At 42.7% G+C, this 452,937-nt stretch overlaps 5 protein-coding genes and 1 pseudogene across 34 annotated transcripts; 3 read left to right on the top strand and 3 right to left on the bottom strand.

Moving 5' to 3' along the window:
- Nucleotides 1–28,743: 28,743 nt before the first annotated feature.
- On the top strand, nt 28,744–149,113 carry ABI1 (abl interactor 1). Of its 9 annotated transcripts, none has more exons than XM_073334293.1 (12): nt 28,744–28,996; nt 66,574–66,741; nt 115,978–116,154; nt 125,531–125,545; nt 126,282–126,382; nt 129,872–130,012; nt 132,081–132,181; nt 133,281–133,349; nt 135,222–135,398; nt 139,295–139,381; nt 145,350–145,535; nt 148,222–149,113. In XM_073334293.1, exons 1-12 carry the CDS (start codon nt 28,880–28,882, stop codon nt 148,395–148,397), a joined length of 1,515 nt encoding a protein of 504 aa, XP_073190394.1. In that variant the 5' UTR covers nt 28,744–28,879; the 3' UTR covers nt 148,398–149,113. The 9 variants fall into 9 exon arrangements, with proteins under 9 accessions (XP_073190394.1, XP_073190395.1, XP_073190396.1 ...); XM_073334301.1 differs by lacking the exon at nt 28,744–28,996 and adding an exon at nt 32,084–32,178; XM_073334300.1 differs by lacking the exon at nt 28,744–28,996 and adding an exon at nt 60,691–60,993.
- On the bottom strand, nt 149,026–193,116 carry PDSS1 (decaprenyl diphosphate synthase subunit 1). Of its 13 annotated transcripts, none has more exons than XM_073334302.1 (11): nt 192,717–192,972; nt 187,656–187,720; nt 186,665–186,788; nt 186,100–186,230; nt 165,849–165,990; nt 164,777–164,888; nt 164,579–164,688; nt 157,689–157,769; nt 157,379–157,492; nt 152,578–152,658; nt 149,026–150,537 (listed from the first exon to the last, which is right to left on the bottom strand). In XM_073334302.1, the coding sequence occupies exons 1-11, from the start codon at nt 192,858–192,860 to the stop codon at nt 150,397–150,399; spliced, it is 1,245 nt and encodes a 414-aa protein (XP_073190403.1). In that variant the 5' UTR covers nt 192,861–192,972; the 3' UTR covers nt 149,026–150,396. The 13 variants fall into 13 exon arrangements, 10 of the variants coding, with proteins under 10 accessions (XP_073190403.1, XP_073190404.1, XP_073190405.1 ...); XM_073334303.1 differs by having other exon boundaries at nt 164,575–164,688; nt 164,784–164,888; nt 192,717–192,966; XM_073334304.1 differs by having other exon boundaries at nt 186,665–188,178; nt 192,717–192,766.
- LOC140907712 (protein adenylyltransferase SelO-like) lies at nt 192,772–269,397 on the top strand. 5 transcript variants are annotated; one of them, XM_073334288.1, is made up of 19 exons: nt 192,776–194,080; nt 195,212–195,330; nt 196,064–196,192; nt 196,610–196,674; nt 196,781–196,837; nt 196,936–197,034; nt 201,334–201,401; nt 202,604–202,691; nt 206,393–206,462; nt 207,072–207,144; nt 208,766–208,849; nt 210,651–210,780; nt 211,095–211,139; nt 211,239–211,320; nt 211,412–211,504; nt 225,911–225,990; nt 227,393–227,436; nt 234,203–234,282; nt 234,501–240,436. In XM_073334288.1, the coding sequence occupies exons 1-19, from the start codon at nt 193,870–193,872 to the stop codon at nt 234,621–234,623; spliced, it is 1,740 nt and encodes a 579-aa protein (XP_073190389.1). In that variant the 5' UTR covers nt 192,776–193,869; the 3' UTR covers nt 234,624–240,436. The 5 variants fall into 5 exon arrangements, with proteins under 5 accessions (XP_073190390.1, XP_073190392.1, XP_073190393.1 ...); XM_073334289.1 differs by lacking the exons at nt 234,203–234,282; nt 234,501–240,436 and adding an exon at nt 233,147–233,897 and having other exon boundaries at nt 192,772–194,080; XM_073334292.1 differs by lacking the exons at nt 234,203–234,282; nt 234,501–240,436 and adding an exon at nt 268,880–269,397 and having other exon boundaries at nt 192,774–194,080.
- On the bottom strand, nt 251,515–355,363 carry APBB1IP (amyloid beta precursor protein binding family B member 1 interacting protein). Of its 4 annotated transcripts, XM_073334280.1 has the most exons (15): nt 355,010–355,363; nt 336,195–336,325; nt 318,358–318,429; nt 314,578–314,665; nt 309,686–309,975; nt 305,465–305,542; nt 298,109–298,268; nt 293,948–294,069; nt 283,027–283,101; nt 280,928–281,071; nt 277,797–277,907; nt 265,075–265,173; nt 264,455–264,572; nt 254,596–254,687; nt 251,515–253,804 (listed from the first exon to the last, which is right to left on the bottom strand). In XM_073334280.1, the coding sequence occupies exons 2-15, from the start codon at nt 336,195–336,197 to the stop codon at nt 253,262–253,264; spliced, it is 1,995 nt and encodes a 664-aa protein (XP_073190381.1). In that variant the 5' UTR covers nt 336,198–336,325; nt 355,010–355,363; the 3' UTR covers nt 251,515–253,261. The 4 variants fall into 4 exon arrangements, with proteins under 4 accessions (XP_073190381.1, XP_073190383.1, XP_073190382.1 ...); XM_073334282.1 differs by lacking the exon at nt 336,195–336,325 and having other exon boundaries at nt 355,010–355,362; XM_073334281.1 differs by lacking the exons at nt 336,195–336,325; nt 355,010–355,363 and adding an exon at nt 335,559–336,182.
- On the top strand, nt 354,257–396,908 carry LOC140907709 (uncharacterized). 3 transcript variants are annotated; one of them, XM_073334277.1, is made up of 7 exons: nt 354,257–354,321; nt 381,522–381,714; nt 382,194–382,320; nt 382,730–383,315; nt 388,321–388,859; nt 390,389–390,455; nt 394,444–396,908. In XM_073334277.1, the coding sequence occupies exons 4-7, from the start codon at nt 382,730–382,732 to the stop codon at nt 395,961–395,963; spliced, it is 2,712 nt and encodes a 903-aa protein (XP_073190378.1). In that variant the 5' UTR covers nt 354,257–354,321; nt 381,522–381,714; nt 382,194–382,320; the 3' UTR covers nt 395,964–396,908. The 3 variants fall into 3 exon arrangements, with proteins under 3 accessions (XP_073190378.1, XP_073190377.1, XP_073190379.1); XM_073334278.1 differs by adding an exon at nt 377,306–377,355 and having other exon boundaries at nt 354,274–354,321; nt 382,194–383,315; XM_073334276.1 differs by having other exon boundaries at nt 382,194–383,315.
- Nucleotides 369,350–371,044, bottom strand: LOC140906178 (uncharacterized; annotated as a pseudogene).
- Nucleotides 396,909–452,937: the final 56,029 nt, after the last annotated feature.

Raw genomic sequence — 452,937 nt, 5'->3', positions numbered from 1 at the left:
AGGATCAGTTTACAGCCCTTTTGACCAGATTTCAGTATTAAAAACCTTGAACTCCTACTAGTTCAATTTCCTGATGCAAAAACAAACAAAAAACAACCTAACCCACTCACACCCACACCAACAACTGAAGGATAGTTGTCTGTTCACATTATATGTCTTCTGGTGGGAAAGAAAAAACTCCACAGAGAGGGAATTAAAGTAGATCAGCCTTTGCCCTGCTGAGCCAGTACATTCCACTGGATCAACAGCCTTCTGGACAGGTTAGGGCTTTGCTGGAGAGAAGCTTTTACTTTCAGAGCTACTCAGATTGGACTATTGATATTGGATAAATCAAAGTAAGTGTCATGAATACTCAGGGCCGGCCCACAACATTTTGGCACCTGAGGCGGGGAGCTCAAATGATGCCCCCATATCCCCTCGCTTGGGCCAAAACTTTGAAAGGTCTCAGTTCTGCTTTCTTCCTGTTCTACTCCTTCCATGGTACTGCTCTGCTCCTACCCCAATAAAGGAGAACTAACAACTTAAAATGCCTTGTTCAAAAATATTAAGTAACACTTAACTTTCAGGTTTCAGAGTAGCAGCCATGTTAGTCTGTATCCGCAAAAAGATTTGGAGTACTTGTGGCACCTTAGAGACTAACAAATTTATTTGAGCATAAGCTTTCGTGAGCGACAGCTCACTTCATCGGATGCATTTAGTGGAAAATACAGTTGGGAGATTTATATTCACAGAGAACATGAAACAATGGGTGTTACCATACACACTGTAATGAGAAAAGAAAAGGAGTACTTGTGGCACCTTAGAGACTAACCAATTTATTAGAGCATCTGAGGAAGTGAGCTGTAGCTCACGAAAGCTTATGCTCTAATAAATTGGTTAGCCTCTAAGGTGCCACAAGTACTCCTTTTCTTTTCTTTTTGCGAATACAGACTAACACGGCTGTTACTCTGAAAACTGTAATGAGAGTGATCAGGTAAGGTCTAATGAACATAAACTGAATTTGTGATTTCAAGTACACTGTAATTTAAATACCACTAACAATCAGTAAATCCAGAAGTTAGACCTATTCCCATTATTAATAGTATTAAGCCTCTTGCCTCCCCAAACGTAGAAGTGAAACAACGCCTCTGGCTGGACAATGACCCTGAAACCTTCCTAGTTACATCTGAGAAGGAGGCACTAGCATTCTAGTGGCCCGCAGAACAATTGGCTTTGATCCCGGCTCCATACTTGATGGGTCTGGCCCAGGCATCCTATCGTAATCTGGACTTGGAGAGGGCAAGACGACAAACATGTAAAGTTTTGGATTACTTGGGTATTTCTGAGGCGACCCACTGTCAATGATTTAGAACTGAGAGCTACCCCAGGGTGGCGAGACCCTGGATAGTGGCACAATGACTGTGAGAATGTTGGAAGTGGCTCCATCGAGAGGAGCGATAGGGGCCCTGATGGCTGAGGCCATTGTGACAGAGCAATTCATAAAGACATTAACTGTGGAAGGCAAGGAGTTGTTGCTACGGCACTGCCTGGGGACATTATCTGAAGCAGTTAGGCTAATGGAGGACTTTGTAGGAGCAAAAGAGCATTAGTGGCAGGATCACCCAAAGCCTTCACCAGCATTCATACAGGTAGGGATACACCCAGGTGCAGTTACGCGCAGGCTCTCTAACCACCAGCTTCCCAGCCTGGGACCCCAGGGCAATACCATCCTGCCCTGGTCAAATCTAGCCAGTATATGGGGCTTAATACCTGGTCCACCTCTCCATCAATGCGAAGAGAACAATGCACACTTGTGGTAACCAAGCATAGATTTTCCCCAAGCACTCCAGTCAAAGCTCACTGGTTTAGAATAATATATAAAATAATTTTATTAACTACAAAACATTTTAAGTGATTGTAAGTGATAGCAAACAGATCAAAGCGGATTACCTAGCAAATAACAAAAACACAATCTAAGCTTAATATACTAAATAGATTTTATATGAATTAGCAGATTCTCACCCTAAGAGATGATACAAGCAGACTGCAGATTCTTAAGGGGCAAGCTGCATTAGCTTTACAGCTTGGAATCCCCAAGTGTTTCATGCACAGGCTAGAAATCCCTTTAGCCTGGGTCCAGCACTTCCCGCAGTTCAGTCTTTGTTCCTTGGGTGTTTCCAGCAGTCTTCTTGTGTGGGGAGTGAAGAACCATAGATGACGTCACACCCTGCCTTATATAGCTTTTGCATACGGTGGGAACCCTTTGTTCCAAAGCTTGGTTCCCAGATCAGTCTGTGGAAAAATACTGACATACCAATATGGACTCCAGCATCATGTGTTCTGATCACATGTCACTGTAGAGTCATAGCAGCCATCACTCACAGGCTGTCTGTAGCATTCTCAGGAAGGCTCACCAGGTGGGAGATGAGCTTCTCCTAAGGCCTGTTGTTTTCCCTAACGGCTCATTACCCTGAATAGGCCCTTCCAAACCAGCTATCTAGACTGAAAGCATCTGGTCTACTGGGCATTACCTAGGTGTAACTACATTTGAAATACAGATATATAGTCAATATTCATAACAAAAATGATACATGCATACAAATAGGATAATCATATTCAGGAAATCATAACTTTTCCAATGATACCTCACATGACTTATGTACAAAATGCATCATAATTATACCATAAATCTATCATCATAATATCACTGTGAAGAATATGGGTTGCAGCGTCACACCATGAGGGGCTTCTCCCAGATGGTCAGACCACCCCTTGGACCAAGGGTAGTCCCAGGAAGACAGGGCGTTTGGGCATAAACACAACATAATCCGTGAGGCTGCCAGGCACTTCAAACAACGGGAACAGAATCCATAGACCAGGTTCCATCTGCCACTCCACGACTGGGCCTATCCTCATGTAGGAAAGATGCCGGCAGCACCAGCCCATAAACATTCTATTCCTATGGGCAGACTAGACACACAAAGAGGGAGTGTTCTCTTATGGAATGCAAATATGCCTAGGGCTGGACAGCAGAAATCCAGGTACGAAAAAGACTCCCCCTAAGTTGATGGTACCAGTGGTGGTCCAAGGGAAGATGGTTCAAGGACTCTTGGAGTCTGGTTGCAGTCAGATGGTGGTTCAGACTTCCATGGTGGAGGTGACAACATTCCTAAGCATATGATCCACCTGTAGTGTGTATATATATATGGCAATGTCAAATATATCCCAGCCAACAGCTACAACTGACTGTGGGAACCCATCCAAAAAATTGGCCTATCCCATATTCATAGAACGGGACTGGCCTTTTTTCTGGCACAAGCCCAGATAACAAGCAAGGATCAGGGTCCATCAGTACAATCAGTTCCCCGGAGCTTGTTGAGTCTGGGGGAAGCCAACGACCCTGAAGAAGAAATGTTCTGAGCAACTCGGCTGCTGACACCCACAGGGAAAGAAGAGATAAGCAGCTGGGACCTGGAAGACATCCTACACAGCGTGAATTTTGTACAAGAACAGAGGAATGACCCTATACTGAGCCATGCATATGAACAACTGCCCTCCATAAATGATGAGGTAACAAAGCCTCAGCAGGGTGAGTAGTATCCACACTTTGCACTCAAGAAGGAGCACTTGTACCAGTTTGAAAGAGATCAACAAGCTGAGGTGGTGAGGGCCCAGCTGAGGTGGTGAGGGCCCACACAGTTACCGTCAGGTGGTGTTGCAACTTGCACATGACATCCCATGTGCTGGACAGCTGGAAAGGGCGAAGAGTTTGTCTCGGGTATTAACCTGGTTCTACTGGCCAGGTATACACAATGGGATAAGAAAATACCATTCCTCCTGCCCAGAGTGTCAGCTAGCCATCAGCAAAGGGGCTCTATGGTACCCTTGGTCCCTCTGCCCTGTATGAGATGCCCTTTGAGAAAATTGGTGTGGATATGGTTGGGCCCCTAAGGAAAACTGCCTTGGGATGTCAGTACATATTAGTGATCATTGACTATGAAAACAGGTACCTGGAGGCTGCTCCCCTGTGCTCCGTGAAAGCTACGGCAATAGCTCTGGAACTCTTGCAGCTCTTTACACATGTGGGTTTTCCTGTGAGGTTGACAGATGTTCCTTAGTAATTTGACTGAAAGTACCAACTCATTTCAGTCAGGTATCTGATAATTATTTGCAGTCTTTATTAACCTGGGCTGGTTTGCCCAGGGATTGGGCTCCCTGGTATTCTAGGGTTAAAGGCGCTGTATCCAATTTCAAATCCCCTTTGAGCCATCCAATTCAGATATTCCCTATCTTTAGACAATGTGTTATTGTTTTTGTTTTAGTGTTTTAAAAGGTGGATCCAGTAACAAAATGTAATGTTAGATCTATTTCAAATAATGCTCTTTGAAAAACAAACATTTTAAAACATAATTTTGTACAAAGTATAACCATACCCCTCAAATAAGTTTAGCAGCATTTGACTTTGTACTGAACCCTATAGTGCTTCTAAAGGTAAAACTTATTTTTATAGCCTTATAGTGCTCTTCTGGATATTGTATTTTGATCCTCACATTATTTTCTACAAGATGCAAGCTAACCATTCAGTTCTTTTATGAGATTTTTAATAAAGTGAAATTTCTTTCCTGCCTAAAGATATTATTTTTCTAAAGCCAACAGATATTTATACAGGAGCTGCTCAGCTTTTCGCATATTTCCAGAAAGAATGGAAAAAAATCCCATCCCCTTACAAAGATATGAATCAAACTTGAGAAAGTGTGTAATTTCTTCTTGGAGCAGCATAACAGGCCCGGACAAATATTCACCATATCTCATTTTGACCAGATAACAGGAATGGACTGCTCATAGCACACATTTATTCTTTTCTCCTTGGTATAAGCTCCAATATTTTGAGGTTAAATTCTGCTGTCAGTTATGCTGACAAGCATAACCTGGACTAAATCTGGAGTAATCCATTGAGTCCAGAGGATTTACAGTATTCTGGATTTACACCAGTGCACTTAGTAGAATTACAGTAGAAGAACCCTAGAAGTCTATCCCATTATGGGGTTAATTTTATGTCAGTTTTGATGTTTACAATTCCCATCTTCACATACCATTGCTACTAAAGCTTCAGAAAGCTGATACTTCATGTAATTTTGCCTTTTGGGAATAACAAAATGCCGTAACTGAATGTATTAGTGTGCTTATACAATGGCATATTTATAGCCTCAAGAATCTTGTAATACTTCTTTTCAGTAATGACTTGAAAAAAGTCAAACTAGTATTCTTATTTTTAGCCATGCTCCTTTGAAATGTGAGCAAAGGATGGTTATTGTTCTTTCAAGCCAATCTTATCAAATGACACTGTGGAAATGTTTTCATGACACATACTTGCCAAAATACAAGACCTGAAGTTTAACTGACAGAGCTGGCTGAACTCAAGAGATTCCTTGCCTATATTTATCATTCTGCATATTTATTCAGGCAGAAAATGTACTACTGAATTTTTTCTGAGAGTTTCAACAACCTAATGTATCAGATTGGGGGTGATTTATTGGAATAAATGCTCCTAGGAACAAGATCTCAGAAGGATTTAAGACTCAACTTTAATTGGATGTCTCAGCTCACCACCACCACTATCTATTCCCTATGGTCTTCAGAAGTGGCCTAGCTCTGACACTGTGTGAGCTCTGGTAAAACATCTGACTCCCTCAGAACTGGTTGCCAACTGAGCCACTGTTGTCAGCTTTCTACCATGGCCTTTCCACTGGTATCTTATTCAAATGTAAGATCCGGTACTGGCCTTTATCCAGGAAAGTATATCTGGGCATCTCTGTTGGGAGAGACAGATGACATTTTGGAAGTGTTTTCGTTCCTATTGCTGGATCATTTTTGTTTAAGTCCAGTAAAGCAGTAGTTCTCAAACTTTTGTCCTGGTGACCACTTTCACATAGCAAGCCTCTGAGGGTGTGTCTACACTATGAAATTAGGTCGAATTTATAGAAGTCGATTTTTAGAAAGCGATTTTATACAGTCGATTGTGTGTGTCCCCACTAAGCACATTAGGTCGGTGGAGTGCGTCCACAGGCTAGTGTTGACTTTCAGAGCTTTGCATTGTGGGTAGCTATCCCACAGTTCCCGCAGTCTCTGCCGCCCATTGGAATTCTGGGTTGAGCTCCCAATGCCTGATGGGGGCAAAAACATTGTCACAGGTGGTTTTGGGTACATGTCGTCAGTTGCCCCTCCCTCTGTGAAAGCAACGGCAGACAATCATTTCGCGCCTTTTTTCCCTGTGGGTGCCATACTGCTTTCAGCAGACGGTGCAGTAGGACCAGTGGCGGATTAATGATTTTGCCAGCCCTAGGCCCTGAAATGATTGCCGCCTCCCACCCAGCAGCTCCACCCCCCGTCCCAGCTCACCTCCACTCTGCCTCCGCCTCCTCCCCTGAGCACGCCGCTGCGTCCTGCTTCTCCCTGCTACCTGCTAGTGCTTGTGTGCGAAACAGGTTCACAAAGGAGGGGGGAAGAGGGAGGAACGTGGCGCGCTCAGGAGAGGAGGCGGGCCAGGGGCGGGGATTTGGGGAAGAGGACCAATTGGGGCAGGGAGGTGGCGGGGAAGGGGTGGAGTTGGGGCGGGGTCGGGGGCGGAGGGCGCAAACTGGTACCAGGGAAAGCAGCCTCTGGCTGCTATTATAAATTTGCCGCCCCTGCAATTTTGTGCCCTAGGCCTAGGCCTCGTCGGCCTAGGCGTTAATACGCCGCTGAGTAGGGCTGCTAACCGTTGTCATCGAACAACCACTTCTGCTGCCACTCTGCTCTCCTGCTCTGGCAGCAGATGGTGCAGTAGGTCGGAAAAACTGGTTTTCCAACCACTGCTTCCAGTGCCACTCTGCTCTCCTGGTGGTCTCACAGGTCCTCTATATGACCGTCATCATCCACCGCTTCTGCTGCAACTCCGCTCTCCTGCTCTTGTCTCGCCATACCACAGCAAGCGTGCAGCCTGCTCAGCTGTTGTGTCCTGGCAGCAGACGGTGAAGTAGGTCTGCAAAACTGGTCATCCAACCACCGCTTCCCCTGCAACTCTGCTCTCCTACAGATGCCATCCCACAGCAAGCATGGAGCCCGCTCAGATCACCGTGGCAGTTATGAGCATTGTAAACACCTTGCACATTATCATACGGTATATGCAGAACCTGCAAAAGCAGGCGAGGAGGCGACGGCAGCTCGGTGACAAGAGCGATGAGGACATGGACACAGACTTCTCTCAAAGCACGGGCCCCGGCAATTTGGACATCATGGTGGTAATGGGGCAGTTTCATGCTGTGGAACACCAATTCTGGGCCCAGGAAACAAGCACAAACTGGTGGGACCACGTAGTGTTGCAGGTCTGGGATAATTCCCAGTGGCTGCAAAACTTTCACATGCGTAAGGGCACTTTCATGGAACTTTGTGACTTGCTTTCCCCTGCCCTGAAGCGCAAGAAAACCAAGATAAGAGCAGCCCTCACAGTTCACAAGTGAGTGGCGATAGCTCTCTGAAAGCCTGCAACGCTACTGGTCAGTCGGGAATCAATGGGCAAATCTACTGTGGGGGCTGCTGTGATCCAAGTAGCCAGCACAATCACTGATCTGCTGCTATGAAGGGTAGTGACTCTGGGAAATGTTCAGGTCATAGTGGATGGCTTTGCTGCAATGGGATTCCCTAACTGTAGTGGGGCGATAGACGGAACCCATATCCCTATCTTGGCACCGGAGCATCAAGGCAGCCAGTACATAAACCGAAAGGGGTACTTTTCAATGGTGCTGCAAGCACTTGTGGATCACAAAGGACGTTTCACCAACATCAACGTGGGATAGCCGGGAAAGGTACATGACACCCTGACTCTGCTTACACTTGCATCTTCAGGAACTCTGGTCTGTCTGAAGAGCTGCAGCAAGGAACTTACTTTCCAGACCAGAAAATAATGGTTGGGGATGTTGAAATGCCTATAATTATCCTTGGGGACCCAGCGTACCCCTTAATGCCATGGCTCATGAAGCCAAACACAGGCAGCCTGGACAGTAGTAAGGAGCTGTTCAACTATAGGCTGAGCAAGTGCAGAATGATGGTAGAATATGCATTAAAAGCACGCTGGCACAGTTTACTGACTTGGTTAGACCTCAGCTAAACCAATATTCCCATTGTTATTGCTGCTTGCTCTGTGCTCCACAATATCTGTGAGAGTAAGGGGGAGACATTTATGGCGGGGTGGGAGGTTGAGGCAAATCGCTTGGCCGCTGATTACGCATAGTCAGACACCAGGGCGGTTAGAAGAGCACAGCAGGGCGCACTGTGCATCAGAGAAGCTTTGAAAACCAGATTCATGGTTGGCCAGGTTCGGGTGTGACAGTTCTGTTTGTTTCTCCTTGATGAAAACCCGCCCCCTTAGTTCACTCTACTTCCCTGTAAGCCAACCACCCTCCCCTCCCACCTTCGATCACCACTTGCAGAGGCAATAAAGTCATTGTTGTTTCAAATTCATGCATTCTTTATTAATTTGTCACACAAATAGGGGGATAACTGCCAAGGTAGCCCGGGAGGGGTCGGGGAGGAGGGAAGCACTGGGTGGGGTGGGGGAGGAGGGCAGGACAAGGCCACACTGCACTTCAAAACTTATTGAATGCCAGCCTTCTGTTGCTTGGGCAGTCCTCTGGGGTGGAGTGGTTGGGTGCCCGGAGCCCCCCACCCCGCGTTCTTGAGCGTCTGGGTGAGGAGGCTATGGAACTTGGGGAGGAGGGCGGCTGGTTACACAGGGGCTGCAGTGGTGGTCTGTGCCTTTCCTGCACCTCAACCATACACCGGAGCATATCAGTTTGATCCTCCAGTAGCCTCAGCGTTGCGTCCTGCCTCCTTTCATCATGCTGCCGCCACCTCTCCTGTTGCTCCAGCCATCTATCCTCTCGCGCATCCCTCCGTGTTCATTTTGTGCTTTCCTGGACTCTGACATTGTCTCCCTCCATGCATTCTGCTGGGCTCTTTAGTGAGGGAGGACTGCATGAGCTCAGAGAACATTTAATCGTGAGTGCATTTTTTTCGCCTTCTTATCTTCGCTAGCCTCTGGGACAGAGATGATAGTGGGAGCGTTGAAACATTTGCAACTGCAGAAGGAAAAAAAGGGAGAGTAGTATTTAAAAAGACACACTGGCCATTTAAAAGGAGGGGCTGATGTTTTTGGATTAACATGCAGCACAAACCCAACTAACCCCGCCCCCCCAATTCTTTGGGATGATCGCTTCACCCCTCCCCCCACCGTGTGGCTAACAGCAGGGATGATTTCTTTTCAGCCACAGGCAAACAGCCCAGCAGGAACGACCACCTCTGAATGTTCCCTTAATAAAATTCCCCTATTTCAACCAGGTGACCATGAATGATGTCACTCTGGAGGATAACACAGAGAGATAAAGAATGGATGTTGCTTGAATGCCAGCAAACATAGAATCAAAGAATATCAGGGTTGGAAGGGACCTCAGGAGGTCATCTAGTCCAACCTCCTACTCAAAGCTTGACCGATCCCCAATTAAATCATCCCAGCCAGGGCTTTGTCAAGCCTGACCTTAAAAACTTCTGAGGAAGGAGATTCCACCACCTCCCTAGGTAATGCATTCCAGTGTTTCACCACCCTCCTAGTGAAAAAGTTTTTCCTAATATCCAACCTAAATCTCCCCCACTGCGACTTGAGACCATAACTCCTTGTTCTGTCATCTGCTATCACTGAGAACAGTCTAGAGCCATCCTCTTTGGAACCCCCTTTCAGGTAGTTGAAAGCAGCTATCAAATCCCCCCTCATTCTTCTCTTCCGCAGACTAAACATCCCCAGTTCCCTCAGCCTCTCCTCATAACTCATGTGTTCCAGTCCCCTAATCATTTTTGTTGGCCTCTGCTGGACTCTTTCCAATTTTTCCAAATCCTTCTTGTAGTGTGGGACCCAAAACTGGACACAGTACTCCAGATGAGGCCTCACCAGTGTCGAATAGAGGGGAACGATCACATCCCTCGATCTGCTGGCAATGTCCCTACTTATACATCCCAAAATGCCATTGGCCTTCTTGGCAACAAGGGCACACTGTTGACTCATATCAAGCTTCTTGTCCACTGTAACCCCTAAGTCCTTTTCTGCAGAACTGTTGCCTAGCCATTCGGTCCCTAGTCTGTAGCAGTGCATTGGATTCTTCCGTCCTAAGTGCAGGACTCTGCACTTGTCCTTGTTGAACATCATCAGATTTCTTTTGGCTCAATCCTCCAATTTGTCTAGGTCCCTCTGTATCTTATCCCTACCCTCCAGCATATCTACCTCTCCTCCCAGTTTAGTGTCATCTGCAAACTTGCTGAGGCTGCAATCCACACTATCCTCCAGATCATTTATGAAGATATTGAACAAAACCGGCCCCAGGACTGACCCTTGGGGCACTCCACTTGATACCGGCTGCCAACTAGACATGGAGCCATTGATCACTACCCGTTGAGCCCGGAAATCTAGCCAGTTTTCTATCCACCTTATAGTCCATTCATCCAGCCCATACTTCTTTAACTTGCTGGCAAGAATACTGTGGGAGACAGTGTCAAAAGCTTTGCTAAAGTCAAGGAACAACACGTCCACTGCTTTCCCTTCAACCACAGAGCCAGTTATCTCGTCATAGAAGGCAGTTAGATTAGTCAGGTATGACTTGCCCTTGGTGAATCCATGCTGACTGTTCCTGATCACTTTCCTCTCCTCTAAGTGCTTCAGAATTGATTCCTTGAGGACCTGATCCATGATTTTTCCAGGGACTGAGGTGAGGCTGACTGGCCTGTAGTTCCCAGGATCCTCCTTCTTCCCTTTTTTAAAGATGGGCACTACATTAGCCTTTTTCCAGTCGTCCAGGACTTCCCCCGATCGCCAGGAGTTTTCAAAGATAATGGCCAATGGCTCTGCAATCACATCCGCCAACTCCTTTAGCACTCTCGGATGCAACGCATCCAGCCCCATGGACTTGTGCACGTCCAGCTTTTCTAAATAGTCCCGAACCACTTCTTTCTCCACAGAGGGCTGGTCACCTCCTCCCCATGCTGTGCTGCCCAGTGCAGTAGTCTGGGAGCTGACCTTGTTCGTGAAGACAGAGGCAAAAAAAGCATTGAGTATCTTAGCTTTTTCCACATCCTCTGTCACTAGGTTGCCTCCCTCATTCAGTAAGGGGCCCACACTTTCCTTGACTTTCTTCTTGTTGCCAACATACCTGAAGAAACCCTTCTTGTTACTCTTAACATCTCTTGCTAGCTGCAACTCCAGGTTTGATTTGGCCTTCCTGATTTCACTCCTGCGTGCCCGAGCAATATTTTTATACTCATCCCTGGTCATTTGTCCAATCTTCCACTTCTTGTAAGCTTCTTTTTTGTATTTAAGATCAGCAAGGATTTCACTGTTAAGCCAAGCTGGTCGCCTGCCATATTTACTATTCTTTCTACACATCGGGATGGTTTGTCCCTGTGACCTCAATAAGGATTCTTTAAAATACAGCCAGCGCTCCTGGACTCCTTTCCCCCTCATGTTATTCTCCCAGGGGATCTTGCCCATCAGTTCCCTGAGGGAGTCAAAGTCTGCTTTTCTGAAGTCCAGGGTCTGTATTCTGCTGCTTTCCTTTCTTCCTTGTGTCAGGATCCTGAACTCGACCATCTCATGGTCACTGCCTCCCAGGTTCCCATCCACTTTTGCTTCCCCTACTAATTCTTCCCGGTTTGTGAGCAGCAGGTCAAGAAGAGCTCTGCCCCTAGTTGGTTCCTCCAGCACTTGCACCAGGAAATTGTCCCTACGTTTTCCAAAAACTTCCTGGACCACACGCTGCCATGCTTTCTTATGCAATGATTCCAGTTATGTGCTACTGGCCTGGCGTGGTAAAGTGTCCTACCATGGATGACGCAATAAGGCTGCCCTCTCCAGAAACCTTTCGCAAAGGCTTTGGGAATATGTCCAGGAGAGCTTCATTGAGATGTCCCTGGAGGATTTCTGCTCCATCCCCAGACATGTTAACAGATTTTCCCGTAGCTGTACTGGCTGCGAATGCATCCCAAGTCTTCAGGACAAATTAATCATTAAACACGCTTGCTTTTAAATCGTGTATTATATTTACAAAGGTACACTCACCAGAGGTGCCATCTCTGCCTTCAAGGTCCGGGAGCCCGGATTGGGAGGGTGCTGTCTCATGGGTGATCAACAGTTCCTGGCTGTCGGGGAGAACGGTTTCTCCACTTGCCTGGTGTGCACTATCTTCAACCTCCTCTTCTTCATCATCCCCAAAATCCTCATCCCTGTTGCGTGAGACTCCCTTGCAGGAGTCCACGAACAGGGGTGGGGTAGTTGTAGGGGCACCCTCTAGAATTGCATGCAGCTCATCATAGAAGTGGCATGTCTGGGGGTCTGACCCTGAGCAGGCATTTGCCTCTTTGGTTTTCTGGTAGGCTTGCCTGAGCTCCTTAAGTTTCACATGGCACTGCTGCGGGTCCCTGTTATAGCCTCTGTCCTTCATGCCCTTGGAGATTTTTTCAAATATTTTGGCATTTCATCTTTTGGAACGGAGTTCTGATAGCACAGATTCTTCTCACCATACAGCGATCAGATCCAGTACCTCCCATTCGGTCCACGCTGGAGCTCTTTTGCAATTCTGGGACTCCATGGTCACCTCTGCTGATGAGCTCTGCATGGTCACCTGTGCTGATCAGCTTGCCACGCTGGCCAAACAGGAAATGAAATTCAAAAGTTCATGGGGCTTTTCCTGTCTACCAGTGCATCTGAGTTGAGAGTGCTGTCCAGAGCGGTCACAATGGAGCACTCTGGGATAGCTCCTGGTGGCCAATCCCGTTGAATTGCGTCCACACTACCCCAAATTCGACCCGGTGATGTCGATTTAAGCGCTAATCCCCTCGTTGGGGAGGAGTACAGAAATCGATTTTAAGGGCCCATTAAGTCAACAAAAATGGCTTGGTCGTGTGGACGGGTGCAGGGTTAAATCGATCTAACGCTGCTAAATTCGACCTAAACTCATAGTGTAGACCAGGGCTGAGTGCGACCCCCCCTTATACATTAAAAACACTTTTTTATATATTTAACACCATTATAACTGCTGGAGGCAAAGTGGAGTTTGGGGTGGAGGCTGACAGTTTGCGACCCCCTATGTAATAACCTTGCGACCCCCTGAGGCGTCCCGACCCCCAGTTTGAGAACCCCTGCAGTAAAGGAATAGTCTTTGCTGGAGTGAAGTTTGCAGAATAAGGCATTCTCTTTTGATCTTCTTTCACTCTGATGTGGGTGGCTAGTAAAATGGATTTCCATGAGAGAGTCATTTAAAATATCTCAATAACAGAAACTCCTAGTTTGTTGTTTAAAATCAGGGATGATTTGTAGAGCAGAGAAACGCCAGGCTGGATAGAAAGCTAAGCATGCACTATTGCTTATGGCTCTTAATAGGAGATTTAAGGTTAATGAGGAAAATTTGGCTATCCTTGTTCCCAAGAGTGAAAAAAAGAGTTCAGTGGATTCTTCAGTTTTTAAAGTACTGTCCTACTAGTTACTAACAATCAAGAAACAAAGATAACAGAGCTGGAAAGCATGATAGTTGTCTTTGAATTCTTAATGAAAGGCAATCTTTCATTCCAAATTCTTAATGAAAGACAATCTTTCATTCCAAATACAAATAGAAATCATAGGGTCAAGTTCACTCCATGGCAGATGTGCACTTAAGTTAAGCCCTTCAGTGGTGTGTAAAGCTCTGATCTAGGGTGACTTTGAAGTCAACAGTTAAATCTATAAATGTGCTGGATACAATACAGTTAGAGGATCCAATTAACAGTATCCTAGAATCAGTGTCTGATCTGCTAATTTGGATGGAAAAGGATTCTGAATTCTAGACCCAACTGTAGAGTTGGGGCTTGTCTCAGGAAGAAGATGTAAGAACCATCCCTGATCTAAGCCTATGACAAAGAATACATCCCCAAGCAGGGAGAAGGTTGACATACTCTTTCTCTGGCCTTCTCTACACAGAGAACCATAGGGAATTCACCAACTGTTGATCTAGCAGTGGTGCAGCTTGATCAGTATGCACAACAGTGGGAGTGCTGGAATAGACCAACTTCCTGCATTCCCCACCTTCAAAATCATCTAGACCTGCTCAGAGGAGGTTTAGGCAATAGTGGTAAAAACACTAGTGCCTGGCTTACCATCGCTAGCACTAGTAGAGCTGCAGTAGTACTAGATGGACAGTGAGAGCAGCCCCTAGAATTCTCAGTCTAGACGTAGTTTCTGTGTAGAGGAAGGATGACAGCTGCACATCTTAAGAATCAGACTAACTCCCTGTAGTGAAATTGCTTTACAGCAACCTGTGAATGATTTTTTAAAAAATTGTCTTGTGTCTAGTTTTGGCATGGATGATGGTTTTATTTGTAAAGGCTTTGGTCTTTTTTAACCTCTAGAATAATAGCAATTATAAAAGGAATAGGACCTTTTATTTTCTCTTGCTTTGTTGAAGGATTTATTGGGAACTTGAGGGGGTGAGAGAACCTGGATTTGTGCAGGAAATGGCCCAACTTTATTTTCATGCACATTGTGTAAAGAGTTGTCACTTTGGATGGGCTATCACCAGCAGGAGAGTGAATTTGTGTGGGGGGGTGGAGGGTGAGAAAACCTGGATTTGTGCTGGAAATGGCCCACCTGATAATCACTTTAGATAAGCTATTACCAGCAGGACAGTGGGGTGGGAGGAGGTATTTTTTCATATTCTCTGTGTATATAAAGTCTGCTGCAGTTTCCACGGCATGCATCCGATGAAGTGAGCTGTAGCTCACGAAAGCTCATGCTCAAATAAATTGGTTAGTCTCTAAGGTGCCACAAGTACTCCTTTTCTTTTTAGAGAATAGATAGTTAGCTCTCATTTATAAACAGAAGGACGGGGTATTGCATCTTTAGGAAAGATATTTTAGCTCTAATTTAGTAGTCATTGAAGTAAGTGACAACAGAGTTTTAAACACTGACTAAAATTCCCCTCTTCTTTCAGTTGCTCTTCACATGTTTCATTTCACTAGCTATCCAGAATCCTCCAGGCTAGCCTGGACCTGAATTTCTAACATAACAAAAAGAGAGTAGTTTGTTATTACTTTGCAGATCACCTACAACTTGTAATAGCATTGAAAAAAACTGATCGAATATTAACATCCCTGTCAACTTATAGTGTCTTAACACTGTGTGTGGTGTTTCAGTCTACCTTTTATTTATTTATTTAGAACCTTTAGCAAGCATCCCAGTGTTATCTCCCAGGTCTGTTTCCTGATAGTTGTTCTGTTTCTTCAGTCCAACAATCTCATGGTTCTCATAACTGACTTTCATGGTTCTTTTCCACCAAGAAACACTGCTGTTTCACCTCAGTAAGTTTTCCCAGGCTTTTTAAAGATAATAGATTTAACTTAATAAAGCTGTTGTCCCCCTCACATTCACTTTGGGCTTGTCTACACTTAAAACACTACAGCAGTGCCATTGTAGTGCATCAGTGTAGACACTACCTATGCAAACGGGATTCCCCCATCACTGTAGGTAATCCACCTCCCTGAGAGGTGGTAGTTAGGTCAAAGGAAGAATTCTTCTGTTGACCAAGCGCTATCTACACCAGGGGTTAGGTTGGCTTAAATATGTGTCTCAGGGGTTGTGGATTTTTCACACCCCTCAGAGACTTAGCTATGCCAGTGTAACATTGCAGTGCAGACCAGCCTAAGGTTTTGTTTTATTAAATAGGCTCTGCGATGTACTTTGAACAAGTTTTTGACTGTAGCAGAGGGAATGTGCCTACAAAAAGACAAAATGGTACAGTTTCATGAGCCTTGATATTGAAAGTACAGCAAATTGCCCCATAAATTACATCACCCCACATTCCTTGTAAAAGGAGTAGTGGGTGTGCAAGGAACGCAGGATCATACCCAAAGTACGAGTCCTGATTCTTGTATGCTGTTGCACAGAGGTAAGAAAATAATTGCCTCAAGAAAACATGGCTTTTAAAATATTTGTTATGAATGTTGAACTGCAGTTTATGCTCACCCTCGAAAGAGCACCCTTGGCTGCTCTCCCTCATTCCCAAGAGGGTCATTCTGACTTCCTACATTCTGAATCTCTCCTAAGTGGCTTGGATTATGTGTTCACAGGTGGAACGCACCCTATTTGGAGCTGTTTGTTAACACACTGGAGCTTTTTAAAATGCATACCCTACATGCGCTAAATGTCCTCATTTATTAGATTAGCTCAGGGGTGGCCAAACTTACTGACCTTCCGAGCCACATACAACAATCTTCAGAGGTTCAAGAGCCGGAGCACACCTGCCGGGGCTCGGGCTTCAGCCCCGCGGGAGGTGCCTGCCGGGGCTTGAACCTTCAGTCCCGTTCCTGCTGAAACCCTGAGCCTCGGCAGGCGCGCCCTGCAGTGCTGAAGCCCTGAGACTCCACTCCCTGCTGGGCAGAAGTCCTTACCCACCACCCCGCTGCAATGCAGAGGTCCCAAGCTCCCCCCACAGTCTGGTAGGTGGAGAATGCGGGAGAGAGAATGTAGGTGGCTCCGTGAGCCGCACTTTAACTGTAAAAGAGCTGCATGTGGCTTATGAGCCACAGTTTGGCCGCCCCTGGATTAGCTCATGCATCAGACATTATCTAAAGAAGTAGGAATGGAGTTAGGACCAGGACATCAAATTCATTGTCTGGTGACTACCCTTTGACTCAGAGTGTGGGGGCTGGGAATAAAAAGTTCACTGGCAAGAGGGTAATTTTGCAGTCTTCTCAGACAGAATATGCCCCTTTGGCTAGCAAAGTTCAATATGGAATTTAAAGGACAGTTTTGTGAAGTAAACATATTTTTTAAACCTCCCTTCCTCTATCCATTAACTCCCTCTCGATGCAACCTTGCCCCCACCTTTGTGTGAATTTCCCCTCTTTTTCAAAGGTTCCATGGGCAACATTAATTCTGGCATTTCCTAATTTTTGTGTCCTTGACTTTTGCAACCTTAACATTCTTTTAGCATAGGTTTTTGTATGTAATATATATATCCACATATATTTACAGAGAAGTGACACTTGAAAGCCAAAATGATAGATGTCTCATAAATACCTGAAGTGGATAGTGGAGTAAGATGAGGCCCTGAAACATAAACCATGAGGCCCTGAAACATAAACCCTTGTATCAGAGGCCCGGTATGCGGCCTAAGGCCTGAACTAAAGTAATGGTCAAGACTTTGTTAACATAAAGCAAAGTTAAGCTGTGAGCAAGAGGCAGGTCTGGCTCAGAGTCTGGCAAGGAAAGGGCTGATGTTGCAAAAACACACATATCTAAAAGGTACTGGACACTAGAGATATAAACATGTGCCAGGATGATACCAAGTACACTCTGATACTAGTACATTCCACACAGATAAAAAGGAATATGCTGACCCATCCCAAAGACAGGGTCAAAAGGATAATATGATGGATAAAGTTGTTTTTGTTCACACCAACATGTACCAGAGGAGAGGCGGCACCCTAACCCGTAGAGGGGTTTTACCTCAATACACCAGGAGTGATGTGTAACTTGTTTGTACCTGTGTATAAGAATGCACCCCTGAGGAGTTGGCTTTGTCTGGCCTAGAGGGCAGTGGTAAATCCCGCCACTGACTGAACCGGTCCATAGTCAGGGAGCACATATGTACTAGCAGAACTGTAGACATCTGATCGGGGGAGCTAGAGACTGTGTTTCATTTGGCAATAAACCTGTCCGGGTACCTTCATACCTTAACAGAGTCTGTGGTCATTGGGCGGTTCACTCGAGATCTTCTGTGCCAGATATCTGTGTGGAGCTGGGACAGCACACAGGGAGAACACACACGCACGCAGCCGACTGTTATCAACACTGGATAAAGCAGAGCACCACACTGGTGACATCTGACAACAGATAGTTGTTATACATATCATCTCCCTCAGTTCTCTCATCTCTCATCTCAATGTTTACCTAACGTGGCCCAACTTGACCAATAGATGTTGCAACATTTTAGGATAAAGTAGATTCCATTCCTTTTTCTTTTGCAGGCATGATGTTCTGAAATAGTTGAATACAAATATTTTTTAAACTGCATGAGTAATTTGAATTAAGTCCATCCTTGAATTAACTATAAATGCATAATATACTTTAAAAAGTTACTATTTTAATATTTGTGTCACAGATTAGGAGAAAATACAATCTATTTTGGGGACTCAAAGTCCTCCAGGGAGTATTACAAATCTAAACAATTCCTTTGAGTCCTGGATATAGCATTTTGGTCACTGATTTAGCTGGAAGATGCATAAAAACTCAAATAGCTAGAACTCTTTCTACTTGCTGTCTGAGAAGGCTGAAGGAATGTAAGCTATTTTAGATTGGTGATCACATGGACAGGAATTTATATCAGTTTAACTATACCAATATAACTGGTAAAACTCTCTTGTGCAGAAAAGACCTAACGGTGGATCAACAGTGAAGTATTGAGGTTGCTGTCAACTCCTGAATGAGCACATCACTGTTTTTTTTTAGGCACTTCCAAATAAATATATTCCTATTTAGTTATACTAAATCCTTTTATAATCTAAATTTGTAGGCAAATACATTGAAATGTAGATGCCAGTATGACCCTCTCAGTACAGCACCATTATGTTAGACTGTGAAATAATCTGCCAGTCGGAATATTGGAAACTCAAGCTCTTTATTATTAGGAACTCTTAAAACTGTAATGGGTAAAAGTCTAGAAACTATACAGGGGGGGAGCAATCCTGCATTGGTAAGGAATGGAGCCTTCCTATATGATCTACTAATAGGTCTTTTCCAGTGCTAACTTCTATGGCTACATATATAGGTTATTACCGCAGTCATATGCTAACTTTTACAAATGTGCAACAGGGAGTAAAATTCATAACATCCTGGTCCAAAAAGCACAGGCCTCTGCCCAGTGTGCTGAAGGAACAGTTCAAATGGTTAAGCCAGTAAAGGAATTGTTAACCACTTGAGTAGTTCTGAGGTACTCCATCCACACATGGGAGGACAGTAGCATTCACAACTATATTGCTGTTTCAAGCCACCAGGTGGCTTTCAGCTGTAACTGCAGCAGCAGAATAAATTATGTTGTGTTGCTGTTTGATGTAATTTGGTTCTCTTCCCATCCTTCCCCTCCTCCCCTGGATCCCTGAGGCACAAATCCTAATGGGAGATCACATAACAAGGGAGATGTGTGTCATTGTTGTGCGTAACGCTAAGAGTTAATTGAATTGATGCTTTAATTACCAATGGATGAAATCTTTAAGATAGATGCTGTATGTTAACCACACTATTCCTTTGCTATACAGGACAAGCAAGCATAGGGATATTGAACTCTTACAAGGAAATAAATCTTTATTCAGCCTGAGGCAGATACATGATATGAAAAATTTGAGCCCACAGAGTTAGTTTCCCAAAGTTATTAACAACTGAAAACAGGGTCTTATATTGGGAAGTATCAGGCAACCTTCACTATATTCAGTGCTATGAGCTACACCTATACTATAGGCTCTGTAGTATATCTACTGTATAAACTTCATCCTAATTTTATTCCAAGAATCAGTCAAGATTGTGGTTTTCCTAATAAATATATAAGATATGGCCAAATATTTTCTCTCTTTATGAACAAAGATTACTATAGCAATGAGTATCGTCAGATACTACAGTGATGGGTATTAACTGTATTATGGATAGTGTTAAGCCTAGACAGACTCCAGCTATATAAACAAAAGGAATTTTCAGGAGTTTGAAAGTTTCAGTCTATCCAGAGTGCAGACAATTCGATTATTTTACTAAAATAAATGGTAGGTATATTCCAATGTATTTTGCTATTTTCAGAAAAAGAAGAAAATGTAAAGCTAGTAGCTGCTTCCACATGTGTAATAATTTTAATTTCATGTTACAAGGATTTTTCTGACATAAGATAGTTTTGTATTTCACTGGGTGCCAAAGTTTGTTGAAAAAAATTCCATCCCTCAAGTAACTGGCAAACAGAAAAGGAATACACTCTCCACAAAAATATACTGTATGAGCTTGATGGTTATGATCAGATAAATCCAAACATTCAAAGCTGAAGCTGATATCCAGTAGCTGAACCCAACAGGAGGGCTCCGTCACTAATTTGTGCATGCACCATTGATTGTGCCTACATATCACAGAGGAGGTCCTCATTTGCATTAGCTGCCCTCACAAAACCAAGACGTTTTCCCCACGGGGTGTATTCTCCTCTCAGTACAGGTAACTCCATTAATGTTAATTAAGGGATAATCTCTATTACATTTTGCTATAGGAAGCAATAAATGGTTGCTGAGATTGATTAATATCTGAACCAAAGCTGAGAGATGTAATCAGTCTCAGACACAACAGAGATTATTCCTGATTTACAACAAAAAGTATCATGAAAAATTAAAATAAGCATAAAAAAAACACCTTTCTTCTGAATAGCAAATTTTCTGCCTTTGAAATCTGTTGGCTTGTACCAAATGGCCTGAATTTTTTTTTTAAATGTTCCAAGTGGCAAATCCCCCCCAGTCTCTCAATCAGGGCTTTGTACCCACATCATCTGCAGATTCCTCAGTTTGAACAAGGGGTTGGGCAGTATCAGTAAGAGTGTCAGTGGTAATTTGAGAGGGGATGATGTTCTATTTTTCTGAACTGTCTGGTTGAAATTATTTTCTAGTATAATAGGAGTGATCCACATCCACAAATAAGAAGTGACTGTGCACCTGATCCCATACCAGTTGTCTTCAGTGGGAGTTGAGGAGACTCTGTGGCCCACAACATTGATCCTTATAGGCTCATTGTGACCGGTTCCCCCTGGGGTACCACCTGAACTGGGGTACCACTGAGCCCCCTAACCCACCAGTCTGGGCTCCCACACTGTATTGCTGTGTCCAGCCTGCACTTTCACCAGCACACATACAGGTAGGGACACACCCAGCTGCAGTTACATGCAGACACTGTGATCAGCTCTGCCTGGGAAGGCTTCAGCTAAGGAACTTCCTAGCTACTCAGGCACACCCCATCCCTCTGGAGTGTAAACCCAAAATTATACCATCTTCCGCTGCACAGGGAACTGTACAGCGTAAACTCATGAAATTCTCCTCCTCCCTCAATGTGGAAAAGAATATACAACAGCTTTGTGCCATGAATTATGACTCACACACACTGGTTTTAGATAAAGCAAAAACAAGTTTATTAACTACAAAAGATATATTTTAAGTGATTATAAGGGATAGCAAACAGATCAAAGCAGATTACCTAGCAAATAAACAAAACACGCAAACTGATCTTAACATACTAAAGAGATTGGATATGAATAGCAGATTCTCACCCTAAGTGATGATACAAGCAGGCTGCAGATTCTTAAGGGGCAAGCTGCAGTGGTTCACATCTTAGAAACCCCAGGGGTTCCATTAACAGGCTAAAAATCCCTTTAGCCTGGGTCCAGCACTTCCCCCTGTTCAGTCTTTGTTCCTCAGGTATTTCCAGGAGTCTCTTTGCGTGAGAAGTCAGTGAAGAACCCATCACAGTGGCGCAGTGTAAAGGGAGCCCAGGCTGGTAGGTTTGGGCAGGGAGCTCAGTGGTACCCCAGTTCCATGTGGCACCCTGGGGGGAACCCATCACACTCACGCCTGTTCTAATTGCAGTCAATTGGAGATTTGTTGTTTCAGTGGGAGTATGCATGGGCCCAATATACCTAATGCATTTTTGGTTAATGAAAAAATATTACAGTATGAAATATTACACTGACTTACTCTGTCATCTCAATATTGTGCCAAGAATTATTAACACTGCAGAATTACTGTTGAATATGTACCTTTTACTGGGAAAAATACCACACTGCTTTTGCAGTAATGTTATTTAATTATTTTTTCTTTTCTGTTTCATGATGGAAAGCTACAATTCAATATACAATATATTTAAACACAAAAGTGGCACATCAATTAATCAGTACAGAATTACAGGTGCTTTAAGATTGTTAGAAAATTCTGGGTTGCCAACCCCCCACCCCCCCCCACACACATACACCTCAACCGAACAATCTTTTAAGTAGAAAAAATATAAAAAGTGATGTGCTATTCAAGCTTACATTTTCTCATATACAATTAAAATATCTCCATCTTTAACACATTCCTGAAAAATTGTACATTATTTTAAAGGACCTTTGCAGATTGCTTCATCTCTTGTTACTCAGCACATACCTAAGTACATAATTATTTATCTTTAAACAAAATTATTTCCTACTCAAAAATGTATGAAGATCAAGTTTCTGAAACACTGATAGTTGACAGGTTTCAGAGTAGCAGCCATGTTAGTCTGTATCTGCAAAAAGAACAGGAGTACTTGTGGCACCTTAGATACTAACAAATTTATTAGAGCATAAGCTTTCGTGAGCTACAGCTCACTTCATCGGATGCATAGAATGGAACATATAGTAAGATATATATATATATACATATATATGTATACATACAGATAAGTTAGAAGTTACCATACAAACTGTGAGAGGCTAATTAGTTAAGATGAGCTATTATCAGCAGGAGAAAAAAAACTTTTGTAGTGATAATCAAGATGGCCCATATAGACAGTTGACAAGAAGGTGTGAGGATACTTAACATGGGGAAATAGATTCAATATGTGTAATGACCCAGCCACTCCCAGTCTCTATTCAAACCCAAGTTAATGGTATCTAGTTTGCCTATTAATTCAAGCTCAGCAGTTTCTCATTGGAGTCTGTTTTTGAAGCTTTTCTGTTATAAAATTGCCACCCTTAGATCTTTTACTGAGTGGCCACAGAGGTTGAAGTGGTCTCCTACTGGTTTTTGAATGTTATGATTCCTGATGTCAGATTTGTGTCCATTTATTCTTTTGCGTAGAGACTGTCCGGTTTGACCAATGTACATGGCAGAGGGGCATTGCTGGCACATGATGGCATATATCACATTGGTAGATGTGCAGGTGAACGAGCCTCTGATAGTGTGGCTGATGTGATTAGGCCCTGTGATGGTGTCACTTGAATAAATATGTGGACAGAGTTGGCATCAGGCTTTGTTGCAAGGATAGGTTCCTGGGTAAGTGTTTTTGTTGTGTGGTGTGTGGTTGCAGGTGAGTATTTGCTTCAGGTTGGGGAGCTGTCTGTAAGCGAGGACTGGTCTGTCTCCCAAGTTAAAACACTGATATTTAATGGGAGGGAAAAACTTGGAAAGCAGTCCTAGAGAGAGAGAGCTGGGCTGAAGGTGGAGAGCAAACTGGACTTGAGCTTGCAATGTATATGGCAGCGAAAGTGGCCATATCAGTTTTGAGCTACAAATACATCACACTGTGTAATATGTTTATTTAATTCTGACAGCTTCTGTGGTGCTGTACCAAACATGAAAGAACACACAAGGAGCTTATAATTTATGGCCCTGCCTGATTCTATAAGTGTGTCTCATAAGGTTGTACACATTAGTCAATGCTCACCCCTTGCAGTCGGATTTATTCTCTTAGTATTAAAGCTACCTGTGAAATGTGTTAATAAGGATCACTGCTAGAAGGCAACCACTCTGCTTTAAGTGACTGCTTTAAAATATCCCAATGTTTCCATTACAATATTGTTCAACCTCAGTTCTGGCAATTTACCACGGTCATGTGAGACTGACCAGCTCACCCTTTCACCACACAAACACTCTTCTCATCCTGATTAGAAGCCGAATAGGAAGAAGGAGCAGGCTGCCTTATGTGGTTGACTTTGCAGAGTCCTGGCTCCTCCCCCCCCCATGACAAGTCATCTCTTGGCTTTCTCAGATACTGCAGACTGCACTGCCTTGACCCATTGGAGGACTTCAGCCTTTTAAAGTAACATCATGAGGGAACTTAGGAGGGGAATCTACCTTTTCACTGCAAACATCTGGGAGTGATAGGAGGAGAAAAACCAAGAGGAAGGGTAAGTATGGAGGGAGGCAAGGCCAGGAGCTGGATGAGGTAGGAGTGGGGAAAGATCTCAGTGATAAGATGGAAAATGGAGGGGCAAAAGCCACTTGGGAGGAGAGTACCTATTTGTGTGAGGCCAGTTAGGAAAGATGAAAGGACAGGGGGAGGCAAGGACAGAAAGGAGAATAATGGGCATGGGGAGCAGGAAATACAGTGGAATAGAGAATGGGAGAATTTGACGGGACAGAGTACAGGAGAGGAAATGGGAGGGACAGAGTACTGGGGTATTGGAGAAGGGAGAAAATTGATGGTGAACATTTGTGGGGGAGTGAAGAAATGGGATAAAAGACAAGACTAGTGGAGGAGGAGGAATGGAGAGGAGCAAGACAAGTGTGAAAAAGGGATTGGCATAGAAAGAGGGCAAATATGTTAGGGGAGAAAGGTCAAATCAGAACAAAATACTATAGAACTGTTTATTTTTGTGCCTCTTATTTTGTGCATTCTCAAGCCAGCAATTTTATGTTTTATTATTTTTGTGATCTCCAGCAGCTCAGGCTGCCTAGCAATGACTGGCTTGAGTCTGCTTACTCTGCCATTGCAAAGCACTCCTGCTGCCTAGCAACAAGCAATGTGTTGTCCAGTGGACAGGGCACTGGATTCCAAGTCAGGCATTGCTCGGAAACAGTGGGCAAACAATAGTATGATGTACGGGCACCTCTCTGAAGATACCCATGTTATCTGGAATCTCAGCTTTCATTAATGAAGTCTCTAGCTATTATGGTTGTGAAGACAACCTCAAAAATATGAATCGAGGGTAAGCCAATGCAGAGATGTCTGTGTGAATACTGAGTGTGGAACATTAGTTCTAAAAGATATCAACTGCCCGATTCATCTCAGCGTGATTTTAACTCAGAGGCCCACTGATAACTTAAATATCAACATTGTTAACTATTTAATTCCTCCTGTAAGGTGTTGTCCAGGAAAGATTTTTTGGTATAACCTAAGATCTGAATTTAAACCAATATAGTATTGCTGGTATGACCTTATAGGCAGACACTCTTATTCTTGTATGAGTCCCATTTTTTTTTTTTCAATTTAAACTTTCCTTATTTTGGTAGGGTTTTTAATTAACCACCAAAACTCACTCTTATACCAGAATAAGTGTGTTTACATGGGGGGTGGGGGCGGTTATGAGGGCTGGCCTTACCATGAGGCAAACTGAGGCGGCTGCTAAGGTGCCAGACTGTGGGGCGGCGGGGGACACCACTAGGACTCAGAGTTTAAAAGTTTTGGCCCAAGCGAGGGGGAATGGGGGCATCATTTGAGCTCCCCACCTCAGGTGCCAAAATGTTGTGGACCAGTCCTGGTGGTTATACCAGTGTAACTACACCTGTGTAGGTTTCAGAGTAACAGCCGTGTTAGTTTGTATTCGCAAAAAGAAAAGGAGTACTTGTGGCACCTTAGAGACTAACCAATTTATTTGAGCATAAGCTTTCGTGAGCTACAGCTCACTTTATCGGATGCATACTGTGGAAAATACAGAAGATGCTTTTATACACACAGACCATGAAGAAAATGGGTGTTTATCACTACAAAAGGTTTTCTCCCCCCCACCCCACTCTCCTGCTGGTAATAGCTTATCTAAAATGATCACTCTCCTTACAATGTGTATGATAATCAAGGTGGGCCATTTCCTGGATTTGTGCTGGATTTCTTTCACCTTGATTTCTTTTTACACCTGTATAATTAGTAAAGCTTTCCACTGTAGGCAAGGCCTAAGAAAGGAGACAGAAGGTCACAGATCGGGACAAATGACTGGGGGTAAAGTCTCATTTTGGTGCTACAAGTGGGTACTGTTTGGACTATAGCACCACTTATTCCCCCTCCCCCCAGTTAAAAATGAGCCAAGCCCAAGGATGAGCCTGTGGGTGTCTTCAACCCCCACTGAGGGGGAACCAATATCAAGAAGCCAGATGGAGCTCAGAGAAATGCATCACCATGTTTTAAACATCTGCAGAATATACTGTGAGAACAATCTCATTTAGACAACTCACAAGGACAGAATGTATTTTGTGGGAAGAGACTGAAGATACCACTACCTATTCTCTTCCAATCTGACTCGTGGAGTCAGGAGAGGTGTTCTGTCTCCTCAGCTCTGCTGGTGGCTTGTTTTGTGATCTTGAGTGAATCACTTGCCCTTGTTTTCCCTGTTTGTAAATGGGACTAAAATAGTGTCATGGCAGGTTTGGCCTTCACTCCTGTCTTCCTTGCAGAAACTCTGCAGACTCCAGTGGCTGTGCATTCACAGCACCCACTCATTTTAAGTTCCCTCCACCACTACCACAACACTCCCTATGCAACAGTCTATCTACAATATCTACAGTGCTTTTGGCCCTATCCTCTGGACTGGAGGAGAACAAAGATCTACCTTTCCAGAGGCTTCTATGTGACTTAGCTCAACTAGCGTGCTACCACATCTTCCTGTAACACACTTGGGCTGATGGGCTAATTTGATCCTTATCCCATGCAGCTGGCCAGCCTAATTACCTCTCTCTGTTTTCTCTGGGGAACTAAGTGGCATCTAAGTGACAAGAGGGCTGGCTTGCTCTGTAGCCTCTAGCACTCTGTTACACAGGTGTAACCAGGTGGTTCTATAAACATATTCTTCTGCGTTATTTTTCTTAGTATGCAAGCAAGTTTTGATTCTTGTAAAGACGTGCTGTGTTGTTGGTAGTGTTGGGTTATGCAAGTTTTTTTTCTGTGTAGAGGCAGATTGGGGAGATAGGAAACTGTTGTACTGCTTTTTGCCGTGAGGTCTGACTAAAGTATGTTCTTGAGGCACAGGTTGTTCCCTCGGAATCAGCAGGGCATTGGTATTGGGCTAGGATTCTAGAAGCTGTGATTGTCCTGCATGCTCTTTAACTACCTCATTTCACTCATACAGTGTAATCTAAATATATCCAGACCTCACATCATGGATTTCTCTTACATTTGTAAAGTCAACCTGCAAGTCCCCAGATGTCTGCTATCTTTTGGCACAAGGGCAACACTATGTCAGAACAGGACACTGATACCAGAAAAAGGAGCAACAACAGTGTTATGCTGAAAAGTGTTAATGGCTGCTATCAAGCAGCCTTTGATCTGTAGACATATCAAGCTTTGTTAAAGCTGATGGATGTGATCATCTTTTTTCTTTCAGGCTGAATCGAAGGAGTAATTAAGTGCCCCTTTTATAGTGGTAGCTGGAAACAACAGGAAGCCACCATCCAAGGCAACGGACTGCATTGCAAGGCTGATCAGCTGAGCTGTGACGTCTCAGGGGTTTCCTTGATATTGGTGGTAAAATACAGGGGTAGGGAATTGATTAGTTGCTGCTAATGCAAAAGACAGCCTGCAGAAAGTGAGAGAAGCAGTACTGAATGTGGCCCGCTGAGAAAGCTGAGTGATGCTGCTTCTTTTGGGCATGGTACCCCTTGGAAGGTCCAACTTGGATTTTTGAGCAAGGAACTCTGCTTGTTGTTTATTTCTACTGTATTCAGGGAAACAAGGCTTTGTGTACATTCTTTGAAAGAAAACAGGATTGCATCATAGAAATACCTGACTCATACAATCAATTTCTCCAGATATTGGCTAACCGCATGGGCTAAAAGAGGGGCAAAAATAATGTATTCACCTCTGTTTAATATTTTAAATGCTACTTAGAAAAAGAACCATATGAATGCTGATTTTATTCATTGTTATTACTATTAGTTAGGCAATCTTTGTGTTTGTTTGCTGTTTCAGTGTACGGTAATCCCAACAGAGTACTAAGAACATAAGAATGGCCATACTGGGTCAGATCAAAGGTCCATCCAGCCCAGTATCCTGTCTACCGATAGTGGCCAATGCTAGGTGCCCCAGAGGGAGTGAACCCAACAGGTAATGATCAAGTGATCTCTCTCCTGCCATCCATCTCCACCCTCTGACAAACAGAGGCTAGGGACACCATTGCTTAACCATCCTGGCTAATAGCCATTGATGGACTTAACCTCCATGAATTTATCCAGTCCTCTTTTACACCCTGTTATAGTCCTAGCCTTTGCAACCTCCTCAAGCAAGAAGCTCCATCCTACACAACTTCAGTACAGTGCCTTGAGATCTACTGCTGAAAAGTACTGTATTCATTCTGAGTATTATTATCATCATCAGGATCGTCACTCATTGGCATCGGTGCTAGCAGTTTCTACAGAGAAGCCAGTGGCTCTGAAGGGGCCTCCAGACTGAACGGCCCTCTGAACTGTTTGAAGTTCCCTGCAGCAGAGAGGGCAATCAGCATGAAGTGAAAGTAAAGCAGCTGTTGAAAAAGGTCTGCTTGGATAATCTAGTGAGGCGGGGAAGGCGAGGCGGATTCGGGTCGGGGGGAAGAAGGTGTTTCAATATCTGACTGTCCGCCTCAGCAGTGGCCCTTGTCTCTCCCCCTGCTGTAACGCAGAGCGGATCTCGACCAGACACTGAGGAGCTCGCTCGCTGCTGTTTTCATTTCCCATTGTTACAGCGTGCCCAGCCCTGCCAGGCTTTGAACCAAAGCCGGTGGAAACGAGCGGGGCTGGCAGCTCACCCCTTGGTGAGAAACTGTGTGTGTGAGCGCTCACAGGTCTCAGTCGATCAGCCACGGCCCGACCGTGGGGGAGAACCCCGCCGCGCCTCCACCCGCACAGCTTCGCCTGGCGCATGCCCGATCCAGGAACTCCATTGCCGCGGGGGCGGCGGGGAGAGGCCAGCAGACTACAACTCCCAGCGTGCAGTGCGACGGGCACGCCGCGGGGGGGCGGGGAAAGCGCGGCGGCCTCACGAAAGCGAGGCGAGGAGGAATCCCACAATACCAGGCGGGCTGTGCGGGCTCGCCGCCGCCGCCTCTCTAACGCCCGCGGAAGCGATGCGGAGGGGCGGAAAATGGCAGAGCTGCAGATGCTGCTAGAGGAGGAAATCCCTTCAGGCAAGCGGGCTCTGCTCGAGAGCTACCAGAACCTCACCCGGGTGGCCGACTACTGCGAGAGCAACTACATCCAGGTGAGAGCGCCGCGGGCCGGGCGGGAGGGGGGCCGCACGGGCGGCGGGTGCAGGAAGCGAAGGTTGCAACAGCCGGGGGAGCCTCCGAGACCCCGTGTCGCCCGGCATCCGCCTCCGCTGAAGCGCCCGGATACCTCCTCCCTTCCTTCCCTTCGCCTTTCAACTTTCTAGCCCCACGCCTCTTATTTTCGCGTCCCCCCCCCTCACCCCCGCCTGTGTCGGGGCGGGGGGGTGACTAGTCTGTCAGCGCAGCCCAGAGGGTGTGTCTCCCAGCGCCCAGATCCTCCGGGCTGGGGGAGAGGGTAGATGGTACATGCCTCCTTATGGAGGGCTTGTAAATCTGCCTGTGTGCCTGTTTCAGACCGAATTCCTCAAACCCCACCCCCACCCCACCGCAATTTGGCTTTGTAGTTGCTAGTGACATTTTAAAGAATCAAACCAACCATTTTTTTTTTTGTTAAATATCCCTGAAGTCCTGGAAGTGCTGGCTTCGTAGGTCTCTTGAAACAGAGACATATGCATCACCCTTTTTACCTTTTCGGGGTGTGTTCCCTCCCTGTTAGGTGTGTAAAGAGGTGAATTTCAAAAAAGATTAAGAGTGAGGTTGGCAAATGCTGAATTCTGGGTAGTGTTGAAATACAAATGACAAATACAGAATTATATTTGTATGTTGGGGGAGGGAGGAGGGACACCCCCCTGCCCGCCCCCCAAACACAACATATAACAATCCAAGTGGAAATTGATTGTTTAATATTTGGTGTCTAATTCTCACTAAGACTAAATGAATTACATTCCTGGCATGCTGCACTGGTGATCCTGAATTGTTAAAATGAACAGTTTGCATGTAAATCGACAGTAATGTGAAAGCATGATATGGTATTTCAGCATGGCAATCTCCCCTTCTGAGAGGGCAGGGCTGCTTGCTTCATAATTCAGACATCCATAGCAATATTTTTAAACTGAGTGTCTCTTGCTGCAAGATACAACCCAATTCACAGAATCCTAGAATATCAGGGTTAGAAGGGACCTCAGGAGGTCATCTAGTCCAACCCCCTACTCAAAGCAGGACTGATCCGCAATTTTTGCTTTCAGTTAATTAGGAGGATTCTTCTCTAGATTGTTCAGTGTTTCCTAACCTCTTCTTTTTAACTTTTTGTGTGTGTGGTTACTTTAAGTATATTTTTATTTTGACTTTTAAAGGTATTGTCATAGTAATATCTAGATAAATCTGAATATAATTTTGTGCATATAGCTGAATTGAAGTGGACACAGAGCTCTCCCAGATGCCCAAATTAGCTAATGGAAAAACTTTAAGAAAGACCATTAAAAATTAAGCATTCTAATTTTCACTCCTTCTTCTTTATAATGTAAATAAACCTATTGACTGTAATATACCAATGGCTAGGACTAGCTGTAAGCTATACTAAATGTCTTAATATTTAGCATTTGTCTGAAACTGTGAGACTGTTTTATTTGTGCAAGTGGAACAGTAATTTGGTGGCTTTACCAAACTTTAAATATCCCTCTGTCTCTTTGTGAAATTACTCTTTTTCAAAATGTGAGGCAATGCTGTTGATATTAGAATTAAAATGGAAGTAGCAAATCGGAGTTTGTTTTGGGAATGATTTATATCCTTTTCACAATGTGAGGCAATAAGGGTTAAACTGTTTTTATTCTTCAGTTACTTGCTCCACCCAAAGAAAGCTGGTTATATAAATGCTTCAAAGAGGCGAGGTTGCATTTGGGTTTACTCATGGGAAATATGACAAACACACTAGTGTGGTAATTGCAGCACATGTCTTGACCTGTTGATTTTTTTCCCCTCTATTTTAGGAGAGTTGTGGAGAATCTTTCTGGCATTACATGTTGCTTTCAAATAGTCTTAAACCTTACTGTTTAAAAAACAAACAAACCCCAAAACTTATTTTTTTAAGAGACACATCCTCATCCATCATTTGAAATCCATCTAACCAAGAATCTCGTTAAGAATCAAGGTCAGCTGTATGCAGAATCTGTATATTTTACAGTTTGTCGCATACAGCTGTGTATATCTCTGTTAGAGGGAAGCAGTATATACTAAGCTGAATAAACAGGAGTTAAGTAGTAGTTTTGTGGATTTCATACCTTGTTTGTATTCTGTGTAGGTTTAGCCCAATTCATTAAAAGTGGTAAATGAGATGATACTCATCTGATTGTTAGTGCAAAAGTTTTTCCAGCGGTTGTGTAAAACCATCTAGTTGACAGTTAGACTAGCGTAGATATTATTACAATCAGTCTCCTGGAACAGTAGTGTCAATGTTGGGAGGAAGAGGGGCTACCACAGGCTTAGTGGATGTGACACCCAAGGCAATGTAGGGTTGTGAGAATGGGGAGTTATCAAATCAAAACAAAACATGTGGTGTTTGTATTAAGCACCATTGAATTGACAGTATTTTTTGGAACTAGATAGGTATTCCTCCCAACTGCCCTGGATATCACCAGGAAAAGGTAGTCAGTGTATAGTTCTCTCATCTTGAGATGCTCTAAGTGCAGTGTTTAAAACACTTCAAAAATGAGATGCTTTATAATTTGGCTTTATATATGTTTAACTGATTCAAACCAGGCTCTTGGAGATTTCTAATAGAACCATGACTACTAGTATCTCTTTTTTTTAATGAGAACAGCATTGTGCTGCCTAGTGCAGAAGGTGTTATTCTCTCTTGCCACCTCCTCCGCATTTTGAACAGTATGTCTGACAGCCTTTTTGACCAACGCACACATGTGGTGTTGCAAATGCTCTTTTTGATGGAAATTCTCAATTTGATATCTTGCATTGTTCCTTCACTGTGGCAAGAATGTAACCTTTTATAAGATTACTGATTTGTTTCCTCTGAAAAGTCTTTTGAAATTGTATGTGTATTAAAAATGCCTGTATGTCTAAATCTGGAAAAATTAGGCTTAATTTCTAGTCCCCTCCCTTTCTCTCCTTCCTACTTTGCCCTCAACAGCTGATGCTAATCTTTGGATGTCAATGCTATAAGGAACTGAGAAACAGCTACTGGTTACCATGTGCAGTGAAACAAACAACAACAAAGCAGAAATCCAGAGAGTAATGTATCTAGTCCACCAGGCCGTGTATATGCTGGTTATCTGATAGGAAGGAAGAAGAATGCTGTGAGAAGGCACTGAAAGGAGCCAATGAGGTTAGGAGAAGATTCAAAATACTAAAAGGAAATTTTAGTGTGATGACTGTTGGGGAAAGACAAGGGAAAAGAGACTGAATGTAGAAGTAACATCAACTACCTCTTATTATAAATGTTGGGGGATTTTAAAGATTTGATTAGTAGGAAACCATATATAAATGTTACATTACTGGTTTTAATTTATAACTAGATCTGAAATTTATCTTAAACTTCTAGTTATGCTTGGAGGTGTTAGTGATTTGGAAACAGCTAGAAATGTAGTATCTGATCTAGAACCGTGGTTCTCAACCTTTCCAGAGTACTGTACCCCTTTCAGAAGGCTTTGTCTTGCGTACTCCAAGTTTCACCTCACTTAAAAACTACAAGCTTACAAAATAGACATAAAAATACAAAAGTGTCACTGCATACTATTACTGAACAATTACTTACTTTCTCATTTTTACCATAGAATTATAAAATAAATCATGACCTCCAGGTTGAGAGAAACTGATCTACTATATAGAGCAGTATAAACAAATCATTGTATGAAATATTAGTTTGTACTGACTTAGCTAGTGCTTTTCATGTAGCTTGTTGTAAAACTAGGCAAATATCTAGATGAGTTGAGATGCCCCTCATTGAGAACCACTGATCTAGAAGACGTGGCAAGCTAATAAAGGGTTTATAGTAATTTTAAAGATGAAGCTTTAATTCTTCAATTGGCTATGTGATGCCTTGCCTCTCCTTGTGAAAGGAGCTATCTTAATACAAACATGCTTGGGGATCAAATCTTGTTGTTAATTGCCTAAATTGCCTCTTAGTGTTGGCATATATATTAAAGTGAACAAAACAAATTCCAACATTAATCTTATGACAGATAGCAAATTAGAAAAGGGGACATTTTGCTTGTGAATTAGTATGCTTTACAATGATGATGTACTCTATGATATGAATGAAGGAAAAGGATTTGGCACTCCTTGGTAAGTCAAGTTAGGGTTGCCAAACACCCCTGTCCCACCCCTTCTCTGAGGCCCCACCCGCTACTCACTCCATTCCTCCTCCCTCTGTTGCTCGCTCTCCCCCACCCTCACTCATTTTCACCAGGCTGGGGCAGGGGGATGGGGGGCAGGCGGAGTGAGGGCTCCATCTGGGGGTGCAGGCTCTGGGTGGGACTGGGGATGAGGGGCTTGGGGTACAGGAGGGGGCTCTGGGCTGGGGATGAGGGGTTTGGAGTGCTTGAGGAGGTGCAGGTTGTGGGGGAGAGTTTTGGTGTGGGAGGAGGTTCTGGGGGAGGGTGGGGGGTGCAGGTTCAGGCTCCGGGCAGTGCTTACCTCAGGTGGTTCCTGGAAGTGGCTGGTATGTCCCTCTGGCTTCTAGGCAGAGTTATGGCCCCCGCAGCTCCCATTGGCCATGGTTCCTGGCCAATAGGAGCTGCAGAGTCGGCACTCTGGGTGGGGGTAACGCACAGAGACTCCCTGGCCACCCCTGTGCCTAGGGGCCACAGGGATGTACCGCTGCTTCCAGGAGCCACACAGAGCCAGGGCAGGCAGGGAACCTGCCTTAGCCCCACTGCGCCGCTGACCGGCGGTGCCAGAGTCCCTTTTCAGCAGGGCTTTCCAGTCGAAAACTGGATGCTTGGCAACCCTAAAGGGTTTGCCTTCACTGCATAGCAAAAAAACAAACCCCCCCAACCAAAAACCAACCACAACCCTCACCCTTTAAAAAAAAAGTGTGTGCTTAATTTAATCCAATTTAACAGTAAAACCACAGCAACTAGGGTTAGCAACTCGAGTTCAACTCCAGGATCCCCTATAGGTTTTAATTTGGCTGTTAACCGGAGTTAAACATTGTTGCCATGTCTTTGATACTATTTTAATTTGAGTTAAGAACACTTTTTTTTTTGCAGTGAAGGCATACATTAAAATACAAGCGTCAGTTTTTGATTCTGTTTCCTTTCCCATAATCCTGCATGACTGCAATTAAACTGCAAAGATATTGGTGGTGTTACATAGCAATTTGGGGATTGTGATTGTGGTGAAATATTTCTATGGTGTGTTGCCAAAGAAGGGATAATATACAGAGTTAAAAAGTACTCTGTCAGAACTAAAACTGTCTAACTTCCCAATTAAAAATACTAACTTATAACTAATACCATAGTACATACATAGTATAACTACTAACTAATACCATAGATGTATCTCACAGTTTCTAGTCTGGATGGGCTTCATTGCTTAGCTTTAGTGAACATATCTGCAAAAACTTGCTTATTGGGTGTGGCAATGAAAAATAGAAATAATATAGGAAACTATGGTCTTCAGTGTTGACATCTTCCTTTGAGTTGCTGCAGTTGATTGCAGTACGAGAACTAATGTAGTGAGTTTCCTTCTGTAATGGGTCTATAAAATACTGATTGTAAACACTGACAATTTAAGTCAAGACGGTGGGATAGTACTTATCTCATGGTCTGGTTAAGCGTAGACGGCTGCATTGTTTACTTCAGTGCTTCTCTGTTAGACTGCTGTGGGAACATTTAGTAATTAAATCAAATGTGATTTTAAGATCACATTCAGAGCCTATAAACTAATGGCTTGAAATACCATGTGATTCTTGTAAATGATGATTATCCTGAGCTCTTTAATGCTGGGGTCATTTTTTATTTTTGTGAATGGACTCTTTAGCTTTTGAAAGTCAATTGCATAAATAATGAACATGAGATTCTGAGAAGTATGTGCTGAATTGCTTAGATGTGCCTTTTTGGATGTGTTATTTCCTGCTGTAACTTCAAGAGTGGTATGTGGAAATCATAGTTCCAGAATAGCTCAACAGTCAGCTAATCATGAAGAAAGGCAGAAACAAGGGCATAGTTTTTTAGATTGACCTTTGGAATTCACCCTATTGGAGGAAATTGGAGGTTTCCTTCCTGCTGGGGAAAAAAATGCATGTTACATGGAAAAAATAGCTGTACAGATCAAATGTCCTATCCTTTTGGTAGGATGTGTGTTCCACAGTTATTTAACAAAAAAGAGACCCGCAGAAGGTACTTTCTTCCTCAAGTCATCTAACTCTTGTTCTTGTATTCGTGTTCTCTCTTTTTGATGTGTGTGATTGATCTCACACCCAACTCGCTTTGCTTGAAAGAATGATGGAACATGGCGCAGCTTATTTCAGTACAATGAAGTTCACTTAGAAGTTTTGATACAGGAAATTACCTGTTTTAAAGGGATAAACTTCTTAATCATTAATACAAATCTTGTACTTCCTGAGAGAACTTCTGAACTATTTTTGTTGAGTTCCTAGATTTATATTCATGTTTTCAAAAACGGTTAAAGGGTTAAAGTAAATTTATTTATTATAGACTCTCAGTGTGTTACAGTAAGAGAAAACAAATCAGTCCACTTTCCATTACACCTAACTATTCAGCACATATATTACAAAAGACTTGGGAGTCTCAGAACAAGGTGCAATGTCCAAGACACAACTCCAGGAATCCTTCATTTGGCTTAAGTTGAAGTGCATACATTTTTTTTTTTTAAAAATGCATGTTATACTGTGTGCAAAAGATCTTTTTAGTGGGGATGGGAAACAGAGGACAAAAATTCCTTGCCCAAGTATTAAATGACAACCTAGACTACTATAATGTGTCTTGTAAATCACACATTTGGTGATTTTTAAAATATGGATTATTGGCCTACCAGACTTAATGACTCCTCTTTTGTCAATAAGTGTGTTTTTGCAAAACACACTTGAATATGTACATACAGTTCTAAAGTGAACATATGAGTGAGCAATATGGCTATAGTGTAGTTTCTTTAAGTGGTTATTTTGCATGTACAGGAACCACTTCTCTAAATATAGCATGATCATTTTGTGTTTTTTTTTTTTCTTTCTTTCTTTAAGGAGGACTGGTTCAGATCATGGACCAGTTGTCACAAACTTGAAATTTTTATACTTGGTCTTCTAAACTATTTGAAGTGGGGTGGCAAGATTTCCACTTCTCTTCTGGTACTGTCCCATTACCACTTCAGTAAGGGTTATGTCTGTGCTTCTCCACCTAATAATTCTCTACTATTACCAGGCAAAGCAAAGTGAATTGGACTCATTTGTTACTGGGGTTAGGGTCTGCTACCTCTGTTGGAGGAGATGCCCTGGAGAGGGGATTTGAAATGAAGAGGCCTAGTAAAAATGTATCAAAGGCTTAGGTTGATACCTTGCTCCCTATGTTGGAAGGAGCTGGAGCACAGAAGTTGGTGTAGTTGGTAGTACTGAAATCTTGGAGGAAAGAGAAGTGCTGAGTGAAAGAGGGAATCAATCCTGCCCTCTACCTCCAGAGTCTGAGGGAAGAACACTGTGAGGCTCAGAGCCTTTTAGGATGGGAACAGAACTGGGGTGTGGATTCAGAGTATGAATAAAAAACATTACTTCTGAAAGTTGTGTGGTGAGGGTAGAGAGATGTGCAGAAATGGTCTGGTGTTGAGTACCAGCAGAAATAAAATGTGTGGGAGGGGAGGGGGGAAAGATGTGGGTGATGAATAGAGAAAATGTAATAGAAGTAAATAACTTAATAAGCATAAACAAAATATGTACCTGTACAATGCCAGTCATTCCAACACTGAAGTTTTAGAAGTACTAATGAAATCTCCCATTACCCCTTTTTGGTAGGGTGAATTATAATCACTTCACAGATGAATAAGTGGAGGCAGAGAGAAGATAAGAAGCTGAGGTCATTCAGGGGGACACTGGCAGATTTAGGAACAGAATCCAATTGTTCTGACTTAGTGCTGTGCTCAGAGGGTTCTCCGTCCCCCTAATAGCCCCCATTACTCTCTCCCTCAGCAGAAATTTTGCATTGCTCTGAAGCATTAATAGACAATGAAATGATACCCCTGGGAAAACAAATGCCTCTGAAACTGTCTTTAAACTCTTCAGCAGTAGTAATAAGCCACCTCCTGCCCCAAAATGAACAGTTTTTATTTTAAATATCTGCTTCCTGGCAGAATCTTTAAATGCCAGTTTTCAATTGCTTGTTGTGTAAATTTCTTTGTTACGTAACACCCCAAAATACTGATTCTGTTAGAAACACTGACACACTTGCCTAGGCAAAGGTGCTTGAAGGTACCACTATTTTTTTCCTTCTTTTGGTGGACTTGGTCTTAGTGAAAGCTCCTTGCTTTCAGTAGTCCTGGAAACCAAAGCTTGTGCTTATCCACAGAATAGCAAGGATTAGTGGCAGTGTGTGTCAATTCTGACAGACTAATCTCCTCTCTGGGGTAAGAGGGTAACTCTTTCATACGAAGTCCTTAGTCTTGTGTCAGAGGGACCACCAACTAAAGTGTGTGTTTGTGTGGGGGTTTTTGTGTGTATGTGATGTGGATGCCTAGCCAGTGGGAAATGGTTTGTGGCCCTGAACCAGCCATCATATGGTAACCATTGTCAGTCATAATTAACAAATCAGGCTGGTTATAAAGAAGCCTTACCTTTCAGAGTCCAAAGTCCCTTCTCCTTCTGGTATCAATTTCATTAATGGTTGATTCTCTTTGCTTCCACTCTCTGGCCAAGCCTGAGTATCAGGGATTGATATCAGCAGATTCCATGGGGACTCTGAGCAGGAGGTTCCTCCTTCTTCCACTACCCCTAAAGGGGGGCAGCTGGGGCTGGGGAAGAAAGGGGGGAAATAACTAGTGAATCTGTAGTGCTATATCCAGTGGCTCAGACCTTGTTTCCTTATCTGCCCTAAGTCCCACTGTACAGGGAGCTTCTGCGGAATTGTGTTTAGGGTGTGCACAGGAGGCACAGTCCATCCTTGTGGACTCCAGAAATCCTGCTCCTCTCTGAGCAGCAGAACCACACTGATTCCTCTATGTGGGGGAGTCCCTGTGTGTCTCCAAAAGTGTGGCAGGACTTGCCCCTGAAGCGCTAAATCTTGTAAACAAGTGCCATACACAAGATATTTATCTGCAGACGCTTTTCTTTCCTGCCCCCCCGTTTTTGACTGTGATACCTTCATAGTCAGAAATGTTGACATCCACGCAGATTGTATCATTGGCTTTCTGCTTAGTGCCAAATGGTGAAGTAATACATGGAATTAATACCTCCAATAGATGGTTTCTTTAAGGATTAAATTTATGTGGTGTATCTACAGAATCAGAACTTTATCACTCCTGTGGTGTGTGTGTGTTTTTTTTTTTTTAAAGTTCTGGAGGGAATGCTTGCTTTGCTTTTGTTCTGGTCAATCAATTAATGGAGGTGTTAATATGAGTGTAAATGCTACCTCTCCCTGGTGGCATGCAAATAATGTTCTTTGTTGCTCAAGTAATTCCTTAGTATCAACAGGAGCCCTCTGAGAATAATTTCTTATAAACAGTGTGAGCTACAGATATAAACTTGTTACTATATTGTGTAGGTATTATAAAAACGGGTAGATATTTTTAGGTATCTTGGCCCAACTTGCAGTATTTTAGTGAGGAAAAAATTTAGACAACTTTCAGACTTGTACATCAAAATACTATAACATATATATTGGTATGAGTTGTAATTAGTAACTAACATGGTGGTTAGTCTTACAAAAACTTAGTGCAGTTGAAAAATCACTATTTAGTTATTAATTCCTATTTGGAGCACCATATTTATTGTGTTTCAGTGATTCCTGTTCAGATCCATATATAAGTAAAAAGATGGCTTTTCTAACTGCAAGCTTTGAAACATTAGCCTGGAATCAGAAAGCTAAATTGGGTGTCTCCTGGCTCATGCCTTCTCAAAAATAAAGTTTTTTTGCAACTGGACCACAGTTAAGAATTCTATTTGGAGATGTGCCATCCACCTGCTCTTTTATAGCTGTATTGTATCTGCAGAGCCCAACGGGAGTAAAATGCACTATGTATTTTAGTGAAGTAAGTAGAGATGCTTCTCAGTACTTACAGGGAGCAAGCTTATAAAATAAGATGTGAAGTTTACATAAATACATGCCAGAGTTCAAAGTAATATTATTTTTGGTGGTCCTTATGCTATATGCTGTACAAACACAAGGATTTCATTTGTTCTGTCCCCAAGGGCTTATATTATAAGTTCATATCAGGCTCTATCTCAACTTTGCTGTCCATTTTTAAAACCTTCCATGAATTGACTGTAGCCTGCCTCGTGGACCATCTCTTCCTACTCCCCTACACTTGCTGAGTGCTGCTGGCTACCTCTTTGCACTGCCATGCAGTCTTGTCACCATTAATGTGAGAGCGTTCTTGTCCACAACTTCTGCCATCTAGAGCAGCATTCCTGTATCTAGGCACCTCATTGACTCTGCATCTTACTTTAAAATCTCATAATTACTCTCTCCTTCTGCTGTTATTTTATATTCTCCATTTTAAGAGCCATCAGATGGAGACAAACATCTACAGGATCTCTATCAAGTGTTTTTAAAACTACGATACCCACCTGCTGAAGTGAAGAAACAGATTGGCAGAGCCAGAAGAGTACCCAGAAGTCATCTACTACAGTACAAAAAAGTAACAAATGCCACTAGCCATCACCTTCAACCCCCAACTAAAACCTCTCCAGTGCATCATCAAGGATCTACAACATATCCTGAAGGACGATCCCTCAATCTCACAGACCTTGGGAGACAGGCCAATCCTCGCTTATACACAGCCCCACAACCTGAAGCAAATACTCACCAGCAACCGCACAACAGAACCATTAACCCAGGAACCTATCCTTGCAACAAAGCCCGTTGCCAACTTTGCCCACATATCTATTCAGGGGACACCATCATAGGGCCTAATCACATCAGCCACACTATCAGGAGCTCGTTCATCCGCACATGTACCAATGTGATATGTGCCATCAATGCCCCTCTGCCATGTACATTGGCCAAACAGGACAGTCTCTAAGCAAAAGAATAAATGGACACAAATCGGATGTCAAGAATTATAACATTCAAAAACCAGTCGGAGAACGCTTCAGTCTCTTTGGTCACTCGATTACAGATCTAAAAGTGGCAATTCTTCAACAAAAAAACTTCAAAAACAGACTCCAATGAGAAACTGCAGAACTGGAATTAACTTGCAAACTGGACACCGTCAAATCAGGCCTGAATAAAGACTGGGTGTGGATGGGTCATTACACAAACTAAAAACTATTTCCCCATGCTAATTTTTCCCCCTACTGTTACTCTCACCTTCTTGTCAACTGTTTGAAATGGGCCATCTTGATTACCACTATAAAAGTGATTTCCCCCCCCCTTCTGCTGCTGATAGCCCACTTTAATTGATTTGTCTAGTTAGAGTTGGTATGGCAACCCCCATCTTTTCATGTGGTGTATATGTGTGTGTGTGTATAGATATATATATCTTCTGTATTTTCCACTCCATGCATCTTATGAAGTGGGTTTTAGCTCACAAAAGTTTATGCCCAAATAAATTTGTTAGTCTCTGAGGTGCCACAAGTACTCCTCATTCTTCTTATTTAACTGTAAATCATACTGGGATGCAGTTTAAATTATATTACTATTTTGCATGGCATCTTTAAGGCTGACTGTTTTTACTACCATGGATTTGAATAATAGCTCATCATATGGGCCAGCAGCTTCTAAAGTGATAAATTCTGTTCAACCTTTACTAGAAATCCATCTCTCCGGCAGCTACTCCTTTTGTTGGCCCAAGGGATGGTAGTGACTTAAAAGGGAAACTTACCTTTCATTTGTTTTGCTATGGAGGGTCTGGAGGTAATGATCCTACTCTGGTAGTGGCTTTTCAGGTATAATGTCAAGGATAGGGGGGAGAGTGGTGTCAGGAGGAACAGTATTACATATCTTTGTTTCAGCGGGAAAGTGTTGACAGAATAGAGGGTTGAGACTAATCCAAAAGGGACTTTATGCAATATGGTTCTGGCTCACTTGGATTTCCACTGTGAATCCTTATACCAATTGGGCTGGCTTGGTAGTTTGAGATGTGAGGCTAAATGTCAGGCTCAGCTAAATAGAGAGGCAATGGATTAATAGGCTTATCCTGGTAAATATCCTGGAGTCCTGAAAGGTGGGGGATATTTGCAAGTCGGGTTTGGCTGATCCAGTCCTGATAGGGTACGGTTGTTGGATTTTTCTTTCCATTTTTTTACATATAGAAAGATTGTTGCTATGTAAAAGTTCTTTTGGCTTTAGGTATCCCAGAAGTGCTCAGATAACACATTTAGGGGCTCCCTAAAAATGTGGGATACCAGATTTGGTATTTGGGATCCTTTGAATATGTCTCTCTAAAACATTACTATTGGGCAGGGCCTTATAAAATTCCCTCAGTGCATTTTCCATTGCAGTGTGTCCTGGAGTCTCTCTGCGCTACACTCTGTTCATTGTTCTTGGAATCTTTAGACTCATTACTGAGGCAGTACAGCTGCCAAGTGGAAGACTTGACTGCATGCTGTCCAAAGCTGAGAGGCTAAAAGATGCTTCCTTATTTTTAGGAGCCCAGAACTCTGAGTGTGAGTGCTGATAAATTCGCTATTTAAAGATATAATTGCAACTTGGGAGCACAGTGGAGTTTCTGGTATTAATGGAAACCATATCACTTGATATGACACAGCCACTATTCTAGGGTTTTTTTATTCCATTCCTTTTTGCTCTTGAATGGCATGACCTTTTGATTTTCTTCTCCATCAGTGTATAATCAATGAAAGCTCTCTAGCACAGTCCTTTGTGTCTGTGAACCTGTGGTGCATGAACCAGTCAATTTAAAAAAATAAAAATTCTGCTCCTTTGTAATTGTTAATATTACATAAAGCATGTTAAGATAAACTTTCAGAGTCTTTTAAGTACTATTTTGTTGTGAGTGAAGGAGGTCTGAAGAGGAAGTCAAAAATAAATGTACAGCTATACGGTATCGAAGGGCTGAGTAAAACAAAGCTATAGTTACTGAGTTTTGTGCAGTTCCATGTGTGACATTTCCTGCTGTTGAGGAAAAAGTTGCTGGTTTTCCCCCTCCTTCACACCACCCTCCCCAAAGCATGGAAGACAGAGTGGGGGATTATCCCTCACAGCCCCAAGACAGGATGAAGGGTTGGAAGGGAGCCAATAGAGACCTGGGTAGCTGGTTAACCCAATACTTCACTGACTGGGAGCCTATGGGGTTGTTGGATAGTTCCTAGATGGAGACGAGGAGGTGGGCAGAACCCTGGAGTAGCCCGGCAGGGGTTGGTGTTGTGTAATAAGAACCTTGGAGGAATGGAGTAGAGTTTAGAATGGTCTCCTCTTCTCATTTTCTGTTCTCATTTGTCCGTGTTCAGTCCCTCAATCTAGAACCTCACTGGCATGGTGATATGACCGATACTACAATTGCATGCAATGTCTTTGGGACCATATTGTATTAAGTTTGAGTGGCATGTATTGTTGGCCAGGGATTGCATGCTGCTCCAGTTACCAAGTTCTAAAAGCAGGGAGACGTGATGAAGGCTAGTCGATGAAATATAAGCACCTACAGAGAGGTACATTGCCTGGGGAGGTTTGGATGTACTGGTTCAAGCTGGGTTTTCCAGGGTATGCCCATACCGCAGCTGGGAACAAGCCTCCCAGCCTGGGTAGACAGACTTGCACTATCGGGGCTCAAACTGGCATGCCAAACATAGCTATGTGGATGTTGTGGCTCGAGCTCTGAAGCCTGGGCGGGTCAGGTGGAGTTTTCACCACAGATATTTAGTGTACTAGTGTGAGTTCTGCTACCACAAGTCTCTGTCCAGGCTGGGAATGTCTCTCTCCCAGCTGCAGTGTAGGCATACCCCCAGAGATGGTTAGACAAAGGAAAAGCTTTTAGTATAAAAAGCCTGAGTTTTTTGTGGGGTGGGATGTACTGCAGATGTTAGTGACACCTGTCAGTCCTGTTAATAATAATAATAAAAAAAACCTCTTAAAGTTCCTTTGCGATGTGTAGGGGTGAGCATGAGGTAGTTACGAGTGGTTTTGAAAACAGATAGGTAAGGGGGGGAGGAGAATGAGCAGAAGATATTAATTAATGGTTTTTAATGGAAATAGACCATAAAAAATTTAGAAGGAAAATGCATCTTCATGAAGGCTGATGAACAGAGTCTGGCCATCCACGAAGACAAGAAAATTCTTCCTGTGAATAGGAAAACTAATTTATGCAGTTGTCTACCATAGAAATCTATTTTTGCTAGTCACGTTCAGAAATGACAAGATATAAAACTGGAAAGCAAAGATTTACGTATAAAAGGTGGTTAGAGGGAGTGGTGAAATCCTTAGCTGTCAGCTTTGTTTTGTGTATGTTTTCAGTATTAAGAACTTGTTTATATGAATGTCTTTTTTCCCCCTTTTATGTAGTACTTAATTTGTATGTTAATACCACTCAGTGTTTGTTTAAAATGTGCCAGTCTATGATTTGGTTTAACATTTTCCATATTTATTTTGCTACCAATATAGCCATTTATTCCCTCTACAACCCTGCTTAGAAAGCTGTAACAGCATTTGTAACAGGTTAATTTTAATTGTTTAGTACCAGCCTGGCTTGCATCTATTCACATTAAGATGATATTCTCTATCTGTGGTAGCTAACCCTTGCTAGCAGCCTAGGCTGGCCTGTCATTGTTTTCCAGTAACTTGTTTGGTGCTCTTCTCTCCCACCCCTATTGCTGTGTAGGTAGGAACTCCCAGATCTCTTGAGAAGTAGGACATGGCCAGAGTGTGCGGCTGTTTGTGAATGATCTTTGAGCATGCGATACTCTAATGAGGCGCTATATTGCCATTGCTCAGATTGCAGTGACATTCATCTAGCAGCATAGTTGGAATGGGTGGCTGATCTGTGGTTGTCAAGGTTCCTTCCCTACTCTAACTCTAGGGTACAGATGTGGGGACCTGCGTGAAAGACCCCCTAAGCTTATTCTTACCAGCTTAGGTTAAAAACTTGCTCAAGGTACAAATTTTGCCTTATCCTTGAACCCTATGCTGCCACCACCAAGCGTGTTAAACAAAGAACAGGGAAAGAGCCCACTTGGAGACATTTCTCCCTACACCCCCTTTCCTGGAGAAGGCTTGATAAAAATCCTCACCAATTTGCATAGGTGAACACAGACCCAAACCCTCGGATCTTAAGAACAATGAAAAAACAATCAAGTTCTTAAAAGAAGAATTTTAATTAAAAAGTAAAAGAATCACCTCTGTAAAATCAGGATGGTAAATACTTTACAGGGTAATTAGATTCAAAACGTAGAGAATCCCTCTAGGCAAAACCTTAAGTTACAAAAAAGACACACAGACAAAGTGTCATTCTATTCAGCACAATTCTTTTCTCAGCCATTAAACAAAAGAAAATCTAACACATTTTCTAGCTAGATTACTTACTAATTTAACAGGAGTTGGAAGGCTGCATTCCTGATCTGTTCCCAGCAAAAGCATCACACAGACAGACAAACCCTTTGTTCTTTTCCCCACCCCCTCCAGATTTGAGAGTAACTTGTCTCCTCATTGGTCATTGTGGGTCAGGTGCCAGTGAGGTTACCTTAGCTTTTTAACCCTTTACAAGTGAAAGGGTTTTGCCTCTGGCCAGGAGGGATTTTATAGCACTGTATACAGAAAGGTAGTTACCCTTCCCTTTATATTTATGACAGTGGTCATGTGGGAAAAAAAAGCTGCTTGTCTGAATACAACTCATCCATGTTTGTAACCAGACCAGATAAGTGGCAGACTGGTCGCAAAAACATAGCGCTGCTTCCAGTGTAGACTGGGCATTACAGTCGTCTGCCATGGTTAGCGACACTTGTGTCCTAACAGCTAAGGGCTCTTCTTGTTGGTGTGGATGGGAAAGCACTTTTATAACCATGTGAGGTAGCAGTGTGAGAGCCAAGTTAAGCTCTAATGCAAGCTTTTTTTGTTTCAGTAAAATGGATGTGATGTACAACTGTATGTCTTGGAAACAATAATGGTGATTGTGACCACCATAGTAATTAAGCATCTTCCAACTTTTCTTACATTCAAGATTTCGTAACCAAGGACTCACTATATCTAAATCTTGGAGATTCTTTCTGCATAACATCTCTAAGGCTGCGTCTACACTGGCACTTCGTCAGCAAAACTTTTGTCATTCAGTGATGTAAAAAAAAAAACAACCACACCTCCCCAAAGGACAAAAGTTTTACTGACTAAAAGCGCTGGTGTGAACAGCTTTGTCTGCAGGAGAGCTCTCTCCTGCCGACAAACAGCAGCTACACTGTAGCTGCGTAGTGTAGCCATACCCTTAGATACATCCTTTCCTATCATCCATACAGCTTAAAACTCTCATCCAGGCTCTAATTGCTGCAACATGCTTTCCTCTGGACATGGTGAATGCAGTCTTGCCCCACTGATGTCCATGCGGAATGCTACTGCACAGATCATTTTCCCATCCTGTTGCTCTGACCATGTCACCCCGTTTGTGTCACTTCACAGTTCCCTTCTCTCTGTCATATCCTACTTCTCACTACTTGTAAGCTACGTCTCACTTTGAAGACCCTTGAGGAACTTATCCCTACTCTACCTATCCCCTCTCTTTCAGTATTAGAAGATTGACTCCTACCTCTCTGGTTAGTCCATGTTGTCAGCCTCTGTAGCCCACTTGCTTATTTGAAACTTTAACGTCTGTGCTCTCTCATATGCTGCCCCTCATGTTTGGGAAAAGTTCCCTGAAAACATTCTAACTGACTTATCTTCCTGAGGACTCTTCTTTGCCATGAAGTCTACAAAAAAACTTGACAATAGCTAGGGCTGCTCGTGTGCTGAGACCACCGCCTATCATGCTGATCAATGATTTAGATAATGGCCTAGAGAGTACACTTAAAGGTTGCAGGGGATACCAAGCTGGGAGGGGTTGCAAGTGCTTTGGAGGGTAGGATTAAAATTCAAAATGATCTGGAGAAATGGTCTGAAATAAATAAGATGAAATTCAATAAGGACAAGTGCAAAATACTCCTCTTAGGAAGGAAAAATCCGTTGTGTGAGCACACAGAATGGGAAATGATTGCCTAGGAAGGAGTACTGCAGAAAGGAAGGGATCTTGGGGTCAGAGTGAATCATAAACTAAATGAGTCAAAACTGTAAGTGTTGCCAAAAAAAAAACCAAACATCATTCTGGGGTGTATTAGCAGGAGTATTATAAACAAGACAAGAGAAGTAACTATTCTACTCTACTCTGCATGGATACGACTTCAACTGGGGGCTAATTTAGCTACAACTAATCAGGAGAAAGATCTTGGAGTCCTCCTGGATAGTTCTCTGAAGATGTCAACGCAGTGTGCAGCAGCAGACAAAAAAGCAAATGGGATGTTAGGAATCCTTAAAGGGATAGAGAATAAGACGGAGAATATCTTATTGCCCTTATATAAATCCATGGTACGACCACATCTTGAATACTGTGTACAGATGTGGTCCCCTCATCTCAAAGATATACCCGCATTAGAAAAGATTCAGAAAAGGGCAACTAAAATGATTGGGGTTTGGAACGGGTCCCATAGGAGGAGAGATTAAAGAGGCTAGGACTTTTCAGCTTGGAAGAGAGGAGACTAGGGGGGATATGGTAGAAGTTTATAAAATCATGAGTGGTGTGGAGAAAGTGAAGAATAAGAGAGTTATTTACTACTTCCCATAATATAAGAACTAGGGGCCACCAAATGAAATTAATGGGCAGCGGGTTTAAAACAAACAAAAGGAAGAAGTTCTTCACTCGGCGCACAGTCAACCTGTGGAACTCCTTGCCTGAGGAGGTTGTGAGGGCTAGGACTATAACAGGGTTTAAAAGAGAGCTGAATAAATTCATGGCGATTAAGTCCATTAATGGCTATTAGCCAGGATGGGTAAGGAATGGTGTCCTTAGCCTCTGTTTATCAGAGTGTGGAGATGGATGGCAGGAGAGATCACTTGGTCACTACTTGTTAAGTTCACTCCCTTTTGGGCACCTGGCATTGGCCACTGTCAGCAGGCAGGGTACTGGGCTGGATGGACCTTTGATCTGACCCAGTATGGCCATTCTTATGATGTTCTTGTGTCCAGTTCTGGGCATCATGTTTCAGGAAAGATGTGGACGAATTGGAGAAAGTCCAGAGAGGAGCAATGAAAGGTCTAGAAAACATGACCCATGAGAGAAGATTGAAAAAATTGGGTTTGTGTAGTCTAGAGAAGACCAAGAGGGGACATAAGTTTTCAAGTACATAAAAGGTTGTTACAACAAGGAGGGAGAAGAAAAGTTCTCAGTCTCGGAGGATAGGACAAGAAGTAGTGGGCTTAAATTGGAGCAAGGGCGGTTTAGACTGGACATTAGGAAAAACTTCCTAACAGGGCAGTTGAACACTGGAATAAGTTAACTTCTATCTAGGGAGATTGTGGAATCTCCATTACTGGAGATTTTTAAGAGTGGATTAGACAAACACCTGTCAGAGATGGTCTAGCTAATACTTAGTCCTGCCATGAGTGCAGGGGACTGGACTAGATGACCTCTGGAGGTTCTGTTCAGTCCTACGATTCTGTGATTATCTCATTGTGTCCTTGTAGAATTTGGTCAGTCTGTATCTAGCCTTCTGTTGGCTCTTTTCTTGGAATGTAAACTCTTTGGGGCAGGAACTGTCTTAGTTTTTGCTTGTGCAATGCCTAGCACCCTGGGCTCCTGGTCCATGTCTGGAGCACCTAGGTGCTGCTGTGATCAAAATAATTAAAAAGGAACTTTGGACTATTTTTTCTTTTTGAAGAATTTAATTTGTTTGGCTGTTTTATGTTCTCTGCGAATGTGGCTGGATTCAAATACTCTTTAGGATGTGTGCATTTGCAACTCTAGTAGCTTTCCTTTTGTAAACTGAAACTTTTTATGTACAGGACTAATAGTGTAGACGCTTGCCTGTAGGTATTTTGGGGTGTGGGTGAGTGGTGTGTGTGAATGATGTCCATCTCCACTTGCATTGTTGACTCTTTACCCCTCTGAAGGTATAAAATCCCTGCTTGCTACACTTGTGAAGTTACCGAGTACTCCAAGTGTGAGATGTTTGATCCTCAGGGCTTGTCTACACTTGCAGTGGTGGAGCTTCTCCCGTTAGTGTAGGTACTCCACCCCTTTGAGAGGTGGTAGCTATGTCGACAGGTGAAGCTCTCCCATCAACATAGCGCTGTCTGGGGTTTGTCGGTATATCTGTCACTTTGGGGTATGGATTTTTCACACCCTGAGTAATGTAGTTATACCAACAGAAGTTGGCAGTGTAGACCAAGCGTCAGTATTTAAATACTTGGAGAGCGGTTCCTCCCATTGGGTCAGATATTTAGCATTTTAAAATAATTATTCAAGTGAAGACTTACCCAGAGGACCATAACGTGCTCACAAGAGCTATCAAGAACTCTGTTATAAAATGCATCTAAGCTCTCCTATAATTGACTCTTTGAAGATCTAAATCATGCCCCCATTTACAACCATGCCAGCTGCTGTTATGTGATCAGGTAGAAGTAAAGACCAGGATATGTTTCACCTACATCTGGCTAGGAGTTAGCTACTGGTGCTTTCAGAAGTAGATCCTCTTAGCCCAGTGGTCTCCAACCTTTTTAGGCGCAAGATTACTTTTTCAGAATATAAGGGCAACCCAGGATCTTCCCCACCCCCTTGCTCCATTTCTCTCCCCTCCCCCTGTTCACTCTCCAACACCTGTGCTCACTTTCGCCAGGCTGGGGCAGGAGGTTGGGGTTCGGGAGGGGATTTGGGCTCTGGGCTGGGGCCGAGGTGTTCGCAGTGTGGGAGGGGGCTCTGGGCTAAGCCTGGGGCAGGGGTTGGGGTGCAGGAGGGGATGAGGGGTGAAAGCTTTAGGAGGGAGTTTGGATACAGGAGGGGGTTCTAGGCTGGAGCAGACTGTTGGGGTGCAGGAAGGGGTACAGGGTGCTGGCTCTTAGAGCGGGGTCAGGGCTGCAGCAGGGGGTTGGGGTGCAGGAGAGAGTACAGGGTGCTGGCTCTGGGGGGGGGGGGGGGGGGCTTGGGGTTGGGGTGTGGCTCCCACTGGGCAGCACTTACCTCTGGCAGCTCTTGGTTGGCAGCAGGCGCAGCGAGGCAAAGGCAGGCTCCCTGGCCCCCCACCACTCCTGGAAGGGGCCAGTGCAACCCTGTGGTTCCATGCACTGCTCCCCCTCTGCAAGCACCGCCCCCACAGCTCTTCTGGCCAATGGGAGCTGTGGGGGGGCAGTGCTTACAGGCAGGGGCAGTGTGTGGAGGGAGACTCCTTCCCTGCGGGACTGCACCGGCCGCTTCCGGGAGCGGCGTGGGGCCAGGGTAGGCAGGGCGTCTGCCTTAGCAGCAGTCACACTGCACCTCTGGGAGATCCTCTAGGATCAGCCGGTTGGTGACCACTGTCCTCGCATAATGAACCTTTGTTGCCATGAGATTATAGCAAAGCCACATGCATTATGTGGGACTCTACCTTAAATCTAAATGAAAACTACTGGACAATGTGGGAGCCTACTTGTAAAGTGGGCCATATTGCTGTGAGCCTGTTGCAACTTTGTTTGGGATCTTCACTGTGGGAGTTGAATATGTTGGCTTTGACTTACAAAGCTCTAAATGGTCTGGGGCTCTTCTACCTGAGAGAGACACCTGCTCATTATATTGTGATTACCTATAGCTCCCTTGTCTTGAGGCAGTGCTTAATTTTTGCCAGGGCTGAGCCCCAGCACCTCTGGGTTTGCTGTATCAGTAATGAATGTAAAAAATAGCTTGAGCCATTCATTGCATCTCTTTCATTACAAATTAAACACTGTTGCGAGCGGACTGCTGGCAGGGGCATTCTTTGAAAGGGGCCCTGATTATGGAGGAGGCTTGCTAATTTGGGTTACGGGGTATAGAACAGTGAGAGGGTTTATGGAACACTGCAAAAGTATTTTTGTTTGATTTAATTGAATTTACCTATCTAAATCAATGGGATTTCTATAGTTGTGCTATAAGGAGGGCTTTGGGATGTATGGCCACTGGGAGGCCTTCATGGACAGAAGAGTTCTCTCGGGATGGACTTCATCTGAGTAGGGAAGGAAATAGACTTCTAGGATGGAGGCTGGCACAACTGATTAAGAGAGCGTTAAACTAGGAATTTGGAAGTGGATTGGACTGAAGAATTTTATGGATCTAAAGGCAGAGGAGGCCTGGGATTACTTCAAGTCAAAGCTGCAGAAGCTATTGAAGCCTGCATCCCAAGAAAGGGGGAAAAATTCATAAGCAGGAGTTGTAGACCAGGCTGGATGAGCAAGCATCTCAGAGAGGTGATTAAGAAAAAGCTGCACCAATGCATCCGCACTGCTGTAGCGTGTCTGGTGAAGATGCACTATGCCGATGGGAGAGCGCTCTTTTGCTGGCTTAACGCTGGTGTGGACAGTACTTACGTTGATGTAACTTGTGTTGCTCAGGGGGCTGGCTTTTTCACACCCCTTAGCAAGGTAAGTTACATCGACATAAGTGGTAGTGTAGACAAGCCCTCTTAAATTTTTAACTCTGAGTAATTTAACCATTGGAACAATTTACCAAGGCTCATGGGGGATTCTGTCACTGACAAGTTTTAAGTCAAAACTGGATGATTTTCTAAGATATGCTGTAGGAATTGATTTGGGGAAGTTCTATGTTTTATTTTTATACAAAAGGTCAGACTCCAGGGCCAGCAGAGATCATTATGATGATGTAATCTCTGAAAGAGGAATAAAGTTTTAATCTCTAGCTAAAAGCATACAAGTATGTCTCAGTTTTGCTGAAAATGCACCTAGCATTCTTTAGGAGGGAACTGGAGAGGCAAATAAATGCCTTCAACTCCCAATCATAGATGACTCTCTTTTTAAGGCCAGAAGCGACAATTATCACCTAATCTGACCACCTTCGTAACACAGCCAAAATATCACCCAGTAACTTCTGCATCAAACCCATAATTTCTGCTTGAGCTGTAACAACATATCTTTTTAGAAAGAGATCCAGTCTTAATTTAAAGACATAGTTGACGGAGACTCCACCACATCCCTGTGTATTCACATCAGTGCTAGTGGCGGCATTGTGGGCTGGAGCAGAGTGTTGGGGTGCAGGAGGTACTAGTGGCATTGATTCAAAAGCTATCAAGATCAGCACCTGCCTCTCCTACAAACCCCCCTGCTTCCCATGGTCACGCAGCAACCATCCCTTCCTGCATCCTCTCAGGCACCCTCCACACCCTACCTCCTTCTCTTCTCCAAATTGCCATTTTAGCTGGCTGGGCTGTTACCCTCTTGTCTCCTGTGTTGGGCATATGGCGGGGAGGGGCATGTGTGGGACAAGAATCTCCAGAGGGAGGCACAGTTTACGAGATTTGGGAACCTCGGCTCTAAACTACATTTGCTAAATTTTGTGACATAAGAGAAAGGTGGAGGGAGAGAAGAGGGCTACAGCAAATAAAGATTGTAGGGCCTGTTTAGCTTTTGTGTTTGCAACTTAGTGTCCTTCCCCCTTTATGAGAATAAGGCAGGAATGAATAGGAATGTTGATTAGAATTGACATGAGTGGTGAGATTTGAGGTAGGAATTGAAGGGGAAGTGATACATTTAGCACAGTGGAAAAGAGAGGCTGCCCGGGGCATATGGGCAATGTGGTGAGTGCAGAAATCAACAGTCATTGCTCTGAGTTGAGAGAGTACACATGTTTATTGGTAGAATAATCATACTTGCCCAGTTACTATTGTGATATAGAAAAGGAGTACTTGTGGCACCTTAGAGACTAACCAATTTATTTGAGCATGAGCTTTCGTGAGCTACAGCTCACTTCATCGGCATCCGATGAAGTGAGCTGTAGCTCACGAAAGCTCATGCTCAAATAAATTGGTTAGTCTCTGAGCTTTCGTGAGCTACAGCTCACTTCATCGGCATCCGATGAAGTGAGCTGTAGCTCATGAAAGCTCATGCTCAAATAAATTGGTTAGTCTCTTAGGTGCCACAAGTACTCCTTTTCTTTTTGTGAATACAGACTAACATGGCTGTTACTCTGAAACCTGTTATTGTGATATATTTTTTTTCGCACTTCATTCTGTACTCAGATCCCAGTATCCAAAATATCAAGAATTTTATTGTGCCGGTGTGTGTGAATTGTTTCTTTGACATATTTTCATTTGACTGGGGTTCGCAGGAAGGTACAACTAGAAATTGTGCTACATACTATCTATAGAATATAAAAATATTAATATGGGGAGAAATTTATTCCAGAGCCAACATGAGCACTATTTGCTGTACTGGGCAGAAGATGCCATTAACAGAGTAGCTGGCATTGCTTCCTCACTGTCTCAATCTGTCAGTGTCACTTTGTAAGTCACTCTCCCATTGGATGTATCAGGTTGCTGTTGTAATTCAAACAGCCTGGATTACAATGGAACCACTTCTTTAAAAAGGTGACTTACAGTAGAGATCAAAGTATCTATTGAACTCTTTAAAGAAGAGTAAGATGGCTTCCTGAACATAGATATGCCAAATTTTGCTCTCCATTGTAATCCCATTAAGATCTGTGGCAGAACTATTTGTATACATAGATGTAAACACTGTATTTTGAACCAAGAGGTGATGCCGTTTGAGGTTTGGTATTGGTGAGTAGTGAGGACCTCCTAGAAGAACTGGTTGTAGAAGACAGCCTTGGTTTGAGTGGTGATGAGCTAATTCAGTTTAAACTAAATGGAAGGGTAAACGAAAACAGGTCTGCAACTAATTTTCTTAATTTCAAAAGGGCTAACTTTAAAAAAAATTAAGGGAATTAGGGAAGTGAATTGGACTGAGAAACTCAAGGATCTGAATGTGGAGGAAGCATGGAATTAGTTTCTGCAACTTTGACTTAAAGTATCTGAAGCCTTTATCCCAAGCAAGGGGAAAATTTTTTTTTAAGGAAGGGTTGCAGACCAAGCTGGATGAGCAAGCATCTCAAATAGAAGATTAAGAGAAAACAGCCTACAAGGAATGGGAAGATGGGATGGATCAGCAAGGAAAGTACCTTTTTGAAGGTCCGAAAGTGTGTGGATAAAGTGAAAATGGCCAAAAGCCAAACAAGGTTGGACCCTGCAAAGGAATTAAAACTAATAGTAAAAGCCATATAAATAAGAAAACAAGGAAATAAGTAGCAGGACCGCTAAGCACTGAGGATGGGGTGGCGCTTAAAGATAGTCTAGGCATGGCCCAACACCTAAACCAATACTTTGCCTCAGTTTTTAATGAGGTTAAGGAAAAGCTTTTGGGTAGTGGCAGAGGGATAATGGGAATGAGGACCTGGAGGTTGAAATTACCACATCTGAGGTGAAAGTCAAACTCAAACAGCTCAATGGGATAAATCAGGGGGCCTGGATAATCTCCATCCAAGAATATTAAAGCAACTGGCACATGAAATTGCAAGCCAAATAGTAAGGATTTTTAACAAATCTGTAAACTAAGGCGTTTTACCCTATGACTGGAGAATTGCTAATATAGTTCCTAGTTTTAAGAAAGGGGGGAGGAGGGGTGATCAGGGGAACTACAGGCCTGTTGAGATTAAACTAATTGTACACAAGGCCTTGGAACAAATTTTAAAAATAGTTAAGGATATAGAGCTAAACATAATTATAAAATACAACATGGTTTTACAAAGGGTAGATTGTGCCAGACCAACCTGATCTCCTTCTTTGAGAAGAGAACTGATTTTTTTTTTTTAGACAAAGGAAATGCAGTAGATTGATCTACCTGGATTTCAGTAAGGCATTTGATACTGTTCCACATGGGAAACTATTAATGAAATTGGAGAAGATGGGGATTAATATGAGAAGTGAAAGGTGGATAAGGAACTGGTTAAAGGGGAGACTACAATGAGGCATTCTGAAAGGTGAACTGTCAGGCTGGAGGGAGGTTCTTGAGGAACTCCACCAATGTTCAGTGGTGGGGACCAATTTTATTTAACTTTTTTTATTACTGACCCTGGGACAAAAAGTGGGAGTGTGCTAACAAAATTTGTGGACAACACAAAGTTGGAAAGTATCTCCAATATAGAGGAGGACCGGAATATCATACAAGAAGAGCTGAATGACCTTGTAAACTGGAGTAATAAAAATGGGATGAAATTTAATAGTGCAAAGATGGGCTAAAACCAAGAATATTTGCTATAAGCTGGGGAAGTATCAGTTGGAAGTGCAGGGGAGGGGAAAGACCTGGGTGTGTTTGATGTCTCAGTCATCCTGTGATCAACCATGTGGTGCAGCCGTGAAAAAGGATAATGTAGTCCTAGGATGCATCAGGCAAAGTATTTCCAGTAGAGAAGGTGAAGTGTTAGTACCATTATACAAAGCGCTGGAGAAACCTCGTCTGGAACACTATGCAATTCTTGTCTTTTATGTTTAAGAAAGATGAATTCAAAGTGGAACAGGCATAGAGAGAGGTTACTAGGATGGTCAGGAATGGAAAACTTAACTTATGAGAGGAGACCCAAAGACCTTGGCTTCTTTAGCCTAACCAAAAGAAGGCTGAGGGGAGATATGATTGCTCTCTCTAAATACATCAGAGAGATAAATACCAGGGAGGGAGAGGAGTTAAGCGCTAATGTGGACACAAGAACAAACGGATATAAACTGGCCATCAACAAGTTTAGGCTTGAAATTAGGCAAAGGTTTCTAACTACCAGAGGAGTGAAGTTCTGGAGCAGCCTTCCAAGGGGAGCAGTGCGGGATAAAAAACCCTAACTGGCTTCAAGACTGAGCTTGAGAAGCTTCATGGAGGTGGTGGTGTGAGGAGACTGCCTATAATGGCATGTAGCTGATCTGCAACTGTTCACACAAGTATCTCCAGCAGCCAGTGATGGGACGCTAGATGGGGAGGGCTCTGAATTACTACAGAGAATTCTTTCCCAGGTATCTGGGTGGTGGATCTTGTCTACATGCCCAGAGTCTAACTGATTTGATTTTATTTGGGGTCATGAAGGAATGTCCCCTCTCCCCCCTCGCCCCAGTCAGACTGGCAGAGACCCTGGGTTTTTTGCCTTCCTCTGAAGCATGGGGCATGGGGCACAGGTCACTTGCAGGTTTAAACTAGTGTAAATGGTGTATTCTCTGTAACTTGAAGTCATTAAACCATGATTTAAGGACTTCAGTAATTCAGCCAGAGGTTAGGGGTCTGTTACAGGAGTGGGTGGATGAGATTCTGTGGCATGTAATGTGCAGGAGGTCAGACTAGATGAACGTAATGGTCCCTTCTGACCTTTAAAGTCTGAGTCTGTTTTGTACCTTGATCATAGCTGGTCCAAGTGAAACAAAGGTGAATACAAAGGAAGGTCTGCTTTGGAGAGTACAAGTATTCCATATATAAAGAAATTAGAACATGGAATTTATTTTGGAAGACTTTTTTCCCTTCAAAGAAAAAAGACCTCTTTGTTTAAAAACATGTTAGAAGCCTGGTCTTTCTCAGCTAATAAGAGTGCGGATCAGTTCTTCCAACTAAGAGGAGAAAATATAACACAGGTTGGAGAATACAGTCTGATTATAGAAACCTGGTTCAGCACTGATCAGAGGAATACTGATCAAAAGAGGGGTTAATTTCTCACCAGTTATCTAGTGTGTGTATTGGATTTTTTGGGGCATGTGTGAAACTGATCTTTGTAAATTATTGACTGGTGCAGTCTTCCTTTCATTTCTAAGTTCATTGAATGCACTGTTAACAATCCCTGTCTGGAGCTCAGTTCTATCCTAGACCCTCCAGTCTGGCTTCCATCCCTTGCATTCAACTGCAACAACTTTTGCCAAAGTCTCTAATGACCTCGTCCTAGCCAAATCTCTGAACCTCATCCTCCAACCTCATCCTCCTTGACCTGTAAGATGCCTTTGACAGTCAACCATGCTCTTCTTTAAATCATGTCCTCCCTTGCCTTCTGTGACTGTCGTCTCCTAGTTCTCCTCCTGCCTCTCCAATCACTTCAACATGTCTTCAGCAGATCCTCCTAAGGCCCCTCCAGGGCTCTGTCCTTGGTCCCCCGTTTTTTCTTTCTCTCTGCCTCTTGCTTCTGAGCAATTTAATCTGCATACACAATTTCAACTACTGTCTCTCTGCAAATGATTAAAAAATCTACCTCTATTCTAGACCTGTCTCCTTCTGTCCAAACTAAAATCTCAGCCCCTCTCTGACCTCTGCTTAAGTATGTCTATCAATCAGCTCAAGCTCAACATAGCTAAAACAGAGCTCTTAATTCCTGCCCTCCCTACTACCTTCTTTCCTGATGATTGTGGATAACACCACCATTCTACCTGTTGCTCGGGCCCATAACCTGGGTGTTCTCTTCAACTTGGACCTTTCTCTGGGTCCTCACATCCAGGCTACATCCAAGTCTTGCTGATTTTGTTCTATGTGACATCGCTAAGATATATGGACTTTCCTATCCATCCAGATAGCTAAAACTGTGATCCAGGCTCTTGTCATCTCACATCTTGATTACTGTAATGTTCTTCTCTCTGTACTTGTCACATGCCATCTTGCCCCACTCCTCATTCTTCTAGACTGTTGCTTGGACCGTATAACCCCTCTTTGCATCCCTTCACTGGCTCCCTCTTCTCACAGGTGGTGCTTGCAGGCAGGCAGAAGTGCATGGAGGGAGACCCCCACCTGCAGGGATGTGCTGGCCGCTTCCAGGAGCGGTGTAGGGCCAGGGTAGGCAGGACATCTGCCTTAGCGGCAGACACGCTACACCATCAGATTGCGATTGACTGGGAGATCCTCTTGGATTGACTAGTTGATCATGATTGACCAGTTGGTTACCACTATATTAGATCATAAAGTCTATTCCCTTCCCCCTTTCCCTTCCCCCTTTTCCCCACTTCCCCTGCAAGGGCAGGATTAGTCCCCTGGAGAGAGGATACTGGATAAAAACAGATACTACACAAGTGTAGTTAACATACTTCTATTAATAGCTTACTTAACAATGTCAATTAATTAGTGTCTGAAGCTTTCAAAATCTCTGTTCTCTTTCTTCCCATCCCAAGGGGTAAGCAAGTGCAGCAAAATGACAACAAGTTGTCCTTGGAGAGAGCACTTTAATAAAATACTTGAACTTTTCTACTATAAATACTCTATTGCGGAACTCCTAAATCACATTGCTGAATTTGTACAAGTTTATGTTCAGTCTTTCTATTTATAAATTTCAAGTCACAATTAAAGATTTGTCTATTGCTTTAGAATGCAAGTGTTTATCCTTTTTAGTATAGAGAAGCTGGTTGGCTGTGCCTACACTAGGATCATCTGTCCTCCCTGCCCCCTTCTCCCCCCCAAAAACAACAACCCCACACAAACTTACTTCCAACCAATTCTACTATTGACTCAGATGCACTGATGGTAGTAATGGGGGAAGAGTTAGGATAGGCTGCACCAGGCATTCATCGGAATTTCACTGCCATGTGACCTAACCTTGTTTTGAAGGAGGTCTAGCTAAATAGTGGCTATATGACACTGGTGGCCATCTGGACTCTTGTCTACATTATGCTTGATGATGGGACATTTTAGTATAAAACAGTATTTTTATTAAAAAAAAAAGAGGAAGTAGGATGAATAAGGCTGGGTTCTTAAAGCCATTTTTAGGTACCTAAATGTGTCTCCTGATTGTTCAAAAGCACTGAGCACTTGAGAGCAGCTGTCTGCTTAGGACTGATGATTAGGTCTTGTACTTATGTACCTGAAAGTGGATTTAAGAGTCTTACCTGCATGGCTCGTTTTTTTTTTTAAAAAAAAAAAAAAAGGCAAAAACCTATTTTGGCCCAGGTCTGTGATGCAGTATATGTGTAAACTAGCAGAATTTCTCAAATGTGATTCCTATATAAGCACATTAGTAAACACTTTCCAGGAGGAATCTGACACATCGATTTCTCCTGTCTTCTTGTTCCCACCTTCTCTGTATAATATCAGTACAACTGTAAATAACCCCTATTTCTAAATTAAAATTAGTCCTACCCAGTTCTGTGAATAATTCTTTTGCCCCTTACTCTGCTTTTATTACTTGCATCCTTTTAAGTCTGTATACAATACCTTTTATCTACGAAGGGGAGGAATACCCTATGCTGTCTGGGAAGCACTTTTTTATTATGGTGTTCAAATCCCTTTGAGCAGCTTCCAGTTAGATAGCTGCTGGAAGTTTCCTTTGGTGCATAGAGACTTGTGACTGCTGACCTGACTTTCTTCCCCCTCTTTCCATTTTTTGTGATTGAGGTGATACTAAAATGACTTACTGGCAGCAACAGCAAAATATGATCACCACAGAGCAACCTGTATGCAAAGTGTTTTAAAGAGCTTCATGAATTATGAATAAAAACAAGCAGATATCCACTGACTGCATACCTAATTCAATAGGTAGAGCCTCAATACTTATTTAGAAGGACCTCTGGATTTATCATTCTTAATGCTCAGTGCAAATTAGACTTTTGGCTCATAGTAGGTAAACATTATCTAGTGTGAGTGGGATAATTAAACCTCTGAGACACATTACTGCAGCTCAGAGACAGAATGCTTAGACCAAGCTGAGCATAAGTTGAGGAGAGCTCAGAAATGCCAAGGCCTGTTGCCAACCATCAGAATCAAAGAATAAATCCTTAAAATTGTAGTCCAGCCTTCCAAGTTCTTAAAAGCCTGATCAGGGATATGAAGCAGGGATTTGATGGAGACTTTCAAGCTCATTATGGAGACATGAGAGTGCTATGTTGTAAGAAGTTCAGTGTTGTTGGGGGCTGCATAATGAGCCAGTGTGTTCATTTCCTGGGTGGGGAAGCTATTTGTTTTCTGTGCTGTGTGGGATTGCCCCTTGTAGATGTCAGGGTTCAGTATTGATGGGTAGGCGCCTCCAGGCCAATTGCCTGAATATACCTCTTTCCCATTGAACTGACATTGCAAGTGTATCCCATTCCAGTAGAAATGGGAATGTAAACTACAAGTGAGCCCCCCCCCCTTTTGAATTTTTAGTGAGTCTTTCAAAATATCTTAGTTAACACCGGCTACCATATTAACAGGTTCTAGCACCAGCAGTGTTCCCTTCTCTTCCTCCCCTTCTTCCTCTTGCTTACCTTCTCTTTAGTCCTTGTATTATTGCTTCTATTTGTATGTGGGACCAGGATCTGTGACCCCGAGAAGGCAGGTGAGGCTATCAAAATGTCAAAGTCCAGTTTTGACCTAACTATTGAAGCTAGGTTGGGACTTTCTTTTTGGTCCTGTCAGGCCACCAATTTATGCCATACTAAATTGGCTTTTCTGAAGGAGGCCTTTGCTGTCAAAACTTAGATCCAAATCTTGGCTCTCTTGAATTCGTTGGCAAAATCTCTTGTGACTTCAGTGGGACCAGAATTTTGGCCCATAATCTAGAGTGAACAGATGAGTCAGAGGGGGGAGGGTCCGGGGGGAAGACTCTGAAGCGTTGATCTGATCATCTCGCTTATTAGGAAGTATAAATTACATTCTGAAACTTTCCGAAAAGGGTAAGTAATAGAGGGAAGTGAATAAAAGTGAGTGAAATTACATAAAATCTGGTATATTGACCATTCTTTGTTCCTATTAGACTAGAGGTTGCAGCTAAGTAGTACTATGCAAAGTAGTACTATGTGATGAAGACGGATGACTTAAGTCAGTTTACATGTGATTTAGACTAATTCGCTTTTAACTGGTTGATGCAAAGCAAGTAGCTTTATAAAGCTGTCCACAAAGCTAAAAAAATACCCTTGCATTTTCTTTCAGCAAATACAAATTTGGTACATTGTGTGAACGACAGCAAAACCATATAAAAGTGCATATAAATCTACAGCATTCCTGTAACTAAGAGTGTAAAGAGGGTCTGGGCTCTTTACTCAGTGCCCAGTAACTTGTCACTTGTTTAGCATTTTAGTCATGTCTCTGTATAACTTAGTGATTGGTCAACTGATGTAACATTGCCATAAGCAGTTGTCTTGTTTTTTTCTCCTTCTTTGAGGTTGCATACATTCCAGTGTGTACTCTTCCGTATTTTTCATCTTTATCTGTTGAAGGATGGGGAGGCAAAATCCCCACTGTCTTTAAACTATCTAATATGAGCCAACTATTTATTTCTTTCCAATGCTGCCACACTTATTGCATCCTGCTGAGTTGCTGACTTCAGCAAAATTAAATCAAGTGTTCTTGGGGGAGTGCTTCCTCTTGCTGCAAGTAGTGCCTCTATTTAGTCATTCCTTATTTATGGTAGAGAGTTGATGTGGCAGCAGCCAGAAGCCTCTAAGCTTTGTTCATAAGGAAACTGGCAGCATATTGAATGGAATGAAATGGGGAGAAGTGAGAGACTGGGTCTTGAGCGAAGATAGTGAAGGCATGTGTGACATTACACCCCATATTCTTCATGGAAATATGGTTCTGTTGTGGATGAGACATAACTGAGATGTACTTTATGCAAAATGGGTCTTGTAAGATATCATTGGAAAGATTATAATTTACTGAATGTATTTATCCAATTTTTATGCTTGTATCATTTTTGTATCTGAAGCTGGGATTATTGACCATGTCTCTGTATTTCGAATATGCTACGTTGGATGAGGCCAAACAATGTTAGTGGCTTATTGAAGAAATGCACACAAGCGTAAGGATTACCCCAGGAACTGTGCGCAATAGAAACCTCTCGGAGATAGCTCTATACAATGGGAACTGTTTGACCCAGGTCACAGGATAAAAGCTTTCCAGCAAGTGGGGGGAAGATATAAAAGAGAGAGACTGACATGAGATGGCTTGACTCTCCCCACAACACACCTGAAAACACCTGAGGAACAAAGACTGAACTGAGAGAATTGATCTTTAGCCTGTATATGAAAACCTGGGAAAGCCAAGGCAACTTGTGCCTTAAGAATCTGCCAGCCTGTTTATCACTTGGGGTGAGAATTTGCTAATTTGTATCCTACCTATCTAGTGTGTCAAGCTTAGTTTGCGTGTTTTGTTTCATTTGCTTAGTTATCTGCTTTGTTCTGTTTGCTATCCCTTGAACCACTTAAAATCTGCCTTTTGTAGTCGTTAAAATGCATTTTGTTTAAGCCCGGTTTATGTAACTTCTACAGGGGGGACGGGAGTCATGCAAATATCTCTTCACATTAAGGAAGAGGGTGGATTTTTATGAGCTTGCACTGTACAGAAAAATCTGTACAACACAAGACAGTATTATTCTGGGTTTATCTCCCAAAAGGGGTGTGCACGTGAGTACTGGGGGAGTCCTCTCACACAGAGCTGACTTCAGCTGGGGGGTGTGCACATGTGCGCTGCAAGAAGCCCGAGAGCCTAGTTCAGCAAAGCAGGGAGAGGGAACCCAGGCTGGTTGAGCAGGAGAGGCTCATGAAATCCCAGTACATCAAGTGGCATCCCAGAAGAGGTGTCCAACCAGTCACAGCATGCACTAGTGTTTTTGCAGTAAAAGTGAATGAATGTATTTCTGAGATGCTGTAGAGCTGGCGTCTCAAACATGCAGTTCTTTCATGTGGCCCGCAAAGCTCCCTGCATGCGTGCTCCCCACTTCCCCCCCCCCCCCAGCCCAGCTTGCCCCTCTGCCTATCTGCAGGCCAGGGGTGGGCAAACTACAGCCTGCAGGCCAAATCCAGCCGCAGGATCGCCCCCCCCCCCCCATGGAGCTGACCAAAGTCCCTGTGGCCGCGGGGGGGTGGGGGCACAGCAGAGGGCTCTGTGCATTGTTCTTGCTTCCAGGCACTGCCCCTGGCAGCTCCCATTGGCTGGGAATGGGTAACTATGGCCAGTGGGAGCTTTGGGGGAGGTACCTGGAAGCGAGAGCAACGTGGAGCCCTCTGCACCTGCAGGGACCTGGTTCTGGCCACTTCCTGAAGCAGAGTGGGGCTAGGGCAGGCAGTCAAGGAGCCTGCCCTGGCCCCGGTGCACGCCGCTGCCACCCCAGAGCCACTCTAGGTAAGCGGTGCTGGGCTGGAGCCTGCACACTGAACCCCTCCTGTACCCCGCAGCCCAACTCCCTGCCCTGAGCTCTCTGCCATACCCTGCACCCCCTGGGGGCAGAGAGGGAGCAGAGTTGGGGTGGTGACTTCGGGGAAGGGGTGGGAGGGGGCAGGGCAGGGCCTCATGGAAGGGGTGGAGTGGGGTTGGGGCTGGGGACAGTGAGGGGGTGTGTCAGTGCATTGGCCTGAGGGCCACATCACTAATCTTCATGTGGCCCTTGTGATCATTTGAGTTTGAGACCTCTTTTTTAGAGAGTCACCTAGCAGGATTGGGAGAAAGGTTGGACATGTAAAGGATACATGCCTAAAATTGTCTCAGGATTGTGAGCTGGAGTAGCTTGGAAGATGGTGGGAATCCAATGAAATGGAGAAAGTTAGGAAAGGAGATGGTTAGAATACTGCAGACACGTTCCTATGGAAAAATGTCTGCATATAGATGGTAATCCACAGAAAAATAGTTGGTTCTCTCAGCTCTGTGTGCATAAGGGAGAGTGAATAATGGACAGATCCTTTATTATGTGTCCCTGAAGTGGGTGGCTGAGTTGGAGCACATTCGGTGACTCCCCATCTCCTACTGTGGCAGTGATTTGGGTGGAGTTCATTGTGAAATCATAATGTGGTAACATCACTACAAATCTGAAAGTGATTCAGGGAACTTCGCAGTCTTGCCAGAAACCATCCCATGAAGTAGTAGGGAATCTAAGCTGCACACTGGCTTAAATATATTTTTTTCACAACCTCTTGAAGCTTCATACTTAATTTCTGCAGAAGCAAAGAGCCAAGTTGTCATTCCACTTTAGTCAGACAGCAGTTAAGGTTACAGCAGATGTACAGGTCAAAGCTGGTTTTAAAAATGGGATTCTCTTTTGGGGAAACTTTTTTACTGAAAATGTTAGTGTGTTTTTGGTTTTTTTGGGTGTGGGTAGTGTGTGTTTGGGGGGGGGGGGGTCCTGAAATTAGACAATTCAATGAAAAGGTTCAACTTTTCAAATTTTTTTTTTTTCCCCAATCGTCTCTAGTACAACTGGAGAAGCATTGGTCTGTTTTGAAGTTTAACATAGACCACAAAGAAATGACTCCCTTCTTCCCACATGTTTTCTGGATATTTAGTAATATTACATTCATAATGTGTTAAAAGTCATTCTTGATGACTTGCAGTGAACCCCTACTGAAGCTATAAATATCTTAGTGTTTGCCAAATCTGCCTGAACTGGTTCAAGGGGTTGAAAATCATCTGAGCAATTGTTTCTATCTAATGGTTTGCAGGAGGCCATTGGCTCAAATCTTGATTCTATTGAAATCCGTGGGATTTTTCCTATTGAACTTAATGGAACCAGGATTTGTCTCTTATTTCAAAAGCTATTCTTTTGAAAAACACATGAGTATTGCACTCTTTTTTTTAAAAGGGAAGTGGGACACTTTTACATTGAAAACAGCACTGCCTGGTATAGGAGCATCTGCTCAAGGAGAGGATGGATAGAGTAATGGTTCTAGAAGACCAGAGCTCTGTTACTACTCTGATTTCCGTGTGTGAACTTGGGCAAGTTGGCCTGTGCATCCATGTCACCCCCTGTAAAATTGGGATAATACTTCCCACCATATAGGGGAGTTACAAGGCATTAATATAGGTGGAAATCCTCTGAAAAATGCTGTAAGTACCAAATACTGTCAGTGTTGGTGCCATGACAAAACTACAAAAAAACGGTCGTTTAACTCAATTATAATGTTTTGGAACAGAAAACACATCTGACCCTCCTTGCCCCTACTCCAAAAACTCTAGCAGGCATATCTGTTTTGAATCTGTATTAAGAGACTTATACCACTAGCTCCCAGTTGTGTAATGCACAAGCCTAAATGTCATGTTAGCTTTAACCCAAACAACAACAGAAAGAACAGAGAAATTTCCCCTGTGTTTTATGAGTGAAGCTTTTGAGAATTGTACTAACCAAATTCTGCTGGGGTAACTGACCCTTGGTGCTACATATTTTCCTCAGACTGTTTTTGTATAATCATGATGTTGAACGAATTTTTTGTTCAAATGACTAAAATGTCTATCTGTTGAATAACTGAAAATGAAGAGCAGACATTTTGTCAAATGACTCCAATTGCTTGCTGAATTTGCCAGAGAAATAAAAGGTTTTCACTTCCTTCCCATTTGACAGCACTGAATCTCTCATCTAGTTACTACAAATGTTGTCTTTGTATCATGTTCTTATTGCCTGACTCTCCAGTCCATGGTCACACACAACTCCTCAATAAGTGTCTTGTGTAGGTAAGGACTATTGGATGAGGCCATACTTGGTACCATTGAGGTGCAAGTTGTGCTGACTACATGAAACCTGTCCTGTGAAGTGTATCATTGTGGCTGCCGCTCCACCGTTTGCAGAAGTGTTGGGAACCTGGTAGCTTTTTAACTACTGTGTTTAACTCTGCTGATAGCACAGTGGTTTAAAATAATGGTAGCCTGTCTATATTGCCAATCTTGCCATCACCAGTGGAGTTGAACCAGTGGTAGCAACTCTGGTTCAAGCATAGAAGACATTCAGTATCCCTGATGGTTGACCAATAGCATTATTTTTAGTTAAGACTTTTGGTGGTATTTTGAAAATTTCTTGGATCCCCTGGCTTCTGCCAAAATGTGCTATGGTAGTGGTGATCTACTCTCTACCATTAACCATTTTGATTAGATTAGACTTCATTCTTTTTGCTGCGTGTTGCAGAGAGTCCTCTACTTCAGAGTCTTTTTTCTTTAATTCCCCCCGCCCCTTTCATGGAGGTTAGCATGCCCCCAGTCACTGCTAATGCTTTCTATTAAACCATTGCTAGAAATTAACTTTTAATGTAAAAAAGGGTTGACTTCTCTGACCCTGACACCATCCTTAAATAGTGTCATTGCTCCTGAATATTAAACAAAAATGTAGAGGCAAAAGAGTTAATGATGCAAGGTTTTAAGAATGATACTTAAGCAAGCTGAAGTCAGGAAATGCAGGGCTGAGGTGGAGTGCAAACTGAACTCACATTCCCTGATTTTTGCTATGCTTAATTTAAACTTTCTATTGCAAGGAATGTTGTCTTTTTTTTCTCTCCTTTATTTTCAACTTCTTTAAAGAATAACAAACAAGAGCCGGGGAGGGGGGACAGGGAGAGAAGAAATCCAGAATTGAAAGGAAGGGTTTAGAATAGAAACCTTTCCCCAAAAGCAAGTGTAGCTGTTGTGATTAGGTGCTCTATAAATCACTAAAATTATAAAGTAACTTGCATTCACAGTAGGTCATCCTTCTGATGAGACTTCATTCCTTCCCTGCACATTTCACTTTGTTAGCAGAAAATAATTCCTCTTTTGGGAGGGACTGGGTAGGTATGAATTGCTGCTCTGAAGGGAGATTAGGGGGCTAATCTGTTTAGTTTTGAACGTCACACCCTACTGAGGTGTGGTGTAGGGAAAATTCACACCTCTGCTTCTCATATTGCTTGTATCTAAACACACTTGAAAAGGCAAATGTCACCAAGTGCAACATTGTGCTTGTGTTGTCTGTCTTCTGTCTCCTTCTCTCCCCTGGGAAGTGAGGGTTAAACTGGGTGGTGGAGGAGGGGCATGTTACCACAGGTGTTGGGGTTGGGGTGTGGGAGGAGGTTAGTGGTGCAGGCTCTGGTTGGCACTTACCTCAAGCAGCTCCCGGAAGCAGTGGCATGTCCTCTCCCTGCACGCTCCGAATCCCGCAAGCCCCGAATCCCGCTCCGCAGCTGGAGTGCTAGAGCGGGGCAAGCGCCAACCCTGCTCCCTGGCAGGAACTCAAGGACTGGATTATGTCTGATATGCTGGCTGCGGCCGTGCTTTGCCCACCCATGTTTTAGCCCCTCCACATATGTATGACTCTTGCCTTAGTTTGGGACTGCTTCCCCAGCTGAAGAAAGGTTTATCAAATCCTCATTGGAACAGGAATAATTTCACAAAGGCTCTTGGATGCAGGACCCGTATGAATGCATGTCCTCCTGACTCTCTCTGCGCTCTCCCTCCTCCCCCACTGTGGGATAAGCAGCCAACACAGCTGTAGAGTTGGCTTGATAGTAAAAAAAACTTGTGCACTGGGGGACACCCAACTGTGGGAAAATGCTTTTTCCTTTTTTTAATTGGCTTGGGTACTGTGAAGAGAGAAGCTGGATTTCACTTGTCTGGGGAATTGGAAGCTTCTCTCTGGAAGTGAAGGATAGGCGGGTTACAAAAGCCCTGCTCCAGAGAATTGATACTAGTCGTGTTTCAACTTAGAGAATCACTTCTTAGCATAGACTATCTTTACTTAAACAAAACCATCATATGTTTTTAGCGTCTGGGTGTGTTTGTTTTTTTTCCCCTGTTCATGTGAGTTCTTGCTTGATGTAGATTTGATTGTGCAGTCAGAGCAGTTACTCAATCAGGCCTTTTGGGTGAATGGTATTCTAAAAGTAATGGTTTGTCCTCCTTTCTTCTGGCCTTACAAAAATGATATCTTGTTTGTTTTTCAGGCTCCCGATAAAAGGAAAGCATTAGAAGAGACCAAAGCATACACAACCCAGTCTCTTGCCAGTGTTGCTTATCAGATCAATGCACTGGCCAACAATGTACTCCAACTGCTGGACATTCAAGCATCCCAGCTGCGGAGAATGGAGTCCTCCATCAACCATATCTCCCAGGTAACTTTTTACATAGTTTTTTTTTTTTGTAGGATTTCAATTCCCTAAGTTTGCGGATCTCGTCATCTAAAAACTTTACTGGGGTTTTAACCCACTTCCACTTTGGTGGGTCTTCATCTTGGCAAAAGTAAAAATGTTATCTGTGAATCCTGTAACTTTTCCTCTAGTAATGAAAGATTCTGTTTGTTCTGCCTCTTATAAATAATGGTTCTAAAGGTTGAGAGTTGGGTAATTATAGTGTCTTTTATTTTAATAATCCTTAATGTCATTAGTTTTTCTGTGGAGTTAAGTTTAAAAAGCAACCTTTCAACTCTAGTTTACGAAATCTGCTAAAATAGTAAAATACATAATTAAAATAAGCTAGTTTTCTTTCTCTATTTGAACTCTGAAGAGAAGAGTTCGCTCACTGAAGCTTCTAATCTTTGGATTTTAAATGGAAAATAGGTGAGTCTCCTATTCTAGAGCAAAACGGAAAGAAAACTCTAAAATATTTATTAGTAGCAAGCCAATATTGTCTAATGTTCCTGTTGCTGTGACACTATTAGCCTCTACTGGAAGAAGTTTCTAATTCATATCCCAGCATTAACTTATTCATGTAATCAAATACGGTTAACTCAAATATGGAATTTGGGTTGTGTCTTCGCCGTGACTTTGGGACTCTCCATGAATTACATAATACATTTTTTTGGTGATTTTTTCCAAGACGAACCCATCCCCTTTTAATGTTTTGTAACCTTGAAACAGACAAAATGAAGCACCCACCCACCCCTAATGCATTATTTAAGTTACGGACTGTCTCTTGCCTAGCTGCTTCCCTCTGTCTCTTCCCACATCTTTTCTTCACTCTCCCTGCCACTTTTGTATGTCTTGCTGAGGATCCAACATAGTGATGTTGCTAGTTGGTGGGAGCAGTTTGCAGTTGCCACTGTTGGAATGGCTACTGGACAAATGTGGTCACAAGGAGGAAAAACAGAAGAGCACTTCTAAATGTGGAGTATTTCCGCAAGTGAGGAGCGTTTGAAAGGTGTGGCTAAGAAAGTGCCAGAACAGCAGGGGAGTATTCTGAGCTCCTAGTTTTGGGCTACTTCAGCAGCAGGATTAGTGAATCTGCTGTTGAGTCAGCTGGAAATCATGTGAATAATTGACACAATATTAGAAATATTCTCAACCCCCCCCCCCCCATCTTGAGCCTGTGAGAGGTGATGGGATGTGTTGTGCATTGAAAGAGTAAGTGGGGGGCTTGATAGGTGAGGCCATATGGATGGTAGGAAAAAGCACTATGCTGGTATCGTCAAGACAAAAGTGTTAGTTTTTTTGGGGTTACAGAGTGCAGGAGGGAGGATGGAGAGAGTCTAGTTAAACACTTCCAGTCCTTCAAAAAGGTCTGGTTCTTGGGAGTTAGTTGTTTACCCAGCCCTAATTATGTATTCACTAGGTAGCTTACCTAATAACAGACTATGGAATGACAGCAAGGTCTTGTTCAAGTCAGACCTTTCCCATATACTAAATAAAAAACTTAGTTTTTGGAAAAACAGATTTTGAAGGGGTCTCTTTTAAACTACTCAATACTTCTGTGTTTGTGGGGATTTTGAAACCCTTAGTTGGCCAAGCATCCCATATTAGTTGTATATCTTTCCTGACCACGCACTTGCGATCAGAACTTTTCTGTGACTTCTACTTCCCTCCCCCCTCCAATCAACTTCTGGTTGAACTGAGCTTACAAAATGCTGTGGAGATTGATTTTAAAATCTTCCTGCTGAGAAGGAGCTGCACTGTACACTGCCGGAGGTGATGGGTCTTTATGGAATATGTAAATACACCTTGCAAATAAAAAGCCTTTCATAAAGTTGTTCTAAAACATTTGCTTAGTTCTTAATATGTATTTTGTATGGTTTTTTAATATTGCCAGATTTAAAAAGTCTCTAATTGTCATCTAACTACTAGAAGTAAAATTGCTGTAGATACGTTTCTAGTTATATAAAGGATTTGGAAAGACATTTCTGGACCCTCAAATCTCACTTGCCTCCAAAAAGAGGAACTGAATGTGCTAACCTTCTATCTCAACGTTTTCTCTTTCACTGCCATATACAGAATACCACGCTTTCATAACTTTTGGACACTCTCATGTCATCTAGAACAAATTACTGGTGTGTAAGAAAAGCAGTTCCCAGTCAGTATTGGGAAATTTTGTGTTTAAACTGAAATTGTTGATATCTCCTTGGTCCATTGATGAGACTAATAGTGTAAAAGCTAAAATATTTGATACTAGCACAAAAGGTGTAACCCTCTGTACTATTTTGCGTTTTGAATTGAAGGCACTATTCCGAATGTATTGAGTCACCTGATACATGAACTGTTTGCTAAAGACTGTGAACAATCAGTGCTTTGTGGAGCTTTGCAAGAGTCTTTAGCAAGATCTCTTGTAGTTTCCTTGGCTGTTGGGTCTTTCCTGAAACTAATCCCAATTATAAAGGAATCTTTTCAGACTCATGTTACAAAATTAAAACTAGATACCAGTGATGCAAGTTCAAATGTGTGTGTGTATATGTGTGGCTGTTTTTTTAAAGGTTTTGTTCAAATTCAGTTCTTCAGTTATGTATTTAAAAAATAAAACACCACCCTGTGCAGTCCCTTACTGCCAATTTCAGAAACGGGTCTTTAGAATTTGTCTTCACTTGCCCCACTTGTATCACTTTTGAATATTTCCATTAAAGCAGATCAGATGTATGTATTTAAATTGGATAGTTTTCTTAAGTTGGTTCGAAAGACGAGGACCAGAGCCAGGCTAGTGGGCATAAGGACGTGCATTGTGCAAGCTTCTGCACTCAGCTTTGCAAACGTACCTCAGTCATTCTCAGCAACACTTCTACTAGTCATGCGCTTCTCTGGAGCATTGCTAATCTGTAGCTCCATTTGTGAAAAGGTATGGCTCTCTAGTTATTCTGTCCTGTGGGCAGATCTCCCCCTCAGTCCCACACAACACACAGTGACCATGTTCTTTTCCAGTCCCGTGCATGTTTCTGAAGTTCTATAGATCAGTTTGGATATTGGGCTAGAACATTATCAGTGTCACCTGCCTCCTTCTAGACTTTCTGGGTTAAATGGCCTGCTGTGTAATCTTGACTTTAAAAAATGGTTAAAATATTAGCATCTGTATTAAAGTTACAGGTTTAAAATAAGCCTTAATAAAATATTACAGTGAGCTGTCTTCCCTGTAAGGAAGATCCATAAGAGTAAAGTGCACAGTTTAATATAACAGCATTTCTGAAGAGCTGAGTTGTGCTCATGGAGAACTTGATCACTTATTATGAAGCTTCAGTTTAAATTTAAAGGCAAACCAAAAAGAGGCTTTATGCAAACAGATGAAAGCCCTATTTGAGTGAGACTTGACAGATTGGGCTTCTCAGAGGCTTTTCAGTGAGCTGCTTCACTGTTGCTTGTTGTTGCACTTGACTATGGAGATATGTTTATGGAGTTTTGTTTTAACCCTTGACACCTGCTTTGAGCTTTGCCACATTATTCCAACCCTTTCCATGCATGCCAAAGTAGTAAATACAAAGCTTGCCGTAGCATCTTTGGAGATGCTTGCAAAGCCCTTCCAATGCAAGGGAGTCTGTCTGCCATGATCACAGTACTAAGCACAGGGCTGGCTTGAGGATTTTGGGGAGGAATAGTGAGATGACACTTTTGGGACACACCCAAACTTTTACATTTGTGTCTCTCTCTTTAGGTCCCCATCCCACAGACTTCCAGCTGTAGAGGCAGCATCCCGCTGCTATATTTATCTCAACCTTAGTGATTGGTTTACTTGGTTTTATGTTTTAAAGGCTAATATAAATCAGTCTTCTCAAAGGAGAGCTAAAATTTACTTATTTTTTAAAAAAGTAGAGACTCTTTTGTACTTCGTTTTTCCCCAAAAATAACTGAGTCCCTTGGCTATGGGCTTTGGAGACCAAAGGGCTGCTCTCAGTAAAGTAAACTCTTTATTAGCGAAAACACTACGTGTTTTTGCAAAAAGTTGGGTCTCTGCACTGTCCTGAATGGGGCTTATTTTGTGGAGAGTATTAATATTTAGGTGCACGCACGCACATACACACACTGTTCTCTGATTGTCCTGGTTTCTCTCTTAGAAACAGAGGCTAGCATAAGAAATTCACTTAAGATGGAGAACTTTCAACCATTGCATTTCCACAGTCTGATTCTGGCTCTCTTGCTAAGAAGAGTTGGGCTGACAGGGACATCCTTGTTTACGTTTTTTAGTTTTGACACAGTAGCTTATCAGAGCTCACATGTATGCAAGGGCAGCTGCAGTACTGGGCGTAGCAACTAGTTTGTTTCCCCCTGAATATAAACAGTTTTTAAATAGCTCATTATTTAAATCAGTGCCTGCTGAAGTGTAGAGGAAGAAATAGTCCCTTTCAAGAGATAACATATAAGACCAAAAAATAAAATTAAATTAAAATTCAATGCGCAAATTCTTCCCCTTGACTCAAAAGCTGACTTCAAATGTGTAGAGATCTGACAAAATGGAAACTTCTGACAATAAATGTAATTCCCTGGGCTATGTAAGAAATAACTAATAGTTCTTCTGATGGCATGAAAAATGTTGAAAACTTTTAGAACTAGAAATTGAAGGCCCAGATTTAGTTTAAAAGAATAGTGCCTGTTAACCTCTATTTCATCATTTTGTGTACTTGGCTTTTTACTCATATGGTGTTCAGACTCCTTCTGTTTTGTAATGTTGGCCAATTAAAGCCAGTAGCACTAATGGAACACACAGATGCTATCTTTTTCTCCTCAGACTCTCAGCTGTTGGCTTGAACTGTCCTGCGAATGACATAAATGCTTAGAGGTTGATTTTACATTTTAATGTATGATCAGCCAGGATTAGCATGGACTTCAGGTTACAGCTAATTTCCCAAGAGGTTCCAGGACTTTATAAGCCTACCCAAATGTCCAAAACCACTCCAAGCAGTAGCAGATTATTAAGCACTGATCCACTGATTTGTGGATCTAAGTCTTGGCTGTTGGGACATAAAGCCCAGCTGAACTTAGATTCTTAGACTCTGCTGGGAGTGTGCCAGAGAAGAGTGGAACAGTCCCACAAGAGATAGGAATTTAGATGAGGTTGAGGGCTGGTTTTAGCTGTACTTTTGACCCCTGTATATTTGAGTTAATATGATGTGTTTTATGTATTGGGTATGATCCATGGTATAGAATTAAATTCAAACACCCAAAGCAACAAATGGTAGGAGGGCAGAGCATGTGACAGACCACCTACTGCTGTAGCTGTGCTTACCATGAATAGCAATGCAGTGACTGATATCAGTAGTTCTGAGGGCATGTCTACACTTACCTCGGGAGTGATCAATCCAGCGGGGGTTGATTTATCGCGTCTAGTGAAGATGCGATAAATCGAGCGCTCTCCTGTTGACTCCGGTACTCCACTGGAGCAAGAAACGCAGGCGGAGTCGACCTCCTGCAATGAAGACAGCGCAGTAAGTAGATCTAAGTACGTCGACTTTAGCTATGTTTGTTCACGTAGCTGAAGTTGCGTAATTTAGATTGATTTCCTCCCCACCCCCTCGCCTACTGTAGACCAGGCCTTAAGACTCTTATCTCCGGAAAGATGAAAGAACCACCTCCTCAGGCTCCAGCAGTGGTGGGCAGACTGATAAGCCACAGCTCCTCAAGCCACCCTCTGAGGTTTTTGCCCCAGGACCTGACATTAGACCAGAGTTATTTCCTGAAGGGGAAAGGATCTCACTTTACTCAAAATCTGTGTATACCACTTTTTCTGGTTTTTACACGGAGCAAGGAAGGACTTCGTTTCCTCCCCATCCCTGAGTTAGTATATGTATGCTAGTTTGATTTCAGTCATACCATCAGCCTTTAGGTACACAAGCTTTCTCTATCCATTTATTTAACTAAAAGTAAAGCAAGGCGTTCTCCATTCTGGACAGCTTCATGATGTTAGAGGATATTGGTGTGTGAGAATTATAAGGGAAAAATTGAATCTTGTCTCTCTTTTCCCACCAAATGAGTAATGGTGGGATTGCATGCCAAGTCAAGAGATTCACAGTAGCTTCACTCTTGTCTCAGAGGCACTGATTTCTATATCTGCAAGGATTATGATCGGACAACGTATGAACACAGAAGCTAGTGCATCACAGGGCCTTGCCACATTTCTCTACTGCAGACATGACTACCTCTATGGTTCCCTCTTGAATGTCTCTAACTCACGTCAACACATTCTGTTCTATATAGGGTCTCCTACCCCACATGTCCAGTAAGAGTTTTATCACCAAGAACAGCACCTCTTTGGTTGATGTTCTCTTGGGCTAGTTGGACCGGTGGGGGGGGAGGGGGTGGACAATGGACACACAAACTTCATCTGTAGCTCCTGCACTGTTTGGGGAAAATCCAGTTTTTCTTAAAATCCCTCCTCTGGCACAGTAGTCACCATGCACATCTCTGAAACAGCATCCGCTGACTGTACGAATCCAGATTGGTGCCCAACTGGTAGATAAATGTTTGGGTAGCTTCCACAGCACAATTGCTGCTGGCCTGTAAGGTGAAAGAGTATTTGTATTATGGCAGAGATTTCTATTTATTGTCACATTGTTCGTTCCTTCTCCAACCCACCTCTCTAATTAGGGCATATTACGGATTTGGTAACTGTTCCTGCTAATGAAGTAATCTTGATGTTGTCACATACTGAGATGCCATCCAGAACAGTGAGGGGTTGTCACTGCCTGCCTTGTAATCCTGGGTGCTTAATTTACTCTGCTGCTGTAGTGCCCTTGTCTGGATGCTCCCAAACAGCATACAAGCCTGCACTGTGTTAAACAACTCTGACTCAGCAACTGTGAATCCAGCAGCCTGGCAAGATGAACTGAACACCCCCAGTTCTGAATTTTCCTCAAACTATGTGCTCTGCAATATGCAGCCCTCCTCTGGACCACTGGGAGAGAGTAAAAAAAAAAAAATATTTTTTTTAAAGATACAGTACCCAGCAGCTTTCCACATTAACTGGAGTTAACATTTACTTTAAATCAAACACAGCAATGGTTGGTTTAGATGAAAGAAAAACAAGTTTCCTGGGATTTTAAGTGTGTTCAGGTATAAAGAATGAACTTAGAAATGGTTACAAGCAAATAAAAGTGACAAGTGCTTTCTAGAGAGTAAGACTACCTTAAACCAAGACTGTAGTTTTATTAAGATTCTGATCATTCTGCTTTACAGCAAGATGGCTGCCCAGCCCTTCTGCTCAGGATTTCCCATAAAGTCCAAAGTGTTCTGTTCCTGTGTCATCTTAGGTGAAGGATAACATGAGGTTCTTTGCTGCTCTTTTTACTCCTGAGGGCGTTCTGCACCAAAAAACTAAAAATTGTGCGCACTATATTTTAAAACTCTGCAAATTTTATTTATCAAATAAATGTGGAGACTCCAGCACGGCATTGGGAAGCACAAGCCATTGGCCACACAGAGGTGGGCAATCACTTGCAGCTCTCTCCCGCCCTGGGACACAGACTCAGCGGTGAGGCTGCATCCAACTCTGACGCAACGCAAGGACTGGGCCTGCCCCAAAAACACCTTAGGTCCCTGCCTATCCATGCCAGGTGCACCAGGTATGGGCTGGCAGGCTCAGCAAGGCAGGATCCAAGAGTGGAGGGGCTTAGTTTGGGGGATCCAGGTGTGGGTTCAGAGGGTTCTGTTTGGGTGCAGGTGTTTCAGTGTGGGGATCTGGATGCACAGAAGCTTGTTGGGGGATGTTCCTGGGTGCAGAGCTTCCTGCAGCTGTGGGAGAAATCTGGGGGTGGGTCTGACCCAGCCCCAAATCCTGTGTAGGGGAAGAGGAAGTCCTGTCCTCTTCAGCTGGGACTAGCAGCTGAGCCTGGTGCTGGGTAGGCGCCACCAACCAGGTCTTCCTCAGTCCCTGCCCCACAGTGATTTACCTCTCTGCTGGCTGCCCTGGGCACCTGAAACATACTGCTGGAGAGGGTTGCAATAACCACTCTTCTGGCTTCCCTGTGAAAGTCATTTTTCTGTGGGGGACATAAATTCTACACATGCGTAATGGTGCAGAATTCCCCCAGAAGTATATTTTATAGTCTAATGAATGTTTGACAGATTCTTTGGAAAGTTCTTCCCAGCCCTCCCCCCGTGAAGTTCATTCAAGCTATGAGGAAAGGAGGCATGGAGCCTCCTGGTGAAGGAAGTTCCATGCTAGCTTCTTCCACTGCTGGTGTTCAGGAACCAGATCAATTTGCATTTTAGCAAACTCTTCCCTTTGCCATGATGTGAGTGGTTGTCTCCTCCCCTTTTATGTAAATGGCATTCCCATTGTCTCTTAACGTACCTTGGAAATACCTTCCACGTGGCAGAACCACATTCCTTTGCTTACAGCAGGGTAACTTCACTCCTGCCTGGCAGACGCACTTGAATAACATAATTTTCAATATGTCTGTATTTCTGAATTTGTCCTCCATGTAGTAATAGTAACGAGCCGTATATTAACTTTGTTCTCTTATTTGACACCTTTTTAAAGGGAGGTTATGGCATTAGTGAGCTGGGGTACACCAAACTGGTCAGACCTACTGAAACTTACCAGTAGATACCAGTGAGTCCCTTGTTCCTTGCCATGCCATGATATAGCAGAAGATTACATGGTGAAAACTGTACATTACACCTGTTTCTCCACTGAAGAGCTATAAGCTTTTGACATATTTCATATTAAATGCAAAAGGTTGATGGAATCTTTGGTTTTCTAAAATCAAAACCAGAAGCCCACTACCATGAGAATTGCCCTGAAAGGGTGTTAGCTGGTAGGTTTTGTGCAGCAAAGGAATTTAAAGATTCCATAAACACTTTTAATCTTTAATGAAAATCTCTCATCTTTATGAGGCATTCAGTTTTTGTGGTTTCCTAAACATGCTTTTAAGTCAAAATATTACTCTTCAGTTGGTTATTCATTCTTCTCATACATCTGATTTGGCTGTCGCTCAAAATTAATTTCCCTTCTACTTCAAGTCTTTAAACAAGTGCTTTTCAAATTTGAACATTATAAACACCAGTAGTTTTATATTGGCATGGTGTTTTTAATAAACTTTATAAATGGTTGTGATATGGAGGAAGGAAATGCTAGGTACCAAGTGAGTGAAATGAGAACATACCCAGTGCGCTACTGGACTTTTTAACAAATATCCACAGTATACCATGTAGTTAATCAGAGGAGCAGTATATCTTTCTTGTGCTAACTACAATAGTCTTATGTTTATGCCGATCATTTGGGGAGAGAAACCATTTTGTGAAGCAGTTAACACTTATGCATTACTATATCATCCAAAATGACCACTCTTTGTGATCCGTTACTCAAACAAGTCAATGTATGCTATCAGATATTTGTGGTCTGAGATGTTAGTAGTAAGGAAGTATATGCAGGGATTTCTGTTTGCACAATTAAAAAGAGAATTCTTTAGTCCACCCTACAGGATGAGAAATACACTTCTGGGAATTTTGACTACACTAAAGAAAAACTATCCGTTACTATTGAAGTAATCTATGACAGGCCTCATGATTCCTCACCCTCAGTCTCTGGAAAAATCATGGAGCAGGGCCTCAAGGAAACCATTTTAAAGCACTTGGAGAAGAAGATGACTAGAAACAGTCAACATGGATTCACCAAGAGCAAGTCATGCCTACCAACCTGATTGTCTTCTGTGATGAGATAACTGGCTCTGTGGATATGGGGAAAGCAGCAGACGTGATGTATCTTGACTTTAGCAAAGCTTTTGATATGGTCTCCCACATTTTTGCCAGCAAGTATTTTTTAAAAAAATATGAATTGGGTGAATGGACTGTATGGTAGATTGTCAGGCTCAACAGGTAATGATCAACAGCTCGATGTCTAGTTGGCAGCCAGTATCAAACGGAGTGTCCCGGGGTCGGTCCTGGGGCTGTTTTTGTTCAACGTCTTTATTAATGATCTGGATGATGGGGAAGGATTGCACTCTCAACAAGTTAGCAGATGACACTAAGCTGAGGGGAGAGGTAGATACACTGGAGTGACCTAGACAAATTGGAGGACTGGGCCAAAAGAAATCTGAGGTTCAACAAGGACAAGTGCAGAGTCCTGCACTTAGGATGGAAGAATCCCCTGCACTGCTACAGGCTGGGGACTGACTGGCTAAGTAGCAGTTCTGCAGAAAAGGATCTGGAGATTACAGTGGACGAGAAGCTGGATATGAGTCAGCAGTGTGCCCTTGTTGCCAAGAAGGCTAATGGCGCATTGGGCTGCATTAGTAGGAGCATTGCCAGCAGATCGAGGGAAGTGATTATTTCCCCCTCTCCTGCACTGATGAGGCCACACCTGGAGTATTGCATCCAATTTGGTCCCCCCACTACAGAAGGGATGTGGACAAATTTGGAGAGAGCCCAGTGGAGGGCAATGAAAATGATGAGTGGGCTGGGGCACATGACTATGAGAAGAGGCTGAGGGAACTGGACTTGTTTAGTCTGCAGAAGAGAGGAGTGACGGGATTTGCTAGCACCTTTCAACTACCTGAATAGGGGGTTCCAAAGAGGATGGAGCTCGGTTGTTCTCTGGTGGCAGATGACAGGAGAAGGAGCAATAGTCTCAAGTTGTAGTGGGGAAGGTCTAGGTTGGACATTAGGAAATGTTATTTCACTAGGAGGGTGGTGAAGCACTGGAATGGGTTACCTAGGGAGGTGGTGGCATCTCCATCCTTAGAAGTTTTTAAAGCCTGGCTTGACACAGCCTCGCTGGGATGATTTAGTTGGTGTTGGCCCTTCTTTGAGCAGGGGGTTGGACTAGATGACCTCTTGAGGTCTCTTCCAACCCTCATCTTCTATGATTCTGTGAAAAGAAATCTTAGTGTTTTACAAGGTTGCCTATATCTCATACCATAGTTATACTACTGTTGAATTTTTTTCTTACATTTTATAAAATCAAACTGTCCTTGTACAATAATTCATTATATATGAACTCTTGTGATATAAGTTTATATCTGATGCTGGCCGCATTTCACACAAAATTCTGGTGAATTCACTATTAACGAAATCCAGAAATATGAAGAAGCTTAAGGTAAATAAGGCAGAACTGGGCCAACTGATCTTTTGTCACTGCCCATGATGTTGAGCAGGGGTTTTCAAACTTTATTGCACCATGATCCCGTTCTGACAACAAAAATTACTACACACTCCAGGAGGGGGGATTGAAGCCTGAGTCCATCCAAGCCCCACTACCTTGAGCAGGGGGTGCCAAAGCTGAAGCCCAAGGGCTGTAACCTGAGCCCCACTACCCAGGGCTGAAGCCCTCCGGCTTGGGCTTCATAGAATCATAGAATATCAGGGTTGGAAGGGACCCCAGAAGGTCATCTAGTCCAACCCCCTGCTCAAAGCAGGACCAATTCCCAGTTAAATCATCCCAGCCAGGGCTTTGTCAAGCCTGACCTTAAAAACCTCTAAGGAAGGAGATTCTACCACCTCCCTAGGTAACGCATTCCAGTGTTTCACCACCCTCTTAGTGAAAAAGTTTTTCCTAATATCCAATCTAAACCTCCCCCACTGCAACTTGAGACCATTACTCCTCGTTCTGTCATCTGCTACCATTGAGAACAGTCTAGAGCCATCCTCGTTGGAACCCCCTTTCAGGTAGTTGAAAGCAGCTATCAAATCCCCCCTCATTCTTCTCTTCTGCAGGCTAAACAATCCCAGCTCCCTCAGCCTCTCCTCATAACTCATGTGTTCCAGTCCCCTAATCATTTTTGTTGCCCTTTGCTGGACTCTCTCCAATTTATCCACATCCTTCTTGAAGTGTGGGGCCCAAAACTGGACACAGTACTCCAGATGAGGCCTCACCAATGTCGAATAGAGGGGAACGATCACGTCCCTCGATCTGCTCGCTATGCCCCTACTTATACATCCCAAAATGCCATTGGCCTTCTTGGCAACAAGGGCACACTGCTGACTCATATCCAGCTTCTCGTCCACTGTCACCCCTAGGTCCTTTTCTGCAGAACTGCTGCCTAGCCATTCGGTCCCTAGTCTGTAGCTGTGCATTGGGTTCTTCCGTCGTAAGTGCAGGACCCTGCACTTATCCTTTTTGAACCTCATCAGATTCCTTTTGGCCCAATCTTCCAATTGGTCTAGGTCCTTCTGTATCCTATCCCTTCCCTCCAGTGTATCTACCACTCCTCCCAGTTTAGTATCATCCGCAAATTTGCTGAGAGTGCAATCCACACCATCCTCCAGATCATTTATGAAGATATTGAATAAAACCGGCCCCAGGACCGACCCTTGGGGCACTCCACTTGATACCGGCTGCCAACTAGACATGGAGCCATTGATCACTACCCGTTGAGCCCGACAATTTAGCCAGCTTTCTACCCACCTTATAGTGCATTCATCCAGCCCATACTTCCTTAACTTGCTGACAAGAATACTATGGGAGACCGTGTCAAAAGCTTTGCTAAAGTCAAGAAACAATACATCCACTGCTTTCCCTTCATCCACAGAACCAGTAATCTCATCATAAAAGGCGATTAGATTAGTCAGGCATGACCTTCCCTTGGTGAATCCATGCTGGCTGTTCCTGATCACTTTCCTCTCATGCAAGTGCTTCAGGATTGATTCTTTGAGGACCTGCTCCATGATTTTTCCAGGGACTGAGGTGAGGCTGACTGGCCTGTAGTTCCCAGGATCTTCCTTCTTCCCTTTTTTAAAGATTGGCACTACATTAGCCTTTTTCCAGTCATCCGGGACTTCCCCGGTTCGCCACGAGTTTTCAAAGATAATGGCCAGTGGCTCTGCAATCACAGCCGCCAATTCCTTCAGCACTCTCGGATGCAACTCGTCCGGCCCCATGGACTTGTGCACGTCCAGCTTTTCTAAATAGTCCCTAACCGCCTCTATCTCCACAGAGGGCTGGCCATCTCTTCCGCATTTTGTGATGCCCAGCGCAGCAGTCTGGGAGCTGACCTTGTTAGTGAAAACAGAGGCAAAAAAAGCATTGAGTACATTAGCTTTTTCCACATCCTCTGTCACTAGGTTGCCTCCCTCATTCAGTAAGGGGCCCACACATTCCTTGGCTTTCTTCTTGTTGCCAACATACCTGAAGAAACCCTTCTTGTTACTCTTGACATCTCTGGCTAGCTGCAGCTCCAGGTGCGATTTGGCCCTCCTGATAACATTCCTACATGCCCGAGCAATATTTTTATACTCTTCCCTGGTCATATGTCCAACCTTCCACTTCTTGTAAGCTTCTTTTTTATGTTTAAGATCCGCTAGGATTTCACCATTAAGCCAAGTTGGTCGCCTGCCATATTTACTATTCTTTCGACTCATCGGGATGGTTTGTCCCTGTAACCTCAACAGGGATTCCTTGAAATACAGCCAGCTCTCCTGGACTCCTTTCCCCTTCAAGTTAGTCATGGATGGTGGGGCTCAGGGTTTGGCTTCAGCCCTAGGCCCCAACAAGTCTAACACCAGCCCTTGTGACCCCATTAAAACAGGGTCGTGACCACTGTTCCCTCTAATCTGTGTGCGCGCACAGAGATCCTGAACCTCGCGCACGAAAAAATGAAATACTACATGGGAGCCAGACCGAAATATCATTTACGGGAGACTTTTGACATGGTTCACCCGTCATCTATCCACACAGCCAGATTCTACTAGCTGGCAAGGCGGGGAAAGGGATAATGTATAAGCATTTTACTTGCTTGGTGCATTTTCCTCATGGCGCACAAATTTGAACTCTGCTTCAAAGTTTGCATAGAAAAAATTTTTTGCACACCTAGCCTGTCAAAAATTAGAGGGAACATTGGTCGCGACCCACTTTGGGGTCCCCAACCCACAGTTTGAGAGCTGCTGATCTGGAGAAAAGATTTGATCCCATCTGACTGGCAAAAAGGCATTATTTGACTGGTTTGGAAACAAGGGTGACAAACGACTAATTATTGCAGCATCTCTTTTATCCATCCTGGGTAAAGTTTGTGGTGTGGGGTTTGGATTTTTCTTTTTTGCGTCTCTTTTTGGCCTGAGCTGCTGATACCTTAAGGAGCAAAAGACTGTGTAACAGGCTGGCTTTGTTCCCGGCCATTCCATGACAGAGCAAATCTTCAACTTACCATTGACAGGCAATTGCTTTGGCTGAGCTTGAAACTCACAGACCACCTTCACAAGCTCTGTAGAAAGTTACCTCTTTTATGATGACTCTCAGAGTTTTTTGTAGATGGGGGGTGGGGGGAAAATGTAGTCTTTCAGATTTAGGTTGGGTATTTGACAAGGACGCGTTGCCACTCCGGAATGCTTTAGTGCAGTGGCCACACGCTAAGTAAATGCAGTTTAGAAATATGTCTTGATAACGTCACCGACATTGGTTATGCCGACGACATAATGCTAATTGTCAAATCAATGGATGAACTAGTAACGGCACCTTGAAGCCCTGAAAAGCTCAGCACCAAAAGTTTGCCTGAAAATTAATTGGACTAAAACCAGAATTCTTCCAGTTGGCAATTTCAAACATGCTGCGGGTTTTAGCATCTTAGTGGCAGCAACCTAGTTGCGATTCTGTGATTTCACCTGCCTCTGTTCTGTTGTCAATAATACGGGTGGCATTGAGAGAGCGAGTTTGAAACACGCACTGCAAAAGTGTCAATGGGGCACCTCATCAAGAACATCATTTGCAAACTGAACGCTGATCAGTAGAGAGAAGCTGAGGATATAGAATGTGTTGGTCAATATTCTGCCTTATGGGCCTGAAACAGGGCCCTTTGCTGTCCCTTCGCTGTCAAGAGTGAGAAGAAGTTGGACACCATTCAGAGAGGCAGCTTCATCTGAATGATCAGAAACATTCAACTTGAATTCATGCCATTGATTTAAAAAAGTTTTCTAAGTGAACAGGTCACACGTGCTCAAACAGTCACCCAGTGCTCTCTAAGGTGGTATAGTCCATCTGCCACAAATGCCTACCAACTTCCCTGCGAGAATAATCTTCAACTTTGACCCAGGGAAAGCAGGATGGAAGACCTTCTTGCCTCCCCCCGGGGTACCCCTCTTGAGAAAACATGATGGCTAGATGGCCACATGTCCCTCACAAGTAGCCTACCTTGAAACTTGCCAGATTTGGCTCAGTACAGACCATCATGGAGGGGCAAAACAAGATCAGTGGCTTTACACATTTCAAGGCTTGTCCCATCCCTCTGATTGCTACCTCATGCTGCTCATCCATGTAGACACTAATGATACTGCCAGATCTGACCCTGAGCAGATCAGCTGTGACTCCAGAGCTCTAGGAACTAGCATGAAGGGGCCAGGCTGCAGGTGGTTGTCTCCATCCTCCTGGTTGAGGAGAAGGACACAGGCAGGGCCGTGCATATCCTAGAGAGGAAAGCATGGGTATGAAGGTTGTTAATGTGAGGGCTTCAGCTTCCTCAACTATGGGATGCTGTTGTGGGAAGGTTGTATGATAGGAAGAGATGGGGTCCACCTGACGAAGGGGAAGAGCATCTTTGCACGCTGACTTACCGACCTAGTTAGTTAGGAGGACTTTAAAGTAGGTTCAAAGGGGGCAAGTGACAAAAGTCCACAGGTAAGTATAAAAAGGGGGTTAGATGTTGGGTGGGGGACATGAAAAATTACAATAGGGTCATAAGAGGAAATCAGTGGAGGAATCTGCTCAACATGTGAGTTGTCTATATACAAATGCAAGGAGTGTGGGGAATAAAAAGGAATAACCAAGTATTAGTACATAAGCTAAATGATCACTTAATTGGCATCGCAGAGACTTGAGAAGTCTCATGACTGGAATATTGGTGTAGAGAGGTACAGCTTGTTCAGGAAGGGCAAGCAGCACAAAAAGGGAAGAGGGGTTCCATTGTACATGAAGAAATACATACGCTTATTTTGAGGACCAGTAGGAGGTGGGAAGCAGACCAGTTCAGCATCTCTGGGTACAGATAAAAGGGATGAAAAAATAAGATTGTCCATGGTAGAGGTCTATTACAGACCACCAAATCAGGAAGACGGGGTGGATGCAGCACTTCTAGAACAAATACCAGAAATATCCAAAACACAAAATCCACCATCATTATCAGGTCTTAACTACCCAGACATCTGTTGGAAAAGTAATACCAGTAAGTCCTTAGAATGTATTGGGGGATAACGTTTTGTTCCAGAAAGTGAAGAAAGTAACCAGGGGGATAGCCATTTTATACTTGATTCTGGTAACAAATGTCAAGATAGAAGGCAATTTGGGTGAAAGTGATCATGAAATAATCATAATTCCTTAGGAAAGGAAGGAGTGAGAGAAGCAGAATAAGGATTTTAAAAAAAAGAGGTCTTCAACAAACTCAAAGAAATAGTAGGTAAGACCCCATGGGAAGAAAACATAAGAAAAGTTGTTCAGGAGAGCTGGCAATTTCTGAAGGAGACAATATTAAAGTCACAATTGCAAACTACAAGGACAGGCTTTGGGGTTTATTAAAAAAAAAAGTTCAGTCTTGAGAGAGATTGAAGGGAGACCTGATAAACCTAAACATATTAAGGACTGCTGTAAAGAGGATTGTGATCAATGTGATCTCTCAGGGGGAGGGATAGCTCAGTGGTTTGAGCATTGGCCTGCTAAACCCAGGGTTGTGAGTTCAATCCTTGAGGGGGCCATTTAGGGATCTGGGGCAAAAATTGGGGATTGGTGCTGCTTTGAGCAGAGGGTTGGACTAGATGACCTCCTGAGGTCCCTTCCAAGCCTGATATTCTTATTCTATCTCCATGTCCACTAAAGGTAGGACAAAAAGTGGACTTAGTGGACTTAATCTGCAGCAAGGGAGATCTAGGTTAGATATTAGGAGACGCTTTCTAACTGTAAGGGTAGTTAAACTTCGGAATAGGCTTCTAAAGGAGATTGTGGAAGCCTCATCATTGGGTGTCTTAAGCAGGTTGGATAAACACCTGTCTGAGTGGTTCTGCTACAGTGCAGGGGGCTGGACTTGGTGATTTCTTGAGGTCCCTTCCAGCCCTATATTTCTGTGATTCTATGGGAACTCACCTAGCTAATCCTGGACCAAGCCATTCTAGGGGTTGTAGTTCCCAGAGCGATGGATGGGAACTCTAGTCTGAGAGCAGGGCCTGCTGGGGACCGGGGGAGGTAGGATATAAATAAGCTTCTCTTTCATCACAAGAAGGAAGAAGCAGCCTGCTGGTGGGCTCTCTAATACTGGGATATGTGCAAACCCTAAAGAGAGAGGCTCTCTCCTGCCAGCCAAAGGGGTAGGCAGAAAACAAACCAACATAAGCGGTAGCCATTGTGTGGGAAAATGAAACGGCTGGAGGCTAGAGCAGACAGTGACTTCATTATTTGTGGTCTTAGGGCTGGAGCTTGTAATAAAGGGGGAGCGGCTCTCCTGTACATTAATGCCACCTTGAGTGCTGATACCCTTGTGTGAAGAGGGGTGGTTCCCTGCAACTTTAGGCGAATGTCTAGTTGTGGACCCTGGAAAAGGTGAAATTCCCTTAGAGGCTTGAGAGAGCATTGTGGCTCAGAGTAGAATGAGGTGAAAGCTTTTTGCTTGGAATCTTGCCTGAAGGACTTTTCTTCCCCATTGAAAGGGAAAAGTTCTTAGTTTAACCCTTTAACCAAAGTATCTTTGACAGTGAAAGGGAGGTGGAATGACTGGGGAACCGAGTAGGGCGACCAGATAGTAAATGTGAAGAATCAGGACAGAGGGTGGGGGATAATAGTCTATAAGAGAGAGCCCCAAATATCGGGACTGTCCCTAGAAAATCAGGACATCTGGTCAACCTAGAACTGAGGCACAGCTGCATCCTGTCTGGGGAGGGATCAGTAACTTTGCCACAACTTTATTTAAAAAATAAATAAATAAAAAGTCACTGTCTGCAAATAGTGTGCACCGTGCTCTGGTTCTTTTTCTAGCTCAAGTATTTAATAAGCTAGGAAATGGTGGTATAATGTATCCTTGCCTCTAACGGTAATTGTTTACTGTAATATCTTTGGTTTCTGTAAAGAATTTGGGAGGGCAAATAACCCAATAGCTTCAGTATGTTCCCTAAAAACGGGCAACATTTCATTAAATAATGAATGTTTATTTTGGGTACTTTCTTGAACTGAGTTAAAGGGTGTTGGAGAGGGGAGGGCATGGGACATTTCTGGCTGGAAAGGCATATGGTAAAAAACAAGTCATGGTGAAACTCTGAGTTTAGGATCATGGCAAACAGTTGGCCAAACTGTAGACTTATTTAAAACATAAAACTCTTCTTTGCTAAACCATTTAGAGGTTTTATTGCAGCGCTTGCATATAATCCCAAACTAAACAGTATTTCCTCTACTGAAGCTGCCTCCTTTTGTGGGTCTGCAGAATTGCAGAGACTTTGAACATGTCTCTTTACCAGTGCCTAGCAGAGGCACCTCAATCTGACTGGGGGGTCTGGGTGCTACTTTGATATAAATAACGTCTAGGATCATAGTTTCATCTTACTTAGTCACAGTGGTGACTCCAGAAGTACACTGGTGTGATCAGAATTCAGACCCACTGTGAAAATTAAAAAGGATAACATCTGTATTTTCAAAATAACACATGGATTAATCTAGCCGCAAAAAATACCAATAAATTATATTGCTTGGCTAATGCCTGCCCATGAATGCCAGCATCATTGTCTGACATTAAGTACAGTACAAAACCAGTGTAGCAAGACAGACAAATATGCACTTTCATTTCTTTTCTAAAAAAGAATCTTAAAAAGATTAAATTCATCTGTGACCTGAAATCAGTGTTGATTTGATCTAATAGCACTGGAAGCAAACTGACATTACCCAGCTTTGTATGTCGGTGAGCTGAATGCAATTTGTATTTCAGACTTTGCAGTTGGTACTAGGAACAAGACTTTTATAAAGATCACATCTTAAATGTGGAAAAAATTGTAGTAACCACAGATCTTACAGTGCTACAGATTCTCATGTTGGAGTAATTTTCTGGGTCCTTAATCTATAGAGGAAAACAGCATTAGGAATATGATAACCTCAAAGAAATAGGAACTTAGCCCCAGGCTTTTGGAGCCTTGCCACCTTTGTTTTGTGTTTATAATTTCTACTGCTGTTTATTTAAAAAGTTAGTAGTTTACACCTCATAACACAAGAAGTAGGGTTCACCACATGAAATTAATAGGCAGCAGGTTTAAGATAAACAAAAGGACATATTTCTTCACACAATGCACAGTCAACCTGTGGAACTCTTTGCCAGAGGATGTTATGAAGGCCAAGACTATAACAGGGTTAAAAAAAGAATAAGATTCAGGGAGGATAGGTCCTTCAGTGGCTATTAGCCAGGATGGGCAGGAATGGTGTCCCTAGCCTCTGTTTGCCAGAAGCTGGGAATAAGTGATGGGATGGATCACTTGATGATTACCTGTTCTGTTCATTCCCCCTGGGGCACCTGGCACTGCCCACTGTCAGAAGACAAGATACTGAGCTAGATGGACCTTTGGTATGACCCAGTGTGCCCGTTCTTATGACCCTCACAACAGAGCCTAATGCTGTATGTGAAGCAGCAGAGAATTCACAAATGGTCACTTGGTTGTCCTGTGATGGGGGTGCATGTAATTCTTGGCATGATGGAAGTTGTCCTTTAAATAATAAGAATAAAAAAAATCCGCATTTTAATTTGAGCCATGTTTTGAAATACAGGGAAACGCTTTTTGGCTAAGTAGATCATGATGATATTGGTAGGAAATGGAGGCTTTCAAGAGAGGCGGACAATGGAGTATAAAAATGGAAAGTTTCATCTTAATTTAAAGAAATGAGTGATTTTTATAAATAGATATTGAATGTGCCTTTGGCAAAAAAAATCTTGCCTTGAGTATTAGAATTACTTCCATAATGGCTCATTCCAGTGGAGAAAGGTACTTTGTGTCTTAATTAACTAACCTAGTGCTGGTAGACTGAAAAAATAATTTTTTATTTGGTCAAGACTCTAGGTAGATGCCCTAGGTAGACTTCTGTGGAAATAAGTTTGCTCTGATTTGAAAAAATGAGTGGCAACTCAAATAGATGCTTTAATTGTTTGGCTTTTCAGTTTTATTTTTCACGTGGAATGTGGGGAGTATATGTAAAATAGAGATGTCTCAGAGCATATATTTGATTTTTGTTTGATTGCAGTCCATTCTTATCCCTTTTCTCTTAGATATAGCTTCCATTTTTAGGTCTATAGGCTATTGATTCTGTATAATTTAAAAAAGTTATAAGCTCTCTCTCTCTATATCTATATAGTGTCATAGTCAGAGTGGGGCCAGGAGCAGAGCCCTGGGCTGGGCAGCGGAATCGTGAGACCACCCTGCGTGGGGCCACTCCTAACACTTGGGGGTGCTGCAGCACCCCAGCAACACTCTAGTTTCCAGCACCCCCCAGAAACCTACCCATAGACCCACTCTCCCACCTTCTGCCCCCTGCAGCACTCACGAGCGCTCTGCTGGCAGGAGTGCTCATGCAGCCTGCAAGATGCTGTCTTCTCCTCAGCCAGCCCCACCCCCTGCCAGAATGGCAAATTTTTTAGTACACAGCTAGCTGGGCTGCAGGTTGAGCACTGCTGAGGTAGGTAGAGTACTTTGTTTTGTTTTGTTTTAAATCTGATGTGATTGAACTATGAAAGGGAGAGACTTTCAGGCCATAAGCCAACCTCTGACTGATCAGGGTTGGGAAGAAAGGTCCCCGGTGGACAGGCTAGCTGTCTATTGTAAGAATTCCGTACTGATCAGTGTATGAGATTAGATACTGGGGCTGACAGAGCTGTGGTCTGATGTGCTATGGTGTGGCTGGAGATGGGGCTGACCCTTACAACAGCTGTCTCTTCCTCCTCCACCTAAACGAGACCATAAGAGGTGTTGGTGAAGCTTTATCAGCAGATATTTCAGTGTAGTTCCGTTCTTTTTTAAAAAGCATTAACAAGACCTTTTGAAATGATCTTTGATTTGTCTGCACTGGAGAATGTTTTGTCTGTGAACTAATATCACCACCACACCCTTTTGTCTGTAAAGTCTCCTTACTCTTGTAGTTACACAGTATCAGACTTGGGTTGTTTGCATATATACTTCCTCCAGCCTAACAGTATTTGCATGTGTACATTTGTGGAAACAGTTTAAAATTGTGCAATATAATTCTACTTGGCCTCTCTGATTAACAGAAAGAGAAACTTGTATTTCTGTGCTTTTTTGGGTTTGGACCAGCCTAGGTCACATTTAGGGTTGCCAACTTTCTAATCTTACAAACCAGAACACCCTTGCCACTTACTCCATCCCCCCCATTGCTCGCTCCCTCCCACCCTCACTCACTTTCACCCGGCTGGAGCAGAGGGTTAGGATGTGGGAGGGGGTATGGGCTCCGGCTTGGGGTGTGGGCTCTGGCCTGGGGCTGAGGGGCTTGGGGTGCAGGCTCTGGGAGGGTGTTTGGGTGTGGGAGGGAGCTTAGGGCTGGGACAGAGTTGGAGCATGTGATGGGGTTCAGAGTGCGGGCTCTGGATGGTGCTTATCTCGGGTGACTCCTGGAAGTGGTGGCATGGCCCTGCGGCTCCACACGCTGCCCCTGCCTGCAGGCATCGTCCCCGCAGCTCCAATTGGCTGTGGTTCCCAGCTAATGAGAGCTGCGGAGTTGGCTCTTGGAGTGGGGGCAGGGTGCGGAGACCCCCTGGCCACCCCTGCACCTAGGAGCCAGACATGCCGGCTGCTTCTGGGAGCCGCATGGAGTCAGGGAGCCTGCCTTAACCCTGCTGCGCCACTGACCAGACTTTTAGCAGCCTGTTAAAATCTCCTGGATTGCTTTCAATAGCCACTGGGAGATTGATGCTGATTCCGGTAGACTCCTGGCCAATCTGGGAGGGTTGGCAACCCTAGTCACGTTGTAAATCACTTGAACATTTTTAACATAATTTTAAGTTTTGGTGTCCATCTATCATGATGATGGGTACTGCATGGAAGCAACTAGAGTGAAGCATTAAACGTGGGAAGGTTCTTGGCCTAAATGTGCAAAGGTAGGGATTTTTACACAGCCCTCTTCTAAAAGTTTGTAATCTATAATTCAGTTCAAAAAGTGATGACGTCAGTTAAGAGCCATCACTTTTTTTCTACCCTTTTACACATATGGCGCATACCGAGCAGCCCAAAACAAATCTTTTATTTTCAATTGTTTGGACTGTCTTGGTTATGCCACTGTGTATTTGTGAACTTTGGGTTTCTGCATGTGCTTTTAAATTTGGTTTTACAAGAAAACTATATTGCCTGCCTGCATTATAGCATGATTTGTTAAATCCAATACTCTGATTTAAAAGAAAAAAGCTTATTTTTTTCTTTCTTTCCTGCATGTTGGGGCTGGTGTAAACTCAGTTTTATGTAGCACTGTCATTTTGTCAAGTATGTCGGCTTCTGCTGTTTCTAAGAGAGGTTTTCAAACTGTGCGGCATGCCCCCCCGGGGGGGGGGGTTTGGGTGGCTTTGTGTGCGTGTGTATGCGTGCAGAGGAACATTCAGGGGGCAAGCAGTGACACCAGGCACTTGGGCTTCAACACCACCTGACTGGGCTTGGGGAGGGAGTGCCACCTTCACCCCCCCGACTCACCTCTTTTTGTTTGGGTTGGGCAGGGGCACAACCAAAAATTTTAACTCCAAGCAGGGGAGGGCTCAGCTCAAAAAGTTCGAAAACTATCCTCCTAAGTCGGTATAGGTATAGTGATGTGTAGACAAGCTCTTAGGATGGGGTGGGCAAACTACGGCCTGTGGGCTGGATCCAGCCCCTCGGGGCTTTGGATCTGGCCCATGGGATTGCCCCCTGTGGTGCTGCAGGCCCCGTTCTGCTCTCAGAAGTGGCTGGCACCATGTCCCTGGGGCCCCAGGGTGGGGGTGGGGGGCAACAGCAGAGGGCTCTGTGCATTGCCTTTGCCTCCAGGCACTGCCCCCCTCAGCTCCCATTGACTGGGAACAGGGAACTCCGGCCAATGGGAGCTGTCATACAAATAAAGGGAAGGGTAACCACCTTTCTGTATATGGTGCTATAAAATCCCTCCTGACCAGAGGCAGAACCCTTTCACCTGTAAAGGGTTAAGAAGCTAAGACACCCTGCTAGCACCTGGCCAAAATGACCAATGAGGAAACAAGATACTTTCAAAGGTGGGTGGGGGGCACAAAGGGTCTGTCTGTGTGATGCTTTTGCCAGAAACAAATCAGGAATGCAGAATCAAACTTCTGTAAAGTTAGTAAATCTAGCTAGAAATGCGTTAATTTCCTTTTGTTTAATGGCTGGTAAAATATGCTGTGCTGAATGGAATGTATATTAGTTTCTTTTTTTTTTTTTTGTAACTTAAGGTTTTGCCTAAAGGGATTCTGTTTTTAATCTGATTACCCTGTAAGGTATTTACCATCCTGATTTTACAGAGGTGATTCTTTTACCTTTTCTTAAATTAAAATTCTTTTTAAGAACCTGATTGATTTTTCGTTGTTCTTAAGATCCAAGGGTTTGGGTCTGTGTTCACCTGTAGAAATTGGTGAGGATTTTTGTCAAGCCTTCCCCAGGAAAGAGGGTGTGGGGCTTGGGGGAGAGGGGGGAAAGACATCTCCAAGTGGGCTCTTTCCCTGTTCTTTGTTTAACACGCTTGGTGGTGGCAGCATAGGGTTCAAGGACAAGGCAAAGTTTGTACCTTGGGGAAGTTTTTAACCTAAGCTGGTAAGAATAAGCTTAGGAGGTTTTTCATGCAGGTCCCCACATCTGTACCCTAGAGTTCAGAGTGGGGAAGGAACTTTGACAGGAGCTTTGCAGGAGGTACCTGGAGGCGTGACAAGGGCAGTGCGCAGAACCCTGTGCTGTCGCTGTCTCCCTGCAGGGGCTGCGCAGGGACATGGTGCCGTCCACTTCTCGGAGTGGTGGGTGTGGGGCCAGGGCAGGCATGCAGGGAGCCTGCTCTGGCCCCTGTGTGCACCACTGCCACCCCAGAGCCATTTTAGGTAAGCAGTGCTGGGTCGGAGCCTGCACACCAAACCCCTCCTGCACCCCATCCCCCCCCAACTACCTGCCCTAAGCCCCCTGCTTCCACCTTGCACCCCTCCTGCACCCCAGCCCCCTGCCCTGAGCTCCCTCCCACAGTCTGTACCCCTCCTCTGCCCCATTCCCTTGCCCTGAGCCCATTCCTGCACACCGCACCCCCTCCCACACCTGACACTCCCTCCCGCACCCCAACCCCTTGCCCCAGCCCTGCATACAATTTCCTCACCCAGATGTGGCTCTCCGCCCAAAAAGTTTGCCCACCCCTGCCTTAACTATGTGACCTCAACACTCTGTTTTGGCAGTAGCTTGACAACCGAGTACAGGAATACTTCCTTGTCTTTCATGTGATTACAATTTTGAAGTGTTAATGATAGCATTCAGTGTCTCATTGGCTTCTGCGCACTGTAACTGGTAGCAGGCATGCTATTCAGAGTATGATGCATTCTCTCTTCCCCCTATACGGCATACTTCTGTCTGCTTGTCTCAACAAATAAACAATGAGATTGGGGTTACGTTCTATCAGCAGTTTTTTCCAGTCTTTGGCTAAATTTCAGGGTAAGTCCTCCAGGGTTGCATTGACTAAGCCTCCCACCCCCACCCTGCCACAGTGCTCCTCACTTTTGACAGAGAGGAACCATGGGGCTTCAGTCCTATAGAGCTTGGTCGGTCTGTTGCTGTGGAGCTTCATACCTGTGGAACTTAGATGCTCCTCAGGACTGAAGGCCACTGTTATCGGAATCCCAATTTTACAAAGGTTTAGGAAGTCCTCAGAGACCTTCATAAAATTGGGTTGATGTGTTTAGATTAAAATTTTTTGAAAGCTGAAATAGGAAATTATATATCTGAGCTGGATATTAATTACTTGAGCTGAGTGAACTATTCATAGTATATTTGCATTAACTTTTTTCTTTTGGCAAATTGTCTGCAAACACTTACCTCTACAGATTTATTCATAAGAAATGTTTGCATAAAGTGATATCACTCTCACTTGCTATTCATTGTGGTGTAATGCAATTGGTTGCCTAGCATGTGGTACTGGTTTCTGCTTACTGATTAGATGTATGCAGTGTTCTTATAGCCATGTTGATCTCAAGATATTAGAGACAAGGTGGGTGAGGTATTATCTGTTGGTACATTGTTCCAATAACTTTCTCACCCACGCTGATTGAGTGATATTCTTTAAAACAGGAGAAAGATGCAGCTCTCCTTTCGATGTGAAGTTGCACAAACACTTACAGAAAGCAGAGGTCTTGCAAACATTCACATTGCTTGGACAAACAAATACAAAAGATCACAAACTCAGATACAGTGAATTTGCAGATTTTGTTCAAATGGATGGGTAAATATTTCCCCCCTACTCCTTTGATAGTATTTGCTTAGCTCTCATTATGGTACTTCTTAAAAGCCAATGCTGAATTGCCAAATGCACTAGTGTTTACTCTGTGTGGATTAAATGTATCTTATGTATTGCTGGCTGACTCTACACAACTGGCAGTTCAAAAATGGAGTGACCTTGTTTGCAAAGGCAAAGAATTGAAACAATAAGTAGAGGAGACCACAGAAGCTTGCAAAGCTTTCCTTTTATATTCCATTCATTGAGCCTGGACATACTCCATAGTTATCTCTTATGAAAGTGTTTTTGTTTTGTTTTTAATTGGACTTGTATAAATTTAATCTAAGGATCTTTCACTCTTTTTTTCTGAGTGGCCTGATCAACTGCCTTGGGAAACAGTGTGGCCAGTCTTCTATAACTTATGGGGATTCTTTAACTTTTGTTGGATTTCAGTGTTGTACAGATTTGCACATCATCCGTACATGAGTTTTATTGACGCTTAATAATGTAGAAATATATTATCTCCTTTAAAATGTTACTATGCAGCACTTGTGTCTAGAACACCCACGATACTAGGAATATTTTTCAACAGGAAGACTCACGTTTTCCTCGTTCGCTTTTAGTAGTTCATGGTTCTAGCTCTTGGGTCAGTAAGGACTGGAGGAGCTGGTGTAGGAACACTTTTTATGGTCAAAAAGTGATTCTGGTAGTCTGAAAACAGGGTCTAGGTGTCAGCTGGAAGAAAGGTTGGCTCAGGGTGGGGGGAGGGGAGTACGCGGGCTCAGGGTGGGGGGAGGGGAGTAGGCGGGCAGTACTGCTGAGGTAGGGAAATATGGTCACCCTGTGCTGAATATGGGACACCTGGTGAAGTTACTGGTATTCAAGCAAGTTCAAACGGCAATCAGTCAGAACTTTGCAGTACAAACATTCGAATTAACATCAAGTTGACTGAGACCATGTTAAAAAGAAATACTGCGTAGTTCACTTTATTTACATTCTTACCTTTAAGGCTCACACAGGGAGGGGTGACACACTCCCATATACCTCTCACACTGGCGGGGGGGGGGGGGCGAGAGGAGATACAGATGACCCTCCCCTCCCTGCCCAGCACTCTCCATCCTCCATGCCTGGCTGGGCCACTGGGAAGGACCTGCCTCTCCTGGCACCACATCTTCCTGAGGCAACATGCAGGGTCACAAGCCCCCCTCCCCAGATTTCTGCCAGGGTTCACACCAAAATGTGGCTAGCAGCAGCCTTTTGGCACTGTTTGGGAGGGAAGGGAGCTGCTTCCAGCTGTGCAGGGGGAGGGATGACCTGACCCGTGTCTTTGCAGAGCTCATCTCTTCCCTCACCCCACCCCCGTGCAGCTTGAAGCTGCTTATTCCCTTCCTACCTACATAGTGTCGAAAGGCAGCTAACACCTCCATGCTGCTGCTGGCCACCAACATAACCCAGCTGCCTCCTGTCCCCTGGCTACAGCATGGGCACGAAGGGGTTAAGCCCCAAGGATGCATTGTGCACCACAGCCCAGGGAACCAGACTGCAGGGGCTTCAGCGAACTTGGCCAGAGAGGTGGCTCAGCAGGGAAGGGTGCCTCGAGGACTGAGCAGCCCCGTGCTCCCTGGGGGCAGGACCCAGGGGGTGTGTGGGAAGAGGGTGCTAAGCCCCTGTCCTGGGGGCTGCTGTGGAGCCTGCAGGTTCGGGGCACAACTAGGCTGGAAATTGCTTTCCCCCTGCCACCCCAGAGCTTAGCTGAGGGGAATAGAGGCTTCCCCAATGCCAGTGCTTTGCAGGGCTTCGGCACATGTAGGGTTTGGCTCTTCCTGGCTAATGCCACAGGCCAGAGGGTCTTAGGCTTTCACGGAGCGCCGGCCCAGCCAGAGGCTGTGGGGGAAGGAAGGTGTCGCTGGTCAGGCTGTTGATGAGCTGAGCATTCCCACCAGGGGCTGGTTCGCTGCCCGCGGCTGGTTCTCTGCACAATGCTGGGAGAGGGGTGTGCCCTGCTGGGGGTGGGATATGGAGGAACAGCGAGGTTTGGGGGAGAGGGCAGGAGGGGAGCACGTAAAGGGCTAATGGGTGAGCAGCAGAGGTGACATTTAATGGGCCACTGCCTGGTGCCTGTCCGCACTCACCAGCCACCGCAGCTCCCAGCACGCAGCCAGTGCTGGCCAAAAATGGGATGGGGACCTGCTGGACGAGAGCCGGCATGCAGTAGGGGCTGCACTGATGGACCAGCAGGGTGAGCAGCTGGCCCCGCACGTTACAGCTTTGCCCTGCCACCAGCCTTGCACATCTCCCCCCTGCATCCCAGCGCGTGTGCCTTCTCCCCCCCCCCCAGCCCCCAACTGCTGGTGGGTGGGCAGCTGGTGAGCAGGGATTCATCCAGCAGCAGGACCTGCCATACTGATGGGGGGGTGGCGGGGAGAAAATACAGGACAGTTTGCCCATTTTTAAAAAAAAGTTGGGACACCTGCAGGCAGCCTTGAATACGGGATTGTCCCTTTAAAAATGGGACATCTGGTCACCCTCTGAGGTAAAGGGACATGTACAGTGAACGTAATGGGAGACTTCTGTATTTATTTTGTGTGGGGGGGAAATCAAGATTTATGAGAATGACTTACGAAAGAGTTTGAAGGTTGCAGTGTAACTTCCCTGCCTACTCTTAAGTTTGTATTACCAAGTGTTTGCAAATTAGAATGGCAGTGGAAAACTTATAAAAGACTTAATGACAAAAACCAACCCTACTAGACTCTGATGTTGTACTGCATGTGCCCCTGTGATCCAGCTGGCCCTCCCCATGTGTCTTCCACTTTTCTTGTAATCTAGCCTATTGAGTGGGTCTGCGTGACCCAGTCCAAGGTAGTAACCTCTGCCTTGTGAAATGAGTTTGAGGCCCTGTTAATTGCTCTTACTTTAACTATACTTTTTTTAGTATACAAGTGCATTTTTTTTGTACATAATGCTGTGGAAGTGGAGTTTTTAGGAGTATTTGAAGTAGATGAGGGTAGAGAAAAGAGAGAGGTTTTGGAAGGTTATTCCAAGCACCCAGGCCTGAAAAAGGCACAGACTCTTGCATGAGCCAAGAAGATACTGGCATTACTGGTAGAGTGGAGAAGATGAGGGTTCAGGTGGGGTACTGAAAAACAGACCAGGTCAGAGAGACAGACTGGTTTATGCTTGATAGGATCCTGAACGCAAGGGCAAGAAGTTTAAAATAAATACACAGTACAACATGGAACCAGTGAAGTGACATGCATGAGGAGATTTTAGCTGACGTGTTTAGATTGACTGGAGAGGGCTGGAGTTAGTATTTCAAAGACCTTTCAGGAACAAGATGCAGCAGTTTAGGTGGAAGGTGGCCAAGGCATGGAAAAGGGATTTGGCTCTTACGGATTGAGAGGGAAAGGTGAATTTTATGAAGGCAGAAGCAGCAGGGCTTAGTTACAGCTCAGTTGTGGGAGGAGTCTTAAGACCCTGAGTTTGAGTTTAGGCCACCTAATGGAGAAGGAGGGTACTGCAGTGGCTTGGCTGTTAAAATTAGGATTTTTTAATTTGAATTATTCTAAATTCACTGGGTTTAGTAAAAATTAAACTCTTGAATGAAACCTCTATATTGAAAACCTTTACAAATTGAGAACTTCTAATAGTTAAGGATTGTCTCACCCTTTCCATAACACTGCTACCAGGCAAGAATATTGCAAGCTTCCAGAGACAAGAGAATTAATCAGTCAGAAGTTCAGAACCAATTGTATTTGCATGTGACAAGTTTAAGTGACACATTGTGGCCACATTATTCATGCAATCCTAGGTGGTCCTACCCCAAAATCTTGCGGGTATTCTGGTACAGAGAAAACATATTTGTTAATTTCCTAACCAAGCTTTGAAGATTAACTTTTCTTCACATCTTAATACAATTTTTAAACTAGGGAACTGAAAGTAGAGAATTTGTAATGGAGATTATGGAACCTTTCATCTTAAAATACCTGGTTCATTTACGCCGCAATAAGCAGTAAAAGATCCTATCTGATGGTTGTTTGGATGGCTTCCATGACATGAGTTGGTGATGTGAGTACACTCCCTAATGCAGGCGGACCTATCAAGAAAACCACCTCCAAATCTGCCATTAATATGCATCTCTGCTGGCAGTCTCAGCAGAGAATCCAACAATTCAATTAACATAGCGGGTATGTCTGTACAGCAACTTGAGGCTTGCGGCTGGCCTGTGCCAGCCAACTCAGGCTCATAGGGCTCAGGCTGAGGGGTTGTTTAATTGCATTGTAGCTTCTGGGCTTGGGCTGGAGCCTCTGCTCTAGGACCCTGTGAGGTGGGAGGGTTCCAGGACTTAGGCTGGAGCCCAATTCCAGCATACCTACACAGCGGTGAAACAGCCCTGCAGCCCAAGCCCCTGGCACGGGCCATTCGCGGGTGTCTAGTTGCTATGTAGACGTACCCAGAAACGACACTCTCCCTAAAAGCACTCCTTTACAATTTCAAGCTCAGGTTACGTTGGCCGGGCATAGTAGGAGACTTTGAATTGTTTCTGCCTGTGCTGTACCTGTTGCATGTGTGACTGGAGGACTTTTCCTTGAGCTGTCTTGCCAGGACCCCTCACGAAAACTACATTTATTCTTAGTTTTTGAGGAAATGTTCATATTAATGTGAATTACAGAAAATTTATGAACAGGTGTGTAGATAACAAATTAGAACTGATTAAAATACTACATGTAATTATGCAAGCAATAAAACTATTGTAATGGTACCATGCACTGTTGCATCACAAGGGTATAATGCTTTACTGTCACTGTTCAAAATGGCGGAGAAGACTGGCTGCTGTATAGTATATGTACTGTAGTTCATTTCTTATTTACGACTTTAAAAAATGAAAACCGACCTTTTAGAAACAGTTAACTGTTCTCTGAACCTTCTGGCTCATCTTTGCAGCTCAGAGCTGGTTCTTTTTCTCAAGCTCTTTCAGAAAAAGTTCAGTGAAACTTGTACTGAATCTATTTCTTAAGTTTTTGAGCTGGTTTCCTTTTCACATGTTGCACATGTTCATTTTCTGTGAAGTTACTTTTTTAGCATACAAAATATTTTATAGGACAGACTTCTGATCTACTTTCGTTGTGAAAAGACTGTTTCTTTAATGAGTCCAAACCATTTAAAAAGCCTTATTTCCCCTGAGTGAATTGCAAACAATGGAAAAAACTAGATTCTCATGTTTTATTTAATTAACACATTTTTCTAGTGTTGTTATACTGCCAGTTAAACTGTCATGCTAAGTCTCTTATAAAGGCTGAGATGTCGTACTCCCTTGCCATTTTTTCAAAGTCTTCATTGAATGTGACTATCAAAATATCAGTGCACATGCTCATCCAACTTGCAGATCGCATCCCTGGTGGACTATCTGCTATTGGTGACTTTTGCCCCATCCTGCTTCCTGTAATTTCCATTTGAGTCTTGACCACTTTTTTTAAATTTGTGCCCAGTGAAGGTAAAATGTGAAATGAGTGTACAGTCTAATTTCAGAACCTGAAACAAATGAATATGCAATCAGGATTTTGACTGTGTGCCATCAAATGCATTGGCATCATATTTTCTTGTTTTACTTCTGTTCTTTTCTTTAAACAAAAGTAACTTAATGTATTATGACTAATCTTAAACATTGAAGTAAGGACTTTCAAAGTGTGGTTCCCACAGCAATAGTAACTCTGAATTTTCCGACTTTTAGTGCTTAAATTTCAAACATGATATGGGGTCAACAAAAAGACTGAGTCTTTTCTGTTAATATTTTATGTGGAGTAACAACCACAAATCAAAACTACATTATCAGTAAATACCAGTTATACAAATTCCCCAAAGAACCCCATTTAAACAAAACTGTTAATCAGAATATCCCCCCAGTCTCACTGGGTGAAGTTTTTCCTCCTAACAAACATTTATCAAACCTTGTTTTCAGTGAGGGGTAGGGGTAAAACAAAGAATAAAATAGTTAGCATGGGCAGCCTCCATACAGCATAAAACTCTAATTGGAATGATGGATTGGTACAGCAAAACACCAGATCTGCTCCTTGTAAATTATTGTGCTTGATTACATTTCCTTTATGGTTACAGTCTGATATGATGGTGATCAACACTTCCTGTCTTAAATGGTTGTGTAGTGTTGCTGTTCAAGCCATGGCTGAATTTTCAGTAGTGATTGAAAAGTTATAAGGTGCTGTGGGATTTGCAGTAGCCCAGAAAGAGGCTGTATGAGTGACCCTCCCACATCCGTCTGTTGGTGGAAAGCGGTATGTGTTAGAAGGTAGGTAGACAATCACAAATCATCTCTCTACCAGCTCTTTCCTGCATGCACATGATCAAATTTACATTATTAGGCTTTTTATTAGCTGCTTACACTCACGCTGAACTAGAAAACGTGAAAACCTTTTATACCAAAGAAGTTAATTGCCTGCCAAAACTAATACATTGCATTTCTATATCTTCCATCAGAGGATTGCAAAGTGTTGCGCAAGCATTAATGCGGTAAATCTTGTACTTCTATTAAGGAGGTGCTTAAATTTTATATCTGCTTTATGAATGGTGAAAATGAGCAATAGGCTTACCTAAGCTAGGAAAACTCGACCCATAATTCGCCTCTGGTGCATTTCCATCATTGGTAACGATCATGGAAGCTGTATCATATCTTTCCCAGTGTGTTATCTAAATCTGCTCAAAGCACATTTGTGATGCGGTACTAAAAGTGCTTGAGTGTACCTGAAAATTGTCTGTTATGGCTACCACCAGTAGATAACTTTGTCACTGAAAAATAAGCCAAAGTTGTTGTGATTTTAGGCAAGTCACTTAAGCCTCATGCAGTCAGGAACAGAGCTCAGAGCTACCATCTGCCTTTCTTGTGCATCAGACACAAACCATCCCACTTCTTCCTCTCTGTAGGCTGACATCTTCACAGACATTGTTTTGTTTTCAGCTGTCTACAGCACTTTCAGGCCTCCATATTCCAGATGTTTCAAGTTCAGTTTCAAGTCCTGATACTAAAATGAAGTTTAGCAAAGCATTCCACCAGTGCAGGAACATAGCGGGCAGGGAGGAGAGAGGAATCTGGCTTTGTCCTTGGTATTCTAGTTGCCTTAGCTATTTTTTTTCTGCACTACAAATCTCCATAGACTTACTAAAATTTCTTCTCAGGGTTTCCAAGACTGAGAGTTATCCTGTTACCTCCTGTCTCCAGCGAGAGGGAATCTTTCTTATGGTAGCTGGAGGTCAGCTCCTTGGCACTACCAGCCTTTCAGCCACTCAAGCACTCTCCTCTGGGCTATGCCAGCCCTCCCTTCACCTTACAGGTTAACAATAGGTGCACCCCAATCCCTGAGTTCCCTTGCATTGTTCCCCAGTGATACTCAGCCCCTGACACTGACTACTCAGAGACTTTCCAGATCCTCTGCACCTTTGCACCTGTAAATCGCACAGCACTTGTGAGCACTTCGGGTAAAATACAAGTAGGTTTATTTAAGAGAGAATAAAGATTTGACTAGAAATAAGAGAGGTAGAAACAAGTGGTTGCAATAAAAACAAAATTATAAAACATGAACCTGGGTTTACCCTTTATTAACAATTTCCTTCCCTACATTCTCAGTGAATGGCTACAGAGTGTCCTTCTCCACATTGTAAACTGATAGGTCTTTTTGTTTCTATTCACAGCTAGGGCGAAGCTCTGTCCTACTGAAATTTTCTTTTTTTACTGTTAAGTGGCTTTGATTCTATATTGTGTATGATAGTTTCCCATTCAAAGTCTTAGTATTGTGTAGGGTTAAATGATTGAAACTTGTATCGCTGGCCAGACAGGATGGGATGACAACTTCCTCTTGCTCAAATGGGCTGTTACTGAGACATCCTGGTGATTTGATCTTTACTTTTACTCCCAAGTCCATAAATCATACTTTCAAATAAGTTATTCCTTAAATATTATCCAAACACACATCTCACGATTGTTTTCTGTAGATACTTTACATGTTACTCTTTGTGGATAAATGTTCTGCAAGATGTGTTTGGTGTGATGAGTTCCTAAAGTCTGAGGTGACAGGAGTTTGAAGAGACCCTTTGCAAAGGGTCCATGTGTCTCACTTCCTTTACAGGAGCTGAGAAAATGTTTTTTAAATGAGTTGTTAAGCAGAGGCAACCTAAGTGGCACAATAAGGTGCAGCTGACATTAATTTTTTAATGGAAAAATACTATTAAGAATCTGTCTTCTGATCACAACCCATTTTATTTTTATCCTTCCCCTTTTCTTCCTCTCCTTGCCTCCCCCACCCCCACCCAAAAGACCCCTCTTATAGGCTTCATGTTGCAGTGACATGCCCTCCAGTGGATGAGGGCTTGATGTGACTCCTTCCAGAACCTGCCAATGCTGTTGATTGTTACAGTGCAGTCCTGCAATGCACTAAAAGCTACCAGGTGTGGAGCTGAGTGCCTTCAGCTTCTATTGAAGTCCAGTGAGAGCCATGCCTTTCACAAGTGGGCCCTGAGATGGTCACCAGACTTGTTCCCCTCCCTGTTTAGTATCAAGGGGAAGGTGTACAACCGCCACATCACCCAGCTGGCACAGGGGGTGACTGATCAAGCATGATCTGGAGTTCTGTTAGACAACTGGCCCAGCCTCCTTCCTCAGTTTGGTCCTACAATTCAACCTCTCCATTCTGTCTCTGCATCAGCCTCCCTTTGGGAGTGTTCCATCTTGGCTCCTGTTCCATTTGTCCAGAAGAGTCTAAATTTAGTAGGATTTTCCTCAATGGGAATTTTGAAATTTGAGACTCAGGAAATGATCCTATGCTGAACATAAGACTCCACCCACCCACCGTCTGCACATGACCCTTGTACGCTAGTGAAAGGAGCAATTTGTTTAGAGGAGGATGAACTTTTAAGACTGTCTTCAGATTAGTGTCTGGTTTTTGTTTTGTGTATGTTGGGATTGGTACGCCCATGCCTACGGGGGGGGGGGGGGGAGCAAAATTTGAGTTGAGACTACATTGAACAAGAACCTGCTATTGACCTTGCTAGCTTTAACAGAGTAAGATCTAGATTTTCAGATTGTCTGCCCCAACCCTGCATTTACATGTGCATATGGAGGTGTATATAGTTTCACAGATTTTGTTTGAAAATTTGGCCCTTTTTATCTTCAGTTTTCAGTGACGTCTGTTCTTCAGCTTAGAAAAAAAATGTCTCTAGTTTCATAATTATAGTAGGTTTACCACTAACCTTTTTACATTTTCTGGCAAATAAGGCTTCAGGCATATCTTTGTAACTTATGTTTTTAATGAAGTTTTTCAACATATCTAAAAGCAGCATTTTCTTTAATTTAAAGATTTGCCAGTATTATTCCTCTTACTCTTTAAAAGACATTTTCTGGCTGCCATAGAAGACAAATTTCCAGTATTTAAGGCTGCTTTGGGAAAAATTTGTCAAAGTAACTTAATACTGATATGATATGCCAAGTAGGACATACCACAGTCATGTTGGAGACTATTATAATTCATCTAATTAATTGTTCTATTCTGTTTGAGGCTTAGTTAGAAAAAAACCCATTTGAGAGGGAACTAATGAAGTGGCAGACTGAATTTCCCTGCACTTTTTTCTGATACCAAGGAAAAAATTTACAAATAAAGAGAATATCTTGCTTCAGAGCTTCAAGATCATAGTTAGCTGCTGCTGTGTGCATCAGGCTCCAATCTAATCTCCCTTAAGTAGGTGGGCATCATTGAAAAGATTGAAAAATCTGCTGCTGTGCATCTGTGCATATACACCACAAAGATTTTAACTGTGAGTGGCCACTTGTAAAATGGAGACTAAAATTTAACCATTAGCCTTCACAGATGGTGCTTGTGAAGCTCAGAGATGAGCCATTAAAAGTAATTTAATTAAGACTTTTTTTAAAGGGGGGAGGGATTGAACAAAATTGAATGAATTTAGCAAAATGTTTTATCAATATTTTAAGATCATTAAATGTGGTTAGTTTAAACAGACAAATAGGATCTGCTAATTGAAGCTCTGGTAGGACAATGTTCTACGTTTGGGAATGTGTAATGTAAGAAATGTTGAACATTCCCCTCTTAACAGGTGAGGGTTATATGTTTTATGCTGACATTGCACAGTCTGCTACATACTGATGACTTTGGGTCATCATGTTAATCTGTAAAAGCCTCTTGACTGTAAGTCCTATCTAAAGGTAGGAGAATATGTGACTTTTATTACAAATTAAGTGAGACATGTATCTGATTGCTCTAGTCCAGTGGTTAGCTCAGTGGTTTGAGCATTGGCCTGCTAAACCCAGGGTTGTGAGTTCAATCCTTGAGGGGGCCATTTAAGGATCTGGGGCAAAAATTGGGGATTGGTCCTGCTTTGAGCAGGGGGTTGGACTAGATGATCTCCTGAGGTCCCTTCCAACCCTGATATTCTATGATTCTATGATTTAACCTGGGGTGCCTGCACTCCCTGGGGGTGCGAGATGCCCTTTCTGGGGGTGCAAGACATGCCAGTTTTTTTAGAAGGTAAATCATTGAAAACACAAATTAAGCACAGGCATGTAAGAACTTTGTTTCATCAATCCTATGTATTAACATGATATATTTTTGTAACAATTACTGTAATATACAAACAAAATATATCTAGGTTTAAAGAACTGACCTACTTTAATGATTTTTGATAAGGGTTGTGAGAACATATTTTGGGAATCAAAGGGGTGCAGGCTGCGGTAAAGGTTAAGAACCATTGCTCTAGCCTTTTACCTTAAGGGGTCTGTACTTACCAGGACTTCAGGAAATGAGACTAACTAGACTGCCTCTTGAGAGATTTCTTTCTTACCCTGTGACTTGTCTGTACTGTGGGAGGGATGTGTGTGGGGGATGGACTTCAGCTGTGCGTTTTTGTTTTAAGCTACCAGAAATTAAGCTCCCTAAAGACAGTCTGACTAACTTTGTTTTAATTGCCATGTGCAACTATGGTAGGACATGTATAATGCAAACATTTACTGTCACTAAATTCTTTTGAGTATTTTTAATAAAGTAAACAGCGACACATCTTCCCATGTTTTTAAAATAGTTTAAAATGTCAAAATGGAGAAGGAGCATTTTTTGTTTTTTCAAAAGTTACTCTGCTTGTTACTAGAACTTTCCCTCTCCTGTGATTCAGCGATTTATAGGTTGCATCTTAAAGGTATACCCTCACTTTAACAGTGGACTCCAGTGACTGGCTAAATGGAAGTCAGACCTCTTGAACATGGCCCTCTTTTTGAGGATAAGGTTATAGGGTAATCTTTCTATCCAGGAGAATGCTGGTTTTCTCAGTAAAATTGTCTTCTACTGTCTCTAAACTGAGACTTTTTTTTTTCCAAAGCCAAGTATGGGAGTTAGCCACCCCATTCTTCATCCTGCCACAGTCACCAGATTTATTTCAATGGGTACCCTGACCTGCTTGCAACTTGGGGGGCAGGACCAGATCTGTCAGTAAAGCAGTACCCAAACACCTCTGAAGTTTTTTCCAGTCCTATCTACCTCTGCAGTGGCAGGCAACTCAGACAGGCTTTTCTGCTTGCAGAGCTTTTCCAAGGGAAATTCCAAACTTCATTTTGGACACAGAATCTTACAGAAGATAGGAAGGGAGAGTGACAGTGATGCTATTTATGCCTTTCTGGCTGAGCAGACTATGGCTCTTGGATCGGATTAGCCTAACATTGGACCTTGGGATATGTGCGTCTCTGAGGAAGGTGGCTGTTGCGAAAACAGGTCCTCCATCCTGGACCGCCCAGGTTCAAAATGGATACTAAGGGCTGTTCCACACTACAAAGTTAGATCAGCTTAACTACATTGCTCAGGGTTGTGGAAGTTTCCCATCCTGTGTAATGTTGTTGAGCTGACTTAAGCCTCCGTGTAGGCACAGCTAGGATGATAAAAATTTCTTCTGTCAACCTAGCGACTGCCTCTTGGAGAGGTGGATTTACTAGTGGTGGAAGGCCCCTTCAGTTACGGTAGTACACACCTACAGTACTGTGCTACAGCTGCGCAGCTGTGGCAGTGCGCCTCTGCCACTGTATTGTTTCTAGTGTAGACATAGACTAAGAGGAAGTAATTTTCACTCTCATGGACCCTAAAAAGTCATCCAGTAGAACATATTACATGGGCTGGTGCAAAGTCCATCGTAACATATTGAACAAGTGAAACATAGCCTTGAATTTCCTCCAGGAGAGCCTCATTGGGAGTGTTTGACCAAAATTTTCAAGTTTCTGCTGTACAGTAACTCTCCACTTACCGTACTCTCGCTTCACGTTGTTTTGATCTTACATCCCTGCTCCATTACCGAACATGCTCAGTTTAAAGTTGTGTAATGCTCCCCTGTAAGGTCGTTTGGCTGCCTGTTTTGTCCACAGTTGACAGCCCCCATATCAGCTCCCCTGCTCACCCCGCCCCAGGGCCTCCTGCCCATTGGCAGACCCCAAGGGTCAGCACCTTCCCCCTGCCTGTGGCAATCAGCTGGTTTGCAGCATTCAGGAGGGAGGGGGAGGAGCGAGGACAAGGTGTGCAGGCTCCTGCTCCCCCTCCCTCCCCTGCCTCCTGAATGCTGCAAACCAGCTGATTGCATGGGCAGGAGGCCGGGGGAGTAGGGGAAAGGCACTGATCCACATGGTCTGGGGGCAGAGGTGGCGGGGGGAGAGAAGAGGCAGGTTAAGGCTGGCTTGCAAATCCTGAGTGGTGGTGATCCTGACGGAATGCAGCTGCAAAGTGATTAGGGGAACTGGTCATCTAATGACTTCCTATAAAGAAATTTACTGGGGGGAGGAAAAACAATCTCTAGGTTTGTTTTTTCGAGTTCAGAAAGTTCAGCAAGAGGAGCAGCCGGACAATCCACCATCTTCCACTCTCTGACTCCACCACCTCAACCAAGCTTTGTACTCAACAATGATTGTAGTATTAAATTGTTTCAAAACTTATACCTGTATTTAAATTGCTTGTTTAAAATGTATATAATGCCTTTTGTCTGGCCAAAAAAAAATTCCCTGGAACCTAACCCCCCCCCTGTTTACATTAATTCTTATGGGGAAATTGGATTAGCTTGACATAGTTTCGCTTAGTTGCATTTTTCAGGAACATAACTACAACGTTAAGTGAGGAGTTACTGTATAACATTATCAGCATATTCAACCAAAGGTTTGTACAAATCCCAATATTAAATGCTTCCTTTAGGGAAACAATGTGTATTGTTGCTGCACAAGGTCATAGAGCCCAACCTTGGAACCCCATTCTGCTGCTTACAGCACTGTCCAGTTTTGATCCCCTGCTGGAGGTGTCCTTATTCTTCCTGTCTGCTAAAGTAGACCTCCTAATGGCTACCATCCCCGGTCAGAGGAGTTTGGTTTTTTCAAAGCTGGGAGCTTTCTCCGGGACCCACTATTGTACATTGAATTCAGACAAATAATCATAGCATTCATTCACCAAAATAAATTGAAGAAATATTCTTATTTGGTTACTCATGAAAGTCCCAGTCCTTAGGAGCACTGACAGTTAAAGGGAGGGAAGTTATGCCTCCTGTCTGAGGCAGACACATGGTCAACAATATAAAAAATTCACCAAATCTACATATTGCTTATCAAATATTTAGGTAATGCAATTTTCTTGGCAGAGGTCTTCTCCATGTTGTAGTGCCCAGGGGAGAATGGAGGATATATATACACCTCATTTTGGGCATTCATATTTAAAGGATGAGCCTGGTTTCCACCCTGGAGGCATACTGCTGTGAAAATCCCATTGTAACAGATCTGTGAACCATAGCACAATGTAGAATTGGGAAAACATATTTGTGCTCACTTGAAAATTTACTTTCGTCAAGGACTACGGTCTCCACAGTGGATAAGTGGATCATTGAGAATAGAAATGGAAACTGACCTCCAAAGATTTGGGTTTGTTTCATTAGGAGGAAGTCCATATCCTCTGCAATAGAACTTGTGCATTTTCCTCCAAGTGTCTTAACAGATTTCTAATTTAGAAAAGTAGAATTGAATTATCCTGGCCATACAATTTGTCTCAACTGGAGATAATTTCAAAAGGTGGTCATTTTCCTGCTTGCTGCCTATCACTGGGAAGTTTGGTTCTGCCCCCAACCTGCAAGCAGGCTGAAGTACCAGTTGTAATGGTTCTGTGGCTCTTATTGCTCCAAGAAAGGAATTTTTCACATAAGCACACTTTCCTATTCCTGGTTGTTTCAGTGGCAACTGTGTGGCCAGATCCCCAGGTTGGCTTTCAAAATCTCAAACCCAGTGAATAGGGAAGCGTGTGAGCTGCTGGTTTTAGAGCCTGTGATTACTGAAGCAAATACAACTGCCATTATGTAAATATGGAACTCATTGTTTTTATGAAGCACTTCAGAACCACTTGACTTCAAAGGTTATGAGAAGGTATGCTGCCTTTTTAGTAGATGCAAACAGCTCTGGTCTCTAGCAATACATATACGACAGAGGGTTTGAAAATGTAATATATTCAATTACTTGCCTCTGATTTGAGGGGGGAAGGTTTGCAGAAATTCATTAATGTTTAGGATCTATTTTAACAATTGTGTTTCTCTCCTTTTATTGTTATGAAGGTGCCTATCTGCAGACTTAGGAAGAAAACACTGCAACAGTGTCTGTCCTAAGCCTGCAGATGGGCAACTGCTGTGCTTCTGCCGTTGCCTATATATTTTCCAAACAAAACCATAGTGGAGCTAATGAGGCTACATTTCACTGCTGCTGCATGGGACTCTGTGTGCAGCAGTGAACGGGGCCGGCTCTAGGCACCAGCAAAACAAGCAGGTGCTTGGGGCGGGACATTTCTAGGGGCGGCATTCCGGTGCCGGCCAGGCCACCCCTAGAAATGTGCACCCGCCACCCCAGCTCGCCTCCACTCCACCTCCACCCGCTCCCCTGAGCGCACTGCCGCCACTCTGCTTCTTCCCCCTCCCTCCCTCCCAGGCTCGCGCAGCAAGACTGGGAGGGAGGGAGGAGAAGCCGAGCAGTGGTGCGCTCAGGGGAGGTGGCGGTGGTGGAGTGGAGGCGAGCTGGGATGGGGAGCAGTTCCTCTGGGGGCCCTCCCACCATTACTTCCTGCGCTCCCCCCACCCTCGCTCACCTCCACTCCACCTGCTCCCCTGAATGCGCTGCCTCTCCCTCGCCAGAGAGGGGAGAAGTGGAGCGGCGTTGTGTTGGGGCAGTAGGTGGAGCGGAGGTGAGCGAGGGTGGGTAGTTGTGGGGGTGGGGGGGAAGCTGCAGGAAGCAATGCGGCGGGGGAATGCAGCATGCATTGGGGAGTTAATTGGGGGGGGGAATAGCTCAGTGGTTTAAGCACTGGCCTGCTAAACCCAGGGTTGAGTTCAATCCTTGAGGGGGCCATTTAGGGATCTGGGGCAAAAATTGGGGATTGGTCCTGCTTTGTGGATGATACTAAACTAGGAGGAGTGGTAGATACGCTGGAGGGCAGGGATAGGATACAGAGGGACCTAGACAAATTGGAGGATTGGGCCAAAAGAAATCTGATGAGGTTCAATAAGGATAAGTGCAGGGTCCTGCACTTACGACGGAACAACCCAATGCACCGCTACAGACTAGGGACCGAATGGCTAGGCAGCAGTTCTGCGGAAAAGGACCTGGGGTGACAGTGGACGAGAAGCTGGATATGAGTCGGCAGTGTGCCCTTGTTGCCAAGAAGACCAATGGCATTTTGGGATGTATAAGTAGGGGCATAGCGAGCAGATCGAGGGATGTGATCGTTCCCCTCTATTCGACATTGGTGAGGCCTCATCTGGAGTACTGTGTCCAGTTTTGGGCCCCACACTACAAGAAGGATGTGGATAAATTGGAGAGAGTCCAGCGAAGGGCAACAAAAATGATTAGGGGTCTGGAACACATGACTTATGAGGAGAGGCTGAGGGAACTGGGATTGTTTAGCCTGCAGAAGAGAAGAATGAGGGGGGATTTGATAGCTGCTTTCAACTACCTGAGAGGTGGTTCCAGAGAGGATGGTTCTAGACTATTCTCAGCGGTAGAAGAGGACAGGACAAGGAGTAATGGTCTCAAGTTGCAGTGGGGGAGGTTTAGGTTGGATATTAGGGAAAACTTCTTCACTAGGAGGGTGGTGAAACACTGGAATGCGTTACCTAGGGAGGTGGTAGAATCTCCTTCCTTAGAAGTTTTTAAGGTCAGGCTTGACAAAGCCCTGGCTGGGATTATTTAATTGGGGATTGGTCCTGCTTTGAGCAGGGGGTTGGACTAGATGACCTTCTGGGGTCCCTTCCAACCCTGATATTCTATGATTCTGTGCCCGGGGGAGGAGGCGGGGCTGGGGATTTGGGGAAGGGGTTGGGAGTTGGGGCGGAGCTGGGGGTAAGGGGGCATGAAAAAAAAAAGCGGGGGCAGCCAAAAAATTTTTTGCTTGGGTGGCAAAAATCCTTGAGCCGGCCCTGGCAGTGAAATCCAAGCGTTAGCTTTCTCCAGAGTGAAAGAAGTCTATGGGAAGCAGTGGAAACTCAAGCTAATCACTGGAAAGGAGAATATCAAAAAATGGAGACTGGGGAGAAGGGTAGAGAATAGAATTCTTCCTAGCAGCAGTAGCCAGGGGTTGAGGAGAGAAGAATAACAGACTTCCTCTTGGCCTTGCAGAAGACTGGAGGGTAGTAGCATATTCCAGTAGCTGGGGATTGGAAGCTGGTGGTCTCACCAGGTTATTCACCCTGAACCTCTCTGATACAAAAGTTTGGGAGACAGAGAATGGTGTTATCAGCCTCTGGCTAATATGTGTGATTCTTTGGTTGGAAAGTGAAAATGCTTGGTGTTATGGTGGGAGTTATGCAGAAGAGATTGCAAACAGCTAGGATTATTTAGCTTGGAAATAGGGATTGTGAGGGGATTTGATTAAGGTATTTAAGAGTGAAGGGTATAGTGAAAGCTGGTTGTTTGCCTCTACTTGAATCCCTGCCCCTTTGCCTCTGGACCAAGGGAACATGTTGAAATTGGTGGGCAGTGAGCTTAGAACCACTAATTAATTTATAATGCAAAATATTAGTTACTCATGTGTTTCACTGCCATGAGCAATTGAAATGAAATAAAAACAGTGGATCAGTTTTAAAAGAGGAGTCTGGATAATGTTTGACCGTTTATTGTACATTAACAATGACAATGAGGGTAGTCAAAGCCCTTTACTTCTAGGCCAGGGCTGGGCAAACTTTTTGGCCCAAGGGCCACATCAGGGTATGAAACTGTATGGAGGGCCAGGTAGGGAAGGCTGTGCCTCCCCAAACAGGCTGGCCCCTGCCCCCTATCCACCCACTCCCACTTCCGGACCCCTATCCCCTGACTGGCACCCTCCCTCAAGAACCTATGCCCTATCCAACCGCCCCCTGTTCCCTGGCCCCTCCCCCCCCAACCACTGCCAACCCCCCTGCCCCCTTACCATGCCTCTAAGAGCAGCATGTCTGGGAGCTGCGCCGGAGCCAGACATGCTGCCCTGCATGAGCGCGCAGGCCCGCTGCCCAGAGAGCTGCCTGTGCGGCGGCGTTGCTGCGGGGGAGGGGGGGACAGCAGGGGAAGGGCTGGGGACTAGCTTCCCAGGCCAGGAGCTCAGGGACTGGGCAGGACGGTCCCACGGATCGGATGTGGCCCGCGGGCCATAGTTCGCCCACCTCTGTTCCAGGCTCAAGCTGATCTTCCTGGTGGGACAGGAAGGAATTCCACTCAGTCCTCCATGTGCTGCCTTGCACACCTAAATTCAATCTGGGATTCATTTCCCTCTCCCATTTCTCTGCAGCATCAGGTACAGGAGACTATGGGAACAGGATATCAGATTTGATGGACCAATGTTCTGATCTGGTATTGTCAAACTATGTTCCAAACAACTTGGTTTAGAAAGTTGGGGTTTTTTTGTTCAAATACTTCCTGTTTCTCTACTTGAGCAGTAAAACAACTTTATTTGAGGAGAATTTCTCACCCCACCCTCAAATATAAAATGAATAAAATGCCCATTCCTCTCTTTGCCCCCCACATATACTGAATGACTTTACTAACAAGGATCTCAGCTGTTCAGATTGAAAGTAGAATGGATCTCAGTAATACTGTGCACATACATAGATCTGTACACATTTAAAATATGTGTCTAGTATCGGGGTAGCTTTGTTAGTCTGTATCCACAAACAACAAGGAGTCCGGTGGCACCTTAAAATCTAACAGATTTATTTGGGCATAAGCTTTCAGACTCCTTGTTGTTTTTATTTAAAACATTGTACATGCATTAACTAATTCATCCCCTTGGCTCCCCTTTGAAATAGATTGGAAAGTGTGCTATCTCCCTTTTACATGGGGTAGCTGAGACTTCTCCACGAAATGACTTTTCATAAGGCTACACAATGAGTCAGTGGTCAGGCCAGAGTCAGAATCAGAAGTTCTTGACTTCCATTTCTGTGCTCTTTCCTTCAGATCAATAACAAATATTTTAAAGCCTTGTACTAGCCTTAATAGTGGAGCTTTATAATAGCAGTTGTGGTGGTCTCTTGGTAAGGATCCCTGTGACTTATGACCTATCCTCCTCAGGGTTTTCCTGTGTGCTGTACTGCCACAGCAGTGCCGTGTTGTTTGTAACCTGTTCTATAGTTTGTGCAGCGTACTGTGAGGCTTCAGCTTAGAATAGTGCTACCGTATCCGTTTACAACACTAGCGTTTATCTATTCCTGTGACTTTTAAAGTGTTGGAATTGTTCAGGGAATAAAACACCAACTTTGATGTGGAAAACGGGTATAAAAATTCCACAAGTGACCAATCCATTAAGTATGATTTAGTCACTCCAGACACACTGAAGAGGGGGAAAAGGTTAGAAATCTGTTACACAAGAGGCAACACTTTTTTTCCTCTGTAACTCCTAAGAACTTCCCCTTGTGCCTAAACATCTGTTCACACACAGTCCATTCTGATCTAGTAATTCTCATACCTGCAGAACGATGCTTAGCATGTAAGTAGTGCTTTAACGATCCAAAGCTCTGTACGAACATTAATATAATTGTGCTTTTAATAATTCAAACCCATCCCAAACTTTTATTCGGCCACAAACTGATATATAAAAAATATATTTTTAAAGGGTGTCTGTCTCTCTGACTTACTCACAAAAGCCAAAAAGACTCTAGAATCCTGGCTTCTTCTCTTCTCCCCGCCCCCCCACCCACTCCCCCTTCTGTTTTCTCTCTCCTTCATCCACTCTTTTTCTCTGAAATAGTTGTGTTTTTGAGGTATAGCTGAAGTATCAGCATGGAGTTTTAGCCCTGAATTTCCATGTCTGTATGAATCAAGGGCCCAAATGTAATGTTACTTCTATGTAGCTCTTACAGCTGCAAAGACATTTGTCTTAAAAGAGCAAGTTTGTGATGTGAATATCATGCTAAAGGTCTGGGAATTGCTGTGTGAAGTGACTCAAGAAGCTGTCAAAATAAAATTACACAAACAGCAGCAGCACTATTTTAGGGTTTTTTTTTTTCAGTTTAATGTATCTATTTTATCTTTTTTGTGGTGGTGGTGTTTAGGGCAATTTCCTCTCTCTAGAGAGAGAACACTATTAGAGAATGTGTTTGATCAAACACCTATGTTTTTGTAAATGTGCTCTCATGGGTTTATGTAACTTGAGTTATTTTCCTCCCTTCTTCCCCAGGAATGGATAGTGCACAGGTAGTAATTGAAAACCCTTCTTCCTGCTAGAGTCCTGAGGATTCACTGATTTTGCTTTCTCCTTCAGCCCCCCTCATTCACTTTTTCTTTCCCTCCCTCATGCCTTACTAGGGTTCACATTGCAGCCACCATTCTTACCGTTGAGGACTGGCCAGGACACCCTTTTCAGAGCATGTAAAAACTCCTGGAAAGGTTTCTGTTGAGCAATATGAGGCGCTCTTTCCTCCTCTCTTTTCCCTCAGGTTGAGGGCACTCCTTTATTCGCTAATTTTGCATTAATATTGAGGGTCGGAAGCCTGTGAATTAGCTACTCTGCATAGCGACTCAGGAGTTCCAGTTCACTTAGCACATAGACACCTAAAAGGCAGTTACTTAGTACAAATCTTGATTTGTACTAAGTAACTGCCTTTTGGTATTCTATGTAGCTTCACTTTCTTTTAATCAACCCAACATTAAGGTCAGTTTAAATATACCAGCACGCACGTTCATGAGTTTATTTGCTAGGGGTAATTTTACTTGCTGTACACCAGCAAGTACATCTCCGTTAAGTCGTCTTCTCTGTATTAAATGTTCTTCCTTGTAGCAATTGGTGTAGGCTCACAAGCATAGGGGGTGGACATGGATACATTGGGGCGGAATTAAGGTGGTGGTTGGAGCCATCTTTAGCTTAAAACACTTAAAGCTTAAAAGTAATGGTCACTTTCTAGGATGATTTATACAAAGACACTACATTTTCATTCATCGTTCTCCATGACCTTGGGCGGGGTTGGTCTGTGAATATTTTACAGCTCCGTCCATGCTTTACGTTCTGCAGTACAAGGGGGAAAAAAAATAGGCTGATTGTATTATTATTATACTGGGACTGGCATCTACCCCACTTCTGAGAAATAATCTCTTAAACTTCAACTTCATATCAAGTATGTGATAGCCTGGAAGAATGTGACAGTCTAACACAGCCAGATATTAAAGGGGCAACTATCCACTGACCTTTTTAAAACTACTTAAAGCTTTGTTGACAGTTTCCTGATGTTCGTTGGCATTAAGCCAATTATGTTCTTTACCGTTTTACTTTCTGAGGTTTTGTCTTCACTGCTTAAAAAAGTGTTACTGCTGGATAACTAATGCACATTAGCTATCCTGCTGCAAAACCCAAGTGGAGAGGAGTTATTGTAATATTACTGGTTTCAGAGTAACAGCCGTGTTAGTCTGTATTCACAAAAAGAAAAGGAGTACTTGGGGCACCTTAGAGACTAACCAATTTATTTGAGCATAAGCTTTCGTGAGCTACAGCATCCGATGAAGTGAGCTGTAGCTCACGAAAGCTTATGCTCAAATTGGTTAGTCTCTAAGGTGCCCCAAGTACTCCTTTTCTTTTTGTAATATTACTGCAAGGTAGACTAGGTGAGGCTAACCACTGGTGTGGGTACAGTGTTGATGTCACCTAGCTATCTCGTGATATGATGCTACCTTGTCTCCATTTTACAATAGGATAGCTATGCACAGTTATCCTGCTGTAAAACAAAACAAAATGAGTCCAACTTTTCTTGTAGTGAAGACATTGCCTGTGACTAAGCAATAAGCTACCATTATATCACTGGTATGCTTTCAACTTGTGTGTCTAACTGTATTGCTTACAGTACAGCTCTAATTCTCTGTTGCTTTATTCTAATGCTAGTGATGTCCAATTTTACAAATCACTGGTCTGCATTTAGCAGTAGATGAGTTGGCCTCTACATATTTATTATGTACCACATCACTTTACTGTTGGTAGGCTTTTCCCAACAATGCTGACACATAGGTGAGCCAGGCTACTTGTCAGGGTTCAGTGAGGCCTAGGGGCCTTGGCATGAGCTGGCACCTGGTCTTCTAGCATCACAGACCTGGAGGTGGATTAACTACAGTGGCGGGAGCACTCCTCCTATTGTTGTAGTGAGTGTCTACACTACAGTTTTGTGCAGCTATAGCATTTCTCGAGAAGACCTAGCCTTATTGAGCTACTGCTCTTTGCCTTTCATCTTGTAAAATTGGCTGCTAGAGCATGTGTGTGGATGCTGTAGCTGATTTTAATAGGTAAGGCCTGCATATGTCTAAAGTGCCTAGCTCAGAATGTTGCCTTAACTTAGACTTGGTGACTATTGAGGATTTATGTCAGAGTGTAAACATCTCACTCAATATTTTACATGCAGTGCAGGGGATGTAGCCACATCTTCTGTTTAATTGGAAGATATGTGGCTAAATCTCCTGCATTGCTTTGAAAATCTCAACCAATGTCTTCAAATTCAATTTTCCGTGTTTTCTAAAGTAAAAGAATGTCACAGAATGTTGCAAACCATCTGTTGTTCAATCTGAGGCTGTGAAAACAGCCAGCTAGATTTTGCTGCTTTTAAGTTCCTCCTCCACTTACCTTGTGTCCTAGTTTGCGATTTTTAATAGGGTATAGAAACTGCTGTGAAAGGTTTTTGATTCCTTCTACTTTAACTCCAAAGAGCTCAAGATGATTTAAAAGTATATACTATAATACAGGTTTCAGAGTAGCAGCCGTGTTAGTCTGAATTCGCAAAAAGAAAAGGAGTACTTGTGGCACCTTATGCTCAAATAAATTTGTTAGTCTCCAAGGTGTCACAAGTACTCCTTTTCTTTTTACTATAATACAGTTGACTAAATCTGTTCTACTGCAAGCATTTGAAAATCACCTCTGTATGCATAGTCAGCAAAGAGTTAAGGTAAGTATGCAATATTAATAATAATAATTAATAAAAAAGTCTGTGCTCTGAAACCTGGCAATGGGGGGAGGGTTTCCGAGCCCAAGCAGGAATGTCTACACTGCTATTTTTAGCCCTGTAGCACAATCCTGAGTGAACGGACCTAGGCTCTGACACACTGCTGTGGGGGAGGTGTGTTTTTTGTTTTGCAGTATAAATGTACCCATGTTTTCTTAGGAGCTGTTGACCTCCTGGGTACTTACGTGTTGGGCATGATTAGATGGTGAAATATTGTGTTTGAATACAAACTAATTCTATGATTCATCTGGGTGCTTGTTTCCTTTACTAAACAAAGTGTATGCAGGACAATACTGGTTTTGATTGGGGCAGATGTCTGGATCAGTCTCTGGAAACAGCAAAGGATCATCATGCTCTCTTTCACTCACTCTCGCTTTCCTGGGTTCTGATTGTTGCTCTATATCCTTGGCCTTTTAATTTGGCTCCCTCAGCTAGGAGTTAAACAATGTCCAATTTATGTGCAGAGAGGCTTGTTTTATGCATCAAAATTAGTTTGCTCCTTCAAATTATAGGATCAGGGTCCCCTAGTCTGTACGGCCTCTGCTTCTTTGATCCTTGCCCTCTAAATTGGTGGAGCACAGTACAGGTGTAACCCTTTTTTCCCCCTTAGAAGTTAATTCCAGGGATTGGATCCACCAAACCAAATCTCCATTCTGAGTAGAGATCGATGCCCTATTTAAGGTATAAAATAAACAGTATTAAGCTTTGGATCCATTTTCTTTGGTAAAGACAAAATTTGGAGCAGGCACAGAAGGAAGCTAAAATGTTAGAGGCAAGGAAACAGTCTTTCTGGTGTAGTAAGTGGGTGGCTTGAGAGTATTTCCAAGGCTCAGTAGAATTTTATCCTTTCAGTGTTGGTGATTTTGATATAAAATTGGCCCTCACCCTTCTGTAACAGTTTATTTATGGGCCTGTGAGCCACTGACCTGGTCTGACATTATCCTCTGTGGCTTGGGGCAAGTCACTTAATCTTTGTCGTAGTTTCTAATCTGTAAAAATAGAATAATTGATCACTAATGTAAATTATGAGGGTGTTGAGGATTGTTAATCCAGTAATATCTGTAAAGTGTGTTTGAAAATCAAATATTTGTAAATAGATCACTTTATTACTACTATTCTTACTTGGAACTGCATTGTTATTTCACTGAGTATAATTTTATTTTTAGAGCAAGGATCTTGTTTATTACTCTACATTTTTTTGCAAACGTTTTTCCTTATTTTAGTGAGGTGTAATAAAGTAGTTTGTTTTAAGTGCTATTAATTTGATAATTCAGATTGTTTAATTGAGTTTGACTTGAATGTTTCAGCACGTTTTTTAAATAAAACATCCTTTTCTGTTTTAAATTTAGACTGTGGACATCCATAAAGAGAAAGTGGCTCGCAGAGAGATAGGTATTTTGACAACCAATAAGAACACATCAAGAACTCATAAAATTATAGCGCCAGCCAACATGGAGCGTCCTGTAAGGTACATTCGAAAACCTATTGACTATACCGTGCTGGATGATGTTGGCCATGGAGTAAAGGTGAGAATCCATATAAATATTGAAGACTTATTTGAACTGAATGCGGCAGGAATTTTAGTTGCAGTTAAAATACTTAGTGTGTGGTGCTGCCGTGAGGGGTTGATAAAAACTTACCCAGAAGCATCATAGGCACAAAGTGAGATTTTTATGTTGAGGTCTTGAGCAATTTCTGCTATAAACTTGTGACTGCCTGAAGTAACCACAAACCAGGAAACAATGGCTCAGGATTCTGATAATAGATATTTCATAACAATGCAATTGCACTAATGACTCGTCAGAAAAAGGGACGTGACTGACTTATTATTAAAAACATTCCTTAGTTTAAAAAAGTGCTGCAAAAGCCCTTTTTATCCCTTTCTTCTCCTACACTCCCACCTTTTTTCCTTTATCTTTTTTTTCCTTTTTTAAATTTTTTTAAATTTAAACTAGAGTTTAGGTAAAGGGCAAACTTGATGGCTGGAGATTTCATTAGGGAGAGGTTTTTTAAAGGCACGAAGGGCGCCCCCTCTGCCCATTGAAAAAATCAGTTGGAGTTGGCACTTTGCTTTTCATTTGGAAATCTTCCTCCATGTATATAAGTGCCTTGACCAAACTCAACTTTTTTGGGCACAACAGATAGCCACAGGAGAGTTAGGTAAGACTAATCAACATGGTACCTTTTGTCATCTGGGAGTCTTTGCTTGTCTGGTAATAGCAGGCTTTATTTTTCCTTAGCTGACATGATAGTACATTCAGTTAATTGTAGTCTTTCCCTGACTTACCTTAAAAAGCTTTTATTCAGGACCATGTATCCAAATAAGGATTTGAGTGTGCTAGTCAGGAAAGCAGCTGCATCAATCTTGAAGTGCCTTTCTGTAGTGCTCAGCTCTAAGGACTAAATCCTTGTTTGTGGCAGAGACGCAGTCATCACGATGGAGGGAAATGAGGAGGTGCCAAAGTGTCCTTGGCATTTCAGTGATCCTGGGGTTGCTTAGCAGCGATTAAGCACAGTGTAGAAGGCTGCTTTAACCTGTGACAGCTGTCAACAGCCTCCTGGCACAGGAGCTGTTGGGGGGCTCTGAAGTGCTTGAGGATCTCACTACACAGCAGAGAAGCTCTGAGGGGATGTCTACACTGCAATTAAAAACCTGTGAGCTGACCCATGCCAGCTGACTCGGGTTTGCAGGGCTCTGGCTAAGAGCTGTTGGATTGCCATGTAGGCTTGGGCTGGAGCCCGGGTTGTAGGACCCTGTAAGGTGGGAGGGTCCAAGAGCTTGGGCTGCAACCTAAGTCTGAACATCTACACCACAATTTAACAGGCCCTGAGAGTTGGCACAGGCCAGCCATTGGTGTCCAATTGCAACGTAGACGTACCCTGTGAGCCAGATCCACTGGGCTTAGGGCTACTTTATATTGGTACGATGCAAAGCAGATGAAACGTTGTACAGAGTTGGAACATAAGAGCAACCATGCAAAGGAATCCATTTGTCCTCATAGAAGTTGGTCACTTTTCATTTAGGCCCCTTGCTTGTGAGAGAAGGTAGCTCGAGTCCATGGAGAAGTGTCAGAATCCATGTTTCCAATGCCAGCTGTCGGCTCACCGTTTAGATACTAGAGTGATAGTCTATCTAGAAAACCATAAAATAGACTAATCAATTGGCCGCTTCAGCTGCTGGATTACTGAGAGGTGTGTGTCCTGGAGCCTCATAAAGTAAATGTTTGATTAATAGACCCCAGTACTGTTACATAGTAATATCAGCTTTCTCCAATTTGTACACTTTTATTTTGGCATGTCTATTTTAGTAATGTGTTCAACTTTAGTTAGGGGAAAAAAAATAGCCTGCCCTTTGGAACTGATGATCTTCTGTTAACTGGGCAAATGCCTTTTTTCTAAAAGGCTCTTTGCAATTCTATACAAGTTTCAATGGTAGCTTTTGCCATCTGCCAACTAATTAACCTCATTATAGAAAATTGACTTTACTGGAAACCTGAAGTTTAGTGGCCTTGATTTGTAGTTAACAATATCTTACTTTTTGTTTGTTCACTGTGTGATTGCCCTACTGCCATGCTATCAGCTCTGCTATAGGTGATGCGACAATGGCTATGTGAAAAGATGATGCCCTTGTCTCTACCACATGGATTCATTATGCAAATACCATAATTGCAAGGTAAACCTTACACACCTGCTACTGGAAATGGCATCCACAGCCTTCCACTCCATAAACATAGACCTCAACCCAGTAGCTGTATGTACGTCACCCAGAGAGATGGCTATTAATCATACACACCTAACTGGTATGTCACACTGTCTCCTAGGATGTGGTACTGACTGTAGCTGTAAAGGAGGTTGCTTGTTCTGCCTTCGTTCTTAGATGGCTCAGTGCAAAATACTTTCCACTTCTGGGTCCCAGTTCAGATTCCTATTTGAAATTGAATTGACAGCCTCAGATCAGTTCCCAGTCAGCGGGAGTTGGCCATTGATATTTGACATGGTTAATTATTTATTTACTTTTGAAAACTAGAAAGGCTCTGTGTTGGGAGCTCAAGCTATGTCTCAAACCTAACCAGGGTGGCTCTGTCAAATTGGGGCTGACATGGTTAGTGGCAGGAATGGAGAAAGTTGCACTGCAAATTCTTCAGCATACCTAATATGTGGATAAAGAAGATATCAGACTTTATTGCTGCCAACCCTATGCTCTTGACCACAGATTCACCCAAGTTAAAGTATTGATGGAAACTGTCTAGGGCCTTGGAGGTAGCCTGGTTTCCTGACAAAACCGGAAATTGTAGTTCTAATCCCAGCTCACCCGCAGATTGACCAGCTGTGTACTTTGTCCTGTTCATACATTATCTCTTTTTCCTCAATAAAATGGGGCATAATATTTACAAACAACGTAATTATAAACTAATGTTCAAACAGTGCAACAACATCCTTTAATAGGGGCTACGTTATCCCTGTATGTGAGACTTCATTTTGTTTTGGTGGAGGAAGGGACAAAATGGGGGAGGTGGTAAGAAAAACATGAGGGAAAGGCCACCAGAATAAATGTGGAACCATACCCTGTACAGTTCTGATTTATAATGTCTGTGTGAGAATAATATTAAATATATTTAAATGCCTTTAAAATTATTTCAAAAGTGTATAGCAATGGGCAATACCAGAACTGTTTTGTCTGATAAACGTAAATTCAAATTGACTCTCATTTATTCAATTAGAATAAAAGAAACAAAGCTGGTACTCGCAAAAAGAAAAGGAGTACTTGTGGCACCTTAGAGACTAACCAATTTATTTGAGCATGAGCTTTTGTGAGCTACAGCTCACTATAACTACTCAAAAAGAAAAGGAGTACTTGTGGCACCTTAGAGACTAACCAATTTATTAGAGCATAAGCTTTCGTGAGCTACAGCTCACTTCCTCAGATGCATATCGTGGAAACTGCAGCAGGCTTTATATATACACAGAGAATATGAAACAATACCTATTCCCACCCCACTGTCCTGCTGGTAATAGCTTATCTAAAGTGATCATCAGGTGGGCCATTTCCAGCACAAATCCAGGTTTTCTCACCCTCCACCCCCCACACACAAATTCACTCTCCTGCTGGTGATAGCCCATCCAAAGTGACAACTCTTTACACAATGTGCATGACAATCAAGTTGGGCTATTTCCTGCACAAATCCAGGTTTTCTCACATCCCCCCCCACCCCCATACACACACAAACTCACTCTCCTGCTGGTAATAGCTCATCCAAACTGACCACTCAGTTTGTGTGTGTATGGGGGTGGGGGGATGTGAGAGAACCTGGATTTGTGCAGGAAATAGCCCAACTTGATAGTCATGCACATTGTGTAAAGAGTTGTCACTTTGGATGGGCTATCACCAGCAGGAGAGTGAATTTGTGTGGGGGGGTGGAGGGTGAGAAAACCTGGATTTGTGCTGGAAATGGCCCACCTGATGATCACTTTAGATAAGCTATTACCAGCAGGACAGTGGGGTGGGAATAGGTATTATTTCATATTCTCTGTGTGTATATATAAAGCCTGCTGCAGTTTCCACGATATGCATCTGAGGAAGTGAGCTGTAGCTCACGAAAGCTTATGCTCTAATAAATTGGTTAGTCTCTAAGGTGCCACAAGTACTCCTTTTCTTTTTGCGAATACAGACTAACACGGCTGTTACTCTGAAACCTATAACTACTCAAATACTCCTCTCTCCCAAAGCATTTGTTCCTATGTGTGCCCTTCCCTAATGGGACTAAAGTTTCTCAACACAGCTGGACCACACTTTTTGAGTCTTACCCTGGGAATAGGGAGTGGATCATCATGCAGAAGGAAAGAAGCAAAAGCAGGAACATGTATGGAGGCGCCTGAGGAAGGACTCTGCTGTGTATTCCTCCCTCTGGGCCCATGAGATCAGCAGCTATTGTGTGGTTGATGCTCTGCTGATGGGGGAGGGAGAAGATAGGCAGCAGCTGTTCTCCACAGTATATTTCCCTCCTGTTGGGGAAATCGCTGTGGAGTTGATGATGCTTCTAGTAGTATAAACTGCCCTCCACAGTTTCTGTGTACCCAAAGGCTACACTACCATTGTAGGGAGTTAGTCAGTGGTAGCCCAGATCCTTAGGGAACCAGAGTCCACAGTCAGCGCACAGGGACAGGCCACCCCTAAAATGGCCCAGGATCTACCCAGTTATGCTCTTATTGGCTTGTGGGTCTGAGAGTTTTTCAGGCTCTTTCCATATCTCTACTTCACAATGCTCAAACCCCTTCCTTTGGAGGGGGCAGTGCTAATTATTCTGTTCCAGTTGTAGGATTTTTCCTGGGATGGGAACAGCGGGCCCAGGGTTAGCATAAGTTTGGTTTTGACGCATCGTACATGGGCAGTGGATTTTTTAAAACTGTTCCATTTGTGATTAGACTTAACATGGCTCTCTTCCCTTTTCACTGAACAAACATTCTGTGTGTAAATGGCCGCAAGAAATAATGTGTACACAAGCAGATTTTGCCAGTCTGTTAGATACTAAATAGTCACTCAGCGACCATCCTTTGGGGATGAGGGCAAGGGGGCACAACTGAAGTCATTCTCTCCTCAACCCCATGTAAATCAGAACCTATCACAATATGAAATGCTGCTTTAATGCACAAAGACTCTGGCTTGGTAACTTAAAAAAAAATGTAGACACAAGCTATTTTAACCATTCTTCCAGTCTCTTCCTTTTGTTTTGTGAAGGAAAAAAATAGGTCAAATGCTGTTATCCATACAGAAAATCCTGGGCTTAAAAAAAGAATATTGCTGGAAAGAATTATACTTGTCTAGCAGCCCTGCTAGAATTTTAAAATATTCTGTGTGAAGAACGAAAGGCAGGTAGAATTGCCACTATCAGGGTGTCTCAGTCCATTTGATTGTAAAATGATGGTTAAAGCAGAAATGGAAACTATTTTTGTTAAATGTAGATAAAAGTGTGTTTATCACTCATGAAATGAAATGTCCAGTAGTTACAATTGATTGAGTTTATTGTATGAAACTTGTAATTTTTTTTAAAAGTACAGGAAGACTGAGCACCTTAAGTGGAGACTTTGGAAGAATTTTAAAATCTCCTAGATATGGGGCACTTGGGACAAGGTGAAGATTGATTAATCGGTCATGGACCCAAGAAAGATGTAGGGGATAGGGGAAGGAAAATTTTAAACGGAGATGTAGGCTCCAAATCCCATAGTATTTAACTATGAGAAGTGGGTTTGATTTTCAACATCTGTGAATGCTTGCGATGTACCAGCTTAGTCACTTTTATATTCCTCATGTTTATATCTACCCTATAAAACCGAGAACAAAAGACAAAAGGTAAAAAGACAAAAGACAAACAAAAGAACAAAAGACAAAAGGTGTTTGTGCACCTGCTGTTTTTCTTCCCTGTAGGGAAAAGCCTTTTATGTTGGATCCAGCTGGGCATTAACTATTTTTGTAGTTATTAAAAAGATGTAAATAGGCACTTCTACAAGCAGTCAATGATTCTGAGCCTGAGAATCTGAGTTCTCCTTGTTCCTGGGATTGGTTAGTGTCAGACACTGACACGTCAAGTGTCATTTTGCCAATTGCATTGCTACCATGCCAATTGCATTGCTATCATTCAGAGGGTCACTGTCAAACAATACAGAGTGCTGTAGGGTGAAGGACACACATGTGTTGCCAATGTTGATAATTGTATCATAAGGCTCATAATATTTGGTGTTTTCCTTAAAGCACCAGCTAAATTAATTTTAAGTGAGAATCTCAGCTTTAGATTTTTAAGTAAGTTTCTAGAAAAAGTTCATGGTTGCTGAGAAAACCTTGGAAGCATGAATCCTGAAAGACAAAACTAGAAGGTAAAGAACCCCTAACCCCACCCCCCATTTAAAAAAACCTATTGTTTTGTAAGCCAAACTCTTGAACTTTGGAGCCTGACTCATGATTTTGAATGCTTGGAGTCAGTGATACTGAGATTTTAAAAAATAAACATAATGTAATACGTTCCCCTAATAGAGAACCCTTCATCTGAGGATCTCAAGCCAAACATTTATTTTACGTTTTACAAACATTTCAGACAGTATCAGGCTAAAAGTGGAACATAATTCAAAAACAAATTTTCTTTCTTGTGCTGCTAATAACAGCTTAGAGTAATAAAAAGGGAAAATCTAAAAAAGCCAACTGGATTTTTGTTCAGTTGGACAACAGAAGTACTATCCCTTTTGTTCATCATCTACATCTGCTTACATTTCACTTTCTGGTTACCTGGCATTAACAGGAATCTGTAACTACTGGATTGCAAACAATATATAGCATATTACTAATCTAAAAATAAAGTTCCATTAAAATAACAAAATATTATGGAATCTTTCTACTGATGTTTACTTTTGTAGAATATTTGTTTTAGAGCTTATATTGACCTGACATTGCCTCTTTGGGTCTCAGAACAGCCTGTGAGGCAAGAACTGAGTATTATCCTCCATTTTACTCATAAGGAAACTAAGACACAAAGTGTGATTTGCTTAAAGTCCCAAAAGTTAGTGGCAGAACTGGGAATAAAAATCCTCAATTCCAGAATGCAGATCATATGTAGGAGTCAGAAAGAGAAGCCTCTGGGTTGTTACCCATATCTTTTTTTTTTTCTCGGCTCATCCCTGAGTTTTCAGGGGCCCTGTGAGAAGCAATGTGAGAGAGCCTGTTCGTTATGCCTCAGTTCCCACCTACCAACGTACCTCCTGGCTGCTTGTGACTCTTCTTTAATACCATTACCATATTATGTGATGATCCAAAATTGATCCAGCTGCTCCACCTGAAAAGTAGGGAAGGGATCCATGCGTGTGACGTATGAGAAATGGGTACAGTGCCTCGGACAGTGGGGTCCTGTCCATGACTAAGGATCCTAGGTGCTACAGTAATATAAATAATAATACGAGAAAATTATAAAGCTGTCTCCCAATTAGTTAGTTGTACTAAAAATCACAAAGCTTCTATATGGTTCAGAATTGGGAATAAAACTCAAGAGTTGGATTTTATTCCTATATTAGAAATGTGGCCACAGTTTTTAGTGGAATGTTTGAAATAAAATGCAGCTCCCTGAATCACTGCTAGATGTTTGCATCCACTCTCCAGAGGTGGGAGAGGGATAGCTCAGTGGCTTGAGCATTGGCCTGCTAAACCCAGGGTTGTGAGTTCAATCCTTGAGGGGGCCATTTAGGGATCTGGGGCAAAAATTGGGGATTGGTCCTGCTTTGAGCAGGGGCTGGACTAGATGATCTCCTGAGGTCCCTTCCAACTCTGATATTCTATGAGGTGGCGGAGTATGATGGAACAAAGTGGTGCAGGGGAAGATTCATTTATTTGTAGATCGTCCTGACCAAAAGAACTAAATGATCTAAGAAACATGGATGAATGAGACTATGTTGGGAGACTGGGGGTGGGACTGAGATAAAAGGAAGGGTTAGGTGTTAGAGAGACCTGGGAGGAGTTCTGAGCTAAAATGCCTTGCTTTCTCTAAGTCTTCAGCTGGAAGGTTAGGATCTATACCTTTCAGAGGACTAATAGTTTCACTTCTTGATCTCTTAACAGAATTCCTTGTTTTACGCCATTGTCCTTAGCAACTGGAAAAATTAAAAAGGGAAGAAACCTAGTAGATGGGAGACACAAGCAGATGAATCGCTAAAATTTGTTTTCCAGGAGACTAGTAGCTGTCTTGAAAAATATAGTGCTCAGGGATGATACCAGTCTGACAGTCTCGGAGACTGAACTTCTGTATTCATCCATAGAATAGATATATCGGAGACGACAGTAGCGCAAACAGCATTAGTCTGCCTCTTGCCAATAAAATTCAGTCCAGACTTAGAGCTGGAGAGACCCCCTCTAGTGCCACTTCCTATATCTTGACTACTGCTGAAACTGCTAATAAGGATGTTAGATTTCTCGTTATGTGGACAACTTTCGTTTAGGGATTGGTCAGAAAATGCCAAACGGCTTCCAAACAGCCAACGAAAGGTAATGACTTTTTACCACTATAGTATTGCTTCCCCCATCCACTCAAAAATTGAGTCAGGTGTCCACACCCCCAGTCATTAATTAAAAAAAAAAAATACATTTTGTGTTTTTTTCCTGATTTTTCAGTCTTCAGGTTATCCTAAAGTCACATTTTATGCTTTCCTTTGCAACCATGAGGGCTAGAAATGTACTACTTTTTTAAATGAAAGCTGAGGTCACATGATCATCCGACTCCAGAAGTCGGCACTTCAAGACAAATACTAATTATTTTGATGCTGGCAATAAAATCATAAGAGCTGGCACTGCTGCATTACTGACTTGGGTTGGATTTCAGGCAGCAACCTAGACTAGTGAAAGGCTCTGCTGCATATCCAGTCTGAGAATTCCCTTCATTCTTTTTACCATTCAGTGCAGCAGGTAGGACTTCTCCATTCTGGGTTCTATTCCCACAGTTCTGATGGTTTAATACATTCTGTAATTTGTGATCGAGATTGTATAGAGAATGTATGGTTTTGATACATTATAAAATACTCTTGGTCTTGGATTAATGTCAACCAGACACTTTAAACTGGTGTTAAAAACTTAAGGCTGGTAAGAGGCATATGTGCCTTTTGCTGGCCACAAGGATACTAAATGTAAGTTTAAGTGTTTCCTTTGGAGATGCCTATTAATTGTGATGTTTGTCCTGTGACTGCTTATGAGCTCATGAGATCTTTAACAGCATACCTGGGATGCAATGTAAGTTGTTGTTAGGGAAATGAATTGCTGTAAAAAATAATAGTAGTAATAATAATAATAATTAATAATAATAATAATTTGTCCATCAGTTGTGATAGATCTGCCATTAATTTCTGCTTTTCCCCCCTTTTTTTGCCAACGTTAAGTGGCTAAAAGCCAAGGTAAGAAGAATCATTTCTCATTTGACCCACAGTGTCTCATTGTATTGATAGTTGAGGCTGCAGAGCCATTAAAACTGAAAGCTAGTACTCTCCTATACTTCTCTCTGCTTTTCATAGGTTATTTAGGTTAAATAAGCTCTACTTCAGTGCAGATTTGCAACATTTAGCCTGGATGTGTTAATATATCAGAGATATATTGACATTTGCATTTGTACTTAAATACATTAATTTCTCTAACACATGTAGTGCTTTGCTTTGATTTGGTAGATGCCTTGATCCTATTGACTTACATTTTTTTATAGGAGGTTTCCCAGACAATATGTTTGACTGTGCTAGTCAAATAGCCGAGCTAAATTGAGTGAGAAATTTTGGATGAAGACTGACGGTTTTTTGTAGCCAGTTTAAATTTTTTATTTAAAATATTCGCAGTGGAACTGACACACAAATGGAATGTAATAGTAATTTAAAGAGGGAAAAGGGGAAGACTTTTGCGTGAACTTGTCATCTGCTTAATTTTCAGATGTACTTCAGCTGTACAATGACAGTTAAAAAACAATATGAAACTTACGTTTAGGGTTTGTTTCCTTTTCCTGTTGTCTTCTCTAGTGTGCAGATAAAACCTGCTGTTCAATAGCTGTCTGGGAACCCTCACTTCCTATTCTTACATTTAAAAAATAACTCTCAATAGTAGAAGCGTTTAAGTATAAAAATAAAATCCTGTTTCCCCTCATTTCAGCATGGAAATAACCAGCCTGCAAGAACTGGCACCTTGTCAAGAACAAATCCACCTACACAAAAACCACCAAGTCCTCCTATGTCAGGCCGGGGAACTCTGGGGTAAGAATGAGACTTATATCCAGCCTGTATAAGAGAGAATTCTAATTGTGCAGATATCAATATTGCCTAGATAAGTGAGTATATGAAGGCTGAGTACCCTCTGGGCTCTAGTGAGTTAGACAAATCATCTTTCTATGCAAAACATTTGAAATTTTCTGGTTTTCTTTTTTTTTTAAATGAAGCCCCTTTGAGAGAATACCTTTTCATTATATTACAGACTGAAGTGGCTGAGGTTAGTCTTCATTTCTGATAGTAATCAGGCAGAAATATTATTGCATATTTAATACAAATGAATTTTGATTAAGGTTCTCATTTAAACTAACAAAGCAAAAGGATTTCAGTGTTAAGACTCTTACTTTGTTGCTAACTCACTCCTGATTCCTTGACAGTGGAGAGTTGTGCTTATGCAATATTTAAGGAAAGAGTGTGTGGAGAGAAGTTAGATGTACTGGCAACACTAATTCTCATTTGAAGGCACATTTTAATGCTTAATTGAGGGAACTGCACCCTCCAACACAACCACCTTCTACTTCAGCTTCTATTTCACTGCTGTTTGACCTCTGTACATCAACAGACTATTATGATATGGATTGAAATGGTGGTACTTGAAAACACTAAGCATATAGAGTGTGATTCTGTTTGGACTATTTTGTGGGGCTTTTCATTGAGATCTTAAACAGAAACTTTGGTCTATGGATGTTGCCGTTCAGTTACCTGAATCTTTGCCTTTAACATGTAGGGTATGGTAGATGGAGCGTGAGCACTGGTGGGCTGGCACGGATTTAGCAGCTATGGATGAGTTAGTTTTCCAAGTTAGTGAGCTGAGTAATGGTCTGGTTACAAGGCAGCTCACAGTGCGGATCAAGAGAGCCAGACAAGAAAAGTGGGGGAACTATAGCCCCCTTTAAAAGAGTGTTGCAGGGCTCTGGAAGCATTGAAGCCTTAAATTCTGATGCGACAATTCAGTGCTGCGCTGTCACTGTTTAAACATAAAAATGTAATAATGTACTGTATTCACTTTTTTAAAAAGGTGTCTAGGGTTTTTCAGTCTGCTTGGAGTGCGTTATGGGAATAAGAATCTTGACCCACTGTTGATAGATGTTGTATAGGTTCCAATTACCTGCTTGATACAGCGCACTTTCTGGTGGGATGGTATTTCAACTGTGGGTGTAGTGAAGTGTGCTGGGATCCTTCAGGAAACAGTGGATAAAAATCCATGGGTGAAATCTTGGATATTGAGGGGAAGAAATGATGGGTTGAGGGAACAACCAAAATACATAGCAAAGATTACATCTGTTACAACACTGTCTCAAAAAGAGAGGTAGATGTGTGCTGTCTTTTATCTTTTGGCATCAAAGTGCATACATCTACAATGTGTTTTGCTACTTTACCTCAAGCATACAAGAATATTGCCAGAAACCACAAAGATTGGTGTTTTCTTCTTTCCATTAGAAAAAAGTGGATAGAAATTTAAAACCAACACAAAATATGCAATTTTAGAAGTGTGACCGAGCATGTCAGCAGTACACTTAAGAGTAGGCACTGCCACCTGGCCAGTTGCTGGGGCTTGTCCCTTTTAAGGCAAAAGAATTCTGGGAAATGTAGTTGGGTGGGGAGGAAGAGGAGAGTCCAAAGATCAGGTAATGAAGAGGGAACCAGGTGATTGTGGGAGGGATCAATAAGAAGGAGCTTGAGCTGAGTATAAAAGACCTGGAGGGAACAGGAGGCCTAGGATAACTAAGAAACAGCTTCTCCCAGGCTGAGTGTTGTTAATAATAATAATAAAAAAGCCTAGAAGAAGTTGGACTAAGTTTGTAGTTTTTTTGTTTTGTCTTTTTTTTTTTTTTAAAAGGCACCACAGGAAAAAGTGAAGCAAGGGTGTGATGGGAAATGGACAGCCACTGCCTGCTGAGGAGCCCTAAATTAGAACCTAGAATAGTAGGAGGGCTTGAGTTTCTTTGCAGTTCCACCTGAAGGTGGTGGGTATTAACACCACATTGAGAGAAAAAGGAATGACTGAGCCCTGTGAAAGAAACTACTGAGAACTGTTCAGAGCCTTGAGAGCAGTGGAAAGACTACTTGCTTAATTGGATTCTGCCCATGGAAGGGGAAGGCCAAGTCAGCTCCAGGGAACTGGAGTGGGGAAAATTGAGGGGGAATTATATATGCAGATTATATGAGAGTCATAATAAACAAAGCTATAGAAACTTGAGTTACTCCATTTCCTCCCCACATTTCGTCCAGAAGTGGAATATCCATTAACATCGTATTTTCTTTAAATTATGAGGTTATTCCTATTGGAAGTCAGTTTAAAACTTCAGTGATGTCTCTTTATCTTGCAGTTTCAGTCATATTTGTGTTCTAGTTATAAGGGATTAAGATGTACACAGTTTTTTTTTTTCATTTTCTGATCTTTCTGGCACAACAAAAGCCCAATGGCAGCTCATATTTTAAAACTTTCTCTAGTTCTGTGTATGATAGAAACTCACTGATTCACAAATCCAGTAATGCATACAAACAACTGGGCTATTGTTTATCAGGAATGGTTTTAGTAATAGTGAGGTCTAGTGCTCCTGAGACATTTTGTAAGAATTCTAAGTTTAACACAATATGTTCACTAGAATAATATAAAGTAACTTAATTAAAACTAACTACAGCAGATTACTGAATGTATCCTATTTTTTTGTGATGCATTTTGCCTTGCTTTTTTGTTTTGTTTACCTGTTACCTCCCAAATTCAGAACCTTGCAATGGGCCCCCAATAGTTAGTAAGGTTTTACTATATTGTTGAGTCATTGAATTAGTATAATGTATGTGTAAGCGGTAATCTAACAAGAAGCAGCACAAATGATTAAAGATGTTCATAGTCTCCCATTTCCTCCCCATCTATGAGTCACCTCAAAAAAGGGAACAGGGACTCCAGACGTGTTCCTGGTGTGAGAACGTGAATACCTTTAGCAAAAAGTAATTTTTAGGACATTTGTACTGCCCTCAAAATGTTCTATGTAAATATTATCGTAACTATTGTTGAGGGGCACTACTGTAATAGATAAGTGTGCATTGCATAGCATGTGCATACAACTGTTTGTAATCTGAAGAGTACTTTGTGGCCATACGTGTAGTGTTTTTGTTTTTAATTAGCTTTTATCTTAGAGGAACATACAGTTTGGCCTTACTTTATGAAAGCGTTTTCAAAAGAATTTTTTCAATAGGTTTTATTTCATATATTACCTAGACACTGAAATTTCCTTTTAATTTGTCCTGGAAAGGTGACTATAATTAGTCCCTTTTTAAAGCTGTTTTGTTAATATGCAGAATTAACATGTTGAGAATGAAATACCTATTTAATTTGCCACTTTCAGAGATGGTTTCTATTTGGTAATGTTGAGTGTCTGTGCAGTGATCTTAAGTGAAGGTTTAGGAAAACAAATGGCTTCATTACTTTAATTAAAGCTTTTTCTCTCCTCCAACCCACTTTCGTTTGACTAGACGAAATACTCCTTACAAAACCCTGGAGCCAGTTAAACCTCCAACTGTTCCTAATGATTACATGACCAGTCCTGCCAGACTTGGAAGTCAACACAGTCCAGGAAGAACAGCTTCCTTAAACCAGAGACCAAGAACACACAGGTAGAGTACATTGCTCCTAATTCTGTTGTTGTGTCTTGACCGGCATAGTGATACTCACCAGCGTTGCAGCAAAGCTTTATGCCTGGCTTCTTCTAAGGTGGATGGAGAAGACAGATGTAGTTTAAATACCTTAGATTCTTCTTTATACATGGTTCTGTCTGGATTTGGTACCTCTAGATCTGTTAACTTTAGTAGCATCTGTTTCAGTTTTTCAAATTTAATGCTACAGAAGCTTTTTGTTTAAACACACACATACACAGCTTTGAATGCACAACTTCGATCATTTTTTGCCTCATCAGAGTAAGCAAAATTTCAGAAATTATAGGAGTGAATAGGGAGATGGAATATCTGACAGACTATATAACTTATTTCAGACTTTAGGCTGGGATAGGTGTACAGGTAAGTGCTTTCACTGATGCTAATTGTATAGGGAAGCAGTTTCTGATTAGAAAATACTTTAGTGAAGTTTGCCTGTCAGAAGTGTGGTTTGCTTTTATTGTTCAGAGAAAAATTGTGCTTGTGATGTGGTAGATTGACAGTACTGGAAGCTAAAATTTATCCACAGAACCAGCAGTACCAATCAGCTTCCACACTGAGGCACATTGGCAGAACAGTACTTTCTCTGGGGAGATCATCTCCTGGGATGAGAGTAGTGCTGTCTCTATACCTATCGACTACTTGCCTTTAAATCTGTTTAAATCTGAGGCTTCAGTAGAATCTCCAGTCAAACTGCAAGAAATAAATTGACAATGGCTACCTGAATACAGACGGGATTTAGACAGTGGTTTATTGTCCCAGGGATAGATATGATGTGATCGTTTCAATGACTTGCACCAATCTGTGATGTTTAAATGTTTACTAGCATAATGGCAGTTCTGGGGTTCAGGGAGTCCTTATGGACTTTGGGAAAACAAGTTAACTTCATCTTTGAGCAGCTTGCTGTCAGTTAAACAATATTGTCAGATTAAGGTATTTAATAAACCAGGATGCAATCAGTTTAATTGGCAGCCATAAAGTCTCCCTTTTTTTGTGTGACAAGATCTTCTTTTATGTAGACTGCAGCTGAATTTCTAACTGCAACCAACAAGATCAAGGTTGCAGATCTTCAACATACAGAAAGCTAATTTTGAAGGAATTGTCTTGGCTCCCAGTTCAGATCACTAATTTTCTCTTTTTATAGTAAAGTTGTTATCTTAAGATATTTTTGAATGATCTGTGCTGGACTCTTTGCTAGCAATTTATATATGGTTGCACAGAAATGGTAAATAAAATGCATTGAGTGCTACTATATTTTTATTAAGATGGATGTATAGAGATGGCTTTTTAGTTACAGGGCACCACAGCTGTTTAATTCTCTTCCTGTTCTCTGTTGAATCTTTGTAAATTCAAGTCTTGACTAACGGGCATATTTATTGAATTTGTCCATGGATTTTTACTCTGTCCCCTAGTTTCCATTTGGTTGAAAAATATGTAATGACCTCCAAGATGCCTGCATGAAAATTATCAAAATTATTGTATGGCTTCTTCATAAAGCATGTGCGCTCTCGCTCTCTCACTGGCAAGTGGCTGGGCTAGTCGCAGTAGAATTGTTGAGAACTCAAAATAAACTTGAACACAAGTATTCATTTAGCAAAAGGAGACTTCTTCAGCATATAGCACACATCACTCAAATTACAAATAGCTTATGCTTGAACCCTTTTTACGCCCATTTTATCATTACTTAGTTCAAGGTGCCTGGAACTATTACGGTATTCACATTGGACTAACAGATGTCTAGATCTCATATGGTTGCTTACATTTGTAGTTATAAGTAATTAAAAGCTATGGATGTATAAAAAATGGCTAACAGCTTAGCTAATGATCTCTAGTAGATACAGAGTTTTAATACATTTTGATTTAATGATCTGAGGGTGATAAGTAATAAGGGTTTCAGGAACAGTCAGTCTACAGGATTTTTTTACCTCACATTTTATGCAATTGAGCGAATTTATTTGATCACTGTTCAAATAAGTAATATGAATGTATGGAAAGCAGTGCTGACATGTTTTCTCCCCCTCCTCCCCTTTAGCGGTAGTAGTGGAGGAAGTGGCAGTCGAGAGAACAGTGGAAGCAGCAGTATTGGCATTCCCATTGCCGTGCCTACACCTTCACCACCAACTGTTGGGCCAGGTATTTGAGATTCTTTTTATGATACCTAATACTGCAACGTGGCTCATTCAGACGTTTTCTCATAAATGTCAAGGGAGGATTGAAGTTCTCATCCCTTCCCTTTTGAAGAGGTTGGAAGAGAATTGCTCCCAAAACAAACATGCCAAAAAAATGGTCAGCTATTTCTTCTCTTTCATTTTTTATTCATTACATTGTAACAAGATTTTTAAAAAATCAGGAATATCTTTTCTTTTTAAGATATAAGGAGCAGGTGGAATCCATGCTTTCAAATGCGTGTTGACAAGTAGACATTTCTAGATGTCCTGAGAAGAAAAAACTGTTCTGTATGCATATGATCAGAATTGTTTTCTGAAATAGTCTATTGATTTTTATCACTTACCCTTTAGAACGTTTAAAATTGTAAATAAAAATAAACTTCTTCCTTCGATTAAACCACTAAAGGAGATTGGAAGAAAGCCTAGGAATAAACAACACCATCAATAGTGAAATTCAAGAACATCCACCAGTGTGATTAAAACCAAAGTGAATCATAGTGTGAAAATCATTTAAAGCTTATCACACAGTATCAAAAGCACGTGCCTCTATCATTTGAGTTGGAGGACTCTTTTAGCGATATAAAGGTGCCGTACTTGGCTCTTCTAGCCAAGAGGCAAGACAGTAGAGGAAGACATAATCACTGGTGTAGTGAATGTGTGTCACGTAGGCACAGTAAGCTATTTTGGAAAAAACATTGACCATCCAAATTAAAGTCTCAAACTAGAGTGGTGGTATTCACAAGTCAGATTTTTACTCTGAGGCAGAACTTTGCTGTTGTATCTTCACTTCTTACTAAGCCTTAAGGCCCACTCTGTGTTCTTGGCCTGCATAGGGATCTGCGTGCACGGGTCTTACTTTCACAAAGCACCCCAGAAAAATCAATAGGTGCTCCCTGCAGGAGAAAAGGTGTGCAGTTGTAGAACCCTTTGCAGGATTGGGGCCTGTGTGTGTATCCATTTATTAATGTTGAATATTTTCTTGTAAAGTCTCTACGTTCCTGTTGTCTTTTAAAATGTAGCTCTTTTGCCATTAGCCTAACTGGCAATATGAACTATTTTATTAGCACAAATTTCTGTTCCTCCTCCTCCTGGAGTGCCACCAGCACCACCTCTCCCGATGGGCAGTACGATAGGTGAGACTTGTGTCAGCACTGGCGTGATTGCAGTTATTTGACATAATCAATAATAAACTCCTCCTAATGGATTTATAGAAGCCGTTTGCCTTTTGTAGTGGGGTGTATGTGATCTGGTATAATCATCAATGTTCGTTTTTGTTTTGTTTTTGTTAACAAATCTAATCCCAACTAATTTCCTGTGGTTGAAAGCCTCTGAAGATAGATAAATAAAATATGGAAAAAGTATATTAGTTGCTTTGAATCCTAATATTCCCACTAAAGCTAAGATCCAATTAACAATGTGAATTCAGCTTGCGTGTAGTCCTTGTTCATGCATTCTTGTGTATGGGGGGGGGGGGAGACTCACAAAGTTCACCAATAAAGTACATTATAGTTTGAAAACAGTAGTAGGTAGAGTGGGGATTGTGCATATGGGGATTTCTCTTGTGAACTGATTGATTATGAAGGAAAATGTAAAAGGAAAAGCAGAAATGTCTGGCTCAGTGGCTCAGGTACAATTCTGTGATCCTTCATGGACAGATAAAACTGGGAGACTTCAGGAATTCTCCTGCATGTGCCAATGAGAAGATACAAGTGACTTGCTTCCTGGTAGATTTGGGTGGGATGGTGAAGGAAATCCAATTTTCATTGCTCTTTGGCACTTTGAAGCACCTTGGATTCACAAGCATTAAAGTCATTAAGGGCCCTGTCAGTTTGTTTCCTCAAGCTGTGCAGCAAATGCCATGAATCGCTATTAGTAAGGGGTTTTGAAAGCATTACCTTAGAGAACTTTTAGGTCACCATCCCAACCAAGGACAATTGTCAGAATTCATTATCTTACCACAAAACTAACTTTAGAGGCTTTGACCCATATAATCTTTGTACACTTTCTCTTATCTGAAATGTTAAGTGAAAGTGATTTTGAATAGTTTGTAAACTTTGTGTTGGGGTGTGTGTGTGCATGTGTGTGTTTGGTATGTTTTTACATGTATATGCATATAGTATATTTTACTGCAATACTGTTACTACATTTGGAATCTGAAAAGAACTTGTACATTGGCAAAAAGAGTTCAAGCAACACAAGTCGCTCATCGGTTTGCATAGTGTGAAATTCTGACTTTTGTGATGCACACAAAGATGAAATCGTAAAAATGAAAAAAGATGAAACGTTTATTCATTATTAATCTGCAATATTGAGAATGTTGCAGATTACATGTGAGGCAGGTAGGAATTGGTGTTGATCTCACAGAAGAATGCTGACACATCTTGTGTTGACTATTCTAGTTTAATGCAGGTTCCCTATATGGAAGCACAGTTAAACAGTAGAAATTATAAATGTGGAAAGTGTCCTAGAATCGTATCACTCTGATTTTTATGTTTGTTTGAGCACCCAACTTAAAAACTTTGTTCTGGTGGTGATGGTGTCTTTTTCTTAACCTACACAAATATGCTGTTTTTCTTTGGCTAGATTGAAGGCATCTGTTCCAGCATGCAAAAATGTTTGCTTTCAAGAAGATACGCAACCTTTTCAGTGTGCTTCTTTTTTGTTTAACAGGTAGTGCAACAACAAAAATTCAGTTAAATTAGGAAACAAGCCGATCCAATGTTCTGTATAAGTGGGTGAAAAGGCCTACAACATTTCAGAAAACATAAATGACACATCTTTTTATGAATGTTATTTATGTATTTTACATGGCTGATAGCACAGGACTGGTATAACAAGGTGTTTCTTTTTTGTTTCGTTAATATCTCACTGCTGACCTCAAGGTACTGAAGTGTTGGTTTCAAGTATTCACCCTGTTCTGTCTTTTTTTCTGTTTTCTGCATTCTGTCCTAAGTAATACTTGGCTTAAGTCTTCTTGTTGGTTCCTTTTGGCTACTGCTTTTCAGCTGCTCCTGGTTCAGCTCCTGGTTCCCAGTATGGCACAATGACCAGGCAAATTTCACGACACAACTCTACCACTTCTTCAGCATCTTCTAGTGGATACAGACGGAATCCCTCTGTGACTGCCCCATTTTCTGCTCAACCTCATGTTAATGGCGGGCCTCTCTATTCTCAAAACTCAAGTAAGCCTCTGCGCTTTGCCGTTATGCAGCAATCATGGAATGTTTTGTGTTGAATGATTTGAAGTATGATTTGTCTGTGATAGGCAACAATCAGAATCTAAATGCTTTTTGGTTTTCTCCCTCTAATTGAGAAAAAAATAGCAAAAAGGTATACTTTGCCTCCTTTGAATTATACACAACACTTTTTCCTTAGAAAGTGATCAGGCAGTTAATGTAATGGGTAGTGCCAGGCTTACATATTTAATTATAAGCAAATGTTAATTAGCATTTCAGGGGTGCTGGGAGTGCTTTTGTGCACACAGTCAAAAAATATAAGCTCTTCTGAAGGGAGAACTGATCTGGTAGGACCTGGAATATTGGCTGTAGAGAGAGCTATTGTTTAAAACTGAACCATTAAAATTTTAAATACATTATGAATGTTCCTGTTCTATTAAAAATTTAAATGATGAGGAGAATTGTTGGCTGTCACTGTTAAATGTCTTACTGTCTGAGACCACAGGATAAAATAGCTGGAAATCATGTTCCTTGCATAGCATTAATATTACCTGCTTTCCTCTCTTCATTTAGTAAATAACCACAGTATTGAGGGATTACTCCAGTACTTGAGTTCCCTTTAGGCCTTTCACATCTCAGCACTAATTGCATGCTATCATGACTTAAAGAACTGATTAGGGGACAGAAATAAATCGTCAATGTTTTTTTAAATGGTTTAACAGATTAGCATAGTCCTTACTGAATCCCTTGTTGTGTTTAAAATCTTGAATAAGAGGGGAATTATGAAAAGACTGACGTGGAGTGAAGCAGAAAAACCTGTGGATGTACAGCTAGCATACCCTTGCACTCACACTTCTAGTGGAGTCATCTAGCCACAGAGCAAGGGCACAGATGCTCATACTTCACTTTTCCCATCCCAAGGCCCCCAGCTGTAGAAGTTCACTGCTACATCCCTTGCTCTGCCTTCCAGATGTCCAGCTTCTCCCCTCCCTTCCGCTCATCCCAAGCACCCCTTCCTCCAAATTCCTTACCTGAACGCGTGCTTTCCAGAGTCACTCTCCACTTCCCCCTTACCTGAGTCTGAGGTGGTGGCGGAACAGGACACTGATGGTTTGGTCTCTCCTCTGCGGCAAGCTCATCCACCTTCCCTGGCTTGTCCAGCTGGCTGCCTCCTGCTCCGTGCTGGGGTCAGGGAAGCAGGCAGCAGAAGAGATGAGCCAGTTCCAGAGAGCAGCATTCCACCAGGGCAGCCCCTAGCAGCAGGGTGCTGCAAAGCGGGACCTCCTACCTGACCAGCTGATTGGTTTAGCTGGGTGAAGTGGGGAAAGTACTGACTGCTGAGCACTGCTGCACTTAAGCAGATTTGTTTGGTCTGCGCCTCTCTGCTGCCTCCCTCCCTCCACTCCAGGTGGGGGCCTGAAACTTGGGTAGCAAACCAGTGTTCCCCTTGCCCATACTCTCAGCTAAATTATGGTCATGCGCGCATGTGCACACAATCCCAAGATGGATTAATTATGCCATACTGCTCATCTCACATAGTTTCAAAGATACCTGTCTGCTACCTGTAACTTTTGCCACATCATCTGACATTTTTGCTCTTCAGTTCCAAGAGAATTGAGGAATGTCTTGGTGCTGCTCTCGCGTTATGTATGTGATATGTGAAAAATATTTAGATTAAGAACTTCCCCACTGATGTAGAGTTCATTTTCAATGAAAAACAATTTTATATACATGGAAAGCTCCTGGGGTGGTCAACATATTTATTTATTTAAACTAATCTTTACCTTCCTCTATTTCCCCCTGACCCCTCAGACACACTCAGTTCCTTCATTTCCTCCACACACTTCACTGCAAAAATAATTCATTGTAATTAAGAGAAACTGTTCATTTTCAATAGAATCATAGAATATCAGGGTTGGAAGGGACCTCAGGAGGTCATCTAGTCCAACCCCCTGCTCAAAGCAGGACCAATCCCCAATTTTTGCCCCAGATCCCTAAGTAGCCCCCTCAAGAATTGAATTCACAACCCAGGGTTTAGCAGGCCAATGCACAAACCACTGACCTATCCCTCCCCCTGAGTGGTGTTCAGATGCCAAAAACTGGATTTAATTTCTAAAATGGCTGAATTGCCTCAAATGTTATGTAGCTGATTTTATTTTTGAAAATTTAGATTCTCAATACAATTTTTTGTTCAAATGCAAGTATAATCCCTTAATCTGGTGCTTCAAAACATGCCAATTTTAGATTTTTTTTTAAAAGGTATTGTGATGGGCATATTTTTCACTTGAAACTATTTTCATCCACTTCCAAAATGGGTGATTTTTAACATCGTTGTCTTGACGATACATCCTGTTTTTCCCCTGGGTTACACTTTTTAATGATTACAAACAGTAATTTATTTCTGGAAAATGTTTACTTCAGTTTTGTAAACAAATCTGCTTTCTTTTTCCCCTTTCACACTTCTATGTTGATAAATTATAAGGGGGAAATGGTGGGTTTTGGAATGAACTAAATGCTGCCTTTATTCAGCAAACAATGTTAATTATGCCTTTGTTTTAAAACCATTGCTTGTTCAGAAGAATAGAACCTATTTCAATTTTACGATTCCAATCAAATTACTCTGCTGAATTCACACCTCACAATTTTTTCATCTGTGGTTAAATGTAAATATTTTAAAACTGAAAAAATGGCTTAATTTATTAAATGAGTTGGTCTATTTTTATTCTCTTGGAGATGTTACACCAGAACGGATATCTTTGATGGCAGTTTCAACAGAGTTAAGGCTTAAACGTTAATGGAGCTGAACTACTCTATCCCCTTCCAGCATGAGTCTGACCCACTTTGGTCGGTCAGTGCAGGGGAGCTTGTGTTGCTACTGCCTTTGCTATTATATACCTGCTTTATAAAGCGAGGACTTCAGTTTCTAGGCTGTCAGTCCTGTGCCTTTTTAATGAGCACTGACTGCACATACGCACTTATAAAGAACACTAAACCCTTTGCTCAATAAAATGGATAGCTCAACAGAATACAGTTCAGAGGATGTGCACTCATACATTTCAACTAATTGGATGAGAGTTCTGCATATGCATGGGAGGGCCAGTTGTACCATTGGAACGTATACCAGCCTTCTGATTGCTTGGTGGCTTGTATTTATAGAAGGCTTTAAAAAAATTGAAAACAAAACTTTATGCTGCTGGAAACCAATTTACAATTTTGTTTCAGCCAATGGGAGACCAGGTCTGTCTGTCTTGTAAACCAATAAAAATACAATAGATCCACAGTAGCATAGTAAATAATGAAGCACTTAAATGACTATATATGGGATAAAATAATCATTGGTCATTCAGTATGAAATAATTCATAATAGTTGGAGCTGCAGGATTGCTCCTATAAATAAATCTTTGCTTTGCCTCAAATTTATATATTTACCATATGTGTCTGCTATTATGTAACAGCAGGAGACCACCATCCTTTAAAACCTTGTCTGTCTCATTAATATTTCTCTTCAAAGATAATCACAATTTTGGAGTAATCCCTTTTTTAATATTGAGAGTAAGGAAGTTCTGTTTTGTGCAGTTTCTAGGTGCTACTGTAATACAAAGAATGTATCTAAAATGAGTGAAATCCTTCATTCTCATGTCCTCTGAACTATGAACATTCAGAATGGACTTGCCTCTTAAGAAAGAAAAATATATTTATCTGAGTCACTGATTGGCTAAACATGAATTCAGCTTTAGCTTTGCTTTTGGGAAAACAAACTTGAAGAAGGTTCTTCTATGTGTGTTCTTGTTGTTGTTCTTTGCATACTTTGTTTTGTGGTCCTCGTTACTGACAGCTGCTTTTGTTTGTTTCCTTTTTTCCTTTATCTGTTTTACTTCCCCAATATGGTCTGTTGCTACCAGTTTCTATTGCTCCACCCCCTCCCCCTATGCCTCAGTTGACTCCACAGATACCTCTCACAGGCTTCGTGGCCAGGGTGCAGGAAAACAGTAAGTTTGTACAAGCTGAGCTGTCAGAGTAGAGCCTGTTTTCTTCTAGCATGCATGGCTGGCAAATCAGACTCTATTTTGTTTCCTTTTCAGAAGCTAATACCATCTTGCATTCTAGTGCCACTATGTTATTGGAGCTGAAGGGCACACTCTTCAATTTTTTATAACATGTGCATGATTATTATTGACCCATTTAAGGTTTGAGCTGCAAATTTATGATAGAAGTAAAAATGTGAAATATGTGGCATCTGCTCAGTGTGGATGTAGAAATATATATTAATTAAAAAAATTAATTGTGTTGCATCCTCCTGCCTACCGCTAGTGATAATTACTTAGCTTGGATTAGAAAGGATTACATAGCCTTTTAAAATATGCACCTGTGTAATTGTTAACTCATAAATTGTAGCAGTTAGTTAGAAATTCATGTAGCCAAACAAAAGGAAAGGTGCGGTTTTACTATCTAATATAAATAGGAGTCTGGAATTTGCCTCAATTCTTCCCTTTTCCTCCTGTTTTCTACAAGTGAAAACGTTCACTAGAATCTGGACATCTTCTGGAAAGTTGAGCAATGATAGTAACAAAGGAGCTGATCCTGAGAGGTGCGAAGTGCCTGCAATTTCCTATTAACAATGGATGCTCAGCATGTCTTGGGGGAGTGTTCAGGGTACTGATCCTGCAAGGAGCTGACTCCTTACAGGGTGCTGAGCACCCATAAGAATACTTGAGCAGTCAAGTTTTCACCTTTGCCTTGGGGATATTGTGCACTTTTCAGAATCAGGGCCAAGACAAGGGGCCCAGATGTGACGGTGAGGAGCGTGCTATAAACCTTGTATCGAGTAAAATAGATAGCATGGCACAAGTTTGCATTTAAAAACCTTTCCAAACCCCTTCTGTTATAGTGGGCTAGCAATTGCTAAAGATCAAGGTTACAAAATGTTAGAACCCCATTTTTACATGCTAATAACTTTCTGAAAAATTAATCTTTTGGACTGAAATTTTCTATGCTTATAGTCCTCTTGAAGCTGAATCCTCTCCACCCAAAAAAACAAACAAAAAAACTTGTGTGTCTATAACCAAAGGAAGAGAATCTGAGCTCACTTTTTAACAGGCCTGTGGCAAAAATGACTAAAGTTTGAAACCTGGCCTGGGAAGGGTGAACTTTCCCAATCAAAACTTTCCTCAGTCAAAATCCATTTTTTTAAAAATAGTGCATTGCATTTGAAAACTGGAAAGTGAGCATCCAGAGTGGAAAATGGAGTTCTAGGCAGTGGTGTAAAGTGATGCAAAGACTTCACTTTACAAAACTGGGTTTGAGTTTTGCCCAGCTGCTGGGTTTTCACTTACCCACTCCCTAACAAACCCCATTAACAGTATGACGCAAAGGCCACAGAGCAACGTGGATAGGCTGGACTTCCATGGCATGAGAGGTTCCCTTCCTTATGGATCCTAAGGACTTGGAAAGTTGCTTCTTCTGTGGCCCCTGAGAGAAATTCCACAAGACCTACTCCTTTTTTTCCTGCGCCCTGTACTCTGACTGTGGGTATCTTCATAGAAGAGGGTTTTATTGAGACTTCCGAATACCACTGTTACACAGACACAGCTGATATACTGCAAGTAGGTGTGCTGCTGCTTTTTTCTTCAATACAAGATTGGGTTAGAGCAATCCCCACCCCTATCTCCACCTAAACAATAGCTGCAGCACAGGTGCAGGAAGTCACTGTGCACTTACGTTGTACACACCCAAGAGAGGGTTTGAATTTGAAATCTGGATCTGAAACCATTTAAATGTTAATACTGAGAACAGGCAACTTCTACCCTTCCTCCTCTCCCATTTTATTTTTTAAAAGAAAAATAAATGCAACAAAACAAAGTTAATACCACTTTACAGGTTTCAGAGGGACAGCCGTGTTAGTCTGTATTCGCAAAAAGAAAAGGAGTACTTGTGGCACCTTAGAGACTAACCAATTTATTTGAGCATGAGCTTTCGTGAGCTACAGCTCACTTCATCAGATGTTTACCGTGGAAACTGCAGCAGACTTTATATACACACAGAAATCATGAAACAATACCTCCTCCCACCCCACTGTCCTGCTGGTAATAGTTTATCTAAAGTGATCAACAGGTGGGCCATTTCCAGCACAAATCCAGGTTTTCTCACCCTCCACCCCCCCACACAAATTCACTCTCCTGCTGAGTGAATTTGTGTGGGGGGGTGGAGGGTGAGAAAACCTGGATTTGTGCTGGAAATGGCCCACCTGTTGATCACTTTAGATAAGCTATTACCAGCAGGACAGTGGGGTGGGAGGAGGTATTGTTTCATGATTTCTGTGTGTATATAAAGTCTGCTGCAGTTTCCACGGTAAACATCTGATGAAGTGAGCTGTAGCTCACGAAAGCTCATGCTCAAATAAATTGGTTAGTCTCTAAGGTGCCACAAGTACTCCTTTTCTTTTTGCGAATACCACTTTACAGTTGCCCAGTTAAAATCATTGAGGAAGTGTAAAGGTTAAATTTCCAAGAACAGGGTTTACTCCACTTAGTAGCACATATATAGTACTTCCTGTTCCCATTAAATGTGAAGTTGAATTTGTATGTTTTAGGAGAAATGTTTAAAACAGACTTGTATGCTGCAGCCAAATGGGTGTATCTGTTGGCACTTTCACTTAGCATTTCCTGACACTTTTTTTTAAATAAGCAACCTTATTGTTGAATTAACATACTTTTGCAGTTAATAAGATAAGGCATTTTCACTGGTTGAAACAGGACAAGAATTGATGAGCATGATTAAATACAACAAAATCCAAAATGCTCAGAGATGGAAATTATGGGAGAATGTTACATTTGAATTGGAAATAAATTTGTGAAATGTGTGCCCAAGATACTGTATGAAACAAATCCAATTCCTATATTATTTCATTTATTTGTGTGTGAATGTTTCTGTGTCAAGTGAATTGGGTCAATAGACTATACCTACTAGCAAGTCATATTTCACCGTGCAGACAATGACACCTACAAGACATTACTCTCTCATAGAATAAAATGTTTAGTTTTGGAAACAGTCCAATTCACGAGAGTAGCATAAGTGGGGGTTTATCTGGGAGAAGAACCACCAATGGCTTGGAGGTGAGGAGTAAGGAGGTCTTTAAGAATTTTTCATTTAAATTTCTGGACACACACCCCCTTCACTCACGATCACCCTGTTGTCCCTCCCTGTCCTGTATTTCCTTGTTACCATTAGCATATTACACTGTAAATGTGCGGCTGTACAACGCTATGGTTGAGGCACAATATCTGGGAGCTGTCATTTCACCAGCTCTGTCCTAAGTTAAACAAGGTCAGACTGGGATGGTACGAGGACTGGAGGCGTCCAAGGAACTTCAGTGATGTTGGTGATTCAATCAGTGGCACTGATCCCGTGCCCTCAGAACAGTGCAGTGGAACACGATGCAACTAGTGTTGCTATAAGGTGAAATTTCAAAACAAGGCCCAGACACTTGTATGGAATTATTACACTTTTTTTGTGCTAACTCTGGTGTTCTGCTCAGGTTCTGGTCCATCAACTATATTACTCCTAACTAAATTATTTCTATAGGAGGGATGCCAAATATATGGCACATGGCTGAATCTGTCCAGTGGGACCCCAATGCTCATGAAAAGGATTTGTTCCACAGCTGCTTGGCTGCAGCTTGGTCACAGGAACTGGAAGGAAATCTGAGTGGAAGGAGGGAGCTCCTGCCAGACTGGGCACAGGTTCCATCACTGAGCAACTCAGTCAAGGCTCAGAGCAGAGGCTTTCCACCTTCTCTCTGTGCAGCTGCTGCCAGCATGCTGGGCTCAGAACTTTAACTGGATACAGTGTTTTTTTCATTTTTTATCCTAAACGGTCATGTAGATTGTTGTGCATTGTTAAATAGCTGTCGTACTCCTCCACAGAGGGGACTGTATATGAAGATTTGATTGGGTACAGATAGATCTTTGGCCTCTGTCCTGGTTGGCAGGATGATCAGTAGCAGGGAGTGAACGGGGAAGGTGTAATGAAATGTTTCGCATTGCAGTGGGAAGGCAGAGGGGCTAAAATGAGGGGTTTGACCTAGAGAGCAGTTGGGAGATGTCTGTTGCCCATATATAGAGGTTAAAGGCCATATCTTTCCTATGAATGGGGAAGATGGATTTCCAGCCCTTATTTGCCGGCTGGATGAGAGTTTTTAAGCCAGTGTTTAGAAAAGAGTTACCCACCTTCTCTTAACTGTTCTTCGAGATGTGGTGGTCATGTCCATTCCAATCAGGTGTGTGGGCGCCATGTGCACAGTTGTTGGAAAACTTTCCCTTAGCAGCTCCCGTTGGGTTAGCTGTGGAGCCTCTGGAGTGGCGCCTTCATGGCGCTCAATATACGACCCTGCTGACCCGGCCCCTCCTCAGTTCCTTCTTACCACAAGTAACGGTCTGGAACTGCTGTCGCTTGCTTAGCAAGCGCTTCCCTTAGCGTTTTCATATAGTTAGCTTAGCCTAGTTTAGTTGTTGTTAGTGTATATTTTGTGTATATAGTGAGGTTTGGGAGCAGAGATTCCACACACACACCCCCACGCCCCCTTGGGCTCTTGGGCATGCCTTGAGCCCAAGGCTTTAAACCTTGCAGAACCTGCAGCAAGCCTATGCCAACAAGGGACCCCCATGACTCATGTCTGGGAGAGGAGCACTAGATGGAAAGGTGCAGGATCTGCAGGGCTTTCTGCCCCAGAATTAAAAAGGAGCGAGATTTCCAATTGAAGCAGCTGCTCATGGAATCCGCCCTTCGTCCCCAGTCTGCTGCGGACCGCCAGGACCCCGCACTGAGCGTGTCCGTATGGAGTGCCCTGGCATGAGTACATGACATGGTGCCAAGGAGGGACTCTAGTCTGAGACCCTCGGCACTGGCGTTCTCCGACACCGCAGGATGCACAGACAATCCAGCACCGCTCACGGTCACCAGCGCCATACAAGCGGCATAGAAAAGCCGACGGGGGCACTCCCCGGTGCAGAGAACAGCGGGACCTGCAGGTGTGTGTGGATATCAGGGGTTTGGGGGCAGAAGTCTGTGGCCTGTATGGCAAAGGTTCTTGAGGAGGGTAGGGAGAGCTGCTGTACAGTTCTTGACTGATATTTTTCTATTCTGAATATTGGTGATTAATTTGAGATAGATGGGTTTGAACAATAATTTATACTTCCATTTTTTCCTTTCTCCCTATCCCAAAGCCACTAGTAATTGTGCTGATATGGGAATCTCTTTAGAGAGCTGATATTTTGAATTATGCATTTAATTCCTCATGTACCTCCCCTGAGAGCAATGGCTGCCTATCCTCAGTTTACATTAATTCACTAATTGAATCCAGGGCATGTGCTCATAGACTATCCTGTAAAATAAGGGTCTGTACAAAGCTTTTCCTCTGAACGTGTATTATTCTGTTTTCTCTTACCTCGTCAAATCTGATATACTAATGACTTCCCTCCCTTCTTGTCCTACACCAGATTTTGTAAAAAGATAATTCTCAAAATAAGACAGAAGCAAATAAATTAGTGCTCAGAATAACAGAAATGAAGTATATACAAAATGCATTAACAGGATTTGCAAAACCATGTCAAACCACTGATTCATCATGGTGCCCAATTACCTCCTGGTTCTGAGGATGCCTGTCATCCCCTTGCACGTGTGTATATTGCATCTAGTCACTTGTCATACATGGAGATGGGGCAAAAATCCTTTCTATCTGCTGGCAATCAGCTTATGCCCCAGGAGCATGTGCTTTGACTCTAGTAGCATTTATACATAGATTTGACCACTAATAACATAGTTGTGTTTTGTAGCTTTAACACGTAAAGCCTTTGTTTCTAAGCCGTGCATGGTATTCTAGTGCATGCTATGTCTTTCTCTACAATGCACAGCCTAAGGTTAAATGACTGTTTCTGATGCAAACCTTCAAACCTTTTTTAGTTGCGGATAGTCCAACTCCTCCTCCACCACCACCTCCAGATGAGATGCCTATGTTTGATGATTCTCCTCCTCCTCCCCCCCCTCCCCCTGTGGATTATGAGGATGAGGAAGCTGCAGTAGTGCAGTACAGTGATCCGTATGCAGATGGAGACCCTGCTTGGGCCCCTAAAAACTATATTGAGAAAGGTAAGAGATCAATCCATACATTGACATGGTGGCAATACATAACTGCAATTTGACTTGTAGGCTCTGAAAGGAAACCAAAATCTCCCTGCTCAATCCAAATTTATAACCATTCTTTCCTAACTTCTCAGTGCCTGTACCCAGTGTAACAAATCTAGCCTTTGATACACTCACACTGGAATGAAGTGGATAAGTAATCCATCGTTACAAGAAATAGCTATAAATTAGATTTCATTCATCTTGTTTGTTAAACAATTAGACCAGCAATGGCTGCGTCAGCCCTACTGGATGTCTATCCAGAAATAACTTCATTGAAAGACCAGTGGGGCCAAAAAGCCTGATCGTGGGTTTTTTCCCTTGTTGTTGAATAAATGAGATAACAAAGGTAGCTTATGTTAGCCTTTTAACAATAAAATATAGTGATTTTGTTTGAGAAATGCCTTAGAGTATTTTAAATCCTATTTGCATATGGAACTCCTGAGCTCATTCGTAAGACTTGTAATGTTTGTTTCTGCAAATAACTGACAAGCCAAATTCCTAGCTATAGGGTCAGTCTATGCTAAGAAAATAACCAGTTTGTGACAACTGCCAGCAACAGGTTTCCTGTGACCTGGTGTTTAAAATGATTTGACTGCCACCATAGAAAGGGGAAATGTTTCACAGTTAGGGAAAATGTGATAGTGATCGATTGGAGCTGGAAGTATGTTTTCTTCCCTGTAACAGTTAAACTATTATGTTCCATCTTCATTAGTTGCTAAACTGTTTTCAGCACCAGTTTATAGACGACTGAGTGATGCCAACATAGGTTCATTTTACTAATGTGCCCAGACCGTAAGTTACTCCCTTCTCCGGATATCTGCCACATGTACGCTCTTGGAACTGACTAAGGAGCATGAAACCGATCAGTGGTACCACTGTAATTACTCACTGTGGAAAGTTTTTTTTCTTCAACCTACCCTCTGCCCCAACACAAATCCATCTTGCATCCATTAAAAACTACATTTAAGGTTGAAATGTCAAGCACTCTACACTTAGGAAATGCCAGAATTCAGGCTTCTTGTGCAATGCTAATTTGGCCGTCTTGTGCATGTGGCTTGTCTTCATTTACATAATCATACTATTTTTTCCATAGGACTCCTGCCTCTCACTGAATGTACAGGATGAAACGTGCTCACTGAATCAGCACTTCTTCCATAGTTGTATGCTAAGCATTCAATGTGGCGCCCCAGGCATTATTTGCTTTGCACCCTCCAAACCCTGAACTGAATACAGAATTGTTAATTTTCCTCAGTGGCTGCTCTTTAGTGCTCACATCTTAGTTCTTCAAAACCATTAATTATATCTTCAGTACCCCTGTAAGATGGTGCTATTATCTCTGTTTTATACAGGGGGAAATGAGGCAAAGATTAAAGTAAGAAGTGTCCACTAAATTTAGGTGCACAATTTGAACAGCATAGGGCCTTATTTTTCGGAGTATTTAGCATTTTATAGCGCTTTACATGTTCCAAACACCGCTCCCATGGACTTCAGTTGCAGTTGAGTGCGCAGCACTTCCATAAATCAAACACTAGTGGCCACTTGTCAAAACTTTGGTTTACGCGTCTTGCCTAACATCACATAGGAACCCGGTGGCAGAGGCAGTGATAGAAGGAATCTAATTCTCTAGAGCAGCATTCAACAATCTTAACCACCAGACCCTCCTCTCTTTGATGCAGTTTCTTTCCTCATGTGCTACATACCTTCCAACTTTTGCAACAGTTGAGGCAGGGGTCCTACAGCCAACAACCTTGATTTATTACCAGAGCACAGTTCAGCCTGCGCCCTGAAGGTCCTATGGAAAAATATAGTATGTGGTCATGAGTTTAAAAATTATTAAAATGTAAATTGGGGGCCAATTTAAGGTTGTATAGGGAACCTCAATTTTGGAATTTCCTAATTCTTGAGTGATTGCATCCTTAATTTATTTGAGCTAAAAATCTCCTAAATTAAAATAATTATTCTTAGAACTAAATTCACCACCACAGGAGTAATCTGCAGGGTTGGAAACTGTAGATCCACAGCACTGTCATATGCTGCTTATGATAAGTGGAAGCTGTTAAAAGGCATATCTTCTACGTGGATCTGATTTCTTTAGGATTTTCACTAAAAGCTATACTACATAAACATGGCCAGCATTTAGTGAATAGCTACTTTTATCCTTGGTAAGGTTCTACTCTACAAAACTATATAAATAGTACCTTAACAGATGTGTATTTCAGGTTATATCTCCTGTGACAAACCGTGTTGTGGCTACAAGGCTAACAGTTTACACTTCTTTTTTACACCTCAGTGAACTGGATTCTGTTCCTTTTCATGCATCTCAAACATTTTCTATGTTCTACATTCCAATCAGTTACATCTGTGGAAGCCAAAAGTTTAATTGATGGCCGAACTGGATCTGTACACCACCTTTACTAGTGGTGGTGATATGAGGAAAATCTCTGACTCTCCAGATTTCATGTTGAAGGGGTGGGGGAGATGACTTTCCTGTATCTAATTTGCTCCGTTTACAAGTAATCACTGAGACCAACACTGAAAACCCTGAGATGTCCTTACTAGTCACTTTAAAAATGAGACCTGCACTTCAAAATGATGTGTATTGTGTAATAGTACATGCCAAACTAATTTGTCTGACTCTTTTCATCCCTAGTTGTTGCTATATATGACTACACAAAGGACAAGGATGATGAGCTGTCATTTATGGAAGGTGCAATCATTTATGTGATAAAGAAGAATGATGATGGGTGGTATGAAGGAGTTTGCAATCGAGTGACTGGCCTGTTCCCTGGGAACTATGTTGAATCAATCATGCACTATGCTGATTAGAATCTTTGCTTTTTAAGTTGGGTCTTGTATTCAATCATACCATGATTATTTACAAGAGGAAACTAAAGGTTAACAATTGTCTTAATACACTTTAAAAAAAAATGTGCCCATCTTTTCAGGCTATACTGTTTTAATGGTATGATTGAAGAATGTCCATCTCCATAAGCATAAATCTTTGGAGACAGGTTTGTCTTACCTGATAGCAATTTGTAAAACAAGCAACTGTCTTCTTACTGGTTATGCTTATTTACTTACGCATTGTTAATTTTATGACCAGCCTAAATATTCTTGGGAAGTAGGGTATAATATTTAATGAACCATGATTCAGATTGTGCCATTACATTTTTCAGTGCAGCATGGTAACTAACATTAAGTTAGACTAACATTAAAATCTGGGTGAAAAGTTTAATGTCAGTGCTGGTCATATTACTTTTTGTTAGACTCTTGCTCATTCTTGAACTATAATTGTTTAAAGCATGCATACAAACTTATGTATTGAAATATACTTTTTTAAAAATCCAAGATGCTTCCAATTTGTTGTAAACTTTACCTGGAGTACTCACTAAAATCTATTATAATGAATTGCTTGAGTCTCTAAGGTGTCCATGTGAATCAAAAATGGGTGGTCTTATGTATGTGTAATTTGTACCAAGTTTTTTTAATGAGTAAATTTGCATTACAACTTTTCCATTCATAAATATATAAGTGGAACCAAAGGTCTTGTCCATTACTTTGTCAGCACTTCTAATTGCTTGGCTAAGTCAGTCAATTTATGATTGTGTTATCACTAGCAATGTACTAAACTAAATACAAGTGTTGTAGCCTTATTTTTAACATTGACATTAGTGGGCAAATATATAAAACCTGGAAATTATCCACTTACCACAAAGTTCTTTCAAAATTATCTTGTGTAAAGGGTTTGAGTACTGCTAAAATTAAGTACTTGAAAAAGGATTCTCAGCTGAGTGTTGAACTCATTGTAATTTAATAATTTATTTCAGTTTTGCTGCAACTGACATTACTAAACACAAACTGTATGCTGGACCAACAGGAGAAATTTTGTATTTTGAAGCTGATAATACACCAAATAGGTGTCAGAGTTAGCAGTCATACAGAAAGAGGGGACAGACATTCACAGCCTGTTTATTGGAAAATGACGCATGCATTTTGCCTCTCCACGGCATTATGGGAATTTAGGCAAAAAGTCAGATGGGATGTTCACCGCAGTTTATACAAAACTGTAATGCTTGGCTTATCTGAAGTAGAGTATGCAGTAAAGGTTTGTTTTGGACTTCAAAGTGCTAAAAGACTAGCAGCTGGAAGCTTGATTGGTTGCTGCATCTTTTTTTTTCTAGTGTAAAATTAGAAATATTGAAACTTCCCCACCTTCCTCCCTAAAATCATTGTAACTTCCAAATGCTTTCTGCTTTAACTGTTAATCTCACCTTCTGAAAAATTAGCAACCGATAATTTACCTGTATTTTCTTTATAAATTGGAAAGTCTTCACTTAATTTGTATATAACTTGTTAAAGTTTATGTACAGTCTTTTATAATAAACCATTCTCCTATATAACATTTTGGGTACTTTTGAAGTTTAACACACACAGCTTGGAAAGCAATCAAACCATGGTTTTGCAGTAAACCTTAACATTAAATATTACTGTAAGTGTGAAGTGATATTTTGAACCCATTAATTTTAACTCCTCTTTATTCTCATTGTGGCCTTGTACATCAATATTAAGTGTAAACAATACTTCCCACAACAAACACCCTTATTAAAACACAATTAGACAATTAGCACAATAAGATTGATTTTGTTTCATAGTTGTATGGCTTCCCTCAAACATCTTCATAAACTTAAAGTATATTAATTTCAGAAAATATTTTATAAAAATATTTTTTGGTAACCAGCACTGGAAGCAAACCACGATGTTTTGAAGTGTAGTTTTGTAGGCACAGTCTGGTAAGTAGCTGCCAGAATGAGTGGAAGAAGGTGTATCACTTGTCCCGGGTGAGTACAGTTTCTGTGAGCTGAATGAGGGCATCTCTTTCAGGGGATGGCCGGAGTTTACTAATCTCTTTCATCGCTTCATGGCAGTAGCGTTGGGCGAGGTAGGTTGTTTGCTGTACACCATCACTCTTTAAGGAAAAAAAAATTAAATAAGGTAATACATAGTAGTAGTAATTATTTCCATTGCTACATGTAAAACAGCAGTGCTGTTGGAAGTGAGTGAGTGTCTTAGGGCTTGGCTACACTTGCGAGTTAGAGCGCATTAAAGTGCCCTAGCTCACGGGCAAGGCATGTAGAGCGCTCTGACACCACAGCGAGAGTACTCTACTGCGCTGAGAAGATTAATGCTTGCTGTGTCTTGGCTGAAACGCCCAGAGGTCAGCATGAATGAGGTGTTGCATTCCTGTGCTCTGATCAGCCTCTGGAAATGTCCCATAATTTCCTTAAATCAAGTGGCCACTCTTGTAATTGTTTTTGAATTGCTGCAGGAATGCAGATATGCCCTTTGAAAGCTCCCTTTCTGACAGCCTGCTGCTTATCTGCTCCAAGACAAAGCAACCATTAGTGTGGAATTCTGTGCATGTGTGAGAGAGGGAGGCAGGGGGGTCTGCTGCTGTCTGAATTTACAAGACACCATGCTGACAGGCTCTCAGCCTTCCCAAAAACCCACATACACTCATCACCACCCCTGTTTGAAAAGCAGGTTGCAGTCACTTGCATGCTGGGATAGCTGCCCATAATGCACTGCTCCCAATGCTGCTGCAAGTGTGGCTATGCCAGTGTGCTTGAAGCTGTCAGCATGGACAGACTGCAGCGCTTTCACTACTGCACTCTCTGAAGGCGGGTTTAACTCAAAGTGCTCTACATCTGCAAGTGTAGCCATGCCCTTAAGCCCTCTACATTTGCTCTAGTCACAGACTGGATTTAAATCAGCAAGCAAGAAAGCTTGATTTTAATCTTGTTTTACATTTACACTTCAGTTATTTTCCTGAAGAAAGATTGATTTCATTCATATAATCTGGTACTACTTGCTAACCACGATACAGTATACTTAATATAATTGCTTAAATGGGTATAACATACTCAGATTCTTGATTTTAACTTTTGGTTAGAAAGGGGCCCATGGTACATTCTAGAGGTGACTAATTTTTGAACTCATGACTTGTCAAGGTGCATTTGAGTGGAAATTGGGATTCAAATGCACAAACAGTAATTGTTTCTCACTGTTAAACTACCTTTTAAATGTGCAGCATAAAGACAAATCAAAACATTTTGCATTTAAAACTGATTTATTAAACAGGAATATCTGTGGTTAGTGAATTAAACTGAGTACTTCTGGTTGGTCATGTCCTATGCGAACATCCAAATGCTGCAAGTTTAAATTTGACAGATGTATTCTCATTACACAATACTCTACCTCTAAAATCTTAGTTTCTAATGTTAAATTATTAATTAAACTGGAAATCTTTTAGCAGGGCCAGATTTAAACTAATAAGCAATGCAGGCTCTCTCTTGACTTTACCTATGTTTTTTGTACCCCATAAACATAGTTCCTGGTACTGACCAGTAGCTGAGTTCTTGGAATCTGACCCTCTTGGATCCAGTGCATTAACTATTACAGAGGTATTGCTGCATCTATCTAATCCAGTAACTTGCCTCTCCTCTCTTCCTCTTAAGTACAGTGCCAGCAAGCTATTTTTCACCCCAGGAGCCAGCAAAGTTTGAATACATGTGCAACACTATCTTTTGATTACATCCTGTAGTTCAGTGTTCTCAACCTTTCTAGACTATTTTATCCCTTTCATGAGTCTGATCTGTTTTGCATAGCAAGTTTCACCTCATTTAAATGACTTACTTATAAAGTCCCAGCCCACTATTACTGAAATAGTTTACTTTCTCATTTTGTTTGTACTGACTTTAATAGTGCTTTAGGTAGCCTCTTATAAAACTAGGCAAATATCTAGATGAGTTTAATGCATCCCTGGAAGACCTCTGTGTACCCCCAGGGGTAGTCCTGGTTGGTTGAGAACCACTCCTAGAGTTACATGCTTTAAAAAAAAATACAGCCCTACCATCTGTGGCTAATTCATGCAATGAATTCTAGATTGCCTCTAGCTGCTACACTAATTTGAAGAATTAAATATATTTATACTTCATACTAGTCTTACCTGAAGTACATATTGCCGAGCACGTTCAACATCACCTGGCAAACTGAATCTCCTCATGATCATAGCATTCATTTCTGGAAACTAAGCATGAAGGAGAAAATTTAACTATTGACTTATGCAATGTTTTCTCTGCATAGCTGTCTGTTACATTGTCAAAAGGCAGATAAAAATGTACTAGATCCCTGGACCTAGTCTATTAATACAACCTCAAACAATCTAATAGAGGCTTCTACTCTACTCAGGTGTCTTGAGGGTCAGACTGACTGACTTTGGGCCTCTTATCTCATTTGTACAAGGATAACTTACCTGCTTTGAAAAAAATGCTTTAGAGCTCCTCTGATGAAAGGTAATAATACAAGGCATGGGGTAGAAGCTTCACTTTCACACAGCCTCCAGTAACTAGGTTATTTCTTCCCCCCCTCCCCCTGCACATATTACTTGCTGCATCTCAGGTTTAAGTTTGTGTTGGTTTTAAATATAGATGCAGTAGGGATCAATGTAGTACAGAACCTGTTCTTTTAAAATAGTTAAGGAGCAGAAACCAACCCTCTGGATATCTGGGGGGGAGTCATGGTAAATCTTGGATGTAGTGTAAATTAGATGTGCCCCATTTCTTGGGGAGAGGCAAGATAAGACACAGCCATTCAAACATAACTGAACCTGGCCCATTTGATGTGCATCAGACTTCCTAATGTGCTAAATATTTAATTAGAATTGGACCCAAATTAGATCCCCACCCTTACTGAATATGGTAGATTTGAATTAAATGGGCAAAGTAAGGGCTGTTTTCCTCCTCTACTTGTAATCATCCCTGCAGGTAATATCTAGCTCAAAATTCAATACCAAACCAAACCACTGTCTATGGCAACAAAACAGCTACAGTGGGGGTGGGCAGGGGAGGGGCTATACAATTGCACTACAGAAATTTTGGGCTCAGGCAGGCTGATCCAGGCCAGCTGTGGGTGTTTAAGTACAGTGATGAGAGGGTATACATGTTCAGAAATGCATACTAAACTCTTCCTGTTTACATTCAAGGATGACAGCATAGGTATCTAAATACTTAATGTAGCTAATAACTCTGGCTTTTCATATCAAATCTGAACATTTAAAAAGTAGGATACTGGTGTTTTCAGCCTCAAAAGTGTGGTTAATGAGTAAAAGTCTTACTCTACAACTCTGCCAGTCTAAAGTGCATTGTCTGGGTAAATCACTGTCAAATCCCAACAGCTGCTAGCCCTTACTTCCTCCAGATGTTGTATTTTAGAACACATTATTTCACAGCATGCAGGAACTTCAGCATCACTGTGCTGCTTTATAAAAATAGTTATTTTTTCCTCATCAGGGGACAGCTATGATTAAGCTAAATTTTAACTTGTGCTATACATTTGTAAAGGATTTTCAGCACCAATCTGTAACTTGAGAAATTTTGTATTGGGGACCTACATCTCTCCCTAATGACAATGTTCCTCTTACTGCTTTCAAGCAATTTCCTTAGGCAGAACCTACAACGGTTAGTGCTCACTGGGTTTTCTATCAATTCCAACTTTCTTACTGTATTATGGCAATTTTAATTACAATTTGCATATTATTCCTCTCTGGTAGTTTTGCAAGACTGTCAAAGCATTAATAACCTAACTTGCAAAAATATAGAAAAACCAGACAGACCTTTCACAGAGTTATTTTTAACCTTAAAATCTGCATATAACAGCTAATGTATAAACCTTTGAAAAGAGTGCTTATTAATTCTAAAGTCACCTCTTAAAAGAATAGGATTGCAAATGTATGAGAATTTAATGTTTAACTATTCTGTGCAAAAATGAGAAATTCCCACTTCTTGGTAAATTCTCTTAAGGGAACCAAGATGTAGCCTGCAGCTTTCATTTCAATTGTTAAAAAAAACTTGAATACAGTCACATTATGCAGAGCTGGGGCTGATGTTACATTTATACATATAAATTTTAAGAAATCTCACACTTCTAAGTCAACTTTAAATGCATAAAAGCGTTGATCATTTATTTTATAACACTTTTCTGTGAAAGTGGAAGCCAAAGGCATTTCCAAAGCTATAATGACTTGTTTGTAAAAGCATCTTCAACATATGTAACATAACAGGTTAACTGCTGGCCAAAATGGTAGGAGGAAGAGAAGCAGATGTATATCTTTTGCCAAAGAAAAATTAACCTTCAGGGAAAACCCTTTACAGGTTTTAGACTGAGTTTTTCTTCTTCAAAGGGCTTGTTTTACATAGCCCTGCAGTTCAGATTAGAGGAGTGTGAATTGCACTGCACAGACACAAACTAAAAGATCCTAGTTCACATTAATATAATCCTGCTGCAGAGTCCCCACAGGAGAGTTACAGTGTGGCACTTTGTTGCTAATTCCTATCCCAAGTGTGGGGGATGTGTTGACAGCCTCCATGCAAATGGATGTATAACATTTATTGCTCCTAGTACAAATAAAAGGAGTACTTGTGGCACCTTAGAGACTAACCAATTTATTTGAGCATGAGCTTTCGTGAGCTACAGCTCACTTCATCGGATGCATACCGTGGAAACTGTAGAAGACCTGCTGGTACAAATAAGCGTCTGATTACATAAGTTTTAAAAACTGGATCTGGGAATGCAAACAAACATTACTTAAGCCTGTAGTGTGGCTCAGTACAAGTTGCTTGTAAACAGCAGGAAATTGTCAATGAGGAAGCCTTCCGCTGGACATAAAAGGCCTTCCAAAATGTTCTGTGGAAAGACAGCCAGATGAAGCGTTGAAAATTGCCTTCTGTCATCAAGATATAAAGAGTGAGTGTGAAAGGGGGAACACTAATAAGTAGCCTGTAACCAAAACACTGGACTTGTGATCAATGAATATTCTAAAATGTCAGTTTTTTTAACCTTTATTTTAATATTAGAAACTCAAGTTTTGTCTACTCTAGAACAATTCATAAAATGCAAACAGAGTCGAACCAAAAGCTGATTAACTGAGAACAGACAGCACAATTTTAAGATGGAAGTATGGCTAAGAGAATGGATCCTGTACAGCTAATTTTATCTCCTCCAGTTTCTTCCATTACTCTACTGTGGCCAGAACGAAGAATTACAAAGCTGCTAGTGGCACTTACCCCCAGATGATTTGAGAATAGAAGCCGCCTTAAACGACTAAACACAAGTAGTACTGGGAGACTACTGGGTCTTGGCCATACAGAGGCTGAAAACTAGATTTTCATGCCATCTGCCACAATAATCTTTACTCCTTTAGGATCTTACTAATTTTTTTTTTTTTAAACAAGAAAGGTGCCACTAACATTGTGTACCTTGTGACCAGCAGAACCACACAACCTTAGTGTGTAAACTTTCTCCCCTTTGCCTGATGTCACCTCTCCATGCCCTTTCTATCTTAGATCCTAAGCTTCTCGGGTCAGGTACGATGTCTTTAACCACTCTGTAGAGCAGGGGTTCTCAACAAATTTGATGGTAGCCGCAGAGTGTGGCCACCAACTCTTGCTGGTGGCCGCTCTGACAAACCGGTCTGTCTGACTCCCATGGCTCTTCCCTGAGAGCCTGCCCCAGGGAAGGCGGGTCAGGAATTCACCAGCCACCTGTGGAGTCCCAGGCTCCCCATGCCCCAGCTGGCAGGAGCAGGGGAGCTGCCCAAGGGAGTGCCCTGGTAACTGAACACTGCAGCTGCCTCCACTGCCAAGAGCCACATCCAGTACCGCACACACCAGCCCCACATGGCTCCTGAGGCGCTTCCCAGAACAAGGAGGCTGAATGGTGCAGGGCACTGATCCCTGTTGGCAGTGTCAGCGCAAACATCAAGGTGGCAGATTTTGCTGCCCTTGGTAACAGCTAGTCAAGAGCAACAGCTGGGTGCTGCAGGCAGGGGGTGCTGCAGGCAGGGGCTGCTGCTTTGCTTCCCCTCCCCCAAATCTCCACCCACCCATGCTTTGAAGGCTGTCATGGCTGCAAACCAATCTACTGGTGGCTGCTTTTGAGAAACACTGCATGCCATGTGCACCTATGATGTAATATACAAATGTAAATAAATAAAATACTAAGTTAATAAAACAGGTTCTGGGTCAGACTCATCAGCACTCTACAGATCAATCAACTACACAGATCCTTGTAACAGTGCTGTGCACTGCGTCTGCCTGTGCTGTGGCAGTCTGCAAGTATCTTCCCTTTTCTGTCCACTTGCTGTTCATTTCTACGCTGCATCCTCTTTCTGTACTTTGCCACTGTCGCTGTTCCTTTTTTCTGGTGTATGTGCCTCTCTTCCCTTTTTCTCTAGAAAATCATCACTAAGTAAAGAGAGATCTTACAGGGTGGGTACGAGTTCTCGTGACTCCTTGAGGATTTCACATTGAAACAAGTGGAACATGGAGGGTTTTGTTCTCAGGGGCCACTAGACTTCGCTCCCTTTCTATGTGGCCTGTACCATCCCTGCCTTCCTGTCTCTTCTAAAAGGCGGCTCTCTTGCCATACCGTCCTTCCCCTTTGTGCAAGTGTGGACCCATATTAGTCTCTGACTCTATTTTTGTTCTGGAAGATGTAAGGAAGGAAAAAAACCACACTTATCTAAGCTTGTTCTAACTCATTTCTCTTCAAGCCCTCAGTAATAATGGTCCACTCTCCAATGGAGAAATGCTGAATGCAGCTCCCGCTGGAGCCAGTCAATGCCAGTACTTGTTTCATTAGGTAAGAGGAGAAGAGATCCTTCCAGCTATGTCCTAAGCATATTTTAAATTGATAGTATCCCTTTAACCCAGCAGGTTTTATTATTTTTGGAGAATGTTCTTTAAACCTACCTGTTGGCAAGCAAATAAAACAGGGCCTGTGGCTAATCCAAGTTTGAGATCTGCTGCTGCTGGTTTCCCCAGTTGGTCAGCACATGATGTAAAATCAAGCACATCATCTATTAGCTGGAAGAAGACAAACACAAAAAATTTTTAGCACATTAAAAACAACCAACATTATACAACACATTTTAATTGCTGTGTCTAGTTAAAAAGATTTATGTAGCGAATTACAGCAATCCAGTTTGCTTTCCAATGTAGTTTTGAGAAGTGTGCATTCTAGACTTCCCACTAATTCTGTAAAAGCAACAGAATACACTACCTGAAAAGCTATGCCAACATTTTTTCCATACTGGTATGCAATCTCATGAACTTTTGGATCAGGGCAGCCTAGTATGGAAACCTGAAAGGAAAAAGAAAAGGGACAGCTCTAATTATTCATCTGCAACTTGTTTGTTTTTAGGTGCAACATAATAAGCACAGTGAACATCTGGGAGAGGGGAAGAAGCCACATCTAGAGCATTCTTCCCCATCCCCAATTCCCTGTTTATGCGCACACACAAATATCTAGGCCCATTAGAAAACACAAAACCCAACTGCAGTATTAAATTCTGGATAGAGATTAACTTTATTATGGTTACAGAGTATACTGTAAGGAGAGGGAATGCAGCAGGAGGAGATGTTACACATGTAGGTTAATTGTCTAATGCAGTTCAGCAACACAGGGCCTGAACATAATTGTTAGGAAGATAGGGCTTAAGTAGGTAGATGGATCTTACAAGCCTCCCAGTAACAGAGACTATGGAGTTGGAAGAGTGGTGCCTAAACTAGGACAGGTGAGAGAGGGAAGATTATTTTCATGGGAGATGTTAACTGTCCAGAAATGAACTATCAATAGAGATGTGCTGATAAACTTGAAATTTCCACTGAATTATTGGGGGGGGGGGGGGGGGAGGGGAGGAGGAGTTAGTGGCAAAGGGGGCTGGGATGGGAAAGGCACGTAATACTAGACCAAATCATCACTGGTTTTGAACAAATCATCAGGAACCTTGAGGTTCAAGAACTGATTGAACTGCAGCCATACTATGGTAATGTGGCTCTTTGTCCATGAGTAGCAGGCAGAAAAAAAAAAATCCCCTATGTAATCCTTGGGGAAAATACATTAGCATTTTACTTAAGTGCACACAAACGGATGAACTACTCTGAAATGTTCTCCAGCGAACACTTTAACCTCCCTGGTCACTCAATTTCAGACCTAAGAGTCGCAATTCTCCAACAAAAAAACTTCAAAAACAGACTCCAACGAGAAACTACAGAATTGGAATTAATTTGCAAACTGGACACCATTAACTTAGACTTGAACAGAGACTGGGAGTGGATGGGTCATTACACACAGTAAAAACTATTTCCCCATGCTAAATTTTTTCCCCCTACTGTTACTCTCACCTTCTTGTCAACTGTTTGAAATGGGCCATCCTGACTATCACCACAAAAGTTTTTTTTTCCCTCCTGCTGATAACAGCCCACCTTAATTGATCAGTCTCGTTACAGTTAGTATGGCAACACCCATTTTTTAATGTTCTCTTTGTGTATATATATATATATATATATATCTTCCTACTGTATTTTCTACTGCGTGCATCCGATGAAGTGGGTTTTAGCCCACGAAAGCTTATGCTCAAATAAATTTGTTAGTCTCTAAAGTGCCACAAGTCCTCCTAGTTATACTAGTGTAACTCTCCATGGAATAACCATAGCAGCATAACTATACTAGTATAACTTGAAAAACTCTCCTATGCAGGCAAGCCCTATGTCACCAGAGTCACAACAGATCTGTTGCAAAGTCAATCTTATAGGAATTCCGATAGCTTCCCCACTAAACCTGGATTCAAAATCCTTACTCCTAAATTCAGTCTTCCAAGATAAAGAAGATAAGGAACCCTTCGTAATAGTTCTTACACTACAATGAGACAACTCAGTTTACTTAAAACTGTATTTCAGAAACATTGTATTTTTTTTAGAACTAGGAACAATTTCCCAGATGTTATAAGCAAGGCTAAGATGCCATCTTGCCACTCTGATTTCAAACAGTGTTCATGAACTAGCCCCTCAGAGCTGATGGCTATATATATAATCCCTTGTTATTTACTACTCATAAATTAATACTTCAAATTCCAGTTACTTTGTTGTATGGGAATCTCTTCCACAGAAAGTAGATCATCAAACGGAAATGACTTTAGTGAATTTTTTGGGAAATGAATGAGGGGATTTATCAGACATTCTGTAATAGAGTCTGATGCACCTGATACAGTAGTTCTATTCGCTCAAACCTGTTACTAGACTTTACAGTTTATTTTAATGTGCGTGCATAGCTTGAGGTGGTTCTGTATCATCAGTGACATTATATTCATTAATATGTCAAGAGGAGCGAACACAGTTTAGGCTCCAATTCTGCACTGAGTTATGTGCAGTGGACCCCCATGAGACACACCCAGTGGAAGTTTAAACTTAATTAAATTTGGAATCATTGGCTAGATAGAGACGTACAGATTCTTCCTTTCATTGTACTCCCTATGGCAAATCCTTATGGCCACACAGAGCTCTGTTGAGGTCAGTGGGGCTCTTTGTGGGTGCAGGGATATGCATGCACAGATCAGCTTGTAGGACAAGAGCCAAAGTCTGTAAAAACTGGAGTCCTGCTGATGAAGCAGGAATCTCTGATGCAATTTTTATACTTACTTCAATGAAGAAATATTTTTAAAAAAATCCCTATTTTGAAAGTATCTTATACAGAATGCAAATCTTTACCTGGCTTTGAAATCTAATTATAGCAGGAAAAATAGGCAAGAGAGGGAGAAGCTGCTAAGCTTATTTGGTATCTCAGGTTTCTCATGACAGCTGGGAATTCCATTTGTGCTTCATTGCTGTGAATTCCTGAACGCCTCCACTCCCATACTGTCTTTGAAAAATGCCTTTCAGTAACTCAGGCTACAGTGACTCTCAGGGCCATCTGCCACTATTTACTGAGGCCGGCATGTACTACTCCGGCCGTAGCGTAAGCACACATCTACCATGTAGTTAATACACACTGGAGATTGTGACAGCTTTAGGCCCTTGATAGACTGTTTATTTAGTTACCTCAGTGGCATTTTGGTTCTAATGTAACATTGCTTTGGAGATGCAGACAAACTACAGTTCAGTTACAGGAAAAGACCATCCGTACGTATCCTGTTGAGGCACTATCCCAGGAACACACCAATCGTCCTTCCTCTAGATCAGGGGTCGGCAACCTTTCAGAAGTGGTGTGTCGAGTCTTCATTTATTCACTTTAATTTAAGGTTTCGTGTGCCAGTAATTAACATTTTTTAGAAGGTCTCTCTCTAGAAGTCTATATATTATATAACTAAACTATTGTCGTATGTAAAGTAAACAAGGTTTTCAAAATGTTTAAGAAGCTTCATTTAAAATTAAATTAAAATGCTGATCTTACGCCACCGGCCCGCTTAGGCCGGCAGCAGGCTGAGCAGGGCCTGTGGCCGGGACCCTGGCTGGCAAGGGGCCGGCAGCCAGGACCCCAGACCAGCAATGGGCTGAAAGGCTCAGCCTGCTGCCAATCTGGGGTTCTGTCTGCCAGCTCCTGCCAGCCAGGGTCCCGGCTGCCGGCCCCATTCAGCCCACTGCCGGTCTGGGATCCCGGCCCTGCCCACATAGAGTGGGTACCTACCTTCTCCCTGGTTCTAGCCCATTCTCTTCCTCTCTGCACTGAGCTGAGGGTGGGAGTGCACTGAGCACAGGGCTGGGGGTTGGGGTGCAGGGTCTGGCGAGGAGGTAGAATGAGGGAGGGGCTCAGGGTTGGGTGTGGAGTGCTTACCTGGGCAGCTCCCATTTGGTGCGGGGGGGGGGGGGAAAGGGGGGTGAGAGAGAGAGAGAGAGTGTGTGAGTGAGTGTATGTGTGTATATATATATATATATATATATATATATATATATATATATATATATATATATATATATGGTGGGGTGCAGAAGCTCCCGTTTGGTGCTCAGGGTGGGGGGTGCAAGAGTCAGGGCATGGGGGGGGTTCACGAGTCAGGGCAGGGGGCGTGTGAGGAGGGTGCAGGAGTCAGGGCATGGGGGGGCTGGGTATGTGTGGGAGTGCTGGAGTCAGGGCTGGCGGTGTGTGTGGGGGGTGCCGGGGTTAGGGCAGAGGGCTGGGGGGGTGTGGTGCTCCCAGCCCCCTGCCCAGAGCAGCTCACAGCAGGGGGCTGGAGGGGATATGCCCTGATTCCACCCCCCTTTCCCAAGGCCCCGTCCCCACCTCTTCTCCACCTCCTCCCCGGTGCAGCGAGTGCACTGTGGCTCTGCTTCTCCCCCTCCCTCTCGAAGGCCATCAGCTGATCGGCGGCAGGGAGGGGGAGGAGGAGGGGCAGGAACCCAGCACGCTGGGGGAAGAAGTGGTGACCAAGTTTCTTCACCCTGCCCCCGTGTGTGAGGCGGCTGAGAATAGCGGGCCCAAGGCGGACAGGATTTTTAATGGCACGCTGCTGCCTGCCAGGGTTCTGGCCTGGGTTTGGCAGCAAGCTGAGCGGGGCCAGTGGCTGGGACTCAGCAGGCAGCAGCATGCCATTAAAAATCGGCTCGTGTGCCGTCTTTGGCATGTGTGCCATAGGTTGCTGACTCCTGCTCTAGATTCATTCTAACTAAAATCCCATTAGAATTAGTTTTTGCCATTTTTTTCAGCCAATATTTTACCTGATTTATATGAAACTGGAAACAATGAGTGTCTTTTCCTTCCCTTAACACAAGAACTGAATTGGCTCATGCTAGCAGGACTTATCCTAACTGATATTCTTAATCACCAATAATATAGCCTTAGTTTGGCCTTGAGAATGAAGTCATCTTCACTTAAACACTTGGACACTTAAAAGAACCCACTTCCAAGCTACAGATAATGATTCTGCTGACCATTCTTCTGGCTACGAAGAGCTGAACTCCTTCTGAACCCATCAGCTCTCCTTAAATAGCCCAAACTGTCCCATGAAAGTGTGCTCTAGGCACTTTCTGCCACTCATTCTATCAGTACCATTCTTCCCATCCTTGCTGACCTATGAAGAAAGAAACTGCAGGAAAGACTAAAAAATGTCATTGTCAGTGTGCAGAGCTATAGTTTTGCCCCCAAGGATAATCCTCTCCCCATACTTTTATTTATAAACATGATTTTGCTGCATCCGAAATGCTAAATTTCCAGTGGTGGAAGCCATAATTATGCACAGTAAAAATACAGGAAGGCAACAGTAAAACAAGCTCCCTTTCCTGTCAACTGTATCTCAGCTACACTTTAGATGGATGCCCCTGAATCCCTGGCTTTTGTGCAAACTCTCAGAGAGGCCAATAAGCAAACTGAAATGGTGGAATTTGTAACGAGCATCTATCTAATGGGAATGAAAGACCCTGTGAATTCTTTTTTTAGGTTGTCAAAATTGCTATCCAACAGCAACAGCTTTCAGTTACACTGAATATGTGATGAGTCAGAAGCTTGATGTGACTGTCTTTACTCAGGCAAAATTCTCACTGCCGATTTGAGCCTTAGAGAGGAAAGCTCTATCACACATTACTATTCATATGAACCATCCATGTCCTGATCTGTTTCTATAAAAAGAGTTGCCTAAGAAATACATCTGAATCCTTTTTGGCAGATAAAATTCTCTACTTCCAAAATATAAGATCCCACTGAAATTTAGATCCTTGGATACTATTGCATGAAGTTAGTAAAGCAGTTGATAGCATGACCATTTTGAAGGTAGGTGTGGATCTGGTATCAATGATTGGTGGTAGCCTTTTTTCAGGGACCCCAACTTTGTTGCAAGATTAGGTCTAAGTGAAAAATTAAGAGAAATAATGCTTTATCTTTGTTTTGTTGCCAGTGGATATTCCCAATCTGCTTCAGAAACACAAAAGAAACTATCATGAATTTAAGAAGCTTTGGAAATAGATTACTCTTAATTAGAAATGAAACCATTTCAAGATTTAGGTATTCCCAATGTTGTATGCAAATACGACTGGAGTGTTTTCTGTTTTCCTTGAACTGGTCAGATTTCCAGATTCCTCCGACAGATTTTTATGGAAAGTATACTGTACTGAGAGTGTTCCAATAAGGTATTACAATATTGGAAATAATGTCCTGTTTTATATAATCCACTTTATTTAGGCAATTTTCAACTGCTCTCTATTGCAGGAATGTACCACTGATTTCAGAATAAAACACTTAACAATACAAATTTGTTAGACTAATTGTTTTTGAACTGCCTCTTATTGCTAAGGTTGTGTTCCAACTACACTTCCCTTTCTGACAACATTATGGCTCTCTTTGGGAAGGGGATGGGGTGGTGGGGGAAGAAGAGAGAAAAGCATTTTTGTCACTTCCTGCATTTTCTAAATTGGTAATAAACATGGTTTTTTGAATAAGAGTTTCTTGTCTGTACAAGTCAATATTCATTTGTTGTGTAACGAAAGTAATAGAATTTGGTGGTAAATGTGGAGAGCAGGGTATAGCAGGGTCTGACTGACTGTCAGTTTGTTTGGGACTCAGTCCTTTAATTTATGCTTCTGTCATTTTACAATAATGGAACTAGACATGATTGTTTTAGTCACCCCTAACTCACGCAACTAAAAACACATTCAATTCATAAGACTTAATGAGGACCAGAAGAGAATGTATTTCCTATTTAGCGCAATGTTAAATAGGAAGAACACAAACTGTTTAAATTTTTTGCACTGTTCATGTAGGTCTCTGCATTACAGTTTACTATGCTACACTACAGCAGACAACAGACATGAAAGGAAACTTATATTCAACAAATTATAAGATGACCAGTTCTCGGACATGGATTTTAAAAATAGGCTCAAACTTCTAACATTTTAGAAATCAGCTCAGGAGTCTATAGTGGATCTTACTGTGAACTGAGTGAGGAAAGAGTAAAAAAGTCTGTCTCTGCATGTAAAACAGAAAGGAAAGAATGAAAACCAATAATGGAGGCTGCACAGCTGAATTGGGATAAAAATCTTAACCAAAGATCCATTAGGACTGTGGCAAAATACTAGTTGAAGAATCTAGTTTGGAGCATTTCCAAAGAAAACAACATGTAACTGGGAATTTAGCTGTGAAGCTTACAGTAAGGTATGTTAACTTGAGGAGAGACAGAACGTACATACTGCTTTACAACTGTTTGCGATAAGACTTGCAGTCTTCTTAAAGGTCTTCTCGAGGTAGTGAGTAAATCTCTCATTTTCATTTTCTTTGGAGCCCAACTGAAGGAATTCACCTATCAAGATGCAGGGACAAAGTCTTTATTTTTTAGGTTTATTGTTTAGACAAAGAAGTATAAAGATACAAATAGAAAAAAACCTTACCACGCACCAAATCTTCAATCACCTGACTTAATACCGATATAATAGTAGCGTTTCCAATTCTTGCTAAAGCAACAGAAGCTGCTGAAAGGATAAAATCCCCAGCTAAAACAGCCTGAAAAAAAAAAACCAAGAGAAGATTTTTGGTTTTGGTTTTGTTTTTTTTAAAAGGTCTCTTCACATAAAAAATACTAGGGACAATCTGACTCCCTGTACATTATCCAGGTCTAGTCATATTACATCATTTTCCGCACAAAGTGTACATGTCTGACTGAAAGCTGGAAAAAGGAAAAAAATAGTTACAGTATTTAAATTTGAACCATTTTGGAGTTCCCATTTTACAGTGATCTCTTTTTTGCTATATATAGGGTTTTTCCTACTTGCATTATCTGAGTGTGTTTTACCTGCAAGGTAAAGAAATAAGTTTTATTCACTATATACTGTATCGTATGGTTACTGTGCTACTGTTATTGTGTAATGTCAATTAGTTCTAAAGTGTCTTAAAAAACTTGGGAGTGTCACTGATCTCCGTCATCCCCCAGGACTTCCTGAATAATTTTTTTTCAAATGCTTTATGAAGCAGCTTAGTCATCTTACATATTTCACAAGAGAATGATAACAGCAAAACCTTTACTACCTTAAGCCATATATTTAACATTTTAAAGCCTGAAAATTCTAATGCTAGCATAAAAGCTCTTTTGGCTTGTTATTTCAACAGGGGAAATCAATACATGAGGTGCTTAAAAGGAGGCATATTTTCAAAGCATTTCAACATGATTTTAGCTACTGTATGCAACTGTCATTAAAGTCAATAGGAATCACACAGTAAAAACATCTTCCCACTGTACTTTGAAAACGTAGGGTTAGAAAGTTTATCCATTTTACCCCCTGTATGTAGGGATTCATACCATATTCACAATTATGTGATCAGCTCAGATTGTACCCCTTTTTCTAAACAGCCCCAGCATCTACCATAGCCACACTCTACTGCCAAGGAGAGAGAGACTAAATATTAGCAACATGACAAATACAAATCTCCACTTTACCAGTGCTGTATACAATAACAGAGACTCACCTTTCTCTCCCCCCAGATTTGATTAACAGTCATTTTTCCTCTCCGAGAATTTGCATCATCAATGACATCATCATGAACTAGACTAGCAGTATGGATCATCTCTGCAATTATGGCCACAGAGCGTTGGCTTGCTTGCACCTCCCTAAAATTATAAAAACCCCACACACCTTTAAGTGTCAAGCAAGCATACTATGTGCACTGCAATATGCTCATGAAAAATCTCTATGGAAACTAAGAGAAACTATTATTTTTCAACAGTAGTGGTTCTCAAAACATTTTCATGTTCTGAACCTAACACTGACTGCCAACCTTCTCAACTCTGTATAAGCAGACAAGAGAAAAGTCAGATCATTTTAATAGAATGGGTGCAATTGGTTGGTTACATCTCCCCATTTTGTAGCAGTCTGTATATAGTCTTGTTTCTGCAACACTGCAGTTAATGGGAGTTATGCCATTAACTTCAATGAGAGCTGAATCAGGCTCTATACATCTCTGTATATAGGGCTTCAACATCTTATCGCATTGCTTGCAACCCTCACTGCTCCAATATCTGCAAGTCAGGATACAGTTTGGTTCTGTCTTCCTGTGTTTGTGCTACCGCCCTTCCCAATTTTGATGTTTCCCGCAAATTTGATTGTGGCTGAATTTACACCAAAGAAACACTTGGACAATGATACTTGAAGGAGCCACAGAATGCAGATAATTGTGAGTTCTGCTAGTCAAAAACATCTGAAAACTTTTAGTGTTCCTTGGGCTGGGCTACATTTAGGAAGAGTCATCACTATTTTAAAGTTGATATCCTTCCCTACTGTAACAGTAGCAGATGATTTCAAGATCATGTGAAAGTGTCCTGTAGACCATAGTTTGAAAAAACACTGCTCTAAGAAAATTACATTAAACGGTCCTGGTTTTCTTCTGTTTATGCTATTTAAAGAACAATTCCACCACCACCCTACTCAGGAGGTCTGGTAAATTTAGTAAATTTAAATGGCAGGTTCAAGAAAAATAAAAAGGCTGCAAACATGATATATAGCTGAGTGTAGGTCTGGAACTGAAATTTAAGTAAATTTTGCTGATAATCCATGAGCCAGAATAGATACAAGCTTACTCTTCCATAGCAGTGCAGGGCCACCACAGCTAAGTAGAAAAAAACCTAAGACTCTGAATGAACAGAAGGAACAGATTTGTTCTACAATAAGTTGCATTTTTCAGTCCCTTTTTTGACCATATTTCATAAATTTCACTTTTCTCTTCCCATGCAGCACTAGCAAGGTTTGTGTAATACAATGGCATACTTTACATGCAAAACATTCAAGAATCAGTTGAGGTCAAAGTTTGCAGGAGGAAAAGACTTTTCAAAATTATTATTGGCAACTTTTAGACATTAACTTTCTTTCCCCATCCATACTTGTGGGTGAAACATACATACAGTAGAGCCTCACAGTTACGAACTGACCAATCAACCACACACCTCATCTGGAACCGGAAGTACACAATCAGGCATCAGCAGAGACAAAACAAAAACAAAAAAACCCCGCAACTACAGTACTATGTTAAAGGTTAACTACTAAAAAAAATAAAGGGAAAGCAGCATTTTTCTTCTGCATAGTAAAGTTTCAAAGCTGTGTTCAGTTGTAAACTTGACAGAATAACCATAACGTTTTGTTTAGAGTTATGAACAATCTCCATTCCCGAGGTGTTAATAACTCTAAGGTTCTACTGTAGGTCTAATTAAGAGCAAAATAACTGCATTAAAGGAATACTATTCACAGAATGTCCAGTTCAAGTGCAATCCTGATTTTTCCAAAGCATGGTCATGACCCCCAGGATTGTACTGTACTCTCTATTTTAGGTTCCGCCGCATTTCTCAAATGCGGCCACCATGGCTGCATGAGGCCACCACAGGCTTTTCTTGCGCCCACAGCCTCCTGGGTTGTGATTGGGGGAAGGGGGCAAAGTACCAGCACTTCCCTCTCCCTGTTGCTCCTGGATGCACTGCCTTGGTGTTGGTTGCTGGGACCACCAGCAAGGGTTGGGTCCTGCCCACCTCTGGAGATACCTGGGCCACAGTGCAGGAGGACCAGGCAGCCGGTGAGTTCCCCACCTTCCCAGGGGCAGTGGGGCTCAGGCTTTGGGCTTGAGCCCTGGGGTCGAAGGCTCTGACAGAGGGGCTTCAGATGCCATCCCCAGGCTCCAGCTGCGTGGCGGCAGGCCCCAGGTTCTGGATGCAGTGCTTCAGGCTCCACCCCCCGCTGCCTCCCCCGATCCACCATTCAAGGCTTAATTTGTCCCCAGGCTTGCCAGAGCTGAGTAAGTCTGCTGTGAAAAGTGATACTTGAATGTTTGTTAATATCACTTTTCACAACAGACTCACTAGTTAGCAATAAATAAATTACAATGATTTGGACATGTATATATGCATATTTATTTGTTTTTCCTAAAGCTAATTACGTATTTTAGGAAAAAGCATGAGAGCAGCCACCAAAAAATTTGTCCTGAGAACCCCTGGTCTAGAGTGCAGTAATGAGGCACCAGACTACATGATGCCCAAGGACATCTGGATCCAAAGAGAACACACTCTGGAACATAGCAACAAGGATACCAATCAACTTTGCAGAAGACAGTTTTAAAGGGATGCCTCAACAGCTGGACTGCAGACCCTTTAAAGTCTGCCTTATCTTCACTGTGCTCCACACATGGGAGGTCTGAATTGCAGACTCTCCAAAGCTGGTTGACAACTCACTAACATCTGGAGACATGACAAGCAAGCTTACAAATCTGTATTCTAGATTTGAAAAAGACACAGAACACAGCCTCCAAGGACTGCTGAACTGACTTTCTTGATTCCTTTAAGATTGTGGGTGTCTTCAGAGACTGAGATAATTGGGATTGTATTGCATCATTCATTATATCGGAATATGACCATGAAAACTTATCAGCCAAAGCCACACATTGATTGGCCAATTAAGTCTTTTGGATGATGTCACACCAGCGATTTAACTCCATGGTTCACAGCTGCTTATTTATTTTTTAAAGAGGTGAGGGGAAGTAATAAGAGAACATATATGGGGTTAGCTGGGGTATAGAGGTCACAATGAGGGAGCAGGAAAAGCAACATTTTCAAATCATTCCCTTCCTCAGAAGCGCTAACCTGCTTTTCCGGCAAAAGTCTGAAACCTTAAAAACGAGCCAATCATACAAATTTCCAGCAGAACCAGAATAAATTAAAGAGAAAACATAAAAGATCTTGTAATCACTTCAACTCATTATAAAAGGAATTTAAGTCTCGTTGCACATGGTTTAAATACATTTAAATTTAATAATCAGCAATGAAACTGGAAGGTGACATCTTGCCAGTCTGCTGACATAGGTGCCAAGATATTACCCTATTTTTATGCAGAGCACCTCATAGCTTTTAGTGGGGAATTTTGCATGCAAAACAATGGCAGGATATGGTCTGTAGTTTGTGAAAAAAAGGAATCATTGTTCAGTATAAGAATAAAAGCTGGACACTTTCATGGTTGTTTTAAGATAGCTCTAATATGCATTAGAAACTTTGTTAGTTCAACACTTTAGTATAAATATTTTTCCATAAAATTATTTTTAGTAAATCATACAACTTACCTTAAAACAACTGTAAAAGTTTCCAGCCTCTTTCATGCATTCAACTGCTCATTGGAATTCCCTGTGTCATAAACTATGTCAGCAGACTGGACTTCCTGCTGGAAAGTAGCAGCAAAATGGCAGCGCTCATTGACAAACCAGAACGATTCAACGGTATGAAGATAGCACAATAGTGACAGACATTTCAAAAGCAAGTTTTGAAAGTTCTGTTTTAAAAGTACAGTTCTTCTCTGAAAAGTGACTTTAAAAATGGCATTCTAGGGTTTATATTTACGATGTCTCTGATTTCCGTATAAAATGTGCCAATTTTACAAGGAACTTAAAAAAAATTAGTATTTCTGAAAACTCAATCTGGGCATCAAGCAAGGTGCTTTCAATCTCACACATCAGTAACAGTAATAAAGGTTCTGCAGGCCAAGTTATTCCCTCTGTGATGCTACTGGAAACCCTGATAGGAGCATAGTAAATTTTGTTGATGATGCTCAAGAAATAATAGGAACTTGGTCATTCTCTCTTAGCAGCTTTCCACTCTGCCATGCTAACAGAAGGAAAAAATTTTTTAGTGATTCAGGTCAGCAGATAATGCTGGATACACACAGACTGACTGAGGATGACGGTGCCATTTTTACAAAGTTCTCAGAGTAGAACCACACCACCATTTTATATATTATTTAGTAAATATGTGCAACCTTAACTGCCTTTTTGTGTATGTGCATTATGATAGCTTATAATTACACGAACACATTTTTTTTTTTTAGCAGGCCCTCTGCTTTGTTTTGTGCACATACTGGACAGACAATAAGACAGGTTTGTATAGTGAACTGGTGTGGGGACTGCAGTACCCTTGACCTTTTCTACTAGTATGGTGTGCAGTAGACAGAGGCCTGCTGCAAGAGGCAGAATGATGTGGGTAAGGCAATGTTTCTGTATGGAACTCATTATTTACAACTTCACAGAGCTTTGTAACACTCTGCCAGGTAGGTAAGTACTGCTATTCTGATTTTAAGGATGGGGAAAACAGCAATGGGTGGGCTGACACCCAGTCCTTATGCGCTGACCACACCTCTCAGGATAAGCTTTCACTCCCTGCTGGGAATCTGTTGCTGGGGAGGAAGTGTGTACTTTCAGGAGTGTAAACCAGAAGTTGCAAGGGTGCAGGAGGGAGTTGGGAAGGCATGGATTAGGGAGCTGTCAAGGCAGCTACCTGATGCAAACAGCTGAACAATAAGCAATGTACATGATGACTGTGAGGAAGTGAAGATGCTGTCAAGTGGTCTTATACTATAACAATGAATGGAGTGTAAGAACCCATATAGATTGGACAGTGACAGAGGCATCAGCTTTGTTTCTCTTGCCCTTTGAGGGGGTCTATCTCCCTACTTTGTTTCTAAGTCTCTTGTGCTCACCCCATTTTTTCCCCCTTTGATATTTCTGTATCTCCTCCTCTTTTATTTCAGTCGCGCTCTGAAGCATGGCTACAGCAGAGGACATGCATATTTCTAGTTACAAGCTATAGCTGGTGTGTCTGGGAAACCAGTAGAGTGCAGAAGCAGAGGTCCAATCAGACAAAGTGATAATTCTCTTTAGTGATAATTCTGTGAGATTCTCCTATTGTGCATAACTCCAGGAGGATGTGTGAAAACACAGGATTCACACAATCCCAATTTAAACCCCTTACCAGGACTCCAGCTCTCACACATAGAGATAAATTTCAACAGTTAAAACAACAGACAAAAAGCTATTGCACAAGGGACCTAAACACTAAGGTTTGTATTTACGGCACTACGATCTTTAAAAGACAGGAAAAATCATACCATCGCTGAACAATTTGCATACTTCATCCACTGATCCTGTAATGAGGACACAAGGGATCCAAAATATTAACTGAGTGTGTAATTTTCCTTGCAGTGGCTTGGATAATGTGAACTTGCTGAAGGAAAAAAAAGAGGCTAATTTACTGAGAATAGTTTGGGGGCCTGTTTTTTTAATTGTAAGAAATATGACCATGCCATCAATCATGCAAGCTGTTCTGTGTGGGTGGATCCCTGCTTCTGCATGGAGCTCCAGTAGGATTCTGCCTGGGCACTGGGGTCCATCCATGCAGAACACATACCAGAATTAGGGCCTAAGATTGTGTAAACTGATGTTCTGCTATTTTAATGGATACAGCGTGATCATTTTCCTTTCTACTGCTATTTACACAGCAAACAAGATTTTAACAGTGGAAAATATGTTGGATGCAGAAGGTTGTACAAGAGTTAGGACTGGCAGTTGGAGAAGAAGAAAATGAAATGCAGTGTCAGTAACACAACCCCTGGAGGCAGAGAGGAGGGCTCAGCTGATGAAAAGCAGAGCAAACTGTCTGAAGAACAGTGCCAGGGAAGGGAAAGATGAAGAACAAAAACCAGTAAAAGGGACCACTGAGAAAGTGGCAAAAAGAGATGAAAAAAATCCACCTGAAAGTGGGAAGTTACTTTTCTGTAAAAATTCTGCTTTTCTGAAGAGATCATCTGACAGGAGTCACAATCCTATATCTTTGTTTCTTTGCACGAGACTAGCTGAACTCTTAGCTCTCAAGAGTTTTTGATCTTTGAGAGGGCAGCAGTAGCATGGTGAAGTATAATCAAGGTACCCTATTAATATTTGTGGGCTCTCTCCCCCTGCCAGATATAATGCTGCCCTCCAACTGTTCCAGTCAATTTCTTTGATTGCACAGAGGGGTGAAGCTCCTAGAAAGAAAAGTAAAGTAAAAATGATCATTAAGATAAGACAAAAAATGCTTCAAAAGGAAAGATAAGAACCATGAGAAAAACATCTCAAATAGATAAACTCCAAACACGAAAGGGAAGTGGATGGGTGTATGAGACTCACCCATGACAACATTTTCAGAGAAGCAAAATTATAGATTAATAATGTTCCCTTCTCTATAGGTACTATCTGTGCAGGATTCTCACTCTTGGATAGTAAAAAGAAATAACTTGCCAAAAGGAAATGAAAGCACAGCTGTAAAGAGCCGCAACAACAAAGCTAATGACTATGTGAACAGGAAATACATGTTTGTGTATACTTATCATATAGTATACAGTGACTCAGAAACCTCTCCCAAGTTCAGCATCAGATTAGGTATATGGCCTGCTAGAAAGACTTCAACACTGGAGAAAAGATCCAGGCAAAACTTGCAACTCATAAGCCAATATCACAAAATAGAACAAACTTTAATTTTTGGTTTGATCTCCCCTAGCCTGGAAACATGTATCAACATGAAAAACAGTACACTGCAGACTTGCATAAACGTACATATATACATTGTGTAAAGTCATCTAGATTTACCTAGAGAGAAAGGGGGATGCAGCAAGGAAGAAGAGAAGAAAGTGAAATCCTGGTATTTCATTCCTTTTCCCCTTCCAAAGCATTTCATTTTTCTCGCTACCCAACATTTCATTTCCAAAACATAGACACAAGGGAGGCAGTTACTCAGCCTGTCGGGACACAAACAGCTAGAATAGGGTAGGTGACAGACGCCTGAAATATCAGAAATGGTTCAGGAAGCACTGACACTGACTGCATGAAAATCAACAAGCAAAAGGTGCCAGGGACACCAGTCTCCATGCCAGAGCTTTTGCAATGAGAGAACAGGCATCTGCCTCAGCACAAAAAGCACTCCAGTATGCCGAGAATCATACTCCTGCTGATATGGGGGAAGGAAATGCCCGAAAACTGGTACAGAGAGTTTAATGTAGGCATCCTGTCTCACCACAGAGGAGCCTGTCCATGTCTAAAGGAGAACACCCCCCCAATCCCTCCATGTTTCTTCAGGACATTGAAGAACGGATGGCAAAGCCCACACCAGATCATCTGAGTTCATCTTCAGATTTATCAACTCAGTTTTAAAAAAAAAAAAAAAAAAAAATCAGCACCCACTTTGATAAGAGATTTTTCAGTTGCTCTAGTCTGTGTCAGGAATAGAGCATTAAGAACATTGTATTGCCACCACCAACTGAAGCAAGGGAAAGATTGAAGTTAAACTTATTTTTAAATTAGTAAAAGTGGAGTGGTGACAATAAATCATAATGTTAAGATGAATATAATGTGTAACTGATTAGAATTATAAGGGTTTAATAATAAAAATAGTTTTGAGCAGTTGCAGCCAGGAATAACAAGGTGGTGATCACAGGGAATCATGTTTGCGTATGTATGTTTGTTTCTTTGTTATTTATATATATATAAAGTTGTCATAAGAACTTAACAACAGCATCTTGCCTGTGACTGGCCATCGTATACGGAATGTAAGCTATCTCCCCATTGTATAATATTGCAATGTTGGGTTCTTTAATGTGTTTGTACCAAGGAAGTTTACTTTGCCTTTTTGATATATGCCTTTTGAAAGAATGTATGATGTTTTAGATTTATTGTGTCAAAGTTTATTTTTGTTTTCAAAAGATTGCTGCCTGTCAGTCCTTTGAGCAGAAGGCTGTATCCATGTCCTCCCAAGGGTCAGAGTTAGTCTGTCCTGGGAGTTTTCCAAAGATCAGAGAAAAACCCTGGCAATTCCTCTAGGGCAGGGCACCTCCTTTCACTTACCAAAACCAGACAAACTGAGGATTCAGTTAATGATCTAGGCAGGCCATTGTGGGGGTACTTTAAGTCTGATTTTGGGGGTAACAATCTGGTGTCCCTGGGTAGGCCCATAGCACTATTTGAAGCCTTATGGGAGGTATAGTACCCCCTAGTGGATAGAAGGACGATTGACACCAGGAAGTGAAATTTTTTGTTTTTACTTATTTTAGTAATTTGTTTTTGTAAGCTAGTATTCTGAGCACTGAGGGTGAGCAGCCCCAAGAAAGGGGTTCTGTCCTAAAGAGACAAATACAAGTAAGTATTAGATATTGATGTGTTGAAAGCCATTGTGTTAAGTCAGAATGCTCAGATTATTGCCACCCAGAAAGAGGCCAGTAAGTGGCACAGTGGAAACAAAAACCGTTAGATGGGCAAGCTGCAGTGGAGGCTGTGATCACAAAGATAGAGGAAGAAAATAAGATTAGCCATGCGGTCTGTCAGTGCCAAAAATGTACTCCAGAAAGTGAGCTGCAACTAAGAGAAAGAGTGATAATGGCTATAAAGGGGCCAGAAGGGAAAAACTGGGATAATAAGTTCGCTAAATGGTGCAATAAAGAGGAAAAGATGGGTCTTTGGAGTAACGATTTCTCCAGTTATACTATGAAAGGGATAACCCCAAGAAGCTCCCTCAGAGACTTTGTGCCATGGAACAAATTAGGGTATTGGGCAAGTCCACAGGTACCCTAAATTAGGAGTACAATAGCAAGTTGGTTGGCTAAAATGTCTGATATCTGTGAAACAACAGGAACAGATGTCTCAACCATGGTTGCAAAAAAATTAAGTAACCCTTGTATGTTTAAGTTAGAATCCAAAAGGTTAAAAGATTCCTCAGACCATGTTCAGCAATTGCCCCAACAGCAACTGGAATTTTGTTTTAGGGAGAAGGCTCAGCTTGAGAAGTCCACACTACAAGAAAAAAAGGTTTAAGGGATGAGCTGCAGATTAAAAAGCTGCAAATCACTTGTGATAAGCAATGGCTTAAAATAAGGCGCAAGACTGCTGCTTAAGGAAAACTGTCACAAAGGCAGAAGTAAATGTGGTTCTGAACCCACAGAACCAACAGAGTCTGGCTAACCATGCATATTGCATATATTGGAAGTGACTTGCTTGCAGGAAGAGCTGCAAGCTATACAGGTAGTAAGCAGCACAGCTCAGGGAAGCGGTGTTGTGTTGAGCATTAAGAAAGTTGCGCTCAGAAAATTGGAGGAAAAGAACAGGGTTAGCCCAGTACAAGTTCAAAAAACTTTTCTGAGATAGAATCCTGAGTTGATTCAGGGAGGTACCATCGTGTGTAATGTAACACAATCTGAAGGAACATTAATTTCACAATTTGGTTTAACAATGAAAACAGTAGTAATGTTTCATAACTTAGATGCTGCTTTAGTGTAGGACAAGTTGTAGGTAAAATACAGAAAGGATGCCCACCCCAAGGAAAAAAAACCTAAAGAGGTATCAGTGGTAACCTTTCCAATAATGGTCCATAGGAAAAAGGAGCCAACACTGAAAACAAAATAAAGGGGAAAAATCAAGGAAAGAGGGCAAAAGTAAAAATGTTGCCTCTCATGAAAGGAAGAAAGTTCCTGATGTGACTAAAAATTGGTTTGGAGAGAAATGTTGCAGAATGAGCCTAGGGATCAGATCCATCGACTACCTACCAAAGAATTGGTTTGGAGATTAGCCAGCCATGAAATAAGTATACCTACAGCTCCCACACACTCCAAAGATCAAGTATAGGGAGGCCGAGCACCCCCATATCCCTGGTGTCAGCAAAAGACCATGCTGACTTAGTGACACATTTAATACAGGATATATGGGAAGACCTACAGTAAATGTGGTATTTAATAAGGGAGCATTTGGACAAAATATGCTAATAGACACAGATGCCACTTTTTCTTTAATTAGCACTAAGAAAAATAACTTGTTTGGATCCCCAGTAGCAATAAAAAGATTGCAAGAATTTAATGAGGCAGCAAGCATCATTTAGCCCCCAATCTGTTTTCGGTTGGAAACAAAATAGGGAATAGGACAATTTGGCCTAATGATCCTAGATGACAATGGTATAATGGGTATAGATATGTTGAGAAACCACCAAATAATAGTAGATTTAGTAAATAAAGTATTGTGTGAAATACCCCAAGGTAATACCTTAGAATCGCCAGTTACAACAGAAGGAGGGCAAGGATTGGGATCAAAAGGTTTTTTTAAATATTAATAGCTATCAGATGAACAGTAGCTTCACATGGGGTAACCTCATTCCACGCCATAACTGCTCAGGCAATCTCATGTCTTGCACAACAGTGGGTAGTTGGGACACCCCCAGATGAGTATCAACCTAGGGTGTTAACGGATCAATGAATGCAAGTTGTTGAAATCTATTGCCAAAACACAAACAGATAGCAATAGCACTTAAGGCAAACATCAACTAAATGGATAAGAAGATCGGACCAATCCTACACCCACAGGAATAGCGAGTGGGTGACATGGTCATGTACAGACATGTTAAAGAAAAGGATAATGTGCTTAGTCCAATATGGATGAGACCAGTAAGAATTGTAAACAAGGCCAGTCCTACAGTTTATCACCTAAATATTCTCCAAAGAAAAAAGTACTGAAGTGGTTCCATTCATCTCAATTAAAAATTCTATAAAATAAGTTGAAGCTATTATACTGTTAGTAATTTTAATAATTTTTATTTGATAGGGAGAGAAAGTAAAAGCATAGTAAGATACAGCAGGAGAAAGCATGGTACGAGTTCCTCCCAGAGCTTACAACACAAGATACAGAGGAGTTCGTCAATTCCTTAGCCACGGTTGAAGTGGAATACCCGTATCTGAGAGCAGAGCAACATCCCAATATAATAGCAACACTATCTGAGGATAACCAGGTGAGACCACTAATAAACATTAGTCTAGGAAAAAATTAGTGTAGGAAGGAAAAATTCAGCAGTTATGCTATTTGGATACACGATCAACATATTCAATATTAAATATTCTGGGAAGTTCCATAGAACTGATCCCATATGTCACACTTGAAATGAAGGCGATTAGAGGAATATATGCGATCGAGAGTGCCGTTCCGTTGAGTATCCCACTAACAGTAGACGTGGGAAATAGGAGGGTGCAAAATGTTCGATTCAGGCTAATGGAAATAGGGTTTAATGGATTAGGAATAGTAGGGATGGACATTTTGAAGCCAGTCCAATGTTCAGTAGACTTTGTAAATAGGATATTATGGGCAATGGATTAATTAGTTGATTTAAGAAATGTAAATAGTTAAGGTTACATTTAAAATGTTGTTCAATAAAATTGTTATAAATGATACTCACAAGGGAGAAAAGGTGTCTTTCGGGGGGAGGGGAAAAAAGGCAAGATGATTACTTTTTGGTATCAGTAGTTACTGGATTCTGCTATGGTGGTGTGAATTTGGAAGCTGTAAAGTGGACAGCGAAAATCCTGTGGAAAGAACTCAACCAAACTGCTGCCAACAGTAATGTTAGTTGTCTCTTTATCTTTCCAAACCAGATAGTAAAAATATAGAAAACTCGGTAGTCAAGTTCATAATGGGACCTGTAGGTGATGTAATGATGCAAAATTCACATAAGTGTTTTATCTCATTCGTCCCCTCCAATAGTTGGGGTATTATAAATCCCCATGATTTCCCCTCACCAGGAGTAACAAGGTGTGAGTGGATAGTTAAAGAAAGAACAGGCATAATATTGGGAAAAGCAGTTAAAACTGGACAATGGCAGCGTATCCTAGCAAATGGGTTTGGACTATTTTCACACTCTAGCAGCCTCTTGTAGACCCAAGCAGCCCGAACACCACGCCTGTTATAGCTGCAGCACCAAGAAGTATATTCAGGCAAAAGAAAGGAAGAACAGCATCACAATGGTATGCAAATGATCCATAGGAATGAATAAGGAAGGACGGCGTATAGTCCACCAGATTAAGGTGGTAAATATAAGGGGTGACCATACCTAATGGGGAACCTCACCCAACCTGTGGGATGAAGGAGAGAACATCCAAATTTCTGCAGTTTTAAGTGGACAAAAACGTCAATGGGTATGGACAAAAGAGGGGAAAACATGGGCACATGTAACTGACAATGTCAACAGGGCAGAACATGCCTATTACAAACAGTGGCCCTGGAAAAGATAAACCTATGTTATGGTTTAAAGGGGTCTGCATCAAGGATTAAGTAAATATACCCACATTTTGAGGGGGAATCCCCCATGTGTGTTTATGGCATGGTATGCAACTAGGTGGCTAAAAGAAGAAAGGGAAACCATACTATTAAGTTAGGCCCATAACAATACCAACTTGAACAATGCCTTATTTAATATTATTAATCCACAAGGAGGGTACAAGAGAACAACAATTCATTTCATGGCTCAGCAGGTGGTCATATCAAAGACTCACTTAAGCTTGTAAACACCATGGTTTAAACAGATAGATAGAATGAAACAATGGGTGTAAAAAGTCATTATAAGTCAAGTTTTGTTTTCCTATTGGTGTGAAGATAGTAGAAATATAACAAGGAAACATGGAAGTGGAGCATGAAGAATTGTTGGCCTTAAAAATTGAGTAACGTTTCACCATATTAGGAGTATCTAAACCTGAGCAAGTTAAAATTGGTCCTTGCATAATAAAAATGGATGTTAGAAGGCAATTAACACTAGATCCCACCTACTCAAAGAAAACAGTGGTAGACTTTCCTCATATGAATATCTCATCCACACAACTAGGGTGCGTCAAATACATAGTATCGCTCTTTACAGCAGGGGTGGGCAAACTTTTTGGCCTGAGGGCCACATTGGGGAATAGAAATTGTATGGAGGACCCCGAATTTTCATAAAATTGGGGTGGGGGTGAGGGCTCTGGTTGGGGGTGCAGGCTCTGGAGTGGGGCTGGGGATGAGGAGTTTGTGGTGTAGGAGGGTGCTCTGGGCTGGGACCAAGGGGTTTGGAGGGGGATCAGGGCTGGGGCAGGGATGCGGGAAAGGGGTGCAGGTTCCAGCTGGGGGTGTGAGCTCTGTGGTGGGGCTGAGGATGAGAGGTTTGGGGCGCAGGAGGAAGGGATTTGGAGAGCAGGAGGGGGATCAGGGCTGGGGCAGGAGTGTGGGGAGAGGCTCGGGGTGCCAGCTCCAAGCGGTGCCTTCCTCAAGCAGTGGCATGTCCCTGCTCTGGGTCCTAGGTGTGGAGCAGCCTGCGACCCTCAGAGCGGGGCCATGCCGTGGCTTCTTAGAGCCATGCGGTGTGGCCCCCGACCCAGCACCCCGGCCGGAGCAGGGATGAGCCGCGTGGTGTGACCCCCGACCCGGTGCCCCGGCCAGAGCTTGCGGGCCAGCTTAAAATGACTCGCAGGCTGGTTGTGGCCCATGGGCCGTAGTTTGCCCACCCTTGCTTTATAGGATGGAAGAGATGGTAAAACTTTGTTTTTTACCAAGAATCCCTACTAAGAAAGTGAAAAGAGATCTGCTAGACATGGCTTGAGGAGGAGCAGGAACAGGTGTCGGAGTACTAAATAGTATAGACGCAGAAGTGCTGGCTAACAAATTAAATGCAGTGGGACAGCACTTAGGAGCTCTATCTAAACCCCTGAAAACATCTCTAAATGAGATAAGTAGTAGTCACCAGAGAATAGCTAGTTTACTCCCTAGATGGGAAAAGCTACAAGAAGCAGATCACTTAGCAGTATTACAAACAGTGGAAGTATTACAGAGCAATGTGTCTATGGCACTAGCTTATACACAAGCACAAACATGGACTAATAATATGGTAAAAGACATTATAAGGGATGGAATGATTTGGGTGCTACTGACATCCTGGCCAAAGGGTGGCTGAAGGACTGGCTAAAACAAAACAAATGATGTGTTGTGATCAGCCCTCTCTCTGTGATCGATCAAGATGATCAAAGAATGAGTGGGATCCTGCCTTCAGAAATAAGAAGTGTAATGTGGAAGCATGCCACTGTTTCTGAGCAAAAGTTGTACCCTTGGTGAAAAATTGTAAATTTTACATATGATGTACAATTAAAACAAATTACCATCCACATAGTAATAATGTCTGATGCTCAAACAGAATGGATATCCCCTATTGTGGCATTGGGACTAAATCTTAACAAGAGCATAATGCAGCCAATGGAACAAAAATTATGGGTTATAAAGCAAATCTCTGTATGGACAACTGTGGAACCTGAAGTTTGTATGGAAAAATGTGGTATTGGATACATTTGTAATCACGATGCTGTGCAACCATACAATATGTTTAAATTCAGAAAAGGGAAAGTGTGACTATGAACTAGATCCTTTTCCATTTCATGGATCTGTAGTTGTGTATATAGGGAACAAATGTGTATGTATTAGAAGATGGTGTGAATGGTCTGAAGTTAATCATTTGTTTAATATAACATGTGATTCTCATGAAAACTAATTTCTATATAATATAAATTAATACTATTGGAGTGGCGATAGTAAATCATAATGTTAAGATGTATATAAATGTGTAATGGTTCATAAGGATTTAATAATTAATAAAGATAATTTTCAGCAGTTACAGCCAGGAATAACAAGGTGGTGATCACAGGGAATCACAGCCAGAAAAACTAAAATGATGGTCTTGAAGTGATTTCGCAAATAGCAAACAGGCAGGCTGAGGGGAGATAAAAATCACCCCAAAAACCTGAAGGGCGTGGTCAGTTGAGCATGGCATCAGTTTTCAGTAAGGTCCAGCTTTGATTGACACATAGGGTTGTCAGGCGTCCAGTTTCTGATTAGAATGAATGGTCGAAAAGGGACCCTGGTGGCTCATGTCAGCACAGCAGACCGGGCCATTAAAAGTCCAGTCGGCCGCAGTGGCCAGCTCCATGCAGCTCCCAGAAGCAGCTATTATGTCCCTTTGGCTCCTAGACGCAGGGGCAGCCAGGGGGGCTCTGTGCGCTGCCCCCACCTCAAGTGCCAGCTCCATTTGGCCAGGAACCGCAGCCAATGGGAGCTGCGGGAGCAGCACCAGTGGATGAGAGCAGCGCGCAGAGCTGCCTGGGTGCACTCTGCCTAGGAGCCAGAGGGACATGCTGCATGCTTCTTGAGAGCAGCCTGAAGTAAGCGCAACCTGGAGCCAGCAGCCCAACCCTAAGCCCCCTCCCGCACCCAAACTCTCTCCCAGATCCTGCATCCCCTCCCACACCCCACCCTCTTGCCCCATCCTGAGCCTCCTCATGCACTCTGAACCCCTCAACCCCAGCCCAGAGCACCCCACACCTTCATCCCCAGCCCCACCCTAGAGCCCGCAGCCCTAGATGGAGCCCTCACCCCCCCAACCCCCTGCCCCCTCCCACACACTGAATCCCTAATTTCTGGCCCCACCCCAGGCCTGCACCCCTCCACCACAGCCTGTACCCCATCCCACACCCCATCTCCCCTCCCACACCCAAACCCCCTGCCCCCTCCCACACTCCAAACCCCAAATTCCTGGCCCCACTTAAGAGCCTGCACCCCCAACTCTCATCCCCTCCCGCACCCCAACCCTCTGCCCCAGCCTGGTGAAAATGAGCGAGTAAGCAAGGGTGGGGGAAAGTGGGCAGTGGAGGGAAGGGGAGGGATGGAGTGAGTGGGGGTGGGGCCTTGGAGAAGAGGCACAGCAAGGGTGTTTGGTTTTCTGCAATCAGAAAATTGGCAACCCTATTGACAGACGAGTTTAGCAGCTGTGATTGGTTCATAAGAACAGACCAATCTGGGAAGGCATAAGGATGATTGGTGGATGGGTATGCTAATGATGATGATTTAAAAACCAATTAGAACAGGCTAAAAACTATATATAAGGCAGGGAGCTGAAAGGCTTCATTCAGTGTGAGTGGGAGGCACTGGAGCAAGTGAACATTAGGAGAATCATCAAAAGCTGAAAGGTAAGAGCTGAAATCACTGAAGAAAGAACCACCAAGGCAAAGCAGTTGGAGCAGTGGCAAACAGAGCAGAGGCACAGAAGACTGTGGAGAAGTAGGACGACACTCACATAAAGAATAAGAATGTATGAATGTGTATGCCTGAGATAATAAAGCCAGATGTTTGTGTACATATGTTTGTTATTTTAAGTTGTAATAAGAACTCCCTGTCAGCATCCTGCATGTGACTGGCCATCACATGCAGAATATAACCACTTAAAGCTATTTCCCATTGTATAATATTGTGGTGTTGGGTACTTTAATGTGTATATGTGCCAAGGAAACTTATTTTGCCTTTTTGATGTATGTCTTTTGAAATAATTTAATGTTTTAGATTTCTTGTATGAAGACAGTGTGTCATATAAAAGTTTATTTTTGTTTGCAAAGATTGCTGCCTGAGTGTCAATTCTTTGAGCAGAAGGCTGTCTCTGTGTCCTCCCAGGGGTCAACACAGTTAATCTGTTCTGGGAGTTTTCCAAAGGTCAGAGGGAAACCCCTGATAAAACCCTGGCGATTCCTCCATAGTAGGACACCCCCTTTCAACTACCAAAAACAGACAAATTGAGGATTAAGTTACTGATATAGGCAGGCCATTTTGGGGGTGCCTTAAGTCTGATTTTGGGGGTAACAACTTCTTCTAGCTGTGACACACCAGTAAGTCTTGTTTCACTGAGTACTGACATGTGAGGGATAGCGGGCTTCACACCTGGACCCACAGCTCCCCAGGCAGCGCTCAGACTGTGGCATCACCCAGTAGCTCATCGGAACCAGTGGAAAAGGGAGCTTGCAAAGCTATAGCTCTCAAAAGGTACCATCCATGAAGCTCCTGATTGGGAGAGAGGTGCAGCCTCATCAACTGGCTGGGATGCACTACTTAAGCCAGAAAGAGGCACAGAAAGGTTTTTAAGCCACTAGGAGAATCCTTGGCTGGCTATTACTACAGACCCTGCCTACTTGCCCGATTCCTGAACCGTGCTTTCCTGTCTCTTCCTGCTATCCTTACCGCAGGCACCTGTCTGTTCCTGGTTACCTCCCTTACTCCAGATCCTTTCACCTGCACCCTATCCCTGATGCTGACTCTGGCTTTGACTCCTAACTCTACCTCCCGCTCTAACCTCTGGCTTGGCACCTGACTGATTCCATTACACCTGACGACCCATGCACAGTCCCTACAAGCAATAGCTATATTGTACTGCATCAATATTTTGAGTATAGAGCTCCAATGCTCAGATCCACCACCTCTGTTGAGAAGTTTGTGAACATTCCAAGTTACAAACTTTATTTGGGTCCACAGAAAACCTGGATGAACAGTCAGGTGCAGCACTCTGATAAGTTCGGGTGCAGTACGTGCTTTTTAGGGATTTTTTCCCCCATTCCTTTCCCAATTTGAGGACAGCAGCACTGTCCCTAGACAAGACTGCTGTGACACCTAGGAAGGATACAAACATGGCATCTACACCAGTCTACAACCAATGACCATCACTCCCAGGCCACCTGTGTGCAGGATTCTAAGGACATCCAGCAGCATCCTCTCCCTGTCGGCACGCCCCTATCACACAGTACTTGGATTATGAGGTCGCAGAGTCAGTGTTGCATTGCTGAATCACCTGCACTGTGATTGGATTATAGTGGGAAAGGTGTGCGCAGTTCCATTCCCACTATCTTGTCCATGCAAGCCATGTGCCGTACAGAAATTGCGACAAGCAGCATAAACATGGATTAAGTTCAGCGCGCCTTCTTCTAGCAAATGCTTTGACACTTTACAGTTCCTTCACATTTCCAGTTACTTTGTGAAGGGCAATTAGAAGCTTTATCTCCAAGGGAAAAAAAGGAGGGTGATACACTGGGAGAAGTGCCAGACCAGCCAGAGAAACATGTGCCAAGCACTGAGGTAGTCACCAACCAGGGTGGATAAAATCAGATTTTTTTTTTTTTAATTTAAATTGGATTTTTTTGATAAAATGCTTTTTGAGGAAAACACCTATCTAAAGATAGTTTTCATTAAGATACATTATAGCTCAAAGATATCTCACCATGGAATAGGGATTATAAATTCTAATTCTATAGCATGAGACAATATATTCATGTCATGTTTACGAAAAGTTTTGTAAATGAGTTCCAATAGTTCATGGATTAGGCACCCAATCTTATGGGGTTCCGGGGGTTTCTGTATAGATAAATTTAGGTTAATCTTTCTATGTACCCAATGGGACTCAGTGCTCAGGCTAGAAGATACCATCAGAGATGCTTAGTTTTGCAGTTCTCAGACTGTGGATTTGTGTGTCCAGAAATAACATGCTTGTTAACAGCAAAAAATGTTTTTAAATAAATACGATAGCTCGATAGATGAGAAACAACAGACCTCAACCCTATTGTCCCTCTGCAAATTTGTGTACACAAAGTCAATCCCTTACCTCTCTCAAAGTGCAAAGTTTCAAAAAGTTCAATGAATAGAAGATTGTTGGGGGCGGAATAGATCTGGAGAAGGAGAAGAAGTCTGGAGATAAATGTGAGAAGCGAGGGACATACACTTGTTTTGTTAAAATATTATACGTTTGTTGTTGAAGAAAAAAATCCAGAATACTTAACGTTGTTGTTTTAGTTAAATAAAACAATTTAAATGTCTGTCTGGTGATGTTCTCCTCCTAATACAGCCTGGCAAGAAAATCCTCCAAATATTAATGATTAACCTGTTGAATTGGAGATAGTTCACCTCCCAATAACTTCATAAATATCTGCTTCCATTACCTTTCGTAAATGAAATAACCAAACAATCATTCATTTTCTGATACAGCTGTAAAACTAATCTGAAAAGTTTTCAAAATAAATCACTGTTTAAAAATGTATAGTGTGTACCTTCTAAAAATGAAACGTACATCTGTGTTGTGAAGAATAAGTATTAAGGTTATAACAACTAACAAGAATGCACTTTTATGTAGAAAACCATGATTAAATCGAGTCTTCCTGACTAGTGATTTAAATCATCATTTAAATCAAATCCACCCTGTCACCAACCCAGATAGGCACTGAACCACAAAACAAAAACAAGCAAGTGGCTTACCAAGAAGTAATGTGCTCAGTAGCCATAAAACTGCCTAACAAATTTAGATGTCAAGGGATGGGAAAATAAAAAACCATGAATGCACCACTGAAGTACACAAAAATGCTTGAACCAAGGGCCTCAGAAATTTAGAATAATCAGTTGACTAAGTTGGACTTGACTAAGGGCTGGGCTGGAACTGACAAATGATATCTAAATGATGCTTCAACCCTCCCTCTTATATCAGCAACAGTTTCTGTCCTTTGCTGAGTACAGACAGGAGGAACTGTCTGGAAAATAGGTGGAGGGCAGCATTTACAACCAGTACGGGTAATGTGAGAGAGCCTGTACAGGGCCTACATCATATTCTACCTCAAGGGCCAAACAACCTAAAGGAATTATGCCAGTTTTGAGCTAATCCTGATTTCTGGGAGTGAGAATCCTGCACAAATGATATCTTTAGAGAAAACAGTTTTTCTCCTAGTTTTGTTTAATCTTGCTGCATAGACTGTATGAAAGGTACTAATTGCTTCCAGGCCTGTCATGTTTAAATATAAAATACTATTTTCCCTCCCACAATAAACAAGTTCTTATCTATGACAGCAGTTAGTAGCTATAAAGATGCTTATAAATAGAATAGTAAATAGTTTGGGTGAAGTGTAAACTGGTTCACTGGGTGATGTGTGTAGTAACGATCTATTTATGTTACAAGATGTGACTATGACCAAAATCTTCACAAATACTGGAACTGGGGATTCTTTTTCCCTTCCATAGCTACAACAGTACATTTCACAATTCTACTGGAAAAGTGCACCAAAACTATTTATTCAGTTCCAACAATAGAGATCATTGCTTTGTGAGTGTAAAATGTACTTAATGATACAAAATAAAATTGAAGTTTCATGGGTCACCTTATTGTTTTGATGAAGTCACTAGACAAATTTTGTGAAATTTTAACAAATGATAGGTCTGAAAAATCTTACTTAGAGCTTCTATTTGTCCATACCAATATATTTCAAGACCAAGGACTCACCCGGAGTTATTATGGTGAATATTGCACGCCCTTGCCATTAGCACCACAATCATTGGTCGAAAGGCTTTCCCTTTTCCATCAAAGTAATATTCACACATTTCCCTAAGTTCTGCTGTAGATACAAGAAATTCCTGTAAACAGAACAATGTATTAATTTCAAAGATACATAATCAACCTGGATTACAGGTCAGGAACATGCATTCAAATCTTCTAAGCTAGTAGTTTGGTTTTTCTCCCTCCAATTTATGTTGGAATTGGTTTTAAGACTATTTCTCATGATAACTTGGGGGAAAAATTATTAAGAACAGTGAAGTACACTAGAGAGTGGAAATAGAGAGTCATTTTTCTGCTTCTATCAGTTACGTAATGATTTCTTCTTCACCTTCATTTTAGATTAAGAGCGGATCTCATGACAGCAATACACGTAGACTATCAAGAGAAATCTTCCGTCAGTTACTATGTTTAGAGCTTTGGTAAATTTTAAAGGGAACCAGATGGTTGCATTTAACCGTTTTCAATGTCAGAATCATTACATTTTCCTAAAGCATTCACCAAAACCTCCTACCTTTTTAATATCCTCATACAGATTCTTTAAGTCTTTCCGACCAAGTTTAAAAGGGTCCTTGTATTTTTCATCAGTAACTGTTTTACTACAGCTGCATGTTCGTGAGGTTGTTGTATGATGAAACCTGGCAACAGTATGATCCAAAACAATTAAGATTGTTAAAAATGGCTTTTTTCTGACTTTACACAACATAAACAATTCATGAAGGCTCTTGCCTCCCCAAAAATACTTTCAGCCAGCACTGTGAGGAGTTTAGCACGGCTACATGTCAGGATATGTTACATGTGACACAGATTTTAGAGTGATGTGTAAAATGCAGCATTTGAGAAAATGTGTTCAGTAAACTAGAGGGGATTTTTTTTTTAGCAATGCCATTTCTGTTTTCCTTTCCTTGACAGCCAATTTGCAGGTGTAGTCAACACTTGCAATTTGGTGCCAACAGAATGACTTTACCATCCTATTTTTTTAGTAAAGAAAGTGGTTTCTATTTTGGAGTTGAATATATTCTACACTCTATGCAGCTAGTCACTCTGGCCAACCATGTCTACATCAAATTCAGTCCTACAAGTAGGACAGAGAGGCTGAGCAATACAAAGAGTCAGAGCCTCTTCCTGGATATGCCAGGATCGATAGGGAATGAGCCTAATTTCCTTGAGGATCCCAGAGATCCACTGAATTTGAGGGTTATACCCACACACTAGGTTTCCTCTATTTCAACCTCAGGACCTTACCTGAGCTTTTTTCACTGCTGCAAGTTTTTCAGGATGGGAGAATTTCAGTCTACCTTCATGCCACATCAACAGAAAATGTAATATGACCTATATTAAATTGGTCTTGTACAGACTAGGGTGAATAATCTCATTTTACAGTCTGTTTTAATAACCAAGGCATTAGAGTTTAAAATCCACAACTTCACCTATGCAATCTACCTAATATAATTACTTCTTTACCTACTTGAATTGTTACCTAACAATATGGATCTTCAACTTACCGCAAAAATATACTACGAATTTTTGGAAATGACAAAACTGAACTTCTCCCCAGAAAATAATGCATCTGCAGAAAGAAAAGACTACTTTTACTCTAAAAATCAAAATCTTTACATTCAGTGGAACTATATGATCATTAAGAAATACTTGTTCATTAATATTTAGTTGCAGTATTTCCTCGTGTAGATAGAGAGTTGTAAAACCCAGTGCAAAGGCAGTATTACAATTGTTTCCTTACACATGATGTGGTATGTACATACACATTGCCAGTTAACTACTTACTTGATAAGCTGACTCCTGCACATAGGAATGCTGAACTTACTCACCCCTTCTAGAAAGAACCAGGGAGGAACCTTTTATCTAGTTGATATCTGAAAGCTGTACTAGCAAGACCCAGTCTATACATTCAGGGGAGGCACAGCCTCCTTTCAATGGCTCATTATGTTGCAGGTAGATTTGTGTTGAGCTGCCCAAGGACAAGAGTGGCTGGCATGACCCATGTTGGTATTTCCAGGAACCGTTACACTAATAATAATAATAAAAATAATAAAAAAGGTGTGCATCCTCTGCTTTCCCCTAAAGAGGTTTTAATTCAGTGTGCCTCCTACCTTAATTCCTTGTGCACAGGGAGCAAGAAAGAATACTGTACCACAGTAGTTCTTAACCTTTACCGCAGCCTGCACCCCTTTGGTTCCCAAAATATGTTCTCGCACCCCTTATCAAAAATCGTTGAAGTAGGTCAGCTCTTTAAACCTACATATATTTTTGTTTATATATTAATCGTTAAAAATGTATAATGTTAATAAATGCATAGGATTGATTAAACAAAGTACTTATGTGCCTGTGCTTAATTTGTGTTTTCGATGATTTACCTTCGAAAAAAACTGGCATGTCCTGCCCTCCCAGAAAGGGCATCTCACACCCCCAGGGGGCGTGTGCACCCCAGGTTAAGAACCACTGCTGTACAGGCTCTAAACCCTCACCATCCACCCACCCTTCCTGGAAAAGTTAAAAAATAAAGAAGTCAGGCCTAGTCAAGAAGTGAACATTCAAAACAGCACAGTTCCCGCTAAAGGTCAAAATACCAATACCACAGGACTCGCTGTGAATCCTGCCCCTCGTAAGATCTCGCTTCGGGAGGAACAAAGACAATTCACTGGACATTTGCAGATTACAGTTGCAGCAGCTGCCTACTGTGGCATATCCATGATTGTAGTCTCTTTCAGTGGACAACTGGTGTCCCATTTCCTTGTAAGTGCCACAAAATGTCTGATGGGGAAAGGGAAGTTTTGCTCCCCTAGCTCCCCAAATTGCACTTCAGGAGCAGTGCATGTAGCTAATTACTTAAGTGTTTTCCTCAAAACACCCCATGAGAGGCAATGATTATTTGGTGGTTTATATGAGAAACCTGAGGCACTGGAGGCAATTTTTTTTTTTTTTAGTTTTTAACCTCAGGTCACACACACACTAATCAGTCAATACAGGCAGCACTTCTCAGTGCGGGTCAAGCCAACACCATGACCTTGAGAGATGGACCTAAAACACAACCATAATTAAAAAAAACAAAAAACAAAAAAACCCAACCTATTTCATTTTGACTACAAAAAATGTGTAAACTGTATTTTCTTGCTAAACAAACCCAAATTATAGGTGGTAATGAAAACACTGGTTAATTAGCCTAGTTCTCCTAACGCAACCATAGGAAAACCTTTACAGGGTCTTCTTCCCCAACAACAAAACAAGTCCCCACCCTATAAAGACTTTAATTTAGCACGAGTAGTCTTATTTCAGGGCATAGTAAGGAGGATCAAGGACCAGGGGAAATGAAAATCCCCCATCCCTTTGCAGGGAAAGGAAAGCTGAGAGAAGCTTAATTCAGGCTGTGATTGCAGTGGGACTACTCGGGCTTAAAGTTTAGTATGTATGTTTGCAAGACCGGGACCTTTGCATTTGTGTCTAATCTATTAAACTACTTTAAAACAGGGTGGATAAAAATCAATGATTAAAAAAAAAAATAAAATCAGACTTTATTTAAATCGGATTTTTTTTTGATAAAATGCTTTTTGAGGAAAACACCTGTCTAAAGATAGTTTTAATTAAGCTACACTATAGCTCAAAGATACCTCAACATGGAGTAGGGCTTATAAATTCTAATTCTATAGTGTGAGATAATATATTCAAGTAATGTTTAAGAAAAGGGCAACAAAAATTATTAAGGGTATAGAAGGCTTCTGTATGAGGAGAGATTACTAAGACTGGGACTTTTCAGCTTGGAAAAGAGGCGACTAAGGGGGGATATGATATAGGTCTATAAAATCACAAGTGGTATAGAGAAAGTAAATAAGGAAGTGTTATTTACTCCTTCTCATAATACAAGAACAAGGGGCCACCAAAATGAAATTAATAGATAGCAGGTTTAAAACAAACACAAGAAAGTATTTTTTCACACAAAGCACTCTCAACCTCTGCAACTCCTTGCCAGAGGGTGTTGTGAAGGCCAATACTATAACAGGGTTCAAAAGGGAGCTAGATAAATTCATGGAAGATAGGTCCATCAATGACTATTAGTCAGGATGGGCAGGAATGGTGTCCCTAGCCTCTGTTTGCCAGAAGCTGGGATTGGGTGACAGGACATGGATCATTTGATGATAACCTGTCCGTTCATTCCCTTTGGGACACCTGCCATTCACCACGGTCGGAGGACAGGATACTGGGCTTGATGGACCTTTGGTCTGACCCAGGATGGCCATTCTTATGTTCTTATGTAAAAGTTTTGTAAACGAGTTTCAATAGTTCATGGATTAGGGACCCAATGTTATGGGGTTCCACGGGCTTCTGCATAGATTATTTAGGTTAATCTTTCTATCTACCCAATGGAACTCAGTGCTCAGTTTACAAGATAGCATCAGAGATGCTTAGTTTTGCAGTTCTCAAACTGTGGATTTGCGTCTCCAGAGATAACATGCTTGTTAACAGCAAAAAATGTTTTTAAATAAATACTATAGATAGATGAGAAACAACAGACCTCTGAAAATTGTCCCTCTGCAAATTTGTGTACACAGAGTCAATCCCTTACCTCTCTCTCAAAGTGCAAAGTTTCAAAAAGTTCAATGAATAGAAGATTGTTAGGGGTGGAATAGATCTGGAGAAGGAGAAGAAGTCTGGAGATAAATGTGCCAACGGATGGACAGGCAGTAGAAACAAAAGCGGAACTGTTTGAGTAGCATATTACAGAAGTCTTGAGGTCTTTCTGAGTGTAGCCTTCACTGATTTGAGATCTACCATGCCATTCTCTCACTAGAAGGGAAAACCTATCATGGCATCAGGCTGTAAAAGAGACCCAGTTTGGGAATATTTTAATGAAGTTCCTCCACCTGTGGGTAAGAAAAGCATGCATGCAAAATGCAAACAGAGCAACAAAGAAATGCAAGACCTGGTTGCCAGAATGAAACAACATTATGAGAAGTGTTCCTTCTCAGGAGGAAGCTGAGTTGAAGATGATGAAAGGAACATGTCTGAACATGCAGGATCTTCAGGTTGGTAACAACAAGAATACACTTCTATGTAGAAATCCATAATTAAATCGAGTCTTCCTGACTAGTGATTTAAATCAATTTGATTTAAATCAAGTCCACCCTGCTTTAAAAACAACCAGTCTAGTTTTATATTAATTGTAGATGTAAGAAATACATTCCACTTATTCTGAACACCAGAAAACATTACTTTTTACAGTTTTCTTCTGCATTTCCACCTCCTTACCTTGAACTCTGGTCTACCTCAATTTACACATTTAGTTAAAGGGATCAACAGTGTCTTGAGGGTATGTCTACACTTACGACTGCATGTAGAGTACAAGACACTGCACGCCCAGCTAGCACGGGTATAAATAGCACCGTAGCTGGTGAGGCACCACTAAAGTGACTAGAATGCAGACATACCTAGAGTGTGTGTTTGTATACACACACACACACACCCCATGTCAGTGTTTCCCAAACTTGGGAAGCCACTTGTTCTGGGGAAGCCCTTGGCAGGCCGGGCCAGTTTGTTTATCTGCCGCGTCTGCAGGTTCGGCTGATCGCAGCTCCACTGACCACGGTTCTCCGCTGCAGGCCAATGGGGGCTGCGGGAAACGGCAGCTGGTACGTCCCTCGGCCCAGGCCGCTTCCCACAGCCCCCATTGTGGGTACAATAGAAGCTGTCACATGACTGACTGGCCAGCATTCTCCCAGAAAAGGTGAGGGCTTGAGATTACCATGTTCTATAAATGTGTTTCACAAACAGCATATTTCTGCTCATGTTCACATGTGTCTTTCACTGACTGCAAACTGCTCACCACCCTGGTACACCAGCCCTCACATACCAACCCCCCATCTGAACATCCCTGTTCTCTGTACCATATAAAACATATTAAAATACTTCTTTCCCCTGCTGAATCCCACAGACATACCATGCATGTGCCCTGCACTCCACATGGTCCTCCCTCCTTACCTTGCACCTCATGCCCCCCAGCCTACTAGCCCAGTACCCCTTGCACCCCATCAGCCCCATACCTGGTGCTCCTTGCACACCATACCGCACCCCACAGCCTTTAGTTCAGTGTCCCCCGCGCCCCCTAACCCAGTGCCCCCCGCACCCCCCATGCCCCCTAACCCAGTGCCCCCCGCACCCCCCCATGCCCCCTAACCCAGTGCCCCCCGCACCCCCCATGCCCTCTAACCCAGTGCCCCCCGCACCCCCCCATGCCCCCTAACCCAGTGCCCCCCGCACCCCCCATGCCCTCTAACCCAGTGCCCCCCGCACCCCCCATGCCCTCTAACCCAGTGCCCCCCGCACCCCCCCATGCCCCCTAACCCAGTGCCCCCCGCACCCCCCATGCCCTCTAACCCAGTGCCCCCCGCACCCCCCCATGCCCCCTAACCCAGTGCCCCCCGCACCCCCCCATGCCCCCTAACCCAGTGCCCCCCGCACCCATCGCCCTCTACACACTCCTTAGCCCGGCGCCCCACCCCGCGGTTCCCATTCATTCCTGTGACCTCTAGTTGCCCGCAGCGCCGCTCGCTCACCTCGGCTCTCCCCGCAGCCCGCCCCGCGCAGGGCCCGCAGCCGAGTCGCGGCCCTGCGGCCTCCAGCAGGCTCCGGAGGGAGCCGAACGCGGGCGCCCGGGAGGAGAAGCAGCAGCAGCAGCGCCGCCACCACCACAGGGCCATGGCGTCTCCCAGCGCCGCCACCCGCTGCGCCTCCCGGCCCCGCCGCGACCCGGAAACGCTGCTCAGCCGCCCTTTCCCCCGCGGGCCAGGTCCGGGCAGGGCGCGGCCGGGGGGGGCGGAGCCGCCTTCGGGGCGGGGTGGCGCCGTGGCCGGGATACTGCGCGTGCCAGCGGGGCGTGGGGAGGGTGAGGAGCAGGGGCAGCCAGGCCCCATCCACAGCCCTGCGGGGAGCCGCCCACCCCTGCGTCCTCGGCCCCTGCAGCCAAGCGGGTCCCCGGAAGAAGATACCGCGCAGCGCGGGATAGCCACCCCCCTCCCTGCCGCCCGCAGCGGGGCACAGACCAGGGAGACGCTCCCCGGCAGGGGCAGGCAGATGCCAAGTACTTCCGTGGCGTGACAGGGCGTAGCCGTGCCGCCAAAGCGGACGCCGGTTTTGGCCAGGCTGGTCCTGGGGCCGGGCTTGTGCCTGCTGCCGTCCCGTCTGTGGGGCGCCTTCACCGCCCCCCTGGGCTGTGGCTGGGTCACACGCGCTCCGCGGGGGCCCTGTCGCCGCTGGCGCGTTGCCTGTTTTCTGAACTGAGCCTCTAGACTGTGCTGGGTCAGGCCGCTGAGCCCGGTGGGATGGTCAGGCCGTCACGTTTTTAAAATGTTGGTTTTTTTTTAAAAAACCTTCTCCAGACCAGGCCATTTCCCGGCACAACCAAGTCACCTGGAAACCATTTTTGTGCAGTTCTGGAAAACGGTTTCAGAACAATAGGCAAATTGCCACTGTAGAATAGATGGGGCTAGAGAGATGAGGAGGGAGAGAAAGTGAGGGGAAAAATATCTCTAGTTTATAAATTAAATGTATTAGAAGGGAGCACTGTAATCCTCTAGTCTGACCTTAATGAGCCTTTTCCCTGCCTGAAGGATCTTTCCTGCAGAAGAAGAGTTTGGTCCCCGTTACTACTGTTTTGACTCCTGGGTCTGTACTGACTGGCAATCTTTAAAGCAAAGTTCCAGTGTCAGCATGTCCGGGTGCCATGGAGTTGCCCAGTTCCTCACCTGGGTGGTGCTGATCTGTCAGGCTGGATGCTGCCTCCTGGATTCCATAGGTGCAGCAGGGAGTTTCAGGGGAATTCCTGTCAGCAATAAATCAAACCTTGACCAAGGTTATTGTGAAAGAAAAAGAAAAACAAATAGTCTTAGTATGTGGAGCCTTTCTTCAGAAAGCCTCATAGGTACATTTTATATTGCACAACTATTTCTGTTTGCTGGACTGTGGTCTTTGTTAAAATGCTTATTAAATTTGCCTGCAGCTTTATTTGGAAAGAACTGTATTTGGTGGTTAGGGAGAGACAGCGTCAAGCTCATGTACTACTTTTAAAATTACAACCAACATTGACCACAGCAAACTATTTAGTCTTTTTATCCTTGTATTAGAGATCTGTAGCTGTGTTAAACAGTACCACTTATCCAGTAATGGGCCAGGGCTGTCCCAGTTTGAATTTGGAGTGGACAGGCTATGCTGCAGCAAGAGCCACAGACTGTGCGCCCTGCTAAGGCTGCTTTGCACTACACAAAGCAGACTTAAAGTTGGCTAACTGGCTACCTGGGGATCACTCTTGCACAGGGGAGTCTCCAGATCAGTATTCTGGCTGTATGTCCCCTATGCTTATGGCTGCAATTGTGTTGCTTCCTTGCATAGGGGACTTTGATTGTGGGGGAAAGAGGGTGTGGCTGCTCTTGGGGAATTCCTGGCAGTTGAAATCGCCTTTTAGGAATGTCTACACAGCAAAGAAAAACCCGTGGCTGGCCCATAATGGCCCACTCAAGCTTGTGGGGCTCAGGCTATGGGGTTGCTTACTGCTGTATAGCTTTGCAGGCTCATGCTTGAGCCTAAGATCTAGGACCCTGCAGGGTGGAAGGGTCCCAGAGGTTGGGCTGCAGCCCAATCCCAGGAGTGTACACAGCAATACAGAAGCCACGCAGCCAGAGCCCCATGAGCCCAAGTCAGCTGTCAAGGGCCAGCAATGGGTTTTTCTTTGCTGTGTAGACATACCCTTAGTGGCCATTACAACTGTGTGCAATTTGTATCAGCCCTGAGGCTGTTCTAAACTGCATGGGAGGTGGGGGGGAATTGACCACCAGTTGACCCTAGATTTGTTTTGGAGGGCATAAGTAGTATAAACTACTTAAATCTGCTTTACACTGTAGACAGATGAGGATCCAGCCTTTACTGTCTAAAACATGATACATTTTTGTCTCCTGTGTTTTCTATTTTTATTTTGCCTTTAGGGAAAATAATATATCTCTAATAATGTGGTTAATTCATAACATTTTTTTAAAAGGTTCATTGGATTTTTTTACAGATATGCTGCCTGTTGATACTATTCCAGAAAACTCAATTCGTAAAGTACGAGACTGCATTTTTTCTGTAGCCTACCCTACTCCTTTTATATCCAGAGTTCTTCTTGTAGCAGTTTCAAAGGTTAGATTTATTTATTTCTTAGAATATAGTGTTCCTGTTTTATTAATATGTATCTTTAAAATTAATAGAAAATTTTGAACACAAAATATACTATGGGTTTCAGAGTAGCAGCCGTGTTAGTCTGTATTCGCAAAAAGAAAAGGAGTACTTGTGGCACCTTAGAGACTAACCAATTTATTTGAGCATAAGCTTTGTATATCATGCACCTTCATTTTAGTGGTGTCTCTTATTAACTCAAAGAATAGCGTGAACAAAATCTCCCTATCATCAGAACTTTGGTAACGTTTAAATTTGTGTGTGTGGTTTTTGGAGGGGGGTGAGAGAACCTGGATTTGTGCTGGAAATGGCCCACCTTGATTATCATACACATTTTAAAGAGAGTGGTCACTTTGGATGGGCTATTACCAGCAGGAGAGTGAGTTTGTGTAGGGGGGGCGGAGGGTGAGAAAACCTGGATTTGTGCTGGAAATGGCCCAACTTGATGATCACTTTAGATAAGCTATTACCAGCAGGAGAGTGGGGTGGGAGGAAGTATTGTTTCATGGTCTCTGTGTATATAATGTCTTCTGCAGTTTCCACAGTACGCATCTGATGAAGTGAGCTGTAGTTCACGAAAGCTCATGCTCAGATAAATTGGTTAGTCTCTAAGGTGCCACAAGTACTCCTTTTCTTTTTGCGAATACAGACTAACACGGCTGTTACTCTGAAACCTAAATAATTTCTGTTTTTTCAGGATGTTCTGGAAGGCATTTTGGACCTTGATGTATCTGTCAAACAAACAGACGATTTTCTCCAGCTTGTCAGTGGTGGGAAAGTGGTTTTAGGGTCTATTCCTCTGGCCCATAGGTATGGAGGCCATCAGGTAACAATAATACCTGTTCTGCACATGATAATATGGATTTATGTGCTGGCATTTACCATTTGAATTATGTCTTGAGAAACTGTAAAAATACTCAGTGCTCATTGAGGGCTAGATTGTAATTTTACATTCTGTCTTGTGTAAGGGGCAGAAAAGGGAGGGAATTGTAAATCTTGGTTAGTTTCCTCCTGTGAGTAAACCCATTAACTTCAGTAAATCTTCATCAGTAAGCAAACAGTAAGCATGTGCAGGATTATGTTGAAACATGTTTGGGGGATCAATCCCTTAATAATTACTTGAGCAACTGTAGCATTATTTGTATCATATAGGTCATGTTAAGATGTTTGTTAATGATGTCCTAACATGTAAATGATAGCAAGAAGAAAATGACTTAATTTTTAAAATTTCTGTTCTTGTTAGTTTGGTAGTTGGGCAGGTCAGCTGGGTGATGGAAGAGCCCACTTGATTGGTGTGTACACAAACAGGTACAGCGTGCTTTATTTTAAAATGATCATATAGCATTTTATGTAATATTTGGTTGACATGTGGATATCCCAGTATGTATCATAAATACTAGTGTTGTTTATGTAGGTATGGTGAAAGATGGGAATTACAGTTGAAAGGTTCAGGAAAGACTCCATATTCAAGGTACAGTACAGTTAATTCACACAGACAGAAGTTGGATGTTTTCTCTACATATTTGAAAACAGAAGACAAAATATTCCCAATCCATTTGTTCTCTGTAGAAATGGTGATGGAAGAGCTGTGCTTCGCTCCTCTGTGCGAGAATTTTTGTGCAGTGAGGCCATGCACTACCTTGGAATTCCTACAAGCAGAGCAGCTAGGTATTACCCATCTTTTCTCTTTTGCAACATTCATGTTTATGGAAACTATGAAGTTGAGTTTTGGGATTGGGCTTTTTTGTCTTGAGCTGTGAATCAGTGAAGTGGAGTAGCTAATCTCTTAGAGAGAGATTTTTTCTAAATGCAGAGTTACAGCTAGTGCCAAAATATACCCCTCCATTTTTTGAGATTGGTAAAACTTCTTAATGATGCTAGGTTTGAGAATTTTCATTACGAATTGATTCACTTTTGTCTCTGAAGTGATTTGCAAATACATTTTTGTTGATGGTACTGTTTGCTATACTTTTCTCTGTTTTGGAGTGAACAGCTGTGAATGGATGCAAGGGAAGGTGAGAGACGGTTGTGTTTTAAAGGGACACGGTCAACTTGAAATCTACTCAGCTCTCAAAAATGAGTTAAAATTAATTTAAGAAACAACACCTGCCACTAACTTCCCCTTCCATTGTCTGGTATTACAATCACAATTTCTATTTTAAATGTTTTTTTTTTTTTAAACTCTCACCTGTTGCTATATGGAACACCTGCACAAGGAGCAGCGTGAACTAACTGACTCAGATCCTGATCCTTTAAGTAATATGCTCATACTTTATGTATATGAGTAGTCAGTGGGACTACTCACGCATAAAATAAGCACCTGTGTAAGTCTTTGCAGGATCAGAGCCTAAATCATTACACATGAAAAAAGGTGAAAATGACAATCTGCAAGTATTATCATATACACAAAGTAAACAAATGGCAAAAATAGAGAACTTTTTTGTCTTTCATAACTTTCAATTGCAATAACCTTAGGGTGTTTCTTTTAACATAGATAGAAAAACTTATTTTAAGCTAGAAATATGCATTTTAGGTTGATGGTGCCCCTTTCAGGTGATCTGATACTTTTCTTAATTATTACAGGATTTTTAAAACTTATGTTGAATATAATTCACTGCACAAAATCTGAGATAAAAGCAACAACCAAGTACACTTGTCATTAGTGTCCTCCAGGATAAAAAAAAACCCCACAGGTGGTCATATTAAAAAAAAAAATTAAAAATCAAATCTGCTTGACACATAGAAACTTTAATAAGCACATTTATCTATTTTCTTTCTTAGAATTCTGTAAAACAAAAACTTTCAAGATGTCTGGTTAAAATTGTGACATTTATTTTGTGTTCCACGTGAGTTGGTCATGTCTGGGGGCTCATGTGTTTCAGAGTCCACAGAAAGTAAACATTCTGCTGCAAATGCATTGTACTCAGCTGTCACAATGCAAACTCTTGTGGTTTCTGTGGTTGCAGAGTGCCTGCAAATCTCTAGCATTAGTTTTAACACAGGTTTCAGAGTAGCAGCCCTGTTAGTCTGTATCCACAAAAAGAACAGGAGTACTTGTGACACCTTCGAGACTAACAAATTTATTTGAGCATAAGCTTTCGTGGGCTACAGCCTACTTCATCCGATGCATAGAATGGAACATATAGTAAGAAGATATATATATATATAGAGAGAGAACATAAAAAAGTGGAGTAAGAGGCTAATTAATTAAGATGAGCTATTATCAGAAGGAGAAAAAAGCTTTTGTAGTGGTAATCAAGATGGCCCATTTAGACAGTTGACAAGAAGGTGTGAGGATACTTAACATGGGGAAATAGATTCAATATGTGTAATGACCCAGCCACTCCCAGTCTCTGTTCAAGCCCAAGTTCATGGTATCTAGTTTGCGTATTAATTCAAGCTCAGCAGTTTCTCGTTGGAGTCTGTTTTTGAAACTTTTCTGTTGCAAAATTGCCACCTTTATTTGCCTCTGTTACTGAGTGTTACTAAATGGCCCACCTTGATCATCACTACAAAAGGTTTTTTTCCTCTCCTGCTGGTAATAGCTCACCTTACTTGATCACTCTCATTATAGTGTGTAGGGTAACACCCATTGTTTCATGTTCTCTGTGTATATAAAAAATCTCCCCGCTGTATATTCTACTGCATGCATCTGATGAAGTGAGCTGTAGCTCACAAAAGCTTATGCTCAAATAAATTTGTTGGTCTCTAAGGTGCCACAAGTACGCCTGTTAGTTTTAACACATTTACTCTGCTGGAGTGCAATGTTTGTAAATAACGTGTTGGAAGATCTGTTCACTCATTTCAACAAAAGGTCCCAAAGTGTCAGTAATTGATGCAAAACCACAAATCTGTGTGGACATCAGTGTGAGAGCTTATGGCAAGGTTATGTCCTTCCTATACTGTTGTCTTGACAAATTGTTCACTTCAGAGATACTATCAAACATTATTCCTTAACTGTGTGCTAATTCTGTCGTGTACAAAATATTCCTTAGCCCACTATACTTGGCAAGTTGGTAAAGTGTCACTGTATAAGGCTGTTCTGTTGACTCTTTCCACCAGACCTGTTTTATAAAGTTTTCACTGAAGAAACCCAGTTGATACCCATATTCGTCCCAATGGGGAACTGTTGTGTCTCAACAATTTTAATCCATTTACAAAGTTCTTGCTGAGTCTTGGCAGAAATGTGGGAAAGGGCCATATAACTCAGCCAAGAAGAGCATCCTACAGGTGGGTTCATGCCATTAACTTCATGTGCTGTGTTTCCAACTGGAAGTTGCAGCCTACATCTGCAGCGGTGCCAGATGAAGAAAATATCTTTATCTGGCACCACTGCAGTCATAGACTGGGGCTTCTAATTGGGAAAACAACACATGAAGTTAGTGGGGTGAATCCATCTGTAAGGTGACCTTTATTTTTAATAAGGATTCAGGGTGAAATTCACCTTACCTATATACAGCCTGGATATTCAGAATGTAGGGCAGCGCGTATAAGAGGCCAGAGGAGGCTAAGCCTCCACAAAAAAGGCTGGCCATGCAGGGGGGAAATGACATGGATGTGGTGCGAGTCACCCCTCCGTAGGCGTGCCTGCCCACTGCTATCTTTGAAGCGCCGAAAGTGAAGCTCCTTAGAAAGGGGCGGGGCTGTGCTCCGCTCATCCCCACTCTGCCTCTTTCCCTGAGGCCCCTCCCTCGCTCCGCCTCTTCTCACACCCACTCTGCCTCTTCCCCCAAGGCCTCCCCTGTTCGCTGCTCAATCCTGTCTCTCCCTCCCCCCCATCTCTCACCGAAGGCAGGAAAAAGTAATGGGGCCATGGCCCCCCCGTTCTGGGAAGGAGGCAAGTGGAGAGAAGCGAGCGGCTGATGGGCCTGGCCTTGGGGGAGGAGGCAGAGAGGAGCAGGCGTGGGCGGGGACCTCTGGGTAGAGGGCAGAGAGGAGCAAAGTGCAGGCTCTGGGCTGGGGGTGCACATTCTGGGAGGGAGTTTGGGTGTAGGCTCTGGGTTGGGGAAAGGGGTGGAGGTGCAGGCTCTGGGCTGGGGAGGTGGGGATGCAGGAGGGGTTGAGGGGTACAGGCTCTGGGACAGAGTCTGGGTGCAGGCTCAGGGGTGGGGATGCAGGCTCTGGGAGGGAGTTTGGAGGTAGGAGGGGGTGTGTGGGAAAGGGGTGGGGGTGCAGGCTCTGGGAGGGGGTGGGGGGTTGCGGTGCTTACCTGGGGCTCCTGGCCAGGGGGCCTCCGCGCTGCTATTCCTAGGCACTGCCCCTGCAGCTTTCTATTGGCCGCAGGGCGCTTGGCGCAGAAGCAGCGGGTGTAGACACAGACCCACCCTGCCCAGGGGCCGCAGGGAGGGGCCATTAGCCATGTGGAGTGAGCAGGCAGGAAGCCCTCAGTTCCGCTGCACTGACAGTGGTGGGTGGGTGGGGGCCCCGGTCCATTGTAAATCGCTCGGGGGATGTGCGGAGGGGAGAGCCCAGGGGTGGAAGCTGGGGCTTAGGGAGAGACCCGGTCTCAAACATTGCTGGAGTTGGGCCCTGGGCCAGGAATATTCCTGGTGCCCAGGCACCATGGACCCATATAACTCGCCAACTATGATTGTTATTTATTTTACAACAGTATTAGTCAATAATCAAAGTCCCAAATTACAGCACAAATTAAAAAAGACAGTCCTTGCCCCAGAGCTGACAATTTAAGATTATGACAAGATGGCACAGATGAAAGAAACAGGCAAAGGATGGGTTGTGGGGTTGGAGGATAAGGTAAAGGTGAAACAAACACATTTTGCTAATAAGCTGTAACCTCATCTTGTCACCTGCCTATATTCTTTGTAAAGACTCAATCATACCAGCACACCAATTATTCATCTTTTCTTTCTTCTTTAAAATGAAATAGAATTGTAAAATGTGACTTGCATTTGGGTATAAAATATTTTTGCTCAGACATCTTTCACGGCTTTTTCTCTTCTCTTACAGCTTAGTTGTAAGTAATGATGATGTTTGGAGAGACCAGTTTTACAATGGAAGTGTTAAGAAAGAAAGAGGTAATCAGTGCATTTAAAATATTCTTCAGTGATTTTTGACATTGTGTAGTTGGAAAGTGCACTATATTTTTGAATGAAAATATGCACCAAATCATCTCATTTCCAGAGAGTCCTTATTTAGATACTATACTTCCCCCTGAGGAAATCATTCCCCAAATGTTTCTTAATTTAAAATTCCTGTGGTCAAGGCTGCTGTAGGTGTGACATACCTGATGTGTGGTGTCTCTTCTCTTTCAAAATTTGATCACAACAGCCACAACAAAAGAGGTAAAGGGTGAATTTTGATGGAGTTCCCCTCCATCAGTTTCTTCTTTTTGGGAATCTGAAATATGGTAACCCTAGTCTTAACTTAATTATTGCTACAAAATACTTGTTCTCTAACTGAGGTAGGGAGAGGGCAGAAAAGATGTTAAAGGGAGAAGCTGAAATTGCTTATGATTTTTATACCAAATAAAAGTGGATGTGTTGGAGGAAAAGGGTGAGGGGGCAGGGCAGGGCAGGAATGGAAGGAGAAGCAAGAGGGTTGTCTTCCCCTGGAAAAGGTTTCGAAGAGGTATGCAACTTGCAATATATTAATGGAAAAATCTGGAACATAGCAATGCCCAAAGAAGACTTTTCTCTTTTCCCCCTTTATTCTTTTAGTATGTTTGTCTTATTTCTCTGCTTTAAGTTAGTTCATTAGGGCCCTCCATAACAGTCCTGCTACATTCCTCTGTTTGAATTAGCTTGTGTGACCAGTGATGCTATTTCTAACTGGATGGCTTTTCTTGAATTTAATTTGTGTGTGTATAGGCTTAAATTTTCAAAAGTGAATAGGTACCCAAAACCACTAATCACTTTTGAAATTTAGGTCCTTCACTCCCTCCGTTTCATTTCTTTTGCCTCTTCCATTTTCCTCTTCATTGTTTCTTACTTGTTTTTCCCTTTTTCTTCTTGGAATTAAATGCACAATTTTCCATATCATATAAGCTCCTGTTCCTTTTTAAATGGGTTTATGTGTGTCAGTCATTTTCAAGCAAATTAAACAGTGTTAAAATATTTGTATGGGAATTTAATGATGTACACACACTCATATTTGGTTTTTAGTTTTATTTTTATATATATATATATATATATATAAAATGCATGTGTATGTTTGTGTGTATGTGCGTGCATGTGTATCAGCAAGCTATTTAAATTTAACGTATATGTTTATGTTTAAGGTGCAGTAGTCCTACGTGTTGCCAAATCATGGTTTCGTATAGGTTCCTTGGAAATTTTAGCTCATTCTGGGGAACTGGACTTGCAAAGGTTAGAATGAAATCTTCATAGTAATTATATTAATTCTAATATAAATAAAACCTATTCAAACATGTATGTCCAGTAGTAATTTGGGAAGATCACTTATTGGACTGATTCACCTGATTTTGCTATTTACTTATAAGGAAAGAAATACTATTTAATAAAGATTCAAATGCCAGATATTCATGGTAAGGGCTGCATTTAGTTGTTTGGACTTGACCTTGCAAAAACGTTCGCACGGGCTTAAATTTACACACGAGTAGTCCCATTAACTAAGCAATTGTATACATTTTTGTAGGATGGGGGCTTCAGTTTGTAAAAGTTTTTATAGGGGCCTGTGTGTGCTACTGTTATATAAATATGAAATATAATAATAACAGAAGTATGTTCTGCAATATGTATTTTCCAGAAGTATGCAGGATTAAAAAGGGAATAATGTATGTGGGTAACAAACGATGGCAGAACTATTATAAGCTTTTTAACAATACTATAGTTTTCTGATCGTTAAAATATGTTGTCCCATAAGCAGTTTTGTTGCTCAGTTTGAGAGAGCTGTTTTGTGATTTTTATTCAAGTAAGATTCCTTGGAATTTCCTCCTTTGAATCTATAGACTGCTTGCTAATCACTTACAATAGGAACTCAGGCAGGTAGTGCTCAGAGAAGAAATAACAGTTACTTAACATAGTAACAGGTTTCAGAGGAACAGCCGTGTTAGTCTGTATTCGCAAAAAGAAAAGGAGGACTTGTGGCACCTTAGAGACTAACCAATTTATTTGAGCATGAGCTTTCGTGAGCTACAGCTCACTTCATCAGATGTTTACCGTGGAAACTGCAGCAGACTTTATATACACACAGAAATCATGAAACAATACCTCCTCCCACCCCACTGTCCTGCTGGTAATAGCTTATCTAAAGTGATCAACAGGTGGGCCATTTCCAGCACAAATCCAGGTTTTCTCACCCTCCACCCCCCGACACAAATTCACTCTCCTGCTGGTGCTAGCCCATCCAAAGTGACAACTCTTTACATAATCAAGTCGGGCTATGTAGACTCCCTCCTCAGGCCCTACGCTACCAGCACTCCCAGCTACCTTCGAGACACCACTGACTTCCTGAGGAAACTTCAATCCATCGGTGATCTTCCTGATAACACCATCCTGGCTACTATGGATGTAGAAGCCCTCTACACCAACATTCCACACAAAGATGGACTACAAGCCGTCAAGAACACTATCCCCGATAATGTCACGGCTAACCTGGTGGCTGAACTTTGTGACTTTGTCCTTACCCATAACTATTTCACATTTGGGGACAATGTATACCTTCAGATCAGCGGCACTGCTATGGGTACCCGCATGGCCCCACAGTATGCCAACATTTTTATGGCTGATTTAGAACAACGCTTCCTCAGCTCTCGTCCCCTAAAGCCCCTACTCTACTTGCGCTATATTGATGACATCTTCATCATCTGGACCCATGGAAAAGAAGCCCTTGAGGAATTCCACCATGATTTCAACAATTTCCATCCCACCACCAACCTCAGCCTGGTCCAGTCCACACAAGAGATCCACTTCCTGGACACTACAGTGCTAATAAACAATGGCCACATAAACACCACCCTATACCGTAAACCTACTGACCGCTATTCCTACCTGCATGCCTCCAGCTTTCACCCTGACCACACCACACGATCCATCGTCTACAGCCAAGCTCTGCGATACAACCGCATTTGCTCCAACCCCTCAGACAGAGACAAACACCTACAAGATCTCTGTCAAGCTTTCTTACAACTACAATACCCACCTGCAGAAGTAAAGAAACAGATTGATAGAGCCAGAAGAGTTCCCAGAAGTTACCTACTACAGGACAGGCCTAACAAAGAAAATAACAGAACGCCACTAGCCGTCACCTTCAGCCCCCAACTAAAACCCCTCCAACGCATTATTAAGGATCTACAACCTATCCTAAAGGATGACCCAACACTCTCACAAGTCTTGGGAGACAGGCCAGTCCTTGCCTACAGACAGCCCCGCAACCTGAAGCAAATACTCACCAACAACCACATACCACACAACAGAACCACTAACCCAGGAACTTATCCTTGCAACAAAGCCCGTTGCCAATTGTGCCCACATATCTATTCAGGGGACACCATCACAGGGCCTAATAACATCAGCCACACTATCAGAGGCTCGTTCACCTGCACATCCACCAATGTGATCTATGCCATCATGTGCCAGCAATGCCCCTCTGCCATGTACATTGGTCAAACTGGACAGTCTCTACGTAAAAGAATAAATGGACACAAATCAGATGTCAAGAATTATAACATTCATAAACCAGTCGGAGAACACTTCAATCTCTCTGGTCACGCAATCACAGACATGAAGGTCGCTATCTTAAAACAAAAAAACTTCAAATCCAGACTCCAGCGAGAAACTGCTGAATTGGAATTCATTTGCAAATTGGATACTATTAATTTAGGCTTAAATAGAGACTGGGAGTGGCTAAGTCATTATGCAAGGTAGCCTGTTTCCTCTTGTTTTTTCCTACCCCCCCCCCCCAGATGTTCTGGTTTAACTTGGATTTAAACCTGGAGAATGGTCAGTTTAGATGAGCTATTACCAGCAGGAGAGTGAGTTTGTGTGTGTATGGGGGTGGGGGGGATGTGAGAAAACCTTGATCTATGCAGGAAATAGCCCGACTTGATTATGTAAAGAGTTGTCACTTTGGATGGGCTAGCACCAGCAGGAGAGTGAATTTGTGTCGGGGGGTGGAGGGTGAGAAAACCTGGATTTGTGCTGGAAATGGCCCACCTGTTGATCACTTTAGATAAGCTATTACCAGCAGGACAGTGGGGTGGGAGGAGGTATTGTTTCATGATTTCTGTGTGTATATAAAGTCTGCTGCAGTTTCCACGGTAAACATCTGATGAAGTGAGCTGTAGCTCACGAAAGCTCATGCTCAAATAAATTGGTTAGTCTCTAAGGTGCCACAAGTCCTCCTTTTCTTTTAACATAGTAAGCGGTTCTTCAAGATGATTGCCTGCCTGGATCCATGCTGCCTGCCCTCTGTCCCCTTTATTTTGAAATCTTACAGCAGATTTTTGGTTTGCAGAAGGAACTGAATTATGGTTGAGGCTGTGCTACATAGGATTTTAGTTTATATGTGTGCAGCCCCAGTCCGTAGTTTCTGAAAACGTTCCAAGCTAAGGCACCTAGGACCTGCATGTCACTTGCTGTCAGGACCCATATAGGCAGTTCTCGAAGAACGTATTATACTGTGGTAAATAGCTGTTTTTTATAAGGGTTTAGAATTCAGTCATTAAAATGTTCTGTGTGGAGAATCTTGGCTCAGAACTTTGCCTGATAGTGATTTTTTCTTATAACCAAACCAGTTTGTCAGAAAATGTTGTTATACGGGCATGTAAACAAATACTGTGCTCTAATCAGAGAATGTAATACTTGGAGTTGTTTTAACATAATGTGACTGCTTCTAATCCTGTTCTGTGTGTGAAACATTAAGTTTTATTGCTAACAGATTCTATTAGGGTCTTATCCATTGCAGTTAATGAGTGTTTCTTTATTGACTTCATTGGGATTTGATCAGCCCTTTAATGTGGAGAATAAGAATGAGTAGTCATCCGTTTGGCACATTAGTCCTAAAAATACTGGTTTTGGTTAAAGAACTGTTTGGTTCTTTTTTTCAGGACACTGCTAGACTTTGTCATACAAGAACATTTTCCATCTGTAAACATGAACGATTCAAATAGATATTTGGTGAGTATAGGAGAGACTTTCACTTTGTATGCATATTATCAACAAGGCATCATTTGTATTAACAACATAAAAAATAAAATTGGAAATATTGCAAATATCATTGAAGTGCGCTTGCAATTTTTATTCAAACAGATGTTTGCAAATATTCTTCTTCAATATTCTCATAGTTTTCCCTTCAACTTCAAGTATGAAGATTGTCTTTTCCTGCCCTGTTACTTTACACAAACATATTTATTATGGTAATATCACATTCTCCATTAATGTTTGTTCTCCTTATGCCCTTCATATCCTAACCATAGACTAGTGATGGAGTGCAGGATCATGCTCTACCCTAAATACATGCAATATAATATACTTGATCATTACTACACTTTCGTTTTATTATTATTGCTATTGCAGCTGAGTATGTGTATTGTCACACACGTCTGGGTGTTCTTGGATAAGATCATCATGCAGCTAACTCACTGAGAGTGTGTGCCCAAATATTAAAAAGAAACCGAGTATAACGTGCCAACTGTTATTTTTAAATAAACTATATATTTGATAACATAGTGTTTATCTGTATTTATTAATTAAAGGGTTTGAAGTGAAAAATGTTTTTGATTTCAGGACTTTTTCTCTAAAGTGGTATTGGAGACTGCAAATCTGATTGCATTGTGGATGTCAGTGGGCTTTGCTCATGGTAAGTGATGATAGCTCAGTTAAATTATTGGTGTGGTAATTGTAAAATATTAAGGTCTGTTAAAAGTCCCTTTACCCGTAATAAATTCAAAGCCTTTTGGTTTTGGTATTTGTTTTGTTTAAATTTTCCTAGAATGTATCCGTGTTTATTAAAAAAATAAAAAAAAGAGTTAAAAACTGTGCAAAAAATAATTTCAGTTTTTTGGGTAATTATCAGGGTTAATATTGGGGAGATAGGAGGGCAGAAAATAGCAACAAGTAGAGAAAAGTAAGAGTATTGAAAGTTAAAATAGTTTAGTGCTGTGGTTTATTTCATGAACTGTATATTAACAGTACATAGGTATATGCACGTGTGTGTGTGTGTGTTCGTGTGTGTGTGTTTCTTCCAGTACATTGCCTTACTTTAACAGGCAGCCCCTCACTTACACTTAGATTAATTTATTATTAACATAAACACATCTATCTAATACAGTGTATTGGATTTTCTTAAGATAATTAGTATTTTCATGTGCTTGAAGGGTTCAAAATTCAGGTGAAAATTGGTAAAAACCAAAAAAAAAATAACTTCTGTAAAACCTGGGGATTTTTTTGGTAGAGATTAGTAAAAACCAAAAATGAAGATCCTTACATATACTCAATAATGGCTTTTGCTTTGTCATGTTTAATTCTCCTCCTTTTTGTCCTTTATTTCAAACTTTTTGGCATTTTTGTCTACAATAATATCCCTGTTGTTGATTAGCGCTTCTGCAAGTTTTCTCTGACAGATTCAAGAGAGATTCTGATTTTCAAAGTGCAGACAGATTAGGAAGAGGCAAAAGACTCTATAGTACATGGGCTTCTCAAAAAATTCTTTAAGAAGGGTTGCTGGTTAGTGGCAAAGAACACAGTTTTATCAATATTACTTATTTAGGTCAATCTACTGGATTTTTTTTTAAAGTGAACCCTTTAGATGATACAATACAGTGGTTGTTTTTGAAAGACAGTTGCACTGACATACCACTAGTGCATGTAATAGTGTTTTGTAATATATACAGAGGCCACATGTTGGTGTCATATAATGGGCATGAGTTTGGGATGCCTTCATTAGATCCTATCTTATATAGTCAGATAGTGCAGTGGTGCAGCAATATCAGTACCTAAATTCACTGAGATATGAATTTGTTTATTTGTAAAACCACTGTACTATCAATATGCTATGAAACTTTGTTTCAGAATTATACCCCATAAGTAGAATCAGCATTATATTGCTAATGTACCGCACACACAACTCACAAGGAAAGGAAAATAATTGATCAAGTGTGCAAGAGGTAGTCATAGTTCCTCAATGTCGCCACTGAAAGTAAAAGGAGACAGTGCCATCTAGGCATAGAAACAAGATGAGATATCACAGAGACATCAGATGTTTTCAGTTTTGATATATAAAATGCCTGCAAAGTTGGGAACAAGGGACTGAACTTAAAATCCAGACTCTCATCTGCTGGGCCCAACTTTAGTTATTGTAATTTAAATCCACTGTAATCTAGGCTTTTCAGCAACTTTTCTGCCTTTGATAAATCAGCAGTGTGTAGAATAAACAACTTTATTGTTTTAATAGTTGTATTTTTGTTGTTGATTAATTCTAGGTGTGTGCAATACAGATAACTTCAGTTTGTTATCCATAACAATAGATTATGGTCCATTTGGTTTTATGGAGTCCTATGATCCAAGTGAGTATAGCACATGTATTTGAATATACATGAAATTTCTTCTCATTGTGTTGTTATATAGTTTTTGTTTGCTCAGAATGTTCTTAACATTATTAGCACATGGATCCTGCATGTGTGTACTATTGCATGTACATTGGTCAAAAATAAGTTTTGTGCATCTAGTTGCATTTTAGATGAGAGAGCAGTTTTACTGTGTATTACACAAGTTCTGTTTAAACTGTACACTAAAAAACTTGCAGGTAATGTATATTACTACTAAACCCATTTCCATGAAGTATCTCTCATACTGACATTCATCAGATTCCCAGATGCTACAGCAGAAATCCAGAAAACTCCGTAAAAATTGAATACAGCTAAAAGTAGCCAAAAGCAAAATCTATATATGAATTTCTATACATCATCTTTTATCATTTTGACTTTACCGTCACAACTGTTAATATAGGGGGTAAAAGTCAAATCTGCCCAGTTATGACACTCCACTGTAAATCTTTAATTGAAAGCATGAATTACATTACTCTCTCCATCTGTAATAAATAGACATAGGTCCAGAAGATGGTCTTCAGATGTACATTTCATTTAGGCTGGGGTTTGGAAGTCAAATGATGGCTGGGGGTCAGGCTCAATGGTGTTGAAATCTCACTGTCCATTTTCATAAGATTACAGGCTCAAATGATGAAAATCTCATGAAATCTGATCTTGTACACCTTAGGCATATCTCAGCTGGAACCTTAAGAGGCTCTTCTAGTTTGAGTTCTTTCCCTGAAGCCAAATCAGAGGAGTGGATGTAGATCTGCGGATTCAGATTTGAACATGTACCTCAGCTCCCAAAATTCACAGTTGTGTAGGTGGTCTGGGGAGAAGAGTGGGTTGCATTTGAAGTAGTGTTTTGGGCCCACCTCTAATAACAATGAATCAAACAAAGTAGAATTCCTATTTGACACCAACTCTGAGATGCTGTTCATAGTCACAGTCCTTGTTTCCTTCTGAGTGCTAGGGCTGATCCCCATTAGTATTGCTTCTGGTGGTAGCCTCCTCAGAGAGTGCAAAGGAGGATCCAGGACGACAGCCTTTTCCCCCCATAGACACCGAACAGCAGAGCTGACCCTGTTTTGGACAAGAAGTGCATGCTGCATCCTTTCTGAGGTTGATGCTGTGGCTACGTTTACCCTTTGCTCCTGGATGCATTATGCCTTTCGTGAAGGGTATGCGTTTGCCTATTCGCTGCTCCTTAAAGTGGACTTTCTTATACTGGAACATTTTAGCCCTAAATATTTCAGAAGCAAATATATAATTATATATAATTTGAAATAATATTTATGTTCAGATAATTAGGGTCACTACGCTACTTAAAAATATATGCATCTCATTTACTGAGATTACATCATAAAAATATTTTGTTGTTTGGAAGTCCAGAATCCCTAGGCATCGAATCATATGATATTTAATAGTAGCATTATTTATATTAAAGAATACTGAAAAACATTATTCTGAATGTAAAAAAGAATTGGCTGTTTAAATATCTGAATTTATTCTGTGTCTTGAAGTGGGAAAACAACACTTGTGACCATCTGGGAACTTGTGCTCTAAGATTGTATTCCTTACTCTGGCAAATGTTAGATCCCCGGCTAATCCAGTGTAAATAAATATTCTTGTGTTTGGAGTACTCTGAGTTAATATTTAGTGCTTGCAAGACTTCTGTTAGTTTGCTGTGTAAATATGAAAAATTAACCTCTTTAAAATAGTAAACTTTGGTTGTTTATTCTAATTAATCTGTTGAAATGTAATGCTTTGTTTCAAACAGATTTTGTTCCAAACACATCTGATGATGAAAGGAGGTATAAAATAGGAAACCAAGCAAATGTTGGGATGTTTAATCTGAACAAGCTGTTACAAGCTCTAAAACCTGTATTGGATCACAGACAAAAGCATCTGTAAGTTATCCTTAAAAATATCTTCACACTTAAAAGAACTAGAGAGAGATGCTATAATGGCCATATGTGTAGGAGAAAAGGGGGCTCTTTTTTTTAGGAAGTTTGATTTCTAAACAGAAAGTATTTTCTGGATATGTTACGAGCCAAACAAGACTGTTTTTAAAACAAATAGAAAAATATCAAAATGGGGTAAGAGAGAAGTTTTTCATAAATAGGTACAAGCCAGAGAAGGTTTCACACTTGAATGTGAAGCTGAATTGTGTCTTTGGTATTACTATTGGTCAATAGGATTTGATATTTCCTTACTTTTATAGTGCTTTCCAGATTCTGGAGGGATACTCTGAGCATTATTATAGCCGGTATGTACTTCCATAATTCAGATTTTAAAGAAGCATATACTATAGAATATGTTTTCGGAACAATGTCTTTGCCTTCATAACTTCTGTTACTACTTTCAGTTTTACAGAACTATTCAGAGCAAAATTGGGTCTCCTTGGGGAGAGTGAGGATGATAACTATTTGATTGCTTTTCTCCTAAAAGTGAGTTTATTATTGGCCATTCTTTTGGGGATATTTGAACTGATGTCTAATATTTTAAAAACACTGATAGAAATGTATTTAATTTCATTAGCTCATGGAAGATACAAAGGCTGATTTTACAATGGCATTTCAGCAGCTCAGTGAGATTACTCAAGACCAGCTAAAAGAGCTCCATGTTCCTCAGGTATTAATTAATGTAATATATTTTAGGAACATTTTATTGGCCTTTGAGCTCACCGAGGCAAGTCTGGAATGAATAAGTGACTAATTAAGGGTACATAGTGAAAACTACATACATCAGGTATGTCTTCTGAGCACCTTCAGCCACATTAGATGAAAGGATTGCTAAGAGAATGCCATCTCCTAACATGTTTTATTGCTTTTTAAGTGTATATGTTTAAACAGCAGAAATATTAATAGGAAAAAAACACTTTTGTTAGCCTAGAGATAGCTAAAAGCGGTTCTTCATAAAGCATATATGGTATCTTCAAAGTTTACGTTCTACAGCCTTTACAGACAAGGACGCTGCTGCATCTGCAAACTTTATATTTCTTCTTTGAGCAGTGTCCACTTCAGGTGAGCTCACACCCTTGCACCTTTAATCAGATTTTTGGTAGTAGTGCCCATTTGGTCCGTGTATGTGACTTAGGCTTCCTTGGGCCCCGATTAAAGGCTATATAGGGCTGCCTGGGTGAACCAGCCCAGTTCCTTCTCAACCTCCTGGGCCTAACACAGAGCATTAGTGTGTCTTACTTTTGAAGTTTCTGAGCCTGGTTACCCTTCTTTACTTTGTTGTTTTTTCTTTAGTTATTTTATTTACTTTTTATTTAGGGGGACTTTCTCTTGATCCCTTTTCCCCTTTGGGGAGGGGAAACTTCCCATGTTAAATTGCTTTGCCCGGGGGTATGTCAGACTTTCCAGGCTTCAAGCAGTTTATCTCTTACTGGGAGGCCATTCCATTCAGTGACTGGCATTGCCGTTGTCTCTGTTGCTTTGGAGTGTCTCATATCCCACGTAAGTGCTCCATCTGCTCAACTTTTAAGGGCAGGGCAAAAAAACACTGACAGATAAAACTGAGATTCTAAAGAATGGAGTATTCCCTCCAACTGGCCTCAGATCCAGGTCAGGAGACCCCCCTCGATGTCAGTCACTTAATTAACAGAGTGCTCCGTCAACTTTGACATGTTTACCTGCGTTTACATGAGGTAGACCCACAGACAAGACCCACAAAAACCAAAGTCTTTCTCCACAGAAAGAGTCCACTTCAAAAGACCTCAGTCCCTGCAGAGCAAGACTGCTGCGGAGACCTGGTGTCCCACCTTGGGTATGGCTGAGGCTCCAGATGCTCTCGGAATCGATCCTGTGCCTCGGGCGCCAGGCTCAGCAGAAGAAAGCATGCTTCATCGAAGCATTCCACGCCTCAGAGAACAGTACCCGCAACTTCTTTGGTAAAGTCTACATCTAAGTTGGCCACTAAGATGGCGTCAGTACCGGGAAGACACCATGCCTCTTATCCACTCTCAGCAGTCCCCAAGGCATCTTCATCAGTACCATCTATTTCAACCAGAGTGGGCTTGCCAGAACAGCATATACCCTCAGTACCAGTAATGGAATGATGCCCCACTCTTCAAACCAACTCGATATCATAGGGGTTCAGATTCTCAAGGGATCTATTTGTTTCAGAGAAGCTGGAGTCTCTCTTCTTGGTTGGTACTAGGAGGTTATCAGTACCAAGAAAAGCACAGTCACTGAGATGGGACCTTTCCACAGTACCGCTTGACTTGTCAACATCTTCAGAGAGTACCGGTGGTCCCCTTCTTGAAGAGGAGGAATTTTCCTCCAATTTGAGTATTTTGATCCAGGGATTTCCATCCTGACACTTCTGACAAGAGTGGGGAGTTGCATCAAAGACCAGCCCGTGTATCCCAGACCTTGTTCAAGCACAAGTGGTTGCCACCCCTGTCAAGGCTGATTCCGCGCTCTGGCACTTCGAGTGCAGAAGGTGGGGGCTCGCAAGGACTCTAAAAATTAATACTTGCCACTCCAGGCTTGTATTAAACTCCCAAGGTTACAGCTTTTCTCTGACCTTGGATTGGTAGATGCTGCCACCACCCAAGTGCAGAACTGCTTTGAGAGACCAGGAAGGCTCACTTGGGAATCCCTTCCTATGGGATACCCTCAAGCCCTTTCACACGCCCCTCCGGGGAAGAGCTGAGTGGGGGGGGGGGAGAAGGAAATTAGCTGTTGCCACTAGCTAGCTAAATAGTATGCACAAACCTCTTAAGACACACAAATCCAATTCTGTTTTTAAAAAAGGTAAATTGTATTTTAAAAAAAAAGGAAGGAAAATACATCTGGGAACTCAGCTGTTGCTAGATTTTAAAAGAGCAATTACAAGGATTAAGCACCAAGAATAGTTTTCTTGAGGTCCAGCTTAAATGTTACAAGCAAAACAAAAGCACTGGGGTTAGCACAGAGGAATCCCCAAGCCATAAAGAAATAAAGGGATAAACCTAATCTTGTCTTCCTAGACATTTTCTGATCTACTTACATATCTGGGGTTTCAAATGAGTAGTTTCTAGGTATGATACTGATGACTTGTCATACCTGGTCCCAAGCTTTTTACAGCATCACTGCTCTGTCCCCCTCTTCCCGGAAGAACAACCACTGACAGAGGGGAAATTTTTTTCTCAAATTTAAAAAGCTCTAGCCTTCCCATTGGCTCTTTTGGTCAGGTGCCCACTCACTTTCTTTTACCTATGTATAGCAGTGAGACTTTTTAACCCTTTACAGGTAAAGCAAGTAGAGAACAGCTACTAAGAGGGATTTTATAGCAAGCTGGCTGGCTGGGTGTCCGTAAAAGGGAGCTATTCCACCTCCCCTTCATTTATCACAACCCCCTTTTGGTCCTTCTCAGTGGCCTACTGGGATCCATCAGCAGTTTTACCATGCCTCTAGTCTCTCTTTCAGAAAATACAGGGGAGAAGTTCCTGTAATCCAACTTCTCCTCCTCTCTTACCTCACGCACCTTTGAGGGGCAGGAGGTCAGGGCAGATAAAGAGGTCACTCCCCAAACAAACATTTCTTCATCTTCCCCAGATGAAGCTGTTATACCTCTCTCACTGACTGTGGCTGACGACTTTGGACACTTCTAAGAGTTAATGAAGTGCATTGCAAACTTCCTCCAGATCAGGAAGTCACAACATAAGCTCCTGGACATCCTCCAATGGACTCCCTCTATCCGAGTTGCCCTGTTTATTAATGAGGCTCAGTCAGCTGTGTAGCTAGGTGGAGTGAACAGGGGCAGCGGACATAAAAAAAGGTGCCAACCACTTGTATCACTGGGCGGCACTCTGGGTCCTCGGCGGCACTGAAGGCCTCCGCCGCCGAAATGCCACCGAGGAGCCAGAGCACGTGCAGGCCCCCACCGCCAATGAGCTGGAGCACTGCCGGGTGAGTAAAAATTTAAAAAGGCACCACTTGTGCTCAGAGGGGGAGCAGCCGCTACGCTACTGGGCTTAGTTGGATCCTGCCAAATCCGTCTGGGAGTCCCCTGCGATGATTCTGCTGAAGTGTAAATGAACCGATAAGAAAATGTTACATCCCAGCTAAGGACTCTGAATTTCTGTTCACCAGTCCAACACCAAAGTTCTTGGTTGTGCAGGCACTAAATGAACACGGCAGATAATGTTATGTGAAGGCCGTGCCATGTCATTAGGACCAAAAATGCTTTGATCTATTCAGAAGAAAGAGCTATTCATCCATGACTCTTCAGTTTAGGATCGTGAACTATCAAGCTCTCATGGCTAAATTAAATCACTCAGATTATGCCAAATTCACCACCTTTATTGAGCATCTGCTGGATGATCAACATGACCAGTTTTAGGCTATTGTTAATGAGGGTCATCTGTTAACTAGAACATCACTACAGGCCTCTTTGGATGCAGCCGACACTGCCGCTCAGTCCATCTCTGAGGCAGTAGTCATGCAGAGGGCTTCCTGACTCTAGCTGTCTCGATTCCCAAGGAAGGTCCAAATCATGGTTGAAGACCTTCTCTTTGATGGCCTCAAACTGTTTGCTGAGTCCACTGATGATTCCCTGTGTACTCTTAAGAATTCCAGAACCACATTAAAATCCTTTGGAATTTACATGCCTACAAACAAATGAAAATTTAGTAGACCCTAAACGGCACAAAGATCCCTTCCCACTTCATTCTCAGGTTTTCAAAGACTGTATCAACCTCCCAGGAAAAAGTCAAGGTTCCAAAGGAAGAGATCACCTGCTCCTTCTGTGCCCGCTACTGAATCATCATTATCATCTAAGCATTAGTTTTGATGGACTGGTCAAATTATCTCTCAATACCAAGCTACATATACACCATTTTACCCATCTTCCACTCTTTGGAAACTGTTTCTCCCATTTTCTTTTTGCAATGGGGAGAATCACATCAGACAAATGGATGCTAGAGATCATAAGATCAGGATACTCTATTCATTTTACCTCCCTTCCCCATCCCTCTTCACGGACCCTTCTCCTGAGCACCTCTTAAAGCAAGAAGTTTTAACACACTTCTGCAAATGGGTGCAATAGAATCAGTTCCTGTTCTGCATAGAGGGAAGGGGTTTTATTCCAGCTGCTTTCTGGTCCTGAAAAAGAAAGGACAGTGGAGACCAATTTTAGGTCTAAGACTCCTAAATAACTTTGTCAAGTCTCAAAAATTCAGGATGGTGTGACTTACATTTATAATTCAGTGATTACAACTGGGGGATTGGTTTTTAGCCCTCAACCTTCAGGATGTCTATTTTCATATCGCAATTTACCCATTTCACAAATGATTCCTGTGCTTTTCAGTAGACCAGGGCCACTTTCAATATCGAGTGCTCCCATTTGGCCTTTTGTCTGACACAAGAGTGTTCTCAAAGGTGCCGGCAGTTGTCGCAGCTTATCTTCGACATCCGGGGATAACCATTTTTCTATGCCTCAACAACTGGCTACTCAAAGGCTGGTTTTACAATGAGGTTTTTGACACCATAAAGAGGATGAGCTCTCTGTTCCATGAGCTAGGGTTGCAGCTCAACACTGAGAAATTCAAGTTGAACCCTGTACAAAGAATAGAGTTCATAAGAGCCTCCTTGGACACTATATCAGCTAGGGCTTATCTTCCCCTTAATGGATTCTTGATGTTAGTGAATCTTGTCTCAAAGATTCAAATCAGCCCATAGATATCAAAAAGAAGTTGTCTTCAATTGCTCAGACACATGGCAGCCTGCACTTCTGTGATGCGATGTGCCAGGCTCCACCTTTGATATTTCCAGGGCTGGCTCAGGATTGTTTGTACTCCAAACAAACACAGCTTGAACAAGTTAGTGTCGGTCTCTCGTCAGGTAAGAGAGTCTCTCAGTTGGTGGAGGGACATCAACAAAGTCATCACGGGGACTCTGTTTGTTCAGCCTCCTCCCCCATCACTAAAATGACAGATGCAGCCCTGAGGGGTTGGGGGATGCCTTTGGGGACCTTCACAGACCATGGCAAATGGTCTTCCCAGGAGATACGACTACACATCAACCTCATCGAACAGAGGGCAGTCAGGAATGCGTGTATCCACTTCCTCCCTTTAATCTCCCTTTTGGAGATGCCTTCCTCATTTCATGAACAAAAGGCTTTTGTCAAGGTTCCTTCCCCACTCTGAACTCTAGGGTAGAAATGTGGGGACCTGCATGAAAAAAACCCTAAGCTTATTTTTACCAGCTTAGGTTAAAACTTCCCCAAGGTACAAACTGTTTTACCTTTTGCCCCTGGACTTTATTGCTGCCATCACCAAGCGTCTAACAAAAATATAACCGGGAAAGAGCCCACTTGGAAACGTCTTTCCTCCCAAACCCTACACCCCCTTTCCTGGGGAAGGCTTGATAAAAATCCTCACCAATTTGCAGAGGTGAACGCAGACCCAAACCCTTGGATCTTAAGAACAATGAAAAAGCAATCAGGTTCTTAAAAGAAGAATTTTAATTGAAGAAAAAAAAAAGTAAAAGAATCACCTCTGTAAAATCAGGATGGTAAATACCTTACAGGGTAATCAGATTCAAAAAATTGAGAATCCCTCTAGGCAAAACCTTAAGTTACAAAAAGACACAAAAGCAGGAATATACATTCCATTCAGCACAACTTATTTTATCAGCCATTTAAAAAAAACAGAATCTAACGCATATCTAACTAGATTGCTTATTAGCCCTTTACAGGAGTTCTGACCTGCATTCCTGCTTTGGTCCCGGCAAAAACAACACACAGACAGAGAGAACCTTTGTTTCTCCCCCCTGGCTCCAGCTTTGAAAGTCTCTTGTCTCCTCATTGGTCATTTTGGTCAGGTGCCAGCGAGGTTATCCTAGCTTCTTAACCCTTTACAGGTGAAAGGGTTTTTCCTCTGGCCAGGAGGGATTTAAAGGTGTTTACCCTTCCCTTTATATTTATGATAGCTTTCCATATGTATTTCCCCCAACACCTCTGATTCTGAAGGCGATCAACAAGATCAAGCACAACAAAGCCATAATAGTCTGAGCATAGAATCATAGAATATCGGGGTTGGAAGGGACCTCAGGAGGTCATCTAGTCCAACCCCCTGCTCAAAGCAGGACCAATCCCCAATTAAATCATCAATCAGCATGGACCAGGCAGCTATGGTATCCTTTCCTGATTCAGCCATCTGTCAGGTGATCAGCCTTCCATCCATTCCTCATTTTTCCCAGGATGCTGGCTGCACTTTTCATCCCAACCTGAATGTACTTCGTCTCAGAACTTGGCTCCTCAATGGTTCATGGGATTACAGTTGACTTGTTCTAAGGAGGTACAATGAGTATTATTGGACAGCAGCAAAGATTCCAGGAGATATGCTTACTTCCACAAATGGAAAAGATTCAGCCTATGATGTGTCCAGAGAAGTGTTCCACCTCTTAATTCTTACCTCTTGATCATCCTTAATTACCTCATAGCTTAAAAAAAACCCAGGATTGTCTTTCAGCTCTGTCAGGGTCCATTTGGCGGCTATAACAGCCTTCTGTTCAGCAGTTGAAGGATTCTTCACCCTATGATGTTGCACCCCATAATTCTTAATGGAAATATGCTTATGAATGTATATATGACACAACTGGAATATATTTTATGCTACATATGCCATGTAACATATCTCTGTAAAGTTTATGATCTATTGAATATATTCATCCTATTTGTATACATGTTTCATTTTTGTATTCAAAGTTATGAATATTGACTATGTATTTGTTTAATTTTAAGTAGCCTCAGTGAAGCAGTTGGTCAGCTTCCTGAGAAAAGACTGTTTTCAGTAAATGTCTAATCAAGAAACACTTAAGCCAACAATGAACTTGGAGATGCCAATCCACATCTGATCTTTCCCAGGAATGTGGCCTGGCTGGTAAGGAACTCAGTTATGCATGGACATGTGACATGCCCATGTGACTCCAAAACTCCATGTTGGAGCTGCATTCTGGATAGGAGAGAGGAGGAGGTCTCCACCCACAAGAGAGAGTCTATTTAAGCCCCTGGGAGACCCCTCCATTTTGTCTTCAGCTGGCTCAAGAGATGACCTTTCCACCCCCAAAAGGATACCTGAAAGAAACGGGAACAAAGGACAGTGTAAACGGGTGTGGGTGGCTGCTGGACCCAGACTAGAAGGAGGCTTGTCTGTAAAAGAAGCTTACTAGAACATCTCTTAGGGTGATTTTTCATCTGTAATCATTTTCTGACTCTATTGGGCATAGACTTGCGTGTTTTATTTTATTTTGTTTGGTAATTTACTTTGTTCTGTCTCTTATCACTTGGAACCACTTAAGTCCTACTTTTTGTATTTAATAAAATCACTTTTTACTTATTAATTAACCCAGAATATGGATTAATACCGAGGTGTGGGAAGGGGGACAGCTGTGAATCTCTATCAGTGTTATAGAGGGTGAACAATCTATGAATTTACCCTGTATAAGCTTTATACAGGGTAAAACGGATTTATTTGGGGTTTGGACCCCGTTGGGAGTTGGGCATCTCAGTGTTGGAGACAGGAACGCTACTTTAGCTGTTTTCAGTTAAGCCTGCAGGTGTTTGGGGACATGGTTCAGACCTGGGTCTGGGTTTGCAGCAGGCTAGCGGGTCTGGCTGAAACCAGGCAGGGCACTGAAGTCCCAAGCTGCCAGGGGAATCTGGCTCAGGGGTAGTCTCAGCACTTCAGTTGGCAGTTCCCAAGGGGTTTTCTGTGATCGAACCCGTCACGCACCCATCCTACAACTATAAGATTTCTGTGGGGACAAAGAAACGTTTTCTCCCAAGTTAGGGAACTCACTCCTGTCTGGGATTTGAATTTAGTATTTAGATGCCTTATGCCAGGGCTAGGCAACCTGTGGCAACCCAAGGGCGGCGCACAAGCTGATTTTCAGTGGCACTCACACTGCCCGAGTCCTGGCCACCGGTCCGGGGGGATCTGCATTTTAATATAATTTTAAATGAAGCTTCTTAAACATTTTAAAAACCTTATTTACTTTACATACAACAATAGTTTAGTTATATATTTTAGACTTATAGAAAGAGACCTTCTAAAAACGTTAAACTGTATTATTGGCACACGAAACCTTAAATTAGAGTGAATAAATGAAGACTTGACACAACACTTTTGAAAGGTTGCCAACCCCCTGCCTTATGCCTTTGAGCTAAACCTCTTTCCTCATTAATTTATCTTTGAAGACAGCCTTTTTGGTGGCTATTACCTTTGCTCGCAGAATTGGAGAAGTAGGGGACTCTAATGGCAGATCCTCCATTTACAGTATTTTTCAAGGACAAGGTTTTGTTATGTACACACCGAAATTTTGTACCCAGGATATCATCTGAATTTCACATCAACCAGATCATGCGCCTTCCGTTTTTTCCCCCTAAGCCTCATCGGTCCAACGAAGAGGTCATTTTACACACTTTGGACATTAGGAGGGCAGTAGCCTTTTATCTGGAAAGAATCAAGTCATTTGGGAAGTAACCCAGACTGTTTGTGACTATTGTGGATAGATCCGAAGATTCAGCAATTTCCACCCACAGACACTCCATGTGGATTTCTGATTGTATCATATTGTGCTATAAATCTTTAGATATACAGTCTCCTTCTAGGGTGTTGGCCCATTCCATGAGATCTCTGTCTGCTTCTATGGCATTTTTCAAGAATGTTCCTATTCTGGAAATGTATAAAGCTGCCACTTGGTCTTCTGTACATAATTTTCCTAAGAATTATGCACTGGTCCAGCCTTATGATCAGATGCTGCAATTGGAAATGCTGTGGTGTCTTCAATCTTGGACTTGGCACAAAAGTCTCCCTCTCTAGCTGGGGTTACTGCTGGTAGTCACTAGAAGTGGAGCACTTATAGGGACACTACTCAAGGAAGAAGAGGTTACTCACCTTATGCAATAACTGGAGTTCAGTGAGATGTGTCCCCCTATGGGTACTCCTCTACTCGCCCTCCTTCCCCTCTGCTTTGGAGTTTCCTCTGGGGACTTCATGGCACATAAGGAACTAAGGACTGTTTGCCTGCACAGCCCTATATAGCTTTGCAGTGAGGCATGAGGAAGCTTAAGATGCATGTGTGGGCTGAATGGGCACTACTACCAAAAATCTCCAATTAAAGGTGCAAGGGGCGTTAGCACACCTGAAGTGGAGCACCCATAGGGATACGCATCTCAAAGAACTCCAGTTACTGCACAAGATGAGTAACCTCGCCATGTAAGTAATCCCATGTCAGTGCAGTGGGACTATTCACATGCATGAAGTTACTCATCTGTGTAGATATTTACTGGATTGAGGTCTAAATTTTCAAAAGTAATTAATTGTGTATGCAAAATATGGTCCTAATCCTTAAACATTTTGCGTGCTTCCTGTGAGCTTCATTGGGAGTTGAGCACATCGGTGCAAACAGGTAATTATGCATGCAAAACAGTTTCCTGTGCAAAATGGATTACTGCATGTTCATTTAGCCATTTACATTATACAGTTATCTGCTACAACACACATATACTGTGTACGTGCAGCATAGGCAACTAATTTTGCAAATGTAATAAAAGGAGTATTTGGATTCTATAATGCATAGGCTATATGTGACAGGTTCAGTCACAGAGACCTCCTAGAACAATGCTGGCAAGAGCTCCCATAGCTTAACATTGTGTATTTTCATGTATTGTCCTTAAGCAGTATCTTCTCCTTTGAAATAAAAAAGTATGCCTCTCTGTCCCATCTTGGTTTGTTTTCAGCTAGTACCTAGGCCAGGGATATTCAGACTGCAGCCCGTGAGCAGAGATGTTCCAATAAGCTTCTTTCACAGACTAGACTCCGTCTTAGTCTGGGCCCAATCCTTTCTCTGGTACAGTTCTTATTAGTTCCAGCTCAGGTGGTAACTAGGGGTTTTCTCATGACTGCAGCCCCCTTTGTTCTCTTCCACCCCCTTTTATATCTTTGGCACAAGACAGGAATCCTTTGTCTCTCTCTGGGTTCCCACCCTTCTAAATGGAAAAGCACCAGGTTTAAGATGGATTTCAGTATCATGTGACATGTTCACATGCCCTGTGAGACCCCAAGCCTCTATTCTTCCTGGGCTGACACACAGGAAGGCTACAAGTAAACAGAGCCATTTACAACCAATTGTCCAAGTTAATGGGAGCCATCAAGATTCCAAGCCACCATTAATGGCCCATACTTTGCATAGTTACAATAGGAATTCAGCGTAATACTTCATATTTCTAGCTTCAGATACAAGAATGGTACATTCATGCAAATAGGATGAACACACTCAGTAGATTATAAGCTTTGTAATGATACCTTACAAGAGACCTTTTGCATAAAGCATATTCCAGTTACATTGTGTTTACATTCATAAGCATATTTCCATAAAACATATGGAGTACAAGGTCACACTATAGTTGGGGAAATTAGCATTTCTTGCACTCTGTCTCAGGGTTGGAAGTCAACAAAATAGATCAGATACTCAGCTAACATAAACTGACATAGCTTTGTTGTCTTCTCTGGAGCTGCACTGATTTACATCAGCTAAGGATCAGACTTGATATTTTTTTTCTCTTAAAAAAATGTAAAGTCAAATAAAAATCCCCATAAGATTTACAATAGTCAAAATAGTAATTTGAGGTAATATATAATATTGACAAGGTTTCTGCTAGTTTTGGAGGTAGCTATGGCTTTCATAGAAATCAGTCTAATATAATTAAATTTCAATTTAGTTTAATTAGATTAATTAATGTTTGTACAGAACTTTGAATATGTAACACACCAGAGAGAGCTAAGTGTTATCAAGTATTTAATGAATGTTGAAGTGATGAAAACAAGGTTGATTGTTTTAAGTATCGTTTACACAAAACCTGCTTTTCTTAGTGAGGAAGAGGATGGAGTTTGTGAAACAATTGTTGTTTTAGAGATGCCTGTTCTATTTTAGGCCTTTCACCATCTATTTCCATGGCAGCAAAGCATTCAGGAATCTGGTATATTTCAAAGACAAAATACAGGAAATTCCACTTTCACAACAGCAGCTACAGACTAAAAATCCAAAAGGCTCTGAGATATTTAGTGTGTTTAACCCTAGCCCAGCTCCACAAACTGGTAATAAACAAAACTCTAGTCTAGGTCCACAAATTAGCATCGACCTTAACCTAACATGGGCCCACCAATAAGTACTAAGCCTGGATCCGACTTTGGGACCATTGGCCCACCCCAATCTAGTCTTGTTCCCACTTGCCTGCATCAACCTTAACCGTAACCAGGGCCCACTGGGGTTTACCTAACCCTGACTTCAATGTAGCAGGCTGCACCCAGCCTGGAGCTACTAGCCAGTGTTCACTCTGAGCCTAGCCCAGGCCATGGTGCTGGCACCAAACGTAATGTTAGCTAGGGCTTATCAGGTCACGCTCAAATTTAACCTTAACGTGTGTACTGAGCCATCCCCAGTGTGGCCTCCCAGATAACCTAAATCCCTGCTTTTATTTAGGCCATCTAACTGGCCCTGAGATCTCATGCTAACTGGCCCATGGGCCATCGCCAGCCGTGATTTGAACCTGGGCCCACCATGGCCCCATCCCTCATCTGGTCCCTCTCCAATCCCAACGTGGGCCTAGGACTAGCCCTGATCACAGCTTAAGAACATGGGAACTCATCTTTGTCCCTGTCCCCTGCCCAGCCCACAGTCCTGTCCCATCCCACTGATAACTCAACTGAGCCTAACCTCCAGATCTAAATAACAAAATAAAACATGTAAAAACAATCTAACAACTGTAAAATGAGGTAGAAAAATATAGACTGCATTTAATGCTGTCCTCAACAGTGGAGGATTGACTAAAATGTTGACTGTGTGGAGGACGCTTAGCAAGTAATAATTTAATAACTAATAAACAGTAGAGGGGACTCATGGAAATCTGAAAGGAAACACATTTCTTTACAAAGGATTACTGTGGCTATTTATAGTACTTTTTCTTTGTGGGGAGCACACATCGTCTTGTCCAGAAAAAACTCATAGACCCTCTTTAACTTTTGACCTTTTTGCTCCTCTTCTGAATCCAGCTCAGGACAGGCAAATCTTTGTGGGAGGCAAATGCATCTTTGTGGGAGGCAAAATGCTCTTGTGCATAAGGCTGAGTGTGAAAATCAGGAGAGATGGATTCTGTTCCCAACTATGTCACAGACATTTAAATGATCTTAACCAAAGTCTCTGCTTTTCGTTTCCTCATCTGTAAATTCAGGATACCTGCCTCAGTGGGTTGCTCTGAGGTTTAATTTGTTAATATTTGAAAAGCTCTTTGACAGCCTCAGATGGCAAATGCTGTAGATGTGCAAAGTACTGTTATTTTGGAGAGACTCATGTATACCAAAGGGATGACTGAAAAGAAAAGTGTGTATACGTAAGAGCAAGAATAGCTTTGTCAGCTGCAGAGTAAGAGACAAAACCTCTCCCTGGCTCTTAGCCAATGGAATCCTCCCAAACATGAAGTGGAGTCACTCCTGAGGCTATAGTAGCAGCTGTGGGCTGCAGTTGTGTTCTTGGTTACTGCATCTCCTCTTCTATGAGGGGCCAGGATGCTGAATCAGTTTAGCTGTGTCTGTCTCTCTGAGGTACTTATATGGCCCCCATTACCATAGTGTCTGATTGCTTCACAATCTTTAATATGTTTATCCTCACACCCCCTACTTGTAAGGTAGGAAAGTGCTATAATCCCCATTTAAATGAGGCACAGAGAGATTAAATGTCTTGCCCAAGGTGACCCAGGAAATCTATGGCAGCAAGTCCTAGGCCAACATTCTAATGCTACATGATCACGCCTTTCCTTGTGTACTAAACACACCCCTTCACCAGGCCGACGGACTTCTGCAGCCCTTATTTGGGCTGTTGCTGTTTGAGTAGCTGAACAAACTGTTTCAAGCATGTCAGTTTAGGCTTGTCAAGGATAAAGTGTTTTGTTCAGGGTAGAAGATAATTTAACCCAGGAGTTCTGATCCCCCAAACCTGATTTGAAATACCAAATGTAATTTTATTCTGTTTAAAAGATTCATACTTTTGAAAAGAAGGATTTTACATAAGAAGTAAACATACCTACAGTTTTTCTATGCAAGAATGCTTTGCCAGTGGCAAGGTATGTTCTTAAAAACCAGAAGACCACTTGCATATTTCCCTCCAGATGCACCCATAAACCAATATAAACACATGCCAAAACCCAGCAGGAATATTGCAAGAACAGCAACTTAACACCATTGTATTCTCAACTAGGAATATCTCTTTTCTCCCGCTAAAGCCATTTATTCTCTCATCCATCATGTAGGAATACTGGACTTTCACATTCTCCTTCTATCCACAAGCTGGTTGCTCAAGCTAGTCCTACCCAGTCACTTTCCCGGACTCCCTTGTTTTTCTTTCTTTTCACTTCCCTTTCTTTGTTTCACTCTTTGTTTCCTTCTCTCATGTACTGTGGTGTATCTCTTCCTTTATGCACATCTGTGCTTGTTTCCTCTTAGTCTGTTTCTATAATGTTTATCCATTTTTGCTGGCTTTTTTGTCCCACACAGCCAATGCAAAGCAACTAAACACAGTTTAACCAGCTCATGAAACCTGATTTATGGCTACTTTGCATCCCTGAAGTGGCTGCCCTGAGTCTCCTTTCTCATCTTGTTCCTTTATCAAACTTCTTTCTCCTCCCTTTCCTTCCCTGTTTCCTCTTTTCTTTCTTTGTCTACCACCTCTTCCCCCATTCATTTTCCTTCCCTCTCGCAAATATTTTTAAATAGCTGTTGTATTTTCTGTAAAAGAAGTGATTTATAAAGGGGCCTCACTTGAGGCACACAAAGCTCAGATACGGGGAGCACAAATATCTTTGTAGCATCTCTCTGGGTTAGCATGAAGCACAAAGCAAGCACACTAAATAAAAGTTAAGGGCCAAGCACTGTGGCTTCTTTCTGCCCTGCTTATGTCCTAGAATATTTTATAAATCTGTTCACTTTGTTCGTTGCTTGTAAGTAACAACCTGCAGTGTATCTGTCATTAACAGTATTTTTTCATTTAGGAATTCTGGGCTCTGCAGGACCTTGCTAAACACAAGTTCTTTTCAGACTGGGTTACTATATACCTCTTAAGATTAGGACGGTAAGATAAATACAGTTTCAAATTAAAAATAACAAGAGTGTGTTTGGCAGTGGAATTTAGGTGGGGTAAACTTAATCTTATCCTGATCTGGGTCAGATATTGTGTGGTCTTTAGCCAATCCTATATATTGCTCCTGGGCACACTTTTACATACCATTTTTCCCTATGTGCATGGAAATATCACTAGCTGCCATGATAATTGCATTGCTGGAATGTATATTTATTCTGTCTAATTACAATCTGGTCTGGTCTGAAACACGACTTTGTAAAAATGCCATTACGGAGTTCAGCATTTAGTGTCCCTCAGTGATCCCATAGCACATTTATTCACTTTACAATTATGTTTGTTTTTTAAATTGACAACCCAGCAAATTCAGTCTGGGATTTGAAAGTCAAGCTGTGTTCTCTCGCTTCTGGTCAGGTGCTCTTCTCATATACACTTATGCAACCCTGTTGCCTTGGACATGGGGGACTGCACAGATGTGACTCAGTGTGTAACTGAAAGACAATGGATTGCATAGGTGTCTGCTTCGCAGTTGGAACCAGCTAAAATTCTGTTCTTTCCTAAGCCAAGAAAGAACCCTGTTTGCTCTTACATAGTTGTGTTGACTCTGCAGGGCTGATAGTGGCAAAACATGAGAAATCAAACATTTTTAAACTCAAGACAATTCTCATTCTCTTTAAAGATACAATTCTCAGGGAGCAAATGTGCTGAGAAAGAAAATGCCATTTTCTCATAGTCACTTTTCAGAGTATAATTGCACTTAGGGGTTAATCCTGCTTCCATTGAAATCAATGGCAAAACTCCTATTAACTTCAGTGGAAGTAGAACAAAATATTTAAAAAAGTAAATAAACCCCACAAATGCATGGCAAAGTTATGTGCCTGATTTGCACATACATTTGCCATAGCTGCAGCTACAAATCTGAGATACTGGTAAATGTCCAGTGAGATTTGTAATTTGGCATTTATGCCAGTGAATAAGTATTTACCGTTTGCATTTGATCATATGCAGTTTAGGAAATTAGGTCAACAATGTCAAATGGAATGCATTTAGAATATATTCAGTACAGAAATTAAACTCAGCCACTTTGCACTGGATGCATTATCTTCTGAGAAACCTTGAGGGAGTATATGTACTTCAAGAGTCTAAACAAATGTAGATTGAATACTTTATGAATGATGTTTTGGGAAAATGTTAGGAGAGGGATAAAAGGAAAAGTAGATATGCCAGTTATGTTTGTTAAATTCTTGCTGTTCAACTAATGGAATTATTGATTTTTTCTATTTACAGTAGGATAGGAAACTATAATGAAAGGGAAAAGAGGGAAATGTGGTATCAAGAAGAGAAGTTAAAGGGCACAAAATTCATGAATATTTTTTGTTTGGTTTTCCACATATAGTAACATGGGTGATTCAGACAGTACAAGAAGAAAAAGAATGACAGGTATGTACATCAATTGGAGAATTTAGAATTTTTCAGGTGATTGGAAATCATTAGGTAACAGTTTATTCACAGAAGTATGCTATCTACGCACTGGGTATTCCATTAAATAATTACTGTGGTTGTGACATGTCACTGGTCTGAAGAAAGTATCAAAATTGTCCACTGGGAATAGAAATATGTACATTTGCTTTCCTGCAGATTATACAGAGCCTGAGTCTGTGACTGTTAGGGTACTGTGCAAGGTACAGCTTTTTTTTGTCTGAGGGGAGAGACTGGGTAATTGTATTTCATGGTAATTGTATTTGTTTCATTTTCATTTCATTCAAACAAAATCCCCCAACAACTCAGAAGCACTATCACACTTGTAAGTAGTGCCTAGCTGCACAAAACATGGTTCTTCAAGGCTATCCACCCCTTCCTTTCAGGAGCACTAAAAAGTACCATATTTTTATGAAAAAAAAGAAACAAGGGCCAGATTTTGGTCTCAGTTACACTGCTGTACATTTGGAGTAATTCTGTTAAACTTCAATAGAATTACTTCAGATTTATACCAGTGTAATTGAGACCTGAATCTGGCTAAATGTATCCTAACAGAACTGTATATACATACTTCAATTGAACAAATGGTCATGATGTTCATGGCTTAAAATAAAGCTTTATTCCTTCAGCGGTTAATGTTTTCACTCCTTCTATACTGTGTTTACATTAATTAAATTAAAATGATCCACCTTGCCCCTTCAGACTTTTTCCTTGTGTAAATTATCACAGTTTCAGTTACTTTAATTTAAAGTATCTCTTCATAATTACTTAGAATGTGAACAACTAATCTCATCCTGTTGCTGTGGCAGTTTAATCTAAGTGAAAGATATTAATGAACAAACATTATTAATTGGTTTCTAATCTTTCAAAGGTCAAGATACATCACATTGTTCTGCATTACATTATTTGATTAAAGCCAAATATAATTCTCTATGAATGCTTATCTAGAACTTGTGAAGTACAATTTACTTTTCTGCACCATTTTTTCTGTTGAGCAGGTATTAAGATGCAGTACCAAACCAGTTGCTATTTTTATACAAAAAGGCTTTGAACATGTTGAAACAAAAAACATTCTGTTTTTTTTAAAACTTGCTTTTATCCCTTTCCCCCAACAGTCTCCATAAAATGAAGTAGAAATCAGAAATGTACATAGCTGGCTTTTGTGACCATGGATGTGGAATCCACGTTTCCTCTGTTTTTTACATTCCCTGAAAGCCAAGACTAATTTAAGTTTTCATTTAAAAATCTGAAGTCTCTAACCCTTTCCACTGTGGGGGCAGTCTTCTGAATGTAAATTGACTGGTAGGAATGAAAGTTTACCACTGTGATTGAGATAAAGGACTGAAATCACTTCTGCTGGTTCAGAGAGAGGACTAAATTGCATATCTCTGCACCAGCAAGGAACTTGAACTGTCCTCTGGATGGAATTCAACCCTGGCAAGGGCAGGTAGAAGCAGATGCAGATGCAGCCTAAGAGAATCCAGCCTGGTAGTGGACTTTACTTTGATTCTGAGCTAGATTCAGTGCTCCTGTCACCCCGAATTTAGAATAATCCTATTACTAACACATAGGTATTGGAGAGGTAAACTGGCACCTAAAAATATAACTCAACAAGTAAATCTACATCGGAGCATTATAAGTGGGATTTTCAATATCTGTATGAAATCTTAACTCTTAAGGAAAATAGTATTTATTTCAGAAATATCAGTACTTTTACTACTACTGCTACTATTGCCCCTTTTATATAAGGATCTCAAATCACTTTACAAGTACATTAATAATCATCAAGCTTCACTTGTGAGATAGGGTAAATGTTGTTAGTATTTGTTATGATTGTGATTATCCACATCACTTGGGGGAAACTGAGGCACATAATTTAAATGACTAGCTCAAAGCTCCAGAATGAATCAGTGGGTGGAGTTGATAGTTAGCTCATAGAATCATAGAATATCAGGGTTGGAAGGGATCTCAGGAGGTCATCTAGTCCAACCCGCTGCTCAAAGCAGGACCAATCCCCAATTTTTGCCCCAAATTGCCCCCTCAAGGATTGAACTCATAACCCTGGGTTTAGCAGGCCAATGGTTGACCCCAGGAATCCTAGCTTGCAGCTCCTGATCATCACTAGACCACATTCATCACTCTTTCTCACTAGACTTCAATTTAACATTATAACTACAATACCATTTTATATCAAAAGATCAATTTCTGTTGTGTACATAATATTGAAATCTCATTTATGCATTGTTTAAAGATGACCTAGCAATACTGACAAAACTTAGTCAGTTACTAAAATCATATAATCATTTCTTATCCTAGCATGGTTTTATACTGCTGCTTATCATCATATATTACTCCTGGGGGAATTCTGTGCCAAAAATTAAAAATTCTGCACATAATACTTTACAATTTTGCAAAATTATACATATTTTATTCTTAAAAATAACACAATATAATCAGACCAGTTTTAATTATTTCGGTAATTTATTTCAACTTATCTGTCAGCAAGTATGTCTGTAACAATACAGACCAAAAAAAAGATTCAGGAAATGTGTTTTTGACAAATAGATTCCTTACTAGGCATATTAATACAGAACTTCCATTTAAACTACAATACAGAAATGCATTTCCTGCATTCCTCAGAAGCAGTGCAAAGGCTTGAGGGCTTGGAGGAGCTGAGGGAGAGGGAAGAAACCTGGGCGTGAACCAGGAGGGTTTTTGGGTGTGGGTGAGAGAAGTATGGAAAAGGTTTTTTGGGTGGGGGAGGAATTATTAGGGAATTGGGGAGCTTCCCCCATGCAGACCCTGGCTGATCTCTAGCTTCTGCTATTCAGTCAGGCACATCTGCCCCGTCCTTTGTGTGTCCCTGCACGCCTCTACCCTTTGCCATATGTGTCCTGCAGCCTCCCTCACCCATCCCCATGTGGCCCTGCAGCCCCATACCCCCTGTCCCCTTGTGGCCATGCAGCCCACCTCCCATTCAGCCCCTGGCTCAACGTTGTCACTCCACTAGCTCCTGAGTTTCTGCCCTTCTGAATCCCAATCCGTGACCGCCTAGCAGCTCTGTGTGCCCCACTCTGTTTGTCCAGTGCCTCCTCACCTGGTCCTGCTGTGAGGAATGCAGCCTCTCTGGCTGGCTGCCCTCTCTCCTGGCACCACAGCAACCCCTGGTGGACGAAAAGTGTAACTGCAGCATCTCTCCACCAGAATCTCTATTCTGAGGAGAAAAAATCCGGGGGACGTGAATTCTGCACATGCGCAGTGGCGCAAAATTCCCCCAGGAGTAATATATCTGAGCGCCATCTATGTAAAATCATTAGCAATACCGAAATCTGTAGTGCACTTCATGGAGTCTTTGTCACTTTTTTCTTTTCAAGGTAAAATCTCTACTAGGGGTAGGATTTGTGGTTCTGATTGTTTGGACTTTATTAACTTACCTTTTTTTCATAGAAGGGGGTGGTTCAGTGTTGTGAATATCATATATGGAAAGACCTTTCAAAGAGGAAGATTTTGCAGCATTTCCTAAAGACAGTCAGACTCTGAATTTGCCTAGTCTCCTCTGAATGTCTATTCAGTAGCCATATCTCCTCAACTTTCATGTGTCCTGGCCTTGGTGATCTACCTTGTTCCAGAGGAGTGCCACTGTCTCATCAGTTAGTATATTAGGTCAAAATTCATTCTTTAATAGACCAGGTCCCAGCTACATTAACTGCTTTGAGGATTAGGACCAAAGCATTAAACTGATATGAGAAGCTGTTTGGGAGCCAGTGGAGGGGTTTAATCATAGGCCTGATGTGCTCATTATGGCCTGTCCTGTGAAGGAGTTGTGCAACTGTATTATGTATGAGCTGGAGTTTGTGCATTGTTTCCACATTCTACTTCAGATACAGTAAATTACAGTAATCCAGCCTGGAGGAGACAAGTGCATGGATCGCTGTGGCAAAGTCCTTATCCTCAAGGAAAAAGCAATGTTTCATTGAAGCTGGAAGTAAAAGAAGGTAGTTTTAGATACTGATGCTACCAGGTCATCCGTGCTTAGTGAGATGTCAAACTGAATCCTGAGGCTTGACACTTATTTGGTAAATGGAGGCAGTATGCTTTGAGTGGAAGGTGAAAACAGTGTCATGGTTAGTTCATCAAAGTATTTCCCTTCTCCAGTTAGCATCACATCGGTCTTGCCTTAGTTCAGCTTGCCAGCCTCTCTTCACCTAAGAGCTGATGCTTTGCAGGCATTGTGTTGTCATAATAGTGGTGGTGATTGCATCAGATGAGAATGAGATATATAGTTCACAGCTGAGCCCATGACACCTCGCTATCTCCGCCAGTTGTCTGGAAGACATTGGAAAGAAGAAGAGATAGTATGGATCCCTGCAGGGAGGGAGGTGAGGGTCTTTGGAGAGGAGCCAGTTCATCATCATCACCACCCTTGGAATTCTGCTGGAGAGGAATGATTGGAGCCACTGTAGTGCTTGACCATCTGTCCCTGCTATATCATGTAGGCTGGTTAACAATACCACATGGCCCACTCTGTCAAAAGCTGTGGAGAGGTCTAGCAGCATGAGCCTGGAGATCTTAACTGTCTGTGGCCATAAGAAGGTTGTCTTTGAGTGCCACTAGAGCTGTCTCTGTGTTGTGCCCTGGTCTGAGCCTTTGGGAGGCATCCAGCATGTTAGCTGTTGTCACGTGTTGAAACTTGGTGGTTACTATTTTGTTCATGAATGGGAAGTTACAGATGGGACAATAGTTGGAGAGGTCTTCATAGTCAAATGATGGCTTCTTGAGGATTAGGCAAACTTTGTGTTTTTGAAAGAGTGTGGTAGGTATGGTTCCCTGAAGGAGGCTTTGACTATTTCCATTAGTAGTGGGCATAGTTGTTCTCTGCTTGCTTTCACTAGGAAAGGAAGGGCTTTTTTTTAAATGTTAACAATTAATAATGTTAAAGTTATGAGCATCAGAATTACTAAATATGACAACCATTCATTTGTTTAGGCATATTATACATTGTATGCTTGATCGAGCCCTGTGGGAGAAATGTTTTTTTTAGATTATTCACTGTTGTTACTGCTGCTTTTTCAGCTATTCTTTTACATATTGAGAGCCAGATCATGAGGTCCTTCTTTAGAGAGAGATTTTGCCTGGCCATTTTGTGGCTCCACAGTGAAATCTGTGAAAAGTTTGCATATCGAGGACCTTGAACTATTGAAAGTCTTGAGGCACAGATGGTTCACAGTCAATAGGGGATCTGATCTTACTTTGCACCAAAAGTATTGTAGGCTTCATCTTTAGTTACCATGCTACTTTGGGAGCTGTTGGATGAAAGTTTTATTCACATGTGTAATTGCATTTGCAGCTGGTAGCCATAGTCCTTTGTGAGATATTGATCAGGTACTTGTTTCGGGAAGCTTTCATTGAGTCCAGTGAAAAATAGAAGGAGATTAGATTGTGGCTTATCAATAAGATTTAAAAAACTAGGTTTGGCACAAATTCCCACTACTGGTGGGGTGTTGACCATGATTATTTTGACCTTTGTATTTTGGATCCCCCTGTTCTAGCTGAAGTTTTATCTATTTTAAGGGATAGTTGTTATTTTACATGTGCTTTTAGAAGATTAATGTTAAATAACAGTCAGTAATGTTGCAGAAAGTTTTTATTATAATTATTATTTGTGTTGCAGCAAGGGCTAGAAGTCCCAGTTATGGATCAGGACTACAGAAATTCTCCAACAGAACTTTTTTTCCACTGGAGAATGCAGATTTGTTGAAATGTTTTGCAGAGACAGTTCAGTTTCAACCAAGGTTCAGTGTAACTCAGGCAGGGCTTTGATGGAACCTGCCTGATACCCTATCAGTCTGCCCACCCTCCTCTTTGGCAGCCCGCCTGGTGAGCTGAGCGGGAGCCAAGACATTATGGCATATGTCTATTCAGCAGTTAAACACCCATGACTGGCCTGGGTCTGTTGACTCCAGCTCACAGGGCTCAGGCTGTGGGGCTAAAAATTGCCCACAAGGTAGGAGGGTCCCAGAGCCTGGGCTCCAGCCTGAGTCTGAATGTTTTCACAGCAATTGTTAGCTCCGCAAGCCTGAGTCAGCTGACCCAGGCCAGCCGTGGCCATGCCACGCCACAAGGATATGCCACGCCACAATTTATTCAAGTATAGATGTACCCTGTAAGCCCCAGGAGTGCTGGCTCCCAAGTTCTGAGGCTCTGGACTCAGCTGGTGCTCCTGACTCCCCTTAAGCCTACCAGGGCAAATTTAGTTTTGAAATCATTGAAACAATTTTGAAATCCTCTGTGAAATGGAATTAATTTTCCCTCCCCATATGTAATAGAGCATTGCTCTTGGCCTAGTCTGAGCTCCTAGAACAATGCTGGCAAGAGCTCCCATAGCTTAACATTGTGTATTTTCATGTATTGTCCTTAAGCAGTATCTTCTCCTTTGAAATAAAAAAGTATGCCTCTCTGTCCCACCTTGGTTTGTTTTCAGCTAGTACCTAGGCCAGGGATATTCAGACTGCAGCCCGTGAGCAGCAAGTGGCTCTTTAATGTGTCTCCTGCGGCTCTTTGCGGCACATGATATTAAAATACTGCGTGATTTAATTATTAACCAGTCTGGATAGGTTTACTAGGTTATTAATCAAGAAATATGGATTGATTTTTTTATGGTGTTTATAGTTTATAAATTATTCAACTCTTTATAACCGAATTCAACTGGATTTTCCTTTGATTTCAGCTGTCAATCCTAGATATGTACTTAGGAATTGGATGGCAGAATCAGCAGTACAAAAAGCTAAAATGAATGACTTTTCAGAGGTAAAACTGTCTACTTACATACTAATTACATTTATGGAGCTAATGAAATTAGTGTTGTGTTCATAACACTTTTGACCGGTACTCCTCTCCAATAGTAGTAGTAATAAGCAGTTAGAGGAGTAATTCCTTGAGTGAGTTCAACGCTTAGTATGTTTTGCCCCAGGGAATCTACAAAACAAGTTTGTGTGGAATGGCTTCTCAATTTTAATTGTTTCTAGGTTCATCTCCTGCAGGAAGTTTTACAACATCCCTTTCAGAGGCAAGCAGCAGCAGAGAAAGCTGGCTATTCACTACGTCCACCTTCTTGGGCCAAAGACCTCAAAGTTAGCTGTTCATCCTGATGAAGAGCAGCTGAAGCAAGAGAAAATGAGTGGGTTCAGAGTTCAAGCCTTCAAACTGGTGTGGGGATCTAGGCAACACTACCCTCTCTCTCACTGTAGGCATGGTTCCTTCCATTCTGCTATGTGAACTTTTGACCAGGTTTGTCAAGAGAAATAGAAACATGCAGACCTCCATCAGTAGGTGATTTGCTGGAATTTCTAGCTCTGACCCACAAACCTATTTCTGCATTAATTTGTGTCCAAGAGAAAATAGAGTTCAGTCAGGCTGTCCCATTAACTTCCCCAGATCCTCTTATTGCTGTGTCTTGATTATTTGCTTCTTGATAAGTTTAAAATTTGCCTGACATAGTTTTAATCATAGAATATTTTGATTAATGTCCCCACTAGGTGTGACACACTGTTCAAACATAACTATATTCTGTTCTGAAGAAGGTATTTGGGGATTTGAAGCAGGAGGCAAATGTAGATCTTAGCTGGACAGGATTAGTATTGCAAAATGGTGTCCTTATTAAGTTTTCTCTCGATGACCTCATTGCTTCCCATTAAATTACCAAATAGTTTAAGGAAATTAAATGGTGAGCACATCTGTCTATGGAATTAATTGTCCAAGACTAAAGTGGGATGTTATTTGTATACCCAACTGTCTATGGGCTTGGCTCACCGTACTTCCAATTTTTAGCATTTGACAACAGTATTAAGATTTATTTTGTACTGGTGTAATTCCTCAGGGAATATTTACTAGCTGGATATGGAATCTTCCTGAAGATAACTCAGTATATAAATTTAAATTAGATCAAGATGCCTTTCATACTCACCTTCCAGCTGTGCGGTGGAAGTCTAGCAAAAAAACACTGGAAAAAATGGAGATATTTCTGGAAGTATGTCACTTAACAATCCAATGGATAAATATGTAGAGATGCTAGTCTTCCCATCCTTAGAGATTGGGATTGCCTTCCATTATGAGCCTTTAATTTCATAATTGATGTTACGGAAGGCTAGAATTTTTCTGGAATGGTTAAGGTAAATTAAATTATTTGGAAGATCTGAGGGTTCAAGAATGAAGTGATCTTTTTACCCTAAAATTTTAGACGCCAAATATGTTAGCCTATGACAGCACTTTTAATTTAACAGAAGGGTAACAAGGTTGTGGTTGCCCTAAAAGAATTGTCAGGATGTTACCAGGGGGCTTGTCTCAGACCCGCAGAGGGCTCCCCAGAGAAAGCTAGTCTTGCTAACCCCTGAAAGGACACAGATACAGCCTTCCACTCAAGGATAGACACACAAGCAGTAATTCTTCAAAAACAAAAGAGTTTATTTATTTAAAGAAATAAGTGGTTATTTCAATTTATTTAATGAAGCAAGAGAGAATACATAGACTAGAGTAAAATGCAATAGAATTACATTTAAAAGAAGTGATGCAACGAAAAGAAAAACACAGATTATATAGGATAACTATCACATACAGGAAATACAGTAGTTTCAATGTAACATGGACATAGAGTTTACCATATACACAAAAGGCTTTTAGCTTAGTGATACAGTTTAACCCTGTACTTAATACTATGTGGTATATGTGACCTCTGTACACATATAAAAAACCATTACCGTATTCACATTAAAAATAAACATTTACTTGACATCAACATTAACCCTTAACGTTAAACATTTAACATCCTGTAAGCACAGGCCAAGTGGTTACAAGACAGGTGGGGAGATCTCACTCAAGATGCAGGCATCCAGCTTTATTTACAAACAAACCTATATGCTCTTAAATAATAGGGAGAAAAGAAGATCAGACTTTTTATTCAGAACTTTTTATTCAGAATTTCCCTCTGACCTGTCTAATTGGTCCTTCTGCTCTGTCTGATTTCCAGAAGTATGGGCTCGACAGCTGTGCAGTTGCTCAGTTGGGCTGCGGATGCGATGATGGTTGCTGCTTTTCTGTTGCTATTGGCAAGGTAGCTGCTAGCAGGCAGTTGCTCATTGTCCTGGCAACTTTAGAATTTTGCTGCTGCTGTTTTTCTAGGTGGTTGGTTTTCAGGTAGCTGCTTTTCAGGATGTTCAATTTTTCTTTTCAGGCAGCTTCTATTCTTATGCAAAGCCTCAAACCCACTACTTTCAGCCTGTTAGCTGAAAGCCTCCTATAATCTCAGCCTGCTGTCAAACCCACTACAGTCTCAGCCTGCTAGCTATTGGTCTTGTATACTAGTTGCTCTCTCAGCCAATCAGCTTGTAGCTTTTCAGCTCTTTCCCATGACATTATACTTATTTTTAGGTAGGAAAGCTCCTCCCCTGATGCCATCTTAGATTCTAGACCTTTTTAAGTTCCTCCCTCTAACACCGTCTTGTTTGCTGGAACTGTCCCCTACCTAAATTTGAACTATGTCATCCCCATCCCTGCCATTTTGATCAACCATGTTGGATTTTCTAAATTTAAACTATCGTTAATTTCTACTTAGAGCCTTAATCTTAAAACTAATTACTATGTTATGCAAACCAAAGTGTCCTGATACTGTCACCACATTAATTATATCAGTTGGAAGAAGTGAATTTTTCAGTATTGTTAAACTCCGTCCAAGGGTTTTCTGTAAGCCTCTAGCAAGGTGCTGCAAAGTATTTTAGAACATTCAAAGCAGAATCTCTCACTACAATCTCACTTCCTGAACTATTACTTCACAGTGGTTTGGATTTTGAATAGCTAGGACTAGAAACTCCAATTTTCTTTAACATCTTTTGATTCTGAAAAAAGCAGCAATTTAGCAGTATAGTGACCATTCCAGAAATATATCCATTGTATTTTCCCCCTACATTAGCTCTCTCCCAGTGGTCAGAAAAGAATATTTTACGTCAGGATGGTGGGTTATTCAAGACAATTTCCCAAGATATGCAGGGTTTATAACAGTGGGCAACCTGCAGCCAATCAGGGTAATCTGATTGCGGGCTGAGAGACATTTTGCTGACATTCAGCATCCATAGGCACTGACCCCTGCAGCTCCCAGTGTCTGCGGTTCTCTGTTCCTGGCCAATGGGAGCTATGGGAAGCGGCAGCCAGCAAGTTCCTGCAGCCTCTTCGCCTGCAGACGCTGCTTCCCACAGCTCCCATTGGCCGGGTTCATAAGGTAAAAGTATTAAAATGGGAGACATAATATAAACACATAGCCATAAATCTCTTAAATCCAGATGAAAAATTAGACATCTTACATGATAAGAGCGCAGGGTAGGAAGAACGGGGAACTACAAGCATAACAGTTACATTATGTACAAAACCAAAGCCAATAGTTTCTCCATTCAAGCAGCAAATTATGCACAAAGTAGATTTAATGTATTTAAGAAATTCATAGGCCAAAGCTGTGAACTTCTTTAAACTTGTACCAAAATATCTTTCCTCAAGTGTCCTTCATCAAAATGTCTGTCTTATAAACAAGGTGCAGTAATTGCTGGTGGTGGCAGATCTGTGAAAGATGGGAGTAATGCTACGTCATTTTGGTGGCCTTAACTATACCTTTCTGTATGTTCTAACAATTGTGAACCTAAAAATTATCTCTCCATTTCCAGGACTTGTCATGTGTGTGCCGTTTTTTAAGACGACTGCATTGTTAAAGATCTCTTATTTTAAGTAATTGATAGATATTCACAACATTTTTGCCTGGGAATTTAGAACCAACACAAGTGCCAGTAAATTTGTAGTGGCAGGGATAACAAAAAACAGAACTGTTTCCGTATATGTCATAAGAATATAAAAATGGCCATACTGGATCAGACCAGTGGTCCATCTAGCCCAGTATCCTGTCTTCCGACAGTGGCCAGTGCCAGATGCTTCAGAGGGAATGAACAGAACAGGGCAATTATCAAATGATCCATCACTTGTCATCCACTCCCAACTTCTGGGAGACAGGGGCTAGGGACACCCAGAGCATAGGATTGTGTTCTGATCAGCTTGACTAATAGCCATTGATGGACCTATCCTCCACAACTTATTAGTTATTTAACCCAGTTATATTTTTGGCTTTCACAACATCCCCTGGCAATGAGTTTCACAGGTTGACTGTGCATTGTGTGAACAAGTACTTCCTTATGTTAGTTTTAAACCTGCTGTCTATTAATTTCATTAGGTGACTGCTAGTCCTTGTGTTATGTGAAGTGGTAAATTACACTTACCTATTCATTTTCTTCACACCATTCATGATTTTATAGACCTTTATCATATCCCCCCTTAGTCATCTCTTTTCTAAGCTGAGTAGTCCCATTCCTTTTAATCTCTCCTCATATGAAAGCTGTTCCATACCCCTCATCATTATTGTTGCCCTTCTGTCTTTTTATTTTTCCAGTTCTGATATATCTTTTCTGAGATCAAGCAACCAAAACTGCATGCAGAATTCAAGGTGTGGCCATACTGTGGATTTATATAGCAGCATTATGATACTCTCTCATTATCTATCCCTTTCCTAATGTTTCCCAACATTCTGTTAGCTTTTTTGGACTGCCGCTGCACATCGAGCGGATGTTTTCAGAGAATTATCGATGACTCTAGGCTCTCTTTCTTGATTGATAAGAAAGAATTTAGACCCCTTCATTTAATGTGCATTACTTTGTATTTATCAATATGAATTTCGTCTGCCATTTTGTTGCCCAGTCACCCAGTTTTGTGACATCCCTTTGGAATTCTTCAGCCAGCTTAGGTCTTATCTAGAGTAATTTTGTATCACCTGCAAATTTTGCCACCTGACTGTGTTATCCCACTATTTGTACCCAAGGCACCCTCAGTACTGGCTTGCCTGTAACCATAAATTGATGGTCAATTTACTCCGCCCAAATGGGTAATAAGGGGTGGCTCACCTTAGAGGAATTGCCAGGGTTTTACCAGGGGGTTTGTCTCTAACCTACAGAGGACTTCCCAGAGCAGACTAATTCTGCTAACCCATGGGAGGATACTGATAAAGCTGTCTGCTTAAAGGATTGACATTCAAGCAATAATTCTTCAGAAACAAAGTATCATTTATTTAAAAGAAATAATCAGTTACAATACATTCAATGAAGCAAGAAAAAACACTATAATCTATAAGACATCATAGAATACAATTATTTTTCATTTAGAAATCATGTACCAAAGCAGCACAGGAGAATAAAAAAAATACACAGACTATATGCAGTTACAATGTAATACCTAACATTACATATTAAGAAAGCATTTATTATTTAACACTAACATCCTGTAAGCGCTGACCAAATGGTGACAGAATGGGTGGGGGTGGATTGCACTCAGACACAGGCATCCAGATTTATTTACAGGCATACCCAGTCATTCCTTAACAGAAAATCACTCCTCCTATAATCCCTCTGACTTGTCTAGGGTCCTTCTGCTCTGTCTAATAATATTGGTAATCAGGCTGCCGTTGTTGCTACCGCTTTGCTGCTGCTGTTACCCTAAGTTTTTAGATGCCAGTTACGTTATCTACAAGTTTGGCGTTGGGCGCTATTAAATAACACTTAGCCCATCAATCATTTAAGAAAAGGGTAACCAGGTTGTGGCCCCCGCCCAAAGGAATTGCCAGAGTCAGGCCCACCAACAGCAATTCCAGGCTCCAGTGCAGAACAGTCAATGGGCTCCTTAGAAAGGGATGGCTGAGGTCATAGGAGTCCAACTTCCCCTCTTTTCCGTGGGTGCTCAACTCCCCCGCTACTCCCAGCCCTGCCCCGCCTCTTCCCGCCCCCCATTCCAACCCCTTCCCCAAAGTCCCCACCCCAACTCTGCCCCCTCTCTGACAGTATTCCAACTCCTTCCTCAAATCCCCGTGCTGGCCCCCGCCTCCTCCCCTGAGCGCGCCACATTCCCACTCCTCTCCCCCTCCTGGAGCGTGCTAACATTGCCAAACAGCAGTTTGGCGGTGGCCAGGCAGGAAATGCTGGGAGGTAGGCGGAGGAGCAGGAACCTCCTCCATCTACCTCCCAGCATTTCCTGCCCGGGGACGTGTGCTCAGGGGACGGAGAGGAGGAGGAGTGGGGTAGGGGCTGCTGGTGGGGGCAGAGTACCCACTAATTTTTCCCTGTGGGTGCTCTAGTCCCGGAGCACCCTTGGAGTCGGCACCTATGGCTGAGGTTTACAAACACTACTGTTTATCTTATTGATAACACGTTAGAACCCACTATACATAAATTGTGGCATTGCTTGATGTAGTTAACTTCCCCCCCAGTTACAGCACCAGTAGTAAACAAATTGTGAGCCTAAATATAAGATGTAGAATTTGTTATTTGAATTATATTGAATATATATATTGAATTATATATTTAAATTAAATAAATACATTATGGAATGAAATTGGAGTCCAATGGAGGGCAATGAAAATGATTAGGGGGCTGGGACACATAATTTATGAGGCGAGGCTGAGGGAACTGGGTTTATTTAATCTGCAGAAGAGAAGAGTGAGGAGGGATTTGATAGCCGCCTTCAACTACGTGAAGGGGGGTTACAAAGACTGGGGGGGTTGATAGCAGCCTTCAACTACCTGAAGGGGGGCTACAAAGACGAAGAGGATGGAGCTAGGCTGTTCTCAGTGGTGGCAGATGACAGAACAAGGAGCAATGATCTCAAGTTGCAGTGGGGGCGGTCTAGGTTGGATATTAGGAAAAACTGTTTCACTAGGAGGGTGATGAAGCACTGGAATGTGTTACCTAGGGAGGTGGTGGAATCTCCACCCTTAGAGGTTTTTAAAGCCTGGCTTGACAAAGCCCTGGCTGGGATGATTAATTGGGGATTGGTCCTGCTTTGAGCGGAGGGTTGGACTAGATGACTTCCTGAGGTCTCTTCCAACCCTAATCTTCTGTGGAAGATACATAAAGCATTTAAAGAAGCGCAAAGAAAGAAAGCACCTAATGTACCACACATGAATCATAATTAGGTGTTTATCTAAAAAAAAGGAAAAAATTGATATACAAGATGTAACTGAATATGAACAACAAAAGTTAAAATATACAATAATAAAACAAGTATTTAAAAAAATTTTTTAAAAAAACCCATAATATCTTAATGCAGAAGGGGTCCTAAAATGCAACTCTTTGGGATTTTTTTTTTTGCAGAAAAATCATCAATTATATCTTCAAAGTTCAATGACCTGACAAGATCTTGCTCAATAGCAAGACCTATAAGTCTCTTGTCCGATTGTTGATCTTTGTACACTTTTGATTTGTTTCATTTTGCTAAAAGATCTGTCGGCTTCAGAAACAGTTAGTGGTATGTTACAGAATATCCACAGAGCTATGGTGACATTAGGAAAAAGACATTCCAACTTAAGCTCATGAATTTTATTTAACAGCTCCAGTGGTTTGAGGTGTACAGTTCCAAAGTTTGCCTTATAAATTGCTTTCATGTGTATCACCTCATCGATGATGTCCGTGGATACATCGTTGTCATATTCTCTGCAAAAAGCAGAACTCAAATTTCCAATTTGCATATCAGTGAATTCCAAATATAACCACAGAAAGCTGAAATAAATTGATATCTCTGGCCATGACAAACCACTGTATCAACCCCCAGATTACACAGTCAACAAGCTTGTAAAATATGAACATTCATTTTAAAAATCTCTCTTCATTCTCTTCTCTCAGTTGGACTTCTGGTGTTTCATCGTGAAACAGATTTCTCTTTTTTGTGTGTTTCTTGGGGATTTTAGTTTCAGTTGGCAGGTCTGCTTCGGCTGCACGCTTGGCTTCTGATAGAGTTTTCCACTTACACGTAATTCTTTAAGTTCCTCAATCAAGTTGTCAATGTTTTGTACTTACACATCAAGAGTTGCCTCTCTTGATTGAGGAGCCTTATTGTGTTGATCTATGACCATCAATATTTTGAGCCATATTGTTGCCATCAAAGTACATTTAAATGACTGTATGTAGCACTGAATTCCCTTTAGCTCTGTTTTGCACTCAAAAGACAGATTTAGTTCCTCACACTTGACCAGTGCATGTGTTATTAGTGGCAAATGTTTTGCAATTGGTTTAACGCTTTCCACGCAACCTAGCCATCTAGTCCAAGGGTTCCCAAACTTGGTTTGCGGCTTGTTCAGGGTAAGCCCCTGGTGGGCCGTGAGATGCTTTGTTTACCTGAGCATTCGCAGGTGCTGCCGCTCGCAGCTCCCAGTGGCCGCGGTTCGCCGTTCCCAGCCAATGGGAGCTATGGGAAGCCTCACTTTATTTACAGGATCCTGAAGAATTGGATCATATTTGGCAAGCAATTAAACAATTTCAAGAAAATTACTGTTATGGCAGTCTCCAATTGTGTTTGACATTCCCATGAAAGCAAGTCCTTTCTCACTCAGGAACAAACTAATTGACAGAATTTGGTTAAGCAAATCCCTCCAGTACTTCGCTTTAGCTTCTATTTCTTTGTCTAGCCGTGACATATCAGTTCCTTGGGCAAATCTTCTCTAAATTTTGCCATTTCAGATAACATTGCCTGTGATGATGCAGGCAATTTATCCCACAATTTGCTTCATAATTCCTTCTTCCAGCTGTTGTCACTTGCCAAAACCGATTTGCAAGAAACAGCGTCTGAACTGAATAATTAAAAGGGAGACAAAAGAGCAATTCTGCACTTTCAGTCCACACAAGCCAATCCCTGTCAGAAACCTCTCTGGGGGATTTTTGGTTGATTTTAATACAGAATTCAGAAACTTTTTCCATCACCAGGAAGTGTGTTTGGATGCCTAGGTGGCCCTTTTCAAACAACAGTTTTGGTCAGAGTTGCAGATAGTCGAATATCAAGTCCACATCCTTCATTCTCTTGAAATGCAATATTACTTTCAGCAATGCTTGTTTTTTCAGCCTCATTGGTTGAGTGTTTCCTCCCATGCAAGAGCACTAGTTTGGACTGTTTTTGTACTTAACTCACCCGTTTTAACAGAATCATCACAGGCTTGCTCTGAACTATTAGGCCTGTTGCTGGCACCCAGTGCTGAGAGGCTAAACAACAGCTGGAGTTGGTTCGCTACCCAGTGTGCTACACCCAATAATCACAACGGGGTGGAGAAGCAGAAAAGTTTATTTGCAGTTGCAAAAAGGTACAGGGAGAATAAAATCTCAAATCCTGCACACAGAGCAGGAAGTTACACAGGCTTTTATACATCCTTTTTCCCAGCATACTTATCCAATAGCAAGCTGCCCTAAGTATCCATATAGCCAGCCAATCCAGTTCCCAGCTAGTGCCCTTGTGCTCTGTATCATTTCTTAAACCATACATAAAGCTGCTTTATTTAGCATTGTTCTTCCATATCTGCCCTGTTTGGCCTTGCTTAGTTTCAGGCAGTCTGACTCTGCAACATATTGTTGCAAATCCTCAGCATAACTGCTGCGAGTGCCTCCAGGCGGGGGGGCCAAGGACACTTGGGCCTAGTGCGAGGGGGCTTCATCGACACTCGTGGTCTTCCATCCCCTCGAGTTACCTAGTGGCCATGCCCAGTGTCCCCAACAGGCCACTACTAACTGTAGTGACTAGTGGTTCTACCTGATCTTCTTTAGGCCTAACCCCACAATCAAAGTACAACTACCCTTCCTGCTTTTTTCAAGTCAGGTTTCTTTTTCTTGTTTTTTTCTCCACTTCTGAGCTCCGGACTTATGTTTGTACTCCATAATGACACACTGCCAGACTGCCAGTCACACCAGCAGAGTGCAGCAGCTCTCTGGCAAACTATTACTGTCCAAATGGTCTATTTTTAACCACCAGTTTAGGAATTATTTTAGCAGTTGGGACACGAATTGTGCTATCCTGAGATAGGGCTATTTTGCTGACCCTCACTCCAAAATATCTTGTCTGCCTGAGATGTGCTCCACTTCTGCCGTTCACCCGCCAGAGGTTGCTACGGCTTGGCACCAAATGCAAGAGGGGGGTGATGTGTGTGGTGGATATGTGCACAGCAGGGGGCGGGTTGCTGGGGCGGGGAGCCACTACTGCTGCACATCGTGCCAGGAGGGCTGGAGCCGGGCCTCATGCTGCTGCCGGCTCGGCGTGGTGTCGCCACGTGGGCACAGAGCTGGACGCGTGGATGTGCCCGCGTGGATGCAGTCTGCCTGACACTGGGGTGGTGCTGCACCTGCACTGCCTGGTGCCCAGCGAGCTGCTGCCGGCTGCGCTGCTGGGTCTGCTCTTCTGGCACAGCCAGGGCTTCCACCTGCCCGCCCAGCTGCCTTTGCTGCCGCCAGTACCACCCCATGCACGCCGAGGAGCCCGGCAGCCCTCCCAGGCAGTATCCCCTGCCCCGCTGCCATCAGCAGGCCTGGCCAGAGTGTTACCAAGGGGCTTGTCTCTGACCCGCAGAGGGCTCCCCCGAGCAAGCATGTCTTGCTAACCCTTGAAAGGACACGGATAGGGCCGGCTCTAGGCACCAGCAAAACAAGCAGGTGCTTGGGACGGCACATTTCTAGGGGCGGCATTCCGGTGCCGGCCAGGCCACCCCTAGGAACATGCCTCCGCTCCGCCTCCGCCTGCCCCCCTGAGCGCGCCACGGCCTCTCCGCTTCTCCCCCCTCCCTTCGTGCGCGGCAAGCCTGGGAAGGAGAAGCGGAGCGGCGGTGCGCTCGGGGGAGGCGAGGTGAGCTGGGGCGGGGAGCGGTTCCTCTACCCACCCCATTACTTCCTGCACTTCCCCCCCCGCTCACCTCCACTCCACCTGCTCCCCTGAACGCACTGCCTTTCCCTTGCCTGAGAGGGAGGGGGGAGAAGCAGAGTGGCGGCTTGTTCAGGGGAGCAGAGGTGAGCTAGGGTGGGGGAGGGGAGCCACAGGAAGCAATGGGTGGGTGGGGAAAATGCGGCATGCCCAGGGTTGGGAAGGGGCAGAGCCGGGGGCAGGGCACGAAAAAAAAGCGGGGGCCAAAAATTTTTTTGCTTGGGGCAGCAAAAATCCTAGAGCGGGTCCTGGACACGGATACAGTCTTCTGCTCAAGAACAAACACACAAGCAGTTGTTCTTCAAAAACAAAAGTATTATCTATTTAAAGAAATAAGTGGTTACAGTGTGTTTTAGAAAAGCAAGAAAGGATATATAGAACAGAGCAAAATGCAATAGATCTACAATTAGAAGAATTAAAGTGGTGCAGCAAATAAAAGACATAACAATGTAATTGTTCACTTAACACTAGCATTTAACTTCTAACATTTAACATCCAATAAGCACTGGCCAAGTGACTGCCGGATGGATAGGGGAAGATCTCACTCAGACCACAGGCATCTGGCTTTGTTTACAAGCAAAACCCATATATTCCTTGATAGTGAACAGAAAACTACACTTCTACTATTCTTAGATCCCTCTGAGTCATCAATAGGGTCCTTCTGATCTGTCAAAAGTGAAACGCTGTCTGCGGATGTTTGACATTGTCTGCTGCCAACGGAAAGCAATTGCTGCTGCTGAGGTGAAAGCTGCCCTAAATTTAAATGACCGTTAATTTCTGCTTATTTAAAGCCTTAATCTTACAACTCTGTCTCAGTCTCTGGCCTTCTCTAATTGGTTGCTTTTTCAAGTACAGAAATCCCTGCTTAATGAGATCATCTCAGCCAATCAGCTTCATCTGTCACTGAAACTAACTGAGCCTCCTCCTAGCTATTAGTATAAATCCTCCTCCTAGCTCCACCCTTTAGGTATTTTGGAGAGTGAGTTGAGTCATACCTGCTGAACTTTACTTCATCCCTGTCTCTTATCCGCTATTGGTCAATTCAGTGTGTGTCCTTCATTTTGATGCTTTCTAATAGAGAATCATTGCAGCTGCTATTTTTTATTTTTAGTTCTAAACTATCATTAATCACTACTTATCTAAAGCCTTAATCCTAAAACTACTGTTTTATGCAAGCTAAAGCATTATGATACTACCACCATCATTGTTATGCTAATTTGGAGAGGTGATTTTTTTACAATGTTTTAAACCCCTTTCTAGCTGTTTTTCTGCACGTCTCTGTCCTGAGTGCTGCAGGCTTTTATACAGGATCAGAACAGCTAAAAGCAAAACCTCTTGTATCAACTGTTTATTACCTCTTCCAGATCATTTATGAATATGTTGGACAGCACAGATCCCAGTACAGATTCTTGGGGGATCCTGGTATTTACCTCTCTCCATTTTGAAAATTGATCATTTGTTTCCCATCTTTTAACCAGTTACTGATCCATGAGACGACTTTCCCTCTTATCCCATAACTGCTTACATTGCTGAAGAGCCTTTGGTGTAGGACCTTTCTTTCTGAAGCTCCAAGTACACCATATCAACCAGATCACTCTTGTCCATATGTTTCTTGACACCCTCAAAGAATTGTAATAGATTGGTGAAGAATGGTTTCCCTTTCCAAAAGCCAATTGTTTTTTCCCCAAAATATCATGTTCATCAATGTGTCTGATAATTCTTTTCTTCACTGTAGTTTCAGCCAATTTGCTTGGTACTTACATTAGGCTTACTGGCCTGTAATTGCCAGGATCACTTCTGGAGCCTTTTTTAAAAGTCAATGTTACTTTAGTTTTCCTCCAGTCATCTGGTACTGAAGCTGATTTAAGCAATAGGTTGCTTACCACAGTTAGTAGTTCTGCAATTTCATATTTGGGTTCCTTCAGAACCTTTGGGTGAATACCATCTGGTCCTGGTGACTTATTACTATTTAATTTATCAATTTGTTCCAAAACCTCCTCCACTGACACCTCAATCTGGGACAGTTCCTCAGATTTGTCACCTAAAAATATGGGTCATGTGTGGGAATTGCCCTCACATCCTCTGTAGTGAAGACTGATGCAAAGAATTCATTTAGCTTCTCTGAAACAGCCTTCTTTTCCTTGAGTGCTCCTTTAGTATCTTGATCGTCTAGTGGCCCTACTGATTTTTTGGCAGGCTTCCTGCTCCTGCTGTACTTAAAAAGTTGTTTGCTTTTAGTTTTTGTGTCTTTTGCTAATTGCTCTTCAAAATCTTTTCTGGCCTGCCTCATTATACTTTTATGCTTCACTTGCCTGAGTTTATGCTCCTTTCTATTTTCCTCGTTAGGATTTCACTTTTGATTTTTAAAGGATGCCTTTTTGCCTCTGACTGCCTCTTTTACTCTGTTGTTTAGCCATGGTAGCATTTTTTAATTCTGCTTACTGTTTTTTATTTGGAGTATACATCTAATTTTAGTCTCTATTATGGTGTTTTTAAATAATTTCCATGCAACTTGCAGGTATTTCACTCTTGTCACTGTTCCTTTTAATTTCCATTTAACTAGCTTCCTCATTTTTGTGTAGTTCCCCTTTTTAAAATTCATTGCTGCTGTGGTGGGTTTCTTTGGTATTTCCCTCCCTACATCGATATTAAATGTAATTACATTAGGATCACTATTATTGAGTGGTTCAGCTATATTCACCTCTTAAAGTCCTTTAAGTCTTGGGTGTGATCTGAGCATTTGCAAACAGTAGCTATAATATTTCTGTTTGTTTGAATGCAAGAAAAAGAACATCAGCAAGAGGACATGGAATAGAAAGCGAGATCTCTGGTGAACCAGAAAGTTGCCCACAGTGTTCTAAGCACTGTACAAAACACCAAAAATGAAGACAGTTCCTGCCTTAATGAGCTTAGTCTAAAATAGAAACATGCAGAAGAGAGGACTCATTGCAAAATCAGAAATCTAGGTAGTTTTAATTTTCTTTTCTTTAATAGTAGTATGAACTGATTTGTGTGCATCAGGGAAGTAATTTTTAGGGGGGATTTGAATGACAGGAGATTGGTGGCTTTGGAAACTAGGGTGGGAAGATCATTCCACTCAAAGGTTGATATGGAAAAAGGCAGAAAATGTTGGTTGGGGGCGGGTGGAACGAAACTCACAGGCCTCCAGGCTGACAAAAGTAGCACCCTGGAAGAATTGATGAGAATTTTGTTGGCATCTCTGACTGATGGAGCGCTGCTGCCATTTGCGATGTGGATTTCCAACTGTAAGTCTTATGCCAGTGTGCTGCTGGAGGTACAGAAAGCGTTGTCTATAAGAGCCCTTTTTTCCATGTGTTTTGTAAGACTACTGTGTATGTTTTGGATACAAATCTTGCTACAATTATTCACGCATTCGTCACTACATTCTGTAATGTACTCTGCATGGTATGACACCTGAGCTCCATTCAGAAGCAGCAGCTAGCACAGAACGTGACAAACTGCTCACTAAGGGGAGCTTCATTTCAAGGGAGTATAAAGTTGCTTAGGTATATTTATAATTGCATTATTGCACTGTTGGGATTAGTAGAGGTGTTCAAGCTGGAGCTCCTTCAATATAAATGGGAGGAGGTTACTGAGGGTGTTCTCTTTGAGGACGCTTCAGCAGTGGGTCCTCAAAGGGAACCTTCTCTTGTTGAATCATTGACAAGGACATATGCTCCAAATAATTATGGCAACAAAAGCCATAGTGCAGTGGAATTTGAAAAACCCAGTTCTGCCAGCCCAACCAGAATGGTTAAGGATAAACTTTTTTGTGTCGAGGATAAATAGGACAACTATGTAGCTTTGAGCCTTGCTCTTTGAATTAGTTGAAAGGGAAAATTCTGGTTTGGTTTGGGCCAAAATATCTAATCACTGTCTCTTATGTGTAGGCCAGACAATGCTGTCCTCAAAACATCTCTACCACGTGGTATTATAGTAAACATACAGTGCACTGCTTTCATCTTCAAAGCACTGTACAAACTCTTGTTAGTAAGAGCAAAGATGAATTCTACATCGTACATGGTTTATGGTTAAAGGAAAACTCTCATGTAATACCTAAGGAATTGTTTCCCTATGGGCCTGATCCAAAACCCATTGATGTCAATGGGCTTTGGCTCAGGCCCTATGCATAAGTACACAGGAGTGATCACCAAACATGATGTACATCGTAAATATATCTTTTGGTAATACTCATACATGGACTGTTCACCTTCACAATTTGATGGTGAAAGCAGGAGCAAAATAATCAGTTTTTCCATCAAGATGGTGGCCAGTTGCTCCAACAAACCCTGACTTTCACTGATAAAACAACAGTTGATCCTGACAGAAGCCAAGCTTCTATCCTAATACTTACATTTAGTATCAGTTTTTGATTGTTAATCATGAGGTGCCGCTGGCCTATCTTGCAGGAATGAACAGAACCCTCAAAGCTGGCTTCGCTTCTTCTTGGATCAATCCCAGAGGGTGTCATGGGCAGCTACGTCTCTTCCGTAGTTCACTCATTGGTTCCAGCAGACCCAACCTTATCACCTCTTTCATTCCACATATACTCCAGACTGGCAATCTTAGGTACAACTTTGTGATGGCTATTGGCTAATGTTGACTTTTTAATGGCAACCACTTTACATTAGAGCACTCAGCAAGATTGTGAGAAGCTATGAGTTGCAATGCCTTCCTTCTGTTGGGGATACTGCACTCTTTATCTCTCACCAAACACAGACACTGCTGTTTTCAACCTGTCCCAATGTTTGAGAGAAACTGGAATCTGCATGAACTGTTCCTGGCTAAAGCTCAACCCTAGTAAGGCAGAGGTCATGCTGGTAAGAAGAGGAAGCATTTTGAGGTATTGGCAAGAGTTACAATCTCATTCTATAATCAGAATTTCTTTTGTTAAGCTGTTGCACTGTCTTCAGGCCCTGTTACTCTCATTGCTTCTTATGAATACCCACATAGCAGCAGTGATCAAAAATACTTTCTTCAATTTTTACCTAGCTATGACAAGATATGAGGCTGTTTGTGATGACTAATACATTAATTTCTGGGTTATGTCTCTGCCACATGAGCTATATATCTTGCATCACTGCAGTGCTGGAGTACCTGAAAGCCACATGAAATCTACAAGTGTCTTGACACTCCGCATCAGGGGTGCTTTGTAGGTAAGGTATACCAAGGAGAGAGCATTACACAGTGCTCTACACCCTGAGCTCCCGATCTGATTCCAGATGTGTTTCATGGCCATAAATTATTGCAGTTTAAGCACCAACATTGTGCAAGGTGCTGTACTCTTTAAAGCTCTTAGCTTGGCCCCTGCCTGTCATTTCAGAAGTTCTCTCTTCCTCCACTTTCCACCATCGTAGATGTGATTTAGGGGTGAGGTAGAAATACTGTGATTGATAGTTGTCAGGGTGACATGGAGGCACAAGTTGGGTGTTTTTAACGGGATACCCTGTGGAATCCTCCCTTATCACTTTCTGCTTCTAAGGCACAATGGAAGATTGATTTTTCTAAGCAGGCTTTCTTTCACTGATGGAGTAGCAAAACATCCCAGCAACATTACTCTTGGAAGACTACGGCCAAGACCTGATACCATTTGAGTTGGTGGATTATAATAGGGAGGAATGTTAATTTTCTTTTCAGACCAAAGTATCCTTAATAATGTATATGGCACCTAGATAAAATGGTGACAGATGTATTAGAAATGCAGATTAGTTATATAAAGAAGGGTTAGAAATTTAAAAAAAAAATCTTTTAAAAATGTTTTCATTTACAATATTCTGATTTCTAGTGCTTATTCTTGGAAGATCAGATGCTTTCATTCTTACTTTACATCATCAATATGGTACTCATTAGTACATCATTAAAACAGCAACTCTGGTCATGAAATAGAGATCTTAAATTCAGTAAAGATATAAACATAGTAAACAAATGGCTAAACGCCCAAGGCATTATAACTAATCCCTGGAGTTTTCCTTTAAGTTTGCCGTTGTATTTTGAAGAAAGTTCACCTTTCACTTTTAGAACATAAGTTGTTGAATTTTTGCAATCACAATTACAAATGTAAAGTGTGTTGCATTTAAAAATTCCTTGTGTTATAATACATTGAGTGAGGAGTTGAGGATATGGGGCAGTAGTCTGAGCATTGCTCTGAGAACAGTGGACACCAGAAAAGCTGTGTAATAGTCTGTTGTCTTCATGTGTTCAGAGAAGCACCAACTTACTATGAAATATTAACAACTTCAGTGATATGCTGTATTATGCTTTATTTTGATAACAGTTGAATAGTTTTTAAAAGAATAAAAAACATTTGGTATAAAAATCAGATATCAGACAGGCGTGGTGTGTTTTGAGAGAGGTTTTTATGCCAAAAGAGTACACATAGCTAATTCTCCATCCATCCCTCCCTAATTACTCTCCATAAAATGACACTCTACTGTCAGGTACTTCAGAGGCAGACACAGGCTGGGGAATCCCCCTTCAGAAGGTGTTTTTGCTGTAAAGTTAATACAGCAGAATATCCTGCAGACTCCTTGTGGGGTTGGTGGACTTCTCCTTGGCCAATCACCCAGGCACGAAACCTGGAGAGCACTCCGTGTGATCGCAGGGAGTCTGGCACAGTGAGGTGGAGGTAGCCGAATACCCCTTTCTATATGGGCAGGAGGAGATCAGTTGTTATATATTGATGTCCTTGTAGCCCTCATTAGTTCAGATCTTTGATGCACGGAACCCTTTCCTAGTGTAATTCCAGTTATTGATTCTATACTAAGAATGAATTGTCTCCAATTTATTTTCCTGTTTTTCAAATACTGAAAATGCAAAAGCATATTAATTATACAGTCTTTCATAAGAGGGGGAAGAAGAAAACAGGAAGAGCCCACGAGATACCAAAGATGATGTCTTAAAATATTTTAAGTTGAATGAGATACCAGATGCCAGTAAAGATCCATGTTTGTTAACTTTGACACTGTTTGTACAGACATAAAATAAAAGAGATTTTTATTTGGGGACTAATAATGAATGCACCTTAAGTGACCAAGAGAGAATTACGAGAAGCACAAATGAGGACACGTGTGTAGAAGGAGACAAATTCATATACAAGTACAAGATAATTTGAAAGTCTTTATGAGAGGAATATTTTTAGATATAGTTTAAGACAAAAATTGTTAACCAAAGGAAAAAATGACAAATAGTTATCTTAAAATGATTTAGTCTAAAAATTAAACAGATAAATGAAGTTTATAAACAACCGCTGTCATAGCTGACCAAAGTAATTTTAGTTTTATATGGGGACATTTGAATTTAAACCATTTCAGTAAATGTCAAAGTGGCAGACTGTTGATGGCAAGGCATGGGTGTGCAAGGGTGCGAATGAGCGGCTGCCAAAAGCCTTATCCACACTGCATCCTAGACAGAGCTGGTTGAAAATTTTTAATTAAAAAAACTTTTGTCCAAATTATAAAATTGAAAAATGTTTTTGACCAAACTGAAAACTTTAGGTGAAAAAAATTATTTTGTTGAAATTTTCTATATTTTTGATTAAAACCCAGAAATTGAAAACAAAAAATGGTCCATATAGAAAAAAAATGAAAAAATTTCCCATGAAAAATTGGCCCTTTTCAACCAGCTCTAATCCCACCACAGAGGCTGTACGTTCACTCACCAAGTGAAGGCACTAATCTAGGCTAGTACTGCTGCCACCAACCCTAGCCATTCATAGTGGAGTGAGGGACAGGGGTTTGGGCCCAACCTCTCACCTCAGCTAGGGGTGCAGGCTCAGTAAAGAGGGAGTGCACAGTACCCCATCTCAAGTTGTGGTAGAGCTATCACCACCAGCATGCACTTCTCTGGACCTCCCAGGAGGAATTCAGGGTCAGGCAGAATTCCTCCCAGGGCTCCTGTTCCAGGACAACCCTTCCAGGAAACCCCCACAATGAGAGCTGTGGTTTAAAGTCAGTCTGTCCCATAGATTTCAAGAGGTGTTGCCCCTTTTCTTCTGTAGGGCTTTCATCAGATCAGACATGAGATCTGGCTGTCCACTTCCACCTCCAGCTGGAGGCAGCCCCGTTGACTTTGGTTCTTCTGTCCATTCAGTGTTCACGTGTCTTTTTGGAGGAAGTGGCACAGCTTTCTTTGTCACAGGTAGTGGCTTACTGGAGACAGAGGCCGGTGGAGGTGAAGGTGGAGGGGGTGGTAGCAGGTCTTCACTGCTGCTGCTACATGTGGGTGGTGGAGGGGGCACAAAATCTGGAGGATCTTCACAGAATTCAGGTGGCGGTGGTGGCAAATCCTCTGTCATTTCAGGTGGTGGTGGTGCTGGAAAAGTGAGTGGATCTGATGTGAAAACTCCACTTCCGCGTTTGGGTTGGACAGGTAGAAGAGGTGTAGAGCTCACAGCTGAAGATCGCCTTTGAGGCGGTGGTGGCTTTATTGAGGCCCGTTTATTCTGGTATGTCTGCGGCTGGCTGGTTGGCTGCACTGAACAGCAGGCATTGACATCATTTGGTTTCTTATCCTTTAATAAATAAAACAACAGAGTTGTGGTGATTGGTATTATAGTAAGCCCATTTATGAACTAATGTTGCAAAGTGACATCATTTGAATTGGTATGGAAAGGCATAAGCTGATTTCACTATTTCTCACTGTCACAGAATCAACTCCTTGTTGCAACAGAACACAGAACTCAAATGATCTAACCAGGACTCCCCATCCTAGAAATCATAGTGGGCAGGTAGTGGCTGACCTTCAAATGAAGCCTTATACTATGGATGAACACACAAGCCCAGTACACGTTCTTAGTCCCAGCTGTACAGAGATGGTGGGCAGAAATAAACACAAATGAAATATATTAATTGGAAGATAGATTGTAGTCAGCTCTGTGCTCTGTTGTAGAGCAATGAGCTACCATGGCGTGAAGTTCAAAACTTGAGTTTGGGCCTCCGGTCCCAGGCTGGTAGAAACTGTGAGCGCAGCACATTCGGTGCTTTTAGTAGGAGTGCCTAACAACCCCTGTGGTCAGTTAAAGACTGTTTTTTTAAAACAGGGATAGTGATACTGACCTCCTTCATAAAGCACCTTGAGATCAGCTGATTTAAAGTGCTGTCTTAAGAGTTTAGTATTTGTAATGGGCTGTGTACCCCATCCTGGCTCTGAAAGAGTTAACTGAAACAGGAGGAGTCAGCCATCCACCTCCCCAAATGGCAAAACCAACACACTACCCCTTAATGCTCTAGTGCTTTGAAGGGACAGAGAGTGGGTGAGGTGAAATTTAGCTATAGTGCCCCAACAGAAACCTCTGGTTTGTACCTTTGTCATCTCAGTGTGTTTCTGGGCCTCCAAGCTGGCAGGAGGTATGTTCTGGAGAATCTGTCCATTTGCTTGAACAGTGCCTGTTATGTCTCAAAAAGAGGAAGGAAAACACAGGTGTATTGAATGTGCAGAATTAACCAGAACTCAAGCAATGAAGAATAAGAATTAACAAAAAAATCTGTTCGTTTTCCAGCAGGGTACTAAGAGCTAGAATTCTCAAGACAGTAATTGAACTCTCATGGATTTTACTTCATCAAAAAGGACCATGCAGAGTTAAAACGTTGCCTTTTGCTTGTTTTCCACTTTTTTATTCAGTTCTGACTGACTTGCTGTGAAAAACAAACAAGTGAAACCATTTCATCAAATCAATGACCATACAAATTTTACCCTTAAGTGCAACTGGCAATCCTAAAGGAAACAGTATTGCAAAGATTATCAGAGTGGAATTATCAGTGTCTCAAAAGGTGATGGAAGCATGAGAGTCTCTGGATTTCACTGGTGGAAAGGGGCCGAGTTAGGATGGCACAGAACTAGGGAAGAAGGTCTTTGGGCTTCAGGTTAAGCCAGGGCATGTGGGTAGAGTTAAGGATGGTATTTTCTGACCTTTCATTGGTTGAATTCTTAATTACAGTGTAAAATTTTGCTAACGCTTTTAGTAGTGTTTCGTTTGAGAATTTAACTGTACAACAATACATTTTTTCCTGGATTTTTTTAAAATGGAGCCTGCTTACGTTTAGAGACAAAAGTATAATCATTCTATATGGATAAGGCTGTCAGATTTCAGGTCTTAGGATATTATGGATGGGGTCATCCCTTTTCATTAGTTGTCATTAGCTGTCAATTAATCACAGTTAACTCACTCAATTAACTAAAAAAAAATTAATCACAATTAAAAAAAATAATCACACTTATACCCATACAATACCAATTGACATTTATTAAATATTTTTTTATGTTTTTCTACATTTTCAATATTGATTTCAATTACAACACAGATTTCAGAGTAGCAGCCATGTTAGTCTGTATCCGCAAAAAGAAAAGGAGTACTTGTGGCACCTTAGAGACTAACCAATTTATTTGAGCATAAGCTTTCGTGAGCCACAGCTCACTTCACTGGATGCATGCAGTGGAAAATACATGCATCTGATGAAGTGAGCTGTAGCTCACGAAAGCTTATGCTCAGATAAATTTGTTAGTCTCTGAGGTGCCACATGTCCTCCTTTTCTAATTACAACACAGAATGCAAAGTGCACAGTGCTCACTTTATATTATTTTTTTTATTACAAATATTTGCACTGTAAAAATGATAAAAGAAATTGTATTTTTCAGTTCACCTCATACAAGTACTGAAGTGCAATCTCTTTATCGTGAAAGTGTAATTTACAAATGCAGATTTTTTTTTGGTTACATAACTGCAGTCAAAAACAAAACAGTGTAAAACTTTAGTGCCTACAAGTCCACTCAGCCCTACTTCTTATTCTGCCAATTGCTAAGACAAACAAGTTTGTTTACGTTGACAGGAGATAATGCTGCCTGCTTCTTATTTACGGTGTCACCTGAAAGTGAGAACAGGCACTCACACAGCACTTTTGTAGCAGGCGTTGCAAGGTATTTACATGCCAGATATGCTAAACATTCGTATGCCCCTTCCATGCTTCGGCCACCATTCCAGAGGACATGCTTCCATGCTGATGAGGCTCGTTAAAAAAATAATGCATCAATTAAATTTGTGACTGCACTCCTTGGGGGGAGAATTGTATGTCTCCTGCTCTGTTTTACCCGCATTCTGCATATATTTCATGTTATAGCAGTCTCAGATAATGACCTAGCACATGTTCGTTTTAAGAACACTTTCATAGTAGATTTGACAAAATGCAAAGAAGGTACCAATGTGAGATTTCTAAAAATAGCTACAACACTCGAAACAAGGTTTAAGAATCTGAAGTGCCATCCAAAATCTGAGAGGGACGAGGTGTGGAGAATGCTTTTAGAAAAGCAACACTTTGATGTGGAAACTACCGAACCCAAATGATCAAAAAAGAAAATCAATCTTCTGCTTGTGGCATCTGACTCAGATGATGAAAATGAACATGTGTCAGTCCGCACTGCTTTGGATTGTTATCAAGCAGAACCCATCATCACCATGGAAGTATGTCCTCTGGAATGGTCACTGAAGCATGAAGGGACATATGAATCTTTAGTGCATCTGGCATGTAAATATCTTCCAACACCAGCTACAACAGTGTCATGCGAACGCCTGTTCTCACTTTCAGGTGACATTGTAAACAAAAACCAGGCAGCATTATTTCCTTCTAATTGTAACCAACCTTGATTGTCTGAGTAAACTGGCTGACCAAGAAGTAGGACTGAGTGGACCTGTAGGCTCGAAAGTTTTACATTTTTATTTTTGAATGCACGGTTTTTTGTACATAATTCTACATTAGTAAGTTCCATTTTCGTAATAAAGAAATTGCACTACAGTTCTTGTATGAGGTGAACTGAAAAATAAATTTTTTTTTGTTTTTTACAGTGCAAATATTTGTAATTAAAAATAAATATAAAGTGAGCACTGTTGACTTTGTATTCTGTGTTGTAATTGAAATTAATATTTTTGAAAATGTAGTAAATATCCACAAATATTTAAAATAATTGGTATTCTATTGTTGTTTAACACCATGATTAATCATAATACATTTTTTTAATTGCCTGACAGCCCTACTTTTCATTATTAACTTAGTTCACAGCTCTGAATCTTTGTATTTTCTCTAGGAGGGAGTTATGGGAGGCTTGTGAAACCGAATACACTGCAGAGTAGTAAATGTTTGCTAGCTGACTAAATTAAAACCCTGGAAGAGTTTTGCATGCTATCAGTGTTGTGTAAGGGACTGTGTAGAAATGTCAGTGTTGCTAAACTGAATGATGACAAAACAGAGCTTGTGGTTACTAGAAAAAACAAACTTTATAGTCTAGGATGGATTAAACGAACTCTCCAGTTTAGTCTGGGGCCTTTGGAAACTGCAACACGTGAAAGAAGTAAACATACCTCCTTGATATCTGATGCATAAATTTCTGAACCTCAATAAATAGTCTAGTTTTCTTAGTGTAATTTACTATGCTGAGACCCAATGAAGATGGAAGAAAGGCCTTTCAGAGTTATAGCATCTTTATGGATTACATTTTCAGTTGAAGAAATAAGATATGATCTACAATTTCCATATCCTGTGCTTACATCACGAGAAACATCAGTCCCTGCTATTGCTACAGCAGATTCTCTAACAATGTAAGGCACAGAAAACTGGCTGGAAAATAAGGATGTGATTCTCAGAGGTGCTCCCATTGAAGTTAAGTGTAGTTGTGGATTCGCAGGCTCTAAATCTTCTAGAAAGTCTACATGATACTCTATAACAGTGACAGGTTTCAGAGTAGCAGCCATGTTAGTCTGTATCCGCAAAAAGAAAAGGAGGACTTGTGGCACCTTAGAAACTGACACATTTATTTGAGCATAAGCTTTCGTGAGCTACTGCTCACCTCATCGGATGCATTCAGGGGTCCGGGGCCGCAAGCAGGTTTCAGGGGGTCCGCCAAGCAGGGCCAGTATTAGTCTAGCTGGGACCCAGAGCAGAAAGCTGAAGTCCTGCTATGTGGGGCTGAAGCCCAGGACTTGAGCCCTGCCACCTGGGGCTGAAGCCTGAGCAACTTAGCGTCACAGGGACCCCTGTGGTGTGAGGCCCCAGGCAATTGCCCTGCTTGCTACCCCTTTGTGCTGGCCCTGGCTTTTATATGCAGAAAAACAGTCTATGTGGCACAGGTGGGCTGTGGACTTTTTATAGTATGTTGGTGGGGGGCCTCAGAAAGAAAAAGGTTGAGAACCCCTGCCCTATGACAGTTATTTCTGCATCGGAAAGCACTGAACTGTGATTTCTTTGCTAACTGAAACCATGTAACTAGCTGGCCATAATTTATCAAACAGCCAATGTAAGACCTAGTCCACCAGAGCAGTTAAATGTGTGTCACTTTAACCACAGGACCAGTCAGTGAGACTACTTGTGCTCAAGTGCTTCTTGGATCAGGGTTTTAATGAGCACTGAATATCCTGTAATACATGTCTGAACACAGATGTTTTTCGTCCTGGCATGTGCAAATAAAATTGCTGCATTTGTCCATTTAGTAAATAGGTCAGGGGTGGGCAAACTTTTCGGCCCGAGGGCCACATCGGAGTTGCGAAACGGTATGGAGGACCGGGTAGGGAAAGCTGTGCCCCCCCAAACAGTCTGCCCCCCGACTGCCCCCTCAGAACCCTAGACCCATCCAACCCCTCCTGCTCCTTGTCTCCTAACTGCCCCCCTGACTGCCCCAACCCCTATCCACCCGCTCCCTGTCCCCTGACTGCCCCAACCCCTCTCAACACCCCCACCTCCTGACAGGCCCCCCAGGACCCCTGACCCATCCAACCCCCCCCCTTGTCCCCTGATCACCTCCTCCTGGGACTCCGTCCCTAACTGCCCCCCCAGAACCCCCACCTCCCTATCCAAACCCCCCTGCTCCCTGTCCCTGCCCAGGACCCTGACCCCCAGGGACCCCACCCCCTATCCAACTCCCCCACTCCCTATCTCCTGACCACCCTGCCCCAAACCTCCACCCCATCCAACCACCCCCTGTCCCCTGACTGCCCCACGGGACCTCCTGCCCCCTTATCCAGCGCCCCCACCCCCTTACCATGCCGGCGGCAGGACAGGCTTATTGGAAAGCCTGGGAGGTGGGCGGGCGCAAGCGGCGTAGCTACAGGGGAGGAGGGGCCGGGGACTAGCCTCCCCGGCCGGGAGCTCAGGGGCTGGGCAGGACGGTCCCGGGGGCTGTAGTTTGCCCACCTCTGAAATAGGTGCTATGAATATGATGTGCAAAGTTCCAAGTATTAACAGTAAATGACTTGATTAGAAGATTTACAGATCACACAGCTTTAACAAACAGAGAAGCAAGACCAAACTCTGCTGTGTCATTGACTTCACTACGGCTACACATGATGCAAGTCAGGGTAGAACTTGGCCTGGGGTCTCTGCTTTTTATGTATTCATTGAAATAAATCTACTTAATTCCATGTGCCATGCTGATTATGGGCACTATATTCAATGTTTGTTAAAAATTCAACAAGGAACTTCCATAAGCTGCAATCAATCATGTGGACCACTAGGTACAAGTCAGTGGGTGCAAGCACCCTGCAGAGAGATTGGTGGACCAGCTGGGATCCATAATCCAGCTGCTTAGCTGGGGGGACACATTTTCCCTACTTGGTGTGTGTAGTCTTTCCGTGAATGGCACTGAAGAACAATTCACAAACAGTGAGAGCTTTTGGGTCAGTCTGGTCAAAAATGTTCTAATCTCCAGTTCTGCTGACCCTAGAAGGGGAGAGGGTGGATAGATGTAGGGCGCTGTATCCTGGCCCTCTCCGCACAGTGGACCTGTCTGGCAAAATGATATAATCAGGAAGTCAGGGAATAGCTAAATGGAAACCCGCTGCCAATGCCTCCTGGCATTAATGGCTCTGTCTCTATTTTCCAAATGGCACAAGACTTAAGGGCACCATTTGGCACTTGATCCCCAACCTGCTATACACAAGGACAGCCAGCTAAAGCATGTTCCATTACATCAGTGAAAATCCAGAGTAATTCCATGCTGCCTTCTCTCTAATTTTGTTTTATAGTCTTTCCAATGTTCAAACAAAATTATTAACAGTTTTTTAAATTGGCAAATTTTTGTCCAAAATAGAATACAAAATGTCCTGTATAGCAACAGGCCCCTTGCACAGGGAACAGCAGCAGCCTTGGTCTTTTGAACACCCTGATGTGTTGGCAAAACTATACACTGTGCGTTCAACCATATGAAGATTAATGTAGCAAGACAGAGATGAAAACAACATATTGCATGAGATTACTTTGGCACAAAGGACCCTTAAAAAACCACAGACTCTGCACTTTGGGTGTTTGCAGATACCTCAAACGTTGGCCACAACGTTCCGATCACCGTACATGCTACAAATGAGATATGAGAACAGGAAGCGCCACCTGCCATCTGAGCAATGCTTCAGCGGTTATCGAGGCTGATGAAACAAAACTCCCTCTCGTGTTAGTGCAGGCTTGTAGAGAGAGCGCTGCTATTAATTCCAGCCAATATTGTGAATGGCAGTTTGAAAAAATATTCCGCCCCATTTTAGAATGTCAGCCAGCAGCTGCTCATTGTTAGACATTCCATATGATAAAAAGGAAGGGGGGACAGGGGGAGACTAAGTTCTGGCCACATCTAATTAGCTGTATTTTATGTTGGGCTAGTGCAGTGGTCCCCAACCTCTCTGTTGCAATAGCATATTCATGTTCCCAGAAGAGAGTGTGACGGGCACCGGACGACCAGCCGCCGAAATGGTGGCATTTCAGCGGCGACGTTCCTTGGCGTTGCCGCTTCTGGGCGGCATTTCGGCAGCTGGTTGTCCAGCGGCCGCGCTCCTCGGCGGCGGGTTGTCCGGCGGAAGTGCTCCCTTGTCCGTAGGCGGGCGCACATAAATGCCCAGGCAGGCGCCATGGCACCCGCGGGCACCGCGTTGGGGACCACTGGCCTCGGGTGATAGATGCTCGCAGAGTGTATGTATAGTCCCAATAACCTACCTGCACTAGAATGTTAATAACCCTCAATCGATAAGTCTACAGTGATATCAGTTAATAACATCTTTCAACAGGTATATGACCATTTAATATGAGCCATTCTTTCAGATTAATAGGCAGTGGAAGTGTTCGCTTGGTTTACTGCTTCTATTCTATATTTGAACATGTTATAATGTATGAAATTAATCAGTATCACCACTATAGGTCATTTGTATTTTGATTGTGTTCCACTGTGTGTTTGTCTGTGTATATAATTTGCACACACACATCCATATAAATATAAAAAAACCCTCCCATGATTTAAAATCCCTGAGTACCCCTGGCTCCCACTGAAATAATAATTTAAAATTATCAAAGCTTCTCCCCCTCACACACATTCAGGTTCCATGTATAGTCTAGAACTGTGGTTTTCAAACTTCTTTTTTGGCGACCCAGTTGAAGAAAATTGTTGATGCCTGTGACCCAATTGAGCTGGGGATGAGCGGTTTGGGGTGTGGGAGGGGCTCAGGGCTGGAGCAGGGGGTTGGGGTGCAGGGGTGATGGCTCCAGGTTGGGGCCAGGAATGAGGGGTTCCGGGTGTGGGAGGGGGCTCTGAGCTAGGGCAGGAGGTTGGGGTGCAGGAGGGGGTCAGAGCTCTGGGCTGGGGGTGCAGGCTCTGGAGTGGGGCCAGGGATGAGGGGTTTGGGGTGCAGGAAGGGGCTCTGGGCTGGGGTAGGAGATTGGGGTGCGAAAGGGGGTCAGGGCTCTGAGCTGGGGGTGCAGGCTCGAATGGGGCCAGGGATGAGGGATTTGGAGTACAGGAATGGGCTCCAGGTTGGGGGGGGCTCAAGGCTGGGGCAGGGGATTGGGGCACGGGGTTGGGGTGCGGGCTTACTTCGGGTGGCTCCCAGGCAGTGGCGCAGCAGTGGTGCTAAGGCCAGGCACCACGGGTCCTGCCTGTCCTGGCACCACGGACCACGCTGTGCCCCAGAAGCGGCCAGCAGCAGGTGTGGCTCCTAGGCGGAGGCGCGCAAGTGGCTCCGTGCGGCTCTCGCCTGCAGGCACCGCTTCCCCCCCCAGCTCCCATTGGCTGGTTCCTGGCCAATGGGAGTGCTCGGGGCAGGGGCAGCACGTGGAGCCCTGCAGCCCCCCTGCCTAGTAGCCGGACCTGATGCTGGCCACTTCCAGGGCACAGCACGGTGTCAGAACAGGTAAGAACTAGCCTGCCTTAGCCAGGCAGCACCGCTGATGGGACTTTTAACGGCCCAGTCAGCAGTGCTGACCAGAGTCGCCGTGACCCAGTGCCTTACATTCTGTAACCCAGTAATGGCTCACAACCTGTAGTTTCAAAACCACTGGTCTAGAAGACAGCTATCCTTCTGCTGTGAGAGACATGCAGTGTGTTGTGTGATCACTTATTATGACCTATGCCTAGATTCTTGTCAATGGTCAAAACCATAGACGTGCATATGCTCAAGTAAGCCCTGCTCCTGTTCTGGGATCTCCTAGCATGGATTCCTGCACTTGCGTGGAAACCTACTGAAGTCAGTCACTCCCCATCACAACATCAAATCTGAGTCAATCCGCCACCCCTCCAGAAGCCGTCCCATGCCTCTCAAATGGAGCCGCTGGCAGGGAGTTCCCCTTGACTTTGGAACTCAGTCCCTTTGCTGGTCGCCAGGAACCTGAACTTTTCCAGGCATGCTGCTCCCCCCCAGGCATTTGGGGCGAGGGCAGGTAAGGCCTGGGGAAGGTATCTAGAGAATTCTGGAGTGGGATGATTTTATTTATTTATTTAGCGTTGTGATGGGGGAATGTGGAAGGTGACAATACTGGTGGGGTGGGGATAGTTTGTTTAATTTGATTTTAACTAGTTTTAAAGGCATTGGGTATTGTAATTATTTAAAGGGGGCCCAGAACACTTTTCGTAACAAATAAAATATATTTCAAATGTGTGAAGTAAAAATAGTTGTGCAGGTTACTATTATTGTCATACCCTGTTATGCCTCTTCAGCAAACTTCTTCAGGGTACACCCTCCACCTTTGGGGGGCTCACCTATGTCAATGAGATCCCCAGGAGTCAGAGGTGTGGCTTGTTTTTTGGGTTTTTTTTGCTTTGGTTTGGGTATTTTGGGGAAAGTTAAAAGCACAAAGATGGGTGTGGGGAGTGGGAAGCCCAGGAGAAAGGGTGGTTGGGTGCTGCCACTAAGGGGTGGCAGGTCCATGTGTGTGTGAATTGCAGAGTGAGACCCAGCCTCCCCCCCACTCACCCTGCAGCAGTAGCTCCTGGCCCATAGGGACAGCTAGCCTCAATTTTCCACACTTGAGGCATTGCGACCTGGCCCCTGGTACACAGGGGCCCTGCCTCTCTGACTGCAGGGCAGCCAGGCCTAATCTGAGTGGCACTGTGACCTCGTCCTTGGTGCATGGGATCACAATACCCAGCATGGAAAGCCGAGCCCAGCCAGCTCCCTGGGACAGGAGCTACTTCAACTGGAACATATTCTGGCTTTCTTGCATTTTCTCTCCACACCCCCAACTCCCCCACACACACTTTTAATGTCTTATGACCCTTTGTACCCTCACAATCCCCTGAGCCCGCCACAGTTTGGGAAATGCTGCTCTACAGTGATAAATGGGCAACAGAAAGCAACAGATATACTAACAGATGTAAAGTTAGAAATTGCCCCCACGCTCCCCCTTTGTGACTGTGCTGTAGTGAAGATGAGTTTGCTAAAGACTCTGGGGCCTCTTGTCCCACGCTGTGATGGAAATAGTGTTCTCTTCCTTATCTCATTCTGATTTTTAGATAGAGTGGCTCACTGCTGTCCTGATCACTTCTTGGAGTGAAAACAGCATCATCCTCAGGAAAGCCCACTGGAGCAAACGTTCCAAGAGTGACAATGTAGAGATGATGAACATGTCTTTCTCTGAATGAGAGACTACAGGATCTTGGCCATTTAGTCAAGATGAGGCATAGTGAAGGGGAATCTATATATGGAAGCCACCAAAAAAGCATTCTATTCAATGTGCCAGGAATGCATGTTAACTCTATTCTGCTCTTGGTGACTTATGTTTGAAGATGTGAATTTATTTCCTGTAGCAGTATCTCATGGCTATGGATTACAATTGTGGGCCAGAACAAAAAGTCTTATTACTAAGCTCATGGGACAGAAAATCCCCAGCACTCTTGCCTAAGGTTTAACCATGTCAAACAGTGTAGATACCTGTCAAGGATGATCCTGCAGTGACAGCTGGTTTCACAGTCGCCAGGTTTGCCCATCCAGAGGCCAAGCTGGCCCTTTGTACTGCACGTTTGTAGTTATCATACAGTGTCTTGCCATACTGGGGAAATAAAGCGCACCTTTAATCCTGGAGCAGAGTCAACGCAACTGTCTGCATGTCCAAACACACATTTGCTGTGAGCTGCATTTTTTTGAACCCTTTCCCAAATTTTGTTAGAAAGCAGCTATTTCTACAAATAGTGAGCCTGAATCTGTACTGGGACATGCCAGGGAGAATCCCTGCACCTGCGTAGAGTCTACTGATCCCTGCACCCTATTGATTTCAATGGGATTTTGCCCTAGGATCCACTCAATGCAAGATAAGTGCTTAGAATAATACTATAGCACCGTATGCTATAGTCAAAGCACTTTGTAAAGGGGCACCGGGGAAGCCTGGGGGATGTCTATTTGGTGTCATCCCACAGCAAGAAACAGTGGCAATTACAGAAGCTAGGATCAAGCTACTTACTGTTCACTGACTGGATGCACTGAGCCTTGATGACAACCAGTTAGCTGAGGGAGTTGGGACAGGGGGGAGAGAAGAAAATTGTCTTCGTTCTCACCTTGGCAATTCTGATTCCTGTTACCCACTGCTGTAGAGTCCATTGGTCATCACAGCATAAATACTTGATATATTGTGATTCCTTTTGAATCTGGGGATGCTGGAATGAATAATTCTTGCAGTTAGAAACCTACATATATCAGGCAAAATGTAAAAAAGTCAAAGCCCCATATGGTGATTGCAATGGGAACACTGCCTTTCTAGAGCACGTTAACATGAAGATGACAATTATCAGTGTGTAAAAAATGAAATAAAAAACTGCAGCACGTAGGGATTAACATTTGTAGCATTTGCTTATAATAAATGTAACAGGTTGTAAGAGATGTCTGCAATGTAAATACCTGAGTTTTAGAAAGCTAAAATGTGACCTACAGGTCAATAAAGTCTAGAAATGTCATGGTTCAGTGCCTAGCGCTCAATATGTAAACAGAGGAAGTCTGTTGCAATCTGTAACACATCCAGCCTGAAAATACAACATGATTATCATTTCTAAAGAGCACATTCAATTTGGATAAGCACAGATCTTCAGCTGAAACAGATTTTTGTCTTTAGACTCATTGTCTTCCTGTGAGTTAGCTCTACGCTATTACTCCAAGTTTTTGTTCTATGCCCCTTTATCTGTTGTACCTCTCACCAACATGGGTGCCAAATTTCATCCTATTGTAGCTATAGATTTATACATAATGCAACACTACCAAAAGTAATCACTTTTTCCAGGGCACTTAAATCCTTTGATTCTTTGAACTGGTTTTGGAACTCTTACTGCTACTGCTCAACACTGATATATCCCTACAGTTCAGAGTCTGCTTCAAATTTCAGTCAGACTGCTTGCCTGAAAATTGCACCTATTGATTTTAGACTTTGAAGGAACTAGCCTTCAATGCTACAGTAGAGTAGGATGTAAACCTGGGCAGCTCTGAAACTCTAAACTCAGGAGATTTCTGCTACTATCTATTGGTGAACAAGGAGACGAGACAGGATGAGCAGACCTTATGTTATCCATCCGCCCTCCCAGTGTGAACTTTAATTAATTTTAACCAAAACAACCAAAGTGCTGGATGTAGGGGGAAATTAAATGTTACCCTACCTAGTGTGTGACAAAAGGGCATAAAACTGTACTTAATATGCCCTGATAGGCATTGCCATAACCCCAAACTATTGCACAGCTGGACAGTACAGCTAGTCACACAGGGTTCTTACCTTGTGAGAAGTAAATCTCTTGTGCCCGGGACTGTGCTCCAGGGTCCTTTGTCACTAGGGTGACCAGATGTCCCGATTTTATAGGGACAGTCCCGATTTTTGGGTCTTTTTCTTATATAGGCTCCTATTACCCCCTTCCCCCTGTCCCGATTTTTCACACTTGCTGTCTGGTCACCCTATTTGTCACTGAACCTCTTCCATAGTGCAATGATAGAACTGAATTCACTCTCGTAAGGACCTATGTCTGGCACCTACATAGCACCTCTAGAGCAGCAGTCACTATTGCTAGGTTTGGAGTCCAAGGACCTGCATCCTGATAAGATATGATGCAGAGGTAGTACTAAGGCAGTACTTCCTTTTTGAGGCCAGAGATGAGTCTGCCTGACTGTATTCCCACACTCCAGGACTAATCACTGACCAAAAAAACGCCAAAACCCATGGGTGGGTGGGGTATATGGGGTGCACTAGTGAGAAAGTGAGGTGTTAAAGGGACATATGTCCATCGGGTGTTCACATCAGCAGGTGGGGAAACTGAGGCAAAGGATTACTGCCAAAAAGACTGTGGGTGAGTGTTTTACCTACTACTCATATAAACGTATGAATAACTTATGTTGTTGTGTTTCCCCAAATTAATGCCGTATTCCTTTCCCCCAATAACATTTTCTTTGTTTTATACACAAAGTTGGTGCATGCCAGTTAAGGGTGCACAGAGGCAATATTTAGTTTTCCCGGTTTTCTGGGTAGGGGTTCAAGCTTGTGGTAGTATTGGTTAATTCTAGGAAGAACCCCTAGATATTTGAACCTGGCCATTTTTGCTGCTGACAACTGCTGACAAAAGGGTTACAAAGACATTATCACTGGCTTATTTCACTGGTTTTATCCAAGTGCACTGTTGGTTGTTTATCCTGGGGAACTCCAACTCAGAACATCCAAGGTCCAATTCAGTTTCCTGGTGTGAAGAACATCTCCAGACCAGAGCCCCTCTCATATGGAGGGGCTAGAATGGGCATATGGATAATTTCAACTCCTGATGCTTGTTTCACAAGATGCCAGGGAATTTTTGGTCTGACTTGTAATATTCTGTTCAGTCCAGCAGATGGCATCAAATACTTTTCAAAGGTTTTATAGCACTGGCGGATGAGGATGCTACCAAATGTCCCGGCACACTGCACATACGATGAGAGAGAGGGTCCTCTCTTCCCACCAAAATGAACAGCAGTTCGACGATCCTGTGAGTCTCCCTCAGTTTTTCAAATACCACATTTAATATCACTTGTGAGAACTTCCTGAAAGGAAATTTGTACTTAACCCAAATAACTTGGACAAACGCTAAGAGAAGCTTTCTCACTGGAATCAACAATGCTGAAAAGGAAGTAGCATGACTGCCAGCTAAGCATTGCCGTAGTTTAGGGGGGATGAAGAGCCATACTGTTCAAGAGAACTGAGAGAGACTCAACCTCAAGAATGCCTCACAGCGTTACCCAGCACACACACCTCCAGGCTCAGTGCACGCTGTGTTTCGGAAAGCTCACTGCAATGATCAGATGGCAAAGCAAAAACATCTTTCTTCTCTGAAGAGGTTTATTTCCCTTTTCCTTGGAAACTTCCAGCAATCAAGTGAATTATAAAGGACAACAATTCAAAAAGCAGCTCCTCAGAAGCCATAGGTCCAGTGAAAAGTGATAACATTCAAGCAAACTCCAAAGAAGCAAAAAGGGAATTCAGGCTTTATGTTAAAAGCCACAGAAACCCACTCTGCTAATATAGGGCCTGAAAAATAATCTATAACAGATCTTATTACATCCCATAGATCTCACAGTGCTTAATAACGGTGGGGAGGGAGTATTAGCACCATTTTACAGATGGGGAAACTGAAGCACATATTGGCTAAGGGCCTAATTTTCAGAAGTGTTGAAATTTCACATGAAATCAGAGAGAGCTGCAGGTTCTCCCTTTGAAAATTAGGCCTTTCAGGGCCTTGCCAAAGATCAGCCAGAAAACCGGTAAAAGGGTCAGGAATAGAACCCAGGCCCTGACCCTCAGTTCTCCACTCCAACCCTTTGGCTTCTTTCCAAGTGTCATGTAACACACTGTGTCCCTCCCAAGCATTATTTGAATAGATAATAAGGAAACACTTGAATATAAAGATCTTATTTTTCAAGAAGCCTAGCAAAACCAAAAACTGTTGTGTGCAGATGAATTTAAAGTATAAAGTAAACCTTATGCCTAAAGAAAACAAGATAGAACACACTGAAAGCCTACAGTGAAACAGGAACTGAAAGATGTGGGTTCTATGGCTTGTGCCTAATGCCTAAACAAGAGTGAGTGTGTGTGTGTGTGTGAGAGAGAGAGAGAGAGAGAATCTCTCAATAACATGTTATCTTTCTTCATCTTCTTCCAACCATGAAAATGAAAAGTAAGCTATAGATCTATTCAGGTATCTCATTGACTTCCTTGCCCAAAACTCTGTAAAGCTAGTTACCCAAAGTTTCTGGGAGGTGATACTGTCTACAAAACTGAGCCCTGATCCACAAACTGATGGCTTTGGAGTTAGGCCAGAAATGCCAGAAGTGGCTATTGATTTTGGGTACCTTTGTGTTTTTTAGGTGCCCATTTTGACATCCCTTGAGGAGTGGTTTTCAGAAATGCTGAGTATCTGCTACAACTGGAATCAATGGAAGAGGTGGGTGCTCAACACTTTGGAAAATCAACCCCGAAGTATCAAGTTGGACACCCAGAAAACTGAGATAAAAGTTTGGCTAATTGCTTCTAAATTCAGTTACATCCTGACTCCACATATTCCCTGCAACCAGAATACCAGCCTGGAGGCTTGCCTGATTTACCTAAAATGTGCAGAGAATGTGCTTACCTAAAACAAACGACTGCATCGCCATAAGGTACTTCTGCTTCTGACCTACACTTCCCAAGTGACTGAAGCAATCGTTTTGGTGTAGCTATTTTTTTAAAAAATCAATAGTTCCTGTTAACTAAAGAGAATACCTTTGCAGAGAAAAGAAAAAGCATTTATTATATCCCTTCCCTCCCTCTATATTGTTTAGGCACCAATCCTGCAAAAACTTACACACTTACTTAGATTGTGAGCTCTTCAGTGCAGGGCCCTGTTTCCCTACATCTCTGAAACAGCTTATTAATAAATAAATAATCTTTTTACATTTGCTTCCTTCAGGTTACTGGCGGAGGCCTGATTTTAATTTAAATACTCACCTGAAATGTTGATTCTAAAGGATTAAGTTGTTTCAGGTGAAAAGACAAAAATGCTCTCTTGTTCTGTATCCTTTTCATTTCCTTTCTATGACTCTCTCATATCATCTTCTCTCTCAAATGCACTTACTTCTCACGTTTACATTTTTAAAAGGGTGTCCTATAGAGTGTATACTTTATAGGCATCTGTGAGGGGATATGTTCGCTGTGAGAGAGGAGAGAACCAGCAGTGGGCCAAACTAAGAACCAAATTATCTGCTGGAGTAACTCCATTATAGAAATTGAGCAGAGAATTTGGCCCTAAAATTCTTGGGAACATTAGAGATCTGAGAGAGACGTGGCAGACTCCTGAGATACCAACAAAGCTTAGCTAGATGGGCTACAAGGGAAAATGTACCCAGCTGCAGAAATGGAGTATGATGATGCCCTTGTCTCAGTTTATCCCCAGGAAACCATTTTGTTTCATCCTAGATTAATTCAGCACTATGCACCATTACCTTCAGATTACTCAAGCAAAACCAGCACCAATAAACCATAATTAAATTCACTCAGTCACAGACACATCAGATTGACTAAACCAGTCAATTTGCATATAGATTACCTTGCTATTAGTCTGCTTTGAAGGATTTTTCATCATGGCATGAGATAACCGGCTCCAGGACTGGCGAATACACACACACACACACCCCACTATAATCTATTATGTTCAAAGTTTCTGTTAAATACAATGGAAAATTTCACCAAGGAGATGAACTGACCCTTCTTGCCAAAGTGGGTTCCTCTGGCTTTGGAACGGTTTCAACTAGGGCTGTTGATTAATCACAGTTAACTCACACGATTAACTCAAAAAATTAATTGTGATTAAAAAAAGTAATCGCGATTAATCGCACTGTTAAACAATAGAATACCAATTGAAATTTATTAAATATTTTTGGATGTTTTTCTAAATTTTCAAATATATTGATTTCTATTACAACACAGAATACAAAGTGCACAGTGCTAACTTTATATTATTTTTTATTACAAATATTTGCTCTGTACAAATGATAAGCAAAAGAAATAGTATTTTTCAGTTAATCTCATACAAGTACTCTAGTGCAATCTCTTTATCATGAAAATGTAACTTACAAATGTAGAGTTTTTTTTGTTACATAACTGCACTCAGAAGCAAAACAATGTAAATCTTTAGAGCCTACAAGTCCACTCAGTCCTACTTCTTGTTCAGCCAATCGCTCAGACAAACAAGTTTGTTTACATTCATGGAAGATACTTCTGCCTGCTTCTTATTTACAATGTCACCTGAGAGTGAGAACAGGTGTTAGCACTTTTGTAGCTGATGTTGCAAAGTATTTATGTGCCAGATATGCTAAACATTCGTATGCCCCTTCATGCTTCAGCCACCATTCCAGAGAACATGCTTCCATGCTGATAATGCTCATTAAAAAACTAATTCATTAATTAAATTTGTGACTGAACTTCTTGGGGGGAGAATTGTGTGTCTCCTGTTCTGTTTTACTTGCATTCTGCCATATATTTCATGTTATAGCAGTCTCAGATTATGACCCAGCACGTCTGTTTTAAGAACACTTTCACAGCAGATTTTACAAAACGCAAAGAAGGTACCAATGTAAGATTTCTAAAAATAGCTATAGCACTTGACCCAAGGTTTAAGAATCTGAAGTGCAGTCCAAAATTTGAGAGGGATGAGCCAGGGGTGGAGCATGCTTTCAGAAGTCTTAATAGAGCAACACTCAGATACGGAAACTACAGAACTTGAACCACCAAAAAAGAAAATCAACCTTCTGCTGGTGGCATCTGACTCAGATGATGAAAATGAACATGCGTCAGTCCGCTCTGCTTTGCATTATCAAGCAGAAACCATCATTAGCATGGACAAATATCCTCTGGAATGGTAGTTGAAGCATGAAGGGACATATGAATCTTCAGCGCATCTGGCACATAAATATCTTGCTATGCCGGTTACAACAGTGCCATGCGAATACTTGTTCTCACTTGCAGGTGACATTGTAAACAGAAGCGGGCAGCTTTATCTCCTGCAAATTGTAACCAAACTTGTTTGTCTGAGCAATTGGCTGAAATAGGACTGAGTGGACTTGTAGGCTCTGAAGTTTTATATTGTTTTGATTTGAATGAAGTTATTTTTTTGTACATAATTCTATATTTGTAAGTTCAACTTTCATGATAAAGAGATTGTATTACAGTACTTGTATGAGGTGAACTGAAAAATATTATTTCTTCTGTTTTTTTACAGTGCAAATATTTATAATCAAAAATAAATATAAAGTGAGCACTGTACACTTTGTATTCTGTATTGTAATTGAAATAATTATCTTTGAAAATGTAGAAAACATCCAAAGATATTTAAATAATTAGTATTCGATTATTGTTTAACAGGGTGATTAATTGTGATTAATTTTTTTAATTGCATGATTAATCATGTTTACTTTTTTTAAATCGCTTACAGCCTTAGTTTCAACCTAACAGTACAAAATGAATGATGATGATGATGTACATGCTGTTCCCAATGCAATTCCCAGATAATGTAATAGGAGAGCCATATTTTAGGGACAGCTGCTTTATATTTATATTGTATAGGTGCTATCCCACATGGTGCTGGACAGTCTTGGCTTGTGCACTCACTACAGGTGTGAGAGGTAACTTCTTCCAGTGGTTGCTGAAAATTGACTTCCTGGAGAAGTATAAGCAGAAGTTTTTGCTTCCCCTTCATTTCTGAGTAGCCAGAGCTGTCAAGAAAAGCGGGTGGTTTGGAAAGCTGTGCTACTGTGGGGTTTGTTCTTTCTGCCACACTCCACATGGCAATAGGAGAGGTGTCCTCGTTTGGATACAGGTTTGAATGAAATGTTTCTTTCCAGCTGGCTGTGCATCCCTTTTCTCGTCTGTATTGGAGATCAGGAGAGCTTCCTTGGACCGTACCATTAGTGTTCTGTCATATGCATGGGCACCCAGAGGCTGTTTTATTATTGTTGGATTCTTTGGAGAGGGACTGCTAACACCAGCACCCTGCCTTTGATATGAAAGGAGAGCCAAGGATTAGAATTAAAATGTGCAATACCCCCATTTGGCCTCAAAAGGGAAAAGGTCTGATGCCCTTTAAATTTTGGCCTGTGTTAAGTAATGGTTAGTTGAGCAAGATGGAATTATCTGCATGCTTAGATGTGCAGCTCCTCCAAGGGTTTGCTTCCTTCTGAGGTTTTATTTTTTAATAGGTTGTGTTGTTTTTCTTATGTGTAACTTTTCCTTTAAGGAACGGAGGCCTGATGGGACACCTGGTTCACACGTAAAAGGCCTGTTCCAGTGGTTAGTCTCATTTTATGGAGAGTTATGACCCAGCATAGGCCAAGTGGGTAAGAGGAGAAAAAAATCTTTCAAGCTTTATGATTCCTCAAATACCTGAGGATACATGCTGACTCTACCCATATGCCTCGGCAGAGCCCTTTCCCTACCCTGCGCTATCTTCCTAGGGTTCCAAAAGACGTTAGTTCCAGTTTACTGCTCAGGAATTGATAGAGGCAGCTAAATGTGACTTCAGCTTTCTGGTAGATGCTGATTAGCCACCTGGGCTCCTTTCAGTTAGACAAGCCCAGCTGGGTTTGTCTCTGTCTAATAGAAGTGGGCATTAGGAAGTAGCTATTTGTTCCATTGCCTCCGACTCTTTCTGAATCATCCTGATAGGAAACTTCTGAATAAGCTAAACAAAATGTTCTCTCTTTCACTAGAAGACACTGAGCAATGCTCTTGAGAAACCTCTAAGATACTGGTCAACTAGCTTTTACCTTCATTATCTCCTGAGGTATCTTGATGGTTCAAATGGAAAAAAAAATATCACTGAAAGGAATAGCTTCCTCTGTGCTCAGGGCTAAAGCATGTTTAATACAGCTGTTTAACGAAAAAGTCGGGAAGCTGCATTCACAACTCATCACTGTTCTATCAGAAAAGATTCTCGGAACATAAGAGGTTATAATCAAAGGGGCACATCCTCCTTTGATAGAATTTCCACCTTCCCTTTCCAGAAACACTTGACAATCCTACACATATACACAGGAAGATGGTAAGAAACGCTGTTCCTTGCCTTAATCGTCTCTTGAGATCCCTTCCATCCCTAAAGAAATATGAGCTCATAAAATAAAAGAAAGCAAGATTTCTTTCAGGGTATACTTCATCACATTGGTATTGTGGGGGAGGATCTCTGGAGTCAGGTACTAGTTCTGTTGCTTGGATCTAGTCATCTGGTAAGATGGCTCAATGATGTTTTGGGGTTGTTTTTTGGGTGGGAGTAGGGTGTATGTATGTGCTTTCTTCAAAACTAACATTTATGTTGTTTTATGTAGCTTTATCACAGGCTGTTCTGTTAACCATTCACCTCCTTTGCATGAACAACGGGCCCTTTCAATATCTTTGAAGTATGTGTGAGCATAAGCTTAAAAGGTGTGGATGTGAAACCAATAGCTCATATCTTAGTCTTACTAAAATGAGGTCTGGAGGAATCAATTATCCAAAAAATAGTCTCCTTTCACTTACAGGTTAATTCCACTGTCATCATTGCACCTGAATGTATGCACAAGACTTCCTTTCCATTAATTCATCTTGGACACTCAGTCACAGAATGAAAGACATCTCTTGTTGTGATTAGTCAGTGATGACTCTCTAAGATGGTTTGTTCTCCTTTGGCAACTCAGTACAAGTTGCCCCCTGCAAGATAATCTCACCTAGAACATTTGCACATTAATACTTAACCTAACTAGGAGAGGAGCAGTTCACCAGTATAAACTTTGTGACAGCTCTACTCCCATCTTCACACTTTGATATGTCACCAGCATCCACTCAACCTAAAAACAGCCCAACGGTCAACCACAATTCTAGACACTGTTAGAAAGGTTACACTTCTGCTCCCAGCACGAGTATATGGAGGCTCACAGTACAGAGAACGCACTGGTTTAGGCCTGTCCCTTACAGACAGTGAGAGATAAGAAAGAGCTACATGCAACAGGACCAGAGTTAATGAGATCTCTGGTTTTGCAACTACATCCTAAATACATCTAGAGGAATCGATACTTGAGTTGGCTTGCAGCTGTGTGGGAGTGTGACAGCAGTGTGGTGCTTGCCAGGTAGGGCAACTGACTGAAGTTATACAGAACACACCACAGTGTATTTCTTTCCCACAACCCCCTGCACTCAAACTACCACCATCCTCAGCCCCATCGTACTGGCAATGGCTGAAAGTAAAAGAGGAAGGATGTGGTAGAACTTGGCTCTATTGGCCACTATTTCCCCCCATACAGCAACAGTTTAAAATGTGCAGACCATCTACGTTTAGGCCTCTTTCAACCACTGCAATTGCCAGTTTCAAGAATGCCACAATAAAGTGTAAAACTGTTCCAGTCAGGAACCTACCACATGTCCCAGCCTCTGAAAACATATTAGAATAAAAATGAAGACCAATAACAGTAACATAGACCACATTTCTCCTTACCCATAATAGGGCTGTGTGGATATGATGCTTATTCTGTTACATTGCTAGTACACTTTAAAGGCCCTATAGCAAACATTTTTAAGTAAAAGATATTTCAAACTCAAATTTATGATGCATAAACCCCTTCCTCTCAGGCTTTCACTATTGGTTTTTCCTCTCCACCACCACCACAGTTAAGTGATACAGAGGCACAAGATGTTAATTTCATACATCCAAGGTATTTTAGTTTAATAAATATGTTAGTGCAACAGTGATAATTTGTAGCCTAAACTGTTTTTTTGTCACAAATGGTAGCACACTGGGTTATAAAGTTCTCACAGTGATGTGAATTATTAAAAACATTGCTGAGCACTCTAAAAATCATTTTCCTGATGTACTTCATTTTCACCTACTTGCAAAGTGAATAAAATGTCTAGAAAGCACGTACATTAGTCAGATACTAATTTTGACCACTTTCACCCACTTTGAATGTTATACAGATGCACTGTGGCAGTTAAATATGCTCACAACAGCTTTGAAGTCTTTTACAGGGAACCAACTTCAACTCATTTTAAAAGCAGATTGAACTATTTCTCTTTTCTCCATTAAGTGTTCACGTGTTTTCTGGATAATAATAATACCTAGCTCTGATATAGCGCTTTTCATGAGTTCAGCGGTCCTCAACCCACGGTCCAATTAGCACACAGCTGCAGCCCAGCTCTGCCCTGTGTGCCTGGGGTCCCAGGCTCTCAGCTGCCCAGCACGAGGGTGTCTGAGCTGTCCCACTACCAGTGCAGAGGGATCCAGCCGGGCTATCCTGCTGCCCAGCATGGCAGGGATGGGGTCCAGGTTGGGGCTGCTGGCCTGCCCTACGTGGCGGGAGTCCAGGGTCGGGGCTGCTGGGGGCCCCATGGGGTCAGGAGTCCGGGGCTGCCAGCGGGCCCATGGGGACAGGGGCAGCTGGCCTGCCCTGTGAGCTTCAGGATCCGGGGCAGCTGGCCTGCCCTGCAAGCTCCGGGGTCCAGGGCAGCTGCCCCGTCATGTGAACTCTGGGGTCTGGGGAAGCCGCCCGGCTCAGAGAGCTCTGGGGCAGCCACCCAGCCCCATATGGCGGAGTCCACAGGGTTCCCAGCTGTCCTGCTGCCTGGCGTGGTGGGGTCCAGCCAGGCTGCCCCGCCACCCAGCGCAGTGGGGTCAGGGCTGCTGGCCGGCCCTGTGTGGTGGGAGTCTGGGGTTGTGGCTGCTGGCAAGCCCTGCAGGGTCAGGGATCCAGGGCTCCTGGCCGGCCCTTTGAGCTCCAGGGTCCATTGCTGCTGGCCTGCCCTGCGTGGCGGGGGTCGGGGCTGCCACGCAGCCCCATGAGGTCCAGGGCTGCTGCGTGGCAGGGGTCCAAGACTAGAGGCCGGTCTATCCCGCCTGGCAGGGGTATGGCACAGCTGACCGGCCACCTGAAATCTGGGGTCTGGGTGCAGGACTGCCAGCCGGCCCCGCATGGCGGGGTTTGGGGCAGCGACGTGGCAGGTATCCAGGATGAGCATCTGGCCCACCCCACATGGTTGGGGTCCGGGGCAGCTGTGTGGTGGAAACCGGGGTTGGCCTGTTGGCCCCATGGGATCCGGAGTGGGCAGCTGGCCACCCGGCGCAGCAAGGGTCAGGGTCAGGGCTGCCGCTACTCGGCCACCCGGCCACTGCAGCCCAGGTAACATATTGTGGGCCACATATGCAGCCCACAATATGCAATCAGTTGAGAACCCCTGCATTAGTTAATCTCAAAGTGCTTTCCAAAGGAGACAAATGTAATTATACCCATTTTAGAGATGGGGAAAATGAGGGACAGAAAGGAAGTGACTTTGCCAAAGTGGTTTATGGAGAACTGCATTATCTAAACTGCTGAACTGTATTAGTCATTTAAATCTGCGAACAGAAAATCAGTCTGATTCACACAAATTATTTGTACTTGGGCCATGTGTAAACTAAATTGGCAAACACTTGAAATTGGACAGATACTTCTTTTTTGGATAACAAGTCCATTAAAATGCAGCTATAACCGGAAGAGAGAAATTAAAAATGGCACTTTGCTGTGTATCTGCTTCTTATTGTCTTTCAGGTTGACTAACCATTGTTTGGTAGCAGCTCTTGTTAGCACCACAGGCCCATAAGAGCTGTAGAAGAAGAATCTGTATCTTCTGCCATGTCAGTGTTGCCAGATATGTTCTGATTTCTGAATCTCTATTATTTTAGCTAGTAATCTAGACCCGGTTAAGGCCATCTAGTGCCCTAGATGCATCATGCCACAAGGCACCTCACAGTTCTGGCCCTGCGCCATGGGCTCACCCCTCCACTTGGAGTACAGTGGTAATGCGGCATCCCCTTCTCTCCCTGAGAGGAGCAGGCAGTAGCGTTGGGTCCCTCATCTCCCCACCTGGAGTAGCAGAAAGAGGAGACCCACTACTTTCTCCAGCAGCTGGACTGTAGCTATGTGGGTGGGCCAGGCCCACCATGCTCTTCTCCTCCTGCCACACAGAGTTGTGCTTTAAAGCATGACATCTACTGGGCCTAATCCTGCAAGATGTTGAGCAACATCTTAAGGGCCCCAATTCAGCAAGGTACTCATTGTGACTACTCATGTGCTTAAAGTTAAGTAATTCCTAAAGGTACGTTGCTGAATAGGGCCAAAGTGACTCACAGGTGAGGGTGTGCAGTAATGTTGCAGGAAGCACTCTGCACCTTACAGGATCAGGCCCTTACCATATCTGTATATGGCAGCAGTTAAAGCACACATTAGCAGAACAGACTTCTCTTGTACATACCTTTAAGACAAAGCAGTGATCCGTAGGTGCCTTGTATTTCAGTTTGTACTGAGTACCATAATAAATATTCAAATTCTCGAATTGTATGAAGCAAGCCAAATCCCGGGATGTCTAAAAAATGGAAACCAAACATTCTGTTGTTACAGGGAATTAAGCTATGATGCCAGACACATTAAAAGACCTTTTTTCAAACCACTTTGATGCTGAATCTTGTTTTAACTGTTGTGGATTTTATCAAAGCGGAGAGAATGACAGGTGTTTGAGTTGTTCTTAAACTTTAGTGACCATTAAGACAAACAGAGAAAGGTATCAATGCACCTTTAGAATCACAATGAAACATTTTACTACATTCCATATAAATTTGAGTTTTGCTGTTTTAATCCTTTGTTTTGTTTCCAAGCCAGTGAACTGTTATCCTTACTGAAGAGAGTGGTTCCTAGTAGGAAAAAACTTTAATTGATTAAAATAGATGTAGGTCCTGCAATGACGCTTCTGCAGTTCTAGGGGGAAATGGTGTTAGGGAAAAAATATTGTTTTTATTCTAAGCAACTGCCTTTCCCTTGGAACATACAGTCAATGTGTGTAAATTTACACATGAGTAAACGAGCCACATTTCATCTGTTCCTGCTTCAAAACTGCCTTAAAAAGACAATTCCAGCCCTCCTCCCACCGCATCTCCATGCGCTGGTATCTTTCTGTCTACCACCGTAGGTAACCTATTATTTGTTCGTACCGTGTTGCTGTGGCAACAAGGTGTCTGTTGGCACACTTTGCTGCATTAAGGATTTCTGGGTACAATGTATAATCTTCAGACTCTTTATACATGTTAATGCAAAAACAGTCCTATCTCCATATCTTTCTGAATATGCCCATATACTTAGTAACTGAATGTACACTGGACACCTCAAAAAGCTTCTCTCCTTGGGGGTGGAGGTCATATTTTAGTGTAACATGCTTGCTTGTTGTTACGCTTTCATTAAGATACTTCCTTGGGATCACTGGGGTAGTGCATTTATGAACACTGCCATTTAGTGGTAGCTCCTGACAAGAGGGGACAGTAGCATGAATTCTGTGCTCTGGAATGCCTTGGTATTAATTATAAGTATCTCCCTATTCAGTACCCAACCGGAAGTTCCTACTGAAGTCTTTGTGAGTTTTGCCATTGACTGCAATGGGGCTAGGATTTCACACTGAGCGCATTCAAATCAATGAAACTTACGGGCAACCTCAACACCAAGCCTTCAATGGGAATGACAATGGAGTTCTTGCTTTTCTTAGGAACCAATGCATGATTGAATCCAATCCAGATACAATTATTTAAAGGGAAACATTCATCACAGGTAAGTAGGGGACGTAACAAATTATCATGTAGAAGATAAGTCATTTATTGCAAGTATTTTTGCAAAGCCATAATGTTATTCCTATTGCATGATCAGACAAAACAAGACTTTAACTGCATAATTTAAAGAAAAAAGTTTAAACAAGTAACTTGTGTGTTTGGTGCTGCTAACTTCTTGGGCTTTCCATTAATATCAGTTTGTGGGACAGAGAATGATACTTAGGTGGACTAACGGTTTGAAGCAATTGCTGGTGTGGAAATAGTGACACGATTGCGGTCAAGGACACTTTCTCAAAGTTTTAGGGCCTGACTTGCACGCACAAAACAAGCATAGACCTAAATATTAGGGTATGCAAAATTAACTGCGTGTTTGTTTTCATGGGCCTAGATATATTTTGAACGGTCAATATAAAGTGCTCATTTTATTTTTTTAAACATAGCCCAAGGTATGTCAGATTTTCTTTATTTCCATTTTGCTAGAAAGAATTAGACCAATTTCATAGTCCACCATTCTTGGAATGAGAGTATTTCACTAATCTGCATTGTGATTGGAGAAGATCCTTCCAATCACAGTTCTAGACTGTTTGGTAAGAGTGCTGTATGGGTGGGAGATTCACTGAGGAATGGAAAGCCCAGATGACCACTGCCTTAGAAGTCAGACACAGCCATTCTACAAACTACAGTACAAGCAGGGCAGTCATCTAATTAATGCTGCATTTTGCCCGGACTTGGGTCCTAGTCTGTTTCTGCACCTGGGTCACCTGAGTAGTAGCACTACATGCCTCTGCCACTCACGGGCGGACTTGTCTCTTATTTTTTAAGTTGATCACTATTTCTTTCATTGTGATTTATTCAGGGAATGACAAAAAATTAAGTCCCATTGACTTGGTGTACATCATTAGCTCTGGGTATGGGGAGGCTCAGTCACTGGCACAAGCATTTTCATCCAAAGCAAATCTGAAGCATTAAGAGCCATAAGTGGCAGCACTTGTCAGAATATAAAACTGCCAACCCAGTACCCAAAAGTCAGTACCAAAGATGTTACTCTAGAAATGAGCAGCAGTGAGCCCCCTTCTGCAGTGCACTTCAGGCTCCTTTGCTTATCCACTGCGGGCTGGCAATTCAGACTCTTTCAATACCCGGTAATGGTAAATGTCACTGTATTAGATTCTGTCAACCTGAACGCCTCTGTCTCACCTCTTGTTCTATTGAGGGCAGCCTTAAAAAGCTGAAAAGGCACAACATATTCTCTAGGCAAAGATCTCTTCAGGAAAAACATTTGGCATATAATAGCACAAAGACTTCAGAGCACTTCCCTGCAACAGCTGTTGGCATGGCAAGTTGGTTACAAACACAGACTATAAAAGCCGGACTAGAGCTTTCAACTGAGTCTTGTTATAAACAATGTCAGGTTTTCTGCACTTCCATTTTGCTATACAGAGTGAGACTGTTTGCAAACTTCTTAAATTCCCTTCCACAAGGAACTAGATATGAAGTAAAAGCATTATTTGCAGCAAAGTGCCAGCTGACAGGCATTGGGGCTTTCCCCCCATTGACTTCAAGAGCGGCAAGATTTCACCCAATGTTTTTACCTAACTGAAGAAACCAAAAATGGGGGGAACTATACAGGATTTCTGTGACTACATCCTAATATTTGCACAAGTGTCGCAGTCAAAGGAAAAATCTGTCGCAGATGCACCAGCCATTGCTCTCAAAATGTCACTTCAGGAGCTCTTCACTTTCACCTACATGAATTGCTGTACTGCTAAAATGATGCCTTTGATTTCCTGACCTTGGTCTTTCCCTTGGGGACGTAATAAATTCCAGAAGCTCGTAGAAGAAAATAGCGCCTCTTCCAGGACTTTTTTCCATCTTCCTTCAAATAAAGGGCCCCTTCAAGTTCTGGCACAATGACAGACGTCCCACAGAAGCTTTCCTGTGCAGCGAGAATTGGATTACACAAAATAAATGGACTTGAGTACCCATATTAATAAACAGCAGCAAACTGTTCACTTAAAACCGGACATTTTCTGCGACAGTGAATGTATAAAGATGGGGAGCCCAGTTATGGAACAGAGAGTCAAATATGTAAACGTGAGTTTTCCATATTAAAGTGCTCATGTGGGACTTGGGCATTCTTTTTAGATACTTGCTCTGGGAAACTGTCCTCACAGCAGAGGGCCCACACACAGCTAGCTCATTCCCTTCTCTTAAGCCCCAGACTAAATATTTAAGGGCTAAGTAGTGGATAGAGGCTTCTACCATTAGGCTCTTTGCATAGTGGTGGACTTCTATTTCTGGCCCCCCTAGTCCTGGACCAGAAACAGATATTACTTAATGAAGGATTTGCAATAACCTACTAAAGACTTTAACCAGAGAAAGCATTTTCTGCTGAGGAAGATAGAATAAAATGCTTGGCACCATTATTCTCACATGCTCGGGTTTTTGACTATTGCAACATCTCTAGGTTGTGTAGGGAAATACTTAATACCCTAGAAACTGCTCCTAAAGGCACCAAGAACTTTAAAATAAAATCAAAGATTGAGAGATTTCTATTAATACTTATTTTTAAGCACATACCAGCATTCACAAACCATGTGAACAAATACATGTTATTATTAGCCATGAAACTGCTCCTGTTGCCACGGGTAAAACACTCAGGGTAATCTCTAATGTCAACATACTTTATTTTCTCATTTAGAAGTTACTGTGGACAGCTCTCTGCTTGCTGATATTTGGTGGCTTTGTTATCATGCACTAATTCTAAAGTGGGACTCCCCAGGCATCTGAGTGTAGATTATCCTCTTCCTGCATTTGCATCAAAGCTAAAATGTTTGCCCAAAACTAAAGGGTTTTTTCATTCCCTTAGTTCTGTGATCATCGTTTGTTTGTTATAAGTCTAGATTTCTCTTTCTCATCTGAACTGAACTTTCAACAAGAAGGGTCAGAAGATAAGCAGGCTTAAACTGGAATCAAATCCAAAGGCTGCTTGTATAAGCTGGCCGCAGAGCTAACACTAGTAACTGTAGCAACCTGCATGGAACTTGGGAGGAGGAACTCAGGTTGCAGGATGGAAGAGTCTGGAAGAGGAATCAGGAAGTTAGTCTGTATGCATGTGGCTTGAGTGCTTACAGCAGCATCTCTGTGAATAGTTCTCTTTATAAAGAGACAATTTAGTTTTACAAGCATGGAGTCCTTTCATGGTACAACCCAGCATGTAGTACATGAAAAAAAACTGGTGGGGGAAATGTACCTACTTAAATAGAAAGAAAAGCAACTACTTATTTCATTATTATCATTATTGATCAGTCTTATTCATGATTTAAAAAATAAAAAGCCAATCTGATTCTAGCCCAGGAGTGTTTTAGACTATTGGTAATGCTCTGATGGGGATCTTGCAAGCAACACATTTCTGCAACAATGTCAGAACTAAGATGAACCTTGATTGAAGGTGCCTCTTTAGAGGACTGTGAAAGTGCAATGCTTCTAATCCCCTGCTGTCCTTGTTCAGGCCCCAGTCCTGTAAACACCTAAGCAGGTGCTTCACTTAACGGAAATCAGTCGGACTACTCACTGTAGAAAAAAGCTAAGCACACGTGTAAATATTTGTAGGACTGGCACCTAAGAGAAGAAAGCAATTATCTGCACTATGTTTTATAATAAAAATATAAAAAAATATACAATGTAGAGTCTATGCTTTCAGTGGTGAGCTGCAGATGAAGTTGAACAGCTTCCTACACAGCCTTAAACATAAAGCTGGTAATAACAAACACAGAACTTCCTGTGACACATTAGCCAACAAAGAACTAAGCACGGCTGCTAAGAGCAGATGTAGGCTGTGGGACTCTGCCACATCAGCACTTGCACCATCCCTTTCCCAAGCTGGCTTACCTCCAGGAGAAACTCTTTGTTTTTCTCATTCATTTCCTTGCCTTCATTTTTCCCTTTGTTTGCCAGGTAGAAATTCTGATTAAAATACAAGAAGTTGATGTTGAACAGAAAAGACAAAGAATATAAATGAACAGATCACATCATTATTCAGCCTTTCTGTATTGTGCACTGAGCTAGACGGTATGAGGCAGGTAGCCAAGTATTGCTCTTCAAATCTCATTACAGGAAACCTTCCCCAAAGCTGCCTGTTGGAGTTTATATGTCAATTTCTCAATCTAAAATTCATTTTACCCATATACCCCTACACCCCACCCCAACCCCTTGAAAAAAATGTGGCTCAAGTCTTGATTTTGTTTGGCTGCTTTTCTGGGTCAGTGGGTTTGATTTTATTTTTTCAATTTGAACACCGTCCGAGCTTCCTAGAGGTGGGCGTTACAGAACATGATTGAGGGTCACGCAGCAGATTAGTATGTGATGAAGAAAAATGTAGTGCCAGGAACTGAATGCACAATTTTCTAGCAATCAATGTTTATGGTGTGCATTGCTTCAGAAATGGAGCTGCGCATGTGCCACAGATCTTTATTATTTAGTAACAAGTGTTTGGACACAGTCGATTTTACAGAGTTCCTTACTTCTACATTTGTATGTTGCATTTTTTCACCATCCAGGAAAGTACTTTTTGTCCAAGGAGTCCTTTGAAGGCCAAGGGGTTATTTTGCATACTTGTTGACAGACGCTGTACACCACCACATCTAGCATCAAACTCAGTGTTTGAGACTTGGGCCTAAACTTTGAAACAACGCCTCCACCACTGTGGGTGCAAGTATCCTCACCTGGAATTGCACCCATTCAGAAGCCTATATGCCTAGACAATGTAGCTGTGCTGTCTAAAGGGGTACAGTTGCAGACACAAGTAGTTGGACCCACATTTAACTGTAGACTCGAAACTGTATCTGGAGTTGTGAAGGTCAGGATCATGCTCTGGTAAAAACCAAGGCCCAAATCTGTTGGCAGCTTCTAAACCTAAAGGCCTGCTGACTTGAAACCAAAGCAGGGAAATAACAATGTTTATAAATAGTCCCTTTGGCTTTGGTTGAATTATGAATAAGGTAAATTGTTTGCTTTATGGCCTCTATCCTGCAAACAAAACCTGTTTCATCCAGGTAGAATTCTGCCACATTTTTTGAAAGCTGGCTACCTAAAATTACTCTCCTAAATCCAGCGTAAAGAGTGTGATTTTTTTTCTCTTTTCCCTATTCCCCCCAAAACCCACCAACAGTTCCCATTGACTTCAGTGAGACTTCTGTGTCCTCAATAGTTCTGACAGTCAGATGACATATTTACATGCAGATTTGTCCTAGAAATCAACAAAGGCCAAAATGTGTCATGGATCTGCAATGTCTTTTTTCTCTTTTGGTGACATTTGCCAGTTAAAGGAGGAACATATTGTGGTTATAAAAAGCAATGTAACCAAACTCCACCTTCATGTGCAAGCAGGTAATTGGAGATGACTGCCACCAGGCAGCCCAGAGAGAAATCGGGGAACCCAGCTTGACCGTGTAACCACATCTTCCTCCTCAAGCAGCATTTTGCATGCAGCTTTGTGGGAGAGCAGGGCTTGTTCAAGATGGTTTATTTTTTCAGGGAGACCCCAGGAGCAACACTTATTTTTAAAAAGTGACCTTAAAATGCACAATGTCAAACAAGCAAGCCTAAAAGCACCATCAGCCACACCTCGTCCTACGCTCCTGCCATGGCCACAGCAATGATTAAACAAAAAAATGAAAGACACTGGAACATTCAAAACTGGGCTATTTTCTACTAGAAACAAAATGGAGCTCAGACTCAGGATTCCCAGAAGTAGGAAAGACTAGACTGGCTACTAGCTGCCTGAGCACATGGCTAATCTGTAGTTCATAGTCCAGGGCTAGATTAAATACATGAGTCTAGAGAGGTTATGGGCAACCTGCGGCCTGCAGGTTGCTCATGGCCCATCAGCGTAATCCGTTGGCGAGCCGCCAGACAGTTTATTTACATTTGCACGGCCGCCTGCAGCTCCCAGTGCCTGCGGTTCACTGTTCCCAGCCAATGGGAGTTGTGGGAAGCGGCATGAGCCACAGGGATGTGCTGGCCGCCACTTCCCACAGCTCCCATTGGCCGGGAATGGCAAACCACAGCCACTGAGAGCTGCAGACGGCTGTGCAAATGTCAACAAACTGTCTGTCGGTCTGCCGGTGGATTACCCTGACAAGTCGCGTGTGGCCCGTGGGCAGCAGGTTGCCCACCACTGGTTTAGGGCCACAGCTCCTGGAATCCCATGATTACACTGGAATCTCTGCTTTCATTTGGAAAAATGTGCATTTCTAGCCCTTTTGGTTGTAAAAAAAAAAAAAAAAGCCTTGAAAATGTGTCCTGAGTGTGGCTGGAGCCGTGATGCCTACCTGAGTCTGCAGATAGCCTGAAACAACAGCTCTGATGAGGTGAAGTACCACATTCATCTCAGTGCAGTTGCTAATCAGACAACTCCTGCTTTGAGCAGAGAACTCTGTGGTGCCATGCAATCATAGCTCTGCTGCGCTGGTGTTGGCAGGAGCCCCTGCCCACAAAGGGGAAACGTTGAAAAGCAAGCAGGGAATATAGCAGAACAAGTCCCATGACGACTTTGCTTGGCTGGGTGGGAGTTCCCCTTCAGGTAGGATGGACTGTAGTCCACACAAAGTTAGATTGTTGGGTAAATTGAAGCTTCCTCCTTCTCTGGACCAACACGGAGCTACAGGAAGACCTCACTAACCCAGCAAAAGGCTCTAGTGTGGGGGCCTTTGTCACTATCAGCTCAGCAGGGAAGGGACCATAGGAAACCCCAGTGTGTGATTAGGGCCCTGGATTGTCTCAGTCTGGCCCTGTTATAGCCACCAATGCACAGATTCAGAATGACGCTGATGGCCTTAATGAGACCACAAAGGTCCTCTTACTATGCGTGATTTACATTAGAGCATCTGGCATTTATTTAGGGAAAACAGACCACCCTGTGCCTACAGTCAGCAGTAGAAAGAGAATTTCAGTAATGACAACCAGGTGGCATCACGCATAAGGCTGCTTCTTGTCAGTGCAGGAGGGTTTTGCCACCCAACCCTATGCTACACAGATGTATCATTTCATCTTTCCCTTGCCAACATGCATTTCATTTATTATGGTTCACCTCTTGTATGTCCCTTCTGTTCCTGAAATCTGACAGTATCTGACCTTTATTATCCTTCAATGGATTAGGCCCAGGGGAGGAGACTGCATACTGCACTTGCTATATCTGTATCTCTGTGTGGTCTACCACTGATCAGAATGCCATTCATCATGTGCTAGGGGACCACGTGTCCACAATAGGTCATTCCAAGTCCAATACTCAAAGGTCATATTAAAAGACAAACTGTTTCCCTTCTGCAAAGACCCTGGGGGAGAAGTGTGTCAGGGTTGGGAGAGTCAGGCCATTAATGTGAATGCTGCCTAGATTTGCTGGAGAGCTCTCTCCATATACACACAAACCTCCCAAGCATGAATATTTCTATTGTTTGCAAAGGAGGATGTGTCTATCTGTGATAGGGAACTGAGACTCCTTAACAGATGGAGTGATTCTCTGGGAATACAACACAAGAACATGCATGTACATAAGGGGGCAGAGTTACAGTATACAAGTAACATTAACTTTGCCCCCCTCTCCCAACTTTCAGATTCTGCTTTTTGAAGCCTTTGTGTTCATGTAATAGTTATTTTTGATGTAACAGCCCAGTCCCCCCTCACCACCGAAGAAAGATAAAATAAATAAATTCTGGTATGTAGAATGCTATATCATGCACAAGATGCACACTCAGTGAAGCAAGGCCACATCAGGCTATACATCACTGAACACGGTAGGGAATGAGGCAAGGTTCGAAAAGGTCTATGCTCCCGGAAGTTCTTCTACACACACCTGCATATGAACTCACAAATTGCTCTCCACTCTCATATGAACACATAGCCAAGAGAGTGATGAGCAAATGACATCAGAAATTACCTATGTGCAGTGCCAACAGAAAGTTAAATAATCTTTATTGGCTTTAAAAAAAAATGCAAGGGAGAGCACAAAGATAGCCTTTAAACCATTACAAAAATCAACCAAATCTAAAAGAAAAGGAGTACTTGTGGCACCTTAGAGACTAACCAATTTATTTGAGCATAAGCTTTCGTGAGCTACAGCTCACTTCATCGGATGCATACTGTGGAAAGTTTAGAAGATCTTATTATATACACACAAAGCATGAAAAAAATACCTCCTCCCACCCCACTCTCCTGCTGGTAATAGCTTAACTAAAGTGATCACTCTCCTTACAATGTGTATGATAATCAAGTTGGGCCATTTCCAACACAAATCCAGGTTCTCTCACACACACCCCTCCCACACACACACAAACTCACTCTCCTGCTGGTAATAGCTTATCCAAAGTGACCACTCTCCTTACATTGTGTATGATAATCAAGGTGGGCCATTTCCAGCACAAATCCAGGGTTCAAACAAGAACGTCTGGTGGGGGGGGGGGTAGGAAAAAACAAGGGGAAATAGGCTACCTTGCATAATGACTAAGCCACTCCCAGTCTCTATTTAAGCCTAAATTAATTGTATCCAATTTGCAAATGAATTCCAATTCAGCAGTTTCTCGCTGGAGTCTGGAGTTTTTTTTTTGTAAAATAGCGACTTTCATGTCTGTAATCACGTGACCAGAGAGATTGAAGTATTCTCCGACTGGTTTATGAATGTTATAATTCTTGACATCTGATTTGTGTCCATTTACTCTTTTACGTAGAGACTGTCCAGTCTGACCAATGTACATGGCAGAGGGGCATTGCTGGCACATGACCAATGGTGGGTATTGTAGTTGTAAGAATGCTTGATAGAGATCTTGTAGGTGTCTGTCTCTGTCTGAGGGGTTGGAGCAAATGCGGTAGTATCGCAGAGCTTGGCTGTAGACGATGGATCGTGTGGTGTGGTCAGGGTGAAAGCTGGAGGCATGTAGGTAGAAATAGCGGTCAGTACGTTTCCGGTATAGGGTGGTGTTTATGTGGCTATCGTTTATTAGCACTGGAGTGTCCAGGAAGTGGATCTCTTGTGTGGACTGGACCAGACTAAGGTTGATGGTGGGATGGAAATTGTTGAAATCATGGTGGAATTCCTCAAGGGCTTCTTTTCCATGGGTCCAGATGACGAAGATGTCATCAATATAGTGCAAGTAGAGTAGGGGCGTTAGGGGACGAGAGCTGAGGAAGCGTTGTTCTAAATCAGCCATAAAAATGTTGGCATACTGTGGGGCCATGCGGGTACCCATAGCAGTGCCGCTGATCTGAAGGTATACATTGTCCCCAAATGTAAAATAGTTATGGGTAAGGACAAAGTCACAAAGTTCAGCCACCAGGTTAGCCAGGACATTATCGGGGATAGTGTTCTTGACGGCTTGTAGTCCATCTTTGTGTGGAATGTTGGTGTAGAGGGCTTCTACATCCATAGTGGCCAGGATGGTGTTCTGAGGAAGATCACCAATGGATTGTAGTTTCTTCAGGAAGTCAGTGGTGTCTCGAAGGTAGCTGGGAGTGCTGGTAGCATAGGGCCTGAGGAGGGAGTCTACATAGTCAGACAATCCTGCTGTCAGGGTGCCAATGCCTGAGATGATGGGGCGCCCAGGATTTCCAGGTTTATGGATCTTGGGTAGTAGATAGACTATCCCAGGTCGGAGTTCCAGGGGTGTGTCTGTGCAGATTTGATCTTGTGCTTTTTCAGGGAGTTTCTTGAGCAAATGCTGTAGTTGCTTTTGGTAACTCTCAGTGGGATCAGAGGGTAATGGCTTGTAGAGAGTGGTGTTGGAGAGCTGCCGAGCAGCCTCTTGTTCATATTCCGACCTATTCATCATGACAACAGCACCTCCTTTGTCAGCCTTTTTGATTATGATGTCAGAGTTGTTTCTGAGGCTGTGGATGGCATTGTGTTCCGCACGGCTGAGGTTATGGGGCAAGTGATGCTGCTTTTCCACAATTTCAGCCCGTGCACGTCAGAGGAAGCACTCTATGTAGAAGTCCAGTCTGCTGTTTCGACCTTCAGGAGGAGTCCACCTAGAATCCTTCTTTTTGTAGTGTTGGTAGGGAGGTCTCTGTGGATTAGTATATTGTTCAGAGGTATGTTGGAAATATTCCTTGAGTCGGACACGTCGAAAATAGGATTCCAGGTCACCACAGAACTGTATCATGTTCGTGGGGGTGGAGGGGCATTACCCTCTGATCCCACTGAGAGTTACCAAAAGAAACTACAGCATTTCAAAAGAACGCCACTAGCTGTCACCTTCAGCCCCCAACTGAAACCTCTCCAACACATTATTAAGGATCTACAACCTATCCTGAAGGATGACCCAACACTCTCACAAATCTTGGGAGACAGGCCAGTCCTTGCCTACAGACAGCCCCCGAACCTGAAGCAAATACTCACCAGCAACCACATACCACACAACAGAACCACTAACCCAGGAACCTATCCTAGCAACAAAGCCCGTTGCCAACTGTGCCCACATATCTATTCAGGGGACACCATCACAGGACCTAATAACATCAGCCACACTATCAGAGGCTCGTTCACCTGCACATCCACCAATGTGATATATGCCATCATGTGCCAGCAATGCCCCTCTGCCATGTACATTGGTCAAACTGGACAGTCTCTACGTAAAAGAGTAAATGGACACAAATCAGATGTCAAGAATTATAACATTCATAAACCAGTCGGAGAACACTTCAATCTCTCTGGTCACGCGATTACAGACATGAAAGTTGCTATTTTACAACAAAAAAACTTCAAATCCAGACTCCAGCGAGAAACTGCTGAATTGGAATTCATTTGCAAATTGGATACAATTAACTTAGGCTTAAATAGAGACTGGGAGTGGCTTAGTCATTATGCAAGGTAGCCTATTTCCCCTTGTTTTTTCCCACCCCCCCCAGACGTTCGTGTTAAACCCTGGATTTGTGCTGGAAATGGCCCACCTTGATCATCATACACAATGTAAGGAGAGTGGTCACTTTGCATAAGCTATTACCAGCAGGAGAGTGAGCCTGTGTGGGGGGGGGGGGTGAGAAAACCTGGATTTGTGTTGGAAATGGCCCAACTTGATTATCATACACATTGTAAGGAGAAAAGGAGTACTTGTGGCACCTTAGAGACTAACCAATTTATTAGAGCATAAGCTTTCGTGAGCTACAGCTCACTTCATCAGATGCATATCGTTTGGATGAGCTATTACCAGCAGGAGAGTGAGTTTGTGTGTATATGGGGGTGGGGGGGATGTGAGAAAACCTGGATTTGTGCAGGAAATAGCCCAACTTGATTGTCATGCACATTGTGTAAAGAGTTGTCACTTTGGATGGGCTATCACCAGCAGGAGAGTGAATTTGTGGGGGGGTGGTGGAGGGTGAGAAAACCTGGATTTGTGCTGGAAATGGCCCACCTGATGATCACTTTAGATAAGCTATTACCAGCAGGACAGTGGGGTGGGAGGAGGTATTGGTTCATATTCTCTGTGTATATATAAAGTCTGCTGCAGTTTCCACGATATGCATCTGATGAAGTGAGCTGTAGCTCACGAAAGCTTATGCTCCAATAAATTGGTTAGTCTCTAAGGTGCCACAAGTACTCCTTTTCTTTTTGCGAATACAGACTAACACGGCTGTTACTCTGAAACCTGTCATTGTAAGGAGAGTGGTCACTTTAGATAAGCTATTACCAGCAGGAGAGTGAGTTTGTGTGTGTGGGGGGAGGGGTGTGTGTGAGAAAACTTGGATTTGTGCTGGAAATGGCCCAACTTGATTATCATACACATTGTAAGGAGAGTGATCACTTTAGATAAGCTATTACCAGCAGGAGAGTGGGGTGGGAGGAGGTATTTTTTTCATGCTTTGTGTGTATATAATAAGATCTTCTAAACTTTCCACAGTATGCATCCGATGAAGTGAGCTGTAGCTCACGAAAGCTTATGCTCAAATAAATTGGTTAGTCTCTAAGATGCCACAAGTACTCCTTTTCTTTTTGCGAATACAGACTAACACGGCTGTTACTCTGAAACGAACCAAATCTAAATGGATTTTCCCCAGTCCACAAAGTGGCATATGTCTAACCTAGGGATTAGTTCTATACCAAATGAGAAGTCTGTACCAAAATCAGAAACATCAGAGCTGTTCAAAAGAAAGACTAATATTATTTTTAATATTAACAAAAGTGGCTTTTGTTTTTTGTCTTTGATAGCACAAAATCTTACTCACTTGAAAATGGCTGGACTGTTTTGGTCAGACTTTCCAAAACGCAGGGCCAGACCACGAGATGGCCAAAGTTATAAGCAACTGAAAAAGTCCCTTTTAGAATGAGCTACTTATATAACTTAAAGGCAACTTAAACTATAGGCACAAAATGAATTAAAATAAAGCTGTGTTCAGCAACTCCCTGCTACAGTATCTGGTCTGTGTGTTCAAGTCATATTGACTGTATACTAAAGCAATGATGTGCTGTAGTGCAGATGGTGTTTTTCATAATCCTAAATCAGACTGGATCTGCACAGCCCTATCACTTCGAAGATCACAAACACGAATCTGGAGAAGCCGGCAGCAGCTTAAATCAAAGCTAAGTAGGGTCCAGGAAACTAATCTTCAAACTTGGCTTCCATCATATTGTTTAACAAAGTTACTGCGGCCCATCTTCTATATTCTAGGATAGACTCTCCTCCACTTCTGTTAGCGAATGGGAGAACAGGTGGTAAGTGAGAAAGATTCGTAAATATTAAATTCTTCTAAGAAAAAAGCAGCAATAGGAATGCAAGTGCCTAAAATAGTATGTACACAAAACATTAAATTGTATAAAGTCTGTTCTTGTGTTATGATCCCAGAAAAATAAGACCATTTGTTTGAGGGACACTGTCAATTTAAAAATCATGCTCCTGTCTAAAACATTCTTACCTGCTATTGGGACATATAACAACTAACAGCAGGTACTGGGCAAAACCACTTCTCTATTTTCTGTTTGCTTGTGCATTTGACTGCACTCAGTGTATAGTCAATTTCACTCTTGTTTGTGCGGGTCTTTCACATGACAGCAGAGGAGAGAAAAACAAATTTAGAAAATAGGAATCAGATTGTAAAGCCAGATTGTAAAGGCATTAGCAGAGGGACAGGTGTAGTACCTGCCTGAAACTATTAAACTTTAATGGACTAAATTTAAAGTTCAGTGTCCCTTAAGTGGACATTTGCCTGCTACAGTCAGACACCACCTTCTCTGGACATAGATATTCATGCACGGAATTCTTCATGGTTATTAAATTATTTGGAATTCTTACACCACCTCTTAATTTTACCTTTAGTTTTAGTATCGCTGTTCTAGTTTAACCCCTCAGATGTCATCCCTTGGACAGAAACAGGAGTCCATACATTCAGGACACAGGCACCAACTCACAGGGCTCTGATAGGTGTAGCTGTCTCCCCTAGCTTATCAGTGGTAGTAGAACAGAAGCACAGAGCAGCCACTATTTGAAGCACATTGTGTAAATACTTTCAATCAGTTTTACAAAACCAAAAGGGAATGTGCACAATTTGATCCACAGGGCCTGATTCTTTCTCATTTACAGCAGTGCAAATCAGGAGATCAAAACAGGTAGAAGAGAAGAATCAAGACCAGAGAGTGTTTCAAAAACAAGAGATTAACATTTTGGTTTGTGAGTTTAACATCAGCTACCCTGGGGGAATGATCTAACCCAAATGTATGAAACAAAAGCATTTCCAGGAGGGTTTTTTCCCTCCCATATTACAGTCTTCCTCGGGTCATTATTATTCTCTAGGCTCTTTGAATTTTAGTGTCAATGCCAGATAGCCTGTTTTTTTACTATTTTCCCCCAAAACGTCCGCCTAGCATCATTGCAGCTGCATTACAGAGTGATTTCAGTCTTTCAGATGTTAAGGTGGTCTTCTTTGTGTGCATGCAACCCAATATGTGTTAATATTCCAGCCTTTAGTCATTAGCTTCTGACCTTCCATCTCAATAACTGAGTCACTGCCGCAGATTCATGGAGCAGCCTCTTAATGTGATTTCCATTGCACAGTAAATTATATCACAAATGGGTGAGCGTGATGATGTGCACGTCCTCATGAAAGAGTGGAGATCTGAAGATGAAAGCCCTATTTTGTAAGTAAGTATATTATAGAAACAAAGCGAAGGATAAATGCTGGAAAGGACCTATATTGTATGACTCACTAACTTTTGTCAATGGCTGCTAGCATTAGCTGGATAGCATGTAGGTGGCAAATGTGTAAGGGATAACATCCTTCCCCCAAAAAATATATAAACCCAATTAATCTTTAGATGAAGGCATGTTTAATAGTTTAGAAGCATGTTTAATAAGTTATTGTAAGTGCTTACATAACTTGCATGTGAACTGTGTCATGTTTCTCTCTAGTGGCTGATCCACAGAGGATAACAGCCTACTACTAGTACCAGCTAATGGAGCTTCTCCTTTAGCTCAAGTTGCAGAGGCCCATGCTGCAGTGCTGATGGTCTTGTGTTCAAACACTGTTTCTGATCTGCATTCATCTTTACATCTGAGCCGTGTGTTTACCCAATAGCTTTCACCATTGCTCCCTGCAATGAAGCTACACAATTGGGGAACTGAAGGTCTCATTTTTAGCAGTGTAGACAAGGCTTACGAATATACTACAGAGGAAAAGCTCTCTTGTGTGTTTTTTCCTTGTTACTGAAACCACAGATTTGTTTTTTTTCATTTAGAACTGGCTGAACTAAAGCCAATAAAACCTCTAGCATGCATAGTGTAAACTAACCCACATCATTTTAAAGTATTTTGCCAATATCCCGTTATCTTACCTGGGGATTTTTGAACACAGCGTATTTTTCATTTTTTTCCAAAAACAGAACCTTATTTTCACTGTCCCGGGTCCAGTCTGATAAGACTTCAACAACATTTTCATGGTCTTCAAAAAACCTTTCTACAGAGACAAGAAAGGTCAGCGTAAGATAAACACACACTCCAGAGGCAGCAGACAGAAAGTCCTGTCTCGGAATATAACCATTATCTTACGTTCATTCAAGAAGTCAGAGCCCTGCAGTCCCTTCCTGTGCAGAGAAGGGAGCCTCACCTCACAGAAGAGGTGGAGTGTGAAAGGGCAAGGCAACTCTGTAGCATGTAGCTCTGGCATCCCCTTGGTGCTAGCTCCATGTGTAGGATATAGCACATGTGTTAGGGGGCACGGCTAGCCAGGTTGGGGCTGTAGTTAGTACAGCTGCTCTGTATCGAGTGTTTTATAATGGGCATGAAGTAAGTTGTGAAACTGAACATAGATTAATGCCTGCAGAGCCAGCATTAACTTGCCATGCCCTGCACAAGCCTTTTATCCTTGTTTCCAAAGCTCTGATTGCTGACGGCGTCTTTCTACGTCTCTGAACGGACACTGCAAGGAGTGGTGCAAATGCTGTGCCACTGGGTGCGCTTGGGCATCCTTGTCCCTAAGCAGCTAAGTCAGGGTGCAGCAAACCTCTGCAGGTTCCCCAAGAGCACTCTTGCTCTACTTTCAATAGCCATTGGTAACCCCATTCTTCAGACAACTTGGACTGTACTGATGCGGGAGGCGATGAGGAAGCACATTCTGATGGCCTTTTCTAGTGTTTCATACCCTTCTCAGACCCTCCCTCAATCCCTCAAGTGGAAGGGTACGATACAGTCCATCAACACTCAGTTCTGACGATTTAACAACTGTGTGCTTTCAGACGTTACAGAGGCTCAGCTGGGGAGTCTGTCTCAATGTACTCCGTTGTTCCTCAGCAACACAAAGCACTGTAATACTTTTAATAAAGCCACTGACAATGTAAACCACTGTATAATTACAGGTAAGGAACAGAAGGGTAAATTGTGTCCTAAAAGATATGAATGTAACTTGGAAATAACTTTCAAAACAGTGGCTCTAGCAGTAATCCCAGCCACAAGGACAGTACAGAGGAATATAGTCGCCTCTAAACCGGGATACAAGTTCATTATGTGGTTAAATTGCTCTGTTGCAAAATACAGCCCAATGTAAACAGTACCACAGTAAAGCCACAGAAAACCTTCATGAAATTTTTCAATATGCAATTTATCTGAAGGAATAGCTCATTTCATTTACATACAGTCTTACATAAAAACATATGTACAGTACTCTACCAAAGATGTTCTGATACACAAATAGCTTGGACTCTTTTTGGAATATTTACTCACTAATTTGAAACGTTGGCTTCTAGGGCTTGCTACTCAAAGTAATATTTAAAAAGGCTACACTAGAACTCTCATGCAGGGAAATGACATAGAAGAGTATAGTTTCTTTGTACAAATGTTAAGATTAGAGCAGGCCAAAACATGGGAATTCCAGTTCACAGGAAATTTCAGGTCCATTCCAAATTGGAACCAAAACAAATTTTTCTAAATTTCCCATGAAACAGATACCTGAAAAAAACTGTTTTGTTCCCTGAGAACCTGACAGCTGCTAAATGAAAATAGCAGTGTGAAACTTACCAGAATGTCATTTTTACTCAGCAGCTGCCAGGTCTCCCAGGGCTCTGGCTCCAGGGCCGCCCCACCATGCAGACTGCTCTGGGCTGGGGACCCCCCCAGCTTCCAGACTCCCAGCCCTGTTGGCTTCCTGGGGAGCCAGCTGGGTCAGGAGTCTTGAACCCTGGAGTCCCTGATCCCAGGCAGTCCACAGGGCAGGGCTGCCCCAGAGCTGCAGACCCTGGGAACCTCTCCCCAGGCTTCCAGGCTGTCTGTGGAGTTTAAGCTGATCCTCAGTTGAAGCCAGGGTTCATCCCAGGGCTGGCTTCTGGCTCCACGGCAGGGATCCTAGCCTGGCATGGCAGGGCTGCCCCAGAGCACTGCACCCTGGAAGACTGGGTTTGTTGGAAGCTGGGCAAGTTGGCAGGTTATGGGAACCTGCCTGGTTCACTGCGAGTTTACTGAACTCGAGATCTTTCTGTGAAGCATTTTGGGTTCAATGAAGTGTCATTTTCTGATGAAAATATATTGTAGTCCAGTAAGTCTGCTTAATCAGAATGTTAATGGTACTATTTTAATCCTGTGAACAAATGTACAAGGGGGAATAAACAGCAGACTGCATTTTAAAACATTTGAAGAGAATTAACGAAACCTCTTTCTGCTACAGTATATTTCACACCAGGGGAAACCGAAGACCTCCTGACACATACTGCTCCACCCAACCCAAAATACCCTTCTACAAATGGTTAAACTTTATATCCAGCTCACTTGGTCCAGAAGATAGGGCAGTGCAGTGAGATTCAAGAGACTTCAGTACTATTCCTGCCTTTGTCATGGACCTGCCATATGACCTTGGGCAAGTCATTTCCCCTGACAGGTTCTATCCTTCTACTTAGATGGTAAGATTTTATGTGCAGGGGCTGGGACAGTCTCTTTTTACATTAGTACAACACCAAAAATGATGGGGCTCTAAATACAGCTGGGACTTCTATACAGCAAATATTTTCTATTTCTTTAAAATGTCTGAACACCAATCCTAATTTCTTTCCCTGTGTTTTCCCCAATATCCTCTGCCTCTGGCTATAAGGCAGGGGATTCAAAATGGCATTTCAGATCATACAAACACACAGGTAAACACCATGGTCCAATGGTTATAGTAGTTCAGGAAAGAATTTGGCCCTATGCTGCCATCCAGTGTTCAGGGATTTCTATCCAGGTCAGACCAGACCAGAGACAGCAACTTCCCAAAGCAAGGAAACACTCTAAAATTATTCAAAGTGACATCTGTGACATTTCTTGTGCCATTTCCAGTCTCTCTCTAGTTAAGATAAGCAGGTACAAGAGAAGATGGCAATATTGCTTCATGTATCATATTAATGGGGTAGAAAGAGTGGATAGGCAATTACTTTATCTGCCACTCCCAACAGTAGATGAATATCTCCATGTTCAGAGGCACCCAGACTCTTTTCTAACCATTCACCACATCTGATTTATAGTGCAATAGGATAATTATTCCTGGGACTTTTTTAGTACATGAGGTTGATGTTAACTTTCTTAATACATATTCAAATCTGCGTTGGCTTATTATGGCTAGGTGAGTTTATACATTTATCGTTCTAGGGGCCATTTTCAGTTTGCAATTTCTCCAGGGCACTGCCCCACTGGGAGAAGGTCATGGCAGCATTTCTTTCTTCATTAATACATTTTGAGCATGGCCCAGAGACAGACATTTGTGATAGTCCAGAGGGAAAGAACCTTCCATCCCATTCAGGCCTCGAGGCCTCTTTGAAACCACATTGATTAAATTGTACCCATTTGTGTGAATTCTTACCTAGCTGTTCCCTAGGGGCTCTGAGGTCAGCCGAAGCAGGCACGTTACTCTTTGGGTCATGAGGCACCACCAGCTGAGTGGCAGCCCTACTGAAGAAAAGGAACACTATAGCGTACGTGATCTGTACTTAAAAAAGCAGCCACAGGTGAAGCATATCAGAAATGACTGACATGCTGCTCAGAAATGTTTGCTTAATTACAGCACTGCTGGCCCAAGCGAGATCGCTCTGGCCAACAGCACTCCACCACTGTACTCTCTCATCTAAGACTTTAGCTGGTTTTTTTGTATAATCATTCAACTGGTTCATTTTGTGTGTGTGTAAAATCTGAATAACGAAAACGGCCGTTAACAGGGAGTCTCCATGGTCTGCTGCACTGAGGTGTGGGAGACGCATTCCCCCAGAGTGACAGAGGCTCAGTACATTACCACACTGCAAAGTTCCACCTACTGGGTGGACTGGTACTTTCTGCATCACTTTGACAGCAGGTAGTGATGGCATTCCTACAATTCAGACAGACTGCTTCAACAGTGATGCCTCCAACACAGAGAGAGAGCCCATAAATGGATACTGGGAGCAGGGAAAACTTAGAAGTATAGTCTCACTTTTAATAATTATCAGTACCATAGAACAAACATACCATAAGTCCAGATAGGCCCTTTGCCCTATGAAACTTACCAATTTGTAGTTCTGGGTATATTTCATACAGACACCAATCCACCTTGCAATCACAGTGGGTTTTCTCAAAGAGGTTGTCTAAAACATCTCGTGCCACCTGCCGTTCATCCACCATCAGGGACTTAGTACTGTTATCATTCATGTGCACCTTGACGACAAGCTGAGTACAGAGTCATATAAAGTCAGTTAATTTCAGCAGAGAATAAAAAGCTAGGCTGGTCAAGAACCTTTTAAAACAGATAAGAAAGATTAAGGCTGAAGGTTATTACAGATTCAAAAGGCACCACGTACTACACTGAACTGGGAAAATAATATATCTTGGGAGCTTGTACATTCTGTTGGCACCAAAGAAAAAGATCTGTTGTAAAAAAAGAAAATTAAACTTTGTATTGGGCGTAACTCAAGGAAAGGTGAAATGGTGCACAGAGAGATCGCAGAATTTCAACTCTAGTCTAGTACAATGAAGGAAAATGCTAGGCAGAATAGCCAAGTACAAAGTGCCCTTAATGAAGACTAGAAAGAAACAGTTACTTATGTAATGGTAATTCTTCAAGATACGATGAAGATCCGTATTCCACTTGGGTGTGCGCATGCCCAGCATGCCGGAGACTGCGGATTTTGCCCAGCAGTACCCATAGAGAAGCGGTGTTCATGCCGCATTGCCATAGCCCCTTCCCCTTCACTTCCTTCACACCAAACACCCACAGACTAGACTTTGATGCAGAGAGGATGGAGGGTGGCTTATGGAGGACACGTCTGTATCACATCTTGAAGAACCAGGTACAGTAAGTAACCATTGCTTCTTCTTTAAGAAGATGCAGCCATGTATTCCACTTAGGTGACTAACACCCCAGGAGACAGGGCTCAGAGACTACCCGAACAAGCATGGCAGAACCGCCCTGCCAAAACTTGCATCCACCTTGGAAGATGCAGTAATGACATACTGGGTCACAAACGTATGTATGGACAACCATGTAGCAGCCCTGCTGATGTCCAGTATTGAGATGTCACTGAGGAACGCTACTGCTGTTGCTTGTGCTCTCATAGAACGAGCTCGCGCCCGCTGAGGGGGGGCATAGCCAAAGCTATCTCATAAGCAGTCCTGATAAAGGATTTCATCCATTTAAAGATCGTCTGTGAAGAGAGCATTTGACATGGTCATACGATCTGCATATGAGGTGAAGTGAGGCAAAGCACAAAACTGTTTAGTCCTGTCCAGATAGAAGGCTAGAAATTTTCCTACCCATAAGATCCATTCATTCAGTGTCCTTATCCTTGGTAGTGGACTTAAACCTGCCCTGCTGGGCTCTATTGTTCACTGAGGTTACAACTAGGGAATTTGTGGATGTATGGAAGTAAAAGCTCTCAAATCCCTGCACTAGAATGAAGGAGCATGTCTCCATGCACTTTGCTGCAAGGGGTACCAAAGCCAGTGTGCTCCAGCAGGCTCAAGGAGCACAGCCATCAGAGACTGAGATGTAGGCAGTCTGGCCTAGTAGTCAGAGCAGGAGTCAGGTCAAGTGGGCAGAGCAGGCATCCAGGTTAGGGAACGAAGCCAAGGGTCAGCACCAGAGCCATCAGGGGTCAAGCCAGAGTCACAGTCAGAAGCCATGGTCAGAGCCAGGACTGGTAGCTGAGGATCGGAGGTGAGGTGTAAGGGCAGGAGGAGAGGCAAGGATCAAGCACAGAATAGGAGCATGGTGGAAACAGGAGTGAAGGCAGGGGTAAGGAGGGAGCCAGGAGCAAAGCAGGAAACAGGAACGGGGTTGGGTGCAAGAGGCAGGCAGAAGCAGGGTCCAATGCAGCCACAACAGGAAAGCACAACAGGAAAGCACCTCTTCCTCCTCCTGGCTTAAATAGCATATCTGGACCAATCTCCAGTCGCCAATGGGCGATTCTCCAATCAGAACTCCCATGGGTGGTGCCTTGGCTGGGGCTAGTAGCTTCTCAGCCCACCAGGTTTAAGTAGCCATGGGGTGAAGGCCAGGATGTGGCAGCTGTCTGGAGACTCCCAGGCCTGAGTTCAAGACCCAGGACATTACATCATCATTAATAGGGAAGATGATTCTCCCAGGGGCAGATGGCTGCAGGATATCCAGTAATTTGTGGGTGTTCTTCTGCAGGAACTCTGCTTGGATACCTAGAGGAAACAGTCATGTGCCACAAAAAGTCCTGGTATGCCTTGAAATCCTCTGGAACCAAAGTGGAGGAAGAGCCAGGCAGCATGGAATCATCCGGGAACGAAGATGAAGCAGTTAATTGTGCCAGAGCTGGATTCTGCTCCTGGACTGACTGACCTGGATGGGATGACTCTGGAGGTGCTGCAAGGGGAAGGCTCCCCAGTGCCTGGGCCTGTAGCAGATCAATGGTCACCACCACAGACGTGCCTGGAGATCTCGCTTAGAGAGTGAGATGAGGAGCATCCCATGGATTCCATGGAGGCCACTGTTATGGATAGTGCATTGGTGACCACTAGGTGCCAAGTCAAGGGCTCCCATCCTGACGGAGAGACAAGCGCCAATCCTGGTACTCATAGCACTCCATGAATGCCCCCTGATTCAGGTCAGGTGATGGAGAATGAGAGGAAAATGGCATCGAGGTTGGGATCTAAGAGCCCCAGGCTTCCAGGGATAAAGGTGGAGCTAGCTGTGAGGGTGCGACCAACTGTTCTGACTTGTCCATAGCCCAGAATGACAAGGCAGCTCGTGCTGACGGCGGAAATGGTACTGGCTGCATCGAGTACTCCTTCATTGTTTGTGGTGTGACGTACTCCATATGTTTTATAGAAATATGCTTATGAGTGTAAATGATGCAACTGGAATATGCTTTATTCAAAAGGTCTCTTGTAAGGTATCATTACAAAGCTTATAATCTACTGAGTGTGTTCATCCTATTCGTATGAATGTATCATTCTTATATCTAAAACTAGAAATATGAAGTATTACTCTGAGGTCCTACTGTAATTATGTGAAGTGTGGGCCATTAACGGTGGCTTAGAATCTTGATGGCTTCCATTAACTAGGACAATTGGTTGTAAATGGCTCTGTTTACTTGCAGCCTTCCCTTGTTCCTGTGAATCAGCCCAGGAAGAATAGAGGCTTGGGGTCTCACAGGACATGTGAACATGTCACATGATACTGAAATCCATCTTAAACCTAGTGCTTTTCCTTTTAGAAGGAGGGGTAGAGACCCAGAGAGACAAAAGATTCTGGCCTTGTGCCAAAGATATAAAAGGGGGTGGAACAGAACAAAGGTGGTTCTAGCCATGGGAAATCCCCTAGTTACCACCTGAGCTGGAACAAGGACTGTACCAGGGGAAAGGATTGGGCCCAGACTAAGATGGAGTCTAGTCTGTGAAAGAAGGGATAGCTCAGTGGTTTGAGCACTGGCCTGCTAAACCCAGGGTTGTGTGTGCTATCCTTGAGGGGGGCATTTAGGGACCTGGGCCAAAAATTGGGGATTCGTCCTGCTTTGAGCAGGGGGTTGGACTAGATGACCTCCTGAGGTCCCTTCCAACACTGATATTCTATGACAGAAGCTTATTGGAATGTCTCTGGGGGTGAGATTTACCTGTATTCAGTTTCTTAAATGTATTAGGCTTAGACTTGAGTGTTTTGTTTTATTTTGCTTGGTAACTTACTTTGTTCGGTCTGTTATTATTTGGAACCACTTAAATCCTCCTTTTTATATTTAATAAAATCACCTTTGCTTATTATTGAACCCAGAGTTAGTGATTAATACCTGGGGGAGCAAACAGCTGTGCATATCTCTCTATCAGTGTTATAGAAGGTGGACAATTTATGGGTTTACCCTGTATAAGCTTTATACAGAGTAAAACAGATTTATTTGGGGTTTGGATCCAATTGGGAACTGGGTGCTGGAGACAGGTAACCTGCTGAGTGGTTTTCGGTTAAAGCCTGGAGCTTTGGGGGCGTGGTTCAGACCTGGGTCTGTGTTGCAGCACGCTAGTGTGTCTGGCTCAACAAGGCAGGGTTCTGGAGTCCCAAGCCATCAGAGAAAACGGGCTCAGAGGTAATTTCAGCAGAACAGGTGACAGTCCCAAGGAGGTTTCTGTGACCGAACCCATCACATCTGGTAACGGCACCAGTGTTGATCCTGAAGTGTAAGGGACTGGGGCGTAGGCAGTCTTGCCTACTGGTCACAACTGGGCTGAGGTCTGCCCACCAGGGACAGTAGTTGCCGAGCAGGAGTTCGAGGAATCACATGAGTCAAAGTCAGGTTGGAGTCGAAGACCAGAGATCAAACAAAGCCTGGTGTTGCAACAAATTGCAGTCTGTGTGATTGCCCAGGCAACTTCCTGGGGCAACCGTTAGGGTTAAAGAGGGTGTTTGGCCAATCAGAGGGCTGCAGGGTACTGTCACTCTGGGTTTCTTGGGCAGCACTTCCTGCAGGACCTACTCCCCACGGTGCTCCCTGGCTGTGCCTCTGCATGGCCTCCCAGTGGGAATATCAACTGTTCCAGACTCTGCGGACCCAGGGTCTAGTCCCCAGATCCTTACACCAAGTCAGCAGTGGTACCGAAGTAATTGACGGTGCCATGGTAACACTGGCAGTGCAGGTTGCAGGGATGCTGAAGACTTTTCCAGAGCACTGAGCTTGGCACCAGCTCCACTTTCACTCACTGTGGAAGGGACACATCCAGTTAGAGTGCCAACACTCACAGGTTCAGGAGCCTGTCCAGCCACCAGGGCTATAAAACACAAAGCCTTGGAAAAGTCCTGGACCAAGGGCAAGGCCAGGACAGAAAGGCAGAAAAGGTCTGTTGCCGCCCCAGATGCTACCAGTGTGGAATCAACTGGTGCTGGCATTGCCCTCATCGGCACCAAACTCAATGGATGCCCCAGGGTCAGAACCAGAGTTAACAGTACAGGGTCTCTGACCTCCTTATGAGGTACCAGGGAGTGGTTGACCGGGACCTGTTCCATCCCATGCACCAACATTTACCCCATGCTGATCCACATGTCTTCTGGAGGATCAGTCCCCACATGACCTGGAGGGGCCTTTTCCTCAGCGCACCTGATGGAGAATGACTCCTTCATCTCTTCAAAGAGACGCCAGCTCCAGGATGTGAAGCAGCAGCACTCTCAGAAACCACTGGCGATCTCCGATCTCATGAGGATCTTCGTGCTGAAGCAGTCCACATAGCCGCTTCAGACAAAGATCCCACACCACCTGCACCCATTTGGTCAACAATCTGCAAATAGAACACCACTCCTTGACGTGGGCTTCGCCTAGACACAGCCAACATCACGTGTGGGGATCATTGTTGGGGATGGCCCCCACACATGACAGACCATATTTAGAGGAACTGAAGAGAATCGGGGCAGCATCACCTCATATAGCCAAAAGAGGGGCTACGATCATGAGATGCAAGCATCGGCCCTCTATGGGCAAAATTCTCTGGCTCCGGCGTGCTGGGGTGACACACACCAAATTGGAATACATGACTCCATCTACTCGAAGAAGAATATTGACTTGGATGTTTTAGACTTAAATTAGGAAAAGAATGGAAGAAACCTTGCTATGCCAATCAGCTAACCTGGGTTCATGTGCTGCAATGGTGGATACTAGTACAAGACTGCAATAGACAGATCATCACTTACAGTGATTGACTGCAGAAATCAAAAGAGTTCATTATTCCTCTTGAAGCACTCTTTAAATGACAGAAACAATATGCATGTTTATTATGAGGGGGAAAAGATTTAAAAATTGCTAAAATATAGAAGTCAGAGAACTGCGAATACACAGTAAGAAGAACAGTCAAGTCATCCACTTGCACTGGAAACAGCAGAACAATTCCCTGCCGGGAACCATATGTTGAAAAATTGGGAGAACTTCTCCCAGTGCTGTAGCTTTAGTAAATACTCATTTTAAAATGTTTGCATACAAGACTCTGCAGCAGAGCAAATCTCTGCTAAAGCAGAGGTAATACCACAGAACTAAGAGCAACCAGGAAAAGTCCATACAGACTTTTGAAAAGAAGGACTTGGAAAAGAGCTCTGTGTAAGCTTGAAAGCTTGCCTCTTTCACTGACACAAGTTGGTCCAATAAAAAATATTACCTCACCCACCTGGCCTTGGAAAAGAAAAGCACATCAAAAAGCTAAACTGTATGTTTGCTCTGATTTCAAACCCCAAAATGTTTTTTCTAAAATAAGGAGCCCAGCTGTGGTGGAGAATATGCAGAAAGTATGTTGGACATGCATAATCTAAAACACGTTTAGGAAACAAGGGAAAGTAATGTCTGGTTCCAGTTCTTTGACTGTTCACAAATATGCCTGCAGTGCTTTACATCATTTTCACAGCTCTACGCCACAAGGTGTTTAACAGCCTCTTTTTAGAAGTGAAAGAAGATTCTCCCTCTCTAATTTTGCTTTAATTTTCCTTAAACTTCATAGTATGACACTAATTACAGCACAGATGGTATTTAGCAACAGGAAGACCATCAGAGTCTAACTTCTAAAATACTCTGACTTTAAATATTTAATATCTTGCAAAAAACAAAAGATGCAAAATAAATTGTTTGCCCAAAAGGACATCACTTGTTATGCAGGTAAAAGGGATAATATGGACAGCGATTATGAGCAGAGATTTCCCTTAACATGTCCTCTGGGGAGAGTGTGTGCATCTCTGTGGGAATTGTTTCAATTTAGACACCCCAAAATTCATAGGAGACCTGCACCATGTGTCCACAGGCCCTATAGGCTCTGGTCTCTGGCAGCCTCCTCCCCTCATGCCTTACTCAAACTGGATTGTAAGGGTACAAAGCTGAACAACTGCAGCTCCTGTTGAGTTCAACTGGAATTCTAGGTGCTCCTGAGGGTCAGCCCCTTACTGTACTGCCTATATCTCAAAGTGCCATTAGGGGATTTAGCAATGCAACTCCATTGGAGCGATCTGGCGAAATCCATACACACTGCTTTGGAAAAGTACAAGTTAAAATTTTTGGTATCAGCTTAGGGTGATTGCATAATATTTGGTCATAGGTTCCAATTCCTTAAAACAGATTATAAGGATATGAGCTTTGTTCAGATAATGGAACTAAGAATTAAAACCTTTCTCAGTGCTTTCAGAGGTAGAGCGATAGAATATTGTTTCTCCGGTACATGACGTAAAGTACGAATACGAGATAGTGCTAAATGTACATTTTAAAATGTACAAAAAATAAAGGAAGGATATGAAGACGAACGTTATAAACAATAAAAAGGAGTACTTGTGGCACCTTAGAGACTAACCAATTATAAACAATGTATTACAATGAACTCTGACATACATACATATACACACACACACTCAATTGCATGTTAAGTTAGAATTTCAATATTTTAAGTCCTACCTTTTTAACCTTCGCTTCCTTCAGCTTTTCCAATGCAAGTTTAATCTTGTCGGCTTTTGCTTGTGCCTCTAGATCTTCCTGAAATAACAGCAAGATATTCAGTAAGCTTTCTGTTAAATAAATGAACAAAGTGCCATGTTTGCATGCAAATACCTGTTCATAGTTATTTATACCAACATCACAAGGCCTATCAAGGGAAACTTCATTGGCACAGGTGCCAGCTACAGGAAATCAATGGACACTGATGGCTTAGCCCCCGTTTGCCCCAGACTTAATTCTGATTCACAAGACAAAGGCTCTCTGTTGCCCAGCCATGGATCTCTTACAGGATAGTGAGATGATTTAGGCAATGCCTCACAGATTGCTGTAGAACATGGAGACAGGTCTCCCCTATGCTCTCATGGAGATAACTAACATACAGTAGGTGTAGTAGTAAGGTCTGAACTGAACTTGTACAAAGAAAAAAGTGATTGCACCTCGGGAGGCAGTCTGGCTGCTGAATGACACAGCATTGTGGACAGTAGCACGGAATAGCAAACTCACTGCCTCTCAATTTATGCCTTTTAGGGCTCAGAGAACACACATCTCCAGGATCATATTGACCACCTTGTTTGCAACCACGTCATGCACAATTTGAATCCCAAGTCACTGTAACAGCTAGAAGTGCCTGTTTTCCTTTGTGGTTGATATAAAGATTGGGACTGTTTCTCTCCAACATGAACCTTCCAACAGTTCTCCATACCTTCGTCACCTCGCAAGTAGATTATTGTAATGTATCTTTATAAGGGGCTACACTTAGGTTAGTGACCATCTGTGACTTCTGAGATCATGATGGGCTACTAATGCAACACTGAGACCTCGGTTTCCCTCAAGATCCTCTGCCCATTCCCCAAATTCAGGGCTGCCTCTCTTCAGTTTTCCCCCTTCTCCTTGCCCTCAGGGAAGAGTCTCTAATTTGTAGTCACTGGTGATCTTTTCCTACCTCCACGACTTCTTTCTGAAGGGGTGGGTGTTTATTGCTATGACAACTGGAGCCAAATCCAGCTTCCAATCAGAAAACATTGGGAGGCAGTTTCTGTCCGAGTGCACTACTGAACATGCTAGATCATCTCAAAGAAAATACTCACTGACTAAGACAGTAAAGCAAACATCCATGTTTAATCAATTCTTTCCCATTCCTTTTGTGCAGTGTTTCCCTCTGGCTCTGACACTGCCATTCAGTTAATAGCAATATATGACAATATTGCATGTGGACAGCAAGCCTCGCAATTAAGAGCACATTAAGATGTTTGCAGCATCTCACATAACGGGAGCACTCTGAACTTCAACTAGGTCTAGGGAGACAGGCAGTGTTTTTGTGCAGCTGCATCTGTGACCAGGAGGCCAATTAAGGACATAACTGTGCTTAGATTCCTTTAGACTATCATCCCCATTTGCTTGCAGAGCGTTGGAGATTTCTGGGAACAGTGGCTGGAGATCTGACATAGCACACAATCTCATAGGAACTCTTTTCATTTGGGGAAAGAAGAGGGTGAAGGAAATGTCTTGCATCCTTCTGTGATGGGGTGTTCATCCCACACAAGGCAGAACAGATTAAATTAAGTTAATTAACCTGATAGACTGTACCTGGGGGGGAGCTAGGGATTGAAAGGCTGATTGATGATGGAGCCCAGTGGAGAAGGAACAGGTGGGGCTGGTATAAAGCCAGGAAGTTGGCAGAGGAAAGGGACTGCAGAGGAAGTAGGTTGCTGTGACTCCTGGGAGTAGGGTGGGGTGGATTTGAGGCTTAAGAGCTAAGTAGTCTGCTGTTATTCCTGGAGAGGGGGGAGCCAGAAGCTGAAGGAAGGAATTCAAGGAAAGAGTAACAGGGTCCGAGGGAAAACAGACCAAAGTTTCTGCACATAGGGTCCCTGGACTGGAACCTAGAGTAGAGGGTGGGCCTAGGTCCCCCTATCAGCCACTGGGAGAAGTGGGGCAGACTAAGCAGTGGAGCAGAAGACTGCTGATACCCCAGAAGGAGAGGACTACAGTGACTGCGCCAGAGAGGCAAGTCATGAAGAGAGAGTATCCTGAGTTGCAGGGAAAGAGGCGCCAGGGAGCGTTAATGAGTGGCAGAAGGGGGTGTTGGACCTGGAAGGAGCTAATCCCTACAGGAGGAGGTGCCCTAGTGGTGAGTAGATCCAGTGACACCTTCCCTAAAGAATTCCTGTTAAGTCCAAGCCTCTGCTGTTGTGGCCTAAAGATCTTATTTTCTCTTCCAGCCATGAATACCCTAGGATGTTCCACAATGGAGGATTATCCACAGGGAAGCTATCACTGGGGATCTGAAACCAAAGAATTAGAGCCCGATCCAAAAACCCACGGAAGTGGATGGAATATCACCCACTGACTTCAATTGCCTTTGGATCAGGTCATCAGTGAACGTGGAGTCTGCTCAAGCAATGGTCTCCCCAAAATAGGGTGGAGGTATGTCTGTAGTCAGCAAGTGAAGCTTGTCCTAATAGTGCATCTTCTGTATTTGTTTATGTATTTTAAATAAAGGAGTTCAGTTTTCAAAGCTAGCTGGCTGCTGCCTTTCACACACACTGAAATTACTCCAAAATTCAAAAGTAATTTTAAAATAAGTAACCATCTTTGAGGTAGAGAAAAGCAAAGAGTGGAGGTCCTCCCACATGTTTACAGCTTTCATTCTTCAGACAGCGTGCCTATCTCCCCACACAGCAATTGCAAGTCAGTTCTATCCCTCTAACTGCCTGTGTGTCTGATCAATGAGCTCCCCCTCACACAGAATTTCTATTCTTTATGCTAAATGTGTCTACTACGGATTATCTCAGTGTTGTGCTCCTTCCATGGTCAGTTTGCTGTGAAGTTTTTAAACTGCAATATGTTGTTTATGCTTCTGTGCAGAGCTGGCCTTGGCATTTTTGGGTGGTCCTGCAAACTGTATCTCACTACCTTGATTCCCAGCTTACCAAATAACAAATGACTCCTCTCTATCATGGTCATATCACTATGCACAGACTTGCCAGAGGATCTGGGGAGGGGTAGTAAAATTATTCTTTGATATATCCCTCATGTAAACAGCTCTATTTACATATCCTGTATATGCACTGGGAGGGGTAGGGGATCTTTAGGATCTCCCCACAGCTTGAGAAATGGAGCCTAGTGGCTTGCACTAGAATCAGTTCATATAGTTTCCACGGGCTCAAGCAGATGTTTAAGACAGACAAATGTCCAGAGGTCACTAGGCTCCCAGTCACCAAGGGTTGTGTCTGCATTCTGCTGATTTTATAGTGCTTTATGAACATTAGCTACTTAATACCTGCACTTAGCCTTGTGAGGCAGGTAAGTAGGATTTGTCCCCTTTTACACCTAGCTTTTCTGCCTTAATTTCCCTAAGTCACTTGACCTAGAAGAGCAGAGGGAGACGTGGCAGAGCTGGGATTAGAATGCAGTCCTTTCTTGATCTCAACCCTGCGTTCAGTCTACGGGAAAATGCTGCAGTTTTACACAGTTGAGCAGGCCCTCCTTATGGCCAGAGGTCACACTAGCTGCTGAGCACAGGAGCCAAGTCAGTTGCAAGAAGCTGGCCAGAGCTGACAATAATCCTACTATTGTACCATTAGTAGCAGCAGCCTGGGCTGTAATTAATTAATCTGGGGCCTTCCCAAAAGTCTAGGGACCTCAAGATTTTCACAGACCCTAAAGGCCAGTCGCAGGTGTCTATAAGATGGGAGGAGGGGCATGAATACCTTACTATCTACTAACTAACAAACCAAAAAAATCAGTGACAAGCTTCCTGTCCTAATAATCAGTTTTCATTAAGCGATGGCTGTTCAAATCTCTCACCACAATGGCCAGAAACACTGAGATTCTCCTTTACAAGCCAGAATGCGATCATGGCCACAGGCTTTGCAGGTCCCAAAGGTGACCTTTGCCTCTATATAGCAGCTATCAAAACTTTCCTAAACTGTACTAACATGTGTATTCAATTATGAACAGTGTCACTGTAGGCTGGTCCATTCCAACTTGACATGAAATATAGCTGTTGTTATTGCCTGCTCTGTAATGGGCATCTAACATTCAACAGTTTATGGCTGTTTTACTGCTAACATTTAAGTTCATTCATGGCTATTCTTCCTCATTCCTACTCAAACAGCCTCTACACAATTACAGCACAAGGTATGGGGATGTTTGGTACAAGGTTCCTTCAGTGCTTACCTGCGTGAGTGGTTCAGGAGGAGGCGGTGGTAGTGGGAGGTCGAAATCAGGATCTGGAGGTGGAGGGGGCAAGTCATCCTCAAAATGTCCAGTGGCAGTAACAGGGACATTTGATTTATAACCAGAAGAAGCAGCAGCACAAACACCTGTTGAAGGCTGAGTGACTGCACTTTGTGGGTAGTGAGAAGTTTTCTGTTCTTGTAATGTCTTCTGTTCAACTTCACTTAGGTCTGCTACCAGATCAGCCATTAAAGCATCCAAGTCATTGTCCTCCAGTGCACTTAATGATTCTGTTAAGAAACGCCCCCCCCCCCCACAAAATACTTTAGAGAGTGGATGACATGAAAAACAGTTTGCACTCAGCTCAGTGAAAACTAAACTGCAGAGGAGGATGCTAATTGTAGAGGTTAAGGGAAAGGGGACAGTTTTAAAAGGGAGACTTTCATTTGGACTCTACGGAACAGGTATATTTTGGGGATAAGTATTAAGCTGATCATGCTCCAAGATAGACTAGAAGGGAACTTTCCTTTCTAAAAGAACTATATTAGTATCTTAGGCTTTGTCTACGCAGGAAATGCTCTCACACCGACGTAGCTATTGCCACTCGTTGGGGGTGGTTTAATTATGCTCTCTCCTGCTGGCATAGAGTGGCTACAATGAGACCGGACAGCAGCACAGCTGCAGCGGTACAGCTGTGCTGCTCTAAGGTCCACAGGGTAGAGAGCAACCCAGGCATGTGTGTGTCTGGAGCGCCAGACAAGAGGGCCTACACACAGCAGGCCCTCATGTAACCAAGCAGCCGAGAACCAGCCCAAAGCCTGGGAGAGACAGACCACTGACTGGGGACGTCCCAGCACAGAAATCAGGAGAAGCACTGTGCTAGGAAGGAATCACGTGAGATGGACAAACCGGAGCCAGACCTAGCATCTCTGTTGCCCAGAGCTGCACAGGACCACGAGCAGCGCAGCTTGTGACTTTGCACTGGGAGAAGGAGGGAGGCTGCACCTAGTTAAGTGGGGAGGTTGTCGCTCTGCGTGGGTTTGCAGAGAGCGGCAGACGAAGGCAACAGAGGCATTTCTTGGGGAAAATTTTACTGGAGTCAAAGTTGACCAAGAGTGCCCAGGACTCCCTGTTGGACTGGAACTCTGCCCAGGATTCCTGAACTCTGAGTCTAGACACCTTGCTCTGAGTCTATCCTTTTATACTGTGGTACCACTGGACCCGTGGGTTCTCATGTTGAATGTAACCCTGTTTTACCACTCCCCCTATCTTCTCCCCCAGTTGTTTTTCTCCATTCATCCCTCTGTAAATAAATATTTCCCTCTCCGTATTAGCTGTACTATCCCGGGGTATGTGTGTGTGTTTACTCCGGTGGGGGGGGGGCGGGGTTTGGAACAAGTGCCTTGGGGTTGGAAGGGCGTTCCTGCACATGCCTTTTGTTGGCCAGAGCTGCCAGCAGACTCCATCTTATCCACTAGGGTGCTAGAGTTACACTTGGTGGCCCGTATGTGGACACGCAGTACACACACACCCCCCATCACTCTCCCTCTCTCCACAGTGCTCCCTCTGGACCAATCAGCACTTGCTCGTCCTGGAACAACCTCTGCCTCAGGACCAGGTTTTAAAGGGACTGTGCTCCCTAAATCCCAAGGGGCTTACACAGGAGTAACGTCACTAAATCCATGCAGTTACACAGGTGAAAAACCAGTGCTAGTGAGAGGAAATCAAGCTGTGAGGCTTTAAGCTATAAGAAAATAATATCTGAAAAGTCACATTCCTACATACTATATCAGTCGTGCAATATGCATCAGTAACTTACCACACATAAACTAATACGCAGGCCTCTGAGGACCCGTTCAATCACAGTTCAAACCATGCAATTTCTCTTTTAAGATATTTTACCAAAACAGATCTAAACATTCCACATTTGTTTTGTGTTTTCAACTCTGACACACTTAAATGAGATAATTCTTTTAACTGGAGTTTCTAGCTGAGTCAACAGCCCCCTCCTACGATTGCTTAATGTAGGCCAGAGTTAAGAGATCCTGTGGCAAGACATTAGACAGAAAGGTCTGGTTTTACCTAGTCCAGGAGCTAGTGAGTCTGGAAGAACTAGAAGGCTGTGTCTGTGTACAGTGGTTTTGCAACAGGGTTGTTTGTCCCTTTTAAGGGCTGGGCGCAGGGAGCTCTGCCCCTGTTCTGGAGGGAAGCCCAGCAGTCAGGTGCTGGGAATCAGCAGACTCTACTGAGCAGCATCTACTGACTGGATGTGATTCCCTTGAGGGCTCCAGCCCCATAAGCCTGGTTGGGACCAGGAGAGAGCTGAGTCCTGCACAGATACAAATTTATATCCACAGATGCGGATATCTGAGGATAGAAATCAGTATCCCCTGAACCACAGGGCTCTCCCGGGAACTGCAGCGATGAAAGGAGCAGAACGTGGGGAGCTCTCAGGAGCCAGCAGCACCCTGTGCTGGCAGCTCCTCCCATGCGGCTGTACCGCTCCAGCCCCGCCCCCAGGCCTGTCCTCCGGTGCAGCTGTACAGACCCCAGACAGGAGACGCAGTCATACAGACAGCTGTGTAGAAGGGACAGGGGTGGGGCTGGGGCAGTACAGCCACATGGGAGGAGCTGCCGGCGCGGAGGGCTGACTTTTGGGAGTGGCGGCCCCATGTTCTGCTCCTTTCGCCTCTGCGGTTCCTGCAAGAATCCTGTGGTTCAGCGAATAGCAATTTCTATCTGCAGCTATCCACATCCGCAGATATACAGGGCTCTACTGAGAGTATACTTTCCTGTGAAGACAGCGGAAGGCTACAAGATGGCAAATGCCCTGCGGACCCGCCTGTCCCACAGCCTGGTGAGGTCCTGACCCTTCAGCTACTGGAGGTCAGAGAGCCCCACAATCTCAGTCTAGAACAGAACTGCTGCCTTTGTTATTATTCCGTATTTCCCTTTGTCTGTATAATGAAGAATAGGCAGGGCCTTGAAGAAATGGCTACAAATGGAGCTGGGTTTGGCTGAGAGTTTCTCCCAGGCTGGCCCACTGTAGGGCCCCAATTCAAGGGAAGCACTTAAGCATATCTCTGAGCAGGGATGAATTTAAGCATGTATTTAAGGACTTTCCTGAAATGGGACCTAAATTACTTCTAAACAAGTCCTATCTTTCTTTACTGTAATAATTAGGACATTTTTGTGACATACACATTAAAACAATATGCTAACCTATGTAGTTTCCAATATTCTCAAAGCTCTAGTCATATTGTTTTATTACTGAAAAAAGGACAGATACCCATAAATACAGATTCCCTACCAGGGCCAAGCGCAAATGACATTACACAGTCTTGTTTTCCTTTCATGGATTCCATCTGTCAGTCTAACATTACCAATCTTAGTTTTCAGTTTCATTAAACATTTAAATATGAAAGACATTAGGCCATGATTTCCCAAAGTGACTAGTGATTTCTATTTTTGGTGTCCAACTTGAGACACCTTCACAAGCCTGACTTTCAGAAAGTGCTGAATACCCATGCTCTGAAAATCAGACCTCTTTAAGGTCAAATTGAGATACCCAAAATCATTGGTTGCTTTTGACAATCATGGATGTTTAGCTTTTTACTCCTCCACTGTTGTAGTATTTTTTAGATGTAACTGATGTCTGAATGAGCTCTCCCCTGACATTAGTGATGAGCTGGGGGAAAAGACTTCAGGAACCGTGTTTGCATAGACATGGCTATTCTGCCTCGGTATGCAGCATGATGGAGCTACTTTGCCAAAATGATCACCTTTGGCTGGTGTTGGGTTACAAACCACTTTAGTGCAAGAGTAATGACACGTGGTTATCCTTATTGTTTGAGTAAAGGGCAACAGAACTGTACTTAGACAGCCCTGGTTGAAGAGGTTGCCCTAAACTGAACCTTACTCTCTAAGTGGGGGGTAGGGATGTCAAATCCCAGTGAAAGACAGGTGATGGGGACTTGTATTTGTATTATATTGCTATGCTACCTGGTGGTGTGGACTCCGCCCAAATTGTCCTAGACACCCTTTGAGCTTCCCCTCTCTAGTGTTTAGAGACAGAGCTAATCAGACTCTATTCAGAGGCATTGTTTCTGTACAGTAATTACCAGTGCTGAATCACTGATAAGCAAGTCTAGGGGGTCTTAGACCTGGTGTTGGGATAGTGGCGAAAGGAAAGACAATGCAGAGGCTGTACTGGCAGTGAGGTTTCCTGCTACCTGAAATCACTAAGAGCTGAAATCACTGAAGACCTGGGTTAAGCAGTGGAACCTCAGAACATGGCATTGCAGAAGTGGCAGAGAGTGTCCAACAGTGGCAGCACATGACCACCAGCAGCAAGGGCACACAGCAACCACAGAGACATTGCTTGACGCTCCCCACACCCTTTGTGGAATAGAAGGTGAACCCCTGTGACCACACCTCTGAACTCTGGGTCTTCGCTAACCAAGGACAGCCACATGCGCGGAGGATGGGGGAGTGATGTGTTAAAGGCACATTCGTTTGTCAGACTTTCCCACCACAAAGTGACACCGCCCCATGCACTGTGGGGCTGGGATTCTGCTTATGGTGGCATGCTTTTGAACATGGTTGTGGGGTTTTCCCAAACTATTGCTTGGTTCCCTTTTCCTTTTATTAAAAGTTCTCTTTTGTTACCCAGACTCAGTGCTTGGGAGAGGGGAAGTATGGTCTCTTAGAGGTGCCAAGGACTGGTGGTAAATTTTCTCAGATTATTGGGTTGGGGCTCGAGCTGATTCTGTTTTGTATTGTTAAGAGGGACTCCTAGATACAGAACCCGGCCCTTGTTGCTGTTGATTCCAACTGGCAGAAGGCTGACAAACACATCACAGCAACACTACATAATCCTTCCAATCACTTACCATTTAAATCTTTAAAGCCAACTGTAAAGTTATATTCTTTATTAGATTCTTTGGGGGATGGAGGCTGGACAGTTTCCACTCCTAAACTCTGTGGAGATGGAACAAAAAGAAAGGAGCTGATGATATAATTATCATTAAGATACTAATATTTACTGACTACCTTCCCTCTAAGCTGCACAGCCGTGCGCCCGGCTATCAAGGGCCACTCAGGCATGCAGCAGGGAGAGGCGCCTCTCCCCTGGCCCTGGAGCTGCCACTGTAGGGAGAGGCACTCTCTCCCAGCCCCAGGCTGCTGTGGCGAGAGAGGGCTGAGGGGAGTCCTCTCTCCCCACCGCAGCCCCAGGGAAGCCTGCACCCAAAACCCTTCATCCCCAGCCCCACCCCAGAGCCCGCACTCCCAACCGGAGTCCTCACCCCAACCTTATGCCCCAGCCCTGAGCCCCCTCCCATACCCCAAACCTCTCATCCCCAGCCCCACCCCAGAGCCCACACGCCCAGTCAGAGCCCTCACCCCCTCCCACACCTCAACCCTCTGCCCCAGCCCCGAGCCCCCTCTCACACTCCAAACCCCTCGGGCCCACCTCAGCCATACATCACCTTCGTATTGATGCACATAACAAAATTCATTCTGCACATGGATGTAAAAAATTAGAGGGAACATTGTTTACTGACCAGGTTACACTGATAATTATTCTAACAAACTCAGTTCTTCCCTCAAGAAACAGAAACCCACATACTAGTGTGTTGGTCTTGTTTACTCCATGATGTTTTCTATGGGTGAATGGCTTCTTTAAAGGGAGAATTTCTCTAGCCTGCAGTTTGTTCCTAAGAATGCAGGTTGGGGACTGGTGCTTTAGAAAACTATGAGAAGCATACAAAATTAAGGCAAGGAAAGAGGATTCCTCTCTGTAATTCCCACTGATGAAATAGTTGGCTCTAGCAGCTGAATGATCCCAGAAGTGTTTATATTTACTAGGTTGTCTAAAACTGGTGACAATTTTCCATAAAAAAATTAATAAAAACTCTTTTTTACTAGTTCATTTCTTATGATTTCCCAGCCCCACAATGTTAGTTTCTTATGAACTTGTGCAAAGCTGGAAATGTGAACTCAAAATATCACTTCTGCATTATGACTAGTCACGCTTGCAAAAATAGAGAAGGTGCTAATAGGGAAAGGAAGGAAATAAACACATAAGATAATTTCACAAGACCAGATAAAAGGAATTAAAGAAAGGAGTTTATATACAAAATAGAGAAGACAAAAGTGGCAATCATGGCCCCTGATCCAGCAAAGCACTTACTACTGGCCTGCTTTACCTTAAACATTTTCTTAAGTGCTTTGCTGGATCAGCACTCAAATGCATAAAGGAAATGTTTTAATTTTTTTTTTTAAAGACAGGAAATGGTATTTCATGCTGGTCAGAAAGGAAAACTGAAAAGAGTGGAAGTACAAGCAAACTGAAAAAGACAAATCAAAGGACAACAAGGACAAGTGCAGAGTCCTGTACTTAGTATGGAAGAATCCCATGCGCTGCTACAGACTAGGGACCGAGCGGCTAGGCAACAGTTCTGCAGAAAAGGGCCTAGGGGTTACAGTGGACGAGAAGCTGGATATGCGTCAGTGTGCCCTTGTTGCCAAGAGGGCTAATGGCATTTTGTAGGGGCAAAAGTAGGGGCACTGCCAGCAGATCAAGGGACGTGATCATTTCCCTCTATTCGGCATTGGTGAGGTCTCATCTGGAGTACTGGAGTCTTGGGCCCCAAACTACAAGAAGGATGTAGAAAAATTGGAAAGCATCCAGCGGAGGGCAACAAAAATGATTAGGGGGCTGGAGCACATGACTTATGTGGAGAGGCTGAGGGAACTGGGATTATTTAGTCTGCAGAAGAGAAAAACTAGGGGGGATTTGATAGCTGCTTTCAACTACCTGAAAGGGGGGTTCCAAAGAGGATGGATCCAGATTGTTCTCAGTGGTGGCAGATGACAGAACAAGGAGTAATGGTCTCAAGTTGCAGTGGGGGAGGTTTAGGTTGGATATTAGGAAAAACTTTTTCACTAGGAGGGTGGTGAAGCACTGGAATGGGTTACCTAGGGAGGTGGTGGAATCTCTTTCCTGAGAAATTTTAAGGTCAGGCTTGACAAAGCCCTGACTGGGATGATTTAGTTGGGGATTGGTCCTGCTTTGAGCAGGGGATTGGACTAGATGACCTCCTGAGGTCCCTTCCAACCCTGATATTCTATGATTCTATGAAAGAGAAAACAATGGACGTGCAGAAAAGTAGTTAAAAATTAAACATGAAGAGGTAGTATAAATGAGAATCAGCCCTTTCTGTCTAAGGCCTGTTTATCCTGTGAATGTGCCATATCTACATCTACGTTCTGGCTTGTTTACACTGCCAGAGTGGTATAGAGAGACCTTAGTATAAATGAGAATAAAGGCCCAAAGACAGTAATAAAAGGGAAGAAAAAATACATTTCACAGAATAGTTTAGGGAAATAAGAAGCTAGAAGAACCAGTTCTTAGAAAAAGTTCTAAGAAAAACAGGGGGAATATGAGGAAGACATAAAGTAAAAATTAACACAAAGCAAAAGTAGTTTTTCTTTTATAATTTCAATATTTTACTATGAAACTAATTACTCTAAAAGACCCTGTTCTCAATTATAACTAAAGCTGTTAAAAAGTCAGAAAGCTAACAGGGAACCAAGTGTTTTGGTTTTGATAGCCAAGACGGTCATATTAAATCATGTTTTCCTCTAGGCTTTCAAGATGCTTCAAGCAGAATTCCTATTCAGTGTCACAAAATGTTTGGACTTGAATTTGGCAGACTGGAGTTCAACAAACAGAAAGACTTCAGAACTAGAGGCTTTAAGTAGGGCACCTCAAACAAAATTCCAGATGACAGTTTAAGTGTTTCACTTAAGCATAATTTAATTTAAAACAAATTTAATGAGTATAACAAGTTTTTGGTTATGAATTCTTCCTCAATCTTACCAGTTTTGGTGTAGGAAATCTTCCAAGGTCTTGGGTTTAGAAAGAGACTCATGTTGTTTTATAGTTCTTTCCAGAACAATATTTCGTATACACATATTCCCTAATACCATCAGTGTTGTGCCATTCATATTTTGGCACATGTGGTGATGAATCACTATGCTAGATGTCTTTCAAATAGTCAACAAATTAGTAAAAAACATTTTTGTCTTCATTTGCATAGTTTATAGTTCACTCAGTTTAGAGTTTATAATTGTGAAATCCTCATCACTGGAGGTTTGCAAAAACAGGTTGGACAAACAGGGATGGTTTAGGTTTACTTGGTCCTGCCACAGCACACAGGGCAGGACTCGATGACTTCTCAAGGTCCCTTCCAGCCCTACATTTCTAGAATTCTGTGCTTCAACAGGTTACAGTTCATTTAAACATGAACGCAAAGTGTTCATCCATGGTGATTCAGATGCAAACTCTTCTTGTTTCCATAGCAAAACGATTGCACATTCTGGGGCTAAGTCTACTAGGAATCTGGATTAACTTTTTGAAAAAGGCCTCTGATATCATGTTAGAGCTGTTTCATGTTCTAGTCTACTATAATGTCACTTTTGTCGTTGTGCAGGCAACATGATTTAGAGAAAATCAGTTTTAAGTCACTTTCAAAAGACTACCTGTATTTATTCAGTAGGAAGGTGCAATGAGTAGTTGCAGAGGAATAAGGAAGGTAAGGCGTTCTCCTTGTTTCCCTCCCTTATAGTAATTTCTCTTATCCCTTGTTTTCAACCAGATTACTTACCTGCGTCAGCAGGTCCATTTCCCCCAGTAAATTGCTGAACATTTCATCTATATCATCACATGTCTGCTCCATCTGAAAAGAAATAAACCCATGGACAAGAACATCAGCATTAGTCTGTTTAAAACTTTGGAAGCAATTCTATAAACACAGAAAAAAAACCCACTTCATCCAGTTAATTTCTTACAAAGCCTTTCCAATTTATATTGAAAAAAAAACCAGTTTCTTATTCATGATAATTTAGCAGATAAATCTTTAAATAATTTAGAAATAATTGATTAATTAGGACTCTGATCCTGCATATTCTTAAGCAAATACTTAATTTTATGCTCTTGAGTAGTTTCATCAGTCTCGGTGCTCAATGTATAATCTATATTTGATTAAAAGTCACCAGGTAATAAATCTGCACCTTAAACAACTAAAACTGAGGGAGGGAGAGAGGGAGAGAAAAAACTGAAAATTTGAGGCTGACAAACTCCTGAACACACAGTGTGAAGATTTCAGTCCTTGGCTTAAACCACTGTAACTACAAGATTTTAGCTGGGCTGTTTTCTAGTACAAGGACTGGATACGGTTTGATCCACCTAATTTTTTGTCTTGATATTTCTCCCTATGTTAAACCAAACATTTCTTTATTTGAGATACCTCTGGTCTTACACTGTTGGGTGTTTATTGCAGACCATCAAAGACAGAGACAATGCAGTTGCTTCTGAGATACAGGAACATGCTAAAAGGTACTTGACCTGGGAGCCTGGCAAACTGCACTCTCTCACTTAGGGGCTCAACCCTGCAAGGTGCTGAATACTCTGGAACTAATCCCACAAAACATTTAAACACTTGCTGAGCTGTAAGCATGTGAGTAGTTCCATTGACTTCAGTATGACTGCTCATGCACTTTAATGTCTTGCAGGATGGGGCAAAAGTGCTCAGTACGTCACAAGACCAATGAGCTCTCTAGCTGTGGTCAGTAGGGGACATGGAGAAAGCCTGGTGATTGCAAGGAGTGGCAGGAAAAGGGGACCGGAGGTTGCACCCGTCTTTAGGCACTTAATTTTACAGAGCACCTAGAGTCATAACTATTCCATAATTATACAATAAATACCTTTTCCTGAGAATTACTTGGTAATTTTACTTGGTTACCGAACTGTACTAAAACTAATGGAGGCTGGGATTTTTAAAAGAGCCTTAGGGAGCTAAGCCCCTGCAGGTCCCATTAAATCCCTAACTCCCTTAGGTGTCTCTAAAAATCCCAGCTGAAAGCAAAGGACTGTGAACCTAAAAGATTCTGGTTTCTAATCTGATCTGAGTTCCTGATTCACTGTTGTGTGAGCTTGGGTAAACCAGTGATCTGCTTGTGTGTCATTCAATCCAGCTGGAAACAGCACAGCAAAACAAAGGCCCTTACTGCAAATCAGATGCTGTATCTGAGCTCAGCTTTCCTAAGGGAAAATACATATAAGAAGGCACGGCGAATCTTGAAAATTTTTGATTTTATGGTACTTGTGTATTATTATTTTTGGAAGGCAAAAATTAATGTCACTATCCTGAGAGTGCATGGCACTGACTATGTACATACAGGGTAAATAGTTAGAGTGGTCAGTAATTAAACAATTCTTACCTGCTTAATTGCCCTGCATAAAATAAAGCAACATCAGGTCCAAGGTAAATGTTGTAATTTGTGGGGACTTCTAGTACTTCTTCAAAACTGTGATGGAACCTGAGGATGCCACAGTCTCTCTCCTCCTAGCTCCCTTTAACCACCACACTAAAGGTTCCTGTGTATCACAACTCATCCAATGAGGCTTCCTTTTAACTTGAGTGCCCCACTGGCACTCAGTACTCGCCAGAAAGGTCTCTAGTAGAGCAACATGAGCCGCTCTGCCTACCTCCCTTGGGCCCTCTGGCATGGGGATAAAGAGGATATGTCATCATTTGCACATTCTGTAATCTGGTGTAAAATGCTATAGTCATCTAGTAGTTTTACACCTACTTTGGACTCTTTGCACTAGTGTAAATAGCTAAACAGGGCAACAGAAAATCTGTCCAGGTGCATGCACAGTGATCTGAGGTCTTACCAACCCAAGGGAACCCAAGATTGGGAACTGGACTCAGAACTGCTGCACATCAGTGCAAAATTTCACTACGCAGCCATCTGGTACACCAGATATAGTTTAATAGTCAATTGAGACATCTGTAACTTGATTGTCCTTTTGTATACTGTATACACAGTTACTTTGACTACATAAAAATATTTTGTATGATTTAAATACCAAATGACTGCTTATATAGGGAGCAATGCTTAGGCACCATGGTTCTAGGAGCTTTATAATACTTATGGATAGATACAGATGCTTGGCAATGATCTACAAGATTGAGATGTAGTATTAGACATGTAAACACACATATCAGTTCAAAGTGAATGTTTTTATTACATTACAAACTTTCGGATTTGGTTTGTTTTCCTTTGCTAGAAGTAATTTTTATTCTACGGAGTTAGGGAAGGGATATCAAGGAGACAATTGCCTATAATACCACTGTACAAACAAAAATGACTAATACATATATCAAGAGTTTAATTTTACATAATCACAGATTCAGGAGCAATAACCAAAGGTATGTGGAGGTTCTGTAATTTACCGGGTAGGGGTAACTGATTATTAAATCCTAATTCAGGTATTGGAACCATTAGCCTTACAGCAATAGCCAGACTGCAATTTAAGCATTTCCCATTATACTTAGGATTAGGGGAATGCAGAGTTTTCATTAAGAGACAGAGATGTGTTTGTATTTGATCAGACACAGCAAATTCATGCTTGTCATGTGATGAAAACAGAGTTGCAGTATATCACCAAATATATTGTTGGTGCTTAATAAATAACAAATTCTTCTTAATTTTCCTGTTTTCTACAATTTAGCAGGGAAGGAAAACTATCAGCTATAGGAATACCATTAACTCCATGAGCCTGTTGATTTGATTTGACTTTTTTTAAATGATCTACTTATGTTTAAGGACAAGGCTTTACTAAGTCAAATTTATACTTTGCTTTTTTTAAAAAATGCACAACAGGAATGTAAAGAGGGCAACAAGTACTTTCCGGTTGCTACAAAAGGTCTTGTCAAAAGAGGAGATTGCTTTTTTACAGTGGATGAAAGGATTAGGAGGTGAGATGGTCTAAACTCAGACGGAGCTAATCTTGTTGAGAGTTGAACAATAGATTGGTGAAAAAAACTGATGCAAGAGAACTGGATCATAGAATCATAGAATATCAGGGTTGGAAGGGACCTCAGGAGGTCATCTAGTCCAACCCCCTGCTCAAAGCAGGACCAATCCCCGATTTTTGCCCCAGATCCCTAAATGGCCCCCTCAAGGATTGAACTCACAACCCTGGGTTTAGCAGGCCAACGCTCAAACCACTGAGCTATCTGTTGAATTCCCTAATAGTTCACCCAATTTATCAGATTATTACAAACTCTAATATATTTAAAGCCTCTCTCTTGACTTTACATGACTGACTCTTCAGATCCAATTGATTCATTGGGAAAAATAATATTTCCATTTAGAAAACCAATGTTCAAAGAAATCTCAAAGGATTTCCACTGTAGAATGGAACTGGCTAGTCACTGCTGATTGTTACTTGATCGGTCAAATAAAGGGCATTGTAATATCAGATCATTCAAATATGATATTAAGCAAATGGGCAGCCCTACAAGTTCCATCTTATCTTCAAATAATGATTAGGAAGCATACCATGTCTAGCTCAGGCACCACTTTCAGTGAATAGATATTCATCATGAACACTAGACTGATTACACTGAGATAGTCATTGAGCCATCTCATTTACTAGTGTCCATATTTTTCTCTTGTATTTTTATAAATCATTCTCAGGAGAACAAAGGTAATGTTCCCATCAACAAATCTTGAGAGCAGAGATACTACTTTTAGACTAAAGTATATTGAGTTATCCCTTAAACTAACACAAGTGTGCCCAAAATTCAACAATGACCTTGGTAAGGGCTAAACAGGCCACTGATTTTAGACTAGAGCGGTGTGAAAAGGCTCACCAACAGCAATGGTACCATATCACAGATCTGGTCTGGAGGCTCCCATGGATTTAGCCATAGTCACAAACTTGTCTATCCGTATTGATAATTGGCTGTGTGAGTGAAGAAAGAAGAGGGGGACCATGCTGCCATTCCACCTATGTCCCTGTCCACCTAGCCCTTCCCCTTTCCCTCCCCCGAGCCCTGTTCGGGATCCTTCCTGAGCTCCCAAGACTCTCACCACACCTCCAGGTACAGATTCAGCTGTACATCCCAGACAAGGCACAGAAAATTCCTCTACAATGGGCCCTCTGACTTTGGTGCCGCTGACAGCTTCATAGATGCAGTGATAGTCCGGGCTCTACGAATCCATGTTCACAAGGAACCTATGCCTGATCTTGTGGAAACAACAGATGGGACCTGTCCCCCAGATCATGATGCAAGGGACCACACAGCTAGAGGCTGCAATACAGGGACACCGGGAAGCACTGCAATTCACTATCCGCATTTCACTCTAATGCTCAGCAAAAACTGGCTGGCATGTCATGACCTGCACATCCACTAATGAGAGCAAAAGGGAGACCCTCCAAGTCCCCAGAAAATACCAGGACTTCATCAACATCTTCTAAAAGAAAAATGCAGACCCACTGCCCCCACACCAAGACACTGACTGTCGGATAGATCTGCAACCCAGGGTCAATATGCTGTATGGCCAGATCTATGCAATGTTGGAGCTTGAACTCCTGGCCTTCGGTGAGTATATCCAGGAGAACACAGCTGAAGGGCTCATCCATTGTGTAATGTCTCCTGGTCCTGCCAGGGCTCCAATCCTCTTTGTATAGAAAAAAGATGGGTCCCTATGTCTCTGTGTAGACTGCTGGATGCTAAATCAAGAGGCATTTTGGATCCAATACTCCTTCCACTGATCCCAGAGCTGCTGAACCATATCCAATCTGCTTGGGTGTTCACCAGACTAGATCTTCAGGGGGCCTGGTACAGTATACACCAACCATAAGAACCTAGAGTATTTATGTAAAGCCAGAGCCCTGAAACAACAACAGCTCCGATGGGTGCTATTCTTTCTCCATTTTGATTTCACTATGGCCCATCAACCTGAAACCAAGAACAAGAAAGCCAACACTCTGTTGTGCAAGGGAGAAAACTACAAGGAGGAAGATAACATAATTGGGAAAGACCCTTCCTTCTCAAACCTCACAGTGCAACATGATCTCCTTACTTTAATCCAATTGGCTGCTCAAGACGACCTCCTGGCCAAGACAACTGCAGTTTCCCCAGAGCAACCCAATGGTCATACCAGGCAGTGGTGTACTGTGACAGATGGAATAACATATGTCCCGCCAGGATGCCCCCTCTTGAAAGTACTCTGGATATGCCACAATGCCCCCTTAATGGGCCATTTTGGCTACTCCAAAACCTTATGTCTGACCTCCCACCTCTTTTTGGTGACCCCCAGGTATGGACAGCGATTCAGACTTATGAATCTTGTGCAGAAGTTCCACTCACAAAATGCCTCGGCACCTTTATGCCCCTAGAAACTCCCACTTGATCCTGGACAGTGATTGCCATGGACTTGATACAGAACTTCCTGAATCGAATAAATGCACCACCATACTCACAATAGTAGATCAACTGACTAAGACGGTTCACTTCATTCCTTGTGCACAACTGGCCACAGCAACTGCTCAATTTCTATCCACATGCGTCTTTTGTCTGCATGGGCTCTCTGAATGTATCAGATCTGACAGAGGGTCCCAATTCATCTCCCAATTTTTGGCATGAAGTTCTCTAACTATTAAACATCCATACCTGCTTATCATCTGCGCACCACCCCCAAACAGATGGCCAAAACAGAGTAAACCAAGTGCTAGAATGGTACATGTGGTGTTTCACAAACAGTCATCAGGATTACTGGTCCTCTCTCCTCCCATATGCCACGTTTGCATATAACAACACTGGTCACGTCTCCACAGTCCAAAGTCCCTTTTTTGCCAATTATGGTTTTCATCCCATGCTCTCAATGACCTCCCAAAATCTGGAGGCCTGAGATATAGTACAGCAAATCCACCACATTCAGGAAGAACTCAAGGAACATATGGTGGAAGCAAAGGAGGCCTATAAGCAAATATGTGGATTGCCAGAGACAGGAGAGCCACGAATTCATGGTGGGTTGGAAGGTCTGGCTCTCAACCAAACACCTCCACACAAACAGTTCATCCCATAAACTAGATGAGTGTTTCTCAATCTTTTTGATATCAGGGACTGGCTTGTTGCCTTCCTAAACTGCGTCAGGGAGATCTCAGGGACTGGCATTAGTCCACGGACCAGTCTTTGAGAAACATTGAACTAGATCACTGATATTCGAGACCATTTCAGATTTGCCAGCTAATTACCCTGTCACTGTTAAACTCTGCCTGCCAAGGTCACTCAAAATGCACCCAGTCTTCCATTCACAGAAAACCCATTTCTGGACCTAATGCAACCAGCTTCACCATCCATCCAGCTCCAGAACCATGAAGAATACCCTGTTCAAGGCATATTGGACTCCAAGATCAAAAAGGGGAAATTATAGTAACTTGTGGACTGGGAGGGGTATGGTCCTGAGGACCCATGCTGGGAACTGGGCTTCCCCACCCCCAAGTTAATAGAGGCTTTCTACAAAAGCTACCCAGACGATGCAGAAAGTTTGCCCCTAAGGGTGAGAGTGATATGAGGAGCAGCAGGCCCAGAACCTGGGTTTGCAGATTCTGCGGGTGGCAACCACCCCACAGTAAGGATTCAGGAACTAGAAGCCAGGTCGGCAGAGCCTGGGATAGCTGACATTCTCACAGTGCCACTGGGAGGCTATGCAGAGCCACAGTCAGGGATCATTGTGGAAAGTAGGCACTGTAGGATGTACCACCCAAGGGAGCCAGAGTGACAGTACCCTGTGGCCCTCTGATTGGCCAACCACCCTATTTAACCCTGGAGGGTGCTCCAGGAAGTTGTCTGGGCAACCACACAGACATTGGGCCTGCTGCGACTCCAGACCTCACCTTGTCTCCTGATCTCCTGACCCTAATTTCTGCCTCCTGATTCTAGCCCGGTACTATCTATGATCTCCGGTCTCTGATCCCAGCATGCCTTTGACCCTGACTCTAGCTTATTGAACCCGTCTCGCTGACTAGCATCTCTCACCTCAGCCCAGCTGTGACTGCTAGGCCAGACAGCCTACGACCCAATCCCTTACATCCACGCTGCCACCTAACAGTTCTGGCAGCAGACACACTCACCAAATCATGAGCCTCAGAGACCCACACACACCACAGGATGTGCTGCCTGTGGAGGGCCTGACTGACAGGACATTCCCAATTCCTGATTGGTCTGGACATATGACTTAAATCTGGGGAGGATACAGGAAGTTCATCTGTGCAGCTAGGCAGAATCCCAGCTAGCTGCTGCTGAAGACTCTGCTTCCTTGTTGTGCTTCTTATATCCAGTTTCTGACTCGACCTTGTCTTTTGCATTTGACTTCTGGTTTCTAATCCTGTATTGACAAATGACTGTTTCCTGATGTTTGGTCATGTCTCGTGCCACTTGGCTAACTACCCATGACCCAGCACTGACATCAAGGGGCCATGTGGTAGGTGAAGCATATAACACAATACATTATTGCTCTTTATTTAAGCACAACACACACACACACACACACAGAATACAGGTCATATAGAAAACAACCACCAATCTGAACAAAACATCCTTCACTCAAGCTCACCCTTCCCTTGGGCATCCTTGGGGGACCAGCTGTGTTCAGGTAGACAGGATTCCCCTGTGCCTGATCTGGCTCCTGAAGCAGCTTCCCTCACCTTGAGCTGGTGAAAATGGCCCTGGACCCTGATCAGCTCCTGTCCTTTATAACCTTCCAATCCCTCTGTCAGAGGGCTACTAGATCAGCCTCCCCAAACTACCAGGCGACTTTGTTGCCAGGCAATCCCTCCCCTAACAATCAAGTTTTCCTGGTTGGGAGCCACTCTATCATCTATAGTGTTTGTATTAGAAGAGAGAACCATCCCAAGTTAATGACCCTCTATTGTCAGCCTTTTATCACTAGGACTGAAATTCCAAGGCAAACATGGAGGCAAAAGCACAACAGAGAAAGCAACTAGCCTGCGCACTCAAAATGGAGATGGTGGCCTGATAAAGATATACAGAGAGAAAGTTCATCATCTTGCACAGAATTCATAAATTGTACAGACAGAGTCCTCAATCATCACAGAACACTTGTGACATTTTCAAAACGATAGAGTGCTATGAAGCATCCAAACAGGGTGAGCTTGGAGACAAGTATCCCCTTTGCTTCCTTCCCCGTTCCCCATCATTTGGTTCTCTCTTCTCTTGGGCCCTTAGTTCCATTCCTCCTTCTGCTGATTGCTGCAATAAGAATGGATAGAGAATGTGGTGTGGTGGGTGGCTGGAATCTATCCCATTCAAAAGACATGCTGCTGTGTATTGGACCAGCTGCCCAGTGGCCAGGGGCCTTTACAGCTAGTTCTTTGGGATTATTCAACCAGAAACGCAAAGCAAAGTTTGGCAATATCTCAGCCTGTAGTAACTAAAAAATAAAACAGGAAAAGGTTTGCACAAGCCTCTTTAAAGTTAAACTGAGTTTCAAGCATAGTCCTCATGTATAACCATTTAACAATTACTCACGTCAGAATTTTCTGTACATACTATAATTACAAGTAACTCCTGAGGGAGCTATAAATGAAAGCAATTAAGGAAAAAAATGCAAATACAACAACCCTTTATAGTCTGTTTCCCTTGTTATTTGTCTGAGACAAATACAAATAGAGCAGAGGGGGGGGAAATCAAAATTAAAACAAAAACGAGGAAATTGTGGTTGTAAAATAATAAGAGTTGTCAGGGAGATGTCAGGGGAAGTGCAGTTTGTGAAACGACTTTTAACCTATTCTTAAAAGGACTGAAGTTCAAGTTGACAGTATCCCCTTGAGTTACTTTCGAATAAGAGCAAAAACACAGGAAAATGTGTTCGTTTTGTTTTTTCAAAGATTTCACATATCATTTATTCTCTATATCTCCAGAAAAACCTCATTTCCCCATCTGAGCAACTTTGACCTTAAACAGTCCCATAACTCTCATACTGTATGAGACTAATTGGAACTTTGTTAAAACATCAAACTGAAGAAAAACTATCAACCTTCATTATTCAGCTTCTGCAGATTAAGTCCTATTTTAAAGGTTCCTGTTATTTAGAAATGTCTTAGCCAACTCAACAGTTCACCCACTTTGACTCATAGATCCAGTTATTCATTCTGTATCCACCATTCAGTCCTACTGCACTAGTTTCCTGCTTAGCCTTTTATTTTTAAATCTCTCTTCTGATTTCCCAGCCTCTTTGCTGCTACTTCTCTTACGTTAGATATTTACAGCTTTGTGAAACTGACCAATCTGAAGTCATTTTATTCTGCTATTTGTACTTTGCATCAATTTGTCCAATGAAATCAGGTTTCTGCATCTTGATTTCTCTTTCTGTTCTGGTAGCGTTAGACCAAAGGACCCTTTCTTCCTGACCAACTGGGCTTTTGCTGCTCACTAATTCTGCTGCCATTTCCAAAGTCCTGTAAACATCCATTTTGGGTGGTGTCTTGTACAAAGATGTCTCCAGCTGTTCCTAATTCACTGGTACCACTTCTGCAGTCCCTTGTCTAGCTGATCATCACAACAAACTTCCTGGATGCTGGATTTCTGAAAGTTATCAGTCACAGCATGCAACAAGTGTTCCAGATCTTACAAGCACTTTTGGAATTTCTTGTGTTAAGGGAGGAGTTTGCACCAGAACTTATCTGAAGCTATGGGCAAGGAAGCAAAGATGCTTCAGCACCATGGCAATTCAGCAGTTTCAGGGCAAGATGGCTCAAGGGAACCTGGGGAGGGAAACACTGCCTGATGCAACTTGCTGCCATTGCATTAAGGAACAGCCCATCCTCTGAAGACAGTGGGCATTGCTAACAATGGATAACAAAGTAGTAGTGCACACACTCCCTTACACTTTCTGAAGCACTAGGGAAAGAGTCTGACCTGCTTCTTGTAGTAGGAAGAGAGCCTGAGACATAAGCCCTTGTATCAGAGGCCTGGTATGAGGCAGGACCTGCTCACAGAATCTGGCAAGGACAGGGATGATATTGCAAAAATACACATTACTAAGAAGTGCTAAGCACAGAGTACTCATGCAAACACAACCTGATATCAAATGGTACCAGAACATCCCAATATCAAGGATGGTATAAAAACATTCCCCACGGATAAGAGGAACACACTAACCCCTCCTAAAAGATACGGTCAGGATGACAGTACGTAATAGAGATGTTTTGATTGAACCAACATGTACGAAGTGATGGATAATAACTAGCCACGTCTGGGGGCAGTAACTAATTATGTCAGAGTAGCAGTACTAATTTGTATGAGGGTATAAAAAATGTAGCTCAGAGGGAGTATCTTTGTCCAGCCAAGAGGGGAATGCAAAGTCCCACCATTCATTGACATGCGTCCATTGACATGGGCATACATGTCTTAGTATCCTCGTAGAGTCTGCCAGGTGTGATTACCGTGCAGAATGACTGTTGAGTGTGCTTTTGGCCTTTAAAAGCCTGCTGGCGCTGCCTCTATGGGAAGCTGAACCTGGCTGATGACAATATTCCTATGCTTATAGCCGTGTGCTGTACGCTCCATAATATTTGTGAAGGAAAGGGTGAAAGCTTCACTCAGGGCTGGACTACAGAGGCTCAGCACCTGGAGGTTGAGTTTGAACCAGAGCTATTAGAGGGGCGCAACATGGGGCCATAAGGATCAGGGATGCCTTGAGGCAGTAATTTGAAGCCGAAAGCCACTAATATTTGTTGCTATGCTCGAGAATGCAGTGCTTGTAATGCTAGGAGGTGATTGGTGCAGACGATGCAATATGTGGGCTTAACATAATCGTATGTTACTTTGCAGGGCTCTTTTTGCTTTCAATTAATAGAATAAAGATTGCTTTCAAACCAACACAATTCTTTTATTAAAAAAAAACACAAAAAAACATCAGCAGTGAGGGGAATGGGGTAAGGGAAGGTCCCAGGAGGAGGTAGGGTCCCAGGACAGCTAAAGATTTGTGTATGGCCAGGGATCGTATCCAACCTTCTCCTTTGAAGTACAATGCAGCAGGTACTGTACTTCAGCAGGGCCAAACTGCGGAAGGATGGATATTGAGTGCAGTGGGTAGTGGGAGTCCACACTGCTGGACTGTGAGGGGGGAGGAATGGAATGCCACGGGTATAGACTGGAGCCAAGAGGGTGATAAGAGTGTGTTGGTAGTGTCTGGGGGGAGCTTAGGAAAGAGTTTTGCGACAGTGGCTGCAGGGGAGGGCAGGCGTGGAGCTGCTCGGTTTGCAGAGCTTGTATCGCCTGGAGCATATCTGCTTGATGCTCCGTAACCTTTAAGAGCCACTCCCTGGCTTCATTCTGACATGCCGCATTCTCCTTTCAGTCCCTCTTCTCGCTGTCCCAACACTCCTTCAATTCCTGTTTCTTGGCGGCGCAGTGCATCATAATATCACACAGAAGTCCTCCTTAGTTCTTCTTGGCCACTTTCTAATTCTGCGCAGACATTCAGATGCCAATAACAAAGAAGGAGGCTGGGCTCCCCAGGTCATCTCTGTGAAGTTTAAATGCAACATTTTACAGAAGTAGTATTGTTTGCAACACAGAGAACACTGATTCAGTGATTTAAAACAAAGCCAGTACTCACACATCTGTTACTAACTGGCTGACCCCACGCAAGCACATATGAGCCACAAGACCCCCCAAATGGTAAGTTGCCAGAGGGGCAAGGTAAATCAGTATTCCTGGACCCTGTTGTACACTGGGCACGTAGCTCTTGGGGAGAGCCAGTACTGTAGGAGGGCCCTGATTATAATTCCTGTCTCCACACTTTCCACAGGATGTGATCATTATGGAAGATATCTCGCTGCTGAGGGTGAGCAGGGAATCAAGGGAGGGTCTTCTCCAAGACTGCAGCTTCCGCCCTGGCCCCCATGCAGCTCGACTGTGTGCAGCAATGGTCCAAACCCTCCCTCCATTCCCTCAGTGATGGCACAATGGCGCAGGAAAGTTATCATTAATGGGGCAAGAAACAAAGCAGCTCTGCCAAAGAACCTGCACCAGTAGATTGCCCAGTATCTCCACAAGAGTTTCCTGGAGATCTCTGAGGGAGATTCCCGTGAAGTGAGGGAGTCAATCAATAGCCTGTTCTGCTGCTCAGACGAGGCATGTGGTGGGAGACAAGGCATGCAACTCTCCTGATCCCAACAACTTGCTTCAGCAATTCCCAAAATCAAATCCACTTACCAGGGGCCTCCTCTCCCGTTTGCACTTTGCCAACATATGACAGCTGTGACTGGCTAGCCTCCTCCGGGGTAGAAAAGAGCTCCTGGTTGCATGCATCTCTGAACTCTGAGTCATCCTCTGCCTCTGGGTCCCTCTCCCACTGCACATCCTCATCCAAAATTTCCTCCTCCTGGCTTGGTCCACTCTTGACTGGCACGCGAGCCACCGAAGTATCCACAGTGGTCTTCACAGTGGATGTGGGGTCGCCACCAAGTATCATGTCCAGCTCTTTGTAGGACTGTCAGCTCATGGGCGCAGCATCAGAGCGGCGGTTTGCCTCTTGCGCCTTGTGCTAGGCGTTCTGCAGCTCCTTCACTTTGACCCTGCACTGCAATGAGTCCCAGTCATGGCCCCTTTCTGTCATGCATTGTGAAATCTGTACGTAGGTGGTATAATTCCTATGGCTGGAGCGTAGCTGGGACTGGACAGCCTCCTCTCCCCAAATGCTGATGAGGTCCAGCAGCTCGGCATTGCTCCAAGCTGGAGGATCGCCTGGCGTGTGGAGCAGGCATGGCCACCTGGAAAGATGCACTGAGACCACTGCATGCATCACTGAGCAAACAGGATGGGGACTTTCAAAATTCCAAAGGGTAGGGATGACAGTTGGTCACCTCAAGACAGGGCAGTAGAGTTCAAACCGATGACCAGAAAGGCAAGAACAGGCATTGCTGAACACCTTTCAGAGGCCAATTGCAGCGCTGTAATCGACCAGTGTCTACACTGGCACAGCAGCGCTGTAGCCCCGGCGCTGAAAGCTGTACACCTCGCGTTGGGGTGGGTTTTTTTTAAAGCGCTACAACTGCACAGTTTCTGCGCACAAAGTAGCTTGGCAGTGTGTACACCTCAGGAGTTACAGCGCAGAAAGCTGCTTTACTGCACAGAAACTTGCCAGTGTAGACAGGGCCTCAGACACACCTGAGACACAATTCCTCCCCTGCTTCCTCCTTGCTCCAAGGTGGTGGTAATTTGCTGCTACAACAAATTAGGAGGCCCACTGCCCTGCCTCAGTTCTGCTCATCAGCAGTGAAGTACCCTCAACCAAGTGGGAAAGACAGAATTAAAGCTCTGTCCATTCCCTGCTTCCACCTGCTTCAGAGAGTTTATTCTGTCTTACTCCCTTGTTCAGACCAGCATCCTGTTAGCTGGCCATTAGCAGAGTGGGGAATACGTTGCACCATCTTCAAGGATCATGCAGTGAGCAGGAAAGCCTGCACTGCTCCCAGGAGCAATTCTGGTAGGGTCAGACTCTTGGAGACTCTAGTTTGAGACCTCACGAACTGTGTGGCACCTCAGAATCCCCTCTGATGCACCTGACAACATAGCAAAAATCTACTGATGTGCCAAGTAGGCAGGTATTCCAAAGCACAATCTAGCCCTTTGAGGTGCAGAAAAAATTAACAATAGTTTGCCTCTCTACAATTTGACAACTATTACTAAACAAAACAAAGGAGTGGATGGTTCACAGAAATCTATAAAAAAACAACAACAACAACAACAAAAACCATAGGGCCAGATCTCAGGCCTGCCAAATCTCTTTTGTACCACTCTGGCAGCACAAAGGAGAATTAAAGTGCCCCAAGTGGACAGCTGGGAATTTTTCTGGCTTGGGGAAAACCCCAATGTAGCATAAGTGCTATGCCAGATATGGGAGCATTTCAGGGGGCATGTTGAGGTCGGAGCAGTTGTGGCTGAACTATTCTGTGCACAAGTGACCCTGCTGATATATCAGCCTCTAGCCAAAGTCAGCACAACTTAGAGTGGTCCTGAAACTGCTTTAAGTTGTGCCAGCCTCAAGAATTCAGGGGTGGGGAAAGGTGGCAAAAAGCCACCTATGTGCTCCCTTCCCCCGCGCCCGTCGTGTGCCGAGTGCTGTTCTGATTCCCCTCAAAGTCTGGCCCATAATGCAGACAAAAACTCTCCTACATACTACATGGTTTCAGGGAGTTCTCCCCTTTACACTCAAGCGTGCACTCTTGCTTTAACTCCTGAACACATTTGCAAGAGAAGAGGATCTTGGTTTCTTAAAAGACAATCTGATGCTTATTTTTGGCTTTGTCATCTCTTTGTGATTTCATAATTATCTCCACAACAACCACCTGTGGTCTCCCAACAAGACTGTGATTTCAGTAGACTCAGGCTTAAGGAAAAAAAGATCATCTTTTTCTGCAACACACAAAAATTTATTGGGATGCAGGGGAAAATGCTGCTACTCTGAATGTGGTGAACCTGGGAAAGAAACCCACAATTTTGCAGTGTCCTAGTGGCCACCAAGTTGTAGCTGCCCTTCTGAATTCAGAAGCTGCAAGGAGGGGTTTTGAAGTTTTAAAACATTTGGGTTTCATTTTTAAAGACTTATTGGAGTATTGTCAAATTTGCCAAAGCTGGATAGTGCTGCATTGGAAAGTGGGAGCCAAGTGTCTAGGCTGTGGAATATATTAATCATGGAACACTCCACATCACAGGAGACTTTGAAAAACCTATACTGTCAGCAAGAATACTAGACTGTAAGTTCTTCAACGCAGGAACTGACTCTTTGGTGTATGTTTGTACAGTGCCTAGCCTAATTGGTCCCTGGCCTCTAGCTGCTACTGCAATACAAATATCTCCTTAAGACATTGGCTTGCAAATTATCCTACACAGTTGATCCCTTTCAATCACTTCTTCCAGTTGCTTCTTACAGCAAGATGGGGGTAGAAGTTAGGAGGGCTGGAATTACTCTCTCACATCAGACTAGTTGTCTACCTGGTCCATTATCCTTGCTCTTTTTGTTGTTGCTGTTCATTTCGGGTACTTTGTCACTTGCAGTGTGTACCACAGCACCATGAATTTGGACTTCATCAACCCAGGACAGTGGTACCAAGCTCACTGCTGAATTTGTGACCCTGCAGAACAGAGCATTCCGCTATCTACTAATTAAGAGGCTGGTTAATATTTTATGGTGCGCTCCAATGTGTTCACAAGATGCTAGCCAGAAAAGAAGAAAAAATAATTTTTTTCATCTAAAAGGGTTTGAATAAATCCGTACTGTCCATCAGGCAATAAAAGCACTTATTTCTCTTGCCAAATAAAACTATTTGAAGTTCACCTTTCAGTTCCTCTGTAAAGTCTTCTTCATTTCATTTCAATTATTTACATATTACATTACTCACTGAAAATGCCTGCAAAGTTAGTGATAAGATTTTTATCAGGCTGCAAGAATAGGAAAAACATGAACTATCAGTGTTTCTGTGTCACCACTATGTTGACTTATAGATATGGAAGAAATTATTCAAATATTTTACATTTTAAGAAGTTTTACAACCAAAACTACCTTTAAAAAAAAAAGTTATTTTCTGAGTAAGGCTTGTACTGAATGAATCTGAGGCCTGAAATTTGCAGGATGGACACATCCTTAGAATGAGATACAGAAAAGAAGAACACTGACTGAAAGTAGGTCTTAAGGAATGAACCACCAAAAAACAAAACAAAGGGAGAGGGGAGGTTAAAAATCTGACACAGACTAAAGGAAGGCAGAATATCTGTCAGTAGGATTAAAAGACTGAAAAGTGAAGCGAAGAGACAGAGCCCCAAAGAAAGTAGTACAGAGCTAGTCTGTGGCACCTACATGCTTGTAGTTTTGAATTTGTTGGCACAAAGCAAATAAGAGGGGTGCAGAGTGGGCGAGGTCTCCAGGACTCTGACTCAGCCAGGGTTCTTCCTAGAAACTCCCAGGTAGCACATGCTTGCTACATGACTCTTGAAAAAGGTGCAATGTATTCCCCTCTTCTGTTTGGCCAACTACAATACTAGCATGCTGGCTTGTGTAGAGGGAGGGATGGAGCCATCACTGCCTCTCCCTCTCCCCTTTTCAGGCACCTAGCAACCATGGGACAGATCCTTGGCTGGAGTAAACTGTCATAGCTCCACTGACGTCAATGGAGCTATGAGAATTCACACCAGCTGAAGAATGAGCTTCCTAGTAACAAACAGGGACTACACTTCCTGCCAGGATTCTGGTCTCACCTTGCCAGGGTGCAAGAACAGGAGAAAACTCCTTGTACCCTCCATCAGCTTTCACATATGCACTGGGGCAGGCCAGAATCTGACCCATGGTATCACGTTTCTCTCAATGAGAGTTCCCTGCATGTAGTGAATGTGGAATATTGGAGCAGGGATCTGCCATATGGATCTGTAATGGGAATTTTACCTTGAAACTCAAAATGAAATCTTTTGTCGATATTGTGTATTCTAAGAGTGATTAAAACATATTCTGTAAAGTTCCAATCCACTTAATTTATTAAGAGTGTGTGAAAAATGAAAACACTCAAAACTTCATATCTGCAAGAAATAAGGGAGTAAGTTTCATGGTTTACATGTTTTTATCTACAACATCAAGTGAAACAAGTAGATTAACTTTACAAAACTAGTAAACGTAGCATGACCAGTAAAATTTTAAACAAAATTCACTCTACTTTTTCAGAAAATGTGATTAAACAACTAAGGTGCAATCTAAAATGATTACAGTGGAATGGGTCTTGGAAAAACAGGTATGGGTGCCACACTAAACAGCATCGCAACTGTTCACATACAATACTTCCTCAGTGCCACTAGAAGCAAGTCTTTTTTCTTAAAAGTGTTTTACAGGAAGAAGTGGTCTACCAAGCACATCACATGACCTAAACATTCCTGTCTGTAATCAGAAAACATCTAACAGGAAGCACTAACATGATCTTAAGCAAGATTACCATCTCTGCATCTCCAGTCTTGTCTCAGCTGAGTTGATGGCATTTAACAGACTGAAAACTGGATGAAGGACTGTATACAAAGAGGAATGATAAATGGCAAGATATCAGGTTTGGGGAAGATGTCCAGTGGGCTGCTGCAGGGATAAGTATTAGGACCAGTTATATTTAAGTTTTCCTAATGATCCGGAAGAAAAGATCCAAACCAGACCATTAATTAAATGCAAATTATTATTATTAATTAATTATTATTATTATTACTAAGATGCAAAGTGTTCAAATCATGAGGATAATGAAAAGTTACAGACTGGCCAGAATAATAACAATGTAAATTTAAGCCTGAAAAATACAAACTGATATATCTTGGGATAAGCCATCCGGAACAGATTTAGTGGAAGGATATACTGTATTTAGAGAACACTAATGCCAGAAAATACCCAGGAGCAACAAGAGTGAACTGAATACATGATGTAGTTGCAAAAATGACAAAGCAGATTTCAACTATGGAGAGTGAGTGTCTCAGTGCTGGGAGTGGGGAGTCTCTCTGTAGTTGACACTGGGAATATTGGGCAGATCATTACAAAATAAAACTCTAAAAATAAACAATAATTTATTTTAAAAAAATTCAAAATAGAATACCATATCCTCCAGTCATCGTGCGCACACAGCTCCTTCTTTGTGTGTGGGGGTGTGAGAGAGAGGCTACAGGAATGGGTCCATGAACAGGACTCGTAGACAATCCAGATGACAACTAATGGGGTTATAATTGTCTGCAAGTATTCAAAGGGCATAAAAAGAAAAGAGATTGTGTGAGTAACCCAAGGGTGCACAATGATGACAGGAGTAATGGAATGACACTGCACAATGGAAAGTTTAGATGATCATCAGTATATTTTCCAAACATAGGGCTAGCTCATGTCACCAAGCTCCATGTGTGGAGGGGACCCTTTGGGCCCAGATTTCACTCCTCCCATGGGGGAAATCAGCCAACCCCATGCAGTTTTCTCCCCATTCCTAGGACAACATGGAGGGCTTTTTGTGGAAGTGGGATCCACTGGCAGAGAGGCACTGGGTGGGCTGGGAATAGAGGCAGAGTGGCTCCATGTTGGGCAGCAGTGGTGTTAGGGGGGGACGGATGTTGTCCCACCTCTAGCCTTCTGGAGCTTACCTGGAATAGATACAGCATTATGCTATATTACCTGATCTGCAGAGCCCAATCTGTGGCAAAAACCAGTCCTCAAGGAGATTTCCTTAGGCAAGCTACAGCCTGGAGGAAGGGAAAGGGGAAGTGCTTCTCAACTGTGTTGTGATGGGGGAAGGGACTCACTTAGAATTTGTGTTTAGTGGTCCATTCACATATCTGCACATCTTTAAGGTGTCTTGCTAGACAGTACACAGCCCTTGAGAAGACAATGCATTGGAATGGAGATGGGCAAAATGACCTATCAAGTCTTTTCCATATCTAATATCTGGAATTCTATTACTAAGTGACAAATAAATAAAACACTGTTCAGGCAAGGGAGTTGGAAGAAAGCATAGCAGAAGCAAACAGGCAGCACAGGAGCATGTGGGTGGGTCGTGGGGAGGAGGAAGGGGCATCGGCAGCTCAACCATCTCTAGCCATATATGAGATGGGTGCAACAGAAAAATATACTACCAGAAACTCTGGCAAATAAAACAAAACAAGTGAGGAAATAAAATGCATGGGTTAACAATTACAATCCTATTCTAGAAATCAATGGTTCGCCTTCATCTAGGATACTGTCCTGTTCACCCTATCTGAAAGAGCACACTGCAGAACTAGAGGTGATTCAGAGGAGGGTGACAAGAATGATTAGGGAGGTGGAAACACATTCATGTGAAATCAGCTTGAAAAGATTGGGACTATTTTCCATAGAGAGGAGATAAATGAGGGTATGTTTACATTGCAATCACAGAGTGTGACTGCAGTCTGTGTAGATATCCCTGAGCTAGCTTTCAACTAGTTAGCTTGGTTACTGGTAGCCATGAAGCCGCAGCAGCATGGGCGTCAGTGTGGGCTAGCCACATGAGCGATTACTCAGAGTTCTGGGTGGGTTCATACAGCTCATGCTGAAGTGTGCACCACCCCAGTTTCACTGTCGTGGTTCTCATGATAGCTAGACTAAAGCTAGTTTGGGTATGTCTACATGAGCTGCAAGCACACCCCATGGCTGCAGTGTAGCAATAGCCTAAGAAAGAACATGATAAAAATACATCAATTTATGAATGGGCTAGAGAAGGTAGATTGGGGTCATCGATGTCATAAGTAGGGCCCTACCAAATTCATGGTGAAAAACGCATCACCAACCGTGAAATCTGGCATTTTGTGTGCTTTTACCCTATACTAGAGAGATTTCACAGGGAGACCAGAATTTCTCAAATTGGGGGTCCTCACCCAAAAGGGAGTTGCAGGGGAGTCACAAGGTTATTTTAGGGGGATCGTAGTATTGCCACCCTTACTTCTGTGCTGCCTTCAGAGCTGGGCTCCCAGCCAGCAGCCACTGCTCTCCCATCCAGCAGCCGCTGCTCTCCAGCTGCCCAGCTCTGAAGGCAGCGCCGCCGCCAGCAGTAGCCCGGAAGTAAGGGCAGCAGTACTGCAACCCACCACACAGCAACCTTGAGACACTCCCACACCTCCTTTTTGGGTCAGGACCCCTACAATTGCAACACCTTGACATTTCAGATTTAAATAGCTGAAATCATGAAATTTATGATTTTTAAAACCCTATGACCATGAAATTGACCAAAAGGGACAGTGAATTTGGTAGTCATAAAACAAAAACAAGGGAACAGCCAATAAAACTTGAAAGGTGAAAAATTCAGAACTGATCAAAGAAATACATTTTCATACAACACCTAATTACACTGTGGATCTCATGGCCACAGGATGCCATTCAGTCCAAGAACGTAGCCAGATTCAAAGCGGGGTTGGACATTTATGTAGACAGCAAGAGTTATAATAGTTAATGCAAGCAAACATTGAAACAGATATGAAACCGCATGGTTCAGGTGTCGAGCCAAACTAACTATTAGAAATTAATGTGAGATCTTCATAGGGGGAAGATTATCTCGAACAGTGGCCCCCAGATGATTCAGAGACAGGACACTGGTCTAGTTATACTACAGGTCTGTTCCATTGTGGCCACGCCTACATTCCTAACAGAGATACAATAGATGAGATGTGTTTAGGAAAGTTCTGTGGGTAAAACTCTGATTTCACCTACAGGTGTAGATGCACCAAGTTTGAAGATCCTAGCCAACTGTCTTTTGAATCATGATCTCTCAACTGCACAGAGCTTTAGTCCTAGAATGTCATTCTCTATGGGGGGAACATTCAGAAGGACCGTAGTTTTGCAGAATTCACTACAGAAGAGGAAGGTTGCAGCTCAGTTAGATCCCAGCTAAAGAAGCTAAAGTTTTAGAGTGATAGCATTGATGGCAGCTGCCTCCACTGTACCAGTCTTTCAAGATCATGAGTTCTCAACCAGAGGGTCACAACCAGGCCTGAGGATTAGGTGTCACAATCCCATCTCTTTCTTTATGTGTAATAGGATGGGGGATCCTGGAACTCTTTTCTGTTGTAACATGGGGTCACGGTATGGAAAAGATTGAAAACCACAGTTGTAGATTTCCAGGATGACTAGCTTCCAGCATTGCTATTTCCTTAACATTCATATGCACAGCATTCTCCAAGAATATGCCAGCACACACAATTAATGCTGAAAACAGTCACCTAGCCTATTCTTCTAGGAAGTATGGAGAACCAGTTACTCTTGCATTAGCCACAGCTGAAAAAAAAAACAAAAAAACATAGAACTGCATATTTTTCTTGGGAGGGGTGTGGGGACATTTCATAACATTGTTCATGACAGACGGGAAGCCAACATATTACAGCAGTTGCATTAAGTTTGTGGTACAAGTTGCAAAGTAGACTAGCCAAAATAGTTTAAGAGCAAGTTTAAAAAGTCTTCCAGTTACTGGACTTAAAATCAAAATGACATATCAAAACAGTGATGTGGAAGAGTCCTTTTCTTAAGCAGATTTGTGGCACTACGGCTTCCTCAACTGACTACCTCGGAGTAGAAAATTTGACAATGTTTCCATTTAGCATTGTTTAGATCAGTGATACTCAGACTGAGACTTGTGAGCCACAAGTGGCTCTTCAGTGTGTCTCCTGTGGCTCTTTGCAGCACATGATATTAAAACACTGTGATTTAATTATTAACCAGTCTAAGTTATTAACCAATCAGGATGCTTTTACTATGTTAGTAACCAGTTGTAGATGATAAAATAATACTTGATCAGTGTGACAGGATCCCCAGGGTGCAACCTGGAACTGGGGTACCATTGGGTCCCCTTAACTCTCCAGCCTGGGCTGTCTCTCACAATGCTTTACTAGTGACATGCAGCAAAACCCTCCAGGCGCTGTCATCACTCAGCACAACAGCATATGCCGCCCCACACCTAGCTAGATTGCATGAATGCTCCTAGAGCCTCTCACGAATCACGTAGAGATAGGCACCAGCCAATTCCCCACAGCTCCCCAGCCTTACACAGCAGAGCTGTACCATTTTGCCCTGGTGAGAAGCCTGACCAGTGTAAGTTTATTATCCAATCTGCCCCTCCCTCAATGTGGAGAGGGCATGCACTAGCCTTTGTAACTGAGCTGAGATTTCCCAAGCATTTCAAGCAGAACACACTGTTTTAGGTAAAATATAAAACAGGTTTATTAACTACAAAAGGATGGATTTTAAGTGATTATAGGAGATAGGCATAAAAGCTCAGAGATAGTTACCAAAGAAAATAAAAGATAAGTGCACAATCTAAATCTCAAATCTTATTACACTGGGCAGTATTTAGATCAAGCACTTTTCTCACCCCACTGGATGTTATAGTTTGTAATACATGGGTTTCTCTCTTAAACCAGGGACGAGTCTCCTCAGTTGAAGTTCTTTGTCTTCTCAGCATCCTTGGTGCTTCCCGCATAGGTGGGGAAGGAGAAAGGGCAAAGCATGATGCCACTATCTCCTATTTTATATCCTTAGTCCATATGCCTAGAAGACACTTGCCTAGACATGTCCTGGTGGGCTTTGCTGAGTCACAGGATTGAGAAATCCTCCTGGTGGTCTTGTACAACTGAGTCACAGAGCTGAGCAGTCCCCATTGTGTGGTGCTTGCACAACTCTCACTGAATTGTAAATTCCTTGATTACAACTCCCCTACTGATTAATGGTCGATTAACACCCTCCTGGGAATGGTTAGCAGTAGAGACTCTCAAACATACAACATATTTCAGTAGCAACCATACAGCAAAGTCTCATAATTTCATACACACTAATGATAGACATATTTTGACAAAACAACGGGTTTCAGCAGATCATGACCTTTCACATATCTTACATGACATGTTTTGTATGAAATATCACAACCATATATGAATGATGATTATGGGGTTTGCAGGGTGCTATTTTGAGCTATTGTGTCACAGACAGTCATTTTGCTCTCAGAAAAAAAAATATATATAAACATTTCCCCCGTCATACTGTTGAAATATAAATACATAGTATTATAGTAAATGAAACAATAAATTCAAACTACTGTGACTCTTTTGGGTAATATTGATCACTAATTTGGCTCCTGAACCACTGAGGTCTGAAGATCACTAGTTTAGGTCAACATGTGCTATGAATAAGGCTAAGATTTAGACACAGGTATTTTTAGTAAGAATCATGGACGGGTCACGGGCAGTAAACAAAATTCATCGTCTATGACCTGTCCATGACTTTTACTATATAAATACCCGACTAAAACTTAGCAGCTCCTGGGGCCCCAGGCGCTGCTGCTCTGGGGGGCCCCAGGACACCGCTGCTGTGGGGGCCTGCAGGCCGACGGCTAGCCTCTGCACTGGCCATGGGAGCTGACTGTCCCCAGCCATGCCTGCTCTGAGGCCCCAGGGACCACTGCTCAGGCGCTCCCCAGGGCCAACCACCCTGGGGCTGCTGCTCGGGCGCTCCCCAGGGCCAGCTGCCCCAGGCCACCCAAGCAGCAGTCAGCAGCTGGCCTTGGAACAGCTCCCGGAACCGCTGCTCGGGCACACCTCAGGGCCAGCCACCCCAGTGCTGCATGAGCTGCAGCTGGTGCGGCTGGCCCTGGGGCCGCTCCAGCAGCACCCAGTGCGGCTGGCCACAAGGCGCCCAAGCAGCTGGCCCCAGGGCCAACTACTCTGGCAGCCCTGGGATCAGCCACACTGGCCATTGCAGCTGCGGAAGTTACAGAGGTCGCGGAAAGTCACGGAATCCGTGACTTCTGTGACCTCCATGACAGAATTGCAGCCTTAACTATGAATAAGCTTGTTGTACATTGCTTCAGAGACCACTTGGATCACAATTCTTCATGAACATTGCAGGGAAGATTTTGACGAACGTCCTGTAGGTCTATGTCATCCCAATTCTCAGGGGGTGACCCCGGCATGGGAAAATGCTTGACAATCAAGTCCACAGCTTGTACCCTGCTGCCTACTCCAGAATTACATACCCAGAAACAAACACAGAGCATCAAAAGAAGAGCATCAGAAATGCCCACGGATTCTACCCCTATAGCACAGAAACTGGGTATGCAATTTTGCTTCTGTATTTGAGGGCCCAGAGAGACTGAGGGAGACAAAGGACTATTTTAAAGGTTTCCCACAGAAATTGGAACCAGCAAAGGGGTTATAGGCAGAAGATGGGAAAGGTTCGAAGAAACCCTAACCACTAACAGGCAGCATAGGGAGTAGGTCTGGGTGGTGAATAGAGCGGAATATTTCAGCTGCAGTGGATGGCCACTCCTTGGTGTAATCTGGAGCCCAGGGGTGAGAGAGTGACCAGGGTCTGCTGTACTACCTGGAGATGACGAACAGAAAGCCCCTGAGACAAAGGGAGATCACAAAGCTGGGGCACTTTCTGAACCTGGTGAAGGCTAAGAGTAAGTCTACACTGCACAGTTGTCACTAAAACTTTTGTCTTTCACAGGTACTTAAAAAAAAAAAACCTGCGAAAGACAAAAGTTTTGCTGACACAAGCGACAGTGTGAACGCAGCTTTGTCGGCAGGAGCGCTCCTGCCGACAAAGCTTATGCCGCTGGCAGAGCTGGAAGTATTTTGTCAACAAAAGTGCCAACAAAATACCACAAAAGAGTGTTCACACTTGCTGTCTTTTAGAGACAAGGCTATATCGACACAGCCTTGTCGCTAAAAGCTGCGTAGTGTACACAAGGCCTAAGGGACTAATTTGTGTTGTTTAAAACTTTGCGTTGGATTCTCTTGTTGATGTTCAGAAGGAGAGAATTTCTGAAGTGTTGTGCCACATCAAAGCACAACAACACTCAGTGAAAGAGGGGAAAATAAGGCATGGGGCACCTGAGGAGGGTCTGTGGATGACGACTTGTTTACAGAACCCCTTGTACACAGTAATATCTCTACTTAGCATCAATTTTAGTGTGGATTTCAGTCTCAGAAAAGCACAGAATTTTTCCTCTGTGTCACGAACAGCCTAGATCATCTTATTTCTACCTTATAATTTAATTCTCTCTCTTAAACTGATTATATATCCACAAGCATAGGGTGTGAGTGAGTGGAGAATTGTGCTTTGGTATTATTTTACACCAAACATAAATGACTACAGAAAGTGCAAGACAGTGTAGAATTAAACTCAGAATTATTAGGGTCCCCCGACTCCAAAACTCAAATAGTGAAGGATTGATTGCAGTCAGTAAGAAATCTGTGATACTGAATTTCTTCACACATTTTTCCACAGTGTTTTTAGGTACTTCACAGTTTAGTGTTGACTAAAACTTGTTATGTTACTTGTTTTCCCTCCAAGTTCCCATCTTTTACTGAGTACCCTCAGTGTCTTCTGATGTAGAGACCATGTTGTATGCCTGCTGCAAAGATCTGAAGAGTTATCACAGTTCTGATTTGTTGACAAATATTAGTGGATTACCCAAATAGCAGGGAAAGAGAGGAGAGGGACTGGGGAGGGAGAGAGAATGAGGGGAGGAATCTGGGGACCAGCAAGGGATAAATAGGATGGGGAAAAACTAAAAAGAGATCAGAGGGACACAGGTTGTAAACAAAATACTGAGGGTAGGGGGAAGGATAGTATAAACTAAAGACAAGAGAAGGGAGGAAAAAAGTTACTGTACAAAAGAATTATATATAGGAATTCCCATACTGGATCTGATCAATGGTTTATCTAATCTGGTGTCTTATCTCCAATCATGACTTGTATCAGATACAATTAGAGGTAAGCATAAGAAACCCTGTAAACGACAAGTATGGAACAATCTGCCTATAAAGAAAATATCTTCCTAATCCCAGACTGTTAGTAACTGGTTTACGCCACAACGCACTAATTTATTTTATGTAACTGGATGTTCTCTAACAAGGGAGACATAAACTCAGGAAAGATGGAGGAAAAGACCCCAAGATATAATGCAGAAAGTATTTAAATAGGAGTGCAGGGAAAAGGGAGAGACCAAATCCAAAGAAAATTTAGTAAGTGTGTGTTTTTAATTTTATACAAAATCCAATGCCAATGTTAATGGAGCATTATATGTTTCAGTTTAGTTTATGTACACCAACTACTGTGCAGACACTTTCACTAGCGAAGTGCATAGGTTCATAGTGAGCAGGAGCACTAGCGGGGAAGGTATTCTGAACCTTCACTAGCAGGCTTAGTAATTCTGGCTAGCAGAGACTGGGTAAATGTTCATGTCTTGTATTATATCCCTTGGATAGGCTATCTCCACCACCAGGAAAATGAGGTACTGAATGGCTATGGGGGGACTCAGACAATGGCTACGAAGGGAGCTGTGCTGCTATGGGGAAACATGGAGTCATTACAAAGGGACATTCCATCCGAAGGAATATCTGCATAGTTGTGCTTGGGTTGCAGGTTATGCACCCTCAGCAGAGCTGCAAACTGCTCTGCGGAGTCTATAGAGGAAATTTAGAGGAGGATCACATGGCTTTTCCGACAGAATGTTCCCCTTCATGCCACCCCAACCCTCCGTCGAGATAGCGGGGAACTGAATGACTGTGCTGGAAGGAGCCAACAATTATGTGATGGTGGAAGGGAGGCTATTAGAGACACACCAGAAGGGCTCTGCCCAATCTTATATAAAGACACGATCCACACCACTGAAAATGGGATTAAAAATGCCTTAGCTTTGGTGCTGAGTCCATACTTACAACTGACCTATCCTAAAGCCACCAACTCTTCCGCCCGTGCTATATTAGTGCTAGGTTATCAGGATTACTAGCCTCCCTTCTAGCAGCAAACTACAAAACCAAACTGTAGCTGCTGCAGTTATGGGTGTGTTCTACTTCCATGCCCATTTGTAGTGCACACCCTTACTTGTTTACAATGATGGCTTATCTCCGCAAGCATTTCCCCACTGAGCCCTGGCCTCCCAGATACCAAAGTTGGTCAAAAAACACAGCAGAAGGGGAGAAAAACCCTCTGTTCTGATAGACTACATAGCTTTCAGAAATGGACCTAACTCTTACCTCAAGTGAGAAAGCTGTTTGTTTGTTTTATCTTACAGTCAAACTGACACTAACTACATCAGCAGCATTCAGAAAGAGTCTTTTGGCCAGTGCTGCTGATGCATCCTTATTGTTTCTGTGTTGTGATAGAATTCTAACAACATTGAAGGGGGGAATCGGGGGAGAAGCTAATCATTTAAAAAAAATCTATTCTGCTTTCCAGGCACACAGAAGCACAGTGGGGAAAGTAACAAATACTTTCCTCATGGATTGTAATTTCCAAATGGACAACCTACCCTAAATTCTCAATTACTGAGAGACAATCTTCACTCATTGACATATTTGCTTTCCACAACCAACTCTCTGTATAAATTTTCATGCATGATATACCCGAATACTTGGATGCTAATATCTAAACTGTATTCTTAAATTTATTCACCTAAATTTGGGTTAATGCTGATTTTGTTTTTAAAGTCATACGATACATATGGTACATATTTTGTATTTTTGGATAATCTAAGCACTATACCCAGATATACAGACACTCTTTTCTCAACCTATGTCTTATATAATTTTTTAACATTAGCTTTAATAAAAATTTTAAATCTGCTCTGGCACTGCCTAGCTACTAAGGAAACAACACTCTCATCCTTCTGTAATTAGAGGATTTTATGAACACTCTTCTAACACTCACCACTCTTCTTTGTACCCTGACCTCCAGCAAGTCTACTTCACTCCTACCCCCTTTATTCCAAAGAGCATCTCTCAGGCTTCTATATGCCACATGCCCTGCCTCCCTCCCTTGAAATCTCTCCTCCTTACCCACCCTTTTCCATAGTCCTTCACACTATGATCCTCCAGTTAATTCTCTCTAAGTATTAACGTTTTTTAGGGGGGAAATAGGTGCTAATATGATCTGTACTGCCCAAGAAAGTGCACAAGCTTCTTATGTTTGCCCTCCCTCCATCCCACTTGTCTTTTTATCTTGCCCAGAGTCCTCTCTTGTCATGATCTGGAAGCTGTTAGTCATGATCAGTTTCTACTGGAAGCTATGCAGGGGAGGAGTTGTATTTTTACTCACCATGAGAAGCAGCCTGCAAACCCATGTGCTATATTCAGCTGTTAAATAATAATCACTTTGAGTCAGAAAGTATTAGAGGTCAAAAACACTACTTTAAATAGATGGGGTTGCATTCAACCCTGCTTTGTGCACAGCATTAAACAGGTGCAGGGTAACAGCAGAAAGTTTGCTCACACCAGAACCCTGCAATGTCTGCAACCCTCTTCTCCACCAGAGGGACTTGTAGGGGTTGTGCTGGCTGGGGATGGCCAGAAAACTCAGGTACAGTTCGTGTGCCTCTGGGGATATGATAAGCCTCTGGCTACTGGCAATGTATCTGATTGAAGCGTGAGAATCTCCCAAGTTCAAAAATAACTTTGTTCCTGTGTTTCCTCTAATATAACTGTAAACAAAAAACTTATTTTAAAAAGTTGCATAAGAATTTTGTATTTGTGATAGCTGCTTGCTTGTCAGCGCTGGAGGCCATTATTTGCAGGTCAGATACAGCACAAGCACCCAGAGGAGCTTCAAGCTGGTCTGCTAATGTTCCCTCCAGGGCCTGGTGGGTGCACAACTCTAGGAGCGGAGAGTAGCTCAGTCCATATGTAGTCAGCCATCAACCTTTTTTTTGTGGGTGGCGAAAAGGGTACTAATTGTGGTGAAGGCTTTTTGAAATGTGCAGCCGTGGGAACTGAACTGAGTCCACCAAAATAACAGGTTTCAGAGTAACAGCCATGTTAGTCTGTATTCGCAAAAAGAAAAGGAGTACTTGTGGCACCTTAGAGATTAACCAATTTATCTGAGCATAAGCTTTCGTGAGCTGTAGCTCACGAAAGCTTATACACCAAAATAACTTCACTGAACTGCCATGAGGTTGGTAAACTTTCAGTTGCTACTGATGTGGGCTGGGCTCTTACAAGCAATCCAGAGGTGGAAGGCTCGGTGCCCCATTACTAGTCTTCTGTCCCCTTCCATCAGATGGATACACTAGTTATCTAATTTTAAAATTTTGGACTGAGGAGACTGCTTGTTTCCTGGAGTCTATGAATAAAGGTACCTGTTGGGGGATGGGGCAGAGTGCTAGAAGTCCCATCTTCCATTCCCTAAGTTACCTTGATAATGCTCCTGAGTGGGAGTCAGGCAAAGCCTGCATTGGGCCTTCTGCTCCAGCTGCTCTCTCACCACCATGGACTAGCAGTGCGGCTAAAGTCAGATTTACCCCTCCTTCTGTAGCTTCTCCCTGCCAGGCACAGGATGATAAAGTGTCCACTGAAGCACTAGTCTATCACTGGGCTTATCTGAGGACAATGGAGAACTTTCTGTTGTCAGGGATATGAGGGACAGTAGCAGCAGATGCATGGCGTGTATTAATACTTATTCATATTTTCCAGGCAGCGTCCATCACTTTAATAGTAACAGTCATGAGAATGTAACCACATTCATAGTGTGAGTGAAAAATCACTTCAGAGGAGAAGCCCCGTAAGAAGTGTCCCTGCCTGTTGAGGGGTGGAGACCCTAACATTTCTGAACAATAACAGGGAAGACATTTTAGCTGCAAATATTTTGATTGCCCTCTTCCTTCCCAGGGCCATCACTCCTCTGTCTATAAGTCCCTTCCCCCCACTACTTTTGATGTGCTCTGAAGAATTTGCCCAGTGGCCTTCAAATCCCTTTCCTTTCTCTCCTCCGTACCAGATGGCTGTTCCTTCAACCTAGCTCTCCAATGGCTACTGAGTGCTCACTCCCCTGAAGCAGCCATCTCTGGGGGACTTCCAGGTGTGGCCATGTTCTCCCTTGATCAATAACAGTTATCCTAGAGGACCTACGTATCAGATCCCATTGCCCTGAACCTGGTGCAGTCATTTACACCAGCGCAAAGTGAGTCTGAATCATTACCATTCTGATTTCATAGAGCTTTAGAGTCCATTTTACCGGAGTGCAAATGACCACACAAGATTCAGAGCAACAGAGAATCTGGCCACTGTCTGATGGATATCCTCCTCCACATATCAAAGAATCCCACTCACCACTGCATGGAATAAGACCTGCCCAGGTTCTTAAATGGCAGAGTGTAGGCTGAGTCTTCCAAGATTGCCAGAGTAACCCCAAAATACACTACCTTGGGATTTCCTTAGCGCTGCAGTTCTAGCCTTCAAGCTGCAATGAACAGAACTGACATCTCTCAGCTCCAAGCCGTCAGCACAACACTGTCCAGAAGCATTTCCTTCCCCTGCTGCTGCAATACATAGCCTCTAGATTAAACTTCATGTAGATTGAGGCAGCAGCAGTGACATCTGTAGGATCCCCAAAATGTCTAAGGAAACTAGTCATCTGGCATCCCCTGAAAAACTGAGACACCAGTAGCATTTCTCAAAACTTCATTGCATTGAGACCCCCTTCTGACAACAAAAATGACCATATAGCCCTGGGAAGAGGGACTGAAGCGCCGCCCTGGGTGGAGGGGTCAAAGTCAAAGCCTGAGCCCCATCACCCAGGGCTGAAGCTGAAGCCTGAGTCCCACCGCCCAGGGCTGAAGCCCTTGGGCTATGGCTTCAACCCTGGGTGGTGGGACTCAGTCTTTGGCTTCAGCCCTAGGTCCAACAAGTCTAATGCCAACCCTGGTGACCCATTAAAATGGGGTCCTGACCCACAGTTTGAGAACCACTCGCTGAGAGGATAGGCAGCCTTACTCTCAGGGCTCCTGTAGATAGCAAAGCGATCCTGGAGCATTAGGGAAAAGATCTGGGGAGAGGGCAGGAAAATCTTGAGAGGGAGGGTGTTGGGGGCATAGAGTACAATTGCATTTGGATTGCCAAATGTTGCTCATACATCAGGGCCTGTGTACTCTAATAATTTTATTAAGATGATGTTGAAGTAAAAAGAAAACGTTACGGATTTTAAGCATAGAAGTTTCTGGTTATCAGGGAATAAGGTACAGATGATCAAGGGGTGTGAAATTCGGTTTAGGAACGGGTAGCGTAAGGAATACATAATCTGCAATCTCCCCGATTGGGGGTAAAAGCTTAACGGGTCAAAGTACAGACATTGAGATATGGGGGTATGTTGTTCATATAATGGCTATGTTCAGATGTGGAGTATAATGAGTGGATATGATGATGAGGATGGATTTAATGTTCAGTGAGTTTATGGTTCCAGTTCATATGATCCAATGGAAAAAGTCTCTGTTATTACACTCTACTCCCTTCCCTATAAACTATATTCTTCATATCCCTTTCCAAAAACTCTTTATCTTTTCTTTCAATATATCTTGACCTGTTTAAAAATAGTGCTAGCTGATTTGGCATTGTACCGAAGAATTTGCTTTGTTGCCTGCTGATGTGGAGCGAAAGTGAAATAAATTGACAGGGATGTGTTTCCCAATACTACTGATACCTCTTCTTTCCCTGCAATGGTATGAAAGCTCTAACATTGGCCCCTGTGTCCTCTGAAAGCTTTCTGATAATACTACTTTGTACTTATCTGAGCCTCTCAAAGCACTTTGCAAACATCAGATGTTCTAATAAGTAAGGAGCAATTCCCCATACAATGAAATCACTCCCAAAGGAGCAAGGGATGCCTCTGTATTCTAGGCCAACTATTCATCTCATCCAACCTATTGATCCATTGCTTCCCTAGACAGTAATGTTGGTGTGGCTTCACGCAAGGGACATGGTTCACTATTGCTGTGAAAGAGGAGAAACTGGGATGGTTTAGTTTCTCCTCAAGCTTCCAGGAGAGAGAAAAGTGGATGATTCTCAGATATCCTTCCTTCTCCCCCATCCCCCCACAGCCCAAGCTAACTCCATTCTGAGACTCTGCTTAAAAATGAGGGCTCACATAACCCTTTTTTCATTTACAATGTTTGCTCCCAATTTGTGAATAAAAGGCGACAAGTGATTTTATTTCCTGTCGCAACTTTAAAGTGGGAATTTTCAGAGTAGTTTGATAGCAACTATTAAAAAGTTAAACTTTTTTCTCAAATCAGTAGATGGATCTCTCCCTCTCCCGTCAACTTAGATGAATTTTAGATCAGCAGTTAGTTACTGCTCTCGTCACTTTCCCTGCAGGAAGCACAATTGTACAAATAACACGGTTTCTCTCCACTGAGAATCAGTCTGGCATATAAAGTGTCTGGCCTGAAATGCCGACTTTTCTTCTGAATGGGATGAGGAAGTACATTTTTTTTTACAGAAGAAGACTGGAGCAGTAATTGTACTTAGAAGGGCTCTTAGCCCTGGGGTGGCCAAACTATGAGCCATTGGGAGGGACTGAGTTGCAGCCTAATAGGAGTTTGATGGCTGCAGGTAACCTGCATTAAATGGAGTGGATTTCAGTCACCCACATCTATAGTATACCCGTAGTATTACCGTGCCTTAAGATGCAGCACTGCATGCTGGGACAGCTAGCCTCCACAGACTATACTTCTGAATAAGTGAGGGTAGCCATAGGCCACAATGCAGAATCCTTCTGCGCCTCATTTACCTACAAAGATTTGGTCCTGACACCATGTGACTAGTGACTCTCCTTTGTGTCTTATGTAGCCACCAGGCTGAACATCTAGGTCATGCGGAAAAGTTTATTTGTACAGACACGCTAAAAGTAACAAATACCACCAAGTTTTGAATTAGTTAAGCAATATCCTGCTCCTCACAGTGTGTGTATAGTTTGCCACTGGAGGAAGAATCAGGGTGACTCTGAACTGCTCTGCTCATAAGAACTGCAGGTTCTTTGCCCGACGCTAAGAAAGCACTGAGTCACCATCTTTTGCCCCCTTGAATAGGTTTTACTGCAGAAAAAATAAAGAACTAAAGAGACACAGGATCAAAGAAAACACAAGTTTAGACAAAAGCTCTACATGTTCCACTCTGTCAGCTGAGGTTACCTTTACTAACTTAAAAATGGACACCCCAAACCTACGTCTTTGGGAAATGTTTGTAAAACTAAAGCAACTAAATCCCAGAGAGATGTTCTGGCTAAATCTCATTCTTAGAGCAGAATTTAGCCTTTTCCTGTTTTTAATGTTCCATTAGGACATGGAAGAATGCATTTAGCGGACACATCACTGAGGCAGTTTGTAGAGGCTGCTCAAGGCCTGACACATGGTTAAGTTATAGGTAGCACAGTAAAGTGTTAAAAATGAAATGCAAACCAAACCGACACCAACACAATTGTTTACATAATGAATATAGCCTTGAATTCAAAAGGCATCAGCACCTGCTTGAGGATGTTGTGCACTAAGCGATCGGGATTCCCATCAACAATTTGCAGCAAGAGTTGAAACACAAATTACTCAATTCAGTCTTTAAGGTTCCTGTCCGTTGTTTGATTCCAGCCACTAGAACAGCTTGTTACTATTGTAGCATTCACAGGGAGTGTTTAAAGAAAAGAACAACAAGCAATACCCCCACTACTCATTTTCCAAACATACATACCATCTTCTCAAAAGCTAAAACAAACAGGGTTGTTCAACTATGCATCTTACTTTGTTGATTGCCTGAAACCTCCCCCAGACAGTCACAGCCCATAGTGCAGAGTTAATTGTCTCCATTTGACCTACCTAGATATTGCAGATGAAAAATACATCTTGAAGTGATACTTGCACAAAATGTGTGTTCGAATGCATTGAACATCCACTGGGGGAAAGGTGTTTTTAATTAAAAAATGTGCAGGGGGGAGAAGAGAGTGAATGTTCTGGGAAAAATCTGAGAATTTTTAAAGAGCAATGTTTCACATTATAACAATATTTCTGCATGCTGAGGCTTATATTTTATCCTTGATCTTTGTGCAGATCTCTCAGCGTGAAGTCTCCACAGTGGAGTCTCATATTACCTAACTTTCATTTCATTAAAAACAAACATCTGTGCCTAAATGGCATGAACCAGGAATATCTCCACTGAATTCAGTGGAATTGATCCTGCACAAAACTGATGTGAGGGTGGAATAATCCTTGGTTACATTGACCAGTATATGGTGTAGTAATATTCTACAAGAATACCACGTAGCATTATCACTAATTAAAAACTAAACAACAACTGACAAATCACTTTAAAAGTACACTATGTTTTGATGTGTTACTCTTAGTTTTACTTCTCAGCTAACATAATGCAGTCCTTCACGTCAGGTCTTCCAGCCATTGGTGTGAATTTAAGGAAGTTCTTCTACTAAATACTAAATTCTAATATGCAACTTACAGGATATTAAGAGCCATTTCAATTAAAAGAAATTAAACAAAACGCAGAAATGTGAAGTCATGAACTTGCTGCTAAAAACAAAGGAAGTACCTTTTCTTCAAAACAGAAAGGTATTGTTAATCAGGATACATGACAATTACAGTGGCTTAATGGAAATTGCCTTCTGCTGCCTTACATTTTACATAACTGTAATGCAATGTCATTCATATATAAAATTCTACAGAGCACATTCAACCCTAGTTATATTCCCATTTACCTCCATTAATTGTGCCCACTTATGCCACGGTTGAATCCGATCTCCACAGTAAACAATGTGGCACTTCCACCTATTTAGGCCATGCCAGGTTTGGCTTATTATTATTTGTGCCTAGAAGCCCTAATCATGGATCAGGACCCACATTGTGCTAGGTGCTGTACAAACCAGAACAAAAACATGGTCCCTGCCCCAAAGATCTAAGCACAATTTTTGCTGTAACAGGACACAACTTTGCATAGATAATAAATAAGACATGTAAAATACTTAAACAAAAAGACATTCCTAATCTAGCACTTCATTAAGACGATGGCATATATTTTACAGCTATGACACTGGGACAAAAATCAGATTGAAACCAATAGTGAGTGACTGTAAGGATCAATATTCTACTAAAACAGAACATTATTGTAAAGATGATGCTATAATACTGAAACAATATGAGGTGTGAAACTTCATTAACTCTAACATTAATGGATTTATACATGAAACTGGTATTTGTTAAAAGTGAACATCTGTAGCCAAAAACAAGGATTTTGGGGAACTTGCAGAAGGAATCAAAAGCAAGAGATAAATACCTGATCTAAAAATACTGAAAATGAAGAAGTCTGGGATTACACATCCAAGCTCGTATTTTGGCTCAGAATTAAACGAACCATGATAATGAGCTTTCATGGTTCAGCCTTCTTTCTAAAAGTAGTGTCCAGGGTTAAATGCCTGACTACATTTAATCCTAGTATTTTCTCAATAGGGACTGCAGAATCTAGCCCACAGAGAGAGAATGCTCCTTGAAGCATACTTAATAAACATTAATGAAAATTAACTTGCAGAGAAGAACAGCACCTTTAACTACAAAAACAGACTTCCTATAATACCAAGTATGGTAAATCAAATGAAAATTGATATTACTATTACATTAATAAATTATTTTTATCCAGGTCAAATCTGCTTGCCTTGCTCCATTACGTGGTCTTAAATAGAACTACTTTGCATGAGTAAGGTGAGGAGAACTTGGCCCTAAATGTTTTTCCAGAGAAGTAAAAGAGGAAACATTATTGTTGTTCTCTGAATTCTCTTAACCTATATTCATTATCATTTACTTAGATGACCTCATGTTTTGCAAGCACAGATAAAGATATACTCCCTGCCCTGAAGATAGAGATACCAGTTTTTTAGATATCCTAAGCAGAATACAATCTTGCATGAATAAAGGCCCATACTGGGTACTGAATGCCACAAGTAATTAACTCATTGGGATTTGTGGCTTCCAGAAAAAAGGACAGTTTATTCTTAAATCCAGCTAATACTAACAATGATTTTTAAATGAGTCTTTTCCTCAACTTGTATTTAAAATACGATTGTTTTTCTTCTTTGGTGCACTATACTCAGTTCTGTCCAGTTGATGTGTTCAGTGCAAAGTGTTCATCCTTACCACTGTACATTTCTTTTATAACACCAGGTATAGCATAATATGTATCCTTTAGTTTCAATCACCTAATATGCAATTTTAGGATCACAGTCATCTGTTTGATTTCTATTTATAATAGGAGGGAAATTTAAAATAAGTTCCCCATAATGAGGAATTTCCACAGGAAACCACAGAACCATGTGCAGTAATGATCCAGCCCCAACTCTTATTCACCAGAGAAGCCTTTATTCACACAGTAGCCCCCTTGGCTTTATTAAGATCACTTGTCCTAGTAAGGCCTACAATGGTAAGTAACGGGTACAGGGTTGGGCCCACTTGTTATTTAACGTTTATATTGCAACAATGCCAGGAAGCCACAATGGGGCCAGGGCTTCATTGTGCTACGCCTGTACATAATGTATTATGCTTTTAGCACCTTTTGATCTGGGGATCTCCAAAGCTCTTCATAAAAGGGGGAAGGGGAGTAGGCAGCATTATTCTCCCCTATCCCAGAGGGGTCATTCCCATGGTGGCAGAGAATGACCGCAGGGACACGGGGCTCTCATCTCTCCTCCCCATTGAAGTTCCCCAGCCCCCGGGCATGACTCCCCTCCGCTCCGCCCGGGCCTCCCGCAGGCTGGGCGAGCAGGGTGGCGCCCGCCTGTCGAAACGGAGCGGCTGGAGCTGATGCGCTTGCTGCAGCTTCCGCGGCAGGAAGCTTGGCAGCGATGGCGAAACAGCCCGCGGAGAGGAGCGCGCACGCGACCCTTTCCCACCCAGCGGCGGGCAGGTGGCCGGGCGGAGACTGTCCCTGGGGGGCCGCTCCCTCCCCAGCCGCGGGGCTACCTACAGGGGGCAGACCCCGGACCTTCACCTGCACCAGGTGGCTCTGCGCCCCTTTGCCCAGGGAGCCTCAGGTCAAAGTCACCCTCCCCCAGCAAGCGGGCCCGGGCCAGTGACCGCCGCTGACTGGCAGCGGCCCGCGCCGCTCTTACCTTGCTGGAGTTTCCCCGGCTGGCCTGGCCGCCCGGGCTGGAGAAGGCGCCTGGGGCAGCGGGTGCGAGGAGCAGCGAGCCGGCTCGGATCACACAGCCAGGGCCGGGGCAAGGCGTGCAGCCGGCCCCAGCCTTGTTCGTTCACCTCTCACCAGCCCCCACCCGGGCACGCCGCTTCCCTCTCTGTGAGGAAGTGCTGTTGGCCTATCAGCCGAGTTCAGTGGGTGAATCGTGTCACGTTCAGCACCCCCACACCGAGGTGCTCTGGGGAGAGGGACCCACCCCAGGCACAGACACGCCCCCTCCCTGGGGACAGGGACCCCTTCCCAAACATTTCGCACAAGCCCCCCAAATGCTGGGAAGAGAGGTGCCTGCCACTGCCTGGCACCCTCCTCTTGAGGAAAGCCAGACTCCCCCATTCCCAGGCTCCCTGCAAAGACTCCCCACAAATCTGCTCTTCCCACTCCCGGCCTGCCAAATCCTGTGGAGGGGGAATACCGAGGCAGTGCAAGGAACTCCCAGGTCCAGGGTGAAGGGGACTGCCAGTGATTAATTTGTAATGAAAGGTGCTGGGGCTGAAGCAATTAGGTGCTGGGGCTCAAGCAATTTTTTACTTTCATAACGGATGCAGCAAGCCAGAGGTGAAGGGCTATGAATTGCCAAGCCTAGAGGTGCCGGGGCTCAACCCTGGCAAGCCCTGGCAGAAATTAAGCTCTGGGGTCTGCCCTACTCACTGCCCCAGATCGCCTCCCACTGCTTACCAAGCAACCCCACCCAATTCTGGGTGAAGAGAGGCTCCCTACCCCACACCCCAAATACTGGAGACAGGGACCTTTCTGGAGCCTCTCTGCAACCAACCCAGATCCTGGGCGAGAGGGACTCCCTACACAGCCTGCAATCTGCACTTACAGCCCCCAGAGAGAGGCCTCTCCCTCCCCACCCTCTCACTGCCCCAGTGTCAGGGGCCTGTCTGCTGCCTGTGCCCCTTGGGGTTTGTTTCACCCTTGCTGTCCCGTCTCTGCTTGCTGTGTGTGAGGCACACATGCAGAGATGTTCCCCTTGGCTCTTTGCTTACTGAGATTTTCTGCTGGTCACACACATCTGCCACTGACTGCAACTGTAAAGTACCCAAGAGAGCGAGAGCTTGAGAGTCTCCCTCTCTGGCATGCTGGGGCTGGGCACCTCCCTGTCTGAAGTGAATGTGCACAGGACGGAAATGCCAGCAAACAAAGAATCAGCTGCAAGCTCTGCCTAGGCTGGGTGTGGATAGGGACCAGGCCAGGAGGGGAGTTGCACTCCCATACACAACATTGCCACACTAACCACCATGCAGGGGAAAGCAAGGGGTTATTTGTGTCCCAGGGGGAGCAGCCTTCGCTGCTCTGGCACTGCACCAGTCCCTTCCCCATTCTCTCTCCCCTAAGCTGATTACTTTACCCTGTGACCTATCTTCGTTCCCCTTCTTTGCCTCTCTTGTTTGATCCTCTACTGTTTGATCCTCTCTGGTTTCACATGTTAGCCCCCTAGAATCCCCCCTCCCTTGTACTGTAGCTTTTTCTGTTTCACTTCCTCAATCCTGCAAACATTTATACCTAATTTTAATCAAAAAACCGAGTCCCCATTGAAGTAAGTGGGCCTGGTTACATGAGTCAAATTACTCACACACCTAAGCGTTTGCAGGATCGGGGCCTAAAACCATAAACTGAGGGTACAAAGTGCTGTCAAATGCACATAATAAACTGGACGGGGGGGGAATAGAGAAAATTCTCTTTCTTTTTTTTTATTTTGTTATAATAATCCGAAGTGTTGCATGTAACTATAGTAGATCTACAGTTTTCAGACAAAAATGTGATTTTTTTCCCCCAAGTTGGAGGTGCCCCTTTAAAAAGCATCTTCTTTGGAAAGAAACATCTAGCTACAGCCACATCAATCATTTTTGGTGGATTTGGTGCATTGCAAACATTGCAAATTGCTATCCTAAAAAGTACCTTATCTTGTTCACTAAATGGAAACAATTTTGCAGTGTGTTTAAACTTCATAAAAAGAAGTGTTTGATAAAACAAAGAAATGCCAACCCATCTTTAGGGTAGTTTATCATCTGTCAGAAAAGGGAATATAAATTAGAAAATTCAGTATGGCTGTTTCTGACTTGACGTTTTGACCTTTTTAGTTTTAATAGACCATAAGTGTTGAAAGAAGAATGCCTGTTGCATTGACAGGATACTATAACTATTAGACTGAAAGCTAGCTAGAGTCCCAAAGTGCTTGTGTTTTACAGTTTTATTGTAATTTCAATAATAGCTGCAGTGCTAAAACATTTAATTATAATGAATGTGATGGGGGTGTCCACCCCACACATGCCCTGGAGAGGTTAAAGCGCTAGCTGGGTCAATTAACTCCCTAGGCTGCACCTGGAAGAGAAGAAAGGGAGTAGGGATTACTTAGATGAGGCTCAACTGGATGGGAACAGGAGGGGCCTCTATAAAGCCCAGAAGCTGAGTGAGAGGGAGAAAGGGAAGTAGTTTACAGTTATGCCCTCCCTAGGAAAGGGGAGATGTATTTGGGGCTACAGAAGCAAGTATAGCTCCTTTCTGGGAGTTTGAGCTGGCAAACTCAGGAAGAGCCAGAAAGGATCTGGGGGGAAAGTAGCAAAGTATGAGATAGGGCTGACCTTGGCTGCTTATGAGAGGGCCCCTGAGCTGGAATCTGGAGCAGAGAGTGGATTTAGGTTCCCCTATCAGCCTTGCGGGTTGGGGGGAGGAGTGGTATAGATTAGTTTGTGGAGAGTGGACTTCCAGGAACAGTTTGTGCTGGATGACTTTGACACCCTAAGAAGGGGGGAAACATGCATAGTGACCTGGTTTAGAGGACCAAGTTGTGAAGAAAGCTCCCCTGGAGGTGCAGAGGCAGGTGGTGAGACTGCCAGAAGAGGGTGTAGCCCCTGAAGGGAGCTAATCCTCTGAGTAGCCTGGAGGATGTGCCCTTACTGGTGAGTGGACACAGTGACAATGAATTATGTTGCAGGTGGCATTACTCAAAATCAAGGCTGCTTGACACACTTCCTTAGAGGACCAAGTTTTCAATTGCCTGTAACTTTGCCAAACTCACAAATTTTCCATGCTAGGTATCTGCCTAAGATTTATTTCTGTCAGAAATGTGCCTTTTGCCATCTGTCTGAAAATCCATCCAAATTTGGACAAGTTATAATACTTTGAAAAATCTGTTTGCACATGCTCAGTTGGAATTTGTTTGAGTTTAGCTGCTTAAGTCTCCAAAGATTCCATTGAATGCTCCATCCCGTGGCTACAGAGGCTGAGCAAGACTTTCTCTGAAATTGCTCCTCACAGAGACGGAATGATTGTGGTTCAGGGACAGAAAGCATTTCAAAATATTGATTCAAAATGAACTGTTTTGTTTCAAATTTTTCCATTGAAATCAACAATTACTTTTGAAACCCATCAAGTTTCCTGAAAACCCATATTTAATCAGGAAGTCTTTTTTTTGTTGTTTTTTTGGGGAATGGAAAAACTGTTTATATGGGACTCTGTGGTTAAAACTCCTGTGCTGTATTCATGCTAATGGCTTATCACTTGGGGCATCTAAACTGCCACTGGCAGTTGCTGAAATAAAAATACTAATTTTGCTAGGCTAGTAGAAAACCCTATTTTGCTAGTGTAGATGCCCCTCTAGTGTTCTTAAGTACATATTGTGTGTCTGTCCCTGCTCTATTCAGTTAGCATAAAATACAACCAAGGAAACAGCAGATCATGTTTAATGGCAACCTTTTCCTACCCCTGGTTTCAGAGTAACAGCCATGTTAGTCTGTATTCGCAAAAAGAGAAGGAGTACTCCGTGGCACCTTAGAGACTAACCAATTTATTTGAGCATAAGCTTTCGTGAGCTACAGCTCACTTCATGAGATCCATACTGTGGAAAATACACAATCTTTTTATACACACAAAGCATGAAAAAATGGGTGTTTACCACTACAAAAGGTTTTCTCTCTCTCTTTCCCCCCCCCCCCCCTCTCCTGCTGGGGAAAGCTACACATTGTAAGGAGAGTGATCACTTTAGATAAGCTATCCCCAGCAGGAGAGTGGGGTGGGGGGGGGGGGAGAGAAAACCTTTTGTAGTGGTAAACACCCATTTTTTTTCATGCTTTGTGTGTATAAAAAGATTGTGTACTTTCCACAGTATGCATCTCATGAAGTGAGCTGTAGCTCACAAAAGCTTATGCTCAAATAAATTGGTTAGTCTCTAAGATGCCACGAGTACTCCTTTTCTGTTTTCCTACCCCTGTGCGTTGTAACCTAAGGGTGGAAAAATAGGCATCACTCTTTGTGGGCATGTGAGAATAAATTAGTGGGCCTCATCCTCAGAGGAAAACATGATTTCTCAGAAATTGCAAATGATCCTGAGCTGAGTCTTTTTTTGGTCACGTGTGGTGCAAGTGTTTTATTCTAGTGGGATGGGTGGGGCTAAGGAAAGAAGAAATGGAATTAGGGAAGTGGAGCCTTAAAGACTAACGGATTTAGTTGGGCATAAGCTTTCTGAAAAAGTGGCTTTTTACCCATCAAAGCTTATGCCCAAATTTATGTTAGTCTTTAAGGTACTGCTTCCCTAATTCCAACAGATATATCTGGGCATAAGCTTTCATGGGTAAAAAACCACTTCTTCAGAAAGCTTATTCCCAGAGGCGAAAGTAAGCCGGTAAACCATGCTGGACCAGACCAGCTTCCCCAGGCTGGCAATTTAAAGGACCCCGGGTCCTGCCGCTGCCGCAGCGGAGCTCGAGCAGTGATTTAAAGGGCCTGGCACTCTGCTGCAGTGGCTGGAGCCCCGGGCCCTTTAAATCACCTCTGAGCCCTGGGACTCCCCCATTGCCTCTGCAGCTGGGAGCTCTGGGGGTGATTTAGAAGCCCCGCCTCTTCCTGTTGAGGCCGCGCCTCCACTCAGGACTCTGGCATACCGGTAAATCCTTTAGGTTACTTTCACTCCTGCTTATGCCCAAATAAACCTGTTAATCTTTAAGGTGCCACCAGACTCCTCATTGTTTTTGTGGATACAGACTAACATGTCTACCCCTCTGATAATTAGGGAAGTGAGAGGGAAGATGATCTTTGTCCTAATGAATGTAAGAGGAGAAGTTACTGCCGAGCAGGTGGAAATGTAGAACATTTCTTAATTGGTTTTCTTCTTTTGCCTCTAAAATGAATGATCAGAGGATCCATCCCACTCCTGACCCCCCAGACCACCACGTATCTGCTGTTCTCTGAAAGCCATTTATTCTGTAAGGGGGGGAAAAATACAAATTGTCTGGCATTTGTGTGACTTAAGATTTTAATTTATGCAATTACAAATTGTTTTCCTTTTCTTCTCATTGGAGAGTGGATCAATGGATAGCTATTCACTGCTCTAATGCTGTCATTACACATACTCTACTCTGGTAGCCTTATCAAAACTCTTCAGTCTCTGCTCATTGCATATTTGCATATCTTTGAAATGCATATTTCACTCAAATAGAAGATTTTGATTTAAACAATAATACTTCCTGCTGAGAGGAAACACTCTTATTATCAGCAAAACATGAGGCGGGAAGATTTATTAAATATAAACATAACTTTCCTATTTATACATAATGAATTTTACCATCAGTGTACTCCATCATTTTGCACTTCCATCTCTTCATCCCTTAATGATGTGACACTGAGACCAATCCTTAGTCTGTTTACAGGCTGAACTCTGAATGATACAGGTAGAACTCCCATTACACTGAGTGGGAGTTTAGCTTCCACCAGGAAGGATCAGCTTGTAGGACCTGATCCAAAGCCCACAAAAGTCAATGGAAAGGCTGACTATGTGAATTGACAGCACTCACTGTTTTAATATTACCTATCCATTGTTTTCCTATGAGAAAAGGAAAAGAATAACTTAAAATGGCATAAATTAAATCTTCAGTCACACAAATGCTGTAAAACACACAATTGTTCTTTTCACTTTTCACCTTGCAAAATAAAGTTTTGTAAGAGGTGTGGAGTCAGGAGGCATATTGCCTTATCATAGTGATACATCCAATCTACTGATAGCAACTATTCCTGGTCCCCCACTAAATCTGACTTAATTTCTTGTGGCTTTTCTTGAAAGGTGTGGTAGGGCTTGTCTACACTTGAAATGCTACAGTTACACAGTGTAGAATTTTTCCATCCACATAGCACTGTGTACGCTGGGATTAGGTTGGTTTAACTACGCTGCTCAGGGGTATGGATTTTTCCTCAATTGTAACATAGCATTTCACTTTCACTGATATTTTCATCAGGACATCCTGAAATGGATGATGTTCTATTGCTGATGAAGACCTTGAAAGTGTGTTCATAGTATCAAAGTGACTGACACTGCACTTTGACACCATGCTTTTTATTAAAGTCTTCCAGAGTATCCTGATTATCACAGTTAGCATCGTGCTAGGTGACAGGGATGAAAAGAGTGTAGACTGTCAGGTGACAATTTGCAGGCAATCTGATATCTGCAAAAAAGGAATTACTTTACAAAGAAACTAAAGTTTGGTAATCTTACTTGTGCCATGGGAAAAATATAAAACTATTTAAGATAATGATAAATTCATTTGGGAATTTTGCTCAGGCCCAACATTTATTTGAGATTTTAAAAGGTGACAGCAGAGAGAGGGATAAATTTTCCTTTTCTTGGTTTGATATATCTTATCTCTTCTAAGACAAGATATCAATACAAAATAAAACACACACGCATGCAGTTCAGAGGCTAATAACAAATGCATCAAAGATCTTCATACATCAAAAGTATGAAGAGGCTAAAACCAAGGGTACCAAAAAATGCTATTCATGTCTTAGACAATTTAGGACTCTTAAAATTGCAGTCCCTGTTTTTTGGAGATCAAGGTTTGATCCATTGGATAACTCTGGCTTCTAAGGTTTTCTTGTCTAAAGTAGAATAAGCAAATCCTTGCCTTATTGCAGGACATGATCCTGTGCAAAAGTAGGACAGAAGAATGAGGTACTGCATTGAGGAGGAAGTATTTTCTATAAGTATGCTTTCTTGCAAGGTCTAAAAAGAAATCTTGTGGTAGCTAATGTTGACAGATTTTGGAACTTAATTCTTAACAAATAATTAGCTCTTTATCTGGAATTACAAGAGATCCCATATGCAGAGGCCTCTGGGTCCCTAACATACTCAAAATATAAATATCTTAACATTTCTAAAAAAGATCTAGGGCATAGAAGAGCAGGCTCTAAACCTACCTGAGTCAACCCAAGGCCCATACACCATTTAATTTCTACCTAAATCCTATTTTGAGGTTCAAATAGTATTCAGGCCTTGCCCTGGCCCTCGCCATAGGGTGTGAATTTAGCCATCTGTGCAGAGCTGGTCCACAATTTTGATAAATTTTGCTAAAAATTTGCAGGAAAAACTTCCTTTTTTTGTGTTACTGTCAACAGTTTTTTACTTTTAAAAAGGCCATTTTATCGCTCCCTCCCCCTCTCTTTTAACCAGCTCTAGTGCAGGGCAAATAGGGAAGAATAAAACATGAACAGTTCTGCAGAAATCCTACAAACTCCTCAGTCTTGGTTCTGAGGTTTATGTTGTGGAAGGGCAGTTTATCACAGTACTAGGTACCAAACATCCCAAAACACTTGAGTTTATCTTTAAGCTCCTTTCCATCTCTGGGGACAGCCTGAGAAGTAGCTCATAGAATAAAAGAAATTAAAGACCAGCCAGGTCATTTAGCATGTGACTGTTCCCTGCAGTATAGTCTCTATCTGCCTTCTTCTAGTGATCATGCCTTTCACTACTGACCATCTCCCATAGGATACCTCTTTTTCTTCAATGTTGAATGGGAATTTCCATGAAATTAACTGAACATGTGGACCAAATATGCCCAGCCCCCACAGGATATAGTTAGTGTAGGTACCACAGACAAATGCATACTTCCCCATGCTACCACAGGGTATACTTGGCAATGAAGTTAGTGACACAAGTGAAATCCATATCAATGTTAGTCTATGAGGGCTCAGTTTGGTGGGGTTTGCATTCTAAATGAGGGAACACATTAGCCACCAATGGGAGCTCTAGCAGGATTGGTGTCTTGTCTCCTTCATACAACTGCAGTTTTCTTTTTCTGATTTAGCAGTTTTTGTAATCGCTTTTAGGGTATCACTAATACATCTGTAAGTACGGTCTGATTTAAAAAGTCACTTGCATGCACCATAAAGTTAACTATCTTCTTCCATGTGTGTATTAATCCATTGACCCAGTTCTCAGCTGCAGCCAAGTATCATTTTAATGCAGCTGAGAACAGGATCTGCAAAGGGGTCGTAAGCCACCTTTATGCTTCTCTGAACCTGGGTCATCTGGGCTCCATTGCAGGCATAAACCAAAACAGCCCAAAGGTTGCTTTAAAGAGCATCAGTTGCAAATGGCCCCAAGGGATCACCATGGTGCACTGGTCATGTCCCCTTTTCCCTGGATACAACTATTCCTCCTATGCCAGCAACTGAGGGTGTTGGGTGGGTACACAGTGGAGAGCCACCCAAACCAAGGGGAATCCTCCAGTGGCTGGAGAATCTGGCCCATGACATTAGAGTCCAAATATTATACATTTTTCTACAATGTACTGGCTAAAACTGCAGCATGCTAAAACAGTCTAAATATAGTATGATGTGGTAGGTATCTTAGCTGCATACCACTGAGTAAGATTCAGTTTTATATTCACATCTTTGCTAAATATTGCACAATGCAGTCCTGCCTTGGATGAGAAGGAAGTGAGGGTATGAGCTTTTGTGGGAGGGGGTCCAACCTGTGGAAGTGAGAAGTGGAGATATTGCCTAATCACTTATTTCTCCACAGCTCAAGCAGCAGATACCAGGGCAGGTGAACAGCTGCAAAAATAGTCTTTTTACAAATATTCTTCCGCCCAGAAAGCCTCTTATAGTTGCAATATTCCCCAATGGCTTGTTTTAGCTAAATGGTCCCTTTATGCTGCCAAAAGACTCCACAATGGAACACAGACTCTGCCCCAAGCACGTCAAACAAATTTGGAAGCAGACAGGAAAAGCATGTAGTATAACTGTGACATGCTCTTGTTTATCTCTTCCACCTAGAAGATATGTTGAACTAGGAGAAGATTCCATTTGGTCCTCACAATTTGCTCTATGCAGAATGTGTTGCCATAGTCCGGATTACATGTCACTTAGATCACTCTATATGTGACCTAGTAGTCCTCATCCTCAAAGGAAACTTACACAACACTTTGAAAAATGAGTCTGGGAGCTTAAATTCATAACCCTATTAGACTCTAAAAATCATAGTCTTAATAAGCTATAAATCCAGTCTTTATTACAACAATCTGTAAACCACTAACCCCTCTTTAGTCCTATGACTACAGAGGTGTTAATGGGCCACTTCACCTTGAATGGTCCCTTAGATTATGTGCTAATTACTTATATTAAACTATCTGTTTGATCTTGTATTTAGGTGAGACACTTAATTCTGTAATGTAGACATAGCCTAAGTCAACTTTAGTTACACTAGTCATAAGTCCCTTTTAATTACATCCATTGTGCATGGTCACGCAATACTCCTTGTATTGGCGGAGTGCAGCCACAGTCACTGAACTGCATTGTGAGTAGCTATCCGACTGGGTGCAACTTATCACCTTCTGCCACTGGGAGCGCTGGGAACAGTTTGCAGTGCATCATGGAGGCATGCTTGCTGTCCCATGATGCAGTTTTCTGTCCCATCATTCCATGGGCTTCCAACTACATTTTGTGCTGTTTTTTAGCAGCCCTTGTAAACAGTGCACCTGCCATTACTGCCTGACCACATGGATCCAGACCTGCTGACATGTCTGGTGATAAGCATTATGAACACAACACAGCTGGTCCTGCAGTATTTCAGGAACTGTAAAACAGAGAATCGGTGGTACCTGCCCTTCTGTCTTCCATGGAAACAAATAATTCATGATTGCTGCTGGCATTCACAGAACAACTGCACACAGTGGACTGTCAGTACCGGGCTTGGGAAATAAGCACTGAGTGGTGGTATCGCATCATGATGCATGTATGGGATGACTAGAAGTGGCTGCAGAACTTTTGGATGCGCAAATCCACCTTTCTGGAACTGTGTGCAGACCTTGCCCCAGGACGGTGGCACAAAGATACCAGAACAAGAGCTGCCCTCATTGTGAAAAAGTGCATGGCAATTGCTGTGTGGAAGCTGGCAACTCCAGACTGCTTCTGATCCATCACAAATCAGTTTGGAGTTGGGAAGTCCATTCTGGGGATTGCGGTGATGCAAGTGTGCAGGGCCATTAATTGCCTCATGCTACAAAAGACTGCAACTCTTGGTGATGTGCTGGAAATAACTGATGGTTTTGAGGCAATGGGATTCCCTAATTGCGGTGGAGGTGATAGATGGAACACTCACCCATTTTGGCCCCTGACCATCTTGTGATGGAGCACGTCAACAGAAAGGGCTACTTCTCCATGGTCTTGCAGGCACTGGTGGATCACTGGGACCATTTCATTGACATAGGTGCAGAGTAGTCAGGGAAGGTGCATGATGCAAATCTCCTTTGGAACACTTGACTGTATAGAAAGCTGCATGCTGGGACTTTCTTTCCAGACCATAAAATTCCAATGGGGGATGTGCAAATACCCATAGTTATCCTGAGACCTCACCTACCCCTTGCTCCCTTGGCTCATGAAGCCTTACACTGGGAACCTTGACAGCAGCCAGGAGTGCTTAAACAACAGGTTCAGCAGGTGCCAAATGATTGCTGAATTTGCATATGTCAGATTAAAGAGTTGATGGTGCTGCATTTTTGGCAGGCTAAACCTCAATGAGGAAAATACTGTGATAGTCATTGCAGCCTGCTGTACTGTGCATAATATTTGCGAAGTGAAGTGGGGGGGTCTGTGCTGGTAGATATGGTGCATCCCAACCAGACCTACTCTGTCCTGCACTGTACAATCTTTGATAATCTTTATTTGGTCAGGACCTCCTCCAGCTCGGGTGTAGGGATGGTCTGTCATTCGGCCTCCTGTCCATGGACCAGGCGAAGGTGTTTGATAAGGTGGACCATGGGTATCTCCTGGGCACTCTACAGGCATTTGGGTTTGGGCCCTGGTTTGTGGGCTTTCTCCAGGTGCTGTAAGCTTCCATGGAGCACTTGGTCAAGCTCAACTGGACCCTGACCAAACCTGTCATCTTTGGTTGAGGAGTGTGCTACGGCTGCCCACTGTCAAGCCAACTGTACACTCTGACCATCACGTCCTTCCTCTCTCCTCTGCAGGAGATTGACAGGGTTGATGCTCTGCAATCCAGAGTTACAGGTGGTCCTGTCAGCATATGCTGATGTGCTTCTTGTGGTGCAGGACTCGGGCTGACCTGGTGTATATGGAGGCCTGCCAAGATCTCTACATGGTGGCCGCCTCCACCCGGGTCAATGCGGTCAAGAACTTTGGCCTGATGGTTGGGGGTGGGTGGTGGGCAGGCTCCTTACCACCTGCACTCCAGGCTATCCCCTGGAATGCAGGTCTGCTGCTACCTCTCTGCCGCCCATCTCTTCCTGTCAAAAAACTGTCATAACTTGGACAGGGTGGCTGAGCAGCTGCAGAAGTGAACAGGACTGCTCTGGTGCTTTTCCCTGCAGGAGCAGGCCCTAGTGCTTAACCAGCTGGTCCTGTCCATGCTCTGGCAGTGGCCCAATGCTCTAAGCCCAGCCCCAGGTACCGTGGCCCTCCTCCAGAGACTAAGTGGAGTTCTTTTGGGCAGGGCTGTACTGGGTTTCTGCAGGGGTTCGGAGTCTCCCCTGGAGGAGCAGTGGGGACAGGTTGTGCTCTGCCTCTGCAATCAGGTCCAGGTCTTCCACTTCTAGGCCATGCAGAGATTCCTTTATGGTGCAGTTAGTGTGGTGTGGAACACACTGGAACATATTCCTCTGAGGGCTCTGATATGACCAGCAACTCTTATCTCCATCTGAGGGGCCTTCTGTGAGACCTTTCCGAGCTGCTGGTCTTCTACCAGGTCCTCCCCCAGACCTGGAAGCTGGTCTCATTTTCAAAGACCAGGTCTGTGGTGTCCTTTGCCTGTACACAACCCCCAGCTCTGTGCATATGGCAGAGTACCCCTCTGATGCACTGGAGGTTGGTCCTGGCACATACCACCATGATTCAGAGACCTCCTGGACTATGACTGGGGGGACAGCGTGGCTCCTGGTGCATATTTCAGGAGGTGAGGGAAGGCTTACCACCCACCTCTCAGGCTTTCCTTGAGCAGGTCCTGCAGGAGGGTGCTCACTGGCTGCCCCCTCCACACAACCCAAGCTGGCTGCATGATCTGCAGCCAGTTCATTTCTGAGCCATACCTAGGCAATAGCTGTACATGCTTGTGCTCCATACATTTCACTTCTTCACCCTTACGTCCCACCCTGACACCAAGTGGCAGAACCTTCCACTACCTATGGAGGGTGAGCGGCTGTGGTGGGCCAGTTTGTATTTCACCCTGGTCCCATGGCCTGTCAGGGATATCAGATTGGGTCTGGTACCTCCTCCCATTGGGGGGAGAGGGCACCTTTATCTATGGGCAGGCTTGTGCCTGCCCATCCATGGCTTTTAATAGGAGCTGGTGCCCAGCACACTCTCAGGCATATGTGTGTGTTTGTGTGTGCCCACACTTGAAGTGATCTCCTTGTTTGTAGAGAGCATGAAATATTAGCTCAGAATGGAATCAGCTGCCTCATTCCCCTCAATGGGTTCTAACACCTATACCAATGATTGCACTTAATGTCAATATTAGTGCTTTTGCTGCTCATCAGAGCATGACAGAATGAAAGAGGAAGTATCATTATGAAGTCGTACACAATCTACTCTGAGTGACTGCTCATTTTGGAGCCACAAATGGGTGGGCTTGGGAGCAGTTTGAACTTGTAATGAGAGAGGTGCCAGGGTTCAAGCAATTTTTGTTACTTTCATAACTGATGCAGCAAACCCAGAGGGGCTGGGGCTATGAACCCCCCAAGCCTACAGGTACTGGGGCTCAGCCCTGGAAAGCCCTGGCCCAAATTGAGCACTGCTTGGGGAATACTACTACTTATGTGTTGGGATTCTTTCCCCACCTCTTTCCCGGCAAGGAGGAACTAAGCCCCTGGAGCTCAGCAGGTTATTGGAATATTACAGAGGGGAAGTCATGGCCAAAAAAAATCCATGGCTATATTTAAACCTCATTGAGGTGAAGCTGAGCCAAGACCGCATGCATGCTCATAGGTTCATCTTTGCAACCTACTGGGAAGGGTATTTTATCCTGGTGTCCTGTGTGGGTGCAGCTTGTTGGGTGAAGCTTGGAAGAGTATTACAGCCTCCTTAGTTGCTCCCTAGTTCCCCTCCTGTTCTTCCTACCTGCATCACTTCTGCCTTTCCTGGGTTTCCTTCAGTCACTGGCCAACTGATAAACAATAGAAGAGACCTTCACTGGACAAAATGCTACTACTAAATTGGGTATGTCTACTCTAGCACTCTTGTTGTCATATATTTTAAAATCTTCTGGTGAGCCTGACTGAACAATGGAGTAGCAATGCAGGTTAGCTACTAAGCCCTTGCAAAATGTAAATTCTTATTGATTCCCTTTAAGAGAAGGGGTCTGTCTTAGCATGAGGATCCTCTCTCACCATATGGCTTTATTTTAGATTTGTTGTTGGTCAAATATTCAAATAAGTATTCACCAATTTATTTCTTCTACAGCTTGTGCATTGAATGCTAGCGTAATAGCAACTGATGAGTTACTCAGTAACTGCCTAGCACAATTGGGCCCCAATCTCAGGTCAGGTTTCCAGATGCTACTGTATTACAAATAAGAATAATGTTAGTATGTGATGATCAAAAAGTTCAACTGTGAGCCTTACTTCATTCAGAGCCGTAAATGTTCACTTCCAGAAATTGTAATTTAGCTCATGGTTAGATTGTGCAGCTATTGCTCATTTGGTGAGCACATTAGAGGCTGATCCAAACCCTACTGAAGTCAGCAGGAATCTTTTGGATCAGGCTCATACTTGCAGGAGTAGTTCCATTGACATAAAAGGAACTATCCATGTGAATTAGTCCTCCCAAAAATAAGGGTTAGATAATCTAGACCTTAATATTTTGTTACCTCTTCTATAGTTTCCTCTGTTGGGGATCAAGTGAGGCAGCTTTACAGGGCAGGATTTGAAATGTTCCTCTGTCACAGCCTAGATTATTGCTGAAGTACTCCCCTATGAAACCCACCATCTTGGATATATTAACTGAGTGACCTATTTGTGATGTGGTGCTGTCACCTTTGTTCAGCCTGTCCTCGTCCATCCCTCCACGAATGCGAGTTGACACAACACCATTCTATTTTGTTGCGAGCAAGTTCTTTCCATTTCTGGCCAAAGTTTTCTCATGGGATCAGCACAGCACATTTTTGGTCTGCCCAGCAGTCACTCGTGGTCTCTGGGGATCCAGTCACTGATGCGGGTTGTCCACCAATTGTCTTGCCTGCGGACTACATGACCTGCCTATCTTCACTTTGCATTGTACATTTCCTGCACTACATTGGTCACCTCTGTACACCTTCTGATCTCCTCATTTGGTATATGATCACAGAGCAATATCTTACACATTCACCTTTGCATTGCTCTCTGGGTGACAGTGAATTTTTCTTCCTCCGCTTTCATTGTTGACCAGCTTTCTACTCTGTATATCAGAACAGCTAGCAGAACAGTGGAGTTAAACAGTTCTTTCCTTTTCTTCATGGGCAGCTCATCATCCATTAGAGACCACTTTATTTTGTTGAAACTTGCCCACCCAGCCTTTTGCCTCCTACTGCATTCCCCTTTGAATTAGTTTTCTGCTCCACTGCTGACCCAGATAAATACATTTGTCAACCTCCTCAATTTCTCTCCTGTTTCCAGGGATGATTCCTTTTGCACAAAGCTCATTTTGCATCCACTGCCTCTTTGACGTGTTCACTTCCAACCCGATATGTGGAAGTGTTTGCAGTTACTGCAATTTGTTCTCCAGTTCCGCTGTGTCCTTTGCCAGTATTATACAGTCATCAGCGAAGAGAAGACATGTTAACTGTTCTTAGTCAATTCTGATTTCTTCTTCCCAGTTTAATTTCTTGAACAGCGACTCCAGTACTGCTGCAAACCGCTTCAGTGAGATTGTTCCATTGTCTAACTCTTCTGTGTATAGTAATAATGCAGGGGACATTGAGTAATATCTCTGTCGAGCAATTGCAGTTAATTTTCTCCAGCAGGTTAATGTACCTCGCATCTCTTCTGATTTCATTGAGCGTGTTGAATGCAGCGTTAATCTCTACAGAGTCAAATGCCTTTTTGTAGTTGATAAATGCAATACACGGTGGTACTTTGTATTCCTTGCATTTTTCGATGAGCTGCCGAACTGAATGGATGTGATCAATTGTCAAATACCCTGAGCAGAAACCAGCTTGTTCTCTGCTTTTGTGCATTTCAAGATCCATCTTAATTGGAGTATGATACGGGTGAAGACTTGAGAGGAGTGTGATCAGACTGTAGTTGCTTAGTTCTTCTGGATCACCTTTCTTCATCAATAGTATTTTTGATTTCTTCCATGCATCTGGAACACGCTTGCTATTGATGTAGGTGGTGAATCATTGCACCAATGCTTTGAAGATATTCTAGTCAAACATTGTCCACTCCCAGACTCTTCCCTCTCTTTGTTGTGAACTGCATATTCAGTTTCTTCCCACATAACATCGGGAACTTCTTCCGTAACCTGCTGCCTTGACAGTGTACACTGGACATTGACATGCGAGGAATAGAGATCATTGTAGAATGTTGTACATATTTCATTCATCTTGCACCTCTCCAATGTCCTTTCACCATTTTCATCTTTCAGCACAGCCGCAATAATCTGTTTCAGCCTAACATCCTCATTCTACCTTCTTCAGACTCTCATTCTTTTCAGCCGCCTCTCTCCACTGCTTTCTAAAGTCTTTGTGTGAAGTTCAAATTTCTTTGCAGTGTTCTGTATTCTTCACCCATTTTTCCTTCTAATTTCATGCAAGCCCTCCTCGCTATCAGATTCAGTTTCCTTGCTGATCCTCTGCTTGCGACCCAGCATTTTCAATGACTTTGTCTTAGCTGCTGACATTATCTGCAAGAAACTCTTCATAGTCCTCATCTCAATGTCCTTGTTGACCTTGTACCCGAGGTCCACTTCACTCACTTCCTGGGCAAATGCCTCTTTGTTGAGGTGCCATTTTTGCTTTAGTTTATGGCATCAAGGCAAATGAGTGTTTTGAAGAAAGCTTTGTAGACATTTATGGGGTGCACCTCCTGAGCATGAGAATCAGCGTGGGAGAAAGCAAGAAGGCACTTGTTTGCAAATATAACAAATGGGTGGTGGAGGCTACCAAAGGTGGGCTGATTTGGGATTGGAATTCAAATTTTGATAAGGAATGAGAGATGATAGGTAGGGTGGAGATGTCATGAAGGGCCTTGAAAGTGAAAACAAGCAACTTATGTTTGATATGATAGAGAAGGGGAAGTCAGCGAAGGGATTCAAAGAGGACTGTCATCATTGTAACTAGCTTAGAGAATGTGTACAGTGGCATTCTGAATGGAGATGAGTGGGGCAAGAAGGCATTTGTCAAAGCCCGAAAAAAGGATATTGCTGTAATTGAGATGAGTTTTAGCAGTGTGGATGGATAAGAGAGGCATCTTGGAGATGTAACACAGCAAGAACTGGCCATATTTTGACAAAGCTGGGATGTGAGAACCTGGAGAAGTCTGAGTAAAAGATGTGACCCAGGTTATGGGATTGAGGGATAGGTAGGATGGTTGTGGTGTTCAGGGTGACTGGGAAGCAGGTGGTGGGGATGGTGGGGGAGTAAGTACTCCTGCTTTAACCATGTTGAACCTAAGCTGACAGTTGGACATCCATGAGGAGATATCAGAGGGCCAGGGTGAGACTTATGCATTTCAGGTAAAGCTGAAACTGAAAGTTGCATTCTGAGTAATAGTAGCAGCTGGCACAGGGAGAGTATTTTGTTGGCCTTTTTTAAGTGGACAGTGGCTGTTCTCATTTTGTATGGTAAAATATGTACTTGATTTGATCTCTGTAGAGACCATCAGAAATCCAAACATATATTTTTCTCCTGATGTGTTGTTGAAATAAACTTGCAAAGACAACAGGATTTCCAGAACAGAACTCAATGTCCTCATTCATCATTTTCTTCATATTCAGTTATCTAGTCCTCCTACTGACCTGCTCCTCCCACCCCATCCCCAAAAGAAGATAAAGTCTGTAAGGCAAATGAATTATTCTACCCTTAATCTACAAACATGCCCCTGAACATCTTATTTATTTGAGGACACCAAGAACAGCAGAATAGGGTCCCAAATCTTCACACTCAATGCATAAAGGAAATGCTTTCTCCCTTAAGCAGGACCCACTTTTATGTGTTTGCACATTTTCCTGAAAAAATTGAAGATTTTTTCACCACAAGATTTCAGTCTGTCTTAGATATTTATATGGCTCCTGTTACATTAGAGATTATGAGGTGCACAGATACTATAGTATGTATCCTCACAACCTCCTTGTGAAGTAGGGAAGTCTTCCTTTTCCCTCCTATGTACAGAAAACTAGGCCATGGAGCGATAGTACTATAGCTGGAGAGGAAGGGTGGCTCAGTTGTTATGGTGATTGTCATTCAAGTCCCTTTTCTCCCACAGGCTGCTAGTGTGACTTTGGGCAAGTCATGCAGGGACAAATTTTGAGATGAATTTAGGTGCCAAAAGAGGCAAACAACCCCACTTGACAGCTTTAGGCCCCTATATACCTCACAAAATCTGACCCCTAAGCTGTCTGTGGCTCAGTTCCCTGTCTATTTAAAAAATAAAAGGGGGGGGGAGGATAATAGCACTTCCCTCCCTCAGAGGGCTGTTGTGAGGATAAATAAGTTAAAGATTGTGAGGTGCTCAACACATACTGATATAGCCCTCGTTACCATAGTATCTTAGATAATTGTGCTAACCACAGCAAAGAAATTGTGCTACAGCTTCTGAAAGTACTGAACAAACACAGGATGTAAGTGAACCTGGTATAGAGGAGGTAGGGGGGAGAACCTATTCAAGGCCTTTTTTCTTTCCAGAAACAGTATTATTGCAGGTTAATATTTCTACTAAGAAAGGCCAAACCAAACAATAGTCTTGGACTAACTGAGAAATATCTTTCTTGAGCAGAATAAACCCAACTGGATCTAGATCAATGTTTCAAACATTTCTAATTTGATCATTTGTATTTAAAAAGAAAGTTTTAAACTGTGGTTAAGAAGAAATCTTTGTAATTGATCCTGTCCTATTCTGAGGATTATTAAAATGAGACCTGGGTTCTTGATGCCGAATAAAGCCAGGCTTAAAAGAACCAGCCATAAACATTTCACAGCTTGGAGCAAAGATCAATATAAACTGCTTACAGAGGGCACTTGAGACCATCAGATGCTGGAGTATTGTTCAACAGAAACATTTGAATTATTGTGTAGAGTTCTCCACTAGTAACAGGAGAAGTTAATTTTTGTTTTCCTCTTGCAGAACAAAAATGTGTGTTTTTTCTTTAAGAAAAGAGAAACCCTTATTCATAGGGGTTGGATTTTTTGTCTGAACTTCTGTGCCTTTAATATGTAATGTATTGATCACAAGAGAATAACCGTTTGAGAGAGATGCAGAGGGCTTGATCCACACTTACACTAAGCCCCTATAGAATGTATGGCTTAAAAAATTGTTAATGTAGTCTCCTTTTCCTGAAGGGACTAACCTCCCCAGCCCCACAGTTATCCAGTGATTAGGGCAGGGGTTCTCAAACTGGGGGTCAGGACCCCTTAGGGGGTCACAAGGTTCATACGGGGGAGGGGGTCATGAGTTGTCAGACTCCACCCCAAACCCCACTTTGCCTCCAGCATTTATAATGGTGTTTTAATTTATAAGGAGGGATAGCACTCAAAGGCTTTTTATGTGAAAGGGGTCACCAGTACAAAAGTTTGAGAACCACTGGATTAGGGCATTCATCTGGGATGTGGTAGACGCAGGTTCAAGTCCCTGTCCCAAATCAGATGAGGGATTTTAATTCTAAGTCTCCCATGTCCCAGATAGTGCCTTACGCAATAGCCCAGTGGTTATCCTGTGACAGATGGGCACACGTGCCTACCAGCTCAGGCCCTGCAGGCAAGATACCCAAGAGTGCCTACTTTGAGAATTCTGCATTGGGACTTCCCCAATTCTGGCTTGCACAAGGCCTCTGAGCTGCTTGTTAGCTGTGGGGTGATGTCAGAAGTTAAGTTATGTGCAAAACCACCTATGGAAATTTAGGCACCTTGGGGGCTAGCCAGCAGCTGAGCTGTGATTTATGAGACTCAATGGCAAACTAGAAATTCTCATTTCTTACAAAAGGAAAGAGAAGATTATAGAAATTGCTACTGCACATAAATGTAAATTCAGCTGTTTACCTTTTCCCCCATGATCCTCAAAGGCATGTGAACAGGTAAACTAGTCTAGAATAAAGAAAAGGAGTACTTGTGGCACCTTAGAGACTAACAAATTTATTTGAGCATAAGCTTTCGTGAGCTACAGCTCACTTCATCATCAGATGCATTCAGTGGAAAATACAGTGGGGAGATTTATATACACAGAGAATATGAAACAGTGGGTGTAACCATACACATTGTAAGGAGAGTGATCACTTAAGGTGAGCTATTACCAGCAGGAGAGTGGGGGCGGGGAGGGAAGCGACCTTTTGTAGTGATGATCAAGGTGGGCCATTTCCAGCAGTTGACAAGAACGTCTGAGGAACAGTGTGTGGGGGGGAATAAACATGGGGAAATAGTTTTCCTTTGTGTAATGACCCATCCACTCCCAGTCTCTGTTCAAGCCTAAGTTAATTGTATCCAGTTTGCAAATTAATTCCAATTCAGCAAACTGGATACAATTAACTTAGGCTTGAACAGAGACTGGGAGTGGATGGGTCATTACACAAAGGAAAACTATTTCCCCATGTTTATTCCCCCCCACACACTGTTCCTCAGACGTTCTTGTCAACTGCTGGAAATGGCCCACCTTGATCATCACTACAAAAGGTTCCCCCCTCCCCCTGCTCTCCTGCTGGTAATAGCTCACCTTAAGTGACAGGTTTCAGAGTAACAGCCGTGTTAGTCTGTATTCGCAAAAAGAAAAGGAGTACTTGTGGCACCTTAGAGACTAACCAATTTATTTGAGCATGAGCTTTCGTGAGCTACAGCTCACTTCATCGGATGCATACTGTGGAAACTGCAGAAGACATTATATACACACAGAGACCATGAAACAATACCTCCTCCCACCCCACTGTCCTGCTGGTAATAGCTTATCTAAAGTGATCATCAAGTTGGGCCATTTCCAGCACAAATCCAGGCTCTCTCACCACCACCACCCCCCGGAAACAAACACACACACACACAAACTCACTCTCCTGCTGGCAATAGCTCATCCAAACTGACCACTCTCCAAGTTTAACCAGAATGTCTGGGGGGGGCATAGGAAAAAACAAGGGGAAATAGGCTACTTTAAATAGAGACTGTGAGTGGCTAAGTCATTATGCAAGGTAGCCTATTTCCCCTTGTTTTTTCCTACGCCCCCCCTCCCCCAGACATTCTGGTTAAACTTGGAGAGTGGTCAGTTTGGATGAGCTATTGCCAGCAGGAGAGTGAGTTTGGGGGGTGGAGGGTGAGAGAACCTGGATTTGTGCTGGAAATGGCCCAACTTGATGATCACTTTAGATAAGCTATTACCAGCAGGACAGTGGGGTGGGAGGAGGTATTGTTTCATGGTCTCTGTGTGTATATAATGTCTTCTGCAGTTTCCACGGTATGCATCCGATGAAGTGAGCTGTAGCTCACGAAAGTTTATGCTCAAATAAATGTTAGTCTCTAAGGTGCCACAAGTACTCCTTTTCTTTTTGCAAATACAGACTAACATGGCTGCTACTCTGAAACCTGTTTTAACCATGTTGTAATGGAGACCAGCTTTCACTTTGTTCTGACTCCACTTGTCACTGAGACCTGACTGCTTTAATCCTATTCCTGCTCTGCTACCATTATAGGGGACTACTTTCAAAATACGTTGATATTTAATGTCCTTCATGAACTGAGAATTTTTTTAAAAAGTTTGACTCCTCCATTGTTTGCATGAACCTTGGTTACACTGAATTGCTTCTTTCTATGCAGAATTTGGCAGTGTGGTTTTGATCTTTTATAGCAAAGAATGATTTGTTCTTTGCCATTCAGATTCAAAATCGTTAATGTGTTGTGATAACTTGGCTTGATATGTGTCAATAGCAAAGGGGGAGTCTTCCTTTCAAATAAGTTATTTCCCCTTTCCTTTGTTAGCGGATAAACTCCTAAATCTGGAAGAGTGTTGGTTACACTGAGTGATAGTGTTTTGGCTATTTATTTTATTAATTACTGGTCTGCTGCTGAAAAGGAGATATGAGCTAGCTGATTTGCTATTAGTTGAGCAATTTCTGGGTCTCCTCCATTCTGGACATTTGTGAGTTTATATTTCTTGTGCCATCAAGATGTAAACGTGCCTATAGAGGAGAGATGACCACAATAGCCTAGACATCTAGGGGAGGCCATATTCCTGAGATGTCCACCTGTAGAAATGGCAGCAGATACCATAGGGAAGGGGAAGAACTACTTCACTGGTGTTGCTCAGTCCCTATGTGTATAGCTCCTCAATCCTCCAGTTTTAGTCATCACAGAAATCATTACATACTACAGAAGGTGTTTTTATTAGAAGAATCTTATCAATCCATAGTACTATCTATCAGTTCTTCTCCGCTCTAATTAGGCATCATATTTCACTGTATTGCAGAACTGACTTTTTAGCAAACCAGACAAGAAATAAAGTGAATATTTGATATGAAAAAATTTCAGAACCAGTATGAAGAACTATCTTGGCATTTAAATTTGACCCTCTTTTTTTTTTTTTTAAACCTATGAAGAGTATTGTATACTCAGCATAATTATAGAATGTACACTCTGGCTTTTGGAGCGGCATGTTAGTGATTTTTCTCTTCTCCATTCCTCTCCAATCCCCGTTATTGATTGATCATGGGGGCGGGGTGGAAAAATTCCCCAAATCAACACCCCTTCCCAACATCTTAATTCAGCAAATGGCCACAGAGTTTTCCATTTTAATCAGACTATTTCTTTATTTATCAAATTCAGGTTCTGGGATTAAAAACTAAAAATTGAGAAACCTAAATGTACTAAAACTGGTGAGTAACTTGTACTTTTTTTTGTTAAAGCCTGAAAAATTAAGATTTTTGTTTTAAGGATACATTTTTACTTCAATGATTTGATAAGGAAAAAATATTTTTTAATTCCGGGTTAAGCCCCAAACCTGCAAAGATTTATGCACAAATTATTTAACTGTGTACTGTGAATAGTCTCATTGAAGTCAGGCAAGTCAGTGCACAAAGTTAAGTAAGTCTGCAAATCTTTGCAGGATCAGAGCAATAGTTTCTAAGAGTTTTTAAAAGATCATTCTCTTCAGGAGAAGAAATTAAAGCTTAAATCTGGTTTAGAATCATTGTGGAATTGTTCCAGTGTTAAATTTAAGGATTTTAATGAAGATGAATTAAATTTGATATGTCTGACTACATTAGATAGCTTTCTCCTACTTATACTCTGGTAGGGACTGTTTATAAATATTAAACATATCTTAGTTACATGACTTTTTTCTTGCAAAATGTATTCTATACAATTATAATTCATCCAGTCAAGTGTAGAGCTCTAGACATATGCATTTTATAAAATCCAACTAATTTGACTAGGAACAAGAAAAGGGAGCAACTTATCCTTAAACACAATAGTGATGGTATATTATTAAAAATTATGATTTAAAGGGGTCTGTGTTCATTAAAAATGTTAGTGTGTGTTGTTTTTTAATGCAATTCAGATCATCCACAGAATATTAAACCTGATTTTGACTCAGGAAAAACTCCCTTTGCCTGACAATGGAGTATAGGATTGGGCCCATGTTATATTCCTGAAGTGTGGGGGTTATTGGGATCCAGGCCCTGACTCTGTTGTTCATATGGAGCTAATACACCCCAAATTTCTGTAATGGACTTCAAAAATTGATTTTTTTGTGTCTGTGAAAGTCCATTGTACATATCCATGTGGAAGCAAGATAAGAAAGGAAATGCTATGGGGCAATGAGGGAGAGGGAAGGATGAAAAGGGAATTATATTTTATTTGTGGACACCAGGAACTGGCTATGGGTTCTGGTGGCAGCTAGTTCAAGAAAGCTTCGATCCTGGATAGGACTTTAGTGACTGGGTTTGGGGGGGTGGGGTAAATGCATGCATGTGATCATGTTGCCCTCTAGTGGCTAATCTACAGAGAAGTTAATGAACCTACTACTGGAACTGATCCAATTTCTATTGAAACTAAAGGGAGTTTTTCCATTAACTGTAATGGGAGTTGGATGAGACTATATTGCCATCTGAGAAAGAGCTCTTTTAGACAAAGTTTGAACAGGAAGGACCTGCATTCTAGTTTGGTTCCCTAAGAATGTGACATGCTCATCTAGAATGGATGAGTTTTATTATTACACTGGTGTATCATGTAGCTCAATATTTTTAGTAATTTGAGTTTTAAAAAAAAGCTGTGGAACGACTAGGGTTTTATAGCGTGTGGGTTTTTTAAACCCTTTAACAGCTGTGACTTCAACAGTTAGCTCTTCCTCTTCTGGTGGGTTGGAGGAAGAGAGCCATTGCCACCGCTCCTGCTCTTTGGGCAAGATGAATAGCAGGCCCCGATTGCCACAGATCCCACTCTTCTGGGGAAGCCCATCTGCTGCAGCTATTAGGCCTTTGCTGAACTCAGGGGAGGGAGCCTGCTGCTGCTATAGCTCCTGTCTAGGACAGAGAAGGGGTCCAGCCTACCACAATTTTCAGCTCTTTTGGGAGGAAAGGGACCCCAGAAATGGCATCTTCCTGCTCCTGCTATCTTGGGGGTGGGGATCCTGCTACTGCAACTCTTGACTGCTGCTCTTTGGGAAAGTAGACTGCTGGTGCCACAGATCCCTGGTTTCTCTTTGTCAGCCTGGGAAAAAGAGGCCCTGGGTCCCCTACATTGACCACATCTCCTGAGTCATGTTCTTTGTCAGCTAGGTCACCACTACCAGTCTGGGCTTTTGGTCAGGCTTGCTGGAACTTGTCTACTCTCCAGTGAAATGCTGCTGCTTCTCCAGGTGCAGGGATATACTTAAGGTTTAAATTCTCATATACAATTTCCAAAGCACACGCCTTCCCCGATGCCCTCCCAGTCAGAGCTCTGGACTTCAGCTCCCTGGGGTGTGTCAGGGCTCACCCCATGTGTTAAAAAATATTTACCAGACCTTTGCTCCAGACAGCTCTGGCTGAATTTAAGTCCTAGATATAAACAGTACCTAATGTATCAGGATAAAAAGGATATTAGAGAGACAAAGTTGGTGAGGTGGTAATATGGTAGGCATAGCTACAATGACACTGTATATACAGGATACACAGCAATGCAATGAAAGCTTTTACTACTGTTTTTAAATGAAGCAAGCATTTCTTAACCACAGAGCATCTGTTCTGGCCTGTTTGTTAACCCCATTTTTCTGTAAATATTCAATGCAATTTCACTGGATCTGGAGGAAGTGATTGTTTCATCTTTAGTATGATACTGCTGTGGGTACCCAATACTGCTAAGTAGGTGCAGCAGGAGTCATTTTTGTCACACTCAAACACAAAGCATGATTATTAGGCCACTCAGCTCAATTTGAACCTGCTCAGACTCCTAGAAAGAATAACCATGTCTCCTCTGTCATTCTCAGAAGCTTAACACAAGCCCTAATACTCTATTAATATCTCACAATCTCATCTGCACAGTAGCTCATAGGAACATGATACTTATCCTTCTGAAGATCACAGTACAACCTACAAAATTATGTTGCACAAATAAAAACTTGGGGCCAGATTTTGCACTCATTTATACCAGCATATATCTTGAGTAACTCTAACTTCAGTTACTCAAAACAAATAAAATATATAAATAAAATCAATTTGTTAGTCTCTAAGGTGCCACACGTACTCCTTTTATTCTAACTTCAGTGGAGCTGCTCTAGATCTACATTGGTGTGACCCAAGAGCACAATTTGCCCCAGTCATGTGTGTGCACTATTCCATGGAAGTGGAATTATTTTGGGAACTTACAAATTTCCTGCAACTCACTGCAAGCCATCATTGGAAGTTACTGGAGAGGTGCACAAGTGAGTCTGCGTACTTTGAATTAAGTCTTGCAGTTTTTGTATGCAAACGGCCTAGGGGAGTTAGGGATCATTAAAGGCTGAGAAATCAGCCCTATACTTTGGAGGACCGCGTTCCCTATGCTACCAGATATATAGCAATTGTCAGACCTTATTGTGCTGTGGTTTGTTTTGTTTTTTTAAATCCAGATTAAGTAAGAGCTAGAAAAAGCTGTTGATAAAGGAAACTTATAGGGAGTCGCACGGAATACTTATGTTCAAGATTTTTTTAAAAAAAGAATGGAGAAGAGCATTAACAACAAAGCACAGAGCATATTAAAAACTGTGTGTGTGTGTGTGTTGCAAGACAAAAGGAACATATAAAAGATATGTTGCAAATATTCAGAGCCGGGAAATCCTGGTCCAAATGAAACAGCTAGGAGTTTTGCTGTTGATTTCAGTGTACTGTTTTTACACAGATTTTAAGGATGGAAGGGACCATTATAATAATCTAATCTGACCTCTTGCATTAAACCTATGTCTGCTTAAACTACAGCATATCTTCTAGCAAGTCATCCAATTCTGATTTAAAGACTTCAAGTGAGGGGAGACTCCACCACACTGGTAAATTGTTCCAATGGCTAAGTACCCAATTTAAAAATTGGCACCTTGCTTGAATTTTTTTAGCTTCAGCTTCTAGCCATTGGATCTTGTTATGCCTGTCTGTTAAGAAGCCTCTACTATCAGAAATCTGATCACCATGTAGGTACATGACCAAATGTGTGCAAAATTTGGTTTTCTAGAATAATATTATCATTACAGCCTTTTTGTTCTAGAACAGGCCTTTTAACAGGCTGTTAGCCTTCCCTGTGACTCTATTCCTACTGAAGTCACTGGAGTTGAATTCGGCCCATTGTGTGTATGGCATTGTTCTATGGTTTTCCTTCAGCAGGTGCACATAATTTAAATTTGGAACATAAACTTTCAAACACCAAAAAATGGAGAGAAATGTGTGAGTAGAGCTAGCCCTTTCTCCTCTTCTATTTAATTTTTAAAAGACTTATTGAACAGCTGTAAAGTATTGTGTTGGGGGGGTGGGGTGGGAGGGGAGACGGTTGAAGACATTGAGTTAATATATACTGTTTTTTTTTTTTCTGGTTATAGGTATGACTTTACCCAATATAGCTCAGTGTACCTTGCTGATAGTCAAATCCAATAACAGAAAGTGCAACTGCACTTGGTAATAAAGTGGACATACCCTTTGAAAGAAAATGTGCTGGTTTTTCTTCTATAAGCACCTGGCAGAGATGAGATTTGTGGGTCTACCCTAATGAGTTATTCATGGAGCACTTGAAAGGTACACTGCTTCTCCCACCTCCTTAAGTGTCTTGCTATGATCAGAAGTATCATGGGGGTAGAGTTTTTTAAACTAGAGACCACCAGGCTTCAACTCTAGCACTACCTCTGGATTAAAGTGAAAACCCCTCTCTTCCCCCTCAGCTTCTAGCTTAGCTAAAGGTCGACTTTACTCTTGAATAAACGTCCCTCGTTTGCTAGCCCCTGAGGTCACGGTCGCAGTCTTCCAGCATTTATCCGCTCCGCGAGCCCTGCCTTTTGCTTTGTCTTAAGTGAAGTGCGGCTGTTTATGCCTGTTGTCTTTACGATAGCGGCGTATGCAAGTCCTCACGGCCTAAAAGCTTTACGCGGTGTAATCTTTGTTATGAGGTACCTTCCCCCGCAGCCCAGGGCGCTGGAGTCGCAAGAGTTAAAGGGAGGTGCTTGGGGAAGGGGATGCTAATGAAGTCTAAGGAATGTTCTACATTAACATTCTTCCAGGCTTGCAGAGGAGGTCAGGCCCCACGACTGGGGAAGGAAACTCCCTCCGCTCCCGGCCTGGCCCTTGCAAGCCGCCCAGCTCCAGAGAGCGTGGCCTTCTCAAGTGCAGCTCCGCGCCGTCTCTTAGGTAAAGCAGCTGGCTACTCCCGGGCCCATGGAACCAGCCAAGCCCCACTTTGGAAGGAGTTTGCCCAGGGTTTGACACAGGCGCGGGGACGCACAGAAAGTCGGAAGGAGTGGGGAAGGAAGCTGCAGCTGGCTGCAGCCGGGTGGTGGGTGGGGGTGTGTGTGCGCGTGCAGAGACCCCCGGCTCTGGAAGAACCCTTCAGGGTGCCTGTGTGAGCCAACCCATCCAGGAGGTCCCGGGGGCATGTGCACTCTGCAAGTGGGGCGTGCCTGCTGCAAGGCAAAACGCTGCTGGCCACGGAGCCTGGGCGCCGAGTGAGCAGAGTGGGGTCCAGGCACTGGGAGCCCCTGCGCGGGGCTGGGGCGGCTGCTCCCCGTGACCGCTCGCTGTCTCGCTCTTTCTCTTGCAGATGCGGCTGGAGATGCTGCGCTGGGCTCGCTGCTGCTGCTGGCTCGGGGTTTGCCTCTCGCTGCTGGCGGGAGCGGGAGGAGGCAGCGGCGCTGGAGGCTGCCGGGGCGCCCTGTGCGGCGATAGAGATCCGCCCCGACAGCAGTGCCTGGGGCCCCGCTGCTCGGGCAGAGCCAGCCGCCCGTCCCGCTCCTTCCCCCACACCGTCCGCGGCAAGCAGGCGCCGAGCGCCCAGCACGCTGCCCCTCTCCCCGCCGTCCCCTCCAGGAGCGCGGCCGCGCTCAGCCCGGAGCTCCCCGCCCCGGCCGCTAGGGGCGCTGGGGAGAGCTGCCCGGGAGGGGACTGCGCCGCCCGGGCCCCCAACGGCACCAGCCGGGACTGCAAGGGCGTTGAATGCAAACTGCCCCTGCGGCTCCGCCACAAGTCGCGGCCGGGCAGCAGGGCTCAGTGCGCCCAGCAGGGAGAGGCCTGCCCGGAGCCCGCCCGGCTGCTCCGAGAGGCGGAGCGAGCCGCCCAGTTCCTCGCGGAAGACTTCGCCTACCCGGCCTCGGAGCTGGGCGTGCAGCTCACCTGCGACCTCAACCCAGGTGGGTGCTGGCTTCAGAGCGAGGCAGGCAGGGTTTGAGCTGGGAGAGCTAGCCCCCACCCCAGGGATGTGTGTACTGTGCGCTGGCCCCTCCTGCCCCCATGCTGAGGAGGCTGGGAGTGCCACCAGTACAGTGACTTCGCCCGGAGAAACCAGTGGCCTGCATAGGGTAGGGCCATGAGCCCAAGTGACTGTCTCCGACACCCAGCGTTTGGCACCCTACCTCTCCACTAGCCAAGATCCAAGCGTAGCATTTTCTTAAGTGCCCCTCAGGATTGGAGGTGCCAGACATGAGACACCTAGGGCCTGAATTTCAGAGGTGCTGGGTGCCCACAGCCCCACCTGGGGTCAATAGGGAGCTGAAGGTCCTCAGCACCTCTGGAATTGAGGCCCAAAGTGTGCTGAGCTGGATGCCCCAAACTCATGGCCACTTTTGAAAATTTGGGCCCAGATTTGTGGCCCTCGTCTTTCCAAGCAGGACAGGAACTATGTCGTCTTCTCCCCTCCCCACACTCAAATGAGGGAAGCAACAAAGGAGCAGAAGAGGAAGCCTGGCAAAATAAGAGATCAATTATTTTTTACAAAGTGTAAACATTTTCTATTTAGCTTCACAATCTGTTATTTCTGATGTCTGTAATTTCTAGCAAAGCCAAAGAAGGTTTGAGTGGGATGAAAATACATCTGCATCCAGAAGGAATGACTTGGTAATCAGGCACAGTTAGTGTTGCCCACCAGAATCCTACGGACATTGACAAACTCACTAATAATAATTGATAACTCATTTACAGAGTGCAAGGATTCCAGAGCACTTTACAGCTATATCATTTAAAACACCATCATGGAAAGTCAGACACTTCTAGGGTGGAATTTGTCAAATTTTTAATGGTGGACAACACCTTAGTATGAAGGTATGCTATGTCCAATTGAAACTGCAGGGAGGGCACAAAGGGTCAAAATTATGTTTCTCAGGATAAAGGCAAAGGGCTTGATTCTTCACTCTCACTGGTATAAAATCAAGAGCAACTCCACTTAAGTAATTTGACTCGCACTGCTGTAAAACCACAGTAAGTGAGAGGAAAATGTGCCCTGGAGGGTTTCTCAGGACCCATTTATACCAGCTAAGTGCATAAACAGTAACGTTTGTTGTGGATTTTTCAGCAAAATCTTCCGGTTCATTGAAACATTCCTGCTAGTAGTTCCACTATCAGTTTCAATTAAATATTGTCAGGTCCAGGATGGCATTTCTGGTCACACCCAGGGAGACAGCCTCCTACCTCAGAATAATAAAGTGATTAGGCTACTCATCGGGGATAGCCAGATTCAAGTTTCTGCTCTTTCTAAGAGCTCCTGGGCTATAGAATTCACTCCCTCAGTCAGATCCTGATGAACTGCCAGGCTTGACTTTTAGGGCAGGGTTATCAACCTTTTTCTTTCTGAGCCCCCCCTCCCCCCCAACGTGCTATAAAAATTCTGTGGCCCACCTGTGCTACAACAACTGTTTTTCAGTTGATTATAAGCCAGGGCCGGTATTAGGAGGTAACAGAGCAATTGGTCAGGATCCCATGCCACAGGGGCCCCCACAAAGCTAAGTTGCTATGGGCTTTGGCTTCAGTCCCGGGCAGTGGGGCTTGGAATTTGGCTTTCTGCCCTGGGCCCCAGTTAGTCTAACGCTGACTCTGCTCTCTGGTTTATGTTGGTGGACACCCTGAAACCTGGTTGTGTCCCCCCAGGGATCCCTGGACCCCTGGCTCAGAACTGCTGTTTTAGGGCACATTTTTGCTGAAGCATTTGTTTGGACTATGAATCATCTTTGGGGAGGTTTGGTCGGTTGGAGTGTTACAGGGTGTGTGTGAGGAGATTATTTGGGCTAACACGGGCAGTTTAAGATGTTTTTAATACCCTTTGGTCCTCTATAATTTTGTTAACCGCTTGAGCATATTGGAAAAACCAGGCCTCCTTCCCTGGACATTGGTGAAGACAGTAGGCTGAGGGATGAAGGGATATGATAGGTTTAATGTGAGGATTATAGTGATGGGTAGATTTTATATGTGCTGTACAAAAAGAGAACAAAAAGATGGTCTCTACCCCACAGAGCTTACAATCTAAGTATAAGTCGAGACAACAGAGACAGATTAGGGAATACAAAGAAACAATGAGACCGTATTGGTCAGCAAGATAGGCTGTGGTCTCAGCATGCTAGCTGCGTAATTGTTCTTAAGAGTTTTGTGTGCACGTAAAGCACCTTGAGACTTGGAAGATTGCTGGAAAAATGATTGATATATGCCTGGTGATGAGGGAATAAAATAATTAAATATAAGAAAGTCTTGTAACCATAAATAAAGTCCAGCCACTGCCTCTTGCAGTGTTGTACACTTGATGTTCCCAGGTAATGTTAACACAATTCCATACTGTACCTGTCCATGTAGAGTAGCGCTCTGCATGGTGATGATAAAGTCCTTCCTGCCCCTCAGTGGTGGTGAACTGATGTCCTGAAGGCTTGATTTCCCCCCTACTTTAGCATGCATGGCTATTAATGTTGTTCATGAAACTGACCAGCCTTGTTATATTGAATTAAAGCAGTGCACATATTAATCAATATAGGAATTGGTCCTGCACTCATGCCTTGCATTCAGTGGGACTACTTGTATAAAGTTACTCGTGTGTGAGTGTATTTGGGATCAGGCCCATAGTTTTTGAGTATGGAGTATTGAAAGAAGATATTGATAGGAGAAGTTTTGTATTTTTAATAAATACATAAAACATAGTAGTAAAATTCTACTATTAGACATGAAGGGCTAGAGAGTGTGTGGATTATTGCATTAGAAAATGTTACTTATTTTTTCTATTAATATAAATCAGGGCTGTCAATTAATAGCAGTAAACTCACGCGATTAACTCAAAAATGTAATCACGATTAAAAAAATTAATCACGAGTAATCGTACTTTTAATTGCACTGTTAATATAGTACCAATTGAAATGTATTAAATATTTTTGGATGTTTTTCTACATTTTCAAATATTTCAATTACAGCATAGAATACAAAGTGTACAGTGCTCGCTTTATATTTTTTATTACAAATATTTACACTGTAAAAATAATAAAACAAATATTTTTCAATTCACCTCATATAAGTACTGCAGTGCAATCTCTTTATTGTGAAAGTGCAACTTACAAATATAGGGTTTTTTGTTACATAACTGCACTCAAAAACCAAAACAATGTAAAAATGTAGAGCCTAAAAGTCCACTCAGTCCTACTTCTTGTTCAGCCAATCGCTAAGACAAACAAGTTTGTTTACATTTATGGGACATAATGCTACCCGCTTCTTATTTACAATGTCACCTGAAAGGCATTCACACAGCACTTTTGTAGCTGGCATTGCAAGGTATTTATGTGCCAGATATGCTAAAAATTCATATGCCCCTTCATGCTTCGGCCACCATTCCAGAGGACCTGCTTATGACATTCATTTAAAAAAAAATGTGTTTAATTAAATTTGTGACTGAACTCCTTGGGGAAGAATTGTATGCCTCCTGCTCTGTTTTACCCACATTCTGCCATATATTTCATGTTATAGCAGCCTTGGATGATGTCCCAGCACATGTTGTTCGTATTAAGAACACTTTCACTGCAGATTTGCCAAATGCTAAGAAGGTACCAATGTGAGATTTCTAAAGATAACTACAGCACTCAAACCAAGGTTTAAGAACCTGAAGTGCCTTCCAAAATCTGAGAGGGACAAGGCATGGTGCATGCTTTCAGAAGTCTTAAAAGAGCAACACTGAGATGCGGAAACTACAGAACAGAACCACCAAAAAAGAAAATCATCCTTCTGCTGGTGGCATCTGACTCAGATGATGAAAATGAATATGTGTTGGTCCACACTGCTTTGGATCATTATCGAGCAGAACCCATCATCGGCATGGATGCATGTCCTCTGGAATGGTGGTTGAAGCATGAAGGGACATATGAATCTTTAGTGCATCTGGCACGTAAATATCTTGCAACTCAACTACTACAACAGTGCCATGCAAACACCTGTTCTCAATTTCAGGTGACATTGTAAACAAGAAGCTGGCAGCATTATCTCCTGCAAATGTAAACAAATTTGTTTGAGCAGTTGACTGAACAAGAAAAGTAGGAGGACTGAATGGATTTGTAGGCTCTAAAGTTTCACATTTTATTTTTGAGTGCAGTTAGTTTTTGTACATAACTCTATATTTGTAAGATCAACTTTCATGATAAAGAGATTGCACTACATAATTTGCATTAGGTGAATTGAAAAATACGATTTCTTTTGGTTTTTACTATGCAAATATTTGTAATCCAAAATAAATATAAAGTGAGCACTGTACACTTTGTATTCTGTGTGGTAATTAAAATCAATATATTTGAAAATGTAGAAAAAATCCAAAAATATTTAAATAAATGATATGTTATTATTGTTTAACAGTGCGATTAATTGCAATTAATTTTTGAATTGCTTGACAGCCCTAATATAAATGTTTTAACTTCAGAGGGTAGTTTAAAAAAGAGTCAATTATCATTTGACTATGAAGATAAATCTAAAGAGGTTTTAATTTTTGCTTGTGCACACAAGCTTCAAGGTTCATATATTTAAGGACATAAAAACATAAGAACGGCCATACTGGGTCAGACCAAAGATGGCCCGGTATCCTGTCTTCTGACAGTGGCCAATGCCAGGTGCCCCAGAGGGAATGAACAGAACAGGTGATCATCAAGTGATCCATTCCCTGTCACCCATTCCTAGCTTCTGGTAAACAGAGGCTAGGGACACCATCCCTAAGGACTATTTATAGGAAAGATATATGTGAGAAGGTTATTTCTTACATTTTAGATCTTCAGAGTAGGGGTGATATTTTATTAAATCACATTTAATTAAAAGAAAGGTCTGATGGAATTTTGAGGAGGTAGTTGAGGAGATAATATAATCTGGAAAATTTATTTTTTGCTAGGAAAAGTAATAGACTGTTTTGTATTTCAGGAGAAAATGAAGTTCCATCTGAAGATGCACTAATATTACAACTGCAGCTTGCAAAAGGCCAAGAGAAATTTGTTGAAATGTTAAAAAGCCAACAGAAGATAATTGTGGATTTGCAACAAAAACTTGCTGAACAACAGAGCACATTAATTAGCCAGCAACGAGAAATTCTTGAACAACAAAGAAAAATGTATGAGCAAATGGATCTGATAAAAGTCCAGTATGGCATGCTTTTTGACACAGTGAAACAAATGTCATTCCAGAGTTTGCATGAGGATATTCAACATTATTTTGAAGCTCAGCTTCAAGGACTTCAGAACCAGGTCCGAAATCATCTCCAGAAGTCATACTCTGTACATAAAGTGGAAGTTGATGCAAAAGTGATTAATGTTGGGGAGACTTTGCTGGACTGTGACCTTTGTGAAAGTGATGAGTTTTGCAATTTCCAAAAGACACCATCACGGTGTGAAAAATGCACCTTGTGTCCTGCTGGCTTTTTCCAAATGTCTGAATGTTCTGCAAACGCCGATCGGATTTGCCAGGTGAAATATTATTCTGTGTATTTTAATAAGTAGATAAAGCATTTTGTCAGGACGATACCATTCTGAGACTGAGGCTATTCAGAGAGTAAGGAAAGAGATCCTATTCTGTGTATAAGTTTTCTATGCCATGCCAAGTTTAGGATTCTTAGGTTCTCCTGTGTTAATAGTAATGTATTTGCTTTAAGAAATGTATTTAGTAGCAATTCATTGTCTCTAGTGCCAACAGTGAACTAGGTGTTTTGGAGACGGATGAAAACGAGGAACTTGTCCCAGAGAGCTTAAAATTTGAACAGCTGTTGTACAAACATAGGAGGGGACACGAGAACAGTGATAAATATGCTTGGTTTTTGTTAGTTCCACATTTTATATAGGCATCTCTTTTCCAATAACTTACAGTATTGGGTTGTGGTTTATGGGCCTTAGGGAAATGTATTTTAAGGAGGGACTTGGAGAAGAGGGTGGAAACAGCAGGTCGCAGAGGTGGTTCCAGTCATATAAGCAGGCATGAAAAGTCCCAGAGTTGAGAACTGAAGAGAGACATGGGTTGGATTGTTAGACATGCAGCTTGGGCAGAGCTTAAGTGGGTGAGGAGGTCTGTGAAGGGAGACCAGGGCAGAGAGGTAAATAGGAGTCAGGTTACAAAGGGCTTTGAAGGCATGGAGAGAGTTTAAAGATAATGCAGCTGGTGCAGGAAATGAAGGGAGGAAACTGAGAAGTGGCTGGACACACTCAATGCAAGGTACAGAGTAAATGACTGTAGTGGCAGCATTCTGGACATGTTGAAAGGGTGGTGTGATGGATGTCCGGATGGCCAGAGAGAGGGAGGTTGCCATAATCAAGACAAGAAATAATCAGAGCTCAGACAACAGTTTTGGTGGGGGTTGGGAGGAGAGAGAGGGATGGGTGAGTTCTGGAGAAATGACGTGATTCAGTGAGACTATCAATGTGAGGAAAGAGGAGGGAAAGAAGATGGAAAAATGACACTGTTTGAGGACCTGAGGGATGGGAAGATGTTGGAAATTCAGACTGACTGAGATTGGGGAATAGCATAGAGGAGAGGGAGGCTAGTGGGGGAAGATGGAGCAAAGTGTGTCAGAAGTTGGAGGCTGACGGCTCAGAGAACACAGAAGGAATGTGAGACAGAGCAGGGAATTGGGGGAGAGGAGGATACGATCAGAGAGAATTTGGAAGTGCCAGGTCAGAGAGGGAAAGCAGTTCTGAGTAAAGATCAGGTCAGGAGAGTGATTGTGGATCAGTGGAAGCCAACTGATTAATGCTAATACAGTTACATAAAAATGACTGACACACATGTCAGCATCCTCAGAAGTTTATTTTACAAAATTATTAAAACCAGTACAGTTAAGTGGCTGTCAATTTACAAACCTGACGTGATTTAACTGGATGCTTTATATAATTGAACTATAAAATGTTTTTCATTTGGCCTTCCAAGTAAGTGTTTTCCTGTTTTAAAGCTTTCATATTAGCCATTTCATTAAAAGTGAAATTAATAAGATTCTTGTGATTTGTAGGACAGAGATGAATGCTTTGAATCTCCCAACATTTGTGGTGAGAGAATAAAATGCCTGAATACTCCAGGTAAGTTCCTACCTTTCTGTGGCTAAACACATCTTCAGTGAAAGAACAAAAAGGCAATAAAGAGCACTGTCCTGCTAGGTGCTTGGCCCTGAAGTGCTTAGGATGCTGGAATCAATGAAAATCAAAGGCACCTGGCACAGAGAGGTAGGCTGTAAGAATGAAAACTAATCTTAGGAGGCGAATGGGCTGCTTCAGGCATAACACTCTTCACAGCCTCTGGTGCTGTCCTTACTTCTGTTTGGCTTTTTAATTGCCATACTGCCTTTGGGCCTGACGCTCCTCTCACTTCCACTGGTGTAAATTAGGAGTAACAACATTAGAATCAATGGCATTACCCCTGGTGGCCAACTGCCCTGGAAGGATAGTCGAGTCATTTATCTCTTGCAGTTGCTTCTTTTTTTTTTTTTTTTAAACTAATATATGTACTTATATAGCTTCCCCCCTTGCAGTATCTGAAGCGCCTTGTAGCAATAGTATTGTCTAGTATTGAGACGTGAAGCCCCAGTTTTCACCTCCAGTTTCTTTGGTGCCTTCGATAATGCCATCCTAAGTGACTCCAAACCACAAGTTCTGTTAACCTTCTCCACCCCAGCTTTGGCCTGACACCTACCTTAGGTGGCCCCTTCCCAATCAACGTGGCAGTCCGGCCCACAAGTATGAAGTCAACAGACGCAGTGAGCATGCTAAATCAACAAGGACTGTTCTTTTTTGCCTGTCAGTTAGCCAGGCAAGAATTGAAAGGAACTACATGGCCAGCATTCACTGGTTATGAACTCTGCGATTGGACTGTCAGTCAAGGAGATGAGAAGAGTCCTTCAGGTTAAAGACGGTCCTTTCTCTGTCACTCCCACTGCCTTCACCCAAACCCCATAGCAATGGGGGCAAAAGGAAGGGAACACTGCAATGTAATGATGGCCCATGCAAAGGTGAAGGGGGTCAACAATCTCCATCCTCTGTAAATCACCCTATTTCATCTACGGGGGAGGGAGAGTTCCCTTCTCCCAATAACTTAATTGTTTTAATTGTTAAGGAAGATTGCTATTTTCAGGACCTGTTGCCTGTTTGTTTAAGCCAATCCCTTAGCTTACACAAGCCCAATGTACTTCTTCATAGGGACATGGAAATCAGATTCTGCTTTGGGGAGGAAAAGTAGAGAGGAATTAGGTCTGACACATGAGGTCGAAAGCTGAATGTGGAGCCTCCATGGAACTACACACAGCCGTGGTTCCAGCTTCCCCAACTCCTGTGGACTGCACAGCTTTGGTCTGAGGGGAAAAAGAGAGCAAGTCAGGATAGAGTTGCATGAAACGAGGAGCCTTCTATTCTCCATTGCGCTGACCCACTCTCTGAGGAGCTCTGCTAGAGACTGGATTGTGAAAAGGTGGCTGCTGCTGAGTGGGGGTGTGCTTCCTGCAGCGAGCAGCCCTGATCGCTCAGTAGATCAGTCTGCGCTATGTGTCTATGCGCCTAGAGGACTTGCATGGCCTGATGCTGTAGAGATTTTCTACAGAGCAAAATATAAAGAGCTCCCTGGAATTAATGCTTATTCTTTAATTCAGGAAATATCTCAAAAGAGGTGTGTATGCATGTGATGGGGCGGGGGGAGCTCAAAGAAGAATCAGAGGTAGATTAGCTTGATACAGATCCAGCCTTGATCTAAGGGTTAGTCATGCAGTGTGCAGATTTGAAGGCTCATCAGTGAACTGAGAAGAACAGTAGACATCCTTCCTCACCCTGCCCACAAAAAAACTGTGTAAAGCTAGAGTCTAAAAACTTGCTTAAATATATATTAAAATATTTTTTAAGAAGCAAACTACATTTCAGAAAAAAATCCTTTTCTACAATATAAACCAGTTTTAGAAGGGATGAATGTACAGTAACTCCTCACTTAAAGTCGTCCTGGTTAACGTTGTTATGTTGCTGATCTATTAGAGAACATGCTCGATTCAAGTTGTGCAGTGCTCCTTTAGAACGTTGTTTGACAGCAGCCTGCTTTGTCCATTGCTTGCAGAAAGAACAGCCCGTTGCAGCTAGGTGGTGGGGGCTTGGAACCAGGGTGGACCGGCAGCCCCCCTATCAGCTCCCCTCTCCCCTAAGTTCCCTGTGCATAGCTGCCCAGCAGGCTATCAGTTGCCGGCAGTTCAGCTGTCCCTCCCCCCACTGCCACGTGCTGCTTCTGCCCTCTGCCTTGCAGCTGCTCCCCGGAGACGACTCCTTGCTGTGCAGGGGGGTGGGGAGGAAGAGGGGTGCTAATGTCAGGGAGTCCCCCTCTCCCCGCTCCTGTACCTCATCTCCACAGAGCAGGGAGGGACATGACAGTGCTCAGTACGGAGAGAGCTTGCTGGCAGCAGCTGCTGTCTCAGCTTGCTGATCTACTTAAAAAGGCAGTGTACTTAGAGTGGGGTCACCGTACTTAAAGGGGCAATGCACATCTCTCTCTCTCTCATACACGGTGTGTGTCTCTGTCTCTCTCTGCCATGCTGTCTCCCCTCCCTCCATTCATATTGCCTTGTAGAGTGTGTGGCTACATTAACAACAATGTATTAACCCTTGAGGGCTCAGCTGAGTGCTAGTTCATCATTTATCCGTAAGGCATTCCCTGGGAAATATCCCACCCTCTTCCACCCTCTAACTTCACCACCTCAACCAAGCTTCACAATCATCACTGCTGTGTACAGTATTACATTGTTTGTTTAAAACTTATAGTGTGTGTATGTATATATATATATGAGAGGTCTTTCGTCTTGCGAAAAAAATTTCCCTGGAACCTCCCCCCCCACTAATTCTTATGGGGAAATTGGATTCACTCAACATCGTTTCGCTAAAAGTAGCATTTTTCGGGAACATAACTACAACATTAAGCAAGGAGTTACTGTATTCAATAGCAATACATTTTATTATTTTAAATGTTAAGTTAGAGTATTAGTATGAGATTTAAAAGGTTGAAATTTTTCATTTGAACAACTTTGTTTCCAGTGAAAAATGGATGTTTTTCAAAATGAAAAGTTTTCATGGGAATTTTTTAATTATAAAAAACCCTAAAATGTTTGGTTTTCTAAAATCAAAAAATGGAGGGTTTTTTGTTTTGTTTTTCATTGAAAAAACAAAGTTTCTGTGGGGATTTTTTTTTTTTTTAAGTTTTTCATTTGAATTTTTTTGTGGAAATTAGTTACCACTTCCCAACCAGCTCTCATAAGTACAAACTGCCTTGCTCCACTGGAGATGTTACTTGTTCTCATAATCATACAGTTATACAGCCCTACATTTCAGTGTTACTGAAAGGATAGAGAGCATATTAACAATTAGTCATTTTGGCACAAATATGTTTAGCTCCTTTATTTAGGGTGCTTCAAGTTTTTCCAAATGTAGACACCGGTGGCCTGATTTTCAAAGATGCTGGTCCCCCACAACTCCAGCTGAAGTCAATAGCAGCTGTGTGTGCTCAGTGCATCTGAAAATCAGGCCATAGCTCTCTAATGCTGGGCATCCAAAGGTAGAGGCCACTTTTCCATATTTGTCCTTCAGGATCATATTCTGTGAGCTACTTATTTGCCAGGTGAATAGGTGCACCCATGCAAAGTGGGCTTAAATTGGTCAGAGACACCTGGTGGAGAACTCTTTGTGCACGGAAACTCTCCACTTGTTAAAAGGGGCACTGTCACTTCTTGTATCAGCCAACCCCACAAACCTCTGCCTAAGGGGAAGGAGGGGCACATGTGGGGAAGGGATGTGGTGGAGCATCCCCTGTGCCTCATCCTCTACTGGTGTGCTGCATAAGAGCAGCCCTAACATGCGCTGGGGTCTGGGATCCCTTTCCCACTCTGTTTGGGTGCAGCGTGAATGCGGTGAGGTATCAAGGCTGTAGTATTTAACCCATTCTTGGAATAAAGGGTGCTCTGACGATATTGAATAACCTACTTTTGCTTTGTTAGTGTCAAATGGCTCAGAAGGTGTGCCTGTGACTAAAACTGCCTACTTCTACAAACAGGTGGCTTCCGATGCCTTGGAATTGCTGAAAAAGATGCAGCCTTGGGACTGTGTGGAGAGGAATATTTCTTTAATAAAGAAATGCAGGAATGCCAGGCTTGTTTACAGTGTGAAGACGGAATAGTAGCTTTCCCTTGCTCCCCAGTCACTGACACTGTTTGTTCAGCAGACAGTGAGAACAAGCTTTCTGAATCATGGGCTGCAAACATTATTTTACCCTCAGCAAAGTCTGGCACAGCTCAGGTCTACCCTGGTTTAAACTTGAAGATAAAGGGAAAGCTTCACTGTGAAGTCGTATCTGTTGAAGATAACAGCCTGGTATTCAGGCAACATGGTTTGATGTGGACTGACCTCAATTTTGCTGTAAAGCACAACTGCAGAAACTTTCTCCAGCTGTCCTTGAAATTAAATGACACTGAGGAAGGCTGCGAACTGAGTGGTGTTCGTATCGAACAACCAGAAGGAAAATATTTTCAGAGCACCAGTTTAAGCAGCGCGGCGGAGGTGGAACCAAGTCAAAGTCTCTCTCTGTTTCTGAAGAGTCCAAATCAATTCTGCAACCAAAGTAAAGACTTAAATATTTATGACCTTAATGCTCCACTCAGTTTGTTTTGGTTGTCCCATGATACAGGTGCGGTGGCTATGAGTGCACAGATGTCAACTGCAATGCACTACCAAACTAACTATCGACCTACTTTTAAAGTTATTTCTGTTTCTGACCCTTACATATTAAGTTTATCTCACGATGGCAGAGCTATAAAGTTCACTGAAACGGGTGTCATAAAATTTGTTTTTCACCAAGCACTCTATTCCATGGGCCATACATGTGTTCGTGAAGGCTTTTCCTTGGTCTCTTATATCAATAGGAATGGTACTAACCGAGAATTAATGAACATGTATAAATCTGGTGTAAATTACAGAGACACATCAATATCTGCTTCTGGGGCCACAAAAGTCAACAGTGGGGATCTTCTTAGCTTTGAGATCCTTTCTCCAGCTCAATGTAATGTTCGATATTTTGGAGACAGCTCTGGAATTAGTATGCTTAGCCTCATCTGGATCCCATCTGCAGTTTCCACTGCCATCTCAGCCACAGTCTCTGTTACACGACTGCCTACAGGAGCTGTCAGAAACAAATTACTGGATTTCACCCAGGTCTCAGCCAGTGAGAAACAGATACAGCTTGTTTCTTCTGGAGAACTTGCTCAGAAGTACTTCAGATTTGCTGAAAGGGGAGTTGCCAGCATTGCTTTTAATTTAAAGCTGATCCACTCATGTAATGTACTCAAAGTGACTCTAAATCATCTGATCAGTGATCAGGTGCAACCCACAGCAGTTGGCCAGCAAATTGGAGGTCAGATGCCTGAGGGAAGTATATGGACTAGTGTGTCCCTCCGCTCTTCTTTCGAGGTGCATAATGGCACATTGATATCCATTTCTCTTGACTGTGTGCGTGGAAGAATCAATCAGATTGCTCATGAACATAGCACCAGCATATCTATTTTATGGATTTCATCTTAATTACTTTGGATTGAAGTAAGCCTGAATGGACAGTTGCAATGGGTTTTGAATTTTGTCATACTACATATGTTCAGTACCCTAGATTATGTGAACATGTACAGAACATCACATTAAAATATTCTTACCACGAGGAATATTTTAAAAATAATCTTTGGTTGGATTATCATCTAAAGAAAAGTAATGTTTCTGATTTTCCAAAGGGATTGCTTTGTTAACATCTCGGATCATAGAGTTGGGAGTCCAGCTCAGGCTCTACTTCTTACATTCTCTTGAACTCAGATTTTGCAGGACCTACAATAATATGAGGGGAAGGTAAACAGAATAAATGCTATTTTTAAAAAAAGTATTGAAATTGGCAACAGCAAAGACACCCAAACAATGTAGGCCTGCTTTCAAATGCCATTATCCCTTACTACATATACTGGGTAATGCCAGGACTACATGCGCTTGCCTTAGGTAAGACACACTCATCTTGTCAGGCTCTGACATAGCGGTGCTCCCTGTATATAGGCAGGGAGAAAGTGTGCTTCAGAGTAAAGACAAAAGGGTAACAGCTCAGCATTCATGCTTAGAATGTAAGAAAGAGGGTTGTTCAACAAATATAATGTAATTGTCACCCTGCTCCCCAATCCACCCCCCAAAAAGAATTGTAAGGTAAATGACAATTTTAGTGTTATTTATAATGGGGGAAATTATGGTTTTAAGTGGTTTTTTTTGGGGGGAAGGGGTGTTTCCTTCCACTTTTTCTTTCTCTCTCTTTTTTTTTTTAAAAAAAAAGCTTTTTTCACCAAAAAAAGGTGTGGAGGGAACAAAAAAGTGAGAGGAAGCAGGGGAAACACCTCCCGCAAAAAAACTTCTTAAAACCCCCAGATCAACAACAACAAAAATCTCAGAAGAAACAAAATGAAACTTTCTGAAATGTTTGTACCACAATGATTTGTTGAGAGAATGATTTTAAAAAAAAATTGGCTTAAAAAAACCATTTTAATCAAAAATGCATCTTTTTGGTGAAAATGTTCAGTCAGCTCTAATAAGAAAATGTAATTAATATCATTGACTTTTGTTTGCTCTTTTTCTAGGCCTTCCATCAAACTTTTTTCCTTCTGGTCTTCTTTCCTACTATATCAACACTCTTTCATTTTCTCCACTCTTCTTTCGCTCCTTCTTGCCTCTTTCTCATTTCCTTTATTAGGACCAAATTCTGGCTCATGTGGGAAAAGTGGCATAGATAATCCACATGGGATGATGGGAAAATTGGCATTAATAATGCACCTGGAGGCTACCTCAGTCTAGTCTAATATGCAGGTACCTGGGGCATTCTTCCCCTGTTCAGACCGCTAACTGTGTGTGTGTGATGCTATGCTATGCATGAGATAAACACTTATGCACACACCTGAGCTAAGCTTATATATGTAGACCCACGTTCTTCCTTATGGCTTCACTATGTCTGGGATATCAGTAGGGCCCTACCAAATTCATTGGCCAGGAAAAAAGGATCACGGACTGTGAAATCTGGTCTTGTGTGTGCATTTTACCCTATACTATACAAATGCTGGGGGAGACCAGCATTTCTCAAATTGGGGGTCCTGACCAATTAGCAGTGCAAACCACATTGGGTAAAATTCCGACTCCATTGTTTACATGTTACCAAAAAGCACACTAGAGGGGTGTGATGTGTAGAGCACTCCAAGGCTTTGTCTAACTGGCAAGTGAAAGACACAACTTTTGTCGTTCAGAGGTATTAAAAAAACACCCCCTGGAAGATAAAAGTTTTGTCAACAACAAGCGCCGATGTGAACAGTGCTTTGTCAGCAGGAGCGCTGTCCTGCCGATAGTAACGCTGCTCTTCGGGGGTGGAAGTTTTTTGTCGGCAGGAGAGCTCTCTCCTGCTGACAAACAGAAGCTACACTGCTCACCTTTTAGCAGCATGGATGTAGCGGCACAGCTGTGTCGCTAAAAGCTGCATAGTGTAGACATAGCCGAACATGTTGCATTCTTACTGCACTGTGTAGACCCTGCCAGTGCACTCTAAAAGGTTACTACTTTGGATTAACATTGTTTTGTTTCAGACTATGTTAATGTGAACTAGATGCCTTGTAGTGCACGCTAACAGGGTCTACATGGGGCAGTTAGAATATGCCATGTTTGAGCCCTCTACAGGTCACATCCCTCTAATGTTCTTTGCTGCACCATGTAGACAAACCCAAAGGCAAAACTCTCACTGATTTTCAGTGAGGCCAGTATTTCACCAACTCTGACTAGAAGTTTAGTAGGGATTAATAAACTCCAGTACTGCAGAAGTAAAACTTTATCCCAGACTGAGAGTTCTCAACACTTGGAAAATATTTTTGTGGCTGTAGAGAACATTTAGTATGAAAAAACAAGAACTCTTGGAATTAGAGCATTTGTCTTGAACGGATTTATACAGAGGAGCCCTTTCACTTGAGAGCAGTAGCATTTCTAGTAGCCTAGTTAGACTGGGCAAACAAACAAGTCAGTAAGCTTAATTCCTATGAGACTACCCAGTAAAGCAAACTATTCAAATAATTTTTAACTGGTTTAATGTGTTTAAAGTAAAGCAGATTGCAACAAGCTGGCAGTTTTTGCCTAAAATACTCCACCCTGTTAGCAGGTGTTGATTTTTAGTGGAAAAAAGGTGGAATGGGTTCTACTGCCTCACAGAGGGAGGCTTGTTACTTCACAAGGATATATGGGAGGTACAAGTGGATCATTAGAGAGCCACTGTGGGCTGAGCAGCCCTGAGGTAGGACCTCTAGGAGCAGGCAAGTTTGGAGAGAAGGCTTGTGCTGAGCTTTGTCTTATTGCTAGGGCTCTACCAAATTCATGGTCCATTTTGGTCAATTTCACGGTCCTAGGATTTTAAAAATCACGCATTTCGTTATTTCAGCTATTTAAATCTGAAATTTCGCGGTGTTGTAATTGTAGGGATCCTGATTCAAAAAGAAGTTCTGGGGGGAGGTCACAAGGTTATTGACGGGGAGGGGGGGAGTTGCAGTACAGCGACCCTTATTTCTGTGCTGCTGCTGGAGCAGCCCTGCCTTCAGAGCTGGGCAGCTGGAGAGCGGCAGCTGCTGGCCGGGAGCCCGGCTCTGAAGGCAGCAGCGCCGCCGCCTGCAGCAGCACAGAAGTAAGGGTGACATGGTGTGGTATTGTTACCCTTACTTCTGCACTGCTGCTGGTGGGGCGCTGCCTTCAGAGCCGGGCACCTGGCCAGCAGCTGCTGCTCTCCGGCTGCCCAGCTCTGAAGGCAGCACAGAAGTAAGGGTGGCCATATCATGACCAACCTAAAATAACCTTGCAACCCCCCCTGCAACTCCCTTCTGGGTCAAGCCCCAGTTTGAGAAACGCTGGTCTCCCTGTGAAATATGTATAGCATAGGGTAAAAAGCACATAAAAGACCAGATTTCACGGTCTCTGATGCGTTTTTCTTCGCTGTGAATTTGGTAGGGCCCTAGTTACTGGTGATTTCTTCGTTAATAAAGCAAAACCCCAGGAAGCAGCTGAGTCTTTGACTCAGCATAGTATAGGCAGGTTAGGAAAGGCACCTGCTCCCACAGGTATAATGGCCTTGTTTTTCCTTCAGTGTTTTCCTGTCTGAAGTTATATTGTGGACAGGAGGACACATTCTGTACTGTCACCCCAGATTTATACTGATGTAACTACAAGTTAGTAGAGTCACTCCAAATTTAAACCTGTCTAACTGAGATCAGAATCTGACCCCGTGTCCCCAGAGTAAAACACAGGAATTATCATGATATAATCAACATGGTGTCATTTGCCTAGATGCAGTCCAGCTCAGTTTGACTATACTGTATTTGGGTGGGATTACAATATTTATGGAATTGCTTGTGTGTCCTAATATGAATATATTCAGTGAAATTTTTTATAACACAGATCATGTACATGCTGTAATTGCTTGCTTTGTGTGTTTTATGCATTGTTTAGAAATGCCACTAGGCAGGTATCAGTGAGTATTATAAATATTAAGGCTAAGAAAAAGCTTTTAGAGTAGAGGTGCTTCACTACACTATGCTCCTGATTCTGCATTCCTAGCACCCCCAAAATTTCAAGTCAAAGGCAGTTTTGGATGCCCTATGGCCGGAATGCAAGGTCTGGCTCCTAAGTGGTTAAACTAAACATTGCAAATACTGCTTGTCTTTCACAACTTATCTCAAAGGATGCAGGCAGATTAGGACAAATCACTTTCTCTCCAAATACTTCTTTAACAATAGTTTACAGCAGACTTCACTTTCAAGTGGGTTGTAGCCAATTGTTTCCTTGCCCTCCTCACTAAAAATACCCAGCATCTATGTTTCAGTCCAGATTTTGCCTTTGGTTACATGAAGGTAAGTCTGGAATAACTGGGAATCACGCTTGATTTACACCAGTGTAACTAAGAGCAGACCGTGGGCCTCCACATTTTTATATGTGCTCTGAAACCAGTACTATGTACTATAGGATACGATCACCAACAGTGCACTGTAATCCTACACCAAATATTATTCAAAAGGAATCGGGCACAGTGAAAATGAATGTTATACCCAGAATATAACCAAATTGCATATTTTCCTTATAATTGGTTTATTTTATCTACTTTTGTTGACAATTCGTGAACTCCTTTAGTCAAATCAATTTAAAGTTAACTCTTTCTGATATCAGAATACTGTATATTGGATACTTCAAGTGCAAAATCCATTTATAAACAACATTTTGCTCCAGTACCATGGACATGAGCATGGTATAAATACCTCTCCAGTCCTTGCTCACACAGTGGTATTTTTCTCTGTGAGTAGTTCCAATGCAGATAATTGCAAAGTAAGGTACTGCGCAGTATGAACAAGGGTGGCAGAATCTGGCCAGTACTGGTAGAGATGGATAAACGGAACCTATTCTAATGCATATATGCAGTCCTGTAGGTTACTACATTACAATATGTGTGTAACATGCAGTAGTTCATTGAAATAAACTTGTCCATTACAGAAGGGAAATACTTTAGACTTTCTAATGCTGCTTATACAAAGGAAAGATAACTTGGTTTATAACGGACTGCCATTCCTGTATAACAGGGGTGGGCAAACTTTTTGGCCTGAGGGGCACATCAGGGTTCCAAAACTGTATGGAGGGCCGGGTAGGGAAGGCTGTTTCTCCCCAAACAGCCTGGCCCCTGCCCCCTGTCCGCCCCCTCCCTCTTCCCATCTCCTGACTGCCCCCCTCAAAACCACCGACCCATCCAACCCCCCTCAACTCCTTGCCCCTGACAACCCCGTCCTGGGACATTCTGCTTCAATGTGTGTTCTAAACATTTTGCAACTGTAAACATTTTATCTGAATATATTTTATTAATTTTACAAAGTTTTTATATTTCTATAGTGTCAAACCCGGAGGGATAGCTTAAGTATATTTTAATTTAATATTGTGTTTTTATGCTTTCTGTTGGTATTTATGTAGAATACATTACATTATGAAAACTATATTAGTTTATGGTATTTTTTTATCAGGTATCATGTTTCCAAATATTACCTTGATTTAAAAATATTGTTTATATTATAATATGTATTAAGAAAATTTAACACAAATAAAACATACTGACTTGAATGTTGATTAATGCCCTATTACTATGATGGGGTGAAATCCTAGTTTCACTGAAGTCAATTGATGTTTTACCATTGTGTCATCATTGCTTGCCTATGATGTTTAAATTGTGTTAGGCCTGTATTTCTAGGGGCCGTCAGAGTTTTGGGTTTTTTGCACTCTTGCAAATTTAGTTATCTGAATAGTTAAAAACTTTTAATTGATGTTATCAAGCTGATAAATGCTTTTAATAAATTAAATTTTTTTATTTTAATAATTGTTACCGCAATATTAATTCAGAGAAGAAATAGGAGTATTTATCTGTATTTATAAGAATAGTTAGAGGCTTGATCCTGCAAGGTTCTGAATACTCTGGCACAGATCCAGCAAGGCACCTATGCAAGTGCTTAACTTTAAGCTAGTGACCAGTGCCAATGAAGTCAAAGGGGTGGGATCCCCAAAGGGACTTCAGCATTGCAAAGCTGAGTATTGCGGTACCTGACTTCTAGGATCCTAGAAAAATGACAGGAACAACACTGTGATCCATGAAACTTGTTAGATGCTTAGGCTCCCTGTACAATGAATGGGAAGAGAGAGGCACCTAAGAATGCAATCCACAAAAGCCAGCATGCTAGGCAGGGAGCCTCCTAAGTCAGCCAATAGGAGATGCGGAAGAGAGAGAGTGTACTAAGCTCCGTCCCTCTCTGATAGGCACCATCCTGTTACCTGGACTTAGGTGCCTTGCTCTGCTTAGCCATTTGTGAGCAGTAACCCACTGTACCTGCAATAGGCTGCTAAACCAGTTCTTGAGGGAATGAGTTAGATACCTGCCTCACTTAACACCAAAAGGGAAGGGAGGAGTTGGTGCCCATCTTCTAACTGTTAGCCTGGTGGTTAGAGCACTCACCTGGGAGGTGGGATTCTATTCCCCCCTCTCTGCTAGAGTGGGAGAAAGGATTTGAACAGGAGTCTTCCACTCCCAGGTGAGTGCTCTAACCCTGGGACTCTCAACCTTTCCAGACTACTGTACCCCTTTCAGAAGTCTGATTTGTCTTGCGTACCCCCAAGGTTCACCTCACTTAAAAACTGCTTGCTTACAAAATCAGACATAAAAATACAAAAGTGCCACAGCACACTATTACTGAAAAATTGCTGACTCTCTCTTTTTACCATATAATTACCAAATAATCAATTGGAATATAAATATTGTACTTGCATATCAGTGTATAGTATATAGAGCAGTATAAACAAGTCGTATGAAATATTAGTTTGTACTGACTTTGCTAGTGCTTTTCATGTAGTCTGTTGTAAAACTAGGTAGATATTTAGATGGGTTGATGTACCCCCTGAAAGACCGCTGTGTACTCCCAGGGGTACACGTACCCCTGGTTGAGAACCACTGCTCTAACCAGTGAGCTATGGGATATTTTGGTATGCGGTCTCCCTGAGTCTCTCCTGTTTGAAGTTGTTCCAGTTAGGATAAAAACTAAGTCATTGGAACAGCTTCAGCAGGAGAGACTGAGGGAGACCCCATAGCTCACTGGTTAGAGCACTCTCCTGAGAGGTAGGATTTGAACAGGGGTCTCCCTTCTCTCAGAGCCTAAAACTTAGGCAGCTAAGAAACTGTTAAAGTGGAAAGTTGGGTGCTGAGGGAGTTTAGGCACCTACAGGGTTAGCAGCCAGGTGAGAGTTTCATGGATTGTAGCGGTGCTGTGCATGGGGGCTCAGGAGCCTAAGTTGCTTTGTGGATTGCACCCTAGGACTAGTTGTGTGTTGAAAGGTAAGTACATGATTAGAGTGCTTTGCTGGATCAGGGTCCGTGTGCCCAGAATGGTGCATGATTAAGCCCTAGGCGCCCTTGCCAAATATTTTTAAAGCACAAATGTATCTTTTTTGAAACTATTAATTATGAGAGTTGGGTGAAAAAGGTAAAGATCTATCATGAAAGAAAAGGTAAAGTATATTTCAAACATTTTTCAAACATTCAAAAATATTTTTTCAGTTATCAAAAAATAAATGTTTGATCAAAATGATGGTTTTTGTTGTGAAAATTTGTTTTGATCAAAAAAGCATTTTCCATTTAAAAACATAAAATTGAGATGGAAATTCTTCAGCCATTTGCATTACTTACATAGTACCCAAAAGTGTGCTAAACACTTTAAAGATGCAGGTACTGTGATCCAGAGAATTTACAATCTGGAGCTCTAATCCTGCAAAGATTTATGCATTTGCTTAATTTTATAGGATCAGGGCCTAGATGCACAAATTTAAAATGAGAGGTAAAAGAGGGCCTTGTGAAATGTATGAAGAAGGTGAGCCAAGAAACTGAGCTGTTTGAGGAAAGTGATTGAATATACTTTGCAAACATACAGCTTCTTTAGGTGACTGCAGTTTATGTAGTTTTCCTAAGTCTTTCTTTTTTCTTTGGAATTTTGAATTCTTGTCTTAACTTAAAGAAACTAAACATAAGAGTGCATTCTGTAAGTGTCTCTTAGATGTGAAATTCTAACTACTATCACGTCAGACAACATAGTACAATGCTGTTAAATGCCATCCCTTTAAAAATGAGATAATTTCTCACATACACAGGTGTTAATACCAGGCTGGAGCATGAAAGTAGAGCTGGTCAATTTTTGTTAATCTCTTCTTGCGGAAAAAATAGAAATTTTTTTAAAAGGCTTTTTTTCCAACAAAAAACAAAACACCCACATTTTTCAGTTTTTCCTCCCTCTTTGTCCTGGTGACAAAGTACGCAGGTACAATCTGGACCGATGAATGGCTATGTCCCCTCAGTTCTCCAACCCGGGTTGCCTTTTACACTACTTTGCTGTGAGAGCAACCACTCCTGGTCTGCTGTCACAGCCTCCAGCATCTAAATTACTCCCAGTTATATTATATGAGTGCTATAGCCAGCCACTCTTGAATTAGACAGTGGAGCTACACCAGCAAATTCCCAGGCCCAGATTTTCCCCAGAAATGTACATCTTCCCAGCTCTCTCCTGGACAATACAAGCTCATATAAAGTCCGTCATTAATAGAAAATTATATGCACAAATCCTATTGTCCCAAATGGAGTTTGCCAAACACTTCAGTCCAAAGACAATGGTTTAGATAAAACCACAAAACAAATTTATTAACTCCAGAAGATAGATTTTAAGTAACAAGTAATGAGGCATAAGGCAGAATTGGTTACAAGAAAATAAAAGTAAAATGCAACTTATGCCTAACTTAACAAGCAAAGTGAATTCAAAGTAAAGGTCTCTCTCACCATGTTTCAGCAGTTTTACTGACTGAATTTTTTTCAGTCAGGATCCCTCCCCCAGTCAATGATGCTTCCTTTGTTCTTCAGGTGTTGTCAATGTCATCAGTAGAAATGGAGGGAGAAATGATTTGGGGCATTTGCCCTTCTTATTTTTTTTTCTCTTCTCTGAGAATCATTTCCACCTGAGGTTCAGGAGACACAATCTGTGTGGATGGGAACTCCCAGCTTCTTTCTTTGTCAAGATGTAGATTTTTTGCTCACCTCCTCCTTCCTACCAAAGAATGGCCACTTAATAAAGTGAAGGTCTATTTGACCTTGTTGACACCTGGCAGAGACGTCAGCTAGCCTTTTGTCTCTGGGGAACTGGTTTGTGACTGCTCCACAGACTTGGAACGTGTTTTACCATACGGAGGACTCTTATAACTTTACGTGCAAATGTTACCACACACATTTTAGCAGAACAATAACCATCAGTAAATTATGAGTTTTCAAATGATAACTTACAAGGCATGGTTTGTACAAGATTTCTCAGTCCCATAAAAGAGGTGAACATAGGGATACAGACTGTTCCAGATCCCTGTTTTTACTGGCAAAATAGGAAAGTGTGGGAGAAGAGGGGAGAAAAGAAGGGCAGAAGGAGGAAGAAGAAAAAGCAAAACTCAAATATTTGGTTAATTTCTCTTTCCTACACCCACACACTCACTTCTATACCCACACCCACAAACCCCCCTCCCCAACCCAGTTCTCTTGGAAGTCTTGGAAACAAATTTCTGAAAACTTTCACAAATTGTTAGTGAACCAGTTCTACTTAAAACTTTGTCCAATTGGAACAGTCTTCTCAAACTTTAAACCCTCTATGCCCTGATTCAACAAAGCATTTAGCAGATACTCAAATTTAAGCATCTGCTTAAATTGTGTAGACTTCAATAGTACTACTCATATGCTTAAAGTTAAGCACATGGATAAGTGCTTTGGGGAATTGGAGCATTGTTTGATAAATGAGGAAGTTAATAGACAACTTGGACAAAGAAACTTCTGATTATATTTGTGGGTGTTGGCATGCCATCACTAATTTTCAAGTGTCTTCCTAACTAGAGCTCAGTGAATGGTGGACATTTTAGTTTGCTGGCCATTCTGAAAAGCTATAAAAAAAAAAAAAAGTTTTAGCTCAATAAAACACTTCATTTGACCTGAAATATAATGTTTAAAATGCTTGAAATCAAAACATTTTTAATTATTTAAAGTAAAATTAAAGGAAATCTCAAAACAAAAAGGTGATTTTTGAATCTAAACCTTTCAAAAACAAAACATTTTTTAAATCCTTTTTTTCCCCCTGACCCAAATAGCCTGGTGAAATTTACATGAATTTTCTAAATGTTTTGGTGTTGCCAAATCTGCATTTTTCACCGGGAAAAAAAAGTTGCGCACCTCTGTCTAGGAGCCAGAGAAAGAGTGTGTGTTTACAGCAGTTTGTTGTGATTTGTTTTCAGTTGCTCACTTCATTGTTTTAAACTAGCAATCAAAACTTATTAAGGATTCCCTAAGATATATAGGAACTTTAATCTAATTACTTCAAAGCAAATGTGACCTATTAAGTGAGTTAGCCTGGTAATCACATGATTGCACCCTTGGTGGTAAAGAATAAAAGAGACTAAGAGTATTAATAGATTCAAAGCAGGTGGTCTCAGAGTGCTGCAGATGCTTTGTATCAATCCCAAATAAAAGACCTCGTTTTATTTGGAAGACCAAAAAATTAGGGAGATTTATTATGCACTGTAAAGTATTTTGTTTGGTCAGGGTGAAGTAATGTTTTTGGTGTTATTAGTAAAGGAGAATAAAGGAAGTTTGCCTCATGCCAAATTGATAAAGGCACCTTAAGCAATGTATCTTATTGCTATGCTTGAAAGAGCTCTGTACTTCAAGGACAGCTTCTCGTACACACATCTAGATTTACTGAAATCATTGCTTCAGATTACTGGCACATCAGTGATTTAATACATACGTGTAATTAGCTGGAAAAAATTAAGTAATTGTCAAATATTAAATGGACACTTTTTGTAGAAACCCAGTAGAGATTCTAAACTTAAGATATAATGTTTACTGTTTTGTAATGTCCTGTACTTCTGCAAACCTATTTGTAAACTGCTATAGTTCCATAGATTTTTCCCAAACACTTTTTATTTTTTGGCTTTTCAAGTAAGGTAGTCTCTTCTAAGGTTATGATAATGCTATATGGTGGTTCTGGAGCCTGAACTATACAGAAGTAGTGCCTAGATTTATTCCGTGGCAAACTTGGGTCAGTGCTGCTGAAAGCCTTACAAATTAGACTGAGGTATACGTGAAAGTTAGTGTCTATGGGGAACATAATAAAAAGTGAGCTTTTGCTTCTGCATGAGTGGTTCTTGGACCGGCCAGCCACCTTAATGGGGGTTGGGGGTGGGTGAGACAATGCTACTTAATGGGATATCTGAAGCTTCTAGCTGCAGAAGCTGAATTAAGACAGGTATTTGTCATCTTCCCTGGCCTCAACTGTATTTCATATACAAAAATAGCTGAAGATGTGGCTATGAGAGAGAGGCAGTCATCTTGTTGATTTAAAAGTGTAAGGCTCATTACAACTTCATCTGCTCACAATTTTCTTATTTCCTCTTATCTCTCTTCCTGTTATCTCTGTCCCTGATTCCATGCAGTCATTTCTAAATATTTTAGTTTTCTGTTACTGCCCATCATGTAATATCTAAGCTCCTTCCTTATAAAACAGGTTGTCAACTACACGGTCCCTATTGGTCTTCATGTGTCTCTGGCTCTTTTCCCTTTTGGGGGTCTAGAAACTCTGCTAGGGTAATTTTGTTTGGTAGATCTTGTAAGTTTTGGGCCTTTTTTTCCTTTTTTTTTGGATGGGGGGGTAGCTAGCATCAATGCTGAGTCATGTCTCTTCCACCATACGAATATCAGAGGAACAATCTAACTGCTTCCTTTGTCTACCTCCAATCACAGATTCAGATTTTTTTTCCACTCCATATCCTGTGCTTGGACAGCCTCCCTCTCGTTTGTGTTCCGCACCACTAACTTGCCCTTCAAACCCCACTTCTTCTACTGAGCCTTTCAACAAATGGAAGAAAAGGGAAGTTGATAGTAATGGATATAAATCAGAATTTAGGAATTGTAGACAACTGATGGGGGAAGCCAGGGTACACAAAGAAATCTCTGGCCAGCTGGGTTAAGGACAATAATGAGTCTTTTTAATTATATTAGGAACAAAAAGAATCCTGACAATGGTATTTGTCTATTAATAGATGGAAATGGTAGAATGATCAATAATAATGCAGAAAAGGCAGAAGTGTTCAATAAATATTTCTGGTCTGGATTTGGGGAAAAATAGATGATATGGTCTCATCATATGGTGATACTTGTTCTACTCCACTAGTATCTCGGGATAATGTTAAACAAAAGCTACTAAATTTAATATTTTTAATTCAGCAGGTCCATATAACTTGCTTCCCAGAGTTTTTAGAGTTTGCTGAGGAGCTTTAATATTGTTTTTCAGTAAGTCTTGGATCACTGGGGAAGTTCCAAAAGACTGGAAAGAAGCTAATGTGCCAATTTTTAAGATGAGTAAACATGACCCAGGTAATTATAGGCTTGTCAGCCTGATGTTGATCCCGGGCAAGATAACAGAGTGGCTAATAAGGGACTCAATATAGAATTAAAGGGGGGTAATGTGATTGATGCACATCAATATGGGTTTATTGGAAATAGATCCTGTCAAGCTAATTTGAGATGTAATTTCTAAAAATATATATTATATATATATAAGTTTGGTTGATTAAAGGTAATAGACTTGACGTAATAGACTTTTATAAGGCATTTAAGTTGGTACTGTATGACATGATTAAAAAATTAGAATGATATAAAATTAACATAGCACACATTAAATGGATTAAAAACTGGCTAACTGATAGGTCTCAATGTAATTGTAAATGGGGAATCATCATCAAGCAGGTCTGTTTCCAGTGGGGTCCATAGGGATCAGTTCTTGGCCCTATGCTGTTTAACATTTTTATCAATGACCTGGATGAAAACACAAAATCATCACTGATAAAGTTTGCAGATAACACAAAAATTGGGTGGTAAATGATGAAGAGAACCGGTCAATGAGTTAGAGGGATCTTGATCACATTGTGAACTGGGCACAAGCAAACACTATGTGTTTTAATACGGCTAAATGTAAATGTGTACATCTATGAACAAAGAATGTAGGCCATACTTACAAGATGAGGGACTCTGTCCTGGGAAGCAGGGACTCTGAAAAAGATTTTGGGGTCATGGTCAGCTGAACATGAGCTCCCATCGTGATGCTGTGGCCAAAAGAGCTAATGTGACCCTGGGATGCATAAACAGGAGAATCTCGAGTCGGAGTAGAGATGTTCATTTGGCACTGGTGTGACCACTGCTGGAATACTGTCCAGTTCTGTTGCCCACAATTCAGGAAGGATATTGATAAATTGGAGTATGTTCAGAGAATAGCCATGAGAATGATTAAGGGAGTAAAAACATGCCTTAGTGTGATAGACTTAAACAGCTCAATCTGTTTACCTTAAAGAGAAGGTGAAGGGGTGACTTGATTACAGACTAATCATCTACATGGGGAACATATATTAATAATTGGCTTTTCACTCTAGCAGAGGTATAACATGATCCAATGGCTGGAAGTTGAAGCAAAATTAAGACTGGAAACAACATGTAAAGTTTTAACCATGAGAGTAATTAACCATTGGAACAATTTATCAAGGGTTGTGGTGTATTCTCCATCACTGACCATTTTTCAATCAAGATTGGATGTTTTTCTAAAAGATATTTTCTAGGAATCATTTTGGAGAAGTTCTATAGCCTGAGCAGTACCGGAGCTCAGGCTAGATGATCACAATGGTCCCTTCTGGCCCACCTCTTCCCCCAAGGCCCCGCCCTTGCTTCGCCTCTTCTCATGAGGCCCCGCCCCATCACTCGCAGCTCTCCCGCCTCCTTCTTGCTTCTTCATGTCCACCTCCCTCTCCTTACTAGCTGGGCTCCCTCAGCTTCTGGGCTAGGATGGGAACCTGCCTGCCCATGACATGCAGGTACAAGGTGGCCCCAGCTGAGCAGGGGCTGGTGTGAGTTGATGACCCAGCACCTCCTCTCTTGCACCCCTTTCCCCCCCCCACCAGTGGTAACTGGACTTTTGGTGTCCGGTCAGTACATGTGACCGGACACTCTACAGATCCCCTTTCAACCAGACTTTCCCATTGAAAACCGGACACCTGGAAACCCTACCCATGGACATTAAAGGGAGTCTTTCTGTTGACTTCAATGGATGCTGCATCAGAATTAATGTGCAAACCCCACATTTACTTCAATATTAAACATTGGGGGGAGGGAGGTTGGTGGAATATGTAACAGCCCAAAATGAAACAGAAAAATACAATGCATAGCTTCATAGAAGATTATTCACCAGTTTCAAGTGATTATTTCAAAGCATACTAATATTTTATGTTAATGATATCTTATTATTATAATAAGTCATACAAATCCAGATGTCCCAATGTCTTGTGCAACAATCATGGAGAAGCTGTGGTCACTCTTTTAGTCCATAACCTGGAGTAGGGAGCTGTGTTGTACTCCCATGCCCTGGCCTTGTTTGGGATGGGATTTCATTTTTTCAGTCCCCCTCCCACAACCCCCTTTTCACTCCTTATTCTTAGACTTTTGTTAAAATGTGTATGTTTATGGCTATGATATAATGGGTTTATCAGCGGAACTGATTGGCATGTATGCTATGTTTCAGTGGGAGTCTTTTTGTATTGTCTGCTTCTCTCCTCTCCCAAGTCCTTGCTTTTTTGTGCAAAGCAATGTTGTTGAGGCATGAGTACCCTGCAAGCCTCTTTAGGCTTTAGAGTGTGTGTGTGTTTGTTCCAAGGGAAAAGGGTGAACATTTTTCTCCTTTGACTTCTAAATCCCCTGAGTATCAGCTGTGCAGAAAAGAGCTGCCCTCCTCTTCCTGGCAGTTAATCTCCAGGGGCCCAGAACACACAACAGGGCCTAATAGTTCTGATGCAATTTGTCCCCTTCCCACAACTGCCTTTCAGAGTTAGGTAAAGGCCATGGAATTTCTGTGCTATATCTGGGGGGATGATTAAACCTCTTTCAAAATTCCTAACCTTTTAATTAAATCCAAGGTAGCTTCAATAGTTATAAACACATTTTTAGCTGTTTTAATTGTGATTATATGAAGAATATTCGTCATGATACGTATGCTAGCTGCATAAACAAGAATACAGATTATTATCCCTGGTAAGATATTTAACACTTGATTCAGAATGTAGCCAAAGTGTAAATTTGTGGCCCCCAAAGCCTTTTATAAACACTAATTACAGTGGGCTCCATTATAAAAATGCCTCTTCTTTTAATCAAAATGCATGGAATCATTTAAAAAATAATGAAAGTGTGGCTCAGTGGCAGGAGTCATTTGTGGAAAATCCTTAATGCAATCAGTTTCTTTCTTTTTAAAAATCTATCTAAACCAGGGATCTCAAACTCAGATCACCAGGAGGGCCACATGAGGACTAGTACATTGGCCCGAGGGCTGCATCACTGACAACCCCCCACCCCCGCAGCACCCTGCTCCCACTCCACCCCTACCATGAGGCCTCACCCCTGCCCCGCCTCTTCCCACCCCTTCCCCGCCCCCATTCCAACCCCTTCCCCAAAGTCCCCACCCCAACTCTGCCCTCTCCCTGCCCCATTCCCAACCCCTTCCGCAAATTCCCGCCCCTGCTCCGCCTCCTCCCCTGAGCGCGCGGCTCCCTGTTCCTCCCCCCTCCTTCCTGGAAAGCACTAAGCACCTCCAAAAAGCTGTTTGGCGGCAGGAAGCACCTGGAGGTAGGCAGAAGAGCGGGGATGCGGCACGCTGCGGGGGCGTCGGGGGAGAGGAGCTTGGCAGCCACAGGAAATAACTCGGGGTGGGGGTGGGGACAGCCCGCAGGCTGTGTATTTGAGACCCCTGATCTAAACTAAATCTAGCAATTGTCTTTATAAAGGTATCCATTGCCTTATGACAACATTGTCATACTAGGGTCCTAAAATGAAACCTCTCAGTTCACATTTAGGCACCTAAAAATGTTGCCATACTTCTAAAGAGTGCTGAGCATTCGCAATTCTCAATGAAGTCAAGTCTGAAAATGCTAGCCATGGTATCTGAGTGTCGGTATGTAAGTGCCAGTACAATAGAACCTCAGATTTACGAACGCCTCAGGAATGAAGGTTGTTTGTAACTCTGAAATGTTCATAACGCTGCACAAAACATTGTGGTTGTTCTTTCAAAAGTTTACAACTGAACATTGACTTAATACAGCTCTGAATCTTTACTATGCAGAAGAAAACTGCTGCTTAGAGCTGTCTTTCTCTCCCCCTGCTCAGCACAGTTCATCTGTTTTTTTTTTAATTTACTTTTTGACTGCCAAATTTAGGTTAATAACAGTATAAACCTGATAGTATGATCTGGCTCTGAAATTTTACAAATATAGAGAATTCCACTATGCCTCTCAGGGACAGAATATTTATAATAGTCTTTTTGGGACATAGAAGGAAAAAAGTGTATGTTCCCTGCATGGCCAGGTATGTCTTTCATAACAACATGTATCCTTAGCTAAATCCCCCTTTTGCAAACTTTATTTAATGGGGAAAATACCAAAAATAGGTTTGATCCTGCAAAGGATTACACACATGCTTAACTGTACCTATGTGAGCAGCCCCTGCTCCCAAAGCAGTACTCACGCACAGTGTTTTTCCCAGGAATCGAAATTAGGGGGGGTGTTCGAATTTATGGTGGGGGGGGGGTGTGAGGTCAGGGCCGACGAGGGGTGAGACCGTGAAGGTGAAGGTGACTCTATGGCACCATAGCAAAAACTAAAAAATGTTTCATGGCCATTTTATTAGATTTAACTCATGTTTTAAAATCATCACAAAAATTAAAGTTGGCTACTCAAGCCTTCTATGAAGCACTACGTCTTCATCTTTCTTGGTTTCTTGTTATAATTTTGCACAGCTCTGTTAATGAACTTCTTGAATGCAATGTGTTCATCTTTGGTGGCTTCTCGTGTGTCCGGTACTTCCATTCCTTCAGTTGATATGCTCATTAGATCATTCACATGATCAGGCAGAAGGCGACTTCTTTCAGAACACAAAATTCTATTCAATGAGGCAAAAGAACGCTCAACTCTAGCTGTTGTGATTGGGAGTAACGAGATTAATTCCTACTCCTTTCATCCCAGGAAACATAGCACAAAGATTGGGTCAAGCCACTAGTGATTAAAAAAAGAAGTTGAAGTCAAATCTTCATTCATTCATCATATGATATTCCACTGTGTGTTCAAATTCTATGTTCTGTCCTGAGCACATGGCAGCCCCATTGCTGGTAGTGCCTCACTCCACTCAACGGTCAGTGTTTTATAGGACAGGGATCTGTAAAAGCTACGTAGAGGTTGAGTAGAATCTAGAAGTTGCTGTTGTAGATTTTTAAGAATCAAGTCTGTGTACGTTTTCTGTTGTCTTAAACACTTCTTGTCTTCTTCACTTAAGGATTCAATATAAATGCCTTCATTAGTCAACTTCTGGACTGAAGTCTTTGCTTCTTCCAGTACCGTTTCAATGGATAGCTCTCTGATTGATCCAAATGTAGTTTCTGTTGCTGGACAAAGATCTACTACTGTTGTAGCAGATGCCTGGATGGCATTGTTTAATGACCCAAGTGGTTTCAACAGTAGACTTAGGGAGAGAATGGCAATAGTCTTCTCTGAACATGGTAGTAAAAGTAATCCACCAGCTTCACTACTTAGATCCATCCCATCTTGGTAGATACTTTTCAAAGCCAGTAATAATGGCTGGAGTAATTTTAAGACAACAGCCAAGGATCGCTCATGAGAAAGCCAGAAGGTTTTCCCAGGTTGGACTAATTTGAACTTCAGTCCCAGTGTATCTTCTATATTTTCCAAGATATTTAGTCTTTTTGGACACTTGCTGAAAAAAGAATATAATGAAGACATTAAATTTATAGCTTTTTAAATATCTTTTGAAGAGTCTGCAGCTCGTACTAGTGCTAGTTGGAGTAGATGGCCTCTGCAGTGTGTATAGGAGAGATTAGGGTTACACTTTTCTCTGAGCAAAGATTGTACTCCACCATGTCTTCTAGAGAAGTTTGCAGCTCCATCAAATGCACAAGCAGCCATCTGTTTGGGGTCCAATTGACAAGCTTTTAACTCTTCTAAGATGTGGGTTGTCACAGATGCAGCTGTCTTCTATAACTTGAACATCTAGAAATGCATCTACTGGCCTACCACTGACATCAAGATAACGTACACAATGACTTAATTCTTGATGCCTATTTGCATCGGTGCATTCATCAGCCATGTATGCAATTTTTTTTTTGTGATGAGAGAGTTCTTCACTTTTTCAACTATTGAGTCTTTCACTGTTGCACCACATGCGTCTAGCCAGTCAGCTGAGCTTCTTGCAGAAAGATAGTGAGCATTTGCTGGTCTTGTTCAGAACCAGTGTTCAACTTCCGGATGAACAAGTGACAATGCACTTAACATTGGCCTCCAGTTTGTAGTGTGTGGTATCTCTTGCTTACATAGAAAGTATGATGCCACACCTATGTTTGTTCACATGAACTGTGTTGTGCCTCATTAACACTCAACCGGTGTTGTCCTTGGTCAGTGGAGACTCAGAGCTCAGAGGTGCTGAGATTCAAAAGTTCGCGGTTCTTTTCCTGTCTACCTGGCCAGTGCATCTGAGTTGAGAGTGCTGTCCAGAGCGGTCAGAATGGAGCACTCTGGGATAGCTCCCGGAGGCCAATACCATCGAATTGTGTCCACAGTACCCCAAATTCGAGCTGGCAACGTCGATTTAAGCGCTAATCCACTTGTCAGGGGTGGAGTAAGGAAATCGATTTTAAGAGCCCTTTAAGTCGAAATAAAGGGCTTCATTGTGTGGACGGGTGCAGGTTTAAATCGATTTAACGCTGCTAAATTCGACCTAAAGTCCTAGTGTAGACCAGGGCTCAGAACAATAGCTTTAAATACATTTCTAATCCACCCTTGCTAGTAGCCAACCCATCACATAAGTCAAAGATCTCTTATTTTTGGCTGGCTTTGATTCAGAGGATTGCCGCCTTTCATAGAAATTAGAGATGGAAAAGAGCTGTTTGGTCATCTAGTACAGGCCCCTGCCAGTGAAGGGCTGATCCCTGCAGTGCATTTTCTAGTGCTTGGAATAAAGGTGCTATGGCTTGCCTGTTGGGGTCATCAATGATAAGGAGATTGTGTGGGTTAAAGGACTCTCCTTTGTCAGTTAAATCTCAGAGGAGTCTTTGCATTGCAAAGCAACGGCAGGAAGGGGGATGGGGGGTTGATACTCAGGCTCACCCTTGTGAAGGTCGTAGAGTCCCAGAGGAGGAGCTTTGAGTCAGAGGTGTAAAACTCAGCGACTGGGGCGGCCATAACTCTGTTGGTAAGCTTTTAGGTTTGTGTGAGACCAGAGAGAGACTGGATCAAGGGAGGCTGCTGCTTTGGGGAACAGGAACTTGAGGACTCAGAAGAGGGAGTTTCATGTGTACAGTTTGTCACCACCCCCATTCAAGCAAACAGATTCATGTACGTTTTGTAAACACTGGCTGCATTTGGCTCTCCAGCTGTGTGGACTGATCTGGTCTTAGGTGCGCTCACCAGTGGAGGCCAATCTTGCAGGTATGCTCAGAGCATGCCCATGGGATCAAGCCCTGCTAGCAAGATAGCATGAAAAATGCCGAATTTGAGATCCTGCTTTGGGGTTACTGGGGCTTTGGCTTGTGCTAGGGTGCCAAGCAACTCATTAGCCGTGGGGCCGTGTCAGGACTCAGGCAGCTTTCTGAATTCCCAGCTGCGGAAACGTAGGTGCCAACTGGGTTAAGCAGCAGCTGAGCAGTGGTTTGGAAAATGTCAGTGTCATCTAAATATTGGGCATAGGCACCTAACGAGGCAGTTAGGCCTACATACCTTTGTGACTTTGTCATTTACTGTCTATGTGCCTGACTTCCCCCATCTGTCCCATGGGGATGAGGTTTCCTGGCTGCATAGGGGCGCTGTGAAGATAAATTCATTAGTGTTTGAGGTGCTATCCTTGCTGACCACCTACAGGATCAATCATTAGGTGTATCATCTGTCTAATTTTAATAAGTCACTTAGAAATAGATATTTTGCACTGCAGTAAATATGGTAAACTTATACTGTGCATATCAACAATACTGTTATTACCGTTCAACAAACCCAAAGCAATAAGATTGTTGAGCTGTGTTTCAACAGGTAATATAAAACCAATTCATCCAAAACTAACAGCAAAAACAAAACACAAACCAAACAACCCAGACTGATCACGAAAACTGGTAACATGCCCACACTAACAGTGAAATCTCATTACATTGGAGGCAATTATTGCTTCTGCCAAGAACAGCAAGGTGCAATAGCTTCACAGAAGGGAAACGTTTACAAAGAGTGTGGAAAAAAAACCCCAACAATTAAGATAAACAACCCTATGGCTCCTCTAGGGCAACATGATGAGAAAGAAAGTGAGAAAATAGCTTCTCAGATTTTAGGAACTTCCATGGATATTGCACTTTTACAGCCTCTGAAATGTTTTTGTACCCAGTGCTGCTGCTGTTAGCTCTTCACAGATTGGTCTACTGCAGGGGATTCATTCTTTCTAGAGACAAGCTTAGAGCTGAGGAAGGACCCATTTATCACTAACTCAGCTTAGCAGTCATAAAAGTGGCAAGAATAGTTAGCTGATAAGGGCAATAAAAAGGCAGGTCTCAGTGTTCACATGACCCTGGGGTAGGTTTTGACAAACAGCTGTTCAGGAAATTGGATTTGTTGCTGGCTTTGAGACAGATGGGCTCATCAGTAGGATGTAGGTAATGCTACAGGTAAATTACAGAGAAGCTACTCTAGGGGTGAGTTGCATCATCTTTTCACCTGAAGAAAACTTATCTGTTGGTGGCATCTTTTGCCTTGGTAGTTCATTCATTTTTCTTTTAAAGAAGCCCCCAGACTACCCAGAGAGAGAGAGAGAGCTATTCAAGCACAATGAATGTCATGCCTTTAGATTTGTATCGTACATTAGACAGCTGGTTTTTTGATGATTCTTTGTCCTAGATTGTTGTGGTACAAGTCTACAGACTCCTGCATTTGATTTGCAATTGGTTTATGATAGTTTTTCATTTTATTGCTTGTTTCTACCCAGTCTTTTATCATTTGTATTCTATGTTTTAGGAAACACGAATCATCTGCTATTAACTGTGTCCCTCTTTGAAGTATTCTCAGTATAGAATTAAATGGTAGTTTAAATTAGGATACAGCCTCCTTTTTAAAAGGAATGGAACATATATGCTATTCTTAGGTGGGGTTTGCTGTGAAGGGACTAGGAAACTCAATGGGTAGAAGCTTGAAATGATAAGGGATTTGTTTTGTTTCTTCCCTCAGGCCCCTAAATGACAAAATTAAACCACATTTTACAAATGCTACATATACGCAACATTCAGAAATGAACTCAAGCTTGTGAGAGAGCCTAAAGCTCCATATTCAGCTCCCCTCACTGGAGTTAAGGTTAGCAGTGGAGTCCTCAAAGAGTGAATTATCTGACCTACCCTATGTGCTTATAATATTTTGGCACAAGCATGAGAATTAAAGATAAAACGGTTACCTACCTTTTGTTACCTAACTGTTGTTCTTCGAGATGTGTTGCTCATGTCCCTTCCATTCTAGGTGTGCGCGCGCCCACGTGCACAGTTGCCAGAGATTTCTGCCTTAGCGGTATCCATAGGGCTGGCTGTGGCACCCCCGTATTAGCGCTCCCATGTGGTGGTATATCAGGCACCACCGGCCCTGCGCCCCTTCGGTTCCTTCTTGCCAGCAACTCCGACAGCGGGGTAGGAGGGTAGAAATGCAGCGGACATAAGCAACACAGCTTGAAGAACAACAGTTATGAAAGGTAGGTAACCGTTTTTTCTTCGAGTGCTTGCTCATGTCTATTCCATTTTAGGTGACTCACTCAGCACAAAGTGAGACATCAAGGTATGGACAGATGACCAGGTAGCTGCTCTGCAGATGTCCTGAATAGGCACATGGGCCAGAAGAGCTGCTGAGGAGGCCTGTGCCCTGGTAAAGTGGGCGATGACAATCGCCAGAGATGGCACTTTCACTTGGTCTTAGCAGAAGCAAATACAGGCCATGATCCAAGAAGATAATTCTTTGAGTGGCTATGAGACAACCTTTCATCCTGTTGGCCACTGTGACGAATAATTGCATTAACTTACAGAATGACCTGGTTCTGTCAATGAAGAAGGCCAGAGCCCTCTGGACGTCCAAGGCATGTAGCCTATGCTCCTCCTCTGATTTATGTGACTTTGGGAAGAATACCGGTAGGTAAATGTCCTGACTCAAATGAAACTGAGAGACGACCTTGGGGAGAAACACCGGGTGTGGTCTGAGTTGGACCTTGTGCTTGTAGAAGACCGTGTATGGTGGTTCCGAGGTGAGCGCCTGAATCTCAGATACTCGGCAGACCGACATCATTGCAACCAGGAACGCAACCTTCCAAGAAAGGAGGAGGAGAGAGCACAAAGCCATAAGCTCAAAGTGGGGACCCATGAGCTGTGACAGTACCAGATTCAAGTCCCATGGTGGAACTGGATCCCTGTCCTGCGGGTAGAGACACTGTAGTTCTGTAAGGACTCTGGCCATGATATCCTGAGTGAAAACTGACCTGCCCTCCAATGGCGGGTGGAAGGCCGAGATGGCCGCTAGATGGATCTTGATTGATGAAAGGGACAAGCCCTTGAGCTTGAGATGCAGGAGGTAGTCAAGAATAAGTTGCAGAGAAGCCTGTTCAGGATATACACCCTTGTCCACGATTCAGCAGGTGAACCGCTTCCACTTTGCCAGGTAAGTCGTCCTGGTGGAGGGCTTCCTACTTCCAAGCAGAACATGCTGGACCTCAGCTGAGCACTGCTGTTCGTGCATGTTCAGCCACCCAGCAGCCAGGCCATCAGATATAGCGCTGCTAGGTAGGGGTGCAGCAGACTGCCTTGGTTTTGGGACAATAGGTCCAATCTGAGTGGCAGCCGGAATGGTGTTGCCACCGAGAAGTCCACCAAAATGCTGAACCGGTGCTGGGACGGCCATGCTGATGCTATGAGGATAATCCTCATCCTGTTCTGCCTGATCTTTGCGAGGACCCTGGGTAACAACAGTAGAGGAGGGAAGCCATACATCAGGGCCCCCGACCATGGGAGAAGAAGGGCGTCCGACAGGGATCCTCTGTCCATGCCCCCAGTTGAGCAGTAGATGTCGCATTTTCTGTTCTGCTGGGACGCGAACAGGTCCACCCGGGGAGCTCCCCACCTGCAGAAGAGGGAACAGACTACGTCCGAATGGAGAGATGATTCGTGGCGAGATGAGAACGTCCTGCTGAGGTGATCCACCAAAGTGTTCCTGGTCCCTGGAAGGTGAGAAGCTACGAGATGGATGTTGTGCTGCAGGCAAAGGTCTCAAAGCCAGAGGGCTTCCTGGTAGAGGGCAGACAACCTGGCTCCATCCTTCCTGTTGATGTACAAGACTGTAGCTGTATTGTCTGTCAGGATCTGAACCACCCTGTCTTGAATCTGAGGTAGAAAGGTTTGGCAGGCCAGTTGAACTGCGCTAAGTTCTCTGACATTGATATGTAGAGCGCGATTGCGACTGGACCAGCGACCTTGAGTGCTGAGAGCGCCCAGGTGTGCTCTGCATCCCAGGTCCGAGGCATCAGAGACTAAAGTCACCGACGAGGCCGGGGTCATGAAGGGAAGTCCCTTCAGCACCGACATGGGATCCTGCACCAGGGGAGGAATAAGAGTACTTCCTCAGGGATCCTGGCCACCTTGTCCATGCTGTGGCAGTTGGTGACACAGGCCGACGCTAGCCATGCTTGAAGGGGTCTGAGGTGGAGCCGAGCGTGCCAGATCACGTAAGTACATGCCACCACGTGGCTCAGCAGTCTCAGGAACATGTGGGTGGTGGTGAGCAGGTGGGCCTGCAGCCCCACAATGAGGTCTGCCATGGCCTGGAACTGAGCATTGGAGAGGAAGACCCTGGCCTGAGTGGAGTCCAGGACCACCCCGATGAATTCTATTCATTGTATCAGGTTTAAGGTTGACTTTTTCTCGTTTATAATCAACCCTATGTTGTGACAAGTGGAACATACCAAGTCGAGATGCCTCTGCACCTGATCTGAGGACCATCCCTTTATCAACCAGTTGTCAAGGTACAGATATATCTGGACACTTCAACATCTCGGGTAAGCAGCCACTGGTGCTAGGCATTTTGTGAATACCCTTGGGGCTGATGAGAGAACAAAGGGCATAGCCATAAACTGGAAATGGTGCCCACCCAACATAAAACGGAGGAAGTGCCATTGCCTCGGAAGATGGAGATATGGAAGTATGCGTCCTTTAAATGGAGGGTGGCGTACCAGTCTCCCGGATCCAGGGAGGGAATGATGGAGGCTAGGGAGACCATGCAAATCTTCAACTTCTTGAGAGTCTTGCTGAGGCAATGCAGGGCTAGGATGGGTCTGAAGCCCCCTTTTGCCTTCAGAATTAGGAAGTAGCAGGAGCAAAATCCTGTGCCTTCCATGTTCCGCGGGACCGTTTCCACTGACCCCAGCTGTAGGAGGTTTTTGACTTTCTGGATGAGGAGTTGCTTGTGAGAGGGGTCCCTGAAGAGGGATGGGGAAGGGGGGTGGGAGGGACAGTCGGCTGCAAACTGTAGGGTGTAGCCTGAAGAGACCGTGTCTAGCACCCAACGGTCCGAGGTGACCCGGGACTAGGCCGACCGGAAAGGGTGGAGGCGGTCGAGGAAAAGGAAGGGTGGATCCGGTGCATTGGCTACAGCACTGTCCTCGAGCGCACCCTCAAAATGATTGTTTCTGGCCTCCCTGACTCTTGGAAGGGTCAGGCTGTGCAGATGAGCCCTTGGTCCTTCCTGTTCAAAGGTCAGTAATACTCAATCAACACTTTATACATAGACAGTGTAAGAGACCAATGTTGGCCTTCTCAAAGTAATTATATCTCACTTGTCCGTTGCCTTGCCCTGTGTTTATTTGACCAGAGAGGAGTCAAGCAAGGTCCCATAGGGGTTGGGCCACAAGATATGTGTGTATGGGAGAGAAACCTGGACTTCACAGCATGCTCATACCGCTCCTGGATCCCATGAGAAGGCCCTTTGCATGAAGTCTGTGGTGTCATGACTCCACATAGATTCAGGCTTGGAGCTGAGGAGCAGCTGCACTCTGCACTGCTCTTACTCCAAGTCCTGTGGATGTCTCTGCAGATATAGGCAGAGGCAGTGTGACCTAGTGACTAAAACACTAGACTGGGACTCAGGCCATCTGGGCTCTAGTCCCAGCTCTGCCACTGGCCTATTGAGTTACCTTGGATAAGTCACTTCAGTGCTCTATGCCTCAGTTTCCCCATTGGTAAAATGGGGATGTGACGGGTTGGGTCACCGAGACCCCCTTGGGACTGCAACCTGATGTGCTGAGACTACTTCTGAGTCTGTTTTCCCTGACATCTTGGGACTTCAGAACACTGTCTTGTTAAGCCAAATGCACCAGTCTGCTCCAACACAGACCCAGGTCTGAACCACGTCCCGTAAAACTGCAGGCGTTAACTGAAAACCATTTAGCAGGTATTCCTGTCTCCAGCACCCAGAAACCCAGTTCCCAATGGGATCCAAACCCCAAATTAAATCCATTTTACTCTGTATAAAGCTTATACAGGGTAAACTCATAAATTGTCCGCCCTCTATAACACTGATAGAGAGACAGGAATACCTGTTTGCTCCCCCAGGTATTAGTCACTAACTCTGGGTTCAATAATAAGCAAAAGTGATTTTATTAAATATAAAAAGTAGGATTTAAGTGGTTCCAAATAATGACAGACCGAACAAAGTAAGTTACCAAGCAAAATAAAATAAAACACCCAAGTCTAAGCCTAATACAGTAGGAAACTGAATACAGATGAAATCTCACCCACAGAGATGTTCCAATAAGCTTCTTTCACAGGCTGGACTCCTTCTTAGTCTGGATCCAGCAATCACTCACACCCCCGTAGTTACTGTCCTTTGTTCCGGTTTCTTTCAGGCATCTTTTTGGGGTGGAGAGGCCATCTCTTAAGCCAGCTGAAGACAAAATGGAGAGGCTTCCAGGGCCTTTTACATTCTCTCTTGTGGGTGGAAACCCGTTTGTTCTTCTGTGCAAAGTCACAGCAACAAGATGGAGTTTGTAGCCACCCAGCAAGTCACATGTCCTTGAACGTTTCAGCTTTTTGCAGGCCAACGTCATTGTTTACATGTTAGTTTGAACATTCCCAGGAAAACTCAGATGTGGATTGGTGTCTCCCAAAGTCCATTGACAGTTAAGTGTTTCTTGATAGGACTATTCTCAGTAAGTGCCCATTCTCAAGAAGCTGACCAAATGCTTCACTGAGGCTACTTAGAATCAAACACATAGATGTAGAAGTACATAGCCAATCTTCATAACTTCAAGTACAAACATGATACAGACAGAATAATCATAACCAGCAAACTACAGCCTTTCCATAGACACCCCACTTGCCCTCCTCTGCACAAGACCTGGTGCAACCATAGGACCCTGGTTGTAACAATGGTCTATACAGTCACAGTTCATGTCAACAACGTCACAGGGGATAATGATATTGACTCCTTCATAAAGTACTTTGAGATCTGCTGATTATTATTACCTGACCTGGAACTAATGCTATGGGGAACAAGATTAATTCCTAAAATTTTGCAACTCCATGGCTGTTCTTATAGATTCATGCTGCCAAGAGCCACATTGTTCCTTTAGGAGCTGTGCTGCCAGCGGTGAGTATAGCCTTTAAGACAGCACAGAAACTCCAGAATCTCAGGGTTGAGTTTCCCCCCTCTCCTTGGTATATCTTGCCTATGGGCTAATCCTGTAGTTTCTAGCCAGGCAAAACTCCCATGTAGTATAATGGGAGTTTTGCCTGGATGAGGCCACAGGAGTAGGTCCCATACTTTGAGCTCTGATATGATAGAAGCCAAGAGAAGGTGTTTGCTGAGATATTAAACTAGCAACATACATTGAAAGGGGTGGGGGAGAAGGGGAAGACATACAGAGAGTCTGATCTTGCTCTCCTGGTAGTCAGTGGCATTTTACACCACTGGAGCAGGCATGGGTCCATAGCGAGCCCCCCGCCCCCCCCCCGGCACCAACACTTGCTCTTTCACTAACTCACAGCAGCTCCTTTTCTCACTTGTGATAATTTTACTGTCCAGTATTTAAACTGCCCCCCTTCCCGTGTTTTCTCCAAATGCGTTTTCAAGCCAGCTGGAGCAATTGCCAGTAACCATTAAGCAAATCCAAACACCGAGGGAGTCCATTTTCTGCTTGATGCTGGGTAGATCTGTCACTAACTTGGATAGAAGTTAGAGGAGTGGGATCAGGATAGACCAGTAAGAGGTTAGACTGGTTGGCACTCTTTATATAGGTGCAACAGTTTTTCTTTATGTTAAATCCAGGGGCCCAGATTTTCAGCTTTGTGCAGTCTTAGCAGCACAAAACCAAGTGTAAAGCTGCCACCCAGGAGCAGCCTGAGATTTGCCTCAGTCTGTGTATCCTCTGGTGGTGTAGCAGGAACAGGGTGGAGAGGGCATGCTTGGGATGGGGGTGGACATGCCAGGGGCTTAGTTCATAGTGCTCTGCCTTATTCCTGGCTGGCATGTGGTCCTTGTTAGACTGCTGGATCTGGCACAATTTAGAGTGGTCCTTAGTCTGCTCTAATTTATGGTGGGAGACATTTTTGACCCTGGCTGGCCCAGGACGGGGGAAATTACGAGTTGACTGAGAGCCTCCTCCTTTGCACCTCTTGAAACTCCTCCCCTTTCCCAAGAGCCTTGCATGAACAGTGACATGTATTATCACAGCAGGGAGGCTTGACCAGTGACTGCAGACTGTTAATATCTTCAGCAATACAGCAGCACAGCCAGGAAAGTCAGAGCTTTGCTGGCACCTGACTGGCTCCAAGTCTGAATATGGTTTTAACTGGTGTCCAGTAGGACCCACAAACTCATGGTCACCATTTTGGATTAAATCCCATGAAGGGCAAATTGAACATTCTCTACCTGTGGTGTACCCCATTCAACAGGGCAGTGCTGACAGACACGAGGCTTCTCCTGGACTAGTTTTAACCTTATTGGGCCAAATCCTGCCATCCCTACCTGCAATGACTGAGTAAGGAATATAGCAGGGTTCAGGAGTCATAAGCAGGCATCAGAGGCTCCCCAGCACCCTGTTCTTCCCATACTGGTAAATGGAGAAGGGTTGGGGGGTGGTCCCACTACAGTGTAATATGGGATATGTAAAGGTTGAGAATCATGAGACTATTGGATATGACCTACCATTACTATATTTCCTCTTATACTTTCTCACTTCTAATGTCTCCATCAGTATTAATTAAGCATGCTTAGTATCATGAATTCTTGGCAAGTTTTTCACAGGAGTTGTTTACAAGGGAAAGGCATTTTGGTATAAGTTTAGATTTTTTTCAACAAACTGCCACAAAGGTTCTTTTTCCAACTTATCTGACATTTTGTCTCATCTTAAAGAATGCATTTTGCAAGCAGCATCACACTGTTCTGGAATGAGTTATGCCAATATAAGGTTTGGGTAGGAACGTCCATATTTCAAATTAACTATACCACTTCAGGCAGTCTTGCTGATGCTATCCCACACTGCATTGCTTGACACCTGGATTGGCCTGTCTGTGTACCTGTGTGCCCTCCATTGCTCTGGGGTCATCTTGACCGGATGGCACTGATCTCCCTTAAATGCAGGAACATACCCAGATGTACATAGCTGGAATCGATTGCAGTTGCTACGCCCCATGCTTCAGCATGTTTCTGTCCAGAAATCCTGGATTTCCTTGGCTTCTGGAGAGAGGCGCATGTCCAGTCCCAGCTTCACAGGAGTCATTGGAATGCCAAGGTCTACAAGTGGCTAGCAAAGCAAATGTGGGAAAAGAAGAACTTCCGGGATATGGCCCAGTGCCATGCCAAAGCCAAGGAGCTCCTGCCAAATGATAAGAATATAAGGGACAAACCCAAACCTGCGGTAACACTCCCAGTACACGTGCGTGCTATGAGGCGCTATGGTGGGGCGGCTGCCCCACACAGGGAGAAGAAAGCGTTAAGAGCAGCACCAGGGAGGCTGCACAGAACCCACAAATCAGGAAAGGGCTTACTGAGCCCACCAATAGGGGGAAGGCTTGCTAGAGCGGCCAATCACATTGTATGGCAGACTTCTTCACTGTACCAAGAGATACAAAAAAAGAAATAGGAATAGAAAACATACTTTGCATCTTAGTTTGATCACTGCCCTGAGCTTTTAGCTACTCTGACGTTTTCGAACATACTCTCGAAGATGAGGTAAATTTGCCAGATGTGGCTACATAGGCATTTCATGATGCACAACAATTATAAGTAGGCTTAGCAGAATTTGATTTGTTATTTTTTAATAATTTTGACAGATATTGTCAATGTTTACTATAAGCACTTAACTTTTTAACCAATTTACATTTTCATAGTTGTGGGAAGTTATGGGGGATGTCAGATAATGCGGGGAATCAGACAATAATTATTGAATGACAGACATTGAGATTCAAAAAGTTAAAGCTTTATAACCATTGAAATACAAATTATAAACATCATGGCAAAATATACAAAGCGAATATCCTTCAGTTAAACTCTGAGTTCTCAAGCCGCATTTTTTCTTACTTTGAACTCAGAGGTGGCATTGTGTTTTGAGTTCTGTTTTAGTTCTACAGTAAACCACAATTAATTCTGTTAATCAAAGCACTAATCTACTGAATACTTTTTCCCTTGTCCTTTCATCCACCAAAATAAACCCTGATATTTACGCAGAAAAATTATTAATAGTTTTTTGCATCGATTTTCAGCTTTTTTTTGTTGCAGTAATGAACACCGATTAATTCACAGGAAAAATTAAATAAAATAAAAACTGAAAATGAAGGACCCTAGGTACTTTGCAGAGTCATTCTCTCTGGCTGTTCCTAAAGTTTCCCTCCATTGCCTCCTCCCCCATGGATTAGATTCTCTCCTTTGCTTTCACAGATGTTGTGCAAAACACAGCTGTCATAAATATAAAGGGAAGGGTAAACCCCTTTAAAATCCCTCCTGGCCAGAGGAAAAATCCTCTCACCTGTAAAGGGTTAAGAAGCTAAAGGTAACCTCGCTGGCACCTGACCAAAATGACCAATGAGGAGACAAGATACTTTCAAAAGCTGGGAGGAGGTTGAAAAACAAAGGGTCTGTGTCTGTTTGTATGCTGCTTTTGCCTGGGACGGAACAGGAATGGAGTCTTAGAACTTTTAGTAAGTAATCTAGCTAGGTATGTGTTAGATTATGATTTCATTAAATGGCTGAGAAAAGAACTGTGCTGAATAGAATGACTATTCCTGTCTGTGTGTCTTTTTTGTAACTTAAGGTTTTGCCTAGAGGGATTCTCTGTGTTTTGAATCTAATTACCCTGTAAGGTATCTACCATCCTGATTTTACAGAGGTGATTCCTTTACTTCTATTAAAAGTCTTCTTGTAAGAAAACTGAATGCTTTTTCATTGTTCTAAGATACAAGGGCTTGGGTCTGTGTTCCTGTGCAACTTGGTGAGGATTTTTACCAAACCTTCCCCAGGAAGTGGGGTGCAAGGGTTGGAAGGATTTTGGGGGGAAAGGCGTGTCCAAGCTAAGTTTCCCAGTAAACCCAGATAAAGTTTGGTGGTGGCAGTGGAAATCCAAGGGCAAAGGGTAAAATTAATTTGTACCTTGGGGAAGTTTTAACCTAAGCTGGTAAAAGTAAGCTTAGGAGGTTTTCATGCAGGTCTCCACATCTGTACCCTGGGGAAGGAACCTTGACAACAGCCAGTAGCTATCATACAAGACAGATATTTCTCGAAAGCTCTGGCCTTGTCATGAGACCCTTCCATCTTCTCTTCAGTCTTCCAAATGCACATTCCACTGTCATTCGGAAGCTATTAAGGGTACAACTAAACAGCTCCTTTCTCCTATCCAAGTGTCAAGTAGAAGGCTTCATAAATCCGAGAAGCAGAGAGTATGCTTGGTCTCTGAGAATGAAAGTAGAAGTCACAGCACCATTAATGTACATAGTGGTCTTGGGAGCAAAGGTTCCATTTTCAATTGCATGAAAGAGATGAGTTTCTAAAGATAATGGATCTTTTCAGACCTGGTGAACCTACCATGGTGATCAACCCACCCTTGTAGCACAATGGAGAAATATCACTTTCTGTTGAGGAATTCTGAGGTCTTGTGGGGAAGGGGCAAATAATAGAGCATGTGGGTCTCATTGATAGCCCTATACATCTTGGGAACCCCAACCATGCAAATCCATCAATAATCCCCTGTGCACCACTCAGCTTTATGACCCATGGCGGCAGCCACCTCTTTATAGCAGCTCAAACCTATATGACCGCAGCCCCAAAAGTTGATATACCAACACCTGAGTGGTAGCTACTGGCGATAGTGAGCTTCCAGATGGCAATAGCCACATGCTTCTCCCCACTGAAGAGCAATCCCATGTTGGTGTTCCACTGCTCTTGCCCCAGGCTGAGCTCTGCACAGATCTCGCAGAAAGTAGCCTTCCAAAGTTTTGCCACTGCTGCTGGTTATCTAGTTCTGCAGCATTATCATGCCCCACCAAACAGTCCTAGTTGGTTGCGCTCCAATGTGATGCTCCACCAAGTGATGTCTCTCCAAGATAATGTCATGCAGGACTAATGGCTTGATTTCCTTCTCCTCTTGCACTACCCTCATGCTGCTCAGCAGTGTTTCTTCCATGCTGCCTGACAGCAGTTTTAAAATGGCACTGGATCACTAAACCAGATGAATTGTAGGATACCAAGAAAGGAATCATGGGAGTTTGTGAGTTTAACCCCAAATCCAAGAAGTCCTTTAAATTCTGGTCCATATCCCACAATGCACTGTAAGAAAAATCCCAGAATGCATAGAGCCTAGCAATGGAACATTGCCCTCTGGGATATCTGCCCAGAATGCTGTGTGGTTATTCTGAAAAAGCACAGAGCTGTGTAGATGTAACGATTCCCAAGGGAAGTAGCTTAAGGACGCATAAACAAAGCAGTGTGTACACACCCGTTCAGTACAGTTATACCAGTATAGCTATAGTGGAAAAACAGCTACAGAAAGAATCATAGAATATCAGGGTTGGAAGGGACTTCAGGAGGTCTCTACTGAAAGCAGGACCAATCCCCAACTAAATCATCCCAGCCAGGACTTTGTCAAGCCTGACATGTCATCTGCTACAACTGAGAACACCCTAGATCCATCCTCTTTGGAACCCCCTTTCTTGTAGTTGAAAGCGGTTATCAAATCCCCCCCCCCTTCTCTTCTGCAGACTAAATAATCCCAGTTCCCTCAGCCTCTCCTCATAAGTCATGTGCTCCAGTCCCCTAATCATTTTTAAAAAGAAAAGGAGTACTTGTGGCACCTTAGAGACTAACAAATTTATTTGAGCATAAGCTTTTGTGAGTCATCGGATGTATTCAGTGAATACATCTGATGAAGTGAGCTGTAGCTCACGAAAGTTTATGCTCAAATAAATTTGTTAGTCTCTAAGGTGCCACAAGTACTCTTTTTCTTTTTGCAAATACAGACTAACATGGCTACTACTCTGAAAACTAATCATTTTTGTTGCCCTCTGCTGGACTCTTTCCAGTTTTTCCACATCCTTCCTGTAGTGTGGGGTCCAAAACAGGACACAGTACTCCAGATGAGGCCTCACCAATGCTAAATAGAGAGGAATGATCACGTCCCTTGATCTGCTGGCAATGCTCCTACTTATACAGCCCAAAATGATGTTAGCCTTCTTAGCAACAAGGACACACTGTTGACTCATATCCAGCTTCTCGTCCACTGTAACCCCAGGTCCTTTACTGCAGAACTGCTGCCGAGCCATTCGGTCCCTAGTCTGTAGCAGTGCATGGGATTCTTCCGTCCTAAGTGCAGGACTCTGCACTTGTCCTTGTTGAACCTCATCAGATTTCTTTTGGCCCAATCCTCTAATTTGTCTAGGTCCCTCTGTATCTTATCCATAAAAATGTTTCCATGTAGACACACCCTTAATTACAAGGCCTTGCTACCAAGTGGGATTACCCCAGTTTTTACTCTTTGTTCTAGAAAGGCCACTGTAACGTTTTTTAAACCAGTCAAGAGGCCACCCCCAAGTCTGCTCGGCCCAAATCTGCTCAGGCTTTTGGAAACATGCTGGCAGGGCTTCTCACCTCCACTGCAGCTTCTGTATGCTGTTCAGCTGGTGTACATGGACTGTGCAAGCCCCACAGTTCTCACGCGGAGGATTTCCTCAATGCAGGCACTGTGTATGGGCACCATAAGTGGCCCCATGCTATCTCCCTGCAAGCCCTGGCATTGTACTGGGGGCAGAAGTGTATGTTTTGAGTGCTTTGGTAATTCCGTGCTTATAGGCAGCCCTTGGGGAGCTTCTGTACATTACAAGAGTCTCTGGCTTCTCTAGTTTACATCGGGGTCATTCCCTAGCCTAGGTGACAGTCCAGAATGAGAATGCAAGGATGGATTAAAGCTAGCATTGCCCCCTTCACCCTGTGTGTGTTCTGTGCTGTACCTCCTGGAGGCATGACACAGAATATTTCCCCTCATTCATACTGGGCATGCCCAGGGGCTTTGCATTACCACCAGCACTAGTATAGTCAGTCCAGTGCTGGTAACATGATACGTAACCTTATGTTTTCTGCCATCATTCTGTATGTACAATTCCTAACGACTCCAGAGGCAATCCCCTGGGTAGCATGATGGCAATATATGGTCCATTTAGAATATCACTGTATCTGCAGGGGTGCTGGAACAATTTGTATAGTGCGGGTATTGACAGCCATTGAACCAAACTGTAAACCCAGTTAGTTGTGGGCTGAGCTGTATTCTTTGAGGAATTATGTGTGCCTTAAATGCCTATTTCTTTCTGTAATGTGTCTGTCTGGCATTATAATTCATCAGTTAGAAAAACACTGTTCCTTTGAGTCCATTCTCAAAGAGGGCCCATCCATTTCAGCAGGCTCAAAGAGTTTTACATCATGAGTTGTTCTATTCCTGGATCAGCATGTGTGGGTAATTGCTTTGAATCCCAGTGTCTCCCATTTGCTTTCTGTAAAGCCAGGGCAGTGCTTTGCTGACATACAGAAATTAATAACAGGCATTGTTCTTTCTAGGTCTGTGATCAACAGGTAGCAGAGGGAGAGGAATTATGGATCTGTTAGACAGGAAAGAGAGAGATGCGTCCCATTTTATAGGAGGTTTCTTTGAGGTGAGGTGGTTGGGGGTGGGGGGCAACGCACAAATGCTATAATCCACTTTATCAAAAGCAAAAGCGCCCTTTCTGTGGTGTGTAACATCACCCATTGTTTGGAGGCTTTGCTGCAGATGGATTCTATAAACTGCAGGAGGATCCTATAAAGTTCCTGGGTGGAATCCTGGCTCCGTTGAAGTCAATAGCAAACCTCCCAATCTTACCATAAGGGTAATCGTTGTTTGTCCAGAGACAGAGTTTTCTGGGGAGCCAGTCTGAGACAGCAGAATGAACCCCCACAGAAAATAAGGACAATCACGAGCCTCACCACCCTCTTTTCCCAGTGTAAGGTGCACTTCTCCACCCTCCCCTCTCTAACATGGACACACAGCAGTGTGTAAACAAAAAACAAACACAAAGCCCTACCAAAACAAAAAACTCCATTGCACGTACAATTCTCCCCCTGGAGAGAGTGTGAGAGAAAATGAATTCCAGGTGACAGATGTCAGTCATGTTGCTTAATGCACTGCTGGAAGGGGCTCAGATCCTATGGTGATGAGGGTGGTATAAGAACCTATGCAGAACAGCATAGGATTTCAACCCATGTCTTTTCATAGAGGATCATCATTGCTCACACAATGTTCTTATTTTTATAGGTTGGATTCTAAACCCTGATATCTAATTTTCTTTGTCTTCAGATTGAGGCAACATCACCTACTGGTTAGAGCGGCAAACTGGCAATTAAGGTGGGTTTGCCACTTACTGTGTAAATTGGACAAATAATTAATCTGTCTGTGTTTCTAAGTCTCTCTCCCTGTAAAATAGGGATAAGGAGAACTATGACAGCTGTTCAAACAATTTGTGGTGATCAGTTTATTTCCTGAAAAAGATTCCCATTGGATTCAATGGACTTTGGAGCAGGCAGTAGCGTAGGAGAATGATATTTCTGTCTAATTTGACTGGTAATTCACAGACAGAAGGGACACAAGACCCAAGGTCTGATCCTGCTGCCAATTAAAATAATGGCAAAGCTTCCATTGACTTCAGTGGGGCAGAAACAAGCTTTAATAGTCTGCCCATGATCAAGGGTGTTAAGCAATTGGGTTTAATGGGAACAGGAAGGGTTGCTAGAACATTTGCAGAAAGTGAACACAAGGAAAAGAGAATAACTCAGGTGAGGCAAATTCAATCCTTTTTGTCTTATGAATGTTTACAGAAAATACTTTGTGTATTTATCCACAGCTAAACGTGATTAACTATGATTCCATCTACATAAAGTTGCCTTGAAATTGTGGTTTAAATGTTGTCATTTTAGTAGAGTTTTCCATATTACAAATATGTATTTAAAATAACCTTATGGTCTTCCCCAGTCAGCACTCCACATGCTGGTCACTCGCTGAGTACTGAATATAGAGTACATGGAGCACAAAGTCAGCTGCCACTCTTACACTGTTGTAGGCAGTGAGGTTATAGCCATCTTGGTCCCAGAATATTAGAGAGACATGGTGGGTGATCTTTTGCTGGACCAACTTCTGTTGGGGAGAGAGAGACAAGCTTTCCAGCTATGCAGAGCTCTTCTTCAGGTCTGGGAAAGGTACTCAGTAAAAGATATTACCTCACCCACCTTGTCTTTTACTTCTCACGTAATCTTTTCATGCCTACTATACAGTAATCTTTCTACAGCGTGTTATGCAATGGTCCATATTATATTGTTATGTATTGGTCTTCTATAATATGTTCTGTGTAGCAAATACCAAAGTTTCTGTTTGGCTCTATGCAAATCAGAGAAGAATTTGATTAGGAAAAATGTTTTGTGAAGGAATTAATTTGTAGGCTACCAATGTGTGCAAATTTCAGTCCAACATGATGTAAAACAATATATCTGAAAACCTAAGGCTGCAGGTTTACAAATACATGCTAACTAATATCTTGAGGAAATAATTTGCATAAAAATCTTGCTTGTAAAAAAAACAGAGACAGGAATGTTGCTACTGCCAATAACAAGCCAGATTCTCAGCTAGTGTAAGTGGATCCAGAAGTACTGATTTATGGAGCTATGCGGTTTCATACCAGCTGACAATCTGGCCAGAGGAGTGATCTTGCTCCTACTGAAGTCAGTAGCAAAACTTCAGTGGTAGTAAGATCCTCACTAGGGGGCCAGACCATGATGCCTGTTCTCACATTGAGTAATGCCTTACTCCATTATGACTTCCCACTGAAGTGAAAAGGAATATTTGCAAAATAAGGTACTACCAAACGTGAATGAGGGTATCACATTCTGCCTCCAGTTAATTTTCATATGGAAGGCAGCTTGGTCTGGTAAGTGAGAGCACAAGACAGGGAGTCAAGAGATCTGGGTTATAGTCCTGACTCTGCTGCTGGCTTGTTTTGTGGCTTCGGTCAAGTCACTTAACTGCTCTATGCTTCAATTTTCCCACCCATGAAGCAGGGATGATTCTGATGTTTTTAGATATTTGGATGATAAGTGCTGAGTGTGATTATTACTGTTAAATTCACATACTTTGTCAACAGCTCTCATACATCTTCTCCCCCCTTCCCCCCCCCCAAAGTCTGTAATTTAGCATTCACATCATGGACTAAATATCCAGATATCCGGGGGATTTTATTTAATAAATTAAGGCTACAATTATGACTTCTAGGAAACTGAGCTATGGTGGCTGGGAAGAGGGAGAGCACAGCTTGAGTGGCCCCTACTGAAAGCATTATGCCTGTATAATGCAGACGTAAAGCCACTGAGGTTTCACCTGAGGAGGGATGGCAGGAGTTAGCCTATGACAAGAGGGTACGATTTTTAAGATTTCTTTTCCTAGTGCTGCTCTTTTCCTCATAGCCCCTTCCTGCTGACTCCATCTTGTTGAAGAAGTCTGCAAATCTAAACAGAGACACCTTCCTGAGACAAAAAATCAGTAGCTCTACGCTGATAGTTTCATGTTCTTTTTAATCTAAGATCACCTTTTTACAATGGCATCATTTAAATGGGAATAACATTACTGTCTATGCCAAAGCTTAGATCAGTTCATAGTTGCCTTTCCACAGCTACTTGAGCTTTCTGTAGTAGAGCTAGCAAGATAAGGGTCAGTAACCAGAGATTGGGGTCAGTGTCCCAAATAACACTGTACACCCCTCAATTGCTAGCTCTTTCTGGGATTTTTATACAATGCTATAAAAGTTTAGTTGTGTCTGAAACTGAATGACTTCAGGTAATTTAGGATTCAGAACTCCTGTAGTTTGTGACAGGCTCAAAACAAGAACCATACGCAGTTATTTTTCAACAAGTGAGTGGGTTTAGTTTGCTGGAAGGCAAGTTGAATTTTGACAGGATAGCGAACACAGTGGTACGCTAGTGGTGTACTCCAATGCTTTCCTCATTTTAAAGAGGGTGAATTGGTCATATGCATCAATGGGACTCATTATGCTATTTCTTCTATGAGAGGATTACATATCGGGTGTAATAATTTTGTTCCATTCGAGATGACATAGGCTGATATTCACTGGGACTCTTGGAAAGGAGCACAGGGCTGCCCAAGTAAATGGAATCTGATTAATGAGTAATAGAAATGACACATGCACTTCTTCCTGTTACTAATATTTCAGTAGCTCTCTGTGAGCTAGAGGAAAATGGGACTTGTAATGTTTGTTCCTGGGAGATTTGTTAATAAGAGGCAATTAGAAGTAGCAGCAAAAAATTCTTCTCTCCTGTGTTCTCTTCTGGCCGCCACAAGAAAATGAGTTATAGCAAAAAAACAAACAAACAAACTCCCACATGTTTTGGTGAGAAACATGGAGGGAAATGGATGAATATTCTGGGCTTGCCTGCACTGAGGACTTGGCCTGGTTACAGCCACCAATATGGATGCACCAGTGTAATCAAGCAAAGTCACCATAAACTGTTATTTGTAATGGTGCAGTTTCCCCTTATTTGAAACCAGGTTAGTCTGCACCAATACAATTAATATCACAGCTTATAAAGGCCTTGCTTGTACTGTATATACTAGGGGTTTGCACTGGTGAAACTACACCAGTGGCTGGCTAACAATGGCCAGTGTCCCCAGGGTGGACAAGGCCTTAGTCTGTGTACATTATTATTTGTATTACAATAGTGACTGGAAGCCCTGACTGTGATCAGGGCCCCACTGTTCTAGGCACTGTACAAACTCACAGACAGTGCCAGCTTCAGACAGTTTATAGTCTAAATACGACAGGCAAAGAATGGAAGGGGAAACAGAGGCACGGAGAATTGAGGTGACTTGGTCAAGGTCACACAGCTGGTCAGTGGCGGAGCCAGGGATAGAAGCCAGGCTTCCTGATTCCTAATCTAGTGACCTATTGCAGAGCATATTGTTCTGTTTCTGTTCTTTTCAGCTGAAGATTCTATTCTTTTTTTTAAACTGAGCTTAATAAAGCCCAACTCTCTAGAGGTAACAACAAAACAGAGAGGTGACTGTGGGAACAAGAACATCCTGCTCTGGTTAGATTCCTTTTTATGAGACTCGGGATATTTTAAAGCAGTAATTAGAAATACTAATGACAGTTACGTGCTTAAATCCAGGGTGGATAAAAATACATTTTTTAAAAATTGGGGTTTTTTTTGTTTAAATTAAATACAAGGTTATTTTTAAAAAAATGGAAACAAACCTATTTAAAATTAAAATTTTAAATCATGATAACCTATAAGTGATAGATATGACAATATGTTGTAATATCCTGGACAAATCTTACTGAATTATGTTTATGTGCTATTGAGGGATTGTGTGAAATTCCATGGGGGAGAGGGACCACAGCCCTCCAGGAACTAAGGCCAGTGGTGAGTGATTAGGCAGATTCACTTAGCTTGTAAGAGCTCCAGAGAGCTATCACCAGCTGAAGAGAGGCTCGCATACTTCATTCTCTAGGGACCAACAGACAAAGAAAGGACTCTTGGTTAAATAACCTGAGTTAAAACTGACTCAGGCACTTCTTTCAGATCCAGCAAATGGACAGGACCCCCAGAGGTGAAAGTAAGCCAGTCCGGACTGGTACGGCATACCAGACTGGACTGGCTTCCCCAGGCTGGCGATTTAAAGGGTCCAGGGCTCCCTGCAGCGGCCAAAGCCCCAGGCCCTTTAAATTGCCTCCCGAGCCCCGCTGCTGGAGCCCTGGGGTAGCGATGGCAAGGGTCTAGGGGTGATTTAAAGGACCCAGGGCTCCAGTTGTTGCGGGGAGTCCCGGCCCTTTAAATCACCGCTGGAGCCCTGCCACTGGCAGCCGGGCTCGGGCACCAATTTAAAGGGCCTGGAGCTCTGCTGCAGTGGCGGTGGCTGGAGCCCCAGGCCCTTTAAATCGCCCCTGAGCTCTGGGGCTCCCAGCCGCTTCTGCAGCTGGAAGCTCTGGGGGTGATTTAAAGGCCCCAGGGCTCTCAGCCGCAGCCGGAGCCCCAGGGCCTTTAAATCTTTAAAGGCCCCGTCTCTTCCGGTTGAGGCCACACCTCTTCCAGTAGAGGCCACACCCCTGGTCAGGACTCTGGCGTACAGGTAAGTCCTTTAAGTTACTTTCACCCCTGAGGACCCTTCATATAAGGGAGGCTCCAGTCCTTAGGGAAGGGATAGCAGGACTTTGGCCCCCTAAGAGTCCATAAGACTGAGGCGGCTTGTTCTGAGCAAAAGTTTCTATGAACTTGTGGCCACAGGAAAACCCCTGGCTGGGGGTGATTTCTGGTAAGCTTATTAGCAGGTGTGTAGGTTCTTTTATTGTTTTAATATGTTTTCTCTGTGTTGCTTTTACCTTAAGAATAAATGTGCCTGGTTAGAAAGAGCTGTGTGGTAATTTAACTGTGGCTATTACCCTATATACCCGCTCTGTGGAGAGAAGCGAAGCAGGCCTGCTTAGTCAGACTGTTTTTTGCTGGGGATATCACGTACAGTCAGGGAACTGTAAAGCCCAGAAATACCTGGGTCAGAAATGAGAGAGCTATGTAATTGCTTAAATAAATGTTTATAGCTAAGATGTATTCTACCTAGTTAGCAAAAAGAAACATCAAATTCAGTGTAAACACTATGTTTTGTTGCAAACCAACATATTTTAACCAGTGAGAATCAATTTTTCTTTAGGAAAATAACTAAAAAGTACAAATGCAAAACATGATTAAAATCAAGGTTTCCTGCCTGTTGATTTAAATCATGATTAAAATAGATGTTTTCAGTTGCTTTGACGTAAGTCAATCCACCCTGCTTAAATCTCTTCTCTCATACTAAGGACCTGATCCAAATCCCACTGATGCCAATGGGAGTCTCCTCCTCCATGTCTGCAGGTCTTGGAGGGATATAAAGTGCACAACGCATTCCTCCCCTGAATTGGGGAGAGCTAGGAAAGTTTCTAGCCTATTCCCTTGCAAAGCTAGCCTTTAACACAGAACACAGTATTCGCTGATGTAAATCAAATGCCAGTGTTGAATGTCTGTCATCTATTTTTTTCATTAAGATCATGAGTTATTAACAACAGTTCTCCATACAGCTCCTCAGAGCTGGCTTTTGGGTTCCATGAAAACCATGGAAAAGGTTTCTCCATTTTTTGAGAGGATCCCAGATCAGTTTGCAGCTGTGAGAATGGGGGGAAGGGCAGTAAAAATGTTAGTGTTGATGGAAAATCTCAGATGAAGAAGGAAATATGCTTGAAGGCTGTGCACCAACACCCAGTGAAGTGTGGAAAAGCTTCCACTGACTTCAATGGCAATTGGAACAAACCTCAGATGATGTATCCTAACTGGAGTCAGCCTGAATGTCCCAAACACAGTGTCCTTTCCCCCCCAGATGTGTTGTAACCTCAGAGATATCCAGTGCTATGTCCCCTGTTTTATGTTACAAGAACATAGAAGTATCTCCGGTCCATAAAACAATCAAGACACTACTGACCTGATGCCATTAATGCAAACTTGTTTCAGCTAAATGTATTGTGTCTTTCTGTCCATCTGGTATGTAACAGCATATTACTGGGTTGTGAAGAGAATAATGATATCCAGTAACTCAATTAGTCATGTCATTGTCTCTTGTTTAACCCTCTAAAAGTTGGAGTGCATTTTTCTCCACGCTTCCAAAAAGTCATATGATGTCAAAGTCCTGCTATATAGCTGTCTGATGACATTGTAATAATGAGATGTGACTTCTTTCCATTGCTGTTCATGTGATCCATGCTTATAATTTAGCCATAAAACATAAATCAAGTCAGAGTATAGAGAGGGAAAATGACATGCAAGGAACACTTAGAGGGTGCAAGAGGATGCTTGCCAATAGTGCAGCACAACAGGGTGGTCCAGTGTCCTCCCTTGCTAGGGCTGGAAACTTAGGTATTTTATAGCATTGGAAAGCTGTTTAGTTCATTCTCATTAAATGTATTGGTACAGTGACTTTATTGAAGGCTGTAGATTTGACACAGTTGACTCAGTGGAAGTGGTAACCATTATCTCATGTAAGTATCTCTTTTCTGAACACTAAAATGGCCTATAAGGCAATAAACCTAGCTTCAGAGGTCAACTTGCACAATTAACAGTGAAGAATATCCAGAACTTGCTGAGTTCTGCAGAATAACTCTTTTTGTGTAATTGTAACCATACCTCTCCAGTGTGACATTGAACAGAGAGGAGCTGCTACTAGGGAAAGCAGGCCCCATGTGTTAGAAACAAATAGGAAGTGAATGTACAAAACGCTGCTACTAGGGAAAGCAGTTCCGCATGTGTTAGGAACAAATAGGAAGTGAACGTACAAAATGCTGCACAACTAAACAGTTTGAATAAAGAAAGCCTGTTAGAAGGAAGTTCAACCCTTGTTTAAAAGTAGAACTCTGCAAACTGTTGGCAACAGAACCTGAGGCCATGTGAAATCCAGCTGGTTCGGGGTTTCAGTGCAAACTCAAAAACTCAGATCAGGTTAACTGAGGGTTTTGCTGATGTTTGCAAATCTTCCAGGTGAATCTGGACTCGCTTTCAAATAATTTTTTGCCTGGTTTGTGGATGGCAATGAAATTGCGTGAAACTTTTTGAAGGCAGATTTTGCCAAGGCTTTGGAAAAGGTTTGAATCTGAAACTTCTGAGTTGTGAATTTAAGCAGATTGAAGCAATAGTTTCCATGAGGCCCTGTGAAAAGTAAAAACGGTGAGATTTACATAATTCTGTGTAAAGCTCTGTCAAAGTCTTTTGCTTCTTGTGGGACAAAAGCTAGCAAGAACGTTTTAGATTAATTTAAGAAAATTGAGATTATTGATGCCACAAATGACTGACTAATGGGGTAGCCTCACAGATCCCCACACAGGAAATGTCAGACATGGCAATATGATTTTCTAAAGTGCAGCAGCACATGACGATCCAATGCCTGTTTGAGTTGTTGTTTTCCTCCAAAAGGGAGATAAAAATGCACTGCAGCTCCCCACATTTTGGTTCTTACAAACAGTGAAGGTAGGCAGATCCCAAATGCAAAACAGATGGCACCACCTAGCCAAAATAAAGAGTCTCCTCTGTCTTGAAGTCCCATGCTGTGAAAGAAAAGTTAAGGAGAAGCTCACAAGAGAAGTTGTAAAAAGAAAAGGAGTACTTGTGGCACCTTAGAAACTAACAAATTTATTTGAGCATAAGCTTTCGTGAGCTACAGCTCCCATGCATCTGATGAGGTGAGCTGTAGCTCACGAAAGCTTATGCTCAAATAAATTTGTTAGTTTCTAAGGTGCCACAAGTACTCCTTTTCTTTTTGCGAATAGAGACTAACATGGCTGCTATAAGAGAAGTTGTGTTACAGTGAGAGATTTATTGGTATTTAGAGCTAGCTAGAAAATGGTCATTTTTTTTTTTGTGTTTAAAAATTTGAAAAAAGCCAACAAAGTCTTCCACGGAACATTTTTTGGTTTTCGAAAACCAAAAATTTGGGGGATTTTGATTTTCCTTTGTCTCCCTTATTTCCCCTCTTTTTCTAGGTGATAAAATGAAAAACAAAACAAAACCAGTTTTTCATCAAAAGCTTTTTTGAACAAAAAGTGTTGACCAGCTCAATTATTATTATTGTACAAACGCTACTCTCCTTGTTGAGAAGTATTTTTACAGGGTTCCAAGTGTGTTTAGGGGACAACACTTCCGTGGATGCTTGCATGGGGAACTAACACTTGCAGCTGCTCAGTACAGCTTTGGGGTAAATAGATGATCCCAAGACTAGCTATGATATTACACATGGGATGTCTATTAGCAGCGCACAGCAATTTGTTACTTTGTTACACTGATTTTGTCACAAGTGTCTGCAATGGAAGACTTGAGGGAGAATCTCACATGGCACCATGAGAAGATTCAGAGGGAGAGTCTAATCATATGGGATATCTTTGGGAGATAATCTTCTTGGGTAAAGACTTGTAATGATCTATAACTAGGTCCTTGGAATAAGCAAAGAAAAGATTGCCCTGGATAATCCACCCCATGGAAGAAACATTCTGAGTTATATCTGTAGAAAAGTGGGACATGATCAAACCTTCTTTTATCCCCAAAGGTAAATTCACCTGCCATATATTGTTTCCAAATTACAACATCACCCACAAGAACCTCCAGGAGACTCAGCAACCACAAATGGCTTGAATTAATGTTGTCAAGATTCCTTCCCCACTCTGAACTCTAGGGTACAGATGTGGGGACCTGCATGAAAAACCCCCTAAGCTTATTTTTACCAGCTTAGGTTAAAACTTCCCCAAGGTACAAACTATTTTACCTTTTGCCCCTGGACTTTATTGCTGCCACCACCAAGCATCTAACAAATATATAACAGGGAAAGAGCCCGCTTGGAAATGTTTTTCTCCCCCTAAATCCTCCCAAACCCTATACCCCCTTTCCTGGGGAAGGCTTGATTAAAAATCCTCACCAATTTGCATAGGTGAACACAGACCCAAACCCTTGGATCTTAAGAACAATGAAAAAGCAATCAGGTTCTTAAAAGAAGAATTTTAATTGAAGAAAAAGTAAAAGAATCACCTCTGTAAAATCGGGATGGTAATACCTTACAGGATAATCAGATTCAAAACATAGAGAATCCCTCTAGGCAAAACCTTAAATTACAAAAAGGCACAAAAACAGGAATATACATTCCATTCAGCACAACTTATTTTATCAGCCATTTAAACAAAACAGAATCTAACGCATATCTAGCTAGATTGCTTATTAGCCCTTTACAGGAGTTCTGACCTGCATTCCTGCTCTGGTCCTGGCAAAAGCAACCCACAGACTGAGAGAACCTTTCTTTCTCCCCCCTCCAGCTTTGAAAGTATCTTGTCTCCTCATTGGTCATTTTGGTCAGGTGCCAGTGAGGTTATCCTAGCTTCTTAACCCTTTACAGGTGAAAGGATTTTTTCCTCTGGCCAGGAGAGATTTAAAGGTGGTTAGCCTTCCCTTTATATTTATGACAAATGTTGAATGCGTTCCTGTTGAATAGGAAAATCTCTCACTTAGTTTAACCTTTGGAGTGCTGCCATTTGGGGGTTTGACAAAAGAAAGCAGTAGGAAGGCTTCAATGGACTTTTTCTGTCAAACAGGGAATATTATTTATTTAATTGAAATAGTCATTGCTGCATTTAAAAAAGTAGAGATTATTTGGTTTCTATTTGCAGCAATACATTAAATTCTATGAGACGAGGTAGCATATGAAGATTTAACTGGTGAGTTATTGTTAATTTCTAATACAACAAAATATTTTGAGCCATATTTGCAGAGCTGCTAACTCTACTAAGCCTACAAAATTTCTATGAGCACCCATTACATGCACAAAAAACCTAATTTCACAAACAAATTTTGTGAATAAGTGTCCATTTATTTAAGTCATGCAAGTGTGAGTTTTGCATAAAACTTTTGCTTCTGGATTTCCATCCAAATAAAGAGGAGAGGAAAAATAGTCATTGGATTTTCATTGTATAATGAGGAACAGTTCTGAAAATAACTATATCTTATAGTTTCTTGTTTAGTTTACAGAGCAGAGCAAACAAACCTGAGTCTACAAACCACATTGCAGGCAATAAAAAACATATGTCTGAGAAATCCCAACTCCCTTTCAAGATATAGACTAACACAATACTTCCATTTACAATCACACATGCAACCAAATCCTTATAATTTTCTTACAACAGTTCTGAAAAATGATTTATGACCACCAGAGGAATACCCTCTTCTTCACTAGGTTGACTTAAGCTTGTTGAGGATTCAAACCGCCACTTAAAACTGAATCACATGTTTTTCAGAACTTGAAATCCGGAGCATGTTGAAACTGTGTCCTTTCTTCCCTTTTCATTGTCATGCATTAAACAGGAGGTCTTCAGCTGTTTTTTGCTTACTTAGAATTATTACAGCTAAACAGAACTGTTTCCTTTTACCATAATTCACATGATACCAGCTAGATTAGCAGCATTTGGAATTCTTTCATTAGGCAAATAATACTTGCCCGACCTTAGGTAAAATGTGTTTTGTAGGGTTAGCTGCCTACAAAGAGGGCAAAATCAATAGTGTGCTTCTGGCCAAATGTATATTAACAAGTTAATATAAAAAGCTAATTCTAAGTCAAAATCTAAAAGTAGAAGAATTATTTTGAGTTACAAAACATATCTAGTTTAATAGGGTTTCGTGCTAATAGACTAATATTTAATGGTTTTTAAACTCTGGTTAATAGGCAATTAATCTACTTTTTTGCTGCATAGATGGGCATGAATTACACAACACGGAGTAATGTATGCTTCCTGCTTGTCATCATCCTACATAATCTTGTCTTGATCCTTGTTCTTTTATTTGAAAGGTCCAGGGCACATTCCATTTAGAGTTCTTCTAATGGAAAACATCAGTTTAGAATAGTGAATAAAGATGCTGTCTCACTTGACCCGTAGATCTACTTTAGTTTCATTTTTTAACAAATGCTTAATTTTCATTTTCTTGAGACCATGAACAGTGCTGATAGTTGTTCAATGTACACTCACAAAGCACTTATTTTGTATCTGCTTCAGAATTTGATAGAAAAGGAAAGTCTGATTGAACTAGCCTACAACATTTAATAGAGACTGTAATTCCTGCCACAGAATTCTATATGATGGGGCAAAAAACACATAGTGAGGTCATTATTTTCTATTAAATTCTCTATTTTTAGAGTAATTTCTATAGGACTTTTCCATAAAGGATATGTTGATTAAAAAAAAATACTGATGAGACATTATGGAAGCATAATACTGTCTTCATGTACATACTGCTCATGTGCAAATGGATCCCAGATTGCTTTACCAACAGTTAACAAAGGGATGGATGGGCACCTTGCAATCCAGCCCAAGGAAGGGGAAACGTGTAGCTTCACTGCCACCGGAGCAGGGCAGGGACTCAGTCAAGTTCAGTCTTTGCTTCCCCTTTGCTCTATGTGGGAAGTAATCTGCGCCAGTCTTTTCCCTACTGCAGCCTACATCCCCCTCTGTGCCCATGAAGCAGTGAGTGGAGTGAAGGTCTGCCGATTTCCCTGCTCCTCCCTGCAGATCCCTGCCAAGCTGCATGAGCTGGGGAGTAGCAGCCTGGAACCAGCTAATTTCTCCCCATTCAGCTCCTCTGCTCCCTGTGCCCCTTAGCACCCCCGGTCAGGCACAGTTGTGGGTTTCTAGCTGAGTCCTAAGCAGACAAAACTCCCACTGAACGCAATGGGAGTTTGTCCTTTGTAAGGACAGCAGGATCAGGAGACTATGTATTATATAAAATCGTTCCGCCCACCACTGAAGTGCAGCAACTATTGAACACTGCACAGAAACACTAGCTTGGAACAGACAGCAAGTGAAGTCCTGGTCCCATTGAGCTCCATGGGTCTATCACCATTGACTTCAGAAAAGCCAGGATTTCACCCACCCCATCCAATAGAATTATAGAGGAAATGTAGACAGCCAGAGTGCAATTACCCAAGTTGGACTTCAAATAGCCAGGGCCTCTGTTTTACAATTCATTAAAAAGCTAGTGTGATGTTGCACCCCATAATGCTTTATAGAAGTATGCTTAGGAGTGTAAATATGACATAACCAGAATATGTTTTATGCTAGATATGCCATGTAACATATCTCTGCAAAGATTATGATCTACTGAATATATTCATCCTATTTGTATGCACGTATCATTTTTGTATGCAAAGTTATGAATATTGGCTATGTACTTGTTTGATTTTAAGTAGCCTCAGTGAAGCATTTGGTCAGCTTCCTGAGAAAAGACTATTCTTAGTAAGTGCCCAATCAAGAAACACTTAAGTTGACAATGAACTTTGAGAGACGCCAATCCACATCCAAGCTTTCCTGGGAATGTGGCTCGACCTGTAAAGAACTGAGTCATGCATGGACATGTGACTTGCCCATGTGACTCCAAAACTCCATCTTGTAGCTGGATTCTGCATAGGAGAGGAGAGGGGGTTTCCACTCACAAGAGAGAGTCTATTTAAGCCCCTGGGAACCCCTCCATTTTGTCCCTCTCCACCCCAAGGAGATGCCTGAAAGAAACTGGAACAAAAGACAGTAACTACAGGGGTTGCTGGACCCAGATTAGGAGGACGTCTAGTCTGTAAAAGAGGCTTATTGGAACATCTCTGACGGTGAGATTTACCTGCATTTAGTTTCCTACTGTATTAGGCATAGACTTGCATGTTTAATTTTATTTTGCTTGGTAATTTACTTTGTTCTGTCTGTTATTACTTGGAACCACTTAAATCCTACTTTTTGTATTTAATAAAATCACCTTTTACTTATTAATTAACCCAGAGTAAGTATTAATACTGGGGGAGGGGGGGCAAACAGCTGTGCATATCTCTCTATCAGTGTTGTAGAGGGCAAACAAATTATGAAATGTGGCAGTCCCAAAGGGGTTTCCTTGATCCAACCCATCACAGCTAGCACCTACAATGTGCAATATCCTCCCTAACCCTTTCTTGATGCACTGGTTCACTGTTGACTTGGAGAGAAGAGTATTTACCTACTGAATTATCAAAACTGTAGTCTCTTGGTTTTCTAGAGAGGTCTCTTATCTAAGTACTGAGGCCCAGTTTGACTCTGCCAAACTTAGCTGGTGAAATCTGAAGAGATCACAGGTTGAGGTGGTAAAATTGCGGGCAGGCAGGGTCTCTCTCCATTAATATGGTGCTTTTACATCTGTATCCATCGTTTTTTGTTTTTTGTTTATAAAATATCTCTTGGCATTTTTAATGCACAGATCACTGTTGGATGCAATTTTAAAAGACATTACTGAATAATAATCAACTGTTTACTGTGCATTAGTGCTCAGCAAATAGAAAGAAACCTTTGCTTCTTTGTAACTAGTTTAGGTTCCAATCCTGAAAATCTTTTTCTAATTCTTTATTGTTTGTATTTCTATAGTGGCTTGGGAATGTAGCCTTAGACCAGGACCCGATTGTGTTAGGCATTGAGCTAACACAGGACACTGAATATGTGCTTAACTTCATGCACTGCAAGCAGTCCCACTACCAGGGTTTAAACATGTATTCTTAGACCTTCTGGTTTCTAAGCTATTTTAATTAAAATATATGTCTCCTACAGAAGAATAAATATTTCTAGGCACAAGGTTAATTACAAAGCCTAGCCAAGGTATCTTTTATTCACAACTCGCTACTTATGATTGCAAATTTCTTTTTTTCTGTGATGTGTGCTTCTTTCCCATTGATGAAATATTATCTTGTTAGCCACATGGCACTAAAAATCAGATTAAGCAAAACCATCATATTCACAGAAAAATGAAAGAGGAAAAATAAATTAAAAAGTGAAATACTACAGAGAGATTTAGTTTCTTGTATTTGAAATACTATAAGCAAATCAGAAGAAAAATATTGGTGCATGTCTTATCTAGTAAGCCAGTGAATTTCAGCTTATGATACAGCTGGGTGTTAATTAGATACAAATGTATGTGGCATTACTAGGCAAAGAAATCAGAAATAATTTTAACATTATTTTCAGTATCATTCAGTTGTACCAATAGCTTTCTTTGGCATGAGGGGCAACCAAGGAGGAGGAAGTTCAGACTTAGTATTAGTCCGTTTAAAAGTCTGAAGGTTTCATTGCAAAATGCTTGGACACCTGGTGTATTTTTAAGAATGATAAAGTCTTTAGTTAAAGCGGAAATAAAAATTTTCAGGTTGCTAAACCAGCCATCAGAAAAAGCTCTCTCAATCCCATGAATGCAACAGACACATACTACTGTTGCAAACTAAATACATAAATAAAAATTAATTCCTATCCTTTAAGGGTTGATGATTGCAGGAACTTTCACTGTATTTTTATAATTATCTGTCAGTGTGGGTGCTGTCCTGCCTTGTCATAAATAATAAAATAAAATGAATAAAACCTTCTCATAAATTGAGAAGTACCATTAATCCTTTGTATTTTGTATTTCATTTTAATGTGAGAATTTCTGTGTATTGCTGACAGAAAACTTCAGGAAATGTGAGGTAGAAATAGAAAGACCTTTGCCTGGTGGTGCACAGAAAGTCCCCATATTGTGAACAGCTTCATAATTCATTTGTGCTTCAGGTACAAGGACAAAGTGAGTCATGGAGACATTTGCCATGTTTCATAGTGACATAATTTATCATCTGCCTGTTGGACACTAATTTCTGGGGCTGTTTATCTCTCCTATAGGCTGGACTCAGGAAATGATGGTATTTCCATTCAAAATGATTGTGGGGAAAAATCAATCTTGGGCTTTCTCTCTAATAATGTTTTCTGTAAATATTCTGAAGTTTCATGAATCCCAGGGAATATTGAGTTTGGACCTAATGCACCATGTTCATCACCTCATTATTACTTTAGGCATCACTAATAACATGTTTAAATGTCTATAATGTGTAAATGAGGCAGGTGATGACAACTTTCTTGTGGTCTGCCCTGTTATGTGCTAAGGCACAACCAATGTCATAAAATTGGCATCCAAAGGTCACTCAGAGAAGTCGTGGATCAAACAGCAATGGGAAGAGTTACTCTGCAAAAAATCCAGACTAACACAGCCACCCCTCTGACACTCTGCAAAAAATGATTCCCTGCAGAGCCACTTTAAGAAAACTGTAGGCCTAGCTCTAGGAATTTGCCAATTGGCTGTCAAAGGCATGTCCTGAGCTAGAAATGACTACCTAGCTCACATCATGTGAGACATTATGATTGATGTCATTGCCCTGCAAGAAACCCGCATTAAAGATGACACCCAAGAATTGCACTGTCATATTGCTGGTTACAGGCTTGTCACCTCCCTCCATTATCTGAAACGTGGCCTTGCCACATACTCCAAGCAAGGAATCAAGGACTATGACATGATAGAAGCCAGGAGTAACTCTGGAACCTTCACCATCTCCATAAGAATTGACAAGATAACAGAGAATGCCTAATGGGGGAAAAAGCCAGTCTGTATTCAGCGGTTAATATATGTTAACTGCTATCACTTGGCGATATATGTTGATAATTTCAATAGCCACTATACAACATGGGGTTATAGTAGTAATGACAATGCAGGTGAGGGACTTGTGCACTAGTCCTCAAACAAAGACACACACCTTCTTTTTGATGTGAAAGACAGAGGCGTTTTTCATTCTGCCTCTTGGAACAGCAACTACAACTAGATTTGTTTCCTCACCAAAGACCAGTTCAGAATCCCTCAGAATGCCTCCAGAACTATTCTTGGCAATTTTCCACATTGTCAATATCAGCTGGTGATAACGCAGTTTGAGACTGAACTCCCAGTAATCCTATCATCACCCAAACTGAGATGGAATTTTTAAAAGGCAAAAAAACTGTGTATGTATATGTACACTGTGGTATAGGTGTATATAGACCGATTTGAAGGCCAGAAGAGACCATTGTGATCACCTAGTCTGACTGCTTATATAGTACAGGCCACAGTTATCTCCAGGAATTATTTTGGGGAAGTTTAGTTTTACTGAAACATCCAATCTTGATTTAAAAATGGTTAGTGATGGAGAATCCACCACAACACTTGGTAAATTGTTCCAATGGTTAATTACTCTCACCATTTAAAATTTGCACTTTATTTCCAGTCTGACTTTGTCTAACTTCCAGCCATTGGATTGTGTTCTTCCTTTTCTGCTAGATTGAAGAGCCCATTGTTAAATATTTGTTCCCCATACTGGTACTCATACTCTGTAATCAAATCACTCCTTAACCTTCTCTTTGTTAAGCTAAATAGATAGAGCTCCATGAGTCCATCACTATAAGAATGACTAAGGATTAGAAAACATTCTCATGGCTTTTCTCTCAACCCTCTCCAGTTTATCAATATCCTTCTTGAACTGTAGGAACCAGAACTGAACCCACTATTGTGGCAGTGGTCACACCAGTGCCAATTACAGAGGTAAAATAACCTCTCTCCTCCAGATCACATTTAGCTATTTTGCTTACAGTATTGACTAGAAGCTTATGTTCAGCTGATTATTCACCTTGACCCCAAAATCTTTTTCAGAGTCACTTAATAGGAGAGAGCCCATAATACTGTAAGTATGACTTACGTTGTTTGTTCCTAGATGTATACATTTAGGCATATTAAAATGAATACACTGGTTTACTTGCACCCAGTTTACCGAGTGATCTAGATCATTCTGGATCAGTGACCTGTCCTCTTCATTATTTACCACTCCCCCAGTTTTTGTGTCATCTGCAAATTTTATCAGTGATGATTATGTGTTTTGTTCCAGGTCATTGATAAAAATGTTAAAGAGCGTAGGGCCAAGAACTGATCCCTGCAGGACCCCACTGAAAACAGACCTGTTTGATCATGATTCCCTGTTTATAGTTATGTTTTGAGACCTATCAGTCAGCCAGTTTTTAATCCATTTAATGTGTGCCATGTTCATTTTATATTGTTCTAGTTTTTAATGAAAATATCCTGTGTTGTCAAGTCAAAGGCCCTACAGAACTTTAAAAATATTATGTCAACACTATTATTTTTATCAACTAGACTTGCAATCTCATAAAAAAAAAGATATCAAGTTAGCTTGACAGGCTCTATTTTCCATAAACCCATGTTGATTTGCATTTATTACATTACCCTCCTTTAATTATTTATTAATTGAGTCCCATATCAGCCATTCCATTATCTTGCCCCAGATTGATGTCAGGCTTACAAGCCTGCAATTACCTGGGTTGTCCTGTTTACCCTTTTTAAAAATTAGCACGTTAGTGTCCTTCTCATCTTCTGGAACTTCAGAAGTGCTCCAAGAGTTATTGAAAATCAACATTAATGGTCACATGGGCTCCTCAGCCAGCTCTTTCAAAACTCTCGAGTGCAAGTTATCTGCTGATTTAAAAATGTCTAACTTTAGTCATTTCTGTTTAACATTCTCCAGAGATACTAGTGCAATGGAAAGAGTGTTATCATCATCAACATATGAAAAGACTGTATCATTTTTTTTCTCCCAAATACAGAACAGAAATATTCATTGAACATTTCTGCTTTTTCTGCATTATTATAGATAATTCTACCATTTCCATCTAGTAATGGTCAATACCAGTGCTGGGATTCTTTTTGTTCCTAGTATATTCCTTCTGAGGGTATGTAAACATGCAATGTATGCTCGGGTTCAGACTCGAGCTTGAGACCAAACTGCCTTCTGGCTACACATAGATCTCTCCAGGCTTGAGCTCAGACCTATGGTCCTAAAACCCTGCAGGGATGGAGGGTCTGAGCCCGTATCAAGTCATGACCCGGGGTTCAAGCTTTATTATTTTGTAGTGTAGATGCAAACTCATTTGATTCATGTCCTGGGAGTCTGCCAAAAGTTATCCTATAATCCCATGGGCCAACGTCTTTTGTCCTCTCTATCCCAAGAATCTCCAGTTGACTCAACTGGCATGTAATCAAGCCCTCCCTCCTCTCCAAGCACTGACCCCCAAAATGAATTAGCCCCATCCCCCCACAAGCACATTCACAGATGTACTATTCCCCCTCTTCCATTGGGCCATGCAAGTCCATAATGTGGGATCACAAAGTATCCCTGACTTCTGTTGCCCAGGTGCAGCCCGCCTCAGCTGTGCTAGGTGCACTAGCTGGCTGAGTGTACTGATTCAGTGGCCTCTCACTGCTATAGATCCATTCAGGGAGAAATGGCTCTCCTCTGGCACCACAAAGATTGTGGAGAGCACAGCAGCCCCAGCGATGTGGACAGCATTGATGACACTGGCATTCAAATGGGTCTGTAGGCATCTCCAATGGGATTTCAATCTGCCAAAAGCACATTCAACAACCATGCTGCACCTGCTGACAGTGTAACTGAACCATCTGGGTTCAGGGCCTCTGAAATCTGGGTATGGTTTCAGAAGTCAAGGCAAAAGGAGGTATGCGAGAGCCCCCAGAAAAATGGTAGAGCCAGTAAGTCCACTTATGACAATGTCATTTGTTGGGATTTGGGAATAGTGTCCCAGCCTGTCCATGAACGTAGATTCCCAATCAGCAAAAAAGCACTAGCATCATGAACTTTCCTAGTGCAGCCCACATTGACATTCATAAATCAACCTCTGTGGTCCACAAGGGCCTGCACACCAATGGAGTAGTACTGTTGGATCATATTAAAGAAGTTCTGTATTAAAATCACAAATGAGTTTGATTCCCCAGAGTTTAAATTCCAGGGTATTACTAATTAAGAGGTCTCTTGGTTTTTGGTACTGTTTCTCTCCCTCTATGTGTGAAACTTGCAAGCTGCTAATTGTGTTAGTACATTCGAAGACAGAGTCTGTTCTCAAAGCAATTCACAGAGAGAGGGACTCAAAGCAATACTCTAACAACAGAAACAGCACCCAGAGACTCCCCGCCCTTTTGTTGTATTAACAATTGTGATTAAAATAGAGATAGAGGATGTATGTGGATGGATGCTTGGTGTGGATAATAACTGAACAGGGAGGTGCCAGCCTAAGAATCCAGTGTCCATCGGCTGAAGAAGGCATCAAGTGGAAATAACCAGAGGACCCCCCCGGAGGGCAGACTGGAATCCACCCAACAGCCTCAAGGATGGGAGAACCAAAGAACAAGATAACATCTTGGAGCCGTCAGGAATGTGCTATCTGCTGATTGATTCAGCAACAGCATGATGAAGCAATTCCCATAGACTGGCATAGGAAGAAATTCCTATAAAAATAGACTCTAAAAAGTGAGAACTTTGGGGTCTGATTCTGCAAACCAACTTCCAGGAGCATCAGATGAGCATCTGACAAGGCCCTGCTCCCTCCTCCTGTCCAGGCCACCTGGCCAGTGGCTTGGCATGAGCAACTCTAAGGCTGGTAACTATGATAACAACCTTGCAGAACCTGTGTGTGTGTGTGTTTGTATGAATGAATGTGAGAATAAATTTGAGATTGAATGGAATGTTATAACTATAACTAACTGCTTACTATGATTCTTTCTGTATTCACAGTAAATGTGGTATATTGCCTTTTTCCCTTTAATAAGATCCTGCTGGTTTTTATTTTATTGGTACAACAGTACCCCTTGTGGTTTATGTACTTGTGTGCTCCTTGAGCATGGCAGACTGTGGGCACATGGGTCTCCATCAATGGCCTTGGCGCAGTTTGGAAACCCCATTCTCTCAAAGCCAACAATTACCTTAGGAATATCTTTTATGCCTGCCACCGTGTGTTCAACCACACAGCTGATCGCCTAGGCAACCTCTGCTACCAATTAGCCCACAGTCAACTTTCCAACACTGAATTGTTTGGCAAGGGACCTGTCGTAGTCTGGGGTAACCAGCTTCTAGACAGCTATAGCAACCTGCTTCTGGACTGGCAAGGGTGGCCTCATGTGTGTGTCTTTACACTGTAGGGTCAGGACATGCTGCACACAAAGCTCCAGAAATGTAGCTTTCTTCATGAGAAAGTTGTGGATATACTGCTGGGCATCCCAGGTCTGCACGGTGATGTGTTCCCACCAGCCTGTGCTTGTGGCCCTGCACCAGAAGCACCAGTCTACTATGTAGGGAGCAGCAGCAGCTATTCTGAGTGTACTGAGTAGCATCAGCCAGTAGGAGTCTGCCATGTCAGGGTACTCTGCCTCCTCCAGCTGAAGCTCCGACAGGTGCCTTTGTTGGGGGTCAGAAAATGCTGCTAAAATGTCCACCAGTGCCCCATGGAAGCTCTGCCCAGTTCCTGACAAAGTGCAGGCAAGATAACTTTCCTTCATATTGCTTGGCAGGCTGTTCAAACTCCCTGTAATGTGGAGGGTGGGCAATACAGTTTTCCCACATTCAAAAGTACCATGGTCAAAGTGCTAGAGTGGCCACATTTCAGGAGCGTACTAGGGAGTCTTAGACTCATAGACTAAGGTCAGAAGGGACCATCGTGATCATCTAGAATGCCTGCACATTGCAGGCCATAGACCCTCACCCACTCACTCCTGAAATAGACCCCCAAACCTCTGGCTGAGTTACTGAAGTCCTCAAACCATGGTTTAAAGACTTCAAGTTACCGAGAATTCACCATTTACACTGTTTTAAACCTGCAAGTGGTCCATCACCATGCTACAGAGGAATGCGAAAACCTCCCAGGGCCTTTGCAAATCTGACGCAGGGGAAAATTCCTTCCTGACCCCAAATATGATGATCAGTTAGACCCTAAGTGTGTAGGCAAGATCCACCAGGCAGATACCCAGGAAAGAATTCTCTGTAGTGACTCAGCGCCCTCCCCATCTAGTGTCCTGTCTCCGGCCGTTGGTGACTTTTGCTACTGGCAGTCAGTGATGGGCCACATGCCATTGTAGGCAGTCTCATAGGGGGGAGGGATAGCTCAGTGGTTTGAGCATTGGCCTGCTAAACACAGGGTTGTGAGTTCAATCCTTGAGGGGGCCATTTAGGGATCTTGGGCAAAAATTGAGTATTGGTCCTGCTTTGAGCAGGGGGTTGGACAAGATGATCTCCTGAGGTCCCTTCCAACCCTGATATTCTATGATTCATCATACCATCCCCTCCATAAACTTATCAAGCTCAGTCTTGAAGCCAGTTAGGTTTTTTATCCCCCACTGCTCCCCTTGGAAGGCTGTTCCAGACCTTCACTCCTCTGATGGTTAGAAACCTTTGCCTAATTTCAAGCCTAAACTTGTTGATGGCCAGTTTATATCTATTTGGTCTTGTGTCCACATTGGCACTTAATTTAAATAACTCCTCTCCTTTCCTGGTATTTAGCCCTCTGATGTATTTATAGAACGCAATCATAACTCCCTTCAGCCTTCTTTTGGTTAGGCTAAAAAAAGTCAAGCATTTTGAGTCTCTTCTTATAAGGTAGGTTTTCTATTCCTTGGATCACCAATGGCTTGTATAATGGTACCAATACTTACCTGCCTCTACTGGAAATACTTCACCTGATACATGGTAAGACTGTATTAGCCTTTTTCACAGCCATATCTCATTACAGCTCATATTCATCCTGTGATCAACCAATATATCCAGGTCTTTCCCATCCTCTGTCGCATCCAACTGATAAGTCCCCAGTTTAGAGCAAAAATTCTGAGATATGGTTGGTTTGAGTTGAGTCTTAGTACTGCAGAGTGGACACCAGAGTCCCATGTTCAAGCCTGGGTTAGAAAATTCTTAACATAAAGTTAAGAATCA

Source organism: Lepidochelys kempii, chromosome 2, assembly GCF_965140265.1.
Source record: "Lepidochelys kempii isolate rLepKem1 chromosome 2, rLepKem1.hap2, whole genome shotgun sequence".
Lineage (NCBI taxonomy): Eukaryota > Metazoa > Chordata > Testudines > Cheloniidae > Lepidochelys > Lepidochelys kempii.
Note: the sequence above shows the minus strand (reverse complement) of the source record. Positions and strands in the feature narration are given on the sequence as shown.

Excerpts from the sequence above, each read along its gene's own strand:
- ABI1 (XM_073334293.1), top strand. The coding sequence starts at position 28,880 with ATGGCAGAGCTGCAGATGCTGCTAGAGGAGGAAATCCCTTCAGGCAAG. Across the intron at positions 66,742-115,977 it reads CCATCAACCATATCTCCCAG|ACTGTGGACATCCATAAAGA; the intron begins GTAACTTTTTAC and ends TTTTAAATTTAG. Across the intron at positions 130,013-132,080 it reads CAGAGACCAAGAACACACAG|CGGTAGTAGTGGAGGAAGTG; the intron begins GTAGAGTACATT and ends CCTCCCCTTTAG.
- PDSS1 (XM_073334302.1), bottom strand. The coding sequence starts at position 192,860 with ATGGCCCTGTGGTGGTGGCGGCGCTGCTGCTGCTGCTTCTCCTCCCGG. Across the intron at positions 157,770-164,578 it reads TCGCAAACAGTTGTAAAGCA|GTTTCCATACTAGGCTGCCC; the intron begins GTATGTACGTTC and ends TTTTCCTTTCAG. Across the intron at positions 152,659-157,378 it reads TTTTATTTGCTTGCCAACAG|TTTCCAGAAATGAATGCTAT; the intron begins GTAGGTTTAAAG and ends CTTCATGCTTAG.
- LOC140907712 (XM_073334288.1), top strand. The coding sequence starts at position 193,870 with ATGTCCGGGTGCCATGGAGTTGCCCAGTTCCTCACCTGGGTGGTGCTG. Across the intron at positions 202,692-206,392 it reads GGGGAACTGGACTTGCAAAG|GACACTGCTAGACTTTGTCA; the intron begins GTTAGAATGAAA and ends TCTTTTTTTCAG. Across the intron at positions 234,283-234,500 it reads AAATGAATGACTTTTCAGAG|GTTCATCTCCTGCAGGAAGT; the intron begins GTAAAACTGTCT and ends AATTGTTTCTAG.
- APBB1IP (XM_073334280.1), bottom strand. Across the intron at positions 314,666-318,357 it reads AAATGGACCTGCTGACGCAG|AGTTTAGGAGTGGAAACTGT; the intron begins GTAAGTAATCTG and ends CCATCTCCACAG. Across the intron at positions 254,688-264,454 it reads TGCAGGATCATCCTTGACAG|ACATAACAGGCACTGTTCAA; the intron begins GTATCTACACTG and ends CCTCTTTTTGAG.
- LOC140907709 (XM_073334277.1), top strand. The coding sequence starts at position 382,730 with ATGCGGCTGGAGATGCTGCGCTGGGCTCGCTGCTGCTGCTGGCTCGGG. Across the intron at positions 388,860-390,388 it reads ACGCCGATCGGATTTGCCAG|GACAGAGATGAATGCTTTGA; the intron begins GTGAAATATTAT and ends TGTGATTTGTAG. Across the intron at positions 390,456-394,443 it reads AAAATGCCTGAATACTCCAG|GTGGCTTCCGATGCCTTGGA; the intron begins GTAAGTTCCTAC and ends TTCTACAAACAG.